The sequence below is a fragment of the Moschus berezovskii genome, chromosome 4, assembly GCF_049115385.1.
Source record: "Moschus berezovskii isolate FMDL1 chromosome 4, NW_MosBer_1.0, whole genome shotgun sequence".
NCBI classification, from domain to species: domain Eukaryota; kingdom Metazoa; phylum Chordata; class Mammalia; order Artiodactyla; family Moschidae; genus Moschus; species Moschus berezovskii.
The window spans coordinates 123626204-124049435 of NC_142463.1; the positions used below are offsets into that span (position 1 = coordinate 123626204).

General features: G+C 42.1%; 3 protein-coding genes, 1 long non-coding RNA gene and 2 pseudogenes across 9 annotated transcripts; 3 read left to right on the top strand and 3 right to left on the bottom strand.

The window, feature by feature from the left end:
• Nucleotides 1–29652: 29652 nt before the first annotated feature.
• Nucleotides 29653–43725, bottom strand: LOC148778254 (uncharacterized). Its single transcript, XR_016037343.1, has 3 exons — nt 42718–43725; nt 31878–31995; nt 29653–29835 (listed from the first exon to the last, which is right to left on the bottom strand). It is a non-coding gene; the product is annotated as an uncharacterized LOC148778254 (long non-coding RNA).
• Nucleotides 43726–43793: 68 nt separating this feature from the next.
• On the top strand, nt 43794–241336 carry POU2F1 (POU class 2 homeobox 1). 4 transcript variants are annotated; one of them, XM_055403281.2, is made up of 17 exons: nt 43865–43884; nt 46579–46634; nt 151979–152044; nt 181148–181248; nt 184699–184752; nt 186550–186669; nt 189445–189633; nt 191045–191171; nt 192257–192351; nt 197622–197795; nt 204117–204258; nt 206949–207094; nt 207470–207649; nt 209347–209452; nt 227092–227437; nt 228165–228253; nt 230019–241335. In XM_055403281.2, the coding sequence occupies exons 3-17, from the start codon at nt 151987–151989 to the stop codon at nt 230327–230329; spliced, it is 2238 nt and encodes a 745-aa protein (XP_055259256.1). In that variant the 5' UTR covers nt 43865–43884; nt 46579–46634; nt 151979–151986; the 3' UTR covers nt 230330–241335. The 4 variants fall into 4 exon arrangements, with proteins under 4 accessions (XP_055259255.2, XP_088692122.1, XP_055259256.1 ...); XM_055403280.2 differs by lacking the exon at nt 46579–46634 and having other exon boundaries at nt 43794–43884; XM_055403279.2 differs by lacking the exons at nt 43865–43884; nt 46579–46634 and adding an exon at nt 145806–148842.
• LOC148778255 (large ribosomal subunit protein uL11 pseudogene) lies at nt 159796–163379 on the top strand (annotated as a pseudogene).
• On the top strand, nt 218680–224412 carry LOC129541402 (F-box/LRR-repeat protein 17-like; annotated as a pseudogene).
• A 2413-nt stretch (nt 241337–243749) lies between the features above and the next one.
• CD247 (CD247 molecule) lies at nt 243750–331147 on the bottom strand. Of its 2 annotated transcripts, XM_055401460.2 has the most exons (8): nt 330926–331147; nt 250283–250386; nt 249068–249124; nt 248504–248584; nt 247973–248008; nt 247172–247228; nt 245552–245593; nt 243750–244886 (listed from the first exon to the last, which is right to left on the bottom strand). In XM_055401460.2, exons 1-8 carry the CDS (start codon nt 330981–330983, stop codon nt 244821–244823), a joined length of 501 nt encoding a protein of 166 aa, XP_055257435.2. In that variant the 5' UTR covers nt 330984–331147; the 3' UTR covers nt 243750–244820. The 2 variants fall into 2 exon arrangements, with proteins under 2 accessions (XP_055257435.2, XP_088692123.1); XM_088835997.1 differs by lacking the exons at nt 250283–250386; nt 330926–331147 and having other exon boundaries at nt 249068–249660.
• Nucleotides 331148–352038: 20891 nt separating this feature from the next.
• On the bottom strand, nt 352039–364599 carry CREG1 (cellular repressor of E1A stimulated genes 1). 2 transcript variants are annotated; one of them, XM_055403234.2, is made up of 4 exons: nt 364211–364599; nt 360830–360949; nt 356605–356789; nt 352039–353455 (listed from the first exon to the last, which is right to left on the bottom strand). In XM_055403234.2, exons 1-4 carry the CDS (start codon nt 364562–364564, stop codon nt 353452–353454), a joined length of 663 nt encoding a protein of 220 aa, XP_055259209.2. In that variant the 5' UTR covers nt 364565–364599; the 3' UTR covers nt 352039–353451. The 2 variants fall into 2 exon arrangements, with proteins under 2 accessions (XP_055259209.2, XP_055259210.2); XM_055403235.2 differs by lacking the exon at nt 352039–353455 and having other exon boundaries at nt 356601–356789.
• Between the last annotated feature and the right edge of the window lie 58633 nt (nt 364600–423232).

Below are 423232 nucleotides of genomic sequence, written 5' to 3' on the forward strand. Positions count from 1 at the left end.
CAGTTAGATCCCCAGGTCTCTTCCTTCAACCTAAGTAGTTGTGAGGCAACCCTCCCCAACTCCAACAGCAGAGAAATGCCTACAGGTAGAAGCAGAGAGACTATGAGCTTATGGACACTGGGCACTGCTAAAGGTGGGAGGAAGGCACCAAACTGAAAACAGAGGAATTAACTGAAGGTCAGCCTACTAAATGATAAGGACCCCCCCCCATATTCTTTACTTGAATTCCAGGGTGTTGACAGCTAAACATATGTCTTGGCCCTACCCACCACTCCCAGCAGTTGAGAAGATTCTCCTCTGAGTTAATTACCACCCAAGAAAACAAGCCTACAGACACTGGCATTTGGGGTCTCCTGTGGGCTTCCCTGGTGGCTCAGTTGGTAAAGATCCTCTTGCAATGCAGGAGACTGCCTACAACGGAGGAGATTCAGGTTTGATCCCTGGGTTAGAAAGATCCTCTGGAGAAGGAAATGGCAACCCTCCAGTATTCTTCCCTGGGAAATCCCACGGACAGAAGAGACTGGCGGCCTACAGTCCATGGGGCTGTGATGAGTCGGACACAAGTTAGCAACTAACCAACCATGGTTAACTCAATAATTAACAATCTCTGCCGATGCATAGAACTTCCAATCAGATTTTTAGTGCCTCATTCTTAAATATGAATAGACTAACAGAGAGTCAATGAAATCCTATAACTTGAAAGCCAAAACAACAACAACAACAAAAGCAAGAAAAAAAAAATCTAACAAGAAAGACAATGCAGAAAGCAGAAATAATTTTTTTTTTTAAGTATGAGCAGTATGTTCTAACAAATTAAAAGAAGTTGTATACATTAAGGAAGGATATGATGTTAGAGAAAAAGAACATTTAGAAAACAGGAAAGATCTCTTAATAATAAAACAACTGATATATCAAAAGTCAAGAGTCCAGTAGAAAAGCTGGAAGATCAAGTTGAGAAAATATTCAGGAAATGGAACAAAAAAGAAAAGCAAATAGAAAATAGAAGAGAAAAGTCAAGAATTTAGATTAATTTGCAACGAACAAAAAATTCAAAAAGAGAAAGAAGATAAAACAAAGGGGAGGAAATTATCAACAGAATAATAAAATAAAATGCCCTGGTCCACACTCTGTGGAGCATGTTTCTCTCCAAATATTGATAAATCCACTTTTTACCTATCAAAGAAAAACCACACACACACACACAGAAAGCAAAAACACACTTCCCGTATGTACTACAGGAAGAAAGAAAGATTGAAGTTTCCAGGGTGAAAAAAAAGAAGGGTTCAAAGAATTAGGAATTGTACTTCTCAAAAGCAATAACGGATGCTAGAAGACATAGGACAGTGCTTTCAAAATTCTGAGAGAACATTATTTCCACTAAATATTCCCAGCTAAATATTCAATTAAGTTAGAGGGTGGAATAAGACTGACTGAGGTCTCGAAAACGTAAAAGTATTTTGAAATGTACTCTTTCTCAGGAAACTACTCCCCTCTCCCCTGCCCAAATTGAGGGGATAAGCCAAGGAAGAGGAAACTATGGGCTCAAGGAAGGAGGGGATATTTCACAGGAGTGGAGTGAAAGGGATTTTCAGGCTGCTGGCAAAGACAAGTCCAAGAAGAAGTGAGCTTCGGGAGCACCTAGCGCAGGTCAGACAGGATGGTGACAGCCAGGAGGGACAGCTTCACAAAACTGTTAAATTTACTGATGCTGATCATACTGAAAAGAGTACCATATTCCTCTTAGAAAGTTTAGGGGTTAAGTAGTAATAATTACATGGAAAACTAAGCAAACAACAAATAAGATAATTATTCACTTCAGGAGAAAAAGGAAAGCAGCACTTGATAATAAATATAATCAAAGTAGACTGAGTGGTTTAACTGTGACCTGGGTCTGTGCTGGGCTGGGCTTAGTCACTCCGTCGTGTCTGACCCTTTGCGACCCCATGGACTGCAGCCCACCACGCTCCTCTGTCAATGGGTTTATCCAGGCGAGAACACTGGAGTGGGTTGCCATGCCCTTCTCCATGGGATCTTCATTGTAGGCGGATGGGTTTTTTACTGACTGAGCCACCAGAGAAGCCCACCTAGCAATAAAAATGTCAATTCTGATTTTATATTTTTTACTATAATTTTGAATGTTGATTTAATAAAGAAAACACTGTCATAGCTCTAAGTGAGGTGGTATAAGGATAAAGGAAACTAAATCCTCATCAATCCAAACTAAATTCTACCTACATCTACAATTAGAAGTAAATAAATAATGTCCAAAATATAAAATTTTGGAAAAAATTGGCGGTACAAGCATATTTAGAAAGTAAAAATCAGAAGAAACAGCTCAAAGGGTCTAGGAACGGGCATTGGAATGGGAAGAATGAGGCTTATAGATATACTTTTAACTTCTCAAATAGACAGCAGTGTTGACTATACATACACACATGTTTTACTTTAACACACATGAAAGGCTTTTCAATGACTGGAGAACGGAATGAAAGTGCTTTTATTTGTGATAGGAAGCAAGGCTCTCATTAATAGACTTGAGATGAAGATAAAAATCATTATGTGGTCAATCTTTGGCCTAAGACGGATGTCAATTAGACTAATTTAATGTAGTCAATGTAAACAAATATACTGAATTATAAAGAAAGAGAAAAAAACAGCAGAATAAAATGCTTAAAATAGATCATTAAGATTCTATCCAAAAAGTTGGGGGGGGGGTGTAAAATGATGGTCTTTACTCTGAAAATGTGTGTATAACTCTCATTTTACACATAAGTCCATTTATTCTGTAGTACATGTCTAATTTTCCAGGCAGATTTTTAGGAATACACTATATAGGAGTTGGGGGGAAGCATATATTAAAGTTTAAAAGCCTGTTTAAAATAACCAGATCATCCTAATTCTGATCTTCAATGAGACACATTTAATTTCTTTTCCCGTTCTCAAAGACATTCCAAGAAGGTATTATTTTGGCACATTTTCTCTGCATAGAGGTCCTTATGGTGACTCAGATGGAAAGAATCTGCCTGCAATGCAGAAGACCTGGGTTTGACCCCTGGGTCGGGAAGATCCCCTGGAGAAGGGAATGCAACCCACTCAAGTATTCTTGCCTAGAGAATTCCATGGATAGAGGAGCCTGGCCAGCTGTAGTCCATAGAGTCACAAAGAACTGGACACAACTGAGCAACTAACACTTTCACTTTCACTTGGGTTTATACAGCAGCAGACTCTTTTTGGTCAGGAGGCCTTGTTGTATGCTTCCCACCCAGAAGAAACTTTCTCCAAACTTTCAGACTCTTTTACATTTCAGATCACGGCCAGCTAGTGGACTATGCAAACTCCAAATTATGTTCTAATTATTCCCTCTCCCCTGACCCTTTTAACATTGTATAACATTATAGGCAGACTTTTTTTTTTTTTCAGAAAAAGTTTAAGAGTAAATAGCAGGTGCACCAAGTGTCCTGTAAGAGAAAATGTGCATGTGATTTTACAAACTGGTGATTTCCATCCAACCAAGCTGTCCCTTTTAGGTTTGTCTTGACCCCACAGGCAGGTAGTTTTCAGTTCAATTCGGAAGCCACTCGTGACATTCATTGCGTGGCATGAAAGTAGACTATGTTTGGCTTGTGTTCAGGCTCTAAAAATATCCCAGCTAAGAGGTGAAATGAAGTGAAAGGTAGCAGGGAGGGAAATGGGCTGAGAGGAGACTCGGGCTTCCAGAAGATGGAAACGGGGGAAAAGGAAATGGGGCCAATAATTTGACAATTTTTTCTTGAGTTCTTTTGCAGCCAGTGTTGCATTGGGGCAGCTTTCTAGGAGGCCCTCACAGAGACAGGAATGTGTTGTCCTTCCTGCCGTGTGGATGAGCACCTACCGGTGCTCAGTCTGCCTTTTCCTCTCCGTCGTGTCAGAAGGAGCAGAACTGAGAAGATTTTCAAGATCTTTGGAGATCTCCAAACAGCTGCCTACAAATGTTTCTCTGCTCAATTCATGAAATGTGGAAGGTCTTTACCCCAATCTAGAGATTCAGATCACCTCTCCCAGGGCATCCCTCCTTTCTTCTGGATACGAAATCCCTCAAGGACAAGAAAATGTAGCATAAACGTCACATAAAACATAGCACTTGACCCAAAAAACGCCCAACAAGCACCAGTGTGCGCATGCTGTATGAATAACTGAAGATGCCCGTGAGCTGTCTTCTCCTTTGAATAGTTAAATGTGATTATTTTCCAGGATGTATGGTTTCTTTTAAGAATTAGAAAATATGATCTTTCCTGTTTATCATCAACAAACAAACATCCAAGATGTGGTTTTTACATAGTTTTAAAACAAACATAATAATAAATAATAAATTTTCTTCCCAACTGACATTAGCTGGAGAATATTTTAAGCCAAAATTAAAACCCAGAAATATTTCTGAAGTACAATAAATATCATTGGCTAATAGCTCTCTTTTAGTCTTTTGGTTCTTTTATTGCTACAGGATGATCCTAATTTCCTAAACAAGGGTATACATAGGCTATTCTTCTGCTTGGAATGGCAGGGCTCATCCCCTGATACATAATGAAATCCTATTTATGCTTCAAAACCCAGCCAAGGAGTCACTTCTTTCAAGAGGCCTCCCCTGCCCTGCCTACCTTCAGACTAAATAAAGTTGTATGTTTCCTTGTGATTGGAATACTTTTTGCTTGTTATACACAAATCAGTAAATTGTAATTTATTGTTTTCTTTGTAAGATCCTATAATGGCAAGGATTTTGTCATATTTACCTCTAGTTCCCTTTGACCTAACTCAAGGACTGGCATAGCATGGAGAAGTCAGTACACGTTGGTTGAATTGAATTGAATGGTAATTGAGAGTCTTTTCTTACTTGTGAATTTAACTATTTTGAAGTCTTTTGTATGCAGGTCAGGAAGCAACAGTTAGAACTGGACATGGAACAACAGACTGGTTCCAAATAGGAAAAGGTGTACGTCAAAGTTGTATATTGTCACCTTGCTTATTTAACTTATATGCAGAGTACATCATGAGGAACGCTGGGCTGGAAGAAGCACAAGCTGGAATCAAGATTGCCGGGAGAAATATCAATAACCTCAGATATGCAGATGACACTACCCTTATGGCAGAAAGTGAAGAGGAACTCAAAAGCCTCTTGATGAAAGTGAAAGAGGAGAGTGAAAAGCTTGGCTTGAAGCTCAACATTCAGAAAACAAAGATCATGGCATCTGGTCCCATCACTTCATGGGAAATAGATGGAAAAACAGTGGAAACAGTGTCAGACTTTATTTTTTTGGGCTCCAAAATCACTGCGGATGCTGATTGCAGCCATGAAATTAAAAGACGCTTGCTCCTTGGAAGGAAAGTTATGACCAACCTTGATAGTATATTAAAAAGCAGAGACATTACTTTGCCAACCAAGGTCCGTCTAGTCAAGGCAATGGTTTTTCCAGTGGTCATGTATGGATGTGAGAGTTGGACTGTGAAGAAAGCTGATCGCCGAAGAATCGATGCTTTTGAACTGTGGTGTTGGAGAAGACTCTTGAGAGTCCCTTATACTGCAAGGAGATCCAACCAGTCCATTCTAAAGGAGATCAGTCCTGGATGTTCATTGGAGGGACTGATGCTAAAGTTGAAACTCCAATACTTTGGCCACCTCATGCGACGAGTTGACTCACTGGAAAAGACTCTGATGCTGGGAAAGGTTGGGGGCGGGAGGAGAAGGGGACGACGGAGAATGAGATGGCTGGATGGCATCACCAACTCTGTGGACATGAGTTTGAGTGTACTCCGGGAGTTGGTGATGGACAGGGAGGCCTGGCGTGCTGTGATTCATGGGGTCGCGGAGAGTCGGACACGATGAGCTACTGAACTGAACCGAGCTATATAAAATATCTTTATATTTAGTTATATATTTAATAAATTGTCTTTATTAAAAGATGTAAGTTACTTGAAATTTCAGTGTCCTAGAATGTCCTAGCGGAGAAGGCAATGACAAGCCACTCCAGTACTCTTGCCTAGAAAATCCCATGGAGGGAGGAGCCTGGTGGGCTGCAGTCCGTGGGGTCGCTAAGGGTCGGACACGACTGAGCGACTTCACTTTCACTTTTCACTTTCACACATTGGAGAAGGAAATGGCAAGCCACTCCAGTGTTCTTGCCTGGAGAATCCCAGGGATGGGGGAGCCTGGTGGGCTTCCGTCTATGGGGTCACACAGAGTCGGACATGACTGAAGTGACTTAGCAGCAGCAGAATGTCCTAGACATATGACCATATGGCTTCAAAGTCACATGATCCTGGCAGCTTGGATTTATCTAATTTGACAAAATGAGGTGTTCAATGGCATTTGAAAGAAATGTCAGAAAAAAGCATGGTGCAGGGCAGTAACTGGATATGGGGGGAAGTTGCTTCAATCAATTTCAGTTGCCAAAGGGAAGTGACTCATTTCCAAGTGATTTGTTCTGACTCTGGTATTAATTTCCTAGCACAGATCTGGTAGTTTATCTTCTAGTAATTGGTGTAATACCTTTGGGTGTTGTTTGGCCCTTTTTCACATATGCACCGAACAACTCAATGTTAAAATATACGAAAACATTTGTTACAAGTACTTGCTAATTAAAGAACTAGATTCTTCTAGTCTTTGGGATCTCAGGAAAATTAGGAGGACGATTAGTACAGAATTACTTCAAAAGCAGTGAAAATTACAGGGGTTAAACCAATTTGGATTATGAAAGAATAGGATATAGTGGTGGGAACTTAATCTTCCTATGCTGGAGAAATAGCACCTGCAGTATTAAAGCATTTCATTAATTCACTTGTTTGTTTCAACAAACTTATTTTGAGGCTCATGAAAAACACTGCAGTGGCTATGGCATACAGCAGGACTCCTAAAAAAGCACTTGAAAGGATGTGCCAACAGGTTGAAAAGTTATTATCCTTCTTTAAGAACTCAGTGAATGTCGTAACTTACTTTGATCACTGAGGCATGAGATATAAGAGGGGTTTTATAAGAATGGTCAGCATAAAGTGTAACTCGATCCCAGGCAAATTGGATTAATGCTGATATTCAATCCCTAATTATAAGTATATCAGAGAAGAGAGAAATTAATCTACAAAGAAACTTAGGTATTAACAAGATTGTGTGTACAGCATTCAAACCTGACTTGTTTATTTGTTAATGAGCTAATGACATTCCTTAATGTGAAGAAAGGAGGAAAGTGTCCAGAAACTGACTCTTTCCAGGCTTCATCCTTTGTATTCAAGAATCTTGAGGGAGATCATTGACAGTGGGTGTTCATCTCAACCAACAGACTGTCAGCATAAAACCACTAATTTGGTATCTATTAAGTCTGTAAGGCACTAAGGACGCCAAAAACATGAGCTATGATCTCTGTCTTCACTGGGCTTCGGTTCAGTTCAGTCGCTCATCATGTCCGACTCTCCGCGATCCCATAAATCGCAGCACGCCGGGCCTCCCTGTCCATCACCAACTCCCAGACTTCACTCAAACTCATGTCCACAGAGTCGGTGATGCCATCCAGCCATCTCATCCTCTGTCGTCCCCTTCTCCTCCTGCCCCTAATCCTTCCCAGAATCAGAGTCTTTTCCAGTGAGTCAACTCGTCGCATGAGGTGGCCAAAGTACTGGACTTTCAGCCTTAGCATCAGTCCTTCTGATGAACACCCAGGATTGATTTCCTTTAGAATGGACTGGTTGGATCTCCTTGCAGTCCAAGGGACTCTCAAGAGTCTTCTCCAACACCACAGTTCAAAAGCATCAATTCTTTGCGGTTCAGCTTTCTTCACAGTCCAACTCTCACATCCATACATGACCACTGGAAAAACCATAGCCTTGACTAGATGGACCTTTGTGGACAAAGTAAAGTCTCTGCTATTTAATAGGCTGTCTAGGTTGGTCATAACTTTCCTTCCAAGAAGTAAGCGTCTTTTAATTTCCTGGCTGCAATCAGCATCTGCAGTGATTTTGGAGAAATAAAGGCAGCCACTGTTTCCCCATCTATTTGCCATGAAGTGATGGGACCAGATGCCATGACTTTAGTTTTCTGAATGTTGAGCTTCAAGCCAACCTTTTCACTCTCCTCTTTCACTTTCATCAAGAGGCTCTTTAGTTCTTCTTCACTTTCTGCCATAAGGGTGGTATCTGCATATCTGAGGTTATTGATATTTCTCCCGGCAGTCTTGATTCCAGCTTGTGCTGCCTCCAGCCCAGCGTTTCTCATGATGTACTCTGCACATAAGTTAAATAAGCAGGGTGACAATATACAACCTTGACGTACTCCTTTTCCTATTTGGAACCAGTCTGTTGTTCCATGGCCAGTTCTAACTGTTGCTTCCTGACCTGCATACAGGTTTCTCAAGAGGCAGGTCAGGTGGTCTGGTATTCCCATCTCTTTCAGAATTTTCCACAGTTTATTGTGATCTACACAGTCAAAGGCTTTGGCATAGTCAATGAAGCAGAAATAGATGTTTTTCTGGAACTCTCTCACTTTCTCCATGATCCAGTGGATGTTGGCAATTTGATCTCTGGTTCCTCTGCCTTTTCTAAAACCTGCTTGAACATCTGGAAACTTCACATATTGCTGAAGCCTGCTTGGAGAATTTTGAGCATGACTTTACTAGCGTGTGAGACGAGTGCAATTGTGCGGTAGTTTGAGCATTCTTTGTCATTGCCTTTCTTTGGGACTGGAATGAAGACTGACCTTTTCCAGTCCTGTGGCCACAGCTGAGTTTTCCAAAGTTGCTGGCATATTTAATGCACTTTCACAGCATCATCTTTCAGGATTTGAAATAGCTCAACTGGAATTCCAACACCACCACTAGCTTTGTTCGTAGTGATGCTTTCTAAGGTCCACTTGACTTCACAGTCCAAGATGTCTGGCTCTAGGTGAGTGATCACACCATCATGATTATCTTGGTCGTGAAGATCTTTTTTGTACAGTTCTTCTGTGTATTCTTGCCACTACTTCAGTATACTTGCCTTGAGAACCCCATGAACAGTATCAAAAGGCAAAATGATAGGATCCTGAATGAGGAATTCCCCAGGTCGGTAGGTGCCCGGTATGCTACTGGAGATCAGTGGAGAAATAACTCCAGAAAGAATGAAGGGATGGAGCCAAAGCAAAACCAATATCCAGTTGTGGATGTGACTGGTGATAGAAGCAAGGTCCGATGCTGTAAAGAGCAATATTGCATAGGATCCTGGAATGTTAGGTCCATGAATCAAGGCAAATGGGAAGTGGTCAAACAGGAGATGGCAAGAGTGAACATAGACATTCTAGGAATCAGTGAACTAAAATGGACTGGAATGGGTGAATTTAACTCAGATGACCATTATATCTACTACTGTGTGCAGGAATCCCTTAGAAGAAATGGAGTAGCCATTATGGTCAACAAAAGAGTCTGAAATGCAGTACTTGGATGCAATCTCAAAAATAACAGAATGATCTCTGTTCGTTTCCAAGGCAAACCATTCAATATCACGGTAATCCAAGCCTATGCCCCAACCAGTAACGCTGAAGCTGAAATTGAACGGTTCTTTGAAGACCTACAAGACCTTTTAGAACTAACACCCAAAAAAGATGTCCTTTTCATTATAGAGGACTGGAATGCAAAAGTAGGAAGTCAAGAAACACCTGGAGTAACAGGCAAATTTGGCCTTGGAGCACGGAATGAAGCAGGGCAAAGGCTAATAGTTTTGCCAAGAGAATGCACTGGTCACAGCAAACACCCTCTTCCAATAACACAAGAGGACTCTACACATGGACATCACCAGATGGTCAACACCAAAATCAGATTGATTATATTCTTTGCAGCCAAAGATGGAGAAGCTGTATACAGTCAGCAAAAACAAGACCAGGAGCTGACTATGGCTCAGATCATGAACTCCTTATTGCCAAATTCAGACTGAAATTGAAGAAAGTAGGGAAAACCACTAGACCATTCAGATATGACCTAAATCAAATCCCTTATGATTATACAGTGGATGTGAGAAATAGATTTAAGGGGCTAGATCTGATAGATAGAGTGCCTGATGAACTATGTACGGAGGTTTGTGACATTGTATAATAGACCAGGACCAAGACCATCCCCATGGAAAAGAAATGCAAAAAAGCAAAATGGCTGTCTGAGGAGGCCTTACAAATAGCTGTGAAAAGAAGAGAAGCAAAAAGCAAAGGAGAAAAGGAAAGATATAAGCATCTGAATGCAGAGTTCCAAAGAATAGCAAGGAGAGATAAGAAAGCCTTCCTCAGCGATCAGTGCAAAGAAATAGAGGAGAAGAACAGAAGAGGAAAGACTAGAGATCTCTTCAAGAAAATTAGAGATTCCAAGGGAACATTTCATGCAAAGATGGGCTCGATAAAGGACAGAAATGGTATGGACCTAACAGAAACAGAAGATTCCTGATATACTCTTCTTTAAAATGTTATTGAAGTATAGTTGATTTACGTTGTATTTAATTTCTGCTGTACAGCAAAGTACTCGGTTACACATATACTTTTTCTTATTATTTTACAGATTCTTTCCCATTATTTATCACAGGATACTGAATATTGTTCTTCGTGCTATACACCGTAGGTTTTTGCCGTCTATTCATCCTGTGCTATTATAATAGTTTGCATCTGCTAATCCAAGACTCCCAATCCATCCCTCCCCCACCACTGATTCCTGATATACTCTTAAAAATTGGAGAGTCTGATGGGCCTGTGTTTCTGAGAGGCAGTAACCACTTGAAGCTGAATCACTGCTATGCCCTTCAGACCAGAGTGGGTATCGCACTTTGACGCAGCCCCGATGCAGCCTGTTTGCTCATTTACTTCTTCTGTTTCATGCTTCAGTTCAGTTCAGTTCAGTCGCTCAGTCGTGTCCGGCTCTCTGCGACCCCATGAATCACAGCACGCCAGGCCTCCCTGTCCATCACCAACTCCCGGAGTTCACCCAAACTCATGTCCATAGAGTCAGTGATGCCATCCAGCCATCTCATTCTCTGTCATCCCCTTCTCCTCCCGCCCCCAACCTTTCCCAGCATCAGAGTCTTCATGCTTACCACTACTTAATTAGTCAGTTTGTCCTAGGTTACGCTGTACTAACAAACATTTCTCAAAATCTTAGGGGCTCACAAATGCAAAGTTTTATTTCTCACTCTCATTACACGAAAGCGGTGGTTAGTTGTGGCAGTGCTCTGTGTGGCTCCTTTATTCTGGCCTCTAGGCTGAAGGAGCAGCCCCCATCTGGATGCCTCAGCGCCTTTCCCAAGGCAGAAGAGAAAAAGCAGCAATGGCAGAGTTACGAGATGGCTCTTAAAACTTTACTTAGTCACAGCATACATCACTTCCTCTGAGAGCACATTTGGCCAAAGAATGTCACAGGTCAAGCCGGGGTCAGTGGTTTGGGAAAGTGTCATCTCAGAGGGAGGTTGGCTCAGTGACTAACTGGAAATATATAAAAGCAATCCTCAACAGTATTTGAATGTATTCCTCCCCTACTGAGATATTTTGGAATGAAGTAGGAGTGAGAATCTGAGGGCTTTGGATGACAGTTACAAGGCTTCACGTCTGACAACAAAGTTCCACATGGACATAAAACAAAGAGATAACAGTAACAGCGACAAAGCCCGAGGAAGTCCTGACTCTAGGAAACAGGGCTTTTACATCCCCCTCGTAAGAAACGTTCAGCTGAACTCGACAGAAGCTAACTGAGAAGGAAGAATGGGCTGGACCCCTTTGGTCCTGTCTTTATTTACAGCAAAGGACAGAACACTTTGTCACCTTGGAAACCACCAACAAAGCCAGTGTGTAAAGCTATAAGAAATCCCTGTCGGCTCTCTCAGAGGTGGCTGGGGCTAAGTGGTGGGGTGGGGTGTTCTGATACTCAACTGCCTTGAGTCTTGGGTACAGCGTAGTCAGGCAGGTAACCCCAGCTGGAAGGAAAAGCTGTCTGGCCTTTGATGGCCAGAGCTGACTACATATGTGCCTCCTTGTCTTCTGTATTCCAAGATGTCACTGCTGACAGAGGAGAGTGCAGCCGTAGCGTCTGCACCTGTGGCCTACACTGGAGACAGTTCAGTCCCTCTGCTGTATCGCTATCCTTTACCAGTCTCGCAGTCAATCATTTTACAGCCTGTGCCACTTTTACTCTGAAGAAGCCATAATAATCTGGGAAATTTTGCCATGATTCCCAAAGCTTATATATGTGTTCCTGTCTACATATGTATAATTACTAATTTTCTCTTCTCTTTTTATGTTAAATTGTGTTAATACTGCATTAGTAAAATTCTTCACGAAGCTGGAAGTGCTTTTGTCATAAGCCAGAGGGAGATGTTAAATTTTTTTTTATTGAAAAACACAGTTTGTTTCTGCTTTTACTTCCATAGTCACACACTAATTAAATTTTAAAAATTATTATCATTATCAACAGCATTTACTAGAGCATCTTTTAGGTGACTGTTCGACTTCTTCAAATATCTGATTGTCTTGAATGTAGAGCTTTGTTTTTTTTAATTAATTTATTTATTTTAATTGGAATATAATTACTTTACAACATTGTGGTGGTTTTTGCCATACATCGACTTGAATCAGCCACATGTGTCCCCCCATCCTGAACACCCCTCCAACCTCCCTCCCCACCCCATCCCTCTACGTTGTCCCAGAGCACTGGCTTTGAGCACCCTGCTTCATGCATCGAACTTGCACTGGTTATCTATTTTACATAAGGTAATACATATATTTCAATGCTATTCTTTCAAATCATCCCACTCCCACCTTCTCCTACATAGTCCAAAAGTCTATTCTTTACATCTGTGTCTTTTTTGCTGCCTTGCATATAAGATTGCCATTACTTTCTAAGTTCCATATATATGTGTTAATATACTGTATTGGTGTTTCTCTTTCTGACTTCCTTCAGTCTGTATAAGAGGCTCCAGTTTCTTCCACCTCATTAGAACTGACTCTTTTTTATAGCTGAGATATATTCCATTGTGTATATGTACCACATCTTCCTTATCCGTTCATCTGTCAATGGACGTCTAAGTTGCTTCCATGTCCTAGCTACTGTAAACAGTACTACATGAACATGGAGATGTTAAATTAACTAAAAGATTGGTCACACTTATTGCTGTGTCAGCTTGGAGACTTTGCTTGATTTCCAATGTCATGTTGATGCTATTGGCACTATCAAGAGGCCCTTGGCCTTTGAAATAGGATTTTGAGCTTCTTAGACTTCCCAGATATTATCAGTTAGGCAACAACAGACAGTTGACAATAGTTCAGTGTCTGTAGCCTCACCTGTGTAGTATGTACCCTCCACAGCATTTGCACACTTGAGGCCATTCCTTTGTGACTACTCACAAGTGACATCATTTTTTTTTTTTTTTGCATTTTGCTAGAGAAAGCATCTAGATTAAATATTATTGAGCTCAAAACTATATATTGTCTTCACATACAGTATGGTTTAATTGCAATGACAACAGATTGAGGGGAACCTGAACTTTGGTTTCAGCTTTACCACTTATTTGGGCTTCCCTGGTGGCTCAGATGGTAAAGAATCTGCCTGCAATGAAGGAGACCTGGGTACGATCCCTGGGTTGGGAAGATCCCCTGGAGGAGGGCATGGCAACCCACTCCAGTGTTCTTGCCTGAAAAATCCCCCATGGACAGAGGTGCCTGGCAGGCTACAGTCCATGGGGTGGCAAAGAGTTGGACATGACTGAGAGACTAAGCACAGCACAGCAAAGCACTACCACTTATTATGAGACCATAAAGAAGTCATTTACTCCTGTGTAAAAACAGTGGATGAGAACAGACAAGAGACACAAAACATATGCCTAATGTGCCTTGAACAATTCAACAAGGCTACTCAGTGGTGACCCTGAGTCCCACAGATCCTGGAATGATCCTCAGGATCCTTTCCCGCACAGAATTCAAGGCAGATACTACCAGTCATTAGGACTGACACAAGTTGAAATCGTTGTGAAAGTCTAGGTCCAGACAATCTACAATATATGGAGATAACATGTGAAAGTGTTGCAAGAACGGGGACCCCTTCCAGGCCCTGAGAGTGGATTCTTGTCTTGTCTAACACTCAGCATGTGTGAGGAGACACACAGGCTGAGAAAGCAAGAGACTTTATTTGGAAGGGGTAAGGGAACCCAGGAGAACTGCACTGCTGCGTGGCTTGCAGTCTCCAGCTTTATGGTGATAGGATTCGTTTCTGGTTGTCTTTGGCCAATCATTCTGACTCAGCATCCTTCCTGGCGGTGCATGCATTGCTCAACCAAGATGGATGCCAGCAAGAATGATTCTGGGAGGTGGTAGGACACGTGGCTTTTCCTTTCGACATTTCCTGAACTCTTCCGGTTAGTGGTGGATTGTTAGTTCCACGTTCCTTACTAGTACCTCCTGTCGAAAATAACTCACTCAAATGGTTACTATGGTGGCTGGCCAGGGTGGGAGGTTTCAGTCAGTGTGCTTCCCCAAACAGAAGTGCTCTGTAAACTCTTCTATGTTGTACAAACTTAAGGTGTTATTATTGTTATCACTGTTCATTACTCTTGTTACAGAAAATTTGTGCAGATTTTGTTCAGGATATACAGTTCAGTTCAGTTCAGTTCAGTCGCTCAGTCGTGTCCGACTCTCCGCGACCCCATGAATCACAGCACACCAGGCCTCCCTGTCCATCACCAACTCCCGGAGTCCACTCAAACTCATGTCCACAGAGTCGGTGATGCCATCCAGCCGTCTCTTTCTCTGTCGTCCCCTTCTCCTCCCGTCCCCAACCTTTCCCAGCATCAGAGTCTTTTCCAGTGAGTCAACTCGTTGCATGAGGTGGCCAAAGTATTGCAGTTTCAGGTTTAGCATCAGTCCTTCCAATGAACAGCCAGGATTGATCTCCTTTAGAATGGACTGGTTGGATCTCCTTGCAGTCCAAGGGACTCTGAAGAGTCTTCTCCAGCACCACAGTTCAAAAGCATCAATTCTTCGGCGATCAGCCTTCTTCACAGTCCAACTCTCACATCCATACATGACCACGGGAAAAACGATAGCCTTGACTAGACGGACCTTTGAAGGTGCTGACAATAGTTTGTATCTTGCCAACAAGGCCTACAGCTGTTGTTCTAATGATATACAGTAAATGCTCTTGGCATTTTTAAAGGGAATGGCAACCCACTCCAGTGTTCTTGCCTGGAGAATCCCAGGGACGGGAGAGCCTGTGGGCTTCCATCTATGGGGTCACACAGAGTCGGACACGACTGAAGTGACTTAGCAGCAGCAGCAGCAGACAATGAAAGTGGTTTCAAAATGCAGAGCAAGGATCACCTTGGACTGCCTGGGAAACTACTGGGGAGACATACTGACGTGGGTTTGCAGACTGGCTTCATCATTTAAGGTGTAAATGCTGGCTTTGCCATACAACCTCTCTGAGCCTCAGTTTCCTCATCTACGATGCGGGCTCCATCAATCTTCTCTCAAGGCTGCAGAAGACCATGGCATCTGGTCCCATCACTTCATGGGAAATAGATGGGGAAACAGTGGAAACAGTGTCAGACTTTATTTTGGGGGGCTCCAAAATCACTGCAGATGCTGATTGCAGCCAGGAAATTAAAAAACGCTTACTCCTTGGAAGGAAAGTTATGACCAACCTAGATAGCATATTAAAAAGCAGAGACATTACTTTGCCAACAAAGGTCCGTCTAGTCAAGGCTATGGTTTTTCCCGTGGTCATGTATGGATGTGAGAGTTGGACTGTGAAGAAAGCTGATCGCCGGAGAATTGATGCTTTTGAACTGTGGTGTTGGATAAGACTCTTGAGAATCTCTTGGACTGCAAGGAGATCCAGCCAGTTCTTTCTAAAGGAGATCAATCCTGGGTGTTCATTGGATGGACTGATGCTAAAGCTGAAACTCCAATACTTTGGCCACCTCATGGGAAGAGTTGACTCACTGGAAAAGATTCTGATGCTGGGAAAGATTGGGGGCGGGAGGAGAAGGGGACAACAGAGAATGAGATGGCTGGATGGCATCACCGACTCGATGGACATGAGTTTGAGTGGACTCCGGGAGTTGGTGATGGACAGGGAGGCCTGGCGTGCTGTGATTCATGGGGTCGCAAAGAGTCGGACACGACTGAGCGACTGAACTGAACCGAACAAGTATAAAATAAAAAGTAAAAACCATGATTCATAAGTTGTACTCTATAAATGTTAGTTCCTAACAGTGGAAAACTGGTTTATAATGAGCACTTTGGGACTTTTGACTCACTTTCTATTTTAGCAAAAGTTTAGTACGTTTAAGAGTCAGAAAACATTTTCAGTCAGAAACGTTATTATTTTCAGTTCAGTTCAGTTCAGTTGCTCAGTCGTGTCTGACTCTCCGCGACCCCATGAATCACAGCACGCCAGGCCTCCCTGTCCATCACCAACTCCCGGAGTTCACTCAAACTCATGTCCATCGAGTCAGTGATGCCATCCAGCCATCTCATTCTCTGTCGTCCCCTTCTCCTCCCACCCCCAAACTTTCCTAGCATCAGAGTCTCTTCCAGTGAGTCAACTCGTTATTATTTTAGGGCAAGAGATAAACACCTGTACTACCTTGGATCACCATCTTCCTTTGAAACAAAGGTAAGAGCTGGAATATAAGCCCTCCCTCTTTAAGATTTGCCTCCTTTACCAATGAGATGTTACAATTTCTTTTTTACATAAAACAATTAGAAATGTTCAAGGGAATGATAACTCAATAGCTGCTAATGCTTTGTGGATGACATTCAATAAGGGGAAAATGTTATGACTCAAAATAACATACATCCCAGGGACAGGGGAGCCTGGTGGGCTGCTGTCTTTGGGGTCGCACAGAGTCGGACACGACTGAAGCGACTTTGCAGCATCAGCAGCAGCAGCAACTCTGTGCTAAGATTTGAAGCATGCACAGTGCTTGATGATGTACATGAGAATCATGCAAATCCCTCTGGGAATGTATATGTGACACTTTTCAGAATGATCTGTGTCAGAGTTCCAAGCACCCCAAATAGAAGGCTTCTAATGCTCAAATTCTTCGGCAGTCAGCTTTCTTCACAGTCCAACTCTCACATCCATACATGACCACGGGAAAAACCATAGTCTTGACTAGACGGACCTTGGTTGGCAAAGTGATGTCTCTGCTTTTTAATATGCTATCTAGGCTGGTCATAACTTTCCTTCCAAGGAGTAAGCGTCTTTTAATTTCATGGCTGCAATCAGCATCTGCAGTGATTTTGGAGCCCCCCAAAATAAAGTCTGACACTGTTTCCACTGTGGTGCTGGAGAAGATGATTGAGAGTCCCTTGGACTGCAAGGAGATCCAACCAGTCCATTCTAAAGGAGATCAATCCTGGGTGTTCACTGGAAGGACTTATGCCAAAGCTGAAACTCCAATAGTTTGGCCACCTCATGCGATGAGTTGACTCACTGGAAAAGAGTCTGATGCTGGGAGGGATTGGGGGTAGGAGGAGAAGGGGACAACAGAGAATGAGATGGTTGGATGGCATCACCGACTCAATGGACATGAGTTTGAGTGAACTCCGGGAGTTGGTGATGGACAGGGAGGCCTGGCGTGCTGTGGTTCATGGGGTTGCAAAGAGTCGGACACGACTGAGCAACTGAACTGAACTGAAATGAATGCTCAAATCCAGATGAGTCTCCTATTTCCACCATAAAGATTAGAATTTCTTTTCAAACTGTAACCTTAGCACCTTTCTTTTGCCTCCACCACTATGCCTCTTCCTTCCACCTGCTGCTCTGCCAAGTTCATTGTCAGTACATATTTTTCCTCCTATTTGGAGTGCAAAGACATTTAATTATCCCAGAAGGAAAATTTGAGAGTACAAGCTGTACACAGCAGGTTAAGACTGCTAATTTATTTAGAGTAGCTTGTTTCACAAGTCTTGCTTTTGTGGTAGCCCATTTTGGGAGCAAAACTTATCTTCTCCAAAAGCAATGATCTGCTGTAGATCAACATTGATGAAGAGTCTTAAGGTCCAGAAGTATCTGTTCAATTTGTGGGGTTTCCTAAGGATTAAGGGAAAACATTCTTGAGCATTTTGTTCAGCACATTTTTAAAAATGCCTCTAAATGGATATAATCAATCCCTGAATTCTAAGCCTGTGGTAAGCAATCTCTTTGTGGAAGAACCAATGTAAGTGAAAGTGAAAGTCACTCAGTAGTGTCTGACTCTGCAGCACCATACAGTCCATGGAATTCTGCAGGTCAGAATACTGGAGTGTGTAGCTGTTCCCTTCTCCAGGGGAAGAACCATTATAAAAACAGAAAACGTTTACAGCCCTCACTTCTTATTTTTTTCTACATGAAAATGTCTTTTTTTCTTTTTTTCTCTTTCCTCATAAAAATAGTATAAACTCAGAAAAAATTAGGACTGCTTTGCAGTCAATAACTACGAATGTCTAGACCCATTAAAGAAGCAGCCAAGTGGGGATCTTTTTCAGTCTTTTTATTAAATTTAATAAAAGTTCAAGGCAGGCAGCTTTAAGTTAGCAAGAGCTCATCAGTTTTCTAAGGGTATATAGTATTTTCTTTTAATGTTGTCTCTTCTAAATTATTATGGTGGGCCAATAACATGATTGTATACTTGAGAGTCATAGGAGAATCACTTTTAAGATGATCATAACTGAATTCAGTATGAAGACTAGTTTAAAAATATATTTAAATGTGTATGTACAGATACATACACATATATATGCATATATACACTAATGCAAACACTCTGATCTATATGTATGTGTTGTGTAAATATGTATATAAGAAGTCTTTACCTCTGAGAGTTGGGATAATTCTCAAATAATTTTTACATATAGGGAATAATTACCTCCAATTAGTCCCTTTACTTAGAAAGACTTATGGAAGCAGGAGTGGTAAAAGAAAAATAGAAACTTTAAATCCTCACTACTCTTTGTTGCTAAAATGTGAGACACGGAATAGATGGCCTTTGCTTTATCAGAGCTTGTAAGTGTCTCTTCAGATGTGCGAAGGTGGGTCAGAGATATGCAGAGGGCACAGAGTGAAGCCATTCAAAATATGTGATGAAGAAAGCGAGCAGGCAAAGGGGTTCCACTCCCCCACGGGGCCCATGAATCGTTTAAATTGTGAAAGAGAGAAGAGACAGTACCAGTGGGGAAAACGTGAGATCCAGAGATCGAGTGACAGCAGAGACCGAGTGTCGGCAGAGACCATGAGAACAGAGGTCCCAGGGATTTGTGACCCTGTATTGAGGGAAGCGGGACCACAGGCATTGCAGTGAGCACCAACTGTGAGTAAGGAGCATCAGGGTGATTGCACTTCAATCTCAAGGGAACAGATACCCATTTACATTAGTTTCACGAATCAAGTCTGGAGAATATGAACCAAGCTATTCACGGTCATAACAACAACTCATTCCTAGAGATTTTAATTTGTTAGGCTTGGAATGGGGGCCCCAAATGTGTTTATTTAAAAGGTTATCCAGGAAAAGTACCAAGTATTGATGACAGAAATAAAAGACCTAAATACATATTGATATATAAGATTTTCACTAACTGAAATGTTGAGTATTGAGGTCCTTTAACGGACCGGAACCTGGTGGTCTGGAGTCGACCGATGAGAAAGGAAAGGAGAGAGAAAGGGGCTGATACTCCTTGGTTTATGCAGAAAGCCAATAAAGCCCCTGCACGGGGCTTGCTCTGTTCACGAAGGCCTCAGGCGCCCTCTCGATGGGGTGAAGGCACAGAGGGTCTTAGAAGCGCGGGCAGGAAAGCGAACACAGAGGATCTCTACGCTCCAGGAATTAGCTTGAACAAGAGAGAGAGCGGGGAGAGAGAGAAAGCAAGACACGGGACCAAAGCTCTGATGGAGCAAAGGCGTTTTATTCAACATGGTGTGGGCATACATACTGTAGTTATTCTCAGCAAAGATAAAGATTAAAATTCCAGACTTACAAAACATAGACGATCCATATTAAAGAGAGAGAGTTGTAAATAATCACTTTTACCATATGGTTCATAAAAAGGAAGAGGGTACTTATCACCATATAGAAAAACTAACGAAGGAAATGCCTGGATTCCTCAGCTCCTGGGAGAAGCTTGCCTCTCCTCTTAATTCCTGAGTATTCAGGAATTAATAAGCAACAGAGAATTCCTGACAGATCCAAAACAGCACACAGGAAGCCTCCTGTTAAGTACTTCCTGACAGTTGAGTTTTATGAAGATGTCGCTCAGTTATTGAGAGATCTGATGTAACCTCAGTCAAAATCCTGACACATTTTTTTCAGGAGGTCAATGGTCTGGTGCTTAAATTTATATGAAAATGCAAAGGACCAAGAACAGCCAAGCCAATCTTAATGAAAAAGAAGACAGTCAGAGGACCTTTATGCTATCAAATACCATGATATTAATATTATCACAGAGACATAAATAGAGAAATGGAACACAATAAGGTGTCCAGAAACAAAGCCACACAACTGATTTATGACATGTGACTTATGACAAAGGTATCACCACAAAACAATGGAGAAAGTGGGTTTTTTTCATAAATAGTGCTGGGTTGATCAGTATGTGTCCATAGAGGATTAAAGGAAGGTTGACCTCTGCCTTATGCCACACACAAAAAGTCAATTCTAGATTGATGATTCACTTAAATGTGAAAGATAAAACAATAAACTTTCTGGAAGGTAACATTGGAAAATATATTTGTGACCTGACAGGATCCCTCCCCGCCTCAAAACAATATGAACCACCCAGCCTAGGGTGACCAAGCATTCTGGCTTGTCTTGGACTTTTCCTGTTTTAGTGTTGACATCCCATGTCCTGGCAAACCCCTTAGTTCCAGCCAAATTGGGATGGTGGGTCACTGATAAGAAAAAAAGATTGACAAAGTGGACTATGCCAACACTTAGAACTCTTCTGTTCATCAGAGATATCACTGAGAGAGTGAAAAGGCAAATACAAGGATGGAAGGAGATATTTACAACACATCTAGCCAACAAAAGGTTCATATATAATGCCCCCCTACAGATCAATAAGAGAGGTTTCCCAGGTAACTCAGGGGTCAAGAATCCACCTGCCATAAAGACAAGTAGAGCATACAAGGATCTTTCACTTTTGTCTAGCTTGTGTCACTTTTTCTATTTCACCTTCAGTGGTCTCATTTCGTTATGTTTTCCAATTTCTCTCTTTTTTGTTGTTTTCTCAGGCCTTTATCAAGCAAAGCAGAAAAGTTTTTGTATACATATATGTAAGTAGAAAAGGCAGAGGCACCAGAGATCAAATAGCCAACATCCGCTGGATCATGGAGAAAGCAAGAGAGTTCCAGAAAAATATCTATTTCTGCTTCATTGACTATGCCAAAGCCTTTGACTGTGTGGATCACAATAAACTGTGGAAAATTCTGAAAGAGATGCGAATCCCAGACCACCTGACCTGCCTCTTGAGAAACCTGTATGTAGGTCAGGAAGCAACAGTTAGAACTGGACATGGAATAACAGACTGGTTCCAAATAGGAAAAGGAATACGTCAAGGTTGTATATTGTCACCTTGCTTATTTAACTTATATGCAGAGTACATCATGAGGAACACTGGGCTGGAAGAAGCACAAGCTGGAATCAAGATTGCCGGGAGAAATATCAATAACCTCAGATATGCAGATGACACCACCCTTATGGCTGAAAGTGAAGAGGAACTCAAAAGCCTCTTGATGAAAGTGAAAGAGGAGAGTGAAAAGGTTGGCTTGAAGCTCAACACTCAGAAAACAAAGATCACGTCATCTGGTCCCATCACTTCTTGGGAAATAGATGGGGAAACAGTGGAAACAGTGTCAGACTTTATTTTTTGGGGCTCCAAAATCACTGCAGATGCTGATTGCAGCCATGAAATTAAAAGACACTTAATCCTTGGAAGGAAAGTTATGACCAACCTAGATAGCATATTAAAAAGCAGAGACATTACTTTGCCAACAAAGGTCCGTCTAGTCAAGGCTATGGTTTTTCCCGTGGTCATGTATGGATGTGAGAGTTGGACTGTGAAGAAAGCTGATTGCCGAAGAATTGATGCTTTTGAACTGTGGTGTTGGAGAAGACTCTTGAGAGTCCCTTGGACTGCAAGGAGATCCAACCAGTCCATTCTAAAGGAGATCAATCCTGAGTGTCCATTGGAAGGATTGATGCTGAAGCCAAAACTCCATTACTTTGGCCACCTCATGCATCGAGTTGACTCACTGGAAAAGAGTCTGATGCTAGGAAGAATTGGGGGCGGGAGGAGAAGGGGACAACAGAGAATGAGATGGCTGGATGGCATCACCAACTCGATGGACATGAGTTTGAGTGAACTCCGGGAGTTGGTGATGGACAGGGAGGCCTGGCGTGCTGTGATTCATGGGGTCGCAAAGAGTTGGACATGACTGAGCGACTGAACTAACTAAGTAGTATGTATAACATAATATACATATTTTAGAAAACTTACAAATTTTTGCCTAGCTAAAAAATTTATAACATTTTGAGTCTACTTGTCTGACTTAGAAGAATCTTCACTAACTGAAATGTTGTGTGTTGAGGTCCTTTAACGGACCGGAACCTGGTGGTCTGGAGTCGACCGATAAGAAAGTAAAGGAGAGAGAAAGAGGCTGATATTCTTATATATTATGAAAAATGTAATTTACGCTTAATTTTTAGATTTTTAATTTTTATCACTTAAAAATTTGATCTATTTCCATGTATTTTGGCATCCAGTATTACCGCTGAAAGCCTAGGAAGTTTATTATCTTAATGATTTTTAAAATTTTTGAATGAGGCATGAAACTGCTAATCCAATTCTGAGAATACAAAGAAATACTATGTTGTAAAAAAAAACAACAGAAAATTAACATGCGATACAGTTATTATTAACTAAAGTACCTTATTCAAGATTTCACACTGCGTTTAGTTGCATTGAGTAGCTTCAGCTGCATGCAAAAAATTCTGATAAATGCTTTCATTTCTATTCTATTACAAATGTTCTCTAATTTCCCTTGTTATGGTTTCTTGGGTACACTCATCATTTAAAAGTGGACATTCAATTTCCAAATACATGGGGCTTTTACCGTATCTTTGATATTAATTTATTATTTAAATGCTTTCTTCTCTGCAGTTACCTTCTGTGCTTTTTTAGTCTTTGTTGAACCTTTCAATGGCCAAGTGAAAAATCTCTCTTGGTAAATGTCACATTGCACTTGAAAATATGTGGGTTATTTTCAAATATCTTTTGATATGGATTTCTAACTTAATTCCACAGAGATAAGAGAACAGACTCTGTATGATTTCAATACCTTTAGACTATGAAACTTTTGCATCTTGTTTTATGTCCCTGCATATGTTCCAGTTTCTCCTAGTTTATAGTCTATGCACACTTGAATAGAATTTGTATCCTACTGTTGTGTGAAAATTGTCACACATGGTTAGATTTTACCAAAGCATAAATCTTAATTACATTGAATTGGTTCATGGTGATTTTCAGGTCTACTATATCCTTCTACTTTTCTATATATCCATTCTATTAATTTTTGAGAGTTTGATATTGAAACTCCACCTAAAAAAAAATCTTATCTGCTTAAAAAATAATTGTAATATATAGGGGAACTATATGTATCTTCATTCTGTATTTTCCAAGTCTCCTGTAAATGTAGTATTATACTTTCATAATTTAAAATGTTTTTAAAAAATATTTTTAAAATTAAAGAATCTGCCTGCCAATGCAGGAGATGCAGGAGAAGCGGGTTCGATCTCTGGGTCAAGAAGACCCCTGGAGGTGGAAATGGCAACCCATAACAGTATCCTTGCCTGGAAAACTCCATGGACAGAGGAGCCTAGCAGGCTGCAGTCCATGGGGTGGCAAAGAGCCAGACACAGCTGAGCAATTGCACCCGCGTGCACAGATCAATAAGACAATATGAAAGCAAAACGAGCATATCTTGAAAAAGCATTTCTCAAAATAAAGAGATTGAAAGTTACTCAAATGTGTAAGTCCTGGGTTGCTGCTGCTGCTGCTAAGTCACTTCAGTCGTGTCCGACTCTGTGTGATCCCATAGATGGAAGCCCACCAGGCTCCCCCGTCCCTGGGATTCTCCAGGCAAGAACACTGGAGTGGGTTGCCATTTCCTTCTCCAATGTGTGAAAGTGAAAAGTGAAAGTGAAGTCGCTCAGTCGTGTCCGACCCTTAGCGACCCCACGGACTGCAGCCTACCAGGCTCCTCCATCCGTGGGATTTTCTAGGCAATAGTACTGGAGTGGCTTGCCATTGCCTTCTCCGAAGTCCTGGGTTACACGGTTATTATTAATACATGCTCTCCAGGAGATCAAACATGGGTCTGTCAGACTATAAGGAGGATCCAGATAGAATCAGGATATTAATACATGCTTCTCCTTTTACATATTACACATCATGAGGAGTTTCCAAAGAGTGAACAATGGAGTCATTTTACACTAATTCAACCGTATCTCTAATCAGTATAAATAATTATGCAAAAGTTACTTAGAAAATTATCTAGAGTTTATGTCATGATGCAAGTTTTGTTATTCTCAATTAATCTGTCTGGCTGTCCTCATCAAGTCCTGATACAAAAGAACTCAACATGAGGGTTTTAGAGAGAGATTCCTGCATAGGATGGATTCTCCAAATATAGTCAGTATTTCCACGCCCTGTTAGCACATGGGGAGTGAGTTCCCATCCACCAAATCATGTCCAAGTTCTGCATTCCTGAGTTGCATGCACTCAGTCCTGTTGGGTGGAGATAAAATGTGGACTGCCAGCAATGGTGGGAAAGGTTGGAGCCCAAGGGTGTGCTCTTTTTAAAAATGTAACTTTTTTAATAGTGGTTTAAAATATTTCCATGAAATGATGAATAGTGAGACAGTGAAGAATGATTTGAGAATCCAATTGGCGAATGAAATAACAATGGGGGAGGAGGCATGGTTACATTTTACCAAAGCACAGCCCTCAGCCTGAGGAGGCTACCATGTGGCTTAACAAATACGGCAGCTCCCAGGAAAAGGGAAAGCAGGGATGGGAACTGAGTTTCTGAATAAGATTTGGCTTCAGGGGAAGTTTTTATGATTTTTAAAAAATATTGTTTCATTTGATGCCCTTTAAAAAAAAAGAATTAAAAAATTTCAAACATATTATGGGGCATGACACTCTAGAAGAATCCCAAAGCCAGCTTCCACAGTGTGTCTGTCGAATCCATCAGCTGGCAGTCCCAAGAACCTGTGTTCATTACTACGAGTGTTGGGGAGAAGCATTTGAGGAGGTTTAGGGTAGATACTGTGCTAGAGAAGAGAGGGGAAAGTGAATTAAGAATGGTGCCTGTTCCCAGCCAGGCCTCGGAGAGAGAAGGAATAATTCAAGCTGAAAGAGCAGTTTTCTTAAGTCATTCGGTAGGACTTGGAGCACAGGCAGGGATGCTTCTGGGCTGGTTGACAGATTTCAACACAACGGTACAATGCACACTAACATTCAAGACCACAGGGGGTCCAGAAGCTGTTTGGTGCGCCCAGGGGCTTCGGGCTGTGACAGCACTGGGCAGCTGCCTGTCCCTCAGGAGCGAGAATGGCAGGCGGACTCGGCTCAGAGAGGAACGTGAAAGGCCAACTTCGAATAGCATGTGCTATCTCACAGTAATGGGAACTGGTTCTGTGAAGAGGAACTTCAGGGTTATTGTGCATAATTTAACTTTCTTTATACCCATAGGACAGTAAGGTCTTGAGACATCTAGGGTTATATGATATCAGCACGGTTTATGTAGTTTTCTTTAAACAAATGAAAGAGGATTCAATTATGATATATAATAATATATAGTAAGATGCTCATTTATTTCACTTGTTAGGGAACATGATATTCCAAGTGAGCCATTTTTTTCCAAATGATTGACACAGCTCTTTAAGATTTGTAACATTTTAATCTTTCTGATGGAAAGCCTGCCAAAATATACAATACACTTTGCTAATCTCTGAAGCAGAAACAAAGAATAACTTAACCATTTCTTGGTATCTCTGAGTCATGATGAACATTGATTACTTTTTGCACATAGTATTTTAAGGTCTTGGGGCTTCCCAGGTAGCACAGTATAAAGAATCCACCTGACAATGCAGGAGATGCAAGAGACTCTGGTTCAATCCCTGGGTTGAGAAGAACCCCTGGAGTAGGAAATGGCAACCCCCTCCAGTACTCTTGCCTGGAAAATTCCATGGGCAGAGAAGCCTGGCGGGCCCAGCCCATAGGGTCTCAAAGAGTTGGACAAAACTGAGCGCACACACACACAGGATAAGGTCCTGAGGTATGTAGGGCCATACTTCCCTAAAATACATTGCACCTAGACTGCCATGTTTTCTGAATTCTTGTATCCACTTTTGGTAGTCTTTTTCTCTTCACTGTTATTAGGCTGTCAACAGACACTTCCTGCTTTTCTCAGGGAGACCGTGTCTAAGAATCTTCCTTACCCCCATCATTTTAATTTGATATTTAGTCTGCTTTGGATCTAGAAATTACAAGACTCATCTACCTAAATAAAAAAGCATAAAAAATTGGGTTCTCATTTCTGACAGAGGGTCAGAAAGGTTTGCCTATGAATGAAGTGCAAGTCTTTAAGAAATTAATTTATTTGAGGCATTTTAGATGAACTTTGGGTCTTGGCTGTATTCCTCCATATTGAAGTTACTGGATGAAGGACTTCAGAGAAGTAGGTTTTAGTGAACATGTAATTGACATCCTGAGGAGAGGGGAAGAGTTGATTTTAGCCCTCCATCTCACCCTGATCAACATTATCCTATTTATTTTATGGAAACTGTAGTTAATATTCTGAATTAATTAGATTGTACAATGAGTTTCAAAAGCATAATGCAGTAGTGTATAAAATATAATAATGCATAAAACTTGTTATGGAAATTTAAAATTTTAAGACCTAGATGAAATTCAAACATGAATTTTGTATGAAGAAATGAAACAAAACAATTTTGTTCAAGTAATTTGCTTTATTACAAGGGAGAACATCCACAGCATCATTTAAATACTATACCATTCATCATATGCAAGGCTTCCTAGCAAACTAATTTTAGATAGACTCAGACTCAATAAATTCAAAAGGGTGTATCATTGTCGCACCTCTGCTTATTTTCCTTTTGAGGATCAGAAGGGTTAGTAAAAACAGATTTCCTAAAATAAGCATTATCATATACAGAGAAGACTGGAAATCATAAATGATGTGAGCAACTTCCCTTGATTATGACAGGAAGTCTACATATGTAATCTTTGTAGTGAATAAACATCTTCAATTCCTAGTACTATATCATCCAATTCCAGGAAAACATTATCATAATATGAAATAGATTAGAAAGTAAATAGCAATCAGAACTATCTGGCAAAGAAAAACACTAGATTTTCTCTCCTGAGCTGGGGCAGCCTGGCTTAGTGAGAAAAGCAGATATAAGGTGGTCCTGGGTCAACTCTAAGTGACCGTGTCACTCTGAGAAAGTTACTAAACTTGTCTGAACCTCAACTCCTTTTTTTTTTTGGTTGTCATAGGAATTTCTTTGTATGTACATATATATGTTTTCTGTGAGTGTTCATATTTATACATATACTTTTCCCAAATGAGTAAACCTCGGTTCCTCTGAACATGTAACGAAAATATTGCTTCATTCTCAAGGGTGGCATCCTATTTAAATGAGACAACGTATTTTTAGCACTTTTCTCCATCCCACAAGCCTTCTATTTATTTAGAAACTGTAGCCCTATACCGATAGGGTGCTGGGCCTTACCTCCAGCCCCAGGTCCCTTCTTGTGTGTGTCTTTATAGGGCCCTTCCAACTCCCAGTCAGGAAGCTAGTGGTTGTTCAAGAGTCCCTCTTTCCTTCCTTCCACTGGCTCCTAACTCATATCTGAGTTGTCAGATGCATCTACTCTGAGATCCCTGATTTATGTGGATTTCACGCTATATACTAACCCACACTGGTGAATGCCCAATAACCTAAAGTTCTCTTGAGGAAAGGAATTGTACTTTTCTCTCTGGCAGGATATCTATGGATCTGAAAGTGAAACAAGAGAGAAGCACAATAGCTCAATAGATCCCAGTTTGTTCTCTCCCTATTCCTGGCTATGATCAAGATGCTGACTTGTGTGGCTCTCATGCTGCTGGCTCTTGTCAACTCATGTAGGACTAGTTCCCTTGAGTGGCGGGACCTGGTGGGTGTGTTCCATGATCTTCCCACCACCTGCAAAAACAGGGACCATGAAGAGAGTACTGCAACCCCTATTTTCCAGAGGAGACCTTAAAGTAAAAGGCATTCAAGTCTCTGGCATGAGGTTAAACAGTGAGTGAGAAGGAGAATGGGGTTGATCTCAGATCTGGCTGATGCCAGAAGTCACCTAAGGATTACATTCTATTCCCTTCTCAAATACATCTGATGAGTTACCAGAGGGAGCCCCCATCTTATGCCCTTTTGTCTATAAGCTTCCCTCTCTAGACACCGCTATTGCATTTGATTGGTGCTGCTGGTCCCGTTTCCAAAGCACTGAGGTCCATGATTTGCCAAACGGGGCAGAGATCTTTCTTTTGTGCATTAAACTCTATCAGAGGAGTATTAAATCTCCTTATACCTCAATGTCCTATAAACAGTTTCATGAGATGGTCTTTACAGACAGGGCTGAAACTCATTAGGTAAGGCATAGCTGGCATCTACTCTGATGGGCTGGTTGTCTGTTCTGTTCCATCCATGCTTGTACCAAGTGTTTAATACTTTGACTATCATTTCTACTTCCAGAGCTGCTGAAAGTGAAAGTGTTAGTCACTCAGTCATGTCTGGCTCTGTGTGACCCCATGGACTGCAGCTTGCCAGGTTCCTCTGTCCATGGAATTCTCCAGGCAAAAGTACTGGAGTGGGTTGCCATTTCCTTCTCCAGGGGCTCTTCCTGACCCAGGCATCGAAACCGGGTCTCCTGCATTGCAGGCAGATTCTTTAGCATCTGAGTCACCAGGGATGCCCATTGAGATATAGATCCCATTTTAAAAAATGGATAAATTGCTTTAATATAAGCAACTGTGGTGCTGGAGAAGAATCTTGAGAGTCCCTTGGACTGCAAAGAGATCCAAGCAGTCCATTCTAAAGGAGATCAGTCCTGGGTGTTCATTGGAAGGACTGATGCTAAAGCTGAAACTCCAATACTTTGGCCACCTCATGTGAAGAGTTGACTCGCTGGAAAAGTCTGATGCTAGGAAGGATTGGGGGCGGGAGGAGAAGGGGACGACAGAGAATGAGATGGCTGGATGGCATCACCGACTCTGTGGACATGAGTTTGAGTGAAGTCCGGGAGTTGGTGATGGACAGGGAGGCCTGGCGTGCTGTGATTCATGGGGTCGCGGAGAGTCGGACACGACTGAGCGACTGAACTGAACTGAAATGTAATTTTAAATAAATTAACATAATTTCAATTTTATTTAATATTAACAATTTGAAATATATCATATATATTAATACACACATATGTTTTGCTTTTTTAATATGTACATTTATATGCATACATATGTGCATATTTGTTTTGAAGCCTCTCTCTTTGGATGTTTAATAGTTCTGTAGTTACCACCACACCACCTCCTAAAATTCTGGTGCAAAACTAAGTGTACTGATGGTGCTTAGAGGCCCCTGCAACACTAGGCAATCCAGGGAGCAATTCTACTTCCCTCTTGGCAGCAAGGCTGTGTCGTGGTCTTCCTGCTTGGCTAACTTCTCAACTTCCGATAAAGCTGTATTCCAGGCAGCAGTCAAGCAGCAACTTCACTCAGCTTCCATCTATAAAGGTGTGTGAGTATAAAAAGGAGTATAAAATGCCGTAGGTAGAAGATTGTGAGTAATATCAAGTGTTTGTAAATAGCCTGTGTTCAGCAAGAGAGCAACGGGTGAGTAAACCACGGTTTGTGCATACAATGAAGTGCACACAGCCACAAAAATGGTAAGTAAAATCTCCAAATACTGATACAACACAACTTTCTGGATATATAGATATGTGAAAAAAGCAAGGTATGGAACAGGACACATGGTTTCTATACTTTGTATAAGGAAGAGAGGGAAATAAGAATGTATGTGGTTGTAAGAAGAGACTTAGAGGGATAAGCAACAAATAAATAAAAATGGTTTCCTAAAGAGGAGAGGAAGTGGGAAATAGTGTAAGCATAAGAATTCCTTGTATTATATCATAAAATGCTGTAGTTTTTATTTTTTATTTATGTAAGATCTATCTATATAAAATGACTTATATAACATTTATGGAAGATAAAATTTTAACAAAATACCACCAATTACAAAAAGTGTGTGTGTGAGGTGGGGGGAGGGCAAAGATGCTTCAAGTGATATACCCAGTTCTAGCTCCTTCTCTTTGTGGCACTAAAATCCCAGCGCCACTGCCTTCCTCCTGGCTTGCAGCCCAACAGGCCCACAGTGGCAGACCCACTTATGTGCCAGTCCTGATTCACGGAAAGGATAACTGCTTTGGGGCCCATTCCTCTTTGGTTCTCTTTCCTTGTAGTTTATCTATCACTGCTGTAAATTTCAGTCCAGTTCAGTTCAGTCGCTCAGTCATTTCCGACTGCGACCCCATGAATCACAGCACGCCAGGCCTCCCTGTCCATCACCAACTCCCGGAGTTCACTCAAACTCATGTCCATCGAGTCGGTGATGCCATCCAGCCATCTCATTCTCTGTCGTCCCCTTCTCCTCCCACCCCCAACCTTTCCCAGCATCAGAGTCTTTTCCAGTGAGTCAACTCATCGCATGAGGTGGCCAAAGTATTGCAGTTTTAGCTTTAGCATCAGTCCTTCCAATGAACACCCAGGATTGATCTCCTTTAGAATGGACTGGTTGGATCTCCTTGCAGTCCAAGGGACTCTCAAGAGTCTTCTCCAACACCACAGTTCAAAAGCATCAATTCTTCGGCGATCAGCTTTCTTCACAGTCCAACTCTCACATCCATACATGACCACGGGAAAAACCATAGCCTTGACTAGATGGACCTTGGCTGGCAAAGTAATGTCTCTGCTTTTTAATATACTATCTGCTACTGCTAAGTTGCTGCTAAGTCACTTCAGTCGTGTCTGACTCTGTGTGATCCCATAGACGGAAGCCCACCAGGCTCCCCCATCCCTGGGATTCTCCAGGCAAGAACACTGGAGTGGGTTGCCATTTCCTTCTCCTGTGAAAGTGAAAAGTGAAAGTGAAGTCGCTCAGTCGTGTCCGACCCTTAGCGACCCCATGGGCTACAGCGTACCAGGCTCCTCCATCCATGGGATTTTCTAGGCAATAGTACTGGAGTGGCTTGCCGTTGCCTTCTCTCAATATACTATCTAGGTTGGTCATAACTTTTCTTTCAAGGAGTAAGCGTCTTTTAATTTCATGGCTGTAGTCAGCATCCGCAGTGAGAAAATACTGGGATGTGAAACTTCTTTGCCCAGGGAAGTCCCTTTCCTTTTGTTTTAATCCTTATTGGTGAACATTCCTTTAAAATATTTCTTTTCCTGCCTTAGAAACTCTAGTATACTCAGGATAATTAAATATCTCTTGGATGATTAAACATTAGAACGAAGTTTCTAAACCTTTGTTTTCTATACACAGTATCATATTTATCAATGTAATGTCATTGCTTGTAAAATGTACTATAATTTAATATACCATTAAGAAGTGCTGTCAATTAAACTATGACACAACATTTTCTTATATACTTTGTAAGATGCATCTTGATTTAAAAGATCTTAAAATGTGAAAAATAATGTGCATCTTGGAGTAGACAGGATATAGAGGTAGACCTGGGTGTTGAAAAACTGAATTAAATGTGTACTCACCCCAAGGCGTTCCAAGAAACTAAAGGAAATGTTTGCCTAGAGTAATGCTGAGCACACGGTATGTACTTGACGAATGCTTGTGAGAGAATGAAGTCTTCTTAGCTGTATTGGATGGCCACTAAAATATAAGAGGAAGTATGTAAAAATTGTTTTTTAAAAATTGCTAAGCACAGACTATATCTAGGCTTGTGCTATAACACAAAGCATAAAAAGAGAACAAAAAATAATGAAGACAATATACTCCAGCCCTTGAATATTTTATACTCTGATGAAAGAAACAAATGTAACAAACATAGTTTGACATTGGAGTGAGGTCAACACCTGAGGGATCCAGCCAGGAAAACCAAGATGTGTTTAGAGAGATAAGAGGAAACAATGGAAAGCAAATTTGTCACTGAAGCTAGATTTAGACAGATGGTTTTAAGAAGGAAGGAACCATCACTGTTGTCCAACTGCTGAGGGATGGAACAAGATGGAAACTGGGAGTGTGACCAAATTTGGCAGTTGGGAGGTCATCAGTAACTTCTAACACAGTAATTTCAGGAAAATGATTGGCGCATATCAGACTATAATAAGTAGATGTGTAAATGCAAGAGTTTATTTAGAAATAGCTTATGAGGAAGGATAGGAAGAGACAGGGCAAAAATGGACAGGGCAGAAATGTAATTAATGAACGCAGGAGGGGAAACAGAAACATGGAAACAAAGCAAAGGCCTGGCTGTCTAGATGCAGGAGAAGGCAGCTTGGGGGGGAGAGGGCAGCCAGGGCACAGGGCAGACCCGATGTCCTAGAGACGATATGGAATCAGGCAGTCTTTCACTCAACTCCTAGTTCCTTACTGTATGAACTTCGGCAAGTTTCTTCACCTTGGCCCTTCAGATACCAAGAAAACTCCTCAGAAAGGAAAAAGACACGCCAAAAACACTCTTAACAGTAAATATGATACACTCCTTGGTTTTTTTCCTCCTTATAATTTTAATGTAGGCTGATGACATAAGTCCAAGCATAATTCTAGGAAAGAATCTTACAAGGGAACAAAATGACTGTTTTTAAGTGCATGGCTCTCTGACAGTTTGGCTTTTAAGAATACCTAGAGTTGGAATTAGAAGTGGATTTTCATCCTGAATGCCAAGACTGATGAAATGCCAATGATTGCCTGAGGCACAGGTTGGAAAAAACAACACTCAAGGCTTGGCTTAAGAAAGGATTAAAGAAGGTATCTGTGAAGTGAAGTAAAGTGAAGTGAAAGTCGCTCAGTCGTGTCCTACAGTCCATGGAATTCTCCAGGCCAGAATACTGGAGTGGGTAGCCTTTCCCTTCTCCAGGGGATCCTCCCAACCCAGGAATCAAACCCAGGTCTCCTGCGTTGCAGGTGGATTCTTTACCAGCTGAGCCACAAAAGAAGGTAGACGTCTAGGGACTTGGAATAGACAGTACAAGCAGTTCAGTTCAGTCACTCAGTCATGTCCGACTCTTTGTGACCCCATGGACTGCAGCACACCAGGCCTCCTGTCCATCACCAAGTCCCGGAGTTTACTCAAACCTATGTCCATTGAGTCAGTGATGCCATCCAACCATCTCACCCTCTGTCGTCTCCTTCTCCTCCCGCCTTCAATATTTCCCAGCATCAGGGTCTTTTCCAATGAGTCAGTTCTTCACATCAGGTGGTCCAAATATTGGAGTTTCAGCTTCAACATCAGTCCTTCCAATGAATATTCAGGACTGATTTCCTTTAGGACGGACTGGTTGGATCTCCTTGCAGTCCAAGGGACTCTCAAGAGTCTTCTCCAACACCACAGTTCAAAGGCATCAATTCTTAGGTGCTGAGCTTTCTTTATAGTCCAACTCTCACATCCATACATGACTACTGGAAAAACCATAGTCTTGACTAGACAGATCTTTGTTAGCAAAGTTTCATGTCTCTGTTTTTCAAAAAGCTGCCTAGGTTGGTCATAACTTTCCTTCCAAGGAGCAAGTGTCTTTTCATTTCATGGCTGCAGTCACCATCTGCAGTGATTTTGGAGCCCATAAAAATAAAGTCTGACACTGTCTCCATTGTTTCCCCATCTATTTCCCATGAAGTGATGGGACCAGACGCCATGAACTTAGTTTTCTGAATGTTGAGTTTTAAGCCAACTTTTTCACTCTCCTCTTTCACTTTAATCAAGAGACTCTTTAGTTCTTCGATTTCTGCCATAAGTGCAGTGTCAACTGCATATCTGAGGTTATCGATATTTCTCCTGGCAATCTTGATTCCAGCCTGTGCTTCTTCCAGCCCAGCGTTCCTCATGATGTACTCTGCATATAAGTTAAATAAGCGGGGTGACTATATACAGCCTTGACGCACTCCTTTCCTGATTTGGAACCAGTCTGTTGTTCCATGTCCAGTTCTAACTGCTGTTTCTTACCCTGCATACAGATTTCTCAGGAGTCAGGTCAGGTGGTCTGGTATTCCCATCTCTTGAAGAATTTTCCAGTTTGTTGTGATCCACACAGTCAAAGGCTTTGGTGTACTCAATAAAGCAGATGTTTTTTTGGAACTCTCGTGCTTTTTCAATGATCCAGTGGATGTTGGCAATTTGATCTCTGGTTCCTCTGCCTTTTCTAAATCCAGCTTGAACATCTGGAAGTTCACAGTTCATGTACTATTGAAGTCTAGCTTGGAGAATTTTAAGCATTACTTTGCTAGTGTGTGAGATGAGTGCAATTGTGCGGTAGTTTGAACATTCTTTGGCATTGCCTTTCTTTGCAATTGGAATGAAAACTGATCTTTTCCTGTCCTGTGGCCACTGCTGAGTTTTCCAATTTTGCTAGCATATTGAGTGCAGCACTTTCACGGCATCATCTTTCAGGATTTGAAATAGCTCAACATGAATTCCATCACCTCCACTAGTTTTGTTCACTTGACTTTGCATTCCAGGATGTCTGGCTCTAGGTGAGTGATCACACCATCATGATTATCTGGGTCATGAAGATCTTTTTTGTATAGTTCTTCTGTGTATTCTTACCACCTCTTCTTAATATCAGGATAAAATATTATAATATTATATCAATATAAGAGTAGTGACACGAATTTGCTGACCCTGAACCAGAGGGGACCGTGGGCTATATATCTATCAGTTCTCCATCAATGATATTGGGCTTTCTGATAAGCATTGGCTTTTAAAGATTTCAGTGTACATTCTCTAGAATTACACAGACTCTACATTGTACATTAAGGGTAGAAACATAAATTGCAGCAGAAAGCTACAGTAAGTAGGTTTGACATCCCTTTATGAAAGTTAAGATATGTGATCAATATACAGTTACTAATTTAATAGAGGCCATCTCCATCTGCTCATAGAGGAGGATCATGGAAATATCTGAGGCAAGATCAAAATCTTCCTTGGAAAAAATTCTGGGTACACTGTAACACATGGAGAAAAAGGAGATCAAGGTCCCAATGCTACTTATACAAAGGTCATGATCATTTCATCATGAAAACTTTTTAAAGTCACTGTTGCTAATCTTGCTCCACTCCAAAGAAGTACTCACTGTATATGTACCTTTAAGCAATGAAACATCTTGGCTGAATCTTCCAGGATAGTAAATTTAGCCACTAGACCTACTTTTATCCAGCAAAATAGTAGACCTACTTCTATCCAGCAAAATAGTAAACCAAAAGGAATGCTGCATTATTGGAGGGATTGCAGAGATTAGTTCCACCATCAAGGATCTGAAAGATGTAGTTCCTACCACATCACCATTTAACTCTCCTATCTGGCCTATACAGAAGACAGATGGATCTTGGAAAATGACAGAGGATTACCATAAGCTTAACTGGGTGGTGACCTCACTGACAGCTGCTGTACCAGATGTGGTTTCAATGCTTGAGCAAATCAACACATCCCCTGGTATATAGCTATTAATCTAGCAAATGCCTTTTCCTCCATCCCTGTTAATAAGACCCACAAGAAGCAGTTTGTTTGCAGCAAATACACCTTCACTATCCCACCTCAGGAGTATGTCAATTCACCAGCTGGGAATCACAATCGAGTCTGCAGGATCTTGCTCTTTTCTTTTTCACAAGCTATTACACTAGTTCATTACATTGATGACATCATGCTGATTGAACCTAGTAAGCAAGAAGTAGTAACTACTTCATACTTAAACTGGTAAGGCATTTACGTGTCAAAGTGTGAGAAGTAAGTCTGACACAAATTCAGGGGCTTTCTACCTCAGTGAAATTTCTAGGGACCCAGTGGTGTGGTACATATTAAGATATCCCTTCTAAAGTTGTTGCATCTGGCTCCTCCTACAACTAAAAAAAGAGGCATAGTGCCTAGTGGGCTTTGGATTTTGGAGGAAACAGCCCACATTTGGGTTATTACAACCTACTTACCAAGTGACTCAAAAAGCGGTCAGTTTTGAATGAGACCCAGCATAAAGGAAAGCTGCACAGCAAGTCCAGACAGCTGTGCGAGCTACTCCACCACACCGGTCCCAGGGTCCGGCAGATCCAGAGATGCTCGACATGTCAGTCATAGGTGGGGATGCACTAGGCTCCGACTGGACCACAGCTCAAACCCTCAGGATTTCAGAGCAAAGCCCTGACATCTTCTATAAATTACTAATTTCCTTTTGGGAAATAGCCCTTGGCCTGCCACTGGACTTCAAGAGACTGGATGCTTACCAATGGGCCACCAAATTACCATGAGACTTGAGCTGCCCATCACAAACTGGAAATTACCTGATTTATGAGGAGGTGCACAGCACTTCAAAAGAACTCCTTGAGTCTTCTAATTGTCACAGACAGAAATCTTGGGAACAAGTATGGAAATGGATATTAGGGGATTAGGATAATGATGGAAAGAATATGAAGTTGAATCAGGCCTTTGCACTTGGACTGGAACACGACAATGCTTCTTGGGCCTTCAAACTGCAGATCTGGAGATTTTCAGCCTCCGTAGATAGAGTGCCTGATGAACTCTAGACCGAGGTTCGTGACATTGTACAGGAGACAGGGACCAAGACCATCCCCATGGAAAAGAAATGCAAAAAAGCAAAATGGCTGTCTGAGGAGGCCTTACAAATAGCTGTGAAAAGAAAAGAAGCAAAAAGCAAAGGAGAAAAGGAAAGATATAAGCATGTGAATGCAGAGTTCCAAAGAATAGCAAGGAGAGATAAGAAAGCCTTCCTCAGCGATCAATGCAAAGAAATAGAGGAAAACAACAGAATAGGAAAGACTAGAGATCTCTTCAAGAAAATTAGAGATGCCAAGGGAACATTTCATGCAAAAATGGGCTCGATAAAGGACAGAAATGGTATGGACCATTTCTGACAGAAGCAGAAAATATTAAGAAGAGGTGGCAAGAATACACAGAAGAACTGTACAAAAAAGATCTGCATGACCAAGATAATCATGATGGTGTGATCACTCACCTAGAGCCAGACATCTTGGACTGTGAAGTCAAGGGGGCCTTAGAAAGCATCACTACAAACAAAGCTAGTGGAGGTGATGGAATTCCAGTTGAGCTATTTCAAATCTTGAAAGATGATGCTATAAAAGTGCTGCCGTCAATATGCCAGCAAGTTTGGAAAACTCAGCAGTGGCCACAGGACTGGAAAAGGTCAGTCTTCATTCCAATCCCAAAGAAAGGCAATGCCAAAGAATGCTCAAACTACCGCACAATTGCACTCATCTCACACGCTAGTAAAGTCATGCTCAAAATTCTCCAAGCCAGGCTTCAACAATATGTGAACCGTGAACTCCCAGATGTTCAAGCAGGTTTTAGAAAAGGCAGAGGAACCAGAGATCAAATTGCAAACATCCGCTGGATCATGGAGAAAGCAAGAGAGTTCCAGAAAAATGTCTATTTCTGCTTCATTGACTATGCCAAAGCCTTTGACTGTATGGATCACAATACACTGTGGAACATTCTGAAAGAGATGGGAATACCAGACCACCTGACCTGCCTGTTGAGAAACCTGTATGCAGGTCAGGAAACAACAGTCAGAACTGTACATGGAACAACAGACTGGTTCCAAATAGGAAAAGGAGTACATCAAGGTTGTATACTGTCACCCTGCTTATTTAACTTATATGCAGAGTACATCATGAGGAACGCTGGGCTGGAAGAAGCACAAGCTGGAATCAAGATTGCCGGGAGAAATATCAATAACCTCAGATATGCAGATGACACCATCCTTATGGCAGAAAGTGAAGAGGAACTCAAAAGCCTCTTGATGAAAGTGAAAGAGGAGAGTGAAAAGGTTGGCTTGAAGCTCAACATTCAGAAAACAAAGATCATGTCATCTGGTCCCATCACTTCATGGGAAATAGATGGGGAAACAGTGGAAACCGTGTCAGACTTTATTTTTTTGGGCTCCAAAATCACTGCGGATGCTGATTGCAGCCATGACATTAAAAGACGCTTACTCCTTGGAAGGAAAGTTATGACCAACCTAGACAGTATATTAAAAAGCAGAGACATTACTTTGCCAACCAAGGTCCGTCGAGTCAAGGCAATGGTTTTTCCCGTGGTCATGTATGGATGTGAGAGTTGGGCTGTGAAGAAAGCTGATCGCCGAAGAATTGATGCTTTTGAACTGTGGTGCTGGAGAAGACTCTTGAGAGTCCCTTGAACTGCAAGGAGATCTAACCAGTCCATTCTAAAGGAGATCAGTCCTGGGTGTTCATTGGAAGGACTGATGCTAAAGCTGAAACTGCAATACTTTGGCCACCTCATGCAACCAGTCAACTCACTGGAAAAGACTCTGATGCTGGGAAGGATTGGGGGCGGGAGGAGAAGGGGACGATAGAGAATGAGATGGCTGGATGGCATCACCGACTCGATGGACATTAATTTGAGTGGACTCCGGGAGTTGGTGATGGACAGGGAGGCCTGGAGTGCTGTGATTCATGGGGTCGCAAAGATTCGGACACGACTGAGCGACTGAACTGAACTGAACTGATTCATATAAAACATATCTTTCATATACATAAATTTATATTTATGTATCTCCGATTGGTTTTGTTTCTCTGCAGAATACTGACTAATACAAGCAAGTTACATAATATCTATATGACTCAATTTCCCCATCCTGGAAAACTGGGATAGTCAGAGTTCTATCTTCCAGAGTTGTAAGGATTTAAAAAAGTTGATACACAAAGTTTGCTGGAGTCAAAGCAGTATCTGACACATTTTCATATCCTTAACACCTAGTAAAGTCTATGGCAGAATGAAGATTTCAAAACTGTTTGTCGAACAGATGATTTATGAATTTTTAAAATAATCCTAAATATATAACTGGACCATTTATTATTTTTTACTCAACAAATATTTATGACTATCTACTATGTTCAGTTATTGTGCTAGGCCCTGGGCTCAGATCATGAACTCCTTATTGCCAAATCCAGACTTAAAGAAAGTAGGGAAAACCACTAGACCATTCAGGTATGACCTAAATAAAATCCCTTATGATTATAGTGAAAGTAACACATATATTCAAGGGATTAGACCTGGTAGACAGAGTCCCTGAAGAACTATGGACGGAAGTTCCTAACATTGTACAGGAGGCAGTGATAAAGACCATCCCCAAGAAAAAGAAATGAAAAAAGGCAAAATGGTTGTCTGAGGAGGCCTTACAAATAGCTGAGAAAAGAAGAGAAGCTAAAGGCAAAGGAGAAATGGAAAGAGATACCGATTTGAATGCACAGTTCCAAAGAATAGCAAGGAGAGATAAGAAAGCCTTCCTCAGTGATCAATACAAAGAAATAGAGGAAAATAATAGAACGGGAAAGACTAAGATCTCCAAGAAAACTAGAGATACCAAGGGAACATTTCTGCAAAGATAGGCACAATTAAGGACAGAAATGGTATGGACCTAACAGAAGCAGAAGATGCTAAGAAGAGGTGGCAAGAATACATAGAAGAACTATACAAAAAAGATCTTCATGACCCAGATAACCACGATGGTGTGATCACTCACCTAGAGCCAGACATCCTGGAATGCAAAGTCAAGTGGGCCTTAGGAAGCATCACTATGAACAAAGCTAGTGGAGGTGATGGAATTCACGTTGAGCTATTTCAAATTCTGAAAGATGAAGCCGTGAAAGTGCTGCACTCAATATGCTAGCAAAATTGGAAAACTCAGCAGTGGTCACAGGAATGGAAAAGGTCAGTTTTCATTTCAGTCCCAAAGAATGCTCCAACTGCCGCACAATAACACTCATCTCACACACTAGCAAAGCAATGCTTAAAATTCTCCAAGCCAGACTTCAACAGTACATGAACTGTGAACTTCCAGATGTTCAAGCTGGATTTAGAAAAGGCAGAGGAGCCAGAGATCAAATTGCCAACATCTGCTGGATCATCGAAAAAGCACGAGAGTTCCAAAAAAAATCTACTTCTGCTTTATTGAGTACACCAAAGCCTTTGACTGAGTGGATCACAACAAACTGGAAAATTCTTCAAGAGATGGGAATACCAGACCACCTGACCTGTCTCCTGAGAAACCCATATGCAGGTCAGGAAGCAACAGTCAGAACTGGACATGGAACAACAGACTGGTTCCAAATTGGGAAAGGAGTACATCAAGGCTCTATACTGTCACCCTGCTTATTTAACTTATATGCAGAGTACATCATGAGGAACGCTGGGCTGGAAGAAGCACAAGCTGGAATCAAGATTGCCAGGAGAAATATCAATAACCTCAGATATGCAGATGACATCACCCTTATGGCAGAAACTGAAGAAAAACTAAAGAATCTCTTGATGAAAGTGAAAGAGGAGAATGAAAAAGTTGGCTGAAAACTCAGCATTCAGAAAACTAAGGTCAGGGCAAATAGATGAGGAAATAATGCAAACATTGACAGACTTTGGTTTTTTTTGGCTCCAATATCACTGCAGATGATGACTGTAGCCATGAAATTAAGACACTTGCTCCTTGGAAGAAAAGTTATGACCAACCTAGACAGCATCTTAAAAAGCACAGACGCTACTTTGCCAACAAAAATGTCTGTCACATGAAAGCTACGGTTTTTCCAGTAGTCATGTATGGATGTGAGAGTTGGATTATAAAGAAAGCTGAGTACCTAAGAATTGATGCTTTTGAACTGCAGTGTTGGAGAAGACTCTTGAGAGTCCCTTGGAGTTCAAGGAGACGCACCAGTCCATTCTAAAGGAAATCAGTCCTGAATATTCATTGGGAGGACTGACGCTGAAGCTGAAACTCCAATACTTTGGCCACCTGATGTGAAGAACTGACTCACTGGAAAAGACCCTGATGCGGGGAAAGATGGAAGGCCAGAAGGGACAACCAAGGACGAGATGGCTGGATGGCATCACCGACTCAATGGACATGAGTTTGAGTGAGCTCCGGGAGTTGGTGACGAACAGGGAGGCCTGGCGTGCTGCAGTCCATGGGGTTGCAGAGTCGGACATGACTGAGCGACTGAACTGGGCACACATTTGGAAATATAAATATTACCATCAAGAGGAAGATGAATCATTGGTACACAGTATTTTAAGCTTTCTTTTCCTCACAGAGTTACTTTTCTTCACGTAAAAGTTAATTCCATAAAAATTTCCTTTTATATAAATAAAATAATAACAAATAGCAGATGCACTGGCTTCAGTTCCTTTCTGAAAGTCATAGTAATTTACTTTTTGAAACACAGAGCAAAACAAAGATTAAATAGAAGATAAGAATTTAAATAAGGGTATTTGTTTTCTTTTTCTTAGTGGAGATGACTTCAAATTTGTTGCCCTTAATGCAGGGTCATGATCCTTAACTTTGTCCCTTGTGGCTCTGCTGATAAAGAATCCGCCTGCAACGGGGGAGACCTGGGTTCGATCCCTGGTTTGGGAAGATCCCCTGAAGAAGTGAAAGGCTACCCACTCCAGTGTCCTGGCCCAGAGAATTCCATGGACTGTACAGTCAACGGGGTGCGAAGAGTCTGACTGATGAGCAACTTTCAGTTTCAAATAGATTGAGGATGCCGAGACTTTGTATTAATAGCAATGCTGGTGAATATGCTATATTTACAGATTAATTGCAACATGATTAAATTTTGCATTTCCTTAACTCTGTGTTGGCCATTGTCTGAAATAATTAGATTATAGGGTAGCCCAATTATTTGGCTTAAACAGTCATGCATACACCCTAGGCCTTAACTGCCTTGAATAAATCAATACCACCTGGAATTCATTGGCTGACATTGACAACAGCTTTAACTGTACTTGCACAGTGTAAGAAATTCAATCAGCAGGCTAAGAACAATGATTAAAACTTTAGCTATTAAACAATGGCTGGCTGTCTCCTAGAGATCAGTTTTTTCCCTCAGTGCAGAAATTGTGCCTGCGTGCTCAGTCGTGTCCTTCTCTTTGCGACTGCCTGGACTGTAGCCCAGGTGGCTCCTTTGTCCATCGGGTAACCCCGGCAGGAAAGGCAGGAATACCCGAGCGGGTTGCCATTTCCTCCTCACGGGGATCTTCACCACCTAGAGATGGAGCCCCGGTCTCCTTCAGTTCCTTCACTGGCCAGCGGATTCTTCACCTGAGCCACCTGGGAAGACCAGAATTTGTAATCCTACTCAATTTAAATCTTACACTAATTTTTTTCTCCTCAAGACTACCTAAAACTGATTTCTTTTAAAACTTTTCTTTGGTAACCATGAAATACAGTACAATTAAAAAAAAAAACTGGAAAAACCATAGGGCTTAAAAATTCGTAAAATAATTAGACATGGGTCTTGTCCAGGAAAATATATTAAATTTAGATAAAGAAATCTTAGAACATTATGACTAGTTACAAGCAAAGATATCTACATCGGAAAACGCCTACTTTTCATATTTACCTTGAGAAGCAACAAAATAAAACTCTTGATAAAGCGACCGCTGATTTCGACATTTTTTTTTTTTTACTAGGTCGTGGGTTTTCAGTTTATGCTAGGTTTCAAAAGATGTTCCTAACCGAAAGGAAGGGAAGAATGCCTATCAGTAGAGCAGAGGTCGGCAATTGCTTCCATCCGGTAAGCGGCGACCGAGGCACCTGAAAGGGTAGGGGCGGGAACTGGAGACTTAATAAAACTCCCAGCTAGCGTGGAAGCCAGCCGGGTGTTGGAAACAAGTAGAGCAGAAAATCTGTGATAACTAAGACGATCACAGGACACTCCCGCTCGCGGTGGCCCGGGTCAGGTCTCCAGCATTCGCAAGGTTGAGGGCGGGGACTAATTCGGATTCAAACTTCCAGCGGGAGGCCCGCGCCTGGCCCAGCAGGTGCCTCCAGCCCGGTTCCCCGCGGCTGGTTTCCGCCCCTACCTGCCCGCAGGGCCGGAAATTACCTAGCGGGGGGGGCGGCCCGTCCTTTGTTGTCGGTCTTTAAACCGCGCGGAAAGCCCTGAAAAGTGCGCAGCGAAGAGGGCGCGGGCCAGCCTGCCCGCCGACGCTTCTCGCGTCTGCACCCTTCTGGCCTCTGTGTCCCTGTCCCTCTTGCAGCGGGCCACTGGGGGAAGCCAGAGTAAGATCGGGAGGAGAGTACAGCGGGAAGAGAAGGGAGCGTATTAAGATGCCACAATCGCGCTCCGTATCGCACTTCACAGATCAGACATCAGCAGGGCGCCAAGGGGCAACGGCGCAAGCGCAGACCGCCTTTTAGGCGCGTGGGGAACTTCGCGCATGTGCAGAGCGCAGACAGGGAAAAATGAAGCGAAGCAGTGACTCGCAGGTTGAGGGCGCTTTAGCTACTGAAGCGCCGCGGCTGCCAGGGGGCGCGTGCGCAGAGCGCGCGGTGGAGGCGGGCCTCTTCCAGGGGGACGGCCTCGCGCGCCCCCTGGCGCGCGCCCGCGGAGAGGCGGGCGCTGGAGGGGCGGAGAGCAGGGAGGAGGTCTGGAGGGCGGGCGGGGGAGGGGGGCCGAGCGAGGGAGGGTTTATCGACCCGGCGATTTTGGTTAAAATATTCAAAATGGCGGACGGAGGAGCAGCGAGTCAAGATGAGAGTTCAGCCGCGGCGGCGGCAGCAGCAGGTAATCATTACAGCATTTTACATATTCATATTCATACTCAACCCCGGCTCCCGCTGCCCCCCCCGCGACTTAGCATAATTTATTAGTACTCAGGATTATTATAATTAACGGCGGGGAGCTGGGGGGCCGGGGAGCGCGGAGCCCCCGCCGGGCGCCGGGCGGAGGGGCAGGGAGGCTCGCAGCGGCCAGGCGGAGGGGGAAGCCGAGGGGCAAGGGGGCTGCGGCCCGCCGCCCTGCTCCTGCCCCCGGCCCGCCCCGCCGCGGGCCCGCCCGCCCGCCGGCACCGGCCCTGCGCCGCCGCCGGCCGCCCGCCGCCTCCGCCTCCTCGCCGCCGAGCCCCAGCCGGAGCGGGGCCGCGGCGGGGCCGGGGCCGGGGCGCGGGGAGAGGACAATAAAGGCGCTTTACATATTCATAGCTGCTGGGCCGGCGGGGCGCGGGCGGGCGGCCGGGCGCGGGGCGGGGGGCGTGGAGCGCGGGACGGCGGGGGCGCGAGCACAATGCCGGGCGGCGGCGGCCCGGAGCGGACCCCGCGGCCGGCCGGCCGCACGTGTCCCGCCCCCGGCGCGGCCCGGCCGCCCCCTCCCCCGCGCGGCTGCCCGCGGCGGGCGGCCCGGAGAGCGGCCCGGCTGCGCCCGCGGACGGCGCCGGGCCGCGCCGCCGCACCGGGGGCCGAGCGGGGCCCGGCCCGCGGCTCACGGCCCCGGGCGCCCCGCGCGTCCCCCGCAGGCGGCCTGCGCCCGGCGGGCCGGCGCTGCAGAGGGCTCGCAGGAGCGGTCCTGGGCGCTGCGAGGGGCCTCCGGGCGGAGGGACTGGGGAGTCCGCGCCGGCGTGCTCTTCGCCCCCTCGGGGGCGCGCTGGGCCGAAAGCGGCCCTCGGGGAGAGCTCCCCTCCGAGGGGCAGGGCCGCTGAGGCCGTCCCGAGTGCTGCCGGCCACCGGGCAGGGGTCCCGGCGGGTCCTGGGGAAGCCCCTTGCTCCCGGCGGCCGTGGGTTCCGGGGCGAGTTGAGCCGAATGAAGGTGCCTGGCGCGGTCCGAGCTCCGGGCCCCCCCGGCCCACGCTGCCAGCCCCGCGCCGCTCCGCTGGAGCCGGACCCGCGGCCCCAGCGGCGCCCGGAGGCCTCCCGGGAGCCCGGGCGCGGAGCGCTGCCCTCCCGCCCTGCCCCGAGCCGGCTGGGCTGACAAGTTGACGATATCCTCGCTTTCCCCCCGCCGGTCGGGACGCGGGTAGGGGCGGGGGTCCCCCTTCCCGGGTCTCTGCCAGTTTTCTTGTTGGGTGCGGGGTCCTCTTACGCTCTGCTTAGCTGAACCTCTCATTTGAATAATGTCTAATTCGGGGAGGTTTATATTATTGAAATGGCCGCCTGGCTTTCCCCGCCTCTCATGTTTAGTAATTCAGACCTTTAATAACAGCCACTCACAGCCCAACGCCGTGTTTATATTTTACATTCGCCCCATGTGCTTTTGTGGTTCGATATGATTCTTTTTTTTTTCCTTGGCAATCCACAGGGCTCTGAGATCAAACCCAGACTGTGCGGGGAAGAGAGGGAGAGAGCTAGGCCCTGGCTCCTGTACCAGTGGCCTAGGCCTCATGCTTTCTGCCGCTTGATTTATTTACTAATAATCAAAATGCCGCCCCCCACCCCCACCCCGCAACTAACTTCCGTACGCTTACCCCTACTCTACGGGCAAAAGAAACCCTCTTGGGCGTTAGCAGCTTTCAAACAGCTCCTACCTAAGCATCAACTCTGTCGTGTTCTGTTTTAAAAAAGACTTTCTTATAGTTTGCCATAATATTGGGCCTAAGGGAAAAAATCTATACTTTCTCATTTTCAGAGGCGAATGAAACCTATTTTGGTTTAATAAAATAAATCACTTTGTTTTCGGGCTAGTTCACCCCTGCCCCTTGACTTCTACCCCCAAGTTAAACACTTTCAGCTTTGTAAAGATCTTCAGTATTTGTTAAAAAAAAAAGCAGTAGTTTTTTTCTAGGAGTTGTGGAATAGCTAGTTATTTTAGGAGTTCCAATTAACAGCATGCTGCATTCCCCTTTCAGCCTCTTCATTCTAATTTAAAATGGGGCTGATATTAATTTTGTGCTACCACTGTTATAGACTGGCTTACTTCAATTGTAGCACTCCTGAAAACAGAAATGGGGTTATATTTTCTTTGGGTGTTTGTGTCAAGGTTAAATGAGTGAAAACAGAAGAATAAACTGAGGCATTGTGTCTACCTTGATCTTGAAACTTATTCCCTTCCCAAGCACACCCACCCCTCATGTTTAAGTTGTCAGAATTGATTTTATGTTTTGTGTAGGCTTACAGCATTTGGTCTGTGAAAGGGGGATTAACTTTTGCTGTTTAAAAGAAGTAATTTTGATTTGGGGGCTTTCCTTTAGTAGAGTTGTCTTCTTAATTTTGTATAGTTCTTACCTGTTTTTTAAAAGCGTGGTGTGGCTTCTCCTTGGTGTTTTTTTAACCCCTGCTAGTAAGGTAGCGGAGAAGAGTTGTTGAACACTGACCTGTTTAACCTTTGAAATTATGTTAATGCACTTGATGGTCAGTTGCAAGATACATATTTTGTGAGACATTAGTCTTCAGTTTAATTGGAAACAAAATTCTAGATTTGATGGGCTAAAAACAAGCCAATTTCAAATACCAGTTCTCACTTTTTTTTTTTTTCTTTTATTGCCAATAGGCAGGGCCTGAATGCAGCAGGAAAAAAGAATCTGCAGCTTTCATGAGAATGTTCAGGTGAATAACTGCTTCAGAGACCTGAAGCATGAGGTTGGATGGACAAAAAACAGTAACATGATTTCATGCCTTAAATAACGTATGTTTTTGCACCCGATTCTGAAGATGTGGTCAAACTGATGATGTCATTGGACAGAGGACAAGGTGCAGTTAATTTGATTTATTGTCCTGAGGTGAAGTGTAGCAATGAAACCTTCTCATAGGGAAACCATTTATCTCAGGACAATTTCCTTTATAGCTGCAATTTAACCACTACCGAGGCTGCAAATATTTTATCCAAGATGATAAAATGTACGTTGCATTTTACAAACAAAATTTCTTTCTTAAAATTATTGTGATACAGGAAAGGGTGAGTATTGTTAACTGGCCTTATATTTTGGTTGGCTTCCCATGCTGTTGTAAAAATTCATTTCCTAAAATTCTCAATTGGGGACCATGGTTTTTAAATAAGTATAATCATATGAATGATCCATAAGCATGCCTGTTTTAGATAGGTTTTTTATAATCCCCCAAACTCCAGTAAGAAGCTATATTTCTTGATTTAGTTTCTTCAAAGCATTGCTCAGGATAAAGGAGAGATCATATTTGGCTTAGAACCTGTTACAGTGAGTAGAGTGAGCTTGAAGAGGATGAGGGTTGTATATTGTTAGGTTGAAATTATAGTGTTTAAAATAAGGTAAAATGCTTAACAGTAAAGCCTGTGCTTTGCAAACAGGTTTTTTTTTAATTTCAGAATTCTTTTTGGATTGTCTTAGTCTGGACAAGTTTGTGCATTTTATTTTGATTAGTGATTTTTAAAATTGTTTGGTATGAATGCACAAATGATTTTTGACCTATTAAATTTTCCTGTCAGGCATTTTCCATCTTATTTTTAACTAGTTTATCTTAAAGTGATGATTAAAATATCCTAGGAATGTAGTGGAGTTGTGATTTATTCCTACCTCTGTCCCTGTGAGAGGAGAGTCATAGAGTATTTTAGGGTTAGGCCTGCGTAAGTTTTTGGCCTGCTTCTCTCCTTTTGCATCTGTCAGGTGGCTTCCCACAAGTTTTCAGAAAAGCCATTGTGACTTCCTTCTTTTCTTGCCCCGAGTAGTAATTATAATGGTACTTTTGAATTTAGGTCTTGAAAATTTATGTGGCAGCTGACCAAATATTTTAATTTCTAAGAGGTCTGTTCTTCCAAGGCATTACTGTTCAAGTAATTTTTAACCTTGACCCCCAAACTAATTTCCAATTCCTTTCATTTTGTCATTGTCAAAAATCCCAGTGTCAAGGAAAAATTAGTGACTGTTATTCAAGTTTGAGTGGTATAATATTCTGGCATATTTTAGATTTATTATTCTCTGCTTTGATAAGCAATACAAAGAAGAAATAAAATGTGTTTCATTACTACATAGGTTGAAGTAATTGTTAATCTGTTATTCATCTGGTCAGTGGATCTTGGAATAAGTTTAGGGTTCAGAATGTTAAATTGCTCTTATAAAGACACCAGAGATGTTTAAAGGAGCCTTGTATATCTTAAGCAGGTGGTTCTAAAATGACATAACTGGAAATTTGAATGTTGCCTCTCATAAGTATTTTTCATTAAGAATGAAACAAAGTTTCTTGAATTTGTATTGCTTGATCTTGAGTTTAGGTGTGTGGGTTTGTATGTTTTAAGTTGTGTTTTTAAAATTGGTCTCTCCCTTTCATGAATGTCTGTCCCTTTGTACTAGGAGGACTATGATGTAAGAGTGATTCCCTTAATGTTATCAGTTATTTTTTTAATGTTGAAAGCCCACAGCTTTAGTCTTCTTTCAAGCTCTATTAAAATTAATTTTCTTTTAAGATACTGATGTGTGACTGTTGTTTCAGTTACAGTTTTTGTAATTAGTGAAGACTTACTAGGAAGCCTAATTTTAAGCAGGAATGTGTTTTCCTAGTGGAAATGATTGTGTTTGGGAATATTCAAACAGTTATTGTTTACAGAACAGAGCAAATCACAGGCAAAACATGTCCCTTTTTGGTCACCCGTGTTTCTGTTGTCTCCTTTAATGTTAAATGCCTGAGCAAGCATGTTTATTACTTATTTCTTCAAGGAAATCTAACATTAGGCATTAGAGTGTAGATTTGACTGTTACGCATTTGCCTTATTTGAGTTTCTGTATCCCTCCTGAATGCGTTCTTTCCTCGTTTTCCTCTTTATAGGAAACTCTTTGGACCAGAATTTTGCTTAATTCTTATCTTGATTGTGTTGCTTAAAAATGTCTTTTTGAGTGGAATCAATATTGAAAGAGGTGATACTTATGGTTCACAGATTACTTATCCATCTTCTTTTGCCAAATGGTTTTGCACATTGTTGGTGTTTTGTAAAGATAGTTGGACCTTAGATTTATATTTCTTCTTAGGAATTAATTGATTTTATTTTGTACTGAAATACTTCTAATTATGCTCTAAACTGGCAATGAGCCCTTGTAAACTCTTTTAGCAGTAATAGCAATGGAAACAAAAATAGCGTGAGTGGAGCCAGTGCTTGACTTACTGATCCATGTACAGTATGTTTAGAATTTGGAATATGAGAATTGTCTTGGGTTTCAGAACCTCTGATTTGAGGAAGCTCTGTACGTATAATATACGTAGTTTTTACTGTGGGATATTAATTTACTGAGCATTGATAAGATATCTTATTTGTATTTCAGTTCAGTTCAGTTCAGTCGCTCAGTCGTGTCCGACTCTGACAGATAAAACGCTTTTGTTTTTAATTTTTTTTCCCAGTTAAGCAAATACTCAAGTTTTCAGTGCTGCCTAGATGTTATAGACAGACCTAGCAATCAGCAAAAGAAGAATAAGCAAACCTCTGGATTTATCAGATTATTATTTTTTTTTTTAAGTACTATACAGGAAACTAGATACTCATGCAGAAGGGGATACGTAATAATTAATTTTTAGAGTGACAGCGTGAAGCACAAAACTTAGCTCACTGTGAGTGTTTGTAGTAGCTTTACTCAGCCTGTGATATTGAAAGTCATTGCAAGTACAATTTAATTTGTCACTTGTTCTATTTCATAATTCTCTGTGTAACTTTATTGGTTTTTATGTTGGAAGCATAGCTCTAGCATGTAAAGTTAATCATTAAATCAGTAAAATAATAAAAATTATGATAGGCCTTTTTTTTTGGACTGGTGAGCCTTTGTTTACAATAGAAGATGTAAACAGGAATGGCTAGGAAGTGAACATTATGTTGTGTATGTTAAACAGCTCAATTATTTTTAACTTGTGATCACCTCAAGTTGTACTGACTAGCTTTGTAATCTGCAGAATGAATATATATTTTAGAGAAAGGTGACTTAACTATTTTCTTGCTTTAGTATACTTTTTAAAATAGTCTGCTTAGTGTTAAAAATGCTTTTTTTTTTTTCTGCTGATTAATGCTGTAGTAGGCAAGTATATTTTAATCAATCTTTTAAAAATAATTATTCAAACATTTCCAAGCTTACAAAAATACCTGCTGCTTTGTACCTGGCCCCTGTGCCGCTTGTCTTTGAGGCTAACAAGGGAATGTAAGACTCTGCTGTGGAGTTTATACTTAGCAGGGAAAATTTTAAAGCAGTGTATCTATGGTCAACCCTCTATATTGGTGAGCTTGGCATCCGTTAATTCAGCTAACTGCAGATTGAAAATAATGGAAAGAAATATTCTAGCAAGTTCCGAAAAGCAGAACTTAAATTTGTTGCATCCTGGCAACTATTTACTTAGCATTTACATTGCGTTAGGTAAGTAATCTAAAGATTATTTAAAGTATACGAGGATGTGCATGAATTACATGCAAATGTCGCGCACCCCTGGGTTTTGGTATCTGTGAAGATTCTGGAACCAGTTACCTGTGGATAGCAGGGGATGGTTGTAGTTACATATTAAAATATATAGTAGATAATAATGGTTAGAGATCAGGTCTATCCAAGTTTGTAGGAACCAAAGCTTCCTAGAATGGTTAAAGCTGGAAGGTAATTTAGGTACAGTCTATCTTAAAACTTTTCCAGATGAGACAGTATTCTCACAGAGGGTGGTGGTTTAGTGACTTGCCCACAGTCTCTTCTCCCCCTGCCCCATCTCTCCCTCTACCACATTGCTGCTGGTCAGAGAAGCCTTTGAGTAGGAGGTGAGATGTTTATTTAAGCCACGTTTGAAGGGTGGAATGCATTTAGAGGAACGGGCAGACAGGGGAGACACTGCGGGGGGGGGCGACTGTGCGCTCAAGATTGTGCTGTAGCTGTGCAGAATGAGGGTATTCTGTGCGCAGGGAGGCTGTTGGAGGTGTTTGAAGTAAGGAATCCTGTGATGAAAGCAGCGTTCTGGGATTAACACGGTGGTGTGCAGGACGGTTTGAAATAGGGAGGGAGGAATTTGGGTCCATGGAAACCTGTATATAAAAGTCAGGGTATGTGGTTTTTGACTAATTAAGCTATGGGGATTGTTGTTGTTTAGTTGCTAAGTCGTGTCTAACTCTTTTGCGACCCCATGGACTATAGCCCACCAGGCTCCTCTGTTCATGGGGTTTCCCATGCAAGTGTACTGGAGTGGGTTGCCATTTCCTTCTCCAGGAGATCCTCCCCACCCAGGGATTGAACCTGGGTCTCCTGCATTGGCAGGCAGATTCTTTACTGCTGAGCCACCAGGGAGATACAAACATTATATAATAAGACAATTGCTGCTGCTGCTGCGTCACTTCAGTTGTGTCTGACTCTGTGTGACCCCAAAGACAGAAGCCCACCAGGGTCCCCCGTCCCTGGGATTCTCCAGGCAAGAACACTGGAGTGGGTTGCCATTTCCTTCTCCAGTGTGTGAAAGTGAAAAGTGAAAGTGAAGTCGCTCAGCCGTGTCCTACTCTTAGCGACCCCATAGACTGCAACCTACCAGGCTCCTCCATCCATGGGATTTTCTAGGCAAGAGTACTGGAGTGGCTTGCCATTGCCTTCTTCGATATAGTCACTAGCTGTCTGTTAATGAAAGAAATAAGACAATTACCGTACATCAAAAGGCTTTCAGTCTAATAGTGATGTAATGAAAATAGATAATTCATAGGATGTTGAGAATGTTGTTCAGTTACTCCACAGAATAAGGACCTTTGGGAGAAATTCTTGCCAGTCTTTACAGTAAGAACTTTTTAATTTCTGACTAGTGATTTTGTTTTTAGTCTTTGGGACACTGAACTAATTGACTTGATTTCCTTTTCAAATCAAACTACACTGTTTAGACCACATTATCAACCTGAAAACTTAGATAGGCAATTATAGTATCAATTTTTCTTAGCCTCATTCCCAGTTCCGATTTAGGTCCTTACCTTGTGTTTTGTATTTCTTTTATTGCTTCCACCTTTAAACTCTGGTTAGTTTGTGTTTTATGTGGTCTCCCTTATATCCTTTCTGGAGCAAAGCACGTATAGATAAAATTACTGGTAATCGTAGCATAATGATACTGTCTATATTTTTATAGTACCTTAAAATTTAAGAGTACTTAAAATAAGTACTCTTATTTTCGTCAACTTGTTTGCTCCTTTCAGGCAAGAATTATTATACCCATTTTACAGTTGAGTAAAATAAAGCTCAGTTTAAATGACTCTCCCGAGGTCATGTGCTTAATCAGCACTCAGTGTGTTTGGGGACTGGCAGGACTGAGGCTGTGCACTGGAAAGTGGGGGAAGGCAGGCTGGGATTCTTTTCGGGAGAGCTTTGCATGTCAGGCATTGATGGTGTAGGAGTTTGGATTTCACTTGCTTAGCAGTAGGAGTCGTTGAATTTTTTTGTTCTGGACTGAGCCATAATCAAAGTTCTTAATTTAAAGTGTTTAAAAGCAGGTGATTAGAGTCAAAGGGGATAGCAGGGTTTTGAGCTTAGAGTATCAAAAGCAGTGCTGTGAACAGAAGTAGGGAAGCTGGAAGAGAGAGCCATTTGGGGGACGAGGCAATTAATTCAATTTTAGACATGCCATTTGAGACACGATTGGGTGGTTTTCATGGGGTTGCACATTTATTGTGAAAACCAACAAAGTGTTAAATTGTGTGCGTGTGTGTGTGAGTTGCTCAGTCGTGTCCAACCCTTTGCGACCCCATGAACCGGGGCTCCTCTGTCCATGGGATTTCCAGGGAAGAAGACTGGAGTGGGTTGTCATTTCCTTCTCCAGGGATATCTTCCTGATCAAGGGATCGAACCCTGGTCTACCGCATTTCAGGCAGACTCTTTACTGTCTAAGCCACCAGGGAACCCATACAAATAATAGGATTTGAGATTCATGTTCATGCCACTGTGTGTGGATTGAGCATTAAGTTTCAACACGGTAAATTCTAAGGCATCTCATTTTCATTTTGCCTTTGCCACTGGCTTCTGTAGTGGTTTCAATAATAAGATGGTGATAATACCAGTGTTACAGGGATGCTGTGGGGAGTTACAGATTGATAGCAAAAGCGTTTTTAAAGTTCTGTAAGTCTTTCTTACATAAGCACGAGTAAATTTAGCAATTATTGTTATTTGTGCTACTGTGGAGAGGGAGCTTTTAAATTGACTCTATGGGACACCACACTTCAGGTTGTACATTTCCATGTGTAACCAGCGCCTTGGAAGAAGTGCTCCCCTCATACTCTTTCAGAAGCTATATAGTGGAGGTATTATTGCATTGTAGCAAACATAAATATATCCTTGATTTCAAGGCATTCTGTTATCTCGCCCCTACCCCTGCCTATACATTCTTATCTTTTACTACTTCCTTAAAGAGCATGACTCAATAATTCCAATAGAAAGTACCCTTTATAGTCGGTTCATTCACTCAGTCCTGTCCGACTCTGCGACCCCATGGACTGCAGCACGCCAGGCTTCCCTGTCCATCACCAACTCCCGGAGCTTGCTGAAACTCATGCTCATCGCCCTTAATGTCCCTTTATAGGCCCACTACAAACAGTGTTTCTTTTAACAGGTTTTAATTTTTTTTAAATCGCCTTAAAACTTGGTCTTGAAGAGCTCTTCTGGGAAGGTGGCTTTATTTATTTTGAAGTGTGGACTCTCCCCCGTCACGGTTCTGTCACATGACCTGAAAGTACGCCTGCTGTCTTGGTCAGTCTTGTGTTTGGGATACTCTGAGAACTTGCTCACAGGCTCACACCGCCCCTCCCTTGGAATGTTGTGGAATAGCGTATGGTACAATGAAAACAGCATGGAAGGTTGGGAGACCTGGGCTCTATATCACTAATTAGCTTTGTGACTGGGACAGATTACTTCACCACTGATTTTTTTCCCTTTATTTGCATTTGTAAATAAGAGAGTTTTCAAACAAAAGGCCATTGGAATCATTTTCAAAATGGACTTTAGACAGAAGCTTAATGTTAAAAGGTAAGAGTGGAGCTCTTCTGATTGAGGAAGGCGCAGGGGCAGGGGAAACATCTCCCTCTACTCTCCACAGTGACCCTGTCGACCCCTTCATAGGATCTTAGAACTCCTGCTGGTGCACTGTTTGAAACTGGTTATCCTTACTTATCACACAGACCTATCTATTTGTTATTCTATCTCTACCCCTGTGCTTCTGTCCTACTTTGTCTGAACTTAGTACTTAATTTGTGTTCATTTGGCTAATTTAGCACAATATACACAGTCTCATTTTCTTCACTAATTGAGTTATATAAGTAAATCTTGTCTTCCTAAGATCCTTGCGAGAAGGAACACACTGCTAGAGACAGTCGACAGCAAATGATGCTTGATTGATTAAATTAGAGGCTCTCAATCTTTGCAATCCTTTGATCACCTCACGTGAAGAACTGACTCATTTGAAAAGACCCTGATGCTGGGAAAGATTGAAGGCAGGAGGAGAAGGGGATGAGAGAGGATAAGATGGTTGGATGGCGTCACTGACTCGATGGATGTCAGTTTGAGCAAGCTCCGGGAGTTGGTGATGGACAGGGAAGCCTGGTGTGCTACAGTCCATGGGGTCGCAGAGTCAGACATGTCTGAGCGACTGAACTGAGTCTTTGCTGGGATAAGACTTGCCCATTGAACTTTTTCAGCATGCAGAGGCCCAGACCTTACCTTCCGAGTTTCTTATAAAGTAGAGGTCTGGCAAGACATAGTTTTTAAAATTTTGTAAAAAATAATTCAGTTACTTGGAATTTGTTGCATTTCAAGATTATTGCTTAGAATATTTTGAATTGTGGTTCTCAGTGGACTGTAAAGTCTTCATAGTGAAAAGACAGAGAACTAGAAATCTAGGATCCTTACTCTGTTTGTAGCACTATCTGGCTTTATGATATTGAACAAATCTCTTTAACTTTTCTGGCCCATAGGGTTCTAAATTGACGAATTGTGTTTTATTTTCATATTTTGCTTTTCTTTTTAAGCTGTGGAATTCTTCAAAAGCATTTTTTTTTTTTTGGTGAAGACCAGTAAACACAACAGATACTTTGGCTTCATCTGAATACCATTTTAATAAACATATAAAGAATATAGAACATGGTAGGCTCCATCCTATCTCTGCAGTGGAGCTAAAGTGTGTGAGGAGTCTGGAAATATTTAGATTTTAAACTTGAAAAATCTTTCTAGAATGTGGATGAACAAGGACGGTAAGCTTATCAGGAACTGTAATAATTCTTGTGAACATAAAGTGGATTATGATGAACCAATCAGACTGGTCCTTCTGCAGTCATTTAATTCAGTAAATATAGAGTTTTCTTCTGTTCCTTGCCATGCACACCACACTGGAGAAGCAGTAGTGAGTAAGACAAATACTGCCGCTGTCCTCTGAACTCTTATAGTCTGCTGGGCAAGTCATACATTAAGTAATACTGTTTACAGTTAATTGAGTAAGATATGGGAGATTCAGAATACTCTGAATAAGATAAGGACACCTAGTCTGGACGAGAGGATTTAGGAAGGACTTCCTGAGGAAGCAGTGTTTACACTTAAGACTTGAAGGGTGACGACTGCAAGTTATCAGTTCAAGTCTGGGAGTAGGAAGTGGGGTTGAAAATGCTATAAGCACAGGAAGCAATATGTACGTAATTTTTGAAACCAGTGCTAGTTGCTAAGCTTTACATGCATTTTCCCACTAATCTTCACGATGACCCCATGAAGTGTGTTTATTTGTCATTCATCCTCGTCATCTTCCAGGTAAGAAAGCTGTAAAGAGGCTAAGTGGCACACCTAGGTCTCTGACCTATTTTGGATGCAATTAAGAGCATTAACCATTAATTTCTGCTTCTAGTCAGATTGAATGCTGAGCTGTTCAGCAGCTGTTGAGTTTATCCGTAGTGCTCTTACGCAGTTCCCAGTTCCAGATTGTGGGTCTAGAATCAGTGGTGCATTTATCTCTACCTTGCAATTTGGGGAGATGGACAATTAATCAGCAGATCTAATGTTAACCTAGCTTTCAGGCATCTCCAGTTGTTGATTATAAAAATATTTTGAAGCTCTCTATATGTAGATTGTTGATTCTGGTGATCCATAAAGCTTGAACATTTTGAAATTATACTTTAAAACTGAAGCTACTTGCAGATGTTAACATCCAGATAATTTTCATTTGGGGCATCATTTCTATTCTTCTGTTGGCTAGATTAGGAAATCAGGACATGTATTTAAAATATTTGAATGTTTCTCCAGTGAGTTGTGACTTAAAATTGATATGCTGGCAAGTGTCGGGAATTTATCACTCCCCTTCCCCCACCAAGCTGTAACTAAGCCAGCTTTCAGTTGAAGAAACATAACAGTTGATTATTTTTTCTGATGAGGAGTTAGTCGTTAAATAGTACTGATATTCCCTATCATATACACCATGTTTAATCTTTCCCCATATCACCCTGTTTATTGTTAGAGTGTTTGTGTGTGAAGCATTTTTCTTTACAGTGCATAGCCATTGTCCTCTACGTGCTTCTTCATGCAGTCAGCCAAGAAGGCTGTTTTGGCAGACTGTAATATATATTAATTCGTATGTCAATCACTGGTAGTTAGAAAGGAATTGGTGAAAATCCTCTGGTGTCATGAGAGACATTGTAAACATCACTAAAGCCTGAGAAGAGAAATTAACAATTTTATGAGTGTTACTGGAAGAAATCATGGTGTAACTTCAGATAATTAGTGTAGTGTCAGCACCACCACTGGTTCATGGTACTGGAATCACATCTGCATAGTGCTGTCCTGCTGTGAGACCCAGCGTGGTGCTGGGCCCGCGACTGAGCCCCTTTCCTGGAATGTTCTCATGTGCACACAGTCCCGCATGCCCTAATTAGATGCACAGTCCACTCACACCTCAGGTGTGCCTGCCGCTCTCCTGTGTGTGTGGCTGCTGCTTAGTTGCTAAGTTGTATCCAATTCTTTTGCAATCCTGGGGACTGTAGCCCGCCAGGGTCCTCTGTCCAAGGGATTCGCCACTTAAGAATATAGGAGTGGTTTGCCATTTCCTTCTCTACTTACATGTGTGTACATAATTCAAAAAGGAGTCAGTGTGCATCCTGCTTTTTTTTTTTCTTTTAAATATTTCATACTATTTTAGGTTTACCGAGGTAAATAGACCTTTTTATTTGTTAAGTACAACCTTTGGGTAATTTCAGGGCTTCTCTGGTATCTCAGATGGTAAAGAGTCCACCTGCCATGTGGGAGACCTGGGTTTCATCCCTGGGTTGGGAAGTTCCCCTGGAGAAGGAAATGGCAGCCTACTCCAGTATTCTTGCCTGGAGAATCCCATGGACAGAAAAGTCCGATAGGTTATAGTTCATGGGGTCACAAAGAGTTGGACACAACTGAGCGACTGAACTGAACTGAGCAACTAAGCACTGGGTAATTTCAAGGCTAACTCCCCCCACCCCCTTTTTTAAAGATCTTTGAACTTTGTTTAGTTGAGTAACTCCTAGTGGCATAAATAACTGACAGTAAACTGATTGTTGAATTGTTACGCAGGGTAGCTGTGACTGATCAAGGATGTGTGATCTTAGTTTAATCAGAGACCCAGTGAAGAAAGTAGCGGGGCAATTTTCACCTTGTCTTATGAGACTGGAAAATATTGACATGTCTGCAGCTTTCAGTTCTTCAAAACCTAACCTAACCTGCCCTTTTACCTAGTAATTTTTTTTACAAATATCCTTCCATACCTTACCTAATCCTTTTTAATGGTTGTATATTATTTTATTGTATTGATGCACCAGCCTATTTACTTGTTTCTTTTGGATGTATGTTAAATTTTTTATGTAGTTATGTTATAAGCATCCATCTACAGTGTTTTGTTTTTTTAAGATAAATTCTTAGAAATAGAATTGTAGCATTAAAAAACATTATATGTTAAAAATTTTTGTGCGTGTTGTCAGGTTGCTCTTGAAAGAGATACCATTCTGTGTTTTTTTTTATCTATAGTGCATATTTTATCTATAGTATTTAATAGTATCAGTTTCCCCACAGTGTCTTTTTAAAATTTTGGATGTGTTGATAGATGAAACGTTTTAATTTTCATATTTTTGCTATACGTCAACATCTTATTACATTTTAATTTCTTTTTCTGTATATTTTTCAAATGTAATGTAAAACAGTGACTTCTTACTCTTGTTGTATTGCTGTAGTTCTGATCCTTTCATGAAAATTTATAACTTCTTAAATATCCTCTTTTCGTGAGTACCCCCCTCACTACACACACAATTAACTCCTGTACCTCTTTTGAATAGTAGTTTAGGGATGAGAGGAGAGCTGGGGTCATGCCTTGGGAACACTTAAGCATTCTTCCTCAGCCTCCCTAGTATCCCCCATAACATGAGTTAGCTGTCTTTCCCTGTTTCTATAGATCCTGTTCTGGCATCTTCAGTTCAGATCCTGTTCTGGCATCTTAGTTACCACCTTTAATTATTGGCTGACTTGTTTCTCTTTTTTGTAATAACTTAGCTCTGTGCTCTCAGGGACTGTTTTACCCCAGGCATTTAACAGGTTTGTTGTTGCTGTTCAGTTTGTGTCTGACTCCTTGTGACCCCGTGGACTGCGGCATGCTAGGTTTCTCTGTTGTTCACTGTCTCCTGGCATTTGCTTCAATTCATGTGAATCAGTGTTTCGACTGAGCCATGCCTTGCACTGCACAAAAATGTTTCTTTCAGTAGAGGGGAATTAGAGTGAGCCTAATTTTTTACTCTGCCTGTTCTGAAGAAATTTTGATTTTTAATCAAATATTTAGGATGAAGAAGAATTGGAAAGAAAATCAAGTTGGAAAGTCTAGGAATTTATTTACTCCCATCTCATCCTCTGCCCGGAGAAGGCAATGGTAAGCCACACCAGTACTATTGCCTAGAAAATCCCATGGATGGAGGAGCCTGGTAGGCTGCAGTCCGTGGGGTCACTAGGGGTCAGACACGACTGAGCGACTTCACTTTCACTTTCCACTTTCACACACTGGAGAAGGAAATGGCAACCCACTCCAGTGTTCTTGCCTGGAGAATCCCAGGGAAGGGGGAGCCTGGTGGGCTGTCATCTATGGGGTTGCACAGAGTCGGACACGACTGAAGTGACTTAGCAGCAGTAGCAGCAGCATCCTCTGCCACTGCCGCCTCCTTTTGCCCTTTCTTTCCCAGCATCAGGGTCTTTTCCAATGAGTCAGGCGGCCAAAGTATTGGAACTTAAGGATCAGTCCTTCCAATGAATATTCAGGGTCAGTTTCCTTTAGGATTGACTGTTTTAACACATGCTTGCTATGTATTTGGTGCTCAACAAATATTTGTTGAATGAAGTTTTTTTTTTTTTTTTTTTGATTCTCAGTCTCTAATAGCAGAGGAGAATTAACTTGTATCCTCAGAGAGCCTGGGGCTGTATCACACAAAGGAAGAAACTGTGGTGGCCTCTAATACTTTAAAATTTTTACCTATGAATACTTTATTTCCTTTCATAATATGTTGATAATTTGTTTTATATATCAAATATTTTAGTCAACTTTTGAGTAAAATTTGCTTTCTAGGAAGAGAAGCATATCTATGGTTTTGAGTACTCTGCCAGAGATCCTTGCCAAATCAGCCTCCTTACTTACCAAGGAAGCAAAAGAAGTGAAAAGAGCTTCAATTCTGGAACCAAACAGATGTGGGTTTGAATCTTCACTTTGCCACCTACTGGCTGTGAGTCAGTGGGCTGGTGGGCTAGTTATTTAGCGTCCTTGTAGTACTTTACAGAATTATCTGTTTAACAAGTTTATTCACAGCAGATATTTATTGAATGCCTACCGTTTGTGGCATTGTGCCGTTTGCCAGGTTTATAATTGTAATAATCATGGGTTTGCCTTCATGGAGCATCAGGTGTGCCAAGGTTCTCTTCCTTGTGACTATTAGCATTTACCCTCCTTCCCCTGGATCTGTTGCTAATTTCCTGTCCACTTAGCAATAATCAAGTCTTATTTATCTGGAATCAACTGGTGTGCAGACTAACCATAGTTTAAGAGAAATAGTGCATTTTTGAAAGAATTAAGAAATGACCAGCAAAATCATCTGCATATATTCTATGTGATCTCTCATTGACACCTGCCTGGTAACCTTAAGTTCTACAAGTATGTACCCACTTGGTAGTCATATCCTTTATTGGCAACTGTCTGTTAGCTGTTCATTCATAAAGAGGGGATAGTTGCAGGTCAGCTGTGGCACCATAGTCCTGGAGAGCAGGGCCACGCCTTGCGCTGTACAAAAACGTTTCAGTAGAGGGGAATTAGCGTGAGCCTAATTTTTTACTCTGCCTGTTCTGAAGAAATTTTGATTTTTAATCAGATGTTTCGGATGAAGAAGAATTGGAAAGAAAATCAAGTTGGAAAGTTTAGGAATTTATTTACTCCCTATGAACTTGGTCCCACGTGGCGCTAGTGGTAAAGAGCCTGCCTGCCAATGCAGGTTAGACGTAAGAGACGCTGGTCCGATCCCTGGGTGGGGAAGATCCCCTGGAGAAACAAATGGAAATCCACTCCAGTACTCTTGCCTGGAGTACCCCATGGAGGGAGGAGCCCAACAGACTCCAGTCCATGGGGTTGCACAGAATCAGACACAGCTGGGGCGACGTAGCACCCAGCATGAACTTGGTACTAACAGGATCTAAAATCATTCCAGTGCTAGACTGAAATGGGATCTAACCTCCCAGCAAGCTCGGTGTGTTCTGGGTGTGAGGAACAGGGAATTTCAGGAAGCTGATGATGGGAGGAAGGTAATTTAACTTCTGAATGGAAATGGCTCAAGTGTTATGTGTGAACGCTGGTTGACATACAGCAGTGATATCGTTGTAGAGTCACTTGGTGGCCAGGAAAGATGACAGTGACCTTGAAGAAAGAGGCTGTCTAGCAAAATCATGATCATGCATCTTGTGGAGTTTAAACACGTGCCTAGGTTATGCCAAGTAATTGGAAAGCTGAGGGGTCAGTAGACTCAGACTGTTGCAGTGCATAGCGTTTTCCTCGTATTTGGGGGTAGGGAGAAGAGCTCAGATAAGACACAGGTTATAATAACAGTCTGTTTTTCCCTTTTGGTCATTTTTATCAAGTAATTTTTATGTTGTCTTTGTCAATTATGACTTTTGTTTTTACTGTTTTGAGTGATACCTGTGAAATAATATTTCTAAATATTATATGTAACTTTAGATTTACAATAAGTTCAAGTTCACATAACTACCATTGTTCTAATTTGTATAAATAAAAAAGATTATTGGCGGTATTCTCTGATCTTTCTTCTGCTCCCCTTCTTAATTTTCCTTTTCTGATTTCCCCAGTTAACTGAGCATTGCTTGGTTTTTATTTTTTTAAATCTGGGTATCATACTCTTGTAATCCTTCCACTGTCTTGACTTCTCATGTGATTTTGTTTTCAGTTGCACTAAATTTAAAAAGAGCATTTTCCATGTGATGCATTACTGAAAGCTTTATCCATTTGTTGCTTTTTTGTTTACCCCAGAATTTAAGGTGGTTTTGTAGAGGTTTGTAGTGGTTTATAGAACTGTAGCAAGAAATGCAAAATAAAAATACAAAATAAAATAAAAATTCTAATATAAAAATCTAATATTTACTTTCACAGATATTTCTCTAAGCTTCATTGTAGACGGTGCCAAAAAAAAAAAAACCTCAATCTATGTTCATAATATTTGAAAGCAAACAAACTTTTGTTTTAAAAAAGTGGAGTTTCTGACACTTAAGATCAGAAAGAAGTTGCTCCTCACAGGCCTTGTAAACAAGACCCCATGTAATGAGCAGTGGCCTCACAGTACTCCTACTGTGCATGCACCAAGAAACTTCACAAGGCCCCTCTGTAGGCCACAATGCATGATCATTTGTGGTGGGGAGATGAGGATGATTCAAAACCGTGTGGCAGAGATTTTATAATAATTAGGAGGTTGGAAATGTTGCATATCCTTTAGGCAATCTTCCACAAGTATTCTTCCTCTCAGTTTTGTATAGAGTATGAGCTCTGTGAGGACAGGAGATCTGTTTTGTTAGTACAGAGTTATGGGCACGGTGTTGGTTATTGAGTCTTTTCAGAATACATATGCACTGAGTTTGAAATTGAAGGTAGGGTTTTGTTCAGGGAGACCTTGGCTGTTAATACCATATGGCAGGCTCATTGGAGGCCTGGTGCTCAGAAACTTGATTTTGTTACCATTCTTATGGATAATTTAGTTCAAAAGAACTGATTCTTGATGAGCAAATACAGGATAGATAGAAGCAATGCCTGTTTGTGTTAACCTATGAACCTGTTATGAGAAATGCAATTGCAGAGTGTACCAGAGCTCTTGATCATTCAGCAATACATTGTCTCATTTTCCCAGAAGCCAAATTACAGTCAGAAGAGTTGCCTAATGACTTTTTTTTTGGTCAAGGCTAAGAAAATAATTACGCTAACAGTTAGGACGTACTTTCTCTGCTGGTTAGGATGTATTTTGCCCTGAACAGTGCTGGGCACATCCTGAAAATTTTTGTTCTCTAGGCTTCCCATTCCTGTTTTTTTAATTGTTTGCCACTGATAGATACTAGGTTAAGTAGTCTATTTAAAAACTGTTTTTAAATAAGGGAGAAAGTTGAAGTTTGATAATTTGTATTGTTTGTGGATCTCAACTCCCTGTGGTATTCTTGTTTACCATGCTGTTAAGGCATAGTTAACTCTCAGTTACAATAAATGATGTTTATCTTATATAGTTTCCATTGTTTTGACAGAATAAATGCATGCATGTTCAGTCACTCAGTTTTGTCCCACTGTGTGACCTCATGGACTGTAGCCTGCCAGGCTCCTCTGTCCATGGGGTTTTCCTGGCAGGAATACTGGAGTGGGTAGGCATTTCCTCCAGGGAATGTTTCTCATCCAGGGATTGAACCCATGTCTCCTGCATTGGTAGGTGGATTCTTTACCACTGAGCCACCTGGGAAGCCAGACTAAAAGAGATGATCTAATAAAGTGCTGTCCATAGCAGCAATTCAGGTGTAATATATGTGTGCACTACAATTGTGCATAGACAGAGTAAGCTGTGGTGATTTAGTGGCAATATATTGGTTTTGTAGTCACAGTTGAGACTCTCATCTCTGCCTACCCCCTTTTTTTAAATTCTAGCAGGTGCTGGGAGTGCGCAAAGCAGAATGCATAGCCCCTTGAAAAACAGTAAGCTTTGAAAAGTGATCACTTTAATGCACTTTAATGAATGTTTCCTGTCAGTTTATTTAATTTTAGGCATGGAAAATGTTTTTGACATGACACACAACTCAGATGCCGTACAAGGAAAAGATTGATAGGTTTAACTATGTAAAGTATTTTAAGTTTCTTCCTGCCAAAAGACTGTATAAAAAGTTATATTTACATAACTTAATATACAAATATTTGTAGCATATAGGAATGACAATTGATTTTTCATAACATATTAAGTATTGCTGAAAAGTGAAAGTGAAAGTCACTCAGTCGTGTCCGACTCTGTGAGATCTCATGGACTATACAGTCCCTGGAATTCTCCAGGCCAGTATACTAGAGTGAGTAGCTGTTCCCTTCTCCAGGGGATCTTCCCAACCCAGGGATGGAACCCAGGTCTCCTGCACTGCAGGCGGATGCTTTACCAGCTGAGCCCCCAGGGAGGCCCATTGAGTATTGTTAGATGTCAACAATAAACGGCAGACATCCCAGTAGAAAAGCAGTCAAAGACTACGGAACAGGCAGTTGGCTTGAGAATAAGAGTATAAACATATGAACCCTGATTAAGAGTCTCAGCTATAAAGACAGAACTTTCTTCAAGGCAGAAATACAAAACATGGAAGGATAAATTAGAAAAGTGGTGCTTTAGGTAGAATAGTGGAGAAATTAATGTGTTAGGGAAAGGGGTAGAGTTGAATACTGGCCATGGTTTAGAAGTAACATAGGAGTGTTTGTATACATATATACTAAAGAGCTTCTTGATGAAGGTGAAAGAGGAGAGTGAAAAAGCCAGCTTAAAATTCAACATTCAAAAAACTGCATGCAGTCCCATCACTTCATGGCAAATAGATGGGGAGACAATGGAAACAATAAGCAGATTTTATTTTGGGGGGCTCTGGAATCACTGTGGACAATGATTGAAGCTGTGAAATTAAAAGACGCTTGCTCCTTGGAAGGAAAGCTATGACAAACCTAGACAGTGTATTAAAAAGCAGAGACATCACTTTGCCAACCAGAGTCCATATAGTCAAAGCTATGGTTTTTCCAGTAAATGTACAGATGTGAGAGTTGGACCAGAATTGATATCAGATCAGGGTTGGTAAAGACTCTTGAGAGTCCCTGGGCTCAAAGGAAATCAAACCAATCAACCCTAAAAGAAAATCAACCCTGAATGTTCTTTGAAACAACTGATGCTGAAGTTCCAATACTTTGGCCACCTGATGTGAAGAGCTGACTCATTGGAAAGACCCTGATGCTGAGGAAGTTTGAGGGCAGAAGGAGAAGGGGGCAACACGGTGAGATGCTTGGATGGCATCACCGATTCAATGGATATGAGTTTGAGCAAACTTTGGGAGATGGTGAAGGACAGGGAACCCTGGTGTGCTACAGTCCGTGGGGTTGTGAATCAGACACAACTTAGTGACTGAACAACAAAAACAGTACACACACCCATATGTATATTGGGTTGGCCAAAAAATTCATTTAGGTTTTTTCATTACATCATTTGGAAAACCCAAATGAATATTTTGGCCAACCCAATATATATATGTGCCATTTCCTCCTTTAAAGCAATAAAATTACCAAATAGTATATATTGGGTTGGCCAAAAAGTTTGTCTGGATTTTTGAAAGCAGTAATAAAAACCCTGAATAAGCTTTTTTTGTCAACCCAATATATATATGTATGTGTGTATTGTTTCCAATATATATGCTACTTGGTAATTTTATTGCTTTAAAGGAGCAAAGGGCTTCTCTGGTAGCTCAGTTGGTAAAGAATACACCTGCACAGTGGGAGACCTGGGTTTGATCTCTGGGTTGGGAAGATCCAGTGAAGGAGGGTACTGCTACCCACTCTAGTATTTTTCCCTGGAGAATCCCCATGGACAGAGAGAGGGTCCTGGCGGGCTACACTCCATGGGGCCATAAAGAGTTGGATACGACTGAGTGACTAAGCATACATAAAGGAGGAAAATATATTTAAAATCTGAAATAGTTAAGTAGAGAAGGGACTCCTGCCATTCCTGATTTAATACGCAAGGCAGCGGATAAATGATTTGTTTATGCCTCGCCTAAGCTTGTGTTCATGTGTGTGTGTAGACGCTCAGTTGTGTCCAGCTCTTTGCAACCCTATGAACTGTAGTGATTCTTAATTTGTTCCTAGATAAATGTCTCATAGATAATTGAAAGTCAACTATTAACTCACTTTTTCTTGTACTCCTGCACAAACATCTCTAATACATGCTCCCACCGTCCTGATGAAGGTGCTTTTTGCAATAGTTTGAAGCCCTTCCCCCAGAATTCTTAAGCATTACATTTATGGGAATATCCATTCTGATTCAGAGCTCAACTTTTGGAATTTTTGCATTAGGGGTTCCTGGTTTTGTAGTGAAATTGTCACCCAGGAGATAACAGCTAATCTCTTCTCCTCCTTTCCTGTTTTAATCATTTACCTCATTGGCCAGTGTAAAGCAATAACCTTAGCAGAACTGTCTCTTCCATTATAACTCACTTTTCTTACAGGTGTGTCTCCAAGTGGTCTGCAGACGCCTCCTTCTAGTGCCAAGTGAAGTAATGGTTTTACTTAGAAAGAAGGAATCAGAAATCTAGCTACTCCTGGGCAGTAGACAGTGCTGCTACTGCTGCTGCCGCTAAGTCGCGTCAGGCGTGGCCGACTCTGTGTGACCCCATAGACGGCAGCCCACCAGGCTCCCCCGTCCCTGGGATTCTCCAGGCAAGAACACTGGAGTGGGTGGCCGTTTCCTTCTCCTTTGCGTGCATGCATGCTAAGTCGCTTTAGCTGTGTCTGACTCTGTGCGACCCCATGGACAGCAGCCCACTAGTCTCCTCTGTCCACGGATTTCTCTAGGAAAGAGTACTAGAGTGGGTTGCTATAGTGAGGTCAGCAAAAAGTTACTTCAGCATAGGAAGTGATGCTGTTACAAGAATTTGAAAGCATGGATAAATAAGTTGACAGCTGATTTTTTTGGTGTGAGCTGAAAAATGAACAGACAACCTCAGTTGTCAGTATTAGCTTAAGATGGAATGGTTCTGGGTAGTATAAAATAACAAGTTATCAAGTTTGTTTTTGGCCCATCTGCCAGGCAGTGTGGTAAGTGTTCTACATGAATTATCTCATTTAATCCTCACATCATCTATGACACTATGATATAGATTCTAAGTCTGTTTTGTAGATACGGAAACTAAGGTATAAGAAAGTCATAATTTTCCAAAGTTAACAGCTAGAAAGTGGTAGACTTAGTTTATATAAAGTTTAAGGTATTGATTCCAGTTTTTAGCTAACGTTAGTTGACTTCTCTATTTGACTGATTAAGGATGGTATTTTTTACAGAAATTCTTTATTATTGTCAGTCACTTTTTTTTTTTCATGTTTTTGGAAACAAGTTATCTATTGGGTGGCAAAGTAGCTTTCAAGATAATTACACATTTAAGTGTTGCTTGCTTCTGTCATACAGTATTATAGATATTAATTTTGGATCAATTGAGAAGCACAGATTTAATGCTTTTTGAAGTTGAGGTATCGGTTTTGAGTTGTTCAGCCTTCTAGCAACAGTTAAAGTAAATTCCATGGATGAAACTTCCAGTACTATGAACAGTGATATAAAAGAAAAATAGAATGTGGAGACCTTTGGGAGGTGTGTGTTTGTGCGTATGTCTGTCTGCCTGTCTGTGGCCGGTTTTCTGTTCTGGACCTCACGGAAGAGCTGCTTGCCCTTTTGATGGTGCTGAAAGACTGTTAAAGCTGGTATTTGCAAAAGAGATGAAAAGTTGCTGGTGTAAGAACTCAAATCACAGAATACTCCCAAGACCAGCTTTCTTATAATGGTGACATGTTGAAGCAGAAAGTGTTTGAGCATGTCTCATAAGATGGTCTAGCTATAGAATTTGCTAGGTTTTGTCCTGAGATAGAGAAGCAAATATAATACTTTTTTCCACAGCTTAACTTTTACTTAGTTATTTAGTTACCTTGTATGTAAAATCAACCCAAACCAGAAGCCACAACTTAATTTATATGGACCCAAGTTTTCATATTTGCTACTTGTTTTCACTAGCAAAGTGTTGGGTTGGCTAAAAAGTTTGTTTGAGAAGCTTACCTAGTGGCTTAGTGGTAAAGAATCCACCTGCCAATGCAGAAGACACAGGTTCAATCCCTAATCTGGGAAGATCTCACATGCCTGGGAGCAACCAAGCCCGCACGCCACGACTATTGAGCCTGTGTTCTGGAGGTGGAAAGTCACAAGTACTGAGCCCACGTGCTGTGGCCCCTGCAGCCGAGCACTTGGAGCCCAGCTGCCTCAACTCGGGAAAGCCCATGCAACAGCAAAGACCCAGCACAGCCAAAAATAAATACAGTAAATAAAATTATTTATTTTTATTTTTGAGTTTTTCTGTAAGATAAGTATGAAAAACTTGAATGAACTTTTTGTCCAATCCAGTGACAAAAAGTTCAAAACTTTTGGGAGTTTGTTCTAACTATAATTGTTTTGCTGTAAAACGATACTTCACATACAGTAATATATTTATGGCTCCTGCTTTTGCATAGGATAAATATTATATCTGTACATTATAGACAAGATTCAGAAAACTGTATCAATTACACATATTCATATGCAAACATATGGGCCTATTCTCTTTTTTTCTCTTAGTCCTTAGTCTCTCAAAATGAATTCTATGTTTATTTGACTCAGAATTTTGAGGAGGTGTCACTTAGTTGAAGCCAGATCTCTGTTCTTTAGTGCCACTGTGTAACTGATGTTCACCTGTATCTATTTCTAGCTCTGTTTTACATTTTAACTGGATCACTATCACATGGTAATTAAGAATAGCAGCCCAGAAATCTGGCAAATTGGTTTTAATACATGACCAATAACTTTCTTCCTTCTGCAGATTTCATTCCTTACTATATACTAGGCATTATTTTAGGCACTGAAGAAAACCTAGATTCTGAGAAATTATCTGTAAATATTCTTCCTCACATAGTTGTGTTTAGAATTAAATGAGAGAATGTACATAGATTGCTGAGAATTTTGCCTGGAAAATGAAATCCATAATTTTTTTTCTTATCCTGGGATCTGTAAAAATTTATATGTTATTTAAATCTTTTGATGACTTTGAACTCTCATAGTAGAAAAGCAAGTATGAACGAGTGCTACCATTTTTAATACGTCATGCAAAATTACAAATACAGAAAGCGAATTGATTATCCACATTTTAAGACTCCTTTGATTTTTAAAATATTGTCAGTTGATACACCATAAATTTTGGAAAACTAAATAATTTACTCATATTAAAGAAAACAGTAAAGTGAACATGATGTTTACTGTTACATGTAAATTTTATTCTCTGCAAAATAGATTTTTGCTTAATTTTTCTCTTGGTAATCCTTAGACTTTGGGCTCCTTGAGGGTTTTGAAAGATTCCAAGTTTTGTTAATTTTAGTAGCTCATTTTAGCACAGTATTTAGCTCATAGCAGATATTGAGTATATATTTATTGAAGTATTTTCTTAAATTTAATTCAGGATTGGCAGTTTTCATTTAAATGTGTCCTATGTAATCAGCGTCTTGCTCGCTACCGCAGGCATACTGCTACTGCTAAGTCACTTCAGTCGTGTCCGACTCTGTGCGACCCCATAGATGGCAGCGCACCAGGCTCCCCAATCCCTGGGATTCTCTAGGCAGGAACACTGGAGTTGGTTGCCATTTCCTTCTCCAGTGCATGAAAGTGAAAAGTGAAAGGGAAGTCACTCAGTCGTGTCCGACTCTTAGCGACCCCATGGACTGCAGCCCACCAGGCTCCTCCATCCATGGGATTTTCCAGGCAAATACTAGTAGGCCTAATAAAAGATAAAGATCTGAGCAACTGTCACGTAGAAACATTTCTTTTGCTTTCTGCTGTATCTATCCTTAATAACTGACCCAGAGTAGAGTCTTTCTGTGTCTGCCCATGTTCTGCTCATCCTGGCTCTGAGAATCCTAAGCACTGGACACTGTGAGGCTTGCTGAATTGAAGGGCTGGGGCAGTGTGAGAATATGGGCTCTGGAGATTTGGGACTGGGAATACATCTTAGATTAGATAATAGCATGTAAAGGAAAAGGAAGAATTTTTGTGAGTTAGAAATTTTAGCATGGCTTAGCTGGATCCTCTGCTTCAGTCTCTCAAAAGGTCAAGGTGTCGGCCAGAGCTGTGATCTCATCTGGAGGCTCAGTGAGGGGATGATCTGCTTCGACGATCATACACATGGCTGTTGACTAGACTCAGGTCCTTACTGCCAGACAAATGAGGTGAGGGCCTTGGTTCCTTCCAGGCTGTTGGTTGGAGGCTACCCTCAGTTCTTACCATGTGAGCTTCTCCAGCTTGCTTCATCGGTTCAAAAACACAAGAAGAGCTAGAGAGTGCTAGCAGGAAAGGAGCTGTTAGAAAGAAATCACAGTCTTTGTAACCTATTACAGAAGCAGCCTCATCCTTTTGTAATTTCTGTTTGTTACAAGCAAGTCACCTGGTTCAGCCCACACACGAGGAGGAGTCTACACAGGCATGGATACCAAGAGTTGGGAATTCCTGGGGGCCATCTTAAAAATGTGATCACGGGATCTTCAGTAAGTTTTGAATATATAAAGGGGCCCTGAGACTTTAAAAAAAGAAAGAGAACTCCTAATCTACACACCTGTTAAATCGGTGGCATATGTGTGTGGGAAGTAATAGCATCCTTTAAAAAGGCTTTCTTTAGAGTAATACCTTGGGTCTGGAAAGGGAAAATGAAATGAGGAAGAGCTTCTCCTTTCCGTGGACCTCATTTTCTGAAGAAGAGGGTCTTAATATTATTTATTACATAGCTGTTTTTTTTTTTTAGCAACATCTTTTAGGAAGTAGCACAAACATGATAGAATGAAATAGCAGATGTTAGAAAAATTAAAAAGTCTCTGAAGCATATCATAGCTGTTATGAGAACACAAAGCACTGTTTTGTCATAGTAATTGCAACTCCATGAGTAGGAAGAAAGAATGCACTTGACATCAGATACTTAGGGTACTTGGTTGATTGAGAGATTTAAGAGTAGCCTCTAACTAAATATTTGCACTGTTCTTTATGATATGAGAAGCCAGGATGCTTGATTTCTTGGTGAGAATTTTGAAGTTTCCAATACACTTTTGCCACTGTCCACTTCTGTGATGTTAATCTTTTGGAGCTAAAATTTCTTCATCTGTAGAGTGGAGCCATGGATTAGGTGAAGGTTCTATTTTTTTTCATAGTTTTTTAAGATGGGCTGGGTTGGGGTGAGAAGAAAATGAATGACCAGATCTGTGATTAGTGATGATTTATACCAGTCCATTCTAAAGGAGATCAGTCCTGGGTGTTCATTGGAAGGACTGATGCTAAAGCTGAAACTCCAATACTTTGGCCACCTCATGCGACGAGTTGACTCACTGGAAAAGACTCTGTTGCTGGGAGGGATTGGGGGCGGGAGGAGACGGGGACGACAGAGAATGAGATGGCTGGATGGCATCACCAACTTGATGGACATGAGTTTGAGTGAACTCCGGGAATTGGTGATGGACAGGGAGGCCTGGCGTGCTGTGATTCATGGGGTCGCAAAGAGTCGGACACGACTGAGCGACTGAACTGAACTGAATGTCTTTTCTGCCATCCGTTTATCTTTTCCTGCTTACTTCTCTTTCCTCTTATGAAGAATTCACTCATATAAAGATACTGAGATTATTAACTTTACTACAGTATTTATTTAAGCATTTTATATTGTAACATAGGATTATCAGATGTTGATCACAGGTCCTTGTGTCCAAATATCTTTAGCTTTCATGTCTATAGTTTAGAGAGGTCTGGGAAAGAAAAATTGGAATATATTCTTACGAAGTAGAACTTTTCTTTGGGGAATCTTTGTATACATGTTACCCTTTAGGAAGCTGTCAGAACTTGACTGTAAAAGTGAAAGAATTTGCAGTGATAATTTTTTTTTAAATGGTTGTCAAAATGTTTCCAATCAATTCCAATATGGCTTAAAGGCCATTAAATGACCCAAATATTTTCTAAAAAAAATTGATGATTTTATTGTAAAATTGTTTATATCACATCATTTGATCCAAACAAAAAGTTTTATTTTTCAAACTCATTTAGGGCAAGACAAAATAATTTTTGTGAGTCTAATTTTCTTTCTTCTTGAAAGTATAAAAGCATACAAGGTGACTGAGAAGAATGTTGATGTCAGCTAAGCCATTATTGATATCAGAATAGCCTGAATATTGTTACTATCCCAAGATTCACATGTAAATATAAAGGAAGCTGAAAAATTATAAATAAGCTTGTCTCAGTTTGATCAAGCCTTCAATACTAGAAATTTGTCAAGATAAAAATGGATGGCTAGAAGAAGCAGAAACTGCAGATAGCAGTATAGTAGTAACTTGGGAAATGACTGTAATACTAAGTGTCATGTGTCAAAACTATGTTTAGTGAATTATTCTATATCCTTATATTTTTGAAATTTAAGGTAAGAAACACAATTACAGCAAAGAAGTCCTTCTGTCAGATTTATTGTTGATGAGACTGTTGTCCTTCAGTCAATTTGTATCCTTTTTATGAAGATCCATCTAAGAAATAACTTTTAGATATTAAATATTTGAAAAAGTTTTGCTTTTCTTGAGGAATTGAATGCTGGTGTCCCCTTACCTCACCTCTCCCAAAGCAAAGTTCAGAACATTTTCTTCTTTGCTTTGAGCTGCTAGGAATTTTAGTGCCAAATTATTCCTCAGTTTAAGAACTTTATATATTTACATTCTAAACTTATGCTTGTTTTATTCTTTTCTTCTTAATTTCCTTTTTTTCAGTGTGTCTTATAGTTTTTTCTTCCTCAGGAAAACCTTATGAGATTGTTCTTATAAAACTTTTTAATAATAATAAACTGAAGAAATTCTCAACTTCACTAGTTATCAAAGAAATGCAAATTATAGCCACACTGAAGAAATGAAAATATGCTTTTCAGTGCTGATTGACGTTGTTGAGTCATATCTGACTCTTTTGGGATCCACCAGGCTTCTCTGTGGATTTCCCAGGCAAGGATGCTGGAGTAGGTTGTCGTTCCCTTCTCCAGGGGATCTTCCTGACCTAGGGGTTGAACCTGTGTCTCGTCAGTCTCCTGCACCGGAGAATTCTTTACCACTGTGCCACCTGGAAGCCCACTGATCATCATGGATACAGTGAACAGGGCACTGTCATATCTATTCAGTTCAGTTCAGTCGTGTCTGACCCCTTGCAACCCCGCTGTGTGCTGCAGGGAGGCCTGCAGCACACCAGGCCACACAGTTCCATCACCAACTCCCAGAGTTCACTCAAACTCATGTCCATTGAGTCAGTGATGCCATCCAGCCATCTCATTCTCTGTCGTCTCCTTCTCCTCCTGCCCTCAATCCCTCCCAGCATCAGGGTCTTTTCCAGTGAGTCAGCTCTTCACATCAGGTGGCCAGAGTACTGGAGTTTCAGCTTCAGCATCAGTCCTTTCAATGAACACCCAGGACTGATCTCCTTTAGGATGGACTGGTTGGATCTCTTTGAAGTCCACGGGACTCTCAAGAGTCTTCTCCAGCACCACAGTTCAAAAGCATCAATTCTTCAGCGCTCAGCTTGCTTCATAGTCCAATTCTCACATCCATACATGACCACTCGAAAAACCATAGCTTTGAGTAGACGGACCTTTGTTGGCAAAGTAATGCCTCTGCTATTTAATATGCTGTCTAGGTTGGTCATAACTTTTCTTCCAAGGAGCAGGCATCTTTTAATTTCATGGCTGCAGTCACCATCTGCAGTGATTTTAGAGCTCAGAAAAATGCAGTGTGCCACTGTTTCCCCATCTGTTTGCTGTGATGTGATGGGATCAGATGCCATGACCTTAGTTTTCTGAATGTTGAGTTTTAAGCCAACTTTTTCACTCTCCTCTCACTTTTATCAAGAGGCTCTTTAGTTCTTCTTCACTTTCTGCCATAAGGGTGGTGTCATCTGCATATCTGAGGTTATTGATATTTCTCCCAGCAATCTTGATTCCAGCCTGTGCGTCATCCAATCCAGCATTTCTCATGATCGACTCTATTGGTGGAAGTATAAATCTATACTACCTTTCTGGAGAGCCCTAAAACATCCATATCTTTTGATTTAATGATTTAAGTTCTTGAATATCTCCTAAGAAGATTCCCTAAATTTGAAATATATGTGATACATAATGGCACTAGTAAAAAAGCATGTATCTGTCAAGGATGTCATTTCTAATATTTCACAGCCCAAGACTGTGCTGGCTGGCATTTTGCTGGGCTCTTTGGGTATTGGCTGATTTATGTATACATTTAATTCATATTTACATAATCTTTTTGAGCCTTTGAGTTTGTAAAAATGGCCTTGTTTTATTATAGTACAGTATTCTTTACAATGCATATTCTAAAATAGGATGGCCCAAAGTGCATGTTACGATGAATTTATTAATGAAATACTTCTGAAACTTGAACAGACTCTGTTATCAAGGGACAACTTCAGTTAATGAGGCCAGAAGAGCTGCACTTCAAAGAAAAGCCCACAGTCCTTTAAGCAGTTTGAGTTACTGTTTTTATGTCTCTTTTCAGCCCAAGAGGTTGTACTTAAAGATCAGAAACAAAACTTTTATCCTCTGTGAATTCTGTAATAATTTACTAACCCTGTTGTACAACAAGATGTCATTTTTTTCCATCATCATGTTTCATTCTTTATTTTTCTAGTTTTTCTTCTTAAGAGTGAAACTTGGAACTAGATTTGGTTAAGGATTTTTTAAATTTTAAATAAATAGAGTTCTTTCTTTTAGATATTATTTTTCATTTTAAAGTTTGTGCTAAGTTTGTCTATCTCAGTACGGAAAAGAATAGAAAATGTTCACTGAGGGAAAGTTTTTGTATTTTCTGTATTATTTAATTTTTTCTGTTTGGTCCTTTTATAATACAAGTTAAAAAAAAAAGGCAACTTAAGTGACACTTATACTCTACTTGGCATATAGTAAGTTTTATTAGTTTGAGTTTTGATGAGAATGAATGGACTGTATTCTTGCTTGGTTGAGTCCTGTGGCAAAATATTTCAAATTCCTATATAATATGAGTTAAATTGTTTCAGTGGGATTTTTAATTTTTTTAACAAGCCTGTTCACAACATTGTTCAGGTTTTGAACAGGAAACCTTTTTGATAATGCTGCACAAATCTAGAAGACGTCTTGGTATTCTTTTTGTAAATCTTATAAGAGTATTGGTCTGACTTAAAGGTTACAATGACATACAAATAAACATTTGGCAGCCTCAGTTTTATTTAATGTGAATTTTAGCAATATTACTAATGTGCTTTAAGTGAGAGCAACCACTGTGCCTCTTTTTCACCTCACTAGCGAAGGCAATGGCAAGCCACTCCAGTACTATTGCCTAGAAAATCCCATGGATGGAGGAGCCTGGTAGTCTGCAGTCCTTGGGGTCGCTAAGGGTCAGACGTGACTGAGTGACTTCACTCTCACTTTTCACTTTCACACATTGGAGAAGGAAATGGCAACCCACTCCAGTGTTCTTGCCTGGAGAATCCCAGGGACGGGGGAGCCTGGTGGGCTGCCGTCTATGGGGTCACACAGAGTCGGACACGACTGAAGTGACTCAGCAGCAGCAGCGTGTGGCCCTGTAAGGAGGTAGAAAATATTTTCTAAACGGGATTTGATGCAGGGCTGATTCTGTTTCTATTGCCTAACTCTAACCAGAGCTGTGTTCCATGCGTATGTTGTTTCTTGCTGCATAGGAAGCTACGAAGAAGGCAGTAGTAGTTTTATTCATTGTTAAAAAGCAGCATGTACTATTTAGAGTCTCACTTATAACCGGAGAGAACCTTGAACCTAAAATCAGAAGCATTTATCTTTCGATTCAGCAATTGAATGTATGGGATAATGTTCCATTCTTGATTATCAGAGAAGATGTTGGTTTGGGTAATATCTTTATCTGTTTCTTTCCCCATCCCCCAACCCCACCCACCCTGTGTGTAAAGCATTTAATTGGAATGCCCCTAAATGATATTATGATTCATTTTCTTCCACTGGGTGATTTTTGGTGACTAATTCACAGCCAAGTGTAAAACTAAACTTACATTCCGTAGCATTTAATGCTTCCCTATTGCCAACGATTTGAAGAACTGGATATATTTAATAAGAATTGTTTTCCTTAAGCAGATTTTCAGCAGTCAGTGGTTTTTTTAACTCGAGAGGTAGGGGCAGGTAACTTTACTCACCTTGAAGCTTTTTCACAGTATGCATGGCTTGGCCCTAATTTATATATAGGTTTAGTAGGTTCAGGCATCTTTGTTTTTACAAAGCCTTTCAAAGGCTCCTAAATCATGTTGCTTTTAAAATCTATAGGAATGAGACAAGTCTGTGAATAGGTAAATGCAATGAAATGTTGTAGGTATTGTGAGAGAGCTGTATTTGGTATGTTGAGGGCTCAAAGAAGTCCTAATGGGTACTTAAAAGAAAGGTTTCATGCTGGAACAAACACCTCAGCTGAATCTTGTTCACTCAGATGTTTTAGAGTAGGAGAAACCCCTTGAATCCATGGCGCAGCACAGGAAAATCCCAGCTGAGAGCAGAGTGAACAAGTGAAAGTCGCTCAGTCATGTCCGACTCGCGACCCCATGGACTGTATGGAATTCTCTAGACCAGGGTACTGGAGTGGGTAACCTTTCCCTTCTCCAGGAGATCTTCCCAACCCAGGGATTGAACCCAGGTCTCCTGCACTGCAGGCAGATTTTTTACCAGCTGAGCAACAGAGGAAGCCCAATGTGAACAAAAGACAAATGAAAAACAGCTTACTAAATTTTGGAAATTGTAAGAGCATGATTATGTGGTGAAGATGGTCAGAATTAAGATGGCTTTTATGCTGTAGGAAACAAGGAGATAGTAAAAAGTACAATGAAAGAAAAATAAGATTAGACTTGAACTTTAGAAAGATCACAGGTGACAGTATGGAATATGGATTGGAGAGGTATGAGGCTGGATGCGGGGAGGCCAGTTGGATACAGTCACAGTAATCCGGCAGGAGTGATGAGGAGGCCTAGACTAAGGGAATTCTACACAGCTGGGGAGGGAAGAGGATTAGGAAAAAGTTAAGGAGGTGAAATCTTTGAGAATTGGTGACTGATTGGGTTTCGAAAATGAAGAAGTGAAAATGATACCTCGTTTGTATTAAGAGTTTGGATAATGTGCCAAACATCAAGGTAAAGGTTTTCAGGACATAATTCGGTTTTCGAAGAAGATAATGGGGTTGTAGGTTATAGCTGATGGGAGAGGGAAATGGGAATGAGCCTCAGTGGAAGAATTTACTTTGGGTGAGAAGGAGTAAAGAACATCTGTGTTTTGCTTGGGAGGCTCACTTCTTTGCCACTTTGTCCATACATAATGAGTGATTGCTCTGACATTCCCCAGTCAAGTGGTTTGTTCACGGTGTGCAGTTTCTTGGCTGAAGCCAATCACAGCTTTTGCCTTAGAGCTAGTAGAAATCCTCCTGCCACTTAAACCCAGGCTAATGAAATGCAGGAGTGGCTGCACTTCTTGGCCCACCAAGTGAAGCCTAAGAAGGAAGTCTGAGAAAGACAGAGAAGAGAGAAAAGTCAGGTCTTGAAGATTTTGGTTAAGTGTAATGTGTTCTACTTCTGGCTATTCCAGTTATTTGAGCCCATTAAATACATCCCCCCCACCACCACCACTTTTCTTTTAATTTATATCAATTTGTATTGTTGTGCCCTGAGTCCGGTCCCCCTTAACTGGTAGAATAAGACACTCGCAGCAATGCAAAAGCAAGAATGGGGTTTATTTCTAGCTTGAGCTAGGGCTCCTGCCCCTCCCAGCACAGTGGAATGTGGACAAGAGCCCTAGCTCAAGCTAGAAATAAACCCCATTCTTGCTTTTGCATTGCTGAGAGTGTCCTATTCTACCAGTTAAGGGGGACTGGACTCAGGGCATAACTTTTGGGGGCTCGTCCAGGATTATAGGTCGCTGTGAAACAATAGCTATTCACTCAGCCATAGTAACAATATAGGATTTCAGAGGCAAATATAGAACGGACAATTTAAGTGGCAAATAAACTTAAATCTATTGTCAAATGCAGTTTAACATCTCAAGAAAATGTTTGTTTATACACAAAACTCTTTCCTTGGGGTCCACTTTCCACAGAACCTTTTTATTGCTTTCTGTACCCATTTGTTCTCCCATCCTGGAACAGCCAACTGTAAGTTAGACCTACTACCTTTTTCCTCTATAAAATGTAACTTCATTTTTCATACCTTTTTACTGAACACGCACATCTTACTTTCCTTAAGCAACCAAGAATTGACCTTTATATTAGCATTCTATAGATTGGTGAACATAAATACCAGTGATAACTTAAAAAATTTTAGCGAACATCTCAGGATGGCATCAAACATTATTTATTAATAGTCTAAAATCTTTAGTTTTTCTGTAAGTTAGTATTCAGTAGTGGGCTGTCGTCTGTGGGGTCGCACAGAGTCGGACACGACTGAAGTGACTTAGCAGCAGCAGCAGCAGTGAATGTTTCAAAATCTTATTTTATTTGGAAATGACCTAATTATTTAGTAGACTTCCAACACTTAGCACAACCCTTAGAAATTCAAGTTATGCCAATCTGGAGAGACTATTTTAGACAGATATTCCTAAAGAATAATTATTCTTAATAGAACTTATCTAAAAGCTCATGTCTCATTTACTTTTTAGAAGTTTTTTTTTTTTTTCTTTTTTTTCACTCAAGGTAATTTCCTTGTCGACAAACTTGTGACAGATATAACAATATAACAACATTTAACTTAAACCTAGGTACAATGAGAATATGCTTAATGTTGATGACTCTTAGACATGTCTATATTAGATAGATCAACAAACATTAATATCAGGTATTTAATACTGAGTATTTTCCAGTTTACATGAACCTTGAATTTATTATTTAATTTAGAATTATTCGATTTGTAAGCGCTTACCTTTTTTTTTTTTTACTTCCATGCCACCATAATTGGGAGCCGTGGCGCGGATTTCAGGGAAATGGTTCAGGAGCAGGGTCTTAGGCGTTACCTGAGCCTGTCCCATTATTGTTACAAAAAGAAGCCAGAAAAAGACAAGGGATACAATTCCAGCGAACACACAAATTCGAACCGAGCTTTTCAACACCCACTGGCTGGTCCGCCACATCACATTCACAGGCGCCGTCTCATTCACACAGCACTCAGAACCCTTACCTAGGGTTCCAAATGGCGTCCACTGTGGACGTCGTTCAGGCACCCCTTCGTCAGGGACGTCTCCCACGACTTCCAGTAATGGAGCCTCCAGGGTCGTAACCCGCTTCTTCCCTTCCACGAGAATTCTCAGTTGGGACCGGGCAGAGGCCTGTTTCAGTCCCTCCGGTCGAGGACCTGTTTCAGTCCTCCCCTCTAGGAGGTGGCCAAACCTCCTGCCGCGGCTTTTGTGCAAACCTTGGTATCGGAGGTTGTCTGTCTCTTTGAGGAGGGGTCTTGGGATCCCGGACGAGCCCCCAAATGTTACGGTCCAGAGTCGCCCTTCCCTCAAAGGAACAGAGGACACTGACGATAATGCAAGACACACAGCGGGTTTATTTTCAGCTAGCTGGGGTCCTTGTTGAAACCTGCTGCGTCGGGCAGACACTTGGACCCCAGCTAGCTGGAAATAAGCCTCGCTGTGTGACTTGCATTATCGTGAGTGTCCTCTGTTCCTTTGAGGGAAGGGCGACTCCGGACCCTAACAGTGTTAGGCTTCCTGTCCCTCAGAATAGATGTAGTCCTGATAGGGAAATAATAGAAATAATTTTTTGCCGAGTCAGGAGAACAGATGGAGACAGACGTGAACTTTTAGATGAAGAACTGGTCAGGGTGCTCACCCAAATGACCCTGAGCTCCTTTGTTGCTGTTGTTCAGTCACTAGGTCACGTCCAGCTCTCTGCAGCCCCATAGACTGCAGTGTGCCAGGCTCCACGTCCTTCACGACCTCCCAGAGCTTTCTCAGATTCACGCCCACTAAGCCAGTGATGCTGTCCAACCATCTCACCCTCTGCTGCCCCCTCTCCTTCTGCTTCAGTCTTTTCCAGCATCAGGGTCTTTTCCAGTGAGTCAGGTCTTCACATCAGGCGGCCAGAGTATTGTAGCTTCAACTTCAGCATCAGTCCTTCCAATGGATATTCAGGACTGATCTCCTTTAGGATGGACTGGTTGGATTTCCTTGCAGTCCAAGGGACTCTCGAGAGTCTTCTCCAGCACCAGAGTTAGAAAGCACCAATTCTTTGGCGCTCAGCCACCTTTTTGGTCCAACTCTCACATCTGTACATAACTCCTGGAAAAACCATAGCTTTGACTATACGGACCTTTTGGCAAAGTGATGTCTCTGCTTTGGTGGCTCAAATGGTAAAGCGTCTGCCTATGTTTGATCCCTGAGGTGGGAAGATCCCCTGGAGAAGAAAATGGCAACCCACTCCAGTGTTCTTGCCTGAAGAATTCCATGGACAGAGGAGCCTGTGGGCTACAGCCCATGGGTCCCTAAGAGTTGAACACAACTGAGCAATTACCACACATAGCTAGGTTTGTCTTAGCTTTCCTTCCAAGGAGCAAGTGTCTTCTAATTTCATGGCTTCAGTCACTGTCCATAGTGATTTTGGAGCCCAAGAAAATAAAATCTGTCACTGCTTCCACTTTTTCCTCTTCTCTTTGCCATACCATGATGGGACTGGATTCCATGTTCTTAGATTTTTGAATGTTGAGTTTTCAGCCAGCTTTTTCACTCTGCTCTTTCACCCTCATCAAGAGGCTCTCTTCACTTTCTGTCATTAAAATGGTATCATCTGCATATCTGAAGTTGTTGATATTTCTCTGGCAATCTTGATTCCACTTTGTAATTCATCCAGCCTCGCATTTCCCATGATGAACTCTGCATTGAGTTCCTAACTAAGTTGAAAACAGCAGAATTAAGTGACTTACTGAAGGTGAGCGTCTGATAAGTGAGAGCTGAGGTTAAAATTTCGGTAGTTTACTTCTAGCTCAGTGCTTTTAATACCATATTATCTGACTTATGCAGAGAGAAAAGAGATGATGGTCTCTGGTTGACCTGTTGTTGTTTAGTCACTCAGTCATATCTGACTCTTGTGACCCTATGGACTGCAGCTCGCCAGGCTCCTCTCTCCATGGGATTTCCCAAGCAAGAAGTAACTCAGGGATCAAAACTATATATCTCTTGTGTCTCCTGCATTGGCATATGGATTCTTTACCACTGAGCCACGAAGGAAGCCCTCTTGGTTGAGCTGCCTGTGGATAAAAAGAAAGATGATTTTTATCTATCTTTCTGTTGTATTTAAAGAACTCTTTGGGATAGAACAGTACAGTGACTCCTTCCTGAAGACCCTCAGTGAATATCTATTGATAAATTAGGGTTTGGGTGTGCTGGTTACAGCTACACGAATTTTTAAGGCAGTCATAATTTTGAGTTCTTAAGGCAGAGAGATGCCTTTACAGCAGTAAAATCCTATTTGAATGTGGCAGTCCCTTTTCACTGTCTGGATGTGTGTTGCGGGAAGGGGGACCCCTTCCAGGGTCCGAAACTGCACTCTTGTCTAAAACTCGGAAGTGAATTGTCCAAGGAGATGCATATGCTGACAAAGCAAGAGATTTTATTGGGAAAGGGCACCTGGATGGAGAGCAGTAAGGTTAGGGAACCCAGGAGAACTGCTCTCCAGGTGGCTCACAGTCTTGGTTTTTATGGTGATGGGATTAGTTTCACCTAATGGAATTAATTGTCTTTAGCCAGTCATTCTGACCCAGGGATCGAACCCCAGTCTCCTGCACTGGCAGGCAGATTCCTCACCACTCAATGAATAAGACCTAAGTAATAAGGACAAAGAGATGGGAATCCCAGACCACCTGACCTGCCTCTTGAGAAACCTGTATGCAGGTCAGGAAGCAACAGTTAGAACTGGACATGGAACAACAGACTGGTTCCAAATAGGAAAAGGTGTACGTCAAGGTTGTATATTGTCACCTTGCTTATTTAACTTATATGCAGAGTACATCATGAGGAATGCTGGGCTGGAAGAAGCACAAGCTGGAATCAAGATTGCTGGGAGAAATATCAATAACCTCAGATATGCAGATGACACTACCCTTATGGCAGAAAGTGAAGAGGAACTCAAAAGCCTCTTGATGAAAGTGAAAGAGGAGAGTGAAAAGGTTGGTTTGAAGCTCAACATTCAGAAAACAAAGATCATGGCATCTGGTCCCATCACTTCATGGGAAATAGATGGAAAAACAGTGGAAACAGTGTCAGACTTTGTTTTTTTGGGCTCCAAAATCACTGCAGATGCTGATTGCAGCCATGAAATTAAAAGACACTTGCTCCTTGGAAGGAAAGTTATGACCAACCTTGATAGTATATTAAAAAGCAGAGACATTACTTTGTCAACCAAGGTCCGTCTAGTCAAGGCAATGGTTTTTCCCGTGGTCGTGTATGGATGTGAGAGTTGGACTGTGAAGAAGGCTGATCGCCGAAGAATCGATGCTTTTGAACTGTGGTGTTGGAGAAGACTCTTGAGAGTCCCTTGGACTGCAAGGAGATCCAACCAGTCCATGCTAAAGGAGATCAATCCTGGGTGTTCATTGGAAGGACTGATGCTAAAGCTGAAACTGCAATACTTTGGCCACCTCATGCGACGAGTTGACTCACTGGAAAAGACTCTGATGCTGGGAAAGGTAGGGGGTGGGAGGAGAAGGGGACGACGGAGAATGAGATGGCTGGATGGCATCACCGACTCTGTGGATATGAGTTTGAGTGTACTCCGGGAGTTGGTGATGGACAGGGAGGCCTGGCGTGCTGTGATTCATGGGGTCGCGGAGAGTCGGACACGACTGAGCGACTGAACTGAACTGAATAAGGACAAATTTTATATTCAGCCTAAAAGTTATATGAGTATTTTATTCAGCAAAGTGTTTTTAAGTACAGACTTTGCTCAAAGAATTACAGGAAGCAAACATGAATCAGAAACAGTTCCTGCCCTCAAAAGGCTCTTAGAACAGTTTTTACGAATTATAAATACAGTTGTTTTTATGTGCAAATGTATCCATCTTAACTTCACAAAAGGAGGGGGTGGAAGTTGTTTATAATTTAATTGGGGAAATCAAACATACAAGGAGAAAGTCATCAAGATAGTATAGAGTAAGTTACAAAACCCTGGAAGTATGGGTGGCTGTAGAAGTGGAGGAAACGGTTTTGTACTTGAGGTATGCTGGAGACCGAGAGTGGCGCTAACGTGAGCTGGGTCCTGAACAAGGAGGGTAGGATTGTGACAAGTGGATTAGGAGAGGAGGGTGGGATTGCATTTCAGAAAGACAGAACTATGTGAACCAAAATCTGATGGAGACAGAAAAAACTCGTATTTGAAGCAAAAGTAGTTCAATTTGGCTAGAATACAGAGAAGTAAAAGTAAATAAGTTTGCCAGTTTGTGTAGGGTCTTAAATATCAGGCTAAGGTGTTTGGCCTTAATTCAGTAGACAGTGAGGAGCCACTAAAGTTTTTTGAGTAATGTGATCTGGGCCATGGTTTTGAAAGATTAATCTGGTTCTGTTGTAACCAATGAATGAATGGGGAAATGAAAGTATTTTCCATTGTTCGCTCACTTATTTTTCCTTTCTATCTAAACATAAACCAAGTATGAGCTTAATTTAGTTATTAAATAATAATGCTAAGAATCTTTAGTAATACATGTATTTGTGTTTTCATATTCAACTACCTTTTAAAACTAGTTGAGGCCTTATTCACCTGATGGATTCTAATTACATTTTTGCATTTAGACTCTTCTTCAGGTAGTTACATCCCACAGATAGATTAACCTTCCAATATATTGTTCTGATTGTACCATTGTACTCCTCAAGAAGGCTTTACCACTTGGCTGCTGAAGAGTTTGAAAGTCATAGCCCAGTAATCAAGGCCCTCCCTCCTTTCCCTCTCCCACTCCCACCATTCCCTGACTGCTTCAGAAAAAGACTACTTGTGATTTCCGATTTCTTTGTCTCAGATACTCTAGTTTCTATGATCTTCTTAGAGTCATAACATTAAGAAGGGGGAAAGGACATTGCGGTGCTGAGAACTTAAGTGACTTGATCATATCTGGCAGAGCTGGGATGAAAGCTGTATCATTTGTTCAGAAAATATTCTTTGTACTTGTCAGGTGCCAGGTATTGTGCCATACCCTGAGGATATGATGGTAAGTGGAACAGAAGTGGTTGCTATTCTTTATAGCCTGCAGTCTCAAGAGACAAACATTAAGTGTTAGGTATAATTAAGCCAATATTATACTCACTGATTGAGGTGAGTCCTATTGAGGACAAGTACTTTGGGGGTACTTTGAGAGAATATAATGAGGGAAGGCCATGAAGCTAATTCAGAGTGGCATGTCAGGGAAGGTCTCTTTAAGGAAGTGAATTTTAAGCTAAGAACTGAGATGTGAGCGTGAGAGCGAAGAGGCAAAGCAAAAGGTGAGAAGGGCATTCCTTCCAAGCAGAGAGAACAGCCTGCCCCAATCTCCCACCCCCACCGAGTGGAATTTGGGGTCACAGAGGAACTGAAAGGTCAGTGTGGCCAGGACATTTTGGTTACTGAGGAGTAAGGTGAGGCCAGAGATAGATCATGTAGAGCCTTTGGGGCCATATTTAGAATTTTTCATTTTATATCCAATACAATGGGAAGAAAGTGGTCATTGAAAGGCTTTTGAAAAATGATACAATTCAGTTTTCGTTTTTACAGATCACTGTAATTAATAATATATCCTCAATCTAGCCTCCTTTTCTCTGCTTACCCTGCCCTGGTCTAAAACTCATATGAATAAGCTGGTCTCTGCTTTCACTCTTGCAGTCCTACAGCCTATTCTTGACATAGGCCAGTGTTTTCCTTTGAAATGTTACATGGCTCTCCTCTGCTCCAACTCTTCTAGTGTTTCCTGTTTCATACAGAGTAAAAGCCAGAGGCAAGCTCCCCCCTCAGAACCTTTATCTTTGTCCTCTTTGCCTGGGTTCTTTCCCAGATATAGCCTTGTGGTTCACTTCCTAACCTTTAGGTCTCTGTACAGTTGGTGAATCCATCCCTGGCCACTTATATTTAACACTAGACTGCACCCTGGCTATCCTTTCCTACTTTCTTTTTCTCCAGAGCACTTAACTGCCTTCAGATGGGTTTTATACTAACATTTAGGTTTCTTAGATAAAAGATTTTGTAGGAGAGTTTGTGCATGGTCCTCAATACTCATTACTTAGTCTGCCTGGCAGATAGCAGACATTTAGTAATTATTAGTTGAAGGATGCAGAGAAGGCAATGGCAAGCCACTCCAGTACTATTGCCTAGAAAATCCCATGGATGGAGGAGCCTGGTAGGCTGCAGTCTGTGGGGTCGCTAAGGGTCGGACACGACTGAGCGACTTCACTTTCACTTTTCACTTTCCACTTTCACACATTGGAGAAGGAAATGGCAACCCACTCCCGTGTTCTTGCCTGGAGAATCCCAGGGACGGGGGAGCCTGGTGGGCTTCCGTCTATGGGGTCACACAGAGTCGGACACGACCGAAGTGACTTAGCAGCAGCAGTTGAAGGATGAATGAATGGAGGGAGATTGTGTTGGAGGAGTCTAGAGTAGAAGCTGAGGGAACAGTTAAAGGTTCTTTGTCTAGATGAGAGATGATGTCTGCCTAGTTGAAGATTGTGGAAGATGCAAAGAAATGATGGATTTAAGATATGTTTTGTAGGAGACTTCCCTGGTGGCTCAGTGGCTATGACTCTGTACTCCCAATGCAGGGGCCTGGGTTCAGTCCTTGGTCGGGGAACTAGACTCCCTCATGCCACAACTAAGACACAGTGCAGCCGGATAAACAATTTTTTAAAGCTACATCTTAGAGATAAGAATCAGCAGGATAGTTCGCATGACTCAAGCCATTACCTTACAAATTTAATGGTTGTTTGTTTTTTTTTCCATTAAATCACTATGAAACAAAATGTTAGCTAGTAATATGCCAAAATCTCTGCAGATGGTGATTGCAGCCATGAAATTAAAAGACGCTTACTCCTTGGAAGGAAAGTTATGACCAACCTAGACAGCATATTAAAAAGCAGAGACATTACTTTGTCAACAAAAGTCTATCTAGTCAAGGCTATGGTTTTTCCACTGGTCATGTATGGATGTGAGAGTTGGACTGTGAAGAAAGCTGAGTACCAAAGAATTGATGCTTTTGAACTGTGCTGCTGGAGAAGAATCTTGAGAGTCCCTTGGACTGCAAGGAGATCCAACCAGTCCATCCAAAAGGAGATCAGTCCTGGGTGTTCATTGGAAGGACTGATGCTGAAGCTGAAACTCCAATACTTTGGCCACCTCATGTGAAGAGTTGACTCACTGGAAAAGGCCCTGATGCTGGGAGGGATTGGGGGCAGGAGGAGAAGGGGACAACAAAGGATGAGATGGCTAGATGGCATCACCGACTCGATGCACATAAGTTTGGGTGAACTCTGGGAGTTGGTGATGGATAAGGAGGCCTGGCGTGCTGTGATTCATGCGGTCGCAAAGAGTCGGACACGACTGAGCAACTGAACTGAACTGAATATGTTAGTAATTAAGATTTTTTTTTACTGGTGCTCCCATATTCACTGCTAGTAGCAGAGTGTGGTGAAGAGTAATTGAATTTGATAAGTATTTTAAATATTTAAAATGTTAATACTTAGTTATTTTAAATATTTTTAGACTTTTAAAAGTCAAACTGGTGGGACAATGCATGCAGAAATGGTATATATGGGATAGTTCTTTTAGTTAGCCTAGGGTAGTGGTTCTTAACTTGGGATGATTTGCTCCCCAGGGTACATTTGGGAGTGTCAGGAGACATTTTTGGTTGTAGGTGCCACTAGCAACTTGTAGGATATTGCTAGTAGCACTAGGTATTAGAGGCCAGGTTTTGCTGCTAAACTCTCTGCAGTACCCAAGTCAGCCCTCCTCCCCCTAGTAGAATTTGGTCCAGGATGTCAGTAGTGCTGGGGTTGAGAAACCCTGCCTCAGACTGAAACTCAGATTTCACCTTATTTTAGTGGTCAGTCTACAGTTATGCTGTAACATCCACAGACCTGTGTAATTTCTTGTTTATACAAGGTGTGACTAGAGTGGTTCTTACTTTTAAACAAATATACAATAAGCAACATATATATGTGCTCAGGCACATGAATTCAGTTGAAAGCTCTATCTTCGAAGTAGTTCCATTGAAAAGATTATTCATTTATGTGATCCTGCCTTTTTTACAGTTGCCTTTGAGCCTCCAGCAAATTTCTTGAAATCTCCTTATTGGTACCACATTTTCTTCTGAGGGTGAGTTAGGAACTATCCAGTCCTTTCTGAATGTACTGTGATGAGTAACGAGGTTGGGGAGTAATTCTGTTGAAAGATGAAATTGAGATATGACTTATGAAGTAATAATTGTCTGTGAAGATAGTTAAAAAGAGTAATGCTTCTTCTGCAGATATTTTCATCAGTAAATATTGGGAATAAATGTACTGAATTCTCAACTTGAAGGAGCATGTTTATGTGTGAAAGTTCTAAAATGATTTAAAACAAATGCAGTGTTTCTCAGAATGTCAAAATATTAAAAAGATTGTTGTTGTCTAGGATCAGGTGGAGAAGGAAATGGTAACCCACTCCAGTGTTCTTGCTTGGAGAATCCCAGGGACCGGGGAGCCTGGTGGGCTGCCGTCTATGGGGTCACACAGAGTCGGACACGACTGAAGTGACTTAGCAGCAGCAGTAGCAGGATCAGGGGAAATAGGCATTCTCAAATAATTTGGGGAAACTTTGGCACAACTTTTGGAGAGCAATTTGGTAATATTAAAATTTTAAATATTTGAAATTCTACCTCTAGTCATTCATTTACAGAAACATTTATATCAGTAAACAAAGGCACATATAAATTCTCTATTTCATAGTCTGTATACATACAAGCTGTTTCTTAAAACACTGTCTGTAAAGTGGAAAAAACGGAACAATCCAAATACCTATCAACAGCATCTCGATCACTAATCTTTAGTACATCTCTATGGTGGATTATTGTACACCACCAAAAAGAATTGATATGTGGACTGAAAGGAGATATAAACTGTATTAAATTGGAGAGGGAATTGTAAAAACAAAGCAAAACCCAATCAAGCACATATGGCATACTATAGAAAACTATATGTGTAGGAGCTGGAAGAAAAAATAATAAATCTAACACTTGGGACTAGGTAAGTGAAAGTCGCTCAGTCACATCCGACTCTGTGACCCCATGGACTATAACCTGCCAGGCTCCTCTGTCCATGGAATTCTCCAGGCAAGAATACTGAAATGAGTAGCTGTTCTCTTCTCCAGGGGATCGTCCCAACCCAGGAATCGAACCCAGGTCTCCTGCACTGCAGGTGAATTCTTTACTGACTGAGCCAGCAGCAAAGCCCAAGAATACTGGAGTGGGTAGCCTATCCCTTCTCCAGGGGATCTTCCCAACCCAGAAATCGAACTGGGATCTCCTGCGTTTCAGGTGGATTCTTTACCAGCTGAGCCACCAGGGAAGCCCTGCTCAGATAACTTTCTGTATTTCAGACATGTTTGATAGTTTTATAATGAACATATGTTTTGCAGTTGGGAAGAAAAATAATAAATATTTTAAAGTGAAGGAACAGTCATCATACTTTACAGCCAGATCTTTTATTGTTTTGAAGTAGCCTTTTGTTTTAATATGAAACTTTTTAGTAGTTTTGTATTTTATTCACGAATACCTAAAATTGGCTAAAGGTTCCTAAGGGTCTTGCTCTTCATCTGAAGTTATTCACTGCTTTTTAAAATTTTTTAAATTATTAACTTGAAAGTGAAAATGTCAAAAGATTAGTTATGGAATGGTTTGTTTGAAAAAAATCTTAAAGACTTTGAAGTATATTATAGAAGTCTTATCTGTATTTATCCTGCAGGTGGCGTGGTGGTTTTGTGTTCTTCTGTAGTGTTGATTGCTCAAGTATAATTCACCTGAACTTCAAAATCGTTTAATTACTAGTCCTGCTTAAGGAATGCCGTCTTTTATGTAACTGTTGAAAATCAGATGTTTTTCAAACTATTCTTTCAAGGAATGCAGTGTAGCAGAAGTTCTTTGACATGATTCATTTTGTTCTGTATCTATTACTCATGACACTGTCTGGGAAAATTGTTTAATACTGAGTGATACTCTCTAATACCTTTAAAGTTCCAAAACTTCATAGAAACTGGCAGTGGAACTAATTGTTTCAAATGCATTCTCCTGCAGTTCTCCCTTTGCCCCTCTCTTTGTGTGTCTGGCTCCCCCTCTTTCCCCTTTCTTCCTCTCGGTCTGTCAAGTTCAAGAGCAGCTCGGATGCCATGAATTAAATGAAGCACACAAGGGGGAACGGAGACCCTTTTGAAGAACAAAGGCCTCCCATTAGGCTGCCATGTTCTTTTTTGACAAAACGTGCACCCTACGTAGTTCCTATTGTTGTCCACATGCCCTGCACATAAGGTAAACACAGCAGACCCTCGTTACCTCAGGCTTTCCTGCTCTCCCTCCAGTGCCGCGCGCAGCCAGTGAAGCTTTAGGTCTTTGAGGCCTTTACACATTCTTACACAGTTGCTTCATCTCCTTTTAAAAAGCTGCACGGGTAGAAAAGGAAATGGAGAGAGATGCACATCAAAACCCCACGAGGGGAGAGAATTGGCTGTTACAGAAGCTGCAGCTCCAGAATCCAGGGCAGCTGGAAGGAACCAAAATCTTTAGTGCTGTTCTACCATGTACCTTTTAATATTCTGCATTTTAAAAATAACTTTGATTTATATTCAGTATAGGTTGGTGAGTTAGTTTCTCTTCTCTTTAGCTAGCATAACAAATAGGAATAAATTTAATTGCTGAGAACAGATCTTGTAGTAGTGAGTAACTCTTACTCATTTGCTGCTGGTTTTCCTTGGATGTTTGCTTTTTGGTGACTGATGCTAAAGCTGAAACTACAATACTTTGGCCACCTCATGCAACGAGTTGACTCACTGGAAAAGACTCTGATGCTGGCAAAGGTTGGGGGCGGGAGGAGAAGGGGACGACAGAGAATGAGATGGCTGGATGGCATCACCGACTCTGTGGACATGAGTTTGAGTGAACTCCGGGAGTTGGTGATGGACAGGGAGGCCTGGCATGCTGTGATTCATGGGGTCGCGGAGAGTCGGACACGACTGAGCAACTAAACTGAACTGAACCTTAACTATAGGCTTGTTGCCTTCTGTTACTTTTTGTAGAGGTGGAACTGAGAAATGATGACAACAAACAGCTTACAGTGGCAAATAATAAAGGGAATTACTTCTGTACAACCAGACTTAAAATTGCAGACAAAAATATTAAAATTTTGCACACTTGAAACTTAGCTTGCTTTACTGTTGCTGACAAAGGTCATTTGCTTTTGCAGAGGACTGTGTGATTGATTCAAGATATTTGCCTACTTGTTCATCATTGAGAAAAACATCAGAGTAGCAAGTCTAGTGAAATAGAGACCTCCTTAGTTCACTGCAAAGATGCAATATCTGATAATTGGAGGTTTGAACTATGGTTTTATTTAATCTTTCAAAGAAATTGGCAAGTCACTCTGATTTGTGGTAGGGTTTGGGGACGTGGTGAAAGAGTTGGAAGAAGAAAGAATCTGGTGGACAATTTGTGACTTGACATATAGAGAGTGAATCTACCGTTTTAGGTTTACAGAAGTGATTCAGTGGGGTTAAAAAGAGCCTTTGTAAGAATTAAAGAAATATATCCTTTGTAGGAACAGTAGTAACATTTTATTTTGAAAATTTCATGAGATTTTAGTATTTCTATTTTTTCTCCCATACAGCATTCAAATAAAAGTCCATAGTGTACCCCCCTTTTTGATCCTAAGCATTTCTTTTAATTCTGGAACCTGGCTAGTGCACTTGAAGTAAAAAATAAAAAATAAACGTGTTAACTGTGTGAGGAAATGTTTGACCTTTAGGGGACCCTTGCTATTGCTTTTCAGGAACCTTACTGCTTGGTTTCTTGTTTTTTGGGTTGCAGGAATTTGCAGGAAATCCTTTGGTTTGTATATTTGGCAGCAAAAGAAAAGGCAAAGAGCTTCTTGCTTTGTATTGTGTAGCAAATTACCATTTCGGTTGTCTGTGCAGGATGTTCTACAGATGTAGCAAAGGAGTTTGCAGGGGCGGGGGGTGGGGGGGAGGCTTGCTGTTCTAATCTTTTGTTGCTTTTGCCTCTGGTCATACCTTGGATTGTTTTTCTGCTTTTATTCCTTGGGGTGGCATCTGTCTTCAAGAAAAATCACTTCACAGTCAAATACAAACTGCTGAACTGTGGCAATTTTTATTTCTATATTGATGGAAACAGGGATAGGCATAAGGTTGAGCTTCCCTGGTGGCTCAGACGATAAAGAATTCACCTGCAATGCTGGAGACCTGAGTTCGATCCTTGGGTTGGGAAGATCCTCTAGAGGAGGGCATGGAAACCCACTCCAGTCTTCTTGCCTGGAGAATCCCCATGGACAGAGGAGCCTGGTGGGCTACAGTCCGTGGGGTCACAAAGAGTCGGACACGACTGAGCGACTAAGCACGGCACAGTTGTCCTCTGGCCAGATCCAGCGTGCTTTCAGTTTTTGTATGGCCCATGAGCTAAGATGAAATTTTTTATTTTTAAATAGAAAATCACTAAAAGCGTAGTATTTCATGACGCATGAAAATTAAATGGGAATTTCTGTGTCCATAAAGGAAGTTCTGCTGGAACACCAGCACACCCATTTGTTTTTATATCATCTGTGTAGAATCTGTGGCTGCACTCGTGCTGCAGCAGTCAGTTGAGTGGTTGTGACAGGACTGAATGACACATAGAGATGAAAATGTTTACCTTCTGGCCCTTTACAGAACACGTTTGTAACAAAGGATGGCCTGCAGTTTGTTAGAATGAGCAGTACAGAGTTTTTCTAAGACTAGACATGTTTGCCATTAACATGTTTCTTTTCTGTGTTCTTGTATTTGTTCATCAGGAAGACTTTTTCCAGTCCTGTCTTGTCTTTTCTTCCCTCCTCCTCTTCTCTTTTTTTGTTTGAGATTGTTCTTTTTAGGGAGTGGGGGAGGGCTGGGGGAGATGCTCTTACTCTGGCTCCTGAAGTATACTTTCTACTCACTAAGATTTCGAAAAAGTCGAACTGTATTCAGAACTCAGTCTAACTGCCAAGTCTGCTGAGAGATGTGTTGCTTTTTCTTCTTTAAAGCATGGGAGATTACATTGCTTGACCATCAGAGAGCTGTATACTGTTGTTTAGGAAAATTTGAGAACTTAGATTCACACAGGCAAATATTGCCCCGTTTTATCCAGACATTGAAATGGGCAGTTAATCTTTCTTGAAAGTATTAGATCTTCCAAAATTTGTAAGTCATTTTAAGCTGCGTTAAGAGGATTGCATTTTAGACTTGTTCTTTAAAACACTGATTTTTCTTTCTCTTGGCTTCAGGGTTGGTAGCTTCTGTCCTTCCCTTAGTATCCAGTGAAGTCTGGCAGTTCATTGGATACTGAACTTTGTATCAGTATCCAATGTTGTTGGGAAATAACTGGGAGCCCTCATAGGCTTCTGTAGGAAAAGCTAGGGTGACCCATATTATAGTTTACTGGATGGAGATTTGCCTGGGTGGAGAATTTGAATTTGTAGCCTGTATTCTGTGATTCTTCCTGCTTTCCTCTCCTGTCAGTCACATGCTTAGGACAGTAAAATTAAGGATTTAGAAATATCATCATAGAATAAATTATTGGGTTTGACAAAGGTATAAAAGTCATAGTTAAAAATAGGTATTTAGTTTTTTGTCTTACTAGCATCTCTTAAATAAGAGAATCAGAAGCACATTGTTCATGATTTATCTCTATAAAATAAGGAAGGTAGCAATTATAAATCAAACTCCTGATTTATTCTGAATGACCACCAGCTGCAAACTAAGAATGCTTTTTCACTGTAGCTAGGATTTCTTGTTGCTAGTCATAGCCAAGCAGTAATAAAGTTGATATTTTCCTTTATTTCATTATTCACATTATATTAGTCTATGCAGATTTTTTTTTGCCAAGTCATGAAGGCTTGTGGGATCTTAGTTCTCCAGCCAGATAAGGGATCAAACCTGGGCCCCCACAGTGAAAGTGCTAAGTTCTAACCACTGAACCACAAGGAAATTCCTTACTCAGGATTTTTTAAAATATGCTTGGGTAGAGAATGAAGCTATCAAAAATCCATGTGGCTGTAAAAATAACGGTTAATAGTTTGTTTATATTCAATAATTTCTTGCTTAGTTTCTTTCCTTTCCATTTAGATCTTTGCATATTGCCTAAACTTACCCTTTTTGGTTAATTTCTGTAGGAGTTGCAGTGATATTAAAGAAGCAGTTTTGATTTTAAATAAGAAGTTACCTATTCCTATTGTTTTATTGGCCTTGCGTTTAGAGAAGTTGCTATTTGATGCTCTGTGTTCTGCCTTAGAAAACATATGTGTGCCCACTGCTGCAGTGGCTCTGTCACTCAGCTGTATCCGGCTCTCTGCAACCTCATGGACTGTAACCCGCCAGGTTTCTCTGTCCATGGGGTTTTCCAGGCAAGAATACTGGAGTGGGTTTTCATTTCCTACTCCAGGGGATCTTCCCAACCAGGGATCGAACCCACGTCTTTTGTGTCTCCTGCATTGGCAGGCGGATTCTTTACCACTGTGCCACCTGGGAAGCCCCATAACATAGTTTAATACATTTGCTAATTAGTAGGCTTACTTCTCTGGGACTCAACTGTGTTACCAAAACAGTTAGGAAATTAAAGTAAGTTCTTAATTGTTCATAAGTTCAGTTATCTGTCTAAAACTATGAATGTGGTAAAATTATGCTTTCTTATAAATTCTTTTCTTGCAAGAAGTCATGTTCAGTTCAGTCGCTCAGTCGTGTCCGACTCTTTGCAATCCCATGAACTGCAGCACGCCAGGCCTCCCTGTCCATCACCAACTCCCGGAGTTTACTCAGACTCATGACACTTTGAGTCAGTGATGCCATCCAACCATCTCATCCTCTGTCATCCCCTTCTCCTCTCACCTTCAATCTTTCCCAGCATTAGTGTCTTTTCAAATGAGTCAGTTCTTTGCATCAGGTGGCCAAAGTATTGGAGTTTCAGCTTCAATATCAGTCCTTCCAATGAATATTCAAGAGTGATTTCCTTTAGGATGGACTGGTTGGATCTCCTTGCAGTCCTAGGAAGTCTCAAGAGTGTTCTGCAACACCACAGTTCAAAAGCATCAATTCTTCGGCGCTCAGCTTTCTTTATAGTACAACTCTCACATCCATACGTGACCACTGGAAAAACTATAGCCTTGACTAGACAGACCTTTGTTGGCAGAGTAATGTCTCCGAAGTCATGTTTCTTTTAATTAGTTGCTAACATCTTTATCTAAGAAGAATATTAACAATCTTGTCAGTTTCCTTTACAGTTCTTTTTTGTTTTCCATCTTTTTCTTTGCCTTTTGAAGATACTGTTTTTCTGGAACATGCTGTTTTTAGTCCTGAGATTTGCAACTGATAAATTCCAGGGCTAACCTTAGCCAAAATAATATAATGATTATTGATGTGGAAGAATTATATGCTGAGATCAGCACTGTGCTCTCCTTCCCCTCCCCTCCCCTGCCTCTCCCTTCCTTCCCCTCTCCTTCCCTTCCCTCCCCTTCCCTCTCCTTTTCTTTTCTTGTGCTTGTCCATATTCTAAAAGGAAAGTAAGTTAGATGGAATCTACCTAACAGAGAGATGAAATTATTTTTGTGGAAGATCCCCTGGAGGAGGAAACGGCAACCCACTCCAGTATTCTTGCCTGGAGAATCCCATGGACAGAGGAACCTTGTGGGCTGCAGTACATGGGGTCGCAGAGAGTCGAACACGACTGAGCGACTTCACTCAGTCACTCAGTGAGCACAGAGGGATGTTTTAATGATATTTTATTTTGTCATTCTCTCAATGATTGTCTTGTTTTTTCCCCCACAAATTAGAGAGTAAATTTTACTGTTTAGCTACTTTCCTTGATATGTCTGTAATAGTTGGACAGATTAAATCACACAAAAAATCCAATCTCTTTGTTGTCAAGCTTCTGTTTCTTCTAGTCTGGTTAATTTTTCTCTTGAGCATTTATTTTTATGTGCATTTAAAAGGCATTACGTTTTTCCCCATTGGCATGTATGCTGCACAAGGGCGCAGATGTTGACTTGTTCTCTTTCTGTCCCACCACCTGAACTGTGAACAGAGCACACAGCAGGAGCTTAGAAACTCGGTGAGTAAATGTTTTCACGTATACAACTGTGCGTACACATCAGAAGTCATTGGAGTTAGTTGTGCCTCTGTCTTGGACCTCATTTCAGATAATCACAAAAATCTTCATCCAAAAATAAGTAGAATAGACCCACATAAACTTGTAACTCTGCTAAAGAATGTGTGTGTTCCACTGACAAGCTCTTAATAGCAGATAAACATTATGAAAGAAACAAAGGAGTAGGATAGAATATTGGACAAGTGAATTGTGTGAGGAAACATCATTAAATATTAGCCAGTAAAACTGGACCTGTAAATTGTGATGCAGAGGAGACTAGCACATAGGGTGCGTTAAGCTCAGGAAAACAGGGATTGGCCCCTTGAACAGTGTTCAGGTTGTGGGGAGAGGCCCCTGAGGAAGCCAGCGTCACAGACGGACAGACAGTGGCCTGAGGGCCAAGCCTGCGGGGGAGTCTGCTTCTCATCTTCCAGCCTCGTGACCTTAGCATCCTAAACCCTGTTTGCCCCTGTGAGGACTGGATGAAATATTGTGGGTAGCGGTTTTGTTATTGTTTTTACCAGCAGCCCCCAGCAACCTCAACTGCGGCTGTTCTTCCCTGGCAAGCAGGGAGCAGCTTGGTGAGGACAGACCATCTCTTACCAAGGGTGTTTTCTTACATCAGATACTTTGCAGCTTATTGTAAAGCTCTATCGTAGAAATAAGGGTACATCATTCTGCTGTAATATTACAGTAGCTGCAGTGGCCGTGAAATCTCTCTACTCATTCTTTCTAAACTTGGAAGATGGGACAAATGTTCTCATTTAGCTGTTCAGGTTCTGCTTGATCTATCCTGGAGAAGGAAATGGCAACCCACTCCAGTATTCCTGCCTGGGAAATCACTTGGACAGAGGATCCTAGGGGGCTACAGTCCATGGGGTCACAAAGAGTCAAACATGACCGAACACGAGCCTAACTCTGCAGGCAGAGTTATAGAATCTTTACATTTGAAGACTGCCTGGAAGAGTTCAGGTTAAGAAGCAAAGACATTTAAAAATACCAGCTTAGTGGCACTCTGTCCTAGTAATGGTGAATTTTAGATTCTGTCATCCTTCATACCCCCATCCCCAACGGTGTTGATTGATTAAACAGTAAATGAAAAATGTGAAACCCTGGTAATGACTGATTGATGGTTCTGTGAAATAGCATTTATGCCTTAACTACTTTCCATTCAGAGTTCCTGTATAAGAATACCTTTGTGTCCTTTAAGTGTTCAGGAAAAACTACTTTGTATGAATCCTACTTAATATTAATCATTTACTTATCTTAAAATTTTTAACAAAGATGGCGGTTTGACTACATTATGCCCCAAAATAAGTAATATAGGAGCAAAATATATGGCAACCTACTCCAGTATCCTTGCCTGGAAAATCTCATGGACACAGGAGCCTTGTGGGCTACAGTCCATGGGGTCGCAAAGAGTTGGGCACGACTGAGCGTCTAACACTTACTTACTTAGAAGACTATTCTTATATAGGAAAAACTTTTTTTTTTTTTTAACGAAATCTTTTCCTATTGAAGCCATTGATGTACCTTGTGAGAGAAATTGTTCTGAAGTTCGTAATTAAAAGCAGCTAAGTTTTACCATCAGCCTCCCTGCCCACATGAGTCTGAACTGTGAAATGTTTTTTAAAAGGACAGAAAGAATAGAAAGTGTTCAATTAAAAAATGAAATATTTTCAGTTCTATATTGTAATCAAGTGAAAGAGGGAACACAGTATAGAGAAAAAAGAAATGAAAAAGAAAGCTATACTGATGGCAGGAAGATAGTACAAAGCAAGAAAGAATGGTTAGAAATAAGGAGGGGAAAACAAGAGAGGTTTATTAAAGGGGTGAGCAGAAAATCTGCTTGTCATGTTCTGCTGCTAAGAGCCTTGGAATAATTCACCAGTCTTTGAAATATTCTTATTTGATCATAAATAGTCTCTGGATTATGAAATCCCGTGGGCGTTTTTCCAGACCACCTCTTAATTGAGCTCTCAGCTGCATTTGACATTCTTGTCCACTCTGTCTCTCTAACCCCCTGGAAGCTGTGAAATCATGCTATTTTGATTTTCCTCTCATTTCTCTAGTAGCTTCTGTTTTGTTACGTTTTTGTCCTTAGACACTGGAGTTCATGAAGGCTCAGTCCTAGACGCCTATATGTTTTTTCTACAACCTAGCAAACGTATCCATCCCTGTGGCTTCAGTTACCGCTAACTGATGCTACATGTCATTCTCCAGTGTCCTGGATATCAGTGAATAGCATTACCTTACTCATTCAGGTGTCCAGGTCAGAGACTTAGGAGTCATTCCCAACACCCACCTCAGCCTCACATCCCAAATCCTCACTCCCACGGCCTGTTTGACAGTAGTTAATGCCTCCCGAGTCTGCCGTTTCTCAGTCCATACTCCCAGCTACCCTAGTCTTGCCGTCATCGTCTCTGTCTCACAGCATCATAGTAGTCTCCCATCATCTTCCTTTCATTTATTCTCTACACTGAAACTAAGATGGTCTTCTGAAAATATAGGTCCAGTCATATCATTCTGCTTAAAATTCTTTCCCACTGCTTTTAGGATAAAGACTAACATCCCGCATGCCTACTTCTCCAGCCTTTCCTCTTTCCTCCTTCTCTTCGCACGAGCCACCCAGCCCCTTTGTTGAGATTCTCTGACCTTCCACATTTCCCTTTGCCTGGTCAATTCCCAGTTCATTCTTCAGATCTCAACACAAAGACAGTTTCCATAGAAAAGCTGCTTCTTGATATATGGTCTTACAGTAGTTTGTTCTTTTCTTTTCTAGCATTTATCGTAATTTGTCATTATGTATATCTGTGATGAGAGAAAAATCCCAAGAGGGATGAAACCTTGTCTGTTTCTCTCACCACTGATCACCCAGAATCCCCAGCACCTGGGGGTTATATGCCTTGAGTCTCTGTTTTCTGTAGACCCAAGGTGTGCATCACATTTTACTTTCAAGAAATCTTAGGACACTGTGTAGTCTGTTTAGGACTCAAAGATGAGGATAATCGTGTTTTGTATAATGTTTATCTATTTTGTTTTCTATAATGTTTATCATGCAACACAGTATAGAAATAAAAGATCCAGTAGAAATCAGCTGTTTTCTGAACTGGAACTGAGTCTTTCCAGATTGTCTGGAAACACCATTTTTACCTGCCCCTGAATGTGTTTCCTCAAAGAAGACATGCTGACCTACGGGTTTTGCTTTAATTCAGCAAACATTCGAGGGCATATAATATGCCAGACACTTTGTAGACTTTAATTGACTACTCCCACCTGCATTTATCTTTCTGTGATAATGGAAGTTAAAGTAATTTTAAACCTAGATTTACTTTCCATGTCCTCTGTTGCACTTGGGTACATATTTGTGTCTTTGAGCCTTTCTTTAAACAAATCACTTTATAAATGAAGTGTTCACGTGAAAGATATCTTTTTCAATTGACTGTGATTAGTTAGGCAAACTCTAATTTTTACATAATTATTCCTGTTAAGGACTGATGCTAAAGCTGAAACTCCAATACTTTGGCCACCTCATGCAAAGAGTTGACTCACTGGAAAAGACTCTGATGCTGGGAGTGATTGGGGTCGGGAGGAGACGGGGACGACAGAGAATGAAATGGTTGGATGGCATCACCGACTCGATGGACATGAGTTTGAACTCCGGGAGTTGGTGATGGACAGGGAGGCCTGGCGTGCTGTGATTCATGGGGTCGCAAAGAGTCGGACACCACTGAGCGACTGAACTGAAAGTTATTCAAATGCCATTGGAAATAGATTTGTTTCCCTAAGTTCTGTTTCTTCCTGACAGTACCAGTAGAATACTTCCCAAGATATTTGGTAGAGGGTTGTGGTATATAACAAATGTCATTCATGGACGAGACTTAGAAATAGGATTTTTTAAAATAAATTCAGTTGTTTTAAAAATATAATACAATTAATTTCTGCCCCAGGATGTAGACCAAGAACTGTTATAATTTTCAAATTTAAGTTTATGCTGAGCCATTTTTCCCCCCTTAGAGATCTTTCCCACCATGATAGACTATGTATCAGTGTTAAGGGAGTAACTTGTCGCCTACTCTTGCAAACCAGATATTGGTTTATTGGATTATTTGAAATATTGGATTATTAAAGAGGTTAACAGGGGAGTCAGGGAGAAATGTGGTTCTTGGTAGAGGCAACTACAGCATAAATGTTCCTAAGGAAACAGATGTTGATGAGAGTCAGGGTGTGATGAATGGGGTTAAGTGGAAGATTTAGCTTGCAGGCTTACTTGTCTATAGAATGACGAAAAGGTGGTGATTAGTGGAAACTATGTTTGGAAATATAAGCTAAGAATTTTTACTTGATAAGATGACTTGTATTTTAAAATGTAGTATAAAAGTTTATAATGTGAGAAAAAACTTTGCTGTGCTATTGTGAAAGTAAAAGTAGATGCTATAGGTTGCAAAGATGATGGTGTTAGAGCTTGATTTTTTTTTTACTGGCTTAATTTTGTTACTTACAGCTGTTTTTAAGTTTTCTGACTAGTCTTCATCCAGAGAATTTAGAAAAACAGCTCTGAACACTTTGTGTTTATCAGACATGTTGTCACGCTTCAAAAGTTTCTCCTGTCAGCTGTCTCTGTGCCATGTCAGCCCGGATTACCTAAAGGTGGGCACGGCGCTGTAAGTGACTTTTAAAAAGCCAGTTGACGTTAGGGTCTTGCGTGAGCCCTGCTCTGTTTCACACGTGAGGGTCTCGGTGGGCCACCAGCCAGTGTTGCTCGTCTTTTAGGCTTCTGTGCTGCCTCTTCACTGAGGTGGTTTCCTTTGCTTGTTCTTTCCTGTCTTAGGCTTTTATTTTTCCCAGTCCTACATAAGCATGAAAGGGGAGATCTTCCTTCTCTCTCACCTTTTCCAGAAATTAATTGTGCCAAAATATTAGCTGTTTAGATTTCAAGCAGTCCTCATGCCAAAGGCATGTGCTTGTTACTCTGCTAAGCGTTACAGTAATAATAGCAGCTATTAAGCGCTTTTAAAGCACCAGGTAGCACTAGTGCGAATCATGCCATCAAAAGTGTTCATGTAAATAGTGTCCCTACTCCACCCTGCCAAGTTGAGTGCCCTAAATGCTTTAAGATAGCGTCCCCGGAGGAGGAGGCTGAAGTTTCTGGTTTTCATTTGGGTCTGGTTTAGATGAAGAAATATAAATTATACAGTTCTCTATAAGTCCATTTATAGACTGGTCTTATACAAAATGTGCGTCTACTATTGTGTTTGGGAGTGTTGATACGGTAGCAGAATGCCTAAGACTGGTTATCTATATAAAGAAAAGTGTGCACGTTTAAAATAATGTATTTGGGAGAAAATATTCCAGTTTAAACATATAGGATGGCAAGCTAGTACTTTCAAGCTATTACTGGGATAGAGAATTTTTAAATTACTGGTTTTTATTATTTGAAGATAGCAGACTGATGTGCTGCACCCAAAAGACTAGTTCTGACTTTTACGGGAAGGATTGTTAGAAAATATTTTTCTCCTCTTATACCAAAATATCTGTATATATTGTATATAGGTTTGGACATGTTGCTTTAGGAAAGAAGAAAGTTCCAGAAGAGGCATTTAAAAACCAGAAAGACAAAATAATCAGAGCACTTCAATCTGGATTATTATAAAAATTTAGGATGTTTTAGGCATCCATTCAACCAGGTAGTTACTGAGAAACCGGTATATTCTAGGCCATGTACTAGGCTCATAGAATGCTCTTTGTTGCTCTGTCAGACTGGTCAGTGCAAACTGTATGTCTCTCTGGTTTGTTTTTCTTACCGCTCTAATAGGAAAAACAAAAGAAGAAGAAATTAAAAAAAAAAAAACCTTGAGATTGTATACGATCTGAGATCATAAAACCTTGACTAGGTATAGTAGATGCAGAGTTATTGATGAACATTTGGGAGGCCGGGCCTCAGGGGATGACGGTGGGGTTCTAAAGCCAGACTGCCTATGTTTGAGTCCTGGGCTGTTTTGAGGATAATGTATCACAGTGGTTAGAACAGTATTTAGCCACAGTAAAAGCTTAATAAATGGTAACTATTAAGTTGAAGAATACTAGAACTTTGTAAAGACATAGAGAATTAGATATTGGACAAACGAAAAATATTAAAGCACCCCCACAATTAACCAGCCTGTCGTTAGGCGAATTCCTAGCGAACTAAAGATCAGATCCAGTGGAGAATGCCTTTTAGTAGCCTGTAAATATTCATGCTTTTTAGAATTCTGGGACATAATTGTGCTTGAAGCTTATAAAAGGGGGATTTTAAGAGTTGTTTGAATAACAAAAGATTGGCCTGCTGAATGTGGAAGAGCATTCCAGAAATCAGGATTAGTTCCAGAGGACAGTTCACAAAAAAAGAGTGTTAAGTAAATCTGTGTGGGTCTGAAGCAGGTGTTCTCAAATGAGGGCGATTTTACCTCTCAGGAGGCATTTGACTGCGTCTGGGAGAAGAGTGCTACTGGCATCTTGTTAAGAGACTTGGGACACTGCTGAACATCCCACACTGCACGTGCAGTGTCCGCAGCAAAGAATTACCCAGTCCCAAACGTCAGTGGTGCTGCAGTTAGAAACACGGGTCCAGTATGCGGTGTAGTAAAGTGCCACTGGTCAGCAGAAGCCTGCATGTTCAATATCGTCTCCACCCCAGCCCCCAAGAAGCAGAGATGAATGCAGATGTAGCTCAGGTTAATCCAGCTCACTACAATGCATACAGACGTCTTTAACAGACCACACTGCTGGTGCAGTGTCACCTCGTATCGTGTGATCAGGAGCCTAAATGATGCCATCTTTGCTGTAACATGCACACTGTATGTCTTACTCCCCTATCCTGAAAACATTATCAAGAATCCTCTTTTCTAGGTATCTTTTTGTTGTCATACTCCCACCCCTGCAGGTGCACTTTTGTACACCAGGCAAGGTGATAGGTTAACAAAGCAGCAGATAAGGAAAATTTATTCTGCTGGTTGAATAAAGAAAAGATGGAGCTTGAAGATGTAGAGAGCCCTGGCATTTGTCTGTAGGACAGTTCCTGTCATCACTGTGGGGTTTTATAGAATGTGATGTGGTTAGAAAGAGGGAGAGAGGTGACGGTGTGTAAGTGGCTGCAGGGTTGCCTGGCGTGTGTAATCATTCTGAAGTGAGGCAGGGTGTGAAGAATACTGTGATCTGAAAGAAGATAGGGACCTTTCCTTTTCGTTTCAGACCTGTAAATTCAGCTACCTGCTGAACCTCTTGGATCCCATAGGCATGTCAGATTAAACATACCCAAACCCATCCCCTCCTCACTCCCACAGCGTCCCTTCTTGTACTCACGTTGCCCTCCTCCGTAGTGCCGTCAACGTGCATGTTCAGTCACTTGGCCCAGAAGCTGGCCGTCGCCCTGCTCGTCCCTGTCACTGAGCTGAGCGTATAATATGGTGCCAAGGCTGCTCCTCAGTGTTCGCGCTGTGTCTTCTCCATTCTCAGCCAATCGACCATTTTAGTTCTAGCTCCATTCATGCCTTGAGTTCAGGCTCAACACCCTGTTAACTTGTAGTCATATAGCTTCCAAAAAACTATCCAAAAAAATAGTTTAAAAATAATTATGTTACTCTTGCTTAAAATCCTTAAAACTTTAAGGTCAAAATTTAAACTTTTACGTTATTTTAAGTTGAAGCTGAAATTTAAATAAGAGGAACTTGATGTCCTTGTTGCCTCTATAACTTTACCTCCCGGCACTTCCTTACCTCCTCACACACACCATTTGCTGTGTCCTGAACTTGTGACTATCACACCACTTTCCTTTCTCATGTTCTATTTTTTTCTGCACTTTTCCACACCAGTACTTGTTGTTTCACCTGTTCTACTCAGCGAATCCTGCTCTGACTTTGTCTGATTTATAAGTTGTAGCTCTTCTTGGCCCCTTTAGCATCTCAGGTAAGAGTTTAAATGCAGGACTTGCTCCAGAGATAAACTAGATATCAAAACTTAAGCTCCACTCTGCTGATTAGGTCTCCTTGGGCAGTTAAATGTCTTTATATCACTCAATTTTCTCATATGTTAAGTGGGAGTAATAATAGAACTTACCTAATAGGCTTGCTCTTGTGAGAATAGTGTATGTCAAATACTTAGAATAGTCCTTGGAGCATGTTAACACTTACTGAGCGTTAACCTGTTATTATGGCAATGTGCTCCTCACTTATAGCACATAGTATCAGGTATTGAATCACTACTCACTCCCTCTTCTACTGTATTGTGAGCTTTTTGACGGGAGGAGCTAAATTTTATTCAAAAATATTTATTGGATATCCATTGGATCATAAATATTTGGCCAAATCTAAATTGGCCAATTTTTGTGAGGCCTCTGAGAAATATGAACAATTTCTATCTTCATAGAAAAAGTATTGTTTTAAAAAAGAGAAGAGTTTGTGTTGAGCCCAGACTCTTCAATATTTATTTTTCACTGTTCTTAGGGATTTTGGCCAAGCAATTTACCCCCTAACTATCCTATTTTGTGTTTATGGCCTTAAAACAATTTCTCTTCCTTTTTATTTCCTTAATGATCCAACTTTATACTTAACTGGTGTATGTCTTAAAGATAATATCCAAATTGTAATTAATGCTGGTGTCTTTTATATTAACTGACAACCATTTGGATATTTCTAATCTGAAAGCACCAGAGTGTTTCACAGATTGGTCAGTTACTTCGAATCACTGTGAGAGTTAAGTGCTCAGTTCTCTGGCTTCCACTGTTTTTGCTTTCTGTTAGACCATGTTGTATCTGTAGCTTTCCATTGTTATTTGACAGAATAATAATGATCAGGATTTAAAATATAGTTCTTGTTTATTTTTCAGGTATTTGAAAATACCATGGTATACTCAATTTGCCATTCCCACTGTCCAAAACTTAACAACTTCTTCATGAGACTAAGGTCTTACACGTTGTCCTTTAGGCAGTCCTTTTGCCTGGAGGCAAAAGTGGGAAACCCTGCTCCTATAGAACATTGCTTGTGAAGAAGAGCATCTGTCAATATGAACTTATTTTTCTCTCTTAAAAGAGACGTTTTAATGAAAAAATGGGAAATAACGTGATGTATCATTTTTATCTTTAAGCTATAGAATCTTCTTCCATGCTGCTATGAGCTCTAATACATACAATGATAGGCTTTAATGTTATTCTTAGCATATTTCTTTCAGAAATTTGTTAATGTCTTTCACAATAAATAAATGGTTGTAAAATTGAATTGAACCCACTGAGTAGATGAATTGCTTTGTTTTGCTTTATTTAGAAGTGGAAATTAAATTCTAAATCGATTGGCATCTTTGATGTTGGTTTAAGGGCAGTAGGCTTAAAGTTTGTGCCTTTATTCTGCCACTTTTATAGCATCTGAATTAGGACAGTTTGTTTAAATTTCCTTTTTCTTATCTATAAAATAAAGCAAAAAATAACTGCTTCAGAGAATTTTGTTAGGTTTAAATCAGATCACATTGAAGCCTACCTAACATGGTATCTGGTACAAGAAAACTGTTCAGTAAATTTTCAACATACTAAAAACAAATAGTGCTTTAGGTGTGTCTTAAGGCTATTTTAATAGAGGCCTTGTAGAATCACAAAATCATAAAAATTAGAGGGGAAATAAGAGTTCAAGCTCAGCCTCCCTTTAGGAATTTAATTTTTTTGTCTAGCATCCCCATCAAGTATTCATTTCTCAGTGCCTATGGATAAGGCACTGTGGTAGATTTTAAGAAAGTTCTGGAGTTGACTAAGGCACAGATGCCCTTCTCAAGGGAGGAACAGGAGTCCTGGCATGCCTCAGTCCTTGGGGTCGCAGAGTCGGACACAACTGGGTGACTGAATAGCAACAACACTCTTCTCAAGAAAGCTGTTGATGGCAGCCTTCATTGAAGAGGCGGTAATGGAGCTAGATCGTGAAGGATGAGTAGAATATGAATACTTACAAGAGTTTCTGACTGCAGGAGCAAAGGAACAAAGGAGAGAAAATACAGAGCCGTCAGAGAAAATCAGGAGTGTGGGTAATTCCATTTTACTGGAGTTAAGGAAAGGTAAAGGAACAGGTAAAGGTCAGGTTGGAAGAGACAGTAGGAGTCCTGGATGCATTGCTGCAGTTGACTTCCTGTTACACATCAGATGGAATATAATGAAAAAGTTTTAACTGTGAATGCTGTAATTGGAATCATTCCTTTTTTTTTTTAAAGTATATAATTATTTTAAAATAGTCCTTAATATTAACTTGAAATAATGTCTCCTTGTTGTAACTTTCATCTCTCTTCTAGTTCATTTTCTGTAGCCTAATAGAGGCAATCCCTTTCTTTTCCCTCACATCAAATCAGACACCTGTCAGTTTTACCTCTAAAAAACATGTTGAATTTGTGCCTGTATTTTCTATCCGAGTTTGAGCTACCACCATCTAGATTACTGTGACACGTGGCTCAGAATCAGCCAATAAGTTTCCATTCTTGCTGTCCTGTTAAGAGTATTCTTCAAAACTTTTCACAGATCTCCATTCTTAAAAAATACAGATAGTACCTTGTAAACTATGTCACTATGCTTGACCCTTATCATCTTAGTGAAGCTAAGGAAACAGTCTGCTGATTCTTACTTTCCTGTTCTAGCCAAGGTAAGAATCACTCAGGTAATGTCATTGTTGATGATTACCTTGAGGTAGGAGCACTAGAAATGTCTGTTAAAATCAGGGCAGAGGAGGAGACTTTAAACCACAGTGACAAGAGTGTGGAGTACAGGAAGAGCTATGGCAACGCAGAATAGCAGTTGCTCTAAGCAAATCAACTTAGAGCATTGTTGTTTGTTTGTTTTTTTTTACCTAATTTAAAGGTATTTATTTTTTGACTGTGCTGGGTCTTCGCTGCTGCACACAGGCTTTCTCTAGTTGCACCAAGTGGGGGCTACTCTTCTTTGTGGCGGACTGGCTTTGGTGACTTCTCTTGTTGTGGAGCACAGACTCTCGGCACATGGGCTTCGGTAGTTGCAGCTCATGGACTCTAGAACTCAGGCTCAGTAGTTGTGGCTCACGGGCTTAGCTGCTCTGTAGCATGTGGAATTCTTATTGGACCAGAAATTGAATCCGTGTCCCCTGCATTGGCAGGTGGAGTTCTTATCCACTGTAGCACCAAGGAAGTCCTAGACCTTGTTTTTGAGGATTGAAATTGTTTATTTTAAAACTTACTCTCAAAAACTTCTGACATTATAATGGGTTATTCAGATAAATTCTACAAAAATCCTACAAATGCCTATAACATTCCTTTACATGTTTTCTGTGCAAGCCCAAGGATATGTGAGGGACTTCCACAGAATCCATGAAGAAGAAAAGGTATGGTCACCACGCTCACCCTGGGGCTCCCTTATGGGCCTTTGTCCAAACCATCTTCCAGAGCCTTGTGATTTAATTCTAGACAGAAGACTAGACTTTTCAGGGTGGAGAAATGGAGCTGAGCTCCCTGCATAAAGCTTGGAACTCTTATGAAAGGCCTACACCCTAAGCAACATTCAAAAACTAAGACCATGGCATCTGGTCCCATCTCTTCATGGAAAATAGGAGAAAGGTGGAGGCAGTGACAGACGTTATTTTCTTGGGCTCCCAAATCACTGCAGACAGTGACTGCAGCCTTGAAATTAAAAGATGCTTGCTCCTGGGAAGGAAATGTATGACAAACCTAGACAGTGTATTAAAAAGCAGAGACCTTAATTTGCTGACAAAGGTCTGTATAGTCAAAGCTATGGTTTTCTCAGTACTCATGTACAGATGTGAAAATTGGATCATAAAAAAGGCTGAGCACTGAAAAATCAATGCTTTCAAATTGTGGTGCTGGAGAAGACTCTTGAGAGTCCCTTGGACTGCATGGAAATCAAGCCAATCAATCAATCCTAAAGGAAATCAACCCTGAATATTCATTGAAAGGTCTGATACTAAAGGTGAAGCTCCAATACTTTTTTGGCCACTTGATGCGAAGAGCCGACTCATTGGAAAAGACCCTGATGCTGAGAAAGATTAAAGACAAAAGGAGAAGGGGACTGCAGAGATTGAGATGGTTAGATCACATCACTGACTAAATGAATATGAGTTTGAGCAAACTCCAGGAGACAGTGGAGGACAGGAGTCTGGCATTCTACAGTACATGAGGTCACAAAAGGTCAGACACGACTTAGGGACTAAACAGCAACAGCAGTAACAACCCATACATGGCAAAAGGGTGGGCCAGGAAAATTTCACCCACCAGCAGAGTACTTCAGTGAAGGCTCGTCTCTCTTTACATCTACGTACAAATCTTCCTGAGAATTTATAACCTTAGCTCTTTTTAAATACAGATTTGAAGTTCAAATTTATATTACCTTTGTGATCTGGGAAACACAAAGCTAAGAAATAAAAGTGCTCCCAAGGTATAAATGCCTCAGGTTGAGCAGAAGCAAATGCATGACCTTTCTGAAGGAATGTACATTCAGCCCATGATTTGGAGACTTCTCCAGATTAGTTTTCTTAATATGAGTGTATACCCCAAAAGTGCAGAACATAGGAAGAGACAAGGCAGTGTCAGAGCTGCAGCTAAACAACCAGCAATAGGAGTAGACTCCCCGCTGCCTCCCACAGACTTGAAGGAAGTTGATTGATTAAACTCAGCTTTACTATTTAAATTAATTTTTAAATGTTTTGGTAATAAAAGGAGTTTGAAATCATTAGCAGGTAACCAGCTGTGAAAATCACTAAGCAGATTTGGCAAAGGGATAATCTCTAGAAAGAAAAAAATAAGAAATGCAATGAACAAGTTAAATAGTAGATAAGGTACTTTTTGAAGAGTGAGTTAATGACAGATATAAAGAAATTAAGCAGCTGAAGTAATGAAAGACAAGTTAAGAGATGTGGAGAATAGAATGAGAAAGTTTAAACTGAATCAAATTGTAGTCAGGAATCAACAGTTAAAACTGGATATGGAACAACAGACTGGTTCCAAATAGGAAAAGGAGTACGTCAAGGCTGTATATTGTCACCCTGCTTATTTAGCTTATATGCAGAGTACATCATGAGAAATGCTGGGCTGGAGGAAGCACAAACTGGAATCAAGATTGCTAGGAGAAATATCAATAACTTCATATGCAGATGACACCATCCTTATGGCAGAAAGTGAAGAACTAAAAAGCCTCTTGATGAAAGTGAAAGAGGAGAGTGAAAAAGTTGGCTTAAAACTCAACATTCAGAAAACTAAGATCATGGCATCCGGTCCCATCACTTCATGGCAAATAGATGGGGAAACAGTGGCTGACTTTTTTGGGGGGAGCTCCAAAATCACTGCAGATGGTGATTGCAGCCATGAAATTAAAAGACGCTTACTCCTTGGAAGGAAAGTTATGACCAACCTGCTGCTGCTGCTAAGACTGCTGCAGCAGTTGTGTCCAACTCTGTGCGACCCCATAGATGGCAGCCCACCAGGCTCCCCCGTCCCTGGGATTCTCAAGGCAAGAACATGGGAGTGGGTTGCCATTTCCTTCTCCAGTGCATGAAAGTGAAAAATGAAAGTGAAGTCGCTCAGTTGTGTCCTACTCTTAGTGACCCCGTGGACTGTAGCCCACCAGGCTCCTCCATCCATGGGATTTTCCAGGCAAGAGTACTGGAGATGACCAAGCTAGACAGCATATTAAACAGCAGAGACATTACTTTGTCCACAAAGGTCCGTTTAGTCAAGGCTATGGTTTTTCCAGTAGTCGTATATGGATGTGAGAGTTGGACTATAAAGAAAGCTGAGCACCGAAGAATTGATGCTTTTGAACTGTGGTGTTGGAGAAGACTCATGAGAGTCCCTAGGACTGCAAGGAGATCCAACCAGTCCATCCTAAAGGAGATCAGTCCTGGGTGTTCATTGAAAGGACTGATGTTGAAGCTGGAACTCCAATACTTTGGCCACCTGATGCAAAGAGCTGACTCATTGGAAAAGACCCTAATGCTGGGAAAGATTGAGGGCAGGAGGAAAAGGGGATGACAGAGGATGAGATGGTTAAATGGCATCACCGACTGAATGGACATGGGTTTGGGTGGACTCCGGGAGTTGGTGATGGACAGGGAGGCCTGTCATGCTGTAGTTCATGGGGTCACAAAGAGTTGGACACGACTGAGTGACTGAACTGAGCTGAACTGAATTGTAGTTCTGGAAAAAACAGAGATAGTTCTCAACAATTATCAATTCAAATACATACTGGGTAAGAGTTTTCTGGAACTGATGAAAGGCATGAATTCTCAGCTTTAGGAAGTATAATAAAAGCCCAGGCAGAGTAGATAAAAATTCTGTACTTAGATATATTATAGTGAAACAGTAGGAAATCAACTCTAAGTAGAATATCTTAATAAAAGACAAGAAGAATAGATAATTGCTCATAAATGTACCACATTTTAACAGTATTCAATAGCAAATGGAAGACTGAAGACAGTGAAATTGTACAGTGCTAAGGGAAAATGACTAGTAATCTTATTTTTACCTAGCTGAACTTTTATTCGAGAAAAAAAAAATGAAATGATGTTTCTTGGGCAAATAAAAGCTCTAAACAAAATAAAATTTGGCTACTGTCATACCTTCACTAAAGGGACTTTTAGAAAGATGTACTTAAGAAGGAGAGAAGTTGAGCTCAGAAGGAAAGACTGAGATGGAAGAGGAGTGGTAGGCAGAGAAATCATTAACACGGGTAAACCTAAGTGAGGGCGTGGTGAAGGGCAGATGCTTGACCAGCAGGTAAGTGATTCATCTCTTTTCCTGTAATAGTGTGCTTTCTTGTTCAACCATAGCAAATAGATGGGTTGACTTCTCATTCAGAATTTTGCAAAGAGAGGCTGGAATCTCAACAGGACTCCCAATATGATTAGTCTTTATTTTGCCGAGTTAAGAAGCATAGTCTGTCTCCAGGATGTGATTTAGAATGGCTGACTTTCTTGCAAGATTTGGGTCTATTTATGGTTGTTAAGCAAATTTTAATTTAAGTATTAACTAGGCAAGCCACTCCAGTACTCTTGCCTAGAAAATCCCATAAATGGAGGAGCCTGGTAGGCTGCAGTCCCTGGGGTGGCTAAGGGTCGGACACGACTGAGCGATTACACTTTCACTTTTCACTTTCACACATTGGAGAAGGAAATGGCAACCCACTCCAGTGTTCTTGCCTGGAGAATCCCAGGGACGGGGGAGCCTGGTGGACTTCCGCCTGTGGGGTCACACAGAGTTGGACACGACTGAAGTGACACAGCAGCAGCAGAGCCGTCTTATCCTTGTTTACCAAGATCCTGAATGTCAGTTTTGGTTTATAGTTTGAATCTGGAATTTCTATTCAGAATGTCCCCAGATTTCACATCCATTAATTAAAAGATAGTTCTAAAGTTATTGTTTCTGAGAACCCATGCCTACCTAGGGGAAACAAAGTAAATAAAGTAGTACTTGCTCCTCTATATGACCAAGAACATCACAAAGCAGAAGCTAGTCTCCTATATATTAAGGGTCCGAAATGCAGTACTTGGATGCAATCTCAAAAACAACAGAATGATCTCTGTTTGCTTCCTTGGCTAACCATTCAGTATCACGGTAATCCAAGTCTGTGCCCTGACCAGTAATGCTGAAGAAGCTGAAGTTGAACAGTTCTTTGAAGACCTTGTACAGGCTTTTAGAACTAACACCCAAAAAAGATGTCCTTTTCATTATAGGGGACTGGAATGCAAAAGTAGAAGATCAAGAAACACCTGGAGTAACAGGCAAATTTGGCCTTGGAGTGAAGCAGGGCAAAGGCTAATAGAGTTTTGCCAAGAGAACGCACTGGTCATAGCAAACAACCTCTTTCAACAACACAAGAGAAGACTCTACCCATGGACATCACCAGATGGTCAACACCGAAATCAGATTGATTATATTCTTTGCAGCCAAAGATGGAGAAGCTGTATACGGTCAGCAAAAAAACAAGACCAGGAGCTGAATGTGGCTCAAATCATGAACTCTGTATGCCAAATTCAGACTAAAATTGAAGAAAGTAGGGAAAACCACTAGACCATTCAGGTATGACCTAAATCAAATCCCTTACAATTACACAGTGGAAGTGAGAAATATATTTAAGGGACCAGATCTGATAGAGTGCCTGATGAACTATGGTCGGAGGTTCGTGACATTGTACAGGATACAGGGATCAAGACCATCCCCAAAAAAAGAAATGCAAAAAAGCAAAATGGCTGTCTGAGGAGTCCTTACAAATAGCTGTGAAAAGAAGAGAAGCAAAACACAAAGGAGAAAAGGAAAGATATACCCATTTATATGCAGAGTTCCAAAGAATAGCAAGGAGAGATAAGAAAGCCTTCAGTGATCAATGCAAAGAAATAGAGAAAAACAATAGAATGGGAAAGACTGGAGATCTCTTCAAGAAAATTAGACATACCAAGGGAACATTTCATGCAAAGATGGGCTCAATAAAGGACGGAAATGATATGGACCTAACAGAAGCAGAGGATATTAAGAAGAGGTGGCAAGAATAAACAGAAAAACTATTAAAAAAAAAAAAAAAAAGATCTTCATCACCCAGATAATCACAATGGTGTGATCACTCACCTATAGCCAGACATCCTAGAATGCAAAGTCAAGTGGGCCTTAGGAAGCATCACTATGAACAAAGCTAGTGGAAGTGATGGAATTCCAGTTGAGCTATTTCAAATCGTAAAAGATGATGCTGTGAAAGTGCTGCACTCAATATGCCACCAAATTTGGAAAACTCAGCAGTGGCCACAGGACTGGAACAGGTCCTTATTCCAATCCCAAAGAAAGGCAATGCCAAAGAATGCTCAAACTACCGCACAATTGCACTCATCTCACATGCTAGTAAAGTCATGCTCAGAAATCTCCAAGACAGGCTTGTGCTCAATACGTGAGATGTAAACTTCCAGACGTTCAAGCTGGTTTTAGAAAAGGCAGAGGAACCAGAGATCAAATTGCCAACATCCGCTGGATTGTCGAAAGAGCAAGAGAGTTCCAGAAAAACGTGTATTTCTGCTTTATTGACTATGCCAAAGCCTTTGACTGTGTGGATCACAATGAACTGTGGAAAATTCTGAAAGAGATGGGAATACCAGACCACCTGACCTGCCTCTTGAGAAACCTGTATGCAGGTCAGGAAGCAGCAGTTAGAACTGGACGTGAAACAACGGACTGGTTCCAAATAGGAAAAGGAGTACATCGAGGGTGTATATTGTCACCCTGCTTATTTAACTTAAATGCAGAGTACATCATGAGAAACGCTGGGCTGGATGAAGCCCAAGCTGGAATCAAGATTGCTGGGAGAAATGTCAATAACCTCAGATACACAGATGACACCACCCTTATGGGAGAAAGTAAAGAAGAACTAAAGAGCCTCTTTCACTTGTTGAAAGTGAAAGAGGAGAGTGAAAAAGTTGGCTTAAAGCTCAACATTCAGAAAACTAAGGTCATGGCATCCGGTCCCATCACTTCATGGCAAATAGATGGGGAAACAGTGACAGACTTTATTTTTGGAGGCTCCAAAATCACTCCAGATGGTCACTGCAGCCATTAAATTAAAAGATGCTTACCCCTTGGAAGGGAAGTTATGACCAACCTAGACAGCATATTAAAAAGCGGAGACATTACTTTACCAACAAAGGTATGTCTAGTCAAGGCTATGGTTTTTCTAGTAGTCATGTATGGATGTGAGAATTGGATTATAAAGAAAGCTGAGCACCGAAGCAGTGATGCTTTTGAACTGTGGGTTTCATGAAGACTCTTGAGAGTCCCTTGGACTGCACGGAGGTTCAACCAGTCCATCCTAAAGGAGATTAGACCTGGGTGTTCATTGAAAGGACTGGTGTTGAAGCTGAAACTCCAATACTTTGGTCACCTGATGCAAAAAGCTGACTCATTTGAAAAGACCCTGATGCTGGGAAAGATTGAAGGTGGGAAGAGAAGGGTACAACAGAGGATGAGATGATTGGATGGCATCACCAACTCAATGCACATGAGTTTGGTTAAACTCCAGGAGTGGTGATGGACAGGGAGGCCTGGCGAGCTGCAATCCATGGGGTTGCAAAGAGTCAGCCACGACTGAGCGACTGAACCGAATTGAACTGAGTCTTCTCTATGGCCCTGACTTTTAAAAAGAAATATTTGGTAAACAAAATATTTTTTTAACTGTTGAATTTCCGATTTGCTATTAGGAGTATACTTTCAGTAGGGTTTTGTTAAGAGATCTGCTTTTATTCAAAATCAGTAAATGACTTCTCTGAACACATATTTCTGTCTTTTTTCAAAACAATTTCTTTCAAGGAGTTTGCTTTATCATGGACTTATGCTGCTATCCCTGATCTGATACATACTGACTTCCTAGTTTCCTTTCATTCACTTAAGAAATACTTCTGAGTACCGTTCACACTCTACTATGCACTAAGGTTGCTGTTGTGAATAAGACAGACTGAAAAAATACCTGTGCCCAGAAAGCTTGCCTGTTTTCGTTATTGTCCAGTCGCTCAGTTGTGTCCAACTCTTTGTCAACCCATGGACTGCAGCACTCCAAGCTTCCCTGTCCATCACCAACTCCCGGAACTTGCTCAAACTCATGTCCATTGAGTTGGTGACGCCATCCAACCATCTCATTTTCTGTTGCCCCCTACTCCTTTTGCCTTCAGTCTTTCCCAGAATCGTGGTGTTTTCTGATGAATCAGCTCTTCACATCAGTAGGCCAAAGTATTGGAGCTTCAGCATCAGTCCTTTTGAAAGGATTGTTCAGGGTTGATTTCTTTTAGGGTTGACTGGTTTGATCTTGCAGCCCAGGGGACTCTGAGGAGTCTTCACCAGCACCCTGATTTGAAAGCATCTATTCTTCACCACTCAGCATTCTTTCTGGTCCACTTCTCACATCTGTACATGCCAACTGGAAAAACCACAGCTTTGACTATACTGACTTTTGTCAGAGAAGTGAGGTCTCTGCTTTTTAATACATTGTCTAGGTCTGTCATAGCATTTCTTCCAAGGAGCAGGCATCTTTTAATTTCATTCCTGCAGTCACTGTCCACAGTGATTTTGAAACCCAGGAAAATAAAATCTGCCACTGTTTCTACTTCTCCATCCATTTGCCATGAAGTGATGGGACTGGACGCCATTATCTTCACTTTTTGAATGTTGATTTTTAAGCCAGCTTTTAGTTGCTCTTCACTTAATGCCATTAGAGTGGGATCATGTGTACATCTGAGGAATCTTGGTTCCAGCTTGTGCTTCTTCCAGACCAGCGTTTCTCATGATGTACTCTGCACGTAAGTTACATAAGCAGGGTGACAATATGCAGCCTTGTTGTGCTCCTTTCCCGATTTGGAACCAGTCCGTTGTTCCATGTCCAGTTCAAACTCTTGCTTCTTGACCTACATGCAAGTTTCCCAGGAGACAGATAAGGTGGTCTGGTATTCCCATCTCTTTAAGTATTTTCCACAGTTTGTTGTTATCCCTACAGTCAAAGGCTTTAGCATAGTCAGTAAAACAGAGGTAGATGTTTTTCTGGAATTCCCTTGCTTTCTCTGTGATCTAACGAATGTTGGCAGTTTGGTCTCTGGTTCCTCTCCCTTTTCTAAACCCAGCCGGTACATCTGGAAGTTCTTGGTTCATGTATTGCTGAAGCCTAGCTGGAACGACTTTGAGTATTACCTTTCTAGCATGTGAAATGAGTGCAGTTGTATGGTAGTTTGCACATTTGTTGACATTGCCCTTCTTTGGAATTGGAATGAAAACTGACTTTTTTCCAGTCCTTTGGTGACTACTGAGTTTTCCAAATTTGCTGGCATAGTGAGTGCAGCACTTTAACAGCATCATTCTATTTTAGAATTTTAAATAGCTCATCTGGAATTCCATCACCCCCACTAGATTTGTTCCTACTAATGCTTAAAAAGCAGAGACGTTACTTTGCCAACCAAGGTCCGTCTAGTCAAGGCAATGGTTTTTCCTGTGGTCATGTATGGATGTGAGAGTTGGACTGTGAAGAAGGCTGATCGCCGAAGAATCGATGCTTTTGAACTGTGGTGTTGGAGAAGACTCTTGAGAGTCCCTTATACTGCAAGGAGATCCAACCAGTCCATTCTGGAGGTGATCAATCCCGGATGTTCATTGGAGGGACTGATGCTAAAGCTGAAGCTGCAGTACTTTGGCCACCTCATGTGACGAGTTGACTCACTGGAAAAGACTCTGATGCTGGGAAAGGTTGGGGGCGGGAGGAGAAGGGGACGACAGAGAATGAGATGGCTGGATGGCATCACCGACTCTGTGGACATGAGTTTGAGTGAACTCCGGGAGTTGGTGATGGACAGGGAGGCCTGGCGTGCTGTGATTCATGGGGTCGCGGAGAGTCGGACACGACTGAGCGACTGAACTGAACTGAACTGAACTGAATGCTTCCTAGGGCTTACTTGGCTTCACACTCCAGGATGTCTGTCTCTCAGGTGAGTGATCACACCATTGTGGTTATCTAGTTCATTAAGACCTTTTCTGTTTAGTTCTTCTGTGTATTCTTGCCACCTCATCTTAAACACTTCTGTTTCTGCACTTACCATTTCTGTCCTTAATTGTGCCCGTCTTTGCATGAAACGTGCCCTTGTCTTTTAATGGAATAAGTTAAAATTATGAGAACATAGAACAAAATGGCGTGACTTGATAGTCATGGATTCGTACAGGGAGGGAGAAATATTCTTTCGATTGCATGGTCAGGGAAGGCTTCTTTGAGGATATGACTTTCAGTCCAAGACTGGAATAGCAAAGAAAAAGAAGCTACCTGGACAGGACATCCTAGTCTGAAGGAAAGAAATCGCAAAGGCTGTGAGGCTGATGACCTTGGTATATATCCCTGTGGTGGTATGTGCACAGTTTTATTTCAATATTTTTTTATAGCCATGATACATTGCAAGATCTTAATTCCTATCAGGGCTTGAACCTATGCTCTCGGTTGTGAAAGTGCCAAGTCCTAACTATTAGGCTGTCATATCACTTGCCTGTTACTCCAGGTAGCTCTTGACTTCCTACTTTTGCATTACAGTCCCCTATGATGAAAAGGACATCTTTTTTGGGTGTTAGTTCTAGAAAGTCTTGTAGGTCTTCACAGAACCGTTCAATTTCAGTGTCTTCAGCTTTACTGGTTGGGGCATAGACATGGATTACTGTGATATTGAATGGTTTGCCTTGGAAACAAACAGAGATCATTCTGTCGTTTTTGAGATTGCATCTAAGTACTGTATTTTGGACTCTCTTGTTGACTATGATGGCTTCTCCATTTCTTCTAAGGGATTCTTGCCCACAGTAGTAGATACAATGATCACCTAAGTTAAATTCATCAGTCCATTTTAGTTCACTGATTCCTAAAATATCAGTTCACTCTTGCCATCTCCTGTTTGACCACTTCTGATTTTCCTTGATTCAGGACCCAGCATTCCAGGTTCCTGTGCAGTATTGCTCTTCACAGCATCAGACTTTACTTCCATCACTAATCACAGCCACAACTGGGTGTTGTTTTCACTTTGGCTCTGTCTCTTCATTCTTTCTGGAATTATTTCTTCCCCTGTGGCATATTGGGCATCTACCGACCTGGGGAGTTCATCTTTCAGTGTCCTATCTTTTTGCGTTTTCATATTGTTCATGGGGTTCTCCAGGAAAGAATACTGAAGTATTACTGAATACTGAAGAATACTGAAGCAGAACTATGTTTGAGTCTCCTGTGGCGGTACGAGTGGCCTGCCGCAGGGGCGGGGGCTCTGGGTGCACCTCCCTGGTCACACAGCCTGTGGCATAAGCCGTGGTGGAGCAGGTCGCCATCAACCCCGCCATAGAGCCACCGAGCAGATGACCCACAAACTACAGAGGCATGCATTTAGAGAGTATATTTATGTGGTGGTTTAACATGGCCTTACATTTTGTGGAAATTTATTTTAATGTTATGATGATGTGAAAAGCACTCCAGATTGTCATAACTTCAGTTTCTTTTACTGACTTGGATAAGGTAAATTACCCTGATTTTTGCCCTATCCTGTATTCAGCCCGTGAAACTAAACATTGTTGAATTGTAAATCTAGATTTTTCATATAGGAGATAAGTGGTTGGTGGTGGTTGTTCTGTCAGTCAGTCGTGTTTAACTCTTTGTGACCCCATGGACTACAGCACTCCAGCTTTCCCTGTCCTTCAACATCTCCTGGAGCTTGCTCAGACTCATGTCTGTTGAGTCGGTGATGCCATACAACCATCTCATCCTCTGTCGTCCCCTTCTCCTCCTGCCTTCAGTCTTTCCCAGCATGAGGGTCTTTTGTAATGAGTAAGCTCTTCGCATCAGGTGGCCAAAGTATTGGAGTTTTCGCTTCATTATCAGTCCTTCCAAAGAATATTTAGGGTTAATTTCCTTTAGGATTGACTGGTCTCATCTCCTTGTAGTCCAAGGGACTCTCAAGAGTCTTCTCCAACACCACAGTTCAGAAGCATCAATTCTTTGGCACTCAACTTCTTTGTAGTCCAACTCTCACATCCATACATGACTACTGGAAAAACCATAGCTTTGACTATACAGATCTTGGTTGGCAAAGTGATGTCTCTGCTTTTTAATACACTCTCTAGATTTGTCATATCTTTTCTTCCAAGGAGAAGGCATCTTTTAATTTCATGGCTGCAGTCACCATCAGCAGTGATTTTGAAGCTCAAGAAAATAAAAGTTTCATTTTTTATGCTATTTCTTCATCTATTTACCAAGAAATGATGGGACCAGATGACATTATCTTTGTTTTCTGAATGTTGAGTTTTAAACCAGCTTTTTCACTTTCCACTTTGACTTTCTTCAAGAGACTCTGCAGTTCCTCTTTGCTTTCTGCCATAAGGGTGGTGTCGTCTGCATATCTGAGGTATTGATATTTCTCCCGGCAGTGTTGATTCCAGCTTGTGCTTCACCCAGCATGGGATTTCGCATAATGTATTCTGTGTATAAGTTAAATAAGCAGGAGGCAAGAGGTAATGGCAAAGGATCATAGCATCTTAGATATGAAACTTGGGGTTCTAATATTAAGAACCCCAAATGATGTTACAGAATTTAAACATTTTATCTGTTTTTTAGAATCAACATTACTGCATAAATATCTAGTTATTTATAAGTTTTCAATATTAGTAAGGAATCTTAAAATTTTATGAAAACTACCTTTTCTCTTTGTATTAAAATACGTGTTTGTTACCTTTTAAAAGTAAAAACATTTCTTAGCCTTTACTTAAATTATAGATTTCTAATGTCCTAGCTTTTCACTGTGATTGTTTTCAGTCTGGTAGCTGTTCATGTCTGATCTTCCTGGCTTCATGGAGCAGAGTACAGAACCCTGTACGTAATGACTTCCTTTTTTATTATTAGTTGTGACTAAGAGTTGGACTGTGAAGAAAGCTGATCTCCGAAGAATTGATGCTTTTGAACTGTGGTGCTGGAGAAGACTCTTGAGAGTCCCTTGGACTGCAAGGAGATCCAACCAGTCCATTCTAAAGGAGATCAGTCCTGGGTGTTCATTGGAAGGACTGATGCTAAAGCTGAAACTCCAATACTTTGGCCACCTCATGTGAAGAGCTGACTCACTGGAAAAAACTCTGATGCTGGGAGGGATTGGGGGCAGGAGGAGAAGGGGACGACAGAGAATGAGATGGCTGGATGGCATCACCGACTCGATGGACATGAGTTTGAGTGAACTCTGGGAGTTGGTGATGGACAGGGAGGCCTGGAGTGCTGTGATTCATGGGGTCACGGAGAGTCGGACACGACTGAGCGACTGGACTGAACTGAACATTATCAGTTTTGCTGGGTTTTGTTGCTTTGCTTGGGCTTTTCTCTCGTTGGGCAAATGGGGGCTCGTCTGTAGTTGTGTAGTGCGGACTTCGTCATTGCGATGGCTTGTCTCGGTTTGGAGTGCAGGCTGTAGGTTTCAGGCTTCAGTGCTTCTAGCACACAGGGTTGGTAGCTGCAGCGCCCTTGCTCAGTAAGTGAGGTGCACAGACTTAGTTACTCCAAGACTTGTGGAATCTTCCTGGACTAGGGTTCAAACCAGTGTCCCCTGCATGGGCAGATGGATTCTTATTCACTGCACCACCAAGGAAGTTCATGATTTCTTAAAGTTTTTTTTTTGAGTGGATAAATTGGATGAATGTGTATAAACATTATTTTAAAGTGATCTTTCGAGAATAATGATCAGTAGTCAGTATACTTAAAACGATTAACGTGGCACTGATTACTTTTTAAAACGTGATTTTGTAAAATTCTTGTTAGAAAATATTTTTGCTTTTCTAAAAGAGAAGTTGGTCAATGTGAAGAACACGTATATGTACCAAAAATCAGAAAATGGATCTGAATTTAAGCTGTGCCGTCATTCACAAGAGTATTTCAAAATAAATCATGCAGCCTTGCACACAGTTTCCTAGTCTGTACAGTGAAGGCATTAGACTGATTATTGTTAACATTTCTCTTGTTCTAAAACTGCGATTTCCATCCTTTGTTGTTTGTAAGAACCAGGAGAGAGAAAGGTTACCTTTATGTGGGATTCAGTTCTGTGTCTAGTGATAGAGGACGGTAGTACTTGAACTGTTCTTGTTAAATGATATAAAGGAAAACATTGAAAATGTTCAGTGGTAGTATGTACAAGCTGATTATGTTAAGATCAGTTGTGCCACTTTTATTTTCTTTAATGGCCTGTACTTTTTATCTTCCTAATTTTTCTCTTAAGTATTAAGATTTTACTACAAAAGAATGGTATGTTTATAAGAGGGGGCTCAACCCAAACGGTGAGATGTTCGGAGGTTTATGGCCTCTTTAAGTATAAGGAGATTTTATGGAGTGGTCTACAATATAATACTGTTTTGTTTTTTTTCAAGTTCCATTTTTTAGGGTGGGAGGACGGGCTCAGTGTTTCTGTCTTTTACATTGAGCGTGTTCTATTGCATGTTAGCCTATTATTGGGGAATTTTTCCAAAGTGAAAATGAAATCTGTTTAATGGTAAATTCAGGCTTAGAATGGAGCGTTTTAATAGCCTCATTTGTTTCCCAGATGGTCTCAGATAGTAGAAGATTATCTGAGTGGCATGACTTTAGGGGCTCTCGTCCCTTCACGTTGGGCAGAATAAAGCCAAGCTACCCTGAAGAAATGCTACTGGCCTGGAGCTCCTGAGATCTGACATGCCTTTTCCACAGTCCTACTTGTTTTCTCTCACATTCATGTTAGAGAATCGTGTGTGTGTATACAGACATGTACACACATACACTCCCAGTATCTCTTTTGACTTGGCTCACATAATTAAGAGATTAAACGCTTTAGAGACGGTAGAACTGGACTCTGGGTTGTTATGCGTTCAGGTTCTTTTATTTATGGTTGCAAAACAGCTTCCAGCAGCAACCAGGAAAATATGCTTCCTTGTTCGTGTCCAAAGAAAGGAGAGTCACCACTTACTGTCTATATTTGAAGTGAGAATAACTGTCCCATAAAAGTTCAGGAGCTCTTTCCTTGATTTCGTAGGCCAGGTTTGAGTAAAGTTCTTGTATACGTATAGTTCATTTCTGCACAAGTCATTAGCTTGGGGGATTAGTTAATCTTTCGGATCTTGCCCTTATCCAAGTGGGAGAGTGGGAGTGGCAGCCAACTGGACCGTTAGTAGGTAGCCTGCTGTCGGACGTCACATCACCGACACCGATAGTACCGAGTCAGCTCTGGCCCACTGGCGGCACTGTGGCAGTCAGAGTGGACCACGGATGGGCCCTAAGGAACTCCAGTGTTTAACAGAGAAGAGGGGCCTGTGGATCAGTTTCCTCCTTATGTTTATTCTGTATTGCTGCTTGATGGAGAATTGTTTCAAAAATTTAAGACAATAATGATGACCTTAGGGTATGTTTTCTTTATATTTCTTTTTCCAAGAGAATGGATTGCTGGAAATATGGTAAGCTTAGAAATTGAGGTTTGAATTTATCCCTTAAGTAAAACTTTTCCCTTGAATATCTGAGTAAAAATGTTCTTATAATTCAAGTGTTTCCTAATTCGAGAAACGAAAATAGCGAGGAGAAAACAAGTCAAATGGATATTCTTTCCTGCTTCCTGCCTTGTTTGTAAAGTCAAGAATCTGACCTTTGTGTAAATTTCATCATGCTTCTTATCATAAAACAGATTATAAAATAATTCTTGGTGTAGGTAAACATTCTGCTTTGAATTTCCCAGGTTTTTTCTTTGAAAATTGTGACTGATCGTCAGCTCGCTTAAAACATGATTTTAAAAGTACGTTTTGCAGGTGTAATCCTGAAGGTACTGGGCTTCCCAGGTGGTCCAGTGATTAATCCTCCAGACAGTGTGGGAGACACTGGTTCAGTCCCTGGTCTGGGAAGATTCCACATGCCTTGGAGCAGTTAAGCCAGTGCACCATAGCTGCTGAGCCCACATGCAGCAGCTCATGAAGCCGGCACACCCTGGAGCCCATGCTCTGCACCAAGAGGAGTGACCACCACGAGACGCCTACACATGAGGAGCCCCTGCCCTCCACAGCTAGAGAAAGCTCACTCACAGCAGCAAAGGCCCGGCACAGCCAAAATAAAGCTATTCAAGAAATACTGAAGGCATTTAGCAATGTATTTTAAATTATGACCTTCAGAAAACTTCAGTTGGCTTGCATTCATTGATTTTAATGGTATATTGCATATTTGATTTACCGAGTGGTTTTTCTCCATTATAACTCTCTGGTTACTTTAAAAACTACATGTTTTTTTTTTTCAGTCCTGTCTGTTGTCTTAAAGGAAATAGAGAAGGAATTACAAATATATATACAGAAGTTAATGGAAAATGAAAAGAATATTTTGTAGTGTATAAACTCTAATGTGTTAGATACTAAGGAAGAGCTGCACCCATGTATCTTTTTTTTTTTTTTTTTGGCTGTGCTGGGTCTTCATTGCTGTGTGAGCACTTTCTCTAGTTGCAGCGAGTGGGGGCTAGTCTCTTGTTGGACTTCTCATTGAGGTGGCTTGTCCCCTGCATTGGCAGGCAGATTCTTAACCACTGGACCACCAGTGGATATATACATGGATGTCTCTTAAAAAAAATTTCTTCTCCTTTTTTTTTTTTTTACAAGTACAGCCATACCTTAGCACTGGGGAAACTGGTTTCATGACCCTCATGGATACCAAAACCCAAGGGTGCTGAAGTCCCTTGTATGGGATGGCATAGAATTTGTATATGTCCCATATAGTACTTTAAATCACCTTTTGATTACTTATAATACCTAACACAATATAAAGGCTGCATAAATAGTTGTGAATATAATGCAGATGCCCTGCAAATAGTTGCCAGCATGTGGCAAATTCAGGTTTTGCTTTTTGAAACTTCTGGGTTTTTTTTTTTTTTTTAAGTTATTTTTGATTTACATGGGTTGATTGAATCCTTGGATGCAGATCCCATAGATATGGAGGGCCAATTTTAGTGAAGAATGTTAAAATTTATGACTCAAACTTCCCAGCTCATCCCTACATGCATGATTGATGTATTGGAAAGAAGATTACTCTCTTTTACTGTAAAGTAATAAATGTTGCCCTGTGTGTCTGAAGCCCTCAGAGGTTGGAAATGTGCTGTGAGAGAGTGGTCTACTAGCCAGCAGACTTAACACAGGAGGCCAGAGAGCTCTCCTTCGGGTTTTATTTTATTACCTTGTCTTACTTAGTTCCAGTCAGTCAAATGAAGCTTTGCAATTTCTGTTTCATATTCAGCCTCCTCTGAAATTTGACACTGTATATCACTGGTTCTCAAACTTTAGCTTGCATCAGAATCTTCTGGAGGGTTTGTGAAAACATACATTGCTGGACTTTACCCCCAGAGTTTCTGTTACGTAGATCTGGGGTGGGGGACCAAGAAGGTACATTTCCAATAATTTTCCTGAGGATGCTGATCTAGGTACTACCCTTCAAGAATCACTGCTGTAATAACATTTACTTTTAAGTAAAACCAATGAGGAGTCACACTGAATTTATTTAAGGGAAAGAAAGATAGACACAGTATTTACTATTACTTAGATTAAACTTTATATTGTTTTTCTCTGGATGTTGGTTGTTACACTAAGTGACCTACTGGGAATACTCTCATAAACTATGTTTCTTTAGTAAAAGAATGGTTGATACTGGTAGTTGTAACTTTTCACAGACACTTTTTTTTTGGTATTGGGTTTTTACTAAGTACCATAATTGTTATTTCACTCAATGAGTATTAAAACTTGAAGCTAGTTTGAGGCCAGCACACAACTACTTTGCCGTTGCCAACTGTGCGCGTTTCTGTGGGAACTCAGTAGAGACTAGCAGGATCACTTTTGTTGGAATCACACCTGGCTTGTTTGCATCCATTTTAAGTTGGGGAAATTTCAAAAGAATAAGAGGTCTGTAGATAGGCCAGTTGGAGAAGGCGATGGCGCCCACTCCAGTATTCTCGCCTGGAAAATCCCATGGACGGAGGAGCCTGGTAGGCTGCAGTCCTTGGGATCGCTAAGAGTTGGACACAACTGAGCGACTTCACTTTCACTTTTCACTTTCATGCATTGGAGAAGGAAATGGCAACCCACTCCAGTGTTCTTGCCTGGAGAATCCGAGGGGCGGCAGAGCCTGGTGGGCTGCCGTCTATGGGGTCACATAGAGTCGGACACAACTGAAGCGACTTAGCAGCAGCAGCAGCACATAGACCAGTGGACAACAGTGAGAGCTTGTCACTTTGTAACCATCACACTGGTCTAAAAGAGGGAGGGTGAGTAGGTTTTCCTTATTTGTCACAGTTCCTGCTCTAGATGATTTAGATGATTTTGATGGGTGTGCTAAAGGCCTGTTTATTTTGTATATTTAGTTTCTGTTTCATATTAGTATGTTTCTGTTTCATTTTGCTTTTCATTTTAGGTATATCCTCTTACAACTTAACAGTTTAAAAAATATAGATACATAGTTAAATATAGATCATACTTCTTAAGAGGGAAAAATTCAGTTTCCTTTTTCAGTTGTAAAACAATAGTAAAATGTAATAAATTTTTAATCATTATTGTAGAATTATGACAGAATTTTAGTGATCTCTATTTTCAATATTATGAGCTAATATGAGCCTCTTTCACAAAAATAACTCCTTTTTAAGAAGATAGTTTGAACTGTTTACATATTTGATTTTGTTTGCACTTTCAACTTAATTAAGCTCTTGGTTCAAAGTTTCATGAAGTAGTTAAAACCATCATAGAATGTATAGAAAAAATTATATTGTCTATTACATGAGCACTGAGCACAGTTATATAAAATTCAGACGATTCTCATTAATGTTATCCTACTCAGTTGTACTAATTTATACCGATTATACTAATTAGTCATGTCATACTAATTCAGACAAAGCTATGAAGTAGAGGTAGGTGGCAAATAAGAGTCAGTATGTGTACCAACTCTTCCTCCATTAAGGCTGCTTGAAGCTGCTGTTGAGGGTTCTGAGCCCTTGTGGCAAAGAATGTGATTGTCAGTCGGTGACAGTAAATGTACACACCGGTGTGTACCAAACACTGACCTTTCTCCTTTTCTGAAGACAAAATGTAATCTTGCACCTTTTCCCAGAATTCAGTGATAACAATCTGTATTGATGTATGCCTGTCATCTATGTGAGTGTTTTCAGCCAATTGAAGTAGATGCTTATAAATTTGGAAGGAGGTTAATGTCAGATTTGGGGGGTCTTTTTTTTTAAAGTTAATGAAATATACCCTTAAAAGAAAATATGAAGTAGGCTATCAAGCTTCGTGAAGGACCAGCCCCTCATAATACATGATCCAAGAATTTTCTGATTTACCTCCATGTTTCTGGAGTAGCTGCAGGTGCTAGCATCCCTCTTCTGTAGATGAGGAAGTAGGCACGAGAGAGACACCTATTTTCAGTCACTTTATGTTTAGGCAGCTAACCATTCTACTGTTTTCCACTACTCAGCCTTGCCTTTTTCTCTTTTTGTATTCATAGACTGGAAAAGTAAGAAGAGCTTTCCTGCCTTTTTAATTACCAAACTACTCTCAGGTTTCAGTGAATCAGTTCAAAGACAGAATGCAGTCTTTCTATACCTGGTAAATATTTTATGCTAATAAAAGCTATTAATTTAGTGGCCTCTGATAAATCCAGGTGTTATGATGATTACCTTTAAGTTTGTGGAATGATTATAAAAATGACTCAATATATTATAGTTCATTTTTAATTCTGAAATTTGTTTAGAATGCCTATGTCCTACCCAGAAATGGAAAAGAGTTTAGGATTGGCCCTACTTCTTAGATTTGGCTGTAATTTCTTTTGAAAAAGTTGTGAAATCAATGTAAATAAGGTACACGTTAAATCTCATTTTTATTGTGATGATATAACATTAGTAATAATCCCTGTATGGTAGTTTAATAGAAGTGCTTTGTAGTTTTATAAAATTAATCTAGTAATCAAAATATTATAACCTGGATTTTACCATTTTACAAGTGACCTGAGTGAATATTAGATTGATGAAGTAACTTGTTTAAGGAAGTTCAGTTAGCCAGTGTAGAGCTACGATCAGAATCTAGACTCCTAGTCTAGTGCCTTTAAAAATTCTTATTTTTTAAGTACCTTAAATATGAATTAACTTGCTTAAGGGACTAAAAAACCATAATGACATTTCATGTGAATTTCCCTTTTGTATAACTTAATATAGCAACAGAGAAGACAAAATAGTTTTATTTATTCTACATTAAATATTTCATCTATTAATAGCAATCTTAGAACAACTACTTAACTACTAGGTGCCGTTGAAGCTTTTAGATATGTTTTGTTCAAATCTGAGGAGAATCCTTGGGAGTATTATTGTACCTGTTTTACAGATGAGGGAACTGAGGCTTAGAAAGAGTCAGAGTATAGAATACTAGAGTTCTAGAACTGTAGTTTAAACACACTTTCCTCTGCTTTCAAAGCCCATTACTAAACTGTGAAGCCTGTTTATTTTTTAAATTAAAATTTAATCATAAATCCAACCCATTTCTTATTAACTGATCTGATTATGGAATTATTTCCTCTTAACTCATCCATCCCAAAATTTGACCACTTTAAAGACATGTTGAAGTAGTGTGGAGAAACCATAAAATTGTATCTGTAGGCCTTATACCCCCTCAAAAAATATATCATGTGCTCAGTCTCTCAGTCATGTCCGACCCTTTGCAACCCTTTGGACTGTAGCTGGCCAGGCTCCTCTGTCAATGGTATTCTCCAGGCAAGAATACTGGAGTGGGTAGCTATTTCCTTCTCCAATTTATATAATATTTGTATGTTTAAAGTAATTTGAGCAAGTCCATATGTATATTTAGTGTGATTGAAAGCTTGTCTCCATGTTTCTACTTATTATAGTTGATCATCAAGCAATGATTATTTTCCTAAAATATTTTTAAAGTGGACCTTTCAAAATTAGTTAAGAGGAGAGCAAGATGGCGGAGGAGCCAGTGGATGTGGAGGATGTCTCTCTCAGGAATACACCTTCACACACAGAAGTGCATGCAGAACACCAGCTGAGAGTGGACAGGAGTGCCTGACCAGCGGGAAAGAATAGATAGAACCACACAAAACTCAGTAGGACGCAGGAACTAGGGAGAAAAACAGGAGTGTTAGTAGGAGTGGACCTGCCCTCAGTGGGTGGGGGAACACATCAGGGCAGCTCACTGAGTCAGAGGAGAAACATTTAAGGCCGAGGGTGAAACAGCTGACCTGTGGCACCCTAAATGGAATGAGAATCAGACAGTCCTTGCTGCAGCCATACATACCCCGGACAGGAGCTGGTCCTTTGGAAGGCACAGTGGCTGGGAGCTGGAGTTTGAGGAGTGTGGAGCAATCCCAGGGCAAGGGCTGCTGTTGACTGTGGAGAGATGGATTGAGGGGATGTGAAGGAGGAGTCTGTGGTGGGAAATGCCTGTGGAGGAAAGCCAGGAAGCCATGGAAGCAAGGCGATACAGCTGAGTATCGTAGCGGGTGGAGCTGTCACCGTAGCCTCTCTCCCCCCACACACCAACATCTGCAGCTGAAGAATAGAGAGGCTGGCCCATCAAACTCCTGACACACTGAACTACAGATAGGACCCCACCCAGGGGGCCCCTTTAAGTGCCTGATGTGCCACTCTACAGAGTAGGACCCCAGGCAAGGGAGCCCTCTAAGTGCCTGAATGGGCGGAGCTACAAAGAAAGACTGGCCAAAGTGGCCTTCTGATTGCCAGCTACAACAGGCTCGGAAAAAAGACTCTGATAGGGCCATAACTCCTGCAGCAGAGGCAGTTCGTGTCGCTGCACACTTCTTGCTGCCAGGCACTAAGAAATCCAATTAAGCTTTTCAGCTTTTTTTTTCTTCCCCCTCAGTCATATTTTTTTATTGTTGTCATATACCTCTGCCTCTACATAGGGATTTTGCAGTTCAGCGGAGTTTTCCTCTTTTTTTTTTTCTTCTTTTTTTAAAATTTTTTAAACCTATTATTATTTTTTCTACACTTATTCCTTTGTTTGCTTTTCCTACTGTTCTTTTCCCCTTACAGTTATCTTTAACATATATAAATCTTTATCTACCTCTATTTAACTTTGCATATCTATTCTTTGTTTCTTTTCTTTCTCTCCTTTCCTCTCAACATATTTGTTAGTTTTGTTTTCATTGTTTTATTCCCCACTTGGCACTTTGCTTTATTTTCCAGTTTGTGCTTTAGTTAGTTTTGTTCTTAACTGGTAAATACAATTTTTTATTTCCTTTGTTTGCCGGATCAATCTACTGTACTGTATTTTTGTTGGACTGTTTTGACTTTGCTCATGGGTGTATATGTATATGTGTATATGCCATTATTTTAATTATTATTTGCCTGATTTTGTAACTGCCATATTGTCTGGGGTTCATCTTTGGTTTCCCATTTTGGATATTTGTTTTGATCTCACTTCATGCCGTAACAAACCCACTTGTGGGTCAAGCCCTCAGCCTTTGGAGTGGTAGCACTGACTCCAAGACCCTAGACTACCAGAGAACTAACCTTGCTGCTGCTGCTGCTGCTAAGTCGCTTCAGTCGTGTCCAACTCTGCGACCCCATAGATGGCAGCCCACCAGGCTCCCCCGTCCCTGGGATTCTCCAGGCAAGAACACTGGAGTGGGTTGCCATTTCCGTCTCCAGTGCATGAAAGTATAAAGAGAAAGTGAAGTCGCTCAGTCATGTCCGACTTGTAGCAACCCCATGGACTGCAGCCTACCAGGCTCCTCCATCCATGGGATTTTCCAGGCAAGAGTACTGGAGTAGGTTGGCATTGCCTTCTCCAGAGAACTAACCTTAGGGAGTATCAAATAGTGAGAACTCAGACGAAGCAAACCACTTGGATACAAGGCCCAGCAACACCCAACCACCAGTAGCACCCTGTGCAGGACGCCTCATCTAAACAACAAACAAAACAAAAATACAAACCCAGTCATCAGCAGACAGGACTAACACCTCACTCAGCCTTACCCATCAGAGGAAAAACAGACAAATAAGCAAAAGCCAGCACAAATCTCACCCTATATGAAGCTCACAGAAACCACTGGCCCAGCCTTAGAAGGGCAGCAGCCAAAAGGAAGAAAGAATTCAACTTTCCTTGAAGCCTGGGAAAAGGAGACCTCAAACACAAGAACTTGAAAAAAAAAGTAATGAAAAGACAGAGAAATGCTAAACAAATGAAGGAACAAACTAGACACACAGAAGTTCAAATAAATGAAGAGGAAATAGGCAAACTACCTGAAAAAGAATTCAGAATAATGATAGTAAAGATGATCAAAAACCTTGAAAACAAAATGGAGAAAATGCAAGAATCAATTAACAAAGACACAGAAGAGTTAAAGAATAAACATACAGAGACAACACAGTTACTGAAATTAAAAATACTCTAGAAGGGATCAATAGCAGAATATCTGAAGCAGAAGAATGAATCAATGAGCTGGAAGATAAAATGGTGGAGGATAAAGTAAAAAGAATTAAAAGAACTGAGGACAGTCTCAGAGACCTCTGGGACCATATCAAAGGTGCCAACTTTTGAATTATAGGGGTCCTAGAAGAAGGAGAGAAAAAGAAAAGGAATGAGAAAATTTTTGAAGAGATCAGAGTTGAAAATTTCCCCAACATGGTAAAGGAAAAAGTCAATCAAGTCCAAGAGGCACAAAGAGTCCCAAACAGGGTAAACCAACAGAGAAACACGCCAAGACACATACTAATCAAACTAACAAAGACTAAACACAAAGAATATTAAAAGCAGCAAGGGAGAAGCAACAAGTAACATACAAAGGAAACCCCATATGCTTAACAGCTGATCTTTCAGCAGAAACTCTGCAGGCCAGAAGGGAATGCCAGGATATATTTAAAGTACTGAAAGGGAAAAATCTAAAATCAAGATTACTGTACCCGGCAAGGATCTCATTCAAAATTGATGGAGAAATGAAAACCTTTTCAGACAAGCAAAAGTTAAGAGACTTCAGTACCACCAGACCAGCTTTACAACAAATGTTAAAGGGAATTATAGTCAAGAAATGAAAGAGAAGAAAAAAGATCTACAAAATCAACCCCAAACAATAAGAAAATGGCATAGGAACATAAATGCCAATGATTACTTAAATGTAAATGGATTAAATGGTCCAACCAAAAGACACTGACCGGCTGAATGGATACAAAAACAAGACCCATATATATGCTGTCTACAAGAAAACCACTTTAGACCTCAAGATACATATAGACTGAGAGTGAGAGGATGGAAAAATATATTCCATGCAAATGGGAAGCAAAAGAACGCTGGAGAGTAGCAAACCTCATATCAGACAAAATAGACCTTAACATAAAGACTATTACAAGAGATAAAGAAGGACACTACATAATGATCAAGGAATCAATCTAAGAGAAAGACACAACAATTGTAAATATCTATGCACCCAACACAGGAGCACCTCAATACATAAGACAAACACTAACAGACATAAAAGGAGAAATTGACAGAAACACAATAATAGTAGGAGACCCTAACACCCCACTCACACCACTGGACAGATCATCAAAAAAGAAAATTAATAAGGAAACACAAGTCTTAAATGATCCATTAGATGAGATGGATCTCATTGATACCTTCAGGACATTCCATCCAAATGCAGAAGAATACACCTTCTTCTCAAGTGCACATGGAACATTCTCCAGGATAGACCACATCCTGGGTCACAAATCAAACCTCAGTAAATTTAAGAGAATTGAAATGATATCAGGCATCTTCTCTGACCACAATGCTATGAGACTAGATATCAATTACAAGAAAAAAAAGCTGTGAGAAACACAAATCCATGGAGATTAAGCAACACGTTTCTAAATAACCAACAGGTTACTGAAGAAATCAAAAGGGAAATCAAAAAATGTCTGGAAACAGATGACAATGAAAACAGGACAAATCAAAACCTACAGGATGCAGCAAAAGCAGTTCTAAGAGGAAGTGCATAGCAATACAATCCCACCTCAAGAAACAAGAAAAACATCAAATAAACAACCTAACTTTACACCTAAAACAACTAGAAAAAGAGCCAAAAAAACCCAAAAAACAAAAATTAGTAGAAGGAAAGAAATCATAAAGATCCAAGTAGAAATAAATGAAAAATAAATGAAAGAAACAATAGTAAATATTAATAAAACTAAAAGCTAGTTCTTTGAAAAGGTAAACCAAATTGACAGACCTTTAGCCAGACTCATCAAGAACAAAAGAGAGAAGAATCAAATCAACAAAATTAGAAATGAAAAAGGAGAGGTTACAACAGACAATGCAGAAATACAAATGATTATAAGAGACTATTATGAACAACTATATGGCAATAAAATCTAAAATCTGGAAGAAATGGACAGATTCTTAGAAAAGTTCAATCTTCCTAGACTGAACCAGGAAGAAATAGAAATTATGAACAACCCAATTACAAGCACTGAAATGGAAGCGGTGATCAAAAATCTCCCAAAAAACAAAAGCCCAGGACCAGATGGCTTCGCAGGAGAATTCTGTCAAGCATTTATAGAAGAGCTGATGCCTATCCTAAGAATCTTTCAAAAAATTGCAGAGGAAGGAACACTTCCAAACTCATTCTACGAGGCCACCATCACCCTAATACCAAAACCAGACAAAGACGGCACAAAAAAAGAAAACGACAGGCCAAATTACTGATGAACATAGATGCAAAAATCCTCAGCAAAATTTTAGCAAACAGAGTTCAGCAGCAAATCAAAAAGCTCATAAACTATGATCAAGTTGGGTTTATTGCAGGGATGCAAGGATTCTTCAATATATGCAAATCAATCAGTGTGATACCCCATATTAACAAATCAAAAGATAAAAACCATATGATCTTCTCAATAGATGCAGGAAAAGCCGTTAACAAAATTCAGCACCTATTTATGATTAAAACTCTTCAAAAAATGGGCATAGAAGGAACCTACCTCAACATCAGTTCAGTTCAGTCGCTCAGTCGTGTCTGACTCTTTGCGACCCCATGAATCACAGCACGCCAGGCCTCCCTGTCCATCACCAACTCCCGGAGTTCACTCAAACTCATGTCCATCAAGTCGGCGATGCCATCCAGCCATCTCGTTCTCTGTCGTCCCCTTCTCCTCCTGCCCCCAATCCTTCCCAGCATCAGACTCTTTTCCAGTGAGTCAGCTCGTCGCATGAGGTGGCCAAAGAAAGCTGAGCGCCGAAGAATTGATGCTTTTGAACTGTGGTGCTGGAGAAGACTCTTGAGAGTCCCTTGGACTGCAAGGAGATCCAACCAGTCCATTCTAAAGGAGATCAATCCTGGGTATTCATTGGAAGGACTGATGCTAAAGCTGAAACTTCAACATAGTAAAGGCCATATATGATAAGCCTACAGCAAACATTATTCTCAATAGTGAAAAACTGAAAGCATTCCCCCTAAGATCAGGAACAAGACAAGGGTGTCCACTTTCACCACTGTTATTCAACATAGTTCTGAAAAGTCCTGCCTATAGCAATGAGAGAAGAAAAAGAAAGGAATCCAGATTTGAAAAGAAGTAAGCTCTCACAGTTTGCAGATGACTTGATACTGTTCATAGAAAACCCTAAAGGTAGTATCAGAAAATTACTAGAGCTAATCAGTGAATTTAGCAAAGTTGCAGGATACAAAAACAATACACAGAAATCTCTTGCATTTCTATATATTAACAATGAAAAATCAGATAAATTAAGGAATCAATCCCATTCACCATTGCAACAAAAAGAATTAAATATCTTGGAATAAATTTACCTAAGGAGACTAAGGAACTGTACAGAGAAAATTATAAAACACTAATGAAAGAAATCAAAGATGACATAAACAGATGGAGAGATATTCCATGTTCCTGGGTAGGAAGAGTCAAAATTGTGAGAATGACTACACTACCAAATGCAATCTACAGATTCAGTGGGATCCCTGTCAAATTACCAATGACATTTTTCACAGTACTAGAACAAAAAATTTCACAATTCTTCTGGAAAGTGAAAAGACCCCAAATAGCCAAAGCAGTCTTGAGAATGAAGAATGGAGCTGGAGGAATCAACCTTCCTGTCTTCAGATTATACTACAAAGCTCCAGTCATCAAGACAGTATGGTACTGGCACAAAAACAGAAATATAGACCAATGGAACAAGATAAAAAGCCCAGAAATAAACCCATGCACCTATGGGTACCTTATTTTTGACAAAGGAGGCAAGAATATACAATCGGGCAAAGACAGCCTCTTCAGTAAGTGGTGCTGGGGAAAGTCGACAATTACATGTAAAAGAATGAAAGTAGAACACTTCTTAATACCATACACAAAGATAAACTCAAAATGGGTTAAAGACCTAAATGTAAGACCAGAAACTATAAAACTCTGAGAGGAAACATAGGCAGAACACTTGATGACATAAATCAAAGCAAGATCCTCTATGACCCACATGTTAGAGTAATGGAAATAAAAACAAAAGTAAACACGTTGGACCTGATTAAACTTAAAGGCTGGTGCACAGCAAAGGAAACTATAAGCAAAGTGAGAAGACAACCCTCAGAATGAGAGAAAATAATAACAAGTGAAACAACTGACAAAGGATTAATTTCCAAAATATACAAGCAGCTCATACAACTCAATTCCAGAAAAACAAACAACCCAATCAAAAAGACCTAAACAGACATTTCTCCAAAGAAGATATACAGATGGCTAACAAACGCATGAAAAGATGCTCAACATCACTCATTATAAGAGAAATGCAAATCAAAACTACAATGAGATATCACCTCACATCAGTCAGGATGGCCATCATCAAAAAGTCTACAAACAGTAAATGCTGGAGAGGGTGTGGAGAAAAGGGAACGCTCTTGCACTGTTGGTGGGAATGTAAATTGACACAGCCACTGTGGAAGACAGTATGGAAATTCCTTAAAAACCTAGTAATAAAACCACCATATAGCACAGCAATCCCACTCCTAGGTATATACCTTGAGGAAACCAAAATTGTAAGAGACACATGTATCCCATTGTTCATTGCAGCACTATTTACAGTAGCTATTGCAGCCAGGAAATTAAAAGACGCTTACTCTTTGGAAGGAAAGTTATGACCAACCTAGATAGCATATTAAAAAGCAGAGACATTACTTTGCCAACCAAGGTCCGTCTAGTCAAGGCTATGGTTTTTCCCGTGGTCATGTATGGATGTGAGAGTTGGACTGTGAAGAAAGCTGATCGCCGAAGAATTGATGCTTTTGAACTGTGGTGTTGGAGAAGACTCTTGAGAGTCCCTTGGACTGCAAGGAGATCCAACCAGTCCATTCTAAAGGACATCAATCCTGGGTGTTCATTGGAAGGACTGATGCTAAAGCTGAGACTCCAATACTTTGGCCACCTCATGCGACAAGTTGACTCACTGGAAAAGACTGATGCTGGGAGGGATTGGGGCTGGGAGGAGACGGGGATGACAGAGAATGAGATGGCTGGATGGGCATCACTGACTCGATGGACATGAGTTTGAGTGAACTCCGGGAGTTGGTGATGGACAGGGAGGCCTGGCGTGCTGTGATTCATGGGGTCGCAAAGAGTCGGACACGACTGAGCGACTGAACTGAACTGAGAGCATGGAAGCCACCTAAATATCCATCAACAGATGAATGGATAAAGAAGTTTTGGTACATATACACAAGGGAATATTGCTTAGCCCTAAAGACAAACATTTGAGTCAGTTCTAATCAGGTAGATGAACCTAGAACCTATTATACAGAGTGAAGTGAGTCAGAAAGAGAAAGATAAATACCGTTTTCTAATGCCTATATACGGAATCTAGGAAAATGTTACTGAAGAGTTTATTTACAGGGCAGCAATAGAGAAACAGGCATAGAGAATAGACTTATGGACGTGGGGAGAGGGGAGGAGAGGGTGAGAGGTATGGAAAGAGTAACATGAAAAGCTACATTACCATATGTAAAATAGATAGCCAAGGGGAATTTGCTGTATGGCTCAGGGAAATCTAACAGGGGCATATCAACCTAGAGGGGTGGGATGGGGTGGGAGATGGGAAGGAGGTTCAAAAGGGAGGGGATATATGTATACCTATGGCTGATTCATGTTGAGGTTTGACGGAAAACAGAAAATTCTGTAAAGCAATTATCCTTCAATAAAAAATAAACTAGAATATTACTCCACCTAAAAAAAAAAGCTGAGATACCATTAATGAAAAAGTATCAATATTATAGCAAAGAGTATTAGTCAGAAATTAAGACATTTCAGGTGTCTGACTGGCTTTGGGATAAACAAAAGCTTATTATCTTAAATGAAACTGTAATGATAAAAGTTTAAAGAAAATACTTCTTCTTTAGTAAAATACCTAGAACCTGAGTTTCTCAAACTAGAAGAATCTTTGTCTTACCTTACTTGACTTATCCTTTGAAATTCACTTTTCCTCCGGAATCTTTCACTAAATTACTGCCACAACCTGGCTGGCCCAAAGAGAGTGGGGATGCGCAGTGTAGACAATGAGATACAGAGAAATCCTTCTGGGTTTTTTTGGTAGCCCATGTCACATAATTGGGGCTTCCCGGGTGGCTCAGTGGTAAAGAATTCACCTGCCAATGCAGGAGACATGGGTTCTGTCAATGGATCGGGAAGATCCCCTGGAACACGAAATGGCAACCCATTCCAGTATTGTTGCCTGCAAAATTTCATGGACAGAGGAGGCTGGCTGACTGCAGTCCATGGGGTCACAAAGAATCAGACACAGTGGAGTGACTGAGCACACAGGCACACATACCTGTTTTATTCCTGGTTGTATGGAGATTTTATAGCATAGAATTATAATTTATGTGCATTTTAATCTCTACTATTGAAAATGAGAAATAGCATAAGTTAGATTAGTACCTTTCTGTTTTCACTGGGACTTGTGAAGGTGGAAGAAATTTACTGATACAGTGACATTATGATGAGATTACAAAGTTATGTAACTACCCTAAATATTACTTGCAGCTACTCATCATTCACTGGGTGGAGGTAGGGCTGGGGCAGCTCACGTTTATTAAATTCCTACTCTGTTAGTCATGTGCTAGACACATCTACATGTATGCTTTCACTTATAAAATGTGGGTAAATGTAATAGTACAGGAAGTAGAGCAAAGACAAGAAGCACTATTTACAAATGTATCTTTTTTTTGTATAGATGGTCAGCTTTTTAAACTTTTTATATTCTTTTGTCATCCACTTTTGGCCAACCAAATCCTTTGATTGTTTCCAGCTGTCTGAGTCACAGCTACCTGGGATTGCTGTATAGTGCTTATGTGGCCAGACAGCCGTTTAGTGGGTTTGATTTAATTTTGCCGGGGGGGGGGGGCGGGATGTGTTGCAAAATTAGATGTTAAGTTCTCAGACTGTAGTTAACAGTAGTGTTCAGTTCAGTCGCTCAGTTGTGTCCGACTCTGCGACCCCATGAATCACAGCACACCAGGCCTCCCTGTCCATCACCAACTCCCGGAGTTCACTCAAACTCATGTCCATCGAGTCGGTGATGCCATCCAGCCATCTCATTCTCTGTCGTCCCCTTCTCCTCCCGCCCCCAATCCTTCCCAGCATCAGCGTCTTTTCCTTTTGCCATGAGGGTAGATCTTAGTTACGTGCTCTTGCCACAAAAACATTTTTAATTAAAAACAAAGTGGGCTGGGAGACACAAAAGGAAACTTTTATAGGTGATGAATAAGTTTATGGCTTTAATTGTAGTCTTTACAGATGTATATTTATCTCCAAACTTATTGAGTTTGTATACATTAAATATATACAGCCTTTTGTATGTCAATCATATCTCAATAAAGTGGTTTTTAAAAAACTTTCTAAAGGGAAAATTTATACTTTTAAGAAATGTTATTTAAAGATTAAAATAGAAAAAATCTTGAGTAGTATATATTGAATATTTACTAGAATATTAAAATAATCCTGTTATTTTTATAATTCCTGATTCTTGTCAAAATAACTAACATTCTCATTTTAATTTTAAGAACAGCCTTGGGAGACAGCATGATTATTCCATTTTTCAGATGAGACAAGGTTCAAATGTTGTGTTAAGTTTCCTAGGGATGCTGTAACAAAGTACCGTACATCAGGTGCCTCAAACGACAGCAATTTATCTTCTCATAGTCATGGAGGCTAAAAATTCAGGATTAAGGTTTTTCCACTGTTGGTTCGTTCTGAAGGTTGTGAGGGAGAATCTGTTCCATGCCCTTCTTCATGTCTTCCCTTTGTGTGTGTCTGCCTCTGTATTTAAATTTTCCTCTTTTGTAAAGACAGCAATAGTAAAGACAGCTCACCCTGATGACCTCATTTTAACTTGATCGTCTCAAAGACCCTATTTCCACATAAGGTCACATTCACATATCCTGGGATTAGGCCTTTAGCATCTTTGGGGAAGACACAATTCAACCCATAAAGGATATGAAGTCATTTGATTAGGGTCTTTTAAGTAGGAAAAGTTGGACATAGTGCATTGTACAGCCACTGAAATAGTAATCTTAAAAGAATATGAAATATACCTATAATACCACTTTGAAAATTCAACTGTAATTTTAATAAAGTAAAATTCACTTTATAATATTTTGTTATGCCTGGGTAGATTTTATTTAAAATTAACTAAGTTTCTAAAATATTTAATAGCATTTTTGGTTGTACTGGATTTCAAATTTTTTTTCTTTCTTTGCATAATAAATAAATGATATGACACAAGCTATGGAAAGTTGTCCAATACTCAACGCCTATATCTGAGTTTAAATCCGAACTACCATTAATTCAATGTAAAGCTTTAAAATGTCAGCTCCTCCACCATATTTTGAGATGTCCATCAGAATACTGTTTATTTCAAGTGCACTCTGATACTAGATTATCTGTACATTTCATGCTCTGGAAGAATTATAGTTTAACCTGTGTTAATTTGCATCTTGTGATCAGAGATTTCTGAAGATTGGAGAGAGCAAGAGTCCACTATGATAATAAAACAGTGTACCGTAGTTTGTTGATCTCTTCCTCCCCTCCCCCCCAAATCTTTGCTATATCTTTCTTTCTCTTGTAAAATGATTTTAGACTTACAGAAATGTTGAAAAATAGTACAGATAACTTTTTCCCTGAACCTTTGGAGAGTAAGCTGCTGTCTTGATGCTCTGTCACTCCCACTCTTCAGTATATATAATTGCTGCAAATAAGGACATTCTTCTGCATAGCTTTGATGCAAACATAAAATTCAGGACATTCACAATAATACATTGCTACCAACCAGTCCATTCTAAAGGAGATCAATCCTGGGTGTTCATTGGAAGGACTGATGCTAAAGCTGAAACTCCAATACTTTGGCCACCTCATGCGACGAGTTGACTCACTGGAAAAGACTCTGATGCTGGGAGGGATTGGGGGCGGGAGGAGAAGGGGACAACAGAGAATGAGATGGCTGGATGGCATCACCGACTCGATGGACATGAGTTTGAGTGAACTCCGGGAGTTGGTGATGGACAGGGAGGCCTGGTGTGCTGTGATTCATGGGGTCGCAAAGAGTCAGACACAACTGAGCGACTGAACTGACTGAACTGAACCACCTAATCTGTAGACCATATTCAAATTTTTTTAGTTCTCTTAGATATGCTCTTCATAGCAAAATAATTTAATCCAAGATCCTGCTTTGCATTTAGTTGTCATGTCTCTTTAGTATTCTTCCGTCTGGAGTAATTTCTTAGTCTTTCCTTGATTTCTCAGCACTGTGACACTTTAGAAGAATATGTTTTGTGGAATGTGTTTGAATTGGCGCTTGTGTGATAGTTCCTCATGGTTAGATTCACATTATGTGTCTTTGGCAGGAATATCACAGAAGTGAAGTGTTCTCATTTTTTAGAGGGGTAGAGGTTTGATTTGTCCCTTGACTAGTGATACTCACTTTGATCACTCAATTAAGGTGGTATTTACCAAGCTTCTGTACTGCAAGGTACACTTCTTCCCTTTGTAAATAATATATATTTTGTGGACTCTCTGCAACCTCATGGACTGAAGCCCACCATGTCCTCTGTCCATGGAATTCTTCAGGCAAGAACACTGGAGTGGGTTGTCATGCCCTCCTGCAGGGGATCTTCCCAGCCCAGGGATCCAACCTGTCTCTTAAATCTCTGCATTGACGGGAAGGTTCCTTACCACTAGCACTACCTGCTGCTGCTGCTGCTGAGTCACTTCAGTCGTGTCCAACTCTGTGTGACCCCACAGATGGCAGCCCACCAGGCTCCCCCGTCCCTGGGGTTCTCCAGGCAAGAACACTGGAGTGGGTTGCCATTTCCTTCTCCAATGTGTGAAAGTGAAAAGTGAAAGTAAAGTTGCTCAGTCGTGTCCGACCCCTAGCGACCCCACAGACTGCAGCCTACCAGGCTCCTCCATCCATGGGATTTTCTAGGCAAGAGTACTGGAGTGGCTTGCCATTGCCTTCTCCGAGCAATACCTGGGAAGTCTTATATTTTGTGTGCAAACTGTAAATTTTTGTCATCACATTTTCACCCACTAAATTTAGCATTGGTTGTTTCTTGACTGAATTTACTACTATTAGGTTGGTACAAAAGTAATTTTGGTTTTACATTATTGAACTTTGCCATTTCATATTGGAATGCATTCTTAAAGGAGATTATGTTATACATTATTTTAATGCACATTTTCTACTTTGTTTTTTTACTCCTATAACTTACTACTTGCTGTTTATTTTATATTTATTTTAGACTATAGAAATGATGTTAGACCAAAGGCAAATTTGAGTGAATTTTTTATTTGAATTCAAAATGGGTCATAAAGCAATAGAGACAACTCGCAACATCAACAATGCATTTGGCTCAAGAACTGCTAATGAATGTACAGTGCAATGGTTTTTCAAGAAGTTTTGCAAAGGAGACAAGAGCCTTGAAGATAAGGAGCATAGTGGCCGGGCATCGAAAGTGGACAATGGACAACTGAGAGCAGTCATCGAAGCTGATCCTCTTATGACTACAGAAGTTGCGAAGATTCCATGTCGACCATTTTATGGTCATTTGGTATTTCATGCAAACTGGAAAGGTGAAAAAGTTTGACAAGTGGATATCTCATGAGCTGACTGAAAATTTAAAAAAATTGTCATTTTGAAGTGTCTGCTCTTATTCTATGCAACAACAGCGAACCATTTCTCGATTGGATTGTGATGTGTGATGAAAAGTGTATTTTATACCAAATTGGTGACAACCAGCTCAGTGGTTGGGCCAAGAAAAGCTCCAAAGCACTTCCCCAAACCAAATTTGCACCAAAAAAAGGTAACAGTCACTGTTTGGTGGTCTCCCTGCCAGTCTGATCTTTCTGAATCCTGGTGAAACCATTACATCTGAGAAGTAGGCTCAGCAAATTGATGAGTGGCACCAAAAACTGCAAGACCCGCAGCCAGCACTGGTCAGCAGAATGGGCCCAGTTCTTCTCCATGACAGCATCCTACCGCACATTGCACCAGCAACACTTCAAAAGTTGAACAAATTGGACTATGAGATTTTGCCCCACCTGCCATATTCACCTGACCTCTCACCAACCAACCTCAGCTTCTTTAAGCATCTCAGCAACTTTTTGCAGGCAAAACACTTCTACAACCAGTAGGAGACAAAAAATGCTTGCCAAGAGTTCGTGAATCCTGAAGAAAGGATTTTTATGCTACAGGAGTAAACAAACTTATTTCTCATTGGCAAAAATGTGTCAATTGAAATGGTTCCTATTTTGTTATTAAAAATGTGTTTGAGCCAAGTTTTAATGATTTAAAATTTGCAGCCCTAAACCGTGATTGCTTTTGTATCAACCTAATATAATGGTTTCCAAATGTTGGTTTTCCTGACATTCTACTGTAAGGAAGAACTTTTTCTTCTCCCTGTTCATTTATTTTTATATAAGCATGGACTTATGACTTTCTGTGAGTAATAGTTATAATTCATCATTTTTTTTTCACATTGTCCAAATTGTCTAAAAGTTGGTCAATGGGAGACATTTCAAGCTGGCTTCTATTTCTTTTTTACATATTCCCATAATTTTTTAAAGCTTTTGCACTAGTAATTTCCTCACCAAAACAGTAAAAGAAGTAAAAAATAAAGGCTCAGTGAAACAACAGAATACCTCAATAAAGAAATAGAGAATATAAAGAGCTAAATGGAAGTTTTAGCATTGAAACCCATAATGACTTAAAGAAAAAACTCACTGGGTAGGCTTATAGTAGAATGGAGGGGACAAAGGGATCCTGAAGATAAAACAGTAGACATTACCCAATCTGAACAAGAAGGAAAAATAAAACAAATAAATGAACAGAGCCTTAGGTATCTGTAGGATTATGACCAAAAAAGACTACAACTAGAGAAGGAGAAGAGTGGAAAGAATGCAGGGTTGAGAAGTAATTAAAGAAATAATGGATACAAATTGCCATACTTGGCAGAAGACATAAACCTACACCTCCAAGAAACTGAGCAAATTCCAAACAAGATAGACCCAAAGAAATATGCAGGATACATCATAGTAAAATTTATGTAAAATTAAAGACAAAGGAAAAATCTTGACAATACAAGGAGATAAGTGGCACCTTATGTATGGGGAAAAACAGTTCCAATAATAGTGGATTAATCATCAGAAACCATGGAGGCTATGAGACATTTGCAAAATATTTTTCAAGTACAGAAAGGACTCAAAAATTCTATATTCAGGAAAATATCCTTCAGGAATGAAGGAAGAAATCAAGATATTCTTAGATGGAGGAAAACAAATAGAATTTGTTTCCAGCAGCCCTACCCAGAAAGAATATTTAATTTAAAATCCAACAGAACATATTCAGGACTTTTTTGCTGAAAACTTCAAAATACTAATGGGAGAAGTTAAGGAAGATATAGGGAAATGGAGAGATGTGCTGTGTTCATGGATTAGAAGATTCAACATAGGAGAGATGAATTCTTCCCCAATTGATTCACAGGTTTAATGTAACTCCTATTAAAATTCCTTTAAGATTTTTTTTTGTTTTTGCTTTTTTGTTGAAGTATGGTTGATTTTCATTGTTGTTAGTTTCTGATATACAGCAAAGTGAAATATGAGATCAGATTCTTTTCCATTGCTGCTGTGCTACTCAGTCACTTCATCGTGTCCAACTCTTTGCGACCTCTGCCCATGGGATCTTCCAGGCAAGAACACTGGAGTGGGCAGCCATTCCCTTATCCAGTGCATCTTCCTGACCCAGGGATCAAACCCACGGCTTCTGCCTGACAGGATTCTTTATGACAGAGCCACCTGGGAAGCCCTCCTTTCCTTTATAGTTGATTACAAAGCAGTATAATTCCTTGTGCTACTTATCTATTTTATATAGTAGTGTGCATACATTAGCTCTGTTAAGATTTTTATTAAGTATGGTTATCCTGAAATTAATACAGAAATGCAAAAGAATTAGAAAAGTTAATGAAATTTTGAAAAGAATAAAATGTGAAGAATCCATCTTTAATTTCAAGAGTTTTTATAAGAATCAAGGCTCAGTGTTAGGGACATTGACACACTGATTAGTAGAATAGAATAGAAAACTGAGAAATATCTATACAAGTACAACCAATGAATTTGTGACTAAAGTACAAAAACAGTGAAGGAAGAATAGTCTTTTCAACAAATGGGGGGGACAGGAACTTTCGCCCTAAATCTCACACTTGGATTAAAAACAGAAGAAAATTTTTAGGACATAGGCCTCAGTGAAAAATGCTTAATCATGACACCAAAAATACAATCCGTAAAAGAAAAAAACTGATAACCTGGACTTTATCAAAATTAAAAAGTTTTTCTGTGTGCATAACTCTGTTAAATGGATGGAAAGTCAGACTCCACAATAAGGAAGAATACTGGCAAAGCACATAACGGATAAAGGATTGTTATCTACAGTGTATAAAGAATTCTCAAAACTGAACCAGAAACAAACAAATCCATTAGAAAAAAAGAGATTTGGAGGGAATTCCCTGGCCGGTGGTTAGAACTCCATGCTTTCGTTGCCAAGGGTCCCCCGTTCAATCCCTGGTCGGGGAACTGAGATCCCACAAGTTGTGGGAAATGGCCAAAAGAAACAAAGCAACAGATTTTTGGATTTTTAGAAAAATTTAGGAAAAAATGGTCATGTCACTGAAGGTGATATATGAATAAGCATATTCTCTTCATAGATAAGCCCTTCAGGGGCTTCCCTGGTGGCTCAGACGGTAAACTGTCTGCCTGCAATGTGGGAGACCTGGGTTCGATCGCTGGGTCGGGAAGATCCCCTGGAGAAGGAAATGGCAACTCACTCCAGTACTCTTGCCTAGAAAACCCTATGGATGGAGGAGCCTGGTAGGCTGCAGTCCGTGGGGTCGCTAAGGGTCGGACACGACTGAGCGACTTCACTTTCACTTTTCACTTTCACACATTGGAGAAGGAAATGGCAGCCCGCCCCAGTGTTTTTGCCTGGAGAATCTCAGGGACCGGGGAGCCTGGTGGGCTTCCGTCTATGGGGTCACACAGAGTCGGACACGACTGAAGTGACTTAGCAACAGCAGCATCCCCATGGAAAAGAAACGCAAAAAAGCAAAATGGCTGTCCGAGGAGGCCTTACAAGTAGCTGTGAAAAGAAGAGAAGCAAAAAGCAAAGGAGAAAAGGAAAGATATAAGCATCTGAATGCAGAGTTCAAAGAATAGCAAGGAGAGAAATAAGAAAGCCTTCCTAAGTGATCAATGCAAAGAAATAGAGGAAAACAACAGAATAGGAAAACAAGAGATCTCTTCAAGAAAATTACCAAGGGAACATTTCATACAAAGATGGTCTCGATAAAGGACAGAAATGGTATGGACCTAACAGAAGCAGAGGATATTAAGAAGAGGTGGCAAGAATACACAAAAGAACTGTTCAAAGAAGATCTTCACGACCCATATAATCACGATGGTGTGATCACTAACCTAGAGCCAGACATCTTGGAATGTGAAGTCAAGTGGGCCTTAGAAAGCATCACTATGAATAAAGCTAGTGGAGGTGATGGAATTCCAGTTGAGCTATTTCAAATCCTAAAAGATGATGCTGTGAAAGTGCTGCACTCAATATGCCAGCAACTTTGGAAAACTCAGCAGTGGCCACAGGACTGGAAAAGGTCCGTTTTCGTTCCAATCCCAAAGAAAGGCAATGCCAAAGAATGCTCAAACTACCTCACAATTGCACTCATCTTACACACTAGTAAAGTCATGCTCAAAATTCTCCAAGCCAGGCTTCAGCAATGTGTGAACTGTGAACTTCCAGATGTTCAAGCAGGTTTTGGAAAAGGCAGAGGCACCAGAGATCAAATTGCCAACATTCCATTGGATCATCGAAAAAGCAAGAGTTCCAGAAAAACATCTATTTCTGCTTTATTGACTATGCCAAAGCCTTTGACTGTGTGGATCACAATAAACTGTGGAAAATTCTGAAAGAGATGGGAATACCAGACCACCTGACCTGCCTCTTGAGAAACCTGTGTACAGGTCAGGAAGCAACAGTTAGAACTGGACATGGAACAGACTAGTTCCAAATAGGAAAAGGAGTACATCAAGGTTGTATATTGTCACCCTGCTTGTTTAACTTATATGCAGAGTACATCATGAGGAACGCTGGGCTGGAAGAAGCACAAACTGGTATCAAGATTGCTGGGAGAAATATCAATAACCTCAGATATTCAGATGACAGCACCCTTATGGCAGAAAGTGAAGAGGAACTCAAAAGCCTCTTGATGAAAGTGAAAGAGGAGAGAGAAAAAGTTGGCTTGAAGCTCAGCATTCAGAAAACGTAGATCATAGCATCTGTTCCCATCACTTCATGGGAAATAGATGGGGAAACAGTGGCTGACTTTATTTTCGGGGGCTCCAAAATCACTGCAGATGCTGATTGCAGCCATGAAATTAAAAGACGCTTGCTCCTTGGAAGGAAAGTTATGACCAACCTGGACAGCATATTAAAAAGCAGAGACATTACTTTGTCAACAAAGGTCCATCTAGTCAAATCTATGGTTTTTCCAGTAGTCACGTATGGATGTGAGAGTTGAACTATAAAGAAAGCTGATCGCCGAAGAATTGATGCTTTTGAACTGTGTTATTGGAGAAGCCTCTTGAGAGTCCCTTGGACTGCAAGGAGATCCAGCCAGTCCATTCTAAAGGAGATCCGTTCTGGGTGTTCATTGGAAGGACTGATGTTGAAGGTGAAACTGCAATACTTTGGCCACCTCATGCGAAGAGCTGACTCATTTGAAAAGACCCTGATTCTGGGAAAGATTGAGGGCAGGAGGAGAAGGGGACGACAGAGGATGAGATGTTTGGATGGCATCACCGACTGAATGGACATGGGTTTGGGTGGACTCCGGGAGTTGGTGATGGACAGGGAGGCCTGGCGTGCTGCAGTTTGTGGGGTCACAAAGAGTCGGACACGACTGAGCAACTGAACTGAACTGAATGGAAAAGAATCTGAAAATATGTCTCTGAATCACTTTGCTCTATATCTGAATCACTATAAATCAACTATATTTAATAAAAAATATTTATTTTATAGAAGAGTATTTATTGACCTTTCCAGTGGAAACAGTTGTTACCTTACTAATCAGCTCCTAAACCATGTCTTGGTGGTGGTTTGGTCGAGAAGTTGTGTCCAGCCCTTTGGGACACCGTGGACTGCAGCCTGCCAGGCTCCTCTGTCCATGGGATTTCCCAGGCATCAATACTGGAGTGGGTTGCCATTTCCTTCTCCAGGGGAATCTCAACTCAAGAATCGAACCGGGTCTCCTTCATTGCAAGCAGATTCTTTACTGACTGAGCCACTTGGGAAGCCAAACTAGGTCTTAAGAGGAAAGCAGTTTATAATTGATTTAATTCATGCTGAAGTGTAAATAGCAATCCCACAAACCTCCCAGAAATGGTTGTTCTTTTTAAAAAGGATATTCTTTTTAGGTTAAGCTTTAATCTGCTATTTCAGACAGAGGACCAAATGAACATTTGAAGTAGAAGTTGCTCAGTCATGTCCAACTGTTTGTGACCCCATCCAGAATACTGGAGTGGGTGGCCTTGCCCTTCTCCAGGTGATCTTCCCAACCTAGGGATCGAACCCAGGTCTCCCGCATTTCAGGCGAATTCTTTACCAGCTGAGCCACCAGGAACATTTGAGACTTTGTGGAAAAACTCTCTGTTCCCCTCTTTCATATCTAAGTATTCCATGGTTGCTGCTGCTAAGTCGCTTCAGTCGTATCCGACTCTGTGCGACCCCATAGACGGCAGCCCCCAGGCTCCCCAATCCCTGGGATTCTCTAGGCAAGAACACTGGAGTGGGTTGCCATTTCCTTCCTTCTCCAATGCATGAAAGTGAAAAGTGAAAGTAAAGTCGCTCAGTCGTGTCCGACTCTTCGCGACCCCATGGACTGCAGCCTACCAGGCTCCTCCATCCATGGGAATTTTCAGGCAAGAGTACTGGAGTGGGCTGCCATTGCCTTCTCCGATTCCATGGTTAGGGGACTCTAATGGAGAAATGGTGGCCATCCCTTCCCCAATCCATCTGTGAAAGGCCTGGACAGCCTTCTAATATTTAAGCCTTCCTTCTAGAATGCACAGAGTACCTAGATCGAGAGTGACAGAAAGGGAGTTTCCTTCACCCTTACCACTGTGGCAGAGTCAGCAGCCTGGGTAAGGTGAGGCTTCACGTCATCCTGGATGGTTGCATCTCATGCTGCCTTCTCTCTCCCTCATCCTGAGCTGAAGATGGTGCGTTTTGCAGTAGGGGGAAGGGGGTCTCACATTTCATAGGAGCCTATGTGAGTTGGTGAGGTATAGGCCTGCTGTGCAGAAAGACCCTGTGGAACTCTCTTGACCTGAGGGAGAGGAGGGTTATTATAGTGCCCTGCACGTATCTTCCAGTAAACACTCCTTAGTTGCCTGTGATTGTCTGTCTGTAGCTATAAGTCATCCTTAGCTGATGTATGAAAGACCTGGTTGGCATGAGAAAGGTAGCTGAGTGGTATTTACCGCATACGATAGAAAAAGGTAGATTGTGAGGTGCAGAGAGAGTCTGTGATAAGTGCAGGCAGTAAGTGTAAAATTTTATGAAGGCAGAAGAAGGAAAAAAACATTTATTGACTGACATCCACTATATTCCAGTCACATTCATCTCTATGTCTCATATTTTCCTGCCAAGTAGAAGTTGTACAGTCCAATACAAATTGACTTGTACAGTCCAATAAAAATTGACTTGTTTCATTTTCTGTTCCATATTCTTGATTGTTTTAATACAAAGTTTTGCAAATTATTACTGAATAAAATCGATGTTCTTAGAAGATACACCACGTTTGTCCTGTCTTTACGTGTCTTCCCTGGCACAACTACCTCCTGCTCCATTGCAGGATCTAGTCTGAGAAGCACAAGCACGTTTATACTCACAGCAGCCTCTGAAAAAGATAGTATTTTACAGGTGAGAAAAGGAAGGTTCAAAGAGGGAAAGTCTCACAGTACTACATGTCAGTGTTAAATTTCTCCCCCAAACCCCCTCTCTCACAGATTTTGTGGTTCTATAAAACAGAAAAACTAGCAATATAAATAGAGAGCTGATCTAAAAGTTAAGAGGGCTTTTTGGTTCTGTTCCTAGCAAAGTTGTTGACTTGCAGGGAAATCTCTTGAACATCCCTTAGAGAAATCTTTTATTTCATTTCCTCATATGCATATTGTTTCATTTCATCCTTAATGTTAGGGAAAGGTATATGCATCCTTTTGAGGATCAGACACTTGGCATGCTTGAAGGTAGGTTCTGAATAAAAGCGATTATTAATGAAATGACACCGTTAAGGACTCTCACGCCTAGTGCAGTCTTCTGTGTGTCCACACACACTTGACTTTTAAACACAAAGTCATTGTCACCAATTACTGGTTTCCTTACTACACTGAAAATAAACTGTTTTAGTCTGCTGCTTGATTCAAGCCCTCCATGTCTACCAGTTCCCTAAATGTATAATTTGTACATAGGTATTATAGTGGCCAGGTGCTCAAGTTTTAATATCAGGAAAATCTGGTTTTAAATCCAGACTCCAAATTATTCGTGTGACATTAGGTAAAATACTTCAGCTATAAAGCTGTCCCTCAGTTTCCTTATTTAAAAAAAAAAGTAGTAATGCCTATTTCATGAGTTTTTAGAAATCTCTCAAACTATCTGATGATTACATTAGAATGTTGTCGTATGGTAATGCCTGCAAAATCTGGGATTGATGTTTTACCTTGTCAATTCATTTTAAATCGAATAAATATATTTTTGTAAGTATTTTAAGTTTAAAGATTCATATCCATTAAGTGAAATTTACTGGAAAATACTAATTAATTACACAATTTAATGACCCATTTTTTGATGATTGATATTGTAAATAACAAATTGTCATACACTTTACATTGATTTTGATGGGGGAAGGATATTTTGTGATATGTGGCATTCAGTTAATCTATTTGGCTAATTTGGTAGTATAAAAAAATTTGTAGCTAATGAGTTTTCATACTTTTGAAGATAATTTTATAGATGCTGCATTGCTTCCAGATATTTGTTGGTTCCTTGTTTTAAAGTAGGACTTTCCCCTGACAGTGTATGTTAATATTTGGAAAATTCTCTATCAGTAGGCTAGCACCATCTTGACAGCCCTGTGTTCTGCTTCTACCTTGCTAATTGTTTCCTTGGGATTATTTGGATTGTGTCGAAAGCTTTTTGCAAATCCTCTTATTACTGAAGTCATTGTTGCCAGCAGGAATAAGATTAAAGGTGCTTAAGTCTGTAGAGTTGTTTCTAATTTGTACGTGTCATTTCAGTGGCATTTTAACAGAACACTGTCTCCTGTCCCTCCCCTCTCCCTCAGTACTATCTTAAGTTAGGTCCAAGAAGCCAGACCATTGGAAGAAATCTCATTTTATCCTCCTAATTATTATGCTGGCACTCAGGAGATAATTTTTCCCTTCATGCACTGCCAATTAATATGCAAATAGACTGATAAATATTTATGCAATGATTTAAATTATGCAGGGGGTGCTTTCAGTGTATTCTGTAAATGAATTGTTCGTGGACTTCAAAGTGCTGGCTGCTGTGCTAACGAGGAGAGATTTGCATAAGGCCCTAATCACGCGCATACTGATTAAGCTTCATTATGGAAACTGCCAGCTGCAATCTTTGTTTCTATTTTATTACAAAAAGGGGAACTTTTCATGCTTCAGTTGCCTTGACAATGTCAGTCCTAGCTGGTAAGAGAGACTAAAACTACTCTGAGCAACTGAAGTTTCCTTATTCAGTTGAAGATTGCTATGGTGTAACTGAAGTTGTATTTTACTTCTCCCCCTAATCCACTTTCCACCTCCCACCCTTGTTCTCTAAAGAATATAGTGTAGATTTGTTAGAAATAGTAGTACCTTCTTTCTCCCACGCCAAACCGCTACCTGTTTCTTCCTTCCTTTGGACTGTCTGAACCTCTAGAAGATTTCACAGCAATGCTGGACTGCAGTGACTATGTCCTAGGTGGGTACCAGCACAGTTCTTTCTTATAAGCTTTAATATGGAAATAGTGTGTGTAGGGTTGACTATGCATAAATACTTAATCGCATATGCAACCAACTTGTGGGAGGGGGGAGAAGTGGACTGAGCTGGGAAGGAGAGCATTTGCAAAGCATAAGCCTGCTTGAATTTACAGTAAGTTCCTCCCTACCACAAGCTCTTCTGGTTCAGAGGATATTTTCAATAAATAGTGTGGATTTAGAGTTCTACTTGAATGGAGGACATTTTTGCTTTTTGGGAATTTCTGTTGAGAGCATTTCATATTGTTCTAAAAAAACAGTCTAAATCTGAAACAAGGTATAATGTGTACCTCGATAATATGTACATATTAGTAAAAATGGTTTGCATACTGAATATGAATATCTTATCTAAAAACCAAAAACACCTGGTGAAAAATAAGATGGAGCCATAGTACATAGTTGTTCCCATAAATCCTAATGCAGAAGGTAGTTGGAATGGTTAACTGCAGTAGGACTATTGATCAATTTCCAGATTTTAGAAACTGTTAACTATTTTCAAATTTTGATTAATACTAGCCTTGTTTATTTTTTAAAATCAACTTTGTTCTTCAGGAAACAATTTTTAAGTGCTGGAAAGCGTGTTTTTAGAGTTTTGTCCTAAAGAACAATAAGATTTGGGGAGAGAAATATGTGGCTTGAATATATAAACTGTCTTTGATTAAGGTTTAAAATAGATTGAGGCACTTTGGTTTTTAGATGTACTGTGACTATAGTGACCATATTTTGTGCTGAGTTTTTTCTGTTTATATGAAGAATTGTTGAAACCTCTTTGGGTTACTCTTGTCACATCTCCAAGTGATGTTATGAACCCCAGATTATTTTTTTTTCCTGTATGTAATTTTTCCCACTTGAAAAATGGAGGCTGTCCCCAACACCATTGCAGTTGCTCATAATAAAATGATAGATCTGAAAATGTTTGAATTTTTAGGCAGAAGGCATGGTCTAAACTAGTAATACTTAGACAACATGACAGAAATCACTATGAAAACGGGTGAATGACTAAAATAACAAACTGATGTCAAGAACAGAGTCCAAGAGCTGTAGACTGTACAGCTGTAGACTGTAGACTGTGTTTCGGACTCACACAGCCAGTTTAGTGTGCCTAGAGAGAAGAAAGCTTCAAACATAAATAAAACTTACTTGTATTTACTCTTTTACGTCTACTAAGTTGGGAGCTCAAGAAAGGAAAGTACCTTTTTGAATATTTTTGGCATTGTATTTTAGAATTAGAAATTCTGTTATTTTCAGTTCACAGTTAATATCATTTAAACATTTTTCCATTCTATTCCAATGTACAACATTCATAGTTGTATAGTTAGTCAGAATTTGGTTTTATTTATTTTTTTTTGTATGTGTATTAAACTTTGAGGTTTATTAGAAAATGCATAGAAGATTCACATCGAATATCTGTGACATAATTTTTAATTTATACATGTGGAAACCAAGATATGAATTATACAAGACCATGACTTGTTAAGAACTATGCCTACAGCTTTGTTTTTGTGGTTTGTGGGAAAAATTGTTACGCTTCTGATGAATGTTAGCTAGTTCATTATTTTTTCCCATTTTGTTTTAAAATATATTATAAAGGAAGCATTGAGCAGCATGTATGCTTTATTAGTATATTCTATTAGATTTATTGTGACTTTTGTTGACGTGCATAAGATTTTGGTTAAGTCATTCAGAAAGCTGATATTTACTCAGTTGTACACCTGTTGCTTTCAAAACTTGGTATACTTTCAGATGATATTTAAATTTTTCTGGATGGGTCTGGGAAGGAAGTTATAGAACTACCTTCATATGACTGCAGAGTTAACAAATTTGAACTCTGAACATGTGAAGAACAGAACAAAGATATGTTAGAACTGCTTAAGCCCATAAGGCAAGCATTTGTTTCAAAAACTGTATTAGAAAAGCCATTGCGCAGCTTCCAGACTGGAAATGAAATTTATGGGAGGATTTTTTATTCTTACCAGTTATGCCTATGGATAAAATAGCTAAGGGCAACATGATTGGGACTACTAACGATTATTTTGATTTTCTAGTTAAACATTTAAGCAGATGACAGAATGGGCTCTTGAGTAAAAAATCTGAATAAATACAGTTGAAGTATTATTCTCTACTAATGATTATAGTTAAGTGGTTCTTAACCTGATGGGCAGAAAATTTAGAACTTGCTTGATAGTTAACTTATTTGATTATAAAGATGCTAAGTTTCAGCTCACAAGAGAAATAGAATAAGATATATAATATAAAAAGTATAGTTTAGAGGTAGGAATAAAGTGCACTTGTTCTTGTTTTCCCTCTTGCATATCTTTTAAGGTGCTTAATATTGCTTGATGAAAACTTATTACTATGAAAGTGTCCATTTAGGATATCAAGGCAGTATCATTTTTAAGTGAATATGATTGTGACTTAATTTTGCAATTATTGGATGTATCTGTTATGCATTATAGTCCAGCTTCTTGTACTAGTTTATAATTGTATGAATTTGGCATATTTTCACTTTGATGCATGTTTAGTTTGTTTTGGGTGGCATGAAGAGTAAATATGGAGTTATTTTTCTTAGACATGTTTTCTTTTTATTCTGTTGAGTTATTGTCCAGTCTGTTATCAAGATTACCAGTAGCTTATTTAGGTTATAATTAATGAATATCTTTACTTATGAAAAAAGAAACTATTTGGGAATAACATATTTTACTTTGTGAGATATACTTCTCTCCCTCCCACCCCAATTTTGTTTCTGTAATATACTCTATGATTCATATTATAAATCATTTTCCTCTGTTTTATATTATACTCATAATTTTTCAGGTTAGATTTCTGTTATATCTGTTGGAAGAATCTTATATTTCTTTAAAAGATGGTTTATTTGTGGATCATTTCAGAGTTAAAGAAATCTTAAATTTCTTTCAGATGAAATTTTATTGTAGTTTCCAATGTTTCAATGTTGGCACCATCTCTCCTTGAACTTTAGGGCTGTAACATTAGTCAGTATTCTTAACCTTTTTGTTTGCCACAATTTTTACCTACCCAACCACATCCCCAAGTTTTAAACAATCTCCTCTAATTTATTGCAGACTCAAGAATGAACAATCCGTCAGAAACCGGTAAACCACCTATGGAGAGTGGAGATAACAACACAGGTAAGAGATGGTTCTCAGATCCAGCCTTTTAATTAAATGTAATAGGGCTAAAAGAAGAAACTTCCCATTTAACTCATTGTCGGTGAATAAAAACCAATGTGAGTATTGAGTTGTCAAAAATAAGTTAGTATTTGCAGGAACTGGGATTGTATTTACTTAAGGTTACGTAACTTCTGCAGATTGTTTAATCTTTTCCTGCTCTATATCAGAGAAACTGTAGAGTAGTTGAGAGAATAATCCTGTGGGTCAGTTAGCTCTGAGTATGAATTATTAGCAGCTTACTAGCTTTGTGACTTTAGGCAGTTTCCCCAATCTTTATTTGTTCACCTATAAAATGGGGCTAATAAATTTCACAGGTCTTTGTATTACAGGAAATGTATTAAACATTTTGGCAGCTATACAGTAGCCTTTCGGTAAAAAGTTGTTCCTGTCATGGGTATTAATCAAGATAGGAAATCTTATCCACTTTTAGTATAAATTGCATTGAAGTAATATTATTAATAAAAGTAGATAAAAACATATCTGTTCTTAATACATCCTTTTAATTGGTAATTTTTTAGAAAAAATTTATACTTGATTAAACTGCTTATCAGAAGATAATATCATAAAAATGAGGAAACTGAGACCCCCACCTTGGGAGGAGATGAGACTGTAGAGGATAGGTTGTCTCCACAGCCCATACTCTTGACTCCTGATATCTGACTGTGTATCTTTATCTGCCAGAGACGGTACAGGGACTTCCCCAGTTTCTAGTAAAGGCGTAAATTATAAATATACAACCACTTAAGAAGGGATACCCAGAAAGTAATAGTTTCACTAGGTTTTTTACTAGCAAAGAGGGTTGCCTCTTTGACTTGTCATTTTTAAAATGCCTAAATATTTTTTTTAAAAAAGTCTAAAAAGCCTAACTATGGGAGATAGCAGGACTTCCCAGGTGGCACTAGTGGTTAGGAAGTGACGTGAACTCACTCAGTCGTGTCCTACTCTTTGCAACCCTATGGACTGTAGCCTGCCAGGCTTCTTCATCCGTTGGATTTTCCAGGCAAGAGTACTGGAGTGGGTTGCCATTTCCTTCTCCAGGGAATCTTCCTGACCCAGGGATTGAACTGGGGTCTCCCACATTACAGCCAGACTCCTTAATGTCTAAGCCACCAGGGAAGTCCACTGCCTGCCAATGTAGGAGACTCGGGTTCAATCCCTGTATCAGGAAGATCCCCTGGAGGAGGGCATGACAACCCACTCCAGCACTTTTCCCTGGAGAATCACGTGGACAGAGAAGCCTGGTGGGCTATGGTCCAGCGGGTCGCAAAGAGTCAGACAAGACTGAAGCAACTTAGTACACACACACACAGAGGAGACAGTAAAAATGAGATTCCCTCTTGGAAACTGTCTTTGTTTTACACCCCTCCCAGCTATAGCATCTTTTAATTTGAAGTAGATGAGTTGAACCAGTGTAGGAGCTTCCTGCCTGTATTTCTTTCATTTAAAATTTTTCTGTACCTGGAGATACTTGTTAATCTTTTAATCTTTAAAACATACCTGCTTCTTTATATGAAACTGAGCAGTGAGGTTTCCTGTTGTATTTAACATGTCTCTCAAATTACTCTGAGGCTAACCAGATAGACTGCGGTAAATACATCCCGAGAAGGGAAGGGCAGCATTCTGCTCTGTCTAAAGTGTCAACCTGTTTCCTTTATATCTCCTGTTTGGGTTCCATCTTGCTTTTTTTTTTTTGGTAGCTGCAGTCCCTCTGCCAGTATTTGGCCAGCTAACTTAGGTGTGGGACTTGTTTGCAGAGAGAAATAAGGCAGTTAGTTGATACCATTAAGACGCTAGCAGAGAATGAGCAGGACACCTATGCCAAAAGAACAGATTCAAAGATGAGTCGTGTATTTCTTAAAGAAGGGAAACAGACCCAGAATGATTGGATAACACTGCGAATGTTCACTGTATCGGATTCCTTCGGAACCCATCACTATAATAGAAGTTTCAGTAGCTACCATTTATTGAGTACCACATTTAATAAAACCCAGATGACATGTTTTTAAAAATCTTAAGCACTATATGCATTACCTGGTTTTAACTTGAGTTCTTATGAGAGCCCTGCAAGTTAGGTATTATTTCAGCAAATAGGAAATTGAGGCACAAAGCCAGCCAGGAAATAAAGGCAGGATCAGGATTTATACCCAACATACAGTTCATGCCCAGCATATGGTTCCTCCCATGACTGCAATAAAATAAAACTGAAAATTTAAGCAACATTTTGCGTATATATTTCAGGTCTAGAACCATTTATGGAGTGTGTAAGGTAAATTCTAGCTGAAACACTTGCTGAAATAGTCTCATGAATGTCTTGCCCTGTTTTAAGATGGAGTGCTTGGTAGACTCATTCCTACCATAGAGCTGAGCGTTATGAGTTTAGGTGATTTACTTTTTAATGTCTCTAAAACTGATTTTGTGGGTGGTGCTTTCTTAGACTTTTTTTTATTTCCATCACCAGCAGTAATGGTTGATTTTACAAAATAGGGGGAATTTGTATTCTTTTTTCTCAAGAATTACTGCTAATGCAATAATAATAGAAGCTGGATCAAACATGAGATGATCTTAACTCTGAAGCGTGATGACTCACACTTTCTGTATGTTGACTGAAGCATTTGTTGCCTTTATAAAATTACAAATTACTTCCGTGTGATAGGCTTTTATATTCACTTGAGGATAACCTTGAATGTCAGTTTCTTAAATGGTGACAGTCTGTCACTGTGTTGTTAGTGTCGCCCACTGATGTCAGGTGGTTAGCTCAGGAGCATAAAAATAACATTTGAGTTCCAGTTTGGGTAGCAAATCACCATGTCTGATACGTTGAGTGTTAAATTACAGTTTATTGGTACTTCACTGGTGGTCCAGTGGTTAAGACTGCATGCTTCCACTGTAGGGCATGTGGGTTCAGTCCCTGGTTTGGGAACTAAGATCCTACATGCTGTGTGACACAGCCAAAAAATAAAAAATAATAAAATTATAGTTTATTCAAATAATTACATGCTTATAAATTGATTTTTATTTAAAAATATAACAAACAAGTCTGAAGATTAATTGTAAAGAATATATGGGTTCTTGAATTTTGTTAGTTTATGAATAACAAATGAAATTTTTAGTAGAAAAGAACTCAGCATTATAATAAAACTGAAGTTTCACATTTTCTGGATTCAGAATACTTTTGTGTAGATTACTACGATTTTAAACATTTTAGGAAAAAATAATTTTTCATTTGTGACATTTTAAAAGAATGTATTATAAGAGTATTTAAGATTATGTTGAGACGGTACTTTGCCTTTCTCCAGCCAGAGTGATTTATTTAGGTTGAGCAGCTAAGTCTGACAATGCACTTTTGTCAAATAGCCCTTACATGTTCACAGAAAATCTGTTGTTTAGGTTTATTAATTTATTATTAAGTGTGTGCCTATCCTATATGTATAATAATAATAATATTTCACTTGGTGTTATTAAAAGATGTTAGTACAAATAAATGAGACACCTTCAGTCTTTGAAGAGTTAGCAGTCCGTTGGAGATGAGACAGATACGCAGGTGACAGGTTCAGGGTAGATTGTGGTAATTTAGGAGGAGGTATCGGAGAAGGCAATGGCAAGCCACTCCAGTACTCTTGCCTAGAAAATCCCATGGACGGAGGAGCCTGGTGGGCTGCAGTCCGTGGGGTCGCTAAGGGTCGGACACGACTGAGTGACTTCACTTTCACTTTTCACTTTCCACTTTCACACATTGGAGAAGGAAATGGCAACCCACTCCAGTGTTCTTGCCTGGAGAATCCCAGGGACGGGGGAGCCTGGTGGGCTTCCGTCTATGGGGTCACACAGAGTCGGACACGACTGAAGTGACTTAGCAGCAGCAGCAGCAGCAGGAGGAGGTATAGAAAAGCGCCATGGTGATATTTCATAGGCCAGGTGGAGTGAGCCACCAGAGAGAGATGTTAAAGAAAAACAACCGGGAGAGCTGAGGCAGGAGAGGCAGGCTCACAAGTACGGAAGGAGGGCAACGAAGCTAGAGAAAGACGCGCCCCCTTTCCTGCGGAGGAGGCGAGGGCAAAATCAGACGTGACAGAGTACTGAGGCGGAGCGGAGACGGAAAATGAGGAGCAACGCACGTTAGGTTCCTCCATTTTTCTCGTTTTTCATCTGAGAGGAAGACAGGGATAAGAGTAGTAATAATGGCAGCGTTCACCGTTGGTTGAATTCTTACTATATGTGCGTGGCTAGCTGCTTTATTGTATATACTTTATATCATAATTGATAAAAGTAGTATTATGCCTATTTTACAGATAAGGGAAATAAATTCAGAACTGTTTAGTAATTTTTGATTGCAAAGATCTTGAGCCTTTTTTTTTTATCTCATACTGCCTCAAAGATTTTGAATGAGATGGATTTGAGGGTTTGAGTAGAGTTAGTGAATTTTGACATAGTTACCTTTAAGGGATTGATTAAAATAAATAAAATGTTAATAAGCTTCTCGAGGTCAAATTAAAGAGAGTAGATGTATGGCTTAATCTAGCCAACAGGAGTATATGACTTTTCTATAGCCTAGCTCAGGAAGTCCAAGATCAGAATTGAAGAAAATGCAAGATTGTATTATTTTTCCAAATAATATCATTTCAATAAAGTACCCATCTAGATAAGAGGGAGTAGTGATGATATTTCTTATAACACAGCTTTCTGTACAAGGATGCTGGAAAAGATACTTCCTCTAGGGGAAACGGTAACTCTACTTCTTTCTCCAAGCCTTTGGTAACCTCTAATCTGTTTTCTGGGGTCGCAAAGAGTCGGATACAACTGAGCGACTGAACTGAACTGAACTGAATCTGTTTTCTGTCTCTGAATTTGCCTATTAAAGATACTTTACTTAAGTGGAATTATGCAATACATTCTTTTGTGTCTGATTGACTTCACTTAGCATATTTTCAAGTTCATCTGTGTTGTACAATATATAGCTGTATGTTTATGTCACATTTTGTTTATCCATTCATCTGTTTATGGACACTTGGGTTGTTTCCATTGTGAATTGTGCAGCAGTGTGCATAGTTCTTTGGAATGTATAACTAATTGTGAAATTGCTGGGTAAAACAGCACAATTTTATTATGGCTTTGGAGGTCAGAAGTCCTAAGCTGCGTTCCTTCCAGAAGCTCTGTGGAGAGAATTCATTTCCTTCTCTTTTCTAGTAGCTTCTATAGGCTACCTATGTTCCTTGGTTTATGACCTCTTCCTCCATCCTCAAAGCCAGAAGTAAAGTGTCTTTAGGTCTGTCTGCCTGTCTTCCTCTCTCTCACACTGCTGCTCCTCGTATCACATCTTCTCTGACTCTCCTGCCTTCCTGTCTCTTACAAAGACCATTTTGTGGTTACGCTGGGTCCACCCAGATAATCGAGCATAACACCCCCATCTAAAGACCCTTGACCTGATCCAGTCTGCAAAATCTTTTTTACCCTAGAAGGTAACTATTCACAGCTTCTGGGATTAAAGTGTGGACATCTTTGAGTGGTCATTCTGCCTGCCACAGTACTTTATCCTAAATTAAATCTGATTAACTGTATTATAGATGACAGTTGGAGACCAGAAGTTGCATAACGTTTTATAAACTTAGGTAAGAAAAACCAAGGCATTTTCTTTAATGTAAAAATTATTAGACAAACGTTAAGCCTGGCTCACTTTTTAATCAGAGAGCAGATTTCTTTCATCAGTATTTCTGACAAGTGTTCATCTACCCTGAGCTTGGACTCATCCTTTTACAGGGAACAGTTTTTAATGCATCCTGTTTTGCTGTTGTATGACTGTGTTATCTATATTCTTGAATTGTGCCCTTAGCAGTAACACAGATTAAAATGATTTTTTTCATTTTTTAAAAATGAAAGCTTTCCTAGAAGTCATTAACCTAGTCTTAAGTTTTCATCTTTTGACATTTTTTATAAAGTGATTTATTATAAAGGGCTTCCCTCATATCTCAGTTGGTAAAGAATCTGCCTGCAATGCAGGAGACCCCACTTGGATTCCTGAGTTGGGAAGATCCACTAGAGAAAGGATAGGCTACCCACTCCAGTATTCTGGCCTGGAGAATTCCAGGACAGTATAATTTTTTTTAATCTATTATAAAGTATTTATTATATTAGTACATATATTATAAAGTATATAGATTTATTATAAAGTATTATAAATATGATAATTTATTATAAAGTAATATAACAGTGGCTGTCATTCATTAAGTATTACTAGTAATGTAATAGTGATTGTCATTCATTAAGTATGTTAAACAGTTGTATAGATTACCTCATTTAATCCTTATAACAACCATATGAGGATTATTTTTTCTTTCTGTAGATCAGGGATTGAGGCTTAGATGTTTAATTACTTGTCAAGAATCACACATATCTATAAACAAATATCTATAAAAGTGAGCGGAGACATCCTCCTATCTTTTGTACTATGTTCCTTTTGTTTTGTCTCCTGTGTGTAAGACTCTATCCTATACTCAGTAGAATCACTAAAATTGAATAAAATATTAATTTGTTCTCAAGAAATTTATCTTATAGAGAACAAGTATGAAAACGTAATAGAATAATCATAAGTATTACAAGAGTCCATAGGAATTCAGTATAGGGAGATATCATTTCTAGCTGGGAAGATCAGGGAAGGCTTTGAAGAAAGTGGAACTTAAACTGGACCTTGAAGCTGGGTAGGATCTAAATGTGATGGTAATAGGCAGTGTATGTTCAGTATGGAGAAAGAGTGAAAGCTAAGATGGGAGGAAGAAATCTGCACTGAAGGTTTCTAATTTCTTCACAGTTTCCCCATCATGTCATGTGATTTCTAAATCCTTTATCATTTAGTCATCCTCAGAATTAGTATTCTAGTTCTACAGACTACAGTGCAGCCACTTCCATTACCATTGGCTTATTTTTATTATTTTTGAAAATTTATTGTTGACTTTTTATAATTTTTATAATTAATAAAGATAAAAATGACATCAGATTAAATTTTTTAAATATAAGATATTATTTTTCTGATAATATTTAACTGTTTTGAAAGAATGAAAGTTGTCTTATTTTAAAGCAACCAACTCATCTTTTAACCAGATAAAAACTCAGTTTTAGGAGGATTTGGTGTTAACCTGTTGATTGATTGAGTTTGTGGTCAGTTTAACTATCTTCTTTTTACCTGAATTATGTTCACTTGATTTTTTCATTCATATGATTTTTCTCCAGGATAATAGCAAGATCTTTTTGGCAACTGAAAAAGCCAAGTAAATTTATTAATTCAACCTAATCTACAGTTATGAAGTGGCATTCCAAAAATACTATCAGAAATTCTTAGCGACAAATGTTTATCTGTTCTGTGGGACTTATTAGTGCCATGGTTGATATTAGAAAGTTATATTCTTAAGAGATCATGATCAGGCATCATTTTCTTTGAGAAGAGGATAAAAGATGTTGAAAGACCAGGGCACAGGTGAATGTATCTGCTGTTTTTGTAATAAATGAAGAATCTTGATGTCTTGAAACAGTGCTAGTTTGGCAGAACATTTCCAGATGAAGTACCAGTAGTTTTAGAAGCCTCAGAAATTCACTGAGGGACAGGCCTCACATAAAGTTATCACCAATACATAGTGGAGCTTTCGGCTTGGCGGAGGCAGAGATGCTCCTTCCTTCAGTTGTCCCAGACCCAGGTTCCTCTGACACCAGCCAGCTCCACCATGCCACCTGACTGAGACCCCAGCGAGATCAGGGTTGTGTACCTGAGGTGGACCAGGGAGGAAGCAGGTGCCACGCCTGCCCTGGCTCCCAAGATCAGCCCTCTGGCTCTATCTCCAGAAAAGATTGGGGGTGACATCACCAAGGCAACTGGCTAGAGGAAGGGCCTGAGGGTTACAGTGAAACTGACCATTCAGAACAGGCCCAGACTGAGGTGGCACCTTCTGCTGCTGCCCTGATCAGCAAAGCCCTCAAGTACAGAGACAGAAACAGAAAAACATTAAGCACGTGAGCTTGTCAACATTGCCTGAAAGATGTGGCATCAGTCTTTAGTAGCTAGAGTATTCTCTGGAACCATTAAAGAAATCCTGGAGACTGCCCAGTCTGCGGGCTGCAGTGTTGATGGCTGCCACTTTTATGACATCAACAGTGGTGCGGTGCAGTGCCCAGCTAGGTAAGAACTGCAAAGAAAAAAGATAAAAGATTATTTGGCAACCAAAAAAAATAAACAAAAAATAGTGGAACAATTACACATTTCAGACTCCACAAGGCTATTTTCCTTTTGAACTTATGTTTACCATAGGATTATTACTAGTATTCTTATTGCTATTATTATTATTGTTTTAAATTTATTACATATTTTACTGTGTAGACTGCATTATGCACCGGCCAAAGTTCCTTTTTAAGTGTCAGAGTGGAAATACCAACCCTGATACTGATTTGTCTCGGTCTTCCTTCGTAGGATGTTTTAAATAGTTCCACAGGGCATTGAAACTGCTGGGAGCTCTTCTAGAGCCTCATGAGCATGGTAGAGGATATATTACTCTGTTCTTGGTGGTCTAGAAGCAAAAAGTCAAACACTTAATAGGAAAGAGGGCTTTCCACTAGTGTTTGGCTTGACAGATGTCAAAGTACATGGCTTCCAAGAGATTCTGACTACTGCATACTGAGAAACTTTCCCTGGCCCTGCCCTTTGGTGCTTGTGGGGAGTTTTAATTGCTGTCGTTTTGGTGTATGGGGCAGAGAACCATGCATAATAGTGAGCCTATGAGAATACTGACATTTGAATTAAAATTTCACTTTTGTGAAAAGAGTGAATGAGCAATTGATCTTTTCACCAAGTGGTAACCCAGTAACAAAAAAGATTTTTAAAGGTAGTCACTTTATTTTTATTCATTACGAATAGAATTTAGAATATTCATATATTGTTTGTTTCTGAAAGGCTGCTTTAAACGCAGATTATGAGATTGTAATTTTCTCCATTCTTCCTTACAAAGCAGGTTAGTTTCCTGTCGTGTCACTGTTTTGTGTTCTCTTTTTCTAAGAAACAGAAAAGATTTCCCAGTTACCTTATATTTTACGTCTTGCTTGAAGTAAAAAGCGAGACTCCGTTACTCTTTGAGTTAGATCCACTCTATAGCATTTTTGGCTTTGAGCAGTGGCAGTAGAAGCCAGGAGTCAGGTTTAATGAGCACTCGTGTGAGGTGGAGAGGAGATTGAGAAGGTATCTTTTAGAGAAAAGGGAGGAAGGAAGAGGAGTAAACTAAGGTAAATACCTGTATTTGTCTTGGGACCACGACAGACGCAGCACCATCACCTGAGCAGGGGCGGCCTGAGCTGGGAATAGACTGCCTGAGTTCAGTTTGGAAGATGTTGCATTTGGGTGCCTTATAGTACTTGTAGGTGAAAAAATGAGTAATTGAAGATAGAGATATGTTCCTGAGGAAAAAAAAATTGGCTGCGTATATAGGTGCGGAAGCACTTAGCAGGAGATACTCCTGGGAAGAGAATGGGATAAGCTGAGAAGAGGACCACAGGCCAAGTTCTACAGCGTAAAAAGGGCGGACAGAGAAAGAGAGGCCCTGCCCTGTAGTAGGGTGGCCACAGGCTGCACATCGCTGTTTAAACTCAGTTGAATTTAAAATTCAGGCATGTTAGCTACCCTTCTTGTGCTCAGTAGCCACAGGTCATTAGTGGCTACTGTCCACTCTGGTAGTGAAACATTTCCATCATCACTTAAATTTCCTTTGGACAGTGCTTTCAGTAGACTAAGAAAGAGCAACTGCAGAGATCAGAAGTGAACTGGTCAGCAGAGTTCATGGAGTTAGTATTCACTGTAATGAAGTCTTGCAAACAGGCAAAGACATATAGGAATCTTAAAATGTGATCTTTGGATTTGACAGTAGTTACTAGGGACTTTTTAAGAAATTTATCTTATTGAAGTATAGTTGATTTACAATGTTGTGTTAATTTCTGCTATACAACAAAGTGATTTAGTTATATGTATATATATTCTTTTTCATTATGGTTCATTGCAAGATATTGAATATAGTTCCCTGTGCTATACAGTAGTATGTTATTTATTTATTCATATACTAGAGACATAAAGGTTTTAAGTAAGTGATATAAAGAAAGAAATTGCTGTGGATAGAGTTGGGCAGGGGAAGGATAAATGCAAGCAACTTTTTAAATAGAAGTTCCGTAAGAAGGTGTGTGATTAAGAGCTTAGGCCCTGGAACCAGACCATCTGGATTCAAATCCTGGTTTGTTTGGTTTTTTTTTTTCAGTTATGCTACTTTGGGCACATTATTTCCTTCTGTGCCACAGTCTTATTTTAGCTATAATATGGAGATAAATAATAATAAGCCACTGCATAAAGTTGATGTTGAAAGCAAGTAGATGTATAATTCAGTAAGTGCTCAGTGAAGTGAAGTGAAGTTGCTCAGTCGTGTCCAACTCTTTGCAACCCCATGAACTGTAGCCCACCAGGCTTCTGCGTCCATGGGATTCTCCAGGCAAGGGTACTGGAGTGGGTTGCCATTTCCTTCTCCAGGGGATCTTCTCAACCCAGGGATCAAACCCAGGTCTCCTGCATTGTAGGCAGACGCTTTACCCTCTGAGCCACCAGGGAAGCCTCAGTAACTAGTAAGTGCTCAGTAACTAGTGTTTATTATGAGTGTGAGCGTGCTGATGGCATGATATTAAATGAAAGGCAGGAATGGATGGAAGAGGCTTTCCAGTCCATTTATATGCTCCAGGAGAGCCAGCAGGAGGAGAGTGGCGAGTCCCTAAGGAGAAGGCGGGTGTTGGTTTTCAGGGCACTGACACATGAAGCAGCTTAGACAGAAGCCCTCTTCTCCTCCACCATCACTTGTTTCTTTTTAATGTTAGAGAAATGGGAGCATGAAGAAGTTAAAGTTATGGATAATGGATATAGATAGTAAGTGTTTAGGCAGAAGGGAAGGTAAGAAACACTCTAGATAGGATTAGGAACAGAGGGAATGTCCTTGTGATATTGGGGGAAACGAAACCAGGGAATAGAACTCAGTAAGAAGTCTGGGAGTAGGCAGTTCATCCAGATAAATAAACCATATAAGAAGGATTGGTAGCAGGGAGTCATAATTCAAGCTAGGAACCCTGACATCAGATAAAATCAGGATAAGTTTTACTACAGTGTTTCAGGGACCTTTTGTGTTTCCCAAGAAAGCAGGAAACTGCTGCCATTTACCTGGCTCACTAAAGGGTGAATAAGGAGCATTTGACTAGATTATGAGGCGGGAGAAAGATGAAACAGAGCAAATGTTTGCAGATTTTTGTACACAAAAATGTTGCTATGATACTGTAATTCTAGACTTAGGGCTTTTTGGTTTTCTTGGTCTTCAGAGTATTCCTGTTATATTATATTTGCAGAAGACTTGATCTCAGTATTTAGTAGCTCACAAGTCATTTTTCTACAATTAAGAAGAAAGCTAAAAAAAATTATTTCAATAGAAACTTTCATCTTGATAGAGTTAATTCAACAAACGTCAACCATTTATAGAAATCTTATCATGCGTCTCTGATGTGCAGTTATCTACATAAAAACAACCAAAAAAAGTAAAACATGTACCATTTCTTGGTACATGAATATACAATAGCAGTGGAAAGTTTTCAGTTCAGCTCACTTCAGTCGCTCAGTCATGTCCAACTCTTTGCGACCCCATGGACCACAGCACGCCAGGCCTCCCTGTCCATCACCAACTCCCGGAGTTCACTCAAATCCATGTCCATCGAGTCAGTGATGCCATCCAGCCATCTCATTCTCTGTCGTCCCCTTCTCCTCCTGCCCTCAATCTTTCCCAGCGTCAGGGCCTTTTCAAATGAGTCGGCTCTTCGCATCAGGTGGCCAAAGTATTGGAGTTTCAGCTTCAGCATCAGTCCTTCTGTTGCAGGAAGGGGGACCCCTTCCAGGTCCCGAAACTGGGCTCTTATCTAACACTTGGAAATGAATTGTCCGAGGAGACATGTGCTGACAAAGCAAGAGATTTTATTGGGAAAGGGCACCCGGGTGGAGAGCGGGAAGGTAAGGGAACCCAGGAGAACTGCTCTGCCACTTGGCTTGCAGGTTTTATGGTGATGGGATTAGTTTCTGGGTTGTCTTTAGCCAGTCATTCTGACCCAGAGTCCTTCCTGGTGGTGCATGCCTTGTTCAGCCAAGATGGATGCCAGAGAAGGATTCTGGGAGGTGGTCGGACAGGTGGTGTCTCCTTTTGACCTTTCCTGAACTCTTCCGGTTGGTGGAGGCTTGTTAGTTCCGTGTTACTTACCTGGACCTCCTGTCATAAAACAACTCATACAAATGGTTACTGTGGTGCCTGCCAGGGTGGCCGGTTTCAATCAGTGTGCTTCCCCTAACACTTCCAATGAATATTCAGGACTGATCTCTTTAGGATGGACTGGTTGGAGCTCCTTGCAGTCCAAGGGACTCTCAAGAGTCTTCTCCAACACCACAGTTCAAAAGCATCAATTCTTCAGCACTCAACTTTCTTTATAATCCAACTCTCATATCCATATATGACTACAGAAAAAACCATAGCCTTGACTAGACGGACCTTTATCGACAAAGTAATGTCTCTGCTTTTTAACATGCTGTCTAGGTTGATCATAACTTTCCTTCCAAGGAGTAAGCGTCTTTTAATTTCATGGCTGCAGTCACCATCTGCAGTGATTTTGGAGCCCCAAAAAATAGTCAACCACTGTTTCCACTGTTTCCCCATCTATTTGCCATGAAGTGATGGGACCGGATGCCATGATGTTAGTTTTCTGAATGTTGAGCTTTAAGCCAACTTTTTCACTCTCCTCTTTCACTTTCATCAAGAGGCTCTTTAGTGCTTCTTTGCTTTCTGCCTTAAGGGTGGTGTCATCTGCATATCTGAGGTTATTGATATTTCTCCTGGCAATCTTGATTCCAGTTTGTACGTCCTCCAGCCCAGCATTTCTCATGATGTACTCTGCATATAAGTTAAATAAGCAGGGTGACAATATACAGCCTTGACGTACTCCTTTTCCTATTTGGAACCAGTCTGTTGTTCCATGTCCAGTTCTAACTGTTGCTTCTTGAGCTGCATACAGATTTCTCAAGAGGCAGGTCAGGTGGTCTGGTATTCCCATCTCTTTCAGAATTTTCCACAGTTTATTGTGATCCACACACTCAAAGGCTTTGGCATAGTCAATAAAGCAGAAATAGATGTTTTTCTGAAACTCTCTTGCTCTTTTGATGATCCAGCGGATGTTGGCAATTTGATCTCTGGTTGCTCTGCCTTTTCTAAAACCAGGTTGAAAATCTGGAAGTTCACGGTTGACATATTGTTGAAGCCTGGCTTGGAGAATTTTGAGCGTGACTTTACTAGTGTGTGAGATGAGTGCAATTGTGCTGTAGTTTCAGCATTCTTTGGCATTGCCGTTCTTTGGGATTGGAATGAAAATGGACCTTTTCCAGTCCTGTGGCCACTGCTGAGTTTTCCAAATTTGGTGGCATAGAGTACAGCACTTTCACAGCATCATCTTTCAGGATTTGAAATAGCTCAACTGGAATTCCATCATCTCTACTAGCTTTGTTCATAGTGATGCTTCTTAAGGCCCACTTGACTTCACATTCCAGGATGTCTGGCTGTATGTGGGTGATCACACCATCGTGATTATCTGGGGCGTGAAGATCTTTTTTTGTATAGTTTTTCTTGCCACCTTTTCTTAATATCTTCTGCTTCTGTTAGGTCCATACCATTTCTGTCCTTTATCGAGCCCATCTTTGCATGAAATATTCCCTTGGTATCTCTAATTTTCTTGAAGAGATCTCTAGTCTTTCCTATTCTGTTGTTTCCCTCTATTTCTTTGCACTGATTGCTGAGGAAGACTTCCTCATCTCTCCTTGCTATTCTTTGGAACTCTGCATTCAGATGCTTATATCTTTCCTTTTGTATTTTCCTTTTTGCTTCTCTTCTTTTCACAGCTATTTGTAAGGCCTCCTCAGACAGCCATTTTACTTTCTTGCATTTCTTTTTCTTGAGGATGTTGTTGATCCCTGTCTCCTCTACAGTGTCACGAACCTCCATCCATAGTTCATCAGGCACCCTATCAGATCTAGTCCCTTAAGTCCATTTGTTACTTCCACTGTGTAATCATAAGGGATTTGATTTATCACAGCTGAATGTTCTAGTGGTTTTCCCCACTTTCTTCAGTTTAAGTCTGAATTTGGCTATAAGGAGTTCATGATCTGAGCCATAGTCAGCTCCCAGTCTTGTTTTTGTTGGCTGTATAGAGCTTCTCCATCTTTGGGTGCAAAGAATGTAATCAATCTGATTTCCAATTTTTAGCAGATGTGTTATAATCATCCATTCTGTGGATAAGCTATAGCCTCAGTTCTGATTATGCATCTTGTTTTGTAGTAACATAGAATGTTTTTATAGCCATAAGTGATGCTCTTTCAGATTTCCATTATCCCAGGTTCCTCCTATTTTATGGTGACACACTTGGAAGAAACCACCTATTCACACATACAGACACACACACACACTAGTAGAAGCCAAGTTTTCCTGAAGATCTTTCGGCTGTTTTAAATATGTATTGTATTAGATTGTATTAGATATGCCCCACAGTTGTCTGACTTTTTGTGAAGGTCATTTGGAATTTGTGCTGCTTATCAGGGTAATGTAGTGACAGGCACAGATATTATCATTATTTCTTGTAGGACATCTGAAATTTAACCATAATTTTGATTGCCTTAAATTTATTGAAATTAAATTTACTGCCTTAAATATCTGAAAAAAAAACCAAACCAACTTTCCTTATTGTATGGGTTTAACAGAAGTAGTAGCATATAATGTGGCTGCTCATTACAGATTAAACTATAGTAGATATTATCCAGAATATAGCTGCTTAGTGATGAAAAATTGCTTTCACAAGCCCCATGTTCGAGAATTTCTCATTCAAAAAATTTCTGTTAATTTTTGTCCATACCCAGTTCCACTGGATGCTAGCTCTCTTGTTGCTTGCCTTGCAGCAGAGTGTCACGTGGCCAATTAGATAGGTGAGATGGGATGCAATAGCCAGGGAAACTCATAGGGCAGTAAGATTTCTACTGTCTGTTTTGTTCTACAGCTGCGAATTCATTTTTGGTTTTGTTTCATTGAGGTGAAGTGCATATAACATAAAATTAACCATTAAAAGCAAACAATTCTGTGACATTTGGTAGATTCACAGTGTTGGTGCAGCTACCGCTTTTGTCTAGTTCTAACGCTGTCCCAGAAGGAAACCAGTAAGCAGTGGCTGTACTTTTTCCCCTCCGCCCTGCTCCTGGCAGCCGTCAGCCTGTGGTCGGTGTGTGTGGCTGAGCCCTTGTGGAGACCCCGTTTAAGCGGCGTGGCACGGCATGTGGCTCTCCGCGCCGTGATTTTGAGGTCCAGCTGTGCTGCAGCGCGTGTCAGGACTTCGTTCTTTCTGTGCCCGGGTACTCCGTCGTGTGACTGTGCCACCGTCTGTTTTCCAGTCGTCTGTTAATGGGCATTTGGGTTGTTTCCACTTTTCAGTTATTGTGAACAGTGCTGCTGTGGACGTACACGTCCGAGGATTGGAGTGTCTGTTTTCAGTTCTTTGGGGCGTATACCTACAGTGGCATTGACGGATCTGCAGTTAACCTTTTTGAAGACCCACTGAACTCTCCCACAGTAGCGCAATCATTTTCCATTTCCACAGTCAGGGCCGAGGATCCGGTTTTCTCCACATCCTTGTTAAACTTGTCATTTTCCTTTTTTTTTCCTCCTGTTAGAGCCTGCTAATGGGTTGAATGATATACTTTTAAAGTAACCTCTCTGTATTCATTTTTCTCAGGAAATAGTGTTAGAAACCAAATCTTAACTTATTTTTTTCAACAATGTCTTTGGGCATCTCCCTCTGTATTACAGTTAGAATGACTTATACGAACAGTGGGTTGTAATAAAGTATGTTTACATCTGAACCATTTGATTTTTGCTTTACTCACCTTGGTGGTTCAGCCCTTACTCTGTAACCCTACTGCTGCTGCTGCTAAGTCACTTCAGTTGTGCCCAACTCTTGCGACCCCATCGACGGCAGCCCACCAGGCTCCCCCGTCCGTGGGATTCTCCAGGCAAGAACGTTGGAGTGGGTTGCCATTTCCTTCTCCAGTGCATGAAAGTGAAAAGTGAAAGGGAAGTCGCTCGGTCGTGTCCAACTCTTCGCGACCCCATGGACTGCAGCCCCCCAGGCTCCTCCGCCCATGGGATTTTCAAGGCCCTAGACCCTATTTAAAATCTCCTCTCTCCCTCTTTGCCACACTAGAACTCTCAAAGCACTTTGTACCTTTCTTACCACAAATACCATAGTCTGCCACGCTTTGCTTGAGGGCAGTGGCAGTGTTTCTTAGTTATTTACTACCTCTCAAACGTATGCATTTAGAAGAAAAATCTGAGATCACTGAGATAAGAAAAAGAAAATTTGTTTTTAAGTATCATGGTTTCCTTTATGTATAACTAGATCCTGAAGAGATCATTAAAATCTAAGTTTTAATTTTGAGGCCTCAAAGGGTTGATCTGTTTGGAAGATATTATCTTAAACAAGGATTAAGTGTCTTTACTTAAAAGCTCGGTTGTACTCTTTACTGACCTGTATGGGAATAGAATGTGAAAAAGAGTGGACATACATGTGTATGCATAACTGATTGACTTTTCTGTATAGCGGAAACTAACACAACATTGTAAATCAACTATACTCCAATAAAATTAATTTAAAAGTAAAAATAAAGAAAAGAAAGGTATATATATTTTTAAATTGCTTTAATCATTATGGATTCAATATCTATGGGATTCATATATACAAACTGCTATCCATAAAATGGGGCTTCCCAGGTGGCGCTAGTGGTACAGAACCTGCCTGCCAATGCTGGAGACATAGGAGATGTGGGTTCTATCCCTGAATCAGGAAGATCCCCGGAGGAAGGCATGCAACCCACTGCAGTATTTTTGCTTGGAGAATCCCACGGACAAAGGAGCCTTGCGGGCTACAGTCTGTGGGGTCACAAAAGAGTCGGACATGATTAAGCGACTAAAATAACAAAAGCAGGACATAGATATCTATTCTCATTCATGAAGGAATGACAACAGGATTAGGATAATGAAAAGACTATCCTCCCTCGACCAAAAATAATAATAAAATAAAGGCACTCCGGGGCAGAATTTTAAAAAGCAGAAGTCAATTTTTTTTGAGACAAATCACATTGGAGTAAATAGGTATAAATTATTGCTTTTGTGTTTGGAAGGTTGGAAACATAAAGGAAAGTAGCACATGATCTGGGCACTGAGAGGCATTGAAAAGCATGAAACCTGTCCAAGTCTCAGAAGTGTGAGCCATTCATCAGGAGAGGAGACCTCTGCCTGTTTGGTGCTTGACTACTACCTATGAAGAAACAACTTCCTGGGAGATGACAGCTTGCCAGTTCTCAGTGAAAGTTGCTCAGTCATGTGTGACTCTTTGCAACCCCATACAGTCCTGAAATTCTCCAGGCCAGAACACTGGAGTGGGTAGCCTTTCCTTTCTCCGGGGGATCTTCCGAACCCAGGGATCAAACCCATTGTCTCCCGCATTGCAGGCGGATTCTTTACCAGCTAAGCCACTGAGGAAGCCAAAAATTCTTAAACTCCATGTAAATTTCACCTAACTTTCAGCTGGGCCTTCACTGTAACTAGTGTGCTTGGATTCACCTCTAACGCACCTGCTTTTTTCTTTGCCTCGTGCTGTCTGGGTGTGTCCCCAAAAGTTTTCTGCAACTCTGGTCATTGTTGATGTTTTTCTTTACTGTTTTAATATGAAAGTGGTAATTGTAAAAACCTGTATGTGAACATATATGTGTGCTTTAAGCACACACGTGTCTACCACTCGGGTCACAAAACAGTTACCATGTTCCAGAAGGCCACTGTAGACCCATTCTAATCATGTGCTTCTACCAGAGAGGAAACCATCAACCTGAATTTGGTGTTAACGGTCACATTGCTTTTCTTTCCATATTTTTCCAGCTAGGTATTAGTTGAATCGTACTGTATATTCTCTGTCTGGTTTCTTTTGCTGAACATTATGTTTTGGGGATTCATCCAGGTTTGTACATATATCTCTAATTCACTTTCACTGGATATGTAATCCCAGTATATGAATGCATCACAGTTTTTCTCTCCATTCTATAATTGATAGACGTTTCCATTATTTTTAGACTTTCGCTATTACAAACATTACTGCTATAATTTTGTAATCTCTTGATACATATGTGTGAAATTCTCTAGAGTATTTAATAGTGTAACTGCTGAACTTGTTAACAGTGTTACTCAGTACTGTGGCCACAGCTAAAGTGGTAGTACTGACTAATACTGCTCCCAACAACAGACAAGAATTTTAGTCTTGCCAAAACGTCCTATTAACCAATTTTGTAATTTTAGCCAATCTAGTGGGTGTAAAATGCTATCTTATTGGGACTTTATTGTATTTCCCTAGTTTCCAAGGAAGTTGAATATCCTTTCTTGTGTTTGTGTGCCATTATGTTTCCTTTTTTGTGAAATTCTTAAGTCATTTGTTTTGCCGATATTATTTTTCTATTGGGCTTTTAAAGTTGATTCATAGGAGTTTTTTGTGTGTTCTGAATACTAATCCTTTCTTATGTATTTGTATTGTAGTTATTTTCTTCTTTTCATTAATTATACATCATCTTTTGATGAATGATGCTTGCAATTTTAAAGTAGTATGTATGTATGTGGTTAGTCACTCAGTTGTGTCCGACTCTACGTGTCCAGCACGTAGCCTGTAGCCCAGCAGGCTTCTCTGTCCATGGGGATTCTCCAGGCAAGAATACTGGAGTGGGTTGCCATGCCCTCCTCCAGGGGATCTTCCCAACCCAGGGATTGAACCCAGGTCGTCCGCATTGCAGGTGGATTCTTTACCATCTGAGCTACCAGGGATGTCCAAGAATACTGGAATGAGTAGCCTATCCCTTCAGAGGACCTTTGCGACCCAGGAATCTAATGGGAATCTCCTGCATTACAGATGAATTCTTTTAACTGACGTACCAAGGAAGCCCAGGTCATTGGTGTATAACAAAGGCAATTTTTAACAGATTTTGTGTGCTGCATCTTATTAAATTCTCTTATTCTGATTATTCTTATTCTGATTATTCACTTCAGTTCAGTCACACAGTCCTGTTCCAACTCTTTGTGACCTCCATGGACTGCAGCACACCAGGCTTCCCTGTCCATCACCAACTTCTGGAGCTTGCTCAAACTCATGTCTATCGAGTCGATGATGCCATCCAACAATGTTATCCTCTATCATCCCCTTCTCCTTCTGCCTTCAATCCTTCCCAGCATCAGGGTTTTTTCCAGCGAGTCAGTTCTTCACATCAGGTGGCCCAAGTTTCAGCTGCAGCATCAGTCCTTCCATTGAATATTCAGAACTGATTTCCTTTAGGATTGACTCATTGGATCTCCTTGCAGTACAAGGGACTCTCAAGAATCTTCTCCAACACCACAGTTCAAAAGCATCGATTCTTTGGCAGTCAGCTGTCTTCACAGTCCAACTCTTACATGCATACATGACTACCAGATAAACTATAGCTTTGACTAAATGGACCTTTGTTGGCAAAGTAATGTCTCTGCTTTTTAATATGCTCTCTAGGTTGGAGAAGGAAATGGAAACCCACTCCAGTACTCTTGCCTGGAACATCCCATGGACGGAGGAGACCTGGTAGGCCACAGTCCACGGGGTCACGAAGAGTCGGACTCGACTGAGCGACTTCACTTTCACTTTTCATTTTCATGCATTGGAGAAGGAAATGGCAACCCACTCCAGTGTTCTTGCTAGGAGAATCCCAGGGACAGGGGGGCCTGGTGGGCTGCCATCTATGGAGTTGCACAAAGACACAACTGAAGTGACTTAGCAGCAGCAGCCGCAGCTAGGTTGGTCATAACTTTTCTTCCAAGGAGCAAGCATCTTTTAATTTCATGGCTGAGTTACCATTTGCAGTGATTTTGGAGACCAGGAAAATAAAGTCTGTCACTGTTTCTATTGTTTCCCCATCTATTTGCCGTGAAGTGATGGGACCGGATGCCATGATCTTAGTTTTCTGAATGTTGAGTTTTAAGCCAGCTTCTTCCACTTCTCTCTTTCACTTTCATCAAGAGGCTCTTTATTGCTTCTTCACTTTCTGCCATAAGGTGGTGTCATCTGCATATCTGAGGTTATTGATATTTCTCCCAGGAATCTTGATTCCAGCTTGTGCTTCATTCAGCCCAGCATTTCTCATGATGTACTCTGCATATAAGTTAAATAAGCAGGGTGACAAAATGCAGGCTTGACATACTCCTTTCACAATTTGGAACCATTCTGTTGTTCCATGTCCGGTTCTAACTGTTGCTTCTTTACGTGCATACAGATTTTTCAGGAGGTAAGTAAGGTGGTCTGGTGGTCCTATCTCTTGAAGAATTTTTCAGTTTATTGTGATCCACACAGTCAACAGTTTTGGCATATTCAATAAAGCAGTAGATGTTTTTCTGGAACTCTCTTGTTTTTTCGATGATCCAGCAGATGTTGGCTATTTGATTTCTGATTCCTCTACCTTTTCTAAATCTAGCTTGAACATCTGGAAGTTCACAGTTCACATACTGTTGAATCCTGGCTTGGAGAATTTTCAGCATTTGCTAGAGTGTGAGATGAGTACAGTTGTGTGGTAGTTTGAACATTCTTTGTCATTGCCCTTCTTTGGCAATGCCCTTGGGATTGGAATGAAAACTGACCTTTTCCAGTCCTGTGGCCACTGCTGAGTTTTCCAAATCTGCTGTCATATTGAGTGCAGCACTTTCAAAGCATCATCTTTCAGGATTTGAAATAGCTCAACTGGAATTCCATCACCTCCAATAGCTTTGTTCATAATGATGCTTGCTAAGGCCCACTTGACTTCACATTCCAGCATGTTTGGCTCTAGGTGAATGATCACACCATTGTGGTTATCTGAGTCATAAAGATCTTTTTTGTATAGTTCTTCTGTGTACTCTTGTTGCCTCTTAATATCTTCTGCTTCTTTTAGATTCATACCATTTCTGTCCTTAATTGTGCCCATCTTTGCATGAAATGTTCCCTTGGTATTTCTGATTTTCTTGAAGAGATCTCTATTCTTTCCCGTTCTGTTGTTTTCCTCTATTTCTTGCATTGATCACTGAGGAAGGCTCTCTTATCGCTCCTTGCTGTTCTTTGGAACTCTGCATTCAGTTGGGTGTATCTTTCCTTTTCTCCTTTTCCTTTTGCTTTTCTTTTCTCAGCTATTTGTAAGGCCTCCTCAGACAGCCATTTTGCCTTTTTGCATTTCTTTTTCTTGGGCATGGGTCTTGATCCCTGCCTCTTGTACAATGTCATGAATCTCTGTCCATAGTTCTTCAGGCACTCTGTCTATCAGATCTAATTCCTTGAATCTTTCTGTCACTTCCACTGAATCTTATTGTACACTTTCACTGTAATGGATTTGATTCAGGTCATACCTGAATGATATGGTGGTTTTCCCCACTTTCTTCAATTTAAGTCTGAATTTGGCAATAAGGAGTTCATGATCTGAGCTACAGTCAGCTCCTGGTCTTCTCTTTGCTGTCTGTATAGAGCTTCTCCATCTTTGCCTGCCAAGAATCTAATTCATCTGATTTTGGTATTGACCATCTGGTGATGTCCATATGTCGAGTCTTCTTTCGTGTTGTTTGTAGAGTGTGTTTGCTATGACCAGTGCATTCTCTTGGCAAAACTGTTAGCCTTTCTCCTACTTTATTTTGTACTCCAAGGCCAAATTTTCCTGTTACTCCAGGTATCTCTTGTCTTCCTGCTTTTGCTTCCCAGTCCCCTTGGTGCAAAGGACATCATTTTTTTGGTGTTAGTTCTAGAAGGTCTTATAGGTCTTCATCTGTTCAGTTCAGTCGCTCAGTCATGTCCGACTCTTTCCAACCCCATGAATCACAGCACGCCAGGCCTCCGTGTCCATCACCAACTCCCGGAGTTCACTCAAATTCATGTCCATCAAGTCGGTGATGCCATCCAGCCATCTCATTCTCTGTTGTCTCCTTCTCCTCCTGCCCCCAATCCCTCCCAGCATCAGACTCTTTTCCAGTGAGTCAACTCGTCGCATGAGGTGGCCAAAGTATTGGAGTTTCAGCTTTAGCATCAGTCCTTCCAATGTAGGTCTTCATAGTAACATTTAACTTCAGCTTCTTCTGCATTACTGGTTGGAACATAGACTTGGATTACTATGATATCGGATGGTTTGCCTTGTAAACGAACAGAGATCATTGTGTCATTTTTGAGGTTGCACCCAACTACTGCATTTCAGACTCTCTTTGTTGACTATGAGGGCTGCTCCATTTCTTCTAAGGGTTTCAGAATGCCCACAGTAGTAGATAAAATGGCCATCTAAGTTAAATTCACCCATTCCTGTCCATTTTGGTTCACTGATTCCTAAAATGTTGATGCTCACTCTTGCCATCTCCTGTTTGGCCACTTCCAATTTACCTTGATTCATGGACCTAATATTTAGGTTCCTATGCAATATTGTTCTTTACAGCATCAGACTATTTCACCACTCACAACCACAACTTGACGTTGTTTTCCCTTTGGCTCCATTTCTTCATTCTTTTTGGAGCTATTTCTCCACTCTTCTCCAGTAGCATATTGGGCACCTACCGACCTGGGGAGTTCGTCTTTCAGTGTCTTATCTGTTTGCGTTTTCATACTGTTCATGAGGTTCTCAAGGTTAGAGTACTGGTTTGCCATTCCCTTCTCCAGTGGACCACATTTTGTCAGAACTCTCCGCCATGACCCATCCAGCTCGGGTCCATCTTGGGTGATCCTACGAGGCATGGCTCATAGTTTCATTGAGTTAGACAAGGCTGTGGCCCATGTGATCACTTTGATTAGTTTTCTGTGGTTGTGGTTTTCAGTCTGTCTGCCCGCTGATGGATAAGCCTAAGAGGCTTATGGAAGCTTCCTGTTGGGAGAAGCTGACTGGGAGAGGAACTGGGTCTCCTACTGAACAGGCGGGGCCATTCTCAGTAAATCTTTAATCCCATTTTCTGTTGATGGGCAGGGCTGTGTTCCCTCCCTGTTATTTGACCTGAACCAAACTACAGTGGGGTTGATGAAGATCATGGTGACCTCCTTCAGAAAGTCTTGTGCATGCACTGTTGTGTTCAGTGCATCTGACCCTCAGCAGGCCAGTGTCTACCCACGCCTCTGCCGGAGACTCCTAGACCCTCACGGGCAAGTCTGGATCAGTTTCTTGTGGGGTCACTGCTCCTTTCTCCTGGGAACTGGTGTGCCCAAGGCTTTCTTTGTCCCCTCCAAGAGTCTGTTTCCCCATGCTGTGTAAGTTCTGTAATCAAATCCCACTGGCCTCCAAAGTCAAATTGCTTGGGGGTTCTCAGTCACTTTGCCAGATCCTCAGGTTGGGAAATCTGTTGTGGGCCCTAGAGCTTTCTTAACAGTGCGAGGATTTATTTGGCATAATTGTTCTGCACTTTGTGGGTCATCTGCTCAGCAACTCCATGGCAGGGTTACTGGCGACCTCCTCCAAGTGGGCTTATGCCACACGCTGTGTGACCCAGCTATGCCTCACGCAGAGCCCCTGCCCCTGCAGCAAGCCACTGCTGACTGGTGCCTCCACAGGAGACTCACACACCCAGAGCCCCTGCCCCTGCAGCAGGCCACTGCTGACCTGTTCCCCTACAGGAGATACTCACACACCCAGAGCCCCTGCCCCTGCCGCAGGCCACTGCTGACCCGTGCCTCCGCAGGAGACACTCACACACCCAGAGACAGGTCTGGCTCAGTCTCTGTGGGGTCTCCTGTTGCACACAAGGTTTTGTTTGAGCCCTCCAAGCATCTCTGGAGGGTATGGGTTTTGGTTCTAATCACGATTTCGCCCCTCCTACCGTCTTGTTGGGGCTTCTCCTTTGCCCTTCAACGTGGATATCTTTTTTTGGTGGGATCCAGCATTCTCCTGTCAGTGGTTGTTCAACAGCGAGTTGTAATTTTGGAGTTCTCACATGGGAAAGTGAGCGCACATCCTTCTACTCTGCCATCTTGTGTGTCTTTATAAACATCTTGTATGTCACATTCCTTAGCGTATTCTATATCCATAGTCAAATTATCTGGGAAGAAAGTTTGTTTTCTTCACCCCAACTTAGTTTTGTTTCCTTATTTTGCTGACTAAGCCTTCCAATAGCTAGCACCCTTATCTTGTTCTTAATCTTAAAGTGAGTGCATTTAGTGTTACTCTTTGTCAAGTTAGAGAAGCTTCTTTCTTTTCCTACACCTAGAATGTTTATTATAAGTGGATATTGAATTTTGTCTAAATGTTTTTCTCCATCTTTTGAGGTGATTGTATGATTTTACCCCTTACATTATTTAAATTTCTTTTAGCTCCAAACCAACCTTGCATTCCTGGAATAAATCCATCTTAGTCACAATATTTTATCCTACTGGATTATTTTTGTTATTATTTGGGATATTTTCATATATTTATGATTTTTGTTTTTCGTACTTTGTCAAGTTTTAGCATCAAGGTTATGCTGACCTCATAAAATGAGTTATGAAGTATTTCCTTTTTTTTAAGACCACACTCTGATAATGTTGTATAGGATTGGAATTCTTTTTTCCTTGAACTTTTGAAAGCAAGCAGAATAAAATAATCTAGACTTTTCATTTTCTTTTCAGGAATATTTTTATCTACTAATTCAATTTCTTCAAATGCTATGGACTCTTGGGCTTTTTTTTTTTTCCTTTCTTGAGTCAGTCTTGATAAAGTTTCTAGAGAGTTATCTGTCTCTAAGTTTTATCAGTTCACAATATCTTCTTTTTAGTTTCTGTGGCATTTTTTTATGTTGCTCATTTGGTTATCCTTAAATTATTTGCTCCTTTTATTTTATTTTACCAGAAGTTTGTTAGGTTATATGATTCTTTTGAAAGAACCAAGTTGATATTTCTGTTACGTGTTTTCCCCCATTTCATTAATTCTTGATCCATTTCTTTCTTCTTTCTCAGTACTTAATCCTTATATTTTCTGTTCCATTTGATCATAGTACCCCATCCTTTCAGCTTTCTCTTCTCTGGCTCCTGAGGATGTTAGTCTTGAGGGAGCTTTTCCTACTTTTTTAACTGCTTCCTCTCTTTGTCTTTACATCTCCTAATTAAGTCCCCCCTTATCTTCTACCTTTTCTCTATATGCAGTCCCAGCCTATGATAGTGCAAAAACAATATGGACTCTGTAGAAACCATACTTTGAATCCATGGACCCTGTAGAAACCATACTTTGAATCTTGAATTTTTATCTTTTCCTAGGCTGGTGACGGATACTGTCTTGGGTGCTGGGCAGCAGCAGGAGTGGAAACAACTGATAGGCTTATAACCATTCAGCACCTATGCACCTGTTCTGTTTGTCATTTTTGTTACATTATTTATTAAGTTACATGCTCCTGCTGCTGCTAAGTCACATCAGTCGTGTCCGACTCTGTGCGACCCCATAGACGGCAGCCCACCAGGCTCCCCCGTCCCTGGGATTCTCCAGGCAAGAATACTGGAGTGGGTTTCCGTTTCCTTCTCCAATGTATGCATGCACGCTAAGTCACTTCAGTCATGTCCAACTCTGTGCGATCCCATAGACCGCAGCCCACCAGACTCCTCTGTCCCTGGGATTCTCCTGGCAAGAACACTGGAGTGGGTTGCCATTTCCTTCTCCATTAAGTTACATGAGATAGTCAATATTTTATTATAAAACAAGCTTTGTGTTATTTTACCCAACTGTAGGCTAATAAAAATGTTCTGAGCACATTTAAGTTAGGTCAGGCCAAGTTATGACATTCTGTAGGTTAGGTGTATTAAATGCATTTTTGACTTAGGATATTTTCAATTTAGGAAGGGTTTTATCAGAACATAACCCCTTCGTTAATTAAGAAAGATCTATACATATGTCCATTCTTAATTAATAGACTTTTTACGTTACTATCAACTACCCTTTCTCTATGAGTGAGTTTATGCAGAATCAGGAACCCATTCCTTGTCTTAGCCCTTCCACCAACTAGCTCAGACATCTTGAGCAATTCACTGAAGATTCCTTAATCTCTGTTTCTTCACCAGTGAGATAAGGAGGTGTTGTATACAAGTTTTGAAGTTTACCTCAGTAATACTTTTCTAGTGATAACCTTACAAGTTCTTTAGCTCTGACCTCTGTCATTTCTAAATTTCTCAGGATCACTTGTCTTAGATGTCTTATTAGGGTTTCTGAAACTCTATGCTGTATCTTATGTTAATCTGCATATGTAATTCAGCCTGCTCCCCCAACGTTTTAGTTTCCCTGATTGCTCCTTTGAATGCTGTTTTCTCAGGCACACATTTGGTTTTGGCTCCCAGCATCCCTGTTTTTCCATGCTGTCTTCATACTGAAATCTGATTAGGGTATGGCTGTGTATCTGTTCCCTTCTCCTTTCTTTAGCTCAGAATATGTTTTATGAGAATGATTTCTATGCAATATCTATTCTACCTTTCACATCCCAGTGGAGTGTCAGCACTTTAATTTAAAAAAAAAAAAATGTGTGCCTTTGCATCTTAGATCTCTGGCTGTCTGAGTTGTTATCTCAATGTTTTGATCATACCATGCTTTAGATACCGTAACTTTATGCCTTACCCCAAAGAGGAAGAGCAGAGTACTTAAATAGCATTACATGTAGGCCACTGGAATAGGCTTTGTACACCAGAAATCTGTCAAAATTTGGTTGTATATTTCTTTGTGATTTATAAAAAGCTTGTTATTTTATGAGAACTCAAGAATGGAACCAGTGTGTGGAATTTTTATGGTCTCCAGTTCAGTTCAGTCGCTCAGTCATGTCCGGCTCTCTGCGACCCCATGAATCACAGCACGCCAGGCCTCCCTGTCCATCACCAACTCCCGGAGTTCACTCAAACTCATGTCCATCGATGGTGATGCCATCCAGCCATCTCATTCTCTGTCATCCCCGTCTTCTCCCACCCCCAATCCCTCCTAGCATCAGAGTCTTTTCCAGTGAGTCAACTCGTCGCATGAGGTGGCCAAAGTATTGCAGTTTCAGCTTTAGCATCAGTCCTTCCAATGAACACCCAGGATTGATCTCCTCTAGAATGGACTGGTTGGATCTCCTTGCAGTCCAAGGGACTCTCAAGAGTCTTCACAATCACCACAGTTCAAAAGCATCAATTCTTCGGCGATCAGCTTTCTTCACAGTCCAAATCTCAATCCATACATGACCACGGGAAAAACCATAGCCTTGACTAGACAGACCTTGGTTGGCAAAGTAATGTCTCTGCTTTTTAGTATGCTATCTAGGAGAGTGAAATATTTGTTTCTGAAAGACTTTTTAGCTGGTGATGTGTTAATGTCTAAGTGCTTATCTCTGTTTTTCAAAATCTTATCTTCTTTTAGCCTTGTTGATTTATTTAATGTATCTTGAGCTCGTTTCTCTAATGGTACACAGTCTTACAATCTTGATCTAAGTAGTGATTTCCTGCATCGAGATGGAGACAGCAGCCATTGACAAAAATGTGCACCTTTAAATAGTGAAACTTCTGTATGTGGCTTATGGTATTTAAAGTAAATTTTATTTCATACTAGTGTCTCACATTAGTTGATGCAACCATGTACTCTTAGTTTCATTAATTATATATATGTAAGAAGTTCTATATTTCCTGTCTATGAGAAACTTTAGGAAAAACCATAAGAGAACAATCACTCAGATTTTTCAAGGAGGTGAACTGCATGTGCACTTTTTAAATAATTATCTCAAACCTTAAATAGTTCTTGTGAGTCATGTGATCTACCCAATTAATTCTGTTAAAGTGATGCATTCGCTCAAAGTTAGCTAGGATATATGATGGCAAAAGTTAGCCCCCTTTTAGAAATACTACCTGAAGTTTCTAGCTTAGATTTTTCTAACTGGTCTGCTCTGTCAGCACACACGGAGGCTGAGGAAGAGAAATTGAGATGTTGCAGTGGTAGGAAATGGAAGCTCACTGCCATGTTCATGTGACTTGATGATTCTTGCAGGTTCCCATGGTCCATTGTATTTTATTCACTACAAAGTATTCTGGTTATTTCTAAATAATACCTAGAGATAGTAATTTGAAAACAATGTAGTATATCTCTTAGAAAGTATTTCTGGCTGGTGGGGTGATATGTCTTTCCATAAATTAGTCCGATCCCTACATTAGATGTAATGTGAGTGGTTAAAGGCACTGACTGACATAACAGCAGATGGTAATGATAGCAGAGCCCCTGCTAACTAGATGTAAGCAGCAGTCCATACATGTCTTTTGTTTATCTGAATGATTGCTTTTACTGTCGTTTATTAAAGCATTTTAGGAGTAAATTCATCTCAGACTTGGCAACTGCTACTGCTAAGTCGCTTCAGTCGTGTCCGACTCTGTGCGACCCCATAGACGGCAGCCCACCAGGCTCCGCCGCCCCTGGGATTCTCCAGGCAAGAACACTGGAGTGGGTTGCTATTTGCAGACTTGGCAAAGTCACCTGTTAATTTCTTCTGTCCAAGCCATGTATCGAGAAAGGAGAGACTAGGAGAGAGCCTTGGTACTCCCATAAGAGCTCTGTCTCTACCAGTCTTTACAACAGTGTAATAATGATAATCTCTTCTTCAAGCCTCCTTAGGTTTCATGCTTGTTCTGACCCCACTTGCTCTAATTGCTGCTTTCACTTTTGAACTAACATAACTTTATATTATAATTTATTATTCATATTTTTGTTTCTTAAGCTTTATCTGCATTCATGTACATGTCTTGCGTCCTATCTTTAGAAGAGAAATCATTTTACTGTATTTCTTCATCCTTTTGAATCTCTTTTCCTCCTTGGAGGTACTTAGAAAAATGCTTGTAAAAAATAGGTGCTTGATAAATGCACCTGTTTAAGAAAAGTCTGGTGCTTATTTCAGTTTTGGGGTTTTCAATAGTTATAGTATTTTGCTTGCTTTCCAGGCACACAAACCAATGGTCTGGACTTTGAGAAGCAGCCTGTGCCCGTTGGAGGGGCCATCTCAACAGCCCAGGCCCAGGCTTTCCTTGGGCATCTCCATCAGGTAGGTTGTTCTGCTCAGCTGTGGCTGAGAGTGAGAAATGGGGACATGGAGTGCTAGGGCTCAGTAAAGTTGTTTCAGAATGTGGGGCTTTCAAAGTTGGTTTAAACCTGCTGTTACCAGTGTCTAACCATGTCATTCTGAATGGTTACTAGGGAATCCTTTAACTTAGTTGACTGTATAGCTGTTGACCCCACAGCTGTGTGAAAAAGAGTTCCTTGTTACAAACAGATACATTTACAACTGGGTTACTGTTTTGTGAGTGTGGTCTGTGGTGACTCACTGCAAGTGTTGAATAGTAAATTACAAAGTCATCCAAAATGATTTAACACCCATTGCCTGAGACCTGCTGTGTAAGGCTTTGAGTTCACAGCTCGTATTCCTTCTTTAAAGCAATTTCAAACCATTTACATTTGGGCAACCACTTAGAGGCTTTGCTTGACTGTGAACATCCTGGTTTGGGGATCAAATTTATTACTCTTATATTACATGAATTTCTCCTAAGTCTAAAGCAGTCTCTATATATGTTATCATTAAAGTAAACAGAAAAGGGATATAAAAACAAATGTTGACTCTCCAGGAGTTCGGGGATATGGGAGCTGGTTGAAAATTGAAAGTAAATAAAACAATGAAAACATTTGGGAGACAGGTTAGGAATGTGTCTCAACTGCTTGATTTATGTTCACAGTGATGTGTTAAAGCTTTACTTTGCACAACTTGTTGGTCTTTACCTCATATAAACCCTAGAACCGGTTTAGTGTACAAATTGTGCAGGTCAGCAGTAGTGCTTTTGGTAGTGCCAGATGGTACTAGTGGTGGAGGTTCAATGAAAAGCACATGTGGATGTAAAATAATAGATAGTAATTATTTGTTGAACAAATGAATGAATGGATGGTAAAACTTAAGAATACAGAGGAAGAAATGATTACCTCATCTCATATTGTAAGATTTTTTTCATTGGGTGATTTTTAAGCCAAGTTTTAAAGAATGGTGTTGTTTGGTCGCTAAGTCACGTCTAACTCTTTGTAACTCCAGTAACTACAGCACACCAGGCTTCCCTGTCCTTCACTAGCTCTTAGAATTTGCTCAAACTCATGTCCATTGAGTCAGTGATGCCACCTTCCCCAGCATCAGGGTCTTTTCCAGTGAGTCAGTTCTTCACCAAACTCTTCTTCCAGGTGGCCAAAATATTGGAGCTTCAGCATTCCAAGGAGCAAGCGTCTTTTAATTTCATGGCTGCAGTCACAATCCACAGTGATTTTGGAGTCCCAGAAAATAAAATCTGTCACTGTTAACAATTTTCCCCCATCTATATGCCATGAAGTGATGGGGCTGGATGCCATGATCTTCATTTTTTGAATGTTGAGTTTTAAGCCAAGTTTTTCACTCTCCTCTTTCACCTTCTTCAGGAGGTTCTTTTTTAGTTCCTCTTTGCTTTCTGCCATTGGAGTGCTATCATCTGCATATCTGAGGTTGTTGATATTTCTCCCGGCAATCATGATTCCATCTTGTGCTTCATCGAACCCGGCATTTTGCATGATATATTCTGCATATAAGTTAAATAAGCAGGGTGACAGTATACAGCCTTGACGTACTCCTTTTCCTGTTTTGAACCAGTCCATTGTTCCATGTCTGTTCCAGGGGATCTTCTCAACCGTCAGGTCTCCTGCATTTCAAGCAGTTTCTTTACCATCTGAGCCACCAGGGAAGCCCAAAGGATGTTGGGAGCTAGCTAAATGAAGTTGTGAAGGGATGCTCTCACTTTTTGTTTTCAACGTTCTATTTTGAAAACTTTAAAATCTATGGAAAATTAAATAACAATAGAACAGTTTTCAGCCAAAAGCTCTTCGTCTGGTATCACTAATTGTCACCATGTTACCACACATGCTTTATGTGTTTGTGTTTGCACACATACGTTTTGTGTGTGTATATACGCGTCAACTTGGAGAAGGAAATGGCACCCACTCCAGTGTTCTTGCCTGGAGAATCCCAGGGACCGGGGGAGCCTGGTGGGCTGCCGTCTGTGGGGTTGCACAGAGTCAGACACGACTGAAGTGACTCAGCAGCAGCTGCAGCATACGTGTCAACTTGTCCCATTATTCTGTACTGAATTTGATCATTTGATTAAGGTAGTGTCTCAAATTTGCCTACTATAAAGGTAACTTTCTTCCTCATAATAAGGAGATACTGTAAGACTTGTGTTCCTCAACAGATTTTTACCCAGAAACATCATGATTGAAATAAAATCATAAAGAAGCTTTAAGTTCAGGAAATCGTAATGCTGTGTGCTCAATCCAAAATGGAATTATAATGTGAATGATAAGTTTTTTCAGTCTTCCAAATTTGAACCCTGGAATAATCCATAACTTTTTTTTTCTTCATTTATGTCCAGTTTCCAGGATCCTGTGTAGTACTTTGCAATACTTTTAATGTTTCCTACTTTTAATTCCCACTGCTGCCATTCTAGGGTAGGTTTCCATTTATTCAAACCTAGTTTATATAACAATCCAGTTGTTTTATATAGTGTTGGTCAATTTAGATTTGACTGATGTTTCATCACAATTAGAACTAGAGGGAAATACGCTGTAAATAATACTGTATTCTTCCGAGTGCATCATAGTAGAAGGAACATGTGACTTTAACTGTGATCACTTGTCTTCCTGATTTTCCCACTATTTTACCCTTTGTAATTAATAAATATCTATGGAGACATAGGGAGAGAATATGTAAATATCCTGTTACTCCTTAAATTTCACCCATTAGTTAGAACATCCATTAGTGAGAGTTGCCTGAATCAGTTATTATTATCATGGCTGCCACATGATGATCCTTATTTAATATAACCATGGTTTGAACTTTCTGAATGTGTGAAGTGTTAATATTAATTAACTGTTCTGACAGACTTTCATATGTGGTTTATAGGACAGATTCTTTATTTCAGCCAGGATTTTTGAATTATGACAATAAATATCTTAAGGACTTGACTATGTAGGGGGGTGTGTGTGTGTGTATAAGATTTTTACTTTTATATACATGAAATTTTGAAATTAGAATGAATAGACAATTCTGATTGTTTTTAAGGGTAAAAATAATGTCTATAAGTAGACTGCTTCTATGTTCTTTAACACAATGTGGAAGATGAGTTAAGGTTTTAGAAACTAAGTATCCTGTGAGTACAAGTAGTGTGATGTAAGGCATGTTGAATACAAGTGTGGCATGCCTGCTGATGCAGTTTTAGTGTGGGAAAACATCTTCAGAAAAGAAATTTTAACAGCATTTTCTGCTGGGAGGTGGAGGTACTTTTCCATGAAGTTTCAGCTCTGAAGGTAAAGCCTCTTCGTATGCTTGGCTCTAAATAGAACACACATTTGTAGAGACTTGCTGATGACAGGCTCTAATGATGGATATCAACAGCATTCGATTAGAATTTCCCCAATTGCTTTACTTTCATAGGTCCAGCTCGCTGGAACAAGTTTACAGGCTGCTGCTCAGTCTCTAAATGTACAGGTGAGCTGGAACATGGGACTGTGGATCAGTTTTTCTATTCATTTTTACCGTATTTTTCTATTTTTCTGTAATGAATAAGCAATAATTTTATAATGAAAATACTTAGAAGTATTACTTTTTTTCTTACTGAATCTCATAAAGATTCAAATAATGATAATCATTGCCATTAATAAAAATCCATTTTATATTACGTCACTGTGAATGTCCAAAAGTGAATAAGAAAAGTCTACTTTCAAGGTTTTATTTGGAAGTTCATTAAAAATGTTTCTAAGTTGTACAGCCATTTATCATTTTTCATATCTTAAGAAAACATTATGTTAGAGGGAAGAACAGTAAACTGAGAGGCCTAAGTCTTAGGTTTGAATTCTCATTCTGCCACTCACTGGCTGTGTGAATTTGGGCAAGTCACTTTTCCTCCTGGGGCTCATTTTTTCTTGTACAGTCAGCCCTGCCTATGCCCAGGTTCCACATCTGGAGGTACAGAGAGCTGACTGTGAAGGACTTCAGCATCTGCAGATTTTGGTGTCTGGGGTTGGGGGTGGTCCTGGGACTTATCTCTGTAGATACCAAGGGGCAACTGCATGTATTTAAGTGGACGAGTTTAGAAGATTGCCAAGTTCTTCTCTGCTCTGCCATGTCATGAGTCTGAGAATTGCAGTTAAACCTATTTATAGACATTAATGGGCATCATACAGTCAAATATAAAGACAAAACTTAAATCTGGGTGCTTTGCTTCTATGAACCATTCAGCATAACATGCAAAGTTTGGTTTTCATGCATTACTCCATAATGCCTCAGTCAACCTGCTGCTTCCTCTCATCATAGTGTTTAGGTCGCTAAGAGTCAAGAGAGAAAACAGTATTCTGAGCATTCCATGAAACCAAGTGAAATATGGACCTAGTAACACATGGAGACGAGAAGAGAAAGAAAAGGAGATAATGTGACCTTCCTTTTTGAGGGAGAGGAGGTGGAAAATTGCCTTGGTTGCCATGGTAAACTTTTATCCCTTAGAGAGATGTTGGCAAACAGGCTGTATCTCCACTGCGGAATGTTTACAGTCTTGCACTGTAATTATCTCTCAATGACTGGCAGAATTAATCAGAGCCTTTATGTTAATTAGCCTTGCTGCAGTCCCCAAAACAGGTGGTGGGAAATATGCAAATCTAGGCAGAATTTTAATGCTCTGCATAACCAGTTTTAATTACCATAAAATTTTCTCTCAGTGCCCCTTTCAGGATCATGTTCTCTTTCCCTCTTGGCTACAGCATTTCCCTCTAAGCTTGTGTGTTACTTGATGGGGGAATGCTAACTTTATAGTTCTTTAGAAGATTAGTTTAAAAGTTCAGTGGTTCAAATAATCAATTTCTGAGATGGTATATAGGGACGTTTTACACTGACCACCAAAGGCGTGTCAAAATATTGAGATAGAGGGTCTGTCTAGTGTAACCATAGGTTGAAAATATGTTCTTCCCTTACTCCTTATTTCCAGAGTTAAGGATTTATGTTTATGAAAAATTCTGTCGACTAGTGGAAGACCAAATTACTTTTTCTTCTTAAAAATTAAGCATTATTGAAACACTTTTAAAATTAAAAAAACTAAGCAGCTTTGCTGGTTTTGGAATAAAAAGTCTGAAAACTTAATACATAAAGTTAGGAAAATACAAAGATTTATAAGAAAGGAAATGTAAAATTGGAAAAATCATGATTAGATAAGTCTGTGTTGTAAATCTTAAAATATGGAATTAATACTTTTAAAAAATCAATTATTAATCTTTTTTTCTCTCTCCACCCGCTCAGTCTAAACCTAATGAAGAATTGGGGGATTCACAGCAGCCAAGCCAGCCTTCCCAGCAGCCTTCAGTGCAGGCAGCCATCCCCCAGACCCAGCTTATGCTGGCTGGAGGACAGATAACTGGGGTAAGTTTTCACTGAGAGATTTGTAATAAACTTTCTCTGTGTCACAACTGCCATTGGCCAGTATCTGATTAGATCTGTTGACTGTGGCAGATAACATGGCTGTGCCTGGCATGTGTCTTTAAAGGAATTCTCTACATTTTAAACAGCTCTGAAAAAAGAGCTATCCTTGTCATGAGTTTTCAGTGTATTTTTTCTTACTCTGGCAGATAGGCTCTGGGTAAACTTAAGGACTTTTTTAAACCAATGTTTCAACTATTGCTTCATCATGCAAGTGGAATCATGTTCCCATGGTTGAAATAGTTACAGTGATGAAATTTATCACTGGTTGTCAGTTTAGAGTTATAACATCACTACAGAGTAGAAGTTAAAGAATGGATTAGTACCTATAAAAGAAAAACATTTTAAATTACTGTATAGTGTTCTAAGGGGCTTCCCAAGTGGCTCAGTGGTAAAGAATCCGCCTGCTGATGCAAGAGACACAGGTTTGATCCCTGGGTCAGGAAGATCCCCTGGAGTAGGAAATTGCAGCTTGTTCCAGTATTCTTGCCTGGAAAATTCCGTGGACAGAGGAGCCTAGCAGACTGCAGTCCATGGGGTCACAGAGAGTCGGGCATGACTGAGTGGCCAAGCATACATACACATAGTGTTCTGAAGTGAAGCCTCTGCTGTCATGTCCTGGCTCTTCAGTTTACTGTGTTGGCTGATTCATCTCTCTGTGCCTCAGTTTTCCTTCAGTTAAACGGAGATGTTAATACTACTTAGCTCACAGGATTGTTTCAGAGATGAAGAGTAGTGATGTAGGTGAGACTCATAGAACAGTGTCTGGCATGTCATAGCGTTCAATAAATGTCATCTGTTTTTTTTTTTTGGTAGTAATTTTTTTTAAATTTTAATTGGAGGCTAATTACTTTACAATATTGTGGTAGTTTTTGCCATACATTCATGTGAATCAGCCATGGGTGTACACGTGTTCCCCATCCTGACCTCCCTCCCACCTCCCTCCCCATCACATCCCTCTGGGTCATCTCAGTGCACCAGCCCTGAGCATCTTGTCTCATGCATCGAACTTGGACTGGCAATCTGTTTCACATATGATAACATGCATGTTTCAATCCTATTCTCTCAAATCATCCCACCCTGGCCCTCTCCCACAGAGTCCAACAGTCTGTTCGTTACATCTGTGTCTCTTTTGCTGTCTCGCGTTACCATCTTTCTAAATTCCATATATATGCGTTAATATACCGTACTGGTGTTTTCCTTTCTGACTTACTTCGCTTTGTATCATAGGTTCCAGTTTCATCCACCTCATTAGAACTGATTCTAATTCATTCTTTTTCATAGCTGAGTAATATTCCGTTGTGTATATGTACCACAGCTTTCTTATCCATTCATCTGCCAATGGACATCTAGGTCCTGGCTATTGTAAACAGTGCTGCGATGAACATTGGGGTACACGCGTCTCTTTCAGTATTGGTAGTAAATTGACCTGTGCAATTATATTAAGCTTTTAACTTTTCAGATGTCTTTGAGGCCCCATTAAAAATATTTTCCAATGTTGAAAACTTGTGTATTATCTTTTGTGGGGGAGTAAAGAGGAGTGGTAAGGAAGAATTGTTTATTATTCAGTTCATATCACATCAACCTACAAAATATTTTATTTCCATCGTTTCAGTTAAGTATGTTTTGGCAGCATAAGGCTCTTTTAAGAATTGTTGCGGAATTGTTTTACAAAATCCCATCAATAGAAATTAATATATGTTTACATATTATATAAATATTTATAAACATCTATCTTGATGGGTATTGGGATTTTGAATGATTTAATTTTGATTCTGTCTCTAATACACAAATTGTATTGGACCTTTTTTGAAAAAGGATTATGCCACTAAATGACATACTTGCTCTTCAGAATATTCCTTCTTGATTTGATCAGAACATGTCACCAAAAAGAAGGCAGAACATACTTAACACTTTAGTGTGTTTGAAAAAAGCTGCATTTTGAAAGCAAGTTTAAATCTTCAAATACATTTCCTGTTTTCTTGTTTTGGTTTTGTTTGAGTGCCTAGTGTTTACAATAGTGAGAGACAGTTGGGAATCCAGGTTCCTGTGGCTGGAGCTTCTGTCAAACTTGGGCATGGAGCTTCATTTGCATCTAAAGAGAGTGGCTGTCACCACCGGTTTCACAGAGATAATATATCGGGAAGAGGATGTAAAGTTGCAGAGACCCAGTGCTTTCAGTAACAGGAAAGATTGTTGGGGAGGAGGCTTTAGGGAGACTTGGAAAAGAAACAAATGGACCTCATATTCTTTAGTCATATATTAGAACATAATGAAAGTGATGGAATATGGCAGGGATTCATGCTAATTAGCAGAAGCTGGGCCTTATCAGTTCTTTCCTGGTCAGATCCAGCATCCTTGTTCCTTATTCATCTCACTAATCACTTGCTGTTCTGTTGGGTGTAAATTTCTTTTCATTTCCTGTCAGTATTGATTCTTTTCTTTGTTGCTTACTAGTTAATTACTTTTTTGCCTGAACCCCTGGGCCTGGACAAGCTTGAATGATTAAGTCCAGAGTGAGGACCACTATTTTAATGTAAATGGTCTGCAAGTAATAGTAGCTTGATCACTGATGAACATTTTAGCCTCATACTTGCCATATGAAGTTGGGTAGCTATGGTTTAATATCACTTGAGTTACTTACTTCAAAGCAGTTGGCTTGCATTAGGGGCTGATCTCCTTCAACCCTTTCCAACTGTTTGTCCTGATTTTGTTTAGCTGACTTTGACACCAGCCCAGCAGCAGTTACTACTACAGCAGGCACAGGCACAGGCACAGCTGCTGGCGGCCGCCGTGCAGCAGCATTCCGCCAGCCAACAGCACAGCGCTGCCGGGGCCACCATCTCCGCCTCCGCCGCCACACCCATGACACAGATCCCCTTGTCTCAGCCCATACAGATCGCACAGGTGAGAGAGTGACTCGTCGCTGGGGCGGGAAGGGAGGAATAGAACGGCAGAGTTTCTCTGGTACTAAGTTCACTTTCTGATTGTTAGTGTGGGCGCTTAAAGGCCTGAGAAGCTCTAAACCAGTGAGGTGAGTGATGAAGCCTTCTTTTCTACTGAACTAGAAAGAATACATTTGTTTGCTTATTCGAGTTGGTATTATAAACACATAACCGATTATTTGAATAACTGTTTATATTAGGTGGCAATTCTTGAATAATTAGCTGGCATGTTTCTGGAGCAGAGGATCACTGTGTTTATTTAATTAGCTAATTACAGCAGGCAGGCGTTCTTTCACGTGCTCTGCAGTCAGTGTTACCACCCGTGTGTGAGAGAAGCTGGGAACCATCTCTGCTACAGAGTGATTGGCTTTGTGCGGAACTGCATGAGAGTGGTGTTTGGCTTTAATTTTTGCATTTTAGGGCAGAGTATCCAGAGATAACAAAAATTTATTTAGAGAGGCATAGACAGTTCTACCAAGGAGGAAAAGTAAATGAAAACCTTTATCTCAAGGAGAGGAAAAAAGTAGAAGTAGTCACATTGGTGAAATGATGAAGAGTTTTTATGAGTCCGATGCAGATAATTGTTTCATACCCCCAGAAGACTCAGAAATGGGCTTAAATTATAGCTAGAATTTGACAAAACATTTTTTTAAAAAAGCCAATAAACTGTAAGTACAGAATAGATGTCAGACTAATGTTTATGACTATTATGTACTAGTCAGTGTTTTTATTTTGCCCAGTTTTTTCATTACCAAATAAATGTTTTTCATGCCTAAGTTGTGAGACTGTATCTTGACATTATTCTAAGATAATATACATGCAAGGATGTTAAAAATTATGAAATAATAAGCCAATATAAGCAAGTTTAATATGTTATAGATCAGATTTTTATATGATAGCTTTTTTTTTAATTTATGCACTGTTTTCTCAGTTGAGTTAGGCTGGTGCCAAATTTCATAGGTCTTTTAATTTATTGATGCAGGTTCAGACATAACACTTAATTTTTGCTCTATCAGAGGAAATTCAGTCACTTAAAAAAGCAACATATTCTTTTCTCACTTGATTTTTAAAGCTCATGTTGGTCTCTCCGTGTTAAAGATACAACCATAAGCATTTAACTATTGAAAATTAGATGTAGTGTAAGTCATGACACAGTATAGGCGTGTAGAAACAGCATGTCCTTGTCGCGGCTCCAGGTTTCTTCACACGCTTTGGAACATAGCCAGAGCACATCCTTGTTAGGAGTTTATAATAATATCAAATATTGACTCTTTTTTTATTTGGATGACAGAACTCATCATCTGGGAACCTTAAGATGAAGCACACTTTTATTTCAGAATCTCCAATCCATGTTTTAATCCTACTTTTTTTAGGATCTGCAACAATTGCAACAACTTCAACAGCAGAATCTCAACCTGCAACAGTTTGTATTGGTCCATCCAACAACCAACCTGCAACCAGCGCAGTTTATCATCTCACAGACGCCCCAGGGCCAGCAGGGTGAGCACCTCCTTAGAGCTTATTAGTGGTATACCAAGGCTGTCCACTTGTCCACACAGATGCGGCCTGGAAGCTGTCCATTAAAACAGTGTTTTGTTTTGTTTTTTAATTTTATTTAACTTTAAGCTCAATATTCATGTTGAGAAAAACTTTGTCATGCATACCTCATTATTGAAGGTCATCATTCCCTGCCTTTCATATTCTTACTCAGTAAGTAGTACTGTGAGTTTGACCAAAGGTCTAAATTAAATTCTTCAACTGCTGAACATATATTGGATAAATTGCTTTTAATGTTTTGATAGTTTTTCATGGGAATGTGTTCAAAGAATGTGGGTGAGGATTTGAGCATTGAAAGTATATACTGCTAACAATCGTTGGTTTTCTTTTAAAGTTTAAGAAAAAGAGAATATCATGTTAAAAACTACAAATTTGGGGAGTTATAAAAAAAAAATCTTCAAGGCCTTTTAGTGCTAAATGTTGTGTTATTTCTGTATAAAGTGCAATCATGTTTGTTGGGCTGGTTAATGGAATCAATATAGACAGTATTAGAGTATCAAGGCTTCAACCCAAGGTATACTAGTGCGTTACTGCTTCCTCATTATTTGCTTTTTAGCCTTTTTTCTTAATCATTCAAAAATCTTTTGTTGTACACATACCTATTCCACTTTTAAATGGATAAGATAGCCTGCCCCTTTCATAAACTAGACCATTCTCTGGTCTAGCATATACTAGCAGTTTCTAATGGCTTTTGGGTTAAGAAGTTGAGCTTTGTGGGGTTTTCTTGGAGTTTCAAGCTGCTTCTATTTAAAATACTTCTTCCCTTTCATCCATTCCTTCCTAAAATAAAAAAATTGATCAACCAGAGAGGTTAGGTTACACCAAAGACATATACCAGTTTTACATTTTTTCATATCTTCTTGCCCAAATTGTATTTAATAAGACTGAATTGTCAGCAAATAAGACCTTAAGAGTTTTAAGACCAGTAGGACTATCAGGATATCAGTTGAAAATGTTCACTTCACTTTCTTATGCTATATGTTCAAGGTAATCTTTAATGTTGGACATAACATGTTTGTGTTTTGTAGGTCTCCTGCAAGCGCAAAATCTTTTAACACAACTACCTCAGCAAAGCCAAGCCAACCTCCTACAGTCTCAGCCAAGCATCGCCCTCACCTCCCAGGTCAGTTTTCTTCCATGAGGGTTGCTTTCTTTTATCCTGTTGTCTTGAGATACTTTGGGACTCTGTCTAATTCAACTCCCTAATAAAAATAATTCAAATAGTTTTTGAAAACTCACCAAAATTTCAAAGCTAGATTTATCAGCTTCATTAAAAAATACTGCCAAATTGATGTAGTCCTTGAAAACCTTCAATGAGTGCCTATTTTCTTACATGTTCATAAAGAATAACTGTGTTAGCACTGAATGAGTAATACATTCTGGCTCTTTGACCACCCTCCTCCCTGATATATGACAGTAGAGATTACCACTTGAACTAGACACCTCGCACCTCAGTTAAAACCGTCATTGTTCTTTGCTCTTTCTCAGAAACTGCGAAGAAACTCTTATCTCTGTTTTATTCCATCTCAACTTTCATGTGTTGCTTTAGCTAATTTCTTCCAGAGTTTAACTATAGAAAAAGTACAAGTCTAGGCATCTAGAGGTTTAGGCTTTAGACCTCGTTCTGTTTCTTTCCTAGCTGTGACTTTGAGCATGTCATTTCTCCTTTCTGCACCTCCGTTTCCTTATCTGTAAAGTAGGTGATTGAACTAGCTGATCCTCAGTTCCCCTTCCCTCTCTGATTCTCTTTGTTCATAATTATGGAAGTTATCACTTGATACTAACAAATCACTAGATTTGACAAAATTCAACAACTGTTTATGATTTTTTAAAAAATCTTCTAGGAACAGAAAGTAACTTTCTCAACCTACTAAAAGGCATCTACCAAAAAAGAACATTATAAAGACTGAACAGTTATCCACTGTTACCACTTTTATTCAGCATTGTACTAAAGAGCCTAGCAATGCAGTAAGATAAGAAAAATAAAGAACATGTAGGTTAGAAAGGAAGGGTCTCCTTTGGCAGAAAACATGATTGTCTATGTAGAAAATTCAGAGGAATCTACAAAAATGTTGCTGGAATTAGTAAGTGAACTTAGCAAGTATGATGCAAAGTTACTTAGTAACTTAGCAAGCAAGATACAAAGTCAACAGACAAAAATCTGCATATTAATAAAAATCATTTGGAAATTGAAATTAAGAAAAATATTTGCGGTAATTAAGAATAAATTTAACAAAATGTTTATAAGACCTATACATTGAAGACTACAAAATCTTGCTGAGTGAAATTGAAGAAGACCTAAGTAAATGGAGAGATGTAATGTGTTCATGAAGACTTCGATTGGTAAAATAAGATCTCTCCAAATTGATCTATAAATTCAACACAGTCCCAGTGAATATCTACAGCTTTCTTTGAAGAAGTATGTGTGGTGTTTCTAGCCTTTGTACAGAATTGAAGAGGCCATGGAATAGCCAAACAATTTTGAAAAGTGAGAACGTTAAAGGATTACTTGTTGTCTAGAATTATTATAAAACTGTGGTAAGAAAGACAGTGTGATAATGGCATGTGAATGGACATAGAGCAGAAGTCCAATAGATATGCTCTTGCATATCAAGAGCCAACTGGCTATTTGTAGGCAAAAAAAAACCTTACTCCTTATTTCACAATGATATTATTGTTGTTGCTCAGTCGTGTTCGACTCTTTGGGAACCCATGGATTGCAGCACGCCAGGCCTCCCTGTCCCTCACTATCTCCCGAAGTTTGCCCAAGTTCACATCCATTGAATCAGTGCTGCCATCCAACCATCTCATCCTCTGTCACCCTCTTCTCCTTCACAATGATATACAAAGATTAATTTGAAATAGGTTGCAGACCTAAACTTCTAGGAAAAAACTTAAGGAAAAATCTTTGTGTCCCTGGATAAGGTAATTTCTTAAGAGAAGAGAAGAGAAGTCGCTCAGTCGTGTCTGACTCTTTGCGAGTCCATGGACTGTAGCCCGCCAGGCACCTCGGTCCATGGGATCTTCCAGGCGTGAATACTGGAGTGGGTTGCCATTTCCTTCTCCAAGGCATCTTCCCGACCCAGGGATCGAACCCAGCTCTTCTGCATTGTAGGCAGGTACTTTACCGTCCAGCACTACCATTAAAGAAAAAAATAATAAATTTAATTTCATAAAAAAAGCTTCTGTTGAAAGAATGAAAAGAAAAGCCACAGACTGGAAGAAAATATTCTTGAAACTTATATCTAATAAAAGACTTATATCCAGATTATATAAAGAACTCATACAGCGCAGTAAGACAACTTGTTTGTTTTTCTTTAAGGGGGTGTGTGCAAAGTATTTGAAGATATTTTACCAAAGAAGGCACGTTAAATACCCAATAAGTGTATGAAAAGATGCTCAAAAGTATTAGTCATGAGGAAAATGCAAATGAAATATCACTACATACCCAGTAGAACGGGCAAAATTAAAGACTATGATAATACCAAGTGTTGATGAGAATATAAACCAAACCCAGCTCTTAAACGTTGCCACTGGGGCTGCAGATGGATGCAGGCCCTTTAGAGAAGAACTTGGCCGTTTCTCATCAAGTTAAACGTGCCTCATGACTCAGCAGCTGTACTCTCAGAAATGAGTGCATTTGCTCACACAAAGACCTGTACATGAATGTTCATAGAGCTTTTATGAACAGCCTAAACATCCATCAACTGGTGAATAGATAACATAAATTTTGACATATCTATACGATGGATTGCTACTCAGCCATAGAAACAAATGTACTTACAATACATTCAACATCATGTATGAATCTTGAAGGCATTATGCCAGGTGAAAGAAGACAAACATAAAAAACTGTATACTGCATGATTCAATTTATATGGCATTTTACAACAGACAAAGCTATAGGGACAGAAATCAAAGCAGTGGTTGCCAGGGGATGGGGGCTAGGGGTGAGGATTGACAACAAAGGGCTCAGGAAACTTTTGAGGGTGATGGAAATTTTCTGCATCTTAATCACTTATAACAGTTTTATGACTAAAGATAGTGGTCAAAACCCATCCAACTGTACACTTTTAAATGGTGCATTTAATTATGAATAAGCTGAATTGTAAAAATGAGGTTGAAGAGAAAACCTATAGCAGCAGTTCCTTTCTGACCTATGAGCTTTGTAAACAGTGGCAAGGCTGATAGCTTCATCCTGACTCCTGCTCACTGAATTTTACTCTACTATTTCTAGATCTGGCCCAGTCCAGCCTGAGGTTTCTGGAGTTGGGGTAACTTATCTGTAACCACTCCACCAAAAGGTACCCAAGCTATTTTTAGTCCTTTATTATTTGAGAATGGGGCTACTTCAAGCCTGGAAATAAAGCAACTGTCTGATAGTTGAGACACGTCTCTAACCATCAACCAGTTTCAGTGGGAAGTTATAACCACATAGGACTCTAACTTGGTTGGTAAAGTTTTGGGCTCCTCCAGGTGGTCAGGTTAAAATTTTTCTCAGTGTCAGAACGCCAGAGAGATTAATCTTGTTGTCTTCACTGAAGAGGGGTGGTAGAGAGGAGCTGACCCCAAGTGTAGGCACGTATAATTCCTATTATGTAGTTTTCAGGGGCAGTTAGTTCAGTTGGAGAAAGCATATTACTAATGAGGTAAAATTTAGGGGTATACAACGCATTAAAATTATAAGGAAAAAAGCACATAACCAGAGACTCCATCTGTAACCCTGTCCTGTAACCGCTCACCTGGGCTCCTGCTCAAAGGGAGGGCTAACTGAGCAGCTATGATGCAGTCAGGGCAGCACCTGTCCCTAGGGAGCACTCAGAGGGAGGGTTCTACTCGGAGCCTGTGAGTCAGAAAAGGTAGATTATACCCTGATGTCCCCAAGTAAACTTCAGATGGATTTAAATAATTAAACATTTTTAAAGACATAGAAGAAGCAGGATATTAAAAGGAATTTTATCCAAGCTAGAAATAAGTCAGAGCTTTCTCAGATTTGAAGCAACAGCAGATACTAGGAAGAAAAAATAGTTCACCCAAATGATAATTCAAAATTTACATACACTGAAAAATAAAAGGAGAAAAGCAGAGTGGGAAAATTATATGTATTAATACAACAGACAAAGGCTTAATCTATAATGTTTGATGAGCTCTTTGAGAATAAGGATACCATTAATATATAAATGGGTTATGGATGGAAAGTTAATTCACATGAAAGGAAGTACAGGTAATAATTAACACATGGGAAAATTTTGGCTGTAAGTAATAAGAAATATGAATTAAGGCATTAGCAGGGAACAATTTATTCCTGAATTAGTAAAACATTTTTTAAAACTGCCAGTACAAATCATGTGGAAAACATTGTACAGTGAGAACCAGCATTATGATGTGTACCAAAAGCCACGAAACTGTGTATGGTGTACTCTTTATCCAGTTACAGAAGATCCTTTGTGAATTTATCTCAAAGAACTAAGTAGAAAGGTGGGAAAAATGACTGTATGCAGTGTTTCGTTGTGGTATCATCTATGTTAGTAAAAACGAAGAATGCCTAACAATAAAGAAATGGTTAAATTTCAGCCCACCTTTGACAATTAGGATGACTGAAACACCATAGTAGAGAAAATTGAAACCTAATGTTAAGGGAGAAAAGCAGAATATAAAATCTTGTTACTATGATTACAGTTAAGGTTAACGATGGACCAGTAGACGTGAGGGAGGAAGAAAACTTCTAGACGTCATGGATAAACTTAACAGCGTAAAAATGAAGCTCTGTGGAAGAGAACTTGGACAGATAGTCAGAAATGAAGCTATTAAGTCATTTAAACTATGGGTGATTTGTTTTTCCCCCTTAAAATAGCTTTTAATAATCTTATTTTTTTTTTTCAGGAAACTTTTTTTTTTATTTATTTATTTATTTTGTAATTAATTTATTTTTTATTGGAGGCAAATTATTTTACAATATTATATTGGTTTATAATATTCTGTTACAAGTAGGAGATTGATAGTGATAAGACAGGGGTGGCTCCTGCTGTTTTGAAACTTAGAGTTTACGTGACGTATCTGTGATACAGGTTCTTAAAAGTCAAGAGTGATCTGTTAAGTGACATGAGATGCGTGTATTCCGCCCATTTGAACACCCAAGGATGCTGGGCCTCGTTTCTGCGTGCTCAGGTCTTCCCACAGACGCGCATGTGGCCTTCACTCTGACTGTAGCGTGTGTGGCATCGCACTCTGCTGCTCCCACTGGCCGTTGAGTTGTACCTGCCGCAGGTCACACGGTCTTCATAGTCTGTGAATGTAGCTGTTCCTGTAGATTGTTTACTTGCAGCACTCCAGATAGAAACTGAAATTTCTTAGTGTGTGTTTGTTCTTATTCTTCTGTTCCTTCTCTCACAGCCAGCAACCCCAACACGCACAATAGCAGCAACCCCAATTCAGACACTTCCACAGAGCCAGGCAACACCAAAGCGGATTGACACTCCCAGCTTGGAGGAGCCCAGTGACCTTGAGGAGCTTGAGCAGTTTGCCAAGACCTTCAAACAAAGACGAATCAAACTTGGATTCACTCAGGTAGGATGAACCTACCTTTAACTTAGGCTTCCTTCCTTGTCCAGGTCCAAATATTTGCATTCCATGTCCAAAGAGACTTCTAAGCAACAGTATATTTCTCAGGTTTGTTTTTAATTTTGGACTGTAACTTTTTCTTAGCCATTTCTTGCATTTATAAGTTTAGACTTTCATCATTTTTATTCATATATAAATATATAATTTACTGTTATGTTAAAATTGTTAAGGTTTCTCTCAAAACACAGGCCTCTGAAATTAGAATTATCCGATAAATGGTGAGAATTTAAAAGATTATGTTGGGGAATGAAATAACTTATACTGAGGGCTGTGTCATTTGGAAAACGTTTGGTTCTAGCCCTTTGTGTTATATATAAGTAGGAATGAGAGGAATAAAAATTACTTTATTCCTTTATAGTAGCTGAAAGGGGAAATATTTGAAAGAGTTGTTTAAAATAGTTTGTGGGCAAGAGAAGCAGTAATGGAAACACATACACACACAAACACACAGTAATACCAAACTGAGGCTGATTACAACATAGGAATCTGTTGAAGATGAAAAATCCAAATTAATCAAAATCCAAATTAAATTTTAAAATGTCACCTAACAGAGGGTTTTTAAAGTAGAATGAATTTAGTGTTTAAACAGGCCTCTAGGTATATAGCTGCTTGCTCTAACCATTCCTGCTGACTTACTCTTTGATTAATGTGTCACAAATAAAGCAGAAAAAGAATTAAACTGAATGACATTTATGTAAAATGATGCAAGATCATTCAGTTCAGTTCAGTCGCTCAGTCATGTCTGACTCTTCGCGACCCCAAGAATCGCAGCACGCAGGCCTCCCTCTCCATCACCAGCTCCCACAGTCCACTCAAACCCAAGTCCATTGAGTTGGTGATGCCATCCAACCATCTCATCCTCTGTCATCCCCTTCTCCTGCCCTCGATCTTTTCCAGCATCAGGGTCTTTTCCAGTGAGTCAGCTCTTCGCATCAGGTGGCCAAAGTATTGGAGTTTCAGCTTCAACATCAGACCTACCAATGGACACCCAGGACTGATCTCCTTTAGGATGGATCTCCTTGCAGTCCAAGGGACTCTCAAGAGTCTTCTCCAATACCACAGTTCAAAAGCATCAATTCTTCTGCGCTCAGCTTTCTTTATAGTCCCAACTCTCACATCCATACATGACTACTGGAAAAACCATAGCCTTGACTGGATGGACCTTTGTTGACAAAGTAATGTCTCTGCTTTTTCATATGCCATCTAGGTTGGTCATAATTTTCCTTCCAAAAGCGTCTTTTAATTTCATGGCTGCAACACCACTGCAGTGATTTTAGAGCCCAGAAAAATAAAGTCAGCCACTGTTTCCACTGTTTCCCCATCTATTTGCTATGAAGTGATGGGACCAGACGCCATGATCTTCATTTTCTGAATGTTGAGCTTTAAGCCAACTTTTTCACTCTCCTCTTTCACTTTCATCAAGAGGCTCGTTAGTTCTTCTTCGCTTTCTTCCATAAGGATGGTGTCATCTGCATATCTGAGGTTATTGATATTTCTCCTGGCAATCTTGATTCCAGCTTACGCTTCCTCCAGCCCAGCATTTCTCATGATGTACTCTGCATATAAGTTAAATAAGCAGGGTGACAAGATACAGCCTTGACGTACTCCTTTTCCTATTTGGAACCAGTCTGTTGTTCCATGTCCAGTTCTAACTGTTGCTTCCTGACCTGCATACAGGTTTCTCAAGAGGCAGGTCGGGTGGTCTGGTATTCCCATCTCTTTCAGAATGTTCCACAGTTTATTGTGATCCACACACTCAAAGGCTTTGGCATAGTCAGTAAAGCAGAAATAGATGTTTTTCTGGAACTCTCTTGCTTTTTTGATGATCCAGCGGATGTTGTCAATTTGACCTCTGGTTCCTCTGCCTTTTCTACAACCAGCTTGAACATCTGGAAGTTCACGGTTCACATATTGTTGAAGCCTGGCTTGGAGAATTTTAAGCATTACTTTGCTAGGGTGTGAGATGAGTGCAATTGTGTGGTAGTTTGAGCATTCTTTGGCATTGCCATTCTCTGGGATTGGAATGAAAACGGACCTTTTCCAGTCCTGGGGCCACTGCTGAGTTTTCCAAATTTGCTTGCATGTTGAGTGCAGCACTTTCACAGCATCATCTTTCAGGATTTGAAATAGCTCAACTGGAATTCCATCACCTCCACTAGCTTTGTTCATAGTGATGCTTCCTAAGGCCCACTTGACTTCACATCCCATGATGTCTGGCTCTAGGTGAGTGATCATACCATCATGATTATTTGGGTTGTGAGACCTTTTTTGTACAGTTCTTCTGTGTATTCTTGCCACCTCTTCTTAATATTTTCTGCTTCTGTTAGTGCCATATCATTTCTGTCCTTTATTCAGACCATCTTTGCTTGAAATGTTACCTTGGTATCTAATTTTCTTGAAGAGATCCCTAGTCTTTCCCGTTCTGTTGTTTTCCTCTATTTCTTTGCATTGATCGCTGAGGAAGGCTTTCTTGTCTCTCCTTGCTATTCTTTGGTGCTCTGCATTCAAATGGGTATATCTTTCCTTTTCTCCTTTGCTTTTTACTTCCCTTCTTTTCACAGCTCTTTGTAAGGCCTCCTCAGGCAGCCATTTTGCTTTTTTGCATTTCTTTTTCTTGGGGATGTTCTTGATCCCTGCCTCCTGTACAGTATCACGAACCTCTTTCCATAGTTCATCAGGCACTCTATCAGATCTAGTCCCTTAAATCTATTTCTCACTTCCACTGTATAATCATAAGGGATTTGATTTAGGTCATACCTGAATGGTCTAGTGGTTTTCTCTACTTTGTTCAATTTAAATCTGAATTTCCAGTAAGGAGTTCATGATCTGAGCTACAGTCAGCTCCCGGTCTTGTTTTTGCTGACTGTATAGAGCTTCTTCATCTTTGGCTGCAAAGAATATAATCAATCTGATTTTGGTGTCGACTATCTGGTGATGTCCATGTGTAGAGTCTTCTCTTGTGTTGTTGGAATGCAAAACTAGGAAGTCAAGAAACACCTGGAGTAACAGGCAGATTTGGCCTTGGAGTACAGAATGAAGCAGGGCAAAGGCTAATAGCCTTCTGCCAAGAGAACGCACTGATCATAGCAAGATCATTCGGTGAAATAAAATTACTGAAGTATAGATTAGATTGGCTGTTCCAATAGAATCAGGAAAAGCCTGATGGTTTTTCCCCAGAGAATATAATTACTGTTTGAAATTTAAGCCAGCACTAAAATATTATCCAAATTATTTTATGTTGAAAGTATAGTAACATACCACCTACTCTGGTAGATAAAAAATCAAGGATGACATCCCTGTTTTGTTCCTTATATTTCTTTAGTAATTTATTTTTGCTCAAAGAAACATTATGTCTTGAGAACAAAGAATGTTTTTTAATAGATATAATAATTTTAGAGGAAATACATATCTGTGACGAGTCTCAGTTATGAAGAAACAAATTGTAATTCACAAAGATTTTAGTACTTTCGAACTATCTAAACCATCTGGCTTTTAAAAAGAAAGCTAAGATAATATAGAACTAGATTGGTAGAAATAAATTAATAAGCTTAAATAAATATAAGGTTGGCATGTTTAGCAGTGCTTCAAGTCTTAAGCTATTAGCATAGCATATTCTTCGTTTCCTAGGAGATTGTTGCCCAAGTGATATGGCAAGGCTGTTAAGGCTTTTAAAAACCTTTAACTTTTATACCAAATAGTGGTTTGCCTTTCTGTGGCATTTGACTCAACACACTGCCAGGGTTGTTTCTCTCTCTTTTTCTCTTTCTCTCTCTCCTTTTTTTTTTTTTTTTAAAGTATTTATGTATTTGGCTGTGTGGGGTCTTAATTGTGGCCCACAGATCGTCGTCACCTCGTGCAGGACCTTCCACAGTGGCGTGTGGGCTCTCATTGTGATGCACGGGCTTCGTTACTCCATAGCATGTGGGACCTCATTGCCCAGTCAGGGATCATACCCACATCCCCTGTATTGCAAGGCGGATTCTTAACCACCGCACTAGCAGGAAGGTCCCTCTATCTTTTTCTAATAAAGGAGCTTCCCTGTGATATGGTGTTCTGCTTATGGTTTTATCCTATTCTTTGGCACAACTCTTCCTTATTTTTGAAAATGACTTTGACGGCAGTGGCAACATTTCACAGACCTTGACTGTGTGGATTAAGGCGCACGTTACTGATGCAGGATGGGAAGATCAGCATGTTTTATGTCAGATACCTCAACTGTAGCTTTTTTAAAGATTGCTTTGTATTCAGTTTATACACATTCACTCAGAGGGTAAGTTAGACATTCAAGTTGTTAGTTGAAACAAACAAATTCCTGCTCTCTGAGTAAATATACATGTTATTAGGTGTTTTAAACAGTATTTTCTAACTACATAATTTGTTATTGAAGGATTGCTGTAGATGTTATTACATAATTAGAAGGCATGCCGTATTCTAACACCATCCCTCACGTGGGATATTCATTATTTCCTAATCTCAATCTTAATTCCTTTTTTTCTCTGCTTTTAAGAAAAAAATAAAAGTGATATTATTTAGTTCAGATTATGAATGAGTTAACTGTTCAAGCATTTACTCTGAGAGGGAGGACCCAAGGTGGCTGTGTATTACAAAAGCACTAAACAAAGCTTATATCAAATTAGTGAAATTTAGTATATTAACTGGGGCATCTATTGCTTTTCAGCCAGTGAAATTATTTAAATGTGATGGTCTACTTCTGTTCTACTCCTGTGAGATAGTATATTCGGAGTTGTCAATAAAACTTTTTATGATTTTGTATCTGTGCTGTCCAGTAGGATAACCACTATCCACATGTGCCTATTGAGTACTTGAAACGTGGCTAGTGGTGCTAAGGAACTAAAATTTTAATTTATCTGCTTTGAATTAATTTAAATTACACATGCAGATGGTAGCTATTCTATGGGAAAGATTAGAATATAGATCAGCTGGAGTTCAGGTATTCTCAAAGTTTCATTTTATCTTTATCCAGCATTTCTCCTCTGTTAAACTTTTTGTTGCAATTTGCTCACCAGTAAGAAAATGGAGTTTAAAAAGAAATATTCTTTCTTTTCACTGACTAACCCCTTATGTAAGTGCTAATAGCCAATGTTCTATCCAGAAGGTAGTTTGTAGGGGAGATAAATCAAAGGAGTGAGATATTCCTAATTCAAAACGAGTGTTGCCAAGATAGTTGGGAATTGACTGTCTTAGTAGAATTAGCTATGTAGTATTTTGGACCAGAAATGTTGCCTTTCTGTCTTGTCACTAAACTATTTGAAATGAGAGTGTGAATCATTGCTACTATATAACTGGTGGCTCAGACAGTAAAGAATCCACCTGTGATGCAGGAGACCCAAGTTCGATCCCTGAGTCAGAAAGATCCAGAGAAGGGAATGGCTACCGACTCCAGTATTCTTGCCTGGACTACAGTCCATAGAATCACAGAGAGTCAGACACAATGGAGCAACTAACACTGTGTATTACCTATATATACACAATAAGAGAGGTTTCAGCTGGAGGAAGAGCCCTCCATACATCTCAAAGGCTTACAGAGAAAGATATTTTTGCAGTATATTCAGGGGATCATTGTTCTTTCGCTGTAAGGTTGCCAAGTCTCCAGTGCCCATGAAGGCTTTGACTAAATGGGCCAAAAGTCTCTACTGTGAATTTCTGTAGTGGTTACAGAAGTAGTCTTTTTAGAATACCTACTTTTCCTAACAGACTTTGAAATCCAAACTAAGAGTGCAAAGGAGAATTTTTTTTTCACAGCTTCCAGAAATACTTTACAGGAAAAAAATTAAAGAACGAAGCATAATTTCTAGGATTTAAAGTGATTTATGTGAAGTTGGATTAGTTCAGAAATATCTCAGGTTATCCAGACAGTTACATCTATTAACCCTGTAGGTGATCCAGGTTAACTGATTTTTAATGATTACTTAGATCACTTTGGTTGCATCAGTTACTTGGTAGAATATCAGCACTACCTTTTGAGAGTTAGCAGAAATACTTGATATTTCAATTATTAAGAAGAGATTCAATATGGAGAGAATATGGGACAGTATTGAATGTTGTTGCCATTGAGGCCTAATTAACAAGAACCTTCACTGGAATACTGTGCTCAGCTTAGGGATGGACGTTTTTGTGGAACCCAGTAAATGGAATGATTGTTGATTCTTTGTCTAGAACAGTTACTGGAACAGCACCCTCGAGTGAAGACCATAAACGTTACATGAATCTTCTCTCTCTCCTTTCCTTTTCTGTATCATCGTGCAGGGCGATGTTGGGCTTGCTATGGGTAAACTGTATGGAAATGACTTCAGCCAAACTACCATCTCTCGTTTTGAAGCCTTGAACCTCAGCTTTAAGAACATGTGCAAATTAAAGCCACTTTTGGAGAAGTGGCTAAATGATGCAGGTAGGTAAATATATAAATATATATATATATTTCCTTGTTGTTCATTGAAATTTTACAGGAGGGATTGTTGTATAAATGGGGATTATATTTCTTATTACATTATTGATACTATAGAATCTTGAAGCTCACTCATCTTGGGAGGATCAACATAAATTCAGTTCAGTTCAGTCGCTCAGTTGTGTCCGACTCTCCGCGACCCCATGAATCACAGCATGCCAGGCCTCCCTGTCCATCACCAACTCCTGGAGTTCACCTCAACTCATGTCCACAGAGTCGGTGATGCCATCTAGCCATCTCATTCTCGGTCGTCCCCTTCTCCTCCCGCCCCCAAGCTTTCCCAGCATCAGAGTCTTTTCCAGTGAGTCAACTCGTCGCATGAGGTTGCCAAAGTATTGCACTTTCAGCTTTAGCATCAGACCTTCCAATGAACACCCAGGATCGATCTCCCTTAGAATGGACTGGTTGGATCTCCTTGCGGTACAAGGGACTCTCAAGAGTCTTCTCCAGCACCACAGTTCAAAAGCATCAATTCTTCGGCGATCAGCTTTCTTCACAGTCCAACTCTCACATCCATACATGACCACAGGAAAAACCATAGCCTTGTCTAGACGGACCTTTGTTGGCAAAGTAATGTCTCTGCTTTTTAATATACTATCAAGGTTGGTCATAACTTTCCTTCCAAGGAGTAAGCGTCTTTTAATTTCATGGCTGCAATCAGCATCTGCAATGATTTTGGAGCCCAAAAAAATAAAGTCTGACACTGTTTCCACTGTTTTTCCATCTAATTCCCATGAAGTGATGGGACCAGATGCCATGATCTTTGTTTTCTGAATGTTATGACTACATAAATTAGAGAGCTAATTCATTTAAATAGTCTAGTAATTAGAAGGTACATAATCAGCAATAGTTTTTAGCATTGGAACATTTTTTATATTTGAGCCCAGAATCTGAGACAGTTGAAGGAAGTTGAAGAGGATAAGAAGGCCTATGTATTTAAATAAACTTGAAAAACAAGTTTATTGGTTCTTCCTCCATGGATTATTATAAATTTGTTCCTGATAGTATTCTGCTTTGTTATTAAAAGTGACCACACATTGGTATGTATATACAATGGACTGTTCAGTTCAGTCGCTCAGTCGTGTCCGACTCTTTGCGACCCCATGAATCACAGCACGCCAGGCCTCCCTGTCCATCACCAACTCCCAGAGTTCACCCAAACTCATGTCCATCGAGTTGGTGATGCCATCCAGCCATCTCATTCTCTGTCGTCCCCTTCTCCTCCCGCCCCCAATCCTTCCCAGCATCAGAGTCTTTTCCAGTGAGTCAACTCGTCGCATGAGGTGGCCAAAGTATTGGAGTTTCAGCTTTAGCATCAGTCCTTCCAGTGAACAAAGAATGACATGTTACCATTTCCAACAACATGGATGGACCTAGAGAACATTATATTTAGTAAATAATCAAACAAAGACAACTACTATATGATACCACTTTTATGTGGAATCCATAAAATAATACAAATGAATCTGTAGTCATTTAGAAATAGAATCACAGACATAGAAAAAACACTTATAGTTCCCAAAAATGGGAGAGGGAGAGAGGGACGTATTAGGAGTATGAGTTTAATAATTACAAAAAATGCGAATTACTACTATACATAGAGAAGCAACGAAGACCTGCCGTATTGTACAGAGAATTATATTCAACATCTTGTAATACTCTATAGTGAAGTACAATCTGAAAAAAATATATTTATAACTGAATCACTTTGCTATATACCTGAAACCAACAAAATATTGCAAATCAATTATACTTTGATTTCTAAAAAATGACCACCTTTTTATACATTAAAAAAATTGAGCTATTAGTTTTAATTTACATGCTTTGTGCTGCAGTTTTTTCCCTTTGGAAATTTTGAATTACAGAGTCATAGTCTGTGAGACCAGTAAGGAATCATAGAGATCCCCTAGGCTGTGGTTCTCACTGTAGATGTGAACAAAATTCAGGTCTTTGGCAAAGACAAACCTGTAACTACCAGCTTTGAACAGTCTGATTTTGTTGTTCTACGTATGGCCTCAGCATCTGTAATCTTGCTGAGTTCCACAGGTGAGAACCGCTGGTCTGTTCCCTACATAGAACATAGAGTAAAAAGAAACGCAGAGATGTCTCTGACATGTTCAGGGTCATTGAACTATTAAATGATCGAATCTTGTTTAAACTTTAAATAGTTTAAAAGTGTTTCATTGTTTGGTTTGAGGGGAAGGAGAGGAATACCAGTGAAATAAAATGAGAGGTCATTTGCAAGATAAACGTTTAACAGTCAATAATTTCCAAGTTTTCTGCCTTTCCTCCTAAGAGTTAATAAATAAAAGAGCAAGCAAAACCAAAACAGAAGAGCAGAACTCTCTGATAACAGCAGAAGAGGTGGAGCTTAAAGAGAGGAGTAGTAGACTGCTTTGTCAGAAAAAAATCAAAGAATAGCAGTGACAATATAATGAGCCATCCTGAGACAGAGAATGCCAGTAAGAGCAGTGAAAAGATCCATGGTAGTGAACATTTTTTAATATAAGTTATAATAACCTTTCATACTTGCTTTTAGCCTAAAATATTTTGGTTGGTTATTGTTGTTAATATGTATATTATGTGCATGAATCATGCTCAGCTAATTTGATTTACGTATTTTCTTCTCACAGAGAACCTCTCATCTGATTCAGCTCTCTCCAGCCCAAGTGCCCTGAATTCTCCAGGGATGGGGATTGAGGGCTTGAACCGTAGGAGGAAGAAACGCACCAGCATAGAGACCAACATTCGTGTGGCCTTAGAGAAGAGTTTCTTGGAGGTTAGTGAGGTTTCTCCTTTTCATGTACATGGGATTTTCTGTGCAATACTAATGTTACGTACAGGGGAAGCACAGGTAGTTTCGTTTGGCTAAATTCTAGTGTTTGGAACCAGACATCTTGCCTTCCTCACTTTGTCCAAATGAGATTAATCTATATATATTCAAGAATAACATTCTAAGTTAATATGACTACATTTAATAAATACGTTTATTAGAATATAGAAGTTTTTTGTTAGAAGTAGAGTAGTATGGCCCTGTATAGCCCATCTTCATTCTCTTGTTTCTCCTCCCATTTGCTTATTCATTTAATGACAAGTTTATGCCTGTAGTTCAGAAAGTTTTTCCAACAGATGATTTTATTATTTTCCCCTTCAGAATCAAAAGCCTACCTCGGAAGAAATCACCATGATTGCTGATCAACTTAACATGGAAAAGGAGGTAATACGTGTTTGGTTTTGTAACCGCCGCCAGAAGGAAAAAAGAATCAACCCGCCCAGCAGTGGTGGGACCAGCAGCTCGCCTATCAAAGCAGTTTTCCCCAGCCCAGCCTCACTGGTAAGGATGGGATACAAGGGCACGTGCTCAAGGGCTAATGTTTACATTATGAATGACCTATCAAATGAATTTATATCATTTTAGGAATCTATTACGGAGAAGGCAATGGCAAGCCACTCCAATACTCTTGCCTGGAAAATCCCATCGATGGAGGAGCCTCGTGGGCTGCAGCCCATGGGGTCGCTAAGGGTCGGACGCAACTGAACGACTTCACTTTCACTTTTCACTTTCACGCATTGGAGAGGGAAATGGCAACCCACTCCAGTGTTCTTGCCTGGAGAGTCCCAGGGACAGGGGAGCCTGGTGGGCTTCCATCTATGGGGTCACACAGAGTCGGACACGACTGAAGTGACTTAGCAGCAGCAGCAGGAATCTATTATATATATTCATGTTGAATAAAGGTATATAAATTTATATTTTAGATGTTACCAAAGTAATGAAATCTCTTGTTGTTAACCCAAGAACTTAACTGATCTTTTTTAAACAGTTTTAATCCTTTCCTGTTTCATTGCAGTACCATTATTCTCTTCTCTGCCGTAGTTTATTAGGTTACTCTATAACAGTTTGCAGCTAATTTCAGTTATCTAAAAAATCTTTAGTTGCTCTTTATTCATTTTGGTTTCTAAGTTTCAATTTATTAAACTTTTACTTACATGATTAAGTGACAATAAATTCCCAGGTAACCTTTAGCTCTGAGTTTGTATTGATATGGGCCTTTTATTTAATACCTTATTGAGTAACCTCTATTGTTAACATTAAAATAGTATTCCTAGACTGAAGGGACATATAGTTGTCATGTGATTCACTGGATCTTTAGGACAATTGTAAATGTGATGCCATGTTTCCAACCAGGATTCCAAAGATGGGAATATTGTTGAGTTTGCATTTCTGATACTTTTTTGTTAATTTATTTCTAATTTAATATTACTCCATGCCAAGGAGACTTTTCAAACTAAAGTCATCATTATTAGCACTTCCTAGTTGTTAAGTGAAAGCTTTGATTGTTAACTGGTAAGACTTTAATCATAAAGTTCATGAGATAGTAGTTATGAAAATTATAGTATTAGGTAGTTTTGTTTTATGTGCATGACTTTTGTGTTTTGGATTTATTTGTACTAGGAGGAGGAAGGGAGGAAGGATAGAAGGAAGGCAATATTTCCTACTTTAGTGTATCAATATGTATGTTATTTCAAAAAAGAAACTGTCCGTTTTTAAAAATTCGTTTTATATTCTTTCCATAATGAGATTTCATTAAAAACAAAATTACGACAGTCTTGCCCCCACATAGCTGAAAACAGAATATACAGGAACTCCAAATTCTATGATCCCCGTGAATAATTTTCTGGTTTAGATCACTTATAATGGTGTAATGTTTTTTAATGATTTAGAGTATATCTTATTCAACATAATTGAAATATGGGAATTTTAAAATTAATTTCTCATCAAACTTGGGCAAAGCCATTTGTAATATTAATGAAAAACCATCTACTAAAAGCAGCCTTTCAACATAAGCCAGTTTTCTCAATTCCAAGGTCAGAGAGTAATTAATAAAATCATTTCCTTTTGGACACTCTAATTTTATTCTGTTGTATCTGGAATTTTAAAAATGTTTATAGGAAAAATAAATACAGTATGGACTTAAATTTTTAAATTTTGGTTTTTAAATGCTTTTGCATATTTTCACTTCCAACCTCTAGGTGGCAACCACACCAAGCCTTGTGACGAGCAGTGCAGCAACTACCCTCACGGTCAATCCAGTCCTTCCTTTAACCAGCGCTGCGGTGACTAATCTCTCTGTTACAGGTAAGCAGCAACCAGGCTGTGCAGCTGTTAGGCAAATAGTAGGCCCATGATAAGTTTCTGTGAGAATCTGCCATTAAATTGTAAACTAAGGTTTTAACTAAAAATATATATTGCTTTTAAAAAAAAAAAAGTTGTATGTGAAAACCTGAACTCTTAAAAAGTATCAGGCATAATATATTTTCCAGAAAGAATGCTTTCACATAAAGATTGCATCGTTTTTTCCTTTCCCACATTACTTTGTCTTTTACATTGCTCCTCAGTGTTACCTTTTATTTTTTTTTTTGGCCGCGCCACACAGAGGATCTTAGTTCCTCATCCCGGGATTGAACCTGCATTGGAAACGCCAAGTCTTAACCACTGGGCCACCAGGGAAGGCCCACAGTTACTTTTTTTCCAATTAACTTCTCCTCTCCTTAAAAATGTTTCATAGGTTCAGCTCTTTGCATTCTGGAAAACATCCAAATTCACCATGAATTCATAAACTATTTACAGTCTGGACCTTATCTTCCACTCGTCTTTTCTCCATCCTATCCTCAAAACACAGGAAGGATCCTCCATACCTTTGTAAACATCCCCACAGTGTAAAATGTCCATCCCAGCCTTCACTTCTTTCTGTTAGTGATGAAACTGCTCCAGCTTAGATATCAGTTCTTCTTGGATATATACTGTTTAGTGTCTCCAGGAAATTATTCCCACCTGCCTATATCATAAACCATTTTTATCCTTCTTTCTTTTCCAGTGGACTTTGTGCCTCTCAAAAGATCTGACCATCGTTTTTGAAATGTCACTGCCTAGCTTAGTGTTTGACACATTCATGGTAAAATGAATAATTATTTTCTGTTTAAATGGCACATTTTCCAGATACATCTAAATAAATTAGCATTGTCATCAGAAGTTTTTTAGTAATACATATTGCAGAAGACATTCTCTAATTATTCACCAGGTTGATATATATGCTAGTAAATCATTGGATAGATTTATGATCTTTCATAATCAAGCTTAAATTTAACCTGGAGTTGGGGAATTTGATTTTTTTTCCACTCATATTTTAAGTAACTTAACCATGATGTAAAAATTGGATTAAATGGTTTTATGTAGTTATTCAATTTCTAAGTTAGAAAATTTCATAATATTGTTTATTCAGAGCAGTACCTTTGATAACTTTTGAGCCTTGACCTCTTTGAAAATTTGGTGAAAGCTAGAAACTTTTCCTCTCACAAAATAGACATACTCGGTTTTTAGTAAAATACAAGGAGGTTTATAAATGACAAACCTCATCAGCTCTCACCTTACCAAGGCTTGCCACTTCTGGATGTCTAAGAGGTAAATTAAAAACTTCTGTTCCAGAGTATATAGTATTCAGCACCTTAGCTTAATATGCAAACTGTTGTGATTGGTTGCTATTGTGTTGGTCACCAGGAACATGAAATCCCTGCCTCTGTGGGAGTTACTGTCTACCCTAACTGCATTAACTGGTAAATCGCGTACTTTACCTTCCAAACAAATTATAAGTCATATTACATTAAGTTTAAAGATACCTCTCTGTTGTTAAAAAAAAAAATCATAATAGTTCAGACATTAAGAACAAGTAGCTTTGCAAATTTCATAAAATGGCGCATTAAATGGCATTTCTTAAATGGCACAAATCTGAAGCAAAAGGTAATTTTAAGAAGGTATACATAATCAAAACTAGCTGGAAATTTAAAAAAAAAAATTTTGGTGATCTTAAGTGACTAATCAAATTCTCTTAAGCTTAATTACTTGGCCCATTTATGTATATTTAATTATGACAATTTTCTGAAATGTTAGTAACTTTTGGAATGAAATTTTTCTTTAATCATTAAAATTTTTAACATGGGAAATTCAAATAGAAAAGACAAATTCACCATGAGTACTGTTCTTATATCTTTGTTTATGTGTACATAGATGTACAATTCTAATAGTATTTACAGTGTATCCTGCTGTTTTTTTAAACTTAATATCTTTTAACATCTTCCTCTGTTACTGTAGTCTTTACTTTTCTAGTTTTGATTTGCCTTAACATCAAATGATTGTACTGTAATTTCAGAAACATTTCTATATCATGGTTGACATCATATTTCTATATCATGGCTGACATCATGGTTAAGTTCTACAGAGGGTAGCCAACTTTTCCAGTTTGAGCCCTGCAAATATTAAATCCCAGGAAGCTCGTCAAGTCTCTAAGCCACAAAACCAGCCTTGCTTGTTCACTGTTGTATTTCTCATGTCCAGCACACCGCCTAGACTCTAAGATGCCCAGTAATTATTAAATGAATGAAGTTTTCACTGTTATGATTACTATAATGAACACCTTTGTGCATACAGTTTTTTCTTTAATTTTGGACGTATAGAAAAGTTATAAGAATTGTTTAAAGAAATCCCAAATCTCTTCCTTAACATTTTCCAAATATTAAAATTTTACTGTATTTGCTTCCGCCCTTCCTTTTCCCCTTTCTGTGTGTTTCTCTTCCTGTGTGTGTGTATGTGGTTTTTCTCTGAACTGTTTTTAAGAGCAAATTACAGATATGCCCCCTTTACCCCTAATATTTACTATACATTTTTTAATAAGCAAGAAGTTGTATGCATAGCCAGAGTAGTTACAAAGCATCAGGTTATTGACATTGACTCGGTCACTATTACCTAGTAAAGAACTCACATTCAGATCTCGCCAGTTGAATCAGTAGTGCTGCTGACAGCCACAGAGAAGCTGAGATCATGTGTTTCATTCCGTTAGTGTCTCTTTAGTTTCCTTTAATTTGGGGCAGTTTGAATCTTTGTGTTTTGTGGCACTGATATTTTTGAAGAGTATAGCTAGTTATTTTGTAGAATGTCCCTTAATTTGGGTTTACCCAAATGTTTTATCATGACTAGATTCAGATTATGTACTTTGGGCAGGAATCCCACAGAAGTGATGCTGAGTCCCTTTGGGGCCTTATGTGGAGACGTGTGCTGTTGATTAGTCCCAAAGTTACTAACTTTGATAATTTCATTAAGGTGGTATCTGCCAAAATTTTTCATTGTATAGTTATTGTATATTGTTAATGTAATAACATTCTAGAGTTATTTTACTCTTAGTTTGCTCTTATTTTACAATTAGTATCTTTTTTTTTTCAATATTTATTTATTTATTTGGCCATACTGGTTCTTTAGTTGCAGCATGTGGGACCTAGTTCCCCAACCAGGGATTGAACTCAGGCCTCCTGCATTGGGAGTTCAAGAGTCTTAACCATTGGACGATCAGGGAAATCCCTACAGTTAGTATTTTATGAGGAGTTTGAGACTGCAATATCCTCTTCCTCAAATGTTTATACACTAGTGTCCATTGATGATTTTTCCCTGAATCTATGTTATTCTGACTCTCATATAGTTTCAGCATTTTTTTTACATTTATTAGTTGGCTTTCAACTCTAAGGATGAACTTTTCCTTTTCCCCTATCTGTATTAGTGTGGACTCAGAAATTCTTTCTGTATTCAATAGGTTACAATCCTACTATCACTCTTTATTTTAATATTCAGATTTTCTAGATATAGCTAAAGGGAACTACTTCAAAGTGGCTTCTGTGCCCTTTTAACGTGTCCCTAGTGGAGAAGGAAATGGCAACCCACTCCAGTGTTCTTGCCTGGAGAATCCCAGGGACGGGGGAGCCTGGTGGGCTGCCGTCTATGAGGTAGCGCACAGTCGGACACGACTGAAGCCACTCAGCAGCAGCAGCAGCATTCTTTGAGTACTTCCTGATATTTTTGGCACACATGATGTTCAGCCTCATCTTAGTTTCTCTGCCTCTGGCCTAGAATCAGCCTCCTTAAAATCCCTAAGTTCATACTGATATCGCCAGTTCCAATCCAATACTCTCTCGTTCATTCTTTTCTATCCTAATCTCTTTCCATATTTTAACTCCCTTCTCAGTGATAAGTATCCTGGCTCCCATTATCAACAATTCCAAATTACTTAATTGCACAATCCTATAGTGAAAAGACAGGGATTTCAAAATTGCTAACCCATGCCTCTGAAAAGACCAACTAATTCAGTTCAGTTTAGAGTTCTTGTCTTAAGCCTAAAGACATGATGTCCAAATATTGTGTTCAAAATTATCTGGGTTAGTTCTTCTTATATACCCTTCAGTGTATTTACATTATTCATTTGAAATTCCATTTAGTTTAAAATTCTTGTGACCTTTTTAAAGACTGTGAGATATTAACTGTTTTATAAGTCAAGACGATGCAAACAGTTCTCCTTGGGAAAATGTCATTCCTTTCTGTCATAATTCTCTGTATCCGTTCTATCCCATTCCCACTCATGCCATTCCTGCATACTTAGGTGACCTTTTTTTGCTTAACAGATACTCTGAAAATCACTCCACATTAGTTCATGGAAATCTTCATTATTTTGTTTCATTGTTGTAGAGACTCCATTATGTATGTAGATATACTACATTTTATTTTAACTCCTTCCCTGTTGTATGGACATTGAATTTGTTTCCAATATTTTTAAATTATTGACCATGCTGTCGGAGTAACCTTGTGGATAAGTATTTTTGTACTGTTGGAAGTGTGTCTTGAGTAAATTTCAAAAAGTAGAATTGCTGAGTCAAAAGGTATCTATGTAGTTTTGTTGGATACCATCAAATGGCCTTCCAAAAGGAGTGTACTTCTTTTCATTCCCACTAATAATACATGAGAGGGCCAGCTTCCCCATAGCCTATGCACTTTTTAATTTTCGCCAGTCTGATATGTGAGAAATTATATCTCAATGTACTCTTGTTTTTTTATTTTCGGCTGTGCTGGGTCTTCGCTGCTGCACGTGGGCTCTCTCTGGTTGCGGTATGCGGACTTCTCATTGCAGCAGGGCACAGGCTTTAGAGCACACGGGCTTCAGTAATTGCAGCTTTAGTGCTCAGCAGTTGCAGTTCAAGGGTGTTGCATTGCGCAGGCTCAGTAGTTGTGGTACAAGGACTTACTTGCCCCTGCGGCCTGTGGAATCTTCTCGGACCAGGGATAGGACCCACATCCACCACACTGGCAGGTGAATTCTTAACCACTGACCACCAGGGAAGTTCTCTCAGTGTACTTTAAATTTCAATTTTCTAATCATGTAAAGTTGAACATCATTTCATATACTTAAGAGTCATTTTTCATCTTTTATAACAGTGAAATAGGTTTTGTTTCACATCAGTTGATCAGTATTACACAGACTAGAAATTCAGCTGAGGGAAGTGGTGAGAGCAGACATTGTTGTCTTCTTTTCAACCATATTAGTTTTATGTTGGTGCATAACAGTTACTAAAACTTAGTGGCAATGGCAAGCCACTCCAGTACTCTTGCCTGGAAAATCCCATGGATGGAGGAGCCTGGTGGGCTGCAGTCCATGGGGTCGCTAGAGGTCGGACACAACTGAGCGACTTCACTTTCACTTTTCATTTTCACACATTGGAGAAGGAAATGGCAACCCACTTCAGTGTTCTTGCCTGGAGAATCCCAGGGACAGGGGAGCCTGGTGGACTTCCATCTATGGGGTCACACAGAGTCGGACACGACTGAAGTGACTTAGCACCAGCAGCAGCAGAGTGGCCTAAATCAATACTCATTTACTATCCCACATATAGGTTGGAAGTTTAGGCATAGATTAGAGCTGTCCTCTGCTCAGGGATTTACGAGGCTGAAGTTAAGATGTTGGCTGGGGCTGTGATCTCATATGACAACCAAGATCTTCCAGGTTCATTAGTTTTCAGAATTCTATCCATATGGTTATAGGACTAAAGTCCCCTCCCCCCCTCCTTTTTTTGGCTGGCTGTCAGCTAGATCAGTCAAATCCCACAGGCTAACCCCAAGTCCTAGCTCCATAACCTTAAACATGGCAGCTTCTTCAAAAGCAACATGAAAATCTCTATCCAGTCAGCTGCTACAGAGAATCTTATAAGGTGATCAGCCCTCTCATCTTTGTCACATGATATAATCCAGTTAAAGGAATAGTTACTGCATCTCCCATCGTAGTCACAGATCTACCTATACTTAAGAGATGGGGATTATACATCAGGATTTTGATGTCTTCTTTTAAAGAGTTTTTGAGCTGGTTTTGGCAGGCAGATAGATTACTACAGATTAGCTTGACCCTTTCAAGACTTATTTTTTAAGCTTTACTAGATTGGCCCTAAAGTAGCCTTCACTGGTTTCAGGTGTAACTCTTCTGGGGTCTCTAATGAATGCCCAACTCAATAGTGTCTCCTCTCTGTGTAGTTAGACAAGGAGTATCTCCTGGTCGTGCGTGAATTCCAAGGATCATTCAGTTTACAGCCTCCCTGCTTGGACTCATGGCGTTTCCCTGTACATGTGTAATTTAGTATTCAACTAAAGACTCTAGGAAACCCCATTGTACATTTCTGGAGAGATTTCTCTGTTTAGTTTCTTCCTTTCCACTACTCTCTCCTGCAGACTCTAGCCATTTTGGCATTCAGCCACAGTTTCCGTCCCCTTGAATCAGTGAAATTGCTGCGCTCTACTTAGTGTCCTCCCCTGGCACAGAGGTTTGAAAAGCACTTCCAGGGACTTCCCTGTTGGCACAGTGGTTAAGAATCCACCTGCCAATGCAGAGCAACTAAACCCGTGTGCAGCAACTACTGAGCCTGCATTCTCCAACTCCTAAAGCCCTTGTGCCTGGAGCCGGTGCTCCGCAGCAGGAGAAACCACCACGATGAGAAGCCCACGCACGACAGCAAAGAGTAGCCCCCACTCACCGCAGCTGGAGAAAACCCGTGCAAAGCAGGGAACACCCAGTGCCGCCAGAAAGAAACAAACAGAAGTGCTCCCCAATAAGGGCCCACATCATTTGTTTCTCTTTCTTCAGGGATAGCAGCCCTGTGCTGCTTATCTTCTCATATTTAAAACAGTGTGTCATATGTTTCTCTATTCTTATTATGGTATAAGGGTAAGTTTGCTATCATTACTCTTACTATCAAAGGCAAAATATTAAATTAACAATCAGAATTTATAACTCTGACAGACAAAGTCTAAGGTGAGCCCCCACCATGGTGTCTGTCTTGTAGTGTTCATGCTTTTGTGACTCTGTCTTGTTAGGAAACTTACTCTAGAGACCCACCTCACCAGTCAGGTGACTGGGGGTGACTCTAACTTTAAGGCTGACCTTCAGCCAACAGCCAGAAAGAAGCTGGGCATTTAGTCTAGAGCAGCAAGCAAATTCTGCCAAATGATTTTTTCCAACAACCCAGGTGAGCTTGGCAACATACTCTTCCCCAGTTATGCTAACAGAATGGAACGGTTTCGCTGGTACCTTTATTGTGGCCTTGCAGAGGACCAGCTAGGCTGTGCTTGCACACCTGACCCACAGAAACTATAAGATAGTAAGTATATGTTGTTTTATGTTGCTAAGTTTGTTGTACTTTGTTAAATAGCAATAGAAAGTGAGTATGATAGTATTGGGGTGGTTTAGTTGCTCAGTTGGGAGAAGGCAGTGGCACCCCACTCCAATGTTCTTGCCTGGAAAATCCCATGGACGGAGGAGCCTGGTATGCTGCAGTCCATGGGGTCACTAGGAGTCAGACACGACTGAGCGACTTCCCTTTCACTTTTCACTTTCATGCATTGCAGAAGGAAATGGCAACCTACTCCAGTGTTCTTGCCTGGAGAATCTCAGGGATGGGGGAGCCTGGTGGGCTGCTGTCTATGGGGTCGCACAGAGTTGGACACAACTGAAGCGACTTAGCAGCAGCAGCAGCAAGAGCAGTCGCTCAGTCTTGTCTGGCTCTTTGCGACCCCATGGACTGTAGCCCACCAGGCACCTGTGTCCATGGGATTTCCCAGGCAAGAATACTGGAGTGGGTTGCCATTTCCTTCTCCAGGGTATCTTCTCCCAGGGATCGAACCCACCTCTACTGCATTGCAGTTGGATTCTTTACAACTGAGCCAACAGGGAAGCCCACAATAGTATTAAATTTGCATAAATATTGTTCAAGGCCAGCCCATGATAGGGTAAAAAAATGTTATCTTATGGCACTTAAACCCTGAAAGAGAAGATTACAAGAGTCGGATGTGAAATGGATTTTGTTTCCTTCCTCTTCTGTCAGCTCAAAATCATGTCCTATTTCAGTTTTATTCCTGTTTGGACCATAACTTTCTTATTATAGCCTCTTTTGCTCTGACATTGCTATACAGCCTTTCTTTTTTTCTGTTGACAAAAGTAGCATATCCTTTCACTCATATTATTTATGAAAGTCATTCAGTATCTTATAGTTTATCTAATGCACTCTACTTTCTTTCTAAAGATTTTCTTCTTGGGTTCCTCATGACTGGTTAATTTAACTTCTTTTCATTATGTTCCTGAGTTAAATTCAATATTTCTGGTAAACTTTTCTAGAATAGAAAATGAATGATCATGACTGTACTGCTCCAGAAAGATACCTATTCTTATGCGTCTTAAGAACTTGTAAAAATTGTACAGCCCTTAATAATCTCAACTAAACATGCTCTGCTTCAAATTCTTATTCCAAAATAGTGTTTCATAATAAACCATATGCACCCATAGCTATTCTCAGTCTCTCCCTGTTCACTCCTCCAGTACCCTGGCGGGGACTAGTCTCCTCTGCTCTGTGCATCTGCCTGTCTCAGACAAATGTAAACGGAGACGTGTGATACATGACCTTCTGTGTCCTGCTTCTTCCATTTAGGATATTTCCAAGGTTTATCCATGTTGCAGAGTAATATTGGAACTTCATTCCTTTTAATGATTGAGTGGTATTTCATTGAATGGATGTACCATATTTTGTTTATTATGAGTTGATGGACATTTGAGTTACTTACAGTTTGTGGCCATTTTCAATACTGTTGATATGAGTATGCATTTACAAGTTTTAGTGGTTATATGTTTTCATTTCTCTAGGGTATATATTTAGGAGTAGAATTGCTACATTATGCAGCGTACAAAAATATTATAAACAACTGCTGGAGAAGACTCTTGAGAGTCCCTTGGACTACAAGGAGATCCAGCCAGTCCATTCTAAAGGAGATCAATCCTGGGTGTTCATTGGAAGGACTGATGCTAAAGCTGAAACTCCAATACTTTGGCCACCTCATGTGAAGAGTTGACTCACTGGAAAAGAGTCTGATGCTGGGAGGGATTGGGGGCGGGAGGAGAAGGGGACGACAGAGAATGAGATGGCTGGATGGCATCACCGACTCGATGGACATGAGTTTGAGTGACCTCCGGGAGTTGGTGATGGACAGGGAGGCCTGGCGTGCTGATTCATGGGGTCGCAAAGAGTCAGACAGGACTGAGCGACTGAACTGAACTGATGCCCAAAAAAATTAGGTGACTCAGATGAAATGGACAAATTTTGAGGAAGACAGGAATTACCAAAACTGACTCAACAAGAAGTAGAAAACCTTTAAAAAACCTAAAACAAGTAAATGAACCAAAAAGAAATGCCTAAACTCAGATGGCTGTAACAGTGAATTCTATCAGATATTTTAGGAAGAAGTAAGAGTCAATCTTTAGCAGTCTTCTCCAGAAGACAGAGGAGGAACAACTCATTGTATGAAGCCAGTATTACCTTGATATTAAAGCCAAACAAAGATACCGTAAGAAAAAGATTATAAACCCGTGTCACTTATGAAGTACACAGAAGTCCTCAACAAAATCTTAACAAGTCAAATCTAGCAACATAGAAAAAAGATTATACATGACCAAGGAGTTATCCCAGAAATAAAAAGTTGGCTTAATAATTGAACATAAATTAATGTAAAACACCATAGTAATAGAAGACCAAATTCTCATGATCATCTTACTAGATACAGAAAAAGCATTTGACAAAATCCAGCACCCATTCATGATTTAAAAAAAAACTGGAATAGAAGAAGGCTTCCTAACCTGATAAAGAGCATCAGCTGAAAAACCTACAGCTAACAACTTACTAAATGGGAAGGACTCAATGCTTTCCCCCCTAACTTTGGGAACAAAGGAAGAATGTTTGCTCTAACAGATTTCTAATTAGTCTAGTTATAGCCAGCTTAACAATGGAAAAAAAAATTTTAAACATCCAGTTTGAAAGGGGAGAGGTTAAAACTGTCTTTCTTCATCATCCTATATGTATAAAATTCCCAGGGAGTTCACTCAGCAAAAAAAAAAAAAAGAATTCCTGGAACTCAATAGTAAGGGACTATCTTTCCTGGTGCAATGAATAAGAATCTGCCTGCCAGTGCAAGGGACATGGGTTCGACCCCTGGTCTAGGAAGATCCCACATGCCTCAAAGCACCTAAGCCCGTGCGCCACAACGACAGAGCCCGCACTCTTGAGCCCAGGACCACAGCTACTGAAGCCTGTGCTCTGCAGCAAGAGAAGCCAGCGCAGTAAGCCTGCTGAACTCAGCCACAGCTCCTGAAGCCTGTGCACTGCAAGGAACAGGAACAGCCACTTGCAGCAACTAGAGAAAACCCACACAACGGAACAAACGCTCAGTGCAGCCTAAATAAATAAATAAAGTTTTAAAACTCAGTAGTAAGAATACAGGCAACTTGGTTTTTTAAAGGGGCAGAAGATTTTAATATATAATAACATTATATCTAACATACATTATACATTATAAAGGACAGAAATGGTATGGACCTAACAGAAGCAGAAGATATTAAGAAGAGGTGGCAAGAATACACAGAAGAACTATACAAAAAAGATCTTCATGACCCAGATAACCACGATGCTGTGATCACTCACCTAGAACCAGACATCTGGAATGTGAAGTCATGTGGGCCTTAGGAAGCATCACTATGAACAAAGTTGGTGGAGGTGATGGAATTCCAGTTGAGCTATTTCAAATCCTAAAAGATGATGCTCTGAAAGTGCTGCACTCAATATGCCAGCAAATTTGGAAAACTCAGCAGTGGCCACAGGACTGGAAAAGGTCAGTCTTCATTCCAGTCCCAAAGAAAGGCAGTGCCAAAGAATGCTCAAACAACTGCACAATTGCACTCATCTCACATGCTAGCAAACTAATGCTCAAAATTCTTAAGCCAGGCTTCAACAGTACGTGAACCGTGAACTTCCAGATATTCAAGCTGGTTTTAGAAAAGGCAGAGGCACCAGAGATCAAATTGCCAACATCCACTGGATCATCAAAAAAGCAGGAGAGTTGCAGAAAAACATCTACTACTGCTTTACTGACTACAGCAAAGCCTTTGACTGTGTGGATCACAAGAAACTGTGGAAAATTATTCACGAGATGGGAATACCAGGCCACCTGACCTGCCTCCTGAGAAATCTGTATGCAGGTCAAGAAGCAAGAGTTACAAATGGACATGGAACAACAGACCGGTTCCAAATCAGGAAAGGAGTACGCCAAGGCTGTATCTTGTCACCCTGCTTATTTAACTTATATGCAGAGTACATCGTGAAAAATGCTAGACTGGATGAAGCACAAGCTAGAATCAAGATTGCCAGGAGAAATATCAATAACCTCAGATATGCAGATGACACCACCCTTATGTCAGAAAGTGAAGAACTAAAGAGCCTCTTGATGAAAGTGAAAGAGGAGAGTGAAAAAGTTGGCTTAAAACTCAACATTCAGAAAACGAAGATCATGGCATCTGGTCCCATCACTTCATGGCACATAGATGGGGAAACAGTGGTAACAGTGACAGGTTTTACTTCGGGGGGGCTCCAAAATCACTGCAGATGGTGACTTCAGCCATGAAATTAAGACGCTTACTCCTTGGAAGGAAAGTTATGACCAACCTAGACAGCATATTAAAAAGCAGAGACGTTAGTTTGTCAACAAAGGTCCATCTAGTCAAGGCCATGGTTTTTCCAGTGGTCATGTATGGATGTGAGAGTTGTACTGTGAAGAAAGCTGAGGGAGCCAGCCAGCCAGGAGCCTCCTGTGGGCCCTTGCGGATGCCACTGGCCGAGCCCCCCGCACCCCCCAAGATGGTGTGCAAGCGGAAGGGGGCCGACGTCCCCGCCTGCACCCCCTGTAAGCAGGCCTGTGCTCCCCGGCCGCCCGGGAGGGGCCCCCGTGGAGGCCAGCGGGGATGTGTTCCGACTGACTGTCCTGAGGGCCCGGAGCCGACCCCCAACGCCCCGGACATCAACCAGCTGCCGCCCTCCATCCTGCTCAAGAGATTTTCCAGTTTATCTATGAATGAACGTTGCCTTTCTGCATCATTGGTTTGCAAGTACTGGCGTGATCTTTGTTTAGATTTCCAGTTTTGGAAGCAGCTGGATCTTAGTAGTCGTCAGCAGGTCACTGATGAATTATTGGAAAAAACTGTATCAAGAAGTCAAAATATAATTGAAATCAACATTTCTGATTGTCACAGTATGTCTGATACTGGCATATGTGTTCTAGCATTTAAATGTCCTGGACTTCTTCGGTATACAGCTTACAGGTGTAAACAGCTTTCTGACACCTCTATTATTGCAGTTGCCTCTCACTGTCCTTTACTTCAGAAAGTTCATGTAGGCAACCAGGACAAACTGACTGATGAAGGACTCAAACAGCTGGGGTCGAAATGCAGAGATCAGCCAGTATTACAAGATCTCAGATGAAGGCATAATCGTCATAGCTAAGGGCTGTCTGAAATTACAAAGAATATACATGCAGGAAAACAGATTAATTCTCGACTGACATTTTATCGTGTTGCTGTGTTCCACGCTATTTAGTTCCTCCTGGATCCTTCCAAATTTCACATGCACTGCTTCAGTCAGCTCCTGCAGAGCAGATAACATAACTAGACACCCAGGTCTTACTGGACAAGCAGCCAGTCATGAACAGGGGCAGACTTGACCTTAAATTTTAATTCTTATATTTTTTTGCATTTCAAAGTATGGATATTCATTTTATCTATTAAAAAGTAAAACCCAGTAAGTGTACTGTTCAGTTCAGTAGCTCAGTCGTGTCTGACTCTACACGACCCCACAGACGGCAGCCCACCAGAGTGGGTTGCCATTTCCTTCTCCAGTGCATGAAAGTGAAAAGTAATAGTGTAGTCGCTCAGTCGTGTCTGACTCTGCGACCCCATGGACTGCAGCCTACCAGGCTCCTCAACCCATGGGATTCTCCAGGCAAGAGTACTGGAGTGGGTTGCCATTGCCTTCTCCGTGTACTGTAGGGAATATTTATCTTACAAAGGAAGGATTAAGTAGAAATGAGCCCACCTGCTGGTTTGACTTTCCTTTTCCAGTAATGTTTATATTGTAACTTAAACATTTTTCTGGCTCTAAAAATTAGGTGTGTCTTTGTTTTCTAGTGCATATTTCTATTATGTAAACCTGCTTGTATACATATGAAGAAAACCAATTTGAAACATTTCTGTTTAAACACAAAGTAGCCTTAATGGTATCTTGGGCAGAGGGTAAGAACCTCACCTTTACAAGGGAAATAGAAATGGTGGATTTGCTTACGGAGCTTTAAATTATGTAGCTGTAAATTGAGAATTAAGTCTGTATGTAAGAAAGATACAGCCAATTCTGCCATCAGTTTAAAAGAAAAATAAGATTTTGATGAAATCTTGTCTAAGTGGCTTTAACACTATTAGAGAATTTTAAAAACTGTTCTAATAAATCAGACTGTTTTAGAATAGCAACATAAAGTTGGGGTTACTGTTTTAGATATATATTCATGTAAAAATTAGGTTTCAGTATTGGTACTTAGGTAACAAAGGAAAATATGGTATATTTGTATTTTAATGAAATATTGGCACTATATAAAATGTTAATTTTTAAATCAGTGAGCCAGAATTTCAGTGTGGATGTGGAAAAAGAGATTGTCATTTTATAAACTACAAGAATAAATATATGTGTTTTAAATACTGAAGTATTCAGTTTTAAATTTTTCCTTCATTTTGAAAACATGTAAGAACTAAATTAGACTTTTTAATTAATGGTTAATAGCAGTGAATAAATAAACCTGTCTAAAAATTAAAAAAAAAAAAAGAAAGCTGAGTGCTGAAGAATTAATGCTTTTGAACTGTGGTGTTGGAGAAGACTCTTTAGAGTCCCTTGGATGGGAGGGAGATCCAACCAGTCCATCCTAAAGGAAATCAGTCCTGAATATACATTGGAAGGACTGATGTTGAAGCTGAAACTCCAATACTTTGCCCAACTGATGCGAAGAACTGACTCTTGGAAAAGACCCTGATGCTGGGAAAGATTGAAGGTGGGAAGAGAAGGGGATGACAGAGGATGAGATGGTTGGATGGCATCACCAACTCAATGGACATGAGTTTGAGTAAGCTCCAAGAATGGTGATAGACAGGGAAGCCTTTGCAGTCCATGGGCTCACAAAGAGTTGGACAGGACTGAGCAATTGAACTGAAACATTATATCAAAGAAGATATAGGAATGACTAATAAGCACATGAAAAGATGTTCAACATTATTACTCAGAGAAATGCAAATTTAAAATCATAATGAGATACTTCTTAATACTAGAAAGGCTATAATCAAAAAGACCAAAAATAATAGGTCTTGGAGATGTGGAGAAATTGGAATCTTCATGCATTGTTGGTGGAAATGTAAAATGATACGGCCACTTTGGAAAACACTTTGGCAGTGTCTTTAAAAGTTAATCATAAATTTACCATCCTACCCAATAGTTCCCCCAAGAGAACAGCAAACGTTTCCACAAAAACTTACACAGTGATCGTAGCAGCATTATTCATAGTAATCAAAAACTGAAAACAAGCCATTACCCACCAACCGGTGAATGAATTAAACGTCATGTGGTCTATCCATGCAGTGGAATACTTTTAAGACAGAAGGAAGTATTGATTCCTGCTACAACATGGATAAACCTTGAAAACAGCTTGCTAACTGAAGGAAGCTAGATGCAAAAGACTATAAATCAAATGATTCATTTATGTGGCGTGTCTGGGAAAGGTAAATCTACAGATGAAACAGTAGACGACTGGAGGCTGCAGGTGGAGCAAGTGTGACTGAAGACAGGCGCTGGGGATCCTTTTCGGTCATAAGTGGGTGGGTGGGGTGATGGCTGTGCCACTCTCTCAGTATATTAGAAACCGCTGAACTTGATGCTTAAATTGGGTGAATTTTATGGCATATAAATTGTATCTCTCTAAATCTATTTTTTAACAAAGATGAGATAGGTGCTCGCCTTGGCAGCACATGTACTAAAATTATAACAATACAGAGATAGGGATTAACAGATACTGAAAAGACTCTGATGCTGGGGAGGGTTGGGGGCGGGAGGAGGTGGGGACAGCAGAGAATGAGATGGCTGGATGGCCTCACCGACTCTGTGGACATGAGTTTGAACTCCGGGAGTCGGTGATGGACAGGGAGGCCTGGCGTGCTGTGATTCATGGGGTGGCAAAGAGTCGGACACGACTGAGCGACTGAACTGAACTACTATATATAAAATCAATAAACAACAAGGATTTACTGTGTAGCTCAGGGAACTATATTCCATATCCTATAATAACCTGCAACAGAAAAGAATGGAAGAGAATATATGTATAGATATAGACATATGTATAACTGAATTGCTTTGCTGTACACCTGAGCAATATTTAAACCAACTACAATCATTTTTTTTTCATTTTTTAATTTAAAAAGATGAGATGGGAAGCAAGAGGTTATGCCAAACACTATGTATTCTTGCAGATAACTTTCTACTAACCTTGTGAGGTGGATGATGGCATCTTATTTTGTTGTTGAGGACATTGAAGCTCAGCAAACATCAATTCCCTGATCAAAATTGCCCAAGTAATTTAAGTTGCTAAGAATATAGATAAAAGATATATATTGATTAAAATGTGACTTACTGACTGGGAGAAATAATTTGAAGATCTTACTAAGGTGTTGTACTCTAGTGCTCATATGACATTCATGTGGAAGACATTTAGTATGTGACTGGAGGATGCATGAGCTGGCTGCTCAGTTGTCTGGCTCTTTGAGACCCTGTGGACTGTAGCCCATCTTTGTCCATGGAATTTCCCAGGCAAGAATACTGGAGTAGGTTGCAGTTTCCTCCTCCAGGGGATCTTCTCAACCCAGGGATCGAACCCAAGTCCCCTATGTCTCATTGGAGATTGGCATTGTTGGATTATGTCTCTTTGGCAGGCACATTTTTTACCGTTGTGCCACCTGGGAAGTGGTTGGAAGATAAAACCAGAAAAAGTTACTTTGAGTGGTTTCTGGAGTCATTGTCTCTTAGCCCAGCTTAAATTCACTCATGAAATTATTGGGATTTTCTTTGTATACATGCATGATTTTAAGAAAGTGATGCTGAGCAGTCTAAAAACGGCAGTGGAGAGTGAAGAAAAAGTGAAGTAAACGTCTCTTTAAGCTTTTGACCTCAAGATATGGGCTATTTCATCTCAGAACTTTGAAAAGAAAGTAGTGCCCATAAGTGAAATCCAGTTAGATAAGGTGAGAAATTGGTCAACAAAAGATTGAAATTTACTAGCAGTAGAAGATAAATGAGAAAAGAACAGTGTGCGCGTCTTAGGAGAGTGTCCAAACGTGAAACAGTGTGTGAATGTGCCAAACAGAAGAACCAGCATAGCATCAGTAGCCCAGTGGCATAAATCGATTTGATAGAGTTAGAACCGAATGATGATACTGTGATGAATAACATCCACAAAGATGTAATTTGTACTTACTGACAGCAAGAGGGAAGAAGGAATCATCTTATATGTTTGAGAAGGGCAGAAAGGAGAGTCAGCCAATCCTCCCTTTTCAGCTAACAATGAGAAAGGTGTGCTTACCTCATCATTCAGAGACTGCGTGGCACTTTGGGGTACCATGATAGGACTGGGGACAGTAGCGTCAGTACTGGAATAGATGGGGTCTAATCTCCTAGCTCTGTGATATGTGAAAGACACGCTTCTTCACAGTAAAATGATGAGAGTTGAATTCTAGGCGTTTTTAGTATAGGTCAGAAAAAGGCTTCAACATAGGTTTTAAAAGAACTGAACTGACTGAATTTTTAATACAGCTGTTAATAGAGAAGAGAATCTTCTACAGCTTAGTAACAGATTTTATCACAGAGAAAGGTTTTATATAGATCTTTTTTTAAATATGTTTATGGGTTTGAAATATTTGATTGGTCTAGTTCTTATATCATTTCTGAAGTCTTTTATACTTCTAGACATATGCCTTTAGTTATTTTCGTACTATTTCTGTGAATGTTATTAATATTTACTTTAGAAAAATAGGCATCTTTTTCTTGATTTCATTTCTTTGATTTGATCTTCCTAAAGAGACTAAGGAGATTTGTAATGAAAATGCTTTTCAGAAGCCGGGGTTTTTTTGCTTATACATATCTTTTCCAGGGCAGTTGCGTTCTATAGTTAGAGCTTCTGTGATTTTTTTTAATTTTTTAATAGGAAATTGGAATTGGAAAGCCATGTTCTCTGTTCTCTGTTTACTTTATTACTGTTGCCTCTTAAAGTAGGATGCATGGCTTTGGTTCTTAAAATGTTTGTTTTTGTGGTTAATTTCCATAGAAACACTGACCTAGTTTAATAGAAAAAGACGTACTTAGATGTTACTGGATGGTAGATTATCCGGTTAATTCTAGATTATGGCTGAATAAAGCAACCATCCTTCCAAAAACTTTTCCAGAAGGTCACTGTCAGGTGCGATTCTCTTTCAGGCACTACAGATAGCACCTCCAACAACACTGCAACCGTGATTTCCACGGCGCCTCCGGCCTCCTCGGCGGTCACCTCCCCCGCCCTGAGCCCCTCCCCTTCCGCCTCAGCCTCCACCTCGGAGGCGTCCAGCGCCAGTGAGACCAGCACCACACAGACCACCTCCGCTCCTTTGTCCTCTCCTCTTGGGACCAGCCAGGTGATGGTGACAGCATCAGGGTTGCAAACAGCAGCAGCTGCCGCCCTCCAAGGAGCTGCCCAGTTGCCAGCAAATGCCAGTCTCGCTGCCATGGCTGCTGCTGCAGGACTGAACCCAGGCCTGATGGCACCCTCACAGTTTGCAGCTGGGTAAGGTGCTTGCTTACCTGTTTACATCTGAGAAACCACTCGGAGGTCATCCCTGGAGTTACTCATAGGGAATACTTTTCAACACTATCTTAAATGCAAAAACAGAAAGCCTTTAAAGCCATAATCTCTTTGAAATAGGTTGCTCTGTAGTGGCACAGGGACTTTGTGGTTGGACTAGAGTTTCTTAACACCCTGGAAGGGCACAAATCACACTTTTATTTCTAATGAAGATACAGAACACCAGGCCACTGATTATACCTGAGTGATGGGGCCAGGGTAAAAGCATAAAATTCCTGACTCATATTCTTACACTTTTTCCATTAATCTCTCAACTGTTTGCTTTCTAATTCTTAAACATAAATAAGAGATATATAGTAATAGGATTCCCAATTTTATATCATCAAAAAAATAAGAATTAGTTTGTAAATATATTCCTTTCTCTGTCATTGTTTTTTCTCTCGCTTTGGGAAAAAGAGAACAAAGTAACTCAGAGTCAAAATGACTGTAAGTTTTACATTTTGTGTGGACCATAACCGTGCTTTGCTTTGTATAAGTGAGCATCAAGGAAAGCCGTAACTTGGAAGCACCATGTAAAGAGTATACAAAGAATAACACACATGCCTGTATACGTCCCACCTGTATTTTCCTTTCTCTTGCCCCTTGGGTATGCTGTCAGATTGACACGTGTCTCCGTTGTAATGATGTGTCTGCTCTTCTGGTCTCTCAGAGGTGCCTTACTCAGTCTCAACCCCGGGACCCTAGGTGGCGCTCTCAGCCCAGCTCTGATGAGCAACAGTACACTGGCAACTATTCAAGGTCAGTAGAATTCTTTCCCTTACTGTAGCTTTATCTTTTTTTTCTTAAATGGAGTAAGTCTGCTTTGCTAGGTGAAAGTGATGTGACGAGATAGGTGAATTGATAATGCTGACTAACCTAAGGACCAGGAATGTGTTCTTATAAAAAGCTTTGTAAGAAAAATATAGGTGTCAGTTTTGTAAGAACAGGAAATATGCTTAGTGTGGTGTATTAGGAAACCAGGATGGTACTTGCCTGGCGATCCAGCAGTTAAAACTGTGCTTCCACCACAGGGGGCGCGGGTTCCATTCCTGATCAGGGAACTAAAATCCTGCCGGCTGCACAGTGTGGCCAGAAAAACAGAGAAAGAAACCGGGACTTTTATGCTAGTATTTATCTTCTTATAATATAGGCTTGGAGGCATTTTTCCTAAATTTATCTAGTCATCCGAGAACCATCCCCAGGCAGACTTAACCAAGTAGAACTCCCCAGTCCCCATCCCCACCCTCAAGAGCCTTATACAGGAAGGCTCTGTAACAGATCAGCATTGGAGGACAGCGTGCAGCCTGCAGGAGCACTTTTAATTCTTGTTAGGTTCTGCCGTCTGTATATCCTCATCATTACAGAGCTTATATTCTCTTGGGTTTTAACATCTCTTTCCCAAGCCTGGATGGGTCCCTTTTGGCCTTAGCATGCTATCCAGTCTAAAATGAGTCCTAAGTCCACTCATTCTATATATTGAAGAGTCTGCTTTGTTTAGTATTTGAGCTTAGTGTTTGAAGATGTTTGCTGTTATGTGATTCAAGGAAACACTTTGAGACATCACTATACTAATCTCAGAATTTTTTCTTAAAATAATTCATGCTTAAATGAGAGTTCTTGGAGCCAAAAACAAACAGTTTTTAAACTGCTAGACTTCATTTAGGATTAGTGTTTCATGGATGCTATCTCTACAGTATACTGTAGGCAGCTAGTTCCAAACAAATCCAAAATATCATCTAGATTACCTTACATTATATTGACTTTCTCATTGACTAAATCATATGTGAAACTGCTTCCTGGTCAGATCTATAAAGCTTTTATTATAAAATGACTTCTTTTTGGAGTAAGATTTGTGATAAATCACTTTCTCTTTTGCGTTACAAGAAAACGTCCAGCTGCGCCAGGACTCGCTGTCCTGTGCTCATTGTGTGATCGTACCCAAAGGCAGGGGCATTCCCTCAGTTCCTCTTGCTTTTCTTCATTATGTGCTCGTTGTGTGAGTGCACCCAAAGGCAGGGGCATTCCCTCAGTTCCCCTTCCTTTTCTTCATTATGGAAGAAATCAAATTTTTAATGACACTAGGAAAAACCCTCAACTATACATGTGAGGGTGTGGTTATATGGGTGAGGGGATTGTTGGGGATTTTCAGATACAGGAAAAGATAGTCTTTTGAATGGAGTTACTTTAAAGTCAGTAATCTTCATTAAATCATAATTATTGGATTTAACAAATATTTCTGGGTAGATGAAATAAGTTGAGATTTCACATTAGAAATATAACTCTTGATTCTCTTCTCCCCTATCCTGTTCATGTTAGAGTTTTCAGTCCTCTAGGCCCTTTTATAATTATAAATAAACTTTGGTTGGTAAATTACAACACTGTGATTAAGGGGAAAACATCCAGTTAAGGGATAAACTTTTTTCATCTGGGTTGCAGGAAGACTTAGGACGTTTGATGTGTTCTTTGTCTTCTCCAAGCTGGTACTGACATTCTCCTTCCTGCCTGTTTTCTGGGGGGCCTGTAGCTCTTGCTTCTGGTGGCTCTCTTCCAATAACGTCACTGGATGCAACTGGGAACCTGGTATTTGCCAATGCAGGAGGAGCCCCCAACATCGTGACTGCCCCTCTGTTCCTGACCCCTCAGAACCTCTCTCTGCTCACCAGCAACCCGGTTAGCTTGGTCTCTGCCGCTGCCACCTCTGCAGGGAATTCTGGACCTGTAGCCAGCCTCCACGCCACCTCCACCTCAGCTGAGTCTATCCAGAACTCTCTCTTCACTGTGGCCTCTGCCAGCGGGGCTGCCTCCACCACCACCACCGCCTCCAAGGCGCAGTGAGCTGGGCCGAGCGGCGCTGCTGGCGGAGACTGAAACGCGTGATGGACTTCCTATTGCCGTGTTGCAAGGGCAAGGGAGAGGAGGGAGAGAAGAGAAAAAAGACGTGGTGGAAAAAAAGATGGAGATGGGACAGCAAATTTGCCTAATTTTTTAATAAAACACTGTCTTTTCAGGATTGCTTCATGGATTGGAGAACTTTCTAACCAAAAATTAAAAAAAAAAAAAAAGGCAGAAACAAAAAATCAAAAACAAACAAAAAAATTAAGTGAAAGGACTACTTATCATTTCCAGCAGTCATGATGACGAGTTAAGGTGGGTTACCAATTCCGATATAGGAAGGGGATTTCTTGTTTGTCTGAATTTCTTTTTCTTTTAAAAAAAATCATTTTTATGGGTCTGTTGTACAGGCCATTAAGTCATAACAAGGTGTTTATAATCATATCAGTTGTGTTGGGGGTTCCTTTCTTAACTGGTACAATTTAGGCAGGCCTGTATTACTGTATCTGTTGTTATCGTTGTTATTGTTTTATATATATATATATATAGTTTGGACATGTTTATCTCTCGCTCCTGGATCCTGTTTCAGTGAGCTCCCACACTGTGGGTGGGAGGGCTTTAGGGTAAGGGGGGACTTACGCTCTTAACTGCGGGGAATGTTCTTGCCGGTTTCCTTATCCTTGATGACTCTTACAGAGGTGCTAGAAAATTATTTTCTTTTGCCACTTATGCAAGAGGCTTGGTGCAGAAGCTGAAGGCAGTGTGTGCAAACACTCCCACTCCACACACGCCCCCCCCCATCAGGTGGTGCCTTTGGAGCACTTTTGTGTAGGAAGGAGTTCCTGCTGAACTGTAGCTCTCACTCTCCCCGAATCATTGACCTGAGGCCCAGATCCTGTGGTGCAACAGGGCTGCTTTCTGCTACTTGCGAGGGAAATGGCTGTGCATGTTGCAGGGCAGGATTTGGTTCCAAAGAGCAAAGACTACTGCGGACACCTGACTTGGTGGTTCTCCTGATTTCTTGTCTCCTGAAATGCTCTACTCTACTGTTGGTGTGTTTGTTCGTTTTTTCCACTTTGTGGAAGTTCTTCATCCAAACTTCCTTTAACTTACTTGTTAAAGAACAAAATGACTTACTGAAACTGGGAAACTTTTCCCTTCTTTTGTTTATTGAAGGAACTCTACTGGACTGTTTTTCATTGGTTATAGATCACCCAAAGAGGTGTGATGAGAAGAGTGGGAGGTTACCGCGCTTTCCTCTAGCCACAGACTTCCTTTTCAGTAGACGGCTTATCAGTTCCGCTAACCCTGATACTCTCCTTGGTTCTCTGACTGGAGAAGGCACTAATTAGACAGATACGGGGTCTTAGGACCTTTGAAAGACTTTGAGCAGGAACTTTGTACACACCTCACATGTCTCCTTGGTTTGTTAGTGATGCTCCTGCTAGGTCGGTCTAAATGGCAATACACATCTCTTTATTCATTGTAGAAGGCAATTAGCTTCTGTAATTGTTTTCAGGGTATTTCTAAATGATATAAATGAGCCCATGAAAAGGAAATGTTTATGGAAGGAGATGAATAGGAATGAAGGTTTCCCTTCTCCAGGAAGGTTAACCCAGAGAGTAGATTTCCCTTTTTGTCAGTGTTCTGTTATTATTAGTACCTATATTCAAAAAAATTCCCAAAGACTGGATCGCTGCAGTGCAGCTCATTTGCGCTCCCTTCTTATTGGAATTAAAGGTTCCCACCTGGCATCTGTGGGTGCTTGCGTACATCTCCGGTGGTTCCATGACTGCACTTTTTCCCCCTTCCAAGCTTGGGACTGAGAGAGAGCTTACAGGTTATTTTTCTTCTTCGTGCTCTGCTTGTGTCCACGAGGGAGTTTGAATTCTGTGTATTTGTCTCGTGTTGGGAAGGGCAGTGATACAGACACAGTGTGTGTTTTTGTTTGTGATCATTCAAGTTGGAGACAGGCATATTAATATTAAAAGGCCAGAAACCTTTTAGTTCCCTTGTTAATTTTTCTTCTGTTTCTTTTGTCTTCCCATTTTGTTTCACAAAATACCCTTCACCTTCCTAAAATCCCTCTAAAATCAGTGAACTGCAAGCAGGGAAACTAAAAAATGTCCATCCACCGTTTTTATGTGTGGTATGTTTTTTTAATGTTTTTTTTTAACTAAGCTTGAACCAAAGTCAATTTTTAGCAAGCTGCTGTACTAATGGACTAGTTTATATCGTGCAGTTCAGACACATTGAGGAGATAGATGCTACTGACAATTTCTTTCTTTCATTTGTCTTTATTAACTTTATATAAAAGTTGCTGCTTGTTTTAATCTTTTATGTTGGTAAATTGTAATATCCTCTGGGCAGACATTAACTTGATTTTTTAAGTAGTTTATTTAGTTTGGTGTGTAAATAGAATGGCAGTGTCAGTTACTAATTTTTCTCCTCTTCATCCCTCTGTTTCTCTGATGTAGTTGAATTTTAACCTTTTATCCTGATTTGACATCTCTGAGTTTAGTCTGTGCAGATGATTTTAGGGCTGTCAGTTATATGGTAGCTGCCCATAGGGATGGGTCCCTCCCTTGGGAGTGGTAGGTTAGGAGGAAGGATTCAGGGAGGAAAATGCTGATACCCACCAGACTGGGTTAGAGGTTGTAGCATTCATTTCCCAAATCGCTACCAAAGGAAGTGTTGAGTCCCAAAGGACTCAAGCCCAGTGGATTAAGAGGAAGAGCAAGGAAAGGCCATGTTTGTTTGTTTTCCTGTGTGGTTCAAAAATACTCCCTCTCCTAAGTAAGATCACCAATAGACTTTCATATTTAAAAAAAAAAAAAGATACTAAGCTTTAAATGTCAGTACAATGGTCTTCTACTCCCTGCCCTGTCTGTAGTCTCTAATCAGTTTGGGATAAAGGGATTCTGCCTTTGTGTGGGTATGAGTGTGGATCACTTTGTGAGGATAAACTTTAAACCAGCATAAAAACCTGTGTTCAAAGAAGAAATATATCCTTTAGACAAAGGTAACTCTTAGAATTTTTCTTTTATTCTCTTATTTAAGAAACAGGTTGTGAAATGTATACACGAAACACTAAAACAGCTTGTTGATGGGTGTTTAACTTAAAAGTGAATCCCCATCGCCATCCCTAGATAGTCTGCTGACCATGTTGCTTCATGACTCGACCTTTAGTCCTTTTTTACTTTGTATCGTCCTTTTTATCATCTCAAGAAATGCTTTGAATCTCCTAAGCTAAGGTACTCAGACTTAACTTTTAGCCACCTTATATGGGAGAGTCTGGAAATTAAGGGGTCCATTTGGCCAAAAAGAAAAGTTTGGTAGAGTTCCTGCGCTTCTAAGAGAAAAGACCAGGTAGGCCATCACAGTTCATTGTGGTCATTCTTTGTTTTCCCCTTAATCTTTATGCAAGTTTTATTTTATCCCTAAATTTGGTTAACACATATTAAGCCAAAGACTAATTCCAAATGCATTTATAGTGATACTATATTTGCCAATGGTAATGGGCCCTGCCTGGGGAGTGGTGAATGTAATTGTTTGAATCCTGCTTATCACAGGCAGGGCAGTTTGGTTATAAACTTTATTTGTACCCTGTATAAAGCTAAAGGACAGAGGAGAAAGACCTAGAAAAGGGCTTCTCAGAAGAACGATATTATTGTTCTTGAGTTAAGAAATATGTTGAGTGCTACGTTAGTTTAAATGTTTATGAAGTTATATAGGCAGTCTTTTAGAATAAAAAGAAATTGTTCCTATCCATTCATTACTTGATATAAAACATACTTTCTTTTATTTATTTGTTACGAAAGATCAATACCATCCCAGTTTGCTCAACTTATTACTAGAGAAATGGAACCAAAGGCGTCCAACTTTCATTTTGTTTAGGGCCATACTGATTTGTACTTCATGGTAGCATTATTAGAAATTAGCGTTTTTTTAAAGGGAAAATAAGATTAATTAAAAGATTTTTAGTGAGATTATCTTGCCAATTTATTCTGCACAGTTCATCCATCGTTGGGAAGCAAAGCACAGTTACACCTCTTGCTTATGTTATCTTGTTCTATTATCCCTCATTTATTTGGTGGGAGAGAAGGGAGGAGAAAACCTTGTCCAAGTTATACAGAAAGCACAGACACTTGCTTGACACAATATTTAAATTCAGCCCAATCTTTAACGTTAAATTTTCTATTTAAATTGCTGGGAAAGCTGGATACGTTTGCAAATACAGGAAATTAATGTAGATTTTTGAAGTTGTAGATCCTGATAGTAAACATTGCAATTAGTGTATAGTAAACACTTGGCTTACAAAAAAACTCTTTGTAGTTCATAGTCTAAAGTTGTTCCCAAACCATATCATCTTCACAAAACTTTCTTTACCAAGAAAAAAGTGAAATCATTACAACAGGAAGAAACGAAAGAGAATGGACAGGGAGCTGACTCAAATGGGCAAGAATTGATGGATTCATTTGATCATAACCATTGTGAGTTCAGTTTTGTGTGTGTGTGTGAAAAGCATTTAGTTTAATCACAGCCCTCGCCATCTGTGCACACAGTACAGATGTGAACTTGGGCAAAAATAGGATGAGCAAATTGCTTTCATCATTAAGGACTGATACTAATCCTGTTCTACCATATTCTTTTCTTAATCTAAAGAAATTAAATGGGACACCCCTGAAATTTTCAGTAAGACATTTGAAAGGATCCATCCAGAGGGCAGGGAGTATGTCTTTTCTCCATTTTCCAGGTAATACCCCGATTTCCGTAGGATTTGTGAAGTTGCTTTCCTCTGACCATCCTCATTCATGAAACAGCTCCAGGTGTAGACTCTTCTGCCCTCAGCCTTTGCTTAAAGCAGTAAACATTAGTGGGTTTTATGTTTTTCTGTAGTCTGGATCTCCTTTCCTCTCTTCCTTTTCACTTTGAATGGTGATACCTTAATCCGTGAGGATAATGCTGGTGGGTAACAGCTAGCTTCTGGCACCTTCATAAAATACCTCAGCGCAGCTTAGCATTGTTACAGAGCTGGTTTACTAAAAACCAAATAAATAAAAAGGAAAAACTTTATAAATAGTGGAAATAATTCTAGCTGTAGCATTTAGTTGAACTGATGTTTATTATGATTGATAAACATGACTGATGCTATATGTATTTGGGATCCTGTTTATAGGTTACAGTTTATAGGGTTAGGGAGGGGTGGGGGGAAGAGAAGAAGGTGATTATGTTAGAAAGGAAAACATTGCATTGCGTGTGTGCGTGTGTGTGTGTTTCCTTATCTGTCTTGCCAAAGGAAACGTGATCATCCCTGTGTTTGGGTTTGGGGTTTTTTGGCCTCTCTAAGGTCTGGGCTGCAGTGCAGTGTGTGGTGGCATGCAGGTTACACATTTGTTATCTAATTCAGGGTCCTCAAGGCATTTACATCCCTTCCTATGGCTGCCTGGGCCCCCCAGACCCTGCAGGCTCTTCTGATGATTCATTACCTCTCATGTAGCAAGAGCTTAAGAGAAGGATTAATGTGTGAATGTTGGGGTATGTAGTTGAGAAATAGAGACAGAATTAGACAAGCACCCTCTAATTTGGAGAGGAAAAGAGAAATGAATGATTGATGCATCTTAATCTTAGGAAATTAAAGTAAAACATTTTTGTCACCCTCTGTCACATTATTGAATGTTGTGCAGGTAGCACAGCAGTTTGAAACCTCACTTCCTTTTCTCATATCAATGCTAATTCTGTCTTGACCAAAAATGCAAACAGAAGAAAACCAGATCAAGAAGTTGAAAGCCAGCCAGCTCGCCCCACACGTGTGATGGTGTGGCCTTTAGAGACTGGTTAGTGAGACTGATGAAAGTATTGTTCTCGGTGGGCTGTCATGAATGACAAATGATGCTGGTTTAGAAACAGTGAAGAGCCCTTTCTGGCCAGACTGTGGGACAGACTTTCTTGGCTTCCCAAGTTCAGATACAGACTCTGTGTCCAGAAAGGCTATTTTTCAATAGCTGACCCTTCTCACAGAACCTGAGTGGGGTTCCGTTTGGATACCAAAGACACTGCATTGTTTATTCTTATGTTTTCCACACAAGCAGCAGAAACAAGAAGAAAAAGCTGAAACTGGGAAAAAGCTTTACATTTGTCTCTTTACTTTTCCTCTCCCCTGTCTTCTTCCGCCTATATAATCTCCACTTTTTGAAGGAAGTCTTGTTGGTCATCCTAGCTTTGGAAAGGAGATTTATTTAGTTTCACTCTGCTGGTTCTGTAAAGATGCATAGAGTTGCTCAGTGTGGCAGCGATGTTCTTGGAATTGCTGGGAATTTAGAAGGAGTGTGGCAAAAGATGGGAGTAGGATTCTTTTATTTCCCTTTATCCAGCACTTACAGTGAGAATAAGTACAGCCAGTGTGAGTTCAGATGCTATTTAGTTGTAAAGGATAAGCATTTTTAAGAGCAAGATTACACGAAGACCCGAAAGACCTTCTTTTATTCTTCCATAGAGCGGTATTGTTACAGAATGTTTCTACGTATCGGCTCTGGAGACTTGAGTAGTTCATTGTTTTGGTTTACTATTGATAAGACACAGAAAATGGGAGAGGGAAAAGAAATTTATTGTTCTTGATATTCTATCAAAAAATGATCAGGTTGCAGAACTTCATGACAGCTTTACCAGTAATCCTATTCAGGCATTATATAGAAGTGATATTAATATTATGTGACTTTTCGAAGTACTAGATAGGTCAGGAAGCAGGTAACAGGACTATTAAAGATAACAGCACTTGAAACAGTTGTGAGAAGACAGACCATACATGATGGACAGCCACTGTCGCGGAAGCGAAGCTCCCAGGGTGGGCAGGGCAGGGCCAGTCCCTTAATGATTCTTTCTGTCCCTGAATCAGCCCATTCTGCACAGGAACATGCCACCCAGGGTCACCTTCTAGTTCAAACCCAGGACACTGTCAGAAAATTCAGACCCCAAAACTAATTTTCTATAAAAAAGCAAGCAAAACATTGAAGTCTGATGCAAAGTTCCCCCAAGGTTTGTTTGTTTACTTGTTCATCATTGTTTTGAGTCAGCCACAACCTCACAAAAGCAGCTTAAGGCTTCTTTCGTGACTTGGCAGTGACATTGAGCTCTCTCACGTGATATAAGAAGTCTGCAGGCAGACAGTTGGGTCCAGTGTTGTTTCCAGAATGAGACATCCAGACGCTTCTTTAAAATTGGGATCTCCTTCTAATGGAGAAGGGGAGAGAAGACTGTACTCCTCCCTGGTCCCTCAGGGTCTCTAAGTCTGAACAGTAGCACCACAAGGGAAAGCACTTTCAGAAGCAGAGTGACAGTCCTGTTAGCAAAGACTGTAGTTGGAAGCAGCTGGAGGTGCCATGTCTTTGTTCTGATCCTGCACCGTTCTCCGTAAGGCATAGACTTTCTGAGAGTAGAGTGGACCAGCCTGGTTGTGTTTAAAACTGCAAACAGTTCAGAGTGGGGGAAGGAGAGAGCCTAAGACTTTATTATAACATTGGCTTTTGACAGCATGAATAGCGTGTCTCCCCTGAGTGCAGGTAAAAGGGAGAGACCGACTTCTTCCAGCTTCTTACCTTTGCTTGAGGGGGCCTGTGTGCATTGCTCAGTCCACAGGAGGTTTCATTCCAAGGAAATGCCCTCCCCTACGTTAGACCATAGTTCAGTCCCTGCAGCTGTGGTGATAGCAGAAAGGAGGTGAGTAAGTGTGGGGGTTTTCCACCCACCACAAATCCAGGAGCTATTGTATACCTCATTTCTAACTCGTGACTGAGTAACATGCTTTAACTTTCTCTAACCCCTACAGAGTTGCCAAGTCTGCCCTCCCTCTTCTGAGTAATGTTGAACTCTGGCCTATAGCATCATGGGACCTGTAGCCTAGGGTGGGACTTCCCAAAGCCTCTGAATGTTGCTGCTTTAAAAGCTACTGCAAGCTGAGGGCAAATTGCAATCGTCTCTTTATTTTTGTTGCAAGGGGTCTTCACAGGACTCTGTAACATCTGTTCCCCGCCACCCTGCCCTTAGGGGCTGGCCAGCCCTCCCCACACCCCCAACCCGCACCGCATCTCTGACTGCTGGCCACACATCACCTCCTGTACTTGCCTTCTCCCTGGTAGGGAGAGGTCATCCCCTTCCCCTGTGAGGCCTCAGGGTTCTGCTTATTTTCAGGACTTTGGGTGGAAGGGAAGACACACCAAAGGCTCCTTTAACCTGACTGCTGCATATACATTTCACTTTTTTCCTTTGACATAACCAAAAAAAAAAAAATCCAAATATTTAAGTTTTTATTATTATTAATATTATTATTATTATTTGACAATCTTATATCCATTGGGCTGTCTAGAAGCTGCATCTCCAGCCCTTCACCTTTTCTTTGAATGTACTTCCCAACCTTCAATTCCCACCCCCGATGTTGAAAAAAAAAAAATCTTTGCCAGGTCTTACTACTGCTGCTATAAGCCAGGGGAGGGTGGTTTCTTTGTGTTGTTTTGCTTCATTTTTAAAATCTCCAGCCAAAACCAAAGATTTTTTAATGATTGTATAAACTCAAAACAAACAAAAAAACCAAAGAAAAGGGAAGTCTTCAGCATCAATCCAGTCTGTGGCGTCCTGGCATTCAGAGCAGGGGCCGGGGCGGGGAGGCGGGGCCTCTGGCGGTATTGGACGGGCAGGGGGTCTGCTTTCCACGTTCCAGGTTTGCAGAGGCAGATGCTCAGTAGCCTTGACTCTTGCCAGCTTGTGAACGTGCCATGGAATAAACTGGCATTTCAGATTTTCCAAAACAGTGGACTGAAGCCCATCACCATGATGACACACCCTTCAGCTACCACGGTGATCCACCCCTACAGCAGCCGTGGTCACCACAGGGGTTCAGCAGAGGGACTAGGATGGTTGGGGGTGCTGCTGGGCGCCCATGGACTCCACAGAGTGGGGGAAATTGAAGACACTGGTGCAGGATTGGCTGCTCTGCTGGGTGCTTTAACCTCTGGGGCGGTGCTGGCGGGTGAATACACGCCAAGTTGCCCTTCTGAGCCTTTTCTCTCTTTTCCTTTACTGGAACTGCTTGGAAGTGGCTGTCCTGTTTGTGAGAAAACATGCAGAACGATTATCGAGCTTTCCATTCCTTATTATTGTAACTTGTTTCCCTTTGCAGCACCACTGTGCGACTATGCAGTGTATTTCACAACCTTTTGTGCTAGGTAGATGCCTGTGACTTTTTAACTTGGGGGGTGGGGGGTTGCAAATGAAGGAACTTTTTACATGGATCTTTTTAATCTCAGTTAATTGGGGAAGGGGGGGATTTGGTTTTAGGGTCATACAAGCTCTATCCCAAAGCAAAATCCAAATGTTAATAATATTAGCCTGATGCAGATACCAAAGATAATTTCTTTCCTGCAGAACCTTAGACTTGTGTATTAAGTACGATTACCCAGCACTTGCATTAGTCTAACCTCAGTAATTCCAAAGCTTAGATGTATATTTTGGTATATTTCTGGGATATTAAAAAAAAATGTCATTTCTTGTTTCAGTGTAATGCTCTTAAAGTCATAGCATGAAAATAACTGTCCTATTCTTAGTAGTTTGAATAATAGTATTTTTGTATGTTTGGGGTGTGTCTCTGTATGTATTAACATAACAGTTTTCACTGCCTAGGTGTTCGTAATAAAAAATAAAACAAAAAAGTTCTGAGTGTACATAATATTCAGTAATAAACTTCCACTGGGTTCAATTTGGATTGAATATTTGCTGATTACCAATCCCAGCTGGGATTCCGTTTTGTTTTAAAGAGACAGTGATCGTGTTTTTCTAAAGCTGTTTTCTTTTTCTCTGTCTTTAAATATCTTAACTCTACCACCTTTCTCTTCTCTTGCCTGTTTTTTGTTTTTTTTTTAAATATTGATTCAGGGGTGTTTTTCCACTGTTGTCAAGGGAGGAACACAAGGGGAAATTGACTCCTTGGTCTCCCAAAACTGTTTGTTTTATGTACTTAACTTTAAAATGTGAGTTTGAGTTCTGTTTTGTGGAAACTTAAGATGTGGTGTAAATGATTTTTTTCCAAAATTGTCTAGCAGCTTTAATGAGGCAGTGACAATTCCTGAGTAGCTTTTGGGAGTCCTTTTACATTTCTGCTTGGATAACTACAGTCTGGGTGGCTATCGTATAGCCTCACTGTCCCAGCATACCTAGTTAGCCATTTCCCCTCTGATAGGAATATTTCATAAGAATCAACTGATAACTTGGAGTTCAGGACCTCATTATCTGGGCCCTTGGGAAACACTTTTTCTTGGTTTTGAAAACCCGAAACACAAGCAATTTCACATTTGGGGGAATTAGCTGGTACCTCCCTGAGGCCTGAGGAGGTGGTGGGGAATATGAGCGGTGCTGTCTCTTTTAAAGTGCCCTTTATAGGATCCCCTTCCTGAGGCTGCCTGCAGGGGCTCTATAGGCTTGGGAAAGGTTGTGTCGGTGACAGTGAATCAGAATGAAATGGTAGATTTTGTGTAGATGCATTTGTCTGCTGTAATTTTTTATATATATTAAACTTACTGTAACTGTACAGTTCATTTCTGTTGTAAAACATCATTAAACCATTTTCCAAGTGTTTTCACATTGTTTGAGTTTCTCTGAAGTTGTCGTGTTGGTATTCTGGATGCTTCACATATTCCCACAGTATTCCCCTAAGCCTTCCAACTTATTTTTTCCAGCAGGTGCTCTCAGGAGCCCCAGGGTCCCTGTAAGCACATTGGCTCCTCCCCGACCCTCACCCCGACTCTTGCACACTTCCCCTTCTGCTCCATGGGGCCCTGTGGCCCCCACCGTGCTCCCTTCCCAGGCCCTAGTGGTTTTCTGGGACCCTGAGTCTGATAGCAGTGGTCTCCCTCAGGCCTGAGGACTTTGTGTGATCAAACACACGAGCCCTTGATTGACCTGTGAGAGAAATCTTCAAACTCCCCTCTCACTGTGTATTTGACTTCAGAACTGGCATTGAACTTGACTTTCTCCAAATTGATTGTTTAAACTGCCATGTGCCTCTAGCATTCCTTGCCGGGTCCTGACCACTCATTCTCTGGTGTCCTCCGAAGGACGGTAACCCTGAATTTGGCCTCTCGTCCTCCTGTCTGATGGTTCACAACTTAGCTCCCTCTGGCTTCTTATAGCCAACATTTAGTGTCTTAATGCAATTAGTTGACTGCATAAAAAGGAAAATTGGAATCTTAAAATGAATTTCCCAGAGAGGGGGAACTCAGCCTGTTAACAAGCTTTGGGAGGTGTCCTCTTTAACTAGTGTGTATGAACTGAATCTGTGCATCCCCTTAATGAGGAGTCAGAGATTGAAAGAGAGCTCACACTATGGCCTCAAGGTGTGCTTGGTGTCCTGAAAGGGGCCCAAAGTGGAAGACAAATACTGGCTTCTTTTCTCCCCACTTACTATGTCAAAGAATGCCTCACTCTTTCCCAGTCCACCCTGTCTCATATTTATACCTTGCTTTTCAGTTTGTAAAGCTATTTTCTTAAAACAATTTTAATACGAGTCAGCTGTTTGGTAGAGACAGCAGCGGGCTCACAAGCATGAGAAGGACTTCAGAAAGCAAAACCCATTTGTCACATGCAGATATGAGGATAAGCACTGATTTCCGCCTGTTTCCCTGTAGTTCTTTGTGAAAAGGTTATGTTCTAACCCACTCCAGAGGTCCCTGACAAGCAGAATTACTCATGAAAGGGTGTGAGTTCTCTTACTGCAGCCTTTTCTCTCTCCGACGACCAGGGCCACTCTCAGCTTGATCTGGGGCTTTGTTCTGCCAGCACGCCCCCTCCAGCCTCTCCCGCCAGCCTTCTCTGTGTAACTGTCTTGCACAAAGTCCAGGAAGTCCTCTACCCCAGCCACCCCGGGCAAGCTCCTGCACCCCTAGCTTACAACCAGCTTTCCTCCTGCTTCTTGAGTCAAAATCAGAATTAGGTCAAATTCTTATTTTCAGGCCAGCCACATGGGTCATACACAGCCTATATGAAACTTAGCTGACCTTAAAACTAGGTATGAGGTTGAGGCTTATTCATGTTGACTAACAGAGGAAGCTAACTTCAGTTTTTAAGATGCCCGACGAGAAGATGATGAAGCCACAGCCAAAAGAGAGCTGTCACTTGTCTGTATGAACTAGTCAGTGGAAGAGCAGCTAAAACAACACAGTGTAATTTGCCCCACGACCAGGTTACATAATTAGGATTGAGTTTTCAGCCATTCTGTTCCACCTCGGAGATCTTTTCCTCCCACAAACCCTTCTGCAGCTTCTGTGCCTTGGTGAGCTCTGTCTACACCTTTCATCAGCAGGCCTGCTTCTGCCTGAGGGTCCCGTGTGGATCACAGCACTACAGTGTGATGCAGAGTTCTTCACATGGTGTGGAAATCCAGTGACAAAACTTAAAGTCCCTAAGTCTGTGATACTTCTCTGGCCTTCTTGGTAGCTCGCGAAGTGCTAGGTACAGAAGAGGAAGGTGGTAGTTAATACTTGGTGGGTGGAACTCAGTTCCCCTCAGGCCAGGGTACAGACCGAATGCCTTTGTGAGGCGTCCTGTCTCTGTGAGTTGCCTGGCAGAGAGGCACATCATTCCTGTGGAATCCCAAATGCTCAGGGGCTTTTAATAGCCATGGCCTTGCATTTCAATGTCTTTATTTCAAAATCTACCCAATATTAATTGGTGGCTTCATGAGTTTTTAGTTGCTATGTCATGTCCAACTCTTAAGACCCCATGGACTGCGGCACACCAGGCTCCTCTGTCCACGGGGTTTCCCGGGCAAGAACACTGCGTGGAGGTGGGTGCCGTTTGACTCTCCACGGCATCTTCCTATGTCTCCTGCACTGGCGGGCAGATTACTGCTGAGACCTCTGGGAAGGCTTATTGAGTCAGAGCCTTATAAACAGCCACCACAGCTAAGACAAAATACCGCTGGGGACAGGGTCACTTTTGGGGGCAGAATCTGACCCCAAAAATGTTTTCTTTTTGCCCTTCCCCATACCTTATAGACTGAGGTTTTGTGCTGTGACATTGGCGGCTGTTCATAACCACCAACACCCTCTCTCTTCCTGCCACCTGGATCCTCGGCTGGCCTCTCTCCCATTCTCCCACCTGCATGCCGCAAGCTACTCTGTGCTGTGAGCCCTGCACCCAGGGCTCTCCTATCACCTCCCACAGAAGGCTGTGCCCATCCCGACACCATGCTGCCCCAGGCACAGCCCAAGGCTGGGCCACTGGATGCATCCTGCTCTCCTGCATGTACCGGGGAACCATCCTGTTCTCTCCCAAGAATCAGCAGTTCTGCCCCCACTGCGGGGGCAGCAGGCTGATTCCTTGATGACTAAATGACCATTATAGGCTTGACTGTCTAAATGAAACTTACAGCAAAGCATTTTCACTAAAGTTTTTTATTATGCAAAAGAGTAAGGCTCTAGCAAACCAGTATAAATTAAGACCAAGCAGAGTGGGTTTTCCGTCCATCGCCATGTGCCCTTTTATTACAGTTCTGTTCCAACAAGTCAGCTGAGGCTTTTTGTGATGCCACTGTCCTTTGGGATCTTTCTTGGTTCGAGCTGTACCAAGTCATCCTTCAAGGCCTTCCCCATGACGGGTCTGTCTCATTCCATGAGGTGAGCAAGCGGCTGCACAGAATGTGGTCTTGCTTCTCTGGCTGCCTGCTACCTTGTTCACCGTCTGCAGTGACACCGCTATGTTCTTTCATCCCAGACTTCACAGCCCGCTTCCCTGTGACCGTGGGCTCCTTGAGGGCAAGGCTAGGCTACTCATCTCTCGGTCCCAAGAGGGCCTGGCTGGCATACAAGTTCTATCACGGGGAATGTACACTTGACTGCAGGAGGGCTCCTTCATGCCCCTCCCTGCTGCCTTCCCCGATCTACCAGTACCAACTGCTACTTCCTCCCACCTTCCCCTCGGCCCCTTTCCTGGCCCAATCACCAGTCACCTTGAAATTAGGGGGTATGGTAACAACTGAAGCCAAATTTACAGCAGGAGCAAAGCTACTCAAAAACTGACAGAACGATACAGACTATTGGGACATGCACTAACATTTGTGGTTTCTCTGGGGACTTTACAAAACACCCCGAATTCAGTTGTGTTTGAGGAGGAGAAGGCCCAACTCCCAGATAAGAGCCTGGAGCTGCAGGGAGTAGGGCCTGGCTAGTCTTCCAGGAAACCAGAAAACCTCAGAACATGCTGCGTTCACAGTGGACTCCTCAAGGAAGGGCATGGGGATGCACTCTCTCCCAGCGTCCAAGGATAAAATTCTGTGTGAGTTTGGAATTGGGTATGACCAAATTACAACTTGAAGCATCCCGTTCATAAAGAGAAGTACTTGGGTGGTGGAGAAATATGAGTGCACTGGGTTGTAAATGCTTTATCCTGTATCTTTAACAATCTGGGCGTCTACAGGTCTGGCCTGTGAGTGCTGAAACTCCAGAAGCTGTTAGCGAGGGGGCAGGGCTTGCATGTGGAGGGCGTCATAGGTGTCCTTGGTGGCCTTGCTGAGTCCCTGGGAAAAACAAATGAGAAAAGAAGAGGAGGTCAGAAGCCCTGTGTGGGCGTGAGCCTACCTGGAGGCCTGTGCCCTCCCCACTGCTCTGCAGCCCGGGAACTGTCCCCGACACCGCAGCCGAGGGCTCTGTGTTTCAGAGAAGCTGGCTGTGCTCAGTGTGCACAATTCACACTGATTCGCAAAAACTAAGCACCGGACTACAACATTTTCTTTTTAAAGTTATTTTTCTTGATTTATTTCAGTCTTCTTACCCACCACATTAGGTGTGAGGATGAGGCAGAGCAAGGCTTCTGCAAGGGCCCAGAGCAGTGGAGGAGGAGGCAGGAAACGGCTTGTTCAGTGTCCTTCACTCAAGACCACACAGCCTCTGGGCAGCTGCCACTTGTCTGCCTTGCCCTGTCCCCCAGGGCTCCTACCGCCGCCTCCTCAGAGTCAAGTGATGTGCTTGAAAGGCTGAATCCCAACCCTGCCTCAGGGACTGACTGGCAGAGCAGTCACTACAGGCCTGAACGGGTGCCCTTGGCTTGCCAAGTTCAGCTGCTGAAGAGCTGGCACTGCCAACAAGAAACACCAGGGAGCCTGACCGTGGTCCTGGTTAGATGGTGCCATCCTGGGAAGCAGGGCTGGCAGTGTAGCCCAGAGGCACCACCAGCTGCACTTACCTGGTAAAGACCATCATTCCCCTTGCCTCTTCGCCGCTGGTTCTGTGGGAGTGAGACAAGAAAAGGCTAGAAAGTGAGACAGTTGGCAGCAGCTTTCCTGCTCAAGCGTCTGACTCGGAGGGCCCCAGATAGTCAGAGATGACCATCTCCTGGCCAACAGCCCTGCCCAGGGAGAGAAAGGCCCTCAGGTCCCTAGTTAGACCTTGGCCTCTGCAGAGTAAGGTGAAGCCGGGCTCTGATGAGGCCCAGGTTTGCTCTGGCCAGCGCAGATCCTCATCAGATTCTTGGATCTGGCTGCATGGATGCTGGCCACACTGTGCACTGCTTGGAATAATCGGGCCTCCCTGCAGCTCTCAAAATTCTTGGCTAACTAGGAAAATCACTATGGAGGTTCCTCAAAAAACTAGAAGTTGGATTACCATTGGATCTTAGAAAACTACAATTCAAAAGGATACATGCACCCCAGTGTGAACTGTGGCACTGTTTACAATAGGCAAAACAGGGAAGCAACCTAAATGTTCATCAAAATACGAATGGATCAAGACGTGGTGCATATACATGACAGAATGTTACTCAGCCATAAAAAAAAGAAAGAATGCCATCTGCAGCAAATGGATGGACCCAGAGATTATCATACTAAGTAAGCCAGACAAAGACAAAAACCATATGATATTACTTATATATGGAACCTGAAAAGATCATACAAATGAGTTTATTTACAAAATAGACCCACAGACTTATAGAGCAGACATGGTAGCCAAGAGGGTAGGGGGAAGGATAGATTGGGAGTTTGGGACTAGCAGATGCAAACTATTATTGATAAAATGGATAAATTATAAGGTCCTACTATATAGTACAGGGAACTATATTCAAAATCCTGTGATAAACCGTAATGGAAAAGAACATGAAAAAGAATGTATATAATGACCGAGTCACTTTAATTAATACAATAGTGTAAATCAACTACATGTCAATGAAATAAATTTTTAAAACATTCTCATCTAGTCATTTATGCTCATTGGCAACAGCAACTGTGTCATGAGCACAAGCTCCAGCTGTAGAGTCTGTTCAGATTCTGGCTCCCCATCACCAGCTACGTGACCCTGGGTAAGTTACTGAACCTCTTGTGCCTAGAAGGGCACACACGTTCATCAGGTTATTGTGGGAGTGAAATGAGACCATCTACCTGGTAAAGCACGAGCCAGGCCAGCTGTGTGGGCATGCCACATACGCAGTTACAGAGAGATCAAACCTAGAAGGTTCAGTGCTCTGCTCTAACCATCTGGAAATTCTTAATTGTTTATGAACAAGGGCCCCACCATCCCAAGTGCTAAACATACTTTGACACACATCAATCACTTGATTATTGTTAATGGTGACAGATTTTACTTTTTTTGCAAAGCACAGGCCATTTTGGAATTTAACTTGGTTTTTAATCCTAAAGAGCATCAGTCCTTTCTGAGGACCTTACATACTATTAGAGATGACTCAGCTGGATTAACCTTTGCCTCTGGTGGTCATCCCATGGACTTCTGCAGGTGACAGGAGGAAGGGATGGGACTCTTTGGAACACCCCCCACACCACCTAAGCCTGGGGAACAAAGAAAGAGCAACACTCACGTCACTCTTCATCCCGATCTCACTGTAGGCCTCCGCCATCTTGTCTTTTCTTAGCTCCTGAAGAAGAGGGCATGAGACACTGGTTTTACCAACCAATGTAGAAAACTGTGGACTCCCCTGCAAAAGGAAACCTCTAGATTCCCAATTTGGTGGTGGGGGTGGGGGGGCGAGGTTCTATATTCAAGGCTCCAACAATCAGCTCCAACCCCACCCTCTTCCTCAGCCCTTTGGAAACCTCTGAGCTGCCAGCCCTTTGCATTGAGCTGATAAGCTCAGGTTAGAACCTGAGATAAGATGTGAAGTCCGAGCCAAAGGACACACATGTTGGACAATGCAAGAGCTCACTCGAAGGCCCCAGGATTGATTATTTAAGCAAGTTGTCTCTTTACATACGCCAGCACCATAGGAAGAAGTAGCTCTCTTTACAACAGTTACCCCCTGCAGTGGTCCCCCACACACTGATCAACACCCAGGATGGTGAGGTTTTCAACAAGAGGCGAAATTCAGGGGCTACTCTGGCTCCTAGGAACAGGAGTCCCTCCCAGGGGCTTGCCCAGCTTGACCTCACTGTCCCTACTAGGTCCCAACCAGGCTGATCCGGCAACTCCAGCGGCAGGCCAAGGGGCCTTCCTACAAGCAGCCACTGCAGACAGCAAGCAGGTGTGGCGTAATTCAGCCCGGGAAGTGAGAGTCGAGTCAGGCAAAGACCGCAGAGCAAGGAGCCAAACCTTTGTCCAGAGCCCTTCTCCAGCTCTCCCCCACCAAATTTCCAGGGAAAAATATGCCACCTCCTCTACTCACATTGTACACGACTTCGTGGGAGTTCTTCTTCCTCTGCTGCGAGAGAGAAGGGGAAGAAGTTAGCAAGGGAGAAACAGGAATCCAGGCCAGGAGAGCTGAGGCACCCTCCCTCTGCCCCTTCCCACAGCTGGGGGCTCCTCCCCAGCCGCCTCCTCCCTGCGCTCCTGCGGCCACGCTCAGCCGCCCCAGGGCCTTCATGGCCTCATGCTCCCTAACGCACACAAACATGCTCTCTCACCCAAACTGAGCTCTGCTCTTAAGACCCCACCTCGGGGCTACAGCTGAAAAGGCAGAGCTACTTAGAGTGTGGTATTAGCGTTGCCACATTCATGCTGTGAAGGCCCTTGTGACGCAGAAAGGAGCCCCGGGCGGCGGCGGCGGCGGCGGTCCGCCTGGCCAGACCTCTCACACCTCAAGGTCCAGCATGGTGAAGAGTGTGCTGGCCCCAAGGGGCCCTCTGCTAAGTGCCTGGCTGAGCCCGCACACACACTCACACTCGCACACACACGTGCAAACACAAAAAGGCCCTACCGGTTTCCCCCCCATCTCAGGGTCGAAGCCCCCTCTCCTATCCAGGACTGCATACTCCTCTCGTCGGCCGACATTCAGCTCCTAGAAGAGGCAGAAATGAGTCAGAGATGAGAAAGGAAAGCTCAGGAGGATGGGGCCGGTAGACCAGGAAGCTTTACGAGTGCTCACAAAGGAGCAGGGACCAGGGGATTCATCGGCTACGATCATCTCGGAAAGCCTCTCAGAGAATACATTACTGGGGGCGGGGCGGGGGGTGTGCATGATCTATTCTATCAAAGTCCCGGTGCACGGAGGGAGTGAAATCGCTTCCCCACCCCCATCCCTGTGTCCGGGAAACCGCTGCCGGGCGGGGGCTCGCTCGGAGCTGGCCCCGCACTCAGTGGGCGCCCGCCGCGCAGCACAGGGAGCGGCATCCTCCCAGCAGCTCCGCGGAGCAGGCACGGGGACGGCCCCCGTTTCACGAGTTAGCAAACCGAGTCCCAGAGAGGTTTTCAGCGTGCGGGGCTGAGGGCCACAGCCGAGCCCTGGCCGCTGTCTCCCCCGTCCCGGGAGGGGCGGACTTACGTTGTAGACCGGGTTCTGGCCCTGCTGGCCGGCGGGGGCGTCGGCACTCCTGCTGAACTGCGTGGGGAAGAGGAGAACAAGCGCTTTGCTTTCCGCGCGGGCAGCCTCGCTCCGCTTCTCCACTCCCCGCGGCGCGCGCCCTGCCTGCCGAGGCTGGGCCCCCGCGGGCCCCGCGGCGTGAGGGCCGCATTTCCGAGCGCCGCCGTCCTTTCTCCTGGCGGGAGTCCCGCGCCGGCGCCGCAGGGCCACCGGCTCCCGCCCCGCTTTCCGCTCCGGGCCCGGGCCCTCGCGCGTGCGCAGAAGCGCCGGCCTCGCGGGCCGCGCCCACTGCGCGCCGGGGTTCTTTCCCGGCCCCGGCCTCCCAGGCATTCGGAGGACTCGTTGAGAAGTCCCACCTCCTATCTTGACCCCTGCAGCCGGGTGCTTTCCGTGGGGCACTGTGTCCTGAGGACCTGGCCCAGGCACAAGGCCTCGCTCTGTTTTCAGTTCATACCCCTCAGCTGAAACTGCAGGCTCTTGCAGATTCAGAACATTGGGAACCACCTGGCAGATGATCCAGGGCAGCGTTCCTCAAACTTAAGAAAGTCAGTAAGACACTGTTTCTTATAATAAAATGTTTAAAGTCCAAAATCAAACAAACAAAAAATAGGTTAAGGCACGAAAGTCCTAACGACCGAGGCTTCCTCTCCCTTTGCCCACGCCACGGCCACCCCCACCCCCAGCCCCGGCCCCCCCAAGAACTGCAGGACCTGCAGGGCCCTAGGTGAAAACCGATGCTATGGGTTAACTTTCCCACGTACGGATGAAAAATGGGTTTGAAGAGAAAAGGCTGGCCGAGCCTGGGTCTGCATCTGGACAGCAGGGTCTGGAAAGAGACTGCAGGCCCCCACCTCCCTGCTCTTCACCAAAACATAACCCCCTTTCCTGGCAGAACCTCTGCCTTGAGACGCCTAAATGGTCACACGTCTGTATGACTCCTCGCTAAGGCTCCAGCGCCAGTGTGCAGTCAATTGTGCACTCATCCTCCCACTCTAGTCCGGCTGAGCAAAACATCACCCCCACCCCGCCGGCCCGCCCAGGGTGCACACTGGCTGGTCTCTGCTTTGCCCGTGGATGCCAACCACTCATGCTGGAGACTTTCCAAGACCAAGGCCCTCTGAACATCCACCGGGTTGGGGAGCCCATGCCCTCCCCCCAGAGGTCAGTGGCACCAACCTTTGCTTTCAGAAACAGGGCAGTGACAATAACGCCATAGATGAAGAGGATCCCATCCAACAGGTAGCAGAGTTTAGGATCCAGCAGGCCGAAGCTCTGTGCCGCTGTGTCAAGAGATGAGACTGATTAGCCAGGTCAGGTGAAGGAACATGTCTGCTTGGGGGAGGGGGGGCAGGTACCATGACAGGTCAAGGAATTCATGGTGAAGGCTGGATGCATTCTCCATACCCTATTTGACCACACCTCTCTCCCACCTTGGACCAGCCTCAGGGGAAACCTAGCCTGCCCCAGCAGTGGACATGGCAACTGGCAGGGCCACAAAGCCTGGAAGACAGGAAGGAGGCAAAATCTAAGTGGGGGAGGTGAAATTGTCCATTGTGCACATCGTGCAGGAGAACATTGTGCTGCTGCCCCCCAGCATGGGAGCCCAGATACGTGCGAGCCCCATGTGAACCACGTAATCTGGAAGTCACCCCAAATTGCCAAGGGACCCCTCACAGTATGTACTATGCAAACTGAAGTACAATGGGGTTGCGGAAGGAGGTACAGTAAACATTCTGGTTAAACAAGAAAAGCATTTTTTGAAAGCTCACTGCACTGTGAGAGAGGAGACACGGATTTAGCCTAGACTGTTCTTCCTGCCAGGTATGTGTGCAGCAACTCAAGTGTAAAACGGGGTGTAGCAGGCGTCTAACTCCACCCCTGCCTGGTATCACAGAAGCCGCAGTACCGCGGCCGCAATCTCTCCCGGGCCGAGGGCGCCCCCTAATGGCTGCCTGCAGGACTACCTCGGGACTAAGGGTGCAGATACCTTATTAGTTCTGTGACTTGGGGCAAGTTATTTACCCTATTTCAGCAGCCTCTTCTGTTTACCAGGGTGAAAACTATAACATTTCTTTAGTGTTTACTTCATGCTAGACACCGATTTGATGTAATAACTTGTCAGTTCCTCCCAACAGCGCCACGTGGACACAGAGGCAGGGAGAACTTCGGATCTAGCCAGGAGCACTCAGCAAGTAAGTGGCAGGCCAGGAGAGCCCAGGTGGTGTATCTCCCCTCCTCCCCCCGACCCCCGTCTCCGACCTCCTGGGCCCAGCCCTGCCCTCCCTCTTGCAGGAGCAACGTTTTGGCTTCTGCCACAAGCCCTGGGAGCAGGTGAGCCGAGGCTGCACCCTAGTCCCCACCCCCAGCCCTCCTGAATCCTTCCTTTCTCAACCCTTTGACTTCTTCCCTAACTCAGGACGCTCCACCCCTACGCCCGCCCCAGGCACTGATTTCTTTGTAAACGTCCCATAGTCCTTGCTCAGAAACCATTTTGTCTGTCTGAGTAAAGTCTGAAGTAGGGGATCTGAAGGCCACTCCAGTATTCTTGCCTGGAAAATCCCATGGACAGAAGAGCCTGGCCGGCTATAGTCCATGGAGTCACAAAGATTCAGACACGACTGATCACACACACACACCACACACACACTGAAGGCCTATAGGAGACAAGCCAGCCTCCAGCAAAGGCCATGTTTGGTGGCCACTCCACCCTAGCTGGGGTAATTTGTTTTTCCTTTTAGGACTGGAGGGGTGTCAGCGGAGATTTATTTGGGTGGTTGAGATTCAGAAAAAGGGTTGGGAGAAAATCGCTCAGTTGCCTGTCACATAAGATGAGAACAGAAAAATTACTGGGCAGTAAATTTAGAACAAACAAGGAGAAATATTTCTTGGTGTTGTGCAGAGCCAGTGCAGTGGGGGAGAGGATTTCGCCCCTCCTCAGAGATAAGTAACAGGACCACATTTCTTTTTTTCCTTTCTTTTTGAACAGCAGCATGATTTTATGACCAAAGACAAATGTGCTGTGTGTGGTTTGGTCAAAAAAAGGATATTAATCGCCACACACACCCCAGGGTAGGAAACTTCCCTCTGCTGAGTCCAAATGTGCCCATGCTAGGAGGAATGGGACTGAGGAAGGCAGTGATAATCCAGAAAGTTCCTTGAAGGGACCCAGGGCCTAATTCAGTTGTGTGGTTAATTAAATATTGATTGGGCATCTGCTTGATGTCAGGGGACATTGAAATAGAAAGGACCCTGGATTGGGTATCGGGTGGGTTCTATCAACAGTCCTTCTTCTGCCACTAAGCTGTGTGTAGAGAGGCAAGTCACCTCACCTCTCTGGGTCTCAGTTTCTCCATCTGTAACATGGTGGGTCATCCTGTCTACCTCAAGGGTGTGGTGAGAACCAAATGAGGGAATGTACTGGTAGGGGTTTTTGTAAATTTCCTCCATAAGGATAACATGTCTAGCATTTGAGTAGGGTCTTCTGAGTCCCTGCTCTTTGAGGGCTTATGTCTTAGCTCTTGAGGCCACACCCAGGTTGGAGGCAGGATTTCCAAGATGACAACTCAAAGACAGGAGCCATAGACACTCCTAGGTTCTGGCTTCTTCCCTGCCTCCCCATCCCCAAGGGAGAGACCCATTTTCCTCCTTCCCTGAGCATCTTGTTTCTGTCCCCACCACATTCAGTCCCTAAGAGAGGGATTTACTGGGGTTATATGGTGGCTGTTTTCCTAAACAACAGGAGAAGCCTGTTTTATTTCACACGTCCTATCCTCTGCCCCAGATCCACAGGACCCAAGAGAACCCCAGAATTTGCACAAGTACCCAGATACCGATTAAGGGTTCTCATTCTCAATCCTGGTCACATGTTAGAATTGGCCTGGGGTCCACTCTGACCCCAGGTTCTCATTTAATTGTCTGGTGTAGGGACCAGGCGTGAGCATGGGCCAGCGCACCGCAGAGCTGAGATTCAGAGCTGCAGTGTCCCTCAGGCACAGCCTTTCTCAGCAATACAGCTATGCCTTACCACAAGTGTAAATTTCACTGCCAAAAAGAGACAGAAAACAAAAGCAAAGCCTCAGTCTTTTATATGCACTGCAATTTTTGTGTACTTCTCAACTGTGTATTATTGAACTTCTCTAAGCCTCAGTTTCCTCATCCATAAAACAGGATAATAATATTAACTGTCTCATTAGGTAATGGTGAGGCTTAATTATCTCAGTATTTGGCTTGAAGCTCAACATTCAGAAAACGAAGATCATGGCATCAGTCCCATTACTTCATGGGAAATAGATGGGGAAACAGTGGAAACGGTGTCAGACTTTATTTTTTGGGGCTCCAAAATCACTGCAGATGCTGATTGCAGCCATGAAATTAAAAGACGCTTACTCCTTGGAAGGAAAGTTATGCCCAACCTAGATAGCATATTAAAAAGCAGAGACATTACTTTGCCAACAAAGGTCCGTCTAGTCAAGGTTTTTCCTGTGGTCATGTATGGATGTGAGAGTTGGACTGTGAAGAAAGCTGATTGCCAAAGAATTGATGCTTTTCAACTGTGGTGTTGGAGAAGACTCTTAAGAGTCCCTTGGACTGCAAGGAGATCCAGCCAGTTCATTCTAGAGGAGATCAATCTTGGGTGTTCATTGGAAGGACTGATGCTAAAGCTGAAACTCCAATACTTTGGCCACCTCATGTGACGAGTTGACTCACTGGAAAAGAGTCTGATGCTAGAAGGGATTGGGGGGTGGGAGGAGACGGGGACAACAGAGAATGAGATGGCTGGATGGCATCACCGACTCGATGGACATGAGTTTGAGTGAACTCCAGGAGCTGGTGATGGACAGGGAGGCCTGGCGTGCTGTGATTCATGGGGTCGCAAAGAGTCGGACACGACTGAGCGACTGAACTGAACTGAAGATAATTAATGCCTGGCATGTATTAATAATAAGTGCTCCATATACCAGCTATTGTTATCACCATGATTTTTTTTCCCCAGATCACCACCAATATATTTATTTGAGGGAAAAAGGATCAGATCATGTCAAGAACTTTTAAACCAGATAGGATCAGGGACACTGATCTGCCTAACTTCTGGGTGCTCACAACTGCACAGGTAACTGAGCGTGTGAGGCGACACCAGTTAAACCAAAGAGCACTAGAAGGGAGGATGCATCCTGAGCAGTCGTGAGAGTTCCCATTCAGAAACGTAGTGTTGAGGAAAATGAAGACGGAACCTCCTAGAACCCAGTATCCTCCTAGCACAGGCCAGGACATAATAGTGACCTGGTAACAAAGAATCTCACCCTATTTGCAGACCAAAAGAGCAGTGCTCCCAGCTGAGCTGCAAAGTGAAAGCTGGGGGTGGAATCTGACCCCATGATCCTTTCCCCTCCAATCTGGGCCTCCACAAACCACTCTGTGATCCCCTGCACAAGGCAGACTCCGCAAATCTGGGATGTTAGGAGGATTCTTCCCAGTTGTCCAACCTCATTCCACTGTATCCAGGTCCAACAGGTCACCCAATCCCAGGGCACAGACCCAACCTCTCTGGACCCCCACTTCTGGACAGACACGTGGCGAACATGGAAACAGAAGCCCGGGAGGACTGGACCCGTCTGAATACGGCTAGGGTGCAGTTGTCCTATAGGCGCTCCAGGATCAGTCTCACCCGAGGCGGCCAGGCTGAGACAGAGCAGTTGTTTAGGTGATTCCAGTTGCTCCAGGGCAAAACGCAACCCAGCAAAAAAGAAGGCTGGAGTGTCAGAAGAGCTGACCCTGCGCATTCACGTGCTTCCTGCGGTGGATCCGGGACTAGAGCACAGCGGGTAAAGGGGACCCAGTCTGAGACCACCGTGAGAGTGCCTGCCCACATGCTCACTCCAGTCTCCATCACAAACTCGGTGTAGGTCCAGATGGTCAGGGTCCGCCTGGACTGGGAGCCTGGATTCTAGGTGTTTCCCAGCCCCCCTTTGTCATCATACTGTCGTCCATCGGGTAGGCACTGGAGAAGCGGGCCAACAGATGATGAACTGGAGCCTTCCTGCCAGGTAGCACGCGTGAAATGGAAATAAAAATTGCATGAGTGTTGCTAAAGAGCCTCTAAAATGGAGCCAGGAGACCATGAAGAAAGCTTGACTTACAGACACCTCAGCCTGGATGGATCTGAGCTTTTGACCCAGTGATGTCACCCAGAACACCTGCCAGAAATTCAAGGTACTCACTAGACCCTTACCTTAAAATAACTCATGACGATCTATCTACTTATGGAACCCACACTCTAAAACAACTTGTGATTCCTTAAGGACAAATATTTTCTACTTCATGTTAGAGCCAACCACAGTTCTCAGCAGGCAACTCTTAACAGAGTGGTGGCTTTTTGTCTTCATAAACCCCAGATGCTTTCTCTTCCTCGGAACACTCATTCAGGATTACTGAATCTACGTCTCCTGAATTGCAGTACTCAAGACCCCAATCAACAATGACAACAAAATAGAGACTCCAGGTAAGCTCTTTGCTTATATGTAGGTTCCTGCATGATCAGATGACTGGTACAGGCGCTGTGGGACACCCAGAGGAGGCTCCAGGGGGAAGCAGGCCTTGTTGGGGAGGAAGACGCAATGTGAAATGTTCACAAGCTGCTGTGACTAAGTTTCAAAAGCCAGCAAACAGTTAGAGCTGTGAATTCAGAGCTAGGCAAAAGCTCTGTGTCCTGCAACCAAAGGTGATGTGCACCTAAAGCAGAGAGGTGTGTCTCTCCACATGTCACATCTGAAAATGGTATGAGTCTCATTAGTGAAAGTGAGCTTGGCCATCTCTATACACCCTTTTGTCATCTTCATAAAGGCCCACAGTGTGGAAGTTTCAAGGCACTGACCATTAACAGAAAGATTCTGGGTCCCCAAAGACAGCCTGGAGGCACTAGAGTCTGGTTTTCCTGGATGAGATGTATTTGAATTGGGTTGTTTATCTGTCTCCCAGGCAGACTATGAGCTTCCACAAACAGACTGAACAGGACTTGTCAACTTGGTCCTGCTGTAGCCCAAATCTGCAGACACACACTGATGCCCATCTCCCCCTCCAGCAAATCCTTTTTAGGAGCAGGGCATCTGTCAAACTCCATCACATCCAATTAGTAAGGATACTTCCCATTTGAATCCCAGCGTATACTTTTAAAATAACTTCCTGTACCTGATCAAGCTTGATTCTCATGAGAGCCCAGAAGATGAGCAAGGGGCTATTACTAGACCCAATTCACAGATTGATAAACTGAGACCAGAGGAGCAGAGTACTTTTCCTGAGGACACCTGCAGGTTAGAGCCGAGCTGGATGGGATACTGAGTCCCCGATTCCAGGTACTTGTCTAACCTCTCTGCTTTAGGTGCTCCTCACCTTTGGTTGTAGGACGTAGAACTTTCACCTAGCTCAGAATTCACAGCTCTAACTGTTTGATGTCTTTTGACACTTAGTCAGAGCAGCTTGTGAACTTTTCACATTGTGTCTCCCTCCCCAACAAGGCCTGGAAAGCACAGATGATGCATTTTGGTTTCACTTGCTTATTTCCCCTCCTCACCTAGCACACACGAGGCCACTTAAGAAGAGGAAAGAACATGAGCCTTAGAGCCAGAAAGCCTAAGATTTAAATTCTCAATCTGCTTCTTACTAGCTTTGTGGTTTGGGACAGCTTTCTTAACCACGCTGAGCTTCAATTCCTCTATCTGCAAAAGGGGTTTATTAAGACTGACTTCACAGGGGAGTTATGCAAATGAAATGAGATACCAATGTGTGGGGAAGTGCCCTGTCTGGTGGCACGTGCTGAGTCCAGAGTCTCCGGTGAACTTCTCCACCCTGATAGAGTCTCTGAAGGTACAAGCAGCAGCAGCAGGGCTTCCCACTCCTTCATGCCAAGGTTGGGGACAAAACCTGGGCAGTGTCCCCAGCTCAAGATGGAGCGACCCCCCCTTTCAGTGTATATGAGGATAAAACCAGACAATGCATATGTGGAAAATGCCCGGTATACAGCAGGAGCTCAATAGTGGGTGGACAGCCTGAGAACTCCTGGCTTCACAAGCTAACTTACATCTGCACTGTGTTCAGCTTAGAGAACTCTTTGCCCTTGAGTTATCTGGTTTAACCCTCAGAACAACTCTGGCTGATATGGGAAGAATGATGCCGCTTCTATTCAGGTGAGGAGACTGAGCCTCAGAAAGGTCGCTCAGCTAAGGAGTCCCCAAGTTTTATCTGATACAAAGTCTCTCCACTGTATCTGGATGCTTCTGGAGTTTCTCTCTTCCAGAGAGCTTCCCACCTTTCATAAGAATTTCTGCTCTGATACCCCAGCCTCTGCTTGAATATCTCAGGTGACAGAAAGCTCACTACCCATCAATTACTGGTGGAGAGCTCAAATTTTCAGAGCTTTAAAAAATAGCTTTGGTCCTAGATCTGCTTCCAAAAGCACAAAGAACACAAATTCTCCCACATCTATAGGGACTATAAAATCCCACCCATGTCCAGCTTGTCTCTCCCTTAATAAGAAGCACTTTAACATCACAGCAAGAACAAACCCTCTGAAGGCAGACAACTTGAGTCCGAATCCTGGCTCTGCTGTTTAACTAGCTGTATGAATATGGGATAATCATAGCTACCTCCCAGGGTGTGTGAGGTAAGTGGGATGGGCTGGTGAGCTCTCAGTACGTAGGACCTAATGGTATTGATTCTAATAGCCTACAATTCAGGTAGGAGCAGACAGCTTCCACGACTCTTGAACTCCTTTTGCCATCCCAACCTTGAGCTCAGGGTCTGGCTGCTGCCCAGCTGCACCTCCAGACCCAGATGCAGCTGGTGATGACATTGCAGGCTAAGAATTTAGAAAACAGGAAGTCGTATATGTTCAGGAAGGCAGTGGCAGCAGTGATGGGGTGCCTGTGCTGGGTGTGATGCCCAGCCCATCCACTGCAGCACCTTAGGCACCCAGACCTCCCCCTCAGGGGAGTGGCTCTTTCATTGAGCCACTAACTTTCACCGCAGCAGGGAAAATCTGGGCTGGACTCACAGGATGATAGTCATAACCACCTTTGTGCCAGGAAGCACATGTGAGTTTTCCCATTTGATCCTCACAGCAACCATGACTTTACAGCTGGGGAAACTAAGACTCAGAGATGTTTAACAACTTGCCTGAGGTCTAGAGCCAGAGTTAAACCTAGGCCTATCTGAATCCCTAATCCAGACACCGTGTGGCCCAGAGCCCTAACCGCTAGTTGGTATTGCCTTTGGACGACTTACTGGTCTTCAGAGATGGGGAGAAACGATCCTCACCAGGCTTTGGGGACCTTCTTTCTCAGAGGATCCATGTTAGTAGGTGATATCCTAACTTCACAAATGGCCTTCTTTCTTTGAGAAGGCAGACGGCTGAAGACCTACAGGGCTAACAGCTACAGCTGGCCTGTTACCAAATGTGAGACCAGCACCCATACTGGCCAGTGCCTAGAGAGGCTGATCCATTTGGGAACATCCTAATCACCTTGACCTACATCATTTATTAGTACCAGATAATTTTTAAAAATTTTATTTTCTATTGGAGTATAGTTGATCAATAATGCAGTGCTACTTTCAGGTAGTACCATGTAATTTTTTTAAATTGTACTTTTTTGTTGTTGGCTGTGCTGGGTCTCTGTCACTCTGTGGGCTTTCTCTGGTGGTGAGCAGGGGCTAGTTGCAGTGTGCAGGCTTCTCACTGCAGTGGCTTCTCTTGTTGCAGAGCACAGGCTCCAAGGTGCACAGGCTTCAGCAGATGTGGCACATGGGCTCAGTGGTTGTGGTGCTCAGGCTTAGTTGCCCTGCAGCACATGAAATCTTCTGGAACCAGAGATTGAAAAAATGTCCCCTGCATTGGCAGGTGGATTCTTAACCATCGGACCAGCTTTGTTTCTGTTAAGGGCTGAATTCAGTTCAGTTCAGTCGCTCAGTCGTGTCCAACTCTTGTGACCCCATGAACCGCAACACACCAGACCTCCCTGTCCATCACCAACTCCCAGAGTCTACCCAAACCCATGTCCATCGAGTCGGTGATGCCATCCAACCATCCAACCTCTGTCCTCCCCTTCTCCTCCTGCCCTCAATCTTTCCCAGCATCAGGGTCTTTTCAAATGAGTCAGCTCTTCGCATCAGGTGGCCAAAGTATTGGAGTTTCAGCTTCACCATCAGTCCTTCCAATGAACACCCTCAAAATTCATGACCTAACTCCCAGTACCTCAGAATGTGAGTGTATTGGAGATAGGCAGCCAGCATAATTCCTAACTTCTGAGAAATTGTAAGGAGGGAGCACACTGCACGTAAGCAAGAACCTAGCACAGTGCCTGACACATGGTAGGTACTCAGAACACCGCGACAGGCCACCATTACTGGGAGAAGCTGCAGGCATGGTGCTCGGCAGTGAGGAGCAAACGAAACACAAATAAATGGCTTCACAGTTGAACAGAGAGGCAAGCAAGTGAACAGATCTTCCCAACAAGAGAGGCGCACAGGATGCTGAGGACAGCGGAGGGAGACGGCACCTGCACTCGTCAGTGCTCTGGGAGGAAAGCAGTGACAGATCGTGACCTCCCGTGGTAAACAGAATCCACATTCCAGCTCTTTCCATTTATTACACCTTCCCAGTGGCCCCTCAAGGCCAGCAGACAAGTCTCTCATTGTGGTGGACAGCACTTACTCTGTGGCAGGCAGTTATAAATGAGTTGTACACACACATGTATATATATATGCACACACGTGTATACACACACACAGAGCAGCATCTGTATATATGGGTATATGTATCTACATATGTTATTGCTCTTGGTTAGTCGCTAAGTCGTATCTGACCCTTTTGCAACCCCATGAACTGTAAGCTAGACAGATCTTACTTGCTCCACTTTGCAGACAAAGAGTCTGAAGGTCAGGGAGGTGAAGTGACTCCTGAGTCCCGTGGTGTGCATGTTGCAGAGCCAGGAGGAAGCCTGGAGGAGAGGCCAGGTCTTGGCAGGCCTTGTTCTTTCACACACAGCCCACAGCCCTCGCAGTATGCTCTTGAACATTAGCACCATTTAAAATAAATCCGCTCTAGAACAAAACCCTCGTGTAAAAATTCCAGGTGGGATTTTGCCGTTTCTTTGAGACTTTCATTTATCTGTTAGTCTGCAGATAAACCCTCACAGTATGCAGAAAGATAAGCACATTTTTACATTTACTGATAGTTATTACATCATTATCTGCAGGAGCAAAACAAAAAGAGGTACAAGAAGATAAACAATGTAAATGTCCACCAGCTGGAAACCAAATAAATAAGTTTTGGTATATTTATGTAAAGCAGTTCAAATAAACAAACACAACAGACAGTTCCATATGCGCTGCTATGGAAAGATCTTCAAGATGTTTAGATTAAAAAGCAAGCTCTGGAATGCTGTACACAATATCTGTGTATGAATAAGAAAAGGCATATTACAGAGCCTGCACATGTATGTGTGCATGATCATGTCATGTCCGACTCTTTGCAAGCCCCTGCACTGCAGCCTGCCAGACTTCTCTGTCGATGGGATTCTGCAGCAAGAATACTGGAACGTGTTGTCATCTCCTCCTCTCGGGGATCTTCCCGACCCAGGGATCTAAACCTCGGCCCCTGTGTCTCCTGCATTGGCAAGCAGATTCTTTATCGGTGAGCCACCTTGGAAGCCCAGCTTGCACATGTTTACTTATACATAAAAACGCATCTGGATGGTTTATGTTTGGGATGATGAACAAGTTCTGGAAACATTTGTGATCATGATAAATCTCTCCATTTAGGACTCTTTAGCTTCTGTAAGCATGGCTTATCCTTTTTGGTGTACAAGTTTTGTACACAATTGGTTAAGTATACTCTCTTTGTTTGAGAAGAAGCCACTGACCAGGAGAAAATATTTTTTAATCACACGTATAACAGAGGATCGAGTCCTGAATATATAAAACTCTAATACATATGGGAGTCGGGGAGCAAAATTTCTCTGTATCATGTTTGTGATCGTGGTTACGTGAATCCATCCAAATCTCACAGTTCATAGAACTACACACCAAAAATAGTGTAGTGTTAATTATTTTACTGTTAAGTCGGTAATTTTAAAACTTAAAAATTTATGACAGTAAAAAAAAAATTCTAGAAACAGATAGTGGTGATGGTTATACAACATTGTGAATGTACTTCATACCACTGAATCGTACTCTTAAAAAGTGATTAAATGGTAGCTTTATATGACTTATCATTTACCACAATAAAAAGGTAGCTGTATCTATCTGTCTACCTACCTACCTATATATTTGGATTGCTGCACACACAAAATACATTATTCACAGTAACTCTGGAGAGGAGGGAGTCGAGGGAGACTTTGGGAAATTTTTGCTTATTTTCTACTTTGCACCCTTTTGGGTTCTTTGAAACTTTGTGATAGTATATTACATTTATAATGTTAACCCAACAAAAACAAAGGACATGAACCCTTAAATAAGTCCATGTTTGCGCAGCACTGTTCTAGGCAAGCAGAAAGTGGAGGGAGGGATACAGACTTGTCCACCTAGCAAAGCACCTTGAACCTGACTGTGGCGCAGTACATTTCTGGTGATGACTTACTGGGGTTTGGAAGTAATTCAAGTATACAGAAATGTTCACTATAATGGTATTTTGGGAAATTTTAACACCTTTATGCATAAACATAAAAACAATTCCTCCTGATGGATAGCACAATCGAAATGAAAGTGAAGTCGCTCAGTCATGTCCGACTCTTCGCGACCCCGTGGACTGTAGCCCACCAGGCTCCTCCGTCCATGGGGTTCTCCAACAAGAGCACTGGAACGTGTTGTCATCTCCTCCTCTAGGGTATCTTCCCGACCCAGGGATCAAACAGGGCCTCCCGCACTGCAGGCAGACGCCGCAGCCTCTAAGCGACCAGGGACGCCCACAGCACAGTCACAGCCGCCGTTCTTATTAGCAGAGCTGCAGAAAAGAGGTACTTTCATCTCAAGTTTATCCCGGCCCCAGCCTTGACACGAGCACCTGCCCAGCAGCTGAAAGAAGCTCTGACCCACTGCCTCGCTCCACTCATGCCACTGCCCCCTGGGAGTCAGGCACCTAAGAAGCCAAGCGGATTTCTAGGCATGAGGAGCTGCGCTACCAGAATAACCCAAGGGAGACCATCAGACCGAAGGGACCCAGAGAGGCCATCTTGGAAGCCCTCATCTGCCCTCTGGGAAGGCTCCTACTGACTCCAGGCAATTGAGGCTAACTTTTCCCGGCTTGCACAGCACCCATAGCAAAAACCTATATATGTATCTGCTTGACTGGTAGCCCCTCCAGCCAAGGAGTGCCCCGAGCCTGGGCCATGCTTGGTCCCCTGCGGTAGGCCATGTGCTCGGCTCCTTTGGCTACACGGTGGCAGGCTGGGGGCAGGTCGCAAGATGAGGCCTGCCTACCAAGCTTCGCTTCTCCCAGACTGGTGGGAAGAAATGCTATTTTGATTTGAAATTATACATACTTTATGGGGCAGGGTAAATTCTCTTGAGATTTTAGAGGCAAGCCTGAGCCTTCATGAGGCCAAGTTCTCTGTCCCCCATCTGGAGTCCCTCCTGGAAAGGAATAGAAAGAAGCAGTGGCAGGCTTCTGGGGCTTCTCCTGAGGTGGTCGTCCTCACTTACCCCTGGGCCCTGGCCACCCAGCTGTGCCAGGGGTGGGCGCTGCCCTCCGCTGTCACAGCCCACCAAGTGCCTTCAGAGGCTGGGCTCTTCCCTCCAACCACACCCAAAGTCCAGGCCTGCCGGACCCCAGCCTAAGGTTACCAACCAAATTCATGAAGAATAGCCCTGCCCCAGAGGAAGAGGAGTTCTGGACTGCGCGCGCGTGTGTGTGTGTGTGTGTGTGTGTGTGTGTGTGTGTGTAGGGGACCTGAAGGTCCTTCCCCACGAGACCAGGGTGGGCTCTGGGCGCTCGCCGCCTCTCGGTGCGGTTACTGGGAGCAGCAGCTCCACCCCTGAGCCCACAGCTGTCTCCTAGCTCGAGGTTTCCTGTCGAGCTCAGCCATCCAGGGCCTGGGTTATCGCCGGAGATCTCCCTTCTGAACTTGAACTGCTCACACACTCTCAGGCAGCCGCCCCCACTTGCGGTCCCTTCCCCGAACCGCGCCGCCCCCGCCTCTGCGGGAAGTCGCCGGGCTGGGAGCGCTGCGGTGGGGGCGGGGGCAGCGGGCTCCGCTCTGGACCTGGGGGCCGGGGCCGCAGGGGCTGTGTCCCGGGCGCCAGGGAGAACTGGCCCAGGGTCACCCGGAGAAGCAGGGCCCGCCGGGCCCTGCCGGGTGCGGAGGCGGGGAGCGCACGCACAGAGCGGGAGGCCTGGCTCTGGTCGGGCGCGTGTCCACAGCCCCAGGGCACTGGGGACAGGCCGGGGCCTTCAGGAAGGCCCAGCGGAGAGGAAGGCCCTCTGGAGACGGAAGCCTCCCCAAGGAGAGCCTCAGGCCTACAAGCTCTGCCCCTGCTTCTCAAAGATCCAGGAGGAAGCGCAGGGGCCTCTCGGTTCACACACTGAGGGGTCAAAAGATGCGGCTCTCAGAGTCCATAGCTGCTTTCCCTTTGGAGCCCTGAACACAGGGTAAGCAGCCGGTGCTGGCTTTGACCGCCCCTCTGCTGGGGCAGCTGTGTGGAGCTCTGGGAATCTGGGCTGTGTTCTCTCCCACCCAGCCGAGGAGTGAGGGCCATGTGGGGAGGGGAGGGCCTCCCGAGACAGCCCTTGTCAGCTTCTCCTGGCTTTCTCCCACATGAGCTAAGCAGGTTGCAGGACAGGGTATTAGAGGACAGAGAAAGTAGTTGAGCTAGCTCCTAGGTGAAGAGGGGTTGTTTACTCCTCTTGACTGGCAGCGGAGCCGAAGCTGTCAGCAGTGCTTGCCAGTTTGGTCTGGGGCCTGTGTCAGGGTCACTCCAGAGTAGCTGAATCAGTCTCTAAAGGAAGGTCCAGGGCTCTGCACTGTAAGGTGACGCCCCGTGTTCTCCCCTGTGCGTCACTTCAGGCTTTGCTGCCTTCTGGGTTGATTGGGTCTGGAAGGTTCTAGGAATGCATCCAGCCCCACCTGAACATGTGTGGACAGGCTGCTCCTTGAAGGAGGGCAACCCCAAGGCTCTCTGCCGTCGACACAGAGCAGCCCCAGCGGGGCCGGTGCCCCCGCGCTCTGTCACTGTAGTCGGGGAAACCCATCTTAGGCTTTCTCAGCGGCGTCTCACGTTTCACCGTGCCGGCGTGTGATCTTACATGCAGATCATGCTGTGCCTGACATGGCTGCCCAGAGCTCTGCGTAGTTTAACATAGACTAACGAGGGCAGTCCTGAAATTTCTTTTTATCCTTCTGCTGCTGCTGCAGCTAAACTGCTTCAGTCGTGTCCGACTCTGTGAGACCCCATAGATGGCAGCCCACCAGGCTCCTCTGTCCCTGGGGTTCTCCAGGCAAGAACACTGGATGCGCTGCCATTTGCTTCTCCAATGCATGCATGCTCAGTCGCTTCAGTCGTGTCCGACTCTGTGCGACCCCGCGGACAGCAGCCCCCAGGCTCCCCCGACCCTGGGGTTCTCCAGGCAAGAACACTGGATGCGCTGCCATTTGCTTCTCCAATGCATGCATGCTCAGTCGCTTCAGTCGTGTCCGACTCTGTGCGACCCCGCGGACAGCAGCCCCCAGGCTGCCCCGACCCTGGGGTTCTCCAGGCAAGAGCACTGGATGGTTCGCCGTTTCCTTCTCCCTTTATCCTCCTAGTTCCAGTGTTGCCAGTCCAGTCATTTTCTGAGGACCAGCTTGCTGGCTGCTGGGACCTGCCTGGGCAGCTCTCATATCCACCTGTGTCTTGGGAGATTTTAAACAGCTGGCACGAGATGCCATCCTGGGTGGCGCCAGGAGCTGGGGTGGGCCCCTCACACTGCCCAGCACTGTCTTAGCTTGGGCCTCTGCTCTGGGCACCAGAGTCACAGCTCCTCTGAGCAGTTTAGGGGCCCCGCTGGTTTGTTCAGGGCTGTGTGGAAATAGGATGGGGAGCCTGGGCACCTTGAAGCATGCTTTCATCCTTTAAACAGGATTAGTTGGTGAGAAAGAACAAGTCCAATTTTCCAGGACAATCCTCAAAGGAAAAATAATGTGGCAACCAAAATGGAGCTGGTGTCTCACCCTTGAGTATTGCCACTGATTTATCCTGGATGAACAAAGGGCAAAAATCACCCACCAACCCTGGAAGATAAGTGCTGTGAGTTGAAGCAGGGAGCCTGGGAATGTAGAAGTGCAACCTTGCATATAAACAGGCACTCAAGAGTTTTCCAAGATGCTGCCCACAGCTCTCCACCCCGATCCTGCCTTTCCCCTTGCCTCAGTAATCCTTTTCATGCCTTTCTCAGCTCTCTTGTTCCTCTCAGGCTTCCTTTCCAAAAAGCAGCAGCCCACACCAGCTTCCACTGCAGTCATTATTTTTTTTAGTACAAAGAGCACTTTGTTACTCTCACTGTGTCTAAAGGATTCTTTTCTGCTCAGCTAATGCTTGTTACTCAGGGGTAAAGAAAGAGCCTGGCTTCTAGTTCTTTTGATTCTACCATGTCGAAAGCCCAGTGGTAGGCATCACCAGGACTCAGTCGTTACATAATTGCTTGGATGATTAAGAGGCTGATTGATTGATTGATAATTATTAATGCATAAGGCTGGATGGCATCACCGACTCTGTGGACATGAGTTTGAGTGAACTCCGGGAGTTGGTGATGGACAGGGAGGTCTGGCGTGCTGTGGTTCATGGGGTCGCGGAGAGTCGGACACGACTGAGCAACTGAACTGAACTGAAGGATGAGATGGTTGGATAACAACACTGATTCACTGGATATGAATTTGAGCAAATTCCGGGAGATGGTGAAGGACAGGGTAGCCTTGCATGCTGCAGTCCATGCAGTCACAAAGTCGGACACAACTAACAACTGAACAACAATGATGATGCATAAGACACATGAACTTTGCCCCCTACATTTCAAAGAACCTGTGAGTTGGAAGAAGCCTGAGAGACTGTCTTTACGGGAGCCTGGGCTAACACCATTACCTAAGGTGGGTGACCTTATGGAAACTATTTCACCCTTGGTTTCTTCACCTCCAAAATAAGGCTGTTCATGTAACAATCACTATGGTTCCCTCCAGCTGTGATCGTGTTCAAGCTAGTCATTAGGGAAAAAACTACTCAAGATTGCTTAATGAGCAGATGTCACAAAGTGTCAGATTTTCAAAGTGCCCTCCCCTTCTCTGGTGTCCCGGCACGAGCATGAGTAAGTGGGATGGAATGCCCTAGCCCCTGAGTCTGCAAAGGAGAGAGAATGGCAAGGCCCTTTTTCGTGAATGGCTTCCAGGCTGTGAACAGCCCCAGGCCCTGCCATGCAGGACTGCCACCCAAGGGCAGCATCCTACTGGCAGCTGAGCAAAGAGCAGGCTGAGTCTCACCCAGAAAGGATGAGCCTTCTGGGAGGAGCAGTCAGTGTCTTCCATGAAGACTACTCAGCTCATCCTTCCATTAAACTACCCAGCTAAAAACTTTTACTCACTTTTCCAGACTCAGATCAAATGTTACCTCCTCTGGGAAAACTGCTTCCTTCAGGCAGAACTAATCTCCCTTCAGCGGTCACCTGTTTCTATTCTACAGGGTGCCGGAAAAATCAGGAATCATGAATTAAATTTATTGTTAAACAGAATTTTAGTTACATTTTCCAAAAAGATAGATTTAATATGTTTTCCTTCAACTTTCAGATACCTGTTCAGGTAAAGTACTTCTAAACTGAAGAAATGGATCCAATTGTTAATCTTGTTTTTAAAATATACAGAAATGCAGTACTTTCTCTGTGTTTCCAAGCCTTTTGGACACTCTGTAGTGTATTTCTTGTGCTTTTTTTCAACATTGACAATTGCGCTCATTGCTTTAAACTTAGAAGGATTTCCTGATAAGTTGTTGGGAGGTTGAAGTAACTCATATTGAGCACATTGTTTGAAATGTCATTATCATTCTGTTTAAAAATAAGTTTATGATAATATTTCTGACTTATCAGACATTGTAGCTTTTGACACATGTTCACTAAAGATTTGATGACAGGTCTGTCTTAAAAATTAAACTCCACAAGAATATATTTTATTCTTCTTTATATTTCTTTCTCTGCAATCCCTAGCTAATGCCTGCACAAAGTAAGTGATCCTAAGTGTGTGATGAAGAAATAAATGATAAATTCTGCCTGGATTCACCCCTACCCTTGCTCTCAAGCTGAGCCCAGAGTGGGCTGCCTCTCTCAACTCTGTGTTTTCAACTCTCTCCCTAATCTCCGAAAGCTTGACAAGAAGAAATAAGATTATTTTGTCTTTATGTCTCAGATGTTCAAAAGAAATGTGAGTGGGTGTGTGTAGTGCAGGAGAAGCCCAGCCTCTTACCTCGGGGAGAGTTATTTCTGAGTTCCTGAGGTTGGGAGCTGGGTGGGTGCTGGGGTCACCGGAGGGAAGGGCAGGTGCATTCCCAGGCCCTTTATGCAGGCTCTATGCGGGGAGTGGTGGATGGGGAGCTGACTGACTGAAGCCCAGTCAGAGCTGGAAGGCTGTCCTGGAGGCGTGTTTGTCGGCGTGGCAACCCCTGTGCTCCGAGCCCACGCCCCGTGAGTGCTCGCCTGTGGCGCACTTCTTCTCACGGATCAAAGGCCCCGCAGAACCTGATGCCCCTGCAGCTGCTGGGGACGTGGGCGATCGTGGGCTGGGAGTCAGCCTGCCGGCCTGCCACCTCTGATCACGGGTCTTTCCCATGAGAGGGAATTCACCCCACGGCTTCCAAACCAGCCTCCACCCTCCCTCTTTGGTGGAGGCAACGTGGGACAGGGGGAGTCTGGCTTGTCACCTCCTCTCTTGCTTTCTCAATTAACCCATAATTTGGGTTCTCAGGATGTCTCACCAGGACAACCAGAAATCAGTGAGATCTTCTACCAGAGCCTGGGACACTTGCAGCACCCTGTGACCACTCATAGTTAATTCTCAGTCTAGATTTATAAGCAGGCTTCCTGAGTGACTCAGATGGTGAAGACTCTGCTTGCAATATGGGAGACCAGGGTTCATTCCCTGAACCAGGAAAATCCCCTGGAGAGAGAAATGGCTACCCACTCCTCTATCTTGCATGGAGAATCCCACGGAGAGAGGAGCCTGGGGTTGCGAGAGTCGGACGCGACTGAACGACTAACACTAGATTTATAAGCACACACACGGAGGCGCAGATGTCACTACAGAGAAGTAGGGAAGAAAACTCATAAGACTTTGCAGCGCTTTCATTGCTGGTCTTTGAAATTACAGACGATTTAAATCTTTTTTATGCCTTTTCCAAGTTCTACAGTATATTATATAAGAATATAGAATTTTTAAATAAGAGAAGATAGTAAAATACATTTTTAATGCCTTTTATTAGCTTTCTCCACTCCTTAGATGGGCTTTAGATCAATGAATATCTAAATTACTCCGCATTCTTCACATACACATGTAGACAGGAGGTAGGTAGCTGATGGGATGCTGGACTTAAAGGCTGGTTCCAGTCAATTCACAGAGTAGTAGAAGCCCACAGCAGACATCGTGGGACATTTAACATGGTACAACTCACACAGGACTTGCTGCCATCACAGACCCGTCAGTGCCGATCCCAGGTCCTCTCCCCGCCTGGCTCTCTTCAAGCCCAGGAGGCAGATGTAAACTGTCTGCTAGTCCAATTCAGGGACTGGCATTTCCCTCTCACATCCCTGGACAAGGACCAGGCTGGGGTTTTGGGTTGCTCTTGGGTCACAGGTCAACTTTCCTGAAATTCCTCCCAAAACACAGCTCAAAGGAAATGTCCTGAGTCTGGCTGTGCAGCAGGACCAGTTTGGCTTAGGGAACAAAACCTGAGTGATGGGGCAGGATGCTGAGAAAAATAGTGTCCCTTGAAGAAAATAATAGCAAACAAAGCAACGGACAAAGAAAGAATTAATCTCAAAAATATACAAGCAACTCCTGCAGCTCAATTCCAGAAAAATAAAAGACCCAATGAAAAAGTGGGCTAAAGAACTAAACAGACATTTCTCCAAAGAAGACATACAGATGGCTAACAAACACATGAAAAGATGCTCAACATCACTCATTATCAGAGAAATGCAAATCAAAACCACAATGAGGTACCATTTCACGCCAGTCAGAATGGCTGCTATTCGAAAGTCTACAAGCAATAAATGCTGGAGAGAGTGTGGAGAAAAGGGAACCCTCTTACAGTGTTGGTGGGAATGCAAACTAGTATAGCCACTGTGGAGAACAGTGTGGAGATTCCTTTAAAAAATGAAAATAGAACTGCCATATGACCCAGGAATCCCACTGTTGGGCATACACACCGAGGAAACCAGAATTGAAACAGACACGTGGACCCCAATGCTCATCACAGCACTGTTTATGATAGCCAGGACACTGAAGCAACCTAGATGTCCATCTGCAGACGAATGGATAAGAAAGCTTTGGTACATATACACAATGGAGTATTACTCAGCCATTAAAAAGAATGCATTTGAATCGGTTCTAATGAGGTGGATGAAACTAGAGCCAGAAAGAAAAACACCAATACAATATACTAATGCATATATATGGAATTTAGAAAGAAGGTAACGATAACCCGGTATGCGAGACAGCAAAAGAGACACAGATGTATTGAACAGTCTTTTGGACTCTGTGGGAGAGGGCGAGGGTGGGATGACTGGGAAAATGGCATTGTAACATGTAAAATATCATATGTGAAATGGCCCGTCCAGGTTTGATGCATGAGACAGGGTGCTCGGGGCTGGTGCACTGGGATGACCCAGAGGGATGGGATGGGGAGGGAAGTGGGAGGGGGCTTCAGGATGGGGAACACGTGTACACTGGTGACGGATTCATGTCGATATATGCAAAACCAATACAATATTGTAAAGTAAAAAAAATTAATTAATTTAAAAATGGTGTCCCTTGGATATCCGAACAGGCAGATGGTTCAACCTGGATCAGGACCTAGGAGTGTCTGCATGTATGAATGAGTGTGTCTACACACACATGAGAGGGCATGCCCCATGTCTCAGAAGTGTCTAAACCAGCAAAGGTGGTTAGTATTCCTTTGGGCCGGAGCCAATCCCTGGCAGGAGGGGTTTGATAGAACACTCTAGGCTCGTTTACAGAGAAGAGGCACCTGGGCTGTTTCCCAGCATGGCTTCTCTCTGTGAGAAGAATGTGACAGCAAGGAGAAGGAGGCCAGACCAAGCCTGTCACTCCTGGAAAGAGCCCTCCCAGGTTGAGGGACTGCAGCCCCTCCAGCCGTGCTCCCGTCTCCCCTCTCCCGCGTCTGCCTGTCTTCAGTCTGGTGAGCTCCTCCCTCTGGCTTCTCTCTGGGGTCTCCTCCCAGCGCTCCCCTCAGGTCTCCCTTTTAGCTTTCTGTTGCCCCCCTCTACGCCACCTCTCGTCTGTCACTAGATGGCCCCTTCCTGAGGTGGCGTCAGTCCCTGTCACCTCACACAGACTTGGCTGACATGTTGCCAGCAGCCCTAGCCCTAAGAACTTGGGGACGCTCCTTTGGGTAGATCCAACTTTCTGGAGGATGGACAGTCGCCCGGCCATCCTGGCGAGCCTTCCTAGCATCTGTATGTGGCTTTCCTGTGTGACCACTGAGCCTGAACTGCTCTGGGCTGGTTAGCACAGAAGTCACGCTGTCCACTCTGGTATAGGAATCATCCATGGAATCATCCAAGACTGCAGTGTGCCCTACGACCAGGGGCAGCAAACCCTTCTTAATCTCCAGGCAGGCCAGGTACAGACGGCAAACTCAGAAACCCACAGTCCTATTGGCTGTCCTTTGTATTAGCACACCAGGATGCGCCCGATTAGTACTGCTCAGCCCTTCCTCCCATCTGACTTCACATGTCTAAAACCCTGGAAACAGAGATCGGAAAAAGTCATCTTTTTTTTTTTAAGGAGAAGGGGGAAGGGAGGGAAGCACACATTCACTTATTCGCAAGGAAAAAAAAGGTCTTTCATGGAGATAGTCTGCTGGGATATTTAGAATCTAAGATTGTAACTTGGCATCTCTTTTCTCTTGATCCTGCATTTCAGCCTCCAATTTAGTGGAATCTTGAAATTGCACTAATTATTAGTTGAACATTAAGTTCAAAGAGTCATTATTTTTTGGAACATCAGACATTGAAACTTAAAATTATTGACCCCATTGAAGTGAATACTTGAAATTTGATCTGAATCTGCATCAATTTATTTCCTAAAATTATTAAGGAGAATATCACCCTATTGCCTGAATTTAAACCAGTGATTCATTTCAGCTAAAGAAGTTTCTTTTTCCAGGAATGCAAATTAAAGGGGGATAGTCAGAGAAATAGTGAAGAAGAAAAGGTTTGTTTGCTTATTTGTTTGTCTGTAATATTTTGGTTCCTGACTTAAGAAGAAAACCACCCTGGAGATGACCTTCTCATTCCATCACCCCTAGAACAACAAAACAGCCCCAGAAATCCTGACACTGCTAATAAGGCACAGTCCTCTTATAATCGCCGTCAAATGAGTCCCCTGTAGTTGACGCCGTTGTGGGTTTGGTTATGCACTTTCTCCAGAGTGTATCAATTGTAGCTGATAGCAATTGTCTTTTCACTGGGCAGTAATAAAACTGCTTTTACATTCTCTTCCTTTGAGAAGGTTAGTTTATAAATGGAAATAATAATACGTTTATAATTATTCCCCCCAGCAGGAGCCAGTCTCCTTGAACAAAACCACCCCAAGATTGCAACCACACAGGATGAAGTCAGTTTTTCTGAATTCCCAATTTATGCATTCTCAGAAGGCAGCTAATTTATTTCCCCAGTGTGTATTTGGGCTTTTCACAAACACTTAGCACCAAATACAGAAGCTGCCTCCCTGCTGCATGGAGTGTAGGGGATTCCTAAGTTCCCCTGCTTTCCTTCAGCTGAGGAGGAATTTAGCTCCAGATCTTAACTCTAGGGGTGGCTTTCCTTTACAATAGCTCAGAAATAGTCCTGTTAGTAAACTCCCTGGGAGAAGTGGCTGTTAGGACCAGTTGCCTCCTGCTACAGGCAAGGGTGCTGTCTCCTGAAGCAGGGCCCAAATATCTTGAACTCCCCAAAGCTGATTTTCTCAGCCCTTCATCCCTTTTCTGAAAGCAGAATCGGGCAAGCAGGAAGCTAAGTGAGTGAAGGAAGATGGAGAAGAAAGGGAAGAACTTTGCCTGCAGTTTTCTACCTTCAAATCACTAGAAATGGTGGCACTGCCGACCCAAGACTTCCGTTATCTTTGTTTTAAAAGCAAACGTTTTAAAATTAATGTAAGAATAAAGCAAAAAAAAGGTAAAGAGAAATACATTTACTGGAAAATTTCAAAGATTGCAGTATTTATCTGCAGTGTGAGTTCTGTTAAAAAAAAATGATGCCTATTACATTAGAGCTACATTGTATTAATTTCTGGAGAAGGAAATGGCAACCCACTCATGTACTCTTGCCTGAAGAATCCCATGGACAGAGGAGCCTGGCTGGCTGCAGTCCACGGGGCCACAGTCAGACAGGACTGAAGCGCCTTGGCACAGCACAGCAGAGCCCAGGGCTGATTCAGTTTCCTTTTCTCTCTCCCTCTGTCCTTCTCTCCCTCTTGCTCTCTCTCTATCTTTTTTCTCCTTTTTAAACTAATGTCGCCGTCTCCTGCTTTTCCCTTTTCTCCTACCTCCCGTCTTCAGTCTCCCTTGCTATATATCCCCCTCCTCCCTCCCTCCCTCCCTCCCTTCTTCCTGTCCTTCCTTCCTCCCTTCCCTTCCAAAGACCTGTCCCGAGCTGGAGTGTGTTTACCAGCCTCATATACAGAGCTCCCGTAAGACTCCCCACTCCCTCTACCACGCCAGCCTCCTTGGGCTGACCAGCCCCTCGGAGCCCGGCGGGTGGTGAGGTAGAAATCTCCCAGCAGGCAGACTCCTCTGCTCTTCCGTTCCTCTTCCTGCAGTGTTTCTCCAGCTTGCTGCAGGTGAGCAACAGGGAAGTGATAGCATTGGTTTCCCTGAAATATTTCAGGGAACATTTTATTTCACAGCGGGAATTATTTATCCAGCCCAGACTGCCAGAAAATTCTGAGCCTCTAGTCATTTGGAGGTCATTGATGACTGGTCGTGCCCTATCCATATTTCTCTGGCTACAGTTGAAGCAGTTCTTTGAGCAGTCAGCTGGGTAATATTAACTCCCTTTCCTTCTACTCTGCTAATTTGAGTTCAGATGATACATAGCCAGGCACAAACACACTCCTGACAGCCGTTGCCAGGGAATATTGCTTTTTTGGACTTTGACACCAGCTCCAGCTCTGAGTGGAATTTAAGTGATATTTACTGCATAGAAATTGCTCTGTGGAGCCCAACTCTTCTGGCTTAGCCTGCTGACAACACATTAGATTTATTCTGGCATCAACCAGCCCAAGACTCAAGCTTAATTAACTTCACTGGGGGCTCGGGTTGCAACGTTGGGGTTTGTGGATCAGCACAGATCTCATGATTGGTGCTGATCGTGGCATTTAGAGAACCTCAAATCAAACAAATTCACAAAGAAAAAAACCCGCCTTCTTCACTTTTCTGACCATTTGACAGGTTAACTTTGACCTCCTTTAGGGAAAAAAAATTCAATTTGTCTTTGGACTGATACAAAGTGCTACGTGATTTTGTGCATTAAAGTCCATCTTTATGTTGTACTACTTTAGACATTTTTTAATGTTAGAATTTGGAACTAATGGTTTGGGGAAATTTTTCATTTAGTGATGCCCTGCAAAATAATTATTCCTCTGCTCTGCTTTTTCTCCGCATTTTCAATCCCAAATTTCCCCCTGAGTTTTAAGGTTCACCTGTGTGCTGTGCTTAGTCGCTCAGTCGTGTCTGACTCATTGCAACCCCATGGACTGAAGCTTGCTAGGCTCCTCTGTCCGTGGGGATTCTCCAGGCAAAAATACTAGAGTGAATACTAGAGTGTGCCATGCCCTCCTCCAGGAGATCTTCCCAACCCAGGGATCGAACCCAGGTCTCCGGCACCGCAGGCAGATTCTTTACCGTCTGAGCCACCAGGGAAGACCAAGGGTCACCTAAATACTGAAAATAAAGTGTAATTCAGTTTCATTTATGAGAGAAAACATATGTGTATGTATATTTATGCATATGTATGTATACACACATAGGTACATACACGTACGCTGAGCAGCAGTCTCAAGAGTGGGGACTGTTAAGTCAAGTGAGTAGTCACTGGGTAGCATGAGCCTGACAGGCTGGAGCACCTTAATTAGCTGGTCAGCTTATCAACACAAAGGTATCATAAGACCTGCTCTTGTTCCAAAATTCCAAAGTTACTTTATCCAAAAGGATAGCATCCAGGCAAGAACCCAGAGGCGACTGAAGGTTTATGATGAATGGTCATCATTGGGGTGAATGCTCGGTTTTTAAAATTTACTGTGGGCTCCAAGCTCGTTAACAAAGTTTTGCCATTTGCTCCTGGCTAATTCTGAGGTGAACATTATCTGATTTTAAGCATCCCTTCATGCAAACACAAAGTCATAAAGTCCCCACTGGAGGGCCCCAGCCACGAATCACCTATTTTCCGCCTCTGTTTACCACCTGAAAACTCCCACATCCCATTTGGAAGGGTCAAAGGACATGAATTCTATAGGGGAATTTTCCTTTCAAATAATTCTGCTGCATTGGGTTATTAGTGCCTTCCCGTCTGCTTCTCTGCCTTAGTGACTCAGAAGATGGCACTTGGCAGATAAATATGAAATGCAATAAATGTCTACATTCCTTCCCCAGAGACCCTAGAGCTGGTTGGCGCTTGCTCTAAACGTCACAAGGAGTAAAGAACTCAGACCTAAGTGTTGGGGGCTGGCTGTTGTGACTAGCCTCTCTATGGGCTTGCCTGGTTTTCAGTCATAGTTTAGGCCTGTCTTGAGGTTCTGCTTTATTCTTATATTTAAGGGTCTGCCTGCGGAGAAGGAAATGGCAACCCACTCCAGTATTCTTGCCAGGAGAACCCCATGGACAGTGGAGCCTAGCGGGCTACACCCCATGGGGTTGCAGAGAGTCAGACATGACTTAGTGATTGAACAAGTGTCTGCCTGTACACCTCCTCAGCACCCTGTTCCCACCTCCTAACCCAATTCGATGAAACCCAGCAGAGCTGCTACATCCCAGTGACCTAAGGCCTCTGTCTGCTCGGTTTAATATCCATGTGGCACCTCTGTGGGCCATTTCCCATCTTTTACACCTCCTCAGTCCAGACATTCGGTAACAAATAGAAATTGCAGGGGCCGTGTTACATGACACAGTCCTCCAATCCCCTTAATCAGTTCATAATTGACTTTTAAATCACTTAGGTGCAAAAGCAAATAATAATATCCCCACTGTTCAGTAGCTAATAAATTCTAACTCATGAAAAGTGAGGGAGCAGGCTTAGACCATAAACATTAAATATTTACATAGATATCACACTCACATAGACATATAAAAGCACATACATATTTTAGACATCACTATTCATTTTTAACTTCTTAGTTGATATCCGATAAGGAAAGACTTCCAGCAGGAAAAAAAATGAAAGGAAGATTTGTTGCCTTGAAATAATTATAAGAAAATATCCCTATAATATCTATCCTCCTCTCCCAGTAAAAGAAAAAAGAGAATTCAAAAATATTGAATTGACAAAATTATTTTTTCTCTATTGTGTGAAAGGTAACAATATCCACAAAGAACTTAGAGTTCCCACACTTGAAAGATGCTCTATAAATACAAAACATCATTATTATTTTTTATTAATAAATGATATATGTTTACATCATTTATTATTGAACAGTCAATTTTTTCATCTGAACCATTTTTCAAACCTCTCACAGTACAGGCCCATCTGATGGGAGCTCTGACATGAAGCCAAAACACCTCTCACAGACACAGAGAGACTATCAATCAGTTTAATGTAAAGATTCCTCCGAGTCAGCCTCTTAGAAACCCAGCAAGGCTGTCTCAGAGCTGCTTTCCTTCAATTAAGTCAAGCAAATTACACAGCACACGTTGCTGGGCTCACACAAGGGAAATGGGTGATCGTTCCACCCTTGCTGCCCTGCTCCCAAGCAGGAAAAACCGAGGATAGGGAGCCCTCCTCTCTTCCCAAGGCAACCCATTTGGCACAACGGTAAAGCATTTGCCTGCAATACAGGAAATGTGGGTTCACTCCCTAGGTCAGAAGAAGGGAATGGCCACTCACTGCAGTATTCTTGCCTGGAGCATTCTACGGACAGAGGAGCCTGGTAGGCTACAGTCCACGGGGTCACAAGGAGCAACCATCACGTCACTTCCAACCTCTTCTCACCTCCCACCTCCCCTGCCAGCCCTGACTGACAGTTGTGTCCACTCTTTTCAACCCTACTCTGCCAGGCTCCTTGGCTCATAGAATTCTCCAGGCAAGAATACTAGAGTGGGTTGTCGTTTCCTACTTCAGCGACCTTCCCAATCTAAGGACCAAACTCGCGCGTCCTGCATCTCCTGCATTAGCAGGCAGATTCTTTACCATCGCACCACCTGGGAAGCCCTGCCTTCTGCTTGTAGTAACCAACAAATCTGTAGCAGCTAAAACCCCTATTCCTGGTCAACTGGTCTCCCCTAGAGCTCCTTCACTTCGCTGACCCATTGTGAATGAAGGGGATTAAAAATAATATATTCTCTTTCCTTCCAAGCAGTGGAAGGAAGCCGCTTTCTCAAGCACATAATGGAAGCAAACTGCACTCACAGACGGAAGTTTCTAAAACTAAAAATAAGTGATCTGCTTTTTAAATAAATCTCTTTTTAAAATTTTAGCAAGCAGGATTTATCCATTTGCAGAGTTGAACCCACTTGAATAATCCAAATGTACTGGCTCTAAACAAAGGCCCATCAGACTAATCAGTTTAATTGGAAAATGGAGACATAGGATTCTCAGTTGTACAATTCAGCTGCACATTTACTCAGGAGGATTCACTGAAGAAGGGAATCGACTCTTAGCCTGGCCTCCAGTACTGACTGACTTTCCAGTGTGCTGAAGTGGCTACTTAATTGTGATGTTGACACAATTAAGATGGTCCTAAGCATTGTATCTGGAGAAGGCAATGGCAAGGCACTCCAGTACTCCTGCCTAGAAAATCCCATGGACGGAGGAGCCTGGCAGGCTGCAGTCCATGGGGTCGCTAAGGGTCAGACACGACTGAGCGACTTCACTTTCACTTTTCACTTTCACACGTTGGAGAAGGAAATGGCAACCCACTCCAGTGTTCTTGCCTGGAGAATCCCAGGGATGGGGGAGCCTGGTGGGCTTCCGTCTGTGGGGTCACACAGAGTCGGACACGACTGAAGTGACTTAGCAGCAGCAGCAGCAAGCATTGTATCAGTGTTTTTTAATCTGGCATTTTTTTGTTAGCCAAACATAATTTTATTCTCAAGAATGATGCCATTACTGGAGAACTGGGCCTGAAAAACGAGAGAGATGAAGGAAAGGGTACTGGAAAATGATCTGAGATTTTAGAATAAATCAGTCCCTGGAGTTCGTTTGTTTGTTCCTAGTCATTGCAGAAATGTTTCTAAGAGCCTACTGTGGGCACCGTGGCGGTCATGGATGCTGACGCCCCCCAGATGTCTTGGAGAGAATAAGGCTCTTCTCTAATCTGCTTAAACTCTCTCCTTTTGTGATCTCACCATTCATTCTCAGGGCGTTAAAATCCCACCCTTGTGCTGTTGACGCGAGCATTTGTATCTGTAACATCGACTCTCCCCTGAAATCCAGACTTGAACATCCATTTGGAGATCTAATGAACATTTCAGCTCTAATAGGACCTCCTGCCCCAAACCTGCTCTTTCTCTGGTAATCGAGCAAATGTTAGGATGAATTTGATTTTCAATTCAAAAGTGAAATATTTATTTTTATATTCTTTATAACTTTTCTGGTAACAGGAGTAGAAATGTTAAGTATAGGAAAACTAGAAAATATAGAATAGGATGAAAAAGAAAATAAAAATTACCCATAACTCTTATCACTCAAACATAATCACTGTTAACATATTGCGATATTTTTAAATGCTTATTCTAATGCATTTTTTCAAAACTTAAGGGGTTTTGTTTGATTATACTTAGGAGTATGTTTTTCTTTCTTTTTTTTTACTATTTTTGCTATATACAATTATTTAGCCAATCTGCCTATTATTAGAAATTAGGTTATTGTTGATATGTATTGTAAATAGCGTTGTAATACACATCCTTAAACATAGATGATAAATAAATAAATAAAAATTCCTCTGATTATATCTTAAGAAATAAATTAAGACACAGGAAAATGCAGCCAACAAGAATAAATTTTTTGGAGTTCTTTAAGCTTAGGATTGAATTACTTTTCAGAAAGATGGTGTCAATTTACCCTGAGCAGTTTTCAAAAGACTCCAATTCATTGTAGTCTCACCGACCCTGGGTATTGTCATTAAGCAAACAAAAACCAAAACAGCCCACCCGTAAGGGAAAAACAGACTCTAATTTTACATTTTGCATTTCTTTGATTATTAGTAGTGCTGAATATTTTTTCATGCATTTTCTTTGTGTGTGTCTCTCCTTTTATGACTTGTGAGATGATGGCTTTTGCTTGTTGCTTGCTTGCTTTTGTTTTTTTGTTTTTTTCCATGTGCTTTCTTTAGTGTTAGCCACTCAGTCGTGTCCGACTCTCTGCAACCCCATGGACTGTAGCCCGCCAGGCTTCTCTGTCCATGGAATTCTCCAGGCAAGAATACTGGAGTGGGTTGCCATTCCCTTCTCCAGGGGGGTCTTCCCAACCCAGGGACTGAATCCAGGTCTCCCACATTGCAGGCAGATTCTTTACCATTTTAGCCACTAGGGTTTCTTGATTTATTTCAAAAAGTATGTTACATACTGGGGATATTCACAGTTTTCCCATTATAGTTATTGCAAATATGTTTCCACTTTGTCATCTACTTTTCATTTTGTGTCTTTCACACATATAAATTGCAATTTAAATCATCAATTTTTTGCTTTTAGTCATATGGTTAGAAAATGTTTCCTCATTTTGAGATCAAATATATTTTCACTTATATTTTCCTGAAAGCACTATTTTCAGTGATATTCTGAGAAACACTCACAATAAAAAACTTAGGAAGTGTTCTATGCAGCAGCTCAGGTTGGCAGAATTATACCTCTTACTAAGCGTGGCTGTACAAACTATACACAGTCTAACAAAACTGACTTTATCTGTTGAGATGCAGCAAAATTAAGGACAGATTTTGGACTTAGGTCAAGGAGGCAGTTACAATATAGCCAAGATCACTGTTTCACAGCCAGGTTAGAAAAGATGTAACTGCACTTCTACTAGGATTTTGCTGCCGTTAAAACTGTGTCCTTACAATTTTACTTTTATTTTTATTAACTCCAAATTAACTTTTATATTTAATTTGTCATTTGTTTAATTAAAATAAAAATCAAAGGAGGCAGATGTATGTGTAGGAAATATTTTAAATACATATTCGTAAATGAGACTGCTGCCCATGTTGTGTCTCCTCATGCCCCTCCCATGCACTACAGCTGCTAGAGAGGCTTGGGTGTCCCCCTAGCCTAAACCTTCCCTGTCCTATTGGCCTGGTTCTGGTTCACGCCCTGTGCAGCCTGGCGTGCGGGCTCGTGGACACATTTTGATGCTTACAAACCCTCCTCTCTGGACCCTGCTGTCAGGCCTCCCTGGCAAGTCTGCCTCTGGGGCCTTTACCCTACAGCCCAAATATTCTATAGATCAAGGCTGCAAAGTTGGACTCCTCGGGTGTCTGCTACCGTTTGTTTTCTTAAGTTGTACCCACCCACCCACACACACACACACACACACACACATAGTCTTACAGAGAAACCTATTCTAAAACCTCTACTTGAATCACAGTATTTACCTATCAGACTCGCTAACAGAGTCTCCGGGTAGTCCTGTCCTCTGAAATGACCAGCTTCCCCCAGAGCCTGGCTTCCCCAAGCCTGGCTTCTTCCTCCCTAGGCTAGCCACTCTGGGTCTTTCTGTCATGCAACTTCTATCTGAGAGCAGTTTCAACCTGGATATTGTATTGAAAACAGATGCAGTTGCTTCTTGTCTAGTTTCAGTTTCCCAGCAGATGTGAGGATCGTTCTGCCATACCTCCAGGGATCCCCAGAGTTTCTCAGCTCGCTTCTCCTTTAACCCCCTTGAGGATGAGGAATGATTACTATCCCCACTGTGTAAACTGTGGAGGGGACTGTCCAGGTTCACACAGCTGGTGTGCCCACTGGGAGCCCCGGGGCTTTCTTTCCTCTGCCACAAGCAACTCCATGTTCTCCCTTTGGGTATGGACTCGGCCATCAGACAGGAACCCCCAGAACATTCCTGACCGGAGATCTTCTAGACCTTCTGGAACTCTCCCTGGGAACGCTCCCTGCTTCGGGTGGCATCCTGTCACTGGTGGCTCTGCTCATCACCAACCTCCTCATCACACTGGCCCACACGGTCTAGCTCTGCCCTTGGAAGTTCACCTGCATGTGCTGTGTTCTATTTGGTGGCGCCTTGCGTGTCTGAAGGCCAACCTTGGTCAATTCCCCTTTAGAGTCTGTGCCCTTTTCACTTTACGCTCGTCTCTGGAGGGCTCTGCCTGCTCTACACAGCCCCTGCCACCCACCCTTGGCAGATTAGATAAAGCTATGTAAAGCGGAGGTACCCCACTACCTCCTCCCGAAATGTTCCTCTCTGATCTACTTTCAAGATAAATCTGCCTAAATATAGATAGATAAATAGAGATACTGAACACTCGCACTGGCCTCCTTTCCTTCTCCCTGGTTCTGAGTCTGGCGGTGGGGCAAATGCTGGGGAGGGGGAGCCAGCCTCTAGCGAGTCACTGCCTGGGCCTTTAAAGTCAGATTTTAATCTCTGTTCCCCTCCACCCACCAGCACAGTCAACGCATCGCAGAGACACCTGTTTGGGTGGGGGTGGGGGAGCAGCAGCAATGGGGGTAGAGGGTGGCAAAGGCACACTTGCTCGTTGCACAGAGGAAAATTCTGCTCCTGGCTACAGAGTCCAAAACAGACATCTCTTTTGGTTATAGTTGCTGCTACTGCTAAGTCGCTTCAGTCGTGTCCGACTCTGTGCAACCCCATAGATGGCAGCCGACCAGGCTCCGCCGTCCCTGGGATTCTCCAGGCAAGAACACTGGAGTGGGTTGCCATTTCCTTCTCCAATGTGTGAAAGTGAAAAGTGAAAGTGAAGTCGCTCAGTCGTGTCCGACTAGTAGCGACCCCATGGACTGCAGCCTACCAGGCTCCTCTGTCCATGCGATTTTCTAGGCAAGAGTACTGGAGTGGTTTGCCATTGCCTTCTCCGTTGGTTATAGTGGCCAGGCACAAAAAAGACTCTGAGGGAAAGACAGAGCCCTACCGTGGAAACACATCCCAGGTCTGGGTAGGAGATGCACCATGAATAGGACTCACAATGTCAATATTGTGGATGATGTCAAAGAGTACTGAACTTGAGTCAAAAAGAACTTCGGAGCCAACCTGAAGAGGTTCCCCCGGCCAACAACAGAACCACTTAAACATCCATAAGAAAATGACTACAGTGGATTAAAACTCTTAAATATGTTCAAGTCCATGCAGTCATCATGACACTAGAAAAGCCAACACATCCATTGTTTTCCTTTGCAGGGTGCTTGGGCACCAAGTCTTTACTTAACATTTTTTACTTAAAAACCCCATACTTTTGGTCGCAAAATGTCTCAAACATACACGAAAATAGAGTAGTGGAATGAGCGTCTATACACCTATCATTTCACCAAAAATGCTCAGCCCATGGTTCTTTTCTATACGCTTATCTACTCTCCCCTCCTGGGATTATTTTGAATTCGATCACAAAACTTTGTATCCATCCTTTTATGCAAAGATAACAAATCAGTGAAAGTAAGCATTTATTCTGAGTATTTATCAGGGTAACCAAATAGTTAGTGAGGACTTTATAGAAATGTTCCACTAAACAGATGAAGAAAGAGCTAACTCCTAGTGAAATAGCAGCTCTAAAACTAAGCCGTGATCATCAATGGCTTCTCATGTCACCACAAGGGACATCATGAATCTCCTGATGAAATACTGCAAAGCACCTTGAAGTTTATTTGCTACAACACCAAACCTGAATCCCATCAAGCCTCCAAACCCCGCTGCCAGTTTACATAGTGCGTGAGGCAGGAACGCCGCAGGGATGCAGTCAGCGAAATCCACACTGTGGGAAACTGCGGGACAAACGGCCAGCTTCCTCAGGAAAGTTCAAGGAAAGAAAGAGGGTTGGGAGGAGGGCGGGGTGCGGGGAAGGAACGTATAGTTATATACACAAGAGATGAAGCAGCATATAAGCCAGTTAGGTTCTCATTCAAGCAAACACACTGTTATGTTGAAAAAGGAAAAAAAAGCAGACTGGAGAAATGTAAACGCTGACCATACATTTGACGATCTTAAGGAATTGATAGTAAATTGTGTAGGTAGGATAAGGGTATTGTAGTTACCTTTTTAGAAAGCCCCTAACTTTTAGAGATACATGCTGAAATATGTCCATACAGTTTATTATATTATTTTTTCTATGTTTATGTGTGTTTGGAACAGAAAGAGCAACCGTGGTTTCCCCCTTCAGAAGTCAGGGATCTGGTTAGAAGTGAAGCTTCAGAGGTAAGTGTGACATAATGGGTTGAAACAGCACGTCTCCCAGGCTGCTGGACTCTGAGATTCTGGTGGGCTTTCCAAGGTGGGCTCTGATTCTGGAGCTTCTCTGTGCCTCCAGGGTGCCAGGCCCATGGCTAGGCCTTTGAACACCCCGAACCCCTGCTAAGCAGGGGAAAAAAGCCACCATTTCCAAGAGTATTTGGCTCTGCTCCACTCTACTTAACTGCTTACTTAATCCCTCGAGTTCCTGCCTTTACCTATAAAATCAGAGCAAAATAACTAAATTCAGAGGGTTGTCATAAGGATAAAATGGCATAATAAATGTGAAGCTGCTGTATAACCAAATTAATAACTCACAGTAATATAAGAACTGAATATATTGAAGACTATGTTCCAGCTTTAATTCTAAGAGCTTTACATGCATCATCTCATTTAATCCTCATCAAGTCCTGTCAGGGCTGTACTGTTACTACCCTCATCTCACAGATGGGGAAATCAAAGCACAAGGATATAAAGGCTCAGTGCCAGATTTGTGTGTTTGGTCTTAATGTGCAAAGATGAAGAGGCTGCCGGCCATCCAGTTATGATTTGAGGGACAGCATAAGTCCCCTCTGGGAAAGTATCTTCCGATGAAAGCCTGCGGGTCTCAGCAAGGGCTCTGCTCGGGGGCAGTGGCTCTGAGAGGAGCGGCACCGTCAGCTCCGCGCACTGCGAATGCTGCGCTGTGCAGCTGCTCCCCTCGCTGCGCTCCCTCCTCCCCCAGGACCCTGACGAGATCGAATCAGGGGACTCCCAGAGGGCACGAAGGACAAGGACTAAGGTGTGAAGGACAAAGTCCATGGTCTCGGGCAGTTTCACCTGGAACCTGTCCTGACCCCAGCCTCCAGCGGTCAGTGCCAGGGGCCAGGCAGGCACAGCTGCCTTGCTTGTTCTCAGACAGACCCGGGGACTGGGTGCGCGGTCTGCTACACGCGCCACCTGCGCCCTGGCGGTGCTCAGCCAGAATGACCCTTCCGAGCTGCCCCTGGCACCCACGCAGACTCTTGCAGACTGGCTCTCCTGACCACTGGTGCCTCCTTGGGAAATCACTGCGTAAAACTTGGCGGGTGCTGCAGGGACAGCCGCCAGCGCTGCTGCCTCAGCCGGCCTCCCCTCCAACCTCAAGGAGCCAGGCCAGCCAGACACCGACCCAGGCTGTCCTGGAAGTGCTCAGTCCAGCCGCAGAAGGCCCCTGGAAATTCCTAAACACCTTTCTTCCGGGCTGTGCTCTGCAGGACCAGGCAAAGAATCAAAAGCCTTGACAAGCCAGGCCATGGCAGTGTGAGGGGCTGAGAGATTTGGAAAAAACACTCTTTGTTGAAGTTCAGTTGTTTTATGTAAAAGCCGCTGAATTTCTGGCTACACTGGCAGGTGTCTAGGGCCCAGCACACACAGGCAGAGAGGCTGGCTGCAACTGGCCTTGAGCAGGTTACCGCACCGCCATGCTTTTGCTTCCAGCCGTCAAAAGGGACATAGGAAAACTCGGTCCTGCCTGAGTGAAAGGCAGCCTGATGAAGGGCCTTGGAGCCGTGAAGAATGGCTGAGCTGAAGCTATTAAGCCTGGTAAAGGCAAGACGTGGGGTCCTCAGAGAGCTTTCAATATTTGAAAGTCTGTCTCATGGAAAAGAGCTTCAGCGTGCAAGCATGTGTGTGTGTACTTCAGATCAGTAAAAGAAGCTTCACTGAGAACTGGTTGGAGAGGCCATAGGGTGGGTAGGAATGCTGGCGTCAGAATGTCCAGCTTCAAATTCCACCTTCCATGCCTCAGTTGTCTTGTCTGTGAAGTGGGAACGAAAAATAGTACTTATCTTCAAGAGCTGTTGAGAAGATTAGAATGAGTGAGTGTACATAAAATGCTTGGCATGGTCTGTGGCCTGCTCAGTACTCAACAAATGTTAGGTTAACATGATGTTAACAACTTTCAAAAACTTGTATGACACGGCAAATGAAGCAGCAGGATTAAAATTGAATGTGATGTGATTCCAATTTTGTTTTTAAGATGCACATTATTTTGAAAGAAAACTAGAAGGAAATACCACAAAATATCAACAACAGATTAGGTGATTTCTGGACAACAGGATTATGAAAGGTTTAAATTTTTACACTTCTAAGTTCTGCAGATTTTCCAGGTAAGCATGTAATACTTCATAAATAAAGAAACATTTTTAAAGCTATCTATATTTTCAAAAGGTCCAGTGTGCTTAAAGATGTAATGAGGTCCTGGTCATTAAAAGGGTTTAAAACTCACTGTCACTAAAACTATTCAAACCCACATGACTAATGGACAGTTGCGGTATTCATACCATTTAACGTCAAGCATGGAAGAAAGCCAGGGCGTGAAAACAAAGACTGGAGAGAAATCAGTGACACGAGTGACAGTGGTTGCTCTCCAGAGACGAGTGATAACTAGGGTTAGGTTGTTTCTTTTCTCTTCTCTGTACTTTGAACATTTTCTAAATAGAACGTGTATGACTTTGAAAATGGTGGGGGAGGGACAGTAACTGGAATGAAAGAAATCAAAAGAAAAGGAGGTCAGTCTCAAAAAGCTCAAAGTCTCCCCTGGACCTGCCGATCTAGTTTCCATGACCATGATTCTGTGACCACAAGATGGTGGCAATTACATGACATGACACATCCGCCTTGATCTACCACACACTGCAGCCCAGCGATGGTCATGCCCCCTCCCCGCTTCCCCTTTAAAAACCACCTAGAAGTTCCGGTTTGCTTTTGCATCATACTGCAAACCTCGCCTCCCACCATGTGGCTTCAGTGTCTCATACTTTGGTCACTTAACTTTCCACCTGTGTCCCCTGCCCATATCACTCCCACCAAAGGTCTGCCTTTCTGGGGCCTCACAAACCGCAGCCCTTTCTGTGCCTGGACCACTGCTGATCCCTCACCTGGGACCCTTCCTCCTGTCAATACAAGCATCCAGGTTCTACCTATCAGTCAAGGTTGCCTGAGTTCCTCCTGCAAATGCCCATTTTTTTTCTACACCAACCTATTTATCATGACTACATTCTTTATTGCTCTTGACCCTGTGTCTCGTTTGCCCATTTGGGTGTGAGCTTCTTGACTGTGGAGCCACATTTTCTACTCTTCTGTTGCCTCTCATGCCCCAAACCAAAACACCTAGCTCCATGCTGAGCTAGGGTTTCTCAGAGTCCAAAAACTAAACTGGCTGAACCATTTTATCAATGGCCTCTGCCCCGTGGTCTGCCACCCCAGCCCCATCCCAGGCCGAGATCCAAATAGGCAGACATCCAATGAATCTGAAAGGAGAATAGACCTGGGCCAGGTAAAGATGACTTGTCAGAGTAGCCCTGTGGCTAAGACACAATCCTGCCCTGGAGTAAAAGAAACACAATTCTCACTTTTCTCTGAACATTTGGTATTTGGTTTAGAACTTCTCAACATGTGCCAAATGGAGAAGAACTGGAGAAGCTTTGGTAGGGTCAGGGCAGTGAGAAACAGCTTGGAAAGTGGAATAAAAAGTAAAGAAAATAGGGTTAATTCAGCTGGAGAAAGAGTTGACATGGCTCCATGCTTAATGCCAAATTGACTTAAAATGAAGAAAGTAGGGAAAACCACTACACCATTCAGGTATGGCCTAAATAAAATCCCTTACGATTATACAGTGGAAGTGACAAATATATTCAAGGGATTAGATCTGATAGACAGAGTGCCTGAAAAGCTATGGATGGAGGTTCATGACATTGTACAGGAGGCAGTAATCAAGACCATCCCCAAGAAAAGAAATGCAAAAAAGCAAAATGGCTGTCTGATGAGGCCTTACAAATAGCTGAGAAAAGAAGAGAATCTAAAGGCAAAGGAGAAAAGGAAAGATATACTGATTTGAATGCAGAGTTCCAAAGAGTAGCAAGGAGCGATAAGAGAGCCTTCCTCAGCCATCAGTGCAAAGAAATAGAGGAAAAAAAAAAAAAGGAAAGACTAGAGATTTCTGCAAGAAAATTAGAGCTACCAAGGGAACATTTCATGCAAATATGGGCACAATAAAGGACAAAAATGGTATGGACCTAAGAGAAGCAGAAGATATTAAGAAGAGGTGGCAAGAATACACAGAAGAACTATACAAAAAAGATCTTCGTAACCCAGATAACCATGATGGCGTGATCACTCACCTGGAGCCAGACATCTTGGAATGTGAAGTCAAGTGGGCCTTAGAGAGCATGACTACAAACAAAGCTAGTGGAGGTGATGGAATTCCAATTGAGCTATTTCAAATCCTAAAAGATGATGCTGTGAAAGCACTGCACTCAATATGCCAGCACTGCACTCAATATGCCAGCAAATTGGGAAAACTCAGCAGTGGCCACAGGACTGGAAAATGTCAGTTTTCATTCCAATCCCAAAGAAAGGCAATGCCAGAGAATGTTCAAACTACCACACAATTGCACTCATCTCACACCCTATCAAAGTAATGCTCAAAATTCTCCAAGCCAGGCTTCAACAGTACATGAACCGCGAACTTCCAGATGTTCAAGTTGGATTTAGAAAAGGCAGAGGAACCAGAGATCAAATTGCCAACATCCGCTGGATCATCAAAAAAGCAAGAGAGTTCCATAAAGATATCTACTTCTGCTTTACTGAATATACCAAAGCCTTTGACTGTGTGGATCACAAGAAACTGTGGAAAATTCTTCATGAGACAGGAATACCAGACCACCTGACCTATCTCCTGAGAAATCTGTATGCAGGTCAAGAAGCAACAGTTAGAACTGGACATGGAACAACACACTGGTCCCGGTAGGAAAAAGAGTACATCAAGGTTGTATATTGTCACCATGCTTATTTAACTTATATGTAGCGTACACCATGAGAAATGCTGGGCTGGATGAAGCACAAGCTGGAATCAAGATTGCTGGGAGAAATATCAATAACCTCAGATATGCAGATGACACCACCCTTATGGCAGATAGTGAAGAAGAACTAAAGAGCCTCTTGACGAAAGTGAAGGAGGAGAGTGAAAAAGCTGACTTAAAACTCAACATTCAGAAATCTAAGATCACGGCATCCGGTCCAATCACTTTATGGCAAATAGATGGGGAAACAATGGAAACAGTGAGAGACTTTATCTTCTTGGGCTCCAAAATCACTGCAGATGGTGACTGCAGCCATGAAATTAAAAGATGCTTGCTCCTTGGAAGGAAAGCTATGACCAACCTAGTCAGCATATTAAAAAGCAGAGACATTACTTTGCCAACAAAGGTCCATCTAGTCAAGGCTATGGTTTTTCCAGTGGTCATGTATGGATGTGAGAGTTGGACTGTGAAGAAAGCTGAGCACCAAAGAATTGATGCTTTTGAACTGTGGTGCTGGAGAAGACTCTTGAGAGTCCCTAGGACTGCAAGTAGATCCAACCAGTCAGTCCTAAAGGAAATCAGTCCTGAATATTCATTGGAAGGACTGATGCTGGACCTGAAACTCTAATGCTTCGGACACGTGATGCAAAGAACCGTCTCACTGGAAAAGACCCTGATGCTGGGAAAGATTGAAGATGGGAGGAGAAGGGGATGACAGAGGATGAAATGGTTGGATGGCATCACCGACTCAATGAACACAAGTTTGAGCAAGCTCCGGGAGTTGGTGATGGACAGGGAAGCCTGGCGTGCTGCAGTCCATGGTTGTCACAAAGAGCTGGACACGACTGAGTGACTGAACTGAACTGAACATGCTAGTCTTTACTAGACAAAGAAAACCGTAGCAACTGTGCGTGCTATAGTGGTATTTCACCTCTCAGAGACAGCCACCCTCCCCAGTCAAGCCCCCAGCACAGCTGGAGGGCTCTTGCTACGCCACCTCGAGATCTCTCCCAGCTCCAAAAGTTGAGCCTGGAACCTCTTAAACCTGAGACAGTAGGGTCTGAAGGATCTAAACAAGGGTTATTGTGGAATATTCTTCTCAGTTGACTTTAGAGTAAATAGAGATATTTCAGAGAATGGTTTAAGCAGGATTTTTGAAACTTTTTAACTCTTCCATCCACTGTCTTTCAAATCAATCAAGAAGATGCATGTGTTCCCCATAAAAATAGTAAATATTTTGTTAGAAAAAGATTATGAAGTATTTTCATAATCTTGTTTTTAAAGTTATTTAGTTACAAATAATTTGATTTGTGACTGGCTACAATTTCTTGGCTTTTATCATGCAGTCTCGGGAATTTTTATAATGTGAAAGAACTTCAACCTACAGCTTGTTTTCACGTGTAAGATTTATGTGAACACTAAGTCAACAATAAGACGTTATAAAGCACAGTTATAGTATTCCCTGAGACTCAGTGCCTAGGGTATTTCTCGATCATTATCCATTAAGAGGTGTTATAAGAAAATTGTTATGTATGCTGCTTCTGCTGCTAAGTCACTTCAGTCGTGTCCGACTCTGTGCGACCCCATAGACAGCCTCCCACCAGGCTCCCCCGTCCCTGGGATTCTCCAGGCAAGAACACTGGAGTGGGTTGCCATTTCCTTCTCCAACGCATGAAAGTGAAAAGTGAAAGTGAAGTCGTTCAGTCGTGTCCGACTGTTAGCGACCCCATGGACTGCAGCCCACCAGGCTCCTCCATCCATGGGATTTTCCAGGCAAGAGTACCAGAGTGGGGTGCCATTGCCTTCTCCATTGTTATGTATAATAGAATACAAAACCTTGGAAATAACTTACATCTATTACAAAATTTTAAGTGTAGTCAAAGCTGTACCTTTGTTAAAATTATTTTCATTTATCTGCACTCCTAAAGCTTTCTCTTAAAGTGGTTCCATAAAAAAAGAACAGGACATCTCAGTGCTCTGACTTCCTGACCTTTGGATCTAAAATGGTGACAAGCCCTTTCCCGGCTGCTTTCAGTCTTTTGGATCCACTCAGGCCATCCTCTGCCTTGGCCAGCAGCTTCCCTCTGCCCGTGTGAGATGTGCTGGGGTTGGGGTGGGGGGACAGGGACTCTGCTGGTCTTGGGTTCACCTTCCACTCTGATCTCAGATTGGTTTATGGATGCCCTGGGTAGGTTCGGTGGCCCTTTCTGGTTTTTTGGTCCAAACAGATTCCCTACTATGTTGAACTTGTGACTTAGACGGTAAAGAACACGCCTGCGATGCAGGAGACCCAGGTTTGATCCGTGGGACAGGAAGATCCCCTGGAGAAGGGAATGGCAACCCACTCCAGTATTCTTGCCTGGAGAATTCCATGGACAGAGGAGCCTGGAGGGCTACAGTCCACGGAGTCTCAAAGAGTTGGACATAACTGAGTGATTAACACACACACACAAAGCTTTCTCTTTCTCTTTCTCTCAGGGGAGAAAGTTGGGAGTAGGGTGAGGGTAGGATTTTTGAGAGCCCATGGGGAATGCACATTTTAGTGCCATCAAATACAGGTTGAAATTGAAAGCAAAAATTAGAATTGCTGCTCTGATTATTTTGTGTAGAAAGTCTTATTTCTTTTTGAAACCCTTAGTTTCCTTTTGGCCACACCTTGGGGCATGTAGGATCTTAGTTCCCTAACCAGGGTTCAAACCTGCATCCCCTTGGAAGTGCAGGGTCTTAACCACTGGACCACCAAAGAAGTCCCAAATTTCCTGAGAACAGATGCAGTAAGTTCATGATGCAATCCAGTTCTGTGCATTAGGGGCTTAAGAAATAGTTTGTTGAATTGACTAATACTTAGTACTCCAGATGGAGACACACTGAAAATTGCACTATTGTCCCAACTGTCTCCAGGGAAAGCAGAGGGGAATCATAAGATCATCACTTCATTTAGCCCCAAGAAACTCATAAAGATATCTGGCTTGCCCATTTCACAGGGGACACTGAGGCACGGGGCAGGTAGAGAAAACCCTATGCTGGGTGCTGAGAAGGGCCTGAGGCCTGCAATGAAGTTGACTTCAGCCTTTGACAAAAATCACTGGGTGTGAATCTTGACTAAGCAACCTGCCCTACTCCACCCCTGCTCTGGGGTCCTGCTGTATTCACCCTCTGGACAACTCTTGGAAGATGGCTCAGGCCCTGAAGAGGCTGTCCCCTGAAAAGTCCTCTGACCTGAGGATGGTCTCGAACCCCCATCCCTGCCCTACTGGGGACAGCACTGTCCCCCACCATTCTGGGATGAAGGAGTCAAAATGACATCTCCTCTCTGTCTTGACCTTTCAGAATCCAAAGCCCCAAGCGCACATGGTCTCCCCACCGCTCATGAAATGTTGAGCTCCTGCAGGTACTGGTGATAGAAAGAAGGCAGGTGGGTCTACCCCACCAACACTTGACCCCATCCAGACACTGACTTTCCAGCTTTACCTAGATTTTGTTTTGAAGCTCTCCTCACTGCTGTGGGCCAGGTGGAGTGAGCCTGTTTTCTCTGTGAGTATGCAATGGGCTGGCACCCAAACAGTGGGTTGGCGTTCCCTTCCTGCCCTCCCCTGCCCACATCCCTCTCCCATCTCTTGCCCCCCCCAGAAGCAAAGCCCCTGCAGACTGCGGCCAGGTGCTGACCTTTAAGAGCACGGAGGGCTGACAGACGACAGAGGAAACCCAGCTGCTACGGAAGCAGCAGGGCGGCCTGGGCCTCAGGCCTCCCAGCACCGTGGAGGACTGGAGTGACTTTAAAGGATCCTTCTGGACTCAAGTCCAAAATGCCTTGTGCTTCTTGTATGGGAAGGACCCTGGGAGGGGAGGTGGGGTGGCGGGGGTGGGGGGTGGCTGGTCAGACACAGGCTGCCACAGTCCTTTAGGCCTGAGTCTAAGTTTGCCTCAAGATAGGGGATAAGCTAAAATGGCAGGAGGGAGAGCCTGGGGTGGGCCCTGGTCTGGGCCATTTCAGAGCTGCCGGATCTGATCTAATATCCACCCCCCAGCCCACTGCCCATGCTGATGGCTGTGCTCACAGAGCAGCTAACCAATATTCTAATACCTTCAGCTTATCCATTACAGTGTCCAGTGAAGAAGATACAGCCCTGCTCTGGGATTTGCTGTATGGACCCTATGAATCGTTGCCCTCTGCCTCCTACCCTGCTTTCCCACCAACCTTTGATGTCTGCATGCCCTTTACAGCATTCACGCCAGTTTTTCCCCACCAAGGTGTCTATTACTATTTCCTATGTTCCCCACACTGGTTATAAAGTGTATCTCATTTAATCCTAAGAGCCTGCCCAGGGAGACGGAGCATATTCTCCCCATCTTACAGAGAGGAGGAAGTCACTCAGGGTCATTATGTTATCGGCCCAAAGTCACACAGAGATAGGTGGAGGAACGCGTTATCCTGTGAGGGGTGAGGCCCACTTTAGCCACAGTGTGGCACCTGCTTCTGGAGGCCAGCCGGGGGCGCGGTGCCCCAGGTACCCAGTCTTGCTGATGATAATGACATGGAAAGTATTTCGCATTTGCCCAGCACTTTTCCGCAGTGCCCCTCGGCTCAGACTTTGGGGCATGAACTGAGTCTGAGATGAGGTGCCAGTCCCCTTTCCTCCTCCAGCCCAGAGGTGACCTCAGCCACTTCTTGAGGGATGTGAGAAATGGTTTGCCCACTGGACTGGTTGAAGCAACAATCAGCGGTCTCTCAGAGGCAGCTATCCATCCAGCTGCCCACAGCAAGTCACCTCCGCCCTAGACCGCCCACACCCAGCGTGAGGCAGGGCTGGGGGCGGAGCACCACAGACCCAGCGCTGCCTGAGGGGCAGGGAGGCCAGGGCTGCGAGGAGGATGGGACAGAGGTAGGGGACGCACCGGGCAGCGCGCTGCAGGCACAGCTCTCCCTCCGTTCCTCAGGCTCCGGCGCAGAAGCCAGGGACCCACTTTAATTTTTTCCCTGTTTCTCTGAGATTGACTCAGTCTTCAGGAGTCTCATTCTTTCACCTCTGATCATCATTCAGACACCACCTGCCCCCCCTTCCCCTTCTCCTCCTTCCCCAAGTGCTGCCTGTGGGCCTGGGGACTCCTTAAGGTTCCACTTCAATCTCAGGCGTGGGCAGGGCTCCTGGCTCTCAGCAGCCCCATCCTTGTCCCTCCCCCTCAGGAATCCCAGCGGCTAGGGTGGAGGTCCTGGAAGAGGAAGTGCCACCTGGAGCCCTCTGGCCAGAGCAACTGAAGGCATGTCCTGCATTTAACTCCCACCATTGCCACTTTAGGAAAACAGAGGAGAGGACATCCCTGCCTGAGCAGATCTGCAGATGGCCTGGGGCACGGGACAGTGTCGGTCAGGAGCCCCGGGGTGGTATTCGAGGCCCTGCCCCTTCCTGCCTGCCACTCCTCACCAGATGTTTCAGAGTAGAAGCCCTACAGCTAGTACACTGATTAACAGTTCAGCCCCTGTTCAATTGCAGAAGCTCAGTCCCAGCCTTAGATTCTTGGAGACTCAAGAAAATGATCTCCTGTGAGCACCCCCAAATTGGGGCCCCCGTCTTACTCTTGAAGCGCTGGCGGGCATAGGGGTACGAGCGCCAGGCTCTTGTGGAGGCGGATTCTCAGCCTAGCACGTCATCCTCGGCGGTTGAAACCCTGGCAGGCGTGGGGAGTGTGAGGGGCAGAGTTCAGGACAGACCTCCTTTCTGTCTGTCCTCGAGAAAGGACAGATCTCCTTTCTGTCCTGCCTCCTGCCCCAAATCCCCACATAGACTCTGGGTAGGGTTTAACTATTTCCCACCAAGAACAACGTGAGCTTTGCTCTCTCCATCCCTCTGGCTGAGCCCCAGAGGAGACAGTATGGCTGTAAGGTGGGCACGGGGGAAAGAAGCCGCACGCTGACAAGAAGGCTGAACACCAGGACTTTAGCCAAAAAGAAAATGATGGGGTGCTGGAGTGCGGGGAGGGACAGGATTTGCATTTGGCCACTTTCCAAGAGCCTCCTTCCCCTTGCCTCCCTGTCAAGACTGACCCCCAGACCCCTTCAAGGACACACCACCATGCTCTGAGGGGCAGATAACTTCAGCTCAGCTGCTCCCAAGAGATAACAAGAGAAGAAGCATTTGTCGGCCAAAGAAATGAGCAACATGGAAAAGTCAGTGGAAAGAAAATATGTTTTGATCACAGCAAGATCAAGAAACTGGTTTGATTCTTGCCTCAACCCCCTCATTTTTCATATGAGAAACCAAATTCAGAGGGGACACAGGATTTTTCTGAACAAGCGCAGCTATTGAGAGACAACTCAGGGAGGTGGCAAGTGCCCTAGCCTTGGGGACCCAAGTGCTATGGACAACGAGCAAGCCACTGAACCTCTGTGAGCATCATGGGCCAACTCTACAGGGTTGCAGTGGGGCTCAGCAGAGATTGCTTATGTGAAAATACTACGCCAACTGAAACAGAAACATAAAACATAAAGGGCTCAGTGGCAGAACTGGGCCCAGAGCTCTGATGTCCTCAGGCCCAGGGCCCCTCCAGCGCCTCACTTCAGCCCAGGGCAGAGCGTGCAGTCTGGCGGGCACACCTGCACGGGCAGGCAGGTCTGTTTCTCACGCTGCAGGGGCCAATCTCTGCTGCCACATCCTTTGTCGCTGGCTTGTGGGACCTGCTGCCTGCTAAGAGGGTCAGCACAGAAACACCCCCTCCCACCCTGCTAGAGAGCCCTGACCACTGACACTGGGCCATGGCCAGCTGTTCATACACCTTTGCATGAGTTAGGAAGAGGCGTCTTTGTGGCAGCTGGGCTAGATAATCAACACCCCTCCTCCGGGCAGGTGCTCCTGGGCCCCCACTGTGGGGAGGCACAGGCATACTCCAGGACCCACCAGCAGCCTCAGCCAAGTGCCCAAACTGATATCACTTGACAGTACCAATCAGAGGGGTCACTAGTCTCACACTGTGAGAGCCAGACCCACTATCCTTCCAACAGTGCTTTGTCCGGTGGTTTGTGTGTGCGTGACAGACAACAGAGCCAAAGGGAAAGAGCGCCCGAGGGCATTAGAAGATGCAGACCTTGTCCCACATCATTGCTTGCTAGCTGTCTTCCCTTGAGGAACTCAGTCAGCCACCCAGAGCCTCAGTCCCCCCATCTGTCAGATGGGAATGCCAATTCCTCTCTCAAAGTGTTTGGAATGGGGCACAACCCAGATGATGCTGAGTGCCTTGAAAAGTGAAAATCAGGACACGGCTCTAAGATGTCGCTAGCATGCGTTCCAACAAAAACGTTTAAATAATTTTATTGTTAAGATGACATAATGGTTATCTTGAGACTTTTTTAAAAGTAGAAAAAAGACTTTCTCCGATGAAGCAAAACCAATATTTCCCTTTCTATAAGCGCACGCATGCTTTTAATGCCAGTTATGGAAGCGTATTCTTGTAGTTAAAATAGTTATAATAGTTAAAATAGTTATAATAAACTCAGGGCAGCACATACATGGTAAGTGCAGGGAGGAGGCCTGTGCTGAGAGTCCCCGGAGAATGGGGCTGGCTTTGGGCGCAGTCTCCTCTCTGAGTGTGAAGGCAGCTGTTTCCCCCTCCATCGAGCTAGTCCACACCTCATGGAGACACAACTTGCAAAGCAGGGCTGAGACACATAATGGATTTTGTGAGGCCTACACGAGACTAATAAAATGCAGGGCCGGATTTTTCCAAAAGGGATGTGTCACTGCAGAATGAAAATGGACACGAGAAAGAAGAGTTTCTAGAAGGATTTCCCCCACCCTCTGTTTTATAGGTACAGGGTTTGTGTTCTTGTATGACAGTTTAGGGCTTTCCAGGTGGCACAGTGGTAAAGAATCCACCTGCAATGCAAGAGACACGGGTTTCATCCCTGGGTCGGGAAGATCCCCTGGAGAAGGGAATGGCAACCCACTCCAGTGTTCTTGCCTGGAAAAGCCCATGGACAGAGGAGCCTGGTGGGCTACCGTCCATGGGACTGCAAAGAGTCAGACACGACTGAGCGACTGAGCACACACATACCCACGACAGTTTAAAACATACATGGTGTGAAATTAGCACTCCAATAACGAGACAAAAGGGCTCCCACATCACTTCCTTCGAAAATATGTATTCAAATATTATAAAATGCTATCACAGGACTTTTTGTCAGGAAAAAGGGTTATTTAAAGATCTCCTGCCTGCGTTATAAATAGGTGACTCTCCCACTGAGACGCCAGTGACGCTGTGTCTGTCTAGTCGGCTCTGCTCATTTTGTTTCTGTTCATCTGGCTCGGTCATGGAACTCCACGGAAGTGTGACTCAATTCAGGGACCAAAGAAGCAAAATGCTGCTGCTCATTAAGGGCTGTGTTTGCCCAGAAAACTAGCCCCTTGGAGACTGGCACCGAGGACAGGGCCTTGGGTGCTCTGTCCTAGGATCTGAAACTGCGATGCGACTGGCCTGTGGGAACGAGGTGGAGGTGTTCCTGGCTGATCGGTTTTCAAAGGGCAAGAGCCCAGCTGCTGTCAGCAGCAGCTTTGTTGGATTTGTTGGACCAGGGCAGCCCCTCCCGGAGCTCTCCCCTCCTCCCCCTTTCTCACAGGCACTTTCCCTGAAACGAAAGAAGCGAGATGACTTCATCCCTTCAAAAGCGGCTTCAAGAGTACATGAGTCGCAAGACTGAGTGCCCCCCAGCCCTCCTTCAGACCTGTGTCTCACTGAGGTGCTGGGAACAGCGGGCCTTTCTGCCCAGCAGTGCCCCCCCTCTCCACCCACTCTTTCTGGCCTTCTGGCCCGAGAAAGGAACAGTGGCTGGCTCATCTTTGCGTCCCTCCCAACACAGAGAACCACAGCAGAAAGCAATCCATGTCCCTCAAGCAAATACACACAGGCAGGAGGGCTGATGGACACCCAGAGGGCCCGGGGACTTGTGATGCCAAAAACGTCATTCCAGCCTGCCCGCAAGCCTTGCACCTTCCAGCGCATCTCGCCCCCATTTAACTTCATTTTTCTTCTCCCGTTCTTTCTACTTCTCCCTCTCCTTCTCCTCTCTCAGAAGGAGCCTACATAAGCAGCTATTTTATTTGTATGTGTGTTAAACTCATTATTTGTTAAATTAAATAGCCACTTTTTGGCATATTTTATTCTATATTTATAAATTCTGAAGTCCTAGTTTTGACATCTCTCCTTTTTAAAAACACCACCTCATATCTATTAAAATGGCAATTACTGGACTTCCCAGGCAGTCCAGCAGTTAAGGCTCCACACTTCCACTGCGGGGGCGTGGGTTGAATTGCTGGTCAGGGAACTAAGATCCCACATGCCATGTGGCATGGCCAAAAACTTTTTAAAAAATAAGATGACTACTATCAAAATTAGAAAATACCGAGTATTAAGGAGAATGTGGGGAAATCGGAACACTGTGCTGTGTTGGTGGGAATGTAAGGAGGTGCAGCCACTGTGGAGGACAGTTTAGTGGTCCATTCCTTCGAAGATTAAATTAGAACCACCACAGAACCCAGTAATTCCACTCCTGGGGATGTACCCCAAAGAACTGAAAGCAGAGTCTTGAAGAGAGTATTTCTACACCCATGTTCTAACAACATTATTCACACTAGCCAAAAGGTGGACACAACACAAATGCTTATCAACAGATAAATGGATAAACAAAATGTGTATTCACACAGTGGGAAAGAGCTCAGTCTCTAAAAGGCAGGAGCTGATACAGGCTACAGCATGGGCAACTTTTGAGGATGTTATTCTGCGTAAGACAAGCCAGATACAATGGGAAAACTATAGTATGACTCCATTTAAACAAAGTTCCTGGAGCAGTCAAATTCAGAGACAGCGTAGAACGGTGGCGGCTGGAGCCGGGGGGAGGCGTGCAGGAAGAGTTGTTTACTTGTACAGAGTTTCAGTTTTGCAAGATAAAAAGGCTTCTGTAGATGGATGGTGGTGGTGGTTGCACAACAATGTAAATATACTCAGTCCCATTAATTGCACCCTTAAGAATGGTTACGGTGGTAAATTTTATGTGTATTTTACCACAATGAAAAATGGGGCGGGGGGCGTGCAGAATCTGGAAGCACATACTGTTAAAGTTGTCTTAGGCATTGCGACTGGCACCCCACCTGTGTGGGGGAAGGAGGGGGAAGAGGCTAGCAGGCTGCGAGTCGTGGCGGGTACACCGCTTGTCCCCAGAGAGGCTCAACCTCGCAGCACCAAGGAAAGCGGGAGACCTTGCCTCTCTCATTCCGTCCGTCATTCCCCAGCTCACCGTCACTTACTCTTCTGAGCCCAACATGTTTCAGTGCTTCCAGAGATGAAGGTAGGCCACAACTTGTAAAATTTAGAAGCCAACGTGCACAAAGGAAAAAAAAGCAAAACAAAACAGCAAGAGAACAACGGGCTGGTGAGCTCCGTGAAGCCTCTTTCTAGCAGGAGGGGAATTTTCCTCTCCCTTCTCACAGGCTGCTTTCTTCAGCTTCAGATCATCAACAAACTCCCCGGCTGGGTTAGCCCCAGGTGGGGGATACCCCAGCCCCTAAAACCTCCTTCCTGAACTGACAGTTCAGTCAGCCCCAGGTGGGGGTGGGAACCACTCGACTCCCTCTCAGAGGGACCCCTCCGTGGGTGGGCCGAGGGAAGGAGGCTGAAAAGGCAGTCTTGTCCACAGATGGAACACCCAGGGTGGTATCAGCCTGGAGGAACAGGCCCCAGGGCCACAGAGAGCTTCATTCCTGGGACACCACGGGGCCTACTGGGGCAGAGAGGACGGCGGTGAGGAGTGGGAGGTGCGGGAAGGGTTTTTTGATTTCAGACATAGTCCACTTTTAGGCAGGCAGAGATTATTTCACTGCCGCCTCAAAACTTTCCTGCCCACCACCCACCACTGCCATTTACCTAATTTTCCTTCTCTTTTCTTTCCATCTTCCCCTTTCCTTCTCTGACTTTCCCCTTTCGCCTTCAGAGGAAGCATCAAGAGACAGCTGTTGCCACATAGAGATCAGACGTGTGGTTGCCAAGGGGACGAAGGGAGGAAGAAGGATGGACAGGGAATTTGGGGTTGGTAGATGTGAACCATTACTTTTGGAATGGATTAACAACAGGATCCTACTGTAAAACATAGGGAACTATATCCAACATCCTGGGATAAACCATAAGGGAAAAGAATATTAAACAAGAATGCATGTTTGTATAAAACTGAGTCACTTTGCTGGACAGCAGAGATTGGCACAACAATGTAAACCAACTATACTTCGATTAAAATGAATCTGCCAAGAGAGAGCGAGCGTTACTTAGGTGAGCTCTTTCTGAGTGTTGCCCCTGGTTAAGGGCTAACTAGGGTTGTGTCTTTGGATCCTCACATGATCCATATGAGACAGGTGTTATTGCATCCACTTTACTGATAGAGGTTCTGAGGCTCAGTGAGGTTAAGTAATATGTTCAAGTTCACACAGTTAGAATGTGGTAGAGCTCAGATTCGAATGTTAATGGTCTGCCTTCAGAGCCAAGACTTGTCACTATGTTGCTATATTTTTTTGCAAATTCTCTTCCCTCCTCTTTCTCCCATTCCTCTTCCATGTCTTTTTCTTACGCTTCCTTTTCCTAACACAGTAGATCTGTTGATAATGGTGTCAGCAGGGAACGGAGGAGAACTCTGACTGATAAGAAGAGGAAGGAGGCAGCCAGGCTCAAGCTCCACTCATGACGTTAACGTAGATTTATCTTCTGCCTGTCTTTTCCGAAATGTCTGAACTCCAGTGCTGGAAGGAAACTTACGAATCATCAATGTCCAAATCTCCCATAATGTACAGAAGAATAGGATCAGAGACATCAAGTGATGTTCTTAAGGCCACATTGCTAGCTAATGACAGAGCTCAGACCCAGAAACTGGCCACCTAATTCCACGATTTTCCTGTTCTATAGGCCTTCTCTATAGATGGATGCTACTAGGCTCACTTATCTAGAATCATTCATTTGTTCAGGAAGCACTTGCCAAAAACGTACCCTGGTCAGGCACAGCATTAAACCCCACCAGAGACCTAGGACACCCGGTACGCTCTTACTTTTGCTGAATCTGTGTGTCCACAAATATCGCCCCGCGGGGCCCTGGGCCTTTTTCCTGGGGCTCTAGGGATTGCGAAATGATAACATGATCTGGCAGGATGCTCTCACGGGGTGATCTAGGCTGAGTCTTTCCAAAGTTATTAGTGGGGCAGAACGAGTATGAGAATAAGCTGGTCCAGGGTGACTTGTGGGGGTGGAAAAGGTGGGAGGTGGAGACAGCTGATAAATAAAGCCTGCTTCCTGGGAGCCCTTTGCTGTCTGTGTTAATCGTGTATAGCCGAGGTCTAGGGCCAGTTCAGCAAAGCCCAAGGATTAGAGACGAGCTTCAGTCCTGTCTGAAAGTCTCAGATAGTCTCCTTTCACATGCGACATGGCCAGGTACTTGGGGTATTCCAGAGACTGTATTGGGGTGACTTGAGGATTCAGAGTTTAATCAACATGGTGGCCCCTCACACTAGTGAAAGCAGGACTTTGTCGCAGTTTGCCCATCTGTGACGTGGGAAGAAGTTCCTCACCATCAGCCTCTCGGGTCTGCTGTGAGGGTCAGATGAGGAACAGGTGTGAACGCAGTCACTGGGGAAGTAACTAGCACTAAGGCAAGGGTGGTCTTGTGGTTGCATTGTCGGAGTTTTATTTTGCACTGTGGCTTTCCACAATCTGCATCACTGGATTGTTTTAAGGATCAGGTAAGAGCATGAATGATGTGTTCCTCAGAGAGAAGGAGATTTGCCTTGTATTCTGTACCCCTTCTAGGGCCTGGATACAGAGAAATCTTTCTTAATGCAATTGAGTTTAGTGCGACATTTTGTCTAACATCACCAGTGTTGGAGAAGGCAATGATTACATCAGACTTTAAAATCCAATGTACTAATTGGATTTCATAGTTGAAATGAGGGCTAGAGACCTATTTCAGGGCCTTATCCTAGAAAACTAAGTTCCTTCTCCATTTGGTTCTTGTCCCCAGAGCAGTTCTGCTGCTGCTGCTAAGTCACTTCAGTCGTGCCTGACTGTGTGCCACCCCATAGACGGCAGCCTACCAGGCTTCCCCGTCCCTGGGATTCTCCAGGCATTTCGGGGATCTCCATTCAGACACAGCGAGGAGGACAGATCTGAAGGAGAGGAGGCCTGGTGGCCCAGATGGCCACCTGAAAGATTTCAGCAGACTCATGCTATCTTAGGAGTACTTTCAAAACCCAGTATGGGAAAAAGTTTCCAACAATGACATAGCAATTAGGATCATGGCTTTGGTATGAGACGGTCCTGGGTTTTAAATCCAGGTTGCCAACAAAGGTCCATCTAGTCAAAGCTATGGTTTTTCCAGTGGTCATGTATGGATGTGAGAGTTGGACTATAAAGAAAGCTGAGCAACAAAGAATTGCTGCTTTTGAACTGTGGTGTTAGAGAAGACTCTTGAGAGCCCCTTGGACTGCAAGGAGATCCAACCAGTCCATCCTAAAGGAGATCGGTCCTGAATATTCATTGGAAGGATTGATGCTGAAGCTGAAACTCCAATATTTTGGCCACCTGATGTGAAGAACTGACTCATTGGAAAGACCCTGATGCTGGGAAAGATTGAAGGCAGGAAAAGGGGATGGTAGAGGATGAGATGGTTGGATGGGATCACTGACTCGATGGACACGAGTTTGAGCAAGCACAGGGAGTTGGTGATGGACACAGAGGCCTGGTGTGCTGCCGTCCGTGGGGTCACAAAGAGTCAGACACGACTGAACAACTGAACTGAACTAGCTACTTATTAGCTATGTGGTCTGGGATATCGTATATAACCTCTCTGAGCCTGTTTCTTCTATGCACACCTGTAAACTCTGGATAGCATGGGGTTGTTACAAGCGCTTGAGAAGAATAGTTGCAATGATGGATGGTGTGTGCTCAGCCCCTAACGTGGTGCTGGGAAGAGCTGGGGTGCAGTTGCGCCCCAGAGAGTTAACAGAAGCTGATACTAGTAGAAATTCTTGGACTTGTCTTATAGAACAATAGATAATGGAACAGCTTATTAAAACCCCTTTGCTTTTTAAGCTGCCTTCATTTATTAAATCTGCTTTAGTTTTTTTTCCCTCTCTTTAATTGCATACCTTCCCAGACTGATTCACTGCAGTTGTTTTACAGGAACTTGGAGTCAGCTCTTACCCAGTGTGAACCAGCTGGGGCTGGTTGGGGTCCCTGATCTTAAAACTGGGCCTGCATGAGTGTTTAATGAATGGCATTTTGGTGTCAGAGAGCTGACAGAGACTTCTCTTACAACTGTCAAAGTCTGGAAAACTCTAGTAGCCTCAGATTGTGCTAAGCATCTCCATGTTCAGCATGCATCCGCAAGCATGTAAATGAGATGCACCTGTGCAGAACCCTGATGGCCGCACCTTCTCCCTGCTTCCAATCACCCTTCCCCATGCCTGCGACCACCCTGTTTATTCTATAAATATCCTAAACCCCATCCTGTGGAGAATCTGACTCTCTGCACAGAGTAGAGCAGGCAGTAGGAAGAAGAAACTCAAGGAAGAAGCAGTTGGATGTCAGAGGTGCTAGGCCGAGAGAGAAATTAGCAATACCAGCTGATGAGCAGAACTTCATGGATGGGGCTGAGCAGTGTCATAGGGTAGGCGGAAGAAAGACCACCACCAGGGAGACAGTAAGGCAAGGCGAGAGTCTAACCAGGGACCGAGCTGGTTCGGAGTTTGAGATCTGGGGACTCTCCAGACCTGGCCTCCCTTCATTTCCTGAGAGATTTCTGTGGATGGATGTGTACTCTGTGGTCCTCTGTCACCATCATAAATGTCTGAAGGGAATGATAGAAGAAACCCTTCTTGGTCTTGATCACCATGGTTACGAATGGTTGTCAGCTCTGCCCCTTGAAGAGCAGGCCAGGAGAGGTGTGATGTGCACCCTGTCTCACGTGAGATCTCCAACAGGTGGACATAGGCCTGGAGTTTAGGAAGCTTCATGAGAAAGGTGGGTGATGCAAAGTTTGGGCCCAGGAAGGCACCAGAGACAGGCCCCAGGAAGTAGAGACACTGAGGGGAGGGGAAACCTAGAAAGTCTACTACCATGAACTTATTCCAAGGAAATAAGCCCAAATGTGGATCTGATACATGCACAGAAGTGTCTACAGTAGCACTGTTCACAATGCGCCAAATTGTGAAGCAATTTAAATGTCTGACAAAAAGCAGTGGTAGAATACATTATGGCACTCTATGAGCACTAAAACTGGTATAAAGAAATAATTAACAACAAGGAAAAATGGCCATGATTTATTGTTAAATGAAAAAAACAGTTATAAAACTAAATGCCCATATTCAAACCCTGAAGGATGATCACCAACATCCTAATGAGGTTTTGTAGCAAAATTTTTTTAATGATTTTTTGTTTTCTCTTTGTTCTTTTCCATAATCTGTATGCTTTGACCTTGTAATCATAAAAATATGAAAAATGTTGTGTTTAATGTGTGCATTGTAGGTTCTAAAAACAGGTAATAAAATCCACCCAATTTTAAATAAGATGCAGTAGAGTTACTGACCTCCAGGTCATGTTTATTTATCTCTAATTTTCTTTAGTATTCTAGGGCAGGAGAACCTTTGCACTTTTAGGGGCAGCATCAAGTAAATAAAGACATAAAGTTTGTAAAGGTTGTTTGATTTGGAAACAGTACTGATTTCCTTGGATACCTATTATCCTAGAATTTAGGGTTAAAATAAGACAAAGGATTAAGAGGAAGGAACCTGGTAGTGCAGAAAAAGTACTTGTCTGGGAGTCCATCCTGGCCTGTAGATCTAGAATCACAAACTGTTAACTGGAACAAACTTAGAGCTCCCTATCAAAGGGACACTGAATCCCATTTGTGACCTAAATTCCACCTCCAACATCTTTCTGGCTCAGCCTCCAGCTTTTCAATTCTGCCACCTCCTTTCTCGGGACCAGTGAACCTAAAGTGATGAGGGCAGAGGGGAACCCCTAGCGTTTTTACCAAACATAAATTCCATGATCAGAGGGAAGAGAGGTGGCCCCAAAGAAGTCACCTTCATTGTTTTCCCTGGGGCTGTCCTGGGGAAGCACACCTTTGCAGGTCTTTCCCTTTCTCCTTGGTGCCTAGTATAGACCCTGCCGCAAATGTGATGGGTGCTAGAAGCTGGGCCTTGGGATCCAGGCCTGTGGCAGCTCTCTGCCACCCTTCCCACCCTTCAGCGTCCCCTCCAGCTCTGGCCAAGGCAGTGGCTCCTGTGCTGCTCATATCAAGAACTGCCTTCCCACCCACCCATCTGTTCACTTTCCTATCCCTCTGTGGCTTAGTGACTTTGGTTGTTTTCACACCCCAGATCAACTATGCTTTGGCATATTTCTACGTGAACTAACACCTTTCCCACCTTTTCTTCTGGAACATGCAGGTCCTTCAAGAGTCAGAGAAGCAGGGACACAGAAGTGAGAACAGGTTAAGAGGGCCTCCAGGGAGCTGAAGACAGGCATACGCTTCCGGGATCATCAGAAAATCCTCGATACAAGCCCAGAGGGACCTGGTCACTACCCCACACTCCTTTTGACATTTCTACTTTATCCATTCAGCTGTTCATTCTTTTATTATTACTATGTATAGTAATAGAAAACATTTATTACAGACTTACCATGTGCCTCACTCCATCTAGGCCCTTGACACACATAATCTTTAATGCTCAAGTTCTTTAAGGTAGGCAATCTTCCTTTTACAAAGGAGTAGGCAGCTTTAGGACTTTCCTGGTGGTAGAGTGGATAAGAATCTGCCTGACAATGCAGGGGTGCAGGTTCAGCCTCTGATCTGGAAAGATTCCACATGCCACAGATGGACTAAGACCCATGTGCCACAACTACTGAGCCTGCGTGCTGCAGCTACTGGAGTCTATGCTCCGCAAGAAGCCCTCATGCTGCGAGGAAGCGCAGCCCACACTCACCACCTCTAGAGAAAGCCCGCACGCAGCAGCGGAGACCCAGTGCGACCAATAACTAATTAACTAAAATTTTAAAAGGAGCAGTTTCAGAGAGGTCTAGTCACTTGCGTCATGAAGCTAGGTAAAGCCAGAGTTTCAATTAAAATCTGGCTGCCTTGGTGTTTTTCTTTCTGGCTTACTTCAGTCTGTATAATAGGCTCCAGTTTCATCCACCTCATTAGAACTGATTCAAATGTATTCTTTTTAACTGCTGAGTAATACTCCATTGTGTATATATACCACAGCTTTCCAGTCCAGGTTCAATGCACGATACAGGATGCTCGGGGCTGGTGTACTGGGATGAACCAGAGGGATGGGATGCGGAGGGAGGTGGGAGGGGGGTTCAAAATGGGGCACACATGTACACCTGGGGCAGATTCATGTCAATGTATGGCAAAACCAATACAATAATGTAAAGTAATTAGCCTCCAATTAAAATAAATAAATTAAAAATAAAATAAAATTAAATCTGGCTGCCCCATAAATCTATGCTCTTTCCACTTCCTGTTGAAACCGACCTCCCTCAATCCCACCATCTAGATGGAAATAAGAAAAGAAAGCAGAAGAAGAAATTGGCAACTTGAAGACACAGTGCCAAGTGGCTGCCTTCCGTGAATTATAGCTGTCACTCTTGGGAATAGCCATTCAAAAGCCAGTCTCACAGGGCAGTCCTGAGGCTGCCTCACTTCAACTGACATTGGGAAAGTGTTTAGCCCCCTGTACTGGGCAACTTAATGACCAAAATGAAGTCAGACTAGATTGTCCATCAGGCCTAATACATCACTGAGTGACTGACCAACGAAAATGATGGCTTTAATCCACTAGCTCTCAACCAGGGGCAGATCTTGCCCCCTAAGATTTGGGCATCATCTAAAGACTTTTTGGATTATCACAACTTGGAGATGCTGTGGATAAGAATCCACCTGCCAATGCATCTAGTGGGTGGAGGGCAGGGATGATGCTAAACATCCTGCAAAGCACAGGACAGTCTCCCACAGCAAAGAATTATCCAACCCCAAATGTAACAGTGTAGAGGTTGAAAAGCCTTGCTCTGAGCACTCAATCAAAAGCTATTTGATGAAACCGATACCAAATATCGAAAAGAGTAGATATTTTGTTTCCTGTACAATTGTCACTAGAGTTAAATTGTACAAGAGTTAGTAGTAAAAATTAAGTCAAAACAGATTAAAGACCTAAATTATGGATGGCCACTTAAACCTCTTAGAGGAAAACATAGGTAGAACGCTTCTTGACATAGATCACAGCAAGACCCTTTTTGACCCACTGCCTACAGTAATGAAAATACAAACAAAAATAAACAAAAGTGGGACCTAATTAAACTTAAAAGCTTTTGCACAGCAAAGGAAATCATAAAACAAAAAGACAACCCTTGAAATGGACGAAAATATTTGCAAATGAAGCAAGTGACAAGGGATTAATCTCCAAAATATACAACAGCTCATGTAGCTCATTATTTTTTTAAAAAAGTGAAAAAATGAGCAGAAGACCTAAGTAGAGATTTCTCCAAAGAAGACATACAGATGCCCAAGAAGCACATGAAAAGAAGCTCAACATCACTAATTATTAGAGAAATGCAAATTAAAACTACAATGAGATATCACCTCACACTGGTCAGAATGGCCACTATCAAAAAATCTAAAACCAGGACTTCCCTGGTGGTACAGTGGATGAGAATCTGCCTACCAACGCAGGAGACACAGGTTAGATCTCTGGTCTGGAAAGATTCCACATCTGCAGGGCAACTAAGCCCTGCACAACTGCTGAAGCCCATGCACCGAGAGCCTGTGCTCCACGGGAGAAGACACCACAGTGAGAGGCTCGAGCACTGCAACAGAGGAGCCTCCATTCACCGCAACTAGAGAAAAGCCCATGCACAGCAACGAAGACCTAGCACAGTCAAAAATAAATAACTTTTAAAAATCTACAAACAATAAGTTTCTGAACCCTCCTACGCTATGGGGGAATGTAAATTGGTACAGCCAATTTTCCTTAAAAAACTAAAAATACAATTACCTTATGGTCCAGCAATCTCCCTCTTGGGCATCTACCTGCAGAAAACCATAATTCAAAAGCACATGCACGCCAATGTTCACTGCAGCACTATTTACAATAGCCAGGACACAGAAACAACCTAAATGTTCATCAACAGAGTAATGGCTAGAAAGGTGTGGTACATATATACAATGCAGTAGTACTCAGCCATAAAAAAGAACAAAATATTGCCACTCGCAGAGACACAGTTGGACCTATAGACTGTCATATAGAGTGAACTAAGAAAGGGAAAAAAAATATCATATATTAACACATATATGTGGAATCTGGAAAAATGGTACAGATGAAGCTATCTGCAAAGCAGAAATAGAGACACAGATGTAAAGAACAAACGTATGGACATCAAGAAGGGGAAGGTGGGGAGCCTGAGATGGACATATATACGCTACTGTGTATGAAATAAATAACTAACGAGAATCTACTGTCTAGCATAGGGAACTCGAGGTTCTGTGGTGACCTAAATGGGAAGGAAATCTTAAAAAGAGGAGATATATATACATATAACTGATTCACTTTGCTGTACAGCAGAAATAACACAATATTGTAAAGCAACTACACTCTAATAAAAATTAATTTAAAAAATAAAATATGGCAAAATGGATCTTTCCAATTAAGATAGAATGCAAAGCTAAACATTACCAAAAAAAAGAGTCCACATCCTGTTAGGCTAGTTAGTTGGCATTGTATATTTTTTCCAGTTTGCCTTCTTCAAGAGTGGCCCATAAAATATAATTAGCTCTTCTTTAGGTTAAAATCAGAAATGGAAATTTTAACCTCTAAGAGGAAACAGAAAATGAAAAGTATGTATAACAATGAAGTTCATGTGCAAATTTTAGTTGAGTGCATTCTTTTTTGGAAGGTTGCATACCTCTTTGCATGCCACCCTTCCAGGCAACAGATACATACATAACCTGTCCACATGTAACTGTGTAGGAGAAAAGCTTGGATTTGGATCCAAAAGAATAAAATTCAATTTCCAACTCTACCAATGAATAATCTTGAGCAAATCATCTATCTTCTTTAAACTTTAGCTTCTCTGCCAATAAAAGGGGACTAATCTATACATTTCAAAGTGATATGAATTTTTAATACATTAATTTACATTAAAGCACTTGGCAAAACTATGAAGTGTGATCGAACCACTCACAAGATGATGGCCACACACACAGAGGGCTTCTCCTCCACAGGGCATGTGGGTTTTCTTTTATTATATTTTCCCATTTTATCACTGCCTACGTAAGTTTCTCCTAGGTGATATTCTATTTCTTATGTTGCACTGGAGAAATGCTCATTTTATTTTGAAAACAAACCAAATTTAATTTATTTTACTCATGTCCCAAAGGAGATTATTCAGTTCAGTTCAGTCGCTCAGTCGTGTCCGACTCTTTGCGACCCCATGAATCACAGCACACCAGGTCTCCCTGTCTATCACCAACTCCCGGAGTTCACTCAAACTCATGTCCATCAAGTCGGTAATGGCCTCCAGCCATCTCACTCTCTGTCGTCCCCTTCTCCTCCTGCCCCCATTCCCTCCCAGCATCAGAGTCTTTTCCAGTGAGTCAACTGCTCGCATGAGGTGGCCAAAGTATCGGAGTTTCAGCTTTAGCATCAGTCCTTCCAATGAACACCCAGGATTGATCTCCTTTAGAATGGACTGGTTGGATCTCCTTGCAGTCCAAGGGACTCTCAAGAGTCTTCTCCAACACCACAGTTCAAAAGCAGCGATTCTTCGGCAATCAGTTTTCTTCACAGTCCAACTCTCACATCCATACATGACCACGGGAAAAACCATAGCCTTGACTAGACGGACCTTGGTTGGCAAAGTAATGTCTCTGCTTTTCAATATACTGTCTAGGTTGGTCATAACTTTCCTTCCAAGGAGTAATATTACTTCTCCTTAATAAGATTTATTATTATTAGAAAACAACGCATCCTGTTACAATGAGAAAGCTTAGGATGATCAAGTAGACATTTATGATGTAGCTTCCCATTTTCTCAATGATGAGATCTTGACATCACCCAATACTTTCTTGTCCTACAATAACTCCTACTACTTTGAGCCAGATTCTAAATGCTCTATAATTCTCACCCGTGTTTGTCTTTCCTTAACACGATGTTGTATTTTAACTTTCAAAATCAACACAATTTCAAGGATTATAAGAAGGCTGAAAATAGAATGTCATCCTTTCATTATAACCTGAGCTCCTGGTAAGATTAGAGACAGCGTCTGTATACACACTTTGTTAATTAACTTTGATCTCTTGAAGCACTGGTAACAATCCTAACACACATGATTTCTTATAATTGCCTTCCACCCCTTGCCTGTAAAGTCTTGTTATGCAGAACAGAATTATTTTGTGCGTGAATAAGATGTGTGTCATGACGTGCTGTGAGTTCCTAAGAATAGAAACTCCTATGACTAAACTCCCCATGAACACAGCAAATTAGAGAAAATAACAAATGCTTTTGTCCCTCAGGCCAGCCAAATCACTTCGTGTTTCCACTTCACTTTAGTGAGAAAGTTATTGGCCTTGAAGGCGCTCCCCCAGCACATGTATCCCATTTTTGTTTGAAGTTCCACACCTGTGCTATCTGCTCACTGAAATCAGCCACCCACTTCAGTTGTGCAGCTGCCTAAGGAGGACACCTCAGGTGTCTCCCTGGTGCCATGGACTGGGATCAGGCAGACAGGCAGACACTTACTGATGGGGCCTTCTTTCAAACACAAAGCTAGAAAACGGCATATTAAGTGGTGGAAGTAGATTTGGACCCGAGCATCTGACTTCTGTTTCCATTGCTATTAACCAGGGGTGGCGAAGTGTGGCCTACAGCGCAAATCTGGGCAGTTACCTGCTTGTAAACAAACTTTTTTGAAACACTGCCATGCTTACTGGTTTGCATACTGTCTGTGGCTGTTTTTGTGTTACTCCCTGATAGCTCAGTTGGTAAAGAATCTGCCTGCAATGCAGAGACCCCAGTTTGATTCCTGGGTCAGAAAGATCCACTGGTGAAGGGATAGGCTACCCACTCCAATATTCCTGGGCTTCCCTTATGGTTCAACTGGTAAAGAATCCACCTGCAACGCGGGAGACCTGGATTTTATCCCTGGGTTGGGAAGATCCCCTGGAGAAGGGAAAAGCTACCCACTCCAGTATTCTGGCCTGGAGAATTCCATGGACTGTACAGTCAGAGTCATAAAGAGTCAGACACAACTGAGGAACTTTCAGAAGAGTTGAGTAGTTGTGAAAAAGACCTATGGCCCATAAGCTTAAAATGTTTACTACCTGGTCCTTTGGAGAAAAAGTTTGCTGAGCTCTGTTTAACAACTGGGTTTCATTTAAGACAGTCCAGTGGTAAATGCTTTGCTGCTGCTGCTAAGTCACTTCAGTCATGTCCGACTCTGCGTGACCCCATAGACGGAAGCCCACCAGGCTCCCCCGTCCCTGGGATTCTCCAGGCAAGAACACTGGAGTGGGTTGCCATTTCCTTCTCCAATGTGTGAAAGTGAAAAGTGAAAGCGAAGTCGCTCAGTCGTGTCCGACCCTTAGCGACCCCACGGACTGCAGCCTACCAGGCTCCTCCATCCATGGGATTTTCTAGGCAAGAGTACTGGAGTGGCGTGCCATTGCCTTCTCCGGGTAAATGCTTTAGGCATGAAAAAAACAACAGTGTCAGGGACCTTGCCTCCAGAATCTTTCCATTGGAAAAATGAAGTGTGCTGCTGCTGCTGCTAAGTCGCTTCAGTCATGTCTGACTCTGTGCGACCCCATAGATGGCAGCCCACTAGGCTCACCCATCCCTGGGATTCTCCAGGCAAGAACACTGGAGTGGGTTGCCATTTCCTTCTCCAATGTGTGAAAGTGAAAAATGAAGTCACTCAGTCGTGCCTGACTCTTAGTGACCCCATGGACTGCATCCCTCCTCCGTCCATGGGATTTTCTAGGCAAGAGTACTGGAGTGGCTTGCCATTGCCTTCTCCGAAAATGAAGTGTAACCACATAGAAAGTTCATTAATAATACAAGAGTTGGATGGTGACATGAGTCAGCAATCAGCAACAACCCAGGGCACTGATCTTATGAACCTGTGTATATCAAGGGCTCATGGACTGGGCACCAAGTCCAGCGCTTTTCAGCATTAAAGAGTTTGCTCCTCACAAAACCCCTCTGAGACAGGTATCATTATCCACATTAAACAGATGAGGAGCCCCAGATCCAGAAAGCCTTTGTTTGCTCCTAAGGACACACAGCTGGAAGGCACTGAAGGCAGGCTTTGAACGCAGTCAGTGTGACTCCAGAACCCATGTTCCTCACCGTCCACTGAGAGGGGCAAATGGTGAAAACCCGAGGAGTTCAGTGAAGGGAGGTGTTATTGCTGGCTGCATGGGCTGCAAAGGCTTCAAACCAGAGATGGAGTCTGAGCAATGCCAAGAAGGATGGAGAAGAGTCTGAGAAACAATTCTCCCCAAGTAAGGCAGGACCACATTTTACATTGGTCAAGACCAGCTAGCCCTAGGGAGGGGACTTGGCCAGGGGACAGGTCTTTCCCAGGACTACCTGCTCCCGGACCCATTCTGAACATCCAGTAAGTGTTTACTAGCAGCTCCCAGTCAATTGCAGCCAACCCTGTCACCACACATCAGTGGGTGAGCAAATGGTGCTGGCAGAGGTGTGTGCGCAGATGTGTGGTGGTGTCCCTGTGCCCCTGGGAGAGCGCCTGAGACAGGTCTGTCTCAGAGCCATGGAGAGAAGTGTGGTCAGCAGCACCCGAGTCACCCAAAGAGATTCAGGCCTGGTCTCAGCATCCCACACCATAGCCCTCCTCTGATGGCACCTCTTCCTGCAGCTGTGTTCATGGTGGGGCTCGGCACAGTGAGGAGCCCAGCAATGGCAGGCATACAACCTAGGCTGCACCACTTACTAATGACGAGTCCTGAGACAAATCTCTTAAGTCGCTTAGAGCTTCAGTTTTCTCATCCGTAAACTGGAGAACCAATGCCAACTTCAAGGGGTTGTCATAAGACTGAAAGGGCTATGAGATGGGGCCCTACATGGAAACACCAGGTGCACGCAAGCACTTGACAAACATCATTAGAGATGGAAGCTAAAGGTGAATGGCAAGCTGGCAATAAGGGAGGGAATCTGAAATAAATGAAGACCGTCCTGCTTCAGAAAGTGGTTCCTTTCTCCCAACTCAGCTGAGCAAGAGGGATTCCTTCCTGAGGATGTGAACCTCACAGAGTGGCCTTCTCTCGCAAAGTAGGGGGCCGTTTCCCAGCAGACGAATAAAATAGTGCTGCTTCTATGCTAGTCAGTTGCTTCTAGTCAACACACTCTCCTCCCACACTCTCCTACACCCACATCCCAGAGCTCTCTTGAGGTGCTGGTTGCTAACAAGAAGAGAAAGAAATCCTAGAAATTATACTATTTGCCATGAATATCTTTTTAATACATCTTCCTGCCCCTTTCCTACCTCCTAATTCTCGTCTCTCTCTTGTCTCTCTTGATCTCTGTCTGTCTCTGTCACACACACACAATCTTCTTGTAACATTAGAGAAAGTCAAGGCACTCTCAGACATGGTCTACTCATCTGTATTTGGAAACAAGCATGTCTCACTAGAATCAGAATCTATTCATAATTAAAACACACTCACACAGCCATTCCTTGTAATCAGGGGCCTAATCCTGTTTCTGAAATGCTTTGGACTGCAGAAAGCTCTAGAGAGAAATGGCCAATTCCTGGTGACTCTTCGTGAGAACTTGTTAAAAGCATTTCTTAACTCAAAACTGAACTGGAACCACCCTGCCTCACAGCTGGGGCCCCCCAGTCCTGGAAACACTTTGTTCTTTCACGAAGGAGACCACAGAAGGCAGGAGGGGGCAGCCGCAACTGCCACCCTGGCCCTTCCTCCTGTCAGAGTCCCTTTGCCATCCAGACCGCTGTTAAGTGGAATCTAGATGGAGACTGGAAAAAGAGGGGCTGGAGCAGGGTCTGGAACTGTCTAAAATCCAGAACAAGCCCTGCTGCTTGAATTACCATTCAGATTCATTTCGAGATTGCAGAATGTGCTGGCGATGTTTTTCTAAAGGGCAACCCCGGTGCTCCCGAGATGGGAAGCACCCTCCCCTCTGACGTGTTTATTCCATCTTCCGGAGGAAGGGAGGGGACAGAGCTGGCTCAGCAAACCCACAGTCTGTATCCACGCCGGTTACTTCAGTGGGATCTTAACAGTCAACCAGGCTGGAAATGAACACTTATGCCTTGGGCTAGAAGTGTCCATCCCTTAGCAACGCCTGATGGCAAAGACCCCTGTGCATTTGGCATGCCTCTTTTCTTTCCTCACTGAATCACATCATGGTGAACAGCAGCCAATGTTCAAAACAAACAAACAGAGCCATCAGAGAAACAGCCCTTCCAGATAGTCTTAGGAAAGGTTGAGAAACATATTCTAATATTTAGGTAAGAAATTAAAATGCTGACTCAAATCATAATTTCAGCAAAGAACATGGTGCTTGGGAAGTTTCACAATCTCTCTGTATCCCTGAGGTGCCACTTTTAAGAAGGGTGTCTTGGTTTAGGTTCTTCCAGAAGCAGACCCTGAGATGAAGTTTGGAGCACAGGTGCTTTATTTGGGAGATATTCCCAGGAAGCACTGGGGGTGTTTTGGATTGGATGACACCCTGTAAAAGACTGCTGAAGTCCTAACCCCTCCCCACCCAGCACCTGTGAATGCGACCTTATTTGGAAATAATGTGTTGGCAGATGCTCAAGTTAAGATCAGATCACTGGAGTGGGTTCTAACCCAATAGGTCTGTGTCCTTACAAAATGGGAAAGTTTAAATACAGAGACAGACTTCCATATAGGGCGAATGCCACGTGGATTTGGGGGCAGAAATCAGGGTGTTGCATCTACAAGCCGAGGAATGCCAAAAATTGCCAGCAAACCACCAGAAGCTAGGAGAGAGCATAAAACAGATTCTCTCAGAGAAGGAACACCCCACTAATTCCTTGATTTTGGACTTCTAACCACCAGAACTGTGAGAAAACCATTAAGTGGTTTTCAAGCTATGGTACTTCGTTACAGCAGCCCTGGGAAAGAGATATAGTACGTATGTGGGGGCGTCTGGCAGGAGCAGAAAGTGAAGTGAAGTCGCTCAGTCATGTCCAAGTCTTTGCAACCCCATGGACTGTAGCCTACCAGGCTCCTCTGTCCATGGGGTTTTCTAGGCAAGAGGACTGGAGTGGGTTGCCATTTCAGCTAGTTACCACTCCTAACAACAGGGCTTCATGATGCCGGCAAATTTGTGGAAATAGGTGGTGCAGGGTTAGCATATGTGACAGCAAGGCTATTTGGGTTTGAATTCAGTCCCTGGCCTAGAGCTGCCCCTGCACTGCCAGCACTTTCTGCATCGCCTCCTGCACGGCCAGGGGCACAGAATGGAGCAGTCTCTAGGACCAGAGCGAGGCCTCAGGCTGAGAGGTGTAGCTGGAAGGCAGGCCAGGCAGTGAGGGGGAGGCCAGTGTGGTTTGAACATGCATCATCCACTACAGAGGACGTGCTAAACCTTCCCAGGCTGTTGGGCGTCTCCGTTGCAGAGTTTAGCACCTAAGTTATTTAAGAAGGGTAAAATATTACTGACCTCTCTGTTCACTGGAACAATCCTCCCAATCAGTGTCCCTAAATTACGTCCCCCTAATTATGTCCTGATTGCATGGGGATATGAGCAGGAAATGAGAGGTGCTCAAAAGGAATGGAGCGTCTAAGTCGTTACCTGGGCATTTACATTCATACTGCTGTCCTGCCTTGGATACATTCCTCCTGTTCTTGGGGTATCTTTCTCTCCCCTCTTTACATTGAGTCCTACCCATTCAAATCCTGTGACCCCAATGTACATTCCTTTGCTCCTACAGCGTAGCTTTCTGAAAGCCCTTACATTTGAACTACCTGATACTGTTCTCCATTGAACTTTTTTCAAATGATTCTACAGACCGTTTAATAGCAGTTCTCTGAAAAAATAAATGCCAAACTGGGTCAAATCAATTCATACAGTATTACATATTGTTTCTCCCTCTCTTCCTCTTGGGGATGTGTAAGGCACATTTGCAGAGAGAAGGTTCTGACAAGTCCTGCAGTGAAATGACAACAAAAGAAACCTTCCTTAAGTTTGCTCAAACTAGTGTTTCCAGTTCATCTATCCCTTCTTGCTGTGGTACAGCATTCCTATCTTGCAGAACACAGTTTGGGAAACAATGCCTTTGTTATAAACTTCAGTGAACAAGACCTTTAGGAGTCAGCTCCTTTGGATGAGGAGGGCTGGCTCATGTGAGCAGCTGGCCCCATGGAGGGAAGTCAGTACTGGGCCTTGAGTGGGAGTGGGCTACACACCACACAGTCCAAAGGGCCATGAAGGTGAGGTCCCCCAGGCTCTTCATCCCAGAATCATTCTGAGGGTGGGGAATGAGTTTCCAGGGACGGGCAGGGGGCTACTAAGAGCCCTTCCTGAGGTAAGACATTCTGTTCCTAATACCAGATCTGCCCTTTCCCAACTTTTTGTGGCAAGCAAACCTCAACTCCTACCACAAAGATCATAACAAATGTAAGCTATTATCTCCCAGGGGCAATATAGTTCATAGTGGGGGTCAGGCTGCCTGGGGTCAAAGCCCAGCTCTAGCTCATGCTAGCCATGTGCCATTGGGCCTCAGCCTCCTACCTGCATCATGGGGACACCAGCAAAAGTGCCAGAGGACTATCTGACCTAATGCATGTAAACAACACAGAAAACAAGCTCCTCTCGACACGTGTTGACTGTTACCTCAGCTCACATCACTTCACCAGACCAGTCAATACCTCTGTCACGTCTCGAAACTGTGAGTTCTCTGAGCACAGCAACTGGGACTTATCACGGTGCTGACATGAAATAGTGCTTCCTCAGAAAATATATTCCGGATGAGTTAAAGGATGACTATTCTCTGTATTTTATTTCTACCTCTGATATTATTTCCAACAATGAAATGTTTTGTTATAACATACCCTCTTCACTAATAGGAAGATAACTTGATTTTCTCTCATTGTAGTCTTTTTCTCTCCAGCTAGAGAGGACCTGTCATGACTAGATGGCTGCCAGGGCCTTTGATCAGTGGGTCACTGTCCTTCTGGTCTCCATGGCCCCGGGAAGTCACAGCAGAAATGTTTAAGATGTCATTGATTTATCTGTCTCTCTTAGTCATGAATGGGGTGCCAAGCAGGGAGGTTCTATACCCAGGTAGAATCACATCACAGAAAGCTCTTAAAAGGAAATTCTTCCAAGTCCAAAGGGTCAATCTTGCTCATCCTAGGAAGGTCATCCGTTGGTAAACAACTGATGCGAAAATCTGTACACATCTCTCCTTTAAGAAAGTTAAATGTGTCTGTCTATGCTATGAAAGGGCTTCCCCAGTGGCTCAGCAGTACAGAATCTGCCAGCAATGCAAAAGATGCAGGTTGGATCCCTGGGTCAGGAAGCTCCCCTGGAGGAGGGCATGGCCACCCACTACAGTACTCTTGCCTGGAGAATCTCACGGGCAAAGGAGCCTGGCGGGCTACAGTCCACTGGGTTGCAGAGAGTCAGACATGACTGAAGCTAGATTCATGGGGTCGCAAAGAGTCAGACACGACTAAGCGACTGAACTGAAGCTACTTAGCATGCCCACACGTATGCTATGAAAATCCACTAAGTGAAAATTCACAGTCACGAAAACAGTTGAATTAGAAAATGAACTCTTCCATTACTAAATAATTTGATAACACTCTCCTAAGTAAGTGTTGTTATAGAGCCTCATCTAGTGGGGGGAAGGTCCTTTATGTGGCTAATATTTTTTCTTTTAAAAAGCAGTTTTGTTGAGTCATCATTTACATATATTAGGCATTTTCTGAACCTAGATATAGTAATAATATAAGGAATTTGGATCACTTGTTTGTTCATTAAACTTTTATTTTATATAGACAAAAAATACTCTCCCTCCACTCAAGCTTCTACACACCAAGTTCCCACTGTTCTTAAGAATTTTGTCCATTAATGCTGCAGGCCCTGACCTACAGGGCAACAGGCTGCGGGAGGGCCTTGCTTTACAGCACCTGAGAGAAGATTAAGTCAGCACTCCTCCCAGAATCCTGTCAGGGGCAAGACAGACAGAGGATAGGCAGAAACAAAGCTAAACACACACATACACAAGTAAATAGAGCCAGAGTGCTTTTTGTCTCTTGGACCGCCATTTCTTCTCTGGTAAGATCCAAAAGTTGAACTTAAAGGTATCTATCTTTTTCAGCTCAAATATTCTGTGATTCTGTCATATAAGGGAAGCCCCACTTAGGTCACAGAAAATTTTTCCAGAGAGGCTCTGTTCTTATCACTGAAAATAAAATTCACTGACAGCATTCCCCATACCCACCCCAGCTAATCATGATGTTACCAAAGCCACTTTTGATTACAAAGTAGTTACACTATATGAAAGGTGCATTCCTGATGATTTTCCAAAATTCTAGTTTATTTCTCACAGGAATAAATGCAAAATTAGAGCCATATTATTGTAAATAATGCACATAAATTGAGACCTTATTAATTTTTTGTATTGCATTATTTTGCATTTGCATAATTCAAAATCCCATTAAATGTGATTTTTATATTCCCTTGGAAAGGATTTTTTAAAAGCCTTCAGAGAAAAGGAATGAAGGTGATGGAAGAGAAAGGTAAAGTCCCATGGTCATACCTGATGGAGAAAGACTGGGTTTGAAGGAATGCTATGGGGAAAGCATCCAGGATGATAGAGAGCACTCCCTAGAGAGGACTCATTACAGGGACAGCACCTAAGCCCATAGAGAGGATTCCCTAGAGAGGACTCATCACAGGGACAGCACCTAGGCCCATTGAGAGGACTCCCTAGAGAGGACCAAGCAGCACAATACCGTCTTCCTTGGGTAATCATTCTGCACTGAATCTGAGATGATTAGCCAATTTGAAGGTTAGAAGCCTGTTTTTTTTTTTAAATTGAAGTTACTCCAGGCTTGCATGCTGCTATGAAATATTCAACCCCAAATTTAAAAATCCGTAAACAGCCAAATCCTCTCTTCATCCCTTGGCATAGAGGAGCCATTTTGTGCTCTTAAAAATGGCTGACAGGAAATTTTCTGAGAAAGCTATGGTCAGAAACCAAACCAGAAATTAGATTGGCTTCAAATCTGAGGCTTTGTGTTTAGAACCATGGCTAGAAACTGATGTGTTTTTTTCCTAATGAAAAAAACCAAGAAATTGTCACGAAGATCAAAAACTGCTCTCCAAACCTTCCCTTTCACACCCTCCCCCCAGGTGACTTTGGATTGCAAGAGTTTGTGATTATAACTTTATTCACAATCTGTTTTTGGTTTCCTAGTAGCTCCCTCTCCAAGATGAAATTACAAAGCTTTGAAAATTAGAGGCACCATTCTGCTCACCCCAAAGAGCTATTCCTAATGAGACACTCTGTTGAAATGGAAGGAATTTGCTTTACAGCAGCCTCCCTTGTGGAATTCTGGATAGGAACGTTTAACAATACAGCATTTGCAATGGGCAGGTGAGAGCTGACCAAGTTTTTAAAGGGGATTTCACAGACCAGGTCAGCAGGGAGACGGATGGGTGAGCTGCGGTAGATACAATTATCTGACTTTCTGAGCTGTTCTTTTGAAGCCGCTACACTTAATAGAAAGAAATAGAAAAATCCTCTTTGCCGACCTTTTGTAGCTCGATCTTTATTGTTCCCACCGAAATCCAAAGAAAACAGACAAGATTCATTTTGTCCATAAAGCATGTGTGTATTTTATACAGGTCTGGGTTTTGAAGTGTTGCTAGTGAAGCAGAAGAAAAGACAAAGTTTCCTCTCTAATCTGAAGAAATCAAAGGGAAAATTTCTGAAGCTCTCAAGCCTAACTTAGAAGTCCTGGGTGGTATCTCCTGATATATGCCTCTTTTGCTATTAAACTCAGCATGGAAATTAGCACAGGCTCACAAAATGACGGAAATTATACTAGACCATAAAGAAGCAAGCCTGTAGGGAAATTAAGATTTTTCGTAAAACCTGAGAACATGACCTACAGAACTAGGGAAGCTTTCTCTTAAAGAAAGCTCTTCTTTCTTTTCAGCATCTATCTCTCAAAGACTGGTCTGGTTAATGGGCTAGTTGGGCCAACCATCTACAGTATTGTTTGTTCGCCTTGGGGTATATGAGAAGTGCTTGGTAAATACTCACTCATTGATAAGTCAATTGGTTTACCAAACAATTTGTTTTAAGTGAAAAATTTTTGTTTTCATTTTAAGTTAAAAATTTCTTAATTTTTTATTCCTGGTATCAATACCACAATTTACAGGACAATATACCTGATATACTGAAAAGAAAAAGACAAAGTTTCAAGTGATAAAAGACCTCAGGAATATACATCTAACTGATACTACATTGCATTAATCAATAGCTACACTTTTTGCAAACTGTGGCTATGACAGTCCTGAACAAGAAGGTTTTCTGTTTAAGATGCAATAACCTTTCTGACTATGGTTATTGTTCTTTCTGTAGCACATTTTTACAGCCCCTTCAGTGCATTTGGGAGGACTGCCTCAAAGTAATCTGCAGCTTTCCTGATGACTCCTTGCTCTCTCCTGCTAAGAACTTTAGCCCTTTTCTGCTGAGTTGTTGGAACCTTCTGATACCATATCCACCCCTCCACTACCAGATCTATGACCAGCAACATAGGGACTTGAGCTGCTTCCACCAAAACTGTCCCACTTCATAGGCCCATAATTTGATTGCTGTTATTCACTATAATTTCCAAATCATTATAGTATCCCCCACTACCATAGTTACCATTGCAAAAACGTCCTCCTTCATTGTAACCACTATATCCTATGCTATCACTGCAGATGCTGATTGCAGCCATGAAATTAAAAGACGCTTACTCCTTGGAAGGAAAGTTATGACCAACCTTGATAATATATTGAGGAGCAGAGACATTACTTTGCCAACAAAGGTCCATCTAGTCAAGGCTATGGTTTTTCCCGTGGTCATGTATGGATGTGAGAGTTGGACTGTGAAGAAAGCTGATCGCCAAGGATTTGATGCTTTTGAACTGTGGTGCTGGAGAAGACTCTTGAGAGTCCCTTGTACCACAAGGAGATCCAACCAGTCCATTCGAAGGGAGATCAATCCTGGGTGTTCATTGGAGGGACTGATGCTGAAGCTGAAACTGCAATACTTTGGCCACCTCATGCGAGGAGTTGACTCACTGGAAAAGACTCTGATGCTGGGAAAGGTTGGGGGTGGGAGGAGAAGGGGACTACCAAGAATGAGATGGCTGGATGGCATCACCGACTCTGTGGACATGAGTTTGAGTGAACTCCAGGAGTTGGTGATGGACAGGGAGGACACGACTGAGCGACTGAACTGAACTGAACTGACTGACCATCAGCATTTCTGTTACCATGGTTTCCATATTCTGGCCCACCACCACAATAGCCTTCTCTAATGCAAGAACCAGGACCATCATGATAGTTGCTGCCACCACCTCCAAATTTACTATATCCCCTATCATCTCCTGCTGCCACCACCTCTATGACTATAGCCTCCTCTTCCATCAGAGTTTCCACCGTGGCCAAAGTTTCCTCCATAGCCCATAACATTGCCACAAAAGTAGTCTTTCAAATTATATTCTTCTGTGTCTCTAATGCCACCAACAGAAATTTTCTTCACTGTTAAATGAAAGCTTCCCTGGTGGCTTGGATGGTAAAGAATCTGCCTGCAACGTGGGAGACCTGGGTTCTATCACTGGGTCGGGAAGATACCCTGGAGAAGAGAATGGCAACCCACTCCAGTATCCTTGCCTGGAGAATTTTATGGACAGAGGAGCCTGGCGGGCTACAGTCCATGGGGTCACAAAGAGTTGGACATGACTGAGTGACTAACACTCTCCTTCACTTTCTTTAGGAAGAGCTCTCTTTGACTTCACTACACACCCATCAGCTTTGTGTGGTCCAACACACATTGCCCCATCCGCCTCTTGTGACCACAAAAATAAGTCACAAAACTAAAGACCCTGGGACATTTTGTTTGGAGGTCTCTCATGACCACAGAGTCTATGAGTGTGCCCCATTTCTTAAAGTGTTCTATTAAACTATCATCTGTAGTTTCAACCCTCAGACCACCAAAAAACAGCTTTCTCAGCTGCTCTGGTTCCTTTGGATCACAGCGGTAGCACAGAGACACATAAAATTCTGAGTATTTTAGCAAGAATGTCAGATTTTGCCTTAAAGCAGCAAACTTTTTTTAAAAAAAAATCATATTTTCAACTGAGTGCTGCAAAGAAAACACAGGGCAGAAAATTAAATTCTTGTCACCTTAGAAAGGTCTGTAAGGCCTAAAAATGCGCCAGCAGAAGTTTCAGCAAAAATGAGGCCGTTTGTAGCATTTTCTGCTGGGCACCTCCTCCCTCTCCCTTCCAATCTTGGGCTTATTGAAGGCCATTGTGCTACCCAGATGGTTTGAATAACCAGATATTGAAAATAATTATCACACATAAAAACAACAACAACAAAAAACTGTCAGTCTGGCAATACCAACTCTCAACAGCCAAAATAGGTTACTAAGAGCCACTTTATCGAATTGCTTATTGATCTGTTTTGAGGGCAGAAAGAAAAGCATCAAATGCATTTTGACTATTTTAGTCAAAAGTCATAGGATGACCACTGTGGGACGAACTGGTGGGCACTGGGGAACTGGCAGCATTTTCCACTCACTGGTGTGTGTTCCTGAAACTGTGTGCTGGGCCTCCACTGTGAGAAGGGTTCACCGCAGGAAACATTGGTGTTGGATTTCTAACTATGAGTTATGAGAACAACAATTTTCCATCTTCCTTTGTCACCTTAGTGCTGCTAATAATGTCAGCAGTGAGTCCAGGAGGTCCTCACCTATCTGGACTTGATTATAAGAGGAAGACAGGGTTTCCACAGGTGGGGGCAGGGTAGGGTCAGCATTCTAGGTAGAGGGAACTGAGAGGAAGTTGGAAAGAAAGAGAGCAGGCTTGGGAAAAGGGAGAGTTAGGAGGGGAGTTCTTAGGGCAACTGAGTGACCTGAGAAGTCTCTGTATCAACATGGAAGGGCCTAGAGATTGTCCTACTGAGTGAAGTCAGACAGAGGAGATACATCATATGACATTTCTTATATACGGAATCTAAAAAGAAATGATATAAATGAATTTATTTACAAAACAGAGAGATGCACAGACTTAGAGAACAAACTTATGGTTGCAGGGGCGGGAGAAGCAGAATGTGGGGAGTGGATATTTCGGGAGTTTGGGATGGACATGTGCACACGGCTGTGTTTAAGACGGATAATCAACAAAGACCTACTGTATAATAGAAGAAACTCTGCTCAATGTTTGTGGCAGCCTGGATGGGAGGGCAGACTGGGGGAGAATGGATACATGTATATGTGTGGCTGAGTCCCTTCACTGTTCACCTGGAATTGTCACAACATTGATAATCAACTATACTCCAAATAAAATAAAAAGTTTGAAAGAAAGAGATGGAAAAGGGTCTCTTTGAAGGAGTTGCTCACACCTCTCCATAATCCTAGAGATTCTGGTTTGGACAGAAGTTGTCTTAACTCCCTTCTGCACAGAATGCCTGGAATGGGTTCAGTGACATCTCAGCTCCGCCATTCTCCTGCCTAGATGGCCAGCTCTAAGCTCAAGCAATGTTTGCCTTCCTGCCACCAGCTTCCTCTTAAATGCACAGAAACCCACTCACTGGTATACATGGAGAGACATACCAGCAGATGCAAGACACGTTCATTTGCATGCAGATAAGCACACACATATACCAAGCATGCCCATGAACTCACGTGCTGGGACACACCAGAACACATGCACAAACGCACAGCCTCACACACACCTTCACACGTACACTGGGGCACAGACACTTTTGCCCAAGCAGAGCACACAGGCAAACACACACCAGCAGACATGCGTGCTGCACCCGCACTGAGCCGGCCCCACGCTGGAGTCCCCTGGTTCACTTGCCTGCTCCTGGCTTCTCTGGCCAGTCTGCCTCCCAGGGCCACAGATTGCAATCTCCGCCTCCACCCCACCAGGCTATGTTTTCTACTCTTCTCCCTATAATAGCTACTCACTCCAAGTCTCCCAGCCCATAAGATGAGAAAGCAGGTCTAACTCAGGGCAACGTTCACATTATGGTTTAGAATCAGAACAACAGCGCATGGTGGGGAACTGGTGAAATGTAGGAACACACAATTGACTTTCTAGTACCTACAGCAATACAGAAAAGTGGGGATTTATTTAATCTTATATGGTGGTGTTGGTTCTAAGCCATTCTCCCCAGCTCCGGGGTTTGGTGAAAGCCACGCACCTATAGTCATCAGCCCTACAGACACCCGGAGAACCTCTCGGAGACTTCTCTTTTCCCAGTCTTCCTGCCAGGCATCTTGGGGAACAGCCTCACTAAGATTCATGGATGTTCAGAATCTGGCAATTTAATACTTTTGCTCTGAACATCAGATTTTTTATCTGTCTGCTTTGCCCCAGCCAACAGCATAGGCTTTGTACTCTCAGAGCTCAGCCCAGGCAGATGTAAGTGGACTCAAGGCTAAAATCTGACATAAATAATTAATAATTGATTGTAGACATTTGTTATTTAAAGATAATTCTCCCACTCCTTTAGGATTTATATAAAAAACCAAATCTCTACTCAAAGTCTGTGTGTAATATTAATAGTACACTCTTCTTTTAGAAAAACTCACCCCACAAAATCTTACACACTTAATGAAGATAGATTGTTACCAAACAGATTGATTAAAGGCTATTATTTAGGATCAAATCTTCTCAAATACAATTTAATTTATACTTTGATCTCCACCTATGCATAATGTGGTAGGGGCAAGGAGGCGTGCCTGCATACACAGAAGCTGGTTGAATTGCAAACTGAGGTTGGTCCCTCTCAAGAAATGCTCCCAAATATGTGTATTTATTAAGAGTAAAACAGGAAAGATGGATTTTACCATTTAGGGTGAACATGAGTTCAGAATTATAGTAATAGGCCAGAGGAAAACACAATCCTATATTAACAACCAAATACTTTATACTCAGGAAAAAAAATATATTAATGAGGATACTCAGTATCAAAACAGTTATTTCTTACTTCAGAAATTGAAAGGAAAATCACAATACATGCTTACTAAGGGGAATACCTTCAAAAGTCTGCTTCAGAATTCAATCATCGCATGTATAATATTGCAAGTTGACAAAAAGCCTGGTGGAGAGGCTGCATAGAACATTCGAGAGCACACACCTTGAACAAGGGATCAGAAAAATTGTGTCTGGGGCCTGGTTCTACTCAGGCAAGTCACCAAGCCTCTGATCCTCATTTCTCTTTCTATAAACAGAGAATCTTACTACTTTTTCGGCTGACTTGCCACAGGAGCGTTATGAGTGAAGGTATTAGAAAGCATTTTGTAAATATAAAGGAATAACTGCACTAAGAGAACGTTGGTGTGGACCAGCAAGGATCCTGCCTGTCTTTGTTCAAACGCTTTCTATTTATTTTTTTCCCCTTGAGCTTCAAAATTAGTTGCTGAGTATCACAAATCATAACCGGCAAGCAAAGCGGACTGTGGAAGCTCCTAACATTTCCACCGCTGCAATTTGACTGCTCAGACAGCAGTTTGCTTTCTCATCAAGTCAGTTCTCACCAACAAAGTCCTTGTGCGGCCATAAATCTACAGCCGATGCACAAGCGTAAGGGACAAGCCAGAAAATGCTGGACTCTGTCCTTGGATTTTTTCACAGTGGGAGCTTCCGCTTAGAGAGTTAAAAATATTGTGATAAGGTAGAAGTCTGGATTTTTTTTAAAGTGTTTGTTTTATTTGTTTATTGGAACTTCAGGGAAGAGTAAGATTTAGGTTCCTAATTCTATGAGCCAATACCAGTGAGATGGTAGGCAACTTAAACATTCTTAAAAGTCTGGTAATTTTACAAGACCATGCAATTCATTTTGTAGCTGAAAGGGGTGTTCAGCTCTCTTCTCATCTTACAGATGCAAAAACTAAAGAGATTTCTGCCCAAGTTTACACTGCAATTTAGTGACAGAGGAAGAAAAAGAAAGCATGTCAGTACCAGGGTTTCTACTCTCTTCTATCAGAAAAATGATATCCTTTCTATTTTGTAGGTTGGGAAACTGAGGCACACATCATGATGATTACTGCTTTTGCAGCACTTCTATGTACGGGCACTTCTAAGGAGTGTTTGCAGCCCACACTGCTCTGCCTGAGGTAAGACATCGCTGCCGCCATCTCGTCGGAGAATGGGGCTCTGAGGGGAAGCAACAGGCGCCGTGAAGGGTGGGAGGAATCAGGACTTACATCCAGATCTTCTGGGTCCATGGCCTCCTCTGTCCCTCCACCCTACTGCCTGCTCCAGACAAGATAAGCCACACTTGCAGATGGCCAGTTAGGGAAAAAACTCTCTACCTTGATGGAAAAACTGTTTAGACTTCAATAGAAGTCTCAAGTATCCTGTGAAATGTTTTTTTACTTTAACCTGTTATTTTAATTATCAACCCTAGAGAAATTAGCAGAAGGAAGTAAGTTAGAAAAAAAAATTTTAAGCTATATCTGTTAAGATTTTCCTGCAGGATTAGCTATAATAACAAAAATTAGAAATAGCCCAAATGTCCAACAATAAGTAAGAAAATATGATGCATAAACTATGGAAGCTTCAGTTCAGTTCAGTTCAGTCGCTCAGTCATGTCCGACTCTCCTCTCCGCGACATAGCAATTAAAAATAATCATGAAAGCTAAGAATAAAAAAAGATACTCAGAATGAAATATTAAGGAAAAAAGCACAGGAAATGGCTTTTGTAATAACAACTGTAATAAGCTCCAATACTTTGGCCACCTGATCCGAAGAGCCGACTTCAGGGTCAGAAAAGACCCTGATGCTGGAAAAGACTGAAGGCAGGAGGAGAAGGGGACGACAGAGGATGAAATGGTTGGATGGCATCACCAACTCAACGGACATGAATTTGAGCAAGCTCCAGGAGATGGTGAAGGACAGGGAAGCCTGGCATGCTGCAGTCCATGGGGTTGCAGAGAGTCAGACATAACTAAGCAACTGAACAACAAATAACAGCTATATAAAGATATGTAGACACTTGGGAAAATATTGGAATGGAATATTTTTCAAATTTATAACTTCCTCTGATTTTATGATTTTTTTGTAAAATATCTCAAATGAAGACAGAGAGAAAAAATGATAGCTAGCTGAGATTTTTACTTAGTAAATGGGACCATATTGGACTATAATGATTAGACATCCTGCTTTTTTTTCTTTCTATATTTTTAAACAGTTAAATTTAATAATGTGATTTATGCTTTAATCCACAAATTTTTATTTTTCTCCTTGTTGCCTTTCATTAATTTATTAGTCCATTAGTTAATCTCCAACAGTGGTAGCTTTCTTTATTTTCTGCTTTTCTTTAATGTTAAAGCCAATTCAGAAAAATGAATATTTTTCTTTGTCTACTTTTTAAGATTAGTATTAGTTGAATCATATGAAATTATCATTTTTGAGGTCTCAAATAAATGAATATCGAAAATTTCTTATGGTCCAATCAGAAAATTTTAACAATGGTAGGATTTTATCTTAGACCATCCTTATAAATCATTTTAATCAGTCTGTTTACTAAAACTGCCTTGTTCCCTCCACCAGTTTAATTTTTAAAGTACTTTGTTTTACGCTAAGTTCTCTAGAAAAAAGGTCTAAATGATGCCCTTCCATAAACCATTAAAGTGAATTTAATCACACAGAAAGGTCCAGATTTCATTCATTCACCCACCCTTTTAATTCACTCAACAAATATTTACTGTGTGTGATCTCTGCTTCAAACCCTGTGCTAAGTGCTGGGATATATCTCCGAGCAAGATTAAAGCATCTTTTCCCTCAGAAAGCATTGTGTTTTAGAATGGAAGGAGTAGTTGTGTATGTGCAGTGACTAAACAGATCAGTTTGTTTCAATTAACAGAACAAATGACCAGTTTGTTTGTTTTTTAACCAAATGGACTTTATGTTTTCTCAAATTGGTTAAATCTACAGTCACTTTAGTGTTGATGAGAACTAACCTTGGCCCAAACAGAGAAAAAATTTATTTCGAACTATTGCTGCTATTTATTTAATCAGTTAACTGTGAGTGAATGTCACTCAGTCATGTCCAACTCTTTGCGACCCCAGGGATATACAGTCCGTGGAATTCTCCAGGCCAGAATACTGGAGTGGGTAGCCTTTCCCTTCTCCAGGGGATCTTCCCAACCCAGGGATCGAATCCAGGTCTCCCCTATTGCAGGCAGATTCTTTACCAGCTGAGCCACCAGGGAAGCCCCGATTGGTAAATAAGGCTCAGGAGAAAAAGGATTACAGAGTGTGTTTGGACAACTCTAAAGCAAGACAGTTCCCTAGTGGTGCTTGAATTCTTTGAAATAAAACAGAAAACACCATACTCAGGGATTCTGGAAAATAAAAGTGAATATCCAAATAAAAAAATAAATTTTTTACAGACAAAGGCAAAAATAAAATGATTAAAAAAAAAATTCAGCAGTGGTTATTCACCTGAGCAACAGTTTCACAGCTCTTTTTCTGGGGAATGTTTTGCAGCGGCAGACGTGTAAATAGGCTAGCAAATCTGAGAAAGGACATGGTAGAAAATGAAATAGATCATGTGGATAAGCAGAGCCAGATGGCCAGAAATCAAAATAAACCACTGGTGAAAATGCCATCCATGAAAAACTTCCTGGCGTCCTGGCGTCACTCAAAAACTTCCCTCAAGCACAGCCCCAAGCAGTTTAAGCGAAGGTCTGATTGCAAAGAGTGTTCAGTTAAATACCCTGGTCACTGTGCATCCACGCCAACCATTTGCCTGAAATTCTGGTTGGCCACCCTGACCAGTGATGACCAGGCAAACTGTGTTTTAATTTGCTCCCCCTAACTACTTTTATCTATTAGTCATATTTTCACTTTGAGGGAATATCCCCTAGAGAATAAGTGTCTCCGAAAAATAAAAATGGTTGCTGTAACGCTCATCCTATGACCCAGCGAAGGTTTGACACTTGTTCACAATTGGGCCTACCCCTGGCAGAGATCGCCACTGTGTTCCCGATCTGTTACAGGTATGCTCAAAAACCAAAAGGAGGGTGGACTGGATCTCAATAGATGGAGAAAATGTCCAGTGCTGCTCTACAACACAATCAAAAGCAGATTAAGAATTCTAACCATGGGTTTCCATTTCCTGTCACTGGGTAATGAAAACAAGAAAACAGTCCAGAGTGTAATAGTAATAAAAATTAATACAACTTCTACGTATTGGCGGTTTAGTATGTATCAGGCATGCAACATTTACTCCTCATTCTCACAACTCGGCAATGAAGGTTATTCTTACTTTAAAGGTGAGAAAACTGAGGCCCAGAGAGGTCAAGTAACTTGCCTAAGGTTGCACAGCTGAGAAATTGGCAGCACTGTGATTGGCCAGACTCTTCCCACAACACCTTTTCCTGAGACTGTGTGTCAAAGCTGCACTTCCTTACAAAGGAAGGACCGAGGCCACATTGACCACTGTGAGGTAGTGACCACCTCGATGTTAAAGGCACTGATGAGTTGAGGGCTCTGCAGACAAAACTCTGCCCATACCATTAGGCACTCCATCTTAATCTCTCTCAGCTTCAAGTGACTGTCTTAGCGGACTCACCCAGGAAGACTTCCTCAGGGAGACAGACTGGGGCATTATTTGATGTGATCTTAATCTGGGCAATTGCAAGAAAACAAATGGAAAAGTCTTAGTAAAAAGAAGTCTTAAAAAGGTTTGACTGAGTGAGAAAAGAAGGAAGACCACAACTCAAATTTCATCAGCAGCCTTTCCTCCAAAGGAAATCATAAAGCGTGTCTTCTCAGCCAACATGGGTGCCTTTTGTGGTCCTTGTTGTTAAAGGCCTCTCTAAGCCTACTCTTGCCTAGAAAATCCCATAGATGGAGGAGCCTGGTAGGCTGCAGTCCGTGGGGTCGCTAAGGGTCGGACACGACTGAGCGACTTCACTTTCACTTTTCACTTTCACACATCGGAGAAGGAAATGGCAACCCACTCCAGTGTTCTTGCCTGGAGAATCCCAGGGACGGGGGAGCCTGGTGGGCTTCCATCTATGGGGTCACACAGAGTCGGACACGACTGAAGTGCCTTAGCAGCAGCAGCAGCAGCAAGCCTCCCTTACCCTCCCTCAATGAGGCTAGAAGCCTCATCTAAAAATAGATGAAATTTCAATCTCCAAACTGGCAAAGCAAGTGGCTTTGAAAGATGAATCTAAAGCTTTTCCTCTTGTACACTGCTTGTGGAAATGGGCATAGCCCCCATCTTGTCTTCTGGGTGGGGTTTTGTTTACCACTCCTGGCAGCCACTACCACTCAAACAGCTTTTATTTTCTTTTCTAATTCTATTGCCCCTGCCTTAGCCCCAAGGCTCAAAACAAATAGACCCCTGAGGAAACTTCAGATGGTGAAATTATCTCCCGAGTACAGTCTCCCAAACTTGAAGCCCAGGGTCTGAATTTATTGCTGTCATCTGTTCCCTCTGAAGTCATTGAATTCATAGGCTGTTATGGCATCATGGTTCCTCCTCCCTGCACACAAGGATGGGCTGCTCTGGGCTCGCCCTGGTGTCCTTACCCCACAGTACCACGTGACTCATACCCAGCAAGGCCTTTTCTGAGAAGAGAGCTGTAATGTTACAGAAAACCCCATGATTACTTAGTCCTCGAAGCCCCAAGGCCCTAGGCCGGGGCTGGGCCATATTCTCTGGTAGGAACAAAAGTGCCAGTGGCCTCTCCTGCTCTCCCTCCATTGTTGCCAAACACCCTCCCACACTGAGGTGAGCTGTAAAGTGGAGAAAAGACGATGGTTTTCGAGCACTCTCCCAGTATTTTAGATTCAAATACAGCTTGTCCCATTTCTTATAAAAATGCCAAGATGGCAAACCCCTGACAGAATCCATTTTGTCTTCTTTTCACTTATTATTATTATTATCTGAGCTGGAAAACACAGTGGGAATGAAAGGATTGCAGAAAAGCTAGTCTCCAGGGACTGAAATGAAGTGAGGAGTAAGTTCTCTTGTGGGTTGGTTGTTCCTTGTGGTGGCGACTTAACAAGTCACCTCCTCGCAACTGTCCCCTACATTCTGTCAGCATCTTTGGCTTTTTGGCCTGAGACAGAGAACTGCCTAGAGCAAGGGGCAGTGGGTGAGTCATGGAGCCCGGGGTGGGTGTGTCATCGAGCAGCCCTTGGCTGTGGGGTGCAGGGGCAGCCATGTCAGAGCTGAGCCTAGACATGGGCCTTGAAGGAGGCCACTGCCCTCCTTCATTAACCCAGTCAGTGCCTGGCCTATGGAGGTGCTTCAAGTAAGCCACAGCCATGACCACAGCCATGACCCTCTCTGCCCGACAGCACATGAAACAGTCTTTGTTGGCGAAGCAGGAAGGCGGCTGAGTGACGGAGCCAGCAAGGTAGTAAAAGAAGCATACACAAAGGCTCGGAAAATGCTTCAGCACAAAACGTGGCCTGGGTGATGTTTTCTGGTCCTTCCCAGCTTCTGTTAAGTTCTCCCTCTCCTCTTGTCTACACAAGTCCTGCCTCAGTTCCTCCTCATCCTTCCCCCATCACAGACTTTTCTCTCTCCTTTTATCACTGGGAAAATCCATACTTCACACAGGTCTGTTTTCAAGCAGCTGACTCTATGCTAATTTCCAACTTGGCCATAATGAAGCAGACGTCTCTATAGAAACAGACTCTTCCCTGTTCAGCTGCCCATTGCTTTGGGGAGGGCAAGACCTAAAGGAGACATTGGCTCTTCTCCACACCTCTGCTCTCTCCCTCCACCCCACACACATATGTACAAAGAGTTTCTAAAAGTTCATTTCCATCAATACATCCAGGCTTACCTGTGATTGGGAACTGTGCCTGCAGGATGGCCACAAAAACAAGTGCTGTCCACTTCATCTTGTCCTTCCCCAGGATGGTGCCAGGAGGCAGAGGCTGAGGCAGCTGTGACTGGATGAAGAAGAGAAAAGGAGTCTCTGCCGGCTTTGTTCTGCTGTGCCTCCTCAGGAAGTGGAGGGCGATGGGCCTTCGAGAAGGCGCCTGCCAGCCGGGCCAAACTCACACTCCCCCTTTCGGTTCACAGGCAGGAAGCTCTGGAGGTTTGAGGGTTTGGGGTGTGCGTGTGTGTGTGTGTGTGTGTGTGTGTCTGAATTTTTGCTTTTTTTTTTTTTTTGGTCTCCTTTAACCATTGTTTTATTTTCCTTCTTTCTAATTTTTGTCTGAGTGATAGTTGCTCAGTCATGCCTGACTCTTTGCGACCCCATGGACTGTAGCCTGCCAGGCTTCCCTGTCCATGGAATTCTCAAGGCAAGATTAATGGCTAAGTTGCCATTTCCTTCTTTTTGTCTAATTTTTGTCTAATTCTTTTTGTCTAATTTTTATCTAATTCCTATCTTGATTGGTGGAGTCAGCCCCTAAGCAAATACAAGTTCCCAGTGCATTTAAGAATGTTCGCTGCTCTCCTAGATTCATGGATTTTATGGTGGTTGGTGAGACGACAGAGCTCTAGATTCAGAGTCAGGTAAAATGCGAAGATAGAATACTTGGGTCTTAGTGCCATCTCTGCTGTTTGCTGTGCGGCCTTGAGTAAGTCACTCAACATCTCTAGACCTCAGCATCCCTACCTATAAAGCAAATTGCTGGGGATGCAGATCTGAACTTGACTTGAATTTGGACCATAGAAAAAAGAAGAGTTCACATAATACTTCAAACACTTTTGTTATTTGACAGCATTCAAACATTGAACCAACTTACAATAATGAAAAAGATTAATACTGATAAATAACTTAATAGAAAGTGTCAGATCTACGGGAAACAAACTTTCAAACATTACTGAAGAAAACAGAAAGGACTTGGGTATATGTAAAGATGTATCTAGGTCTTTGAGAGAAAAATTCCTTTTAAAAAGCCCACGATTCTCTCTAAATTAATCAACCCATACTTCTACAAATATCAACAAAAGTTTTAGTACAAGATAATCTTGGTTGAAAGTTTGCATGAAGAATTAATGTACAAGAAATAGTGAGGACTCAGAAAAAAAAGCAAGCAATCAAAGAAAAAAATAGGCAAATTGGACTTCACCAAAATTTAAAACTTTTGTGCATAAAGGACACTATCAAGAAAGTAGAGACAATCCATAGAAAAATAGTTGTAAATCAAATATTGATAAGGGTATAGTATTCAGAATATATAAATAACTCCTACAACTCAACTAGAAAAAAAAAGTAAAAATCTGCCAAAGATCTGAAGAGATATTTCTCCAACAAGCACATGAAAAGATGCTCAGTATCTTTGGTCACTAGGGAAATGAAAATCGAAACTACAGTGAACTATTACTTCGCACACACTAGGTTGGCTAAAATTTAAAAACACAAAGTGTTGGTAAGGATGTTAAGAAATTGGAACTCTTGTACATTACTGATGGAAATGTGGGAAATTACCCTATGGAAAAATGTGTGACATTTCCTCAAAAATTTCAATAGAATTATCACACAACCCAGCAATTCTACTCATAAGCATATACTCAGGAGAACTGAAAACATGTGCACATTAAAACTTGTACATGAATTTTTACAGCAGCATTATTCAAAATAGCCCCAAACTGGAAACAACCCAAATGTCCACGAACTGAGGAATAGATAAACAAATCATATATCTAAACAATAAAATATTATACTTGCAACATGGTCGAAACTTGAAAACAGTATGCTAAATGAAACAAGCCAAACACAAAGAGACCAAATATTATATCATCGCATTTATACAAAATGCCTGTAATAAGCCATAGAGACAGAAAGTAGATCAGTAGTTTTCAGAGGACAAGGAAAGGGGGAAATTGGGACTAGTTCTTAATAGGTGTGAAGTTTCTTTTGAGAATGATCAAAATGTTCTAGAACTAGATTGTTGTGATGATATATGACATAGTGAATATACTAAAAACCACTGAATTTTACACTTTAAAATAGTAGGCTCATGTGAATTACATCTCAGTACAAAAATAATGCTAAATAAGCAAAAGAACAGCCAGGAAAACTCTGTAAAAGAGGAGTAATGAGTGTGAAATAACCCTGCAAAACATCAAGCATACAGAGCGACATGATTACCATATAGTAGTTGTGATGGTATAGACTCAAACATGCATGGTCAATTGGTTTTTTATAAAGGGACTAGGGAAATTCAATGGAGAACCAACCAACCAACAAATGGTATCTCTATGGTGAAAAAAAAAGGCCCTTAGTTTATACTATACACAAAAATTAACTGAAACCATAGGCCTAGATGTAGAACATAAAACCATAAAACTTCTGGAAAAAAAATAGAAAAATCTTTATGTTAACACATTTGAAACACAAACTATAAGAGAAAAATAATTGATAAGTTTGACTTCATCAAAATTTAAAACTTTGTTCATTGGAAAACACCATTAAGAAACTGGAAAAGCAAGCCATTGACTCAGAGAAATTATTTGCAAATACATATATCAGACAGAGGACTTATATCCAGAATATATAAAGGACTCCTTCATATTAATAATAAGATAATTAAATCAACAAGAAAATGGATAAAATATTTGAATAGAAAATTCCTCAAAGAAGATAAATGGTCAGTAAGCACATGAAAAAGATGCTGAACATCATTAATAATTAAGGAAACACAAATTAAAATACAATGAGATACCACTACACAGCTACTAATATAGCTAAAGTTAAATAATTGACCATATCGAGTGTTGACAAGGATACTGGAACTTTCATACATTTGATGTTAAGAATGTAACATGACACAATTTTGGAAAAAGTGTGGCAGTTTATGGAAAAGTTAAACATGCGTCTAATCTATGATTCAACCAATTCACTCTTTGGTATCTACCCAACAGTAAGGGAGATATATTTCCATACAAAGACTTATACGTGAACATTCACAGCAACTTTATGTTTGCAATAGCCAAAAACTGGAAACCACCCAGATATCCATCACCAAATATATGGATGAATTATGATATATCCTATAACTGATGCTGAAGCTGAAACTCCAATACTTTGGCCACCTCATGCAACGGGTTGACTCACTGGAAAAGAGTCTGATGCTAGGAAGGACTGGGGGTAGGAGGAGACGGGGATGACAGAGAATGAGATGGCTGGATGGCATCACTGACTCGATGGACATGAGTTTGAGTGAACTCCGGGAGTTGGTGATGGACAGGGAGGCCTGGCGTGCTGTGGTTCATGGGATCGCAAAGAGTCAGACACGACTGAGCGACTGAATTGAACTGAACTGAACTGATAATGAAATAATACTCAATAATAAAAAGGAATAGGCTGTTAGTAACAAAACAACAGGGCTGAATCTCAAAATCATACTGAGTGAAAGAAGCCAGGCAAAGAGTAAGTAAATATTGAGTGATTCCATATACAATTCTAGCACTGTCATAAGGGCTTAGTTCCTTGACACATAATAAGTACCTGAATGTTGTTCAATTACAACAAACACTATTTTAAAATTTTATTTATTTATTCATTTTTGGCTGCACTGGGTCTTCATTGCTGCACGCAGGGGCTACTCCCTAGCTGTTGCACTCGGGCTTCTCAATGTGTTGGCTTCTCTTGTTGCAGAGCATGGGCTCTAGGAGTGCAGACTTCAGTAATTGTGTCACACGGGCTTAGCTGCCAACATGTCCCCTGCATTGGCAGGCAGATGGAATGCCACTGGAATGCCAATTAAGTCCTGGCTTTTAAATGTATGAAAAATCCTCAATATCATTCAAAATGAGATAAATCAAAATTATAACTACAGTGAATACATATTCTTACTTATTATATTGGTATCAACCCCTCTGCTGTGTTCCATTTTTTCTTGCCTCTCAAGGACCTTATTCCAGAAATGTTCTCTTCTTTCTCCTTATCTCTTCTGATCGATATACAAGCATGTTATTTCTCCCATCTTTAAAAAATCCCTCAAATATTTGAGAAATCTTTGCACATTGGAACTTGCCATAACTCTTGGTGCCGTGGGAATCCAAAAGGTAAATACAGGTTTTTCCATATGAAGGAGGCTGGATTAGCCTGCTGGGGACACAGCTCAACTGACTGCCAGCACTGACTTCCAGGGAAGTGAGTGAAGTCATCTTAGATCATCCAGCCGCAGCAGAGTCACCAGGGAACCGCAGTCACATGAGTGAGGCCAGCATCAGCTGCCTATCTGAGTACTGCCTATCTGAGCCCAGCCTAAGCGGCTGACCCACAGAATCATAAATACCTAAAACAGGTTTTGTTCTAAATTACTAAATTTGGGATAGCTGTTACACTGCTAGATAACAGAAACACTCAAAATCCTCATATCAATCTCAGCAAATGATCTAATTGGCCCAGGTTGGGTCTTATGCTCACCTATTGGATCAACCATTGTTTCCAGTGGGAACAAGACAAGCTTAGAGTTGAGACATTATGATTAACAATCCTACCAGAATCATTTATCATGAAAGGCAGAAATGGAAAGGTATTGTATGAAACAATGGCTGTCCAGTAGTGCCAGCCTTGCTCTGGTGAGTGCAGTGGGATGGGGCTGGGACCTAAAGGAGGATACAGGCAGGGTCAGGAGCTGAGAGAAAGTCCAGGTAGAACAGAGTGACCAGCAACTGTGAGTTCCTTGTGGAAAAGACTTGACTATTCCTTATGACTGAATCCCTGGCTCCCAGTACATTTTGGATGGGTAGGTGAATGGGTGGATGAGTGGATCGTAATATCCAGGATAGCAGGAAGTCCAACACTGCCTCAACTGTTGAGAAGAACACAGCAAAAGGAATCCAGAAATTGGTAAATGGAGCAATTCCTAGGCTCCTGATCACCAGAGAAAAAAGCACAAAAAAAGAGCACTGGCTTCCATCCTTGGGGTTTCCAGAGGCAATCATTCGCAAGGGCTCTCTGGAGTAAAGAGCACAGCCCCAGGCCTTGAAGACCCAGTGCCCCGACCTAAGCCCTGCCCACCCTTCTTCAGCTGACTGGTCTCAGACTGAAAAGAAGTGGGAGGCCAGTGCTTGCTGTTTCCCGAGAAGTCTCCGTTGGAACAGAAACGGCTGCCAATCCCTGCAGAGCCTCACCCAGACACCTCCACAGGGCCTCACCTTTGCCACCTCACCTTGCTGTGCCCAAATTTATTTACCTCATAACTGAACGTTTGTACCCTTTGACCAAAATCTCCCTATTTCTCCTACCCCTACCCCCTGGTAACTGCCATTCTGCTCTGTTTCTATAAGTTCATCTTTTTTAGATTCTCTATATAAGTGATATCAGATAACATTTGTCTTTCTCTGTGTGACTTATTTCACTTAGGCTAATGCCTTCAAGTTACACCCATGTTATAACAAATGGCATATTTCCTTGTTTTTTATGGTTGAATAATATTCCATTGTATGTATATATATATATATATATATATATACCACATTGTCTTTATCCATTCACCTGTTGGCAGATGCTTGGGGTTTTTTCTATGTCTTGACTATTGTGAATAATGCTTCAGTGAACACGGGAGTACAGACATTTCTTCAAGATCCTGAGTTCATTTATTTCAGGTGTATAACCAGAACTGTGATTGCTGAATTAGATGATTGCTCTATTTTTATTCTTTGAGGGACCTCCATACTGTTTTCCATAGTGGCTGCATCAGTTTGTATTTCCACCAATACTGTAGGAAGATTTCCTTTCTCCACACCTTCTTCATTTGTTATTTGTAGACTGGTTGATGATAGCCATTCTGACTGGGGATGTACAGGCAAGACATGCCCAGCAGTTCATGGACTAGCTTCCTGATGGAGCCCACAATGTACTTAGTAGAATCTGCATCCCTTTAGGGCCCCTAGGAGTCCTATCTCTTCCTGCCCTCTACTCATATAGATCATGATTCAGTACTCTGGGTGTAATGAGAGAAATTAGCCCTTTGAGGAGCACCTCACACAACTAAGGAGCATCACTCACGTGCTCTCACTTTGCCCTGTAGAAGAAACCACAGGCCTGAGAACGTGTCTATTCCTTAGCTATGCCACCCCAGGGGAGGGATGATGCAAGTCAAAGCTGTTCCTCTTACCCACGCCAATACATCCAAAAGCATATATTTTTCATTCCAACAGAGTGCTATAGAATTTCTTCTCTGGAATCTGGACTTCCACAAAGGGTCTCTTGTCTGTGGATGACTGTCTGAGATAGTGTTTTCCAAGGGCTCCCATACCATGGATGAGAGCAGCTGGAGCCAGTTCATGGGCCACTGTAAGATCCACAACCAGGACCAAGGTCTGTATGCTCATTACCCAACAAGTCAGCAGGGCAAGACTCTTTCTGAATCCTTTGGTATATGGTGCTGGATCCCACAGCTCCCACAAAGGCACTTCTGTCCATTGATTGATGTCAAATTGTTGTTATGGAGAGTGTATTATACATGAGGCATGTCTTACTCAGCCATGTTATTGATGTCACTCCATCAATTTTGGTTTAAAAAGCCAACTATTACCCTCTGGTTACAATGTTGATGAGGCTGTCATGTAAAGCCAATCACCTTCTTTCTCCCTGGAATTTAAATCTCGAGAAAGTGAAAGAAGACCTAGAAACATTCTTCATTCATTTTTCTGCTTGGACTCATCCATCCCAGGAGATGTTCATGTTCTGTGGCTCTATGAACACTGTTCCAGTAAATTTCTTTTTTTGCTCAGGTTACCTACAGTTGGTTTTTATTGCTTACAACCAAAATATCCTAACTCATACATTGGAATGTTCAGAAGTTGTGTTAGCTTTCTGTTGCTGTATGACAGACTATCACAAAGGAAGTGACTTCAATTAACACAAATTTATTATCTCATAGGAATGTAGGTCAGTCCAAGCACAGTGGGAGAGGGTTCCCTGCTTAGGTGCTTATGAGGATGAAATCAAGGTATTGGCTGGGGCTGCAGTTCTCATCTGAAGCTCAGGGTGTTCTTTAAAGGTCACTGGTTATTGACAAAATTTATTTCAAAACAAATATCGAGCTAGATCTCTATTTTCCTGCTAATGATTATCTAGGGACTGTCTCAGATCCTAGAGAATATCTGCATTCCCTTACTACATGGCGCCTGTAAGCAGTTCACTGCATAGATGTTTGCTTCCTCCTAGCCCAACCAGAGCACATCTCTTTGACTTACTGTGCAATCACCTTGAGAAAGTTCTGCTTTTTTGTATAATTTTATTTATTTATTTGTTGGCTGTGCTGGGTCTTTGTTGCTGTGCTCAGGCTTTCTCTAGTTGTGGTGAATGGGGGTTATTCTCTAGTTGGGGATCCTGGCTTCTCATTGTGGTGGCTTCTCCTGTTGCAGAGCACAGGCTTTAGGGTACACAGGCTTCAGTAGATCCAGCACGTGGTTGTGGTGTGTGGGCTTAGTTGTCCCATAGCATACGGAGCCTTCTGGGACCAGGGATTGAACCCATGTTCCCTGCATTGGCAGGTCGATTCTTAACCACTGGACCACCAGGGAAGTCCAAGAAAACTCTGCTTTCAAAGAGTTCACCTGATTGAATCTGGGCCACCCAGGATAAAATAATATAATCACAGGAGTGATATCTCATCATAGTCATATGTCTTTTTCATAATCAAGCAGATAATGAGAGGCATATACACCAAAGTATGGAAATCTTGGAGGCCAACTTATGATTTTTGTCTCCCACAGAAGAGCTATGGGAAAAGATACTTCTTTCTTTGTGAGGATCAGCTATGTCTAATATCCAACCCATCTTTCTCCCAAATGGAGGAGACTTGCTGGGGAATGAATCTAATCCAGAGGAGGGAAGAACAAGAAATGTGTAATGACAGGTTGAAAACTTACTGCATCCATTGAGAACCTGGATGATGCCACACCTAAAGGCCTGCCCAATAACCTCTCTTTGTTTACTTGCTTATTTCTAAGTTTACCTTTTCTTCGTCTATATTTTTGCTCAAGTATAGCTGACTTACAGTGTTGCAGGTGCACAGCAAGGTGATTCAGTTACACATACGCATGTATATTATTTTTGAAATTATTTTCCTTATAGGTTATTACAAGATACTGACTACAGTTCCCTGTGCTAAACAGTAAGTTTTTGTTGCTTGTTGCATATCTATTTTTTCAATTAGAAATCTAGCATCCTATTCATATAAGAGCTTTCCTGGTGGCTGACGGTAAAGAATCTGCCTGCAATGCTGGAGACATGTGTTTGATTCCTGTGTTGGGAAGATCCCCTGAAGGAGGGCATGGCAACCCACTCCAGTATTCTTGCCTGGAGAATCCCATGGACAGAGGAGCCTGGCGGGCTACCGTCCATGGGGTCACAAAGAGTCGGACACAACTGAGCAACTAAGCACATTCACATTAAGTCAAACAAGTGGAATCAAAATGTCATAAATTTTTTAGTTAAACAAAAATTCATAAGTTTTCTAAAATATATATATTATATATGTTATTTATATGTTTGTTGTTGTTGTTCAGTCGCCCAGTCATGTCCGACTCTTTGCAACCCATGGACTCCATGTCCCTCACCATCTCCCAGACTTTGCCCAGCTTCATGTTCATTGTGTTAGTGATGCCATCCAGTCATCTCATTTTCTTATGCCCTCTTCTCCTTCTGCCCTCAATGTTTCCCAGCATCAGGGACTTTTCCAATGGGTTGTCTGTTTGCATCAGACAGCCAAAATACTGGAGCTTCAGCACAAAAGCTTTTCTACTACATTTGATAATGTATGGCAAAACCAACCAATATAACATTGTAAAATAATTAGCCTCCAATAAAAAAATAAATAAAATTTAACTGGGAAAATGTATAAAAGAGGCAAAAAAAGAATACACATAAATGATCATTAAAAAAAAATAAAGGCTTGAGAAAGAACATTTTAAAAAAGAGATAGAGAAATTAGAATATATAAACTACATAAAATAGGAGCCCTGAATGTGAAACAGAAAAAGTGAAAAAAACCTAGATAAAAGTAAAAGATCATCATATAGTCCATTTGTCTTTAAACATGGCTGCTCATGAGAAACATATCTGGAGCTCTGGAGAGAAAAAGAAATACCTGGGCATTTTTTTTTTCAAAATATTCCAAGATAATTCTGAAATGCATCTGGATTTTAAAATTGATTACAGGATTTTCTATTAAATGGTAGTTTTGGTGGTACAGAGTTTTATTATTTTTCTGTTGACCAATCATGATAAAATAGAATTAAGTAACTGTTACATAATCACAACAGTAAAAGATGTTTATCAGTTTTCACAATCAATAGGAAGACAAAAATTAAAGATAATTACAATTGCAAGCCGTAATGGGAACATGATTAAACTAACAATATAAAATAATTACATACAATTTGGTGGGGTCAAGCAGAGTGATGTGATAAGTGGAAATGCATACATACACATGTTCTCACCCACCCAGCCAGGCTTTGTCTTTGGGTTGGTGCATTTGATCCTATTACCATTTTCTTAATTGTTTTGAGTTTGTTTTCTGTAGGTCTTTTCCTTCTGTGGGCTTCCCTGGTAGTTTAGATGGTAAAGAATTTGCCTGCAATGCAGAGGACCTGGGTTAGATCCCTTCATTGGGAAGATCCCCTGGAGAAGGGAATGGCAACCCACTCCAGTATTCTTGCTTGGAGAATTCCATGGACAGAGGAGCCTGGTGGGCTATAGTCCACGGGGTCGCAAAGAGTTGGACATGACTGAGCGACTAACACACACTTTCCTTCTCTTGTGTTTCCTGCCTAGAGAGGTTCCTTTAGCATTTATTGTAAAGCTGGTTTGGTGGTGCTGAATTTTCTTAACTTTTGCTTGTCTGGAAAGTTTTTGATTTCTCCATAAAATGTGAAGAAGAGTCTTGCTGGGTAGAGTATTCTTGATTGTAGTTTCTTCCCTTTCATCACTTTAAATATATTGTGTCATTCCCTTCTGGCTTGTAGAGTTTCTGTTGAGAAATCAGCTGATAGATAGCTTGATGGGAGTTCCCTTGTATGTTATTTGTCATTTTTCCCTTGCTGCTTTTAATATTTTATCGTTGTCATTAATTGTCAGTTTGATTACCATGTGTCTTGGTGTGTTCCTCCTTGGGTTTATCCTGCCTGGGACTCTCTGCTTCCTTGACTGGTTGACTATCCATTCCCATGTTAGGGAAGTTTTCAGTTATTGTCTCTTCAAATATTTTCTCAGGTCCTTTCTCTCTCCTTTCCTGCTGGGTCCCTGATAATGCGAATGTTGGTGCATTGAATGTTGTCCCAGATGTCTCTTAGGCTGTCTTCATTTTTTTCATTCTCTTTTATATGCTGTTCTGTGGCAGTGATTTCCACCATTCTGTCCTCCAGGTTATGTATCCATTCTTTTGCCTCAGTTATTCTGCTATTGATTCCTTCTAGTGTATTATTCATCTCTGCTTGTTTGTTCTTTAGTTCCTCTGGGTCTTTGACAAACATTTCTTGCATCTTCTCCATTGTTTCCCCAAGATCCTGAATCATCTTCACTGTCATTATTCTGAATTCTTTTTCTGGGAGGTTACCTATCTCCATTTCATTCAGTAGCTTTTCTGGGGTTTTATCTTGCCCCTTCATTGGGGACATAACTTTCTGCTTTTTCATCCTGATTAAGTTTCTGTTGAAGGAGATCGATCCTGGGTGTTCATTGGAAGGACTGATGCTAAAGCTGAAACTCCAATACTTTGGCCACCTCATGCGATGAGTTGACTCACTGGAAAAGACTCTGATGCTGGGAAGGATTGGGGGCGGGAGGAGAAGGGGACGACAGAGAATGAGATGGCTGGATGGCATCACCGACTCGATGGACATGAGTTTGAGTGAACTCCGGGAGTTGGTGATGGACAGGGAGGCCTGGCATGCTGTGATTCATGGGGTCGCAAAGAGTCGGTCACGACTGAGTGACTGAACTGAAATGAACTGAACTGAAATATCTGTAATGCGGTTTTTGTTTTAGCTGCTGTGGGACTGTGGTTCTTCTTGCATCTTCTGTCTGCCCTCTAATGGAGAAGGCTAAGAAGCTTGTGTAAGCTTCCCAATGTAAGGAACTGGCTGTGGGAAAAACTGAGTCTTGCTCTGGTAGGCAAGGCCCTGCTCAGTAAAGCTTTAATCCAATTATCTGCTGATGGCCTGGGTTGCACTCCCTCCCTGGTATTTGTTTGGCCTGAGGCAACCCAGCCCTGGGGTCTACGGGCTCTCTGGTAGGGTCAGTGGTGACCTCCAAGAGGGCTTATGCCATGGAGGACTTTTCAGGCTGCCAGTGCCCTCGTCCCTGTGGTGGGCCCCTCCACAGGAGACCATCCAACACTAACAGGTAGCTTTGGTTCAGTTTCCTGTGTGGTCACTGCTCCTTTCCTCTGGATCTTGGTACACGCAAGACTTTGTTTGTGCCCTCCAAGACTGGAGTCTCTGTCTCCCCCAGTCCTGTGGAAGTCCTATAGTCAAACTCCTTTGGCCGTCAAGGTCAGATTCCCCAGGGATTCCTAGTCCCTCTGTCAGATCCCCAGGCTGGGAAGCCTGACGTGGGGCTCAGAGCCTTCACCACAGTGGGAGAACTTTGGGACTGTTCTCCAGTCTGTGGGTCACCCAACCGGCAGATGTGGGGTTTGAATTTACTGTGACTGTGCCCCTCCTACCATCTTCCCTACCCGCCGAGGTTTCTTCTTTGCCTTTGGATGTGGGGTCTTTCTTTGGTGGGTTCCAGCATCCTCCTGTCGGTGGCTGTTCAACAGTTAGTTGCGATTTTGGTGCTCTCACAGGAAGAAATGAGCACACACCCTTCTACTATGCCATCTTGAACCAGAAGCCACCAATAACTTCTCTTAAGCTATTTGCTTTATATTTTGTACCTTGCATTTGAAGCAGCCTTGAATATTACAGATGCTGAAAATGCAGAACCATTAAAGACATATTTGTAAATTTCATAATTTTACTTGGGTCTAATTTGTGGGAGTTTTACTTAAGGGCCCCTTCCTTCAAAAGATTATTTGTCCTTAAGAAAATTAAGTCACAATTTTCTTTATAGAGACATTAAGGAGGAAATGCATACCTAATATCCAGACACAAGGAAAACATAAATGAAAAGACTGCACAAGGATATAAAAGATTTTAAAAATGACAAGAGATGGTAGAAATAAGCTAGGGTGTAGGTAAATTAAAGAGATACTTTCAAGGGATGATATAACCTACTGAATATCACTGTTGATGGTCAAAGACCTTCCCCCAGAAAAAGAACCTTTTCTGCTTTGGGGATGCCTTTACATGTGTGTGTCACTCTCATGTATATCAGTTCAGTTCAGTTCAGTCGCTCAGTCGTGTCCGACTCTCCGCGACCCCATGAATCACAGCACGCCAGGCCTCCCTATCCATCACCAACTCCCGGAGTACACTCAAACTCATGTCCACAGAGTCAGTGATGCCATCCAGCCATCTCATTCTCCGTCGTCCCCTTCTCCTCCCGCCCCCAACCTTTCCCAGCATCAGAGTCTTTTCCAGTGAGTCAACTCGTCGCATGAGGTGGCCAAAGTATTGCAGTTTCAGCTTTAGCATCAGTCCCTCCAATGAACATCCAGGATTGATCTCCTTTAGAATGGACTGGTTGGATCTCCTTGCAGTATAAGGGACTCTCAAGAGTCTTCTCCAACACCACAGTTCAAAAGCATCGATTCTTCGGCGATCAGCTTTCTTCACAGTCCAACTCTCACATCCATACATGACCACGGGAAAAACCATTGCCTTGACTAGACGGACCTTGGTTGGCAAAGTAATGTATATAGCCATGCTTAATCTTCGTGATGACTCAGTAAGGTAGTCAATACTGGTATATGGTTTCCACCTGATAGTTAAGGAAACTAAGATTCAGAAAGATTAAGTAACTTGCCCAAGGTCACAAAGCAGGTAGTGGCCAAATAAGGATTAGAACTTAGCTTTTCTGGGTGCTGGCTCATGGCAGTGGGAGATCATGAGCTTTAAAACAGCTGGACCTCAGTTCAGATTCCAGTCCTACCGTTAACTACCTGCCTGACTATTGACTACATTAATAATGTTTGAAACTCCTTCTTCTAAATGGGCTAACAATGCCCTCCTCATTGGACTGTTGGAGGAACGAATACAATGATATTTGTTATGTCCATGATATAGAGGTGTTGGAAAGAGTTATTCCTTTTGATGTCTTTCAAAAGAGGTGAGATCACCATAGTTGCCTGGGAAAAGGACCCCAGAGAGTTGTTAAATGTTTGGGGCAGATTATGGGGGGAAAATCTTTCTAGGAATGGTAAAGGGTGGTCCCAGTATCTGTGGAAAGGGTGGGAGACAGAGAGGAGCAGATGAGGGATGAGGTAGGCAAGTCCTCAGAAGGGGAGGCAAGGCCCCACGGTATGCACCCTCTTTTGCATCCTGCAGCTCTTGAATACCAGGTCAGAACTTAGGGCACCTGCCTCCTCATGTTGTTATGTACATGTGATTCCAGTTCCTGGACTGGTTTGGGTAATAAGTTTAGCTTCAGAAGTCTCATAAAGTTCACTCCTGGAAGCAACCCAATTGTCCACCAACAGATGAATGGATAAAGAAGATGCGGTACATATATACAATGGAATATTACTCAGCCATAAAAAAGAATGGAATAATGCCATTTGCCACAAGATGGATGGACCTAGAGATTATCATACTAAGTGAAATCAAACAAAGACAAATATATGATATCACCTATATGTGGAATCTAAAAAGATGATGCAAATGAACTTATTTACAAAACAGAAACTCTGACAGACTTAAGAGAATGGACTTACGGTTACCAAAGGAGAAAAGGTGGGGGGAGGGATAAATTAGGAGTTAGAGATGAACACATACCTGCTACTATATATGAAATAGATAATCAACAAGGACCCACGATAGAGCACAGGGAACTCTATGCAATCAGTAATCAACTATATGGGGAAATAATCTGAAAGAGAATGGCTGTATGTATATGCATAACTGAATCACTTTGCTGTACAAGTGAAACTAACTCAGCATTGTAAATCAACTGCACTCCAAAATAAAATGAAAATTAAATTTAAAAAAAAGTCTGCTCCTAGATATCTGAGCAAACACAAAATCGTCCTCTGAAATGACTTCAAGCTTCAAACTACGAGACGCCAGTACATCTGAGAACCCAGTCCATAACTATATTAGAATCAGTGAATGTTCTCATGTTCCTTCCCTCAGCATGGCCCACGGAGAGCTGCTGCTGTGGGAATGCACGGACAGGGATCTCCTCCCAGCTTTGGCTTTTATTTGCCCTGTGACCGCAAAGCACCTCTCTTTCTGGGTCGTGGTGTCTTCAGTCATAAGATGAATGGGCTGGATGTTCAGCTGGATTTTCCACTACTTGATACTGAAAAATATCCTGAGAAATAAACAAAGATATTTGGGTTCCTGTGCCAGAAAAGCAGCACTTGGAGGGCTATCTAATACCAAGAGGCCTGGTGCAGTGCTTGTTACATAAAAAGTGGTCTTGATTTGTATTTGCAATTTAAACATTAAAAAAAAAATAAAGTACCTTTCTTCTCTTCTTAAAAAAGAGATGGAAGGACTGAGTGAGATGCCCCTCCCGAGTTGTCCTCTATTCTGAACTTATCTTTAGGCTTCATTATTCCCATCTCTGCAGCGACCCCGCTCTTTCAGCCCTGCCCACTGTGATCTGTCCCCGAGGGGGCGGCACAGGGTCATACGTGTGCTGCCATAGTACCTCTTGGGTGCTGTGATCCTGCTGCTCCTTGCTGGGCATCCACACTGACCCAAGGGCAGGCAGGGTGGCCAGGATTCCATACAAGGTTCTGGATGTTGGTTTTCAGGGGTCCGCCAGGACTGACTGTGCTGGAGATGCTCTGACTTCATGCAGATCACATTTCTGTCATCTGCAAAGGGGAAGGACGGACTGAACTTGCCAGGGGCAGAGACAGCTGGCTGGCTCAGAAGTCCTCTTTAAGCCCAGCCTGGCCTTTTGTTGTTGGTTAGTCACTAAGTCATGTCTGACTATTTGCCATCCCATGGACTGCAGCACACCAGGCTTCCCTGTCCTTCACTATTTCCTGGAGTTTGCTCAGTTTCATGTCCATGATGCTATGTAACCATCTCATCCTCTGCTTTCAATCTTTCCCAGCATCAGGGTCTTTTCTACTGAGTCAACTCTTCACATCAGATGGCCAAAGTGTTGGAGCTTCAGTTCCAGCATCAGTCCTTCTAATGAATATTCAGGGTTGATTTCCTTTAGGATTGACTGGTTTGATCTCCTTGCAGTCCAAGGGATTGTCAGGAGTCTTCTCCAGCAGCACAGTACAAAAGCATCAGTTCTTTGATGCTCAGCCTTCTTTATGGTCCAACTCTCGCATCCATACATGACTACTGGAGAAAAACATAGCTTTGACTATATAGATCTTTGTCAGCAAACTGATGTCTTTGCTGTGAATATGCTGTTTAGATTTGTCATGACTTTCCTTCCAAAGAGCAAGTGTTTTTTTTTAATTTCATGACTGTGGTCACCATCGGCAGTGATTTTGGAGCCCAAGAATATAAAATGTGTCACTGCTTCCACTTCTTCCCCTTCTATTTGCCATGAAATGATGGGACCAGATGCCATTATCTTAATTTTTTAAATGTTGAGTTTTAAGCCAGCTTTTTCACTCTCCTCTTTCACCCTCATCAAGAGGCTCTTTAGTTCCGTTCCACTTTCTGCCATTAGAGTGGTGTCATCTGCACATCTGAGGTTGTTGATATTTCTCCTGGACTTTGGGAATCACCGCCCCCCCCCAAAAAAATAGGCTTAAGTCCTCTTGCCCCAGAAATTAGTCTGAAGGGGGCCTACCGCTAGGGACTGCCTCTAGGGAGAGGGATTGTGGGTCCCCACATTAGACCTTTACTGTCCCTTAGAACATTCACCAGCTTATGGGGAAGACAGAGTGGTTAAAAGACGAAAGGGGCTGGAATTCCAGCAGCGCAGCTGGCCTGGCTACATGACAGGAGGATTAAAAGACGATTTTCCTGCTCTGGGCCAACCCTCCCCCGGCAATTCAATGCAGTTCCACAAGGACCTCTAGCGGCTGTCTAGTCAAATACAGTTTCCCTGGCTCTTCCACAGCTGGCTGCCTGGGCTGACCTCTGAGCAGGTTTAACCCTGCTCCTCCATGGCACACACCTACACATGATGGGAGAGGGTTTCCCCCAAGGCCCAGTGACTGGTGACTGACACATGACAGGGGAGACCTTCCTGCAGTGTTATTACTGGCTCTTGGCTGCTCTACAGCCTGACCAGTGTATCCATGTCATGAGGGGCTGTGGGCCATCCCACATCGTGATGGAGACTAAACAATGCTCATAGCCACCCCTCCCATCCTAGGTATCATCCTCAACTACCAAGGGGACCCTCTCACAGAACATTTGCATAGGGCACCGGCAAAGTGTTTGAGCTGGGATTTGAAGGCTTCAGAGCTCATACTCTCCTGTACGCTGCTGGCCCCGAAAGATGTCAGCATACCACCTGTGAAAACCTGGGGTTTTCTTACAAAGAAAAAGAAGTTCTTGCCAATGATTTTTTTACTACATGTCTTTAATACAAATGGCAAGACATTTCTTCAAAAGACCCAGACATCACCAACAGATGAAGGGTCTTTGTATTCTTGGGGAAAGAGTTAGATTTAAGGACAGGACCTGACAGGCAACTGTGTGAACTCCCCCAACCTGACTATCTGGGAACTCCACCTACTCCCCAAAGTAAGAAAAATAATGTGTGTTCCACCTACTTCTTGGGCTTGTTGCAAGGATTAGATAAAAATGCTGTGAATGAACCTATTTTATAAAATTAAGTTCTATGACAATCATAACATTTATTTTTGAGAAAACTCAACCTATAGTTACCAACTGATATTCGAAAAAAGGAAAGAAAAGCAATGAGTGTTAATTGAGTTTGACTCAGCAGGTAAAGAATCTGCCTGCAAAGCAAGAGACACCGGAGACTCTGGTTCAATCCCTGGGTCGGAAAGATCCCCTGGCGGAGGAAACGGCAACCCACTCCAGTTTTCTTGCCTTAAAAATCACGCGGACAGTGTAACCTGGTGAGTTAAAACCCAAAGTCACAAAGAGTCGGACATGACTGAGCCACTAAGCACACACAGGTAGTGTTATTGTTACCTAGGGGCTTCCCAGATGGTTCAGTGGTAAAGAATCCGCCTGCCAATGCAGGAAATGCAGGTTCGATCACTGAGTTGAGAAGATCCCCTGAAGGAGGAAATGGCAACCCACTTAAGCATTCTTGCCTGGAAAATTCCAGAGGAGCTTGGACAGAGGAGCTTGTCAGGGTCACAGTCCATGGGGTCACAAAGAGTTGGACACAACTGAGGACTAAACACACACATACACCACTTCATAAGAACTGCTAATTAAAATCACACAGTACTATTTTTACCTCTAAGTTCAGTGCAGAGTGAACACTTTCATAGACTGTTTGCAGGACTGTTCATTGACACAAAGTCTTAAGAGCAATGTGTAATACATTCCACCAGCTTTTGGCTTGGGAATTCCACTGCTGGGAATCTCTCCAAGGAAACAAACAGAGATGTAGAAAATACTTTACACATAAAGATTTCTGTCTTATAACAAGGAAAAATTGGAAGTAATTTAAATGGTCAAATACTGGAGAAAGTGGTAACAGCCCTTAACTTTGGCCTATCCAGTTTCCCTTTAGTCAACGTAGCTTCTTTTTTTCCTTTCAGGAGCTCCACTTCAAAATTTGTCTGATCCATGTGGTTCTGACCAGTGCTGAGCTGAACTGTCAACTGTAGGGAAAGACACAGGATGGAGACCTGGCCAATGAACACATTCCCAGATGCACAGATTATCCAGGAATGGCTCCCATGGCTGGGAAAGAGGCATCCTTTTGCCCTGAGATTGCTGACTTCAGTTAAAACCAACACAGTGGAAAGAGGAGCCAGGAGATGAAGATTTGGTTCTGAGGGAATATTTAAAGATCAATGAAATCTTCTTTTTGCTTAAACCACTTTGACTCAGGTTTCTGTCACTAGCAACAGAGTGCTAACACAGATCATTATTTGGTAGCTGAAAGAGATCAATCTGATGAAATATTTGCAGCCATTCTAAACCATCTTTATGAGTGGTTTCTAGTAACATAAGCTTATGATAAAGTGAAGGAAGCATGATACACAATCAACATATAACATGATCTTTATAGTTAAACATTTCCTGGGAGGAAAGATGTTTCTTCTAAGAAAACACATCAGAATACTAGCAGTCATGCTGGCTGGTGAGATTATTAATTTTTAAACTTTTATTTTGTTTATTTTCTGTACAAAGATACATGCAAGCAAGCTAAGTTGCTTCAGTCATGCCCGATTCTTTGTGACCCCATGGACTGTAACCCTCCAGGCTTCTCTGCCCATGGAATTCTCCAGGCAAGAATATTGGAGTGGGTACCCACTCCCTTATCCAGAGGATCTTCTCGACCCAAGGATCAAACTCGGGTCTCCTGCATTGCAGGCAGATTGTTTATCATCTGAGCCACCAGGGAAGCCCCCACAAAGATATATATCTTACAATAAGCAGTAAGGAAAAATTAAGAAAAAGATACAATTTTACTGGTTAATTTATACCTTCCTTAATTTCCAAAAGGACCTAAGTTACCGTTGTCTTCTCAGATGAAAATATATAGAGCATCTCTTTTTGAAGTGACAGTTTGGAATTTCCCTTACAGTATTGACCTACCAGTTTTGCACCAAGTAGAACGTTTTTTTTTTTTTTCCCCAGTTCTAAATCTGAAAACATGCCCCACTACAGGAAAGTAGAGTCTCCTCTTCAATGACTTTGTGATCTTCAGTCTGACTATTACTAAGAAGGAAAATGTGACATGAACAACCTCCAGTCAGAGTGTGTATACACTGATCGCATGGAGCTGAACCTCAAGTCATAAGGGTCCCCACTCCACCTCATACTTGAAAGGAATCTAAAGTGGGACTAAAAGACAGAATGAACCCTGACTATGGGCCACAGTCTAGTAAAGATAAATGGCCTTGACCAGCGAAGCACAAACCCAAGGTCAAGAAAACATCCACCAGGCACAGCCGCCTGGGTTAGAAACTCAGGGTTCTTAAGCCACTCCCTCTCCCTACTTCTGATGTTCTTTTCTTGATCAGGGCCTGCCTTGCTTTCTGGGCCAAAGCTAGTCCGAGTCCAAAACACTCATCCCCTCCCTCTTTCGGGTCAGGGTTCTGCCCCAGGTCTGCAGCAGGAAATGAAGCGCGTGACAGGGAGGGGTAAATCCACAAGTCGCCAGCAGCAGCACAGACCAGGCCTCAGCTTCTCTCCTGTGCTCCACTGCGCTACTTATACTCTAGGGTCATCTTATACAGGTCATCCATCCCAGCCCAGCCCGCGGTGGACTTGCTCAGCTCTGCTGCACCACAGTCCCCTCTTACCCACGGTTTCGCTTTCGGCAGTTTCAGTTACCAGTGGCCAACCTCAGTCCAAATACATTAAATGAAAAATTCCAGTAATAAACAATCTGTGCATTGTGTGCTGTTTTGAGTAGCGTGATGAAAGTTCACACCATGAATCACCCCTTTGCCCAGTGAATTGATGCTGTATGGACCTGTCAGTAGTAGTGGGCTTGATGTCACAGTCCTTGTGGTCAAGTTACCCTTATTTTGCTTAATTATGGTCCCAAATACAAGGGTAATGTTGGCAATTCGTACAGTCTCTCAGTTCAGTTCAGTCGCTCAGTCATGTCGGACTCTTCACCACCCCGTGCTTTATAAATTAAACTTTATCGTGTGTATCTATAGGAAAAGAACATGGTACATATAGGTTTGGTACGACCCTGGGTTTCAGGCACCTGCAAGAGCTGGGGACAGTCTTGGAAAAGATCCCCATGTATAAGCGGGAGATTGTTGTTGTTTGGTCGCTGAGTCATGTCCGACTTTTGCGACCCCACAGACTGCATAGTCTGCCAGGCTCTTCTGTCCATGGGATTTCCCAGGGAAGAATACTAGAGTGGGAGACTGGGTTGCCATTTCCTTCTCCAGGGTATCTTCCTGACCCTGGGATCGAACCTGTGTCTCCTGCATTATAGGCAATTTTTTTTTGCCTGTGAGCCACTTGGGTAAGCATGTGTAAGATCACTGTACAAGAAACCAGCATCTGCACAAAAAGTGGCCCACAGCGCCCCCCTGGTGACCAACCAGAACATAACGGGGACTTAATTTGCACATTCAATTAAAAAGGAAGCCACAGCACCTTCAGTGAAAAAGTGGCTGACTCTCCTCTGTGATAACTGGATCTTACTTGAATACAGGTATTTTTCAGTTCAGTTCAGTCGCTCAGTCGTGTCCGACTCTTTGCAACCCCATGAATCACAGCATGCCAGGCCTCCCTGTCCATCACCAACTCCTGGAGTTCACTCAAACTCATGTCCATCGAGTCGGTGATGCCATCCAGCCATCTCATTCTCTGTCGCCCCCGCCCCCAATCCCCCCCAGCATCAGGGTCTTTTCCAGTGAGTCAACCCTTCGCATGAGGTGGCCAGAGTATTGGCGCTTCGGCCTCAGCGTCAGCCCTTCCAATTTACATGGAACCAAATGGTGAAGAGAAAACTCACAGTAACTGAGCAGAGGGAGAAGCACAGATAGGCTCCCAGTTTAACTCTATCACAAGTTACCCTGGCTCCCGAGGCCCTGAGGGAAGGCCCTTGACAAAGGCTGCATTCTGGTAAACCTCCAAATTTTAACACACAACGAATCCTTTACCAAGAGGAAAGGGTCAAGTTATTCACTTTATGCTTTAAAGCAGCCAGAAGTTAATTTAACAACCTCTTAAAATAAAAACACAAAGGGATTTCAGCAGTGGACAATGAAAAAAAGTGCAATAAATATTACCGTCTCTGTGTAAGAAAATAAATACGACACATTTCATGAAAATAATGCTTTTTATTATTAATGCTTTGAGTAAGAAACTTATTCCACCAAGTTTAAGACACATCATTTTTCTTAAAGAGAAGCTGTTTGCTGGATTTCAGGTAAGTTCATTTTGTAGTTTCAAACTCATATTCAACTTCCTTTCTCTTAGCCATTTAAGGATTCAGTTGCTAGATTCCTGACACACTTTTTTATTTTTTTTATTGGAGGCTAGTTATTTTACAATATTATATTGGTTGGTTTTGCCATACATTGACATGAATCCGCCCTGGGCGTACATGAGTTCCCCCTCCTGAACCCCCTGACACACCTTTTATAAACAATCTCATAGAGTCTTCTAAAATCATGTCTATAGGTAATAAGAGCAAACAGTTTCTCCCCTTCTGAAGAAATGTGATTTTTAAACCGTGTTGTCCCCCCTCTGATGACCTGATTTAGGCAGTAACAGCATTAGAAGCCCCTTAGAGATTTGAAGAAGTTGAAAAAGGCTTAGGCCATTATTGAGAGAGTTGGAAGATGGATTTGGGCTCTGGTTGAACCTGGTCCATGTCCGGATTGACGTTAAGAAATGTTATAAAAGAACACCAGAAACAACTTACACATAAAATGTCCCCCTCTTTTTCTTTCATAATCCCCTTTTGGGACAAAAAAAGAATGTGTGCTTGTGTGTATGTATTTTGAGTGGAAGAAACTAATTACACAGTGTCCACTTAGCTGGGGAAATTGAATTCAGAAAATTTTATGAACTTCCTTCAAATGAAGGGAGTTTTATCATCCTTTGTTCTAGATATTTATCACTTTACTTGAAGAGTTTTTTTTTTTTTTAATGTTCTATATAAGAGATAGTTATGCTTTGTGTTGGATTAACCACACCCAGGACTGTCAAACATAAGTGGACCATGAGTGGGGTGCTCCACTTGTGTTTCATCATTGTTTGTTTGTCTTGGCAAGATTTATTCAGGTGCATTGTAATAGGAGCCCTTAATACAGACTCAGGCAGCAGCCATGGGGCAGTGACCCTCTCCCCAGCACAGTGGTTTTCAGGAATTAAGAACACATACTTGAGTACTTTCAAATGCCAATGGTCAATCTAAAACTGGTAACTGTTCCTCTTCAAGGAGCACTGTTGGCAAACTATCTGGAGTTAATGGAATAAAACGTTGATCATAAAGAAAGACATGTCTCTATGAAAATGGCTTCAAAATATGAAAATATATATATCCAACAATTTCATCTTCCAAGAAATCCAGTAATAATCCAACTCAATTCTGTAAGCAAGCAAGCAAAGAAAGAAAACTGGCTAATCTTCTGGCAAACTTTCCATAGAAAACCAATAAGTGCTTCAAATCTATGTGAAACTTCCTAAGAAATTTCACACATGAGGTTAAATTCGCCATATGCTGCTTCACCTAGAGAGGGGAAGAGAGAGGAAGAAAAATTATTTCATTAAACTGAGTCGACAAATCAGAAGTTAACTCATTCTTGGGAAGGGCGAGAAACACTTCTGATCTAAAAGTTTTAAGATGGCAAGTTAATTTTGGCCACTGAGTGTAGTAAAAAGACAAATGAGAACGGAAGGGGTCCCAAACAAAAGAGCAGCAGTCATCCAGCGCTCAGCCGGGGAGGTGACCTTGATCCATTTTCCCGTTGGAGCCCTGAGCACGGCGATCAGGAAATCCATCTCCAGGTAAGGGAGAGCAGGCAAGTTTGCAATCCATTGACCTCTCATTACCTCCATCTTTCCCCAGAGGCCTGCTACTCAGAATTAACAGTTCAGTTCAGTCGCTCAGTCGTGTCCGACTCTCCGCGACCCCATGAATCACAGCACGCCAGGCCTCCCTGTCCGTCACCACCTCCCGGAGTTCACTCAGACTCATGTCCATTGAGTCGGTGATGCCATCCAGCCATCTCATTCTCTGTCGTCCCCTTCTCCTCCCACCCCCAATCCTTCCCAGCATCAGAGTCTTTTCCAGTGAGTCGATTCGTCGCATGAGGTGGCCAAAGTATTGGAGTTTCAGCCAGTGAGAGGAGGCAATTGCTGATACTTATGAGAACTGCTTACCCAAGCACATCGACAAATACTTCTGGTAAACATTACCACCCTCCATTCAACATGAGTCTATCATGACAAGGACTATTGTACACTCTCCTGGGCTATTAAACGGTCCTGATGGCAAACCTGGTGGGTGGAATGGTGGGGGACCCACTCCTGGACTCTGAAATGGGTAGGAGTCAGAAGCACCTGTTCCAGAAGGTCACATTCAAGCCACTGCCCATTCCTAGGATTCTCGCATCCTGTCTCAGGAGGGGTCACACCCTGGGCTAGTCTTGAGCCCTCCTCTCACAAGGACAAGAAAAAATGCTTCCTCTTATCTCCAAGCTGCAGAAAAGGCCCACTCATCTAATAAAGTAGAAACCTCAAATTTATCTTTTTCATTGACTTATTCAATGTGAAGACTTATGGGTTTTCTTTTTCAGTTTTACTTTGTTATTAAAGCAAACATTGCCCTCAGGCATGTAATTTAGACAAAGATAACTGTACTTCAGAGACTGTTATGTCCTGTAAAAATAAACTTTAACCTTGAAGAGTAGGCCTGTCATCTTACTGACCATCCTCCTTGATAATTTGTTGCCCACCCATAATGTTAGAATTGCTACCTCTGTCTTCCTTCCTGAAAAGATGGCTTTTCAGGTCCAGAACACAATCACTGGCCTGGACCTCTTCTCCTACAGGCACAACAGCAGAATAAATGCCATGACTGTTTGATTCTTTTTTGTTGTTGTTAGATTCTTTATTCAAACAACAGTCAAGAATCTTTGTCTCAAAGGATCGGCCTGACAAGTAGCCAGTATTTATTAAACACCTACTCTGTGCCACTCACTCTCCTAGGTTCAGTTTGGAATGAAAAACCAAAACTAAAACCTGAGTTTTGCTGTGAAGAGATTTACAGTCATGATGGAAAGGCAATGGTTCACCAACAGAACTGTTATACAATATAATAAGACAGAATAAATGAAAGCTGAGAATTTAAGCCCAAACCTGAGCTGCAAGCTACAAAGTCTAGTTTAGCATGGACACTCTCATCTCCACAAATAGCAGTGAGTCTGTCACAAGCAGAAAGTGTTTAAATTACACTGGAATTGGAGCCTGGCCAGCTGCCAGTGATGTGACCAGGGGGGCAGCAAAACCTCCTGGTTAGAAGCAAGGTGAACGTTCTGGAGCTAGAATGCTGGGCTTTGAATCCCAGCACTGCTGCTTCCTAAAACTTTAAGCAAGTTTCTGACTTTTCTGTGCATCAGCTCTCCATCAGAAAAAAACAAAGAAAAAAAGACTACCTAACTCATAGGACTGCGGTGAGAGTTCAGTGAGTTCAGACATGGGAAGCCGCCAGTCAGCACCAGCCCACAGTGCCCAACAGACGCTCCTGCTACTGCGGTCATTGCTGCTGTTACTGTCATCACCACCCGCGAGGTCTTGAGGCTGCCAGATGGGCCACGCGACCCATGTCGCCCGGGAGAAGTACCAGTCCCTATATTCCCTCATTTGAACCCTAACCTAATTTCAAAAAATCTGATCACACCCTTCTTTCCTGTCCCTTTCACATCTTCAGGTTATGCTCTTCTCTTTCATTCTCTCCGATTGCTCCTTCCCTCCAGGTGTCCATTTCCTGGCGGATATACCGCACACTCCCACAGGCACGGCAGGACCAGGGCCTGAGGACCTGGGTCACACGCTCAGACTGCATGTGAATCCTTCACGTTGGGTAAAGTACCCGGGTCTCATTCTCACCAGACAATGCCATCATGGGTCATAACGAGGCTCCACAAGCACAGACCTAAGCCAGCGTCCTGGGAATTCACTGGCAGCCCAGTGGTTAGGACTCAGCTCTTTCTCTGTTGTGGCCCAGGTTCAAACCCTGATCAGGGAACTAAGATACTGCAACCCATGGGGCGCAGGCAGAAAAAAAAGTATAGTCTCCACCTGATGTCCTAGTTTGTAGATAGAGTTCACGGTATCTGTGATGGGGAAAAACTGGGATGGAAAGAGGTTTTCATTTTCATTAAGCTCTAACTGAAATGTATTGTTCTCTTTAATGATGAATGTAGGCAATAAACTAAGTGGTGACAGTGTATCTGTGATGGCCACTGACAGAAATATAGAAATTATAGATACTTTCATATCACGACACTGTTGTTGCCGATGTCTTAAAATATTCAGTTCTCACTACTCTGAAAATACAGAAAGGTTATGGACTCTCTACTGGAACTATTTAATGTATTCATTAAAAAGCCAACATATTTTTATATATCCCATATTTTATATACCCCACATTTTATAAAATATTTTTATAAATGTATTTCCATATAGTTGGTTTCTTTTGTAATCTTATATACTTTATGTATTAAAAATATTATTCCTAGGGGAGTCGTAGGCCTCACCAGCTTACCAAAATGATCCATGGTACAGGAAATGGTTAAGACCCCTTTGCTTTAGAAGACTGAGGACCACTGATATGGGCTGCAACATTAGAAAGATGGAAGGTGTGTAAATACTTACTGAAATGTGGCGTTATAATATTCTGCAGGTGTTACTATTTTTGGTCCACCAAAGTAGTCCACAACCCAGATGTTGGTTATATTCAACTTAGCGAAGAACCAATTATGGCTGGATGGCCAGGTTTTCATCTCAGGGTGTCGAATGAACAATGAATTCTTTGCAACGTCCATTTCTGTTTCACTCACCTAAAAGACATGTATAAAATAAACCTACTCATAGCAATGACATTTTGCTTTCTTGGCTGTTAAGAATGTGTGATTCTAGCATTCCACAAACCCTAAAGAGTTTATTTAGTTATAAATCCTGACTTTTAAAATTTTTATTTCTAAAATTAATTATTGATCAATAATTGACATATAACTCTGTATTAGTTTTAGGTGTATAAAGATTTGATATATGCATACCCTGCAAAATAATCACAAGTTTAGTTAACGTTCATCACTACACAGAGTAGTAATTTTTTCTCACCTTTTTTTCCCTTTGTGCTGAGCGCTTCTAACATCTACTACAAAGTTTGATCTTAAGCAATCAAGAGGCAGTAAAAGAAGCTTGAAGAAATGCAGAGAACACTGGAGATTTCAAATGTTGGTGATAACATATGCTATAATGAAGTGGGAAACCATTATGAGTACCAGTTTTCACTGTGAAATAGCAATTTTGAGCTAGGAGAGTAATCGGCACAAAGGACTGTAACAGAATATTGCTGGTGGCTATGCTGTGTAACAGGAGCACTTTGACCCCACAGCCTGCATATGTTAAACACACCGATGAGCGCACAGAAAGGCTGTAAGGCTTTAGGAGAAGCACGATGGAACTCAAGTGCGTCTGCTGCCCGCCCCTTTCTCTGACCACTGAGGAACGCTCAGCTCCAGAAATGCAGCCACACAGAAGTTTGAGACCATGATTGAAACCCATCTGAGGTATTCATGATTGACAAGGTCAAGAAGCCTGCCTACTGGCTTAGCAATCACATCAGTCCTCATGACACCTTGCCCTTTGCCCTTCCCACTGTTTTATTTAACCTCTTCTCTCTAGCACTCACCCCCCAACTATCTAAATTCACTTCTAGTATTTAATCTACTCTCTCTTGTCTTCAATTTTTAAAGCTTATTTTTAATTAGCGGATTAGTTGCTTTACAATGTTGTGCTGTTCTCTGCCATACATGAACATGAATCCCTCATGAACCTCCATCCCACCCCTCCAAGGTGTCAGAGCATCAGGCTGAGCTCCCTGTGCTGTATAGCAGCTTCCTATTGGCTCTCCGTTTTATACATGGTAATGTATATATTTCACCGCTACTCTCTCAATGCATCCCACCCTCTACTTCCCCCCTCCACGTCCACATGCCTGTTTTCTATGTCTGAGTCTCTATTCCTACCCAGGAAATAGGCTCACCAGTACCATTTTTCTAGCTTCCATATATATGCATTAATATACATTTTTCTCTGACTTACTTCACTCTGTGTAACAGGCTCTAGGTTCATCCACCTCACTAGAACCGACTCAAACACATTCCTGTTAATGACCTAGTAATACTCCACTGTGTATACGTGCACAGCTTCTTTATCCTTTCATATGTCAGTGGACATCTAGGGTGCTTCCACGTCCTGGCTATTGCAAATAGTGCTGCAGTGAACACTGGGGTACATGTGTCTTTTCCAATTACGGTTTTCTTAGGGTGTATGCCCTGCTTATTTAACTTATATGCAGAGTACATCATGAGGAACGCTGGGCTGGAAGAAGCACAAGCTGGAATCAAGATTGCTGGGAGAAATATCAATAACCTCAGATATGCAGATGACACCACCCATATGGCAGAAAGTGAAGAAGAACTAAAAAGCCTCTTGATGAAAGTGAAAGAGGAGAGTGAAAAGTTTGGCTTGAAGCTCAACATTCAGAAAACGAAGATCATGGCATCTGGTCCCATCACTTCATGGGAAATAGATGGGGAAACAGTGTAATCAGTGTCAGACTTTGTTTTTTTTGGGCTCCAAAATCACTGCAGATGCTGATTGCAGCCAGGAAATTAAAAGACGCTTACTCCTTGGAAGGAAAGTTATGACCAACCTAGACAGCATATTAAAAAGCAGAGACATTACTTTGCCAACCAAGGTCCGCCTAGTCAAGGCTATGGTTTTTCCCGTGGTCATGTATGGATGTGAGAGTTGGACTGTGAAGAAAGCTGATCGCCAAAGAATTGATGCCTTTGAACTGTGGTGCTGGAGAAGACTCTTGAGAGTCCCTTGGACTGCAAGGAGATCCAACCAGTCCATTCTAAAGGAGATCAATCCTGGGTGTTCACTGGAAGGACTGATGCTAAAGCTGAAACTGCAATACTTTGGCCACTCATGTGATGAGTTGACTCACTGGAAAAAGACTCTGATGCTGGGAGGGATTGGGGGCAGGAGGAGAAGGGGACGACAGAGAATGAGATGGCTGGATGGCATCACCAACTCGATGGACATGAGTTTGAGTGAACTCCGGGAGTTGGTGATGGACAGGGAGGCCTGGCGTGCTGTGATTCATGGGGTCGCAAAGAGTCGGACACGACTGAGTGACTGAACTGAACTGAACTGATGCCCAGCAGTGGGATTGTTGGGTCATATGGTAGTTTTATTCCTAGTGTTTAAAGAAGTCTCCATGCCATTCTCCACAGTGGCTGTTGTCAATCTACATTCCCGCCAACAATGCAAGAGGGTTCCCTTTTTTCCACATCCTCTCTAGCATTTATTGTTTGTAGATTTTTTGATGATGGTCATTCTGATTGGTGTGAGGTCATACCTCATTGCAGGTTTGATTTGCATTTCTCTAATAATAAGCAATGCTGAGCATTTTTTCATGTGTTTATTAGTCATCTGGATGTCTTCTTTGGAGAAATGTCTGTTTAGGTCTTCTGCCCATTTTTTGATTGGGTTTTTTTTTTTTTTCTGCTGTTGAACTGCATGAACTGCTTATGTATTCTGGAGAGTAATCCTTTGTCAATTGCTTCATTTGCAATGTTTTTTTCTCATTCTGATGGTTGTCTTTTCATCTTGTTTATGGTTTCTTTTGCTGTGCAAAAGCTTTTAAGTTTAATTAGATTCCATTTGTCCATTTTTGTTTTTATTTCCATTACTCTAGGAGACGGTCATAGAGGATCTTGCTGTGATTTATATCAAAGAGTGTTCTGCCTATGTCTTCCTCTAACAGTTTTGTAGCTTCTGGTCATCTTTAATCCATTTTGAGTTTATCTTTGAGTATGGTGTTAGGAAGTGTTCTAATTTCATTCTTTCTCATGTAGCTGTCCAGTTTTTCCAGCACCACTTCTTGAAGAGACTTTTTTCCACTGTATAATTCTGCCTCCTTTGTCAAAGATAAGGTGCCCATAGACGTGTAGGCTTATCTCTGGGCTACCTTGTTCCATTGGCCTATATTTCTGTTTTTGTGGCAGTACCATACAGTCTTGATGACTGTAGCTTTGTAGTATAGTCTGAAATCAGGAAAATTTCTGTGAAAAATGCCACTGGTAATTTGATTGGGATTGCATTGAATCTATAGATTGCTTAGTCATTTTCACAATACTGATTCTTTTGATCCAAGAACTTGACATATCTCTCCATCTGTTTATGTCATCTTTTACTTCTTTCATCAGTGTCTTACAGTTTTCTGTATATGACTCTTTTCTTTCCTTAAGTAGGTTTATTCCTAGGTATTTTATTCTTTTTTTGTTGGAATGGTGAATGGGATTGATTCCTTAATTTCTCTTTCTAATTTTTCATTTTTAGTGTATAGGAATGAAAGGGATTTGTGTGTATTGATTTTGTGCATACTCCCCTTTTAATATACTTAATCTGCTTTCTGCTCTAAGCCACTGTTAAATATGGACACAAGAAATCCAAACATGGGAAATATTGTACAGTGTACAACATGGTCAGGAGTATTAACTTTGAGCAGATGTTCCTTATATAGGAGCTTAATAGCTGCTACATCTGTTCAGCTTCAAAAAATAGTTCCTTTTTCTTATTGAACATCTACCTGCTCAATTGAATAGTTTAATATCTTATTGAACACCTACATGAAAGTAACCAATTAAAACCTTTAGTATTTATGAAATTACATATTAAATTATATTATAATTCTGCACCTCAATCACAAATTTTATTTTATTCTCAAAATATGTCTTCCTTCACTGTTAATAACATGATGATCTTCTAAAACCAGTATCTGTTCTTACATGATATTTACCTTGATAACAGTTCCTGATAGTATTGTGTGAGCACAGAGGGGACTCTGGGGATCAAATCCATATTTCCTGCAGAAACTAGTCTCTGCCAAAGACATGGTCAATGTAGCATATGGATTCTCCTGTAGAGAGAAAATGAAGAACTCTGATGTGAAATATTGTCTCTGAGAGGTAATAAATTTCACAAGTTGCATACACATTGTCCCCAGAACTTGACCTTTCTTTCATGAAACAATGAATTGGAAAATACCACCTTACTTGGATAGAGACTGATCTTTATTCTCTCTCCAAAAAAAGTGTGTTGGAGGTTGTTTCAAATTTTAAGTAACTAACTCGGTAAGAATTATGTTAAACCAGAGGAATTATAACTACATTACCACCCAAATACAAGGCTGATCTCCAACCTTCGAAGAAAGAGCTAAAGGATTAGACTAATGTGAAACTAACACATAAAAATACCACAGTGGTTCAACTAGCTAATTGTACAATTTAAGCAAGAAAGTAGCTGAATCATGCTTCTTAGTTATCTTATGCTGGCAGAAACTGTCATGTGATTTCAAAACTAGAGAAGTTGCTCATTCCTGTTCTAGCAGTAAGAGAATTCTTAAATTAAAAATGTGATGTAAGCAAAATTCCTAATTCTTTCTTATTCAGAAATCAGCTTCATAAAAGGCACTGTCAACAGATTACAGCAAAATTCACATGCTATATTTAGTGTTTTAAACCTCAAATGTCTTGTGTGTGGGATTTTGCCATCTCACAGTGACCCATCAAAACAGTGAGTCATAAAGAGATCTCTTCGGAATTATTAGGCCAAAAATTGCTGTCAACAAAACCTACTAGCAAGGCACTAGGGAGACCAAAAATAGGGGACAGGGAGACTCAGACAAGGTCTTTCCCTTCTCTGTGAGTTTATAATCTGGTTGAAAAGCCAAACATAAACAAAGTTTAAAAATGCAAAACTAAGACACAGAGGAGGTCAAAAGGCAGCACATAACTAACCGCCGAGTGAATGATACAGTTAAGCTTACTTGAAGTTCAGTGTAAGGAGACATCAGCAACCTGGAGTGATATGGAAACTCCAGGGAGCTTGTAAGATAATCAAAATCAGCACAAAAGTGAAAAGATGTATCAAAGGTAAAGGGCAAAAACACAGAATGGGGAAAGTATACAACAAGACTGTGAGTAGTGAAAACCCAGTTTTCATGAAAGAAAGCTTTCTGAGGGGAAGGGGATAGGGACACAGCAGTGAGAGGTAGAGGGCTGTGGGTGGTGAGGGTGCCTCAATTCCAAGCTAAGGAGTCAAAACTGTATTTTATAGGCTGGCATCTGTCAGAGCTTTCCAAGAACCACCTGTCTGGAGAGCGTGTTAAAATGCAGATTTCTTTGTTCCATTTCCAGCCCAGGTATTTGCATTTTTAACAAACACCCAGGTGAATCTTACGCAGTTCTAAGTTGCCAGATGTTGTTAAAGGTTTCTGGGCAGAGGGCAATGCTGAGTGGTATTTTGTTCATGTTATTCGGGTAGATAGGGTGGATAGAAATAGTCAGAAAGAAGATGGGTTAGAAGGAGGAGAAAAAATGGAAAGCAGAAACCAACTTTGACTGGTTAATTGACAGAATCAGAATCAGAATGATGCTGATGTGGCCGTGCCTTTTCACTGCCACCACAGATCTGAAATCCTGGGTAAGTGCCTCATCACTGTCATTTTCTAGAGATGTCAAAGACCTGGGCTTGAGTTCTACCTGACAGCCATTAGCTGACTAGTTACAACTGAGTCTCTGCACCTCTGAGTGTGAGTTTACTTATTTCCTAAAATAAGGAAGATAATATCAGCAAAAGTTTAAATATAATAGTGTATAGCAGTGGTTCTCACCCCCTCCCAACATTAGAAGCATCAGGAGGGATTTGGGGGGTTGTTTTACAATAAAATGTTTTTAGTAAAATGCTTCGGAGAAGGCAATGGCAAGCCACTCCAGTACTCTTGCCTAGAAAATCCCATGGATGGAGGAGCCTGGTAGGCTGCAGTCCGTGGGGTCGCTAAGGGTCGGACACAACTGAGCAACTTCACTTTCACTTTTCACTTTCACACATTGGAGAAGGAAATGGCAACCCACTCCAGTGTTCTTGCCTGGAGAATCCCAGGGACGGGGGAGCCTGGTGGGCTTCCGTCTATGGGGTCACACAGAGTCGGACACGACTGAAGTGACTTAGCAGCAGCAGCAGCAGTAAAATGCTTTGGAATTGCACTTTTAAAGTCTTCCCTGGTGACTGTATTTGAAGCCAAGATGGACCATCACTGATGAAACTGAAATGAACTTGCTCTGAGTAAATGTCTAAGGGAGTGGAGTGGGTGACTGGGAATAAGAAAATGGGGGAACAGGGATGTATATACCTTAACTAAAGGAGGGTTAGCTCAGAGTATGCAGGTTCCCAGTGTCATAGATCTTCCCATTTTTCAACAAGATAGAAATTTAGGCTTCTAATTGCAAACTCCATTTTTGAATGTTGGTAACTAATTCAAATTTACTAAAACAAAACAGAACTCTGCATAAACCAAAGAAAACCCATCTGTGGGACATACTCAGCTCATGGACCACCAGTTCTTGACCTGTGTTTTCAAGGCAACAGATCTGGCATGAAATTCCAGTGTGGCCACTGGGCTTAAGGCAGGTTCTTTATCTGCAGAACCAGGGTGGTAACAGCCACCTCAAAGAGTGTTTAAAAGACAGGATGAGTGGAAGATGAAGGGAAAGGTCATCCTGGCACACAGCAAGTGCCTCATCAAATACAGGTTTCTTTCAATATAATCCATAAACAATGTTAACCTAACCTCAAATCTAGGGATATTTTGTCAAAAGGAACCTTCCCCAAATCTTGCTCCACCCCTGGATTCAGCATAGCTCTAGTCTTCCAGGTTGTGATACCACTCGAAGCATCAGAAATCCACCAGAGAGGTGTTAACTTGGCTCTGCCCCGAAAGGGGGACAAAGGGTGAGGACCTAGCTCTCCAGTCCAGTGCTCCCTACGTGGGATGCTGATATGCAGCTGAGGCCTAGAACTTTCCATAATAAGAGCCCAGTTAATGAGACACCGTGCCCCAAGGTGACTCAGGTGGGCAGTCTTCCAGGTGCTCGTAAAGAATGCATCCCAAGTGCGTGGCACGGTGGCAAGGACGTGTGGGCAATTCTTGGTATTTAGTTGGCCAGCAATTGGAAAGCTGCAATGCACGCCTAGCCAGGGCAGGAGAGAAGATCCGGAGGTTTGGGCTGGGTTCAAACTCATCTCTATGAGGCCGGCTCTCCTTTCCAGTCAGAATTTAAGCGGCAGTCGAAAGGCTCGCGCTCCAGCCCCGCGGAGCCACACTGCCCCTCCCGCTCACCTGCAGGTTGCCCACCGACTGCTGCAGCGGGCTGAGGTAGAAGTAGGGCACGCCGCTGCCCTTGCCCGGGGGCCCATCGCTGAGCGACAAGACGTCGGCAAAGGGCCGGCCGCGCACCCCCTCCTGCGTTGAGATGGTGGCCAGTGCGCCCCAGCCACAGACGTTTGTCACGAAGCGGGCCACGAGCGCCGCATTCTCCCGCGGCGGCAGCGGCGGCAGCAGCTCGGCGGCGCCCCAGTCCCCGTGGCCCCGGCCGCCCCGGCCCCGCGCCGGTGCCACCAGCAGAGTCACCAGCGCGGGCGCCAGCAGGAAGGCGAGCACGGCGCGCACGAACCCGCAGGCACAAGCGGCCATGACGGCGACCCCAGCGCGAGTCCGGAGCGCGGCGGCCTACCCCGCCCACGCCAGCCAGAGTCGGCCCCGCCCCTCCGAAGGGGGCCAATCGGAGGCGCGGGTGGGGCGGAGGGGGCGTGTCCCTCGGCCGCTCCCCGACCGGCGGGGACCGACGGGTCATCCAGCGCCCTGTCGTTCCGCCCCGCAGCCGCCAGGACTGGGAAATGCTCCTGAACGGGGTGTTTGTGTTTTTGATACCTGATGAAACGGAGGCCGAGAGAAATTAGGCAGCCTGCCTAAGTCACACTACTAGGAAACGACCAACTTTTTCACATGTACGCCTTCCTTTAATACCGTTGGTTATGACTGCCTGCTACCTGAGAGGAATTGCGGCGCTTCCTACTTATGCTCCTCCTTTCCGTTTACTTCACTGTAGGCTCTGAAGAGCAGCAGAAGGTCCCAGAGAGAAGGACAGAAGCCCCCAATTTAGACTGTTTTTGTAAACTACTCCTGGCGTTGGAGACTCTCAGACAGAGACGCTTTGGTATTGTCAGGGTTCCGTGCACGAATTTGAATTCATCGAAGTCAGTTGTGGCTTCCCAGATGGCGCTCGTGGTAAAGAACGCACCTGCCAAGGCATGAAACATAAGAGACGCTGGTTCCTCCCTAGTTGGAAGGATACCCTGGAGAAGGAAATGGCAACCGACTCCATTATTCGCGCCTGGAGAATCCCATGGACAGAGGAGCCTGGTGGGCTACCGCCCATAAGATCGCAAAGAGTCGGACACGACTGAAGCAGCTTAGCATAGGAGCCAGTGTGGACCTAACTCATTAGGCTCGGGGGCAGTGGTTTCATAAATGTCTTCCTTCCCCTTGCTGTCCCTCCCCCCATGTAAGTGGCATTTCCTTTTTGCTCCTCCAACAGTCTATTCTAGGGTGAGTCCTCTTTCTGATACTCTTGGGAATTAATAAGTAACCTTATAACACCTGATCTGCCTTCTTTATAATTGTAAACTAAAGTCACATATCCCCAGAGTCAGTCCTCATCTCCTTGGCGTGGCCTCAAACCCAAATTTTCATCGTTGTTATATATGCCGCGTGGTAGTGCTGCTGCAGGCGTTTGTCCCTAGTAAGCCTGGCCCTGTCAACTCGTAAGCCTTGTAAATCTTGCCTCTGAGGCTGAGATGTTCAACAAAGGTGAGGTAACTTCCCTCAGCTGCCCTGGGCTGGTCAAGTGAGCAGGTGGGAGCCATAGGTATGTGAGCCGAAGCCCTGCCTCCACTTCCTGCTTCCAACTCCACCTCCCCATATTCAGCCACAGAGATTTCAGGCTGCTCAGTCAGAACTTGGGTGCAGAACCGAGATTTATTCTGAGTAGCAGCCTTCAGTTCCCTCTGGTGGCCAAAGGGTGTTACACAGACTGCTTGCACGTTCAAATAAGGGGGTGGACAATTTAGTCAAGTTGTTTTCCTTTTTAATAGCCGAATTGGGGAGAACTTCAACCTAAATAGAAAACGAAATGGGAGAAATTTTAGAGGAGGAAGATCAGGTTTATCATTTTCAAGACAAATATTTAATGCAAATCAATTGAGTGCCTTCCAATTACAAATATTTCATCTGTTACTCTTAAGGAAAACGTGTTTTTCAAATCTGGAGTTCTAATCTCAGCTCTGCTGCTGTCAAGTCATGTGACCCTGAACCTTTTATCTTTTTGTATCTCTGTTTTCATTTCTAAAAGGAAGAGTTGGATTAGATAATATCTGATACCTCTTCTGGCTCTAAATTCTGTTTTTCTGCTAACATGTGAAACAGAGGCCTTTGTAACTTTCAGAACATGAGTAATTTTTTTGAAAGAAGGTCACACTTTTTTTGTTTATTGCTATGCCACTATTGCTGGTATATGGACTAACAGTAAGCGCTATTATTGCCCCATTACAAAACAGATACTGAGAACCCGGTTTCATGCACCTGAGCCTGAGAATAAGATCAAGAAACCCTCTAGCTTTAAGCACCTCCCCTCTGTGTCTGTCTTTGTACTGGCTGCTCTGCTCAAAATTCTCCCTTGGTCACCAGAACTGCTACCTACTCACACCTAGATCTCCATTCAAATGTCACTTCTTAAATGTGCCTCCTTAACCACTCTTCCTAAGATGCTTTCCTGGGTTACTCTCTACTGGACAACCCTATTTATTTCTTTCATAGTGTAGTAGTTCAGAACAAGTCACCCCAAGATGTGCCACTTTGTCATGTGAATTTTTTTTTTTTTTTTGGAGAATTTAATTTTATCCATGAGGCATTTTTTTTCTAATAAACAATGTTGGTACTTCTTTGGTCCGTTCAAGAAGCTCTGATATGATTACATCATTCAATCTAAGATTTTTTTAAATGCCTTTTAACTTCATATCTATAGAACAACATGAGATAATTCAAAGGAATTACGATGCCAAGACTGATTTGCAGTGATAACCATAGTTACTAATTAGAGCCTTTGTTGAGAAGATGAAGCTGTTATCCTTTTTGAGAGAAAATTGGTTAAGAGCTCTCTGAATATTCTGTAGGATATCTTATTTCTGTCCTATTATTCCATTCTCTGCAGTGATGACAGCTGCAGAGAATAAGCATATCCATAAGAATCCATAAGCATATGGAGTAATCTTATGAATTATTTTGAGCTGGAAACAGTCAAGACCCAAAAGACTCAGGAAGAAACTTTAAGCTTCTCTAACTGCCTAAAAGAATTAGAAGACTTGTTCCGATAATTGTAGGTGAACTAGTTCTTGTAGACAGAGAGGTGCTGTCAGTCATAAAGTAATACAGGAAGCTGCAAATAAGGAAAGACTTTATTTGGAGTTTTAAGAATTGCAATTCAGGGGACACAGATTTAGGTTACCCTGAAAGAGTGTTCCAAGGAAAACAGTCAGGGATTGTTAAAGCCAAAAAAAAGCCGTGAGGTTGTTAAAAGTTGCCATCTAGATAGCATATTAAAAAGCAGAGACATTTCTTTGCCAACAAAGGTCCGCCTAGTCAAGGTTATGATTTTTACCGTGGTCATGTATGGATGTGAGAATTGGACTGTGAAGAAAGCTGATCGCCAAAGAATTGATGCTTTTGAACTGTGGTGCTGGAGAAGACTCTTGAGAGTCCCTTGGACTGCAAGGAGATCCAACCAGTCCATTCGAAAGGAGATCAATCCTGGGTGTTCATTGGAAGGACTGATGCTAAAGCTGAAACTCCAATACTTTGGCCACCTCATGCGACGAGTTGACTCACTGGAAAAGAGTCTGATGCTGGGAGGGATTGGGGGTAGGAGGAGAAGGGGACGACAGAGAATGAGATGGCTGGATGGCATCACCGACTCTATGGACATGAGTTTGAATGAACTCCGGGAGTTGGTGATGGACAGGGAGGCCTGGCGTGCTGTGATTCATGGGGTCGCAAAGAGTTGGTCATGACTGAGAGACTGAACTGAACTGAACTGAACTGAGTGAGAATTATGATGACTTTAGAGTCAGAAAATATTTGTCCATAAGGAATCACAGTCATTTTAGGGTAAATGTGCAACAAACAGATACTGTCTCAAGTTATTTTAGGGGAAGGGTCCAATTAGTATCTTGAGTTTCTGGCAGGTATTTGGATGACTTCATCAGGTCATAAGGTCAGACTCCTTCCTGGCTGAAACAGGCTGAGACATAAGTTACGTAAGTGTGCATAAGTCACACTTCCTTAATACCTTCCTGGTTCCATTTTAGAGCTCTCTCTTAGCAATACGTACTCCATTTTTATTTTCCTTTCACAGAACCCAACAAAGTCTGTTTTTAAATTCTTCTCTGCATCCTGTTGTTTCTCTATGGCCCAGAAAACATTTGTTTACCACACATTTGATTTTTTTTCCTTTTCCTGTGAATTGCCTTATATTCCTTTGAAGTCCCAGACTCCTACCCCTTTCTCTTTAGTCTGGGATGACATCAGTGCAGTTCAGTCTCTCAGTTATGTCCGACTCTTTGCAACGCCATGGACTGCAAATCACCAGGCCTCCCTGTCCATCACCAACTCCCGGAGCTCACTCAAACTCATGTCCATCGAGTCGGTGATGCCATCCAGCCATCTCATCCTCTGTCGTCTCCTCCTCCCACCTTCAGTCTTTCCCGGCATCGGGGTCTTTTTCAATGACTCAGCTCTTTGTATCAGGTGCCCAAAGTTTTGGAGTTTCAGCTTCAGCATTAGTCCTTCCAGTGAATATTCAGAACTGATCTCCTTTAGGATGGACTGGTTTGACCTCCTTGCAGTCCAAGGGACTCTTGAGAGTCTTCTCCAACACCACAGTTCAAAAGCATCGATTCTACAGTGCTCAGCTTTCTTTATGGTCCAGCTCTCACATCCATACATGACTACTGGAAAAACAATAGCTTCGACTAAATGGACCTTTGTTGGCAAAGTAATGTCTCTGCTTTTTAATATACTGCCTAGGATAGTCATAACTTTTCTTCCAAGGAGCAAGCGTCTTTTAATTTCATGGCTGCAGTCACCATCTGCAGTGATTTTGAAGTCCAAGATGACATAGATCTCAGTTAGCCTGACTGCTTTTGGAATCTTTCATGCTATGTGGATTCCCAGTAATAATTAAAATTTTCTCCTGTTTTGTATGTTTGTGTGTGTGTGTGTGTGTGTGTGTGTGTGTGTGTACTCAATCTCTTAAGCCTTCTCCAACTCTTTGCGATCCCGTGAACTATAGCCCACTAGGCTCTTCTGTGCATGGGATCTCCCAGGCAAGAACACTGGAGTGGGTTGCCATTCCCTCCTCCAAGAGATCTTCCCGACCCAGGTATTGTACCTGCATTTTCTGTGTCTCCTGCATTGATGGTGGATTCTTTACCACTGAGCCATTTGGGAAGCCCCTTATGTCTCTTGTCTTATATCATTTAATTATTCAACTAGTTAAAAGAACCAAGAAACTAAGGGAGAAATTGTCCCCTCCCAACAATAGCAATCATAACACTCTGCAACAACATATTTATTTGACTAGGCATTTGTAACCCTCTGCAACTAGCATGTTTATTTAATAATAGCTGGTTATTTGTTCATTGTCTCCCTCGTTAGAATGCAAGTTGCAAGAATGTTGTCTATCTTGTCCATTTCCATATCCTCAATGCAGTGCAGGCAATCAATAAATATTTCTTGAATGACTGAGTTAATGAGTAATATTTGATGGAATGCTTTGTAGATGAAACCTTATAAATCAACAATTAACAAATGAGGACAACTGAATGGAGACACTCAAGAATAGCAACAGGTACTTCAGCTCTTAATTATCAAACTCTCCACTTCAGAGTATTAGGAAAAGCCCTGAGTTAGGAGCGTCTGGATCAACCCCCCAGATCCCACTGCTTCTCATCTGGACTTTCTGTCCATCTCTGAACAGCCTGAACTGATCCCCACCTCCCATAGGTCCAATGGGAAATAGTAACCTCCTTACGTCTGGGTTCCGTCCTGGTGAAAGGTGTAACATCTTTTACCTGGTGTCACCCTTGTCTGTTTGTCTGGGTCACTATCAGTCCCAGTTTCATTCAGTTGAAGAGCAGTATCCCAGCACTGAGAACAATGCCAGGCATCCAGCAGGCGCGCGTTACATGCTGTTGACAAGATGAATTGTGTCAGGACAGTTACCAACTGCAGAAGGTTCTCAGGCTATCTGCAGTTGCTTAGGAAATTTCTTCTTTGCAGTATGCCTGTTTCAAATGTTAGGTTGCTTAGTGAAGTGGTGAAAAGAGCTAGCTTTGCCACCTATGCATGACCTTGATATGGTGAGTTCCTCCTCATTAAAAGAGGGGAATAATAGCTCCTACCTCACTGGGTTTTTGTGGAGATTAAATAACACGTTGAAAACACCCAGCATGGTTCTTGAGACATCACAAATGCTCAGTAATTTCTAATGGTCAGCTTAGTGATTGTTACTTTTGTTCCATTCTTTCTGTTCCTACTTTCTCTTCCGCAAATCTGTAGTTTGCTTCATTTAATTTCTTTTTCGAGATTTAATGCTTTCCACTGTGCCTTCTGTTTTGGGGTGTTTTTTTTAATGCCTTCTGAAAAAACTTTTTTTTTACTAAATGGGAATTCCTCAAGCAGCTACTGAGAAATTTCATTGCCCACCCCTACTTGCAGCAGGAAAAAGGCCATGCATGTGATTTTTCATTAGTAAGATGTCCTTTCTACCACACTTATCATCCACCCTCACTTTAATCAAATATTCCCAGACTTTAAAAAGCAGTAATATAAACCTTTTGTTGACTACCTTAAGTTTTGCATTTTACTCTTTCGTGCACACTTATATTTGACTAACAATGGTTTCCCAGATATTTTGGAAATAATTATTGATGCCTCTCAATCTATAGGACATGTTTTCCACCTGCCTAGATAGTGCTTGGTAAATAAAAAGACATATTAACAAACATCTTTTAAATTAAGTGTTTTTAATCAAAAATACATCAACTAAGCTTTAGAAGAGAAATCTTCCTAGTATTTCAATGATTTAGTAATATTAAATAGGAAAAGAAAGTTATCTGTGAGTCAGAAGAAAATTATTAAATTAAAATTAGTACTAAAAGTCAGACTTTCACAGCATTATCATAGTAATTTGAGTACAAATAAGAGTATCTATAACAAGATAACATATACATCCACTTTGCTGCCAGATGCCAAAATTTCCACTCTTTGTGCATTTGTGTATTAGATTTATGCATTACGTAAGTATGCATTGAGTGAGTCAGTCAAGCCCTGGGGACACTGTAATAAGTGCTAAGATACCAAATATTAATAGACATTGTCCCTACCTTTCAGGAAAATTTCTCCCTGGTTAATTAACAGAGAAGCAAATACAAAAATTATAATTCAGTGTCATTAGTGCTATGTAGAACTACGCAAGGGACAAAGGAAACTAGAAGAAGGAACACGGACCTGCATCAAGGGAAGGCTTTATATCAGAGGCAGTTCTTGATTTGGAACTTGAAGGATAAATGGAAGCTTGCAGACAATCAGAAGGTGGGAGAGAGAGAAGGAAAGGGAGGCTTTACACAGAGGACCTAGAATGTACATGGGCACAGAGACATGATGTGTTGGGAAGACAGCTGTTGCTGAAGGGAGTATGAAGAAGCCTTGGTGGGAGACAGGCATGTTCAGCTGTGTAGGGGAAATGGATTACTCCACAGGCTGTAGTAACCTCAGGGATCTCCTGGGAATGGATCCACACAGTTGTTGGTAGGACTCAGTCCTTTGTGTGTTGTTGGGTAGCAGGCCTCAGTTTCTTGCTGGCTGCTGGCTGAAGTGGAGAAGGCAATGGCAACCCACTGCAGTACTCTTGCCTGGAAAATCCCATGGACGGAGAAGCCTGGTGGGCTGCAGTCCACAGGGTCACTATGAAGCGGACAAGACTGAGTGACTTCACTTTCACTTTTCACTTTCATGCATTGGAGAAGGAAATGGCAACCCACTCCAGTGTTCTTGCCTGGAGAATCCCAGGGATGGGGGAGCCTGGTGGGCTGCCATCTATGGGGTCGCACAGAGTCGGACAAGACTGAAGCAACTTAGCGGCAGCAGCAGCAGCTGGCTGAAGGCCTCCCTCTTGCCACGTGGGCCCCTCCATAGGCAACTCACACCAGGGCAGCTGGTTTCGCTTGAAGCAGCTAAATGAGGGAGAAAAAGAGAAGGCCAGCAAGATAGAAATGAGAATCTTTTTTTAGAACTTTTTTTATAATCTTGGCGGGTCATCGCATCACACAAAGAGGGGGAATTGACACAGAGCATGAATACCAAGAGGTGGGAAAGACGGGTGTTCGGGGTTGGTGAAGTTATATAACCTTAGTGCTCAGTTATGAGTTTAGAAAAACATCTACAAGTTACACTTATCCTCCAGTCCAGCTCTGTACTCTCCTCTGGTCTCCTGCCTTAGTCTAGAAACGGAACACAATGAAAAGGGGGAAAAGTGACTAAAAGAGAAACTCAGCCATATAAACTGAAAGTCCATATGGTGGCAGCAACATTTGGCAGCAGTGGAGCAGCTGACACAGTGGTGGCCATTTTCAAGCGGCTCAACTAATGGTCCTGATGACAGAAGAAGGGCCGTCACGAAGCAGGGCAGGCCAAGGTGGCCTCAGCAGGTCTGCTTTCCTTTGTTTGTGAGCCGGCAAGAGACATCTTGGTGATGGGAGAAGCTTGGAGAGAAATAAAGGTCCCACTGTCATGAGTGGAGATGAGGGCCATAGAATTAGAGTTTACTGTTAACATGACCTGTTTTGTCTCCTAAGCAAACATAAGCTACCTATGTAGGTAAAAGTTTCATTAGGAACAAAGAAAAATCGTTGGCTTGCTTGCTTGTAGTGAGTGAGTAGGCTTTGGTCAGAGGTCTTAAAGTGGCAGGCACTACACTGAATTCAGAACAGCCATTCTTATGTTCCTCTTGTTGCCTCTATAATCAGTCACTGACAGGCTTAGGCTTGGAATCAAAATCTTCACTTATCAAAAAAGTGTAGGAGTTGTGGTTCGGTGATTAAGACTCTGCACTTCCATTCCAGGGAATGCAGGTTCAATCTTGGGTAGAAGAACTAAGATCCTGCATGCCATTTGGCCACAAAAAAAAAGGTGCAGGAGTGATGCAGGGAGGTGTGGGGTGATAAGAAGTGACCTGGCTATTTGTTAGTAGTTTTTCCTAAAAGCAATATGGGAAATGCAACTTAAGTTGTGACATATATAATATTATGTGGCTTGCATATAGGGCTTATCTTATTTAAAATTTGCTCCATACAGAGTTACTTAAACCAATATTTGATAAATACTTATTCATGTAATGTGAGGATATTTTTGCACAGTAGAAAATCCACGTTTACTAGATTAAGTGCCTTATTTCCAACAATCACAGGTTTCATAATGTGGGGGATGATTTGATTTTAGAAGTTAAATTGTGACTGAAGGCAGTGTTAGTCACCTGGGTGACTACTGGCATAATAGATTCAGTAACTAGAATGAATTAAAAGTCCTTTAAAAGTTTTTCCTGGATTTCCCTGTTGGTACTGTGGATAAGAATCTACCTGCCATTGCAGGAGACACAGGTTTGATCTCTGGTCCGGGAAGATTCCACATGCCTCAGAGCAATTAAGCCCTCATGCCCCAACTACTGAAACCAGTGCCCCCTAGAGAAGCCACTGCAACTGGAGAGAAAGCCCAAGTGTAGCCATGAAGACCCAGCACAGCCAAAAATATAAAAAATAAAATTTTTATTTTAGTTTATTTTTAGGTGGAGGAAAATTGCTTTACAATGTGTTAGTTTCTGCCGTACAACAATGCAGATCAGACATAATCATACATATATCACCTCCCCGCCCCCCTACCATTCCAGGTCATCACAGAGTGCCAGGCTGGGCTCCCTGTGTTATACAGCCACTTCTCACCGGGTATACATGGTAGTGTACTCTCTGCTAGAATGGAAGCTCTAAGAGAAGAGAACTACCTTGATCCATTTGGTTGTTAATATAAAATACCAGACTGGGTGGCTTAAAAACAATAGAAATTTATTGCTGACAGTTCTGGAGGCTGAAAGTCCAAGATCAGGATAACAGCATGATCAGAAAAGAGACCTCTTCTAGGTCAAAGGCTTCTGTGTGCTCACATGGTGGAAGGGGCAAGGGAGCTCTGTGCAATCTCTTTTATAAGAGCACTAATCCTAGTCATGAAGGCTCCACTCTCATGATCTAATCACCTCTCAAAGACAAGCCCTCCTCACCTTCTAACATCATCACATTGGGTGTTAGGATTACAAAACGTGAATTTGGGGAGGACGTAACTGTTCAGACCACAGCAAGGACTTTGTTTTGTTCCACCTGAATCCCCAGAGCCCAGAACAGTGCCTGGTCCACAGTAGGCACTCAAGCGCTGGCTGTTCAATGAATTAGTAAATATAGGATTAAATCATGTGAAATATTGTAAATATTTTTGACTGAGTTTATTTCTATAGTGTATTTAACTTGGAGGACAATTTAAGATCATGCCACTGTACATTTCTGTGCCTCTATCAGAAGAACTTATTCCTTCCTTCTTTGTGCCCTCACACCCCTAAAAATTCTGGGCTACCCTTCAAACTGTAGAACTGATTCTGTTCCTATTGCCCTATTCAAAAACAAATAACTTGAAAGTGAGAAACCAGAGCCGTCTACAGACTGCTCTCAAGAGACTTTATTTTGAGCATCAAAGACTCGCAGTAACTCTATTGCAGAGAGCCTGGTGCCCAAGTGCAGGTGTGGCTGTAAGCTCACTCCCTGCCGTTTCTCGGTGTGCAGGAATGAGAGGATGCCCGTTCCCACAGTGTTGCCTAAGCTGTGATCACTCTGTGCACCTGCGAAACTGAGCTCCCCAAATAACAGTTCCTCAGTTATAGAACCACCTCAGCGTAATCAATATGGCAATATTAATTACACACCATGTGCCCAGCAGTATTCTAAGCACTTTATGTGTACCGGAGGGCCTCAACCTCATATCCTCATTTCCAAAACACAGAAAGCGCTGAAGGGCTTCCCTGGTGCCTCAGACGGTAAACAAACTGCCTGCAATGCAGGAGACCTGGGTTTGATCCCCTGGTCAGGAAGATCCCCTGGAGAAGGGAATGGCAATCCTTTCCAGTATTCTTGCCTGGAGAATTCCACGGACAGAGAGCCTGGTGGGCTACAGTCCATGGGGTCTCAAAGAGTCAGACGCGACTGAGTGATGAACCCACAAACACACACCCAAAAAGCACTGAAAACAGGAAGCTTTCAGAAGTCACTTGGCAGCAAACCTTACCTCTGGGAGGTTCTTTATGGTTTTTATTAATATCCACTCTGCTTACTATATGTCTATATGTATCACATAAAATTCTGAATGTTGTGGAAGAAAGGCAACCAGAGCACTGGCAGCATAAGCCTTTATTCTAGAATTCCAGGTATGAGAAGTCCCTGAAAGGAGTGTTCAGCCTTGGGGAAGAAGGGAGGGATTCTCTTATGAGTTTTGGCAGGGGATCAGTTCTAATATAGCATGTTACGGGAGCAGTTGGTCAAGGCTGGGTCTCTGGAAAGGGAGGATTCTTTGTGCCCGTCAGCAGCCACGGTTTGGGCAAATTGGAATTCATGGAGAGGAGCAGTTCGGGGCTACGGTCATGTGCTGTGGAGGTCCAGGACTGTGAGGGCTCCAGCGAAAACTCCTCAGCCCTCCAGTGTCTTTCACAGTGTGTTTGCTTCGCTGCACTGCTATCTTATATAAGATACACCTCATTTCCTTTCTCAGGTCTGAACAAACAAATTCCATGAGTTATCTAGCCCCAAGTTTCTTGGCTAAAGGATTATGAGCTCTTTTTATCAGCCCCATCTTATGACGGAGGAAACTGAGGGCAGAGGGTCCAGGAATTTGCCCAAAGTGCGGTGGTTAGTGAGTGGACTAACAGACAAGCGATTTTATGAAAGTCATTCCCAAGTACCAGGTCAGCACCCATTTAGGTGCTGTGCTCTCCCTCAGGCCCTTGATGTCCTGCCCTGGGCTGGAGGCAGAGGCACTGCCTCTCTTCATCCAGAGGTCAAGGGTGAGCAGGGAGAATGTCCTCCTTGGCATTTCTATGTCTCTTGCCTCCTCAAGGCTTGAGGAGGAAGCCTGCAGTTATTTTCCTCTCTACTTTAATTCCTTTGTGATTTCTTGGCCACTGTGATATAATAGGAGTGGGGTTCAAGATGGGGAACACATGTACACCCGGGGCAGATTCATGTCAATGTATGAAAAAAAAAGACCTTCAGAAACCATATAAACCCAATACTGTTATTCCAGAAAATAGGAAGAAAATTTTTTAAAAATATGTAATAATAATAAAAAAAGAAACATATATTTGGTCTCTGGCCTTGATTCCATTCCCAGGTGGCACTAGTGATAAAGAACCCACCTGCCAATGGAGGAGACATAAGAGACACGGGTTTGATCCCTGGGTCAGGAAGATCCCCTGCAGGAGGAAATGGCAACCCACTCCAACATTCTTGCCTGGAGAATCCCATGGACAGAGGAGCCTGGTGGGCTACAGTCCATACCATCCCACAGAGTTGGACATGACTGAAGTGACTTTTAGCATGCATACACCTGGTTCCTGGCATAGAGCTTCCAAAACCTTTGTAACTTACCAAGTGAAAGGAGCATCTTTCGTTATACTATTTGATTTAATCCCTGACTCTTCTACCTTCACCTCTGGGGTGGAAAAGAGGCTGGAGACTGAACTAACCAATCACCAATGACCAATGCTTTATTCAATCATGCCTACAGAATGAAGTCTCCATAAAACCCCAAACAATGAAGTTGGTTTGAGGTTCCCAAATTCCACAAGGACAGAAGCTCCTGTGCTCCAGACCTAGTCCTTGACTTACATACCTCCTCACCTGGGCATTCATCTCTGTCCTCTATTATAGCACTAACGGTGAACTAGGAAACAGAGTAAGTGTTCTCCTGAGTTCTGTGAGCTGCTCTAGCAAGGTGTCACACTTGAGGGAGTCACGGGAACCTCCCATTTGTAGCCAAGTTGGACAGAAGTGTAGGTTACCTAGGGATCCACTATTGCATTTGGCATCTAAAGAGGTGGGTAGTCTTATGAGACTGAGCCCCTAACCTTTGGGGTCTGAGCAAGCTCTGAGTAATTGGTGTCAGAATTGAAGGACAGAATTGAATTGTAGGATGCTCATTTGGTGCCGGAGAGTTGAGGCAGTTGCTGTGGGAAACCCATACACACACTTTTGATGTCAGAAGTGTGGTGAGCAGAAGAAAGTTTTTCTTTAGCCACTGACAATAATTTAAGGAATTTTTTTCTGAGGATTATTTACAATAAATAAAAAGTCAGAATGATTTTTTATTGAAAGTAAAAACAAAAGTACTGAAGGAGGCTAAAGTCTTTGGCCATGTCCTCAAGGTCTGCCGGGGAGACCAAGGCAGCCTTTTCCCCCAACCAGGGCTCCTCTGGCCACGCATCTGTGGGGAGCAGCTCCCACTAACAAGCCTGCTCTAACTCTCAGTAAATCTTCTCAGGACTTCATTGGGTAGGCATGGGTAAATTTTTTAAAAGCTGAAATGTCACAAAAAATTTAAGAGTTCAGTTTCTTGAGTTTCTGGCAGGTGTTGTGGATGACATCATCAGGTCAAAATGTCAGATTCCATTCAAGCTGAGACATGCATAAGTCACACTTCCTTAATGGCCTCATTTTAGAGCGCTCTCTTAGCAACACCAGCTCTGTTTTGATTTTCCCTTCATACTAAAAACAGTCTGGTCTTCTCATGTTCATTGCACCTAAGCTTATTTATGACTCAAAATTCCACTTGTATTTCAGGAAATGTAATTTTGTTTGACAGGAGGCAAATACATGACATGTGGAAGTAAATTAACCCCCTTTCATGGGGCTGGCTCCAATGCCCAGGAGGGGGCTGTGAGTTGTGGAATAACTGCTAGGAAGGCAGAGGGATGCCTGGGAACAAAGGACGCATGCAGAGCTGGCGCCCAGCCTCAGCCCAAGAGAAACATTCCTGCCTTCCTACAACATAATAGAACTGCAGGGAACTCATTTCAATTCTTCGTGTGCTGGATCTGTCTTAATAAGATGTTGACATCTCTTGAAGAAATCAACTTCAATTATGATTTTTTAAATGTTAACCAATGGCATCCTCAAAGAAAGCCACCCATAATGGAGGTCTGTGCTATTTTAATGTCAGCATCTCTGTCAGCTTAGTGAGACTATTTTCCCTTTAATATTTAAATTAAAATAATTCATTTACTGGGCTGGGAAACTCAGCATTTCCTCACAGAATAACTGAGTGTTCTCAGGGGATTGCGTTACTCATAACAGTTTTCTGCTAAGTTTTTGATGTAGCTTGAAACTTTTTCTTCCTTTTGTCCTAAATTTACCCAAAAAGCACTTTTTCTTAATCCTCCACCCATTACAAACTCTACTTAACCCAAAGTGTAGCGGGTTTTTGTTGAAGATCTAGGGGTGAAGTTACATTGCTATGTACCACAACAGATTATATTAAATTTAATATTTGAATCTCTTTTCTAGAAAGTTTCCCAGACTGCTTCAAGAAACTTTAATTTTTTTTCTCTTTAATATGAACAGTAATTTAGTTTGAGGTCCAGCCACCCTGCTGTGGGACTATTTTCCCATAACCAAAATGGCTTTCTAATCATTACGTTAAATAAAATATACTTTTTTTTCTAAAGAAATTCTGGGGCCGATGTTTAAACTAGTAGGTTTTTTTTTCCCTCCCTCCAAATTCATAAAACTGCAAAAGGAAACACACAGTGTATGCTAGGCCAATAAATTTAAGCTTTTTGATTGAAATCATCTTATTCCTTCGTGTCTAAAAGACAGGAAGGAACATTTAAGTGGGCCAAGGGGTATCGTGTATGCTATCTATAGTATGCATTACGCTGTCCACCCACGGTTTCAGTCTATCTGCAGTATCTCAGGGAGAACTATAGTTTCTGACCAGTTTGGGGTTAGTGGGGTTATCTGACTAGTTCTGGCCAAGGGGCTAAAAATGGAAACGATGTGTGTCATTTTCATACTGGTATAAGACTCTCTTTCCTTCTACCTAGGCAGCTGATAACATTCCAGATTGTGACTGCTCAATCCACCTGGACATTGTAGGGCAGATCCCTGCTATCGCATGGTGACCTGCAGTAAACACAGTGATTACGTATTATGATTGGGAAATAACAATGAACCTTTATTGTTTGAAGCCACAGCATAACTGAGCCTATTTTGACTGATATATTGTCTACTTTTAATTCTTGCAAAAACCTTTTGGAGTAGGTGTTATTATCTCCATTTTACTGATGTGATTTCTCAGGTCACAGAGCAAATTAGTAGAATCTGTTTTCAAACCCTCATCTATGCTCTCTACCCTGTATTTATAGATCCATTTATTAAACTTTACTTTCTGATGCATATCCTTACAAACATTCATGGCTTTTATACCTTTCAAATTCTTCTGTACAGTGATACCTGTAAAACAGCACCATATAATTTTTACTATGTGTCATTGCATTTGATCCTTGTGACAATTCTGAAGCAAGTTCTCAGCCTCATTTGTGGATGATCCAAATGAAGCCCAGAACCATTAAGGGACTTGTCTTAAGGGAGGTAGACATTACAATACAGAGCCAGGTCTTGAACCTAAATTTTCTGACTTCAGGTGCACTGCCCTTTCTAACTCAGGCTGTCTTTCAAACCAGCTCCTTTTCCTTCACGGTCGAATGAGGTCAGTGAAGCAAGCAACGATGATTCCATTTATCTTTCATTCATTCCACGCATACTTATGGAGGAGTTCCTACCTAAGCACTTCTTAAATCAAATCTGATGATAAATTCTGGAAGTAAATTAGCAGAAAAAGATGACCAGTTTCCAAGAAGACATTTAAAGTTAGAAAGAGGGATGTTGGTGTTTGAGCCAGTTTGTACCAACCGCTTAGAGCTGATTCTGTGCATCTCTTATCTCTGAATTCAGTGACCTTGCAGCAGCTTGACATTGGATGTGGTGGAAGTATTTACACCATGGAAATTGGCACATGCTATAAATCATGGTTTGTGTCTTTGTTTTTTTCCCCCTGGAGAAATCTTATTACAAATCACCTCTCCATTAATGGGGATTTTTTATGAGTAGTGGCCTTTCCCTAGTACTTGCGAATGGAAAATAATGCAGGAGACCTGGGTTTGATCTCTGGATCAGAAAGATTCCCTGGAGAAGGAAATGGCAACCCACTCCAGTATTCTTGCCTAGAGAATCCCATGGAAAGAGGAGCCTAGAAGCCACCACCAAACCATATGCCGTATGGAAAATAAGGCTAATGTATTTCCTGGTCAGTTGCACCCTTGGACCACAGACAAAAATGCCCATAGCTTCCACGTCCAATCTAGGAAGTGTCTGCTATCTTTTGAGAAGAGGGAGTGTCATAAGGAAAGTCATCCAGGAAGAAAGGAGGAATGATGAGTGGAAAATCTTCCTAGCAACTCAATCCTACTGTCATTAAACCTGCTTTCTCCAGACATAAAAACTTGAACGTAAGAGGAAAGTCAGTATCAAGAAGCAACATCAGCAGCTGAGGGAGCATAAAGGAAGTACACATTTTGTTATCACAGGCAAAATCTTCAGCAGTGGTGTTACATAGGCACTGCATGACATAGATTCTTTAGGCAGCATTGGTGGGACTCCGTACCAAGATAATTCAGGAGAATAGAATCCAGAGCAACCCTGCAGTGAACTGGAAGTCAAGAGGGCAAAGATATCAAATTCTCACTCCCCAAATGAATGATTCTGATCTTATCCCCACCCTTCCATGGAAAGGTTGACAATTACTACCATGCTGCTAAATCCAATGGACACTTCACTTCTCAGAAGAATTCAAGACAACGGACCACTTCATTCTTCTCAAAGCAGTGTCTCCACTTGACCCCCTGTTTTTGTTCTCCTTGGCTTTTCACAATTTTTTGACACATCTTGGTCTCTTGTGCCTACTCCTCCTTTTCTATTTAACCTTACATTTGAAGTGCCTTCAGGCTCTGTTGTAAGCTTTCTGTCCTTCTCATTCTAGACTCTTGCCCTATGCAATCTCATCCTCTCCTACAGCTTCATTAGGAGGGCAAAAACTCTCAAACCTGTATTTCCAGCTTCCTAATTAGTAACTGCACTTGGATAGCTCACAGATCTCTCAACTTTAAGTCTAAAAATAAACTTACCACCCAACCTGTCTTTGCTCCTACTTGGTAACTCAGTAAGATGGTGCCCTGTTAGTGTGCCACCCTGAAAACCCCAGTCACCTTTGACTGCTTCATCTGTCACTTTGTCATGTTGATTCTTCCTCTCAAGTTGTCTCTCTATCCCATTCTGTGCACAAGCGTTAAGGTGGTACCAGCCATCATTTGGATGATTGTAGTCGCCACTAACGGAGAAGGCAATGGCAAGCCACTCCAGTACTATTGACTAGAAAATCCCATGGATGGAGGAGCCTGGTGGGCTGCAGTCCGTGGGGTCGCTAAGGGTCGGACACGACTGAGAGACTTCACTTTCACTTTTCACTTTCACACATTGGAGAAGGAAATGGCAACCCACTCCAGTGTTCTTGCCTGGAGGATCCCAGGGATGGGGGAGCCTGGTGGGCTTCCGTCTATGGGGTCACACAGAGTCAGACACAACTGAAGTGACTTAGCAGCAGCAGCAGTCGCCACTAAATATCTCTCTACTCTTCCAGCCTCCATTGCCAACAATCTATTTCCTACAAAAAAAGCAGTGATCTATGTAAGTGCAAGGAATTGGGGTATTTGCCTGCTTTAAAACCCTTTTATTATTTACCATTGCCTGTGGAATAATTTTTTTCTTAATTGAGGTGAAATTCATAACATAAAATTAACCATTTAAACCAAACAATTCAGTGGCATTTAGTAAATTCACAATGTTGTCAAGCACTGCATCTATCCATTTCTTAGACAGTTTAATTGCCCCAAAATAGAATCCTGTACTTGTTAAACTTTGGCTCCCCATTCCCTCTTCTCCCTGGCAACTGTCAATCTGTTTTATGTTTCAGTGAATTTCCATATTCTGAATGTTGTCTATAAATGCAATGAGCTAGGGCCTTTTGTGACTGCTTATTTCACTTAGCAGAAGTGTTTCCCGGGTCCATCCGTATGGCAGCATGCATCAGTGCTTCATTCTCTTTTAGGGCCGAATAATATTCCTCTTCATTATAGGGGACTGGAATGCAAAAGTAGGAAGTCAAGAAACACCTGGAGTAACAGGCAAGTTTGGCCTTGGAGCACGGAATGAAGCAGGGCAAAGGCTAATAAAGTTTTGTCAAGAGAACGCACTGGTCATAGCAAACACCCTCTTCCAACAACACAAGAGAAGACTCTACACATGGACATCACCAGATGGTCAACACCGAAATCAGATTGATTGTATTCTTTGCAGCCAAAGATGGAGAAGCTGTATACAGTTAGCAAAAACAAGACCAGGAGCTGACTGTGGCTCAGATCATGAACTCCTTATTGCCAAATTCAGACTTAAATTGAAGAAAGTAGGGAAAACCACTAGACCATTCAGGTATGACCTAAATCAAATCCCTTATGATTATACAGTGGAAAGGAGAAATAGATTTAAGGGACTAGATCTGATAGATAGAGTGCCTGATGAACTCTGGACAGAGGTTTGTGACATTGTACAGGAGACAGGGACCAAGACCATCCCCATGGAAAAGAAATGCAAAAAAGCAAAATGGCTGTCTGAGGAGGCCTTACAAATAGCTGTGAAAAGAAGAGAAGTGAAAAGCAAAAGAGAAAAAGAAAGATATAAGCATCTGAATACAGAGTTCCAAAGAATAGCAAGGAGAGATAAGAAAGCCTCCTCAGTGATCAATGCAAAGAAATAGAGGAAAACAACAGAATAGGAAAAACAAGAGATCTCTTCAAGAAAATTAGAGATTCCAAGGGAACATTTCATGCAAAGATGGGCTCAATAAAGGACAGAAATGGTATGGACCTAACAGAAGCAGAAGATATTAAGAAGAGGTGGCAAGAATACACAGAAGAACTGTACAAAAAAGATCTTCATGACCAAGATAGTCACGATAACGTGATCACTGACCTAGAGCCAGACATCTTGGAATGTGAAGTCAAGTGGGCCTTAGAGAGCATCACTACGAACAAAGCTAGTGGAGGTGATGGAATTCCAATTGAGCTATTTCAAATCTTGAAAGATGATGCTGTGAAAGTGCTGCACTTAATATGCCAGCAAATTGGGAAAACTAAGCAATGGCCACAGGACTGGAAAAGGTCAGTCTTCATTCCAATCCCAAAGAAAGGGAATGCCAAAGAATGCTCAAACTACCGCACAATTGCACTCATCTCACATGCTAGTAAAGTCATGCTCAAAATTCTCCAAGCCAGGCTTCAGCAATATGTGAACCGTGAACTCCCAGATGTTCAAGCAGGTTTTAGAAAAGGCAGAGGCACCAGAGATCAAATTGCCAACATCTGCTGGATCATGGAGAAAGCAAGAGAGTTCCAGAAAAACATCTATTTCTGCTTCATTGACTATGCCAAAGCCTTTGACTGTGTGGATCACAGTAAACTGTGGAAAATTCTGAAAGAGATGGGAATACCAGACCACCTGACCTGCCTCTTGAGAAACCTGTATGCAGGTCAGGAAGCAACAGTCAGAACTGTACATGGAACAACAGACTGGTTCCAAATAGAAAAAGGAGTGCTTCAAGGCTGTATATTGTCACCCTGCTTATTTAACTTATATGCAGAGTACATCATGAGGAACGCTGGGCTGGAAGAAGCACAGGCTGGAATCAAGATTGCTGGGAGAAATATCAATAATCTCAGATATGCAGATGACACTACCCTTATGGCAGAAAGTGAAGAGGAACTCAAAAGCCTCTTGATGAAAGTAAAAGAGGAGAGTGAAAAGGTTGGCTTGAAGCTCAACATTCAGAAAACAAAGATCATGGCATCTGGTCCCATCACTTCATGGGAAATAGATGGAAAAACAGTGGAAACAGTGTCAGACTTTGTTTTTTGGGGCTCCAAAATCACTGCAGATGCTGATTGCAGCCAGGAAATTAAAAGACGCTTACTCCTTGGAAGGAAAGTTATGATCAACCTTGATAATATATTAAAAAGCAGAGACATTACTTTGCCAACCAAGGTCCGTCTAGTCAAGGCTATGGTTTTTCCCGTGGTCATGTATGGATGTGAGAGTCGGACTGTGAAGAAAGCTGATCGCCGAAGAATTGATGCTTTTGAACTGTGGTGTTGGAGAAGACTCTTGAGAGTCCCTTGTACTGCAAGGAGATCCAACCAGTCCATTCTAAGGGAGATCGATCCTGGGTGTTCATTGGAAGGACTGATGCTAAAGCTGAAACTGCAATACTTTGGCCACCTCATGCGACGAGTTGACTCACTGGAAAAGACTCTGATGCTGGGAAGGGTTGGGGGCGGGAGGAATAGGGGACGACCGAGAATGAGATGGCTGGATGGCATCACCGACTCTGTGGACATGAGTTTGGGTGAACTCCGGGAGTTGGTGATGGACAGGGAGGCCTGGTGTGCTGTGATTCATGGGGTCGCAAAGAGTCGGACACGACTGAGCGACTGAACTGAACTGAACTGAATATTCCTCTGTGTGAAGTGAAGTGAAGTGAAGTAAAAGTCTCTCCGTCATGTCCGACTCTTTGCAGCCCCATGGACTAATGGTCCATGGAGTTCTCTGGGCCAGAATACTGGAGTGGGTAGCCTTTCCCTTCTCCAGGGGATCTTCCCAACCCAGGGATCAAGCCCAGGTTTCCCGCATTGCAGGTGGATTCTTTATCAGCTGAGCCACAAGAGAAACCTGTGTATATGTGTATATGACTACAATGCATTTATCCATTCATCTGTTAATGAACATTTGAGTTGATTCCATCTTTAAACTATTGTGAATAATGCTGCTCTGAAGATTCTTGTACAAGGATTTGAGTATCTGTTTTCAGTTCTTTTGGGTGTGTACCTAGGAGTGGGATTTATGGGTCATATGAAGGTGGCCCAGTGATAAACAATCTGCCTGCCAATGCAGGAGATGCAAGAGACGTGGGTTCATCCCTGGGTCGGGAAGATCCCCAGGAGTATGAAATGGCAAACCCACTCCAGTATTCTTGTTTGGAAAATTCCATGGACAGAGGAGAATGGTGGGCTAAAGTCCATGCGGTCACAAAGATTTGCACACACTGAGCACATGTACACATGCATGGAAATTCCATGTTTAACTTTTTGAGTTATCCTAGACAGTGTCACCATTTTATAACAGCTTCACCATTTTACATTCCCCACAATGTAGGTGAGTTTCAACTTCTCTGCATGCTTACTAACACTTATTGTTTTCCATATTTTGGATTATTGTCATCCTAATGGGTATGAAATACTATCTCACTGAAGTTTTAATCTGCATTTCTCTGATGGCTAATTATGTTGAGCAACTCTTCATGTGATTTCTGGTCTTTTGCATATCTTTTTTGGAGAAATATCTGACTAAATCCTTTGTACATTTTTTAAAGTTGGTATGTAAGAGTTCTTTATATATTCTGGATACTTGATCCTTATTCTCCTTAGGGGCTTGCATAACTCAATGAGGCTATGAGCCATGCCATGCAGGGCTACCCGAGATGGAGGGGTAATAGTGAAGAGTCTGACAAAATGTGGTCCACTGGAAGAGGGAATGGTACTATTCTTGCCGCAAGTATCCCATGAATAGTATGAAAAGGCAGAAAGATACAACACTAGAAGATAAACCCCTCAGATCCAAAGGTCTCCAGTACACTACTGGGGAAGAGCAGAGGGCCATTACTAATGGCTACAGAAAGAATGAAGTGGCTGGGTCAAAGCAGAAACAATGGCCTGGTGGTGAAAGTAAAGTCTAGTGCTGTAAAGAACAAGAATGCATAAGAATCTGGAATGTTAGGTCCATGAATCAAGTTAAATTGGACATGGTGCTTTTGAACTGTGGTGTTGGAGAAGACTCTTGAGAGTCCCTTATACTGCAAGGAGATCCAACCAGTCCATTCTAAAGGAGATCAATCCTGGATGTTCATTGGAGGGACTGATGCTAAAGCTGAAACTGCAATACTTTGGCCACCTCATGCGACGAGTTGACTCACTGGAAAAGACTCTGATGCTGGGAAAGGTTGGGGGCGGGAAGAGAAGGGGACGACGGAGAATGAGATGGCTGGATGGCATCACCGACTCTGTGGACATGAGTTTGAGTGTACTCCGGAAGTTGGTGATGGACAGGGAAGCCTGGCGTGCTGTGATTCATGGGGTCGCGGAGAGTCGGACACGACTGAGCGACTGAACTGAACTGAACTGAAGCAGCTGATGGCAATAATGAACACTGACATCTTAGAAATCAGTGAACTAAAATGGACAGGAGTGGACAAATTTAATTAAGATGCCCATTATATCTATTGCTGAGGGCAAGAATCCCTTAGAAGATATGGAGTAGCCCTCAGAGTCAACAAGAGTCCAAAATGCATTACTTGGGTGCAATCTCAAAAATGACAGAAAGGTCTCAGTTCATTTCTGAGGCAAACCACAAATCACAGTAATCCAAGTCTATGCCCCGACCACTGATGCCGAAGAAGCTGAAGTTGAATGGTTCTATGAAGAACTATGGGCTTCCCTTGTGGCTCAGCTGGTAAAGTATCTGCCTGCAATGCGGGAGACCTGGCTTCAATCCCTGGGTTGGGAAGATCCCCTGGAGAAGGGAAAGGCTATGAAGACCTATAATACCTTCTAGAACTAACACCAAAAAAAGATGTCCTGTTCATCATAGGGATTAGAATGAAAAATAGGAATTCAAGAGATACCTAGAGTAACTGGCAAGTTTGGCCTTGGAGTACAAAATGAAGCAGGTCAAAGGCTAACAGAGTTTTGTTAAGAGAACACATGCATCATAGCAAACACCGTTTTCCACCTACACAAGAGATCGCTCTACACATGCACATCACCAGATGGTCAATACTGAAATCAGATTGATTATAGTCTTTGAGGCCGAAGATGGAGACGCTCTATATAGTCAGCAAAAACAAGACCTGGAGCTGACTGTGGCTCAGATCATAAGCTCCTTATTGCAAAATTCAGGCTTAGATTGAAGAAAGTAGGGAAAACCACTAAACCGTTCAGTTCAGTTCAGTTCAGTCTCTCAGTTGTGTCCAACTCTTCGCGAACCCATGAACTGCAACATACCAGGCTTCCCTGTCCATCACCAACTCTCACAGCTTGCTCAAACTCAAGTCCATTGAGTTGGTGATGCCATCCAACCATCTCATCCTCTGTCGTCCCCTTCTCCTCCTAAACCATTCAAAGCAAAATTGAAAGCGAAGTTGCTCAGTTGTATCCAACTCTTTGTGACCCCATGGACTGTAGCCTATGAGGTTCCTCCATCCATGGAATTTTCCAGGCAAAAGTACTGGAGTGGGTTGCCGTTTCCTTCTCCAGAGGATCTTCCTGACCCAGGGATTGAACCTGGGTCTCCAGCATTGCAAGCAGACTATTTTACCATCTGAGCCACCAGGGAAGCTCAAATAGAGGTTCTTTGTGACCCCATGGACTATACAGTCCTTGGAATTCTCCAGGCCAGAATACTGGAGTGGGTAGCTGTTCCCTTCTCCAGAGGATCTTCCCAACCCAGGGATCAAACTCAGGTCTCCCGCATCGCAGGCAGATTCTTTACCAGCTGAGCCACAAGGGACGCCCAAACCATTCAAGTATGACCTAAATCAAATCCCTTTTGATTATACAGTGGAGGTGACAAATAGATTCAAGGGATTAGATCAGTAGACTGAGTGTCTGAGGAACTATGGATGGAGATTCATAACACTGTTCAGGAGACAGTGACCAAAACTATACCAAAGAAAAACAAATGCAAGAAGGCAAAGTGATTGTCTGAGGAGGCTTTACAAATAGCTGAGGAAAGACGAGAAGCAAAAGACAAGGGAGAAAGGGAAAGATATACCAACTGAATGCAGAGTTCCAGAGAATAGCAAGGAGAAGTAAGAAGGCCTTCTTAAATGAACAATGCCTAGAAATAGAGGAAAACAATAGAGTGGGAAAGACTGGAGATCTCTTCAAGAAAATTGGAAATATCAAGGCAACATTTCATCCAAGGATAGGCACGATAAAGGTCAGACAGAAGTAATAACCTAACAAAAGCAGAAGAGCTTAAGAAGAGGTGGCAAGAATACACAGAAGAACTATACCAAAAAGATCTTCATGACCTGGATAATCACAGTGGTGTGGTCACTCACCTAGAGCCAGACATCCTGGAGTGTGAAGGCAAGTGGGCCTTAGGAAGAATTACTATGAACAAAGCTAGAGGAGATGATGCAATTCCAGCTGAAGTATTTCAAATCCTAAAAGGTGATGCTGTAAAAGTGCTGCATTCAATGTGTCAGTAAATTTGGACAATATAGCAGTGGCCACAGGACTGAAAAAGTCAGTATTCATTCTAATCCCAAAAAAGGGCAATGCCAAAGAATGTTCAAACTACCTCACAATTTCATTCATTTCACATGCCTGCAAGGTAATGTTAAAAATCCTTCACGCTAAGCTTCAGTGGTACATGAACCAAGAACTTCCAGATGTACACACAATTTAGAAAAGGCAGAGGAACCAAAGATCAAATTACCAACATCTGTCAGATCATAGAGAAAGCAAGGGAATTCCAGTAAAGCATCTACTTCTGCTTCATTGCCTATGCTAAAACCTTTGACTGTGTGGATCACCACAAACTGTGGAAGATTCTTAAAGAGATGAGATTACCAGACCACCTTACCTATCTCCTGAGAAATCTGTATGCAGGTTAAGAAACAACAGTTAAAAATAGACATGGAGCAACCGACTGGTTCAAATTGAAAAATGAGTATGTAAAGTCTATTTATTGTCAACCTGCTTATTTAACTTATATCCAAACTACATTATGCAAAATGATGGGCTGGAGGAGTTACAAACTGGAATCAAGATTGCCAGGAGAAATATCAAGAACCTCAGATATGCAGATGGTGCAATAGCAGACAGAAGAGGAACTAAAGAGCCTCTTGATGAGGGTGAAATAGGAGAGTGAAAAAGCTGTCTTACAACTCAACATTCAAAAAACGAAGATCATGGCATCTGGGCCCATCATTTCATGACAAATAGAAGGGAGAAAAGTGGAAACAGTGAGAGACTTTATTTTCTTGGGCTCCAAAATCACTGCAGATGGTGACTGCAGTCAGCTTGCTCCTTGGAAGGAAAGTTACAACAAACCTGCTGCTGCTGCTGCTAAGTCACTTCAGTCGTGTCTGACTCTGTGTGACCCCATAGACGGAAGCCCACCAGGCTCCCCTGTCCCTGGGATTCTCCAGGCAAGAACACTGGAGCGGGTTGCCATTTCCTTCTCCAATGTGTGAAAGTGAAGTCGCTCAGTCGTGTCTGACCCTTAGCGACCCCACGGACTGCAGCCTACCAGGCTCCTCCATCCATGGGATTTTCCAGGCAAGAGTACTGGAGTGGCTTGCCATTGCCTTCTCCGGCAACAAACCTAGACAGCATATTAAAAAGCAGAGACATCACTTTGCCAACAAAGGTCTGTATAGTCAAAGCTATGGTTTTCCAGCAGTCATGTGAGATGTGAGAGTTGGACCATAAAGAATACTGAGCCCCAGAGAATTGATGTTTTTGAACTGTGGTGCTGGAGAAGACTCTTGAGAGTCCCTTCGACTGCAAGGAGATCAAGCCTGAATATTCATTGGAAGGACTGATGCTGGAGCTGAAGCTTCAAAAGTTTGGGCCCCTGAGGCAAAGAGCTGACTCATCGGAAAGACACTGATGTTGGAAAGGATTGGGGGCAAGAGAAGGAGGTGACAGAGGATGAGACGCTTGGATGGCATCACTGACTCAATGGCCGTGAGCTTGAACAAACTTCAGAAGATAGCGAAGAACGGGGAAGCCTGCCATACTGCGTCCACGGGGTTGCAAAGAGTTGGACACGAGACTGAGCAACAAAGCCCAAGACCCCTCACTGTGGCGCGATTCTGACCCCGCTGCGCCTCGTCATATTCTGCACTGTCGCTGTATTGCTTCACTCCTTGTCCAGCTTCACAGAGTTTTGCTACACTCTTCCCTTACCTCAAACCCAGCAAAGCCTCTTTCCCAGGAATTTCTCAGAGTCTTCAGACAGGGTTAACAAATAAAATACAAGATGCAGATTGAAAGGTGAATTTCAGAGAAACTGCAAATAATTCTTTTAACACAAGTATGTCCCATTCAATATTTGGGAGACACTTAGACGAAAAAAAAGTCACTCTTTACCTGGAGTTCAGTATTTCAGAATTCAATCTCTTTGCCAAATTTCTAAACCGTCCCTCCAGGGAGCTGCTCACATATGCTCGTAACAAATATCATCAGTTACTCTCCTAGCCCATGTTCCCTTGAAGAAAATCCAGAGACAAACCTAACAATGCTGCAGCTTTATTGCAAAGCCCTGGGCAGGGGACAAGAGCAGGAAAGGAGTGAAAGCAAATACAAGGTGGCACATTGATTAGCTGCCCTCAGCTGCACAAGAGAAGACTGCTGCTTGCTTGATTACGCAGATTGTCATTCTGACAAGCCAGCTGGAAACACAGTGCCTTGGAACCATGCCTCTGGGGAAGAAAGGAGAGGGATATACCAGCCAGGTCTTTCATTCCTCCTGTCACTGTTGAAGTTCACAGCTGTGCTGTGTGCTGTGCTCAGTTGCTCAGTCATGTCTGATTCTCTTCAACTACATGGACTGGAGCTCACCAGGCTCCTCTGTCCATGGGATTCTCCAGGCAAGAATTCTGGAGTGGTTGCCATGCCCTCATCCAGGGGATCTTCTCAACCCAGGAATCAAACAGGGGTCTCCTGCATTGTAGGCGGATTCTTTACCGTCTGAGCTACCAGAGAAGCCCCTGAAGTTCACTGCATGGGCCATTAATTCCCCTGCGCTTCCAGGCTGAGTTACACAAACCTTCTGGGAAGTTGCTGGGAAAGTCAGATCCTCTACCCTCCAGTGTGATCTTCTCCTGGATGCAGAAGTGTGCAAGGATCTACAGAACTAGGGGGCCTTTGGGAAGAATCAAGACTCTGTTACTACTCTGATGGATGTGATAGAAGCCATGTCGAAGCCAAGCCCTCTCCCGGGGGAGGCTGAGGAAGCTGACACTGTTAGGACATGAGATGACAGTAGTAGCATGGAGGATCTCCACGGAGCAGGTAGTGAAGGTCCTGGGGTGAGAAGGGGGCTAGAATGTTGGGGTGGTCGGGGGAGAAGCAGGTGGAACAGAGCAGGTAAGGGTCAGGGCACATGAACTAAACCTGATATAATTACTGTACTGTATTGGCTGGGAATCTCCCCAAGAAACCACAGTCTTTTCAAAGGGTGACCTCTTCAGATGTGTCTGCAGGGGGCCATGGTGGCAGACTCCACAATTCCCAGCTGAAGACTTCTGCTATCTTCTATGCCACTGGAGCCCCTCCAAACTGACAGAAAAGGAGGACAGGAAATTCCCTCACGGTCCAGTAGTTAAGATTCTGGGCTTTCAGAGATAAATCCATGCACCTGTGGACTCCTTATCTTTGACAAAGGAGTCAAGAATATACAGTGGAGAAAAGACAATCTCTTTAACAAATGGTGCTGGGAAAACTGGTCAACCACTTGTAAAAGAATGAAACTAGAACACTTTCTAATACCATACACAAAAATAAACTCAAAATGGATTAAAGATCTAAATATAAGACCAGAAACTATAAAACTCCTAGAGGAAAACATAGGCAAAACACTCTCTGACATAATAGCAGGATTCTCTATGACCCACCTCTCAGAGTAATGGAAATAAAAGCAAAACTAAACAAATGGGAACTAATTGAACTTAAAAGCTTTTGTACAATGAAAGAAACTATAAGCAAGGTGAAAAGACAGCCTTCAGAATGGGAGAAAATAATAGCAAATGAAGCAACTGACAAAGAATTAATCTCAAAAATATACAAGCAACTCCTGCAGCTCAATTCCAGAAAAATAAGTGACCCAATCAAAAAATGGGCCAAAGAACTAAACAGACATTTCTCCAAAGAAGACATACAGATGGCTAACAAACATGTGAAAAGATGATCAACATCACTCATTATCAGAGAAATGCAAATCAAAACCACAATAAGGTACCATTTTACGCCAGTCAAAATGGCTGCTATCCAAAAGTCTACATGCAATAAATGCTGGAGAGGGTGTGGAGAAAAGGGAACCCTCTTACCCTGTTGGTGGGAATGCAAACTAGTACAGCCACTATGGAGAACAGTGTGGAGATTCCTTAAAAAACTGGAAATAGTAACTGCCATATGATCCAGCGATCGCACTCCTGGGCATACACACCGAGGAAACCAGAATTGAAAGAGACACATGTACTCCAATGTTCATTGCAGCACTGTTTATAATAGCCAGGACATGGAAGCAACCTAGATGTCCATCTGCAGACGAATGGATAAGAAAGCTTTGGTACATATACACAATGGAGTATTACTCAGCTATTAAAAAGGATACATTTGCATCAGTTCTAATGAGGTGGATGAAACTGGAGCCTACTATCCAGAGTGAAGTAAGCCAGAAAGAAAAACACCAATACAGTATAAAAGGTTGGCTTGAAGCTCAACATTCAGAAAACAAAGATCATGGCATCTGGTCCCATCACTTCATGGGAAATAGATGGAAAAACAATGGAAACAGTGTCAGACTTTGTTTTTTTGGGCTCCAAAATCACTGCAGATGCTGATTGCAGCCATGAAATTAAAAGACGCTTGCTCCTTGGCAGGAAAGTTATGACCAACCTTGATAGTATATTAAAAAGCAGAGACATTACTTTGCCGACCAAGGTCCGTCTAGTCAAGGCAATGGTTTTTCCCGTGGTCATGTATGGATGTGAGAGTTGGACTGTGAAGAAAGCTGATCGCCGAAGAATCGATGCTTTTGAACTGTGGTGTTGGAGAAGACTCTTGAGAGTCCCTTATACTGCAAGGAGATCCAACCAGTCCATTCTAAAGGAGATCAATCCTGGATGTTCATTGGAGGGACTGATGCTAAAGCTGAAACTCCAATACTTTGGCCACCTCATGAGACGAGTTGACTCACTGGAAAAGACTCTGATGCTGGGAAAGGTTGGGGGCGGGAGGAGAAGGGGACGACGGAGAATGAGATGGCTGGATGGCATCACCGACTCTGTGGACATGAGTTTGAGTGTACTCCGGGAGTTGGTGATGGACAGGGAGGCCTGGCGTGCTGTGATTCATGGGGTCGCGGAGAGTCGGACACGACTGAGCAACTGAACTGAACTGAACTGAATGCATATATATGGAATTTAGAAAGATGGTAACGATGACACTATATGTGAGACAGCAAAAGAGACACAGGTGTATAGAATAGTCTTTTGGACTCTGTGGGAGAGGGTGAGGGTGGGATGATTTGGGAGAATGGCATTGAAACATGTGTATTATCATATGTGAAACCAATCACCAGTCCAGGTTCAATGCATGAGACAGGTTGCTCAGGGCTGGTGCACTGGGATGACCCTGAGGGGTGGGATGGGGAGGGAGGGGGGGGGGTTCAGGTAGGGAACACATGTACACCCGGGGCAGATTCATGTGAATGTATGGCAAAACCACCACAATATTGTAAAGTAATTAGCCTCCAATTAAAATTTTCAAAATTATAAATTAAAAAAAAAAATTCTGGGCTTTCACTGTTGGGAGCCCATGTTCAATCCCTGGTCGGGGAACTAAGATTCTGCAAGTTCCAAGGCACAGCCAATAAACAAACAAATAATAAGAAAGAAAAGGAAGATGATGAACTTTCCCTCTATTTGTTTCATATTCTCTTAGATGTCACCTATGAGGACACCGTCTGGATAACTGTCAGCAAAATCACAAAGTGTGTAGAGCACAAGAAAAGAGAACTTCCCGGTTTATATTACTGAAGGTCCCAAGAGAAGCTACATATTTACTGTTACATGAATTTAGTATTTTTAAAAATTAAAGACAATTCCTTAAGTCCAGTGGGGAAAAAATTAGCAGGCCCAGCCCTATTTACATTTCAGCATAAAGCAAGGAGTAACTTGTAAGGATTACACTGTGATTTCTGCAGCCCCTTTAACTTCTAACACCTGTCATCTTTGACCCGCACTGCATTATTGCAACGAATAGCAGTAAACTCTACAATGATACGACACACAGCAAGACACAAGTCAGGACAAACACGGTGTCCTGATAAATCAGGTAACAATTTTGAGGAGGAGATATGGAGATACAAATCTTGTTCAGAAAGAAATACACAAAATGACAACCAAGACAGCCTCTTGGTAGGATTAGGGCTGGGGGTTGCAACAGGAGGAAGCTTGAGCTTTTTGCTCTTCCATGCTGCTTGGGTTTAGCACAAGCACATATTAATATTACAGATGTACAATTTTCAAAAGAGGAAAGATGGAAGTAAGCAGAGATTTTGATCCATCCTCTTTCAGTGTATATCATGTGAATTGCTTTTGCTTTCAAATGAGGAAGAGGGATGAGTCTCTGTGTTGAGATCAGAAAGGCTCTTTTCTGAGGCTGATGACATGGCTTTGATGTTGACACTTAGGAACTGCTTCAGCTGACAATGGTCTTCCCTACTAACTCAGTTGGTAAAGGATCTGTCTTTGATGCAGGAGACCCTGGTTCAATTTCTAGGTTGGGAAGATTCCCTGGGGAAAGGAAAGGCTACCCTCTCCAGTATTCTGGCCTGAAGAATTCCATGGGCAAAGAGTCAGACAACTGAGCAACTTTCACTTTCACTTTCGTTCAACTGACAGTTGAACTTTTCACTTAATGATGTCCACAAATGGCTATAGCAAAGACAATACCGGCGAGAGACGCCCGGCTCCCGGCGGCGCAGACGCGAGAGACGCCCGGCTCCCGGCGGCGCAGACGCGAGAGACGCCCGGCTCCCGGCGGCGCAGACGCGAGAGACGCCCGGCTCCCGGCGGCGCAGACGCGAGAGACGCCCGGCTCCCGGCGGCGCAGACGCGAGAGACGCCCGGCTCCCGGCGGCGCAGACGCGAGAGACGCCCGGCTCCCGGCGGCGCAGACGCGAGAGACGCCCGGCTCCCGGCGGCGCAGACGCGAGAGACGCCCGGCTCCCGGCGGCGCAGACGCGAGAGACGCCCGGCTCCCGGCGGCGCAGACGCGAGAGACGCCCGGCTCCCGGCGGCGCAGACGCGAGAGACGCCCGGCTCCCGGCGGCGCAGACGCGAGAGACGCCCGGCTCCCGGCGCAACCGACCACGTGCAGAATCGTGGCTGAGAGGAGCTGCCCCGCGCCCAGGGTTAGGGCGGTGGCCGAGAGGAGCTGTACCACGTCCAGGAGGCGGTGGCTGCTTGGGCACCGGAGGGCCGGGAGGAGCTGATCCACATTCAAAGCAGGAGGGGCGGCCTTGAGGAGATACCCCTCGTCCAAGGTAAGCTGCAGCGGCTGCACCTTGCTGGAGCAGCTGGGAAGAGATACTCCACGACTAAGTGGAATATAAGAATCCAGTGTTCTGGGGAGGAAGGAACAAGACGGCGAGACCACTTTCTTCCCCACAAATTCATCAGAAGAACATTTGAACGTGGAGTAAAGTCCACAAAACAACTTCTGAATACTGGCAGAGGACATCAGGCTCCCAGAAAAGTAGCCCATTGTCTTCTAAAGGAAAGAGAAGAAATCCAGCTCCACCCACCAGAACACTGACACATGCTTCCCTAACCAGGGAACCCAGACAAGTCACCTGTCCAACCCCACACACAGCGAAGAAACTACATAATAAAGAGAACTCCACAAACTGCAAGAAGAGGGAAAGGACACCCCAAGCAAAGCAATATAAGCAAGATGAAGAGGCAGAGAAATACCCAGCAAGTAAAGGAACAAGATAATTGCCCACCAACACTAACAAAAGAAGAAGATATAGGGAATCTACCTGATAAAGAATTTCGAATTTTGATGGTGAAAATGATTCAAAATCTTGAAAGTAAAATGGAGTTACAGATAAATAACCTGGAGAAAAGGATTGAGAAGATGGAAGAAAGATTTAATAAGGACTTAGAGGAAATAAAAAAGAGTCAATATACAATGAATAATGCAATAGATGAGATCAGAAACACTCTGGAGGGAACAACCAGTAGAATAACAGAGGCAGAAGACAGGATAAGCGAACTAGAAGATAGAATTGTAGAAATAAATGAAACAGAGAGGAAAAAAGAAAAACAAATTAAAAGAAATGAGGACAATATTAGAGACCTCTGGGACAATGTTAAACGCTCCAACATTCGAATCATAGGAGTCCCAGAAGAAGAAGACAAAAAGAAAGACCATGAGAGAATACTTGAGATAATAGTTGAAAACTTCCCTAAAATAGGGAAAGAAATAATCACCCAAGTCCAAGAAATCCAGAGAGTCCCCAACAGGATAAACCCAAGGCGAAATACTCCAAGACACATATTAATCAAATTAACAAAGATCAAACACAAAGAACAAATATTCAAAGCAGCAAGGGAAAAGCAGCAAATAACACTCAAGGGGATTCCCATAAGGATAACAGCTGATCTTTCAACAGAGACTCTTCAGGCCAGAAGGGAGTGGCAAGATATACTTAAAGTGATGAAAGAAAATAACCTACAGCCCAGATTACTATACCCAGCAAGGATCTCATTCAAATATGAAGGAGAAATCAAAAGCTTTACAGACAAGCAAAAGCTGAGGGAATTCAGCATCACCAAACCAGCTCTCCAACAAATGCTAAAGGATCTTCTATAGACAGGAATCACAGAAAGAGTGTATAAACTTGAACCCAAAGCAATAAAGAAAATGGCTACGGGATCCTACTTTTCAATAATTACCTTAAATGTAAATGGGTTGCATGCCCCAACCAAAAGACAAAGGCTGGCTGAATGGATACAAAAACAAAACCCCCATATATGTTGTCTACAAGAGACCCACCTCAAAACGAGGGACGCATATAGACTGAAAGTGAAGGGCTGGAAAAAGATAGTCCATGCAAATAGAGACCAAAAGAAAGCAGGAGTAGCAATACTCATATCAGATAAAATAGACTTTAAAACAAAGGCTGTGAAACGAGACAAAGAAGGAAACTACATAATGATCAAAGGATCAATCCAAGAAGAAGATATAACAATTATAAATATTTATGCACCTAACATAGGAGCACCGCAATATGTAAGACAATTACTAACAAGTATGAAAGGGGAAATTAACAATAACACAATAATAGTGGGAGATTTTAACACCCCACTTACATCTATGGATAGATCAACTAAACAGAAAATTAACAAGGAAACACAATCTTTAAATGATATAATAGAAGAGTTAGACCTAATAGATATCTATAGGACATTTCACCCCAAAACAATGAATTTCACTTTTTTCTCAAGCGCACACGGAACCTTTTCCAGGATAGATCACATCCTGGGACATAAATCTAGCCTTGGTAAATTCAAAAAAATTGAAATCATTCCAAGCATCTTTTCTGACCACAATGCAGTAAGATTAGATCTCAATTACAGGAGAATAACTGTTAAAAGTGCCAACATATGGAGACTGAACAACACGCTGCTGAATAATGAACTAATCATAGAAGAAATCAAAAGAGACATCAAAATATGCATAGAAATGAATGAAAATGAAAACACAACAACCCAAAACCTCTGGGACACTGTAAAAGCAGTGCTAAGGGGGAAGTTCATAACAATACAGGCATACCTCAAGAAACAAGAAAAAAGTCAACTAAATAACTTAACTCTACATCTAAAGCAACTAGAAAAGGAAGAAATGAAGAACCCCAGGGTCAGTAGAAGGAAAGAAATCATAAAAATTAGGGCAGAGATAAATGCAAAAGAAACAAAAGAGACCATAGCAAAAATCAACAAAGCCAAAAGCTGGTTCTTTGAGAAGGTGAATAAAATTGACAAACCACTAGCCAGACTCATCAAGAAACAAAGGGAGAAGAACCAAATCAATAAAATTAGAAATGAAAATGGAGAGATCACAACTGACAACACAGAAATACAAAGGATTATTAGAGAATACTATCAGCAGTTATATGGCAATAAAATGAATAACCTGGAAGAAATGGACAAATTCCTAGAAAAGTACAACTTTCCAAAACTGAACCAGGAAGAAATAGAAAATCTGAACAAACCCATCACAAGCACGGAAATTGAAACTGTAATCAAAAGTCTCCCAGCAAACAAAAGCCCAGGTCCAGACGGCTTCACAGCTGAATTCTACCAAAAATTTAGAGAAGAGCTAACACCTATTCTACTCAAACTCTTCCAGAAAATAGCTGAGGAAGGGAAACTTCCAAACTCATTCTATGAGGCCACCATCACCCTAATCCCAAAACCTGGTAAAGACCCCACAAAAAAAGAAAACTATAGGCCAATATCACTGATGAACATAGATGCAAAAATCCTTAACAAAATTCTAGCAATCAGAATCCAACAACACATTAAGAAGATCATACATCATGACCAAGTGGGCTTTATCCCAGGAATGCAAGGATTCTTCAATATACGCAAATCAATCAACGTAATACACCACATTAACAAACTGAAAAATAAAAATCATATGATTATCTCAATAGATGCAGAGAAAGCCTTCGACAAAATTCAACATCCATTTTTGATAAAAACTCTCCAGAAAGTGGGAATTGAAGGGACATACCTCAACATAATAAAAGCCATATATGACAAACCCACAGCAAACATTATCCTCAATGGTGAAAAACTGAAAGCATTTCCCCTAAAGTCAGGAACAAGACAAAGGTGCCCACTCTCACCACTACTATTCAACATAGTTCTGGAAGTTTTGGCCACAGCAATCAGAGCAGAAAAAGACATAAAAGGAATACAAATTGGAAAAGAAGAAGTAAAGCTTTCACTGTTCGCTGATGACATGATCCTCTACACAGAAAACCCTAAAGACTCTACCAGAAAACTACTAGAGCTAATCAATGATTACAGCAAAGTTGCAGGATATAAAATCAACACACAGAAATCCCTTGCATTCCTATACACTAATAATGAGAAAATAGAAAGAGAAATTAAGGAAACTATTCCATTCACTGTTGCAATGAAAACAATTAAATACTTAGGAATATATCTACCTAAGGAAACAAAAGACTTGTACATAGAAAACTATAAAACACTAGTGAAAGTAATCAAAGAGGACACGAATAGATGGAGAAATATACCGTGTTCGTGGATTGGAAGAATAAATATTGTAAAAATGAGTATACTACCTAAAGTAATTTATACATTCAATGCAATCCCTATCAAGCTACCAACAATATTTTTCACAGAACTAGAACAAATAATCTCACAATTTGTATGGAAATACAAAAAACCTCGAATAGCCAAAGCAATCTTGAGGAAGAAGAATGGAACTGGGGGAATTAACCTGCCGGACTTCAGGCTCTATTACAAAGCCACAGTCATCAAGACAGTATGGTACTGGCATAAAGACAGAAATATAGATCAATGGAACAAAATAGAAAGCCCAGAGATAAACCCACGCTCCTATGGACACCTTATCTTCGACAAAGGAGGCAAGAATATAAAATGGAGAAAAGACAGTCTCTTTAACAAGTGGTGCTGGGAAAACTGGTCAGCCACTTGTAAAAGAATGAAACTAGAACACTTCCTAACACCATACACCAAAATAAACTCAAAATGGATTAAAGATCTAAATGTAAGACCAGAAACTATAAAACTCCTAGAGGAGAACGTAGGCAAAACACTCTCCGACATAAATCACAGCAGGATCCTCCAAGACCCACCTCCCAGAATATTGGAAATAAAAGCAAAAATAAACAAATGGGACCTAATTAAAATCAAAAGCTTCTGCACAGCAAAGGAAACTCTAAGCAAGGTGAGAAGACAGCCTTCAGAATGGGAGAAAATAATAGCAAATGAAGCAACTGATAAAGGATTAATCTCCAAATTATACAAGCAGCTCCTGCAGCTTAATTCCAGAAAACTAAGTGACCCAATCAAAAAATGGGCCAAAGAACTAAACAGACATTTCTCCAAAGAAGACATAAAGATGGCTAATAAACACATGAAAAAATGCTCAACATCCCTCATCATCAGAGAAATGCAAATAAAAACCACAATGAGATACCATTTCACACCAGTCAGAATGGCTGCTATCCAAAAGTCTACATGCAATAAGTGCTGGAGAGGGTGTGGAGAGAAGGGAACCCTCTTACACTGTTGGTGGGAATGCAAACTAGTACAGCCACTATGGAGAACAGTGTGGAGATTCCTCAGAAAACTGGAAATAGAACTGCCATATGATCCAGCGATCGCACTCCTGGGCATACACACCGAGGAAACCAGAATTGAAAGAGACACATGTACTCCAATGTTCATTGCAGCACTGTTTATAATAGCCAGGACATGGAAGCAACCTAGATGTCCATCTGCAGATGAATGGATAAGAAAGCTTTGGTACATATACACAATGGAGTATTTCTCAGCCATCAAAAAGAATGCATTTGAATCAGTTTTAATGAGGTGGATGAAATTGGAGCCAATTATACAGAGTGAAGTAAGCCAGAAAGAAGAACATCAATACCGTATATTAACGCATATATATGGAATTTAGAAAAATGGTAACCTGAACCCTGTATAAGAGACTGCAAAAGAGACATAGGCATTTAGAACAGTCTTTGGGACTCTGTGGGAGAGGGTGAAGGTGGAATGATTGGAGAGAATGGAATTGTAGCATGTATATTATCATAAGTGACCAGTCCAGGTTCGACGCATAAATTTTCCTCTGTTCATATCTTTGCATTTGTGCTTTTTTAATAAAATTCTTTTTTAGAAAAAAAAAAAAAAGACAATACCCACTTATCTTTCTTCCTTTTGTAATCAACCCCTAAATTTAGCGGACATGTGGCCATGCAAAATGAAGATTACTTTTCCCAAATCCCCATCTCCTTGCAGCTAGATACGGCCATGAGTTCTGATCACTGAAATGTAAGCAAATGTATTGCATCAACCCAGAAAATTCTTAAAGGGAGGGACTACATCCACCTTTGCCCTTCTTTCCTGCCATCTGTCATGTAGAACCATGTGGGAGCAGCAGCAACCATCCTGGGCATGAAGTAAAGGCCATGTGCCAAAGATCAGAGCCCTGTATGGAGCCTCAGCCCCCAACATTCTAGAGTATGATGCACGTTCAGCACTGCCAACCTCTGAAACTCATTTCTGAGAGACAGAAGAAAGCTTTCAAGTTGCTTAAGACTGTGATTTTTCCCTTACATGCAGCCAAATCTCACCCTAACTTATCTAATTACTGACCTGATGTAATAACTGACCAGGGTTAGCAATATCCCCTGGAAGAGGGCATGGCAACCCATTCCAGTATTCTTGCCTGGAGACTCCCCATGGACAGAGGAGCCTGGTGGGCTACAATCCATGTGGTTGAAAAGACTCAGATATGACTGAGAGACTAAGCATGGCACAGCAGAGCCATTCTAAACAGCAAGTTAGAACATTTAGTTACCGGGAAAGGAGGGCAAGGGGCACAATTATGAACTAATTTGTACTACAGATTTTACTAGGAACTTATGGTTTTGAAATAGTTGTAAGTCAAGGTGTTTTACTGAGAGATTTTTGTCCAAGCAAGCAGTCCCTAGCATCTGCTTTGAGGTGTTGTCCCCACCCCCAACTAGAATTATCATAACCACACTTTAAGATGATGTCTCTGTCTCAGTTGTTTCTTGAGTTTAAAATGTAGATTCATTAGCCCAGACTAGAACAATGGAATCAAAACCTTTGGATTCTAAAGATTCTAAAAAAATATCTGTTTAGAATTCTAAACAAATTCTTAGTATGTGCTGCTGCTGCTGCTGGCACATATGAGAATTATTTTTATGCTTCTCTGTTTCTTTCATAAGCTGGAGTAGACCACAAACTGTTTTCTATAGAGATTTTGGCTTCAGCTTCTAGTTACTTCTTAAATTCATCCTCTGCTGAGATGGAGTGGATATCTGTCGGTCACTTGTCTGGATCTACTCCTAAATGCTCTTTAAAGGACTTGATTTTTTTCCTTTTCCGTTATTAAAATCACAATATCTTACTGTTATCAACAACACAGTTTCTTCCTGGAGATTACAACCTGACATTCTGTTCAGTTTTACCAAAAGTGCAGTCAGGAGAAATTATATCTGCGATGGATTTCCTAAGAATATGCAGTTCACTCTTTTTTTTTTTTTTTTTTTAGCTGTTCTAAATTTACCCTTAAAATGTATCAGAGTAGCAGAGAATTGACTACTTGGATTATATAATTTTCCTCCCTTGTTTGGATTTCTTTGTACTGAACTGTACTCTAGAGTTAGGCTACCAGCCTCCTGATGAACATTGTTATAAGAAACAAAGATAGGAATTGTGTTCCTGTAGCTCTTGCAGGCCTGCTATAGGGGTGTTTCCCGCTGTAATGTGGTCCTTTCCTCATGAGGATCCATGGGAGAATTTGTCAGGCCTCTATACCAGACAATACAATACTTCCAAAAGCAATTCGTCTGTTTTATCTAATGAATATGATGAAACAATCACTGATTATTTTTTCCTCTTTTGCTTGGTTTCTGAGAGACTCCACGATGAGATACCTTGTGACCTACTTTGAGCAAGCATACATGATTCTATGGTGTATGCTACTGTGTGCAGATTTTCCTCCTGACCTTTTATGATTACAGAAATTTTCCTTCATCATATTCTCCAAACTATATATTGTGTCATTTCTATTATATATGTTTGATAAGTGACTGCTAATCCTTTATGGAAAGAGCAGGAAGGGATGGCTGGATGGAGACAAATCCAGATCATCTACATCCTAGGTTATATCAGTGCTTCCTTCTTTGTATACCCTCTGCCACTCCCAACACACACTCAAAAAAAGAATAGATAAAAATTTTTTTAAATCCCATAAAAAGAGGAATAAAGGTGGTATTGTTTATAAGCAAATATAACTATTTTTAAGAACAGGTAGGGAGAGTAGAAAGGAGCGCGGGGGAAGCAAATGCAGGTTAAAAGTAGAAAAAAGAGAAAAGAAATGGGAGGGGTGGGGAAAACATAAAGGAAGAAAGTAAAGATGGATCATATTCATATTGAAACAGAAGCTCTGGATTTTCCAGGCTAGTGTAGGACAATCAGATCCCCCAGCAAAGGAGTATTCCTACATCATGTCCCTTCATTCTGTCCTGCTGATCCTTGTATTTAGTAATTTACAAGGAGTTCTATAGCATGTTTCAAAATCCAAGAAGGCAAAAATGAAAACAAAACAAAAAAAAACCCCAAGGGTTTCATAGTTTAAGATTGTTCAAAACGTCTTTCTCCTGAGTGCGAATGTGTTACACTCCTGACACAAGAGGGCGCTTTTTCTTCAGTTTATATTTATGGGATGGCCATTCCTATGGAAGAAAACTAGGTCTGCGGAACTCATAGGGCTTCCCAGGTGGAGCTAGTGGTAAAGAACTCGCCTGCCAATGCAGGAGAGATAAGAGGCTCGATCGGATCCCTGGGTCCGGAAGATCCCCTGAGAAGGGCATGGCAACCCACTCCAGTATTCTTGCCTGGAGAATCCCATGTACCAAGTGAACAACGTGGACGGTGTCAGAGCCTGCAAGCTGGCCACAGGGCTGCTGGTTGGAACATCCTTGAAATCAGAACCCACTACATCTCCTTTATCTATGCAATGGCAGGATTAGTGTCTAGAATTAAACCTGTGAACTGGAAAAAGTTGCCTAAACTCTTCTTAGCCTAATAAGTGTGTTAGTCGCTCAGTCGTGTCCAACTCTTTGCGACCCCATGGATCGTAGCAGGCTCCCCTGTCCATGGAATTTTCCAGGTAAAAATACTGAAGTGGGTAGCCATTCCCTTCTCCAGGGGATCTTCCTGACCCAGGGATCAAACTGATGTCTTCTGCATCGCAGGCAGATTCTTTACCATCTGAACTAAAAGGCTCCTCCTTTTAGCCTAATGACGAAAGTATTAACTCACAGAGTTGTGGGGAAGATTAAAGGGGATGATCAATCTAAAGTATCTGACAACTTGCGACGCATAATAGGGATTCAATAAGCAGAAGTTATCACTTTGTTGCTTAGCAGGGCTGACATATAGTGTTGCTTAATACGTGTTTAAGTGAGTAAATTAATTAATGAAATGTGTAGAATCATGATGATTTTACTGCACTGAGGAATCCAAATATTTTCAAGGTTTTTAAATGTGGAATCAGATAGCTGAATCACCTCAAGGCAAAGCAGTCAGTCTGTCTGGATAAGATAATTCTGTCAGTCTTCTCCACTCCTCTTTTGAGAAAGCAGAGACAAGAGGGGGAAACTGAGGTGCCCTCGGCTTCAGAGCTGATGAGGGAAGCAGGATGAGACTGACTTTTGAGTCCTAACTCAAGATTTAATTAACCATTAGGGACCTGCCTGACCAGCTGGGAGGGTGGGAGGACCGGGGGATGGGGAGGCAGGTCTTAATAGACTGATCCTGGAAAACAAATAGACTTTGGGCTTGGTTTCAACATGCTTATGAAGGTCACCTTTACACAAGTGACCTCACCTAGGTGTGGAAAGAACCAGAACCACAAAAGGGCTGCTTGTGTGTCCTGGAGCAACCCATGCTGTGCTGTGCTTAGTGGCTCAGTCCTGTCTGACTCTTTGTGACCCTATGGACTGTAGCCCACCAGGCTCCTCTGTCCTTGCGATTCTCCAGGCAAGAATACTGGAGTGGGTTGCCGCGCCCTCCTCGGGGCAATCTATAACTGGCTTCTAATCTGAAGGGATCTGTAGGAAGAGGCTCTCACTTCTCCAAATATGCTTCTTCCTGTGTCACAAGGAGCCTTGGGTCACCTCCTTCCTTTGTGCAACAAAAGAGCAATTTCTGTCTCTGCTTTTTTTCTTTCCTGTTGCAATTTTATTTGCCTTTTCTGGGCCCTGATTCTCAGGACACAGCCCTGCTGTAGCCTTAGTTGGCTCTATCAGCACCCTCTCTGGTTTTCCTGACCTGCACAGAATAACAAAAGACTCCTGAGCCCCAAGGCCCCTCCCTTTCCCTGACAGGCTTCCCTGGGGTGGTCCAACCCCTCTGCTTTTGATCTGCCAGCAGGAAGCAATAAAAGTCACTTTCCACGTGCCTGTAGTAACTGGATTTTCCACATACAAAAACAAGGTTCATTACCCAACCAGGACAAGTGCCATTCTAAGGACTTTGGAATAAAGGACGTGAAACTGAACCATGCCAGAAATCCCAGGATGGCTAGATGCCATGCACATACCTCATGGAAAACTGCTCCTCTGGGGAATGCTGCTGGAAGTGCCATCTGCTTTTGCCTCGGATTCAAGGCTGTGACTGTAACTCACATACTGGCCATAGTAGAACTTTGGTTAACCCCTGCTCAGATTCTACTAGGAAATCAGGGCTGAACAGTTGTGTGCAGGAAACCTCTTTCCTTGACTTTACTTGCTTGTTTTATCTGTGTAAAGACCCTATTCCCGTCGGGGCTTTGCAAGATGTTTTTTACCTTCAACTCAGTGATGATTCTTTTAAATATATCAATCCATGGAGGGGAGGAGGGAATGGGGAGTAATTATTAACGGGCACTAGGTTTCTTTCTGGGGTAATGAAAATGTTCTAAAATTAGATTGTGGTGGTGCTTGCACTCTGAACATATTAAAAACCATTGAATTGTACATTTTAAATGGGTAAAATGTGTGTGAACTATATCTCAGTATCAGTTCAGTTCAGTCGCTCAGTCGTGTCTGACTCTTTGCGAGCCCATGAATCACAGCATGCCAGGCCTCCCTGTCCATCACCAACTCCCGGAGTTCACTCAAACTCATGTCCATCAAGTTGGTGATGCCATCCAACCATCTCATTCTCTGTCGTCCCCGTCTCCTCCCACCCCCAATCCCTCCTAGCATCAGACTCTTTTCCAGTGAGTCAACTCGTCGCATGAGGTGGCCAAAGTATTGGAGTTTCAGCTTTAGCATCAGGATTGATCTCCTTTAGAATGGACTGGTTGGATCTCCTTGCAGTCCAAGGGACTCTCCAGAGTCTTCTCCAACACCACAGTTCAAAAGCATCACTTCTTCAGCGATCAGCTTTCTTCACAGTCCAACTCTCACATCCATACATGACCACGGGAAAAACCATAGCCTTGACTAGACGGACCTTGGTTGGCAAAGTAATGTCTCTGCTTTTTAATATGCTATCTAGGTTGATCATAACTTTCCTTCCAAGGAGTAAGCGTCTTTTAATTTCATGGTTGCAATCAGCATCTGCAGTGATTTTGGAGCCCAAAAAATAAAGTCTGACACTGTTTCCACTGTTTCCCCATCTATTTCCCATGAAGTGATGGGACCAGATGCCATGATCTTTGTTTTCTGAATGTTGAGCTTCAAGCCAACTTTTTCACTCTCCTCTTTCACTTTCATCAAGAGGCTTTTGAGTTCCTCTTCACTTTCTGCCATAAGGGTGGTGTCCTCTGCGTATCTGAGGTTATTGATATTTCTCCCGGCAATCTTGATTCCAGCTTGTGCTTCTTCCAGCCCGGAGTTCCTCATGATGTACTCTGCATATAAGTTAAATAAGCAGGGTGACAACATACAAGCTTGACGTACTCCTTTTCCTATTTGGAACCAGTCTGTTGTTCCATGACCAGTTCTAACTGTTGCTTCCTGACCTGCATACAGGTTTCTCAAGAGGCAGGTCAGGTGGTCTGGTATTCCCATCTCTTTCAGAATGTTGCTTTTCAAGAAAATTAAAGATATCAAGGGAACATTTCATGCAAAGATGGGCTCGATAAAGGACAGAAATGGTATGGACCTAACAGAAGCAGAAGATATTAAGAAGAGGTGGCAAGAATACACAGAAGATCTGTACAAAAAAGATCTTCACGACGAAGATAATCACGATGGCGTGATCACTCACCTGGAGCCAGACATCTTGGAATGTGAAGTCAAGTGGGCCTTAGAGAGCATCACTACGAACAAAGCTAGTGGAGGTGATGGAATTCCAATTGAGCTATTTCAAATCCTGAAAGATGATGCTGTGAAAGTGCTGCCCTCAATATGCCAGCAAATTGGGAAAACTCAGCAGTGGCCACAGGACTGGAAAAGGTCAGTCTTCATTCCAATCCCAAAGAAAGGAAATGCCAAAGAATGCTCAAACTACCGCACAATTGCACTCATCTCACACGCTAATAAAGTCATGCTCAAAATTCTCCAAGCCAGGCTTCAGCAATATGTGAACCGTGAACTTCCAGATGTTCAAGCTGGTTTTAGAAAAGGCAGAGGCACCAGAGATCAAATTGCCAACATCCGCTGGATCATGGAGAGAGCAAGAGAGTTCCAGAAAAACATCTATTTCTGCTTCGTTGACTATCTCAGTATAACTATTAAAAATTTAAAAAAAAATCAATCCAGTGACCTAAGAATATGCAAAAAATACATGTCAGGTACTAGGTTGTGTACTGCTGAAGATAAAATGGTGAAAATGCCATTCATTCCAACTGGTTGGTTCTCTACTATAGGCAATGAAATTGAAATAGGAGGAAAAGGGACAGGACAGAACCTTTGAAAGAATGACATTGCCCAAGGGCACAACATAATCTGATTGGAACCAAACGGGTCCAAGGTGGCAGGCAAGTCACCACGACTGAACCTTGACACTCAGCACAAGCTCACTGTAATGTATCAGCAAGCTGAATTACACAGTCAGAGCTGCCATGACAGTTCCAAGGTCAACCGTCAAAGGAAAGTGGACAGTGGCCAAACACCCGGGAACCCCGCCCTTTCCCCCAGAGCAGTTGGAATAGTCTGCCGCTCATTAGCCTGTGAGGCTCCCAGCCGTAGAAGCTCACGACGCCACATTCTGAGGCTGCCCTCGCCCTCTGGGCAGCCCACGCTCGGTCTGTGGGGTGTGTTTTTCACTGGATAAACCCACTTCTTACCCATCACTTTGTCTCTCGCTGAATTCTTTCTGCGATGAGATATCAGGAACCTGAGGTTCCTTAGGTCCTAAAACCTGTGATCTCAGTTGGAAGACCGTGACTTTTGGCTGGGTTCAAGTCCCAGGACATGGGTTTGAGTCCCCATCTCAGTTAAATGGTTTCAAAGTCATCCTTATACTCTGGGGAGGATCCAATGACTGCTGGAGTGGCTTCTACCCTTCCACATTCAACTATAATAAAAATAATCACAGTGTGGAAAATAAGAGCCAGACTTGGCATCAGAGGTCTTGGGTCTTCAATTTCTGCCTCCTCCACTTGATAGCTGTGTTATTACGAGGCAAGGTAGACTTTCAACCTCCGACTCCTCTTCTGTCAGTAAGGAAGTCATAATATCTGCGGGCAGTGGGGCTGGGTGGGAAATAAATGCTGGCAAGTTGTCTATGTACCTGTAACATAATAGACGTTGAAGAAAGACTTCCTTCCTTCTTTCCTTCCTTAAGAAGCATAAGGAAATTGTTGTTCAGTTGTTAAGCTGTGTCCGACACTTTGTGACCCCATGGACTGGCTCCCCTGTTCTTCACAGTCTCCTGGAATTTGCTCAGATTCATGTCCACTGAGTTGATGCTTTCTAGCCATCTTGTCCTCTGCCATCCCCTTCTTTTGCCTTCAATCTTTCCCAGCATCAGGATCTTTTCCAATGAGTCAGCTCTTTGCATCACGTGGCCAAAGTATTGAAGCTTCAGCTTTAGCATCAGTCCTTCCAATGAATATTCAGGGTTGATTTCCTTTCGGGTGGACTGGTTGGATTTCTTTGCAGTCCAAGGGTCTCTCAAGAGTCTTCTCCAGCAGCACAATTCAGAAACATCAATTCTTCAGTGTTCAGCCTTCTTTATGGTCCAACTCTCACATCTGTACATGACTATTATATACATCTGTACATAACTTTGAATATGGACCTTTGCTGGCAAAGTGATGCCTCTGCTTTTTAATACACCGTCTAGGTTTATCATAACTTTCCTTCCAAGGGGCAGCGTCTTTTAATTTTATGACTGCAGGCACCGTCCACAGTGATTTTGGAGCCCAGGAAATAAAGTCTGTCACTACTTCCACTGTTTCTCCATCTATTAGACATGAGGTGATGAGACCAGATGCCATGATCTCCGTTTTTTGAATGTTGAGCTGTAAGCCAGCTTTTTCACTCTCCTCTTTCACCTCATCAAGAGGCTCTTCAGTTCCTGTTCTTTCTGCTATTAGAGTGGCATCATCTGCATATCTGAGGTTCTTGATATTTCTCCTGGCAGTCTTGATTCCAGCTTGTAACTCCTCCAGCCCAGCATTTTGCTTGATATAGTCTGCCTTTAAGTTAAATAAGCAGGGTAACAATATACAGCCTTGACGTACTCCTTTCCCAATTTTGAACCAGTTAGTTGCTCCATGTCCAGTTTAACTGTTGCTTCTTGACCTGCATACAGATTTCTCAAGAGACAAGTATGGTGGTCTGGTATTCCCATTTCTTTAAGAATCTTCCACAGTTTGTTAAAACAGTCAAAGGTTTTAGCATAGGCAGTGAAACAGAAGTAGATGTTTTTCTGGAATTTCCTTGCTTTCTCTATGACTCAAAGGATGTTGACAATTTGATCTTTGGTTCCTCTGCCTTTTCTGAATCTAGTTTATATATCTGGAAGTTCTTGGTTCATGTACTGCTGAAGCCTAGTTTGAAGGATTTTGAGCAAAACCTTACTATTTTGTGAAATGAGCACAGTTGTATGGTAGTTCAAACATTCTTTGACATTGCCTTTATTTGGGATTGGAATGAAAACTGACCTTTTCCAGTCCTGTGGCCACTGCTGAGTTTTCCAAATTTGCTAACACATTAAGTGCAGCTCTTTAACAGCATCATCTTTTAGGATTTTTAAACAGTGCAGCTGGAATTCTATCACCTCCACTAACTTTATTCATAGTAATGCTTCCTAAGGCCCACTTGACTTCACACTCCAGGATGTCAGGCTCTAGGAGAGTGAGCACATCATCGTGATTATCTTGGTCGTTAAGACCTTTTCTGTATAGTTCTGTGTATTCTTGCCACTTCTTAGTCTCTTCTGCTTCTGTTAGGTCATTACCATTTCTGTCCTTTATCGTGCTTATCCTTGCATGAAATGGTCCCTTGATAGCTCCAATTTCTTTGGAGAGATCTCTAGTCTTTCCCACTCTGTTGTTTTCCTTTATTTCTTTGCATTGTTCATTTGAGAAGATCTTCCTAACTCTCCTTGCTATTCTCTGGAACTCTGCACTCAGTTGGGTATATCTTTCTCTTTCTCCCTTGCCTTTGTTTCTCTTCTTTTCTCAGCTATTTGTAAGGCCTCATCAGACAATCATTTTGCCTTTTGGCATTTCTTTTTCTTGGGGATGGTTTGATTACCACCTCCTGTACAGTATTATGAATCTCTGTCCATAGTTCTTCAGGCACTCTGTCTACCAGATTTAATCCCTCGAATCTATTTGTCACTTCCACTGTATAATCATAAGGAATTTGAGTTAGGTCTATTTGAATGACTAAGTGGTTTTCCCCTACTTTCTTCAGTTTAAGCCTGAATTTTGCAATAAGAAGTTTATGATATGAGCCACAGTCAACTCCAGGTCTTGTTTTTGCTGTCTTATAGAGCTTCTCCATCTTTGGATGTGAAGAACATAACCAATCTGCTTTTGGTATTGACCATCGGGTGATGTCCATGTGTAGAGCTGTAGCTTGTGTTTTTGGAGGAAGGTGTTTGCTATGACCATTGTGTTCTCTTGACAGAACTCTGGAGTTCAGAGGCTAATAGGTAAGAACAGGTTCTTCTATAACTGATACACACTGTAGACTGACATACAACCTCAACTCGGGATACAAATAATGCCAAGGCTGCCTTCTGTGGCCTGTTGTACACAGGGTAGGGAGAAACCATTCAGACTGGCATCACTGGGGGCTATTGACTAGTTTCCTTCCTCCCAGTTCTGTTCCAGGGTCTCTGCCCAAATCCATTTTGTGAGGAGTAAGTTTCAGGGGCCTTCGTCAACCTCGTATGATGAGAGTACAGAAAGAGCCAGTGGGGCAGGCGGGCAATGACTCTCTCGCCAGAGACGGGTGAAAGTCCAGGTGCCTGAAGAGAGGTGCTTGGTCAAGGCAGCTAACCAGGGGAAGCAAATAGAACACACCAAGTGGTCCCCTGTGAGTGGAAATACAAAACGGCCATTTCACACATGTGGTTTTCACCCTAAACCAAGATTGGGAGCTAGCACCAAGTGTTCACAATTTAAACACACACACACACAGAAAGCCACATCTGGGTGTCCTAATGTAGTAGCACTTCACTTTCATGTGACCCTGAAGCCTAAGCTCTCAAAGATGTGTTTGTTTGTACCTCCCAGCACACCAGTGATTAAGCCAACTATCATTTCCTAATTGTACAGAGGAAAAAACAGACTCAGAAAAGTTACACAAGTAACCATGATCACACCTAAATAGCAGAGTTGTGGCTCTAAGCTTAGTAATCTGACTCTAAATCCAAACTCCTTAAAGAAAACATAATGACCTATCAATTCATGCAAGAGTTTCCTAAACTTACTGTGATGGTAGCTATCTCTTCTCTCAAATATCTATTCTCTTTTCCTGTAGCAATAGAAATTCTTATTGCATGGGTGACAACTCAGCTGAAAACTACATTTCTCAACTTCCCGTGTAGCCATAATCACCCATGTAATTATGTTTGGGCCAACATGAGACACAGTGGAAGTGGTAAGTGCACTCTCCCAGGCCAGTCCCTTAAAATGAAGGTATGTGCTCTCCTGCTTCCTGACGGCAAGGATGCAGAATAGGATGGTGAGAGTTGAGAAAACCATTTTGGAGTTTATTGCCTCTAAACTATTCATCTGGAATTTTATATAAGAGAGAAATAAACCTAAATGTAAGTATTATATTTTGGGTTTCTTTGTTACACAACCTAACTAATTCTTAATTAATGTGGGTATGTGTATCTAATAACAGTAGACTTGAGGGGACTTCCTTGTGGCCCAGTGGTTAAGAATCCGTCTTGTAATGCAGGGGATGTGTGTTCAGTCCCTAGTGGGGAAACTAAGATCCCACGTGCTGTGGGACAATGCAGCTAGAGTCCGGGCACTATATCAAAAAATTCCACAAGCCGCAACTAAGAGCAGACACAGTAAAATAAATAAATATTTAAAATAATAATAATAGCAGCAGTCATGAAGAAAGAAGTCTGTGGATGATTTAAAAAACAAAAAACAGCATTCGAGTTAAAGCAGAGCATTCTGAAGGATTTGTTACCAGTAGGTTGTGGCTGATGTAAATCATTCACCCTTAGGTATACAGAAGGTGCCTCCAAATTCTTATTGTATTGAAACTGAAACAGTGATTACCCTTCTTCTCAAAATGATTTCAAGTGGCATAGTTCAAAGAGCACCTAACTTAAGATCAGAATGCCTGAGATCTAATTCTACCTCTACTTTTTCTGCCTTATACAAGTTAATCTCTCTGAGTTTCCTCGTCTGTAAAATGAAGATGATGGTACCTGCCTCATGGAACACTGTAAAGGTTGGCTTAGCACAATACTTGGCACATAACAGATAGTCCCTACAGTCTCCCGTCCGGCCCCTCTGCCTTGCCCCCCACAGAACAGCCTTGTGCCACATGAGCATTAGATAGCGTGGTGGTGCTACCCCCACCATCTCATGTCTCACCAACCCACTGTGGGAACGCACACAGAGAGGCACCAGCCCTACCCCTTGATGAGCACAGAGAAAGTCCCAGAGCAACACTGGCTCAGTCCAGGAGTCGTTTTACGAGTGGAGTGGAATAGTGAAAGCTGAAGGGAAGAGAGCCTTGTGGTGTTTGGGAAGCATAACAGTGGGGCCATTATGTGGCTGAATGCTGAAATCATGATGGGAGCCACTGGGCTCTCAGCATGACATTTGGGGCCAGAGGAGCCTGGGAAAGAATGGCTGCTTGGTTTGAGTTCAGGTGGCTCCAGTCTCCACCAAGAAACCTGGGAAAACCTCTCTGTTGGACGGCGCAGGAACTGACATCAACCTGAACCACTATCAAGTATCAGGAGAAGCTTTCTTAACAAATCTGGAACAATTAGACATTGCGCAAGCAGGTAGATCAACAGTCTCTATCCGAATCCCAGAACAAGCGTTCTTGGATATCAGCTTACAGCCTCTGGAGAGACATATTATTCCTCTGGGTATGTAACTCCTCAACACAACCTCCAGCTTAGTTCTCAGCCCTCACTTGTGCCCATGCAACTCTTAGGAATGGGGCCTCAACCACAAATGTGCCTCTGGGACCTGCTGGACTCCTGTAGACTGAGCTCCAGTCTCCACTTGCCCATTCCTTATCAGGAGTCTGTCCATCTCCTTCTAATCTGATACAGTCAAGTGCAGGTTTGTAAGCATGCCAGCCCATCCTCCTCCCCATCTAGACAGAGATTGTGGCTCAAGGCTGCTCAGGTATGAGTCAGATCAGCCAAGGGTTAGCTCTCTCTACTGGAATTTCCCAAAGTACGCATGCACATTTTAGGTAGTATGGGAATAAAAAAATTATTTTAGAGTCATACATTTATTTTAATTGGTATCAAAAAATAATAATAAACCCACTAAACTGGCAATTTTGACAATGCTAAATTTAAAGAGTAAATTTAGTACAGATCTAAAAAACATATTGAATAAACTATGCTCCAGGTGACTCATGACACTGAAATAAACATGGTTCTCTTCTCTAGGCTGATTGTCCAGTTGAAGATGAGAAATATGATTTTTCAATTGTTAACTCCTTTCAATTAACAAGTGCAGAGTTGCCAGATGAAATTCCATTTAAATGTTAGATTAATTATTGCATGGGACATACTTATACTAAAAATTATTCATTGATGGTCTGAAATTCAAATGTCACTGAACATCTTTCCTGTATTTCTGTTTGATAAATCTGGCAAACCTACTCTGAAAGGTTGTTATTCTCAGCCCCTCCTATTTATCCTGCTTGCTAGTCCTGGCAAATCAATTGTAATATTTTTCAACCCCTTTCCTCCTCCCCAGTTTAGGTCTTTGCTGTGTCTCAGTTGACGTGGTCAGTATCTCCTGACTTGCTTTCCTGTTCTGCAAACATATTGCCGCTGATTCCTTCTGCTGCCAGAGTCACCTTCATAAAACACAATTCTGACCCCTACAAAAGAGCCTGTGCCATGTCGCTCCTTTCCCTCAGTTCAGTTTAGTTCAGTCACTCAGTCATATCTCACTCTTTGCGACCCCGTGGACTGCAGCACATCAGGCTTCCCTATCACCAACTCCTGGAGCTTGCTCAAACTCATGTCCATCGAGTCAATGATGCCATCCAACCATCTCATCCTCTGTCGTCCCCTTCTCCTCCTGCCTTCAGTCTTTCTCAGCATCAGGATCCTTTCCAATGAGTCAGCTCTTTGCATCAGGTGGCCAAAGTACTGGAGTTTCAGCTTCAGTATTAGTCCTTCCAATGAATATTCAGGACTGATTTCCTTTAGGATTGACTGTCTTGATCTCCTTGCAGTCCAAGGGACTCTCAAGAGTTTGCGCCAACACACAGTTCAAAAGCATCAATTCTTTGGCACTCAGCTTTCTTTATAGTCCAACTCTAACATTTATACATGACTACTGGAAAAACCATAGCTTTGACTAGATGGACCTTTGTCGCAAAGTAATGTCTCTGCTTTTTGATATGCTTTCTAGGTTGGTCAAAGCTTTTCTTCCAACAAGCAAGTGTCTTTTAATTTCATGACTACAGTCACCAGTCACCATCTGTAGTGATTTTGGAGTCCAAAAAAATAAAGTCTCTCACTGTTTCCATTGTTTCCCCATCTATTTGCCATGAAGTGATAGGACTGGATGCCATGATCTTCGTTTTTTGAATGTTGAGTTTTAAGCCAGCTTTTTCATTCTCCTCTTTCACTTAGCCAAGAGGCTCTTTAGTTCCTCTTCACTTTCTGCCATAAGGATGGTATCTGAATATCTGAGGTTATTGATATTTCTCCTGGAAATCTCGATTCCAGCTTGTGCTTCATCCAGTCTGGCATTTCACATGATATAGTCTGCATATAAGTTAAATAAGCAGGGTGACAATATACAGTTTTGACATACTCCTTTCCCAATCTGGAATCAGTCTGTTCCATGTCCATTTCTAACTTCTTCTTGATCTGCATATAGGTTTCTCAGGAGGCAGGTAAGGTGCTCTGGTATTCCCATCTCTTTAAGAATTTTCCACAGTTTGTGGTGATCCACACAGTCATTCTGAAGTCAATAAAACAGAAATAGATGTTTTTCTTGAATTCTCTTGCTTTTTCTACGATCCAGCAGATTTTGACAATTTGATCTTGGTTCCTCTGCCTTTTCTAAAGCCAACTTGAACATCTGGAATTTCACAGTTCAGTTCAGTTCAGTAGTTCAGTCATGTCTAACTCTTTGCAACCCCATGGACTGTGACACTCCAGGCCCCCTTGTCCATCACCAACTCCCGGAGTTTACTCAAACTCATGTCCATTGAGTCGGTGATGCCATCCAACCATCTCATCCTCTGTCATCCCCTTCTTCTCCTGCCTTCAATCTTTCCCAGCCTCAGGGTCTTTTCCAATGAGTCAGCTCTTCACATCAGGTAGCCAAAGTATTGGAGTTTCAGCTTCAGCATCAGTTCTTCCAATGAACATTCAGGACTGATCTCCTTTAAGATGGACTGGTTGGATCTCCTTGCAGTCCAAGGGACTCTCAAGAGTCTTCTCCAGCACCACAGTTCAAAAGCATCAATTCTTCAGCACTCAGCCTTCTTCACAGTCCAACTCTCACATCCATACATGACCACTGGAAAAGCCATGCTTTTGAACTGTGGTGTTGGAGAAGACTCTTGGGAGTCCCTTGTACCGCAAGCAGATCCAACCAGTCCATTCTAAGGGAGATTGATCCTGGGTGTTCATTGGAAGGACTGATGTTAAAGCTGAAACTGCAATACTTTGGCCACCTCATGCGACGAGTTGACTCACTGGAAAAGACTCTGATGCTGGGAAAGGTGGGGGGTGGGAGGAGAAGGGGACGACCGAGAATGAGATGGCTGGATGGCATCACCGACTCTGTGGACATGAGTTTGAGTGAGCTCCAGGAGTTGGTGATGGATAGGGAGGCCTGGTGTGCTGTGATTCATGGGGTCGCGGAGAGTCGGACACGACTCAGCGACTGAACTGAACTGAACTGACTAGACAGACCTTTGTTGACAAAGTAATGTCTCTGCTTTTTAATATCCTATCTAGGTTGGTCATAACTTTTCTTCCAAGGAGTAAGTGTCTTTTTATTTCATGGCTGAAATTCACAGTTCGTGTATTTTTGAAGCCTAGCTTGGAGAATTTTGAGCATTATTTTGCTAGCATGCAAGATGAGTGCAATTGTGCAGTAGTTTGAACATTCTTTGGCATTGCCTTTCTTTGGGATTGAAATGAAAACTGACCTTTTCCAGTCCTGTGACCACTGCTGAGTTTTCCAAATTTGCTAGCATATTGAGTGCAGCACTTTCACAGCATCATCTTCTAGGATCTGCTTGGCTAGAATTCCATCACCTCCACTAGCTTTGTTAGTAGTGATGCTTCCTAAGCTCCACTTGACTTCATACTCCAAGATGTCTGGCTCTAGGTGAGAGATCACATCATCCTGGTTATCTGGGTCATGAAGATCTTTTTTTGTACAGTTCGTCTGTGCCATGTCGCTCCCTTTCCTACTAAAGTCCAAACTATTTAGCATGTCGCAATCGAGCCCACGTTTTCTCCACCATCCCACCACACTGGACTCTGCTTTTCCTTCCTTACTATGTACTCTTTTGTATATCCTCTGACTTTTTTCTTCTGACCACACAGCCTGGAAACATGTGCTTTGGGTTTTCATCCTTAATGCCAGTGTTGACTCCTCAGTGAAGTCTCCCCAGCACCGCAGCTCTCCCTGCACCTGTTGGAAGGCACTTCTCACATCCATGACTCCGCACCTCGGGACATCATTGAAGTATCCAAGATGAAGTGCCTGAGCAGGGTCGTAACCGCAACAGAAGTGTTCTGGAGACCCTTGAGGCACTAGGCGGTTAGGAGAAGAAGAAAAGGGATGGAAGTAGAAAGATATAAAGAGGAAACTTGAACGTGTGGGTGCTTCCTCCTTCTCTTCTATTTTAGTCACCGTTTATTGAGCAACAAGAGCTCACTAGCTGCTCTGTGCAAACGACCTCATTAATCCTCAGGTCAGCCCTGCAGAATCATGCCTGATTTCCAAATGGGGGATTGATGATAACAGAAGTTGCATGCCCTCCTCCCCTATCCCAGAATGAGTTCTTGGAAAACAAACCATTTCTTCTTTGCAAGCTATATGTTCGTTTTCTGTACATGACAGCTCCATTCAGCTTAGTATATTGAATTGGCAACGATAAGGATTTTGCCATGAATGTTTTCAGAAGTAAAAAATAGGAAGAACACATTCTTTAATTGCTAAGGGGGAAAACATCTGGCTAAACAGGGACTGATGCATTTTGCAAGAGAGAAAAGCCCTGTGTCCTCTTTATTGCATCATATCAGGAGGCACATCGTATCATGTTCCCCACTTTGAAAAGTGCTAAGATTGACAGTGCTGCCAACTCTTAAGCATCCCTTCCCCTCTCAGTCCTCCCAAGGCTTTGCTTGCTTCCAGATCTGTTCCTTGCCCTTCCCTCAGTGCATGAGTCTGCCCTCTCCCCAGACCACCAGACACGACTTACACCTTTTAGCTAGATACCTTAGAGCTATTTTATACCTTATCCACTCAAACAGGGCTTCCGTCTGTGGCTTCAGCAGTTAATCTCATGGTCTAATCAGAGAGATAATGCTCAAACCAAAGGGCCTTCTGTCTCTCCCATTGCCACTTCTCAGACCAATTTTGGGGTTTATAATCCAAAAATCTCCACGCTGGAAACTAAGAAAGTCTAGCAGTTTGAACCTATCCGAACTTGAATGCCTTATAACATCCCCATAAGTGATTGCCTGAGATTGGCTTGTGATCTTTGCTACTGGAGACCACAGCTGGAAGGTTAGTTGTTAGAGACATTGATGCCTCTCTGTTAATGCCAAATCTGACATTTAAGAAATTTTTACTCAGTCATAGGACTGCCTTTTAAGTAAACCTAGAGGAGTGGCACCGATGGAGGTAATTTATGGTTAGGACTATTCAAGCATTCATTCTTTTACTTTTTGTTTTCTCTTTTTAAGTTTTAATTCTGGTAAAGCAAACACACACACACACAATAAAATTCCTCCTGTTTAACCATTTTTGCTTTCTTGTGTCTTTTTTTCTATTTTTTGTTATTTTTCTCTTCACTATTTTTAAGTGTACACTTCTGGGATTGCTGGATCATATGATAATACTGTTTTTAGTTTTTTGAGGAAACTCCATACTGTTTTGCATAGTGACTTCACCATTTTACTTTCCTACCGTGGTGCAGAGGGGTTCCAATTTTTCCATATCCTTGTCAAGACTTGTTATTTTCTGTTTTTTTTTTTTTTTCATAGTGGCCATCCTAATAGGTATGAGGTGATAGCTCACTATGGTTTCAACTTGCACTTCTCTAATGATTAATGATGTTAAGCATCTTTTCAAATGCTTGTTGGCCATTTGCATATCTTTTTTGAGAAATGTCTATTCTTGTCCTTTGCCTATTTTTAAATTGGGTTACTTGATTTTTTGTTGTTGAGTTATAGGAGTTCTTTATATATTCTGCACGTTACCTCTTTATCAGATATATGGTTTTCTTTTCTTCCCTGCCATTCCATAGACTGCCTTTTCACTCTGTTGATTGTTTCCTCTAATGTGCCAATGTTTTTTAAAGTTTGATGTAGCCCCATTAGTCTATTTTTGCTTTTATTACACGCGCTTTTAGTGTCATATCCAAGAAATCATTGCCAAATTCAATGTCATGACGCTTTTCTCTTGTGTTTTCTTCTAGGAGTTTTACAGATTTAAATTTAGCTGTTTATTCCATTTTGAGTTAATTTTTGTATATGGTATAAGGTAAGAGTCTAACATCAGTCTTTGGCGTGTGAGTATTCAAGCACCATTTGTTGAAGAGACTTCTTTCCTCAACGTGTAGTCTTGGCATCCTGTTTAAGATCATTTGACCGTAAACACAAAGGTTTATTTCTGAGTTTTCTGCTCTGTTCCGTTGGTCTATTTGTCTGTCTTTACGTCTGCGCCTCACTGTAGCTTTGTAATATGTTTTGAATCCATGAAGTATGAGGCCTTCAACTTCATCCTTTTTCAAGATTTTTTTTCAATTCAGGGCCCCTTGAAATTCTGTATGAATTTTAGGATTCTCTTTCTGTTCCTGACAAAAATCATTGAGTTTTTGAAAGGGATTATGCTGAATCTGTAGATAGCTTTGTAGTATAAACATTTTAGCAATATTGTCTTTTAATGCATGAACACATAATGTCATTCCATTTATTTGTGTCTTCTTTATTTTAGCAATGTTTTATAGTTTTCAGGTCTTTCTCAGGACTTTTATATGTTTAGAGGTCTTTCACCTCCTTGGCCAAGCTTACTCCTAAGTTTTCATTCTTTTTGATACTTTTCTAAACTGAATTCTTGTCTTAATATCCTTCTTGGATTGTTCATTGTTAGTTACAGAAATGCAACTGATTTTTGTGTGTTAATTTTGTACCTTGAAACTTTGCTGAATTTGTTTATTAGTTCTAATAGGTTCTGGGGGGATTTTTAGGGTTTTCTACATATGAGATCATATTATCTGCAAACAAAGATAGTTTTACTTCTTCCTTTCCAGTTTGGATTCCTCTTATTTCTTTTTCTTGCCTAATTGTTCTGGCAAGAACTTCTAGTACTCTATGTAGAATACAAGTGGTAAAAGTGGGCAAAATTGCCTAGTTTATGATCTTAGAGAGAAAGTTTCATGTTTTTTATTATTGAGTATAATTGTTCATGACTCGATGGACATGAGTTTGAGTGAACTCCGGGAGTTGGTGATGGACAGGGAGGCCTGGCGTGCTGTAATTCATGGGGTCGCAAAGAGTTGGACACGACTGAGTGACTGAACTGAACTGAACTGATCATGTTCATTGTGGGCTTCATATAGTTCATTGCTTAAAATGCAGAATTCCTGGACTAATTCTGAAATATGAAATTTGGGCAGACACTAGCAGGCATTTGAAATGATTCAGTTCAGTTCCATCGCTCAGTCGTGTCCGACTCTCCGCGACCCCATGAATCACAGCACGCCAGGCCTCCCTGTCCATCACCAACTCCCGGAGTACACTCAAACTCATGTCCACAGAGTCGGTGATGTCATCCAGCCATCTCATTCTCCGTCGTCCCCTTCTCCTCCCGCCCCCAACCTTTCCCAGCATCAGAGTCTTTTCCAGTGAGTCAACTCGTCGCATGAGGTGGCCAAAGTATTGCAGCTTCAGCTTTAGCATCAGTCCCTCCAATGAACATCCAGGATTGATCTCCCTTAGAATGGACTGGTTGGATCTCCTTGCAGTATAAGGGACTCTCAAGAGTCTTCTCCAACACCACAGTTCAAAAGCATCGATTCTTCGGCGATCAGCCTTCTTCACAGTCCAACTCTCACATCCATACATGACCACGGGAAAAACCATTGCCTTGACTAGACGGACCTTGGTTGGCAAAGTAATGTCTCTGCTTTTTAATATACTATCAAGGTTGGTGATAACTTTCCTTCCAAGGAGCAAGCGGCTTTTAATTTCATGGCTGCAATCAGCATCTGCAGTGATTTTGGAGCCCAAAAAAATAGTCTGACACTGTATCCACTGTTTTTCCATCTATTTCCCATGAAGTGATGGGACCAGATGCCATGATCTTTGTTTTCTGAATGTTGAGCTTCAAGCCAACCTTTTCACTCTCCTCTTTCACTTTCATCAAGAGACTTTTGAGTTCCTCTTCACTTTCTGCCATAAGGGTAGTGTCATCTGCATATCTGAGGTTATTGATATTTCTCCCAGCAATCTTGATTCCAGCTTGTGCTTCTTCCAGCCCAGCGTTCCTCATGATGTACTCTGCATATAAGTTAAATAAGCAAGGTGACAATATACAAGCTCACTGTAAATAACAACCAACTAGAAAAGAAGATCTATATATGGATTTTCTAGATGTGGTTTTATGGAGACATGTGATACAATATCTGTTTTGTGAGCCATGTTTTCTTGGACTTAGGCTTCCAGGACAGGGATTGACAAAGCATATACAACTTGTGTGACTAAAAGTCACTTGCCTCATATGATCCTTAAAAAACCCACCCTGGCAGTTTACACGTGTGAGTTCAATGGGCCAGTTACTATAATGAATGCGGGACACTCTTCTTGGATTTGTTGAAAAAGAACTAGGAGAGAGAATAATCACCACTTTCCTTGTAGTTACTTAATGGCTTTAGAGATTCATGGTCTCTCACTTTAGAGGTCCTTCCCCTCTAGACTTAAATGAAAGGCAGTAGGAGAAAAAGCAACCAGGACAGAACAAAATAATGCCCTGATGAGACTCGGAACAATGTGCTGCTGATAAAGAAATAGACATTCGGCAAATAAGGAACTGTAATTGCAGCTACAAGAAGTTCTGAGATACTACCTTGAATAGACCAAGTTGTATATGAAAACTTTTTTTGGACTAATTTATTTTTATTTTTGGCTATGCTAGGACTTCACTGCTGTGCACGGGCTCTCTGGTTGTGGTGAGTAGGGGCTACATTTTGTTGTAGAACACAGGTTCTAGAGGCGAAGGCTACAGTAGTTGTGGCCGACAGACTTAGTTGCCTGGTGGCATGCGGAATCCTCCCAGACCAGGGATCAAACCCATGTAGCCTGCATTTGCAGGATTCCCAACCACTGGACCACCAGGGAACTCTGTGTCTTGGTTTTTTAAGTGTTAAGCTAACTTGGGATAAAAGGAAGGAGAGAAGTTTCATTTGTTTATTTACCAACCGCTTCCTAAGAGAAAATAAGTGTGGGTAAGCCATCTGCTGAGTAGGCACTGTAGAATATTGAGAAGACATGCCGACACTTCACTCTGATATCAAGTAGAGATAAGCACCTTGAAGCAGTGAGAAGGAATGGCTCCGGCAGTGCATATTATTCACGATTTAGGAATTCCTCCTCAGGATTTACAGCTTCCCCTCAGTAATGATTCCTGAGCAATTGGTCACCCTCCTTAGCTCATCAACAGCTAGCATTACAGTCCCTAAAGTGCTTTCTTCCACTCTCCCCCCATTTCCTTCTTACCAACCGTACTTCTCTTTCTGGTCTACCAGCCTAATGGTAACCATGATATGGTTACATGGATGTGAGAAAAAAAAGCATCAGGCATACAAACAGAATCAAGACACAGAACCAGAGAGAGAATTCTAGAAGCCTTAAACACAGCTGCAGAATTAAAACAAAATTATCAAGGGAACAGAGCGTTCCAGCTGACTTAACTTCCTGTTGATATGTCTCTGGGGAAGAGGGGTGAGGTCTGGAGTTCTAGAACTGGGGTAGGGGGAGTGCAGGGGCCTGGCGGGAACGGGGCAGAGCGCCTTTGCAGGGACGGCTGTTCAGAGCTGGGCTCCCATCTGCAAGGCTGTTGACACTCACTTCCTGAGCGTGGTCGTGGTCAGAGAGGCTTTCAGCTACTGATGTGCCCAACCTACAGAAAAACAGGATGTTAGCTTTCAGATCTGATTAAGCCACGAGATGCAAATTCCTTCCCCACTCCACCCCCACCCCACTCCTCAACCACTGCCACCCACACCATTCTGCTTTCCACAGCAGAGACACATTCATCTCCCTGTGTGACTTCCAGCAGGGACTGTCTGCATCCTTTGCCTTATTGCCAACTCATCTGTGCAAGGCCAGATCAAGTGCTTAATCCATTTCATTATGGTTTTAGATTTATGGTTGTTTTGATTAGGAGTTCCTTGCCGCATCCTTGGGTAACTAATGAGAATTTTCAGCAAATTA

Bases quoted from the DNA above. Each gene is read 5' to 3' on its own strand.
- CD247 (XM_088835997.1), bottom strand. From the start codon at position 249,436: ATGCCTGGGAGGCCGGGGCCGGGAAAGAACCCCGGCGCGCAGTGGGCG. The intron at 245,594-247,171 runs GTGAGTGTTGCT...TCACTCCCACAG, and splicing joins AGATCGGGATGAAGAGTGAC to AACCAGCGGCGAAGAGGCAA. The intron at 244,887-245,551 runs GTAAGTGCAGCT...TGTTTTTCCCAG, and splicing joins GGAATGATGGTCTTTACCAG to GGACTCAGCAAGGCCACCAA.
- CREG1 (XM_055403234.2), bottom strand. From the start codon at position 364,564: ATGGCCGCTTGTGCCTGCGGGTTCGTGCGCGCCGTGCTCGCCTTCCTG. The intron at 360,950-364,210 runs GTGAGCGGGAGG...TTCTCTCTACAG, and splicing joins AGTCGGTGGGCAACCTGCAG to GAGAATCCATATGCTACATT. The intron at 356,790-360,829 runs GTAAATATCATG...CATGTCTTTTAG, and splicing joins TATCAGGAACTGTTATCAAG to GTGAGTGAAACAGAAATGGA.
- POU2F1 (XM_055403280.2), top strand. From the start codon at position 43,824: ATGGCGGACGGAGGAGCAGCGAGTCAAGATGAGAGTTCAGCCGCGGCG. The intron at 43,885-151,978 runs GTAATCATTACA...AATTTATTGCAG, and splicing joins CGCGGCGGCGGCAGCAGCAG to ACTCAAGAATGAACAATCCG. The intron at 209,453-227,091 runs GTAAGCAGCAAC...ATTCTCTTTCAG, and splicing joins GACTAATCTCTCTGTTACAG to GCACTACAGATAGCACCTCC.